Source organism: Apteryx mantelli, chromosome 5 (assembly GCF_036417845.1).
Source record: "Apteryx mantelli isolate bAptMan1 chromosome 5, bAptMan1.hap1, whole genome shotgun sequence".
In the NCBI taxonomy this organism is placed as follows: domain Eukaryota; kingdom Metazoa; phylum Chordata; class Aves; order Apterygiformes; family Apterygidae; genus Apteryx; species Apteryx mantelli.
Window position 1 is genome coordinate 10,330,899 of NC_089982.1, and position 445,297 is coordinate 10,776,195.

Genomic DNA, 445,297 nt, shown 5'->3' on the forward strand with positions numbered 1-445,297 from the left:
GCCAGAATTACTACGACTCTGCTGTTTTAAAGTTAACTATCTATACATAAGACCAAAAAAGCTCAGTTTTTAAACACTGAAATCCTACATCATTTGTTTCACTTCATTGAACATGCTGTCTCTAAGCAAGTAGTTGATATTGGGGAACTCTGTTTTTTCTTACTCCCCCCCCCTTTTTTTTTTTACTTTCAGTAAGAATCTCCTTTGGTTAATATTTCTTTTCCTTGAAAACTACACCCTCTTAAACTAGACAAAACTGTACTTCATAGCCCTGTAGAATGAAACTCACAGATGATTTGGTATAGCCACCAGTTCAGTGAAGGCCAAATCCCTGGTGTTGCTGAACCTGTGCAGGTGTTTCCCACTGACCAAGGTAAGGCTGGAGTTTGCACAGGATATTGCTCTAAATGACTCTGCAGTCAAAACGCAGTGTAAAATTTTGCTATAAAATGCCAGAGTTTACTAGTGTTGTGACAGGCTGTTGAGTCCAGCATTTTTCTTTCACAAGCTGACAATCTGTGCATGGATAGAAGTGAGAATAGAAAAAGCAAGAGTAAAACTACGAATACCCTGACCTTGGAGACACTTAAAGGCCAATAGCATTTCGATGCAGCTTTGGCTTGTTTGCAGAGATGTCTCTGTTTTCTTTACTGATGCCGTTTGTTGGGTGAACTGTAATGCAGATATTGTAATGAATTACCACAGGCACAATACAGTGAGATTAATTTACGAACATATAGAACAGGACAAAAATCAGACTCTCTTTCAGTGGAAAAAAGAAGTTTTTTCTTTTTTGATTCTTTTTGGCTGAACATTTGTTTAATTTGCACTGACGGGAAGTCACTCAAAACTATTCTAAAATAAGCTTGCACAGATAGGTATGGTGTGTAATTCATCTCCAAGGAGATGCATCCATCCATAGACACAAGAGAAGCTTGTTCTACTAATCTTTCCACATCCTGTCTCTTGGGCAGACCAGTCAGCATGGGGCAGTTCTGGGCAATCCTTTTCTACTGCTTTCAGGACTGTTCCTCCGCAAAGCCCAAATGTTGCCCTTGGCTCTCTTACAGAGCAGAACACTATCCTGAGGAACCCTGGATCAATATGCTCATTTGAAATGTGTGACACATAACAGTTTGACTGGTTGTTAGGTTTTAATTACAGGCATATATGAGGTAAGCCTTGCTTCTGCCTTTTCCAAAGATCAGCTAACTCTACTCCATCTATATTCCTAGCCTTTCATTACTCAAATGGCTTTCAGAGAAAGAGCACTGAAGATCACACATGCATTGATGTTTATACTAGAGGGAATACATGGAACGCTCTTTGAAAATCTGAGAAAATATGACCTTTGGTGGAATAGTTCCAGTTGCTAGATAATCCTGACAGATACCTGTGTAGAATCTTGTTAATTATCATCTTCACCCACTTAGCCTGGGGATCTAAACAGATCTGCTGGCTGTTCTTCAGTGTTGCTCTGCAACGGAATGAACATTTCACTTTAATTAACATTGGTACCTGAGGAGATCAGAGGAGAATGCAGACAGGCAAAGGGTTTTATGCTCAAGGGCTGTCAACTTTTCAGCATTCATAAGACACACCTTCTATTGCCTGCTGCCTTTACTTACATGATTTCCACTGTGTGGCAGTGTGGGCCTTTAGGAATGATTTCTACATTGGCCAGGTGCTTTGGCGACATTAATCCTTTGGCAGTCTGGATGCAGTGACACCGCAGCTCTGCTGCCAGCATCATCTCTGTGAGGAAAGGAGAGGGAAGCTCATCACGTCTGGAACTCAACCAAACTAATGGTAAAAAAATTGAGTAAAGCATGCAGAAGGGATAAAAAGTTGATGCTTCAATGTGTAAGTCAATTGCTAACTATTTATAGGTTTGAGGTAGTACCTTCACTGAGGGAGAACAGTGTATCTGAGATCTGCAGATTTTGTGCACTTAACAGTTTTAGGCTACACTTACAATCACAATTATCGCAGCATCCCACAACATCCAGTGCAATGAAAGAGTACCAGAATTATCAGAGGTGTGGGAGACCTATCTTATGAGAGGAAGAAAAAGCCAGCTGAAGAGCCAGACAACTACTCTCCATGAATACAGCCCGGAGGTGAAATCTGTTTTGGCTAGAAGTCAACACTGGTACTTGGTGTAAAAGAGCCATGAATATATTCAGCTTAGGAGCTTGATCAAGATGCTAGAAAAAGGTGTGGGGGCCTTTGAAGAAGCCACTCTGTGTAAGTACAAGGAGCAAGAAACCTAACAAGCTTTGGGATGCAGTTTGATCAGGTTATACCACATATTGTACAACATGCAAGACCAAGGACTGGATTTGCTGTTGCCTCACAGCCCTTCCAGACCCACATTTCCCTAGCGAAGCAAAAAAGTTTTATCCCAGTTTTAGAGACTGAGCAGAGAGGTGAAGTAAGTTATCTAAGATTACAAACCATGAAGTCCAGGGCTTTGCCAGCTCCACCCACTACAGACACTGGAATCTTTCTGGTTTCAAGTCAGTATATCACACATTAAAATGTACAATCACAACATTTCTCTGTTGTTCCTACAAAGACAACCTGCATCTTCAGCTTGAAATTCCTGATATTTAAACGATGGAATATATTTGAAAGGGGACATTCACTACTGTTTAAGGCAGCAGCATCAAGCAGCAAAGATAAGGTCCAGATAACTGGATGCAGGAGACACAGAGGTTATTATTAAAATGAGTAAAGCCCCAGGAGCTGAAATCCCAGGCTGTTCATCAGTCCTCTCTTACTGTGGATAGTCTTTACATCCCTTAATACCAAACTGCAACTGCACAGCCCAGGACTCTGGGCCATGTCCAACATTTACTCCCTTTAGATGACAGGCTTTGGAGAAGTGGAATATGGATCAAACAAGTAAAGCAAACCCTTTTTCCTCACCCTGTGCTAGTTTTTATATCTCGATGTGATCGTCCACCCATTTCCCCTCTTTATTCATTTTCTGTCCAGCTAAAACTGCTGATGGTTCTTTTGGCTGAGCAACACCTCCCTCCCTACTTGACAGAAAGCAGAAAGGAATGCACCTGAAAGTCAAGCACTGGGAAGCACAGAGTGTCACAGAATAGCAGCATCGCCCTATCTAAACTTTAGAATATCCCTTCTGCAGACTCTACAGAGGAAAATAAGATTCCCAAAGGATGTGCCAGCCTTTCACTGCAGGGGAGTATGAAACAGTGTCCTGTTCTCCAGTTCTCTGTTTTTGAGATTGGCCATAGCATATCCCAGCTCTGTTCTGTCCCAGGAGAGACTGCACGTGTGTGTCATCCCAACATGAAGCTAGGATGCAGCTGGAGCATACATCCACATGGTGCAGAAGCTTGGAAGCATTATGGACTCCTAAACTTGGCATACTTTCTGCCCACAAGATATTTCTGGGACTTTCCCAGCAGACTTTGGTTTTGTTTACCCTGATGCTTCTCAGGAAAGAGCTCTAACAGATTAACTCAAAACTGAGCTAAATATTCCAAGCTCCCATCTGCAGGGGCTGTTATCACAAAAGCACCCTGAAAAGTGATAGCGATGCAACATGCCACAGTTATTGCGGGCTATCCCATTTCAGGCCCTGCTTCTAATCTCATTTTGATCAGAGTTATGTAAGGGACAAGTTCACCAATGTCAGTGAATCTCCACTAGCAGAAGATCAATAGGAGACAAGAAATAGGCCCACTCCTACAGTCCGTGGATATGTTTTCCTTAACGTGCTATCTCAAAGATAGTGTGAGTATGGAAGTCCTACACACCTTGAAAACCTTCTGTTCAGTTTGACGATGATTGCATACAAATTGAAATATGAAGGAGAATAAATCAAATTTTCTTACCAGGAAAGAAGCCCATAAAAGTGAGAATCAGGAGAGAGATTACAATCTTGCTATCCATGACTGCTCTCCGTGCCTTCTTACAGTGAACTGAAAACAAACTCGGCTGTGTCTCCAGACCCACATGGGACTGCTGACACTGTTGTACTCTGAGATTTGCTTCTCAAGCACGTGCACATGCAGATAGAATTACTTCTCGCTCCTGCCTTTTTGCACAATCAAAAAAAATAGTGGGAAAATCTGAGATGAAAGAGACTCTGCTAACACACCTATAACCTGGCAGTATGTTAGAGCCACTGTGCTCGATGTGACTTTTTCTTAATTCCAAGAAAACAGTGAGACACTAAGAGAGAATGAGCGTTTTGCTCAGCTGTTTTGTTTATAGAGTTGAGCATCATGTGCCCTGTCCTCTTTTACTCACCCTTCAGCGGTGTAATTCAGAAGTGAGCGCAGGGAAATCAGTGGAATTACGCTCAGGCAAAGCTGGTGTGAGAAGAGATTCAGACTCCCTGGCTGAGGTGGGACAGATGAATTGGAAGAGGATAACAAAGAAGCACCTAGATGCTTAAGTACCTAAAATTCAAGCTTTTCAAACATGTTAGAGCAGGAGTTAAAGCAGTGAGAGAGATGTTAAGCTTTGCTTCTTGTCATAATTTCTAGCTCACTACTTGCTTTGTTGTCTCTGAGTGCTGAAATACAAAGCAGAATCAACCTACTAGTAGACAGTTAGTGGAAATCTAATTAATTAAATTGCAATTATTTGAAAATAAAAAGCATTAATTGGATAGGATGAGGAAGTAAGAGGATTATCACATTAGGATCATGATATTCAGTAATGTCTTGCTTATAGTTAAGTCTGTGTTAGGAGTTCAGTCCTGTGGGTCTTCTGTCAGTGCGGCTAGGTAAGCCTTCACGTGATCAGGGGAGTATTCAGAGGTCAGGAGCCCCTTGCAGTTAGATGCTGATCCAACACAGAATGAACCGTTTCTGTCTGGAAAACTTGGAACCATATGTAAGGCAAGAGAAAATAGGGTTCTGTTTACATTAATAGACTAAATAAGGCTTAAATATGGACCTGAGCAACATCAAGAGATCATCCGGACTGTTCAATTATTAGCATGCTCTCTGGCACAGTTCTGGCCCATGCCAAGTACCACTGTCCCATATAGTGCCCAGCACATTCGGGGGGCAGCATGGGTCACAGACTCTTCCAAATAGGCAGTGTGGATGCGGACACACTGTTGTGTGGAAAAAACGAGTTTAGCTCTATGGCCATGAGCCATGCCATGCCACGCCACGTGCTCTGAGGTCCAGAGAACAGTTCTTGACTTCTTGCATTTACTCATATTGTATAAGAAAAGCAATAATAAAAATGATGATTTTAAGAAGGTGTGGGTTTTCAACACCTCTGAATATGAGGCACCGTTAGAAAACACTTCTACCTACGCTTAACTTTATCATTTCAGGCAGTAAGGAAATCAGCTCCCATTCATTTCAATGAGAGCTAATAATGCTTGGATCAGGATTTGGCTGAATGAGGATCTGAGTTGCTTGTGCAATCACACACACACACACAGAAGCTGTGGAAATGCTGGGAACAGCCACCATCTTCCCACAAACCATTCTATGCCCTTAGCCCTCCTTGGTGTTGCTGTGTTCTTCTTAGTCAAGGATGATTTAATTCCCTCCTGCAAGTCCCTTTGGATTTCTGGTCAAAGTGGTTATTTAAAAGATTGCTTGTGCTTATGTCAAGTGGAATTCAGTGCAAAGAGACTGTCTCTTATTATGCTTTTGCATTTAACCCTTTTGAACACATCTCTTTTTTCAGATCTCTTCTTCCCAATGCTTTCTTGATGTCTCTCCGGAGAGGAAAAGCATGCATTTGCCACATGACTGGGTACTGTCTCCTGGTATATGACCAGGCACGTTTACTGCATGCTGTTTTCAATCCCAGTCCAGTCCTGCTTTCTGTTATAAAGAATTGCTGGTGATTTTGATATGCCTCAAATATTGTATTCAGAAAGGATTCCTGAAATTGAGGCACTCAGTTCTATCATCTCGTCAATATGGAAACATTTTGCATCATTATGCAAGAGAATGATAGCTCACGAACAGATGTGTGTGGTTTTGTGTGTATGTGTATATTGGCATAGTGTGGAATTGGTAGTTTCATGAAATGACTGAAATGGCAATTTTAGAAAATGACTGAAAACAATAGTTTAAAATGTTATAAAGTACCTAATTACCAGTATTTTGAACTATTAAGTCAAAATTATGAGTAAAAACATTTTTCAACAATATGTATTTAGAAGTTCATTTGTTTTCAAAACCATACAGTAATGCATGTCAATCTATAGATCTAGGCTTATTTTCACACCTAAGGCTATTTCTTGGAACAGTGGAAAATTTTAGGGTTTTTGCAAAGTGAATAGTCGCAGAGCTTCAGTATCCAGAAGTGTTGCAGATGCCTGGGACTGAAGATGACCTCCTTGAGTTCTTGAAGGGGTACCTCTGACTGAGGTGCCAAGTGGCACAGGGACCTAAATGCATAGCAAATAGGACTCCCACGGAGAGGAAGAAGAGCAACATTTCTCTTTTGTTCTCTAACAAAAATGGAAAAATAGTCTAAGAAAAAAAAGAGAAAAAAGGAAAAAAGGAAAAAAGGAAATGGTCTATTAGGATAAATTTTGAGTTGGAAAATGTTCTTGAGGAAGACAGCAAATAACAACTCCAACCTTGGCTATCTGAGAGGAACTGAGCACTGACTGGGGAAACTCTCTGAATATTTTTGTCTGCCAAATAGTATCATGGTCATTTGGAAGCTACTTATTTTCCTTACAGCCAGGATTCACCATAGGATTGTGCCAGTAACACTAGTCATTTCATGAAAAGCCTTCAACTTCTAGGTAATTCACGTTATGACCAAATGGAACAGCCAGTTGTGTAGTAGAATGTCTATAATTCCAGTCATTTTGTGGTTTCATAATATGTAGTTTATCTAGGTAGATATATGTGTGCGTATATACATATGTGTGTATAAGTATATATAGCTGTTGTATTGTAAAATTCACACTTTGAAATTTTATTCATTTCTTTATATACATATATGTGAGTTCCCCACCCCGATTCTCTGTTGATTTGTTTTTGACATGTATCTTTGTCCAGCTTACCTTCTCCCCTATCTTCCTATCTCTTTAATTCTTGCAAATATGAATGAATTGGATTCAGTATTCTTCTCAGATGCAGAACATCTTTTTAGCTCTGTCGCACTCTAACTGCACTCATCTGATGGATAAGTCAGGCAAAATAAATTCTTATCTCTGGGACAGGTTTTAAATGTAGGAAGACTTCTTCCCGTCAAGACCAATAGTAGGAATATGCTATCCTTAAAAAGAGAAAGGATTTTTCCTTTTCTGAGTGATGTAACACTTTCTCCTAACTATAACAGCCTAACTATTGGACTTTAAAATTGTGGCATTGCAGAGGGAAAAGCTATTTTATACCACCTCAAGAAGTTTTCAAAATTGATAATTTTCTCTGTGTCCACACCTGGAAAATGCCACATCAAGTGCCACAAGATAATCTGACTTTCCAGGTAAAGAGGAAGAAATAAGGAACAAGGACAATACTTTTTCACAAGAATTTGCTTTTCTGTGAATTCTCTCAAACAAAACCTAGACTGTATTAAGAAGATGTGTAGTTCTAGATGAGCCATCTTTCTTTAGTTGTCATAGAAGAACACTATATGACTCCTGTTGTCAGCGAGGACAGGATAGGCTTATATCTTCATATAATGTCCTGTTGAAATTCCATGAGTGAACAGCAATTGAGTTTTCTATCACTAAATGAGTATGATGTACCTATTGGTTGAGCTAAAATTGTTTGTATAAAAAACCTGCAACAACACTTGAAAAATAACAGGAACAGAGAATCTGTGCTTTAAACAGTGTCTGGATTCCTTGTTACAGCTGGAACCGGAACAAGTTTTTTGTGGAAACAAATTTACAGTTTTCACTTGGAAACTGTCATGGTTCCCTACTGCAGCAGAGACTCTTGTTCCTTCCCACTCAGCAAAACGTATTTGTCTTTAAGCACAGCCCCAATTAAAGTTAAACCAGAATACAAGTTCCTGCAATTTCTGAGGGTTTACTTTGATTCAGTACATCTATCTTATGGTAGTATCTCTTCACAAAGGCAACTGCAAATGAAGGACTTAAATAATGGACCTCTGCATCTAAAAGCATGTTTGTTCAGAACGAAGTGTCCCAACACTTCACAGAAAACTGGACTACAGCTGTGCCTGAAAATCCCTGCGCATACACATAGGTTACTGCTTCCCTGCCTCTTGGACAGCCAACCTTACACAGGCACACCTGCCCATTATAACATGAAATTTACTGAAAAACCAAGTATATTTTTCAACAAGTAAATATTTTTATTGCATTGGATTTCATTACATTATCATTATATAAATCCACCTTTTAAAATAAATATATTTAAAGCAGAATAAGGAGAATGACTTATTCTTCATGAATTATGACAGTATGTCATACAGGTAAGACATAAAATGTCTAAGCCTCTTCAGAACATTACTGCTCTTTTACATCTCATGTATAAATACCAAATAATGAATAACACATTTAACTAAAAAAAATCTTGTTAGGAACAAAAAAATCTAAGCATACTAACCAGCCATGCAACCCCACAATTTCATGGAAATTCCTAAACTGGTAAATAGAGAATAGACTGAGACTTCGGGAGCAAGCTGTCTGTGATTTCATTGTACAGTATCATGTGCAACAAGATCCTAAATAAAAGACTTAGCAAAGCATTCTGAGCCCAAGGCTCATTTATGCACCTGAGGCAATGGATTTAGCATGATAGCACAGAACTATGCTTGCTTTAATCAGTTGTTATTTTGGTGTAATCTTGAATGTGCACTAAAATGCAAAGTGCCAAACAGCACTCAGAATAACAACACTCCCCATTCAAACCTCTATATATCAGACTATCTGAACAGAGGTGTTGTTTACACAGTGGTCCTCACAATGGAACCGTCTTCTTTTTTATATTAATGCTATTTATAAGAACTTGTTTGCAAAAAATATTTGGAGGGAAAGAGCTTGCACGAAGGTGGGATGACTTCTCAAATAGTGAGAACTGCACCAAAATTCCTGAGAGGTGCCTAGCAAAGCATATGCTTTCTTATCGAATGGGTTCAGTCACTTTAGCTGAGTCAATAAATACATACATAAAAATAGGCAGTAATAAATAAAAGAGGAGTGGAGAGATTCAAAGGGACTGAACATAGAACAGCTGTCTACAAGCTCATCAAAAGTAGAGACTTTGCCTATTATCTCCTTCCAGTATCCTTCCATTTCCCAGTATCTTCTTGCAAATACAGGTAGCTTCATTTACAGTTGTTTCTTCTTCCCTCAGAGCTTCTTAGGTGGACTGCAACAGACAGAATTCACATCACATTTAAAGCAAATTAGAAAGCCTTTCCCTAAGGCTTTTTACATGCCCCAGATACCTGAAGACCTTTTGCAAGCCCCATAGGAGATGCATCTTCTGCAAAAGATGATGGTGATGGTAAAATTACGGCATCAGCTTTGTGTGCTAGGCAGAGGCTGCGCTGGCCCTTATGATGGCAGGTGAACTCACATTTGATCAGGCGTATGATGTGGATACTCTACCTGACCTTCTAGGATTTCTCTTTCCAAACAAAGCAGCCAGTTCTTGAGCCAGTTTGTGGCATAAGTGAACAGAATTCCCCATAGGAGTCAATGGCAGAATGCGGCTTGTTATTCCGGCAGCACTGATTCTGGTTTCAAATCCAGCCTATAGCTAAGCTTAGCCTTCCAGAGTACTTGTGTTAGAGCTGGCTGCTGCATGGCCTGAGTCCCCATCCCAGAGAGCAGTCGCTGCCCCGGCCCGCGGCAGGTACCTGTTGAGGATCTTGGTGACGATGAGCCGGACCCAAGGTGCGGAGGGGTTCAGGCAGACCATCTGTCCCTGCTTCGTCGTGGCTCTGGGGGCGAGCGCAGGGAGGGAGGGAGGGAGTGAGCGAGGGGGCCGCAGCGAGGCAGGGGCGGGGGCGGGAGGGGGTCGGGGGCGCTTACATGACTTCTGGCACGGCGCAGTGCGGCCCCTCGGGGACGAGCTCCACGCGGGCCAGGCGCCGCGGCGGGATCACCTCGGTCACGGTGCGCACGCAGCGGCAGCGCAGCTCCCCGGCCGGCGGCGCACCTGGGGGAGGCAGGGCCTGAGCGCCGGCTCCGGGCCCCGCGGCCCCGACGGCGGCCCCGCACTGCCCCGCTCCCGCTCCCGCTCCCGCTGCCCCCCGGGCCCGGGCCCGGCCCCGGCCCTCGGCGTCCCCCGCCGCAGCGGCTGGGGGCGCCGCCACCCCGCGCCCCTTGCCGGCACCGGCCCCAGACGGCTCGGGTCGGGTCGGCTCGGGTCGTGCCCCCCCCCCCCCCCTTCTTACCGCGGCAGAGCGCAGCGCAGGCGGCCAGGAGGAGGAGGAGGAGGAGGGAGAGGTGCGGGCTCATGGCTAGCGCTGGCGGTGGAGGCGCTGCGGGAGCTGTGTGTGCAGCCTCGCTGTCCGCCGGGGCTTTTATTCCCCCGGCAGGGAGCTGTCGGGCAGGAGAAACGTGATTCACACGTGTCACGCATCTTTCACTCCTCCCTGCACATCCTCGGGCGGCCACTGCTTGCCCTCTCTCCTTCCTGTGCCCTGCCAGGTCGGCACGACGCGGCACGGCACCTGGCAGCCTGCAGTGTTGATGACACAGAGCCCACCTACCGGTCCCTTGCGGCAGACAAACTCACTCCCAGGGCAGCAACAGGATAAATGCCCTCCCGAAGCGTTGAGTGGGGGTGTACGTGGGCACAGACATGTGGGGCGAGGCAGCGAGAACAGGCTGTGGGGTCAGTTTCTGTTCCCCAGCCACTGTCCCCACTCCAGTGCCTCTGGATGGAGGTGTCTGGACATCCTGTTCCAGTTACCAGGGAGCCCATCAGTGTCAGTGACCCAGAGATAGGAACTCATCCAGGAATGAACTGGTTTTTAGACACCAGATTTTGGTGATTGAATTCATCCCAGTCCAGGTTCTCTTGAAGTTCTTAAGCTTGCAAGATGCTAGTGGAGACTGAGGCATAAAGTCACTGGACTTGTGCATCTGAGGATATGTTTGCATTTAATTTTTGTGTATGGGGTTCTCTGCCAAATGCACAATAATTTAATTATTGATTTAGTTCTTAGCTGAAAAGTGAAGAGCTCTGAATACTATGCAAAGGGGCAGACGGTGGCAGGCGCTCCCAGTCATGCTCAAAGGAAAGATGTCAAGGCTCAAATTCTGCTGGAGGTTCCTGGGGCGAGTATGAGGAGCAGGTGCAGTCCAAAGGTGACACAGCATTCGCACCCCCTCTTCCTAGCCTTTGGAGTCTGTATGTTCCTTCATTTCAGTCCTCTAGCTCTTCCCTGAATTGCTGTTGTCCTTTCTCATGCTGTGTAGAGTGATTAACAATTTTCCTCTAAAATGTTTTTCGCAGATTTAGTACTTTAACATTTTTCTTTAATCTGTGCAGCAATAGACACCTTATTTCTTTTAACTGGGGTGGGAGGAGATGACTCCACAGACTGTTATATTACTGGAGTGTCTGCAAACTCACAGACCAATTCTCTAATTGCAAAATGTTCCCAGGAAGAGGGAAGATGAGAACAGAGAACATTTTAACTTTATACTTACGATTAGGCTGCCAGGTATTTCCCTGCATGCTGACCAGTTTGACTGCCTTGCAGTTAGTGAGCTGACTTTTTCCTCTTGGAGCTGGGTGTGAACTCACTGTTCTCCTGTGCCCAGCTTCACATTCCCCTTGGGGCAGAGCTGAACATCTAGGGTATTGCAAATGACCAGATTCAAGTACTATGAGGATGCAGTTTTTCAGCTCAGCCTTCTGGTACAGCTCCTTTCCTTGGTTATGTGCATTACAGCCTGGCAATCTCAGTGCCTCTGGGTCCATCAGATATGTGAACCTCGGGACACTTGAATATTTCTTGCTTTGGCCACGCTATAAGAAGTTACAGAAGTGCTTAACTAACCATGACATGCAGATCTTAGAACTGTGGGGTTTTGCATTCCTCGTCAAAGTGCCTGCCTCTCGTTGTGTTTGGTCCGCAGAAGAGTAGGGAGCAAACTGGTAATTTCTGCTAGTCTGCAGTTCCTTCAGACTTGCTCAGGAGCTCTCTGAAAGGACTGTGGGATCTAGCCCAATTGATAAGCACCAACTATTAAACACGAGCCTGAATGGTAGTCCTTGCTCCAGGACACTAAAACTCAGCTACAACCATGCCTGTTATTGTGGGACTGCCTTACAAGATAACCTCTACCCGCGAAACAATGACAGTTTCATGCTGAAAGTCCTGTTTCTCCAATAACAGTATTAAGAATAGAAACTGAAGTGATATGCCAGGTGTTCCAGATGCAAAGAGATAATAAAGACACAGACTAGCTTTAAAATGTAAGAAGCATAGTTTCTGTGTGAATTGTTTTCTGACATGCTTTTTTTCTTCCTGCATTTCAGGTATTTGGCAGGAAAAAAAATTAAACCAACATTTCCTGTCTTGTGACTGTTTATAGAATATGGCATTACGTACTGGCTTTTGTTTATTTGGGGAAATCTTTCCTATGGTATCAATTTGTTTTTCTTTTTCAGCAATGTTCCGTGCAAACAGGCTTTCTGGTTTGGAAAGCGCCAGCTCAATAGCAGCCTGGTTCTGAACGCAGTCCTTCTTCCGCTGAGATTTAAGGCAAAGCCCTCTTGGACTTCAGTGGCAATAAGCCTGTTGTGTGAAGTCCTCATCACATTGACGTCAATGGCAAGACTTCCAATGACTTAGATCAAGCCAGCTTTACGTCACCGACTTTGGATGCCATTTTAAATAGACAAGAGATGTAAGAACAATAGGGGCTGACCTGCTTTTTACCCCCTTTTTGGGTGATTCATAGTGGGCAGCTGCAGCAGAGCTGCTAAGAAATCACTGCAGATGATAGTAGAGTAAGGGCCCATTTTTCCGTTAGAGAGTGGTCAATGCCTTGTGTCACATAGAAATCTGCATGGACAGGGCATATTTCATTAGGATAACTACTTCAATCTTAAGCAAATCTTTCAATGGGAATTTATATCCTGGAATAGGCTGAGCAAAGTGAAATATATTGCAATATCAATTATTAGATTAGTTTGGCCCCTAAACATGCAAATTGTAAAAGAGCAGTGACAAGCTCCCTATCTCCTCCCGATCTCCTCCCGATCTCCTCAATGTGCCTTCTGTCCTCTTGGTTTCAGAATGTCAACTCCAGCAGTGTGTTCTTAAATAACATTACTTTCTTTTGCCTTCTCAAACATCTGGAAAGCTAGTTCCTAGTCTTTCTTGTCTCCAGTGGGAGATTTCATTAAAAAAAACTAAGAGGGCCTTAAAAAAATCGAACTATCTTCAAGGAAAGCTACACTTGTTGTGAACTGGGAAACTTTGCATGTTTTTAATGAAATAACCATGTTCAAATTCTGGAGGACAGCTGTTCGTTAGTGGGAGGTGGTTCTTAATCTGTTCAGGTCTCACAGAATTGAATAGACAATGTGCCCATGTTCTCCTGGGCCTGGTACCACCTCTCTGTGCCAGTACAGGTTTTCAAAGCAATTTATTTTATTATTCTTGAACTAGGAAAAGTTTAATTCACATACATTCATTTGTCCCTGACTTTTCTTGGTGTGAATTACAATGTGATTCAGTATGAATTCAGCGATAAGCTGTTAAGGTACACTGTTTTTTAAGGGACATCTGAGCGTTGAGCAGCTTGTAACAATGAAATAATTTCAGTGATGTGTTGGGGAAGCAGCAACTCACTGCAGAAAGAAGTTCTGGGATTGCTTCACCATGCCAAAAAGGAAATGTTCTTCAGTGACCAAATGTGGCTTGTTGACAAATGTGTAACATCTGCAGTACTTACGAGGCTGAAGAAGCCTATTTGCTCAGTCATTTTCCTGTGGTGTAATTAACTATTTCATTTGACGTTCACTAGAACATTTGTGATGGCCTAGAATGTCTTAATCCTCTGACATATCAAAGTCCTCAAGAGCTGGTCTGAACTTTAGTCCAGCTTTGGGAAAGTCTTGTGCAAATTGCTGCCATACGAACTGAATGAGAAGAAATGTGAGATGTATTAAGACTTGAAAAAATGGCTCATCTGCCCAGGAATATTGCTCAGGTACTTCTCTTTAAGCTGTATTAGGCCAACCCTCCATGTCTGGCCCCACCAGGATATACTCAAAGCAATATTACCAGTAACATGTTTTAGAAAAAAGGAGATGATGAAAAATCATTAGATGAGCATCATTCACTCTGTCTTAGTCCCTGTGAAACAAAAACACATTGTGCTGTTTGCAGTGGTGCTCAGAAAATTATGAAACCGTTCCTTTTTACTGGAACTAATAAAACAGCCTTTAAAATAATCTTTCATGAAGGCTGTGGCTAGGAGGCAGCTGAAATTATTAATACGTAATCCACACTGTTGCTCTTACATAGACACTCTCAAAAAAGTTAAGAGGAAAATAAATACATAATTCGGGATCATCCTGAAGGAATGTAGTCTTCGAAGGATTATGCCTGCGTCACTCTGGGCAATTAGCTGAATTTTTCAACTGGGATTAGCCCTACCTCCTGGCCAGACTTTTCCGGATATGAGGAGATCCCACTCCCTTTTCTGATTGACACAACCAGTTGGTAACACTTGGTCATCAGTTGCTGGTGAGAGATGACAGGAGAGGCTGACTGGTCCATTGCTTGTTAGCATGATGAAAGGTGTAGGTATGTTCCTCTCTTGCACTGGTGGCTCCTGGAAGTAGGGAAAAGAAAGGGAAGCAGATCAGATACTTTACTCATGCCAGTGAGTATGAATCAAGGAAGCCCAAGGAGAAGGAGTAACTTTAAAAGCATTTATCTGTGATGAGGTTAGTGTGTCAAGAGTTCTATCTGATGACACAAAGAGAATAAAAATGCGTGTTGTGACATAAAGAAAATGTGCAATCAGCACAGCTCATCCTGTCGCTCTGCACGGATGATAGGAAAGTTTTCCTTTTAGGATATTGAAAGAAGGCCCAGTAATGCTAAGCTCTTCCTAGACATTGGGGAATTGTAGACCCTACCCTGCTCCCACTGCGTGAATATTATTGCAACAGACAATTAAGATGCTTTGAGCAAACAAGTACAAGAACTAATGAAACCTCATTTTCTGTGGACTTATGGTTTGTGATTGGATTCTCTGATGTCTCATTAGGTACATATGCCAGCCAAAGAATGTGTTGGAAATTCATGCAGTTAAAGCATCCGTAACTTCTCTCTCTCCGTCCTATACGTTCTCTAGCATGTTATGAGAGTTCAGTTTATGCTGCAGTCTTTTCTGTAATGTGAGCACAATGTGAATCTCTACTGCTACCCATAGACTTTAAGAAAACTTCCAGAAAATTAATATCTTTGATCCTAATACCTTGAAGATGGTCAACATGTTCAAAAGTTGTCAGGGGAACAGAGGAATGCAGAACCATCCAGGCAGCTTCATCACATAATAAGCCTTATTTTCTAAGAAAACCAGGCTGGAGGCTGCCAAACAGATGTGGAACTGGATTTCAGTAATGTTCCACTCCCAGGCAGTCATCCAAATATATTAGTCAGATTTGCAAAATAGATGTGCAGGCAAAAAATCTCCCTGTTGTCCACGGCAACTACAGACCTGTAGCAAGGGTGGTGTGAAAAGGACATCTAGCCATTGAGGGGCTATTTATATATACGTATACTGGAGAGATGGGGGGTGGGGTGGAATAAGATTGTCAAATGAGGACAAAAATGCCAAAATCCTGCTGCTGACACCCCCAAAGTGAGCTTCTCTCTTATGAGCTTTCAGATGTCCAGCCTTTCTTGACCCCCATAATTATGAAGAAAGGAGGAGTGTGCCCTCCTTTCCTACTGCAGCACAAGAATTTGCTTGGCACGATGGCCTTGCAGCCAGATTTGTGTTAAGGCAGTGCCTGGGTGTCCTGAACAGGGACAGGAGCCTCTGTCCTAAGCACTGTGCAGACATAGGCCAAAGGGATCATTCTTGTCCAAAAAAGGTTTGCATAGCAGAGTCGCATCAAGCAGCTACACACAGTGCAGCGTTGGTGTGAACTGGGAAAGGCAATGTCAGGTGTTGCCCACAACGGGTACTGTAATACATACACACAGGTCAGACTGCACGTCTGCAGGGGAGATTTGTTACTGGAACAATTAGACCACGTGCAAAACATGTCCCGTAAGCGCTTTAAATTCCATGCTCCAACAGTTTCACTTTCGTTAATGACAACTTCCAGCCCTGGTCACAGTTGTCATAGAGGCTGGGGATTTACTTTATGAAACAATCAATCACAAACGTTGGCATGACCAGTATCTATTTAGGAGAGAGTCTGACTATAAAACAAATTTGCGGCAGGCTAATCAGAGCTGAAATAGTATCTCCTCTGCTTTACCCTCAGCCAACCACCTCTTGCCTCTTGCTACATCTTCATGGAAGATGTGTTAAAAATATGGTGAAAATAGCATGTTGCTCGTCTGCAGTAGGCAAAATACAGGAGTGTGTTGGTAGACAGAAAGAAGAGCCTCTTGGGCTGGAGACGTCTGAGACAGACACACAGCTTCATGCTTAAACAAGTCTAAATCCATTATCAGTGATGAAGCTATGTTACCTGACCTGCGTGCAATCCAGACTACAGTGTTCTGGCTTTGTTCGTTCCAAAACATCTCACGGATGCTCTCCTTGGCCTTAGCCTACAAGCAGTCTGCAAAGAGACTTTGTAGGGGGGCTACGAAGCTAGTGCTGCCTCTCCAAGTGGCAGCACTAGCTCACTTTAAGTACAGCAAGGGGTTGTCAGGTTAAAATGTTTCCTAGTAGCCTTGCCAAAGAAAAAGTTTAAGCTCTTTTGCCTTACGAAATCCTGCTTTTTCCTCATTCCAAAAGGACGCAGAAATTGGCACAAAAATTTAAGCTGGTGTGCAGGATTGTTCCATTGCTCCAAACAGTAGGGTCTCAAACCGTATTTTCCACTTCGAGATCACTAAGAGAGGAAAACGGAGCCCTGGTGCTTTTCACATCAGCTTCTCAAATGATTTCACTTCACTGCGAACAGGACCAAACAAAACAGGTTCAGTCCTACCGTTTGAATCCAGAACTCCCATTAAGGCGAAAAAATAATCAGGCTTGCAATTTTGGAGTGGTGAAAGTATATTGATGGGCACAGTTTATGCAAGCCATCAACTAAGTTGACAAGATTTGATGTTGCAAGCTGTGTTAGTAAATGAAAACAGACACTAGGCATATTTTACTGAATATTTATTTAAAAAAAAAAACCAAACCACATATAAGTAACACAAAAGGAAACTCCCTTAATTATAATATATATGGTAATAAACCATTACAGAAATCTTCCATTTAATTTATTTACTTGCTTTAGTTATTCTGAATTTTGAATGTTACAGTAATATATCTAATATATAATTATACATATTGTATAACTAAGAGGGTTTCTTTGACATCTTGGAAAGATTACTGTGAGAAGTTTAATAAAAATTACATGGTCTAACCATGATGACATTTAATTACCAGCACTTAAAGTGGTTTAGATTTCCCCTTCTTTTTAAATTTCTGCTGGACAGAAATATGAAGAGTGGGGGAAGTTGCATGTATTCAATTCCAACAACGAATATGGACTATTATAAATGAACATTCATCAGCATAACAGCATTTTCACTTACATATAAATTATGACATTATGCCATACAAAAAAAGGACATAAGATGTCTAAGGCTTCAAGGAGCAAAAAACACCATCTCCCTCAAAATTCAAAACCTAGAGGCAACCAGTGTTGCGTATACCAGGACATCTGGCAGGAGCAGGGAATTTGATGTTGATGGCAAACTTGCACTGCTGGGTTAAACTTTGGCTTTGGCACAGCACAGTGACTGCACAGCTTTCCCTTGGTGGCTGGGAAAGGTTTTTCCAGTTACATGGCTGTAAGATGTGCAGAACAAAACTAAGACATGTTTTGAGAGGCAGCAGTTTCCTTCTCTGCTCATAGCTGCTATGTAAAATAAATGGTTACATGTGAATCACTCAACTCCCTACGTAAGGGGGTAGCATGGAAATGTATTTCCCTGCTGATGTTGAAGCCCCATCAGTGATTCACTGATGCTGAAGCCCAGGCAAAGATGTTCTACTCGGAGAATTCAGAATAAATCCAGTATCTTCCCTCCTGCACTTCTCTGCAAAAGCAAGTTAAAACTTGCTAAGTTAATACATGTTAAATTGTGCTTTTGAGACAATCTCCAAACTAAAGATAGAGCTTACATTGTACTTACAATATTTAAATAAATACAGTTGAATATTATTACATTAAATTGAACTGCTCAATAAATAGGGTGAGCTCAAATGCGGTGTATTCTGAGAAGAAATTCTGTTGTCCCTTAAGTTGCAGGGTCGGAGAGTCGTTTTCCTTCCAGCAAGTTTCTTTTCCCCATCATTTGTCCCGTGTTCAGCTGAAAGCAAAAATCCAAGAGTACAGATATCACCATTTCCTACCCCCAGCTGCAGGCCTTCGACGTGCTTTTAAGCGGAGGAGAAGGGGCGTTGGAGCAGCCTCCGCCGCCTCTGCCGAGCGCTGCTGCCGTGCGCGGGCTCCAGTGGGGGCTGCAGCGCGGACCGGGGCCGGGGCCGCCCCGCTCCCTCCCGGCGCGTCCCCCAGGGCAGCGCCCGCAGCGCAGCGCGGCCCCGGCCCCGGCCCCGGCCCGCGGCAGGTACCTGTTGAGGATCTTGGTGACGATGAGCCGGACCCAAGGTGCGGAGGGGTTCAGGCAGACCATCTGTCCCTGCTTCGTCGTGGCTCTGGGGGCGAGCGCAGGGAGGGAGGGAGGGAGTGAGCGAGGGGGCCGCAGCGAGGCAGGGGCGGGGGCGGGAGGGGGTCGGGGGCGCTTACATGACTTCTGGCACGGCGCAGTGCGGCCCCTCGGGGACGAGCTCCACGCGGGCCAGGCGCCGCGGCGGGATCACCTCGGTCACGGTGCGCACGCAGCGGCAGCGCAGCTCCCCGGCCGGCGGCGCACCTGGGGGAGGCAGGGCCTGAGCGCCGGCTCCGGGCCCCGCGGCCCCGACGGCGGCCCCGCACTGCCCCGCTCCCGCTCCCGCTCCCGCTGCCCCCCGGGCCCGGGCCCGGCCCCGGCCCTCGGCGTCCCCCGCCGCAGCGGCTGGGGGCGCCGCCACCCCGCGCCCCTTGCCGGCACCGGCCCCAGACGGCTCGGGTCGGGTCGGCTCGGGTCGTGCCCCCCCCCCCCCCTTCTTACCGCGGCAGAGCGCAGCGCAGGCGGCCAGGAGGAGGAGGAGGAGGAGGGAGAGGTGCGGGCTCATGGCTAGCGCTGGCGGTGGAGGCGCTGCGGGAGCTGTGTGTGCAGCCTCGCTGTCCGCCGGGGCTTTTATTCCCCCGGCAGGGAGCTGTCGGGGAATTTCCCGTTTGTGGAATGGGACAAGGCGGGCGCAGTGGGGGGCCTGGCCGGGCGCCCCCCTTTGAGTGCTGTCGGGCCAGGTGCGGCTCTTCCCATCTCTTGCGACTCTGCTCTTTACAAGCGGGGTAGGGAGCAGCTCCCTTTCCCTCTCCTCGCCACCTTGAGAGGCTCCCGGAAAAGCTGCCCTTTCTGGTGCAAGGGAGGGCAGCAGGGCGCTGCACAGCCCCGAGGGTCCTCGGGGTCGGCATAGGACTTTGGGGATACTCGCCCCATCTTCTGGAAGGGGATGAGCCTGGATCTCTTTTGTAGCTGTGTTCACAGGGGTCTCTGTTTAGTTTGGTTTCAGTTAGTCCCCCGTGCAGGGAGCTAAGCTGAAGGAGGATTTGGGCTTTGGGGCCTGCCTTGCTGGCTAACCCCATGCAACTGCTCGCTCTCACCCGGGGGGGGTGGTTTCCCTGAGCATCCCTTTCTGCATCTGTCTTTTGAAAGGTAAAAGTATGTTTGACCTGCAACTCAGAGTCCCGCAAATTTCCTTACCTAAACTCCACTCTTACAGGCCACACTGCACAGATAGGTCACACTGTTTTCATGACAGTCAAACCATTTTGCTAATTAACCTTTGCCAAAAAACACCCAAAAAGCAGTTTTCTAGGAGCTTTTCAATATAATTAGATAGAAAATTTCAGAGAGACTTATTTACTGTTAGGTTTAATTCAGATAAGGTCAAAACATTTTGTTCTGTTTAGTTTTGGTATGAAATACAATTTTGTAATTCTTTTTTTTCCAGCCAATCCTTTCTCTCTTCCCCAGGTACCTGTTAAAATGAATGGAGTTCACCAAAGCAAATTGTTCCTGGGTCAGACTGCTGTGGTCTTTGTCCAAGTAGCTTGCACACTTTGTATATCCCTAGAGCTTCTGAGTCAGTACTTTGGTCCCAAGCGTCACTTTGATTTGTGAAATATTGGTGGCTCTTCAGGAATTTAAGATTTGCAAGTGCCTTTCTAGATTACCCCCCTCCCCAACTTTCTCACCTTTGTTTACTTAATAAATATTTCTTTGATGTGGAATACATATCTCAAACTGTAAAAGCTAACGCAAAATCAGATAAAAACAGGTTTCAGTGAAGCTTTTATGGTTTGTGAAAAAGAGATGAGTTCATGAATTAAAATGACTTCAGCCCAAGCCTGCTACAGTCACTATTTTAAACTGGCTTGACTTGATCTTCAGGGGAAAATGGATATAGTTTCCTTACAAGAAGACTGTTGACACAGAGGTAGCTTCTTATAACTAAAGTATGTAGGTTATGCATACTTTTTTAAGAGAAAAGCCAAGTAATCATTGTATTACAAGGACAGTCACAGGGCAGAACAAGAATTAACTGTAGGTAAAACTATTGGCAGGGATGCCAACATGAAAAACAAAATAAGGTGATTTCTAAAATTACAGAGGATCACAGTACAAAAATCCCATAAGAAGATTTACTGTCTGAAAACAAAACCAAGCTCAGGACTCAAAACAGGTAAGATGTAGCAGATGAATCAGTTCGGGTGAGAGCTTAATTAGGTAACAACCTAATGGTACACAGAGGGTCTCGTCCCTGAGCTTTATCCTCTTTGCAGATCATTTAGTTCATATGGCTTCTGGCCCAGGCAGTTCCTCAGGAGATTATCAGTGCAGGAAAATTATATGTCATAAGCAAATGGTGATTGCTCCATGCAATCAGGAAATAATGAATGACTAACTTGCACCCCTTTCCAATTGCAGTTTGCTAGTGTCATCCTTTCAAGCTGTTGGTGTTTAGCTGGGTTTTAAAAGGAAATTACACGATCAAACTGTCTTTCTGCCTGCTCTGTTATCCCCCCACCCCCAGTTCCCCTCCTCCAGTACAGTTTGTATCATTTGGCCATCTTCAGAAAGATTTGACAAAGGGCTGTGGGTCTGAAGGATATGAAGTTCCCACAAGTTTGTGGAGAGTCAGTGGTGGACAGAGGGAGAGAGAACGAAACCAGCATTGCCACCAAGGGAAAGCCTGCAGCACAAGCTGTGTTTTCTGTCTGCCTTGCCAGCTACCAATCCATACGTTCCTGCCTGACAGCCACTGCATAGCTTGGAGCTGGCCACCTCCTGTGCTGCCTCTTGTCCAGCTTATGATTCGAACATGAAAGAAATTGGGAAAATGTGGTGTGGCTTATATGACCATTGAGAGAAATGGAAATGTTACAAGAGCAGAAGTTGTCAACATAAAGAAGACCTGTAGGTCTCTTGGAGGACGTGAAGGTTTTGTGGGGGTTCAGAGGGTATTACAGTGGGGATATTAGGGGAAGCATTTATTTTTAAATCAGGGTGATTTCATGCCAGTTTACTTCTTGTGAGTCATATAATGCTGTCTGTATTTTTTGTTTGTTTGTTAAAAATGAATTAATTAGTTTAATTAAACTAGTAATTTAGTTAATTTTAATTAAAATGAATACTCCACTGATGTATATATGAAAGTGTGCATAAAGTAGATGCATCATGTAACTGGCTTCAGGCTTCAAGATAAAGCCTTGTAGTAGAGGTGCTCTTTCCGATTCTATTTTTGCAGCCTGAGTGACCCTTCTAAGTAGTAATATGAGTAGAAGACCCCAGGAGGTAGAGTTGTACATGTTTTTTGAAACCAGTAGAGTGGCATCGGAAGAGGTTGGAGCCAGGGAGAGGCAGGTGGCATGGTCTCCTTGAAAACTAGAGAGATTGCTAAAGAAAACGATAGGAAACACAGCCATTAAGAGCAGGCAATAGCCTACAGGTGCTCAGTTGTGACCACTGAGCAGAAAAGTTAGGAATCTTTCTTGGAATACCTGGAGACCATAGGGATGGAGCTGCCATTCCCTTCAGGCTCTAATACCACAAATGTGGCACTGTGCGCTCCCAGTGTGGCTGTCCTGAGGAAGTGCCGTATTTTCTGCAGGAGAACACTAATGAACACAGATTTTAGTTGCTTATGTGCATTGTTATGTTGATAGACACACGCAGACTTAACCTATGGGAATCAAGTGCCGTAGTCCACCCTCATATACCTCTGTGTGCCCATAACTAGTTTTCTCCTAAATATAGCTCTTGCAAGCTCAACAGCAAAAGTGAGGTTTAGGCTGTAGTACTACCAGGAAGAAGGATCTGCCCAGGTGTAGCAAACTGAGGCAATAGACAGTTAGGATGGTGCACAGAGAAGCCAGTGCAGGTCATTGAAGATAACATCAGAAGATTACAGCTCTGAATAAATACAGAGAGCAGATCTGTTGATTAACCAACTGTCATTTGTACACAGTCATATTACATATTGTTCTTGGACAGTACCCATGAGTAAGGACAGTTTATGTGATGGTGCTTGGTTTTATGCTCAGATTGTTGAGACTCTTTCCTGCCTGGGGCCTTTGGTAACAAGATGACTGTTCACAATGCCTGAACTGGCAGAGTAACTCCATAGGTGGTTACTGCCGGGGAAATTCCAGAAGTGCGGAATTTCAGAATTTCAGAATTTCAGAATTTTTCAGAATTCTGAAGTGTGAGGCTGGTTTGGACACAGAACAGCAATGTGTGAAACTCGGCAGTCGGCTATGCTGTAGAGGCTTGTGCTGAAATTAGCAATAGTCAGAGAGGTCACAAACATGCTGAGATGCAGTAGGCAGTACAGAGCTTGATTCTGTGAGTCAGTACTCATGCAAGCGGGCCTGGCATGCATGAAATGGAGACCTCTGGGACTATCTCAGAAGCCAAGACCATCTGAATGAGCAAGGCTTTGTAACTGTAGACTTCCAGATCACCCCTGGCTACCTTTCATGAGAATGTGAGTGGGCACTCTTCAATCCAAATTGACTGCAACAAGCATGCTGAGCTTTAGATGAGCTCTCTTTGATTCTCTTTTTTCCTCCTCCCCTCACCATCTTTGACAGTTTTCCTTTTGAAAGAAAGGAGAAGACAGGGAGAGACAGAATTGTGTCAGTCAGAATTCAGAAGGCTGAATTCTTCCCTGTCTGTTGCCATATCTCTTTCATTAGGGATATGTCTGTAATGCGTTGGCTGCAGGTGGCGTAGATGTGCTTGAGTTAAGTTTAAATTGGCTATCTTTAGTGCTGTTTGTAACATAGCTATGACAGAGCTCACCAAACTGTGTATATTTATATATGCCTAGTGTTAGGGAGAGACGAGCTGGTTTTGCTACCTAGGTTGTATAGCTGCAGCTGTGGTCCTACCACTCAAGTTACTGACCTTAGCTCAGGTATTTTGGTAGGAGCTGCTGTCTGAAGATACTCTGAAATCCCTCAGCGTCCTTAGCATGGGCCTAAGGGTTACTGGAACATGGAAAGCTTTCCCAACTTACACAGGCCCTAAGGAAATGCATACAGAGAATTACTAGCCACATGACTTAATTGTCTTCCAGTTATCCAGTTGTTAATTCTTTAAACACAGGAAGGGATTCCATTGCTTTGTTGCACGCATGGGCTGGTCGCCTTTCCACAGCAAGTATTTGGTTTGGCATCTATAGTGAAAGCGTGTGTTCGCTGGCAGCAGGCCCAGAAAAGTTAAAAGACAATTAAACAAGACACAATGCCTCTTTCATTTCAACAAGTGAGGCCTTTTCCTGATTTGCACAAAGAAGAGTTTGGGGGATATGTCACGGATGCATATCTTAGGTCAGCTTTTTAACATCACCTAGAAACCCCTTGACATGGACAATCTCAGAAGAAGCAGGGATGTCTCCTAGCAAGTCAGACGTTGCCTCCTCTACTTTGAGATATGAGTGGACATTGCCTGTTCTAATTTTTGAGAGGATAATAAAAATGTCAAACCACTACTGCCTACAAATCTCTACAGTCAGAGGGCATATGCTGATGATTTCACTTATCATCGTTATTGAATTATGGTTATTTTCTGTACTAGTACTATGATGATATCCCCTATGAATCTGCCTGTGGATCAGGCTCTGTGATGAGGTACAAACACATAATAATCTTTGCTCCCAGAGAGACAATACTGTGGCTTTTCAGTCTTTTGGGGAGATTTGCTGGAGTTTGTAACCCAACTTCAACATCATCCTACAATTTTGTGAAAATTATATTTTATATATATTTTGAATTTGTCAGATGTTTTATTTCTTTGAATTTGCTAGTTTGAACTGTTCCCAGCTCATATTCCTTTGTAAATAATACCAGAATATGTAAGAAATACAAATGTCCCATCGTTCAACTTATGTAACAAAGGATCTTACCTTTTGACAACTGCATTGTGACACAACTGTTGTGTGCTCATGTTTCTATAATGCCTTCTGAGATATTAATGTTTGCATTCAAAAAGGATGAGCTATAGCAAACAATGGTCAGCTTTTTCTTACCTGTCTTTCTGGATCTTCATTTATTTTCAAAAATCTGAAGTCCTTAGTTCTTTTCTTCTCAACAGGGTTTGAGATTTTCCTTTACCTGTGCTCAGTGGTGGAAATGAGAACATGAACAAACACACTGTTAATAGCTGCAAAGTAATGTATTTGCATTACTCAGGCATTAACTTAACAAATATAAAGGGCTGGCTTTGACATCAATTCCTCTGGTAATCATTACTCCATGTATTTCAGTTTCTAGGGCCAATGTTACTTTTTTAAGGTAGCTAATGTGATTTCAGTTACTGCCACACCCTAACCTTACTTTGGGTGACTTAGACATCTCAAAAGGTGTTTAAACTGAAAGGCAGGTGTTGGGCTGACTGATTCTGTGAATTTATATCTAATGTATAAGGGCAAGAGGGGCATCATTCTGAGGTTGGGAGTGGTTTGTTCAAGGGAACACTTGTCCTACGCCCCACTGAGGTGGGAAGAACACCCAGACTTTTTGGTGGTAGACTTGATCCTGGATAAAGGTTAGAATTCGATGACTGCACATCGCTGTTCAACTGATAAGCCCCTGAGGTCATCACAACTCCTGAAAGGTGTTGAGAGCTCCTGTTGACTTTACCAGGAACTGAAAGTGCTCTGCATCTTCTGAACTTGCATACTGCCCTGCAGGTTTTTGCCTTTGGATCTGTAAAAACATCAGGAATAACTCTTCACAAGAAAGGTGGTGAGGATCTCTTGCTATGGGCTGTTAGGTCGTGGCTGTCTGTCAAAAGCAAGGAGTTTTGTGATTGCTTGGAAAGATCTTGGTTCAATGGTTTACAATTCAGTTCCAATTCCAGTGAATGTGCACCTGGTTGCTGTTGCTCACGTAAAGCTTGACCTTGGTGCACAACCCTGTAGATCTGGTTCTAACATCTAACAGCAGGACTTGTTCTTTGCCAGTGGCCTGTAGAGGCATGATGCAGCATATCCTGTAAAAGCTGAAATTTGCTCCAGTGGTGATACCTAAGCATGGGAGAAAGGATGCAAAGCCAGCGGTAGCAACTGAGGCCCCTGCGCTGCTGTTGCGCTGATCCTTGCTATGTAGGAATGTTTTGCAATAGTGGATATGAACATGGGAGGGTCCGCAGGGAGCACAATCAAAGGATTGATGAAAAATTTGGTTTTTTTTTCAGTTTGTTGAAAATTTAAAACAACATTTTCAGTTCAAGCTGAGCAACTCATGCATTGTGAAATGCCTGTTTCATTTCAGGTTACTGTTGCCTAAGATAAAGTTTTGCTTCCCAAGGGGACCCCCCCCCCAAAGAAGCTGTAAAAACAAAGGTCTCCTCCTACCCTTATACCTTAAGCCAGATAGCAAAGATTTCCCCAGAATGGGAAAAGAACTCTTTAAAAAAAAAAATCCTTGTTACATATTTACTTCCAAATCTGCAAATAGTTTAAAGTAAAGCAAACATGAGTCTTCTAGCAAATGAAATACTTGCCCAAATGAAACACAAAACCACAAACCTGGGTTAAACCAGTTTCAATCCAACGAAGTTTTCAGGTTCAGTGGAGCTGAGCAATGTTTGAGGATTGCTTTGGATAGCTGTGGTCTTTTGGTTAAAGTGATGACATCAGTTGAGAAAGCAGTGACACGAGACATGTGAGCATGTGAAAATGGCAACACTCATTGGAATCCTCATGTAAACTTTGAAGTCTTCTCTTAGGAGACACACACCCTCCGTGCTACTTTCATTGCTTGTGTTGCAATGAAGGGAAAATCAAGAAGCCGTGCTTGACTCTTATACACTGTAAGCTAATGAAGTGGCCATCTCAGGCAATAGTTTCTTAAAATAATTTGAGTGTTGCATGCAGGTTTGTTCTTTGGTATATTTGGAGTCTATTGCAAAATCATTCGCATTGTTCCTGGCAACGAATAATGCCAGCTACTTAGTTCACAGGAAGGAAGAAGTGATGTTGATAAGTTTGCATAATTCGCAATAAATTATGTAAAATAGCTTACAAAACAGCAAGAAGGAAGAGAATTCCTTTAGGATGGTTAAGGGAAGGAGTTTAAAGAAGAAGTTGTTGGAGGAGAAACACTGATAGCATTTTTGATGAAAACGATCATCACTGAGGTTACTGTGAATGGTTATCGTCCCCATTACAATACTATCTTGTATTTCATTATTGTTTTCAGATTCAAAAGTAAAATTACCTAACATTTGCTTGACTTCAAATATCTCCAAAACAAAAGAAGGTACAGGAATACTGAATACTAAAAATTATGCTAACAACTGTGAGCACACCATTTTCTCTCTCTTAAACAAAAGAGCTAGTGAGTACCAGTATCAGGAGTACACAGTGCAGGCAGAAATAAGCTGCATGGGGTCTTTAGAAAACAGGCTACTCAAAAAAGTAACTTCTGCTTTGCTTGAAATTCAGTGGTTTTACCTTGGTTTTATTCTAAATAGTAAAAATTCCCAGAAAATTAAACTGATCAAGGCATTGAATGAAAAGAATCATTTCACTTTTCTCAAAATGCTGTGTTGCTGTAAAATCAGAGTAGTTTAATTTAGATAAGCAGTTTACCACTGGCATTTGAATATATGTTTGAATTTGACAAAATCAGTGCATTCTCGTGACATTTTCCAGTTCGTTTTCCAGTGAACCACTGTTCCCTCAACACACTTTCCATCTAGAAGGCTGTATTCATGCTACACATCCTTTGAAACAGACTGTATCTCCATGCTTCTTGCTGAAAGCTCACTCTCAGAGACCTTATTGATCCAGCATTACCCAACTGCTAACTTATTTTAATTCTTTTATTAGCTACTTGCTACTTGCTACTTGCGGTGCATCCCTATGAGTAGGAAGTCAAGCAAAGGAGGCAGGAGACCCGCATGGATGAGCAAGGAGCTCCTGGCAAAACTCAACCAGAAGAAGGAAGTATACAGAAAGTGGAAAGGGGGACAGGCCACTTGGGAGGAATATAGGAACGTTGTCAGAGTATGCAGGGATGTGACGAGGAAGGCTAAGGCCTGTTTGGAATTAAATCTGGCTAGAGATGTCAAGGACAGCAAGAAGGGCTTCTTCAAATACATCAGCAGCAAGAGGAAGACTAGGGAAAATGTGGGCCCTTTGCTGAATGGGGTGGGTGCCCTGGTGATGAAGGATACAGAGAAGGCAGAGTTACTGAATGCCTTCTTTGCTTCAGTCTTTACTGCTCAGGCCAGCCCTCAGGAACCCCAGTTCCTGGAGGCAAGAGAGAAAGTCTGGAGAGAGGAAGACTTTCCCTTGGTGGAGGAGGAGTGGGTTAGAGATCATTTAAGCAAACTTGACACCCACAAATCCATGGGCCTTGATGGGATGCACCCACGAGTGCTGAGGGAGCTGGCGGACATTATTGCTAAGCCACTCTCCATCATCTTTGAAAGGTCATGGAGGACAGGAGAGGTGCCTGAGGACTGGAAGAAAGCCAATGTCACCCCAGTCTTCAAAAAGGGCAAGAAGGAGGACCCAGGGAACTACAGGCCAGTCAGCCTCGCCTGCATCCCTGGAAAGGTGATGGAGCAGCTCATCCTGGAAGCCATCTCCAAGCATGTGGAGGAAAAGAAGGTGATCAGGAGTAGTCAGCATGGCTTCACCAAGGGGAAATCATGCCTAACCAATCTGATAGCCTTCTCTGATGGAATGACTGGCTGGGTAGATGAGGGGAGAGCAGTGGATGTTGTCTACCTAGACTTCAACAAGGCTTTTGACACTGTCTCCCATAGCATCCTCATAGACAAGCTCAGGAAGTGTGGGTTAGATGAGTGGACAGTGAGGTGGATTGAGAACTGGCTGAATGGCAGAGCTCAGAGAGTTGTGATCAGTGGCACAGAGTCTAGTTGGAGGCCTGTAGCTAGCGGTGTCCCCCAGGGGTCAGTACTGGGTCCAGTCTTGTTCAACTTCTTCATCAATGACCTGGATGAAGGGACAGAGTGCACCCTCAGCAAGTTTGCTGACGATACCAAACTGGGAGGAGTGGCTGATACACCAGAGGGCTGTGCTGCCATTCAGAGAGACTTGGACAGGCTGGAGAGGTGGGCAGAGAGGAACCTCCTGAAGTTCAACAAAGGCAAGTGCAGGGTCCTGCACCTGGGGAGGAATAACCCCGTGCACCAGTACAGGTTGGGGGTTGACCTGCTGGAAAGCAGCTCTGCTGAGAAGGACCTGGGAGTGCTGGTGGACACCAAGTTAAGCATGAGGCAGCAATGTGCCCTTGTGGCCAAGAAGGCCAATGGTATCCTGGGGTGCATCAGAAAGAGTGTTGCCAGCAGGTCGAGGGAGGTGATTCTCCCCCTCTCCTCAGCCCTGGTGAGGCCACATCTGGAGTACTGCGTCCAGTTCTGGGCTCCCCAGTACAAGAGGGATGTGGCACTACTGGAGCAAGTCCAGCGAAGGGCCACAAAGATGATTAGGGGACTGGAGCATCTCTCTTATGAGGAAAGGCTGAGAGAGCTTGGCCTGTTTAGCTTGGAGAAGAGAAGGCTGAGAGGGGATCTTATCAACGTGTACAAGTATCTGAAGGGAGGGTGTCGAGAGGATGGGACCAGACTCTTTTCAGTGGTGCCGAGCAACAGGACGCGAGGCAATGGGCACAAACTGAAACACAGACACTTCCATCTGAACATGAGGAAAAACCTTTTCACTGTGAGGGTGACAGAGCACTGGAACAGGCTGCCCAGAGAGGTTGTGGAGTCTCCTTCTCTGGAGATATTCAAAACGCGCCTGGATGCAATCCTGTGCAATATGCTCTAGGTGACCCTGCTTGAGCAGGGGGGTTGGACTAGATGATCTCCAGAGGTCCCTTCCAACCTCAGCGATTCTGTGATTCTGTGATTCTGTGATACTTTAGTATTAGAAGACATTTACACTTCTTCACACCCTGACCTCCAAGTAGGAATAGCATTATAAGAATTTTTCAACGAGGACATTTTTCTGTAGGATTTGGCTTGCCAACAGATACAAACACATTTTTAGCTCCTTCCTACATTTCTTACTCAATGTAGTCCCACGCTAGCTTCAGTGGAAGATTTGGGTATGCACAAAGCATTGATTTTTTGTGGTATTAGTCCTCACCAGGAGTGGGTGAAGCTAGAGTGTTCATTATGAACCACCTGCAATGTCTGTTTTCTTGGGCCCTGTTTTTGTAAAGACTGTGTTCAAGGCAAGCAGTACTCCTGTAAATCACCACTTATTGCTCGTACATTCAAAGTCCTTGCTGCCAGAGTTGAAGTACCACACAGAGAAGGCCCAGAGGGGAAGAAGAGAGAAGCAGGAGACTTGGGAACTATACTGCAAGCCCTAACTAAAGGAAGTTAGTGCACTGTTGCGCACTATACCTCTCACAAGAGGAGCCTAAGGAGACTGGGACTGCACCTGTCGTAACTCTCTGGAAGAGGAGTTATCAGAAAGAGAGGAGTTCATATTTTGACAATAGAAATTCAGTGAGTCAGGCAGTGTGCTTTTATTGGCATGATTACTGCTCTGCTTCTGGCAGTGTCTGGGTTAGTCACCCATGAACCAGCCCAGATTACTTCGTGTTTGTTTATCAGTTATTGATAATTAAACATGAAGCTTTCAGAGTGTCAGAATTCTTGACAAGTTGCTCACTGTTTGTTATTTATGTTGGGAGACTAAGTGCCTTTTAGATGAAGCTCCGACACCTGCATGGATAACTGTCATTTTTGAATAAGAGCAGCTGGGCTCCTTTAAATAAGAGCTCGTACTTAACGAAAGACTAAGTAGGTTGATGGTCCAGAAGGTCTGTAGGAAGTAAAGTTCAAATTCCATTCAGATCCTTGTGGAGAAGATGCAATATAAGGTCCTCTTAATGAAAGAGAATAGAGCCTGTGTGGATTGTGCTTGCTTTTAAGCATGTCCTTTCATTTCCAGTACAGCATGCTATCTACAGACTTCTCCCAGATCCCATGTGGCACTGTGAAGTGGAAATGAGGGTTTCACTCTGGTGTTCTGCTTGCAAATATATTGAAATTTTTTTCTGATTTGGAAGGAAGAAAGTGAAAGTGTATAAGCTGTATTCAGATTTCATTTGCACCCATTTTATGCTGATATCATAGTCATATGGTGGTAGGCAAAGTCCAAACACAAGCTGTCCTGATGCATGGATTATATTCTTACTGACTGATGTTCACCAAGATCTTAAAAGCAATGGCGTATGCTGGCCCCTGCTCCTGTGTTTCCATTCTGCAAAGGCAGCTGGTTCAGTCTCCCCAGTGTGTATTGAGCTGTTCCGTTGGCTGATCAAAGTGTAGGTGCGCTGACAAGAGATGTGTTTTATGAACTTTCCAGAATCCATGAACTTGCTGAAATACCCTTGACACTTGTTTAGGCACCTAGGTCTCGAGATGTGATGAAGATCATCTGCTACTGTCACAGCAACATGACTTTTTGGAGGGTCAGTGCCAAAACATTTTGTGAAGCCGTTAGCATAGCATTGCATTTGGGCAAGATACCAGTACTATCGTGCTTGTGCTTGGGTTCACGGCATTGCAGTTTGTAACTTCTAGGGAGGTTGTCTTTCAGGATTTTGATGCAATGAAGCATGATTTATCCTGACCTCATAAGTTTTTTTTTAATATACAAATAGTAGTGAACTTGACACTTCTGTTGGGTGCAATTATTCTGTGGAGGAAAACTTAGACTTGGGATTTATGTTGTACTATCAATACTGTCCCTAACCATAGGCATTCACATCTACATTTGATGTGAAAGAACTTTGGAAACATGGGCAAGTCAAGGCAGGAGCAGTCACAGGCTCTTTTAGTCTGTAAAAATGCTGAGTAAACACACTGTTGACCATTGAAGTACTTCCCTTTTTCAACCAGCCAGTGTAGTAGTTTTGCAATAAAAGCAAGCCTAAAATAAATCTCGTGTAACAGGATGAGAAAGCTACCGAGCTGCATCTCATATATGGAGACTTGGCCAATCCTTTATAGCTTCAATTTTTCTTCTGGTAGTGGAAATCCCCTTCTCATTGATTGTTCTTTGGAGGTAAATTACCTTTCTTTGGAATGGCTTATGTTTCTTTGGGTTCAGTTTCAAGCTAGGAGCTGCAAGTTTCTCCCCGACTGTTTGCCTGTGCATCAGTTCAAGTTCAAAAGCATCAGCATGCACTAGAGCATTAGTGGGATCTAAGAAAACAGCACGTAAAAGTATTCTACTTTCTTCTTTTCCGGTGAGCTTCTCAAATGTAGCAGATACCTTGCACAATCCAGAAGCCCTCATGAATTGCCACCAGCCTTGTTCTGTTGTGAAAACACTTTTTCTCTTAACCTTAGACCCATTTCTGTTTGTCACTATCTACAGTTAGAGCATGGTGGGAAGCCAGACTGAAACTGTCGCAACATCTCTCACCTGAGGTGGTGGATAAGAATCAGATTATTAGGCTAGGGTGTCCCATTATAACATTTGTATTGTATAATGTATTGTAACATTGTAACATTTGTCCCATTTAACATTTGTAGCATACCTGGTCTAGTCGCTCATGGCCTTGTACTGGTGGTTGGATAACTCTGCAAATTTCAGACTTTAGTCCACAATCATTAACCAAATTCCTGTAGTTCCTGTTTAGCTGCTGAGATCTAAACTAGACTGTGGGAATGATCTTCAAGCCTTGCCACTTTGTCCATTCATTTTCAGATCTCCATGTTTCCTGAGATGGGAGAAGATTTTTTTCTTTTTTCCTTCTTGGCTGCTTCTTGCCATCTTTTTACCTTCTTTTCCACTTTTGGTATTGGCTTGTGCTGCTCAGCCTCACATGTTGTAACATTTTCTGATGGCCATTTTTTTCATAATGCCAGCCTTAGCACAGTCAACTGTTGCATTATTGGGAACTTCCCTTATTTTTCCAGAGCTAATGCATCAACATTTCTAATCACTCAGTGATCTTCTGACCCTGATTAGGATTCCCTTTTTCATCAAATATCTCATATGGAACTGTACTTACAAAGCATAGCAGTCAGCTTTTTTTTCCCTCCAGTGATGACTGTGGCGTCTTGCAGTGCAAAGATTGAAGACTCTACTTCTGTAGCAGATTTCATAATTTTTGGAGCATCATTGCCTTCTTTCACTGACTTCATTTTTCCCTATCAGAGTCCAGTATAGTATCCGCAAATTTGTCCATTAATGGGGACATTCCTGAGGGAATCCGATACTGTATGTACCAGAGTGTGCTCAGCACTGGTTTTCAGCTTCAGATGCTTCTTTGTGCCCTGCTAGCTTTGGCATTGCTTTGGGCTGCTCAGACTGGCTTTGTGACAGCTCTGAATGACATGATATCTTTTCTGGGAGCAAAATCTGCTGCCATACCCCAACAAAGCTGCTTAGCTTTACTTGTAGAAGCTCTCTCTGCAGTACATCTTCTCAATCATTCATGTAGACTGACTATATGTTTGCTATACCAAAAAAACAACAAAAAAAATTCACTTCTGACCACAGATATTTTTCAGTTTTGTTTGGAAAGCATCCAGCCTCTGTTTGAGAACATCATAGCTTATTTTGAACCTTTTCCATCTCATAGATTTCATGAAGTCCCACTTTCTCCTGATTTTGTTTTAATTCCTTCTTTCCATTTACTCCCCCCATCCGTTTGCAACCAATTCCTTTACATATTTCATCTTACTCCCCAGGAATACTAGCTGACTGTGCATCTCTCTGAAAACTGGATCCTACTTCTGATACCACTGTCATCTTTTCTTGTTATTGGTGATTAGTCAAAATTTGGGGGTTCAAAGTGCTTTTTCAGTCAGAAGAAAAGATCTGGTGATGGAATTAGGTATTTTTCATATAACCCCATGTATTTTTTATAAAACATTCCTTTCGTGAGGAACTAAGCAGCCAGAGATAGTTTCCCAGCTTTAAATTCCTTTTGTCTAGCCGCTGCCAAAAGCTCTCTCTTGGAGTTTATTTCTACTCTACTACTTCCATTTGTGCTGGGCTCTTGTGTTTGCCGGATTATCATGTGCTTGCCTGGCTGCCTGTGTGCTTTACCCACTCCTGTTTTGTACATGCACTCCCTTTCCCCCACTAACGTCCAGCCAGCCAGAAAGTCTTGACACAAACGAATTTCGAACTGGTTCTCATGGCTATTGTCCATGAAGCCAGGCGAATTATGGCAGGTTGTCCTGACTACGGCACGGTGGAGGGGCCTGTGTAGTCCCATTGTGCAACTCAAAATAGTGCCAAGTCTCTCACTGAGTCACAAGAGTATCATACTGGCCTAAAGCAACTGCTTTTTGCAGTTTTAATGCTGGATCTTTTTCTAAACCGCAAAATAGTTCTTTGAGGCCTGTCTTCTAGCTTTTCTTTCTGAAGATACTTTTTCACCATTTATATATTCTCATGTCCTGTGTTTGGATTACATAAACATTATGAGATTGTAATTATCCTATTACCTATATAATTACACCTCCAGTGCTCTATAATCTGGAGGTATTAGCATTTCTCACACTGAACCTGGGGATGGGACCGTTGAACTCCAGTTGCCTCTGAGGCAAGACCAAATAGTCTGCTTCCCTGCTGACTGTGTTCTAGTTGGAGGAAAGGCCCAGAAACTTTAGCTTCTAAGACAGAGCATCTTCACAATTTCTCTTACTGCATACGGGGTAGATCCCGAGGCACCTGTCTAGCTTGCAGGAAGCAGATGTGTTTCCCAGAATCTAAATCTCTGAGATACTGTCAGCTTCCAGTGAACTCTGGCTTGCTAGGAAAAGTTCAGCTATACTGTTGTTTATGACCAGCTGAGATTTGGAAAACTGTGAGTGCTACTTAAACAAATTATGAATAGATACAAACAAACATATCTGCCAATCCCTCATTAAAATGAATCCTAAGTGGCTTATAACATTTCAGAACAAGACCTATACCTGCAGCTAATGCCGTTTTCTACCTAACTCAGTGAACACGTTTTAGATGTTCCTATCTCAGTAGATACAAATTAGGTGCAGATGATATTTGACAGGGGCTAGAAGTTTACTACTGTGTTGTAGAATACTAAAAAAAAGGCTTTGGCTCATCTTTTCTCCTCTGGATACAAAACATGGGTCAGTGCACTTGTGAGGTCTTTAATGACCTCAAATATTCCACTTATGTATAAGTATACAGAATGTTTCCTTTGATCTTTTTTGATTTTTAGCAACCCCTGAGAGAGCCATCATATGCTGAAAGGTATATGTAACTTATATAATTCTTTCACCCCGTGTGACCTTGGAAGAACAAAACAACATTACATTTTTCTGTCATTTAAAATACCTTCCTTCTGAAATTCTAAATTTACGTGGCTACTTATAAAACTGTTTTCAGGTTTCTGTATTAAGTAGATGGGCCAAATCTGAGGGATTTCTAAGGGTCAGACCTAAAAGCAGGATTTTCACAATGTGCCAGTGTTTAGGTGCCCAGTTGTCCTCATTCACTGACACTGAGCCCATGTGTTCATGATTCTGGTTTCCTGGGCCAAATGAGCAAGTTCTTATTTGTACGTCCACCAAAAAAAAAACAGTCTCCCTTCTTAGTTCACAGCAGAACCTGACCTGAAAATAGTATTGCCTGTTTTTGAGCCAAGTGACAGGCCTAATTCAGGGTTCAGATAAATTCAGGAAACAGGAGAAAGTCATGAGGAAGTCAAGTATTGCTTTGATGAAATTGATGTTGCTTACAAAGATCCCATGGAGTTATTTTCACCTGGATGCAAGTAGCAAAAAATTTGTTTATGCTCTTCTTTCCAGACAGCAATTAGCCCAGTGTGTCCTTAGTGTTTTCTGAGGACCATACTGCCCATGCTTCTCTTGGCTGAATATCCCTATTTATCTATGTCCTGCTTCATTGGCATCTCCAACAGTTTTTCTCTAGCATATGGGGGAGAGATATTTTTGTCATGCTGTCTGATCCTGTTCCCTGTGTTTCCAGGTTTCTTTCCCATGGAGACCAGGATGGTGGGGGAGGGGGGGGCACAGGAAAACAGGGATGATGAAAATCTGTGTCTTTTCCTGACAGAGTCAGGTGCAGCCAGGTCATTTGCACAGCTCCAAGATTTGGGAAGTGTTCACAGACCTGGCAGTTTAGATGGAGCTGCTGGGAATGGATATTACTCAGTCTGGCTTATACGCATCAGTGACATCCCTTTGCTCACATATGTTTTCCATATGCCTTTGTTTTGAGTGGTGAAATGTGCTTCTCTTTTGTTGCTTTTTTTTTTTCTAGAAAGGATTTTACTTGATCATAAAATCATTACTAATGTAGGATAGCCATTATATCCATCAGTTGCAGTATGATTTAACCTTAACCTGTGACACATATGTATTCATGTCTGTACAGATCCATTAAAGACTTTTAAATGGATTAAAAATAAATCATTAGAGATGATTCCTTATAGTTAGGCAAACTCTTTGGTAGATAATATGACATGTTTTCATCAGACTTCGTGGAGAAAAAATAATTTCTGACCACCTTCCTGAGTAAGGAGAGGAATGAACCTTTCTGAATGGAATAGTTCTTGAAAGTCTGAAAGCACTGAACAGTGAAGAGAGCAGACAGGTGTAGAGGAATTTAAAACTGCGAAATGTAAGAGGAAGTGATGCTTTCTAAAGAATTTCTTAAAACAGCCAGTAGAATTTTACCCCAGGGATCTCTTTTATTGTATTGCACAATATCTTATATTAAACCAGTTATTTTCTATTATGTTATTCTATTAAATTGCACATAAAAACCCTAGAAAGGCTGAAGTTTATAAAATATGACTTTTAAGTATATGCTTTTTATAAAACTTCTTCCATAGGGAAAGTTTATACCAAATAGCTGCAGCGAATTGAGCTCACCCTTGGAGAGCACTGGTGAGAGGCCTCAATTGACCATGGTGCCACTTCTCTGGCTGAGGAGTGCCAGATGATCACTCACTGTTTTTTTCCTCCAGTATTTTCCTTACTGTGGAGTTACAGTGAAGTATCACAACATTATGCAGCAAAGTAGGAAAGTTCAGCGCAAGATCTTACAGGAGGGGAAGGTGATTTTATTTTAAAACCAACCGATTTCACTCATTCACACTCTCACCCACGCACTCACAAACACTAAGGTGCATATGTCCTAGAGGTCTGTCCATCATTCAGGCACTACAGTGTGTCTAGGTGGTCTGTTCAGGATTTGTTTCAATGACATGGACGACTGGGGGCACTGGCTATCAGGTCTTTGTCATGTTTCTGTCTTCTTAGTTTGGCAATCACAAGCTGATTTTGAATGTGCCTTTTTGTACCCTTTAGGGGCAGGCAGTGATTAGTCCCCCCATCCTGTCCCACCTTTGTGAGTCATTGGGATTTACTCACTGCCTTTTGTCTCCTGATCTGGGTGTCTGAGAAACAATGTGAAGGTGTGCTGGGATCTTGATGTCATCAATATATGCTATTCTTACAGTTCTTCTGCCATTCCTCCTGGTGCTTCCACACGTATGTTCCTCTTCATTCTCCATTCATACCAATTTCGATGTTGGTTTTGCAAGTCCCTACAGCATGAGGCAGCTGGTGCTGTAAAAAGATGCATGTGTTGAGGAAATCCTCATGCTCATCTAGAGCTCTTTGTAGATTATGTAAATTTTTTTTTGAGAGCCAGAGTTCTCATGTACTGTTTCTGTAGTATTTGCAAGCAGTTACTAGTAAAGTGCATGGTAAAAGTAGTGCATGCAGAGGTAATGCAGTAGATTGGAGAGGAAAAAAAAAGCTTAGCTTTTTATCTCTTATCCATAGCAGAAGATAAAAAAATCAATACTAATATAAAAGACCTTGCTGCCTACTCAGTGACCTCTGTCAAATGGATTCAGTAATCTTAGTCCAATCTGCAGTGGACTGATATCTGTTATAAAAGCCATTGGCACAGGAGGTATGAACAGGAATCCGGTTCCAGTCTTAGGAAGTGTTAAGGATGGAACAGTCCCAGAACATGCTCGTTGCAAGAAGGGAAGTACATATTTGGACGCTTGTTCTGTATGGAAGCAAGATGTCTGTGGATTAAACAAATCAAGCAAGCCTTGCTCATAAAGCAAGATTCATTGCTTTAAAATAAATGTTCCAGAGGCAGAGATCATCCAGGATACATAAGTGTCTGCTTCCTATCTGCTTAAGGGGACCAGATGTCTTGACAGACTTTGCGTAGTCGATCAAAACTGGGCAGCTGGGCTTGTTCAGCCATCTATCCTATCACTGTGACAGACGTTCCCATCCTCAAAGTAGGGACATCCGATCCACTTGTCAGGCTACTTCTGAGGTTTGCAGTTTTCAGCCTGACATGTTACTGTGAGATGCTTTACTTTGGGTTTGTGTTAATATGATGGCCTGTCAGTGATTCCTAATGCAGAAGGAACAAATCCTGTTTGTACAGTTGTGTGGATGGCTGCAGATGGTAGGAGCCTCAAGTAGGAGAAGCACATTTATCTGCTTGTACAAAAGAGGAATGTATGGCTATTACCAAGACTGTATCTCATGGTACTTTTGCTCAACAAGATCCTCGAGCTGCCTTATTTCCTCTGAGAGTGTAGGGCACAACACAAGATAGCTCAGAAGAAGCAGAGCTGATCATGTGCAGGGTTCAGGTTAAAGGATGCTGCTGCTTCTATTCTGGTGAGTATTTAAAGCTGGCAAATAATCCTTCTTTCAAAAATTCAGGTGGAGAAGAGTCCATGTCATCCCTTATATCTCTTTAGCAGTTTTTTCCATTATGTAGGTTATCAATAAAGTACATAAGTAATGGCATCAATGAAAGGCAGATGAACTTCTCTGCCTGTTTTCAAAAACTGTTCTTCTAAAGAATGAAATAAATTTTGTGTACCTAAGATGTTATTAGGAGACTGCTCACTCCAAACATTTATATATTGAATATTTTGTGTAATGCTGGGGGATATGCCTTGATATCTGCCCTCAACAAGTTACTGTGGAAAAAGTGTGAAAGTGAAGACATGAAGGGGAAACTGCCACATTGTAAACAGGCTGCTGATTATCAGGCTGGTCAGTGGGAAATGTGAAACTGCTGGGATGTCAGTCGGAAAAGATTTTGCCATGGAAAAAGACAGTTCTTGCTGCAGTGAAAGGGACTTTAAAAACATCCATAGATGTTTGGATTAGTAGATGAACTCCTCAGGTAGTGAATCACTTAATTAGAATATTATCTGGTATATCTTTCCTCAATAGACCTTGGTAGATGTGTCAGGTTGCATCATTCCTTTGCTGAGGTTATCTTTGCTGCAGAACAAGTAATTGATTTCCTTTTTTTCCATGAATCTTTGATCATATGAGCACTACAGGAATCTACTTACTTTCTCTTGCAAACTACCACAGTTGTTTGTACCACAGTTGCAGGGCTAACTGCATATCTGACTGCTCTTAGTGTTCTTGAGAATCCTCTATTTCAAGACTAACAACCTGGACCATAAACTTTCTTGGGGTGGAACACACAATTTCTCTTGGAGTGCTGACTTGTATATGTACATCAGCCCCACAGGCCAAGCAATCAGGAACTGACCATATGGGAAACTCTGGCCTGCACCATGTCCTCCACGTATCCAGTATGATAATTTGAGCAATCTAAATGAGTTTCAAAAATCGCACTTCTCTCTCTTCCAATGGTCATGACTAATCATTACGCAAATGATAAGAGAGCATTTTTAAATAAACTGTTTGAAAATGAGGAAGAGAGAAAGGAAGTGGCATGCTTTCCAACAATCCTTCTCCTGCCAGGGAATCACTGGAAGTGGGGTGTTCAGTGAAGCTCTGTTTTGCCCTCCTAAAACATGAGCTTCAGTGATTCCTCTGCAGTGACAGATGGGATTCTGAGAGTGGTCCCTTAGTCTCCTCCTTCAGTTCACTTCAGGTGAAACTATTTCATGAGCAGCTATGTTGCAGAGGAAATATATTTGGATGTAAGCCTATATTTCTAATATTTTTAACTGAGATGAAAATATAATGAAAAAAAGAATGAATAAGAAGATAAGGCAGACAGAAGAAAAAAAGTTCAATAAAAATATGCAATCATTTAATTTCAACACTAATGGTAGGATTGAAAAATAGCAGAGGATCTAAAAATAGCAGGTGTCCTTCAGTCTAAGCAGCTGTCCTTGATGTAAGAATAGCTGTTGCCTGCACCTGAATGGGGAACAGTGCTGAAGGGGCCTCCAAGACCACTCTTGCTCATGGGATGCAGAACCCATGTCCACCTTGGGCTGGTTAGTGGGGGACTCTAGGTCTTTGATGTCTCCACTGAGAGTTTCCTGCTGGTGAGAAATCATGCAAGTGGATAGATTTGAAATTAAAAAGTGAAATTCTGGCAAGAAGTTTGGAATTCTGAGGTGATAATCTTCCATTATAGAAAGAAAATTTCAAAAATGGATGATTGGAAATTTGAAGAATGTGGTGATTTTGACAGATAAGCTTTGTATTTTAATAAAGAGAGGAACTGCAGGTTTTCTATAGCTTCACTGAAACAGTAATTTCTTTACATATCAGCCATTGTTTCTGAGGAGGAAAATAAAACACTTAAAGCATCTGGGAAATAACTTCTGCATGAGAAGTCCTTTTGTTAACTTTAAATTGCTTTAATCTCATCAATCTCTTAGGAGGAAATCACATTTACTCTTTGAATTAACATTTAAATTTGTGATTATAATGGCATGTATTTCCAGTTTAAACTTTTTCAGAAAGCAAACATGCTATTACTCACTTCTGTATGTAGATAATGAAAAATTGACTAATATAGATTTTAGGGAAACACACAGGTGACATGCAAAACCACACAAAACATATTCTCCCCCTGAAATACCTGTAACCTGTTGGGATAGGTATATACCGGGGAAATGCTCAGGTAGGTATTTTCATCGTGCTTTGAGGTGGAAGAGTCTCTGGACAGATGAATTGCAAATCAGCAGTACTTTGCTGTCTCAGTTTCTCAGCTTATTCAGTTACATCTTGGCTTAAAAGATAAGAAAGCAAAAAGTTATTAGTTGTAACACACATATTGTGCAAACATCTCTGGGTATCTCGGGATGCAACCTTTTGACTGTAGACTACCAACGGGTAATGGCATAGACACACTGAGGTCGTAGTTGACACAGCTTCTCTGCTGTGAATGCAGCAGCGATGTTGAGCAGGATGCAGAGAGAGTCAAAAGTAAGAACTGCGAGGAAGTGACAGTGCTGAGATGGCCACACATTCTGCTTTTGGATTTGTTGCAATAACTCAGCATTTCTCAGAAAAAGGGAAGTGCCTGTAAGGAATAAGAGAATGACGCAGATGCCCCAGTGTCTCATGACCGTCTAGGAGCCACTCATTATTCTATAAGGTTTGTGAACTCAGAGAAAAGCTTGGAAAAAAGCTTGAACTTTAAGCACTGAAATATAAAGAAGGGACAGAAAAGAAAGAAAACGTGACTGATAATGAAGGCCAGATCTCCCAGGATGTTTTACTCTCTTCTTCTGAAGCATAATGTCACAAGGTTGGCAATTGTTAACTCCTCTGTCTGTCCGGTTTATAGATAGATTTGCCTGAATGCTACTGTGATTATGCCATGTTCTCCTGTGCTCCTCTTGTGGTGTTATGCCTTTCCTTCTCATTGGAGAACATATGCTGGGAAGAAGAAAAAGACTGAGCTAAGATCAGCTGCATCTTACTTTTGTGCCAGCCTTGAAAGAAAAAAACAGACAGTTGTGTTGATCTTCTTCAGCACTGTGAAGCTGTGAACCTCTGAGGACCTAACCAACCCCTGACAGTGTCCTTGGGCAGTACACATGGCACATGGATTGAAAAGGACTTTCACACTGTCTCCAAAATGTTTTAAGCATTCAAAACAGGAAGGAGGGAGGGAGAGTGCTTTTAGAAACCAAAACTACCACACTTACCATGAAAGTTTCTGAAAATGCCAGCCATAAGTGTACAAGCAAAGTACCAAATGGACAATAGCACAGACAAGCAGTGAGTGAAACAGTGCAGTTTACTGAGTAAATGAGTATATATGCTCTGCTAATTATGATTAGGTTGCTTTCTGAAATAATGTCTCAGTTTCCTTGAGCAAATAAAAGCCTGAACTTCTTTGGTTTCACCTGAATAGGGTGGGGTTCAAATACCAAATGATTCTATATGCTTTATTTTATTTGCTGTTCCACAGGGAACAAATTTGCATTGCAATACAATTTCTGTTTCTTCCAAAGCCAGTTATTATTGTCTTGCATGGGGGTGAAGGTCTTGGCTCTCACATGAAGCACTTCAGACCTTGGTTCCTGTTGATGATAAACAGGGCACACCCCGTCTTCCATTTCTTGCTTTGTGACTGCTTTAAAATTTTGGAAAATATAAACCAGATTCTTTATGATTATTATTTTTACTTAGAAATACCTAGCTTGGAGTATTGAATGATAATCTCCTTTGTTATTTTACAATATTAACCAGTTATTTGAAGTGCCAGGGTGAATAGCTCTATTATTTTAATACTGGAATTCCCTCACTGGGTATCTGGGTGCGTCTATGGATTTTCCCCAAGTTTTGAATGTCCTTGCTATTTCCTTTATGTGAGTTGAAGCACTTTGTTTCAGAGATACAATATGAAAGTTCAAGAGATTTAAAACTTCAGACCTGATGTAGAGAAGAAACTATTCTTATTTCTAAAAGACATGTCAGATAGAATCCATAGCAAAAAGAGCAGTGGAAACGGTAAAACTGCCTGTCGCTCAACTTTACATGGCCCATATGGACTCCCTTTGTGAGGTGTAGCTTGCTCCTGTCTCTTCTCATGCCAGTTCTGAGGGCTGTTGAATAGTGAGAGGGATGAAATAGAGCTTTCTGCTGCCTCTTTTTACCTTTTTTTGAGTGTCATCCCCAAAGAAGTGGGGAATAAATTGCCATATGTGAACTGCTTTTTAGCCTGCGGAAAACCCAGGTGGGATTTGTTCAGGGGAGTGCTACCAACTTGGAACTCACTCAAGGTGTTAAAAAGCCTTTATTTGGATGTCATCTGTTTTTCAGTGTTCACAGTGCCTCTGTGATGCTTCCATGCACACTCTGTTTTTAAAGTGTTCAGTTTGATCAGAGAAGAAATCAGAAGATCCCGTTTTGTTTTGTTTTGTGTTGTGTTGGTTTTTAATGGCTAAAAATAACTTCCACTATTAGTCAGATCAGTTACCTGATAGACTTGGGATCTAATTTTGAAAAGTACTGCAATATGGAGAATGGAACCAGGCAAGCGGAAAGGCCTTGCGTTATTTCACCCGTAGGCAAGCTTATATAAGCTACTCATTTAACTGCAAATCAGGATCAAGGAAAATAATTGAAATAATCACATCCTTAGATGTCTTACAGTGACCTCAACCTCTAGGCCCTAACTTCTCCCCATTTTCAGAACATCTGTATGCCAGTAAATGTTTCTAGTGTAGAGCTGATATGAGTCTGCATGTGTCTTATATATTTTATGATATTTTTGAGAATATGCCACATAAAACATTTGTTACATGGCACTAACATACATAATCACCAACACTCCTCTACATAGGTATAATCAAGTACTTTTAAAGTGTGTTGTGTCACTGAGGACATACCATTTCAGATTCTGACAGTGTCTGTAAGTTTTAAGTTGGCAAATTCAGATTGCCATGTACACCACCTTAATATTGTCTTTATTATTATCTCTTCTAAGACATTATTTTAACCTGATTTCCTGAGGGAATATACCTTTTGCATTCACCATTTGTCTCCCCAACCCCTTGTAGTTACTTTTGACCTACGTCATTTAATTAGACAGAAAAGAAGGAACCTGTAAAAGATACAGCTTGTAAGAAGTTCTTGGAAATAGGCAGCCAGATGTAAACAATACTCTCAGTAACGGGAAAACTGCAACACAAGCTCAGTTCAAATTGGGCACACTAAAATCCAGAAGTGAGAGACCCTGTGCCCTGATTACAGGAAAAATGCTGTTAGAGCTCAAGGCTTAATGCAACTCCAAAGGAGATGAGGCTTCATTAATTGTATGGCAGACTGAGGAACTTACTTGTGAATATTTATTTGAGGCGTTTCCATAGTTGCTGAGATGTTCCTTATGTGTACTGCCAATGAGCAGTAAGGAACCACAGCAAACAGTTTCCTGGAACTCATTTAGAGGAAAATGTTAAGTGAGTTTTTATTTTACCTGCAGTGGATTTTTCATTTCTATCAACCCCCCCACCCATATCTTTGTGTGTAATGTGCTGAAAATGTGCAAAGCAGCATCTGGAAAGCCTTTTTTTTCTTTTTTTTTCCCCCCATAGAAAGCCAGAAATGCAGCATGCTGACTGACCTGATAGGACAGCCTAGTCCATCTCTGCTTGAAGATTTTGGTCTCCCCAGTCTTTCCCTGGTATGTGTTTAGGAATGATAAGGATTCAACAACCTTCCTGGATAACTTGTTCCAGTGTCTAAACTTCCCCTAATTTCCTTGCAGCAAGTTCTTAATGTCTGAGGAATACCTCCTTCGCGGAAAAGTAAGCTGTTTTTTCACTCTACTCTTGCAGTGGGCAACCAAACAACCGACCTTTGTCTTCTTTCTGCAAACTTCCTACATATAAGGATATATATCAGTGTTTCCTCTCCAGCTTCTCCTTTCTAAACCAGATTAAAAGCTTTCAGTCTCTGATTATTTCCTCATAGGTCATACTTCCTTAAAATTGTATCATTCATGTTGTCTTCTGAGCCTCCTCTGCTATTTTAGTGCCCAGAATTAAAACCATGTTCCAGTGGATGCCTCATCAGCGCAAGAAGAGTGAAGTATTTTCCACTGTATGTGAACTATTCTGCCTGTCATTTGCCAGTTAGCATCACCTTGTGGGTCACAGCTGAAACTTTCATGTCCTTTTCCACAGACTGCTGCTCATCTCTTATGTCGAAGAGCGTTAGGTGCCTGTCGCGAAAGGAGTGATGCGCTTCAGTCGTAAGAGGGAAGCAGCAGTATGTTTATTGCAGTAAGATAGCGACTTAACAAAGTCCAATCGTAAGTAAGAACGATTTAATGAGGTTCGATTGGCAAGGTTCACTCAGTTATTTACTGCACGAAGGACAGGGTCAGATGCGTGCACAACGGAGACCCTCCCGTTGAGTCACGAGGTTCAGAAAGGACCCCCTTGCTTTCTGAACTCCTTCAGAGAGGAGCCTAGGTGCAGCTGGATCCAGTCTTAGTCCCAGACTTGGTCAACAGTTTATGTCTAAGGGATTATGTGCACAAGTAATCAGAGATATAACTCAGCAAAGTTTTGCGAAGTTCGCAAAAGTTCAGCATGCTATTAATCACTTACCAAGGATCTGTCACGGGTAAGGAATCTCTCAACCTCGAGCAGTAACCTTGAGAGGCGTCCCTGCTCGGGAGGAGGTTCTGCAGTGCAGCCCGCTGCCGTGCAGGAGAGCTCAATGGACTCTGGGCTGCCCCCTATTTATGGGGGGGGGAGATGATTGACTCATAGTCATATTTGCATGCTAGATGGGTCTTAGTTGGCACATGCTCAATTAGCTCCTGCATACCTGCTGTTTGCAGGGAGGTCAGGTTGAGGAGGAGAGAGCACATTGGAGGGGGAAGGAGCACACCGTCACACTGCCTAACATGGATCTGTCCTTGTAAAAACCCTACTAGATTTGCCACTATGCATTACGCATTGTGCTTCCAAGACCGTTCTGCCTGCTATTACCATTTGCCAGTACAGAAGCCAAAGTGTATCCTCTTTACGCCTTTCCCCTTGTACCCCTCAAGAGCCTTTTTTTCCTGGAGTTTCCTCTGGAAACCCAACATACTTAACTGTCATTGAAATCAATTGGAACTAAGCATGTCCCTTGATTAAGCACCATTGCCCTATAAGTGTTGTGAAAAAAGTTCCCCTAAATATGTATGTAAATTTTTAATATCAGGGCCCAAGTGTATTGGAATTCAATGGAATTTCAGTCATTTCTGATTCAAACTGATATAATTGAATTGGAAAATTCTTAAGCTGTCAGAGATCTTAAAAATTAGTGTAAAATGGAAGAGAATTAATATATGAAAACAGTTGTTTTCTGACTCAGACCACATGCCTGGTGTTCAGAAATATTCAGAATATGGTCACTTAATTTACAGCCTTTCTTAAACTTAGAAAATGCAGGATTTCCAACATTGCAACTTAGAGCACTTCTTTGACTGCAGGGTCACAGAGTGCAGTTTATATCAGTCATATCTGCTTGTTGATGCTGTAAAAGGAAACAATCTATGTAGTGAGTCACTGTTTTAGAGACTAAGCCTGTGTGCTTAAAAACAATGACTACATTTCCACAGAAAAACACTGTCTTCAGATTCCTGTCAGTGAGGCAGACATGATACAAAATTGCTTCAGGTTCTTGCATTTCTGTATAGGTGGAGACTGTTCTTTATCAGCAACTGATAGTGTTCACAGCTCTTAAGAGCTAGAATAACAGTTTGCTAGGAACAGGACAGTAAGGGTATTTTGTTGTTGTTTGGCCCCCTATAGATATCGGAGCAGTCAGTAAAGGCCTGAGCTGAGGTCAATGGTGGAGTCAGTGGCCCTGTTACACAGAGCCCATAATGCTTAGTGGGAAACTGGGTTAATATCACAGAAGCTTGTTATTTTGCTAAATTTATTTTTGAGCATGTTGTGGAATTATGAGCAAACAATACTGCATGTATCATGCTTCATATCTGTTTTCTTGACACTTAATAATAGTTGCAAGGGAAAGAGAAGAATGACTGGAAAATAACCTTTTAGTATTGTGTTCTCTGAGAAAACATTTTTAAATAGTTACTCAGACACAATCTATACAAATCTGACTCAGGCAAGTAACCTAGTGCTTACATCTCTGCATCACTTTTAAGTTTCTTTTATAAATTCAGTGGATCCTGATGTACGCCCAAAAAACTTAAGAATGGCCCTGCTGGATCAGAGCAAAGATACATCCAACCTAATAATTTATCCCTGACCTGGACCAGTAGCAGATGCCTAGGAAAAAATGGAAAGAATAGGACAAGCATTTAGTGCTACTTGTCCAGAATACTCACACACTCTTTCAGAATAGGGATTCAAATCAGAGTATTTTCTAGTATTTCCAGAGTATTCAGAATATTCAGATATTTTCAGAGCAGGGATTTACTGCTCAGGATGACGTTTTGGAGCACCTAGGTGTCTTCACTGGATTTGCTTCTATGTTCTTGTTGAATTTCACCTTCAGCCCCTGTACATTTTTGAAATCCACTAAATATTTAAGGAAGGAGTTCCCCGGGTCAACTATTTGGTGCATGAAGAAACACCTCCTATTGTTTATCTGAACTCTGCTTCTACTAGCTCCATGTGGTGACCCTAGTTCTTGGATTAGAAGAGAGAGTGAATAACTGATTCATTTTCTCTGTGCCTCAGCTTAATCACATGTTGTCTGAAGAACCAAACCACTTCCTTTTCTTCATTTTCGATTGCCATCTACGAGGTTCATGTGATGCCTTCTGGTCAATACATGCAGTCTGTAGTTTCATTCATAACTTCATTGCTGTGGCTCCCTCACTCCTAAAGATAATGGGCCACTCAAGGTCATTTGTGCTTTTCAGCTATACCCCTGGACCTGAATAGAAATGTAATGTGCCATCCCATGCTCCAGCAGCAACTCACTTCTGTTGCACCTCAGAGTCCAATCCCAAGTGAATATTCACCTAAGGAAACAAAGGGCTAGGGACAAACTATGGAAACAACATTTTTTCCTCCAGAATCCTGTGTCTAATCCTCCTCATGAAGTTCTGATCTGATAAAATTTTGTGAACCAAAGATAAGCATTACTAATTTGCAGTTATTAATGCAAACTGCTGTAAATGCACAGCTTAGCTCTTATTTCCAGAAAAGTTCAAGTGAAAAAAAAGACCAATTAAAAAAGTAAGCATGTCCATATTTACTGTGTGTGTCATTTGGTTGTAGGAAAATCTAATGAGTTGTTGCAAGCAATTGAACTGGAACAAACACTTCCTAGGCCCATTATCTCCAATACATTATAATGGCTGAACAAAATAAGTATACACATAAATAGATTGACCTGCCAGCCAAATTCTCATACAAAGAGAAATAACTTTGAATGCTTACAGAAATGAGACAACAAAAATCAAAATTAAAGCAGGAGGGGAAAAAATAGCATTCCAGTTAGATTATGAGCTTTTAAATATATAAAAAACATTATTCTAGAACACAGCAAATAGTGCTCCCAAATGACAGCATCAAAACTGCTGTTTCATGAATTTGGCTGATTTTTTTTCCATAGTCAGCATTGTGCAGCCTGGCCTCAGGGTAACTGACACTCAGGATATTTTTGGTTCAACATACCTGGGCTGCTTGAGAGAGGGAAATCTTTCCCAGTTTGCTGATTTAAGAACAACAGGACAAAGTTTAATATAAATACGTCTGCCCTGCAAGTGCATGTCACTGATAAACTTGTTAAATGATTTCCTGTTGTCATCTGGCTTAGCAGCACCCTTCTTCTAGTCTAATCCTTCCAGTTACACTGAATGGCATATATTAAAGCCACCAAAACTTTTAAAGATGTTGTTGAAAGGATGCTTTAGAAGTAGGAAGTTAACACAGTTTACATGGTCACAGAATGTTTCCTTCTGAATGAAATTAGATTTTCCTCTCTTGTCCTCAAGTAGTGTCTGAACATTTCTTTGAACCTGGTAAAGAAAGGTAGGAAGGAGAAGAGGCTGAAGAAGCTAATTCAAAAATCACGCTTTCCTAACTATCCTGTACTTAAGCATAATTCTACAATTACCTGCTGAATTAGGAGAACCATGGGAGCAGGATCCTTCCCTTATCGGAGATGCGTATGAGCAAGAGGAGGGATCAGTCTTTGAGAAGTTCATCTTAAGAACTGTCAGTTATTTGACTATAGGTTTTGACTTGATGGTATTGTTTTCTCCTTTTTTCTAGCCTGGACTAGACAAACAAATTTGAGAAAGATTCATGTTGCTTGAAAGAATGAGATGTATATGGAAATTGTGCTGTTGGGCTCTTTAATAGGAATTTTAATAGAAAATGGATGACTCACTTTGCCAAATGTGTTTTTCTGATGCACTGCACCCATGGTACAGTGGCGTTTATACACTTTTCCCTGCCCTTCTTCAGAGCAGCGCTGCAAAGAAGAGGAAATACGAAAGGCCAAATATCTATCTGGTGATTGTTTTTAGGCTGTCATTATAAGCCTGCCTAAACTGGTACTGCTGCCAGAAGATCAGCTCCCGTTCTCTTCTTTCCCCTAGCCATACAGCCATACTTCCATGTCGCCTGCTTTTTTTTGTAGCTGTGGCACAGAATCTGAGTGGGAAACTGATCCACCTAAAAACTAAGTCATGAGAAATTTTTACAAGGCCAGTCAGGAACTCATCAATATATTATCCGTATCCACCAAGAAGTGAAATGAAAACAAACTTGTATGCTCTCCCCCTTCCTGCTTCTTTGTGTATATTGGCTGTTTCATGACTTTATAAGTATAATTGCTTTTGTTTTCCTTTGTTTTATTCTCATTGATCTGTAAGCAAAGGAATGCATTCTTCACTCCCACTCAGGAAAACCCTGTACCTGCTTGACAGAGTTTGTGAGAGCAAGGGTGACAGTATCTGGTGTTTGATCTTGTATGCTCAAGCTTCGAGGAGGTTCTCGTCAGACTGAGGAGAATTTTAGTACTAAGACAAGTCAGTATTTCATCAGTGCTTGCCCGTTCTTATTACGGGAAACTAATACTTCTCTCCTAAATCAGTATAAATTAGGAAAATTTGAGGAAGATTTGCCTATATAATGGCTCTAGATTGTTTTGTTGAATGTTTAAAAAGCTCACCAGTATATCTAATGAGGATTATAAAATTTTATAGTGGTCATCCCTGAGGATATGTAATCCCTATTACAGGAAAATAGCAAGAGTTGATGACTATGAAAATCTAGGTTGGTATTGAAATATAATATTTTATTTAAAATGATCATTATCATTCCTCTTAGTGAAGTCTCCCTGTGGCTCTGAGAAGTTCCTTCACCAATGCAGCCCAAAGCTGTTTCCTGCTAAATTAAGAGGGAAAAAAATTTTGCAAAGGCACTTACATGACTTTATCACTTGGCAGTGAGTTCTGCTGTGGATCCATCCCACCACCTGAATGGTCCTGCGAGGGATGACCTTGGAAATGCTGATGCAGTGGCACCAGAGCTCACAGCCCACCCTTGCCAGGGCCCGACATGTGAAAGAGAAATGGAATTGTGTCTGTTAAGCAGAGTATTTCATCAGCTGGACCTGGTAAGGCATGTAGTTGTTATAATTATTCTCATATTCACAAAACTTAACCAAACGATTGCCTCTGTTCCTTGTTCTAAACTGCCTAAACATTTAAAAAATCCGAAGGTTTATTTTCAAGCACCTAGAACTAAAAGCAAAACGTTAAGTAATTCTTCTACATTATATATCTGTTTTTAAATCCATCCTCCACACTCTATGGTTCATTATGTCGCATTAAATCTAGATTTATGCCTTTGCAAATACTTATTTTTTACTGCTTTGAGGCATGTGTATGGGTGCTTCTTCCATTTGTACAATCCTGTTTCACGTAGAAGAATTGTTGCAATGGGTAAGAAATATGATGAAATAAACTGTGGTTCTGTTATCCAAAGTCAAAAGAAGAAGAACAGATACAAACTAAATACAGAAAGATCTTACTGAAGTTAAAGAGAATGAGGACAGACAACTAGAAAATAGGGCACAGAAATCATTTTCTAACATGAATGAACTGTTTCTTTAAATGTATACCAGGTGTTTGTTCAAAGTACGGAGTTTCTGGATGAGTGTAACCTGGTGAAACTGAAGATCGTTTTTCAGTGTTTTTGTCACTGCCTATGCATATAAACATACTTTCCTTTGGAAAGCTACTCTGATTATAGTCTTAAGGGTTTGAAAAATTTGCTGACCTTCAGACAGCTGCAGAGATCAGAAGAGCAGCAGCAATGCCATTCATGATTAGATAAAAAATTTTAATCTATGGAGCTATCTGTTGTTCTAGAGGATTACAGATATCTGAGAAGTGTAATTTGTCTGCTTATATACTGCGTTCTTCAAATTCTGTGGTTAGTTATATAAGATAAAATTCCTAATGTTGCAAAAGATAAAATTTTCATGTGAGTGATATCTCATCCTGGATTGCAGTGAATTTACTGTTCACGTTAGAAACCTTGCCAATGAAAGAACTGTAAGCAAAAATGAGATACACACAATTTACAGAAAAAAAAAGATTCAAAATTTATCAGCAGTATAGTTTTACTTAGTGATTGCTGTAACTTATTTTCTTGGGCAACATATTTCCATATTCATATCAACTTACCATTTTGTATTTTTAGTGTGATAACAGTTGATAAGTTGATATGTGGTTTTAGGAAGAATGCTAGAATTATGTTTCAAACCCAGTGTTGTAGATTTGAACGTAAAGCTAATTTCTGGGGGGTTTTTTGCCTATGTGAAAAAAGCAGCTACAATGACCCACTCTGTTTGATTTAAGCACATTGTAAGGAAAGAGGGGCCCACCTAAACAAATCAAGAAATTAGTGCTCTCTTTTGTTATGGCTGCTTCCCCTCCTGCGGTCATTTCTTGCCAGCCCAGGAGATGTGCATAAATACAAGCATCTTGACTGTCTCTGTTTGCAAATGGATTTTGGCTATTCTTTTCAAAGCTTCCTAAGGATTTAGATACATACTCCCAGGTTCTCCCAAAGAACCCTCGTTAGTTTTAATTCACATAAATTTAGGGTAGTTTCAGTTAATGGAAAAACCCAAGCCGAACATCAGTGGAGCTTAGAATCTTAAGTATCTTAGACACCCTGGAAAATTTCAGTTTGGATGTCTATAGGGGAAGGGATGCAACACAGTTCTGTCATCAACCAGGTTGAGATCATGGCAGATGATGTTTCACCTTATGCTCTTTGATCCTTTTTTGTGCTTGGAAGATATCACTTCTCTTTTACCTGTATGAAAGTCTGTCAGAAGGGAGAACAGAGATGATAGTCTAGAGGACAGGCAAATGTGTGCCCCATATGAAGTGTCATACGATTCATCAAACAGTAGAGAAGAAAAGAACACACTGCAAAGAGTTGAAAAAAATCCTCATCTCAGAATTAAGGCTTGCTTTCTTATCATCTGTCTACATTTATCTTTCTCTTAAGTCTTTCAGTATTTCCTGGAGGGAAATTCTCCCTGGCACCACCCAATTACTGTAATTTATCTTGTGATAACAAGACTATTGAAGAGACATGCAATAAAAGAGAGTAGCTTAAGGGGCAGAGGCTTGAGCAGGAGCTCAAAGGCCACACACCACTCAGCTGTATTGCTGGGAGCATCCTCAAATCAATCACACTTCTAGCATCCAAATACCTGTGCTTTTCCCAGTATATAATCCTAGCCCCTGCCAAGCAGTACCTGCTTTCTTCTCCACCCAAAAGGCTTAATGGCACAAATGGATTCCCTGCTGCTTTGAAATACAATACGAATGCTCAGATATATGTTACTACTGGGAGGAACTTTGGACTGCCATTGCCTGTGAGGCCAGTGCAGTCTTCTAGTCTGCTTAGTGCCATCGAGGCTGTGTGAATGGTCCGTAACAGACCAAGGGATAGTTCAAAGGGCAGAGGCGGGAGGCCCAGCCCGCAGGCCTGGCCTTCTTGTTTCTTAGTCCTGGAAGCACAGGTCATTCATTCCAATTCCTCTCAGCATTTTCACAGCTCTGTCTCGATCCCAATTTCATAGCAAAACAAAGCTTTGAAGAAAGGATAGATATGAAACCAAGAACCATAAATATTCTTATTTCCCTGACTTTGTCTAAACTGTGGGTGGAGAGAAGGATGAAGTCCATGCCCCTACATATGGGAGAAGGCTACATTCTCAGTGATATCCTTATGTAATAAAAAGAAAAAAAAAGGCAATATGAACATTTCCAGAGTAGCTTTCTCAAGGTAAACAGAAGTGTTGAGTGTTTCAAGCTTTTACAATTTTATTGCCAGTTTATTTTTTATCAGGGCTATCTGAAGGCATAATGAGGATAAGAATCTTTCTTGATATCTTTCTGATTCTCTTGTCTACTTTCAGTCTTGAAAATGTGACCTCAACAACTAAAATACAGGAGGAAAAAGAGAACTGTCCTCCTGGTCAATCTGTCTAAAGTCTCACGATTGAGACTTGGAAGTGTGCAATATTTATTTTTTAATAAAGGCAAGCTTAGACAGTAAACTTACTCGTTTGATCCTCTTATGAGCCATGGAGCTCATCTTTATTGCAGCAAATGGTTGCAAGGAAAAAGTCAGAAGAGATCAACCTCAGAAGCAGTAGTTTTCACTCAGTATGAGTGTTGCTTCAATATTTAAAAATTGGTTTTGAAATTCTGGCATATTGTGTTAGCTGAGTCAGAAAAGCTGCTTAACTCTCCTCATTCCACTGCCTTCTCTGGAAACTGAAGGCTCAGTGGAGGAAAGGTGATTAACTCAGTCCAGATATGCTCTCAGAACAAGCTACTTGTCTAATAAGCTTTTATTTCCACAATTTTTTAGGATGTATATCTATGAAAAATAGTGATCTGTGAAGGGAGAACATAATAGATTTTTCCCAGTTTCCTTGCCTTCTAATAGAGAATAGGAGAAACTGATAGACTGGTACTAGAGAAGCCAATGTGCCCTTTGAAGGGGAGGTCTTACTTCCCATATCCAGTAGAGGTGGAGATACAGACAAGTGGGATCTGGTCCATGTGGTATGCCTGTTTTTCCAAAAATGTGAAATGTTTCTCGTGAGTTTTAGCTCTTAATGGAATAAGATAGTTGGACCTGTCATAGCTTGATAATAAGTTCAAACAGAGGGAAATAACAGTACGAATAGATGGTAATTTTTGATGAAGATTGCCAACAAGGGGGTCTTCTCCTGGTCAACACATTCATAAACTATTTAGAAAATATGGTGCTTGTGAGATGACAACATTTGTTGAAGATACAAAATTATTCAGCATAGGTATATCAATGTCTGCCTGCAACGAGTGATAGAAAGATGTCACCATACTGCCTGTTTCATGAAAGGACAGGTGTAACCCAGTATCAGTAAGCCTAATTGTACCTGTAACCTGACTGTATACGCATAGGAGGATTTGTAAATTAGCCATTGCCACTGAAGGAGTAGGTCTCGGTGTCATTGGTTTGCTGTTTTTGGAGAACTGTGTACAATGGCAGTCAGAAAGGCCAGTAGTGTTTTAGGAATCTCAGAAAAAGAGAGAAAATATGATTATGCTAAACTTGCATCCGCTTCTTGGGAGTTGCCCACATATCCCATTTTTAAAGGCATATAGTAAGTAGAACTAGAAAGCATACAGGGCACAGTGACAAGCATGCTCAGAGGTTTGCAACACAGTTTTGCCATGAGTAATTAAACAGACAAAGATTCATCATAGGAAAGGTGTGACTGAAAGAAAATACAATGAGATTTATAAAATCATGAATGTTATGTGAAATAAGAACAGAGAATGATTTTTCATAAGTCCTCGTACTCAGTGGGAGGTGGGTAACAAAAAATCCTGCATGTCATGCTCAAAGCAATTAATTGGGTGTACTTTTCCAACGAAGCGTGATTGAACTGTGGAATTCATTGTCACAAGATGCTGAGCAGGCCAAAAGTGTGGTGGGTTTGCAAAAGAAACATGGGTACAGTAGTGCATAAAAAGTACTGTAGGCATGTGGCTGTAATAGTACAGGCTTTCAACGTTTTTGTGGTAATCTTTAGATCAGACTAAAGAAAAGCAGCTTGTTCCTTTTGTTTAATTACACTTACATTCTAAGATTCTTCCACTCATAGTACCTTCCTCTCCAGAAATTCATAGAAATCTGTATGCTGGCTTTCTAGTTAATATTAAAAATAAGTGCTCACAATGATTTTCAATAATAAACATGACAGGCTTACTGTGGCAAAAATCTTATTTTTTTCACTTTTGCACACTAAGCCAAAATGCTGATTTGCTGACTCAGAAATGTCCGTGGAATTTTTAGAGTCTCTATGATTTCAAAAGGATCCATTTCCTGTGAATCAGTCTTAATACGCTATTATAAGCAAGAATAAATACAAAGCTTGGAACAAGTCTGCAATATCAAGCCAGCACTATATGTCATTTTCCCGGGGTTTTCCCATGTTGTGTGATAACATAAGAAAAGCAATCATTTCCAAAATGGGAAATAATGTGTAAAAAAAAAAAAGAAAGTAAAACAAGGATAAAGCATCGGTCACCTGATACATAGCCAGGATGTTTGTATTAGTTGACATTCACCACAAAAAGAAAAATGGGGGCCAGCAAACCACTGTTTGTATTCTCTGTGTTCTTTTAAGGAAGAGTTAAAAATATTTTCTAGGGACTTTCCAGTATTTCTTTCAATGTCTTCCTATATTTTTTCAGCATTTGCACATTAGAGAGCAATGTACTCTTGTTATTTTAAGAACAATGTAATTGAAACTCAGTGGAACAAATTACAGTTCACGGCTCGAAGAGCTCACAGTACAAGCACAGAACTGCAACTAGCAGCCCGAGGAGGGGGAGTTCGCAGATAAGGGAAATGACACGAAGTTACTGTTTTGCTGCTCTTTCGTTGTTGTTGCTGTCCTGTTGCCCCCAAACTGAACCTGTTGGCGAAAGAAGGAAGTGAGAGTGGTTTGAAAGGCAGATGAAATGAGGGACCAGGACAACAGCTGAGGACAGGAGGGCAATGCAGACCCCTGCGTTACATTTAATTACCAGGGCGGCAGTAGAGACCTGAATGGGGGGTGAATACAGGCAGCTGCTGTACCATGCAATGGCCTTCTGACAGGGTTGCAGTAGTACAATTTAGATGCAGAATGGGGGGCCAAGGGGAGAAGCAGCTTATATGCAACCAGGAAAATGAGAAGATGAACAAGAACATATAGGTATCTGTGGTGAAATCTGAGGGGTCTTTCTTTATGGTGCAAATGTCCTGACCGTTCCTCAGCTTCTGGTCGGTTTTCCGATATATTTTACACACACGTGCACATATAAACACTTACTTAAATTGTCTACATGTTCTCAGAGGGAGCAGGTTTTTTCATATGGCTTCTGCATGACCTGGTATTTGGATGCTTGTGTGGCATACTGTACAGTTCAAGAGCTTAAGCGGCCAAACACCTCAAACTGAGGCAAAACTAATGTGGGTTGGGGACAGGGCTGAAATCAGTCTTACTGGATAGCGACTTTGGGAAGAAGCAAGCTGAAGACAGCTCTCGTGTTTTATGATCATGGAGTTACCTAGAAAAGATTGTTTTGCTGTTTTAAAAATATCTAGATCATAGGTAAGGTGACATAAAAGTGTGCATGTGTCAGATAAACAGGTAACGACTACTTTAAAACTGCTGGGACAGTGATGCAGCAGGCTTCCCCCCATATCTCCTGAGCCTTTGCCTTCTGCTCCACAAACAGTTTGGTCCTGCTAAGATATGCTGCTGTTTTGTCAAGCAGCTACTTATTTGTTAAGATGCCTTCAGCCAAACAGGCTGTACCATCTGATGAAATAAAATGATTTCTAACGGCTTCAGAAAGAGAGCATGTACATTGTCTGATTGGTAGGGATTCACCTCGGTTTTAACTGCTTTTATGCCTGGTACAGAGCAGGGACCTGACCTGCTTTTTCTGTATCATGTGTAAATACTTCATACTCGGGCCTATAGCATAGGCACTCTCTGCATATTCTGTTTTGCCATATGAATGTTTCATTTTTCATGAAAATGTTGATATTCGCAACAGGAGGAAGTACATGCAGAATAGCCTACTGGATCTCCCTCACATACAGATTTGAGTCCCTGTTCCAAATCAAACAGGGCAAGGCCCTGAACGGATACCTTTTAGATTTCAAGTTTCCTAAACATTCAGTAATTCTCTTGCATTCCTCTTTCCTCCTAACCAGGAGGAAATCCCCCCAAATCTGAGGCCCTTTCCTCTCCCAAGAGAAGTAGTAGGTCTGTTGCTGTTATGGCATTCTGCCCTTGATTATGAAATGGGCAAACAGAGGTGGGCAGTGGCTCAGAAAAGAAGAGCATTTGCCCTGCACAGATGTTAACTCTGATGCCAACCCAACTGTGCTGCAGTGACATGAGGAGGGCTGTTTCTTCCGTAAGTTTCTGCTTCCTGCCTTTCACTCCAGCAAGTGACAATGAAGAAGAGAGAAAAACATGAACAATTTGTTTTCAAATCAACTAAACCTGATCTAATCCAAGTGCTGGATTTGCTAGAACACAGAACATACAAAATGCCCTATGGGCCGCTGCCACGGTCCGTCTGACCCGCCAATCTGTGGCCAGCAGGGCCAGTAGTCAACCACGCAACCCTGGCCTTTGTACTCCCTTATACCTACAGTACCACGGTGTGGCAGGTACTGGGGATGAGACAAGTACATCACTGGATATTCCTTTGAGTAACTGATCCTATCTACCTCCTGCCAGCTGGTCACTGTGTACTGTGTAAAGAAGTACTTTCTCTTATCTGTTTTACACTGACCTGCATGTTTCATCAAGTGCCTCGTAGCTTTCATACCGTGAATTGATGAATCGCAGTTCTGTGTTCACTTTATCCATTGCCTTCTTGATTTTGTAAATCTTGCTCAGATTCCCTGCAGCCTTCTCCTCTGAAAAGGAGAAGGATCTTTCTCCTTCTCTCCTGTCCTTCTCCAAACTGAAATTCCTTTATAGTCTCTCCTTTAAGGCATTTGCTCCATCCCTTTCATCATTACCATTGCCCTCTCCTGTAACTTTTCTAACTCAGCTACCTGCTTCTTGAGATACAGACAGCAGGGCTGCACAGATCGCTCAAGATATGGGCACACTAAAGTTTTCTATACAGCAGCAAACCAATACCCTCTCTCTCTTATTTTCAGTTCCCTTCCTGATGCTGCTGAACGTTTTGTTGGCTTTTGTTTGGCTGTCGCTACACTTTGAGCTGACAATTTCAGAGAATTGTTAAGGATGGCTGGTTTGCGCTAGTGTCTCATGAACTGCACTAGGACTCTTTATGGGAAGGTACATTACGCCCATGGGGGCTGTAATCCCAACAGCCCCAGTGGGACAGAAGACGGGGGTGAGAACAGTTTGAAGCATCAGCAGTTTATCTGCCAGAATCCTTCCTCGGTATTGCTGTGCGAGATGAGTGCTTCTCTTCCAAAGGGGCTGAGCATCAGCCACTGTGTGCAAGAGGGAGGAATACCCTGGCCTTTTAAAAAAGGAAGCCGTACTGTACTCAGCACTCTCCATGTCAGGAAGCAGAATAGGAAGCAGTTGTTATGCAAGGGTACGTGCTTGATATTTGGGTACAGGCCACAAATTCCCATCTTGGCAGTCAGATAGTGGTCTTTTGATATAGCAAAGACTTAGAACTCTGGGGCTGGTCTGGAAACTTGCAGTGTTTAGGCATCTGAGGGTAAAACCCTCTTCTATTTAGGAAACTTAAATAAGCAGCCTTGCATGACAGCCCAACAGAGAGAAAGGCTGAGGACTGGGAATAGCCTGGAGATACGAGAGTGAGCATTTTACCCTATGCTCTGCCCAGAACTCAGAGTTCACAATTGCATTTGGTAATGTCAGGTTACCATAACAGGGTGAGTTATTAACTCCATGTACTACAAATCAGCATTTCAGCTGCAGAAATTGGGCTTAGATTGCAAAAACGAAGCAAACTGTCCCCAAATAAAGCAAATAATAAAACATAAAATAGCAACCAGATAACAGAGATTTTATGTAGAAAAGTTTATTAGTATATTAGTAGGAATAACAACATTTTCACAAGCAAATTCTGGGTGGGTACATAAGCCTCAATTTTTTCCATTAGCTGAATAACTAACTAGACATACAACTAACTCCTTATACAGAGCAATCAGACTGTGAAATATTATACATTCTTAAGAAATTAATGTTAGGAATGGAAAAAAATCCAGTAGAAATGAAATAAATTATCAGCTTTTTTCTTTCTTGTATAGAAATTATTAAATAAATGTCATGGTAGATCACAATAAATAAATACCAAAAGCACTGTCTTACAGATTCTGTAGGCTATATTTCTGAAATCATAAAGTCACAGTTAACAGCCTAACCACAGGCTGGCTGTGACTGAGGAAACTGTTGTTGACACAACATACGAGTGCACTCCGGGGAGCAGGAGGAATTTTCATTTCGCTAATGTAGTAGCAAAGTAGTTTTAGGCTTAGCATAAATAAGCTGTCCTGCAAGTGCATTGCACTTAACCAGCTGTGTTTGGCTGAAGTGGCTTCCAAAGGATCTTCATTTCCTTTAGCAAACCACTTTTCTTATCCAGTGTCTTCACTTTCAGGGAACAGCGTGTCCCACAGACAACTTTGAACGTTCTGAGAGACTTCCTTAAATAGAGGCAGTTAAATAAATAAATAAATAAATAAGTGGATCTAGTGATCTACAGTTCGCTTAGTAACAGCGAGGCAGGAGGTGGTAGGTGGTACACTGCCTGAGAGTTGATTGACGCTTTCCCCAAGATGTTTCTCTCTGCGGAGGACTGGGAGCAGTTCTGAGATTCTTCTTCTCTTAGAGTGGTGTATCAGTATTGGACTTAGCCCTGTTAAGAGTTGAGGGAAGAAGATAATTTAGAAGGTTCACAGAACAATTGTCATTGCTTAGCATTACAGGAGCAGTTAAGGACGGGTGGTCTGTTTCCAACTCTATTCGCTATTTTGAGGCATAGAGAAAATAAAGACAATGCTTCAGAAGTAATTCCTGAAATCCCAGGGTTTGTATATCTGGGTGCTGAGCTAGGAAACTTCTGTGGCCCGAGTTTCTCCATTTATTCACATCAAGAACTTCATTAACTTGGAAATATGAATTATTAACACACGGTACTGCAAGCAAGAGGAAGGTGAATTTTTTTAAAGCCTCATTTTTCGATTGGAGCCAAACGCTTCTGTGTGCCTTTGCCTCCAGATGGAGGTAGCTGGTACTCAGATCTTTACAAGTGACATATCAGCTGCAGGAACAGCTCTAGAACAAGGACTCCGCAGCAGAGGCAGAAAGGGAGCCTAGTCCTATAATTAAACAACAAGTCTCCCTGTTCTTTAAATCTGAGTAAGAGAAAATGGAAACTATGGCTAAGAAATCCTACAATTTGGCTTTCTGGGGGAGGTTTACAACTCAGCTGCCCTAACTGGGAGTGAATGGGACTTACTTGGCCAAAATTGACTTTATGATCAGCTGAACCCAGGGAGCGGTGGGCTCCAAACACACTTCTCTGCCGTCCTTCAGAGTAGCTCTGCAAAATAAAGAAAAAAGAAAAGTCAAGCACCTACTATGCAGATTTGTTTTATCCTCATAATGTAATGCTGCATTTTTAGATGTACTGACTTAGCATAAATTCACCTCACCCAGCTCTAGATTAGAACCTGGCCTAACATTTTGTTGTATGTGTTCCATAGCTGAGAAAGTAAAATTATACAGAAGTTTTGTGAGTCTGTGTGCCTGCACTTGAATCACTGACACATTCCCAAAAATGTTTCTCCACATATATAGATACAATATCTTTTTTCTTTTGTTTTGTTTACATTTGTAAAGATCTTTTAAAGAAAGGTTGAAACCTCTGGTATAAAAAGGAGTTTTGATACCATAAATATTTTAGTCTCTATTCCATGCGCTTCAAGACCAGATTGGGCTCAGCATTTCTCTCAATCCACTCCTGAAGCATAAAAGTCCCTGCAGCAGCACAGCACAGAGTATAGTTATCTTGCAGGGATGCTTACATGACTTCCACGTTCTTGCAGTGAGGTCCGCTTTGCGTCAGCTTTACATCTTGAATGGATCTAGGGTTGATGAACTTCGAATGAGTGGCTATGCACTGGCACCGGAGCTCATTTCCCATCCTTGCCAGGGCCATACCTGTGAGCAGAAAAGGAGAATTGTAGTTTGAGAGGCATTCTTATCAGCAGTATATCTGACATAAAGCATGACTGCTCTGTTTTAACATTGTTCTAGATTAAAACATTGCTGCCTAAATTCTCACAGTATTAAAATCAGTTGCTTATTTTTTAAGGGAAGCCAATGTACATTTAAAAATAAATTCACATGTCTTTAAAATGAAACCGTATATTCTATGGTTACTTCTGCTGATCACACTGTACAGTTAGTTGCATCATTCAATATCTGGATTGACAGACTGGCAACTCTAAAGAAGATCGAGTCCTTTATTGTTTTATTAATTTGAGGTGTGTCTATGCTTCTATGTTCACATTGTTTGCTCTCCCTTCCCAGCTGTATATTACTAGCTTGAGGCAATATAATCATGAATTAACAAATGTGAGATCATAAACTAGAAAATACCATCCATTGTGTAGGAAGGTGAAGAAATATTCAAACACTTTTAAGAAGCAGACGCTGCCTTTAGCCAAACATGCATAAAGTGAAATACAGTAACAATGCAGATTTGAAGTAGCATCCTTAAATTTTTTTCCACAAGATGTCAATAACTCTGCAGTACAAGTGCTACATGGTAAAGTTCTGACTAAAGAGAATTTGCTGAAAATATTTCAAAATAAAGTAACTTGCTGAAACAAGTATAAAAGTATCTCTCTGCAAGGATAAGCATCGCGGTAGATGCCTAGACAATACTACAGTCATGTGGGTCTGGGGAAGGATTTACTTACCATGAGACACAGCTGCTGAGATCAGGACAAGAGCCAGGACAGCCACAAGTCTGCCGTTCATGATTAGAAGAGAGTTTTCTCCTTGATTATTTAGCTTTGATTCTTTGGAGCAGTGAGCTCTCTTGTCTCAGAGGATTGCTGATGTCTGAACTGGGTAATCCATCTTGCTTATATACTGTTTTCAGCTTGAGACGTGTGCACTGTTAGCACTTAGATTGCGTTAGAGGAATTTCCCGCATGCAATAAAAATGAGTCACATGACTGTTGTGAAACACTTTCCTAGATGCCCAAGGAATTATGTATCCTGCAAATGAACTAATTCATTATTTTATTAAAGTATGCCACTAATATCTGTGCAGCTGAGTTTCTTTTGTAAACTTTTGTAAGTTTTGTGGGGTTTATAATGCATACTCTTATTTGGTAATAAAACTTTATGATGGTTTTGGTGACATTTATCTTATAACTTTTTGGTTTTTCTTTTCAGGGTAATACCTGGTTTTCATAGGGGTGCCAGATCTATGTTTGAGATATTTGATTTCGTTTCTCTGTATATGGTGATTGCTTCTACGTATAAGATTTTAAGCATTTAGAGTGAAAATCAGGCAGTGCTGAAGTCAGCAAAAACTTTGGCTTTTTCTTTGGGGTCAGGATTTTACCTCAGCATTATTTTGATGATACTGATTTTAATTTTTTGTTCTTTTCTTTTTTTCTGTTGAAGTAGCATCTTATGAAGTAAATTAATCTCTAAGGCGTTCTGTTCAGCAAAGAAATTGAGACTGCAGTATTCAAAGCTTCCTGGGGGATATAGATACTTAATTAAAAGCAGCTTTGGAAATTATTTCTGCATTTTTCATGTCACACGTTTTGAGGAATGAAAAATAGAAGAAGCTTTGTATGCAAGCAAAATGCTATGACCTACTCAAAGCAGCTGCTTTTGTTTGCTTTATATATGTTAAATAATGTTTTTCTGTAATCTTTTTCAGTTACAATAATCCTAGGTTTTAACAAAGGGAGATAGTATTAAATGTGGTATTTTCTGTTAAGGAGCCTGTTGCACGAATGCTGAGTGTTTATCTGCTAGTAGAAATACTATCTTTCAAGGGAAAAAATTTCAAGGGAAATCCTGGGATCAAATGCTGATCTGTTGCTTAAACAAAGATTTGTTTTGTAACCCATCTGTAGCGCATGGGATTAAGAGAAGCCATTCGGTTTCAGCGCTGTTAAATGTCTGTCCTTTTGACCATGATGACCTTTGCCGCTTGTCATCTCCAGCTTCAAAGCTTAATGTTTCTATGATCTGTGGGTTTATAGAGGTACTTCTCCCAAACTCTGAGGAGGTCGCAAAGGTGCACTCAAACCCAACTTATCTTTAGCTTGTAAAGTATGATAATGTACTCTGCACCATTTGTCATGAGTTTACCTGATAAAAGGGACTTTGTGGTGAAAATTCATGTCTCCCAGCACTGTATCAGCTGGTCCAAGAAAAGATATTATCAAGTTTGTTTCTTCTACCACTTACTCAGTGTCAAGAGTCAACAAAAGATACCAATTCTTACTCAAAATGGTGCTTCTCCTTAGGTCTATGTTATATAGAACATTACTGAAAAATACCTTTAATTCTTTGAAGGCATGAGAAAGGAGAGGATTTTACCAGATATTGAAGGTTATGATTTATTGTTTACAATTTTCTTTAAATTAACAGTGTGATTTCACTGGTGTCAAATTGTAGGTGTTGAACTTCTAATCAGCTTACTTTGAATGTGTTTGCTGGTTCTTTTATTTTAGGATCGCTCTCTCTCTCTGTGTCTATATACAGGTCTGCACACACACAGATATAGTAATTAAAATTTGATTAGAGATCCCACTTTTCTTTGCTATTATTTGCAGCTTTATTTTCTAATTTTGCTATGTGCTGAAATGTCATTAATGTCCGAAGCAAAAAAAGAAAAATCCCCCTCAAATCCCCGAGTAAAACCAATGACTCCTTAGTCTCCTTACCACTAGACTAAGCTACTTCCTGATTGTGGCAGTAACAGAAAGGCAGAAATCCCCAGGGTCAAAAGTGAAGCCAAGAGCCTGCTCCACCTACATGATTAACCCTGCCCTTGAGCTAAGAGTAAGTATCACTTTAAGAGAGCTGTGTATTTGTAATGAAATAAAAATCCAGTATGTCTTCTGAGAGCTAGAGTTTCTCCTTTATCTGCACTTTTTGTCCAATATGACACAGTTTCATTGGGACAATGTGAATGAGATATAATAGAAATGGTAGTAGCATAAAAAGGTTGAGACGTGAGCCCAAGCCCAAAGGCCAGGCACTCCGAAACTCTGTTCCGGGGAGTGAACAAGCTTCGCCCAAGTTCTCCCTGAATCCCTTCAACACGTACGCTTTGCCCAATATCTCATCCCAGCCCCTGCCTGTGGGAACTGCAAATCCATTATCTGATTTTGGCAACATGTGTTTTCCCGTTAGCCATGAAAGATGATTTATGCAGGCGGAATTGCTGCTCCTTCTGTAGGATAACGTCAGTGACTGAGCTGCTATTGTCATTAGCAGAGACCTTCCATGCTTACCCCTGTTAAAAGCATTCCTGTGTAATCAGCAAAACAAAAGTTATGCAATAACTGAAAGACTGCTGAAAAAAGGGAAGTAAATACCTCCCTTGCCTGGGTTTTGCTCTTAAGGTGTGGGATAGGATGTGTTCTCCGTGCTGCACGATGGAAGTTTTTCTTCCTTTTCATGACTCATTGCCTTGTCTAATTAGCACAAAGTCAAAGGGAATCATTTGTGATCTTGGCTGTGATCATTTAGAGTATTTTCAGGTATCAGGGACGACCAAAAACAAGTGACACAGTGAGGAGGGTCATGTGTTCTCTGGTGACCAGGACCACCGTGAGGGATGTGGGAGAGCTGGGGTCCAGTCTTTTCCTGGTTTAGGTTGCCCCTCTGCCAGATGAATGCTCTAACAACTGGGCTTATAAGGTCAGTCTATGTAATAAAACTAAGAATCCCTTTTTTTCTGACAAATTTGAACCTCTCAAATGAAAAGTTGTGCACAGAAGACCGTAAAGACCCAGGAGCCAAAGCTTTCACTGGAACATGAGTTCAGCCTACACAAGGTGAACTCTATCAATATCTCTTCTGTGCCCTTTCTACCAATTAATCATTTTTTTTCCCCCAGGGAAAAAATCCCACTCTGTCTTCTGAAGTCACTTCCTCTTCCCTGCAAAATGCTTGGCATTCTCCAGTGACTTCGCGTGACCCGCGGAGTGTGGAAGGGGCAAATACTGGCGGGTTGGGAAAGAATCTCTGCTTCTGGTCAAAAACGGGGCCTGTTGTTATGCAGGCTTTTGTGGAAGTTTCTGATGAGGCAATAGGTAGAGAGCAGAATGTCTCCTAAACGTCCGTCTTTTGACTTACTGTGTGAGGAAGTGGTAAAAAAGAAAGAACAAGCACTCAAGCCAGTCTGGTTTTTTTTTCAAACATAAGTGCCTAAATATAGATGCTTATGTACCCTTAGTCTGATTACTGCAAGTGCTGGACTTCCTAAATCCCTCTGGAATCACAGAATAGAGCTGCTTCTTAATTTATTTGCCTTTTAATTTATATATTTATAAATACAGTATCACAAGTGTATATTCATATGACTGACTATATATTTTTCTGTGATAATTATTTCAGCTCTGCCTGAAAGCAGTCATTCTTTGTTGTGGTTTTCAGTTAAACAAAAAATTATTGTGAGCTAAATTAAATGTTTCATTTGATCTAATTTGATATGAACAGTCACTTACAATATTATTATTAAATATCTCTCAGTATTAGTAAATAATATGCTAATATTAATAGACAATACTAGCAAATATTAACAGATGTTGATTTTAACAAATATGTTTGATATACCTGATATTTACAGACATTCTGAGTCCCACTAGAGATTTTGTAGGGACCAGCAAATACAGTTTTAACTGCTATATGAAAGCTGCATTCATTCCTTTAGTTGCATTTCCTCTTCTTGCATTTGGCAGGAAGCATTTTCTTCCCACCCAACAGACAGTGGGAATAACATAACGGAAATGATGGGAGGAAACACATGATAAATTTTAAGAAGTTTGGCTTGGGAGCTTCTGTTTAAATTAGAAGAACGTGGTTGTAGACCAAATATATGTCGTATATTTATCTCTGGCTCTTAAAATATCACTGACTGTTACCTTACTGTTTGCTTAAACTACAACCGATGTAGCTTTGTAGAAGTTAGCCTGAATACTTCCCAGCAGTGGATGCATGGCAGGTCCCTTCAGGCTGAACCCCCCCACAAGAAACTGCCGAGGGCTGGGTGTGCTGGGCTTTGTAATGTTCTAGCTGCACTGCCCTCAGTTCTTCAGCTAGCCGTGTCTGAGAGCTGCCATCACAGCAGCAATGGTAATGTAAGGATAGCCTGAACCAGGCAGTACTCACTAGGAATTGTCTGTGGAAACACTGTCCATATTTTCATGGATATAATCTGCACACTGAAGTGACCCATGTTAAATATGTGGCAGAGACCAGAGAGTAACAGGAGCAGATGGCTTCTTTGTGCAAACAGCTCTATATATCAGGTCTGTTTTTTAAACAGGGTGTGCACAGAGATGGAGAGTTGCTCCGTAGCACTCAATAGAAAGTAGTTAGATTGCCTGCCTGGGAAAGAAATGCAAAAATGTCCTGGATAAAAATATAGAGTAGTATTATAAATGAGATCTGGTTTGCATAGAAGCTGTTATATACAAATTTACTAATGCATTGAAACTCAAGCACCTGGATGGATGAAATCTTACTGTTCAGCAAAACTTGCAGTGTGAGAGTCAGGAATAAGGAGCAACCAATGTGTCTGCATGCAAATTCAGATCTGAATCCAGATTTACTTTGGTTGGGGGTTCCAGTGGGGATCAGTCCCTACTAAAAAACAAGACAGTCGTGAGAGTTTCTTACATGTCTTTTTGCAGTCTAATGTTCTGTCTAGCCTATAGCTATCCCCCAAACCTCAAACCCAACTCTCCCATCCTGGACCTGAGAAGATCGAACTCCGCAAGGAAGTCATGATATTTTTGCCTATGGTCCTCCATTGCTCTAATCACACAGCTCAGGTCTGGTGATTGCAGGTAAAATCTTCACTTTCTGTTATCAGAAACTAGACTTAAATTGCAAGGGATAAACTAGGTGTAGCAAATAGGTAAGAGAAAACATCTTTAACACCATTTTTAATTTAGAAAAAATTTAACAGTAAGTTCTATGGAAATTAAAACATTAAACCAATGTTTAGTCTCCTAAACAGTCTCCTGGCCATATGAGCATTAGTAATGATGCATAAGTAAGCTGCCAAGCTAGCTAAATCATTTTGCAAAACTGTAAAAACTTGATCTATTATAGCATCAGGTAGAACTAACATGAAAACATTGTGTCTTCCTATCTATATATAGAAACTACAGCACAATAGGTATCACTTCAAAAATAACACATGTAATTGAGTATCACTAATTTTAGCAGCTTATTTCTGGAAGCCATTATTTTACAGTCATTCACCTGCCTGAGGCCACCAATGACTTAGGAACTGCTGATGAGACATAACAAAGCACCTCATGGGAGGCAGGTTAGTTGCCAGTTTTCTGACAGTAGTAAAGAGTCAATGCTTATTTGCTTGCAGCTGTACTGCAAGTGCATCACACTCAAATGCTGTTTAGCTGAAGTCACTTCCAAACGCTCTTCATTTCCTTCAGTCAATCACATTTTACGTAGTATTTTCCATGTCAGTGAATGGCATGTCTCATAGACATTTAAATCTCCTCTTAATAGATTGTTTTAAAGATACGCTGTCAATAATATATTTTCTTTGTGCATACAAAAAATAGATAAAGCCAACTTTGGTCTTTGTAGAATACATTACTACATCTGTCAGCAGTGGCTGTTGAAGGATCACTGCCATTTTCTGAAACATGGTTCTTTCATGGAGAAATGGGTGTGAATTCACTCTGTCATGCCCACCCACTTCCCGGCATCCCACTTCCAAACGGAAGAGTTCTGGGTGTGCCTAGCTACTTCTTGTATGGAGCCGCTCCATGCGTTGATACATCCTTGTTGCCCTTCTCTAAAACTTTCGCAACTCTACTCTGTCTTCTGCAAGATGGGAGAGCAGAGCTGCACACAGTGTTCCTAATGTGGGTGAATCACACAGGTATACTGTGACGTAATGAGGTTCTGTGGTTTGTTCTTTATTCATGTCCTAGTAACTCTTACCATTCTAGGCTTTTTTGTTTTGGTTTTGAGCTCTGAGGGTTTTTGGACTGCTGAGTCCTGACTTGAAATTCCTACGGTGCTACCTACCTTAATCCCGAGATCTCTCTTCTGTGTGCTAATAGTCAGCCTAGAATGCCTCATTTTTATACGAATCTAGGAGTATTTTTCCCTATGTGAATCCCTTCTGCAGTAAATTTCATCTGTTCTTTTACTACCCACTCTGTGAGTCTCATAAAGCCCTTCTGCAGTTTTTCATAGCTGACCCTAATCTTTACTACCCTTCGTTTAGTATCATCAGATTGCAGTTAATGTAGAACTCCATGGTTTCCCTTTACCATGAAAAATGACCTTTATTTTTCCTGCCCTCTATTTCTTATGTGTTAATCTGTTACTTATCCATTCCAAGACTTTCTTCTTAGTCCTGCTGTGTAGTTATCTCAGAAGTGTTTGGTGAGGGTTGTGAAAGGATTTCAGGAAGCCAATTCAACTATACCCATCGGATCTTCCACATCCACAAGCTTGTTGTCGCCTTCAAAGAAGTGTAACAAGTGCATGAAAGAAGACTTCCCTTTAATAAAGCTACATAGACGCTTCCTCAGTATATATTTATTTATGTTGATTGATTTTATTCTTTATATTCCTACTTTAAGTATGGCCATTTAAGTATAACTTAATTTCTTCTAATTGATTATGATCCTCATAGCTCTAATTAATACATCAGTTACATTTGAACTGCTTGATCTCTCTTGGATATGGTTTTGGAAACAGAGACAGCAAAGGAAATAGATAGAATTAGCAACAGTCTCAGAAAAAAAGCAAAGGTAGTAAAGTAGCAGGAGGGGATCTGTTGCCTGGCATTTTCCTCAGGAAGTTTTTCTTTCTTTTGATCCATGAAAAACTCCAAGGCATATTTTTCCTTGACCTTTGTTAGATTGGTGACTCAATATTGTCGCTGGCCCTGTACAGGGGGCAAGTACAAAGTGAATGGTTAAGAAACTTACTGATGGAACCATGACCATTAGCAGGAACTACAAGGAGATCAACAGTTAGAAATTTGTGCTCACTTGTGCAAGTCTGTTAATGACCTATTTTTACTGTATCATCCAACTGACATATGTAAAAAGCCAAAAAAATCCTGTGTTTACAGCTTTGCTCCAACAGAATGGACGTATGTGTATGTCCAACTTCAGGACAGTTGAGGTCTGACTTTCCCCATTTACACCAGTGAAAAATAATTAATTTAGAAATGCCAGCTGTAGCTCTAAATTATATGTGGAAAGAGAAAATGAGTCTTTGAGAGCTTGATTTTTAGAAGTGTCAAACACTTACAGATTCTGCTGTCTTCTTAACAGATGTGCTTGCGCATGGTACATATGGCCTTTCGGGTGGCTTAACTCACAGGGACTGTATTAGAGCCAGGAAATGATTTTAATCCCATGATTGATCCTCAGTCATTTAGCAATATTGATTAAGAGAGAGCTGTTGGAAAGAATTATGAATGCCTGCAGAGGGAGAGCATTTTTCATGTCAAGATGTTACACAGCTGGCCTTTTTAAATAGCTTTGCCTGAAGCTGGCCTAATAAAGAATACACAACTTACTTGGCCAAAATAGCCTTTACGGTCAGCCAGACCCACGAAGAGTGGGTTCCAGGCACACTTGTCTGCCATCTTTCAGAGTAGATCTGCAAAGAAAGAAACAAAAAAGGTCAAGGTAAATGGATCCCTCCCACTCTCCTAACATTTTTTATGTATCTTAGATATTTGGCAATAAAATAAATGAAGGAGCTGGTCCAAACTTTTGTTTATTTAAGATGCTTTATATTTTCTAATTAGTAGTTCTGTGAGTACTGGGGGAAAAATGGTTTCATGTGAGTCTGTCCTATAGTTTGATTATGAACGACAAACGGATTTTTTTCTGAACTTGGGCATTTATAATTTTTTTCTTCAATGTAAACTATGTAAAATAATGGAAGAGCTTATGATGCAACTTCTTCTGATGAATCTAGTGGAATTTTTATACAGTCCTCTTCTCTATCTGGCCATAGTTTAGCAAATCTTTTAGGAACTTTATTATCTTGGAGACATCTTTATTTTATCAAACCTGGCTGAAATTACTGATTACTGGTGAGATAGAAGTGGACAACATGCACGATTCTGCACGGAGGGTTTGATCCCACAAGTATTGTTTGCTTATGAAACCATAGTGAAAACAAAAAAAACCGTGAAAGCCCCCTTCCTCCATTTCTGTATGTGCATTCACTCAAGCAATTTGAATATTTCCTGCTATGATTTTATATGTATGCAAACTTACTTTGTACCCACATGGATTTTACAGTTTCAGTTTAAGTCCCACACCAACACATTTTCTCTCAAGAAAATGCTCAGTATGGAATTCTGTCATAAGGAATAACTTTCAGCATTTCAAAACTTCGTCACTTGTAGGTCAAGTTAATGGAAATTATTTGAATTCATATTAATGGGGTCAGCATTACATCTTTGATTGTTTATTGTACAGATTACTAATTATTCCCCTGATGTGTGTAGGGGGAGCTAATTCTGTCCTCTGACATTGGTCATAATTAAGATATTAGCATAGAGAGACTTTTAAAATTGCATCTGGAGGCGGCTTGTAACATTGTCAGGAAACTAGCTAGTTCCTTCAGATAAAAGGCTAATCTTATATTTAGCATGTATTGAGGCGTCACAGGGAATATGTAATTCCATCCAAACTACATAAGTGACAAAGGTATGAAATGCAAAGTCATTTTCTTCCAGTGAAAGAAAAGTGGTATTTTGCAAAAGTACTCACATGGTTTCCACCTTTTTGCAGTGAGGTCCACTTCGATTTAGTTTAGCATTCTGAATGGCCTTGGGAGGGATGAACTTGGAATGAGTGTTTATGCACAGGCATTGGAAGTCATTTTTCCCTGTCTTTGCCAAGGCCTTAGCTGTGAAAGAAAAATGCAATTATGGCTGGTTAAATGGATCAAATCAATTTTTTGAACCTATGACGCAAAGAACATTACTTTCTGTCAATCCTGTTTTTATTAATCATAGACAATATGATTTTCTTAAGACTTTTAGATTAAAAAAATTACCTGAATCTGCACAGCAACAAAAGTTTAATTTTCAGAGCTGCTGGTATGTAGATGCATTTAAAATTAAATTTACATCTCTTCTTTAAGTGAAAATGCGTACATGTTTTCATAGTGCACTTGTGCCTGGCCAGATTCTGTACCTAAATAAAATCACTTTAAAATCTAGATCATCAGCTGTGTCCACATATTCTTTACTAGTTTCTGCCATGATCATCTGTTATATTGTTTATTCTCTCCTCCAAACTGCCTAGTTCTTGCTTTTAGGATGCACGGTCCTTGGCCTGCCTACCAAGAATAAAAGCACAAATAGGAAAAAGTTGTCATTCAGAAAGGAAGAGATACATGGACACATTTAGAAAAAGGGTCCTGTCCTTGGCCAAACATTTCTTCTTAGGTCTAGGCATACATTAAATATCACTTTCCTGACAGAAGTGGATTTTCCCCCCAGAAATTGCCACGGCGTCCCAACACATGCTAATACAAACACTGCTTTTTACTTACGAATGACAAAGCTTATTGAAAATTCAGATCACTTGCAAAAAATAATAATGATCAGCCAGAGAAAAGTATTCTTGATGGAACCATTCTCCAAAACTCTAAGAGTTAATTAAGCACAGTTATACTCAGAGCTGTCCAGGATGTAATCATGTCAAAGCTAGTTTGTACCATTTGCCCAGAGCTTTGAGCAATAAGTGTTGCAGAGTTGCTGAGACAGGAAGAGAGAGAATGTCTTTGCTGCTGGAAGAGAATTTTTCATACAGTTATGGAGCAAACCTTCAGAGTTCACTGCCCTTCAGATCTCTTTCTTTAGCCCTTTCATCTGATTTCCCATGACATTTTCTTTCACAACTCTCTATCTTTGTGATAACATGACTTCATAAATTGATTCTCCAGATTTTTGCTATATATGTTCGGTGCTATGGTTTCTTTGCAATACAGGAATTTATGCTAGAATAGGCTATCAGTAGTCTTATTACACAGACTTCTTTTGGGATGAAGGTAAAAGTTTTCTGTTTAACAAACAAGTTGCTATTTCCAAGGGATGTGAGGGAAGGATATACGAACTACACACTTATGTGTGTAAATATCCCTTCTAAGACCTAAGTTCTCACAGAGGTGATGCCACTGATCTGCCATTCCCAGAAATCTGCAAAAGCCGGAGGAGGGAAATATTTTGCATGGTGAGTTACAGCTCAAAAATATCTCACCTGATATAATGGCAGGTGATTTCAAACACTGAGATGCTACTGGTCTGTAAAATCGTCTTAATGCACAGTCATTTTTACCCTGATAATGCAGTGACAAGACAGCTATATACCATCTGTACCTTTTGAAGACCTAAACATTTAGATGCTTAGCAGAAGCCCAGCATAGGATTTGGATGGACACAAGCTGTAGCAATAAGCAGAGGAAAAAACTGAGCTGCATTTAGTGAGAAGGAAGGTGGCTGGACAGAAATACTGTGCATGCACTAGATTTTGTCGTCTAGTACAGATACAGTTCTATTTCCCTTCACCACATACTGGCTTGAATTTGGCTGCACATGTTTCATGTTATCTCTTTTATATTGCTTAGAGGAAGGAGGTAGTTAAAGCCAACTGGTTGACTTCTAAGTGTCTCAACTTAAAAATATTTTGCCCAGAGAGTTACTCATTTCATAGATTTCAAGTTCAACTTTGAAGAGAAAGAAGTGGCAAAAGAAGAGGCAACACAGAAGTTCATCCCACATTTGACAAAGGTATTCATCAAGTCAGAAAAGGTGCAGTGCTTCTCTTAGTTTGTGCTGGGTGTCTGAGAGCACTGAAACGTGTTTTTGGAAGCGTGAGGATTGTTAGTTTTTTCCTAAGAAAAGCATCCTGTGAGTGCATGTAGAATAGAAATACAGTATTTAATTATTTCTAGCCAACCTCTGAATCATTTCACTCTGGTGAGTGAAAACCTGTGGAGAAAAGAAGAGACATGATTCAGCTGCTGCGCAGGCAGATGTCCTGGCTGGGGTCCTGGGAGCACAGCCATTACAGACATTTTGGACAGAAGCATTTGTGACAAGAGCCCTTGACCCTGATTCAGCTCCCAGTAACATGACTGGGATACTACTGGTGAAAAAGGTTATGCACTTAATGTATACATCCATATAGCACTGATATTGGTGCCAATCCTGTAAGATGATACACACATGCTCTTATGGGTGTGTGTGTAAAGTGGGTCTGTCTGTGGTTCTTTCCCACCTCTCCCCGTTCTTGACTGGTATTTCTGACATGCTTGCCTCTGAATTAGATTTCTGAATGAAGCCAGCTTGTAAAAATCAGTCAGAAACTGGCAAGTCCTCCTATTTTAAGACAAGTCCAAACAACACATGGCCTCTCGAGATATTTTGCCCTCTACATTCTGAGGATGAGATCTAGCAGTCTGCCTAATGCAATGCTATGGGACAGGGGCAGAGGTGGGGCTGAGGGGCAAAGTGTGGTTGGCATAGTTATCATATTGCACAAAAGATTGCTCAAGCAATAGCAGAAACTCCCTCTTTATCTTCTTGCACCATGAGTAAACATACCTGCTTGTGCAGAATACGGAGTAGCTCCTTACTGGAAGAAAAACAAGTATCAGAAGATTTGCTCAACTTTCTCATTTTCTCTGGCGTTTGCTGCTTGCATTTCAACTATTTCTTTGCATCACTGTGTCACAGACACATGGCTGTACAATCTGAACCCTATTTCTTAGGATTTCCTCCTGATGTAGTCCTCCCTCCCCTCTGGAATTAGGGAGGATGGTTAATGACTTCCTTAATGTCTGTCAGGTATCCCTGAATACTTGATGTTAATAAAAAGGCTTGTTTAGTGCCAAATTCTCAGGTAATGTTCTGTCTGAGCCCCACCACTGCTATAGCCTGGGAATTTCTGTGACTAACCGTTATTTATTCATTACTTTGTGAATTTTATTGGCACTCAAGATTATTACCTGTGACAGTTCAAGAACAATCACCCAGACCACTGAAAACACTGAATCTGGCAGAAAAAGAGGAAGCAAGTCAATCACTTTCCTTTACATTACTTCCTATTGAAAATCATCTGTATTCTCTGGAGGCAAGCAGTTGCTGTGATAATGAGCTGTCCCCTCAGCTCAGCTGCCACTTGTCCTTGTAAGACCCATTCAAGAGATACAAAATGAGAAAAAATTCATCCTCTTTTTAATTCTTTATTTAAATAAGAAAATTAATAACATACAATATGGAAATAAAAACATTGCAACAAGCATTTCTTAGGCACATGAACATCAATGTTTTCCAAAAATAAATAAATAAATAAATAAATAAATAAATCCAACTACATTCTTATGCAAAAGTATAAATTAAGTAATTAATATCAGAGAAACAATATTAAACATCTAATAGAATCCAAATAAATAAATAAAGTTGTGCTTTTTTAAAGCAAAGTATGGCATTAAAATATGTATTCAAACCTTCCCAACACTAGTTCATAATATCTTGAAAATGATGACACAAAAACTAATGCCTCATGAATTTTGGCCTTCTATTTCTGAGAACCGCTATCTTCTGGTCAGTAGCCCACCCTCCGAATGATGGTGACCTAGGCACAGTTGATGCTGCCTAGCTGTGCATACTAGGAGAGAAGTCATTCTCTCTCACCAAGTCACTGCTCTGTTGCTAATCTATTAGCAAAAAAAGGAGGGTGTCATTTAGCAAAAGCTGTGCTGAGAGTGCACTGCACTAATACAGCTATGTTTAGCAGAAATAACTTCAAAATCATCTCTCTCTCCTTTAATAAGTCATTTTTCTGTCTGTGTTTTCAAGTTTAAGTGGTTTCTCTCTCACACAATGAGAGCTCTTAAAAAAACTTGAAGTACTGCTTTCAAATAAGGATGCAAACAGGGAATGCATACTATCCAGATGCTGTTAAAAGTGTGAATGCAGGAGGTAGGAGGAGGTCAGTTGCCTGAAGCTTGATTGATATGTCTCCCATTTTGCCTTCATGGAGGAGTTAGGGCATTTTTCTTCTTTGCCTTAGGACACTGTCTCAGTGTTGCCATTTGCCCTGCAAAGAAAGAGACAGTTAAAACTTGCCGATGAAGCTGCTATCACTCACTGGAATCAGGTGAAATCAGCAGCTAAGGGTTTGTGATTCTGTGTCCAAGCCCCTTAAAAGCTTTTACTGAACCTGAGGGAAGCTGATACATACTCATCTTTCCACAAGTATTCAGTAACTCGGTGGGCTTCTGTGGTTTGATGCCTCACTTAATTACTGTTGGGCCTGATTTCTCCCTCACTCATCTAAGTGCTATTAATTTAGACTTATTCTTGTTTTAAACCACTGCAAGCAAGAGTAAAGCCAGTCAGTTAATGCCTGAATTTCCAAAGAGCTGAGCACCTGAGCTGTAGGTTTTCAATATGTTTCTGCCTTACCAGACCTGTAGCTAACATTTACAGGGAGTGTGTGGCCCAGTAAGGGATTGAACCTAATGCTATAATTAAAGCTCAAAACAATCACTATATGTGTCCCAGTTAAGAGATACAGTGAACAGAAAGGATAGCAACTGCCCTGAGGAGACATAATTTTTGAACAGTTTATGCTGTGCGTGTTTGCTACCTCTTTTATAGTATTATTTTTTTTTAGTAAGCAGTTCTCATTGAGAACAAAAGACTCACTTGTCCAGAATTGCCTTGATGATCAGCTTCACCCATGGAGCAGTGGGTTCCAGACACACTTCTCTGCCATCTTTCAGAGTAGCTCTGCACCAGAGAGAAGAAAGGAAGGCAAAAGATCAACTTGGTGAATTCCAAGGCAATTCTCCCTTTCTCTTAACGTCATCGCAGTTTTCTTAGTTTATGCCAGGATAGCAGGTGTGCCCTGACATGTTCTATTTTACTTTAAGCTGTGTCAACTGAAGCTGTAGCCTAATACGTAGTTTCTTAAATTATTTCATATCTTCTTGTGTCTGTTTGAATGTATTCAATCACTTGTAGGATTCTATATGGTTTCAAAATTGCTCGAATCTTCACATAGTTTTGTTTGTATTCATAATGGATTTTAACTGAGGGGTAAATTTTTCCGTTTTCACTCAGAAACCGTACTGGCTCTTCCATAGGAATTTTGTCACAGTAAGGCTTCAGGAATTGTGACTGGATTTTATGATTTGCAGGCTAGTGGAATTTTCTTCATTGACTTGGGTAAAAGTGTGTTCATTTTTTGGCCTAGTTCATTAAAATACATGTTTTATTCACTTCATCAGCACAGCTCAGTGTGTTTAATTCTCCTCTCTTATGCTGGTGGAATTCAGAATTTTGGAAAATTTAAGGTTTAAGTTGACATATTGCACTGAGTATTGAAAATGTAAACATGGAGATTGGCAAAAATGTCCTATAACAGGTAAAGAAACATTTGTAGGAGCAATGACTGTTACAGCTCTGGATTCTGAGTAGCCGGGCCTACTAGCTTGTAACACCTTTCAGAGAACAACCTCATCATCACTCATGTGAAAGCTGTTTCCTTCTTGTTAAGAAACAGAATGACTACCGCAGAAGTACTTACATGACTTCAACGTTCTGGCAGTGTGGTCCGCTTGGGATGAGGTTCACATTCTGAATGAACTTGGGATGGATGAATTTGGAATGGGTGCTTATGCACTGGCATCGAAGTTCAATCCCTGAACGTGCCAGGGCCTTACCTGTAAAACAGGAATAGGAAATAACAAAAAAACATGGTAGATATGTAGGCTGTCTCACTATTGGCACAGGAAACACAGCATGTTCTTTTTCTTACAGTATTAGTAGTCATAATTCTCTTTCTTAGGAGTTGGAGGACTTGAAAAAATTGCCTTCACTCATTCTTTTAGGCTACCTAATAACAGTACCTATCCAAAAAATGACTGTTACAGCAGCTAGTGGTTTAGAGAAATGCAAAAACATAGCTACTGAATGCCAGCAATTGTAGAACTATGTTTTTATATGGCCAATCTCTGCTGCATCAGATTATATGTGGACTTACATCCTTTCACCTGAAAATAAGATCTGACCTCCAATTCTTTTAATATTTGAGGCACAAAATTATTTGCTGCACTTTTAAGAAAGCACAATATCTCTCCCTGTCAGCATTCACACTAGCAATTAGTCATGAAAGTTTTAGGAAGGACTTCTTTACCTTTTGTTCCAACCACGGAGATTAGGAGAAGAGTCAGAACAGCGGCAACAACCTTGCCCTTCATGATGGTGCAAGAATATTTCTCCCTTGCGTCTCCTGACTCTGGTTGTATGGAGAGGTGAGCTCCTATAGCCCAGAGGGTGGCTTATGGCTGTGCTCTGGGACCTACCTTGTTTATATACCGGCTTGGCCTCCTGCCTGTACTCCAGCATTGCATGTGGGTAGTACCAGTGGAAACTCCTGAACGTGTAAGATGCTATCATAAAATGAGTCACACTCAAGTGGGTAAACCCCTCTCCCTCAATGACCATGATGACCATGCTTTTCATTAACAGAGAACTCATTATTAATTAAAGAAATATAAAAATGTAAAATACGTCTAATAGTGCCCTGCGGTTAGCTTCATGGAATGTATAGATTTTTGTAATACTCATTTTCTTGAGTATTGTGACTATTGTGATTATTTTCTTCTGTACCTTCATACTTGTTTCTATTATTATTATGTTATGTTGTATGACTTTCCAGTTCTGGTGGAAGGCATATGATCTGTGACATTCCATCTGTGTTTCGTTGTGTTTTTTTTTCTCTTTTATTTTTTAAGAACTGGTAGAACTATGAACTAATATCATTTCTAGAACTGCTAGATGTCTAGGAATGTGTAAGAAAAGGTCAAGTGTATATGATACTTATCTCTAGTATTCTCCCACTCTGAGCCTAGTTTCATTTGATACCCCCTAGTTCTTTTATGGGGAAAGAGCGAGCAATCAGTCATTATCCCTCATCTCCATCCCCTCCATAATTTTATAGACCTCTATCACATCTTCTCCGGATTACCTGTTTTTACAAAATGTTGTCCTGTTGCCTGGTAGGAGCATGGTTTGATTGTTCATTCTTATCTCTGGATTTGTTTTTCCTGCAAACTATTACCGTGAACAGCAAACATTTTACAGAAATGTAAATGAGTGTATCAATGGAAATGCATACATACAGAAAGAAAGTGGAAGTGTGAATTCCCATTGCCCCTGGAGTGTAGAACTCTCTTTTCCAAATAAACAAAAGAAACTATTCTTTCCTGTTAATTTCAGCGGTATAATGATTGCTTCTGTACTATACGTGCAATGAAGGTGATACGGTGTTCTTTGTGTAAAACTTGCTGCCTGTTGTGTTTTAAGGAAACATTATTTCTGCCTTCTTGATCCAGACAGATAAGTTTGTGGCTATTGTACCTTGTTACTACTCAAATACAAAAGAGAGGGCTTATATATCTTACTTCTGTCATGTATGATATAATGATTACGGTATAACAAATGTTGATACAGTAATATATGGAGCATATATGGAGCATATATGGAGTAGTATATGGAGTATATGGAACAACTGAGGAGAGAGAGTGCTGGAGCTGGTGTTGGAACAATCAGCTTTCAGAAAACCCACATCAGGAAATGCAAAGTTCCTTTCATGGTTACAGAGAGAAGTCAGAAAAGACGAACCATAAATGAAAAGAGCATATGTATTGTTGTTAAACTCTCGTAATTTGGGGGAAAGAAAGGAATTGTTTGGATTCATTTACAAGGACCCAGTTTTGGAAAAGTGAGGCAGATAATACCAAGAATTAAAAGCTGCTGAATTTTTAATACATACAGTCTCTTACTGAAAGGAACAATTCATAAGCCTTAAATGTGAGTATCATAAACTGTATCTGGCAGCCTCCAGTTGAATAAGCATTTTCTTTGTCCTAAGTGTCATAAATATGGCTTTTGAAAAGCTTGAACTCTCTTGTCATAAGAGCGCGTAACCTGGAGCTTTACATGTCTGTATACTCCTGGGGCTGCTGGGGTATTTCTTTCCCCTGGAGACCCCTTTCACTGCTTTGTCCTCATCTCCCTCAGTGATTGCTCACTGATGTCTGTAGAAATTCCGCCTCTCTGCCTAAGATTTTAGATCCAAACATTTAAATATCATTTAGAAATAGCTGAATAGCTGAGTCAGTGAAAATGACAAATTTTTTTTTTTTAACATGAGGCTCAGCAAGAAAGGGTAGTCCAGCTTGAGCTTTAGGTTTTCTTCTGACAAACTCCTGCTCTTATTTTCTTACCCTTCTGTGACCCTGTATGCAAAATCTGTGCGTACTTGTGACCTGCAAAGGGGAAAATGTTTCAGATTCTTTGCTTCCTTGCCTGGCAGCCTGGATCTTTAGTTTCATCTGTATTTTCTCTTGGCTGTGAGACAGCCTCTACTGTGAACCATACCTAAGACAACTTGACTGACTTGAGATGGCCAAATAGAGCATTCATCTGACAGTTACAAATACAAAAAGATACCCTTAATTATTTCTTAATCTAAAAGCAACAGAAAAGTCAAGATTTTAAGTTTGCAAGCTGTGACATTGAAAGATTTTTGTATGAAAGATATGGAATAAACTTCTGTAAATTAATATGCTAGATATGTGTTTGACATGTTAGATATATGTTTAGTACCTGATCTTCCTGATGTGCTTCAGTAGTGTTTGGATCGGCCCTCTACATGTGTGCCCAACTAATTTGTTTTCTTTTGTTAGCTGTTTAATTAATATGCGATTCTGAAAGCCTAACTCATTCTGATGAGCCCTTTCCAGGAAGAGCTCACTGAAATTCTTGTAGTTTCCTGTGCCCCTCTTCCTGAAGCTGTTTATGCTTGACATTCAAAACCATTAACAGGAGTGGAAATTGCATTCATTTGTCTCTAAAAATGCTGGAAATAGAATGTAGTGTATTTCCTAGAGCCGTCTTCTATTTGGGCAGGTGTTACAAAGGTCAGTGTGGAAGTGACTTAACAAGTTGGTCATGAAGTTGCACAAAGTGTTCTGAGAACAAGGAACAGAGGCAGAACTGTGCTGTCCCACAGCAATACTTCCGCACACTGCAGGAGGTAATGTTCCCTACTCCTGTATTTTCTGTGTGGCCCCGTGATTCTTGCTGCAGAGAAATAGACTTTCAACACCTAGGCTGGTGAGTAGTTTTTTCCACTTACACTGATGTTGAAATCTCTGCTTTGAAGGCAGGAAAAGTGCCTCTCAGTTCTCTCAAGAGAGGATGTGGAATGTGGATCTTCCCCCTGCACAAGCAAATGTTCCCGCAATAGACAATTATATAATACCTCTGAAACCAACACTATCACTTCTTGCTGTGCGCTTTTTGTTAGTCAGCTGAAGTTCCCCTTGTTCATGTTGCTGGTTGTTCTGGATCTCAGTCTAATGCATTTAATACTCCCCATTCCCTGTATAGGAATTTTTTTCCACCCTTTTAGCTGGGCACCTAAAATTTATTGATGATGAGGTTGAGCATTGCTTCAGCAGTCCCTGAGCCTCAGTCGGAAGATTTATTGCTGACTCAGAACTTTATTTGCAGTTTTCAGCAGTCGAAAGGAGTCCAAAATTACACTCCTTATTGTGCCCTATGACCTATTCACAATACAATCAAATCTCATTTACAGATCAGTTTTGATGGAAAATATCTGTCTTTGTATATTCCTGGGATTTCCCTGTGTATGTAGTTACTGTGTAGGAAATGAGGTCATCTCCATAAAGGGAAGTAGTATTAAGAAAAAAACGTGGACAGGATGCTGCCTGAAGTGTGATCAAGATATTCATGCTGATCAACATGCAGCTACTTCTTCAGAGAAAAAGTGCCCACTGTGGTTTAATTGCATTAGTTGCATTATTAAGAGAAAAATTTACAGTAAGATTACTCAGGGACTTTCCAGTGTTTCAGGCAGTGTCATCATACGTTGTCTTGCAAGTTGTTTGTATTAAATAATGCTTTTTATTAATCATCTTAAGTAACAGAAAACCAATTACAATATATGGACCAAAGAGCTTCTCAAACAAATATTTTATTTAGCTTGACAAAGCAAAGACTTCCAGTAATCACAGAATCACAGAATGGCTGAGGTTGGAAGGAACCTTGAGATCATCTACTCCAAAGCCCAACTCAAGCAGGGTCAGCTAGAGCAGGTTGCCCAGGCCCAGGTCCAGACGGCTTTTGAATATATCCAAGGATGGAGACTCCACAACCTCTCTGGGCATCCAGTGCTTAGTCACCCTCACAGTAAAAAAGGTTTTCCTTAGATTCAGACAGAACTTTCTGTGTTTCAGTTTGTGCCCATTGCCTATCATCCTGTCACTGGACACCACTGACAAGAGTCTGGATCTGTCTTCTTTACACCCTCCCTTCAGATATTTATACACGCTGATCAGCTCCCGGCTGAACATTCTCTTCTCCAGGCTGAACAATCCCAGCTCTCTCAGCCTTTCCTCGTAAGTCAGACGCTTCTTTCCCTTAATCATCTTAGTAGCCCTGCACTGGGCTTGCTCCAGAAGGTTCATATCTATCTTGTACTGTGAACTCAGGACTGAGCAGAAACAGTCGTTGAGTCTAAGTAAAAAGACCAGAGAACATTTAGGAGCAGACCTTGCTCCTGTCCTCACACTCAGTCACTTATTTCCTCTCCTCTCCTTTGAAAGTTTATGCCCCCTTAGTTGTGCCCAAACCAGAAATCTGTTTTCTTGGTATCCCTCATCTACTTGAGAGAGGAGGCTGAAATAATGATAGTTTTTCTCAAGCTACTGTATTTTCAAATCTACTGCTAGTGATGCTTGCAAAGCAAAGCAGAATTAACAACTCTGTGATACATGGTTATTGCAGTTCTAGTCGTCTGCCTACTGGTATAGAAGGGAATGAATTAAAATCAATGGAGTCATACTTCTACACTGGACCTAATTATGAACAAAAAGAGGTCCTAAACTTGGATGTAGTAAGAAGATACAAGGCATAAGAGCTAGTCGGAGACAGAAGAGGGTGTGTTGACCTCAAATTGCTGTGGGTGAATCATCAAGGCATTTTTTGTTTCCAAAGTTTCAGTTGTATGGAGGAAAATCAGTTTGAACAGGAAGTAGAGGGCTTATGTATATCCTTCTTGTCTGCACCTAAGGGAACAAAGGGTGAAGACAGAAACTTGGAGAGGAAGGGAATGGTAGTCTTCACTGCATTTCATCCATGAGGGCCCTCTCTTTGCAACGTGTTGGATTCTGGCTCCTCGTGAAACTGATCTGCATTAAGCAGACTGTTTGTATGTATGTTTACATCATATGAACCCAAGACAGAGTTTTTAGCTCCTTAAACAAAGACCTCTGACCTTGGAGCTGAAGGAAAACACTCCTGTGTTCCAAGTAAGTACCAAACAAATGCTGACCAAGCATAGAAGCTTTCTGTCTTATCAAAATGCCTTCTAGGAACGAAAGTAAGAGGTGGAGAAGGCAGAGATTCCCATTCATCTCTGTTAGCATCATAGCTGCTTTCAAAACCACAATTCAGCACATGCAAAGCACAAAATGCACCTAAATCTTGTAGGCAGGTTTGGGAACGTGTGAGTACTAATATACGGGAAGTGCTTGGAGCTTTAGACCTGACCACAGAAACGTCTCTGGCAGGTGGGGCACAGGCTTTGTGTTTGCTCAGAGCACGCTGACAATGTTACTTGTGTGAGCCTGTATCCGGAGAGATTGCTACAGACCACTGGTCTGTAAACACAGAATGAAAACACAGTATAAAAGCATCAGAGAGTGTGTATGGAGTCACATGCTATTCAAGAGGACTTTCCCAAGTTATGTAGGGGACTTGGGCATTAAATCCCTGCTTTGCCAGATATGGAGGAGCAATGTGAATCAAGGTGTCCTGTAAGACTGACCATGCAGCTACTCAGCTACAGAGCCAATCTCCATCGCACGTTACCCCTGGCTAAGTCATGATTTAAATTTCACCTGGAATGTTCAAAGTGGAACGTCTCCAGCAGGAGGGAAGTGCTTGCCAGAAGAGCCCGTTCGTCAGAGCTCACACTCACCTGATAGCAAATGTTTCTGCCCCAATTTGGAGCTTCACGGTTTAGATGTTAGGTTTTATAATCACTAAGCTTATCTTTCATTTTTTCCTCCCTTTTTCCCGGAACCCGCCTAGCTGATCTCTGAAACCTCTTGCTTTCTCATGACAGGTGTTAAGCACACTGCAAACACTCCGTCTCCTCTGAGATTATGAAAGAGCAAACACTGGGAGGTAAGAAGTTGAGAAGTATAGAACTGACTTCACTCAAATACACAAAAGTGTATTTAGAAGTTTTGAAAAGATGGCACTTTAAGGAAGGAATGTTTCTTCCTCAAGTCCCTACTTCCTCCCTTTGTGTTAGGGAGAACTGGAATAGGAAAAAGGAATGAAGCCAATATTTTGAAATCTGAGAATAGAACAGCTTGAAAATTCACCTACCCCTGATTTCTCATTTGCTGAACTCTGCAGAATCCAGTGAGAACAGCATATGTGTGACACCAAGGCCATGTGAATAACTCTGTTTGTATTTGTGCCAAAGTGGAACAAACATATCATAAGGAGTCTGCTCCTGTTGGAGTCCTCTTGGTAGGACGCTGCAGAAACATTGTTATTGTTATGGACACTAGACGGAAGTCAGGAAAGTCAGCTGAGATGGGAACAGAACCTAGGTCCTGTCTATTCCCACCCAGTCCCACTTGTTAAGAAGAGCAATGACAGCACCTCCAGCATATGCCTTTTCTGATTACTAACACTGTGCTAGGAAGTCACTTTTTCAGGGGAACCAAACTCATCTTTCTTGCCACTGGTTTCCCCTCTTCTTTCCTTCACTTAATGCTGTAATTTTATTCCTATAGGAAATTGAAAACCCCAGGGAATAATTCACATTTTTCTGACTTCTTGGCAGCTTCTGCTATAGAGAACTTCCTTTAACTCCAATAGATTTTGTAACACTGATAATTCAACACTGCCTTTACTGCCTATTACTTCAAAATTTATAAAGGATGAGTAACAGGTCAGTAATCTTAATGGCAGACCAAATCACAGAATCACAGAATCACTGAGGTTGGAAGGGACCTCTGGAGATCATCTAGTCCAACCCCCCTGCTCAAAGATGTGAAACAAGATAGAAACAATATGTTTCAGCAGTAGGTGAAACACAAATACTTTACGTATGACCTGTTTTGCCTTCTCCCACTCCTCATAGGTGTATAATAGCAAATCAGAACACTTGTGTGATGGGAGAATTTGTGAATTTGTATCTTGTTTTTTTCAGGCGTTCGCAAGTAGCTCTCTAGTTTTTTAAAGGCCCAGTGATATAAAGACAGAATTCACATTTTAAGCCTCTGTGGGCTACCTGCAGTATTCTAACATTTTTGTGCTATAAATACCATTTGTGTGCACAGTTTCTCAGATTTTGTGAGCTTGAAATTAAGAAGACTATTGTTTAACAGTGTAAATACATATCTAACCATCCTGGCTTAATAGTCCTCTGAATCATATCTTCTCGCATCCTGTGTTTCTAACGCATTTGCAATTCACAATGGTGCTTTGGGGGAAGTGATGAAGCTATTCCTTAATTCTTGAAAAGAAAGTGACTTGACAATTGAAAGTAGTTATTTCACAATCTGATCTAAACACTGAGGTAGATCTTACTTCTGCATGACTGATTTGCGTGCAGTATGACTGTGGGTCTGATGTTTTATCAAACCATCATCAACCAAGATCTGACCTAGCATAAACTGTCATGATTAGGACTGCAGATGGCTTTATGCTTTTGTCAGTTGCTAAGGTGTTTCTTGAAGTTCTGAAAGCCCTAATCTCCCTCCACCATTCCCACACTACCCTCTCTTCAGTATTATCCTTCAGCATTTGCCCTTTCCAGGCTTGGATTCTCATGTGCTCTAAGGTGCAACAGACCTGCTCTTAGAAACTGCCCACAGGACCAGAGCAATAGTTCTTCATCACTGAAATTTCAAGAACTCCCTTGAATTATGTAGTAATGCCTTTCCTTCACTAACTGTAGCAAAGCAGTCTGGCATCAATATGAGAAAACAGCCCTTTGCAAAAGATAGTGATAGCTGCTCTTGTCATCAGGATCCAGCTTCTAACCATGGCTGTTATTGAAAAAGATCTTTGAACAAAAGACATCTTCACCCATTTATTGTAGGAAAAATATTTATCATTGGGATTCAATGTAAGATATGAAAATTACTGTTTTATAGCACTCTTTCTTTTACTTCTATCTCAGAGCTAATTTACTCTCATATAAAGTAATGCGATCAGAATACAGGAATCTACTCACTTCTAATTTAGTATAAACAACTGTGTTGCCAGTAGTGGTCTGTGCCAAACCCAAACCAGGAAAAAAAAAGTGAACCTTAAATGTAAATCAAGGATATAATCTTACACTCAGGAATTAGATTTTGGCTAGCACTTTTTTCCTGAAGGTCTTCCAATACCTGTTTGTTAAGTCCAACTTGTTGAGATATCTGATCCTAATACAGTTAACCAGGAAATCATCCATTATGGGCATAAGGTATGCACTTGGGATAGTCACTGAGCTGAATGTTTTACCACCTACACAAAACCATATCCCTCCCCATTCTTCTTGAAGTATAGTAACCGCTGGGAACTGTTAGAGTCTTTATGAGCTTTGATCCCAGCATGTCTTTTATCACTTCATTTGTAAAGTGGTGTGCTTCACTGCACACTGCCTGACAGTCTTTTGTAAGGTTCATCCTGTCAATCACACAGTTTTTCAGAAAACATTTTCCATTGCTTCTGCAAAATCTCCATGAATGCTGCAGTTTTGGAGGATAGTGACTCCTTGGGTAGAATGATGTCTTCCAGGAGAGTTTCTCGTTGATTGTCAGAGAGTAAATGAGAAAAGCAAGAGACCTAGGACCTCTTTTTCCTGGTTAGACATTATGTTTACATCTACTTTTTGGCTTTGGTGAGGTTTTAAAGGTGAGGAATTAAGTTTTTCTCCTGCAAAGATTACTCTCATGTATTCCAATTATTCCACTCTAGTTGAGGCATTTGGCCAAGTTCTGTTACACCAAATCCAATACAAATTTGCCAGTCTTATAGGACTTCAGGTACATTGAGATGTTCTGTGTTTCTCCTCTGTGTTCAGTGTCTCCTTCCTAGGAATCCTTGAGATGATCTAAAAGTACTCTGACTTTCCCACCACTCAGGAAGTCTGACGGAACAAATCTTGTAGATGGGGGATCCCTCACAATTGGTAAAAAATAAAATGCAGCAACATTATATGCTCACCACTCACCGCCTCATTTGTAACATAGCCCTGAAAGACAGAACTTCCCCGCTTCACCATTTCCTGATGCCAGTACTAAATCTATCACCACAGCTAAAAATGTTTTCCCTTTCTCTGAAGCTGACATGGGAACAAAAACATGTTACTTTGATGTTCGCTGTCATCTGTCTCAAAATCTAGCTCTTAAATGCTTCATTTTATTTTGGAGAAAGATCCCTACTTTCCTTTATCCTCCAAATCCATCTTTCAGGATTATTCAGATTCAAGTATCCTGTGCCTGACTTTAGAGATTTCTCCTTAATTCAGACAGCCTCCTCAACAAATTGTCACATGCACTCTCTGGGTTGGAAATACTGCTGTCCAATGTCATGACAATTATCATCTAACCAGACATCTTCCAGAGCCAGAATACTTCTGCCTACCAGTCTGAGCATTGTTCAAATCCCAGAGTGAAGTTTTTTCACATTACAAATCCTATATATATTTATATTTATATGTTTATTTGTAATATCTTCATGTATTTATATGTATATATGAATATATACATGTAAATATGTATATAAAGATATGATTTGTTAATTGTTCCTTGCCTAATCATCTCATTGGGATTAAATATACAGTATATTTGGTCCCATTTCAGACCAGATATAGAATCACGGGATCACAGAATAGCTGGGGTTGGAAGGTACCTCTGGAAATCATTTAGCTCAACCACCCCTGCTCAAAGCAGGATCAACTAGAGCAGGTTGTTCAGGACCTTGTCCAGTTGAGTTTTTAATATCTGCAAGGACAGAGACTTCATAACCTCTCCGGGCATCTTATTCCAGTGTCCGATTACTCTTATAGTAAAATAGCCTTTTCTTATGTTTCAATGGAATTTCTGTGTTTCAATTTGTGCCCATTGTCTCTTTTCCTTTCACAGGATACCACAGAGCCTGGCTCTGTCTTCTTTACTCTCCCCATCAGGTACTTATACACACTGATAAGCTCCCTCCTGAGCCTTCTCTTCTCCAGGCTAAATAATCCCAGCTCTCTCAGCCTTTTCTCATGTGGCAGACAATCCAACCCTTTCATCATCTTCACGGCCCTTTGCTGGACTCACTCCAATAGGTTCATGTCTCTCTTGCACTGTGGAGCCCAGAACTGGACACAGCACTCCAGGTGTGGCCTCACCAGGGCTGAGTAGAAGGGAAGGATCAGTTCCCTTGACCTGTGGTGATGATCTTCCTAACACAGCCCAGGATACCCTTGGCCTCGTTTGCCACAAGGGCACATTGCTGGCTCATGGTCAGCTTGTTCATCAGCGCCCCTGGGTTCTTCTCCGCAGAGCTGCTTTCCGACAGGTCAGCCCCCAGCCTGTACTGGTGCATGAGGTTATTCCTTCCCAGGTGCAGGACTTCACACTTCCTTTTCTTGAACTTCATGAGATTCCCATGGGCCCATGTCTCCAGCCTGTCAAGGTCTCTCTGAATGACAGCACAACCATCTGGTGTATCAGCTACTGCTCCCAGTTTTGTGTCATTGTAAACTTGCTGAGGGTGCTTTCTGTCCCATCATCTGGGTCATTAATGAAGACACTAAAAGTTAATTGGTCCCAATATTGACCCCTGGAGTGCACCACTAGTGACTGGTATCCAGCTCGACATAATGTTGCTGATCACAACCTGTTGAACCCGGCAAATCAGCCAGCTTTCAGTCCACCTCACCATCTACTTATCTAGCCTTACTTCATTAGTTTGTCTGTGAGGATGTTACGGAGACATTGCAGAAAGCCTTACTAAAGGCTAAAGGCTCAAGATAAACAACATATACTGCTCTCCCCTAATCCACCAAGGCAGTCTTCGCATCATAGAAGGCTATCGATTGGTTAAGCATGATTTTCCTGTCATAAATCCATGCTGACTGCTCCCAGTCACTTTCTTGTCTTTAACATGTCTGGAAGTTGTTTCCAGGATTATTTTCTTCATCAGCTTCCCAGGGATTGAGGTGAGGCTGACCAGCCTTCTGTTCCCTAGATCCTCCTTCTGGCCCTTCTTGAAGATAGGAGTGACCTTTGCTTTCTTCCAGTTCTCAGTAACCTCTCCCGATCACCATGACCTTTCAAAAATAATCAAGAGTGGCCTCGCAATGACATCAGCTAGCTCCTCCAGCACTTGTGGGTGCCTCCCATGAGGTTAGATGGAGTTGCATATGTCCAATTTATTTAAATGTTCCCTGACCCGATCCTGTTCCACCACAGCTGTCTTCTTTGCTCCAGTCTTTCCCACTGGTCTAAGGCGAAAGGGATTCCTGAAGGCCAGTCTTACCAGTAAAGACTGAGGTGAAGAAGGCCTTGAGTACCTCTGCCCTTTCTGTGTTCTCTGCCACAATTCTTCTCCATTTAGCAGCAGGCCTGCATTTTCCTTAGTCTTCCTTTTACTGCTGATATACCTGTTTGAAGCCTTTCTTGTTGCCTTTCATGTCCCTTGCCAGATTGAACTCCAGGTGTGTTTTGCCCTTCCTAACCTATCCCTGCATGCTGCATGCTCAGCCAGTGTCTCTATAGTCCTTCCAGGTCACCTGACCCTGGTGACCCCTCTTCTCTCCAGAATGATCTCCCATGAGATTCTTCCAAGCAGGAAGATTCCCATGGGATTCTGAAGATGAAGCTCACCTGAAGTCCAGGGCTGTGATCCTGCTTTTTGCCATGCTCCCTGCTCTCATGATCCTGAACTCCACCATCTCATGATTGCTGCAGTCAAGGTTGCCCCAGTATGATATATGATGATAGCATAATCTTTCTGGTGTGATAACAGGATCACCTCAGAATGACATCACCCAGGCCAGCAAGGAGCACCATTGTAAATATTCTATTCAAGTTTTTGCCAAAACCTGGCTCCGTGACTCAGTTTCACCTGTAACAACTGGTGCTTCATTAAAGCTGGCAAAGCAATAAGTGATGACGGTTACTTCAGCAATTCACGACATTCAGAGCTTGAACCTGCTAGTATGTTATAAGATCAGGATCTTATAGCACACTTAACATGGCTGCTCTAACACTCCTCCTGTTGCACACAAGCTCTATTGTTGCTTTTATATTCAACGCAAATTCGGTATTGATCAGAGGTGGACCACGGTGAGTGTTTCAAGAGTGACATCCTTCATGAGCATTGAGCTAATATAGTTAGGACATAAACATTTGTCAAGTAACTTCATCTAAAGAGTAAGTGCCTAGTGTTATATTCAAATCCCTTTGACTGTGCAGCCTAAATAAGCAGGTACTTATTTATAATTGTGTTAACTTGGAGCAGCCTTTGGTGAAAGCCTCAGCTTACACTTCTGGACCTGTAAAGGTACAGCAACCACACTGCATCTCTCAGAATTTTAAAATACAGGTTTTCTCTGTGAAATGAAGGTCACTTTGGAAAGTACTGTAGATAATAAAATTATCCAGTTCTGTGTACTAGGAGCAGTGACAGTAGTTCAAGTGCTTTATCTCATTCCATACAGCTACTGGATACTACTAAACCCTATGCAATTATTGGTTCAATATTAAGCATTTGTTTGCTCTTTAGTGAGGGAGATGTAATAATTTAGTTGTATTTTTGATCAGTGAATTGTTACTAAACCTGAATTTGAAAACAATTTCCTTCCAGCTAATATTGCAAAATGAGCAGGATGTGTATCTGCTGACTTGCATGTCACTCTTCACCTTTCACATCAGTTTTTGAAATACTCTGTAAAAGTGTGAGAAAGGGGGATAGCTACAGATTACACTTGGACTCATAGTCTTTGTTATTACAGTCAATAAGTAATAGGTCTTGAACTTCAAGGTATGGAATTGGACAGGAAGGGGAAAAAACTGAGTTGTAGAGTGCACTAGTGAAGCCTCATTGCAATCTTTAGTGTTTTATGCCTAGTTTCAAGATGGAGCTCAATTTATCCTTGAGCTTTGAAGCACTATTTACTGAAATATATATTCAAAATGAAAAAGCTGATGTGTTCTGTGCTCCTTTGGCATTAACACTTCTCCCATGAGAGACAGTAGTTCTTATCCCAGTAGTTCTTATTTTTTCGTGAGTTCTGTGAAACTTGTGTAAGAATTTACTAATTAACAATTGTGTGTCATGCTTAAGCTCACACAGTATGTTCTAAAAGGAATGCATGTAATGCCATATAAGCCAGTGCATGTCCTACTCTTTTCGCAGCCCAGGCTTAAAGGAAATGCCAAAGACTTTGGTAATCATTCACAAGAAGAAATTCCAGATGAAAAACATGTCTGTTGCAAAGCAAATCAAAGCACCTAAGTTTGTCTTTCATACTGATTTTTAAAGTACTCATGTGATTTGTCAACAGCGGAGATGTGAACCAGATGGCCTTCCCTTCTGAAGACAGTAAAAACTACATTTCGGTGTTTAGGCTGAACATTAAGGCAAGTAGTCCTGTACCATGGTGAGTTCCTCTGAGTTCTCCTTTATTGGACTCTCCTTACTCATTCTTAGAATCAAAGATATTCCCCAATAATCAACAGTTACTATGCTATTGTACTACATTTTGGACAGATTAATCCAGAAAGGAATACTGTTTTTAAGTAACGTGCAGTCAAATCAGAGTTTCCGTGAAGGGATTTGAGGACTTATTTTGAGATCTGGGAATAGGAATGGGCTGAAATTTCTGAGGTGCTCATTATTACAGACAGGTTTTTTTCCAGTGCAGTGTTTGTCATTTTATTTTTAGGGTAATCCTTTTCTATTTTTTGAAGGGGGTCCGTTTTATACTGTGGTTGCATGATAGTGGTAGTGAAATAACTGAGGAGATGGTGGAAAAACTGCAGTGTAGGGGTGGGAAAAAGTGGCCAGGGCTGAGGAAGGTGTAGGAACTTTTTAAGCTGACTTCCTCAAAGCTGTATTCCTCAAGCAACATCCTTACTTAGCCTAGAAAATTACATACTGGAATGCACTGTTTGAAGCATCAGACATGTTTTATTAGCTGATAGGTAATAGCTGATGGATTAGCCATGATTGTTCTAAGGCAGTAAAGACCTGAGGCACCATCAAATAAATTATAAGGCTTTGCTTAAAAAGATAAGCCTTAATGACATTTTTATAACAGAAGGAAAGCTGTATTGCTGAAGCTTTACTAGTACATAGGTCACTTCATTTCTTGGCAAGTTCAGTCACGTTGACTCTTCCCGCTAGCAGGAAAGGGTGTGAATTAAGGAAGCATTGGACATCTCTGACAATATGCTGAATCCCTTAACCTCAACAGAAACCAGTGAGCCTATCAGGTACTCAGTACTGCTTAGGAAGCAGTCAGAGCAATCTGTTGTTATAACGAGTTTACATCCACTATCAACTATATTTTACAACTAGAGCTTTATGTTGCATGCAGCTGCTCTAATATAAAGAGAAAACAAGCAGGTTGGAGGCAGAAGAGCAGTTGTTGCCTGAGCTGAGCAACAGCTGCTGACAGACATGCCTGTTTCTTTTGGACTCTGAATATTTTTCCTGGTGATGCATATCTGCAAAAGGCAGAACAGTGACATTGCTTCTTTGCTGCTTTTTGGGGCCCCATTCTCAAACAGATGTGCCAACCATCACTCATTTCAAAGTGAATCATTCATTGTGGGGACATGCAAAGGCCATTTTCATGTCACCCTTTTTTTTTCAAGGCCGGAATTTTGTAATGGGTTCCAGCAAGACAATAAAATCATACTCCCATCATGTTGCAATTTCATTTTGTTACACAGGGTCAGCCTGAGAGTTTTGTGTAAGAAGTTACTCCTGCACTGATGGCACGCAAGCAAGGACACTGTCATTTTGAAACAGAGAGTGGCAGTGGTCCTTCTTTAAGGACAGTAGAGCAGCTTCCTGCCTAGAAGCCACAATCAGCACTGTAACGTTTCCAGTGTGGGAGTGCTTCTGCTTTGAGCAGACAGCATTTCACCACCTTTCAGCTTAAGGTCCTACTGTAGCCCTACTGAGTTCAGAATAATCGTCTGTCCCTATAAGAGGATCAGTAAGTGGATGTATTAGATCCTCTCTTCCAGCATAAAGTCAGCAAGTAGAAAGCACTGTAAAAGTCAGGAGTAATGGGGAGTGCATATGTACAGGGTTAGAAACCTAGCACTTGCTGGCTTACCTGACCACGTCTTAGAGCATTTGATGTGTGGCTTAGCATGGCTTGTAAGACTCTGGCACATGATAGCAAGAATCTTGTTTTCCTGAACAGTGTCTGGAATAATGGGGTACTCATCTGAAGCAGAGCTTTTGCACACTGCCACAGCAAAAATGAATAACACTAGCAGTGACTCAGCCCAAAGGTGCTCTGCACACTGCACACTGCTGAGCCACAGCTCTTCGAAGTCAGATGTAGCCTTTCCACACCCTTCAGCGTTCTTGCACAACCAGCAACTACTTGCTGTTGTTCCAAGTAATAGAAAGCAGGCCTGAATCACAAAGCTGAGATCAGAGTCTCCTATTTCTGTGTGAGTATTTGAATACAGAAATTTTGCCTAAGGCTCTCTCCAAAGGCGTATAATGGCTTTACCAAAAGAATATATAGGCAAGTATATTTTCTACATAGTGTGTATCTGGTATGGGATGTAATCTCAAACACACCCTTTGGTATTTGAAGCTGTACACCTGAATCCATATGTGGATCCTTAAATGGCCTAATTTTCGGATCTGCTGTGTATTCATAACTCCTGTTGAAATTGTTGGATATTTGTGTGAGCGATAACCACGACAGTTTATTTAGGTATCTTACTTTAGAAGTGCCCACATGAAAACATGTCCCTATTAGCAATTTTCAACTTAAAGTGAGTCCCTTGTGAAGGAAAAATAACAGAATAATCCAGGACAAAGCCAGAAAGTAAATTAGATTTATTGCATGTACAGAAAGTTGAAGATTGATGAACTCAAAGAAAAGATGATCATGCCTAAAGCATTAACCTAGAATTCAGGAGACCTCAGTCCAGTTCTTTGCTTTGCTGCAGACTTTTGTGACTCTGGGATAGTCACGCCAGGATCTGCAGAGATGATTGTCATCCTTAAAGGTGATTCCAGAGCAAATTAGGTACCTTTGAGGATTTAGGCTTTAACTCCTTTGTGTCCAACTTCTGTATTGTAAAATGGTGTAGCTGCCCAGATAGAAGCTGCCTGTCTCCTAGGAGATATATTTGAGTTACCATGCCAATAAGGAGTATCTTAGATAGATGAACCTCTTTTCTGGAGTTTTAGAAAAAGAAACACTCTGAAGTATATAGCATGGGGGAAAGTTAGGTTACAAAGCCATGAGAAATAGGCAATTAGTTGTTGGGGTTTTTTTAATGTATATGTGGTTTCTTAGAATAAAACAGGAGTAAAGGATTGCCATAGGCTATGTGATTAAATCAAGTATTGGCACAGCTTTTAGATGCAACAGGTACAGACCTCAGCCAATGTAAATGAAACTGGATTTTCTTTTTTGCAGAACTAGGATATGTGAGCTGGCAAGTAAACTTTAAAACTGTGATCCAGAACACCTCTGAAAGAAACATCACCTTCATTCTGCCTGTTCTGCTTGAAAATATGCAACTTACGGCTATGGGCTTATTATCTGCACATTTTAACATCTTAAAATGGAAAAAAAAATCTATAATATGGAAGTACACTGACTAAATGGAAACAAAATCTATAATATAGAAATGCAAAAGCTTGCTTTCTTTGTGAAATAAATCTTCCCTATAGCCCTCTTAGAAGGAATCAAGCAATGTCTTTCACCCTCATTGCTTGTTGCAAACAATGAAACTAACACAGAAAACAATATTTATGTTAGATTATGGTTTTGCTCCATACCCTCGAGCCAGGAATTTCCACTACAGCAGTTTTTCATTTCCACCTATTTTGTTTTTACAGTAATGCTAGTTGTAGCATAGCTGAAAGCTGAATTTCCTGCCAGAAGCTGATGGAAGTCACATTTCTGATCTAGGACTTGAAGGACTTCTCTTTTGCATTACTTGATCTAATACACTGTTGGGGATTACAAGGGTCTTATTCATCCCACTGAAGTCATCGGGTGGTTTCCCTATCATACCTCTCTCTTGTGAAATCTAAGATTTTTTTCCTTGTCTCACGTGCCTTAACAAGAACTCTTAAGTTAACACTACCAGGATTTTTTATGCCATGTAACACAGTGGAAATTTCAGACACCTAAGTGCCAAAGAATTATATGACTAGATTGTAGTTATGCCTAAAGTCTCACCGCTAGTGCCATTCCTACAACATCAAATTCCTTTTACATACATATGGTTCACCACTATTCCTGAGTTCAGAAGTTTAATTATCCTGTTTCAGAAGATGCAAGTCTGGTGAACTCATCTGATCCAGAAAACGTTAAAGTTCATTGGAGTCTTTTACTTCAAATGGCCTGAGATCAAGCATTATCTGAGTAGAAACTGGTAAGAAAGGGATGTTTTAGGAGGATACCAACTGAGAATTTTCTTCTGTACACTAGAAATAAATATACAGAATCAAAAATGAGTGATTCTCTAGCAGACTGCAAAGCGAAAAGACCTCCCCATTATTAGCGGAATCCCAACATTTAAACATTTTTATGTTATTTCCAATTAATATCAGCTTGATTTATTATATCTAGTGAGTTAACAGTGAAAAGGAGCTGTTAGGAATCAAAACTCGTATACATAGGAAGTGTGCAAATTAATAGCACATGGGTGTCAGGGCACGGCAAGGGCAAGCTGCTCCCTAAGGGACACAGGACCAAACACGGTAACACAGCCAGCGGGGCAGGGGCCTCTCCAGCTGGGGCCCGGTCCCACAGTACTCCAGTAAGGGAGCAGGGCAGACCCTGGCATCATGAGCCAAGAGTCCTGATCATCAGGCAAGATCGTGGTGGTGCAAGGTCAGGCAAGGAAATTAGTTTGGGGGTCTGGGTCAATAGAATCCAATGGCCAGGCATGGCTGTTGTAGAGCTGGAAATCAGCACATCTCTAGCATAGCCCAGAAAAAGGCTGAAGACCCAGGGCTGATCTTAAATGGGTTCCTGTGCCCACAGGCAAGGTGGTGTGGGTGGAGGCCCCAGCTGAAGCTGTCAGGGGCATTAAGGCCCATTAGTGCACTCCGGGCCCTGACAATGGGTAATCTCTGTTGCAGTGAGATCGCTATTTAATGTGGGAAATAACTGTGTTTTGGCCTGTTTGTTCTTCCTAGAGGAGTTTGACATGGTCATTAAAGAATTCAGCTGGAAATACTAAAGGAGGAAAACTTTGTAAGACTCAACAGCCTTTCTTCCTTCACTGTCAGCTTCATGAGACTGTCTCAAAGGTCTGCCTTCTTACCCAATATTACAAAAATCCTCTGCATAGAAATAAAATTGAATCTAAATCATTTCTAAACAGCAAAGGAAAAATACAGAAACTTTCTTCCAAATTCTGGCGCAGCAATAAAGAACAGCAATGCAGACCTTTCTGAATTTCTTGGCTTCCATCTTCAAATGGCAACCAGGCCGTAGAGAAGTACTGTTGTATTTGACCTGTATCCAATACATACCTCTCAATGTAAACAGTCCTTTACTACTATGCTATGTGAAGTTATCTGTTCAGTGCCAGACACTGAAGGGATTTAAAGTCACATATGCTTGCCCTGGGCTTGATCCTGTGTCTCATCACCAGTGGCGAAATTTCCTAGTGACTTGAGTGATTTAGGATCAAGGTTTGTCCATTTTCTCATCTTCATTTATATGAGTAGAAATGAATCCTCTAAACGCTAGCATGAGTAATTGTTCACAGTCTTGACTGAAAAACTATGCTATTTTACTGCACCCATGTTAACTAGCATCCCCAGAGATGCCACTGAGCTCCTTTGAGTCAGGTATAGGTGTGGGCAATGAACAGTCTGCGTCACTTCAGGCAAGGCACAGAGGCCAGAGTTTTTCTTACCAGTTGCTGATTGTGAATGCCTTTGGTTTTGCTAAAAGCTTGAGAATGTTGTGATTTTCAGAGTGCAGTTTCCAATTCTTTCTCTAAGCCGGTATATTTAAATCTCAAAGCGTGTACCCTTATCCATTAATTGCACCATTCCTTGGGTTTTTAATGATAATACTTTTGTCACCAGTGCTGAGTTTTTAGAATATTTGTTCACATTCCCAAAAGAAAGGTGCTACATAGAGGTAGCTTGTTACCATTAACAACCATTGCTCACTTTTCTGAATTGCCTTTACTGTTTTAGCAGAAAAAAAGAAAGAATGAAGAGATATGCCCCCCAGACATCATGCACAATAAATTTAAGAAGTGTTTCCTGCCCTCCCATTTTGATTTGGTACCTATTTTTGAAGAAGATACAATAACACATTAGCAAGGCACTTTGGTAGTGTCAGAAGTGTTGCCAATGATGTGCATGTGAGAAATGTAGAATATGACCGAGAATAAAAGGCTGGTTTCTCTGGCAGATTTTGAACTGCATGTTTAAAAGTTTTCCAATCTATTTTAAGGTCCTGCCCAAATACAATGTCCAAACATGAACATAAATTGTGTTCTTAAGTATTGCCTTGTTCAGTAAGTATTTTACTCAGTGAGTAAAATAATCATGTGATTATGTGATTTTCAGAACTGGTGACTTAGCACTGCTCATATTTTGTTTAATGAGAAGTAGCATCATTTATGATATTACATTAAAAGTAACATGTAGGAACAAGTTACTGCACACATAGACAAATCACCCAGGAAATAGCAAGTTATTTACTTGCTATTTGACCATTCTCTTTTCAATACATGTAAAGTCTGTTTTGGAATTTGTGCATGTAGTGTTTTACTGTAGCTGTTTGGGGTGCTTTTATCTGGTCTTGGATGTTATCAGATTATCCATATGGATAATGAGTGATAAGCAGCATGTATTTACTAATGAAGTGTCATGCAGCAGCAGCAGCAGTAACACTGGTGCATGATAGATAGTGGGGGTCTCAACCCAGTAAAAGTCCTCTCAATAGAATCCTTTTCTAGCACTTGTCCTAGCATCATTCCCTTATCTGTCACATAATGATTTTATTTGCTGTCCATTTGTTAATTTACTGAAGACAATGGCCAGGAGGAAGAATAAAATCTATACCTCATGCTCGTAGATGCAGGTGATCCAGTGCTGACATGCCTCCTAGGAACTGCAGTGCGCCATCATCCCAATCATTTTAGGTGCTGTTAGATCCAGCAGGTAAGAGCTCAGCCCTATATGTGTCATTATAGTGTTTGAGGGCAAGAGAGTATTTTATCTCCTCACAGTCCAGGAACTCATTCATTACAAAGTTAAAAAAGGGTATTTTTCCTATCTGCAACCATGGCAGAAGGAGCCTTTTGTGTCTATGAAAGTATGGGCTAGAATGGACATACCCATGTCTTGTTTCGTCCAGGAATCAGCATTTTGGGTCCAGGTTTAGGATTTTTTTTTTTTTTCTTCAATGTTTGGCTTTGCTAGGAGTTTTGGCATTTCTCTTTGTGAGTGCTTCACCAACAACTTCCAGCAAGCAGCAGACTGGTATCATTTCAGCATTAGTTACCTCCTCTGTCATTGAACCAAACTTTATGACTCAAACTGGACATCTTGTGCTCTTTCTTTGCTCTTATTATTTCCTGCCCAGGAAGATCTTCTTATATCCCTGAGGATGGCCTTATTTTCTATTTCACAGCTACTCTCCCAGCCGCTAATTTAGAGCAGGCGCCCCTTAGTTAGGGTAATGCTAAATATGGTTCTTCAGGTGCGGCCAGCTGTCTACCAATTTACTTTGGAGAATGTATCAAAGACATGCATCTAAGACCATCCCCACCCTCCCTACATTTTTCTTCTTCTTCCCTCCCTCTTTTTTGCCCCAGGATGCCAGAGTAAAATGCAGCATAATAGAATATAATTATAGTGCTTCATAAAATAGTCTAATTATGAAGTCAAGTTTTTTCCTCATGTGTCTTTTTTGGCCAGGAAGTATGTGGAAGACCAGTAACACAACAGTACCTATACATGAAACATCCTGCACGCAGGAGCCCACTCTCTGAACTTTGTCCCCCTTCAGTTTTCTGTGAAAAATTAAAACAAGGTAAGAAATGCTCAGACCCGGTGTTAGTATATACTGATTGCAAGTATTTATAGAGGGAAAACAATGTCGGTAGCTCTCTGATTAATCCTTTTCCTTCTCTGTGGGCCCACGCAGGTCCACAGTTCCACCTTGAGGTGGATTCTGGCATAGCACCCTTTGGTCACTACAGAGTTCACATCTTGCTCTTCTCAAGGGTAAGATATAGTTCAAAACCAAGTCCAAAATCTGTTTGTCTAACTCTGAACTTTTCACTAGTTTGGAGTTCATTTCACCTAGACCATTATTTATTTGTAAGAATACTTCTCCTCTTACACTGGAACCTGCAGTTGTCCCATGACTGAAGTTTTCCCCAACACTTTCCTCCAGCTGTGATCACATATGAGTGCCCGTATCCTCAAGAGGTCACTGATGGGAGATTTGTTTGATATGTGTCGTACAGTACTTGTGTGGTATTTGCTGAGTTTTAGAGAACAAGACTTTTGCCTTTTAATATAACTCAGATTGTGGAGAGCAAAGTTTTCACCTTCCAATTGGCTACGTATCAAATAGCATAGGCCCCGATACATGTCTCTGGGGGATTTGGATCGACTCTCTCCAATATGACAAGTGACCATTTATTCCTACCTTCTGTTTTCAACCTTTTAATTATTATTCTTCTACATGAGAATCTTCTCTCCTCCCCCAGGTTTCTTGAACAGTCTTCAGTGATGGATGTTGCTCATTTCCTTCAGGGAACCCGAGTGCCTGTTCCGCCTGGGTCACCAAGGTCTTCACATTCACTGTTTCCTGCGGGGAATCAGTTGTCCTAGCTGCTATATTCCAGCCTGGTACCAAGACAAGTTTAAAAGAGATGTTTGGTGTCTGCCATGTTGTGCCTTTACATTTAGTATGTCAGAGTTTGTATTCTTTTCTTCATTTCACCATTTGACCATTCCCTGAACCTATAAAGATACATTTTAAAATTCTAAGAGCCTCCTTTACACTGTTGTTGAATTATGTGGGCTTCTAAAACACCTCTCCAACATAAGTTTTAACATAGTTGTGATTGCCTCTGGACTCCTGAGAGTCAGAGGACATTCTCATCAGTGCCTTGGTAACTGGTGCAAGGAGAAGCAGGCAGCTCTGTACTCACTGTCAGTGGGAATTTTATTCCAGCTTCGCAGAGTTACACGTAGCTTTGAGAAGATGAATTGTATCAGCCAAATAGCAGCATCCTTGAGGTTGCACCATCTTGTGGTAGTTGCACTTGACTGCATCTGTATTATTCTAGATCTACAGGGCAGGCACTCCTCACAGCAGAATTTGTAGGTTTTGTCCATTGTACTACTGTTGACTTAAATTAAACATTTATTAGTATTAGTGTTTATTTGTATTGCAATGGACACATTTTTCAGTTCTTTACAGACCATGTCAAAGGCTGACGAGTAGTCAAAGCTGTTTATAATCTAAAGAGTCAAGAAAAGGTAAAGTAGTGGGAAGGAGCCCAGTGTAAGAGAACTGGTTAGCAGATCAAGTTATTCTCATTAGTGTATGATCTTTGCATAGACCATTTATAATGCAACATCATTTTCTGTAAGTTATTTAATGTACCAGGGAAGGTTGAAGCAGGATGTTTTTCTGAAAAGGGCCCTAGTGGAGAAAAGAATCAAAGAAAATCAGATGAGATCAGTATGGACAGCCTAAGTAAGAGCTGGCAGAAATTTTTTGTTTTTACATTCTCAAGGATTTTGGCAAAATCCAACAGCTGTTTTCTTCTTGTTTTGGCTGTTGAATTAAAAATAAATGTATGTATTTTTGCAAGATGAATAGCAAATTTTCAGTTTGGAAAATTTCAGTTAGAAATAAATGTTTGCACAGATATTTCATTCCATCAAAAGTCATTTCCCACCTGAAAAGACTTCCACAGCAAATGATTCAAATGATTTTACATAGAAGTGCAGAGGGTTCTAGTAGCTTGCAGAAATTAAGAATGTTGCAAAATGACATGTATAATTTGGTAGATTAGACCACATTTAAATACCTGGATACAGAAGACCTGAGGCACCTGCATTTGAACATCTTAGCTCAATACTCTTTTAATTACCTTCTCTGTTGTGTGTTTTTATTTTCTAGTGCAAAAGAAAAGCAAAAACCCACTATTAAAAATGAAGCCCTTTGAATAAACTCATCTTAGATGCAGGATGTTTGGCATTGCAGCCAGTCACTCTGGAAAAGGAAGCCAAGGGAGAGCAGCAGTCTCAAATACATCTCTGATGTGCGTTTTGCTGCAGAAGCCACGAGGGGCCACTGCAGCTCAGTGTGCCTGCCACCGAAGCCCCACTGGCTCTGGAGAACAACCTGGCCCACTGCTTCTGGCAACAGCTCAGCACACAGCTTGGTCAGGTCACCTGCAAAAACCTCGTCTGGTTTAAAAGAAGAAAAGTGAGGGGTTTTAAGTAGGGTTAGCATGCTGCACTGAAGGCTCAAAAGCTGCCAGTACAGGCACATGTGGGTTGCAGGGAGAGGCCTGCAGCAGCCAGCAGTTTGATCAGCTTAGGCTGCCATCAGACTGCAGTGCAAAAGGGCTACTGCTCATTTGCTGTGTGGTTCAAAAGCCCTGCCTCTTTCATTGTATATATTGTCTTGTTCCCACTTACCACTATTGCTTTTGTGTGAGCTGATCCTAATCAATGAATAGTGGTAGATAGGATTTCTTTGTTAGCTTTTTAAGGATGAAGTGTAATTATTGATCCCCCAAATACCCAAAAGGAAAAGAGACTTTCCTAAGAATGAAACACCCACCCGCTCTGTCACACCACCCAGTTTTGCAGTATGCTGAATGTCCAGGCAAAACAATGACTAGCTGCTCCCTAAGGGACAGGAAACCAGAAATCAAGGGCCATACCGTGGCCAGCAAGGCAGGGGCCTCACCAGGCAGGGACCATCCTACAGTAGCTGGGCAAGGGAACAGGGCACACCCAGGGATTATGGCCAGTTTCAATCAGAGTCCAGATCATCAGGTAAGTTCATGACAATGAAGCCAATCCAAGATCAAGCCAAGGAGCCAGTCTACAGGTCAGAGACTAGACCAGTAAGGTCCAGAACCAGGCACAGGGCTATCACTCCTGCAGTATAGCTCAGACAGAGACTTAATGCCCAAGGCTGAGCTTAAATGGGTTCCCGGGCCTATGGGCAGAGGGTGTGTGTGGAGGTCCCAGGTGAGGCTGGTCAGGGCCAAGACCAATGGGTGAACTCAAGCAGATGACACTGAAAGAGATCTTGCTCTTCATTTTGCAGCATGCAGTTATGCATATGTTGTAACCATGTGAAGTCTGTTGTGCTGGGAGGAAGCATACCCTGGACTCAGCAGGACCTTGCCCACTGCTGTGGGGTGGAGGAAGCAGAAGGATCCAGCCCCAGAAGAATGTCACCTTTGCTGAAATTTCAGGTAACAAAGGCAGCTGACCATGAAAAGTAGAGACAAAAGGACTGTTAGTCTTTGAAAACATTGTTATTTAAGTGCAAATCCAAGACATGGGTGGCAAAACTCAAACTGAAGAAGGAAGTGTACAGAAGGTGGAAGCAGGGACAGACCACTTGGGAGGAATATAGGGACACTGTCTGAGTATGCAGGGGTGGGACTAGGAAAGTCAAGGCCCATTTGGAGTTTAATCTGGCAGGGGATGTCAAGGACAGCAAGAAGGGCTTCTTCAAATACATCAGTGGCAAAAGAAAGACTAGGGAAAATGTGGGCCCACTACTGAGTGGGGCAGAGGCCCTGGCGACAAAGGATACAGAGAAGGGAGAGATACTGAATGCCTTCTTTGCTTAGTCTTTACTGCTAAGACCAGCCCTCAGGAATCCCAGATCCTGGAGACTAGGGAGAAAGTCTGGAGAAAGGAAAACTTTCCCTTGGTCAAGGAGAATCAGGTTAGAAATCATTTAAGAAAACTTGATATCCACAAGTCCATGGGCCCCAATGGGATGCACCCATGAGTGCTGAGGGAGCTGGTGGACATCATTGCTAGGCCACTCTCAATCATCTTTGAAAGGACATGGGGAACAGGAGAGGTGCCTGAGGACTGGAAGAAAGCCAATGTCACTCCAGTCTTCAAACAGGGCAAGAAGGAGGACCCAGGGAACTACAGGCCAGTCAGCCTTACCTCCATTCCTGGAAAGGTGGTGGAATGGCTCATCCTGGATGCCATCTCTAAGCATGTGAAGGATAAGAAGGTGATCAGGAGTGGTCAGCATGGATTCACCAAGGGAAAATCATGCTTAACCAATCTGATAGCCTTCTCTGATGGAATGACTGGCTGAGTAGGTGAGGGGAGAGCAGTGGATGTTGTCTACCTTGACTCCAGTAAGGCCTTTGACACTGTCTCCCATAACGTCCTTGTAGGCAGGCTGATGAATTATGGGCTAGATGAGCAGACAGTGAGGTGCATTGAAAACTGACTGTATAGCAGAGCTCAGAGGGTTGTGCTCAGTGGCGCAAAGTCTAGTTGGAGGCCTGTACTAGTGGTGCTCCCCAGAGGTCAGTACTGGGTCCAGTCTTGTTCAACTTATTCGTCAATGACCTGGATGAAGGGACAGAGTGCACCCTCAGCAAGTTTCCTGATGATACAAAACTGGGAGGAGTGGCTGAGACACCAGAGGGCTGTGCTGCCATTCGGACTGACCTCCACAGGCTGGAGAGGTGGGCAGAAAGGAACCTCATGAAGTTCAACAAAGGGAAGTGAAGGGTCCTTCACCTAGGGAGGAATAACTGTATGCATCAATATAGGCTTGGGGGTTGACCTGCTGGAAAGCAGCTCTGCAGAGAAGGATATGGGAGTCCTGGTGGACAAGCTGACCATGAGCCAGCACTGTGCCCTTGTGGCCAAGAAGGTCGATGGTATCCTGGGCTGCATTAGGAAGAGTGTTGCCGGAAGGTCAAGGGAGGTGATTCTCCCCCCTACTCAGCCCTGGTGAAGTGAGGCCGCATCTGGAGGACCGTGTCCACTTCTGGGCTCCCCAAAACAAGAGAGACATGGAGCTACCGGAGTGAGTCCAGCGGAGGGCTACTAAGATGATGAAGGGACTGGAGCATCTCTCTTATGAGGAAAGGCTGAGAGAGCTGGGCCTGTTCAGCCTGGAGAAGAGAGGCCTGAGGGGGATCTTCTCAATGTGTGTAAGTATCTGAAGGGAGGGTGTCAAGAGGATGGGGCCAGACTCTTGTCAGTGGTGCCCAGGGACGGGATGAGAGGTGACAGGCACCAACTGAAACACAGGAAGGTCCATCTGAGCATGGGGAAAAACTTCTTTACTGAGAGGGTGACTGAGCACTGGAACAGGTTGTCCAGAGAAGTTGTGGAGTCTCCTTCCTTGGAGATATTCAAAAGCCATCTGGACACAGTGCTGGGCAATGTGCTGTAGGTGATCGTGCTTGAGCAGAGGGGTTGGACTAGATGATCTCCAGAGGTCCCTTCCAACCTCAGTCATTCTGCGATTCTGTGTGACATCATATGTCAAGAGAGTGGTACCAGGATGATCATTCAGATCCATCTTGTAAAAATGATCTGTGAGACTTCAGTTTAAAGGTATTTCAGTAGATATTTCTTAGTTTTTACAAAGGTTTCTTTTCTGAAATTTAGTGTCAGAAATGAAAGCATATAAATTCAGTGGCAACTCTGGCAGCGCTACTTAAGTGACTGTTATGGAAGTGTGCAGGGGCCGGTGAGGAACTGTGCAGCTATTAGGTGCTCTGGAAGAGGGCCATTTGGCTCCCCATTCACATGCCTCCAGTAACAGCAGGCCATTTATTGCTCAGATGCTGTTCCCCTTTCTGCAATATCTTTTGCACAAAATTTCAAGCCTGAAATTGCTTCCATTCCTGCACCTGTTAGAACCTGTGCTTTCCGCACAGACCTGGAGGAGCATACCATGCAACTGACGGGCCTAAAGACACTCCTGTTTCTCTACAGCTTCTCAGCTGATTGAATTTCCTCTTCCTTGAACACTGCTTTTGGTGTACAGCAGCCCACAGTTTCCCAAGGTGAGGGTTGCCTTCTGTGAGTGTGGTGGTACCTCTCCCTGCTGCCAAATGCTCTGTAGAAGCTGGGACAACACTGTCCCAGAGGCTGAATTCTCATTTCCAGTGGGCAGCTTGTTCAGATTCTTCACTTGTAGAGACATGCATGTTGGCTAGAAACAAGGTATCACCTGCAGGGCTGAGAATGACAGTTTCAGATGGATCAAATTCCAAACTTGCAGACACACCCTCTGAACAACTGTGCAGGGAAGAATCTTCCCAGAAATTCAGCATCTTCTAAACAGCTATTGGCTTGTTTATGTTGCTTTACACAGGAGCATTCTGAGTTCATAGTCTAAATCAGATAGTGATTTTATATACAACTGTGTTCCAGGTGCCTCCGTTCTTATCTGGATTTGTTTTTCCAAAGCACTTTTAGACCAGAAAGCTGTTCAGATATGTGCAATGATGAGATCAAATTTTATCCTCATTAATTCCCATGAAACCTAGCAGAAGTTGTGCATGTGTGACCAAGCACTGAGAGAGAATTTAGCCCTTCAGAGGTTAGAGAGATCATCGTTTCATCCAATGCCATTGAAATGACACCGCCTCTGCCGTGAAGCTGACATATAACTGCCATCCACAGTACACAGCACTCATTGTGCTCTAGGACTTCTGCTCGGAAGGGTTAGGGATTTGTTTGTCTGAATGAGAAGAAAAACAGTAGAATATGATCAGAAATGTGATCTATGAGAGCAAACACTCAGGATGAGAATGCTGTGAAACAGTGAGTATATAAATGTATTTACTCTTTGTAGAGGATGCTAGAGAGCTGAACTCCTCCCAAAGGGGTCGTTCAGTAGCTGAATATAAAAACAGCATTATGGAAGGACAGGAGGGATTCAGAACAAGCAGTTGCAGCGTCTGTGGGGTGAGCTTTAGCAAGAAGAGTCATTAGACCTGAGGAATGTCTGTGTCATATACATGATAGAGGCTGGACATTCACAGGGAGAACTGAGGAGTCAAGAAGCTCTTCAAACAGCCAGACACAAGGTAGAACCTCACTGAGTCAGCCCAATCGGTTTTGCTTTGCACTGTCCCCTTTGCACTGCCCTCTGTGCAATTTTCAAGAGCAGCTAAATAAATAAAAGCCACAGACACTTAAAGATCAGCTCTTTTGATGTCTGTTGAGGTATTTTATGCAGTATGAAAAGTAAAAAGTCAGTTCCCTATCTGGACAAGTTTTACAGTGTACTGCAGGGGTGGTACTTGCTTAAGCAGTCAATATTCATTATGGAAGTGTTTTCAAGTCTCCGGTTTTCTTCTTTTTATGCTAGCTTCAGGGCAGTTTGATGTACCACTCAAGTTACTTGTACAAAGCAGCACACAATGAAGAACTGTACACTGTACAGAGCTACTAGGAGACAATCTGAAGAATGTCTGCGCTGCACAGCAACTGTGGGCTAAGAAGTGTGGGCTAGTCAGACACAGAGGCAGGCTGCAATTGCCGTGCATTCCCTCCATTCCTACCAGCCTCTGATTCCTCACTTCATAATTACATAGCAAGAACTATAGAGTACTGTTTCTCATGCTATTCCTTTTCAACCTGAAAACTTGTATTCAACAGAGTGTTATATATCTAAGGCTGTCTGAAAATCATTTCAGTGTGCTTTGCTGCCATGCCAGAATTATGGCCTTATCTGTATAGGAGACGCTCTGGTGTGTGACAGCTCTTTAACAAAGTCTGAAATTGGGTGCTTGAATAAATGAGGTGGAATAAGTGCCTTTATGCTCTTCATATTGTTTATCTGGGCACCAGATATGAGAAGACAGTACAGTAGCCGAGCTCTTTGCAGGCATGCGTAGACTTTATCTTTTCAGAAACTCCTGTGAAGGTCAGAAATGTTATTTCCATTCCACAAGTGAGGAACGAATACATGAGATAAGTTAACTGACTCGCCTAGTACTATCTGGTGACTTGTGATGGAATCTCTTAGGTCCCCTAGGTCCCCTAGTGATGTTTTGTTAACTAAAGATTTTTTTTCCCCCAGTGTTGGCCAAATTTCATCATTTTATACCATCAGGAAACTTGGCCCAAAAAATTACAGTCATGTAAAATATGGAAAAGAAGGTACCAAGTTTTGTGCCACACACTCTTCTTATTTATTAAAATGGTATTATAATCTCAATCTCAGTGTAACGTCTGCTAAACCCAGTTTCCCCATCCTCCCTCATCCTTACAGTTTTCTTGAAGTTTTTAAATTCTAGTAATGCCTGAGAGCATAGGCTCTCCTTCTGTTAGTCACATCCATTGGGTGCCCAAAAGCAGAGTATTGTGTGAAGAATTATGCTTGCCATTGGCAAGTATGAACAAAGTGATGTATAGAAATCTAGACTACTTTTTATTAACCACTCAAGTGTTTAAATAGATGATGACAAAGGATATTTTCATAAATGCTCTTTAAATCATGTCCAACCTAGGACTGAACGAATTAAACATTAGGAGGTGTTTGCTTTATAATTATGACTCAGCATCAGTGGCTATGAAGCAGGAATATTTATCTGAGCATTTACATTTTAGTTGTATGCTATGTAATAGTGACAATCGTGAAGTGCGATTATTAAAAAAACCTTTTTTTTCCAGATATGCCTTGCAGTTTATTTACAAGAAATGGGCTGCTGAGCTCTACTCTGAGATTTGCCAGAGACTTGTATGTGCTGAGAGTATCTCAGGATCTGGAACTGTGTGAATTTTCAGATGAAATTCTGCAGAAAAAGAGAGAATGTCTTTTAAGATCTGGCCAGTAGGGTAGTGAACACTGACAGCGTGTTGGTAAACAGCCTTTCCCAGATCTCCTTGAGTTCAGTAATAAGCAGTCATGTTCAACAAGGCTCAGGACAGTGCTGCAGACCATATATTAGAGATATTTTGTCTTTTATTAGACAGTGCTATGTACTGCAGAACAGTACTTGTCTCCTTCCTAAGTCATGAAAAAAATGTCTCATTTGCATTGTGTTCTTTATAAATTTAAATAGTACTAATTATTGATAAACATTTTTGTTAAGGTTTGTGTATTTATAATATGACTCTTGGACTGATTTTGAGCACAGCTGAGACAGTTGCGTTTCTTCACAGAGTACATGGAAAATAGATACCTATATGTGTATGTTGGTGATTCAAAATATGTTGAAATTATGGTTATTGCTGAAGTTTGCTTTATGATTTGGGATATCTTAGGATGAAGAGAACAAGGAAAACTTGAACACAATAATAGCCTTCTGTCGAATGCTCACACAAAACTTTGCAATGCAAATCCTACAATTTTTACTCAAGCCTAAAGGCAAGTGTAGAAGTAACAAAATGAATAACTAGTTATTTTGAAATGACAGTTCCAGCTGCAGCGAGGTAGATGCACCTTCACAGGAATGATAGGGATAGTTTCAAGTGGAAATTCAGATCTGAACCTGAAGCTTCCTCAAAGTTTCAGAGAGTATAGATCTAGTATGACCACTTGATTACAGAGGAGACTAGACAGGCATTTTTAAAGGGAGTAGAAAATAGCAGACAGCCCACCTTGTAATAAGACATAACTCCCTTAAGAAAGAAGTGATTAAAGAAAAGCTCCCTAGAATATTGGAAATGGGAATCAGGTGCCACAGTCATGCGACCCTCAAGTGAGCATTACAGAGGAGTGACCACGTGCATAAGAGGATCCTAAAGCAAGGGTGGGGGGAAGAATTGTTGCTGTGCTATTTAGTGGGAAACCTGCTGGCTCTCAAGCTAAGATCCAAGAAGGAAGATGGTCTAGAAGATTCCTGTCTTGAAGGCAGAAAGTGTGTAAATGTACAAGGACACACTACCAACAGATTTGAGGAAAGATGTGGATAGAGTTGGTATGGGAGAAACATGTTTTGCACAGAATGTGGCAGCTGAGGGAGGTCTGGATTTGAAGATCTTTTGAGAGTAATTGCAGACTAGAATTGCTCTGTACATTAGCTGAGTGTGGTGAGGCTTTGACCCAGCTCCTTGTTGGGCGCTCCTGGTTAGAACTAGAAGCTGCATGACTATAGTTTTCTACGGGCCAGTGCTCTCTGGTTCTGCCCTTTGTTTCTTAGCTCCAGGCCATGAAAATACTTATATAGCTTTATAAATCTCTGTAATTCTGTATGGATGACTTCATGAGACATGATCAGTGCAAAATCATAATGCCTGACTAATAGAGGTTCAGTCTGTTAGGTAGTGTTTGCCCTTCCAATGATGACTCACAAGGGCAGGGCACGGATACTTACAAAGGGCTTTCTACCCAGGAAAAAGTCTGTGTCTGGGAAGTGCCATCTCCATAAAAAGTGTGGAAAACATAGCCCTCAGCACATGAATTGCCACAGACTTCAAGTCTGCTCATTTTCCACTTGTTCTGTGAATTCTGGGGGTCACAAGTTCCTAATGAGATGTGGGAGGGATAATTGTATAGCCTGCCAAAGAGAGGAAAGAGTTAGAGTGGATGAACGTGCTTTGCATATTTACTGATTCAAGCTAATGAGCTGTTTCCTTGTTTTTTTTCTGGGCCAGGCTTCTCGGCTGTGCCTACAAAAACCTATCCCTGAACACAGGTGTTTATGTTGGCACTTCAGTGGGATAACAGAAAATCATCTTGCTAAAGAATAGTAGATCCTTTGCAAGGTAAACCCAGTTGTTCTGAATCCATTACTTTGTTGCTATTATCAAAATGAACTTCCCAGTCGTTGTTGTAGTACAAAGGAAAGAACCGGTGAAATGATCACTTGGTGTTTTACGTAAACTTCAGATCTTGTCAGTTGAGGATCTGGGTTGATCTTTGCCTTGTATCGGTCTCAGAAGGTCCAAGAAGAATTTTCTGTGTTTAGAGTCGATGGTGGTGAGGAATTGGCCAGACACAGGTGTTTGCACCCTATGCTCAGAATTTTCATTCTCATTATAAAACAGAGAAATCTGCTGTGAGCTTGTGTATACAAGGTGGTGCTTCTAAAAAATCAGTTCTACCAAGCCCAGCATGCCTGTATGATCTTTCCATGGCCAGCCTGTTTATTCTGATTGTGTACTATAAAAATAGAAGAAGAATCTCTGAGGGTTTTTTCTAATTTTTAATAGTTCTTATGGTTTTAGCGATATGTTTGCTAATGACTTGAGGCCAGATTGTGAAACAGCTGGACTCCAACTGCCAATTATTTATTAACTTGAAGTTATTTGAATATTAATCTTGCAAGGAGCCCAAAATGTAGCTTAGTCTTTAAAGACTCGGGGATTGCCATGTTCCCTGCCTGTTCTACAGAAATCATCACTGACCTTTCTTTTAAGGGCGGAAATAATATGATCAAGATGTGACTTTGTTAGATTTCTAGGGCATATAAACTATGTTTATTATGAAAGACAAGAAATGATGCTTTCTCTGCACATGATGGTTTCTCTCCATATGAAAGGAAGAAGAGTGTTCTCCCATTCTTTTAATTCACAATAGACTAGCATTTCTCTGCTTTGTGGTCCTAAAGACATCTTTTCCTTATGTGCTATGTATTCCTGCTCTGCACTGAGTAATCTCCACAAAGTAACATAAGTTAATTGTGTTTGACTTTAACTCAAATGAAATCAGAACTAGACCATAGGTAGAAGTAGCTCAAGCGTGGAAATGAAAACTGGAAACAAACTCAAGCCACATTCACCAAGCCAATATAAAAATCAATCCATTTGGTTTAATTGGAAATGAGAACTATATCCTTTTATTACCTTAATTTTTTTTACTGCTTTATTAAATTAATTTCTTAGTGGGAAATTGTTGCATGAATCCAAGTTAAGTAATTGAAGCATAAGGATTTCAAACCTCTTTTGTAGACTTAGTTATCCCCAAAAACTTAAATGAGCTACTACAGTGTTGGGAATCGGGACTAAACTTACCTAAGAGTAAACCTGGTGTGAACTAGTCCTAGTATGAGGTAATGACCTGGCCTTCAGTTGGAAAACTATTCAAATATCTCCTAGTGCTTAATGTAAATATCTGCCAGAGGAGCATACTTGTCAGAAACAGATGGATTCAACTTTACCTTGGTTTACAGGTGTAAAGGTAAATGCTCAAGTGTCTGAAGTTGTGATAGTAATGACCAAACCTCTGGATTTAAACATCTCTGAAAGTTATATGGATTTGTGTTATCTGTACAGGAGAGGTGGAGCTTGGTGAGAAGCTCCAAGCTTACAAGAACATGAAGCTTCTGTGCTGTTGTGAATTGAGCCACAAACTCCTTTACTAGTTACTGTGTCTTGAAAGTTTTCTCCATGTTAAACATGCTAATGCAATCTGCTGTTAAATATTCTTCTGGTGCAGAGCTAGAAACTGCAGCATAAACTGCAATTCCAGATATGAAGTATATTGCATTGTATGTACGGCTGTGAGTCTAGCGTTTGAGAGGAATATATCAGCGGGTAATGGTGTGAGCTGGAATCAAATAGGAATGGATCTGACCTGACTCTCATTCGTGTAAACTGATAGAAAGCAGAAGTAACTTGATATCAAGCCCGGTGCAGTGGGACTGGTATGAAGGCAAACTCCGGCTCAGTATTTTTCATGCTCTTCTCTCTGTGGCTCAATAACATTCTGTTTCAGGCTTGATCCTGTGGATAAATTGCTTGGTAAAAATGACCTAGCAATCAATAAGGTGTGTGGTTCCTGCCGCCCCCCCCCCCATCCCCCAGCTTAAATATCTGCTTATACAATTAGCTGCTGAGAGTTTAACCTGGCAGTGATGCAGTCTATCTTCCAGACACAACTCTTGCCTAATGAATAATATGCATGAGGCTATTATGCAGTTAAGCAGCAAATTGAGTAATATAGCTGTATGTGATTAGGTGCTCAAGCTATGTTGTCATGAATATTGCCACAATGTTACGATTTCATAAGAGTCGTACTGCAGCCTCAACTGATTGTATATATTAGTTATCAGATTAAACACTGAAGTTATAAGTCCATTTGGAGAAGGAGAAAACACTTTATCCTATAGATTAGAAAACCAATATGAAAAGAGTTCAAAGTATAACAGTGCTTTCAGCACGACAGGTTTTAGGGTGCACCCTGTCAGCAAATAATTACTAAGAGTGAGCAAGCTGTCTCTCATTATAAAGTTAGTGATTAAAGTGTTAACTGGAGCCTCCCTGTAGGTGTAACTGTGACTAAGAGAGTGCTCCTGTCAGCTGCTTGGAGGAAGGAAAGTGGGTAGGTCAATATTCCCGACATGCACTGAGGTGTGGGGAGTGGCCTGGGTTTCCAGCACTCCCAGTTTGTTGAGCAAAGTAGTAATTAACAGCTCTGTGGGTTTTGTAAAGTAGCAAGGGTAGCTGTCAGCTAGTGCAATGCTGCCATGCCTCTGCCAGGGCTCAGTGAAAGGTGTGTGAAACGCCTCCTCTGCTTCTCCTTTTTTTGATCCCGTGTACAGGTAAGTGAAACGTAAAGCTGGAGCTGTTCTTCTGCTTTCGCTGTAACCTGCAGTCTCAGTAGAAAGCAAGGTACTTTGCAGTCATCCAGAACTTGAGTCAAATTCCTTTCAGGTAATTGGTGTGCCAGAGGGAAGGAGAAATGTTCAGTCAGTCAGAAATCATCCTAAAAGAAGTCCCTAATTCTCAAGGTGGCTTGCGTGAGTCAGGGTTTTGATAAAATAGGTAGATAACAAGCAGTGCTGCTGCTCCGTGTAAACATGGGTATAAGCCTTTGCTGCCCTTCATTCAGTTGCCAGTGTGACCGTAAAGGTTACGTCGGTGACCTTGTCTGTTCTTGTTAGCCGGTAAAGGCTATCTTTCCTCAGCTACCTGAAATGGAAAGTTATTTCTCTTCATAGTAATGCTTTGCATACAGTGTTTGAAATATACTTGGTAGAGTAAGGCTGGAATCAAACCCTGCTCTGTATTTCTAGTTTATGCAAGGAGAACAACCATTGAGATCTCTTCCTTCACGCCCCTGAAAGCTAAGGGGCCATATTCACTGACAGATACCAACTTCCTTCTGGTTTCAGTAAGCAAACCCTGTTCCGAACCTGCCTGAGCTGAAGAGTTGTGTTGTGCTTGTTGTATTCAAGTAGAGCTGCTACTGCTCTGTACAGCCATGAAATACGAAGGATTATTCAAAATTACAATATGTATATATTTTCAGTTGGAAAACACTCAAGTGTTGGGAATAAGTAATTTCCTTTTGAATGTGATCTTTGCTTTGGTGGTGAGGATACCTAATTTCAAATAGATAAATAAATAATAAAGCCTTATAGAAATATAGCATGTGACTAGTTAAACACCTGATTTGGCTGAAATTGAATTTTTTATGCAGTATATACGAATTTAATCCTAAACTCATTTTTATAGAAATATGTAATGGACTAACAAATCACAAAATAACAGATCCTTGTGAGTCTTAGGAAGTGACTTGCATACTTATGTGCTGTGGTGGCTACAGTGCAGAGCTCTTTGTGCCATACAAACTGTTAGATATCTATTTTGTTGATTGCTAAGCTAATAGGCAATTGAGCTGTGTGGTTTATACATGGTAAACTGAGAACACTTGCACAGTCCTAACTTCTTGTATTTCTGGAACAGCTTCTAAAAGCACTGAGTAACAATACACAGAGATCAGTGGGGCTTTACAGGGTTTTAGTTTTTCTTAGCGCTGGTAGGAGCTCTGCAGCGCTTCGCTCACTCTGCAGTCCCAGCCTTAAAATATGGACTTGCCAAAAAGCAGTCTGGCTACTACATATAAATTAAAACGCTACCTTGCTGCTCCTGCTTGGCTTACCTTTGGCATTTCAGCAGTCCTTCTCCTACCAGCCTCCTTCTACAGTCACCTCCTTTTATTGTTCTGTAAAATCTGCCTGGCTGTTTGCTCTTATGCTTGCTTTTGTCGTTCCTCCGCAGTTCTGTCCCTGTGCTGTCCCTTAAGCAAGTATCAGTGTATTTAGTAAAATTAAAGAAGTCTTCTCATCTCCCTATCCTCTAACATTTTGAGGGTTTTTTGGAAATAAGGATTTCAGGTAAGATGTAGGTCTTATATAGATGGAAAATTCCATACCTTTGGTAGTTTTCTGTCTTGTACCCTGATGTGGCTGTTGATCTCTCAGCTTTATGTGGGTAGATGGTCTCCTCCCTTGCCCCCAAGCCTCCTTCATTTTCCTAGACTCTTCCTGCTGTTCCTGTCTTCATCTGGAGTTTTCTCGTTTTGCATCTGCCCTGCTCCTTGTCTATTCCTGTCTTTTGCTTCTGCTGCTCTTCTTGCCTTCCAGATGTATCTCAGGCTGCAGTCAGCCTCCCTCCAAGCCTTAAGTTTATTCAGAGTTAATTCTCAGGCCGTGAGGTTAGCCTAACCAAGGTGCCACTTCTAAGTCAGCTAAGTGTAAAGATCACTTCTCTCAATCTGTGTAGATCAGCTTTCTCTTTCATATGAACCATGTTAAGGTCAAATTATGTCTAAAAATATGCAGCTATGAGCAGTGAAGCATTTACAGGGTTTCTGAGAGTAGCTGTTCTAGGTTTAATAATGGCCACCTGGCTATCTGCTTTTATAAAACAAGCTGTTTCCTGACGGAAGGGATGAGCTTAAGTCTAGATCCAGCTATTCTGATGCCAATGTACATAGGCTTCTCTGAATCTTTCAAAACTGTTCTGAAAATAGATTGGCATAGGCAGTTTATTCAGTTAAAGATGTTAGTAAATGACATAAAAGCAGACTTTAGAGTATGGCCAATGGTTGTTGAACTAATGTGAGATGCAAAGAAACATTACTGTATTGGAGTGCAGCCATCTTTTCCTTATATACAAGCTTCTGTACAGAAGTCACGGGCCATATTTAATTTTCAGGGATATTTCCCCTCCTTCTGGGTGTCGCACAAAGCACAGTGATTGGATGGGATTGTTCCCACTCTTGATCACGCATTGGTAGAAACTGCTGCTTCTCACCCCAGTCTCATTTAAGTAATGAACTTCGGTTTTAGAGGTTGTAAGGTAACTTATCACAACTGTCTCCTATATTTTTCATAGGTTTAATATAATTTATTTGAATGCACAACTTCTCATTTGCCTACATGTATTTTTTAAAAATCATACATCTGTGACTATAGAAAGTTTGTGTAACTGCTCCTAAAAAGGAGGCTCAGTGAAGTAGGATAACTTCTGCAGAGGTTAGGCAGTCATTCTTTGTCTAACCGTGATCTTTCCAAGCTTTAATTTCCTTTCCTTTCTAGATTGATTTTTCTAGATTGATTTTTCTGAACACTTCTTGTTATTAGTACTGTAGGCAATAAACTAATTTTCAGACTTCTCTTTGACTAGGCTCTGTCCCATGCAATCTGAAATCAAGACTCAAGTCAGGAGAGCTACAGCTTGGCTTTCATATAGTTTTGTTCCCCCCCCCCCCCCCCGAATGATTCTGTGGACTTCAATGAAATTGTTTCAGTTTTATCCCAGCATAAGTGAAAATGGGCATCAAGTTCTGCATTAGGGAAATTTGTCTGTCATAGAGCCTGAGTAAGAGATGAATAAAGTGGAGTAATCAACTTAGAATGCAATACTTGGAGATTTTACTGCTTTCCATGTGATAACTTTTTTCCTATCTGTGTGATGCCATTTCTTGAGTGGAGATTAAGTTTTGGCAGTGAAGTACTATTTGTCAATCTTGATTCTGTTCGGTTACTTTCATCAGTCTGCCTTTTCTTCTAACACCTTAGGGTGAATGAAAGCAGCCATGACTCCGTAATTAAGCTTATTGGAGAATGCATTGTTGGAGTCTCATTGGTCTGGCTTGTTGCCTGCACAATTTTGCTGAAATCACGAGACAGAAATCTGTAAATTATATTGCTACATCATTTTAATTATAGCCTTGTTCTCTCTTTAATATCTCTGTTTCTTTCTCTGTGTGCTGCGGGACTTTGCCAGCTATCAACATTCTCCTGGTGTAGTCTTACAAATCTGGTTAAGCGTGGTTTGCTGAGTCACTTTTTTTTTTTGGTGACCCTGGGCAACTCTTTGTCTATAGTTAACAAGTGAATCTTCACCAGTAAATGGGTTGCAGTCTCAGTCTACTGAGAGGAGTGAAGTATAATCATAACGTTTTAGAGTAATCCCAAAACTCTTGGGAAAAGTTGTGTTGTTTGAAACTGAAGTACTTGGGATTTAAGGTACTGTGATATGCTTGGTGGGAATGGATTATGTTTTTTGTAGTAGGAGTGAGAAAGATTTGGTTATTAAGAAGGCTAAATACAATAGCCCAAAAATGGTGTAGCTGGAAGTGCTTAGCTTGCGACATGGAGCCTGCTTCACTTGGAAACTAAGATTTCGTTGTTGAGTTTACTGTTTAGTCTTTTTTAGTGGCTTGAATGAATGTAATTTTATTTTGTTTGGTTTAGTTTCATCTCTTCTGAATAAATGAAGAAAGTGACTATGAAAGCACAGCATCTACCTTCTGTTTCCATCAATGAGGAGAAGTCTATAACCAGGTAAATGATTACATAGAGATGCTTAATTACTTTGCCCAATTCCTGTTACCTCATACTTACTCATTAGATTAGCAGTGGATCCTACAGTGAGCTGAGCCTGTGGCAGCAGCAGCAACTACAGTTCACTTTCTGTAAGGTGTCTGCAAAACAAAGTGGCCCTTCATATGGTTCTCAAACAACTGAGCCTAAACCTTTTGAACAGCAGGTTTTGTTCATTAGGTAAAACAGTGCTTTCAGAGGATACTGAAATTAAACTTCAAATTAAGGAAGAAGACCTTCCTGTCCTCAAAATCTATTGTGTTTGAGCATGAATTCCAAAGTTTAACTTCAGCTGTACCTGTCTGACCTCTGGGGTCCAGTATCTAGCCCCAGGTGGCAATGTTTCTCTGCAGAAAGACCTATCAGATTGCCAGTTCCATTCTGTGGTCAATGAAAGTCATTCTTTAACCTATTTATAGCAGCTTTGGAATTGCACTTGAACTGTATTTCATGGGATGCTTTTCAACAGGGAAGTCCTGCTGTTAGGATTTGCGTAGCATTAGGAAAAATTCCTCAGCCTCCTGGTGCATAGTTCCATCACCTTTTTACAGCCCAGCTTTTTCCCTGCGTTGATCACAGCACGGGAGCTGGAAGAGAGGGCTGTTATCTCACCTTATTTCCCTCCCTCCCACTTGTCCTGGGGGAATGCAGAAGAAGCCAAATGTAAATGCACCCAAGGATGGGGCCTGTGATAGGTTTTTCCTCATACTGCCATAGGTACTTACATTTGAATCCTGATACCCTTATATGTTGTATGAGCAGTGCCATTGATTTCTCCCTTTTTAAAGGATGACATCAGAGCTTTGCCCAGAGCATGCAGGTAAGCAATAAATGCATCCCTCCCCTCCTGCTAAATAGTCATTCCCTTTAGGTTGATTTTACTTTGGGATATAGGGCTTTTGTGTCAGAGGTAACCAGTGTAAGCTTTCATATACTTAGTATACAAAAGCACTTGTCAATGCACCAGATAAACCTCTTGAGGGTTTTGTCCCTGTATTTTTGCAAGTGCAACTGCATGAAATCTGTAGCAGGGTAGAGATGCTTTTGTTTTACGTTCATGTTTCTAAGTGCTGTTCAAGTTTTCTTGCCCTGAGAAAAAGCAGGTAAGCATTTCAGTATTTGCTAACATACTGAATGTGTGCTCAAACTTGCTTCTGATGCTATTTTCGGACTATCTTACCACTTCTATAACTCAAACCTGCTCTTATTATGTAATTCCTCTTTCAGTAGTATTATGCAAATCATGCTGATGTGGCAAGCCTGCTGTTTGGGAATTGCGCAATGGCTGGATCAAAAAGGAGAACAAAGCATGTACAATTATCCAGCTGGCCTAAATATTGTGTCTTTAAGCATAACTGATGACAATATCCATGGATAAATGCATAGTGCTCAGCTGAGAGAAACACAGGTAGATTCCCCTGGATTAGAGCTTCTGGTGAATGTATTCAGGCTTGGTTGTGTTTATCGCCAGGGTGCTTGACCTTACCGCTCTCTTGTATCCTGCCTTCATTGCTGAAGAAACTGGTGGAGTTGCAGTAAATGTTGACTTTTTCAGGTTTGTCACCAACTAGTTCTTTGAGTTATTTAGCCTTGGCTTTCTGTAATGCCTGCATTTGGCTATTGTCCCAGAGGCATGTGATGAGGAACAGTATCACAATGCAACTGGGATGCTGATTTCCTGACAGTGCAACTCTGAGGAGGTGAACGTGTGCCTCTTTGTTAGGGCAATCTATAGGCCTTTTGAGTGTGAAGATGTGTTGCAGTAAGACTCATTCTGGAACTAGTAAGCTGGTGCATGCATTACTCCTTCCTGGGGCAAAAAAAGTTAAGAAAATTATTTACTTTTCTAAGGTCTCTCTACTGCACAAGGACAAACAAGTCAGTGAGTGGCTGTTAGACTTCTCCCTCAGGGCTTTTCTAATGGCTTGCATGACTTGTCACTGTCCATTGCACTAAAGCAAGATTGAAATCTGAAGGATTTGTTCATGCAAACTTCAGTGGAAGTTAATGGAAAGTTTTTCTGGGCAAGGAAAAAAAAAAATATTCAGGGCTTGCCCTGTTGAAAGAAGGTTAAATGGCATCTGTCTCGGAGATAACCTTTGCCGTGTCACTTAGTGCTTTTAGCCTGTGTGTGGTTTTTTTTATTTTAATTGGTCTTGCAGCCAAAATGGGTGAAGAGTAATAGACGGGCCTTACTTCCTAATATGTCTTCAAGCAACTGACCCTCTAACTTCCCACCTGGAAAATGCTTGCAAAATAACAGCTTTCAGTGACATGATTGCCTAAGATACTAGGTTGCCAAGTATAAGAAGACTTACGTTTTATGCATCTCACATGCTGGGGCAGAAAGTCTGTCACTACATATGTCCAACAAGAATATGGATCTCATACTTGCACATAAATCTGCAGTTTTATCTGGATTGTGCGTGTGTGTGAGGCTCAGACATGCTTAATTTGTCTCACCTGTAGCCAGTGTGATGAAAATTTTGCTTGTACCTGATTCACACCTAATCCCATGATAACTTTGCCTTTTGGTAGGATAACCTAAACACAGTCCCTTGTAGCTTCATCGCTCACTAAACATGAAGGACCAATAACAAGCCATTCCAGCACAGTGGAAACGAAGGCTTTCACCAGCCGTAGTAATAAGACTTTAAAATGCAAGTGGCTTGAAGTAAAAGTTGAAAATGCTGCTTTGGAGCCCAACTCTGTTGATAAAGCCACTTGAAAATACATTTCAGGAGGTATAATAGGTTGTTAAAGTCAATAGTTTAAATCCAGAGTGCTTTGAAGGGAATGCAGTTAATTTTATGGAGTTCAGTGGGTAAAAGATCTTATCCTAATCCTACCAGCTGCATAAAAGCCATTGCTCTCTTCTCCCCTCTCCTTCCTTGTCACAGAGGGGTGGAAAAGAAGCACTGAGCAACATGGCACTGCTAAATTCAATCTATTAAGTGGAATAAATGAGGGATACGCTGTGCCAGGGAAAGCCTTTCATCACATTCAGCCCCCTGTTTACTGAGCCTCCTCGCTCCACCGTTTCCCAGTCCAGTTCATTGACGCGGTCGAGCCTGGAAGAAGGTGAAGTTCTTGCTGACCAGTTGAAGTGTTGGGTTCTCGGGCAGCAGCTCAGCTCCAGGGTGCATCCGTTCCGCTGCCGGTGCTCTGCCTCTACGTGGTGTCAGATATCTGTGTAAGCCTCCTGTTTCCCTCCCTCCACCCCAAAAAAGGAGCAGGTACTTCAGGGCTGTATCCCATGTAGAAAAACGTACCATGATGTAGTTCTGCTTAGTGTTATCCAGAGACATTCTGTTGTCCAGATGCTTTGGGTATGTGGAAATGGATAAGAGGTGAATGAGAAACATGACAGAGTGGAAGGCACCTGCTTTGAAATGAGAGCTCAAAGAGTGTAGACAGAAGAGGCTGAAGGTGGAAGGTGACTGCATGTGTCTTAAGTCACAGAAGAGGGCGTATGCAGTAGTAGTAAGATGGTATGATGGAGTCAGGAGAGAAGATGCTTTTGTTGTCAGATTGATACGCTTAAAATCATACGTAGCAACCAATCAATTCAAGTGTTTCCATCTCCACTATCTGTGTTTTTTTTTTACCTAACCCATCCCTTTCCTCTTTTCTTGCATCAATTTCATGGAATTTGTCTTAAGTGAGATCTTCTGAACATCTCTCCCTTTTTTTTTTCTTTTCTTTTTTACTTTGTACAGTTAACAGTCAACAGTGTAATTGTTTAAACAGTCAGGTTAGGTCAACTGAGTCACAGTCTGATCAGGGATACGATTTAATCATATTAATTTCATGCATGAAAATATCCTTCCTGACTGGTGTGCAATGCCTGACATGTTGACCCTGGTCCTAGGGGAGAGATGTCTGTTGGATTTGCCATCTCTGACTGTAGCTGCTGATACTGTCTTCATGTGCATTTTGGGACTTTGGTGTGTTTTGACTGTTAGAAGGAAACAACTGTTAAAGATTCTGCTGAAAGCATTCATGGCAATGTTTACTAATGACTAAGATCATTGTTATAATGACTAAGTCCCTCTCTGTGTTTCTCACAGGAGCATGTGTGTGATACTTTGCCTATTACCTTTGCCAGTATATTCCTGTATATGGAATGTTATTTTCTTTGAGGTTCTTAGTGAATTCTGTGATTGTAGCAATATTTAAAATGTACCTTCTATGGTGCATCATTCCAACATATGATTTGTCTTTTACTGACACTTCTATAAGTCTATTGTGTGTTTTTTCCATTTTAATTCAAAACTGGTGTAGGAGTTGTAACATCACCTCTGATAGTAGGCACATATTGAATAATTTCAGTAAGTTTCTATGGAACTTACTACTAGATGAATATGCAGATGCTGTTTGTTTTGCCTACAGTTAGCCTGCTGTAATATATCACACTAGACAAAAATATGGAATTAATAGACAGTATTTGGAAACAAACTTGTCATATTCTTTGCCCTTCACTGCAAGAATAGTACATCAAACCTTGCGAGCCTGAGTTGTCTCATCTAATTGCTAAAAATTTTGAGGAAAAAATCCTTACCTCTCCAGGCAGCCTTTTCCCAAGCTTTATTACCCCTGCTGTTGAAAATAGCCTTTCTGAATTGTAGTCTAGATTTTCCTTGCTATATAATTGGTGTGAGGTAGAGCATTTCCTTCTTGATGGTCCTGAAACACACACTGCTTACAATTCTTTGTTCAGTCCTCTCTAGAACAAACTGCAACTTGTTTCTTGTTTCTTTGTAGTTCACGCCACTTGACTTTTCCCTTGCTCTCCTTTGGACTAGGTTGAATTGGTGTGTAGCATTCTTGAACAGTAGCACTCAAAAGCAGAGTCCTTGCACCAAACCGCCCTTGAGGGATAATTCAAATAGACGTACTCTGAAGACTCTGTTCCTGTATATACATCTTTGTGTGGTGGTTACTTTTTAATGCAGCAGCATGGCACTGCTGATTTGTGGCCAGCTGGTGCTTAACAGTAACCAGAAGGTGCTCTTCTGCACTGCTGCTGCCTAAGCAATAGTTCCCTGTCCTGTGTTTGTGCAATTGATTATCCCATGTGTCATTTATTGCCCATATGGATCTTGTAATTGAGGAAAAAGCAATGTCAGTGGTGTGGGCTGGTTGCTGCACCAAAGCTATCCTAATGGCCCACAGGTGCCAAGTGAGTGCAGATGGGAGCAGGGTTGCACAGGCCATTGGTATAGGACTGGGGTTGCCCATGCACTGTGGCTTTAACCCACCTGGAATGTCATGGGTGTGCAGTGTGTGCCCGCTGACTGCTTGCAGTCTCTGGATATTAAGTAGTGCAGTCACAGCCATCGGTCTGAGTTGACTGCTGAAGTTTTCCAAGAGGTCCAGAAAGCCTATGCTTAAAATCAAGTAGCCAAAGTGCTTTTTTCCAGACAAAATTGCCAAAGGGCAGAGGAGGCTGTGACCCGGAAACTTGGACATACAATAGCTCTAACTTGGTTGTTTTGAAAAGTCATAAAGTTTGAAAAGTTTTCCAAAACCACCTTCTCCTTTTCTCAGACTGGTCTGCAGTGTTGTGAATGTATCATGCAAGGATAGAGATGGATGTGGTTGTCTCTGAAGTTTGTTCTCAAATATCAAACTTCATCGGGACCCGTAGCCCTCAAATTGCCTTCCTGTCTCTATGCAGTGTTTTCACAGCAGAATGTTGTGGTCTTTTTTTATTTCATTTTATTGCAGAGTGGCTTTCTGTTTGAAATCTGAGATGATGGGCAGGTTTATAACCCTTGCTAAAAGTCTCTTGACAGGTGTTCTCTTCACCTCCATCCCTTCTTCTCTGAGCAAAGACCAAATGCAAAGCTGTTAGGTTGCAAGCAGAAGGCAACTAAAATATTTTGCCTAGGCATAACGTAGATATTGTAGTAAAAAGAATACTTAGCCAGAAAAATGCAATGAAAACAATCAGGGTGGGGGGGAGGGGGAAGGTGGATTTTGTAACCTAACAGAAGTCATTTACAACATTTGTGTATGGGAATGTTTCTCCTGTTTGTTTCTTCACTCATGACTGTTACAGAAGTCCAAAGTACAAGTTATTCTATGGCAGTGTTATTAACATCATGTTAGAATGTGACTAACTCATTTCCTCTCTTTATTAAGTCCTTAAAGAAGCAACTAATAAGCACCCCAGTATTCCAGACAAAACTTTACTCCTGGAGGATATTGTATTAATCACTAACAAACCCATATAAAGTTCCAGTGTGCATAACAAACAGATACCAGGTGTTCCTCTGCCTCTTCGCACCTGGATTTCACAGTGATAGAGATGGATAAAAATGATTCTTTCATTGTGATCTTTTCTTTCAGAGAGCAGCTCAGTTCTCTGCTGAAGACGTATAACTCTTATTATTCTGATCAAGAAAACCTGCAGCTGTCATATAATCAGGTAAGGAATCCATGCAAGAACAATGTGTCATACAAAAATCATAATGTTATTGTAGGAAAAGCTCTAATGGGTGCTGATGTTGAATGCAACTGGACTACAGACAGTCTAAAATACATTTGTTGCACATCAGTGTATTAGATGTCATTTTAATCAAAACATAGACCTGACAATACACCAAAGCATGTGCTAAAGCCAAGTTTCCTGACGAGAGGAGAGCGGAAACAGGTATGCTTAGACTAGCAAGGGTGTCCAATGTGTAACATGGTGATCTCCTGCCATCCTGCTCTTTACTGTATCACAGAAAATCATTCTTTGGGTCTACCTCTTGAACTTTACGTCCTGAGTTCGGAAGGAGTATAACTGCATGTCTTCCTGCAGCATGCAACTCCCCCCCTGCCCCCTCAGCTTGAACCAACAGAGTGTAATGGTAGGACCACTGCCAGTTTGTAGACTACCAGTCTCTCCTCAGATGTGGACCTCCAATAGAGTGAAAATGCTTATTACAATAGCCTCAGGTATCTCCCCTCGGCAGAGGCCAGGAGGGCCTGTGTTGTACTGTGAAGCTGAAGGACTGACAAATGCATGTATCTTGTCCCTAATATCACAGGGTCCTTGGTTTCAAGGTCCAGACTCTTTCACAGGTTAAGTTTCTGTTCTTCAGCTGTTATCAGGAACCAAAGGAGCACTCACAGCAATCCTGGAGAAAAACAGTATGAAAATGGGAAGTCCTCAGTACTCTGTCCTGACTTGTTCTGCAGTGACAGAGAGTTGTATCGCAGCAAGAATGGGTACTGATAAGGTCTTTTGGGGTGATGCAGTGCCCCGTGTAAGCAAGGACAATTTCATTAACTTCATACTCCTCTTTAACTTCTTTTTCCCCCTTTACCATTTTCGTAGTGCCCTAATTTTATAGTTCTAGCCAGTGACAATAGTTGTAGCCAAAAGGGGTATAGCTACAGATTGCACTTGAACTCATAGCCTTTGTTATTAAAGTCATTAAGTACTAATCATTCCTCACTTTTCTTTGCCTTTTTTTTTTCCAGCCAGAAGGCAGCAAACCATTTATTGAAGGAATCTTGTCAATATTTTGGGGAGTCCGACATCCTATCCAATTAAAAATTCAGGATGAGAAACAGATACCTTCTTTTGTTACCCTGAAATCAACAGAGACTGTTGGTTTGTTCACCAGTAAAAGGTAATGTTTTCACTTCTGTAAGGAGCAGGCAGGCTGATATTTCAAGACAGCTCACTTGAGTGGCTGCACTGGGTATGGTGCTTGCATCCCAGATTTTCCAAAGGCTGTGGCGGGCACTTGCACAGTAGGACTTGGTGCCAAGTGTAACAGGGGTGGCTCTGGCCTTCAATGGCTTCCGCTGTGCGGAAAGGATACATCTTTGTAATAGTCTACCTTTTAGCTTAAAAACAGTTAAGAAGGTGGAGGAGGAGCCACCTCTTTTCTATATTGGCTGTTTCCATGCAAGTACTGGGAAATTCAGAAGGATCCATCTTGCTGTGCTTCAAGAATGGCACTTTTGCCTCTCCCACTCCAAGAGCAGCAAATTTTTAGCCCTTCCCTCAGGAAGTCCTAGGAGAAGCGAAGCTCCCACATCTGCATCTTTCCCCAGGCTCACATGCGCTCAGCAAGCAACCTGCCACATTTTGACCTACCTGTACTAGCCCTGAGAGACCTGTGTTGGTAGGCATTGTCCAGCATAAAGCAAAAAGCTGGTGATGTAGTGCTAAGTGATTCCCTATCCCAGCTTACTTTCTCAGATATTCAAAGTGTAACACCATTGCTTTGCAGGGCAAAGTTTTAAATGGGGAATGAATCCTAGCTTTGTCCACACTAAATCAGATGATAAAAAGCATTATAAATGCACACAGATCAGCTGCTCCTTCAGGCTATTGCCTGTGAGACTGTATATCTAAGTGCATTGCACTGATCTGGATCCTGCTAGATTTCCAGCTATTTGAAAGTTTGTTTAGGTGCTTAGAATATTTCCTTTTCTAATGTTATTTTTCAGGCCTTGGTTGGTGAATTTTGGATTATATCCGACAAGGTGAAGCAGAGTAGTCTGTAATATGGAAACTGAGCCAATGTTTACCCTGAATGATTTCCTGATAAATAAATTACATATTTAAGAGCTCTTTATCTTCATTATCCATTGTCTTGGATTGCATGTGGTATATGAGTGAATTATGGATTAAATTCTATGCTTGTTGCAGCTGTGCAGCTCCAGCAATGTTAGGGACAATCTTCCTATCTCTTGCTATTGAAATTAATGGGTAACCTAACAGGAGTAACCAGCAAAGAACTTGAGTCTGAGGCAAATCTTGTTCACTTTGTTTACCCTGAATAGGCCTGCTGATACTGTGTGCATGTGGCCTGTAGGGTATGGTCCATTCTGGCAGTTAGTGTTTTACTCTGCCTTTCATTTCTTGAAAAATATACTACTGGCAACAGATCTGAATCTTTAAGTAAATATTAATTCATGATCACAGAAGTGTGAAACTGCCTGGACATGCTTTAAGGTATGCAGAACAGCTTGACTGTTTGATCTTAAATAAATGTTTTAAATGCATGGAGAAAACTGACATAGTCATTTGGCATTTTCACTGGAGTTGTTTGAGTGTTGTTTTAAATAAACACAGAATTTAAAAAGAATATTTTTCCATAAGTTGGTTTATCTACTGCTCTTGGTCCAAACATGGCCAGAGAATTTTTGCTAGAGAACTTATTCAATGAATTGTGGAAATAATGGGATAAAGTTGGATTTTAAATCCAAGGCATTTATCTCAGACCTGAGAGAGCTGGATTGAATTCCTGTTCTCCTACAGAATTGGTTTGGATAGGACTAGGGGCTAGTACAGTAATTTAATATTTCATGTATAACAGAGATGTCTCATGTGAATATTTAGACCACAAAGTTTTGGGTTTTCCTGTCTGTCTTTATGGTATCTTACCTGTGATCATTCTAGGACATGGCTATAGAACAGATAAAGAATTGCTGCAAATAATTTAAGAGGCATCTTGCTTCAACACTCAACAGGCTCTGAATAGGATTGTGTGCTGCCTTTGGGATCTCTAGTCATATCACATTTTACTTGCTGTAGTTTTATTATGACATGAACTAGAATTACTGGCTTCATATCCTGCATAGAATGACAGAATCACAGAGTGGTTGAGATTGAAAAGGAGCTCTGGAGATCATCTAGTCCAACCCTCCTGCTCAAGCAGGGTCACCTAGAGCACATTGCACAGGATTGCGTCAAGAAGTCTGTAATCAAGTTCTATAAAGTTTTGAACAGGGATAGGAATGTATTATATGAAGCCTGTCTACAGAATAAATTGAATTCACTGAGCTACTGAAGAAGAATCAACTATATGTTTGCTGTTTCAGGGGAATGACACGCTGGGGAGAATTTGATAATCTACATCATATTAGTGGGGAGACATTGAAATCCGCAGAAGAGAAGTCAAACCTGGAGAAAAGTTAGTATTGGTGCTGCTCTTACATTCACTGGAAAGCTCTTTGATCTGTGACTGTGCAAAAATCATTTGATGTAGTAAGTCTTCCCCGTAGGTAAAGGGATATCTTTCTTCTCTTGTGTTTAACATCTATTACGTGCCAGTGAAATACTGAAACAGAAATACTGACATATAACTGGTTAGTGAAAACAGTACTGTACAGGTAATTTTCCAAATGGCCCATACTAATGGGTTGTTTTAACTGAAGAAGTTATTCCCACAGTGTACAAAATAGTGAACTGTTACCTGTGGCTGCTGCAGCTCTTTGACTCTGATATGCATGTCCTTCTCCTTCCCCTTCTCTTCCCCCCCTCCCCCCCCAAAAAAAAAGAAAGCCGTTGACTGAGAACCTTCATTCTGTGGTAGTATTGGCAAGGAGGGTAGAGCAGCTGTACAATCTGCTGATGCAGTTTCATTTTTGTCCAGGTTATTCATGCTATGAAAGCAGCACTCTGAAATCCAAGAGCAAGCAGGAACATGACTCTGCTACCCTGCCCAGAGCCCTAAGCAATGCTGCAGTGGTGAGGAAGAGGACCAAGTTCCCCATGATAGCAAGAACAGAAGTGGAAACTCATAGGTTTTCTATTAATGGCCATTTCTACAACTACGAGGTGTGAAAACTTGCCTGTTTATGCTTGTGTTTCTTCACCTGAAGTTGGGTACTGGGGCAGATGGAAATCTCCAGAGAGCTTTTGGATCTCTCCTGGAGCCCTTGTAGCCAGAGAGGAGCCGTCCCTTCTGCCTGGCCTGGCCTGCCCTGTGTCACTGAGCCTGGGGCTCTGCCTCCAGGGTCTGGCTTGCAGCTGCTTTGGGTCCATTCAGGAAGCAGGTTGCAGGTGTGCATGGCTGCTGTGTGGTGGTGGTGTCTATGGTGGTCCTGCATCCCGCGGGAGGAGTCCATTCCCTTCTCCTGAGCACACCACTTACTCTACCCTTTATGGCAGCAGCTTACCTGACCTCTTTCTTTATCCCAGAGCTTTGCCATGTTTTAGATCCTTCGGGTTGCCGCCATTGAGTACAGGAGTTTTCATATTCATGCCATTTTGCTACTGGTCTTGTTTTCTAGACATCTGTTTTCACTCCAGCTTTTGGATCAGAAACCAAAATAAGAATAAACAGCCGTATGAGAACAAGAGAAGTAATAGAGCAATTGCTTCAAAAGTTTAAGGTAAGTTTCTGTGTTTGCAGAGGTGAGAGCAGCTGCATTCTAGAAAAATTAACTCTAGAGTGCAACACCAGTGCTGTCTGCTGCGAGAAAGGGTGGAAATAACTGGAAGGATAGTGCACAGAACACATCGTAGGAAGAAAAAAGACACCTGGGCCATTTCTAAGGAGGAGAATAGGTTTTATTTTACAAATGGTTCAAAGCTATTTGACTCTAGAGAGCATGTATGAAGTATATAGTTTTCAGAGAATGGATCCTCTATAATCTAATTTGCAGGAGGGGAAAACACTGCTGCGTATTTAGCCTTTCTCAGCACAGAGGATGTTTGTTTAATGCCGTGCTTCCCTCTAGTGACAGGCGCTGGTAATAGTGTTTTGCTAAAAACAAAAGGAATTCTAACTTACTGTAGTCCAAGTAGCTAGGCTAAATAAATTAGACTAGATCCGGGCACATAAGAAGCTCCAGAAAGTTAAAGTTAAAAATAATATTCAAGATCAATGTCATAATGTCTGGAATTCCTTTTCTTCTGGAGTTTATTTGATACTGTCTTCTGTTAACATAGTTATATTTGGTCAGAAATATATTTACTCTGGTGCTTTGTTAATTTCAGATGATTTATTCTACTTAAGCTGCATAGAGAATTAGCAAAAATAATAGTAAAATAATAAGCTATTTAGAGATGTTGCTATTGCGTAATGACCTTATACAGACAATAAGAGTCTAAGGTGAAATAGTAAAAGGAGAACTTAACTTTTATGAACAGTAACAGAAGGAATGGTATTATTGAGAATGTTGTAAAGTTGTAGAGAGTAAGTCAAAAACTAAGTATGTTCAAAATGACTGCTGTTTTCCAAACATGGTCTTGCAGGCTAGTGGATGGGAAGAGAGCCCAAGTTTTTGTCTTAATGCCAATACTCTTGGTAAATCTGATTGTCACCTAAGAGAGTTGTATGAACTTATTATGGACTTTTCAGGGAAACAAGACTGCAAGGATCTGGTGTTTTCTAAGATGATCTATTGCTGTTCTGGGAAATAAAATGGTAGCTTTTGTAATCATGACATTGTTGAGCACAGGGACAATGAAAATGGCAGTATAGTTTGATACCTTATTTAAATCTAGATTGTTAACTCTTTTGTAGAGGAAGTTCCAGTCTCAGACTTTGATTTGAACTTCTGAGTTGAGAAGCGTGTTGAGTTTTTGCTGACAATGAAATGCTGGAGAAGCATATCCATCGGTCTGAATTGACTTTGTTTTTTGCGTTTAACAGATAGAGAACAGTCCACATGAATTTGCACTTTATATTATCCATGCATCAGGAGGTAAGCCAGACATTGCTGTATCATTGCTTCCCCTTTAATTGTTCTCTGTGCATGTGTGGGGACTGCTCACCTAGGAGTGACAGGATCAGTTACTAGCATGTGGCCTTGCCCTGATGTCCTGGGTGCAGGGTGGGATTTCTGCCTTTGTGGAGACATTTAGAGATGTGTGCTGCTCTGATGGAGGAGAAAACTAGAATAATCCTTTCCTGGGTGCTTTGTCCTACAGAGTCCTGCAAGTATGGTTGGCTCAGCCAAATAGGCCTTAGTTTTTCCTGTAATTAAAGACTTTGAGATGCTGTTTAGCCTTAACTTTTGTTCTGTACAGCCACATGATATCTAGTGATGGCAGGCACCAAGTGGTGTTTTTATACCATGTTTTATTTAGAACAGTGGTATTAGCTTCTTAGTGCTAGGAGATACCTAGAATGGCTTTGAAATGCTAGCTTGATAAAGGGATTTCCTAAACATATTTCACTTGGACTTCTGGATTTTGGATTGTAGTCCTGGATCCCAGATGTCTAGTCAGACGTATTCAAACTTTATGGGAAAAGGTATACTTCTGCAACCTAGTCTACTCTTTATTTCATCAGGAAAAAAGAAATTTTATCTTTCTTAAAAATAACTGAAAGAATGAGAGAGAAGACTGAGGAGAAGGTACGATAAATGTCAAAATGTGAAGTTGAAAGGATACTTCTGAAAACTATGTTGTAGATTTTGTTTTAGCAAGTTATGGTCAGGCTAACTGGCCTGGAATCAGTCTCTTAAATGCATATGTGGTCACCTGAATTGTAGCTCCTGTCTGTTGTTGTGTATACCAGTTTCTTTCAAAATGTGTGGTATGCATTTAGGTGCCACATCCTCCTGCAAATATGTGTTTAAGACTTGTTATCTCTCTAATCATTGTATATTAGTCAAAGATAGGATCTTTGCCAAGAAAAAAAAAGACTACTGATTGCATGAGGTATTTGGAAGCATGGTTTTATCTCCTGTGCAACATCTCATTTGTTTTGCATCCCAGAAAAGAAACAACTGAAGAGTGGAGACATTCCCTTACTGCACAGACTCTTACAGGGGCCTTCAGAGAAGATTGCCCAATTTTTTCTCATGGACAGGGATGCAGAGGAGGTCAGCAGTGATGTACGTATATCATCATTCTAATCGTTCTCAGTATTTTGCCCAATTAGCCTATTCACTGATGTGCATTTCTTGTCTTCATGACAGGTTGCTCAATATATTCAGTTTCATCTTCCCTTTTTGGAATCAATTCTGCGTAGACTGAATGAAGAAGAAGAACAGGAGATTCAACAGACAATTGCAAAGTAAATAAGGGTAAAATTAGTGGGGTCACTGTCAGTCCAAGAGAATTACAGTTATGGGTTAGCTCAAGAGGTGAAAGCATTTATGTAGTAGGGGGCAGTTTGTGCTGTATTGTGACTAGTTACGCTAAACTTTGTGGATTTATAATCCTTTTTATATCCTGCATCCCCAGATCAGCTGTTCTTCCTAAAGATTTCTGAATAAATGCTAGACTATATCTATGACACTTGATAAAGGCTTGGCAGAAACAATCCAGTGATGAGGGAGCTTGAGGGTCAATTCTGTTTTACTTCATTTGTTTTCTGAGCTTTAGACTAATTTCTGAGCTTCTGTTTGCTGTGATCTATTTCCCTGGAGGGTATAAATGCACTAAATATTGTGGTGATATTTAGGTAGCATAGCATTTCATCTAGACAGGTACAAAATCCTTAGTGCCCCTTCAAAGCTTCCATTCTAATTAATGGCTTGGGTTCTTCTGATAGTAGCTGGAAATACACAACAGGTATGAGGGCTTCTTAGAAACACACCAGTAGTTCTAAACATATAGGACACCTGAGGTCACAAGCAGTGCCAGTCTACACCAGCTGAGGATCTGTTATCAAACAACCGTCTGATAATCATTTCAAATAGAAATGGCCAGGGAATGTCAAGAGAAAAATAATAGTTGCCATTCTCTGTCAGAAAAGCTTTCATTAAAGTATTTTTCACCCATTTAACTAGCATGTTAAAATCTGGGTAGAATTTTGGCAGGATTCTGTGTTAATAAATGCATCCCCTCTCTCTCTCTTTGTCTCAGATACCTTAAAGAGAAGAGCATGATATGCCAGCACCTTCATAGTCGAACTGCCAAAAAAACAGAGACTGCTGTTTGATATGAATGGCCTATTGTGAATACGACCCATGACCTGTGCCAAAAAACAGTCAGTATATTGTCTTGATCTTGGAAATATTATGAACGTGCCGTAACTGAAGAACACTTAAAGCACAAGAGTGTTTAAATTCCTAAAGTTTCTTTTGATTACACAACTAAGACTGAACCTACTTCATTACAGCTCTGGAATACAAGTTTGGAACCACCTTAGAAGACTCATGAAACCCTCCAAATGACAAATGCTGAGTCCAGCTCAAAACTCAGAAGGGTAAAAATCCTGTGAAAAGCACAACGCTTTGAAACCTGCTTATTTCTAAGCCATTATCAGAAGTGTTGCATGAAAGAAAAATGTTCGAATAACCAGTGTGTTAAACACACCAACAAAAAGTAAAGAAAGTACACAGCTTTTCTTCTATTAGAGTAATGCTGAATTTAATTAGAAGGAAGCTTTTTAGTAGATTTAAGTGACAAAGCATATTTATGTACCTAAGATTGCAGCTGGGCTTTTCAGTTAGCATGAAAAACACCTACACAAGCAAGGTGCCTAAAATCCCACTGCTTTCAGACTGGTTGTTACCTAACTCACTTAAGCTTTGAGCTACCCCTTGAATAATAGAAATGGAAAAATTTCCACTTTATAGCTACTCAGCTCTTCAACGTAACAGTGACTTTCTCTCTCAAATGCCTCTTGAACTGCAAAGTAGCAGCTCTCATGGAATATTGTTGGATCTGCTTGATCCATTTCTGGATGACACCTCAGCAATTTTTCTTGTTGAAATGTAAGTGATTACTTGCTCCTCTGTGTATGTTATATTTGAAGATTGAAGTGAAAAGCGTTCAGTAAGAAAGGTTAAAGGATTGTAGTCTTAGTCATAGCCATGATGGGGCACGTAGGGTTGGGCTGGCATCCTTCCCCTGTGTACCTGGAGATGCAGTTTTTGGACAGTCTATGGCCCCAGCACAGTGCACAGTAGTCAATTTTTGGTCCTGTCTGGTCAAGTCATGCCAAGTAGAAAAGCTCAGGTTGCAGAGATGTAAATAAAATTTAAGTCATGCACAAACTGCCCTCCTGTACTGGTTTTGTTTTGTTATATGATACCTGTGTTCCTCCTCAGCTGTCACTTCCTTATGCAGAAGACCCAGGATAAATGCTGCGTGAAGGAGGGAATCACAGTGTGCAGAAAGTCTTGCTTAGAAATAATGTGGAATAAATGAGATAAGGGTTTTTTGTTTTTTTTCCCCCCTTATCTCCCTTTGAGATGGTGTTACTTGGATGGTAAGTCAAAAATGAAAAGCAAATATTCTATTTAAAATTATTGTGCTCAGGGCAACTGGTTTATTTTAATGTACTGTCTATTATAATCCTATCCATGAAGATGATTTATGGCAGGGAAGAACAGAGGGGAGAATTTAAAGTAATTCAGCAGTCAGGATACATGGTATTAAGTAACAGTTGCCTGAGAGGTGCAAATGTCAATTCCTTAAAAATACAAAAGCATGCATGCAAGTGTCACTGAAATTTCCCAAGGGAACTACTCAAATATTTATTTGCCAAGTTTCAGGAGATATGAAGCTCTACTTGAAACATCAGACGTTATGTTTGCAAGGTATGGTCAAATTTTAAGGAAGTCTGAAGTAGCCTGCAGTTCAGTTATTGCTCTCACCAAAACCAGGCACAAGACTGCTAAAACCGCAAATGTGTTGAGCTTTTGGTTCATCTGAAGCCAGATATGTCTTAGGCACTAGCAGGCTCTTCTCAGGCACTATGTAAGTGTGCTCAAGTCAGTATAAGAACAGGTCCCTTTACTTGGATTTCTGTCTTGAGTCTGTCTAAATCGCTATACAGAACAAATCACAGCTCAGCTGGAAAGCAATATGTGGATACCTCAAGTTCATGATCAGGGAAGAAAGGTATTCTGCACTCCTTAGAGACCTCTAGCTGCTCCTGAGCTCTGTGCCTGCGCTCATTGTTTGAACCAGAGCAAAACTGCTCTTTTCCTTCAGTGGGAGCATGTGGAGAGGCAGAATTTCACCACAAGTATATGAAGCAGTTTATGATCCCATCAAGCTAGTGAAGGACAGACAAAATATATAAAATATATAAATAAAAAATGTGAATGAGTTTTTATTCTTACTTCCTCAATAACTTTTTTCAAATGTTTTTTGAAGTATTCTTTTTTCCCATATATAATCTGTATGAAAGTATTTCAAGTCACTTATGCAGACTAGCCTGTTTCTCTGTTAATGGGTTCCACTTAGTAAATACTTAAATAGCTGTATGAAGGTATACTATGAAAATGTTGGAGTAAGAAACTTTTATAATTCAGGCCAATGAATTATGAGCGTTCAATGCGCAGAGCATGTGAAAAAGAGGGGAAAATGTTTTCAACTGAGTTCTCCAGTTCTTTATATATGTACACAGTTTCTAAACTGAGCTATTTTTGCAATCATCTGGCTTTGAATACTTGAATCCCATTAAGTTCGTTTGTCTGGCTGAATTGGGACCAAGTCCAAGATACTGGGAGAAGAACTGTGGAATCAAGCACAGATTATCTATAGGGTGTGCTGGGTTTTAAGCGCTAGTGAAATAAAGCTGCCGTATTGCTGTGGTGATAGTTTTTCATGGATATCACAATCATTTAAATGAATTATGTGATGAGTATAGACAAGGACAAGGGAAGAATTTATTCCAAGGCATTATTGGATATGGAAAGTAATACAGTAATGAAAAATGAAAGTGAATAAAAAATGGGGGTTTCTTTTGAATCCAGGGCCTAGGACCTTAACACTTTAAGGAAAGAAAACAAACACAGTACAGGATTTATCTTAATTTTCTACTATCAAGCTACACAGTGAGAAAAATCCGAAGTCATCACTGGAATTCAAAAAAAGGAAAAACTGAAACCACCTCCACAAATTCCCGAGGACTGATTTTCATCAGAACATAAAATCTTAAGAAAATGCTGTGCTAAAAGAAACCTCAGATGGTCTTTAGTCATTTTCTGTATTCAGAACGTCACTGATATTTAGGTAATGCCTGTCCAATATATATATGTGTGTCTTTCAGAGCTCCCCGGTGATGGAGGCTCCTTGCTTTTCCCAGACTGCTCATCCTTGTGCTTTGTTCCCCTGACTGTGCCCAGCGTTAGGCCCTTCTTCATCCTGGGATTGGCCTTTTGTGTATATGAAGATTTGCGTGTTCATGCAGCAACTCTTCCTTAAGCTAAATACCTCTAATCTATTCTATCTTTCCTTTTTTTTGTTTATTCGTTTTCTGAATCCTTGACTGTTACCCCTTACTCTCGTTTCAGATGAAATTTTTTCTAGAAGTGAGGTACCCAAGATTTGTCTTAATACTCCAGCAAAGTCCTTACCAGTTGTGGGGAAAATGGAGTAATGATGCTGTGTGTGCTACAGGCCATGCTCCAGCTGAGACCCCAGTATGCAAGCAAGATGTCAGTCTTTCATCACCAGCAAAACGCTGGTGACTTGGCCAACTTGTGATTTGTTGCAACTGCGTTGTTATCCACGCAAGTCCCTAATAAGTAGTTCTCCTGTACTAAAATTCTGCAGCTGCATAATCATACCAACGTTGGAAGTTAAGTTTGTCTTAATATAATGTACGTAGGTTTTTCTAGCCTATTCCTGTAATTCACCAAGATCGTTTTGACATAAAAAATGCTGCAAGTAGTACATTTGCAACAGTCTCTCTCCAGCTTGCTGGCAGCAGCAAATTTAACGAATGTGTTTTCATTTTGTTACTTCTGTAGCTAATGAAAATACTGCCTAGCAGTAGATACAGGATAGAGTCCAGTGGGACTCCATTTGGTCGACCTCTTCAGTTTGAGTCTAAACGCTTCTCTCTGGTAGTAATACTTTGACCAGGTTTGTATCCTACAGGAGATTTGTGCAGTTTTTCCTTATCCTATGTATATTTTCAAATGGGCAGACTCCAAATAAAGGATAACTACGTCTAGGTACAGTTACTTACAGCATCTGATACTTAGGTATCTATCTATTCCTCTGGAAACTTTTGGCTTGAAGGTATATTTCTTTTAAATATCAATTTTTGACATTTGATTTTTAACATATGCCTTCTAGTTTCTTTTAATATAAACAGAAGTAAAATTGAAATGCTGTTTGCATGTCAAATCATCTCTAGTGTAAATTTGGCAACTTTCCAGTGCTTTCTCTAAACATTTGTCAGGCGTTTGAGTGTTTCATATTCCGTCCTTCCCATGACATTTGCCTAATCTGTCGTCTTCATCATCCTGTTCAGGGTTCCCAAGATATTTTTTTATGTGCTTGAAGGCACCTTTATAATCGCCCTTATGCTGCTACAGCAGCCCATGTTAATGAATGAATGTGCTGTATTTCAAAGACACTGCTATAAAAATGCAAAAATAATCACTTGGTAATTCAAAAACAGTTTGGAAATGGTCAAAGGCAGATTTTCTTAGTGGCATTTGTATTTATGCTTGATAAGTTTAAGAATGAAACACTTTTTTTTTTTTTTCCAATCTCTGACTCTGTTTGGTACAAGAAGAATAATAATCCATCTCATAGGCTGATGACTGTATCTAAACCCTGAATTTCCATTTATTTAATTTATTTTTTCAGTGAATTTACTTAAAATGGTACAAAATCTGCCTGGACACACTATATTGGGTTTAAGTTCCTTGTTTTGGTTTAATTTTAAGTTTCCTTGATTATTTTGAATCAAATTGATATGAGCCAGATATGAAGTTTGCACACAAGTTTCTCCCCCATCTGAATTAAATTGAGGCACACATCTTATTTTCAGTTAAGCTGAGCTTTGTAGGCAGACCAGTTTTACAGCTCCACAGCTTAGGAGTGTCTTTGTGAGAATTTGATGTTTTTTTCCTGAGGCACCTCCTTTACCTTGGTCATAGTAGAAGATCAGTGACAGATAGCTGGTGTAAATTGTCATGACTTCATTAGATTTGTGTTTACACCAAGCAAAGAGCAAAAACATAGTATTCTCCACTATGGCAATTCATAGGTTTCTATTTATACTTGATGAATATTCAGAAAAGGTATTCTCACTGTTAAAATTGTGACTTTGTATCATTCAGCAAATACCTTCCAGTATGTTACACAAGTGTTTCATGCTGACAACATTTTTTCACTTCTTTTTATAAGTTCTGGACCCTGAAAAAAAGCAAAACATTTGTGAGCAATAGATTCGGGATGGTAAGGTACATGTGAACAAGTTACATGAGTATGGCAGCAGTAAGTCAATTGCTTAATATTTTAGATCCTTTGCAAGTTGTGTACAAACACTGCATATGCAGAGTGCATTTACATATGTCACTATGTTTAATATACTTCTTGTTTTTACTGTTCAGTTCAGAATGTCTTAGAAGATTTGGTAATTGTTAAGAAAAGACTGAAATCAAGTTCTATTATGAAGAGTTATTAAGATGGTTCTTTGCAGCTATGCTCTTTGGGTTGATTCAGAGGCAGAAACTTATTGGCAAAAGTGAGTATTTCTCTGTATTTTATCATTTAAAGGAAAGCGCGGTAGATATTTAGGAAAAGAGGGAGCAAGACTTTTTGGAGTCAAGAGTCAGAGATAGTTAAACTTCAGTTAAGGAATATATCAAAGTTGAGAAGTAGGAAGAAGCAGATTTACTGGAGAGTAGAGAAATCAAAGTGACTCTGCAATATTAAGTTAAATGAGCTAAAATAATATAATAAAGAATAGAGGAAAAAAATGGGGCGGGGGGGAAGGGAAGAAATAGAGGAACTGCTTTGACCTAGGATTTGGGAAATCCTTTCCACCCCTATCACAGAGCAACTTTTGAAGAGAGAAATTTGGTAAAGTACTGTTAGTCAGGGAAAGAATTTAGCCTGCATCTTTCAACAGTGCAAATCCCAGTGATTCTCCAGAAGCTGTAGATGTAGCTAAGCTCTATATGTATAAATTGCTGCATATAAGCATGAGGTTCATTAGGTATGTTCTCTAGTGATCATTCCTGAGTGAACTGGAACATATATCTACCTATAGAGGCAATGAGGTTTGTCTTTGGAAACCTAACTGAAGGAACACCAGTTAGCCACACTTTGCTATTGTTTACTAATGGAGAAATCTATGTTCTTGTGTTCATTGCATTTTTCCATCTTGACTCAGAATATTTAGGTGCAAACAGAAATGAGATACCTCTCTCACAAAACACGCCTCGCGGTTTTCTTCTTGGCAGCATTGCTCTCTCATGGCAGTGAAAGCTGCAGTGACGGAGGTCAGCTGCTCGGGCGTGATGTACGGCTTGTATTTGATGAGGTTGATGAGCATTCTGCAAGAAAAGCACAGCAAGCCCGGTGAAGCAGGGAGGTAAGCATGCGACGCACAGAAGCACTTCTCGAACACCAGTCCTGAAAAATCAGTCTTTTGTTACTTCCTTTCTATGGTCTTATCTTTCTTAAACACCACCCAGAGACAAGTTGACAGCAGGAAGCTAATATGCTCACCAGTGAATTAAAAAAACAAAATTCATTTTTGAAATTGCTCCACTGTGAATGGATATACAATTGGTTTAGGTGTGCCCCTCCACAGGGTTCACGGCTGTATGGCTTCGCCATAGCCCAAGTTAATAGCCAAGGAGCCTGTTTCTTGCCATGGAGGAGGAGGGAGGGTGGGTTTCCAGTGAGAAAGTTTTCTCTGACAAAGGCCTGCCAAGCACCCAGAGCTTCTCAGGGACTGAAGGAGTCACTGGGATGAGAGAAATACGTGGGCTGTCCTATTCTGGCAAACCAGCATTATTCAAGCCATAAAGGTAATGCAGTACTGGACGTAGTAGCTTCCTTGTTTTTCTAGAATCTGTTTTATGATGTCTTGTGCAGTTTCGGTAAGGCGTGGGGTGGGGGATGAGGATGTTTCTGATCTCCATATTTTAAGCTCTGTTGTAATAGCATTGCCCCAGCCTCCCACAGGTGGCTTGACATGAAGTCTTCAGAAAAGGTTAAAATACCACAAATCAGAGGCATCATGCAAATATCAGAGGCCCAGTTCTGCTGTTTGCTACTGTAATGTTCATATCTGAACGTGAACTCAGTTGCCCTTCTACAAATGTAAGGAATGTGTCCACGTAGGCCTCGAAAACTTCAAAATCATATACTTGCTTGATAATTGTGAAGCAGGGCTAAAGCTGAGAAAACACTGTCTTTATTCTGTGAAAAGTAAATTTCTTAATGGCCTGTTGACTCAGGCACCCAAACGTGTAGGGATCAAGTTTGAAATTTTTGACTTGATGTCAGTAGGGCGATGTATCCCACTGTTTACATTCTGGTGGTCTATGTACCTGTACAGCTGCTCTGAAAATGACTTTCTTCTAATCAAAAGCAAGTAAGTATAGGTTGAACCAGTTAGCCAAGAAACATGGTGTGAGAGAGAAGAAAGCAGCAGCTTGGAGGTGGAGGGGGGGATGGCTGTATTCACAAGGAGTGTAATAGAAGAAGGGAAAGATGAGCATCACCAGGAGGAGAATACTAAACATACGGATAACAGAATAAACAGGCATATCTTACTCCTGCTTCTTGTGCTGTAACTTTTCCTCTTCAGTTGTACACAAGTCTTCGTGGAAAGTGAACAGACCAGGAGTCAATGGTAAGGGCACATAATTCTCATCCATTTCTAGTTTCCCCATGCATGGCCGCCTAAGAGCGTAGGAGCTACTACAGCAGTGGCAAACGCTTGGGTTTATAGGATTGGCCAGGTGTCTTCTACATATTTCTCCAAGCACAAGATCCAGCTTTACCGCAAGGGGGAAGAAAAAAGCAATTTCACAATACTGTTTCATTTTTTAAAAATCCCTGAAATGCTACTTTTACCAAAGTTATAAATAATAACTGAGAATTTAAATTATATTTTGTAATAGAAATAACAGTTTATTTCTCTACTGAATGATGACTTCCATCATTGCAAAAATGGTCCCGATTTTTCAAAATGAATATGTATATGCAATTTTAGTCACTGTCCTTTGTGCACACAAATTATGCAATTTCCTCATGAAACCTGACTTGCATTTGGTTTGTTTTCATCAGCAGGGTTTCTGTGGATATGTTCTACTATTCATGTAAAGGTGATGCTGTACAAATGCATGCCTGGGGGGTGGGCTGGTACTTTTCAAGTACTTTGGCTTGTGGGCCTGAAGAACTCTTATGAGAGTGCCATACAGAATTGATCCTTTTTATAGGGCAGTATGGCTTCAGGCAACTAGAAAGGATTAATTTCTCAGACAAGAGATCATTAACTTCAAAGGGAGCAGGGCCAGATCCCCAGCCCTGTGTCAGTGTTAACTGCCTAGTGCTAGCCTGAGAATTTCCTGATCCTCAGATAGAGCAATTCAAACTTTAACTTCAGTGAAGTTGAGTTATACTCACTTCAGCCATGTACGTGGAAGGATATCTTCCAGCCAACTCAATCGCTAAGTGAACATTTTGCTCATTTACCAGTATTCGGGGTTGCTGGAGCCTGATGGCAGCAGGAATAGTGCCAGAGCTTCAGGAAAAAAGTAGGACCAATCTGAGAAGAAAAAATACTCACATTTTCCTCAGCACAAGGCAAGAGCTTGTCTTGGCTTAACTGGCAGCATTTGGCGCCGATTGTAGTCATTTGCTTGGTGAATTTTATCAGCTCTGCAGACGTTAGCTGAGGCATCTTCTTGGTGAAGCTCATGAGAAGCCTGAAATGATAATTTCTTTTATAGTCGTGTTTTATTTCCATCAGGCAGTAGTGAGCAAGCCACTGCCTTCACATATGTAAAGCTTCAGCCAAACCCCAAAGAACACCATTCATTTGTGCAAGGGCAGGACTAAGCCTGGTGTTTATAAACATATATAGGCAAATACAGCATGTTCTGTTTGTTTGAGAGCTCTCCTTTCTCTCCTGAGTCTCTTACCAGGTTAAACAAATAAAATTAATGATAACATTGCCAATTATATGTTGCTGGGCCCTATTACGAAGTGGTACATATGTTTTCCCTGTGTTACTGATTTCTGTGGGAGTGTAGGGAGCTTGCCTAGGACCAAAATTTAATTGAAGTGACTTCTTGACAGACTGGATAAGGGCGGAAGATAAACTGAAACAAGTTCACTTTTTTTCTTTTAGAAAAATTAGGCTTATTAGCAAACATGGCCAGGAAAACTGTAACAATTGATACAATAGGCAGAAGAAGCATGCCTGCCTGTTGGAAACCTCCAGGTCCAAAGGTCTTTTAAAAACAAATGTGCTAGGAAGTGCAAAAAGCCCTATATATCTCCCAAGAGGAGAGCAGAAGCCTTACTTTGAGTATGCAAGCAATGTACTGGTTTCACTGAGATTACTTACGTACTTCATGTTAGGTATGTGCTCATTAACATTGCTAATCGGGGCCAAAGTTCCTCCACAGGGCTCGTGCCTGCATGTTGTTGTGGAGGAGCTACCACTCAAGCATAGAATATAGCTCCTCTAGTCAGGCTTTGCTTTGTCCACAGGAGTTAGATTTTTTGCTACAGCTGTTGATATTTACATTTGCTGCAGGAAGTAGACAGAGATAAGCCTTTTGCAAACCGCACAGCAACTGCCTTTTGGCCACTTTTACAGCTTTTAAGTAACAGCTTACAACTCAAAACGCAGTTATAAAGTAAGAAAATCTTAGAAAACTTGGTATTTTAGGCAGGAGATTAAACAAGTTGTCATTGCATTGCTTCCTGAGTGGGGATAAGAACAGAACTCATGAGAGGACATGACATTGTATTGGAAAAGGAAAAAAAAATCCTAAAATCTATTAATATTTTGGACTGAACATTCAGATGATATCAGTAAGCCTAGCTTTTTTGACATCCATGGTTTTACTCCAGCCACAGTTGTGCCCAGCTGGTACAGGAATAATGTAAACGTGAAAAAGTAATACTCGTTTTGGAAATAGTAATCTCCTTTCTCCTTGTAGATGTCACAACTTGTCTTCATCACACTTTCAGTTTCATGAATGTGTTTCTTCAGTTCTTCTTCCTGAGGAAAAGAGATTAATTTGAGGAATCATTGTATCAGGAGGAATGCAGAATGCCCTTACTGCCTTATTGCCTGTCCCCCTCATATCTTACCTGACAGATACCACTCCCTTTGCATTTCCATTAGAAAGTCTTCACCTGTCTGAAACTGCTAAACTGCCTGAATGTGATTAATGTCCTTCAATTACCTTGAAATACTTCATTTCATATAACTGATGGAAAATTAGGTCTGAGACACAGGGTGCGTCACCGTAGTGCCAGGAACAGCCTCTTACAACACCTTTGCAGGGAGAGAGGGTCGGAGGCCTGAAGCCGCACGTTTGCACAAGGAGAGGGTTTTGCTCCTGTCCCATCCCCAGAGAGAAGGTCCCTTTTACCCTGGTGGCCTGGAGTCTTTCCCACCTACCAGCTCTCTTTCGATTTACCAACCTCCTCCTGGGAGAAAGGTAATGCCAGGGGAGGAAAGCAGAGGGCTGCCAGGGGCTGCTGCAGGGGCGTATCCTGCCCCCGCTCTCTGCAAAGCCACGTTCATTTCCCCAGCAATCCCAGATTCATTCAAGTAATTGAAGACTGTAAGGGCTCTGATTGCTTTTCCATGCAGGAATCAGTCATGCCTTTTAATATTTGTCAGTTTTGCTACAAGGAGCTGTGGGTTCCAGCTCTAGATCTGGAGTATGGAAATTCACTAATTAGCCAGAATCAGTCCTGTGGTAATATGCTTGAAACCATCAGCGCATTGTATAAAGCATGATAGCACCCACCCCTCTCCTGCAGCAGTCGTCTGGAGAACTGGTTTTGCAGCACTTTTCCAGTAAGTCCTCATATCCTTTACCAATTCTTAAAAGCATTTGAGCAGAAAACTCAGGGTGTCTTCTGGAATATTCATAGAGAAACCTGTAATATGTGGAATATGTCAGTGTTAGGAATTAGAAACAAGCCAAAATAAGTGCCCTCAAGAGATCGGGGGTGATAAAGTCAGTAGAGGTGCTTTCAGGATGGCTTTTTCTGACCTCCTGTAGAAGTGGGCAGTTCACAGAAACCCAGCCCAGGAGTCAAACTGAGCACAGCACTGCCAGAGCAAGTCCTGGCCCTGTGACTGTCCCAGTTTAGGGTTAGCTTGGATCAAGCATAGCTTGCAGCTATGAGTATTTTCTTTTTTTTTTAATCCTAGCTAAATGCTGATGAAATACTGTCCAATAACAGACCAATTTCTCAACAGATACAGCACAATTAGCTCTTCTGAAGCGATCACTCTACATCGCTGCAATTTGCCCAGTCTTTTAGATGCCCCTTTCATAAATGGAAATGATATATTTTGTTTCAAGTAAGTCTGTGGGACTTTTTCTGTTGCAGCCTGTGGAATCTTTGCCCTGGAGGGTAGGTAAAGGTAGGATCGAGCTTCACAGCACTAAGGAACTTGGCTAAAAAAGAAATGGGCCAAACCCATTTGAATAAAGACATGAGTCTGGCTTAGACAAGTGGTTTTGAGTTCCCACTTCAAACTGAATCAAAGCTACATTTTGAGTCTGAGATCAGAATCGATAGTACCTAAATTTCACATCCTTCTCGTCAGTTTTGTCCCTAAAATGAGTCATGCCCTGTTCTGTGTTTGTTCTCATTCCTTACCCTCCAAGGTTGAGAGGTCTTTCCTAAGATAAACTTCCATGGTATCACGTGCCTATGTGCTCACAGAGCAGGCAAGTCTGAGGCTGATGAGCCAAGCTTTAACTTCCAAACTGGAGTCTTTTGACCCAAGTCATGAAACAGCAGAATTGGAGAAGAGTAGAGGAAAACCTGTGTTACCTGGCTAAGTGGGTATCTTTTTCCTGAGCAAAGCGTTCACATACTCCTTTGTCTTCTATAAACTCTCTGATGTGGGGGGACAACTCTGCAGGTTTGTCATCATTTTCTGCATTAATTATACATTCACTTCTTTCTAACAGCGGCTTTTCACAGCAGTTTTTAATTTTGCTTGATATGCGGTCTTGGTTGGTGCAGATGTAGGTTAGAATCTCTTCCTGTAAAGTAAAGAAATGAAGAAAGGAAGTTGCGTCTGATTTTGGTTTCTTTTTCCCCCAAGTAGGAAGGTCAGTCAGTTGAAGCCTTGGCTAGACCAGTCCATCCCATTATTATAATATTTAATGTAGTGGAAGCTGGGAACACACAACTAAGTTCAGGTCTCAGTTAATACTTAGAAACCTACTAAATAACAGTTAGCAGTTAGGTTAATCTTGTACCACTTGTGCTTCTTTTTTAAAAGGGTCGTTATTGTTATCTCCATTTTACAGACAGAGGAGGGGACACCCAGAGAGAAGAGATGGTTTGCTCAAAGCAGTGCAGTAGGTGTTTGTCAGAGGAAGGAAAGAGAGCGCAGTCTTATTGCTCTGTTTGCTGCAGCCCTTTACCTGCCATTTGGTAGGTGCTAGGTACCCACCCAAATGAAGAAGTTAACTGATCAGATAGACAACACAGACAAAAAGTGAGATACATGGATTTGATATGTGAGAAGAAGCTAGACAACAACAGGACAGACAGATGCTATGTTTTGTTGAAAGTTATGCAGGAAAAATGTGGCACAACTAGTGGCTGCAACCACTGAGGCGGTGTTAGGTTATTTTAGTCACAAGGCGATCCTTCTGCCCTTTCTGATCTTATCATGACAGAAAGAGTCAAATGGGACAATCAATCAGATTTTTAGACTGAAGGATTAAGCTCCCATTTTGAAGAGCAGTTGATACAGAACAAAAGGAAAAAAAAATGCAAGAAAACATAAATGCATTTAATTTCTGCAAATGTATAGACATTAAATGAGTTTTACCTTATCGTGCATACAATCCAGCATGTCTCCACGACAGCAGTCCTTGTGTATGTTAACAATATCCACTACAAGCTTGCTAATGGTAACAAAATCAGCCTTAGGGAATTTTTGGCTTATCTGAGCAAGTTTCCTGGAAAGAATAAAGATAGGTATTTTTTATATTCACAATGTGAGACTGCGATAGCTACCATTTTGCTATGGAGGGTAGTATCCAAACCACTTAGGAATGGTTCCCTCCCTGCTTTCCCTGAAGTTAATAAATAAATCTCTTGAAATCAAGAGTTGATGTTTGCAGACTTATCTAAGGAACCTAGCTGAAATTCATCTACCACATTTCCTTCTTCCATCTCATGCTGAACACAAAATTACAGGACCACCCTTGTGTCAAAATTGGATAAGAGATCTGGGCTGTATTCTGCTCCAAGTCCCTTAACTTTCATCACAGAGAACTGGGTTCGGTTCAAACTTGCTTTTAAATTTTTGAAAGCTAAGGGCAGTTTTTAAGGAAATGGTGACTATAGTCATGCATATGTTTCCATTCCTAATCTGCATTCCTTGTTGGCTAATGCTATTGGTGATCTGCGTGCAAAACTGACATGAACAGTGTTCACAGCCATTGTACCATGGGCAGATGTGGACCTACTCTCAGCTGAAACGTGACACCCACACTTTATTTCACAACGCACATGCCAAAGAGTCTGCTGCAGCAGCGCGGGCGGTGTTCAAAGGAGCAACCCTAACAAGGCTTTACATCCTGGCAGTCAGTGAGGCTGTTCTGCAGCCAAAGCAAACAAAATGAAGCCTCTTCTGATAAAAAAGGGGGAAGACTCACAGAGCCTTTACAGTCCTTTCTCCAAATTTCTTTAAGATTCCACACGTGTGTTCCTGCTTCAGGCCATCTTCTTTGATTGGCTTCATCACCTTTGGTGCCTGGTATAAAGAAGATGCAAAGCATTAAAATGAAAGAAAAGAGAAAACAATGCTTCATGGTAAAATTGCTATGTTGATTTTTTAATAGAGATTTTTAGTAGTGAAAGAAAATTGCTGTTCACTGTCCAGTAAAGCAGAAGAAATAACTGTTGTCCTTGCTATTCAGTCACCAGCATTTATTAAACAAGAGTTATGTGAAAAGAAACCAGCACCCTTTTGGAACAATAGTTTGCTGGTTGTAGTGTAGGGGGAGAAACCTTCACCTGGGAGCCACAAGACTGTCTTTGCATTGCTATCTGATAAGATGAAACTATATTAGTATTTTAATATATTGCAGCCTGGCCAAACCATATAAAAGGCATATTTAGCCATTCAGCAAGGAAAGGTTCCCCATGCCTGTTTTCCCCTGTTACAGGTAGGTTTCTCCAACTGTCTGGCACTGGCTACGTGTGGGGCACATCTCTGCAGTGCGGTTACTTGGCCAGGGAGGAGCTGTGTCATGGGGCTATAAAGAGGAAAAACATCCGACTTCTGCAGTCTGCACAGTACCGCTTCCTCTCTTGGCGAGTTTACAACAAACCCAGGGCAGGTAGCAAAGCCGGGTTGGGAAACGATACCCTAGCAGAAGTGTGGGCACTGTGGTTCTCAGTAAAGCTATACTTGCCCAACATCCCCAAGTAAGGCATTTTCTGTCAAGAATTTGAGCTATAATTCAAGAGAGCCTTTAGGTCTCGTTTCTGCCTGTCCTTAACAAGGTGAATTTTAGTATTAGCTTCAGATGGCTGAAAGAGAAACAGCTGCCGGTAGCTGTGCTTCTGCATTTGTTTAGCTGTACAAAAGTCACTGGTTGCACATTAGTAAACGATACACCTGCAATATATAATACCTGTCTCCGAAAGCATTCGTCCAGGTTATGAGTGGGGTTGTCGGCACTTCTGCAGCAGTTTCTCATCATCTCATCATAATGGATAGCCCCAGAAAGGATCGTTGGGGCGTAGAGGAAAGGATGCCTTCGGGAAACCTCATAGATAAAACTAAAACACGAAGAGAAACGTCTTTGCTTTCAGAGTGAGCCCCTACATGCAGAGGACAGCACGGCTATTGTAACATCTGCCAGTATGTTTAAAATTATAGCTACTAAAAGTGACTATTTTCCTGCCATAACAACAGCCTGTATAGTGCAGTGATTATTTCAGAAAATTTCTGTTGGGGCTGATGTTTTCATGCAAATTAAAGGCTTATATCCTGCCAGCTTTGGCCTAGAGACAGCAAAACATCTGCTTGGCTTGTAGGACCTGAAGGGAGATACTTGATTGTTTCAGGTGAGGCCTTCATGTAAATTATATTGAAATCGGCCAGAATGTTTATCATTTGGAGCTATATCCAATGCAGCGGTGACAGAAAAGGATTCATGTAATGACAATTACAGCTAAATAAATTATGCTAATATCCTCATATTGGGAAGAAAAGTGAGGATGAGTTTACAGAGAAATTAATAATGACTTTTTGGATTTTTCTTGCATTTGCTCTCTCTAGGTTGCTAAGCATCATATCTGAACAACAGATCTATGATTTATTTACTTACTATCCTGTTAATGAATGTTGATGCTGTGAATAATTTTTGCAGGCGACTTCAGCATTTGGCCTTTCAAAAGGAGAAATGAATCCTCTCGTTGAGTTTTTATGGGAGAGGAAGCAGTCGTTTCTTTCAGAGCCTTTTTTAGCACAGCAGTCAGTAAACCTGGGACGATTTTCCTCCTGACATATCGTATCAAGGAAAATCCTGTCCTGTGAAAAATTAAAAAAAAAATCCTTGTGAGGATTCCACTTTACTCTTGCAAGCTCTCTGTGGAAAGTACTTTAACACAACAAGCCCTTATTTGCATAAACTGATAGGTTCTCTCTTTGTATTACCTTTTGCTCTTATTGCAGTGAATATCAAACTGACCTCTAAAACGTGTAGATGATGATTTCTCAAACTCGAATGCCTTTTTATGCCAAGCTAGGCTTCGAAGTGGACTGACTGTCAAACACACTGTGTGCCTCCCGTTGCACTTACAACAATATTCAGACCCTTGATAACAATTAAGATGATTGTTGGATTTGTATACCACAGTTTCCAGGATAGCAGGATCTGTGCTTTTTCATTTAGAGTGAGGTTTGTATGGTGCAAAGTGTCTCATTTGTTGTTCAAGGAGCAATACTCAGATTCAGCTCTCAGTCATGCCTCTGCTGGGAACTGTTTTAATCCAGGGTTTGGTTCAGCATGTTTAATAAATCAGAAGTGTGTCATAATGCAGACTGACATTCATGTTTGAGTATTCAATCTCCTAGCTCCAAAAGTTTAAGGATACTAGCATGTGCTATATTAGTGCAGACACCACCAAAAAACATGTGAGCTAATGGGTAGAGAAATCACCTACAAGCATCGTCTTTGCTAGAAATATCTGGTTTGGCTTCTACTGAATCTTGTTATGCCATCCATAAATGCACAACTTTCTGAACATCTTTTTGAAAGATCCAGGTGAAGAATTTCAAAAGTTACTGTAATTTCTTGGGGGCACCTTTGCTTTCTTGCACTTATTTGGAGATGCCTTATACAGGGGAGCCTCGAGAAGGAAAGAGCTGGTAAGACCAAACATGCATACCCAAGAAAGTCACATCTCTTAGTAACATATTCCTCTTTGGAAAAACACATATCAGGGCTCTGAAATTACAAGTCACTTCTGGAAATCTTTGCCTCATTAGAAGTACAAAGGTGCTTACCAAGGGCTTCAGGCAATCCTGGTTGTCTTTGCCTGCAGCAGCACACCTTTTGGCAAGGTCTGTGACATCTTCAGCCATTTTAACTGCTTTGCCAAAAGTGCCTTCTTGCACGTACTGAGCAAACATGATCATGGCACTACAACGAGAACACATACCATTAAATATGTTGCTGATTACCTAAAAACAAATCAAGTAACTTTTGCGTGCGAGTGGTCAGCCTGATTCAGACAGTAAGAGCATCGATATCACCACTGGTGGAGCTGGTGTGGGCTGGGGGGACAGGTGAGTGTGTGACTCACGGTACATGCTCATCTCTGAACGAGGCAAAACGCCACAGGAACATGCATTAGCAGCAAATTTGCAAGTAGAATCTTTATCTGGACAACTTACATGGCTTTAAAATTATTCTCCTGCAGCTGAGAAAAGCGTTGCCCAATGGTGGGGTTTGCCTCTGAAAAAAAGATAATTGGTTTTTGAATAAAAAAGTCTTTATTAAAAAAGCTTCTTTTTGGGTGCTGGAGTCTCAGAGAAGGATAGTTTAGTGCCTGAGGTACTAGCATTGCGGGTTGGGAGACATGGGATCAAACTTCCTATTTGACCTACGCACAGGCAGAATGCATCATTTCTCTGTCTACCTGAAGCATGGTGGGGAGGAATACACTAAAACTTAGAAGGTGTTCAGCTACTTTGATGTTGCAAGGCACAATCATTGTATGAGCAGCTCAGATAATACCTTTTAACCTTGCCTTAGCTATTTAAAGGTTGCTTGATCACTGATTGAGTACAGATTAGGAATTCTGTTTTTGGAAAACATGGGCTAAATTCAGGACTACACTGGTAGGCAAAGCACCAGAAAATTAATGGAAATACATCCTTCTGCACATGCTGTGAATTGGCCCAGAGGAAAACAAAAGGGTCTAATGTATCTGAATATCACATGCAAACAATTTTCCTTTGCCAACAGGCTTTTTCTAGTGGCTGAACTTACTCCCAAGAATTTTTTAAGTTCCTCATTTGTCAGAGAATCTTCCCAATGATGGATTTTAATGTAAGGGGCCTGCTTCCAAAACAGACTGGTATCCTGTCACACCCCCATGGGTAGGATTGAGATCACTATAAAAGGGCCAAAAAAAGAAGAAATAAACCAGCTTCTCACTATGAGTAATGTGGAGGTGTAAAATGAGACCATGCCAAGAGATAAATAACATCAACATCTGCTGTGTTTTACACTGCTGGGCCATTTAATGCATTTGGAAGTCCTAAAGATGAAAAAAAATGGCTGACTTCTTTGACAAAAACACATAACATAAAAGAAGTATCTTAACCCTGCACTATGGGAGGTTTTTGACTGTTTCATTTTTGGCATTTAGCTCTGGTACCTTAGTGAGAAGTGTGGTCATCCTAGGCTTCTTCAGCAATTGGTGAAGAGAGAGTAAGACTCCTCCAAAGGATGATATGCAATAGCAAAACTTAGCTACTCTGATTAATCATCTGGATGTACCATCCCCCTCTTGCTGTTTCTTGCTTTCTGTTTCCCCCACAAACTATGGAGGGAGCCTAGAAAAACTGCAATCAATTAATTTCAGTAGCTTTTGGAGTACCTGAAACTAAGTGGCATAACTACATCCCTGTGGATGAAAATGCCCTTCAATACTTTTATCCTTTCAGTAAGCACTGACTGCAAGACTGACTGCTGGATTCTCAAAACATTAAAAAGCAACACACCTAAGGTTGATCACATAAAAAATTAATACAGGTATAATTTTGTTGTTTACCTTCAACTCATAAGAAAATACGAGCGTACAACTGGCAGTGTTAAAATGAGATCCCAAATAACCATGTGCAACAAGTTGCAGTCATCAGTATTACATGAAAGAATAGAGTAAAATATGAGATATATTCTTACCTACATCCCGATAACTTCTGGGCAGGGCTTTAGCTACAATAAAGCTTACTAACAAAATAAAATAAATGATTGTTTTCCAATTCATAATGTCAAATTTTGGCAGGGGCCTGAGCTGGGCTTGGTTTATCTGTGAAAGGCAGAAAGACTTAAGAGGAAAGAGTTTCTTTTATACCCTCCCAAGCAGTTTTTGGTTAATCAAAACCCTTTTGCTGTCATATATAAGATCAGACCTTTTAGAATATTCCCACAATCGTTAAACATGCCATTATTTGCTCGGGATGATGGACTGACCAGCTTGTTGCAAAAAAGGACCTTGTAGATTCCTTTTTTCACAAAATCTGGACAAATAGACATTTTCAACTTATCATACTTCAAACAAGAAGTTAAACATTCAGTGTGCTCTTTATCATGCATATAGATCTCTTTTACTTACAAATTTGTTCAAAGGTGAATGCTGTATAGGAAGAGCCTTGGCAACACACTGTTGACTGAAGGATCCCAGGTTCAGATGCTAACCCGAGATTTTTGCATCCCTCCTTGCTGAACAAGCTATCTCTTGATCCTAGCTGCAGAGATGTCCTAGTAGAAAAGCTGCCTAAGTATCCTATTTGCATCATTAACAGCATCAAAATGTTTCTGCAGTTTGGAAAGAAAATAAACTCAAAAACAGTAGAACGAAGAAAAAAATCAAGTTAATATTCAAGTTAATAATGCAAGTCATTTTTGTGACTTTCAAGGAAGTTTGTTATGGTCAACAGCATTATAGAAATGCCAAGTTTTAGACAATAGAGTGGCTTCAAAGAGCCACTGATCTTTGTAGCAAAGAGGTAGATAGGCAAGGATATGTATTTTAAATCTGATGGAAAGGACAAAGACAGAGTTTTTTGTTCCTTTAACCTGGAAGTATTCCTTGTTCCATGCTGAAGGAAAATGTTGAAGGTCATTCATTATCACATGAGATGGTATCAAAAGGAGAAAAGATTCTGAATGAAGACGAGAGAATATTTCTTAGAGCAGAGGACCTGAAATCTAAGGTGAAATCACATCTGTCTAGGAAGACACTAACAAGCTCTGTTACACTATAGGAAATAGATTTATCTGAGTGAAGGAAAGATGTCTCTGGTCTGGAGGTTATTGACCATATTTCTAAATATGTCCTCCTCATTAAGCCCACAGGAGCAGATCACACAAAACTTTTCTCATCTGGCAGATAGAGTTACCAAGAAATGGACTATCCCACGCGCTAGGGATTTTGTGCTATTTCATTTTTGCTAGCTGCAGATCCCTCCCTCCAGACACTCAGATTTGGCCGCAGAATGTGTGCAGCTAGCCGAGGGCCAGCAGGAATTGAGGTGGCTGTGAGCGGCCGGACCAGAGCCCCCGCAGGGGCATTAAGCAACCTGGGGGGCTCTTTGGGGCAGTGCTGTCTGTCTAGGGAGTTCCTGCATCAGTTTCCCCACGTGTAGTAAGGAAAGGTTAAGGCAGATCCTCTCATTTTCAGACCCTAACACAGTGTTGTTACTGTAAGCTACAAGAAAAAAGTGGGATCATTTATTTGAGGAAGAATTGCAGAAACAACTGAGATACTGAGGCCAGAGACTTTTTATAACAGGTTCTCCTTTGACCCAGAAAAGTGTTTTTCAGACATTATGTATGTATAATATGTTGTCCTAAATATTTCAGAAAGCTCTATTTGGCTGTTGTGTGTAAAATCTGTAAATTTAATTCCTCCACTCTCCTTTTCCATGCTCAACAGGATGGCTAAATCCTTTCTAGCTCATCTTCAAAATACTTGCTGCTGCTAGGATGGCAAGCTGCCTATTTGCGATGAATACTGTCGTTTGCAGGAGGGAAATGCAAGTATAGTATTTATCTGGAATGAGACTGTGACAAGCACTAGAAACGAGCTCCAACAAAAAACATAGTTCTGCATTAAGAGTTTCCGTTGTTCTTCTAAGCACAGAAACTGTACTGACCTCTTGAATTTTACACCTATTGAGGACACAGCTGTTTCCAGCTGTTTCCATCTTAGAAACTGTCTTGCAAGCTTAAAGCAGCTGATTGCGCTCAGGGTGTGGTGGATTGCTGTGAATCTCTGTCAGCTGGGGGTTGTTGTTGGGGATGTTCTGTAGGTCCGTGGGGGCAGTTCCTGCATGGGCAGCTTTTGCTCCATGTGCCATCACAGCAGAAGAGGTGGGTTAAACAGATTTTTTTGGCAATTTTTCATTCACAGTGCTCTTCGCCCTTACTGAGAGGTCCCTGTGTCTTAAACTGGATCTTGGTTATGACACACACCAGACAGTGACTGTAGTTCCCAAAGTGCAACCAGGTCTGCCCAAAGCTAAGAAAATGTTTTTGTTTTTGCTGGTGAGAAGAGTTGTTGAGCCTATTTTTGTTGTGCAGCTATTTTTCGCATGGGCTGGCTTCTTTGTGCTTGTAGCTGTGCTTCTGTTCTTTATTCTTGCAAGTCAAAAATGGTGTCTTCTGGTAACTTTATTGCACTGTGAGTTTCATTCCTATTAGATCATGAACATTCACTCTGAACTTAATAATGTTCATAAGAGGTTCATACACCTGGAAGAATTCAGGTTCTCCCCAGGTAGTGACAGGGTCTCAGTTTCTCTTTACAAAATTCTGAGTGTCATTGATAGTATTTACGGAGTTCTTTTCCCTGTAAATAGTTTTAATTACTGTTAGGGATGTGCTGTGTAGGATGCATATTGCAGCTCTCTAAACTATCTTGGAAAAAAAAAAACAAGAACCAAACAAAGAAAACCTCCGTTCACACTTGTGTTCATATTTTCAGAAGAAATATTATAAAAGGAAGCGGTCTAGGCTTTATCTGAGCATATATTTTTGAATATGTCTCATTTGGCTACTAGGGTCTTCTGCCTGTGGAAGATACAATCCGGTAACATTACAAAATATGAATTGGTGATTCCCCCCCCCCCCCATCTCCCTTCTGGTGCCTGTCTCTATTACAGACCCAAATGGCCATATGCCTTATGAATTTTCTAAGGCAATAGAACTACTTTCTCGTTTCGGGGAGCCTTTTGCAGGCATCAGGACGCCTTGGGGCGGGACTGGCACTGGGTGAACCAAGCGAATAGGGCAGCATCGGTCCTCCAGCACCCATCTCTGTCATTCAATGTCCGGAGCTGTTTGCTGATGACAAGGTCAAGTCCCTGGGGCCCCCCACCGTGCCTGGAGTAGGGAGGCGTTTCTGTGGGTTGCAGCGACATCTCTTTCGATCTGTTAGGTTGTCTTCATTTATGACCCTTGAAAACACACAGCCCTGGTTGAGGGGTTGGTTTCAATTTAGAAATGCGATCAGAATATATTCTGAAAAAATTTTATACTAATTGCAAGAAGAGTGACACTTTCAGGCTGTGTAAATTATTTCTGTGGAAGGTAATACAGCTATTGCAATTTACGTTAGTGGAGAATCTAGGCCAGATTTTTCCACTCTGCAACTATTTTGGCTGGTCAGCTGAGGAGACAGCCAGAGGAGAACTTGAAATAGCAATGTGAGACAGCATTCTCCTAATGTTTGCAAATATGTCAGCATGTAAAAGAAAAAACATGTTTTTCTTGGTAAATTAACATGGCAATTTTGGTGAATTACCACGTTTCTGGCAAAGCAGTCCTTGGAGGTAACTGAGACATCCTTTGTAGTATTGTAAATATCTGAAGATGGAGACCTAGGATGTTTTTTGGCTAAAGAGACGAGAAATCTGGAAAAGATGTCATTAATGAAGAAAGAAGTCATTAATGTTTTTGGAACATCGGTGGATGTATTTCCCTAGGTAGCTGCACAGTTATCAAACCCTCATCATTCAGACCATTAATCTGCACAGCCAAGAAAGACAAGGCTTAGATCATGGCCTGGACAGAGGAGTCTGTTGTAACCAAGCCATTTAATAGTCTCAGTCTATGTTTCACTCATGAACGCGCCTTATTCAGACTTACTGCTCCGTTTAGTAGGAGTACAATTTTGCTGCTCATGAAAGCTGTATCCATCTTTAATTTTGTTTTTATTTGGCTTTCTTTTATAAGACGAAACTTACCACTTCCTGTGTTCAATAAAGCCTCATATCTCCTTTCTTATCCAAAATACCTATTTTGACTTTTATTTAGAAATAAAGGAAGAAAATGTAAAGGATGATCAGTAGAGAGTAGAAGCTGAGTGTTCTCTGATGCCGTTCTTTGTTCCTTCCCATAAATCATTGCCTCAAAAGACGATCTCTCTCTCTTGCATTCCAGGAAACTAAGAGACTGTCCAGCAGGTCACTTCTGGGTTTTTCTTGTAGCTCTTCCTGCTTTACTGTGGATTGAATCTGGGACTTCACAGTGGACTTAAACTTCCCGCCCCTGCCCCCCCTGCCCAATTTTTTATCTCTTTATTCAGCAAGAGGCTAAAGCTAAGCTGAAGTGATCACAGAATGGCCTTAGAAACCCTGATTCATAGGGGTTTAATTTTGTAGTTTTAAAAATAAAGAATCCAGCTGGTGTGGAGTCCTGTTGATGTGTATGGAAACAGTCTGTTTCATCTGTAAAGCATCTGGCCCTGGCTGTAAATATTTTGTTTGTCCTATCTGTAATGACTTGAGCTTATATATCCACGTTGATCCAGAAATACCCCTGATATGTAAGATGAAGCATGAGCTTGTTGATCCACTGAATATGTTCGCCATAGTGGCAGCACAGTCACTGTTAGGCTGGTAGTGTGGTAGCTGCTCTGCTGTAGCAGGAAACCTTAATAATTTTTTGGAAATTAAGATTAACTCCCTCAACTGAGGAGCAAGTACTTGTAATGGCTGGATTAAAATAAAGAAAAGAAGTAAGTTTTGTTTTTTATGCTAAAAATGGCAACAAAGGAAATACAAAACTCTAACTCCTCTTTCTCCCCCTCCTCCAGTACCTGATTTGTAGAATTTTCAATTGAGAGGTAAAACAGTTTTGGCTTTTAATCCACGTTAGTGAATTGCAGATTCCCTCAGAAACCTGAAATACATTCTAGGAAAAGAACCTTTTCTTTGAGGTTAAAAATCAATTTTAAAAAACCCTAAACCCCTCCGCAAGATTTAGCCATTTGCAGGGCAGTCTGTAACCTGTCTCTGTGAAAACTGAGAGATCTTTAGTCCAAACAGGTTTCCAAGAACTCCATCTTAAGCTTTCAGAAAGCAAAACAGGGCACCTCTGTCCTCTCGCTGGGGTGATGTACCTGTGTTCAGATGGCATTCAAATAAAGTGCTTTGGACTGGGACTATGCTCAGCTCTTCTTGCTGCAACACACTGATTTTACTGTGCATACCATGGCCAGATCCAGCCTAATTCGCATGAGAAAGTCTGTGGCTGGGAGTGTTACAGCCCGAGGCTTGCCAAAGCAGATCAGCATTTTGCACTTGGTTTTTAGGGTCTACTTCAAAGCTTATTGAAGAGAGCAGAAGGTTTTCTGTTAACACTAATAGATTAAGATAAATTACAACAGTATGACGATTAACACTGATGATTAACATTGAAACCATACTTCAAAACTTGAGGCATGTTACAGGACATACTATATAAAACTTCCTTACCTGTTTCTTCAACAAGTCTTTTCTGGTGGATGTAGCAAACCTGAAAAGGAAAAAAGGGAGGAAACTGAAGTTGCTTACTTCATAGCTGCAGATTATTTAACAGAGAAATTACTTGGCAACACTGCAAAATGTGATGGTAAAGAACTGCTCTTTTCAATCCATGGAAATGACTAACTATATCAAAATCATTTGTGAACTTCTGTTTGACCTGGAGATGATTTCCAGACTGGGAATATTTTGCCAAAAGTGCATGTCTTAACCTGTTTTCTTACTACATTTGTAATCCAGACCTCCTTATTTTTAAAAAGCTTTCTAAATTAATGGTTCATCCAGTATGTGGAGAAGTATAACTTGTCTCATGAGAAATAGGGAATTTTTGACATGGCATTAAAATATTGTCTCACTCCCTAGCCTTGACTCTTCTTTGCCAATATTTATTGAACAGATAGCCACGCTGGTGTCATGTAGACAAAAATGTATTTAGCTAAGAGGAGTCTGTTCAGATTCTTTTATCTTTAGGGAATGAAAAGATTTACGTATAATATCTGGTTTCTCCTCTCTTTTTAGTCACTCTGTAGGTGCCTTGCATGGCCTCTGTGTTTGGGATGAATTGATGCTTTTCCCTTGAGTACTTGTTTCTGTGTTATGCTGTGGGTATATAAGTATGTCAGCACAGGAAACAGGATAACCTCTTGCAGTACAGGTGGGAGCATGCCCAGGCCACGCATGCCTACATGCTGCTATAAATTGGCATTGAATGCCTCTGTCCTTCAGCTCCTCTGATTTACTTGGCTGGGAGTGAAAAAACTTGGTTCACCACTTTTCTGGCAGTGCTTTTCTCTTTGCCCTTTGTCTTTGGGCTTGTAAGGACACATTTGCTGTTTGTATTGTGTCAGAGAGTGACATACCACTGGAAAGTGCACTATGTGCTTTGCATGGCCCCAGTGTTTGAAATAAATTGACAGATTTCCCAGGAGCACTTGTGTCTGTGAGTGTTCGTACTGTGGGTCTATCAGCATGTCAACACAGGAGAAAGGATAACTTCTCGTTACAGTCCTGGTCTGTTTAAAAAGCTTTCCCTTTGTGAGAGGCAGCAATCGGCACTCAGAGTGACTCCAGGGAAGACTAGTGTTAGCAAACTCCTCTCTCTTTTTCTCATTTTGTAGCGTAGCAGCTAAGACCTTCTGGCCCATTAAAGTGACTGGTGAAGCTCATCAGAACAGTGGGCTGCCAGAAGTGCTATGGTTCACTCAGTGCTATTGCACTTAAGGTCAAGCGCTAGAAATCTCACCTTGTCTTCAGTTTCTTCCATTCTGGTAAATTATCTAGAGTACTACAAAGAGAAGCAAGAAGGAACAAGGTCTTCTAAGCAGCAGACAGATTAGTACCTTCAAGAACAGGGTATTAATTTGCCTCAGACTCTATAGCCCTCTTTGCCAGATATAGCTACATAACAGCTTACAACCTTTCTTCCTTCATGACTTCTCTTTCCCTTCATCCCTTGGATTTTTGCCGTGATGCTGACATGATGCTGACGGAGGGCTGGCTGTCATCCAGGATAACTCTGCAGGCCATGTAAGATGTGGCTTACAACGTGGCTACTGTGGTGATACTGCCATCTGGTTTTCCCAAAGAGATGCAGCCAGTAATCATGTACTATGTCACCATATTGCCCAAACAGATATGATGTTATTTAGACATGGCCAAGGATTCTGAGGGACCTTCTGTTCTTGAAGAAATTACTCTTTAGCTTCTACAAAAACAGGGTTTCATCCATATTCAGGCTTATCCTACCAGCTTCAGCTGTGTGAAGCTGTACCTTTTTCCCAGGTGTGGCAGAAGCACCAAGAGCGCAAAAGGAAAAAGCAGCCAACCATCCCACCACTGATGCCTGCTCAGCTTGCGCTCCTTGACACTCTTCCCACAGCATGGTCAGGCTTTCATTGAAGGGATCAGAGTCAACCTTTCACTTTAGACTTTCCAGATACAGGACATCAAGCTTTCATCTGAAATGGTATGTTGTCACTTCCATGACATGAGAACTGAATTGTATCCTGAGACTTTACTACTCAAGTTTCCTTTACTACTCAAGTTTCCACCTACCATACTCCTCCTCACCTGTTCCATTCCAGGACCATGTTAACAGCAAAATACTCTTTTTCTATAGAGCAGAAAAGGAGTACTCTAGTAACTCTGGAAGCTATGGCTCACCTCAGAGGAACCCTCTTTTATAGCCATCATTTTTGGTAGATAATAGAAAATAAATAACTATCTTGGAAGTGGAGGACTGACACCTCTAGTCAGGGGTTCAAATCCCAGCCTAGTTCAAGTGGTGGTGTTGGTGCTTGTAAGGTTTTATCAAGAAAACTGATCCTCTGCTTTTGCTCTACAGGACATGTTCTTTCACACCATAATGACATAATCTCATTGGAAGTAACCTTATTTTGCCTTAGGTGAGGATCATTTCCAGGAACGGTTCTTCTATTTTCCCTCTTTGTTGCACTGAATAACTTTTTTGAGGCTCTGGGCTTGATTAGTCATCACCCCTCAAGGAAGAAAGAAGCAACCATTGATCCTGGGTGGATTGTGGGTGTCAGGAGGGATCTGTCACTCAGTATTTAGTGTGAAAGCTTTAAGGAAATGCTGTTTCTGTAGAGACTGTTGCACACCTGTTTGTTATTAAAACAAAACACTTTTTATGGGGAAGCGAAGTATATATGTTAGCTAAGTGTGAGAACAGAAGACGAACCTACAACACCTGGAGGGGAGGAAGAAAGCAAATCTTCAAGTTAACATCTTTTTCTTTTTCCTTCTCTCCCTAACTTCCTAAGCAAAACACTGCTGCTTTTATCTCTGTTCCAAATCCTGAAGGGGGTGGTTGCATCTGAACTGGACCCAACAAAGTACAAAGGGTGAAATTTACAACTTGTCCTTGTCTTTATCTGGCACCTGGAGGCGTGATGGTCTGGCCAGGTGAAACACCATTGCTGTGTGTCAAAACAAGTTATCTTAATACAACACGGTCACAGTTATCTTAGTACAACACAAACTTTGGTTGCAGTGACCTGCTTACGCAGCACTTTTGGGTGAAGCGAGGAACTTACTATAGCTGCCCTCGGGTCACAAAACAAAATGCATGCGCTTTCCGGGTGGCCCCAATTAGTTCCTTTAGCTGATTGGTAAAAGACACTTCTCTGTAGACATTGAGCATTGCACAGGTCACTCTGGACCTACTGGAGTCGTAGGTTTCAGTGTGCAAATTCCCCTTTGACTCCTACTCAGTGTCTGGAGTGGGTTTTTCTGAGGTTTTCTTTCTGGCAGAGTCATTCTGCCCTCAGATTATTTTTTAATACTGGTGGGTCTCCTGAGACAACTCCCTTTGCAGCCTACTCCTCAGGTCAAAACTGGCCCGACTCTTCTAGTGGCCACACAGAGCAGAAAGTGCTGTCAAGTCCATGTCTCCTTTGGAAGCCATGCTGTCAGCTATTGCAGCTTGCCTCCTGAAAGGAATGGGAATTTGCCTTGATTGAAGCACACATAGCAGCTATTTTGCACCTGCAAATGGAAGATTTCTTTGTCTTCTTCCACTCCACCAGATTTCAGTAAGAGACTTTGTGAGACGCTTTTTCCAGCCAAGGACCCTGTCCCTCAGTGGAATTTTACCCTGTGCTCTTTTTTCAACAGGCCAACACTGTAATGAGCCAGCATCTCCTATCACTTCATCTTTTCCTTACAGCTATAAGAATATGGTTGAATAAATAGTTTTGAAGAACAGACTTGAAGCCCTGATAAATAGAGATCTTGGATTTAAAGCTTGTCCTTGACAAAACATTTGTGAGCCTACTTTTCAGTTTTCGTGTACATCTTCTTGTTTTCTGCAAGCTAACACCCCTGTGCATGCTTCTTGGGTTTATGATGGTAGAGTACATTAAAATTGTTCCCCATATTCACAGGGGTGTACAAGTACATCCACCCAGCAGAAATACATGCTAGAAAAGATAGTGGTAGGAGTCTAAAATGGCCTACTGCCTAAACATGAGTCAGTGGAACTAGTCTCCATCACTGCAATTCATTATCAAACTCCACAGATATTCTACAAGGAAGGGAAATCAAAGAATAAGGAGGCAATGGCTTTTCTACCATGTCTGACCGTATATCGAGCAGATGTTTCCAGCATTTCTTTCTACTATCAAAATGTTCATATTTCTATATAGACTTATTCCCAGTTCTCAGAAAGACAGAATATACAATTTTAGAGAGACTAATTTCCAAAATTGATTAGAGAAAAGTGTTTCCTCTGGAGCTGTCTAATGAGTTTACCACTGAAGGATGAAGTTAATAATGAAAACAGAATGTTCCCAAAATGTTTGGGAAGTCTGAAATACTGTGAAGTTCATAATTTCTCTTCAGAGAAAAATTTAGGTTTGGAAACTGATACTAACACTCTTCAGAACTGTGGTTTGAGACTTCTCAGCCATGTTTACTGTACATAGTTTGTTTTCATGTTGATGTCTCCTACTGAATTGTTTTGGCATAGCATGCAGAGAGAGTAAGAAAATATGAATGAATGCTGTCAAAACCAAATGACTGAAAAAGTAGATTGTGCGTCCTCACGTACTCAGCTTGGCTCTCCCTCTGTTTTCATTGTTCCTTGGATCCCCCCTTCTACACACACCATCTTTTCTTGCAATTGTTAACATTCTTGTGCTACAAACCTGAAGAGGATCGGTCCCATTGAAAGTATCGTATACGTGTTGTGGGTGGCAAATATATACCTTGCAGTTTAACGTAGAGATGAAATAATCCATGTATACATAATGGTGGTTTTTATTATCCATGGGCAAATGTATTACAAAACCATCTGCACAAACAGCCACTCTAACTGGCTGAATTACTTGATTTAAAAGTGTTCACTGACATTTGCTATGTAAGCTTTTGTAGTCATGAGTGTGTGTGTGTACAGTATGTCCAGAAGGGCACACACTGTGACTGTCACCTGTGGCTCTGTTTCCATTACACTTCTACTTCTCCCACCATCATCTTCTGCCTTTCTCTTCCTTCACTGTGTAAGGAGTGGTGGAACGCTATTCTTGAGTATACTTATATATCCACAACGGTATTTTCAGTTAAGGCCTTCAATAAGATCCACTTCTGCTAGGATACAAACTGCAGTGTAGCCAGCTGAGATACTAACATTGTAAGAAGCTGTGCCCTCCCTGCATTTCTGTATTCTATGTTATGAACTGGCTTGTGCTAATAATTGTATCTTTCAACTGAGAATAGCACTGCAATAATGTCTTTATTAGCCTATGGAAGCTTTAAAGAAGTGGATGTTCCAGCTCATCCTCAAAAAGAAAAAAAACAAGCAGAACTTCATGCATCAACTGTAAAGTGAAAAAATTGTACTCATAAACTCCCTATTTTGAGTGAATTGGACCCACTGAGGATTTGTTTCAATAACCATCTGCAGAATTGCTGAAATTGGGTTGGAAGGCTTGGCTTTGCTCAGAATAATTGTAGTTAGTAAATTAGGTTGAAGACTTGGTTCTAGCACAGTTCCAGCAGGTGATCCTGAGTTTAACAAACTGCATGTTCTCTCTGCCATAATCTAAGGTGATATCTACTGAACTAACAGGCATCTTGCATCTGTTGGCCTGCATACTGTGTTTCTGCTGGAGCAGTAAACAATTTTTTGTCTGATAAATATGTTGGGTCAAAGGGTAACGGCACAAAGCTTTCTTCCACTCATCCAAGGTGGAAAAACATGGTCTCCTGTGAGCACAGGAGTCTCTGCAGCAGTGAGCGACTCCATCACTTACAGGTACAGCCTCATGATTCTTGCGTATTTCATTAAGCTCTACGTCCAGCTGAACAAGAAGAGAGAAAACACCACAGCAATAGTTTTTTTGATGTTAAAAGGAAGCCAAAAAAAGCTTTTCATATCTCAATAATATAGTGAATACTACTTGGAATTGTTAGACTTTGGTAAACAGAGCTCCATTACAAGCAGAGAATGACAGATGCTGTAAATGGTCATTTTGGATTTCTCATCATCACAGACAAGAGCGTATTTCCCAAGGAGCATTCATGTATTTGGTTCAGCCCTTCAAAGTTTCTTCCTCTGATTAACTATAAAAACTTAAAGCATAATGGAAAACTTGAAAAATTATCTCCAAGCTGGCAGTGGGCATGCTGCCAAACCTAGACGCTTTGATAACCTGCTGGCTACTGTTAGCAGTGCTACTTTTAGTTAGGCAATTGTGCTGGGATCAATCAGAAGATCTAACCAAGTGCTGAAGCTAAATTAATTTTCCATTGTTTAAGGAAAACTAAAGAAAGATCCAAAATCCAAACTAAGATGTTCAGGAATGAATGTGAGATCTGCTTGGCTGTGCAACTGCACTGGAAAAGATGGAAGGCCCTCAATTCGGTTGAAGCTCCCACTGTTGAAAAGTATCTCTGATAAAGTGCATAGGATAGAAAGGCTGAGGACAAAATGGCCATTCTGTCTGTACATTCAGGAGACTGCATCATGGTGAAGGGCCTGTTCAGTGCATGGAAAATTCACTAAAAAGGCAGCAAAGAATACAAGAAGAAAAGGACTCACCTGTGCCTAAGAATAAGGTATGTGTCCCTCCTCAGGTACCTGACAGCACTTAACACTGACAGCTGTCACTTTCTTTGCAATATCAAGCAATGCATCAGTTGTTGCCTGAGACATTTTCTTGGTGAAGTGGATCAGAATTCCGAAAAATCACAATACTGAAATGACGGTTCACATTTGAAGAATGGTTTTTCAGTGAATCACTGAGCCAGACCAGGCAGTACAGTGCAAGAAGATCTGCCCAAAGCCCAGCCAACAACTGCATCTTCTTGATAGTAAGAGTAGCAGCCAGAGATCTACAGCTTAGAGTGGGATGCTTTTTCCATTCAAGCTGCTAAAATCTTATACCATGTACCGGGAAACAGATGTCTCCTGGAAACTGCTGAACATCATACTAGGCTATGCACTCAACCAACCTGTTTGCCAGGACAGTTGCACTCTTATGAACACATAGATATTCACTGTTTTATGCTTGAGGATGCTCGTCAGGAAATGCTTACACTTTGAGCAATTCAGCTTCTCCCTGCACAGCTAAGAGTTCACAGCTGATCATTAGAAGTTCTTGTATCTCTTGAATGGGATTTTGCAACTTGTTTTTCTGAAAGAAAATAAAATATCGGTTAGCAATATGTTCAGCAGAACTTTTTCTGAGGAAAAGCTGTTCACAACGAAATACTCACCCATTAAGTAGCCTCTTCCCAATCTTATTAAGGTTCAGAACATCTATGACCCCCTCATTATTACAGCTGAGAGTCCTACAAAATTTCATGTTTTTCATGATCTTGCAGGGCAGACAAGTATTATTGGTGCACTGGGTGGGGAATGGATGTGCAGAGAGGGATGCCTTCTTTCACAAATAGTCGGGATTAAACTCACCCTCGAACTCAGCCTTCTTGACTGTTTACAATAAGCAGCTTGGTTCTGCTTCTAGCAATCACTCAGCCTGAGCTTTGAAGCTGTCTTGGAGCTCAGGATCTGAGCTGGAAATTGAATCCTACACTTGTCAGCAGCATCTCTGAGCAAAGGAACTCAGTCCCAAGGAGATGAAATCAGACTGCTTGGCAGAGTTATAGCATGATTTAAAAGTATCTCCAGTCTTGGTTTACAGGCTTTGAGTCTTGAGACATGCACAGCTCCCAATAGTTCTATTCTTAACCCTTCTGCTCCTCCTGTTTTGTGCTAAGAGCGTCACCGCAGCATTTCTGTAACACTCAGCAGGGCTGTCAGTTTTCCAGGAGTGCTTTAGAGCCCTTTGCAACGCTCACAATCAGCTGAAAAGGAGATGGTCTTGCAACCTCTTGCATGTAATGCAAATGAAAAGAAAATTTGAAAACCATTATCAAGCTCTACAAAGTTTCTAATAAGCAGTGTTTTACTAGGAAAATAAACCAGGTCTATTTTTGGATCTGCTAATGGCCCAAATCTATTACGGAAATCATTGTGTGACTCCTTTTATTTTCACCCCAAATGGTTATCAATATTCCATGTTAAAAAATACAAAATGAAAATTTCCAAACATTTCAAGAGTTTTTTAACGGAGAAATCCTCTCAGATGTATTTACCACTTTTCCTCCTCTTTTTGCTTTCTTAAATTCAAGGATTCTTGAGAGTTCTTACATTCATTAGAAAAAGAAAAAAAATGTAGAGAAAACAAGAACTGAGACAAGGACAATACAGGCATTTTTATTAGAATATTGAAATTTAAAAATACAGAAGATGTTTCTGAAAATTTTTTTCTTTTAAATCTTTTTGAATTAAAAATTTTAATTTTTTTGAATGAAAAAAGATTGATGTCATTTGACAGAAGTGGGTAAAAGAATCAAAGGTTTGAAATGTGTGTGCAACTTTTTCTAAGCACACACTAGTTTTTCTTCAAGCTGTCCTATTCTGCCTAACTAACAGTATTTATCCAATAAAAAATCATCAATTTGCTTACTGTTCCAGCAATGACACTCTGTTATCCTGGTATTGCTTGCACAGCATGCGGGGATCTAGGCTCTGGTACGGCAGAATGAAATCTTCATTGAGAGCTTTGAATGTTAGGAAGTACCGATTCGTTCTGGGGTCGGCTTTACCACAGCAGTCAGCCATAGCACCATGCGCTTCATGAAGTTTTTCCGTCTGACAGATTCTATCCGAGAAACAGTGAGCTGTCAGAAAAAGTATCAGCAGGGAAGAGCGTCACAATTATGGGACTGTACAGAAAGTCTAATGTACAATTGTATCAATGTAGATTTTTGGTTTTATATATATATATTTATATAAACAAATAAAGAAAAAGTGCTAGTTGGTTTGTTTTGTTTTGTTTTGTTTTTTTAACTTTGGGGACAGATTCTCAGTGCCTGTTAGTCAGTCTGGACTGGCTAGAAATGGAGCTATAATCCATGTTAGTTTCCTACCAGTGGTTTCAAACACTCTGCTGTCTCCACGCTGTCAAGCGCACAAGTATGCGAGATCATCGATGCTTTTCATCTGTTGAGCTACGCTTTTGTTAACGCGCTTCTGGAGATACTGAGAAAAGCGCGATCAGGGCCCTGAAACAGGACGTACATTGTTAAACAGAGGCACGTTTCTCCCTTTCGGGGACTCTGACTTCTGGTTTCTGGCAACTCTCTGCAGGGACTGAGCTGAGAGACAACGGTTAAATACAAGGTGCTTAGCAAAGCCATTGGGACTAAAATTTCCAAGGGACTTTGATGCTGTTACACACAATTTCATGAGGAAACTTCTAGCAGCATGAATTATTCATTCAAATGATACAACATGGTGCCATAAATTTGTGTCCTTTCTAGTGCATTTCTCTTTCTAGCGAGTTATCTCAGTCTTTGTTTTCCTATCCAAAACTGTGTGTTGACTATAAATACTTCAGATGAGGACTCCTTCCTGCGTGCTCCCCCCTGCTTGAATCTGAGAGGCTCCTAGGTACTTTACACTTATTTTCATTGTTAATAATAACCAGAAATAATGGTCATGTGATGTATTTTTCTGGAATCTCTATGCATTCCCTTCATTCCTCAAATCTGTCAGTTAGGATTAACAATCTCAGAAGAGACAACATGTCCTGTCCCCGGTTGTTCTCCCCATCACAGAGGGGCTATCTGTTGCTCAGGTACCCAAGGTCCTATCATACATGCCGTAGAGGGCTGTGTTGCTGGAAGTTTAGCCAGTAATTTTGTGGATGTATAAGGTGGCAACCACTTCTGGATGCAAGCGAGCTTTAGGTATTTCTTTCTGAGTTTGATATTTGCTAAAGCACAAGCATCTATCAAAGGAAAAAATATAAATGAAATAAGAAACATTAAACTGATGATTCACTTACACTGCTTTAAAACTCTCTTCCTGTAAATTTTTGAACTGATGGACAAGCTCACTTCTGTACTCTAGGGAACAAAGTAAGGAGCAATGGGGCTTAGCTCTGCAGTTGCTGTGGAGAGATGTTGTGTGCATGTGATGCTTCTTTTCGGCATGTACTACAGGACCTGGGTTGCAATTTTCAAAAATGTCAGTGTTTTGTCAGCTCTTGAAGGAAGTGTCACCTTTGCCTTCAGCTGGAAGAGTCCAAGCCCATTTAAAGTATTTCATAATATGTCATCCTTTGACTGCCTAGTTCCAGGGTATTTGTGTTTGATAACTCCGTGTCCTTAAGGCTTCTTCAGGTCCCTTGAGCTCTGTGGTGTCTCAACGTGTGCACATTTGTCTGGAAAAGCTCAATCCCACCCTTACAATGTTTCTAATTCAGGTTTAGGAAGTAAATTGTCTAAGTCAGGACATACTACCTACAAGTACTGATTTTCACTGTTTTAGCCAACAGTGTAAAATAAATTAATATAGCCACTGTTTGTTTGGAAAACATTTTTCATTTTGCAGGACCTGAAAATAGAGAACAGCTGGTGGGATTCTGGTTACATTTGAGGCAAGTCACCAGTGTCAAACCTCTGTAAGACACGGGATCAGCTGGAAGCTTTTGATTTGTCCCACATACAGTGAATGAGAGTTTCAAGAAGATATTTCTTTGCGGACAGCAATGTGCATCAATATGTAAATTATAACTCATTTACCTACCATTCATGAAAAATTTTTCAGTACCTAGACTGTAGCTGTTAGAACTTGTCAGATAATGAGGAGTCCCACAAACTGAATAATGACACTTAAAATGACTGTATTCTGGGATTTTGTTGATTTCCACAGACAGTTAATTTTTTTTTACTTAAAAGGGTATTTTGTGTATAAGCAGTGAATGTTCAATTGAAAATGAAAAGATTTTAAATTTTCACTCAGAAAGATTTGTTTCGTGGTTTTTGTTTTGTTTGTAAAGAGAATCTTTAAAGAAGTGCAGCTTTTTCCCGTAAAGAAAATACTAAAATGAATAAATAAAAACTCAACGTTTAATTCAAAGCTTGTCATAGACAGGATTTTGCACATACTTCAGTGGGCTGCAAATTAGGGCATTTTGCTTCATGCCCATTACAAAATTATGTGAAACAAACTCCAACAAGTCATTGACACAGCTGCAAAGCTTGTAAGGACATAACATGAAGGAAAACAATTCAGCTAGAATGTTCTTACCAGCATCTTTAGCAAATCTTCTCTGATTTCTGCATGTAGCAAAAGCTAAAAAAAAAAAAAAAAAAAAAAAAAAAAAGGAGAGAGAGAGAGAGAGAGAAAGAGAGGAAATTAAGCCATCCATTTCATAACTGTGTATTACTTACAGGTGTAGATTATGCAAGGGAGCTAGGAAACAAAGAAGACAGAAGGCAATGAAATTATTTATATTCTATTCCCAAGCAGTTTCTGTAAATGATTAACCATACAGATGTAAATTGCCTTAAATTTCTATCAGAATCGGGGAAGGCTCCCAAACTGGACCGACCCTTGCCAAAATGAAATGTGACAAAATTCTTTATTAGGTTTTGGATTTTGACCTGACAGTTATGAAAAGACCTTATGCATTTACATTTATGCTTTGCCCAGATAGATAAGACATTTTCTAAATTCAAATTAGGCTACAAGATCTTCCAGTAAAATGAAATTTGGTTTAATCCTCTAACTGTGCTGTCCTTTTTATTTTTTTTGGAGACAATTTGTTGAAAGTGATCTGGTTTGGTATTGGCAAGTGATGGCTCAGGCAGAGCTGAAAATGATGTTCATAATTCATTTAGGATTGTAAATCACTTCCAAAGAAAGAAATAAGAGAGTTTCATTTTTGTTCGTGAAGCAGCCCAAAACAGACAGAATGCACTTGTGAATAGGGTTCAATAGTTGCATACTGTTAGATTTGGCAGATTTAAAGGATCCACTGCTGAAGCCAAAGGAAAATTCAGGGCACTTTAATCCCAGTACCACTGACATGTAATAGCTTTACGCTAGTTAAAATGCAATTTAGTAGTGCTGATTTGCAGAAAAGTCACTCTTGGATCTTTAGGCAAAAATAATAATAAACCAAGGATCAGAAACCATCAGAAAAAAGTGCAGTCATTCGGACAGCATTGATGACTAAACTGTACCGTGCTCGTAATTAATACAAAAAGCACAATAACTTCTGGGCAGCAAGTCCAATGATACCCTTAGTAGGGGGTAAGAGAGAACAGCCTCTGGGCAGTCTAATAGCTTACAAAGATTTAGGTTAAGAAAACATACGCTCTCGGGTGGGGTGGATGGACCCTTTTGTACAGCTTATAAGGCCCCCCACACCACATGTGCCTTTGATTTGATGCAGTCGTAGCACAACAAAGGCTTCGTAGCATGGATCTGAGAGCAGAAAGGGGCTAAACAGCTGGGTAACCAAGAGGAATCTTTCAGGAACCCACGAACCCACCCAAATCCACTGTCTGTTACCAAGTGCCCAGAGACACTCCACTGTATTTCTGGTAGTGCTGAGCACTGTGAGGTCTACATCATAAGGTAGTGTGGAGGACTGGAAGAACTTTATAGTTACCTGATAATTTATCTATCTATCTATCTGCTTCATCACAAACTGGATATAAATGTTTCCAAAGATCAGAATGTTCTCAGATTTTCCCATGAAAGCTGAAGGCTTGAAGGAATCCCTGTACATTAAGATTGTAGCTAGTGGTTTTCTTATAAGAGACACTCCAGAGCCATAATATGAACCCCCAGCTCCCGAATACCAAGACAGAGTAACTTGGGTCAAGAAGTCAAGATGTTCCATTAACCTTAGAGAAACCATAAGAAATTAGAAGTAACATGGAAAAGCTATGACCAAGAGGTGACCACACTTTCTAGGGATGCCCTTAAAAAGACTGCTACCAATACTCCCCGTTTTAAAAGATTTAATAACCACTGTTTTAAAAGAGATTGGAAACCATGCTTATAGATAACTGTCACGTTATGATTCAGGATACAGGTAGGGAGAGGAGGAGGTGGAAAAAAAAGAATTAGGTCTGAACATAATAAGCAGTTTTGGGCAGGTGAGAGGGGGAGCTGATGGGTGTAGATGATGGGTGTCAGGTGAAGGAATTAAAGACTGAGGCAGAAAGCAGAAGGAAATGGATGTAGCTCATTACCCTTTCACACAAGGAGCAGGAAAAGCTTTGTTTTCTAACCGGCTAAAAGAAAAGTAGAATTTCTAACTTCTGGATTTGGCTGTTATTCTGAAAACTTTGGTATCTGCAGGAAGAGCTTCTTTGACCAGCAATGGTAGGTTTTCCATGTGTTATGAATTAGTGATTTGTGTTTGTTTGAGATTTTTTTCTGTCATAGGGTGGGATATCTAAATATAGTAAATGGATTAATTTAGAGGAGTTAGGCCTGAAGAGGTGTGTGTTAATTAGTGGAAGTGGCTGGTGCTGTCAGTACTGTCTTTCATATAAAGGATGGGTGTGAGCTCCTATCAGGATTTTTCTAAAAATTGGACAACTCAATTCACAGGCATATGTTTTGTGATAACTGGAAGTTCACTGTTCACTGCTTTGCTAGACTTCATAGCAAGTCTATAGAAAGGAGAGATGTGTTGTATAAAAAAAGTGAAAATGGAGAAAGCAAAAATTAGTCTGCACGTGACTGCAGGGTTACAGTAGATCACGAAAAACTGTTACAAAGTATGAGTTGATGATGCTGTGCCGTAACGAGAAAGCCTCAAATGGGGCTTACAAACCGCACCAGATTGCAAAGCATGTAATCCTCTGTATTACTCAGCACGACTAAAGCTTCATTGTTTCAGGTTGTTATTTATTACCAGTTACTTTTACTTAACTGGGACTCTTCGGTTTCTTCAGGGCACATCATGTACCAGCAAAACTGCTAAGTGAATTGTCACAGTAAAACAGCACAGGAAATGCATTGTACAACACTGCTCTGGCTGGTTGAACAGGCTGTAGCAAACTCCGTTGTTTATAAGCAAGGAGCCAGGTCTTCAAAAAAACATGCCATTGACTTTAAATCGGTGTACTGTTCCTCCCTTGAAAATTCAGGAATATTTCTGTAGTCTTCTGTGAGTTTTGGGGGCTGGTATCTTTGATAGAAAGGACAAGAAAACTAAAAATCTCATGAAAACATCTGTCTACAGAAGCCGTTGCATGAAAACAAATTGCAGGTGTCATACCAAGATTTAGCATAACAGTTGGCCTTTCTGAAATTTGGAGTAATCATTCAGGTTTGATAGCAGAAATTTAAATATGTTCCAGAAAATAGCTGAAGGATTCCCTACCTCTTTAGGGGACACTTACGTGGTTAAAGAATACTTTTGTACCAGTGTGGTCTTAGCCAGAGCTGCAGGTGTGCTTACTTCTCTGCCTTCTGAACTCAGACTCTACAAGGGAAAGAGGGAAGTCATCTCATTACAAAAAAAAACTGAACCAAGCAAACAAAAACATGTCAGCTGAGGAAACCCACAGCCCAAAGGGAGCCCAGGAAGACTTTTCATCACGGGAGCAAAAGTTGTTAAGGAAGCTCCCTTCAAAGCCACATCGCCACTGGGGCTTGAGATACTACTATAAATGCTGTAGCTCAGCTGCAAGGATCTGTCATTCTGTAAACTGAAAGGCACTGTCACGTGCAAGAGTGCAATACATGGATTCCTGTGACTGGTAGAAATGGCTTCTTTTTTTTCCCTTCCATTCTGTTCTGATATTTTGGTAGGTTGATATTTCACTCTACTCTGCTCCTTGACTCATTACTCTTTTCAGCATTGAAAGATACAGCCTGGAAATCATCTGTATATGAATTCTTTATCTCTTTGGAGCCAGCAAATTACAAAAGTGTTAATTATAAACACATTTTTGGTCTCTGCATCTTAACTGAATCCTTAATTTAAGGTGCTTTGTATGTGGAATTATTCAATCTGTAGTCTGAGAAAGAGCAATTGAAGAGGCATACTAGAGTTGACAGCAATCAAACTAGCACATGTAAGAATTGTAATGTGAGATGGCCTGGGTTTCAGCAAAGATTGGAAAACCAAGGAGAAACCCACACAGACATATATGCAGGTAGCATATACATCACAGATGCAGCTAGCAGCGACTTCAATGCTTCAGAACTTTTTCCCAGAGCAAGCTTGACTTGTTCTAATTAAATGCAAAGGCACTGTCCTAGAGCAGGCTAGTCTTAGCTGTAGTGAACAACTACCAGCTTTTTGGATGGTGAATTACATAATGTGAATGGCCTTTCTGATGGCTGTTTGTACTTCCATAAATTAGGGAAAAGCAACAAATATTGAGCAATAAAAGAAAAATGTGCCTGTGACCGATTAACGATTCTTGCTCAAGTTGGCAAAACATTAAATCTTTAGCAAGATGTTTGTTACTTCCTTGAAGTCATATAAATTCTTCTGCAATAATGCATAACTGTGACTTAGAGTGATCAGAAGATCAAAATTTTCAACCGTATTAAGATTCGTGATTCTTTCTTTTAAATTTTCAACCCCATTGGCCCATGTCTCTGAATGTTTCATTCTGAGCATATTTCTACAGTTTTGCAGAAGATTGATCATTTATGAACTGCAGAACTCATGAAGAGTTTCAAGGCCAAGAAAAGTACCCATATGAAATGTCTTAGTACAGAAAGGCTCTGAATAAAAATATCAGCCCTCATTCTGGTGTAGTAGACCTGTTTTTCTGTGTTCATGGACTGAAACTAAGTATGTACTAGGAAATTACAGTGCTTTAGTGGCATGGAACCCAAAAATTTCTCTGTTAGGAAGTTCCTGCAATGAAGGGCATGATTTAGACTGTAGGCTTCTCAAGAGGCTTTCTATAAAATCAAAAGCTCTTTAAAAAGAACTGAAGACATAAACAGAAGTGGCTAAAACCAGATCTGTTTGCAACTCTTCACAAGATAAGAGATACTTGAGTCTTGGCTGATGTAAAAGATCCTTTTTTTCTTTTTAAGGGCAAGTTGCTTGTCACTTTATTCAGATGGAACAGTTCCTTTGAACATTCTTTTACTATATAAATAAAATTGTTGAAGTAAAAGAGCAAAATGTTCCTGTAATTGAGTCAGTGTATTAAAATCAGATTAAATCATTATGTTGTCCATAAATACACTGCTATAGCAGCACCATAGGGAATACTGCAGATTTTTGCCTTATGATAGTCATCAGCAGACGAGGACAGATGCAGATTTATTAAGCTTTTATTTATTATTCATTTTTTCAAAGTAATAGAATTGAAAAGTTTCTGGAAAAGCATGTGGTTTGACAAAACACTGAAGATTTATGAAACAGTCATTCAATACCAAGGAAAAAAGGTCATGGGCAGGAGAAGTTGCACAGAAACATTTTATCTTCTTATTTTCCCCACTGGCAACCTAGAAGGGAGAAATTAAAAGGATTATTTTGCAGAACATTAGCATGCCGCTACAAGTGCAGCTTTCTGTATGCTATATCATTATATGCAGATGGTAAACCGTACAAAAGAAAAAGCAAACATCTAGTGGTTAAAGGGAAGGTAGATGATTATTTGCTCTGAAACAACTAAATATGTGGGAAGGTGAGCAGGGAGGGATAGATAAATGTCCCAATATATACATATTTTTGCTGTTACCTACCGAGTATTAAGCTCCAATTCCTAATGTGGCTCTGCTCTGGACTATTAGGTTTGCACCCTAGAAAAAGGAATACAAGCATTTGTGAGAGAGAGAGAAAGAGAATCAAAGAGAGTAAAGTACATAGTGCTTGAGCATGGACCTTTCATAAATCTTAAATCTTGTGTCCGTGTTACAGATCAAATGATAGTTGTAACTACTTTCTAAATTTAAAAGCTGTGCACTCCTGTATGTTGGATATTCTTCAATCTTGCAAAGGTAGAAAATAAGTTTTTTAGAGTGAGTTCTAAGTAATTTGTTCCAATGTCTTCCTAATATACTTACCTATGTAATAGTTGGGTTATAAATGAAAAAGGAGTCAATGGATAAGCAGTTTACGATATCGCTAATACAGAATCTTCAATATTTCAAATGATAATGATTTGCTCTTTGGAAACTGACACTTACACTTCCTGCAAATGCTTGGAGCCTGCTCAGCAATATGGCTACAGATGAGCTGTTCCTGTGATTACTTTAGGAAACAGCAAATGTCAAATGAATGAACATGTTTGTAGTTAACTGGTTTGAAAAAAATGGAATGACTGTTCATAGGACATAATCAGCTAGACTTGCCCTGCCAATGTATCTATATTTGCTAGAACTCTGTGATAATTCACCCAGATGCACTCTTCACTGGTAATCCTTAGTGCCCTAGAAGAATCTGTAGCCCAAAAGGAAGTTTATGTGTGTTAGAGATTTAGTTTCAGTTCTACACATATATTTTTCAACTACAGTTTGTAGAATCTCCATCCTCGGAGATGCTCAGAACCCTACTGGACAAGGCCCTGAGCAACATCCTCTAACCTAGAACTAAGTCCTACTTTGAGCAGAGGATGGGACTAGAAGATCTCCAACATCACTTCCAAATGAAATTATTCTATGACTACAATCTGAGTGTAAATCAAGATATATGTCATGTTCTATAGGCAAATTTATTGCAAGGGCACATGGACAAGCAGCCATTGTGGTTTGCAGAACCACTTAATGCATGGTTTCCTATTGATTGTCCTGCGCATATATATATATATTTTTTTTTAATAAGGGAGATAAGAAATACCTCTTCCCCAAAGCATGTCTCAATGTCTGATTGCTTGCAGCACTTGTCTACCATGGCAATGAAACCATCAGCAATTGTCTTTATTTGTTCTTCTGTCATCTGGGGCTTGCGTTTGATGAGGTTAACAAGCAATCTGTAAAGAAAGCCACAATATGCAATTAATGCTACCTGCTGTTGTTTGATTTCCCAATTTGTAATATCCCATTCTATGCAGAAATGGATCATTTCTGAGGCTTTCTGTCATGCCTAGAGGAGCCTATGTCTGTCTGTGACTCCAAACTCCCTGTTTTCCAGAATCACCTTTTCCTTTTATTTATTTATTTATGTATTTATTTATTTATTTATTGCTGCAGTTACAGGTGGGAAAGCCTTACCAAAATGATCTGTATGATGTCTCAATTAAGTACACCCTACGGCTTAAACTGGCAGTGGACCTACATAAACCTGATCAGCTGGGACATGGATTTCACTGGAAGAAAATGCCTTATTTTGTCTCTCCAACTATATGATGTTATGCACTGGCAAGCTCAGTACAAACATATAATTCCATCCAGTATTCTCTCTTTCCACTGAAGTCCCTGTCACACAGCAAAACAGAGTTCTGGTAGCTTACTTCCTGTTCCCCAAAGAAGTGTTAAACTGCAGGAATTCTTCTACACAAATTTTTTTGTTTGTTTTTTAGCTTACTTCATGTGGTTGTCTTCCTGTTCAGCAGGAGAAGCAGTGCACAATTTTTCATCAAAGCTGAACATGTCGGGGTTAAATGCTGGAGGCACATATTTGTCATCTGTTCCCAGGGCAGTGAAACATGGCCTCCTGTAAGCATAGGAGTCACTGCAGCAGTGCGAAACGTTGTCGTTTATAGGCGTGGTCTCCTGTCTCCTGCACATATCCTGAATCACAATGCTCAGCTGAGAAAACAAAGGAAGAAGGACAAACACTAGTTACACCTTCTACAGTAATAGGAATATGTAATGCTTGTGTCACAATAGAGTAATTGGAAGTGGGAGCTCTCAGATCTAAACGTGGTCTTACAGTGATTTACTTGATATGTATTCCTGGAGTTGGGCATTTATCCTGCAAACAATTTGACCATTAAGCTAAATTAAGTAAGTACAGTTTTCTTTTAAGAGACTGTTTAGCTTTCCCAAACGCAAGTTGCCATTGATCTAATCAAACCGACTTTTGCTTTCTGGGGGAGAACAAAGTTTAGCTAAAGTTTTCACAAGCTACAGTCAGAGAGAACTACTTGGGTTCTCATGTCCATTAAAAATGATCAGGATTCAAATTATATTACGCAGACACTTAGTTTGTGGTTCATGAAAAAAATCAGTGCATCTTTACCATTGTATCAGAATTCAACATTTTTCAGAACAGAAGAAAGGTAAAAGAGGAGTAGGGAGAATTAGTGAATACACTCACATAACCCTCAGAACAAGGTAGGCGTCTGTCTTCAGGAAGCTGGCAGCACTTAGTACCAACAGATACCATTTTCTTTCCAATTTCAAGCAAGGTATCAGTTGATACCTGAGGCATTTTCTTAGTGTAGCGGATCAGAATTCTGAAAAAACATATCAAAAAGATTGTTCACATTTAAAGAATGTTTCCTACATTGAATCACTGAGCTAGAGCAGTGAAGTGAAAATAGAAGCAAAGTCCAAATAGATCTGCCCAAAGCAGGTCAGGATCATTGCTTACACTTGAAAATGCTTATTGGAAAGTACTTACGCTTTGAGGAAGTCCGGCTCACCATGGGCAGCAAGAAGATCGCAGTTTATCTTTATAACATCCTGAGTTTCTTTAATATGTTTTTTCAATTCCTCTTCCTGCAAATGAGTATCAAATTTATTACTGACATCACAGCAGGACATCCTGGTCACAATCATAGAAATATACCTTTTGGTCTCTTCTAGGTCTCATTAGCTGTTAGATAACCATTTTACAAGTCGAATCATTCTTTTAACTGAGAATCTTAAAATGTTTTGATATACAAATCCTCCCCACATCCTGTAAATTGAGCAAGTCCTTCCAGTGTGCAGTTGAAAAGTAAGGGGGGAGGTTTGTACTGCTGATATTTAGATGAGTTAGGTGTGTAGCCTAAGATTGCTGTCTGGACTTTCTCTGTAATGAATAAAGAGATTCAGCAGCTCCATGAAGGCAATCCACTGACTCCTTAGACTGATAGTTGAGATAGTGGAAATGCATCACCTTCTTGGCATGCCATGCTCAGTCACTCTCTTCACTGACTATTTGGGGAACATTGACAGTTAACTCGGGCTGCAAATCACGTTTTTAGATGACTTCGGGTTGGTGGCTCTCTGGAGCCACAGCTGCACAAGAGTGAAACTTAATGCCTGTTCTCTTGCTTCACAGCCCTAATAACTACACAATCCTTTGATCTGTCGAAAGTTGCTCGCTATTTAGAATTACTTCATGGGAGCAGTTTCCTCAAACTATGAGGAAAAACTATGGGCTAAAGCCAGCACACCGTTGTAGTCTGATCATGCCTTGCCTCCTTGGCAAACATCTCGGACCCAGAATTCTCTGGACTGCCTAAGCTCAGCAGCTGTGCTGGAGTGCATCTGCAGCTATGAACACACACACGCGCGCGCGCATCTAGCCCTCCATGCATAAGGATAAAGAAACTCCCTCCTGAGCCAGAACAGCTGCCTGCTATTCCTTTCTTTTGCATGATCTAAGTGTGTTTTCAACATATTCTATCTTAGGTTGATAGCTTCAGAGGCGAGTTAAAAGATGCATATTCTTTTACTCTTTCTAGCATCAGTGACCTTCTAATCGCTTGACATTTTCTTTATGTGCAACTTGTAAGTGTCTTTTTTTTAACCTCTAATAGTGTTTGTTTGATTTGTCTCTATTTAGTTTGTGTTGTGCTCTGTTTAAATAATGTCATCTCTGTGGCTGTCATAACAGACTGACCATTTCTGTCTGACTTGGCTGGAGCGGGGAGCACTTGATTCTCACATGAGTCTTAAGTTCTAACATAAATTCAATAAAAAAGGCAGCAACATTTTAAAATTTAGTTTAAATTAATTATCTATTGGACTTACAGCCTAGAGCATGTTTGTCTGATTCCTGTTCAGGATTTGTTTTCCCCTTTTCTAATCAGGCGAATATTTTTTTAATATAGGATTAACAACCATGAGGGCATGGTTGAGAGCATCTTCTTTCTATCTCTAGGCCAAAGCTGTCAGTAGATCAACTTCTGTTGTCATTTGGTGTGTGATTCAGTTCAAGGTAAGGACATCTAAATTTAGGAGTGTCCATGTGAGCTGGCCACGCAGGCTCCCATCATAATCAGTTAACAGCTATTCAGTATATGCAGTGGAGCCCACAGAATGATTCAGCTAACCAGCTATTAGTCTTCTCATTTAGAACAAGCTAAATCACTTCGGACAAACAGAGGCATCAGTCAGTTGAGTTGGACTAGTTTGAGATTTCATAAGGTGACCAATGACATTAATCCATGCTCTGAGAAGACTCTATATCCCTATCGTGGCCTCTGGATTGTTTCATCTCCCTTCAGAATCCCAGCTTCCCCTGAGATTAGTCTCTTGAAATGCTGCCTGTCTGCTCTTCCATTGGAGCTCCTCAATCCAACTGTTTCTTAATGGGTACCAACCAAGCACTCTAGTTACGTGCAAACAAAGCATTACACTTACAGCACTTCCATAACACTCAGCAGGATTGTCAGTTTTGCAGCACTTTTCCAGGAGCGCTTCATAGCCCTTAGCAACTCTCAGAAGCAGCTGAGTGGAGAACTCAGGGTGTCGTCTTGAGTATTCATAAACAAACCTGAAAGACAAAATCTGACAGCATTAGAGCTACCGAATAACATGCTATGTTCTTCATGCACAGAACAATAACTGATGATGACAGTTACTCGGATGGGATCAAGCAAGGTAGAAAATGAATCTTGAATGTTCATTTTGGTAGTATGCTTTGGTCATTCTATTGTCTGCCAACAGAGTGAAGGCAAGAGGAACAAAACACTTTTCCAGAATAGAATACTACTTAAGGGTGTGTTGCACACAGACATGCACAAAGCCCCTGAATAAAAGAAAGGCAGTGATAAACGCAGGTTCCATAGGTAGGACAGTGTTGAACAGGAACAGTCACAAAGCATGAATGAAAAACTAGAGCTGAATTTAGAACATTAGTCACACTGGACTTCCATTTGGTCGTCTCTTTTCTCCAAGTGCAATCGAAACACCCAAGAGGACAGTTTTCCTGTTGTAAAATGCCATAGTACAGAAAAGAGAGCAGATAATTTAAAAGAGCAGAAGGCCTGGACCTTATATTTTAACCATGGAAGATGAATTTATGCAGTGCTCATCACTTCTCTGTGTTTAAACCCAAGTGCACACGTTGTTGGCATTACTTACTCTGCCATGAATAAGGAGTGGTCAGCCTCAAAGTGTTTACACACTTCCTTGTCCTGTATGTATCTTTCAACTAGTGAAGGGAGATCTTCAGGTTTGTCATCAAAATCTGCTTCCTTAATACACTGGCCTCGTTCCATAATTGGTTTCTCACAGCAGTGTTTGATTTTACTTGAGAAAACGTCATGTTTAGAGCACATATAGTTTAAAAGCTCTGCCTGTAGAATTAAAACATTATTAGAGAAGTTATGAAATAAGAACTCAAAGTTAGATTAATTCAGCTCCACTCTCTTTCCCAGACTCTCCCCTTCTTGTTCAGGTCACCAATCTACTTATATTTCCTGAAGAAATGGTGTCTCCATAGAAAAAAGAAGTATGGGAGAGACTGACATTTCCCGTGCTTGCTGAGAACGATGTTTGCTGGTAGGAGTCTGAGAATGAGGCTCCCTCCCTGATCTTAGAAACAATGAGAAGACAAGTAGTCTGGAAAGGCAGTGAAAGTCATCGAGTGGTCTGTCACAAAGGACTCGATTCATCCTTTTAGTCCCATCATACGCCCCCTCTGATAAAGGATGCAACATTTAAAAAACCCAAAGTGTCATAAAGCCATCCCAGGACACCAACTGTTTACAGGTTTGAGAACTATGTTTAGGTCCCAGGGAGCCAGATGATATTTAAATGAAGTTACTGTTGCAGTTTGCAAGTCTTCCCATGTGAGCTGCCCTCTAGATTTCACTGGCACTACATGAAAGCTGGAATAATAGTAGTACACATAGCAGGACTGGAAAAAAATTCTGGCCTTTTTGCCTCCGCTTCTTTTTGCTTTGTGTTCTTGGTTGTGGACTTGAAGTGAACAAATACCATCAAACAACCTCCCTGATGAATGTTTTTATTTCAAGCAAAGAAACATACTATAGTGTAAGTAATAATTCATTGTCATCATTATGATAAAGGGCTCGATCAGAACTGGTCAAAAAAACAAACTTCAGTAACAGTCAGTTAAGCTGGCTGTGGTTTTCTAGTGGCTGAGGAACTAGCCAGCAGTATTGAATACAATCGCCCTGGACTGTGAATGAACAGCTTGTAGGAATTATTGTCTTCCTAACATTTTTCAAATATGTAAATATTTTTGAAAAACAGTTAGCTTACCTTGTCATCCATGCACTCCACCATGTCCCCATCACAGCACTCTTTGTGAATATCCTTAATCTCAGCTGTAACTTTACGAAGTTCAGAGAATGGAGCCCTGGGATATTTTTGGCTAAGAAGAGCAAGTTTACTAGAAAGAAAAAGAAAAGAAAAATACATTTGATTTAAAGCTCAATATTGAACAGAAAACTTGCAAGTCATTAACGCTTACAATACTCTAAATTAGCAATGTTTGAAGGAAATATTCATCCATTCTTCTCAACTAACTTGAGCTGGCTAGAAAGAAGATACCTACCCTTGCTCTGTCACCCAATGCTCCTTTAAAGTAGACAGAAAGAGACAAGTTTGTGACTGTGTATCTGAGATGTCTACTTTAGGGGATTCTAGGGAGTGATTCATCTCCTTCTATCTGTGAAGAATCTCTAGATTACCTAGCACAGACACCCATAGTCTGAATTAAATCTTTATGTCGAAGCTAACTATATCTCATAAGGTGATCCTAGTCAATCTCAGCATATTAGACAAACCACAGAATGAAAGCAGTTCTCTGTGTTTAGGCAGGTGATCCATTAATCATTGCAACAAGTCCTTCTTAATCTTAAAAAATCTGCCTTTTGCAAGAACTGTGATTCTGCCAAGTTTGACTTTTTTACTGCTTTCAGGTTCAAACTGGCATTTTACTTTGCTGTTTACTAATATGCCTGTCACAAAAAGCTACAGGCATGGCACGGGGCACAACTTTGGCAAAAACGTAGATTAAACACACTGGAATGTCTCATTCTGAGTGACACCCTTTCAAATATCCCATACCTTCCAAAACTATCTAGAGCTAGCCATGGGAGTTAAAAGAAATGAAACTCTTTTTTTTACTAGTATTCACTATCAACTAAGAATAGACAGGTTTTCCTTTGCTTACTGTCTTTATATAGAAACATGGTCAGAACTGAATTCTATATTTAAATAAAAAGAGCTAGGCAGAGAAACCACTACAGGCACACCCTAGGTTGAAAGGTTTACCCACTAATTTCCATTTTTTTGGAGAATGGCCCTCAGGCAAAAGTACACTAGGAAGTATCTTGAGTACAGTTTTCGAGCTCTGCAGATGGAGTTGAATTATATATATGCTGATATTTTTCTCTTGAGTAGTTTCTGGTTTAGGATAATCAGCCTACTTTTTATAAAACAGTGAGTGGAACTTACTCTGCTTGGAAAACTCTCTCTCCAAACTTCTTGAGGATTCCACAAGCATATTGGTGCTTCACGCTTATTTTCTTGACTTTTTCTTTTATGACAGCTGCCTATGGTAATAGGATGCACATTGTCACATTAAATTGATTACATTTAATGGGCCAAGAAAAAAAATAATAACTGAAAATCCCACTTCATAAACACAACAGATTCTTGTCTGGTTAACTGTGAAAAGCTAAGCAGAGAATTTCTTAGTTAGCCCTAACCAGTTCACGGTCCAGCATCTAGCTTCTAGTCTACACACTTGATGGCATGGTACAGTTCTTCCACCCATCCTCCATTGCTCACCAAATATTAATTTAATTGAAACTCTGTGGCCTCAAAGGAGCGCAAGCCGTCTTTCAAAGCATCACAGTGACCACGTGGAAGTCACTGGGACTGAGTATGAGACAAAGTAAAAATTTGGCTCCTGCCATCTTGAAGTTTAATAAGAAATCTTGGCTACAGTTCCCTGAAAAGCAAAGGTGTGTGGAAGTTACCTGATACTGAGCCATATGGCTAACACATGATTAATCCTGACCCTTCTATGCAAGTTCTTAATGCAAAGATTTGCCTGAAGAGGCAGATTTTACCCATTTCTCACTTTTTCTTCTCCATTTGCTTGGGCAAGGAATAGGGGAAGAATAGGAGGGAACTCTGGAGATTGGCATACCAGGCTGCAAAGTGAGATCTCACTACAGTCCTAGCCCCAGATGAAAAACCCTGAGTGCTACATGTTATTTGGATTCAGCACGTGTGCACAATACTCATAACTGCCTGATACTGTATTAGCAAAGGGACAAAAAGGTAAGCTTCATTACACTTTGGCTTTGATACTTTCCTTTTTCACTTAAAAAAAAAAAAATCAAAATGTGAATTTTTTGACCGTCTTAGTTGCTGCAAAGCCATAGACAAATGGTTACTGAAAACCACCATGGGAAAGAAAGCACAATTTGTTTTGGAACTATAAACCATGATTTGACATTGGCCTTTTAAAATCACTTTTAAACTTAAACAGAATTGCTGCCAAGATCAAAAGAGATCTTTATGTAGCAGACCAGAATGCTATGTTTTTACCCAAAGTGAAAAATCTGATCTACCTTTTCGTCCAAGCAAGTACCGACATCACTCTCTTTGCAACAGCTTTGAAGTGCATGTTCATAATCAGCAGCCAGACCAAGGATTGCAGGGGCATACAGGAAAGGGTTTCTTCTTGCAACAGAATAGACGAAACTGTAAGAAAAAGGAAGACATAAGTAGCGTATTCCAACAACAATAAATGGCATCAAATCTCTGTATGGTTTCTCCAACTTTTATTTCTAGTTTAGAAATTTAACCTAGTTTTCCAACATACTGCCTACTAATGGTAAATGCTGTGCTAAATCTTAGTGTTTTCAAAGCAGAACTTAGTAACAGTGACAGAAGGATGAACTCCCTATATCTTCAACCACTTAGTTTGATTTTATATATGTTTTTTTAAAAGCATTGTCAAATATTTGCAAATTTTGATTTTGAGAGTGAAAAATTCATCAAAGTCCATTTTCTCAATATTTTATTGCCAAATTATATTCTCTTTATTGTCATCTTTTTTCACATCCTTTCCAATTACAATGGGGAAGGGGAGGCAGAAGCTGGAGCAAGTAAATTATTAAATCAATAGTGGAAACGCTGTGGTTTTCCAGGGGTGTTTTTGGAAAAAAAAATCCCATAGTTCCAGGGAGTTTTTTTAGCAAAAAAACAACAACAGCAAAAACAAAAATAAAGATTTACCTATAAAAAATGTGATTTTTTTTTAAACTGAGCTTTGAGTGGAGAAAACTATTCTAGCACGGAATGAAAATATATGATGAGAGTTTTGGATATTTAATGATTGACTAGCTGTTTTATCCATGCAGATAAGAGATTGCATGTTTTTTCAAATGTTCTGTATGTCTGCACACTCTGTATACCTTGGGAATATTCCTCTTTTGCATAACTAAACATTTAACCAATACGACATCAGTGGTTTTCTTACTGTCCCAGAAGTGACACTCTATCGTCCTGGTATTCCTTGCATATCACATCAGAAGCTGGTCTTTGGTACGGCTGAACGAAATCTGGGTGGTGTACTTTAAACGACAAGAAACACTCGTTTCTTTCAGGATCAGCTTTGCCACAGCAGTCAGCCATTGCACCATATGAGTCACGGAGTTTTTCTACCTGGCAGATTTCATCCAGGAAAATTGTGGGCTAAAAGGGAGAAATTGATGAGGGTCAGAACTATGATTGTTTATGAAGAGTGTAATGTACATTCTCTTTATTTGTAAAAGAAAATCCAAATTAAAAAAGTAAATTTTTACTAGATAGGATTTAGACCATAAATCAGAATAATCCATTGTTTTCAAAGCAATTTCATAAAGTTTTACTTTATGTGATCCAATAACAACAGTGTTACAATGCTTTATCAAGAAAAAAAAGTTCTAATTTTTAATTATAATTTAAAAATACTCTGTACCATACAGTGGTCTCCTTTCACTTATATTCTCACTAAAGTGAATTTTCAGGTGAATTATGGAAGCAGGATTTGATATTCTAGTTGACAAACAGTTTGGGAAACCTTTATGGAGAATGACTGTAATCACGTCATTTGGCTTGAATGTTAGAGCTGGCAAGAACACAGTCACCTAACTTCCTTAGAGGCCTGGTTGAACATGCTAGACATCCAGGGATTTGGGGTACCTGTAGACATTTTTTGATACCTGATCTTAGGAGTTATCATCTAGAATGAGACCTGTATTTTGCAACTGGGGTATTCGTACTAAAAGATAACATCTACTTTTAGGCAACGCTAAACTTAATGTGCCAAAGTGTGGTTTCTAGGCTCTGCTACATGGCTCCACAGGTCATTTAGGCACTTTAGAAAGGCACAATTTCAGAACCTGACACAAAAAAGCTCTTTGTTTCAGCACTAAAATTTGGGTATCGGCAGCTGACTATCAAAACCTCCGAATCTGAAAGTATCGGTATAAATCCTCGACAGGATGACTTTGGTAGCTGCATAAAAAGAGGAGAAACACAATACCAAAGGATTCACTGCATACCAGTGACTTTGTGCACTCAGGATCATCCTCATGGGCCACACACTTCTGCGCCAGGTCAACAACATCCTTCACCAGCTTAGACAGCCCCTCGTAAGAGCATCTCTGGAGATACTGGGCAAATGTGATCATGGTGCTGAAACACAAAGCATATTTCGGAATGTGTAGGTAAGAAAAACAACAGTCATCATTTCCAAAGATGCTTCCGAATTCAGAATTGTTTGTTCAAACGATATGCACAAATGCTTAAAAAGAGTAGCATGAAGATCATAGTACTGGGTTCTGTTTCCTTCATGTTCTCAACTCCTTTCTGAAGGATGTTTTTAACCTTTACTTCCCAAGAACGAAAGTCATAACACACTAGAAGCAACACAGAAAAGACTGTGCTTTGAGTTTTATATCCCTTCTACCTAGTTCATTCAAAAATGCCACAAACTAAGATGTTTTAGCCATTGTTACATAAAACATCAGGCTTTCTTCTTTCAGAAGTAGTTATGTTCCTGTCAGGGCCCTCTGCTATTCCCCAAACCATTTTCAAAAGCAAATAATTGAATTCTTTCAGAAAGCCTGTCATAGATTTTGTTTGGTGGTCGTTCAGTTTTTTGGGTAATGCCTCAATCCTGAATAACTTCTCTTCATCCAGAGATTATCAAAACTGCATTACTCATGCCTGTTTTATTTTCACATAAGGAACACAGGTTTTCTCATAAACTTTGCAGAGGGTTGTGTTTCCAGGGACCAAGAAGGTCATCATGACTTCTGCAGGTCTTAAAGTATCTCGAGGCTTACAAAATGTACACTAATAGTAAGAAGGCTAACTTTATGCTGTGGTTCAGTGAGGCACATATTTTCCTTGCTAGCTCATATAGGGTTTTTTAGTTTTCCTTTTTTGTCCAATATCAGAAAGATGAAAAACAAGCAGAAAATACAAGTTGAGCATTCACTTACACTGCTTTAAATGTCTCTTCTTTCAAATCATTGTACCGGTGGGCAATCTCACTCTTGTGTTCTAGGAAAAAAGGAAAGAATAATGATGCTCATTGTCACATTTGCTTGCTAGATCCCTCAAAGAATACATTCCGGGCACCTCGGGCCAGATTTTCAAAAGTGTTCAGCATTTACCCAGCTCCTGAGCTTAAGGGAGCAATAACATTATTTTGGAACAGACCGAGCTAATGCTCAGCACTTGTAAAATTCCCACCTTTGCTTGGTATATCATCCTGGAAACTGTATTGCTTTTCAGAGAACTTTAATCTAAAGCTTTCTTCAGGCCACCTTGAAATCTCTGCTGTCTCAGCTTTTCCATGTGTCTGCAGAAACCTAACTCTTGCACATGCTCATCGTTCTGAGGGAACCCAAGTGTGCAATTGGTATGATTCTAATATAGTATTTAACTCTGTAAGCATATTCATAGTTCAAATATTCAAAATGACTGCTGCAGGTTATTGTTAAGGGTTAGCAAACGTACTTTTCATAACCATCAATATGATAATGTCTACATTATAAATAAAACAACGCAGCTGCAGTTTGACTGCATATGCATTAGTAGAGTTATCATTTTTCAAACATAAAATTATTAACTTGTCAAATTCATATTCTTTCTTCACTGAATGCGTATCATATGTGTTATTCACGAGCAAGAAAGCAGAAAAAGACCCTTCACTTGGACTTGATGGTAATAAAACAGGTTGTAGTTATACCACGCTCTTGGTCAGAAGGCTCCCCCAAAGCTTTCCAAGCAGATACTGAGGCAGGTGGCCACAGTCCGGACTGAACCAGATGGGGTCACTTTGTTCTAGAAGTACCATTCAACAGCTTTTAGAAAATGTGGAGAATAATTCCTCTACCTGAACTGAGGTCAATAGACCTGCTTTGATAATAACGGATATAGTGCTGAAAATTGCAATTCAAATCTTTATTGCTGTTGTTCACTGATACTTCCAGACCAGCTCCTGAAAATTCAGTTTTGTTTAATTTGGGCATTTTCATATTTAAACAAAAATCAAAAATTTCAATGAGAAAAATTCTAGGACTTGCTGCAGAAATATTTGTTTGACTAAGATCTCAAGTTTCATAACACATGGAAAAATGACTCAATGGGAAGTTTTTGGCTAGCCATTGTTACAGCCCAGACTGGTATAGATTTTTGCATTTTTGACCTAGCTGTGACCTAGTGATGCCTTTAATTGGCAAGGAACTTACTTTTGAAATATCATTCAAAAGAGAGCACATCCAGAAGCACAGTGCATCCACTGGCTCCAAGCTGAAAGTAACAGATTCTGAATGATCAGCACCTCTTCATGCAATACTCCAGTGTTGCAAAAGGACATGTTACCAAACTTACTTGCCTAGTTAAGTAATTGTCTGGAGTGGTCTACCCATCCCTTCAAGACTTCTTTGTTCAGTTTCTTTTCCAGTCAATCAAATTTTTCTATTCTCTTTAGTTGACTTTGGATCAAGCTCTCAAAAATTGTTCATGAAATTGCATTGAAGCCATCAAATTAATATAACAAAGACTGCAAAGGCAATTAATTAGTCCTTTCTTACCTGATTCTCGAGCAACTCTTTTCAGATTCCTGGATGCAGCAAAACTAAAGAGAAAAATAAACGAAATTAATGTTACCCACTTCATGGCTGCAGATTATGTGGGCTGAATTACTGAGAAAATGCTAGGAAGATTGAAGGGAAAGCATTTGTTTATATACTCTTTACAGACACTGTCTGTAAATTATTAACCTTACAGTTGGCATTTGTAGATTTCCATTTGGTCCGAAGGAGATTACAAAACTTAGAATGTCCTTGCCAAAAATGAATTTGATATTATTTGTTTATTATGTTTTACTGTGGACCTTTTTGTCCTGAAGAGGTTGAACCTTCCAGCACCCAAACAGATAAAGTTTTGCGTAAATTTCCTTATCAAATTACAAACAAGGGGTTCAAGGCATCAGACAAAAATGTCATCAAGTCTAATCCTATAGCCATGCTTCTTTTCTGCTAGTATTTGTTCAAAAGCACAGCAGGTTGGTATGGTACAGTAACTGTTCACCCAGGTAGGACTCAGTCCACATATTCACTTCTTATTAGAGAATTTTAATTTTAAATCAAATTACAAAATATGAGATTGCAAATTTCTTAGAATATTCTAGATGCTTTAAAGTCCTCCAGTGACAGAAATAACTGAATATTTAAGAAGCTGCTTTTCATTTTGGAATGGCACAAGTGCACAATTGAATCTAGTCCTTTATTCGGTATAAAAATAAGTACATATTGGTAAAATACTGGGATGAGCACAAAGATACAGGTAAATGGCTTCTCAAATTTCAGTTGGCTTCTGAATTCATAAAGAAACAAAAGTTACAAGTGTGGAACAGGTACCAAAGAATCTGAATCTCACAATATATTCAACTCCAGAGTGGAACAATTTAATTCAGACACTGAATCTGTGTCAGTAATTTGGAATTGACACTCTTAAACTGCGTAAGACTGCACCTCACCCCATATTTCCAGCCATACGCTTAGGGTAACATCCAAGAAGAAGGCTGGCCAGACAGCAGAAGGGCTGCTTTGAGCATCTGATTTGCAAGGCCAGGTTCTGTTTTTCTGTGGGTGCTGCTATTCATCATGATCCAGCTAACTGCCAAATATATGCGTAAACATTTGCAAGACCTGTAATTTCATAATTTTTGCAATGAATTCTCATTTGTATTAACATCCTTCTAAGAGTAATCTCTTCATTATGCACTGCTCTCCTCTTTGAAAGGTTTCTATTGATTAGTCAGTAATTTAGGAGATCATACACAGGAAGAATTGAGAAAAGTTTACACACAGCCCCAGGACATGGAATAAAATTGAAATTGTTTTTCCAGAATATTTAGTTAGAGTTTTCAAAAAAGAAGAAGAAGAAAAAAAAAGTAGTAGTACTTGATATAAGAATAATTACATATTGGTAAAACACAGTGAGGAACACAAAGATACAGGTAAATGGCTTCTCAAATTTCAACTGGCTTCTGAATTCTCGGACTCTTACTGAGCGTGAAGTGATGTAGTTTCACAACGGGAAATACTATGATTTACACCAGCTGATTTCACCATGTTTTAATAGGGAACTGATGGAGAATATGCAAGAGAGCTGAACTCCTGTGCATTGTTCACACTGTTGTTCGAGCGGCCAGAAGCACACGTTTACACAGCTGACGTCAGTCAGTCCTTCGGCCTCTTTCACAGAGAATGTAGAGAAGTACTCTTACCTATTGCAGTCAATTACTTAAGTTTTAGTTTGCAAGAACTGCAGAAATCTCTGGAGGAAATAGTCACCAGCCTGACAGAAGCTGTTAAAACCACTGTAATGGTATAGACAGCTTGAATGCTCTCTACCACTCCTTGGTGTATGACAAGCTGATAAGGATATCTGAGGGAGGGGGATGGACTGAATAACATCTTTAACTCCCCTTAAAGTCCTTTTCCATAACTTTCAATCCTGCTTTCACCTGCCTGGGATACTTTCCTCATCCCTCCTGATCTCCAGTTTTCACTACGTAATGTCCATCAAAATTAAAACTTTATTAGAACATCAGAATGACCTCAGTGCTATTAATGTTAGTTCAGTAAAACCCATTTCTACTGCAACTATAGAATATACATGAATATGAATATAGACAAATATCTACATCTAATGCCAATAACGTGGTCAGGTGGAGTTAAGATGGAGACTAGTCAATGAAGTCTAGAATCTTATTACTGAAAGAGTATTACAAAAGGAATAAGGACATGTTCTGGTAATTTTAAAGTTTAATCTTTAAGGTTCTCTAAAAAGGAAGGATTACTGGAGAAAAAAAAAAAGGAAAAAATTGCAGAACCGGAGTGGCTAACATTTTCTCTCCAAGAGACTGCAAAGCAGATGGATTTCCAGATCGCCTGTAATGGACAACGCTCCTGCTCCTGCCCTCTGCTCTAGCTGAAAACCTGCAGCAAAAGCTCCTTCTGACAGGAGGCTGCTGCTTTTGCTTAGTTCCTCCCTCTGGTGGCTGGATTTCAATCCACACACCGATTCTCAGTGCATTGCTAGATGTCGTGCTCTTCCCTTGGCACCTCATTGCCGGTGGTAGCAACTGTCTCAGTATAATTAAGAGATATTTTCTAATACTTCCTTAGTCTTAATGTAGCCTATTAACTTCACTCTTCTATTCCTCTAATTTTTATGAAGGGAGCAGTTTTACCGCTATTTTAAATTATTCTTACTGGGAACTGTGTGACTAACTCAATTTTCAGTCTGCTGGGAAAAAAATTATTTCACTTTGTTTCTGAACTTGAGTTTTTAAAAAATGTCTTAAATCAAAAGAAATGTCTAAGCCTAAAATATCTTCAAACAATTTTCATTTAGAAAAATACCAAAACTATGCATCTTGTCTTTCAGAAAGACCATTCTGTTCTTTATGAATAATTGTATAAAACTAAAATTAATTTAAAGAACATTTAGATACAATGAAATCTGTACTAGCTGTTGCTTTTGCAAAGAAGTTTTGCATTTTCCTAAGATTACTCCTGATATCTGGCAGGTAAAAATTAGTTTTCTTGTTAGTGATTTAGAGGAACAAGGCTTTATTTTAGGAATTAAAACTGATCTGGATAACTCTAATATAAAGAATAGTGGGCAAAAAGCAATTTTCAAGAAAAGCATCCTGTTTTTTTCATGATAGAAATAGGGATTATTTTCAGGCAGCTGTAGCAAAATTCCAGCCATCTGGGGAATAATGGGAATTTTGATAAATAATCTGGACCTCTCAGATCCGTGCTGCTTTACCCTAACAGGACCCCAGGGAAGAGCTGTTTAAACCCTTGAGCCTGTTATCAATTCTACCGACAACATCCCTTTCTCAAAGAACAAGCAATGGCTAAAACATCAGCCTTCTTTATTAACCTGTTGCCTTCAGACTGCCTGAAATTTACCGTGCATTTTTTGCATTGTCCCTTAAATCACTGACATTTGGATATACTAGTATTCTGAGTTTGGAGACTTATACACACATTTTGCATTGATACGTATGATTATTGATATAAATGGTGAGAGGCTGAATGATGGATAAGTAAACCATGCTTTTTCCAAGGTCTCAAATAAAAGTGATGGAAGGAGCTGACTCAGTGATCCAGTGGGTACCTTCCAATCCAATGAAAGCCACTGTAAAAATGGAAAATATTACTATCCTACAAACATAAGCCTGATTTTCCTGTATCTTGTACCTGTCTCCTTTCAAATCCTAGTAGAGCATTCAGTGAGACATAAACGTGTGTTTAGGTGTATTGTTGATAACAGTAAACTGACTATAAAATGCAACCAGACTGTAACATTGCTCAAGTCAAAGTGGTGAAAAATGTGGTAGTGACAAATCATGCCTTAAAACAGCTCTTGAAATGTGTATCTGGCTCTCTTCACAAAGCATTCTTCTGAAAATGGCACCTAAATATCAGGAGATTCAAATCTTTTTTGCTCTCTTGAAATTTAGCACAAGAAAATGAGTCAATATTTAGTGTTGCATCTTGAAAGCTATCTGGAATTTTCCCCTGCAGCATTGTGCAGTGTTAGCAAGAATACCACTGGTCCCCTAGAGTTAATATGTAAGTTTGTAATACAGGGTCCATGTTTATTTCTAGATATCGTCTGTTGTCTGTCCTGCACTTCATGCCAACATCTCATATCACTGCTGAAAGAGAGATCTGAACTCCAGCATTGATGTTTGTTTAAGAATATTAAATATTATACCGAGCTTCCTGTTACTCAATGCTTTCATGCTTTGAGTAAGCCTCCAGCAAAGTTGTCCTGGTATTACAGAAAGGAACATGCCCATTGCATTTTAAGTTGAATGCATCCATACACACCATTATGTGCAAAGTTGCAGATAGAAAATAGTATGTTTTCAGATTTGGGAGATCAAAGGAAAGTAATTCCAAGTCTAATTGACTTGGGGAAAAAGTATGCATCATTTTGAAACATTTTCATCATGCCACGCTGTGCAAAGTGGAAGAGCAGATACAAAGTGGAGAACTTCCTTCTCAAACTCCTAGTGGAGAAACACGTTCAGAGATACCCATTTAACAAACTTCTGTCCTGCATATGGCCGGTCTGCAGTTTGTGCTGTGAGCTATCTTATGTAGGATACTATATAATCAGTAGGAACGAAGAGATGCCATGGTAGAACAATTGCTCTTATAGAGTTTCTGAACCATAAATTTTACAACAATACCTCCTTTATCAGAAAGAAGCACCCATTCACATCTATGTCCAGGTGATTGCACTTGAAAGAGACTGGAGGTGAGTGGAAAGAATTTAGTAGTTGAAGGGAAAGCTGTTCATATTCCAGTGGGATTAATATTCCTGCTAAAAAAAAATAAAATACATAGATTAAGAAGTACTAAAAATTATATCAGCCTTTGGAGTAACAAATTTGATCAATCATAAGGAGAACAACTGTCAGAGCATTTTTGAAAAGTTAGTCCTTTTCAAAGCGACCTCTCAGAAAATAAAGGCTATTAGTAACCTGCTAATTCTGTGGCCCTCAACTTTAATTACTGCTGTTTCTTCTTTGTGTTAAAGGCCAACAGTTTTGCTTGTGTGAATCAATAAAAATAGTAATCTCAAAAATGAAGGCAGGACAGTTTACCAAACCTTGAGATATGCCTGTGCCAGGATCACATCTACTGCAAGTAATTGCAGTTCTGTTTTGGAGGTGATTTTGATTTTTTGTTTTGCCTTTTTTTTTTTTTTTTAACCTATCTCATGATCACATGAAGGAAGACAGCCAAACAGCAATGTTCTTCTTCATCAGAATGGTGGCCATAGCCTATTCTGCTGAAGTGGATGAATCCAGCAAAAAGAAAGCAATTTCCCTTTTAATCTACCTGTGGGTGGAAGTGAGATCACCCTGAAATAGGTGTTGCCATCTCCTATTTTCAGTGCTGTGCTTACGTTACATGTCTGTAAGAGCCAGTATTTTTTTCCATTAGACTGTAACTCATTTTTTAATAACTTTAATTATCAGTACCTTTCTAAATAAGTGTCTGGGGTTTTGGAAACACGGTCAGCTACCGGTCTTTTTTTGCTCTGGTGGATTATGTTTGCTATTCTTATCACCAATGCTTGGCTCACGTGTAAAACAAGTCAAACAACTGAAACAGATATATGTCTTTTATTTGAATAGAGATGGACTCTCAGATATAAAATGAGCAAGAATAAGCAAAATATGCTCATCTGATATGCATATATAGACACTGAAAGGATCTGATTACTGTAGCAGAATAGGCAGAGAGATGGTAACATATATTAAACTGTATACCCAGAACAGGGTGTATCTTTTGGCACATCCTCAGAACTGTTTTTAGGGCATTCATTTTGGTGATCAGCCATTCATGTTCAGTTTTGCAGAGTGTTTTCTCTCATCCCAATATGCATTTTCATATCAAATAGAATGACTATTCACAGTCTCACAAGATATTCAAATGCACCTTAATAAGTCAACAACCTAACTCTAATAAGCTCGATTTGCGGTTTAGTGACTAGCTCTTGTAGTTTTCTTTTGGAGCAGATTCAAGAGTCCAAATCTGCATCCTCAACACCTAAATAATCTTGCAAAGCTGAACTTCAGGCCAAAGTCCAGAACACAGACCAGAGTGGCACATACGTGTAAAAGAAGTGTATGTGTAAAAGACGTGATGATTTGGACAAAATCTTTTGGATTCCACTGGAAAGAAGTCAAGCAGAACTCTGTATCCTCTGCCTCTACCCCCACACAAAACCAGAAAGGATGCAAAGACCTTGCCCCAGCTCCTTCACTCATTTTTGCTGTTCCTTTTAACACAGTTACCACTTCAAAACCAAGCAGTTCAGTGCTTATATCAAAGTGAGGGAAAAGACCTCATCCTTCCCCACACTCTCTCATTAAGCCCATCTGCAAAGCAGAGCTTTCTTAATTATGCTCGAAAGCATACAAAAAAAGGAAGGTTTCATATGTGTTCATATGAAAATAAGTTTTGTATATGTATGGGCATGCATGGTGGATGTCTGTTTTTCAGGTAGCAAAGTTAAGCTTGAATTTGATGACCTGATTACATAATTTGGCATAATACCCTCCAAAGTCCACCTGACGACACAGACAGACAGACAGACAGACAGACATTTAATGCTTCTGCTTTTTTAAGTTATTCCTTTCTTTTTGTTTAAGTAGCCCCTAAATTGCTTGTTAAAACAGCATTTACTCTGGCAGGAGTTGGGAAAAGGTTCTATCCCACCATACTAGCCTTAAAGGCCTTGGGTAGGCTTCACAAGCAGTTTGGTGGAGGACCCAGCACAAGTCTGTCTTGTTTCTATGTCCTGTTGATCAGGTCTCAGTAGGCTGCCTATTTCACTATACTACATATAGTCAATGTTACTTTTTTGCATTTGCAGGACTGTATGGATTTATAGCTTCACTAAAGTGAATTCACTGCTGCCTTCCCTGAACAAGGAGGTATCGGTTCATCAGATACTTACTTTCAAGTACACAATCTGACAATGATTCAGACATAGTCTTTGGCTTAAATTTTTCTGCTAAGCCATTAGTCTCTAGGTTATATTAGGTTTCAGATATTGTACATTTTCCCCTTTCTCTCCTATCTTGCCCTTTACTTCACTGGCAATTGTAGACAATTAGGACTGTCAGCATAAGGCTTCTGTGGGAGTTTTTTCCTATTCTCTGTTGTATTTGCATGTATTTCTTTTCTTTTTGCTGTGCTCTTTAAGACAGCATTGGGAAGATTATCCACTAGTTCATTTTTACTATTTGACTGGCTATAATATAATGAAGATAATGAAGCTGAACTGCACTGACTTGCTCCAAAACAATTATTGTAGTTTAGTACCCATTGAAATGTTATGTTGCTTTGCTTACACTAATCACTGCAGCAGTATCTGACAGTTTATCTCACTCCCAAAAATCTGAGTAATGGTCTACAGTAATGAGATAATTTATGTGCATTCCTTATTTACCTTGTGCTCTATCAGAAATGTTGTGCATTTTCATTGTCTTGCCCCTATATTTTCTACATATGACATAGCTACTCACCAGGTCTTTATCTGTATATAAGAAGCTGAAGTGGCTCTAATGTATATTTTAGAGAATATCTTTTCCCATGAATATGTGTTTAATGGTATATTGCTTTTATATACGATGCCTTTTTTTCATATGCAGATCTTCTAAGTATCCATAGGATGCTAGTGTTAATCATGACCCCATGATCACAGTGACTTGTGGATATTTTTGCTCTGTATAGCTTATTCTTGTTCTTTCAAGTCCCCGCCTTCAACCTGGTATATAGTTGCTTTAAATGACACTTTTCCTTAGAAGGAAAAATGCATTTTCCATAGCTTTCTCTTCATGATCTAGGACTGTTGGTTGAGAAATCATCTATGTGCATCTCACAGTATCTCAGTTATAGTACTGCTGTTTCAAGAACATCACTTGACAGTGTTTTGGGGGTGTATGGGGCGCTTCTTAAAAATGATCTCTGACCATTTATAGTAGTTTCTAAAGACTTTCCATCCCAGCCAGACTGATGGAAGTTATTACACACAAATGTGATTGCAAGACACTTCAGTTCTATGTATAATATTATATGGGTGTTCAGAAAATTAATGCGAAAGCTCCTGGTTGTCCTATTTCTATAAACAATGTCCCTCTCCCCATCTTTGTGGCAATGTGCTTGGTGACTGCTTATTCATTCACACTGCAAAATTTCACTGAAATTTCAGAATAGGGAAGTTAGTCCCCACTCCTTGCTTCATCTTGTAGATAAACCGTGTCTCTTTTTCATTTCCATCCTCTAGTCATCCTGAAGGTTTATATACATTAGGCTGACATGGAAGAAACTATGTTAAATAGTTTTTTCATGAAAGCTTTGATATGATTTAATCATAGTATTTAGGTGTGATATCTTTAGTATTTGTTTTACCTATTGGGGGAAAGCTGTGGTAAGTTAGCAAACATATCATGCACGGTGCAGCAATCAGCCACAGAGCAGTTACCTTTTTTCTCCATCTCCCGTACGTCCATTGATCAGACAGAACAGCTTGAGTTCATATGTTGCTATAGTTCTTGTTATGCTGACTTTACATCCAAAATACTCTGTTTTGACATTAATTAAGTCTAAACTAAGTCCTGTTAGTAAGTCTTATGGCCATTTCTGCTTTTCATCCACTATAGGTCTGATTCCTAGGGCATTCATAAATAATCCCTACCCATTTGTTTCATGAAATCCAAAATGTGGTGATGCAGCTGCTTTCCTTATCAAGTAACAGTTGCCAATATCAGCCTTTGGCATCGAGTACAAAAATGGTTTTGTTTTGCCAAGTGAGGTAATAAATTATTGATTGTAGGCATTTCATATTGACTCCTTTTTAATGCATTAAGTTGCTTGGCTCTATCCAAAGGTGCAGTCTTCAGTGTTTTGTAAGGGCTATCAACCAGCCAGTTCTGTGGCTTTAGCAATTATGTCTCTTTCTCCCATGTCCTTGTGACTTTTTTTGTCTCACTATAGTAGGTAATCTGCGAAGTAGAGGTACTGGCTTGATCATTTTATCCATTTCTACTTAGAAGGTCCCTCAAAAACATCACAGCAATGTTTTGGTATGAGTAAAAGTGCACATCGATTTTCAGAATAGATGTAAAAAAGATTTATACTAAGTGTAGTGTTTATTCAGTTCATAAATTCACTCCCTTTACTTGAAAAAACTTTTTGCTTCAGTATTGTTTTTATATATTTGACACATTACTTGTCATTTAATTTTTTGCGGTGGTATGATGTTTGTGCCATGATACAACTGTTGGTGGCAATCTTTCTTCTTCCTCTTACATAATTCTCTGGAGGCCGCTGGAATCCAGCACATTCGCTTATGCCCTAGAACCTATTTGGCACTCGTTTTCTAGTTTCCATGCCGCTATCTGAGCTTTGCAGCCTGTGTCATTTTGAGTTTCATGATCCACCCATTTTTGCTCTTTTGTACCCTGCTGATGTCATATATGCACAGAATCTCATCTTCTGAATGACTGCTTGCATTCTTAAGATGTCATTTAAAAAAAATGGGCAGTTGATGTATATGGCACCTTATAAATTTCATTAGTGTGTTTTTCAATAGTACACAAAGCATTTATTTTATTTTCTACTTTTTTTTTCCTGTGCTTCACTTCCCACCAATTTTGACAAATTTTTCACGTGTTTTCATGCTTGACAAACTGTTGTTGAATCTATTCTACTCATGCTTGTGTTCAGCTGTGAGCCTCTTCACTACTTCACACATTTCTAAAGCTCTTAACAGAGCTGCTGTAAGTTCTCTGAAAATTCTCAGTCAAGAGACTGTGCCTGGAAGAGCGCAACTGCAGTCAACTGTAGCTAAATGGTCTTTGGCATTATAGAAGAACCATTCAGTGAACGCAGTTCACTCAAGAGCCAAACCTGAAAGCTTTCATTTGGCAAGAGATTGTTAATATTTCTTTTCTAGGTTTGATGTACTTCAGCTTAAGCAGTGAAATGGATAATGAAAACTTCTGAGGAACTGCAGGGAATGTGTTAAGTTGTTTTGGTTTGAATTCTTTTAATGCGTTTATCTGTGACCTCCCATTTATAAATAACACTGCTAGAAACTTTTTTGTAAGTTTAAGTACATCTATTTGCTAAAAATCAGAAGGGAAGTATTTTAAAAATGAACTAATGATTCTGGGAGCCACTGCTTTTGGTCCCAACTTGAAATTCTTTAACAGTTGAAAAAAAAATTGTTGTCTAGTGGGATAAAAGGATCTTTGCAGAATTTCTGAGATTCTACATGGACCCTCCAAGCCTGCAACTGAACACTCGAACGTTACTGGACTACTCACAGCCTTTGCTCCTCAGTAATGTAAGACACTCCTAGTTTGTCCTCTTTTTCATTTAACTTCATTGTAAAGCTAGTTTTCCCATGCTGGTCTAAAAACTGTAAGTCTAATTAACATTGCCCCTTTCAAGTCCATCTGCATAGAAACAGATTCTGTTTTACTGTTCTCTGAGTTTGTGGGGTTTTTTTCTGTTAGGGCTCTGGGTTCTTTTCTACTTGTTTGTTTTTTTTTCAGGAAATTACTAGTTTATCTATTTGAGACAACTTGTAAATGTTCAAGCATTAAGGAGAAAGAGAGTGATTCTCTTCTCATTCTTTTCTCCATGTCTCAGTAAGCGATTCCTGAACATAAAGCTCTGTAAAGCTCTGGCAACCTTGAAAACTGGAAAGATGTTTATTTTAAAAGAAACCCTGGACCAGGAGTGGCATTTTCCTTCTCAGATATTCCCTACTGCCTTAGGAATTTCTATAGCTAAGAGTCGGGGCCTGAACTGGCACCTTCACAGGACAATAGAAGTTTATAGAGCCATTCGCAGGTCCTCTGTGCTGGAGGAATGTTGTGCTGCTTATAGCCCAGGAGAGACAGATTCATGGGGGGGGAGATTGGTTTCAGTTCAGCATGTACTGAACAAAGTTCTATCACAGTTGTAGTCAAAGACATTGTACCTTGCAGGCACACCTATAGAAACAAGAATTTTCAGTTTCCTTATAGCCAGCATCTGGACAGAGGTAGGACTCAGCTCCTGGCATCGTTGCAGGGAACTTGGAAGCTCTGAGAGCAGAGGGGTAAGGATGGACCAGAAGAAACTGGGTCCAGAGCTCTGCAGCCTGCAAAGCAGGCCTGCTACAGTTAGGACAGGCTCTGCTCCATTCTTTTGAAAGGCAGGTTAAGAGGGCACTGATTCTGAAAGCTGGCATTAGCATTTACTCACTGACATTAAAAAAAAAAAAAAAAAAAACCACTCCTGCATGTTATTCTGTTATAATGATCCCTGAGGCTCCATTGTCTTGAACCCAACATGAAGCCTTCTGTCCCTGCAGGTTAGTCTAAAAACATAGTGAAACATTTCAACAGTTTTGCCTTAGCCTCAGAAGCAAAGTTCAATTAGTTAAAACCTAAGGCTGTGTACTTTTCTGTCTCAAAAATCAATTGTTTTTAACAGCTAAAAGCCTTTCAAGCAACATTCAAACAGATGACATTTATGAAGTGATCTTTGGTTTGTAGTTTCCAGGTCAGTACTCGCTCAAACATGAATCAAACTCCCACAGGTATTACCAAAACATAATGATCTCTTACAAGAGAACTTGATTTGCAGCACCAACAAAAAGTTATCTTTCTGCTGGTTGCCATTTCCTTCATCTGTTTTCCTTTACCTCTATTTGTTATAATATAAAATGTAATATTGGAAAACTGGGATTCCTGTTGCCAAAGAAGCCAAGAAGTGACTCAAAAATAGTATGAAACCAAGGAAATGTTTTTTGGGTTTATTTTTTAGAGTGGTGCTTGCAAACTGGCTAAGATTTTCAAAAGTGACAAGTGATTTTGGATGCCTAATTTGATTGCCTTCAGGAAGGCCTGATTTTAAATGAGAGGTTCCTCAGTACATTCCAAGAATCAGAAAAATTTCATCAGGGACCAAAAAATGTGATTAAGCCTACCAAAAATATGTATGGTTCATGTAGCTCTCTTACATAAGTAATAAAAGGATTAGTTCAGATATTTGCACTGGAGAAATTAAGAAGTCTAAACAAAACAAAACCCAACCCAGTTACAAAGAGGCGCTGGATATATTTGTTGCTTTGCAAAGTCTGAATAGCTAGTTTTTAAAAATTTAAATGCTAACATAAGAATTCTTCTCAAGTCATGAAAAGAAATATTAATGAACTCTTTGCACAGGAAGATTTTAGTGTTGTCTTTTGGATCAATTAGCCAGTGGGTATACTCGCTAGGCCATTCATCTACACTGCCCTCCAACCGCATGCTGAGAGTCCTTGACATTTGCTTTCAGTTCAAATGGCTTCTATTCTATCCCAAGAGTGGTTCAGTATTGCCAATCGAAAGTATTCATAATCTACAGATCTCAAAAATAATTCATGGAATTAAATTATAAAAATTATTTTAGAATTAGCCTTATCCAGCTTCTGGGTTTTTAAGGGCACTTGGGTTTCTGACTTTTCTCCATGACTACGAGGATTGGAAATATGAAGTGGAAACATAGATTCCTCTTACCTAGCTTCAGGTGCCTACAGTAGAGGCACCTGAGCTACTCTGACTGCAAGGAGATCTGAAGCTGCCTTTCAAGTCAGTGTAGGTCTGGTCAATGTAGCCATGGAGTTAGGAACACAGGTCTTCTAACCAAAAGTTGGTGCTTGATTTAGGAGATGAACCCTGCCTAAGAACTCACTACTATACTACCTCAATCCGACCTGTGATGTTGAAAAATTACTATTTGAAACACTAGTTTAACCATGTGATTCTAGAAACTCAGGCTTTAAGAAATGTATGAAAAACATCAAGGCTTGAGATAAAATCTTAAAGGCTGGTAACGCTTGCAGCTTTCTGCCTCTCTTTGCAAAATGGCTGTGCGCCTTGCAGGAGTAGGGTGAACCCCTGTTGCTGTGCATACGTAACTAGTCAGACTGCCTGATGTGTATATTATATCTGCCTTCTGTCTCTTAATGAGTATTTTCCATGTCAGGGTTGCCCAAGACTACCAGACTCCTGGTTCCCTGGGAAGGGAAGCTAAAAGCTCTGCATACTCTGTGCTGAACCATATTTTTCAGAGTCCCTACTTGCAGAGTGGAGAGCCTAGTCCTAAGCCAAGACCAAGGACTCAGCTCCTCGTATAAGAACAGGGAGCCTGGAAACATGGAGAACCTGACACTAACAGGAGTCCAACGGCCTCCAGTATCCTGCTGCAGTCAGGTACTGTAGTCTCATTGGTCTCCGGACAGTCAAGAGTTTTGAGATTCCCAGCTTCATCTCAGGGAGCTGGATGCTTTGTCATGGCCATTCATCCCAGAACACTGATGTTTGACTGGTTGCCCAAAAGCTAGAAATCGTACAAGCACTGGGCTGGTTTCCCTGCAGGCTGTTAATCCCAGGTTCTATAGGAAACCTAAATGCTGATGTGCCAAAAGTTTATTGGAACTGTGATGTTTCAGGTGAAACATTTTGGATTCAACTGATTGACATTTTATGTGAAAACTGTGCCATAAATTATTCTGATCAGGTCTACTTTATGTGATAGTTGTTGCTTGACCAGGAATGTCACCCACCTATTTGTGCTCCTACTGAAGTCAACAGTAAAACTCGTAACAGGAGGCTGAGTTAGGCCAGCACCAAATCCTTGGGAAATTACGCTTCCAAATGAATTCGTTGTCCCTGGGAAAAATGTTCTGTGTTCTGAAACCAAAGCTGTTCAAAAAAGAGCGAACATTTAAAATGTTCAAACCTTTCAAATGACAAATATCTTTTAATCTGCTAACCCTGACCTATGTCCAATAAAAATTCAAAACAAATTAACAACACTCACATCCTAGAACTAGTACTCAACTATGACCTACACAGACAAATGCCCATTTCTCAGGCTAGGAATGACAGAGTCCAGCTACTATATCTGACCTGTGACATCCTCTCAGATACCAAGACTGACTGTTTTTTAAAGACTTAGCCTCTTACAAAGGTTATTATTTTAATCTTCAGACTTTTAAGAATGTGCTGATTAGATTGTACTAGTCATGGGAAACTCTCAGACATACAAGTGCACACCCACCTTTTGTCTAACTTCGAAGCTGTAAATGCATATCCGAGTGTAGAATTGATCCTGTTAGCTATAACAATCTTAAATCTAAAATCCTGAAAGGACTGAAATAGTCACCCAAAAGTGACTAACATAAAGCCTGGAGACCTCATACTGGAAAATGTACAAAGTTCTTCAATATGTCTTAAAAAGACTATGCCTCATGTTCTTTGTGTACTTTCTTTCTGCCAGAAAATCCGTATAAAAAGGAATAGAGTATGGCCAAAAAGCAGATGTGCACAAAGAAATGTGGTTTCAGTTAAAATTCTGCATATAGAAAGTGCAGAATATTTCATAATGGACAGTGCTTTTGCTTCTAGACAGTGTAAGTTCAGAATGCTCAGTATTATTCCCATTAACACAAAATTAAGTAAAATTTCTGATCCTGCAGGCCCTCTTTTGTCTTACACTGACAATTCAACAAAATGGAGTGAATCTCAACTAATGCAGCATAAATCACACCTGCAAAATTCAACTATTTTGGTAGGCAAGTGATTTCTCGCAATAGCTAGCTGTGAATTAGAAGATATCCTGCAAACAGAGCTTCCATGAAAAAATGTGCCTATGTGAACCCAGTATAAAATCAAGGGAACAAAAAGATACCAACCTGTGACCAAGTCTGTCTCTAAAATTCATATACTACCTCTATGGAAACTCAAGAACGACCTTTCCTTCTTCAGGACCTACAAACCCAGACACCCTCATGAAAGATTTGTAGTTGCCATAGTCTTAGAATGACAAATGGAGAAGCCCCAGGCTAGTAACCTTTGCTGTTTTACTGATAAGTTGTATTTTTATCAGTTTTCATGGCATTTATTCACGGAACTTTGAACTGAATTTTCTGTTGTTGTCAAAAAACCCATGCAGTTATGGTAACTGTGTGGTAACAAACAAAACTCCATAGACATGGACTTAGGTCATTTTATCTTGCTGCCCACGAAAAGAAAACTTTATGATCAAGTTCATCATTAAATTCAACACAGAACAATGTAATATTTGAACCTAAAAATTCTTGTGTGGAGAAGTTGAAATTTAAAGTACAATGACTAGGTTTCTCAAGTAATTTCTATGCAGTTATTTTTATGGTTTTCTTCCAAAGAAAAATAAGCTTATTTTATTTGATTCCTGCTTTCCATGAAAGGTATTATCAGTAGGCAATCTATCCACTTCTGCTTCTGGAAGGAAGAGCAAGTACTCACTCCCTCCATTTAGGATATAACTACACCATAAGCTGTGGAGCACAAGGGTAGATTTAAATGAGAGTCAGAGGCTCCTGTCTGTTGGGCACTGATATCGTCTAAGTAGCCATTTGAGAACTCAGTAAGGTTCTCAGGACCTCAGTATAGTATTTTGAAATATATTCAGTGCTGGCCTAATTCTGGTTGTGCTGAAACCAGTGCTAAAACTCTTCTGACTTCACTGGAAACAAAGTTAGATAAAACTGTGTGCTTTTGAAAAGTATACCTCCTATTTACCCCAGTTGCAGGCAGAGAACTGGTTAGCTCAGAAAGGAAGATGAGAATACTGCTGAGATAGCAATAATCAAGCTTTTTAGGAGTAAATTGACAGCTAAAATCAGAGGTTTATTCATGTCAGGTCAAAATTAAAATCTTTATCCTGCCTTGAGGTCTGTGCAGGCAAGCCTTTATACCAGTGAAACTTCAAAGACAGGAATTACAAATGTGCTTAATTGTGTGCCAAAGCATAGCCCCTTTGAAATCAACAATATATCAAGGTGAAGCCCCAGTAGAGATGCTGGTTAGCACAGGTGTCTCAGAAACAGTTTATTTTACACAAGTGATTACAGTTACAAATGGGACACTATTCTTCATGCAGAAGACTTGTTATTTGGCCTTGGTTTTGGAAGTTAAGGGTTTAATTTACAAAAGGGCCATGAATTTACAAAAGGGCCTTGATTTTCTGTAAGGATTTTAGACACTCTCTACAATATTTAAATAAGTCAGTCCACACCAGAATACACAAATATTTTTAATCCGATTAGCAGAAGAGTAGGATATGTCCAAGTCACACAGCAAAGAAGTATATATGGGTTTAATTACCTCCTGCATGTGAAGCCAAGCAGCCCATTAGAAACTGCAGCTCAAGAGCAGCCCAGATGGAACGGGGGTAATAGATGAAGAGGCTGTTGGCAAGAGTTGTGGGAAAAGTATAGCCTGGGAGAAGCTCTGATAAAAATGCACAAAAAAGGCACAACCAAGGACAATAAAAAGCAGGTTTGTCTCAGGTTATATTGAGATTATTCTAAAACTGATTGTCAAACCCACTCTTTTCACAAAGGAGAGCTCTTGCAGCTACCATGTTTCCCGAAGTAAACAGGTACAAGCATTTGGTTAGAGCTAGTTTTGACTAATGTGCAGGCAGGAAGACGTTTCAAATTGGTCAGTCAGGAGAAGGATGCCACCTACTGTTAACAAAACTCTTTTGCACTACAGAATCCGTGCACTTTTGCGTTGAGAAAAATGTAATGCTCCTGTGGGCAAAGGACTACTCTTTCAGGTCCCTAGAGATAGCATTGCTACAGACTGTCCCCATTTAGTGGCTAACTCTTCTGGGATGAACAGCTTGTGAGGTCTTTCTGCATACTTTTTTTGCATTGGTGCAAGATGCTAAAACATCGAATGCCTCAGCAACATTTTAAAACGTCAGGGTATCAATTGTTTGTGCTATAAGATTCAGTGATTCAGAGCAGCCAGGCCATACTATTAAATCAGGACGGGAGTTTGCCTCTTAATTCTACCTCTCTCCCCTGTTTTATTCAGGCTGCTGAAGGTAAAGATCACTAAAACTGTAATTGCACATTATAGGTGGTTAGAGATTAGACTGATACTGCCAAAATAATCCTGCAAACTGCCTATTACAGCAAATGGTGAAAGGAATAAGCATAGGAACACAACTAGAAAGAACATTCTCAACAGACAGGTCACAGAGCTAGCAGCTGGGTCCTATCTCTGGCTTTGTGACTAACCTGCGCAACTATTTCTACTTCACTAGATTTTGCTGCATCTGCTTCCTCTCTTAGCTTTCATAAGCTTTATCTGCTTATAGTGCAAATATTTGCAGTCAGAACTACCTAAAGTATCTGCACAGCAGCAGTAGAGAAAGCAGTTCCTAATGCACCTGAGAATGACAACATTATTCTTAAGAAGCAGAGCCTTTTTATCTTTTCTTCCTTTAAGAACTTTGCAGAAATGTTTACTATTTTAAGCAGTACTATTCAGCAAGCATCAGAAGATGATATTAGGGGCCTGACATGTCAGTGAAATATATAAAGATGGTGTTTTCCTGCAATTTTCCTTTTCTTATTGGGCTGGCAGGGCCTTCAGCATTCTGCTCTTTGGCCATGCATGGAGCACTAGCAATATAGCAATAGCCTGATTGAACAGGGCTGCTTGAAGAAATGTTGCCCAAGCTTTAGTATAAAAAAACACTTCAAGATGGCATGATTGCAGGCATTTTTCTTATTGAAAAGATTTAAGTAAATGTAAATATTGCTACTCTGTCTCGGCAACACTGTAGCTATAAAGCACTGATTTTTCATATATTGTTAAATATAGGTCTGCAGACCCAATGATTCATAAAACTTATGGCTCTTGCCTCTGCATTTCTGTGAATATGCACATCACACACGCAGCACACATAAATATACAGCTAGTTAATGTTCCTGTCATCACAGTATCTGTTAAAAATATGGCCACTGATAGGCAAGAAAAAACAAATGGATATTTTAAATGAGAGAAGCAGAATGATATGTAGTGAAATTATTATTCAAATCTATTAATCTCCTCCACTCATTCGTGAAGCAAAAACATTTAACTTCCTCCTGTTTGGAACTGGCATAGGGGAATATACACAATACAAAATATTTGTCCAACAATGAGCAGAAAAGTTTAGGGAAGAACAGTTTAGGGAAGCGTCTGATTTTTTTCTTAAATACAAATAGTAGCAGTTTCTTTTACAGCTAAGCTACCTGAAATTGAACCTTACTAAAACACTGCAGAGAGTGACAGTGTGTTGGTTAGAGAAGGAAGAATGGATTCAATATGGACTGCTAAGCTAGTTTATACAGTTATGGAGGTCTCCTAGGAAAGTTTACGGAGATCCACTCACCCAGAAATAGCACGCATCCCCCAGCCAGAGGATGCCACTGGCGCACATATGGGCACTGTAAGAAGTGCAGTGTTTCCCCAAAGAACAAAGGACCCACTGCATATTTTGAATATCAAGCAAGGTCCAGGCAAATTATACTTCTGGTCCTGATCCAGATTAGAATTTGACACTTAGTTCAAACTTAGGCTAAAGCTTAAGAGAAAGCTACATTTACTAAATCTTGTAATTACTATTCACTCATGTACAGTTCAGATATGCATGCATCCACATTTATATTTAGAAAAAATCTTATCTGTCCATGTAGAGATCTGATGAGACAGTCAAATAAGCTGTAAGTACATGCATCATTTCAAAAATGACTTTTGGAAAGTTAGGTTTCTAGGTTGTTTCCAATTTTATTTTACGATATGTTATTGTAATTGTACTGAGAAAACCTCACAATCATGAAGAACACTCTCTTTTGTTTACTACCAAAGAAAGAAAACACCTATTTTCCTAAGGCCTACTGCTGGCCTTTAAATATATATACAGCATTAAAAAAATGCAACACTATGACAAGATCAGGTCAGAAGTGTTTTACATTAGGTAATCAAAATGAGTGGAAAATTTCATCTGAATCCTGACATGTCTTGGAATTTCATGTGTAAAACAGAGATAGAATCATCCCTTTACCTACCTAAGCTTCTGTGCAGATTACTTTGTGAAACATTAGATACTGCCGATAAGGTTAAATTAAAAAAAAAATGGAATGAAATGAATAACATGCAGTTAATAGCAATGCAGTAAGGCCAAGAACACTATACTGAAGATCTAGGAAAAACAAATACTGAATAGATATTTGTTGGGAAAGCACAGACTGTTCTTTACATTGTGTGAAGCAGCATTTTCCAGAAAGCAAGAGACCACGATTAAGATGACAGGGGCAATTTATTTTAGCATTTTCAGACTAGTGACTGCAAACTTCATCTTTATGTAATTCAGTACGCCTCTTTTTAATTTATATCTGAAGCATCTGTATGTTTAAAATACTTTACAGAGATGTTTAGCATTCCACAGTTTTCCTGTATAAAAACAAATTGTTAATTTAGCGATCTAATTTTAGGTATGAGGTTGTTTAAAGAAAGGTTTTTCTTTTCAAAAACTAATGAATTAAAATAACTGAATAGATAAAATGGCTTCAGGCTTGTCGGACTTAATCATTTTAAATTCTGCATGTGATTACTTAAATAGTTGCATCTAAATCTGAGGTCAGATTCTTACTTTTTTCATTAACAGTGACGAAAGTGAGTGCTTTCTGCTCCTTATTCTTCATATTACTGAAACTTGAACAAGGATACAGATGAGTGAGCTGTATTCTGTTGTAGCTCACATACTGTCAACCAAGTGCTTCTTCGACTGTGTTGCAAAGACCTTTATTACTCTTACTCTCACTCAGTCAGAGTGAAGTTTAAAAGAACACAGCCGGACTTCCTGATTTTAGGTTGAACGTGCAAGTCTAGCAACTAAAGAAAACTTTATTTTGAACACTGAGATGTAATACAAAAAACAGCTAGAAATCTTAAGTACGAGGCCCTGTGATTTCATTTATCCCCACACTGTACAACCACCTTTCAGACACCTGGAATTTAATTCTACCAGTAGAAGATACAACATCCTTCTTGCTGATCATGTCATAGTCTCATAGTCTACTGCTAATCAGTAAAGTCCCTGAATGCCTGGGGATCATAAAATAGTATGAGTAAATAACACCAGTGTTCACAAATATGTGACCACACTTAATTTCTCAGTCGTACTGCCTGTTGGGAAAATAAATCTCCCTTCAGTTTTATTCAAAATCTCTGCTTAGTTACCTCTCTGTTGGCACCTGGTGTCTCCTAAACTGTCTTATTCCATGCTTTCTCATGCAGCACAGTTTTTGGTTCATAGAGACTTTGATTCATTTGGTAAGGTAGGTCTAAGCTGTATATCCTTCCTCACATTAAAGAGCATCCTACTCAACAAAGTTGACATCAGTGAGATGACATGTAGAATAGGATATTATTAAGTGTAGGTTTGGGTACCAGTAATATGTCATAATTACACATTAGGAAAACAATAGTTTCATCAGGGAACATATTTCAAGACATTTCCTTGCAATGGGATTTCAACAGTGCACGGTAAGGAGGGATCCATCTTTAATTCCTGTGGCCAAGAGGAGTTACAGATCTTAATACAAAGAGAAGTTTCCACTGATTCTCCTGTGAATTGTCATAGCTGATCAAAGTCTTTCTACTTCTTATTTACTATCCCCCTCTTTGGAGATTGCTATTTTCATATATTTACGTTCAGTGTATATAAAGTACTCATGCAGAATGTCTTGCTTCTTCTCACATTTGTAAAAGTAAAACTTTGTTTAATTTTATTAACAGCCTAAAACCTTTTATTTTCCCTGACAATACCTTCAGATCAAGCTTTTAAAAACTTCAGTTGCTTAACCACCTTCTGATGTGCAGCCCCAAGAAGGATCCTTCTCAAGGCGTAGCAGGCAAATAAGAGGTATCTCTCTCAGGTATCTCAGGGAAATAAGAGATTTCAACTCTGCACTGTACTGGTATGGCTAGTTTGCTAAAGAAACCAGAAGTCTTTACTTTAGGAGGATTTCTCTGTATGCTGATTAGTATGCTTATGGCTTCAAGCACAGACATGCCCTTCTTAGGCAAATTACAGACAATCCCTTCTGCACTAAAGCAGTAAGGTTCACACTTGAGAAGAGTAAACCATTACATTCTTAGGTTCGGATTCTAATTTGGGTACTAGGTCTGCAGTGTAAGTTTCTGTCACAGGAGAGAGAAAAAGTCAAGGACTCAGCTATGAAATTGCTGTCTAAATCTAAATTTGATTTCTTAAAGTGTCTTTCTTCCAGCCAAAATGTGAGATTTTTTCTAGAGCTGCAGTTTTGACTCAGGCTGCTTCCTTATGCTTGGAGTTCTCAGAATGCATGGATGTTACAACAATTTCACTGGCAAAGTTGTCATCTAGTGATTACAATTATTAGTAGTTAAGTATCGTATTGATAGTTTCTGAAGTCAAGCGCTTTATGTGAGATATCATATAACACAGTTACCACTACCACACTAACCAATTATTCAATAACATACTAGTTCAGAATTTCAGCTTTCTAACATCATGACTGAGAAGGGTATCACCATGTAGCTTTTTTACCTTATGGATAAAAGCTGTGTCTTAAAAAGACACATTTCCCCAAATCAGCTCCTTGTGAGGCTCTGAGGCATGGCACTCCAAACTATTCTGGGCCAACTAAGCACCGGCTGTGAGCTACCAAAAGCACTTTGACAGTATTCTTACTGAATGCAATTGAGGAATGATGAGGCCAAAGTGGACTTACGTCTCTGTCATTGCTGGAGGCGGAATGGCAGCACACGCAGTTTTAAGAACCATCATCCCTAGCTAGTCAACAGATGAGTCAAACAGCAAGGCACATAATGTAAAACCACTGCACTGATTAGTACGAGTATAGTTATCATATCGTATATTGATGGTTGTGATAACTGTGTGCTAAAAGTGAATGCATTTTTATTGGAATCCAACAATATAAAACAAAAGCCAAAAGCTAGCCATACACAGGTATGTCCATAATGCATTGAAGCTCCCCAGTCTCTGACCAACACATACAGATGCTGATGAGAAAGAGCAGAACATCAGAAGTAACTCCATGACAGTTTAAAATCCAGAGTAGAATAGCCATTAAGTAAGCAAATTCTTTTAAGTGGTCTCTAATAATCTGTTTGACTGAACTCATATCTATTTGCTCTGGGAATGACAGCGCACATGGGTTGGTAAATAATGTATCATAGCTAGAATATTCTAGCAAACAACACAAAAATACATATTTAATATCTGAGTGACAATTTCAAAAAATTATCATAATTAAGTGAATAAAAGAGATTGGCTCTCACTGGAGCTTACACTAATAACAGAAAACTTTACTTGTTGATTAGTTAGTTTAATTAGTGATTAATTTGGTACTCTTATTGCCAAATATTTGTGTAATACTTTAGGAAATACTTTTGTTTGGGAAATGTTTTCATTGTTCTGACACAATTCTTTTTTTAATTATGGAATGATATTTAGAATAAGGAATGTGAAAAGTGCTTTAAGATATTAGGTAACACTGATAAAGCACAGCATTCCAAAAATCATGAATAGTTTTTTCTGGCTAGTAATAGTCACTAGTTAACAAAACAGTATGCAAGCTTTGCAATTAGGATACACAAAACTTATATGTAAGTGCTTTGCTGAATGCAAATAGGCTGAAGCAGATGTTTAAATCTCACTTCAGTGGAATTTAAGGGCTTTGCTGAACATGGAGAGACTAGTGATGCTTGAAGGTATGCATGTGAATTTATGTTCAAACTGACTTCTGGAACAGAATGTTAAGTATTAAAAAGTAGTGTCTTGTGTATAATCGAAAACCACTCACTTGAGAAATCAAATGTTTTAGGCTGAGCCTGGATATCTAAGTTCATGAATGAAAATAAATAATCCAGATTTACCTTTCAATACAGTCATAAGCTGCCCCATCAGAGCTCCGTAAGTAAATGTGTATTTTGACTTACTGCATTTCTCTTTTCAAATGGCTACTTCCTAAAGGTACTTCCTCATTTAGAATTATAATTGAATCCATGTACATAAATGAGAAAATAAGAGAATGATGGGCGACAAAATGAAAATTCCCCTCACCGGTATTTTTCCTCCCATGTACATGAAATGTTCAATGAAATGGACAGTAATTCAGAAACATAAAATTATTCAAGGCAGCACCTAACCTTGTAATTTGCTTGCATTAAAGTCAATGGCAATGTTAGTGCACTTCATACACACAAGAAAAAAATCCCCGTTCAATCTACTAGAAGTAAATGGAAAAAAACACTACATTTCCTGTCAAATGGAAACAAATGTAAAGAAATAACAAGGAACTATAAAAAATCATTTTATAAGATATCTATGTTTAAGAATCAAATGCTTTACTAAATTTTCCTTTCCAAAATTTTGGGAAGAGTAAGAATTTGTCCTTAAGGGCCCTCAATTCTAGTTTTAGCTAAAGATCGATTGCCAGTTTGTAGCTCCATCTGCTGTGCCAAACTGAAATAACAAGAAGTTCAGTCTTTTCTTTCCATGTTTTTAAAAACCGTATCTCAACCTCCACCTAAAACAGAAGATCAGGAATCAGCAATAAATATAGTTGTTGAAAGCAAACGACGTGAAGACAAAAGGGTAGAAAATGTGAGCCAATAGGTAAGATAGTACACAATAAGCAAAACGGGTTCTGTTTTGAGAAAGGGAGCCTCCACAGACGTTGGGGGGTTTGGCCAACTTTTATTTTTCAATTTGTCATTAGATCTCTGAGAAAATGTTTACCTTCCATTTTACATACCTTTTTGCGATATCAAAATCTCTTACACTGCCTTCATTTAAACCAAAATCACTACATTTTACACGGAAAGAAGGAGATTCTCACTCCTTGTCATGTCCAGAAATAAGCCAGTCCTGTAGGACAAATATTTTCTAGGGACCCTTTATGTGAAGATAGAAGAGTAACAGCTTGAACCTTGTTTTTCTGCCTCCCAGCAGAAGGCTGTTTGCATTATAATCTCCTGAGTTGCATGAAAAGAAGCAATTTCAAGGACTAATTTCAGAACTAATCAATTGTTTACTTCAAAAGTGGTTACTACAGAAATTATCAAGGAATAGCAAGGCTCAAAGCAAAACATAAAATGTAAGAAATTTTTAACCTCCTAGCTGATTCTTGTGTAGTCTACTTTGAAGCTACCTTACATGTTGCTAACAAAAAAAGAAGATCCATTAATTTGGCAAGTAAACTTTCACACTGAAACACAAGTGGTTTTGGCTTGAGGGCTCTTATTCACAGCCTGGGACCACAGGTCCATAAAACAAAACTTGAGAGTACACAGGTTGAACCTAGCTGGTAAAAGAAGTGGTAGCAGTCTTCTGCTGCCACAGGTAGCACCTCTGGATGGCAAAGCTCCGTTCTAACCACTAATAAGTATTCTGTCTGTTCCATTCTTTCCTTCTGTGTTAATGACTACCTGGTACAATTTGGCAGTTTGGTGACCCTGTACGAATTAATTTTAAATCCGTTTGGACGTGTATCTATATACACCTCTCTCTCTCACCCCAGCAACTAAACCATACACTAAGCACAAGTCCTAGCTCAGTTATACCAACTAAGGTGTTCTGGTTAACAAAGACTATTCTGGGCAGTAGTGTTGTATCTGCCCTGTAGGTAGATCTTATTTTCTATAGCTATCAGTCCAGAATCTTCCACAAAGTCAATATAAATTTCACAAATATTTGGTGTTTTTTCCCTACTTTATTTCATGCATGTAATTCAGTTGGGCAGATTAGACAGAGGTTACTTTTCCTAAACACTCCCCCTAAAAAAGCCTGTTTTTCTTTCCACCAACTACACAAAGAGACCAGGCTTCGAGGTTACGTGTTCAAGCCCTCTCTTTTATCTTAAGATCTCTCTTCTATTTTGATTTTATTTTGATCATCTATAGACCTTGAGCAGAATCAGAAAGAGATCCAGAAGCCAACCCAAATGCTTCTTCCTTCTATTTGAAGGAGTATTTTTCCATTTTACATTCACAAAGTGTAAAAATTTTGAATACATGTGAAAGCAAGTTAGGAACCTGAAACCTATTTTCAAAAGTCATTTAGCCATGTAAAAATTTAATTCTTACAGAGTATTCATAAATTTTAGGGTCCCAAGTTCTTAAACCATTTCTCAAATATAGTGTAGGCTCCCAATTAGTTCACTGCTTCTGAAAACTTTTATTCAAACATGTCTTTGCTGGCTGTTTTAGTTATAATAATACAATATAAACTAAAAGGGAAGAACATTGAAGAACAAATTATAAATGGATGGGTAACACCTAATCATCTATTTGCAATGACTAAAAATTATATTGGTTTTAAAAACTAAATCACTCTCCTACAAAACACTAAACATATCACAGAACAAACAAGTCTTTCCAGCATAACGCTTTAGGCAAATTCTTAACTAATCATCCCTTTAGAATTTCAAGTTTAGAAAACTGTTACATGCCAGGTGGACCTGGGACTATAAAGAAGGGTATGAAATAGTGACGAGTGCATGCAGCTCGGTGTAAAAACCTAGCAATTTCAAACATTACATTAAAAAGTCATTTAAATACGAATCATACTACTTCTCTTTGCATTGTCAGGCTTAGAATGTCTGCCTAATGACTGTCAGGGGCCGTCAGTGTCACAGTCCAGTGTTCTGTCAAAGGCAACCATCTTATATCATCCATCCTGAATATATATTTCTATTTATTCTTGTGCCATTATTGTCTTTTTAATGCTTCCCAGATTTTTCGAAAAAAAAAAAAAAGGTCAGCTTGGCCACAATTAGCTGGCTCGCTACTGTTAACACGCATGCCTCCGGCCAAACACTCAAGTTCAGACAACGAGATATAAAAAAATGCACCCCAGCTTGGGAGTGCTTTCCCTCAAAAACACACCAGAAGCTACGGTAAGGAAGTCCCATTAAACTATCTGAATTCACTGCAAATATATTGGTATACATCATCGTATTTATACCCAAACCACAACTATTCCGTGCCATTAAAATTTTCCAGCACTCCTAACAAATGCCCTCATATCAGACATCACTCTGGATTCAGATGTGTTGTGGGTGGATGAATGTGACCAGCAACATCCCCTGAGATCTGGCTGATCACTTCTACTGATGACAATTATGACATGAAGGAACACAGAGAAAGTTAGTCTTTGTTACCAAAGCGTGAAGTGGATGGAGTATCATTGTTTCATGTAGAAAAAACAAGGCTCTTTTAACAGAGCACTTATGTATTTCTCCAGTGAATCAATCTGAAAATGGTTTTGCTTTCTGGACTTGATTTTACTTTCTCAGTCTTCCCCAGGTGGGGTTGTAAATCAGTGGTCAAATCTGGCACGCTGTTATATTAAGTCCTAGGGGCAGTTCCCAGAACATCTAATATCAGTATCTGAGATGGAAGATAAACAGGTTTCAAAACACTTGATCACTGGCCCAAGCAGGATACATATGTATTTCAAACTGACACTAACGTGGATAAGCGTAACGAATGGCAAAATCACCTGGTTTACCATGCCAAATGTGGGCAGAAGAAGGTACTCTTGAATGTGCTTTCAGATGGAGTGTATTTGAGTCTTAGTGTTAATGTAAATGCTTTACCTTCTGCCTATATAGCTGTGCTGTCCCTTGGTGGATAGGGCTCCTGCAATTCTAAGCAGTTCTTCCAGGCTAACGCTGCTCTTGTTAAATTCTGAATATGTCTCGATTTTCTTTACTTTCTTTACTCACAAGACCACACTGATAGAGGTGTTCACGCGAAATTTGCTGTAATGGAGAAATACAGACATTGAAATACTGTAAATAAAAGTAATTGCTATGGCTGCATAAAAACAATTTTAAAATCATTTTTTGCCATGAGTAATTTATGGTTATTAAAACTGACTGTTTTAGACAATCTTAAAACATACATAAGAGAAAACAGTACGCCTCTGGAGGTAAGGCATTTGTGTTCTTTTCCTTCTGTCTTTCTCCCCTGGAACTGATCTCAGCACTAATTGCATAATTGCTAAACAACCTCAACTTTATTACTTCTCTTTAAAATAAGTAACGATGGGTCAATTTTAGTTAATCTTGTCTCCCATTTAAGATCTTCCTTTTTCTTTGACACAACACTATGCATCAAGGAGGTACAGTGAGCCAGTCCTTTTGATACATGTGCTGAAGGAATGCGACAGTTTGGGGTTCACGGCTCCCAGAATGACGTGAATAAAAACACTGCAGCACATATACAAGCTGTAATAACTGTATCCTCTCAAAAGCAATACATCAAAGATACCCAGTGAATTCACTCATTCTATAACCAGTGAAAATGGCATGACTTGGTTTTTCTTTTAGTTTCATAGCTCATTTGGATATCATCTGGAGGTGTATAAACTCTATGTTCCTCTCACGTTTCTCTGACTGACAAATATTGAAACCAGATGTATTCAGAGTTGAGATGAAGAGAGAAAAATGTGAGGAGTGTGGTTTTAGGTTAAGAGCATTCAGGTTTTTTAAGAGGCACTAGCTCTTTAGCACTTACAGGTATTCAGAAGAAGCAGTTGCATTCACAGGAGGATATAAACTGCTACTGAACTGGCTAAAAGGAGACAATAGGAAAAGGTAACTTTGTGGCGTGTGGAATATTCCTCAGTTCAGGTCAAAATTTCAAAAAGTTTTCACAAAAACAAAGAGAAAAAATAAATCACCCTCTACCACCCACCCCTCAAAAAAAGTATTTCAACATTCAGAAGTATCATTTAAGCGCACTTACAATAAAAGTTATGGAAGTTACAGGTTAAATTCATTATTTAATCTTTGTACATCAAGAATGAGATATTTGCTTGTACCCCTCTATCTCCCCACAGCCCTCACTGATAATTTCAGAGGTTCTGATTGCTGTGCAGGAGCTTCTGGGGTGAAAAAATACCCAAGAAATAAGACTTGAGTGGGGACAGAGCATGTTTAGGACAGCTGGAGGGGATGGCATAGAGCACAGGTGTGCTGAATTAGCTGGAACATCTACAAACTGGAAGGGAAAGAGTGTGTACGTACAACCAGGGCAGAAGGGTTGGGGGCGGCAAGTCAGAGAGTTAAGGGGTGTGAAAATTTGAATGGTGTGTGTGTGTGGGGGGGTTATTAAAGCTCAAACCAATAATATTTGTTCAGTTCCAATAACAGTTGTAGTTACAAACCAAAATCAATATCCTTGCTTCCTAATTTTAATCATGATACTGCTTCCACTAATAAATGAAACTGAGAGCATATCCATGCAGAAGCTTATACCATAGGATAGGTTTAAACATGTGAGTTATCTCACTGAATTTTTTAAAGAATCTGGCACACACAGGACAGTTCGTAAAAGTATTAACTGAATGTAAACCTCAGGTCTCCCTGCTGTTCATATTTAGTGTTCGGTGAAGTGACCAATAACTGGAATGGAATTGCACAAATACTGAAGTCACAGATGAAAGGGATAACAAAGGATTATTATTTGTCTAAAGATTTACTGCAGCTTTACAGTACCAACAGAAACAAATGTCTAAAGTTAATCAACTTTATAGTCTCACAAAAGGAAACGTATTTGTTAGGTATTAGTTTCCTGATTAGATCTTATTACTAACTTTCCATTGTTATAGCATCCATTACCAAAAAGCCCTACAAACAGGAAACATGGCTTAGGTAATACAACCGTATGGGAATTGAAATACCAAAAAAAAATCTTAATCATTTACTCTTTCGTTATAAACATCTGTCTTGAAGATTATCATGGTATCTATAAGAATGTTTTACTCTGGGTTTCTAAAATGTAAAGTGCATATAATGCTTTCTGAGGAGGTTTCATACTTCCCCAAAATGTTCTCTTCTTTAAACCATTACGAGATTCATACCTGCCTCTCCCTAAGCAGCTTTTGCCCATGACAGAAATAAAGCTTATGAGCATGACAAATCTAACACTAAGCTTCTCTAAGACTGCAAGTGCTTTTATTGCTGTTGCACTCACAAAAGGCTCAAATTAGTGAGGGTGGTAGGGAGATTGAGATTAAGTATATAGTGTATGTAATAAAAATGGGGGGAAAATATTTGTTCTGCGCTGCAAGACTAGAAGGAACAATTCTTTGATCAGAACAGAGGTCGCTATCATTAAAGAAGCTGAACAAATAGCCCCAGACAGGCGACGCTGCTTGTGCCAGGAAGAGTAGTGTTTTGTAACGATTAAACCTGATTTGGAGATTGATAATATAACACAGGGTGATAAAACAATATGGTTGCTTACTAGCAAGAAACTGGACCGGATGGCTCAAAAGACTCTTTCCAAGCCTACCAACTGAACTGGATACTTGAAGCAGTATGTAAACCTTCAAGCCTGGTATTATAACGTAGATGTGTACACAACTGAATGGAGCATTAGTTCCCCCATGCTTGGCCTAGATCAGCTCAGTGCCCTTCCCTGTCACGTCCCTGTGCCACGCTGCGCTGCACCACGCTGCGCCGGCGAGGGTCAGAGAGGGCAACTCCTTGATAACAGCTCAAAGGGTAAAACCCAGTCCTGCAACCGTCCTTCCTGAATCCAAGCTGCAGAATTTGATGTAGTTGGACAATCTGCCCCTTTGCCTGGCCAAACAAATTTAATGCACAATTTGGTTCAAGGAGTCAGTCACCTCTGGGATGAAAATTGTAACGAATAGGTCACTTTTCCAGTCACTCAAAAAAAAAAAAGACATCTTTTTCACATGCACGTATCTATATTCACTTACAATTCATATTTTCTGCTTGTTGTGATTACAACAAATAACAAATGCTTGATTTGTGTACACATCTCACTGTAAATCAGTAAATACCAGTGCGTTTGACATAAAAGAACAAAATCATTATCCTCACAGATCCATCTTCGTGTATCTTGCACTGTTTTGTTTTTGTGATTTTAATGCAGTCCTACCAGGAAGTAGTAGTTAGGCGGCCAGAACATTCAATTTATTCCTCTTGGATCACGTCAAACTGTCATCTACAGAGGTATTTATAAATTTATTGTTCAGTTTAGACCTCATATCTGAAGATTAGAGGTTAAGAACTACAGTTAAAGAGCTGGGTGTCTTACAAATAATGCTGTAACTTAATAGCGGTGCTGTTACCACTAATGCAGTACTTTTATTAAGGACATATTGAGGCATACGAAAGAGGTAGAATTTGGTGGGATGTGAGGAACACGAAGATTTGAGGAGGGAAACTCTGCAGACTTAGATTCGTGATAACTATCCTTTTGAAAAGTTTTTTTTTTAAAGCAGCTTTTCATTTCAGAGGTGCTGCAAGCACAGGTGGTGCTTTCTGACATTATCCAAATAAGAGAAAGACAACAATTAAGATTAAAGAAATGAAGTAGGACAAGCTCTTTGCACTCATGTAAAATGTAAGTGAAATAGAAAGACACTACTGGCTTGAAAAGACTTAATTTCAAAGCATCAGTAGCATGCCAGTGCATTATCACCACAACCTTTACAATCATGCGTTTCTGTGATTAAAACTATTTGTGTTGACTTCCATCACATCCAAATGAACAAAAAGCCCATTCCTTTAATGACAATGTATGAACTGCCGGTATCTGTCAAAAGCTTTATGTTAATGCACGAGTCGCCCTGCATCGTTCTCAGTAAAGGTTAGTGTTTTTCCAGAGAAAAAAACAGTTAAGTACAAACGTCCTAAATACATGCTAGGGATGAAAGTCCGGGACCGGGGGGGGGGGGCGGGGGCTGAGGGAGGAAACAGGATACGGTGACACAGCTAAAGGACGTAATTAGTGTATCGTTGAAATAGCACAGGCAACTTGGTGTTTCCTTTTTTTTTTTTGAAATTCTATCAACTTTCTTTTAAAACCAGGCTGGGGAGTCCGCCTTGGAATAAAAAATATCCACTTAGTGTGGAATGCAGTAAAGGGCGTTTACTCGTCATTTTAAGCACGCACATGTTATTTCACGGAGGGGTCAAGCTGAGGCTTGAGCTGTCACGTTCGCCACCTCCGGACGCGCAGAAGCCAAGCCGCGCCACAGAAGAAGGTGGTGCTTTTCGCGGCGAAGCCTTACCGCTCTCCTGCCACTTAGTTTGTCGAGTTTATTCGAGGCAAAAACGACGGGAGCATGACCCGGCCTTCCCGCCCCGGGGTCACACCGCCGCCTCACATCTCGCCATCCGCCGCGGCGCCGCGCGGACGGGAGGCCCTAACGGCCGCCGCGCGTGACCGTTAGAGCCTCCCGTGCGCGCGGCGCGGCGCAAAGGGGTGGGGGGAGGGGGCGGCGCGGCGCGAGCGCGGCCGCGCAGGGGCGGGGCAACGACTGGAGGCGGCGAAGGGAAGAGCGAGAGGAAAAAGAGCCGCCCGGCGCCGCTGCGGCGGCTGATGACGTCGGCGGCGCTTCCGGCGCCGGGGCGGTGACCGAGGCACGCACGGAAGGGGGTCGCCGCCGGGAGGGGGCCGCGGCGGAGCGGGCGGGCGCGCGCGGGGGGGGGGCGGGGGAGCGCGGGGCCGGACCCGCTCGAGCCGGGCGGTTGCGGCGGGGGCGCGCGCGGGGCGGCGGCGCGAGCGGCCCCGGCCGTTGGTGACGGCGGCGGCAAGTATCGCGAGAGGTGGCGCGGCGCCGGCGCTAGAGGTGACCGAGACAGCGGCGGCGGCCCCGGTTGCCTCCTCCTCCTTCCTCCGCGGGGGCCGGCGCGCGGCGGCCATGGAGAAGGCGCCCAGCGCGGCGGCGGCGGCGGAGGGAGGCGACGGCGGCGAGGCCGGGAGCGCCACGGCGGGGCCCGGGCCGCCGGAGGGGCTGAGCGGCGGCGGCGGCGCCGGTTCGCCCCCCCCGCCGCCGTGCCCGGCCGGGGCGGCGGCGGCGGCGGCGGCGGCAGCGGCGGCGCCGCGGGGGCTGGTGCGGGTGTGCGACCTGCTGCTGAAGAAGAAGCCGCCGCCGGGCAAGGCGAAGCGGAGCGGGCGGGCGGGCCGGCCGGCCAGCAGCAGCGAGAGCGGCGGCGGCGGCAGCGAGAGCAGCAACGGCGGCAGCGAGGAGGAGGAAGAGGAGGAGGAGGAGGAAGACGAGGAGGAAGAGGAGGAGGAGGAGGTCTCCGAGGTACCGGCGGGGCGGGGGGCTGGGGGAAGGCCCCGGGGGTTGCCCTCCTGATCCGGTTTCATAATTCCCCCCCGCTCCCGCCTCCTCCGCTCGCCGGGCCCTGCCGCAGAGGCAGGAAGGGGGCAGCACCGCGCCGCCCCCCGGCGGCCTCGTGGCGGGGCGGGACCGGAGCCGGGAGCCGGGCACGGCGGGAGCCCGCGGGCCGGGAGCGGGGGGGTGGTGGTGGTGGTGGTGGGGAGGTATGTGCCGGCCAAACCGGCGGGGGAGGCCGCCGGTGGGAACTGCCCCCCTTCTCCCCTCTCCAAAACGGGTTTCGTCCGGGGCGGGGGGGGGGAGTTTCTGCAACCGGCCTTGGTCTCTGCTTTGGGGTTTCCCTTGTGGGTTATTTGATTGGTGGGTTTTTCCCCCCCTTCCCCCCCCTTTTCTCTCCCCCCCCCCTTTTTTTTTGGTAGGCTGCTGCTGTGGGGGAAGGCCCAGGACTTGTTCTGTGTTTTATGTCCCCCTCTCCTATGATCTACTCTTTCAGATTAGAGCCATAACCCTAGGATTTAACCTTGCAAATGCACCTGGTACCCCCAAATACCTGGGTTTAGCCTTGGGGGACAGGCCTGCACTAGGTAGGGTGTGTTGCTTGGAACCCCTTTGCACTATCAATAGCAGGAATAGATTCATCATGAGTAAAAGCAGGTGATTTTTCCCAACTAAAGCCATGGAGTCCTGGTCATTTTGCTCCTGTCCCAAGTGCTCCCGAAGCCTGATGGCAGCTGCCGTTTAAACGTCATACTGAAACAAGTACAGGGAAGCATTTTCAACTTGCTCTCATTTAATATTAGGTTTTTCAGGTAGGTATCACTGGAAAGGGCAAATAAAGACCAAAGCCCCTTTCTTATTTGCATAATAGTCACACACAGTTGCTTTGATGACTAGTTTTGTATTTGTAACCTATTAAGCTGGATGTTCACTTCTGCTTTTTTTGAACGGCATCCTCGAAATAGTCCACTGTAAATCTGTAAGCTTTTCTTTGAGCTTTATTTATAAGCAGTTTGGGTTTCAAGTGACATATCCTACTTTTGTGTTAGATATTAAAATGGGGAGGAAGAAAGGAAAGGAAGAGTCCAATATGGTTAAGAGCTAACCTGTTATAGTTTTTCCATGGTAAAGTACTACTCTGCTTTTTATGTCTGCAGAAGTTCATATTAGAAGCATTTTATCAAATCGTTGTAAAAGAAACTATACACGGTGAGCGTGTGTCTCGACTAACAAGCAATTACGTCTGATATTTTGTTTTTGTAGTACCTGTTTTAGGAAAGTGAATATCATCATGTGGGTAAAAGTTCTCAAAGGGTGAAGTTAGGCAGCTGTGCTCAGGTGTTAAACTGTGACATCTAGCAGTCCTACAGGTGCTTGAATAGCTCCAAGTTGGTTACTTGCTTGAGAAGAGGTTGCTGAGTTTAACAATGGTGGTGCAAGGCAAGGGAGGATGAAAGCAGTCTAGAGACGTACAGGTGTTTCAGTTGAGAGTTAAGCATCTGGATTAGGTGTATGTGAAAGCAACCTTCAACAGAATTTATGTAAAATAAGACTTAATGGCAAAATCATAGGCAAATTTATTCTGTGGTCCTTATCTGTTAGTGGTCCTCTCTTCAAAATGGTTCCTTATACAAGTTGCAATGGATGCTGTACCTGGCACGGTAAGAAATGCAAAGAGAAGGGAGGAATGCGTGCAAGTCTCAGCTGACGTGAGCCTTCACCCTACATAGCCAGATACCTATTTAATATGCTTTCAGACGTGCAGAGAGATGGAAAAGCAAATGGTCATTAAAATATCATGAGGCAGCAGAAGAGCACTTGCCTTTTTTGACAGAACCGTTTGTATTGTTGATATCAATAGCTGGGAAGGCAATTCTGGCATCTAGAAGCTTCCTTGACTTTTTCATCTTAGTCACAGTCAGTGAAGGCTTCCCAGGCTGGGTGTTCTGAGTTTAAATATTGAGTGGGTAAGTACACTATAAAGAAGTTAACATCATGGAGTTTTTCAGGTTCAGGACACAACAGGAAATGCATATTTTTTGCTTCATTTATAATAATTCATCTTCTTGGTCATTCAGGTTGCTTACAAAAAACCTGTTTTGGTCTTTCTCTCACTGACTTCATGATCAAATGATGCAGCTTGGTAGAATGCGCGCGCCTGAAATCACTGTTTTTAGGAATGTGAATGTGAGGATGGCCTGAATAATGTAGTGGAGGATCTAACTTCAAAGTAGTTTCCAGTAACTCCTGGGGAGGAAATGTTTCAAGTGTTCTTGATGAAAGGGATTTTTCTTTGTCTTGAAAGCAACCTGATAGTTTCGGCTTTTAAAAGCTGTGTTTAAAAAATTGTTTGAGCTTCTGCTGTGTTTTTTTTTTTGCTTGTTTTCTGTTTTGTTTTTAATTCAGACTTACTTGAGATGTGTGTAGCTTGTGTAGCTTTCAGCAGTTCGCTTGTGGTCTTCTGACCACTGGCCATCTGGAAGACACATAAAGTAGAAAAATGAAGTTTAAGGTTTTGCTGTAAATGGAAAATATTGTGGAAACACTGTATAAGTGCAGTGGGTGATGCGGCAATTGGTGCTCCCTCCCAATCTTTCAGTTATTAGCTCTGTGAACTTAGGACAGTTTGGCTAGTTTTTGCTCTTCCCATGCTTAATACTTTGAGTCTTCTCTAATCTCGGAAGTGAGCAACTTGACATTTGACTATGAGTGCGACAGCTTCTAAAGATCAGGAGTACAGCAGGAACAAGTCAAGGAAGCATAATTGGAAACATGGCAGATAGTGAATCGCAAAAACCCCATGAGTGGAAAGACATTGTTTGGCTTGGTCATTGCTGCGCTGATGGAATGGAATGAAAAGTAGTAATCAGATGTTTTCATCTCAGTCTATTTCTGAATGCTGTTACATCTCAATGTGGAAGCATAGGCACTGGATAGAGCTCTGGAAGAAGTTAAAATGGTGTTTCATCGCAACAGCTTATTGAGCTCCGACCACAAAGTTCAGGGTAACCTCCAAGGTTACTTTGTGAAATTGCAGCAAGCTACTGTTAGCCAAAAAAAGCCCACAATGTTCTTGGTAGCGCAGTCCAGTATGGTCTGTAAATGGCAAAAGGTCTTTTCTCTAACCACCAGTTAATAAAAGACAATGTGGGAACTCTTTTCAGTATGCAGGAGGAGGAATCTTAAGGTGAGAGAAAAATGACAGAAGTCAAGCATCAGAAAAACTTTGTCCGTTACTGTGGCAGGTTTCTGTTTTTCAGATGTACGTGCATACCATCCCTTTTACTGAGCAGGAGGTCAACTCGCATGCGTTCTAGCAGAATTCTGGTCTTAGTTTATGAATCATCATGTTATATATAACAAACCAAACTGTTCAGTTTTTGAAAAAGTAGTCTCATAAGCTGTTTTAAGGAGCTGTATCTACCATTGTCAAATGGGACTGCAGTGACAGTTTGATCAGGTGACAGCTCACAGAGTCTGTGCATTCAGGCAAAAACTGCGTAGGTACAGGGCCATGTATGAAAACTTAGTTGACTGACATGTTAAATGTTTATGGCTGAGATATTTTTGGATGAAACATGTCAATATTTTTATAGACCTTATGTAGTTTTCCAGCTATTATGAAGCTTGAGGTACAAATTATTCATCTGTAGAAACAGAGTTGCGTCCATAGAGTGGTATTCATTCCTTGGATCTTCTGTTGGTTAATGGGTCTCTGTTCTGCGTCAGAATTTTGTGAAAAGTGTAACTGAAAAAGACTGTGCTCTTGGGCCAGTCTATTCAATGGATCCTTAATGGAGAGATGCTTCTACTGGGATTCTGTACAGTGTTCCTTCCACCTCCAATTAAATGTGACTTATTCTTGAGACGTAAATCTGTAATACCTGAAGATGAAGAAAATTGCCTATGAAATTTCACGTGCTAGGGGACAGGTCAAAGGCCTGTTTGCCAAGCTCCTTAAAGTATGCAAATTAGGTGAAAGTTGACATATAATATGAAACTACTAGTAATATTGTTTGAGAACACTTATTTATTTGTGTTTTTATTTATTATTCAGTTTTTTTTGGGGGGGAGGTTCTTTTTTTGTCTGTGTTTGAAAACATGGCTTAGCAGTTCCTCTGAATAGGTTCTGGAAGAATACGTAGATCTGCAGGCTTCTTGCAAGTTTTCTCATATGTGCTGATTCTGTTAAACACTTGCTGTGAATCAACTATGGAATGGTAAGGTGAAACCAAAAAATGATCAAGTCCTCATCTGTGCAGGAGCTGATATCTAAAAGTCTGATGTCCGGAATGCATTAGAACTTCCCTTATGAAACACAGAAAGGTTTAATTGTTTAATCTAAAATCTGTTTACAAGCTGATTTTAAGTCTTTGAACTTCCAGAATGTCTGCTTCTGGCAGTGAACTGGCAAAAATATTATGTAGTTTATAACTGTTTTTTCTTCATGTCACATCCATTTTATGAATGTGTAAGTTTATTTTTTCTTGACTGAACAGTCTCATGATGAGTAGATGTAGATCAGTCTTGGAGGAGTTGTTGTTGTTATTCTGGCCAGTTTGCTTTGTCACTGGTTCTCGGATGATTTCTGCAGATAGAGGACTGTGCCTAGGAATGCTAATAGTAGATATACCTGAAAGCACTTCCTGATGAAAAGGATATATTAAAGACTTCTTAACTGTTTCTTAGGTATTCTTGTTTTTATTTTGCCCTCATTGCTTCTATAAAGAAGATACTTTGGGGTGTGTGTGGTTCCCTCCCGCCCAGTTGTAGATGAATTAGTAATTGAGCTGAATTAGTAAGACTAAGTAGAGGATTGGGGTTTTTTGTTGTTTTAAAATCACATCATGCAGAAGAAGCTACTCCTAACAGCTCATTTGATCTTTGGATATAAGGTGTTAATCTGAAAAATTGGGCTTCCTGGTGTCACTTTGAGTGTCACAAACACACAGCTGCAATACTTAAATTGTAAAAGGTCGTAACAGATTAGAAGTTAATGTAAGATGTTGATTTCAAGCATGAATTTTATTTTCTAAACCTCTGCCAACTTTATGCCAACTCTCTTAATTAGACTCCTGAGAGTACAGAAGTGTGAATGAGAGGGCCCTTGGCTTCTGCAAGGCCACTGAACACCCAGCATGCCTCAGTTAACCACTGTATGATATGTTTTCTGTACTGCCATTACTTCCATCTCTTTGTCCCTTCAACTAAATGGCTGAAAATGCAGCTAATTGGGATCTGTCCTTGTTAGTGTACAAAATCCTGATATACAGTTTGAAGTCTCATATTTTGCATCTTTGTGCTATAATCCTTCCCACCCCCACCCCCTTCAGCATTTCTTCCCTAAACTGTCTCGTTTTCTCCCTTCAGAAGAAGAAACGATAGTGAAAGCCCTCAGAAAAAACTTGTTGCGTAAGAGCTAAGGTGACTTTGGCTTTTTCCCTACTGGTACAGTTACTGCAGTGTGTCACATGGTATAATAATGCTTATCCTGCACCAGTTCAACTGACCTGACTGAGAAACCAGGTGAGCCACAGCAGAGTTCATGGCAGACATATTTTCTATCTCCAGAAATAATCTTATAAAGACAACTTGGAAACACTCATGCTGACCTGTATGGTACAAACTCCTGATACAAAACCCTGTCTTACAGAAAATATTTTGACATTTGTTTGATGTTAGAGGTGAGATTTATGTTTTATTTTGAGTGAGGAATATGGTAAGTATGATCGAATATAACTGTCAAGAGTTGGCATCCTTTAACTTTCTGCTGATCTTCAGAGGCAATTCAGGTTTGCCTGAAAGTATGTAAAGGATAGCTATCAAAAACCCCTGAAATGTCAGGGCTCACAGGGCAAGTTGAATTCTGCAGTGAAGTTCCACAACAGTAAAATTTTAACTGACCACTGGAAGTGTTAGCCAAAAATGTTTATGTCCCTTGGATATTTTTCACTGGAACAGGTTCCAATAAAATCAGTTTGGAAAAGTGGAATAATGATTTGGCTGGCTTGAGTCATTCCCTGCCTCATCATTACTGGCAGATATGTTGCCTCTTTGTTTTCTTGCTATCATCTGTAGATCATGTCTGGCATATGCCCCCTTTTCTGAAGCAATACAGGTTACTCAAATTCGTGTGCTGGTTAGGAGAATACGTGTACTATTACTGTCTGAGCTGGTAAGCAAGTTCGAGTGGTGCCTATTTGTTCATGGAAAAGACTTTAGGTAGTTGAGCTAATAAACAATGTCTTGTTAGACCCAGTGTGTATTTTATCATCTTCAAGATGTTTGTTTACTTAATTGAAGTTATTAGTGAATATTTAGGTCTAAAAAAGAAGCACCTAGCATAAAATGATCACTGCGTGATGTGGTGTTATCTGTCAGTGGTGCCATGTGATTTGCTTATTTCCCTGCATGTAAGGGTATATTTCTCCAGGAGAGCTACTTAACTCTTCCTTTATATGCAATCTGGAGCTAAAAGCCTCTTGTTTTAAGTTAGTAATTTAGTTTTCTTCCACAGAAAGCACTCTCTTTAAAGATTTAGCTGAGATGTGAGCAAATTTCCTCATTTGTCAACTTCAAAGACAAATGGGATTATATATGTTTTTCTATTCTCCGTGTTTTGAAAAACAGGACTATTCTTGTGTGCTTAGGATATGATTGATTTGGGAGTTCTGAATAGGAATTGAAAATCACTGCTGTGGATCCCAGAGAGATAAGGAGGGTTTGCTTGCAAGGTTGAAGAAACAAACCCTTTTAACTTTGGGTTAAATAAAATATGACACATTTTTAATGTTAGTCTTTAGGCCATTTGAGGCGGGATCTGTGGCTACCTTGCTAGGCAGTAGGCTTTCTTCTGAGTGGGTAACGTGCTTCTGATAGCTTTGTGCGATGGCATTCTAGGTGGCTGACTTGAAATAGCATCTTGAGAAGGTATGCTGTATCTGTATAGCTCCTGCAGCTGTGTGTTTTTTTCTGAATCCTGTCGCTCTTAAAATAACTTGTGATGCCTCAAAGAAGAATACCAAGTGTGTGGATGGGTAAAGACTTAATGTTAGCAAATAGTTTGGATAAGGGCGTTTAACTAACAGATATACTCGGAGAAAAGTGTCTTCTGTAACACATCAACAGCTTTATCAGTGAATGTAAGTATGTCTTGGTGTTAGTGTGTGAATTCTGGCTATCTCTGTGCAGTCATTGTGCAAGGACAACAGGAATATTTTAAAAGAACATAAACTTGACCAATAAAGGGCAGCATTTCCTTTGTTTTCACTAAGCAGTCAGTGCTTTGTGCTATTCAGTACCTAGAGGTTATCTCAGGATTCCAGATGTTTTTCAGACACTGCTTTCCCTACCTTTATACAGTCTTAAATGCACAGTTGTCTGAAGAATTAAGCCACATGTAGGTATTCCTTAACTGTTCTTTCACCTTACGTTGCTATTAGGTAATGGTTGTAGACCAGGATAAAAATCAGACTTGAGACCGAGCATTTATTTAAGATAGCTTCATTTGTGCTTCCAACTTTTTCTTTTTGGTTGAATGTTGTAAGTGTGGTCTGCTTGCATTATCCAAAGCCATTTCTGACAGTTAGAAATTATTGGCGTCTGATGCACAAGTATTTTTTCTCTACTGTAGTTTACCTGGGTGCTCACATCTTACAAATGCAGTGGTATATTCTAGGAAATGCAAGAAGCTGAAATCAACCTTTTCTTTTCTTTCTTTTTTTTTTTTAGCTTTACAGTGTCTTAGCTTGAATTAGGACTTTGTGGCGTTAGCCGTCAAGAATGGACAGCTTTGTGCATGTACAGCTACACATCTGAGCAGCGGCTGTTCAGGTGCTAGATAGTAGAGCTGGGAAAGTGGAGGGCTATTAAGTATGATGAAATATTGCAAACGGTTTGTTTTGGTGTCCCTTCTCCTCAAGTTCATGCTGATACAGTTAAAAAGTGAAGTACATGTATGTTCATTTAATGTCTTGATTCATCTTTTTTTTATTTCCTCCCCTCCAGCCCGGGTTAAAATTAGAGGCATCTTCCATGCTACATGACTTGATCTTTCTTTTGCCAAGGAAGCTACCTTGTGTTTGGGTTCAGGTTCATTTCTCCCTGCCCAAGTAAAACAGAAATGCTAGCTTCTAAGCCAGTACATCTGTCCCTCTTTGCAAAAACTGTTTTGTGGACTAGAGCAGAAGGGGAACATGTGAAACCTCTCTCTAAGGCAGGGAGTCATACAGAGATAAAAGAAAGAAGGTCATTTTTAACCTCCCAGTTTTTCCCACTCTCTTAAGGAGAGGACTGGAACATGTTTGTCTATGAAAGTTGGAAGTTGCAAGTAAATCTCTGTATGCAAGATATTTGGTGACTCAAATGTTTTCCTGTGCCTTAACTTTACAGCTTCAAGTTTTTCTTTCCTTTTGTTCAGCCTTGTCCTGAAGTGTTTTACCAGCAGAGTTTTCCTTTTTATGCCCTTCTACAAGTAAGAATTGGTTTTCATCCACAGAATGGTGAACAGTGCTTCAGTGAAGTTGAAAATTCAAACTTGTGGTGCTACTTTGGTTTTCCTGAAGTGCTCAGTGCTGTTCAGAGTCTTTATCAGTGGGGATACTAATCCCCCTGAAGTCAGAGAAATTGGGTTTCTGTGAAGATCGCAGTGAGCACATTTAAACAAGTGCTGCTGCTCAAAAAAAAGGGGGGGGGTGAGGCAACCTCCCCTTCCCCCCTCCCCCCCCTCAAAAAAACCCCCTCAGCAACAGAAAAAGCATGTTTATAGCTGATCAGTTCCTTGATCCAGTTTGTCAAGCAGTCACACAAGAGCTTCTGCTGACAGAGCAAAGGGCCAGGAACTTGGATAGGGAGAAGGGATGAGGACCGCCCTTTTTGGTGGGACTATTCATTTAAATGCCTGTCAAAAAAAACATTTATGTCCTCTTTGAGGACTTGAATTGTTGACAATGCTACGGATCTGTGAAAACTCTCATACCAAAGGGCAAAGTAATTCTCTTAAGTTACTCTACAGCTTCTTTGGATGTTGTATTTGAAAGTGTCTGGCACAGTCCTGGGAAGATATATCATGTAGTGTTCCCCCCCCCCCAGCTTTAAAGCTTTGATGCTTTTTCAGACAAAATGTATCTGTTGAGTTTTGTAAAGCAGCATTTTGGGATGGGAAGAGAGAGGGAGGATGGAAGCAGTGTCTTGTTCAAGAGTCTGCACTTTTCGTTATCACCATTACCACCTCTGCATTATTCAGTGAAAGGCAGCGAAGGGATTAGTCTGTGTGCTGGCTAGCATCAAATAGTCGCAAAGCATGATTGTGGTCAATATGGTAATCATAATACAAATAACCAAGCTATCTTGAAGAATAAGAGCACTTACTTTAACTTAACAGTCTGCTAGATAGATGAACATATGCCTTCTGTCCATCTCAGTCACTAACAGAAGTGAAAGCTGGCATAACAGCATGCTGGTATTTTTGGGAAGCATCGGCTTGATAAAGGATCTCCTCAGTGATAATTATAGTGGCAAACTCCATGTGCTAAACTTTCCAAAGGGCTTCTCAAGCCTGCGTGTGTGGGAAATGTTTATGCATCTATGGAACTCCTGTGTAAAATCAAGCTCCATGTACTTGGATCTTTGAGGGAGTTTTTCGAAATGTTCTGGTATGTGCACCGGAGTTGTGTCCTGCAGAAATCTTTAGGGTATGGCACAGTATGATGCAATGAGTTGATCTAATATCTAACCTCTGCCAAGAGAGGGATATCTCTTCCTCCTTCACTTACTCCCAGCTGTGCATTTACAGTGCTTAGGTTTTGCCAGCTCTCATTGTCCTAAATCACTGGTCTGTGATGGGGCCAAAAGGTACTAAAGCTGGTGTGATGAGGAAAGGGGTGCCGAGGGCTTTCTTTTTTGAGCTGTTACATCAGCTCTGGATATATCTTGTTCATGTATGTGGGACTGGATATATTGTTTTTAGCTGAGCGCTGAGGAACAAACAGCTCTGCCAAGTGCAGTGTTTGTTATGAAAGTTACTGCAGGTGCTAATTCCTCCTGTGTTTTGGGACTGTTGGACTGTTCTGACCCAGCATTGCTTTGCTATGTTGGTGTATGATCAAAACCTATTAGTCAGCAGATCTCTGCCTTCAGTAATGTTATCAATGTTAGCAGTTTTGAAGAAGTGTATGAAGTAGTGTCACTTAAGAAATTGAGTGAGTTCGAGTTGAAATACGAGTAGGAATATAATTCTCAATGCGTTATATTAAAAACCTATCTTTTTACATTTAAAAAGAAACAAGGTTTCAAGGATGATATTCATCTTTAGTGGTGGTTTTCACTGTAATCCAGAGATAGGTATTGAAGAGTATGCAGCTTTTTCCAACTGTTGGAGTATTTATTAATAGAAATAACTTGAGCCCTATATGTTGTAACAAGTATTGTGCCCAGTCTGGGCCATATTTAAATCCTCTGAAAACTTTCTGTGATAACAGAAAGTGGCTGTTTGGTTTAGACTTTAAGTAACTTCTAGCACATATATTAGATTTTGTCACAATGAAACAATTCCATTAGGCTCTGTGTGATTGATTTAATTTGAATTAAAATGGGAGAAATTATCCCTCTATGTCTGTTGGTTTGGAAGAGCCTTTGATGTCAAGGCAGTGAGTGTTGCCTAGCTATACTGTTTCAGACCAAAAGTGTTTTGTTTTTGTTTTTTTTGGTTTGGTTTTCTGGGCTCTTGAAGACCTTCAGAGTTTGTCTTCAGGTAAAATGAGGCTCATATTGTGAGTGCATCTTGGACTGAGGATGGCAGATGTCCTTAACTTGTTTAGAGGCTATACAGATGCCATTTAAACTGCACATAGTTGTCCTACCACAAATATTTCATGAGTGGAAGGAGAATGGCATACATACTAATTAGTTTTAAGAAGGATGCCCCCCCACCCTACCCTTCCTGTCTCCAGTTGGTGTTCTCTGTGCATGTGTTCCCCATCTTACTTCTGTTTAAGGCTAAAAGCCAATTTCCTTACTGAGTTTAAGGTTCTCAGAATAAAGGTTTAGAACAGTCTTAAAATATCACCCAATGAAAGCATCAAGTACTTCAAGGGGAGAACTTTAAAGGAAGGTCTCCTACTGAAAGTTCCACTTGGACTAAAATTGGGGGCAGCAATGTTATGCTTTTGATGGAGAAAATGACCAAGCTTTTTAATTGCTTTTAAAAATATGTGGTTTTCCCATTATTGTAGCTTCGTGACAATTTTATTTGGGCATTTCCTCCATAGCAAAATCATAGGGACTCTTCTAGTAAGATAGAAAATACCTTCTAATCTGTCTAGTGTATAAATCTGCAGGAATGTAGCTTGGCAGAATGGCTTTTAATGAGGTTCTGGTTTTGTTGCATCGTTGGGGCAGTATTATGTATAAATGATCTGCTTTTCCTTTCTCCTTTTTACATGCTTTACAGAATTGAAATTCCAAAATGAGCATAGGCCTTACATAAACACTTATTGGAGAAGAAGGTTCTCTGCTGTTTAGAAGAGTTTGTATCATTCTGTGCCAGGATACTACTTATTTACCACATGATGAAACTTGTTTAGATGTCAATTTTATTTAGTCATAAGCAAACACTTATTTCAGAAATATTTTTATATTGCGAAACTACCTTCTGTTTGTGGATTTCAGGTGTAAGAATAAGAGACTGCTAACAGAGTTTAAAAGCATTAGCTCATGTGTCTTGGGCTGAATGTTGGCATCTTGCTTGAGACAAGAGCTAGCTGTTGAAGTCTCCTGCCTTGGAGTTCCTGGAGAAAGTACTATAAGCTGAATGCCTTTGCTTTGAGCTTGTGTGTGCTGTCAGTGAATCCTTAGAGGTTTTCCTTGCATTCTTGGCATCGTTTTGCTAACTTGTTCCAGTTGTGAGAGTGATTGCCTTCTTACTGACCCTTGAATGATAGATCTTCTAGGAAACTGTATCGCAGGGTGAATGCTGAAATCTCCTGATTATTACTGGGAGGAGATAATACTTATTTGAAATTCTCTGAATATGGAGTCATCATCTTGTCTGATATTACCCGATCCTGATAGGTTGCGCAAGCTGACAAGTGTATTTGACAGCAGTGTGCTTTTATTATGAGAGAACAGGTCTGAGGAGGGGTGTATGATGGACATCAAGCAGCTTTATTCCATCAGACAGTAAACATGTCTCATGAACGTCTATCCAAGTCTGTTGTAAACAGTCTTTAAACCTTTTGGGGTTTTATGCAGTCTTTTAAATTGACGTAAAAAGCGTGGGATGTGTTTATCTCTGCACTTTCGAAGGTAGTTTAGTATGGACACCTGTCAAAGATACTAGTCTCTTCAGAGCTGTGGAAAACTTAGGTTTCAAGAATACCACATTAAGGCCCTTGTAAGGATTAGGATTTCATCACTTCAAGCTTAGTATGCTTACCTAGATAAGTAAATCTAAACGAACAGAAAATCCTAGGTGTGGCAGAGGGGTCTTGAATGCTTTGCCACCCTAGGCTAACTAAAGAATAGGTTGGATGGAAATGAAAGATCTGTCTAGGGAGAAAGCTTAGTTTTTTCAGTGGGAAAGAACCTTGGATGTTCAGCAAAGCTGTTATATAGTTCTTCCAGGAGAAAAATATGTGGATTCCTTACTGAGAAGTTCCATTATCTCTTTGAGGTAACAGAGCTGCAACAGGGGATTGCACTTGAGCAAGGATGGGGCAAGGAGAATAATCTTGTGATTCTAAAATGAAATGAAAACTTTGCCACAGTTTTTAGCAGAAGCACTATCGAAAGGCTGAGTGTCCAGAAACGTGTAAAGGTAAGGGAATAAATAGAAATCTGAATAAAAAGCAGCATGTGTTAACAAATGTAGGTAATATCAGGTTAAACTGCCTCTGCCTTCAGCCCCAGTAACAAAACTTAAAAGAGAGAAGTAGTTCTGATGTAATAGAAATTCGCTAAAGCACCTGAAGGAGGTTGGAAATCTAGTCTGGCTGACAACTAGTGATGTTAGTGCCAAAATAGGCGAGGTAAAGAAGGAGGGAACTATATGGCACAGGAAGAGAGTAAAAGCAGATGAGTTTTCTTAAGGTTTAGTTTTGGACTGATTTTGTTTATATAAACATTAACCATTGAGAATCAAGAGATTTGAAGCTTGACTCTAGCTGGAGAGAAAAACTTGAAGCAGTTGGTTAAAATCTTTTTTTTTTGTTTTGTTTTGTTTTCACAAAGAACTGAATGACCTTAAAAATGCACCAGGAGATGTATGATGCAATCTATTGTCAAGTGAAGGTCATGCTTTTGTGGTATAAAAGGACTTACTTGTGTGGGTTTTTTTTTGTTTGTTTTTTGTTTTAAAGAGAGAGAGAGATTGTATCAGAAGTAACAGGATAAAGAGGATTGTCAGTGTCTTAGTGGTTGTCTGAACTAGTTAATGATATCAAGGAGTGATGAAAGGTGTATGCATAGCTGGGGAAGTAACTCCTAATGAGGGTAGATAAATTCTAGTGCAATTTTACAAGGAAGTTAGCTTATTTGGACTAGTGTGTACCCTTGTGGATGCATGTTCAAGAAAAAATAAATCCAACTTGGTTGTGGAGGGTTTTGAAGAAGCTCTATTTTAACTTTGAGAGGAGATTGGAAGAACTTGGCTCAGTTCAGCAAAGTGAAGGTGGGTAGGAGTATTATTACCCTTAAAAAGGAAAAAATGGATCAAACACAAAGCTGAGAGCTAGTATTAGTACAAGGAGAAGCAAATGTAGGTCAGATGGTGGATAATTTCAATGTGTCATTTAGAGTTGTTTACTCATTAGTGGGTCTCCCAATGTAGTTAAGCTTTTCTTATTTTTTAACTTCTTTCCTGTGCTATCTTCAAGATAATTTTGGTGACCATAGAATATTTGGTAATACAGAAGAGCTTCAACAGCTGCATCTGTGCTAAGTGTTCAGGGGATGCTCACTTCCTACATTTTTGACTAGGTTCCTAAATTTAAAGTGCCATTCTGTTGAACCATTTTTGCTGCCTCTAAGACAGTGGAGTAAAGGAAGTCCAGACTAGACAAATTCATCCCTTCTGTCTGTGATGACTTGTGAAGCTATTTAATTTGTTTTCTTCATTATTCTGAAGCTGGTTTCATCTGTCTTATGTTATTTTGTTCTCCCATTTAATAGTGATGGGAATGCTCTCCCAGTACCAGCGATGAAGCTTAGGTCAGAATCTCTGAGGGACTGAACTCCTAGGGACTGTACTACTGTTTTTGCTTCTTTCCCCTGTGAAGTTGGATATGTTTCTTGCCCAGGTAGTTCTCCAAATGCAGAAGGTTGGAAGCAGCTGTTGAAAAAGCTGTGCAACGTTTCTTGCATCATCAAATGTTTCTCTACCATATACACTGAACTGCTCATGTATCTTATCCTGGACCACTGGTTTTATTTCCAGTGTTAGAAGAGGGCCCTTGTTGCTGTGAAAACTTTCAATCCCTTTGTGGACTTCTTCTGTTTTCTGCTCTCATGTGGATTAGAAATGCCAGTCTTTTTTGTATCATGTCATATTCAAAATGTTCAAATATGATGTTTGTGATTGACTGCCTCGGTTTTCAAGGCATTTCATGTGACAATGATAGGATCTTTGTCATTTAGTGCTCTGAACTAAGTTAAAAAGCTGGATGTTGCGAAACTTCAGCTGGGGACCCACCCCACTTTTCTTTTAAGAACTTCAGGTTCTGTCATCTTCAGGACAGTCTGCCTACTACTGAAGAGAAATGCTTAGGAAAACTCCACTGAAGGAGATAATTGAATGATATTTTATGTTTCTAATGAGGACTACTTCTAGATTTTTTTCCAGTCTCAATTTTGTGGGGTTTTAGTAATGAATGTACCTCATCTGTTTTGTTGAATAAGGTGTTAGTATCTGAGTGGGACGCCGTTTAAAAAGGCCAACCTTGACACTGTGCCCTGTTACTCTGAAAACACAGAAAATGTGTGTTTATATGCTTTGGTACAGTTGGTGACCAGTACTGCTTGATCAGCTGTAAATAGATAACAATGTGCTTTTGTGATATAAGAGTGGGAATTGTCTGATCAATTGTTCAAATGCTTGCGTTTCAGGGTGCCAGAGGGGCTGTCTGATCAATTGTAAAAACGCTTATGTTTCAGGGTGACAGAATCTGCGTGACGCCAATTCGGAGTTAGTGGTGGTGTATGTGATACTGGAATATTGAAATATGTATTTTGAAAAAAAAAAAAAATTATTACTAGCTGTTTAGTGTTCGTAGCCCCACCATCTACTTCATCCTGGAGGAACAACTGTGTTCTTTCAGATGTTTTTATTCTCCCTCCTGTCAAGTCATTTCCTTTTCACTTGGACAGCTTTAGGTACTACTGCTGTTTGAACATACCATAGAGTAAACCAACCTTGATTTGCACGTCTCTGGCTTTATTTTTTGGTGTTGAATCCTATCTCAAGATGCTCTTGGGTCTAATATAATTTAGTGCAGCTTGAAATATGAGTCTTGTGTTTTTAAGCAATGCTGTTAAAAGTTTGTCTCCCCAAGCTGCTCTTCTGAGTGCTAAATCTTTCAACTTCTGCATAGGGAACTTAAAGGCTTCTCTCTGTTTTAGGGTTATAAAATGTAAGAGACCATAATGAGAAAACATGATTGATGTGTATGGCTTGTACAGCTGCTTTCTTTAGGGTACCACTTGTTTGGAAGGAAAGGCTGTTTTTGTGTTATGTGGGTTTTTTTGTTGTTGTTGTTTCCTAATTCTTAATGGGTAGTAATAGATGAGGAGACTGACTAAATTGTGCTCTTCCTAGTAAGAGAAAATAAAGGTAGGTATCTTTGAAATAAAAGCAATCTGGATGTCTTAAGGATAGCAAATGTTTTCTTCTAAAAGCAGCTAATTCAAATAATTGATAGGGCTGTACGTGGAAGCTAAGAATAAATGGACCTGTGTTCACCATTGCAAAACTTCGTTGTACTGAAGATCTCAGGGCAGGGAGAAGTTGGAATTGTTGGGAATGGGCTTTCTGGAAGTTGATATTCCATACTACACATGAGTTTAAATTGCTAAATTAAGTAATTAATGTCATTTGAAAAAGTATGCCTCCTGTGAAGCCTGAGAAAAGGTCTCAGATGATGGGTAATGTGCTGCTTGAGGGGAGGATGTGGATGAACAGGAGCAGAAAAGGGATTGGAGAGTCAGGATGTTGAGTGAGGAAGCAAACCAATGCTGGATGTGACCTGATTTCAGTAGCGTGGTTAGCTTGTTTTCCACCTTTCTCATCACCCATGCACGGAGAACCATGCTCCTGCTAGCATTTTGGATGCTGTAGCATAGCTTGAGAAGCTCTGGGATGTCATTTAGTTATGTTCTTGTAAGTGAAGTTAAGTTGTTGCACAGTATGCTTGTTTGATATAATCCCTAAATGTTCAGAATTGGCCAAGCGGTTGGATGTGGTGCCTTTTACAACATGCAGTGTAAAAATGATGTAAGAAGCAGAGTAATTTTTAATGGATATATTTAGTTTGTTGAGTATGTGTTATAAAGTGCTTAGGGTACACGTCTTTCGTCAAGTGGCAAGGGACTTGAGTAACTTTGCAAAGTCATGTTCTCCTTCTTTGGTCAGAGAACTGTGTCATCCTCCAGAGGGGGCTGGAAAAATTTGAGCTCTTGAGATGAGCTTGTTTCTCCCTTTCCTGGGAACCTTGCACCTGTTTCATAAAAATGAAGAAGGTGGTGCTATTCAATTTCCTTTTGTGCAGAACAGACAACTTCTTCTTTTGTTGCTCTGTTATGTTCTATTTCCATTTGAAAATGTGCTCAGTGTTGTCATTTTTTCTTAAAAAAAAAAAAAAAAAATTCTTAGCACTGAGTTATGCGTATTTTCTTAATGGTATGCGAAGGTATCTGTTCATTCTTTTTGATGCTTGGAAGATTGAATAATTATTCTATTGAGATATAGCCATTGTCATGTGGGAGGGTTTTTAAAGGAATCCTTCAGGTTGGTAGGGCTAGCTTTGTACTTGGGTTAACATTTGCATGCAGTTCCCGGGATGCATATATACAGGAGCATCAGAAACCCTGACCTAGGAGCACTGTTTCGATGTAATCATGGGATTTGTCCTGTGATTCCTTGCACAGACAGCAGCTTCTTACAGAAAGTAGTCTGAGATATGTAGATGTTGGTATGATGCATTTTCCTCAAGGCAGCAAAGATTTCCCTGAGTTTTTTTGATTACCTAACTGGTATAGATTGTTGTGCTTCCTCTGTCATAGGGCGTGCATGCCCTTTATGGTTTGGCCTGTTTAATAGGATGCCAAATGCCCTCCTAGAAGGAATTCTGCAGAAAGTACAATTTTTAGGAAAACTTCAGTGGATTGAAGTCTACAGAAAATGTTGGTAAATGATCTATCCTTTCAGTTATCCTCCTGTAAGGATTAGTCATTAGATTTTAACATACATATATTGTAAAGAGCTTTTTTTAAAAAAAGACTAGCTGAATAGCAGACAAAATATTAATGGAGTGGATTTGCCAGTTAATTTTGCTAGTAAAGTACTTCTGAAAGAAAACTTGGCCAGTACAACAGGCAAAATGTAAGCACGAGTTCAGTAAGGTATTTGTTGAATAGTGGAAAAATTCTTCTGCCTTGAGTGATGTGAATTAGGTAAGACGTATTAAATTCAAGAAACAGGCTCAAGGCGTAAGTTCTACAGTGTCAAAGATGAACAGACCTTAGAGGTACTTTGTGAATCAATTCCAGACAAAACTGTAAAATCTGACTGGTCCATTATGTAAGAAAATAGTGCGGAGTGCATCAGCAAGTATGGGGCTCATGTAAAATGAGGGATTTTCTGATATTTGAGTAGGGTATGTTTCCCATTTCTTCACACACAGAAGTACAGACTTTGTAGCGGGAGAGCATAGCTGTGCTCCAACTTAGTGATCAGCTAGAAGAGTCTCTTCTTGGAGACTTTAGTAGTAGACGTGATGGGTCTGGTCAGCTGGCTGAAGCTTGATGAGAAGCTTGTTGCTGTTGAGAGAGTATTTGTTAAAACTAGAGCATGTTTTGAAAAAGACAATTGCCTTTTTGATTTAAAAACAGAAAATGTTGTTTCTACTACTGTATTCTTCAAGGCAAAATATGAACTTTTTTTTGCCATTAGGCCCTTGTGCACTGGGAGTACAAGAGGGGAGGTTTTTCTGGGACTGACAGTATTTATCATGCTGTATTTGTTTAAACTAGAGAATTAAGACTTGCAGATATGATTGAGCTCTAACAATTTCCTACATGGATTTTGATGGTGCTTTTAGAACAGCCATTGCAGAATAGATATTGGTGACTTTGGCCTGCTATATGCAGAATGGATACCACCATTGCTCAGAGTTTTAAGGCTGTGATACTTGTATTTCATTTGTGGAAATTGTCATCTTATGTTTTGGGTGAAGCAAGGGAGAAGTGAGGGGAGGAAGGGGTCAGTCTTACCTGTCTGCTGCTTCCCCATCATGTTCTTAATGCTGTGGATCACACACGTCTCTGCTGCTGTTTGGGCTCTGCAGTGAGCTAAAGCTTGGTGCTGTTATTTGCAGTGGCATGTGGGAAACCTTGCTTAGGTGGCTGGTGGTTGGCTCAGGTGGAGCTGGCATATGAGAGACTAGTTGTGCCCCTTGTGCCCCATGATGAAATACCTTGTTTTTGAAAGCTGTTCAGTTTTCCTCTTTATGGTTATTCCAGCTTTATTATTCAAGCTGTTTCTAGAGTACCTCGCACCCTGTGTTGCCTTCAAGCAAAGGAAGAAAAGGATTGTGTGGATGGATATGTGGTAGTTGGTACTTCAGCAGTTAGGACAGGTTAGTCGGATTTAGGAGGGTTTGCCGTAATGGGTAACGGACTTGCAGAACAGAAGAGGACAGGGACTATGCCATGGACCACCTTAGTGCAAGTTTTTTTTTTTTCTTTCTCCCCTTAAGGTTATGAAGGGTGTCATTAGCTACTTGGAGTGGATAGGACAGCATGGTAATGAATAAACTAAAGGAAAGCCACTTGAAGTGCATTTGTGAGCTTTGGGGGGTTGGAAACAAGATGATAGAGCTTAAAGCAGCCCCAGCTTTACTGACATGCACTTGAAGGGCTTGTCAAAGCCCCTTGGTGTAGGGAAACCTGCAAGGCCTAGGAGCCAGGGGGAGGAGGGGAGCCCCGGCTGGGAGGGGAGCTTGGGGAGCTCCTGTGCCGGCAGAGCTGCTGCTCTCCGTTTGTTTCTCGGCTGGAGTGAAATTGTGGAGACCTTAAACCCTTTGAAGTTCCAGGAGAAAAAGGGGGGGGGGGAGTGTGGGTGTGAGGTGTGTGGGTTTTTTTTTTTTTCCTTTTCAAGTTAGGGATGATCGCAGGTAGGCCTGTCGTGTTTCGTCTGGGGGGTGCAGATGCCGTGGGTTGCCAAGGCAGTTGTGTGTGTGGGAAGGCAGCAAGGGTAATTGCTGAACTGATGGTTGGGAGAAGGAATTTATTTAAAAAAGAGGGTAAAAAAGGAAAAAGGGGGGGGGAGGAAAAAAAAGACGGGGGGGAAAATATTTAAGTGTGATTTTTTCCCCCCCCCCCCCTCCCCGCCCGCTTAGGGTGTGTGCGGGGGTCCGATTTTGGTCTTACCTATCTATCCATTTTTTCCCCCAGCAGCGAGCTGGTCGGTGCGAGAGCGGGGAGCTGCCGGCGGGGCGCCCCCTCCCCTCCCCCGCTGCCTTCCCCTTCTCTCCCCCCTCCCCCCCCCCCCCCGCGCGGTGGTAGGCGCCGGGCGCGCGCGGGGTGGAACCGTCCATTTCCTGTTCCCGTGCGGGCGGCGGGGGGGAGCGAGGCGGCGAGCGGAGCGCAGCGTGCCGGCCGCCGGCCGCCGCGGCGCGGGTGGGAGGGGGGGGGATGGCGACGGCGGCGCGGTGAGGCGCGGAGCCGGCGGCCGCCGCCATGGACGCCTACGTCCTGGAGGACATCCTGGAGGTAGGGGCCGGGCGGGCGGGCGGGTGGCGGCCGCCGAACAAAGCGGGGCGGCGGGCCGGGCCCCGGGGGCAGCCGGCGCGGCCCCCGGCACCTCGCCCCCGGGGGGGGCGGGCGGAAAACACCTCGATTTCCACCCCCCCCCCCCCAAAAAAAAACAAAACCAACAAAACCACAACCAACTTGGGGGGCGGGGGTGTAAGTGCAAGACGGCTGCAGCGGTAGCGGCACGGATTCCCAGCAGGTCTCCTCCTCCGGGCACGCTGTGTGAACGAGGGGGAAACGCAGCTGCTGGGAGCTGGCGTTGCGGGGAGGCGGCGGCTCTACCTTCCAGCTCGGCTGCAGGGGGACTGGCTGTCCTAACTCTCGTTTTTTGACAGGGTTATTCCTGCTACTCGATCCCAGTTTGTTAGGCCTATCTGATTCCTACTCCTTAGTTCTCAGCCTCCTTCAGTATTTATTTCTCTGCCTTTGCTCCTCTCGCAGAAATCATCCTGCTTCACAAAATAACTGATGTCTTGCCTTCTGGGGGGTGAAAGTTGAAAATGCTGTTTCAGCCGACTTATGCAGGCACCACTTAGAAATCTTAAAGCGACACTCATGCTAAGTGACATGGATCTCTAAGGAAGCAGCTATAATAGTTCAAGCTTTTTTTTTTTTTTTGGTGCTGTTTCTGGGTTTCCAAAATGTTATTTCATTGCCAGGTAACTTTTCAAAATATTTGCATATAATTTTCATTGCAACAATAAGCTGTTACTGTATTAGCTGCTGTCAAAATTTAAAATAGAGTGCTTTCAATGATGCTTGGCATTTAGTTTTTTTTTTTTTTTTTTTTGAACAGCTCTGCTCTTGTTTTTCTTTAGCATAAAATCTTGTAAAATCTTGTTCATTACATCAGTAAAAACTTTGTTAGTGTTAACCTCATCGCAAACCCCGGAACTGTTTAACACAATTACAGCCAGAGTGTTAACATGATGGCTCAGTTACCTCTTAAGGAATCGGTGCAGGTGTCTGGACAAGACATTGCTGCCAGTACCTGCCCATGTGGAAGGTTTCTGTGGTGAGTAGGAGTGCCAGTGAACTGGGCTTTCTGCCATCAGACAAACATTTTGGTATTTCACTTGTCCTACAGAATTCTGGAAGCTGTATGTGTGTTTTGGATTTTCCTTTCTGTCTATAATTGTTGTGGCCACCTCTAGTATGTCAGCTAAATAAAATACTTGGTATTTCTTCACTTTAATGTTTGGGGAGGCAATTAGCAAATGAACTGTCTATACAGCATTATTTTGGGGTTGCCAGTATGAAATAAGCAGTTACATCTTGCTTCTCAGGTTAGGATGCAGTGACTTTTCCTTTAACTTCATCACACGTTCTTTTCCTGATCATGAGACCAATCGTATGCAGGTAAAACATTACTTAAAGCAACTTACTGTATAGCTGGTCTATCTTCAGTTGAGTGTAAACTATAATTGAACTGGCTGTTAATGAATCTCTAAAATACGGTGGTAGCAGCAGAAGTTGTTCACGATGCATTAGAGAGGTATATAGCTGTCTAGAGTTCGTTAAGGATCCAGAAGTCATACTTAGTTCTCCTGAAACTTGTTTTTACTGAAGATTTTCTTATTTAAAGTGTATTGATTGCGTGTGGGTTTTTTCTTTTTTAGGGCTTTTCTTTCTCTGTGGGACAGTTTCTGATGTTTCTTAAAAGACGGCAATATGAAGATTGAAAGCATCGCTTTTGCTTAGGCAGCAGTATCCAAGTCTGGCCTCTACCTCATTGGACAGAGTTTGTACTATTTAGTGGTTGGTTAAATTTCAAAGGATCAGTCCATACCTCTTTCAAAAACCTTCACATGAATTTTTTTTTACTTGTTTCTTATAGTTTAAAACAGGGGAAAAAAGGTCTTTCTGTAGCTTACTAATTTTGTTGATGAGTTCGCATTGAGACAAAGGTTCTAATGGTGTTAGAGGTCCTTGTTGCAAGGAGTGAATATGCGATTGTGGGGCAAAAATGACTTTTGAGTTAAAATGGTAGATGGTAATGAAATAATTCTTAGTTCAAATGTTCAAGCTTCTCCTAGTGTGAAGGTGACCTCTGTGGGGAAGAGGGTTGGGTGAAAGGACATTGTTCATTTGCTTATTTCACTACTGAAGTTGCAGGACTGTTAGAAACAATCTTCCCTGAGAGGACTTCTTTCCCATCTGAGCATGAAACTGAAATAACTGGCTGGTGAGTTAAATGCAGCTCCAGGCCTGCAGCATTTCATTCAGGGTCTTGGCTGCAGAGCACTTAAGTCCACTTTCTTTGAAGATGGTGTGTGTGCAGAACTTCAGCTGGCTTTGCTTCTATCTAGAGGCTGAAGATAGTGTCCCAGCTCTGTTACTTTTTTCTGGTATTGAAAACTCTGTGCAGCAATACATCTGAATAAAATAGAAATACGATGGGGCTAATCTGCAGTTAGCTTTTGTTCATTTAGTTCTTCTGGTATATGTACCTTGGCAATACCTCTTTGCTGACATGCGGCTTAAGTGACGAGGGCTTTTTTCAGTTTTCAGCTGACATTATATAGTGGAGGAACACTTAAGCTATGGGAGACCTAAATGTGACCTTCAAATAGAGGCATAAACCTGGAGTTGTTCTGCTGCCAGTTGTATTTATCAACAGAAATATTTTGCTGGTTGGCAAAAGTGGAGGTATATTCTGTCCTGACAGATGAGAATATGGTCTGTATTGTAGTATGCTGAACTCAGACTGCCAGTGCAGAATACAATTAGGAAGCTTATTACAATAAATGGGTAAATTTATATTCCATGTGTCAATTTGAGACTATTCAAGAGAAGAACCCAGGTTTTCTAGCATTCGGGTTCTTTGGAAGTTTGTCTATGCTTGACTTAAGACAGACTGACTGGAATATACTGCAAGTCGGATTGTGATAGCTTGTTTTTTAATGAAGTGAGTTTCAGAAAATTCCCTTAACATTACCTACCTTAAGCTAAAAAGTTAACCTTCCTTTCAGTCTTCTGGCTGAAACCTGAAGTAATCTGAACAAACTGTACAGCTTACTTTATAGTATTGGGAATACTTCCTAACTTCAGAGAATTGTTGAATTTTATAGTAGTGTCAGGAAGAGATTTTTAGAACCCCTAGGATCCTACCTTGGTTGCTTTGTAACTGTTGCTGCTGTCGATAATAGGCAAGGTGATATAACAGGGTTATCTGTTGTATATTGGATGGTAAAGCCCCACTGTGGATAGTGGAGCATAGCTTTCATGGTGACCTAAAGCTTTATGTAGAGTGGAAAGTGGAATCCTGCCTGAGTGCATCAGTGCTCAGTGAAATAATAAAGGGAAACCAAGGGAATCATTTAATGTTAAATAGGAAGGTAATGCATATACTGCACATTTGGTGACCAAGGAGTTCTCTGCAGTGCAAGCGTGTGTGTGTGTGTTTTAAACTGGCCAAGGCTTTTAATATTTATAAACCTTGCAGTCTTTTGGTCTGAAGATTAAAATCACAGTTTTACTGCAGTATTTTTGTTTTGAGCAGTAGTTAGTATTTTTCCCACTGTCCAGCTCTCAGACAGGTTGATCCTTTCCCTGCTTTTTCCCCCCCCCTTCTAATTTGTTTCTCATCTTCTCTATTTACCTGCTTCTCCTCTTTGTAAAATGTTTTCCTCTATGAAGTCACCAGTGGCTACTAATGTGCTCCAGCATTTGCTAGTGATTCAGCATTTGCTAGTGATTCTTTACATAGTTTATTCTATATATTTTCTACCAGAAGAACTACTACTTACGTTCTTTTCAGATAATTTGGAGCACTGCTGTAATAGTGCTGTGATAGAAAGGGAATTCATTTTGGAAGCTTATGTTCCTCTCTGGCTCCAAGGTAGTAGAATTTTTATAGCTGAATTTTTAGAAAACTTCATTTTATACAAATGAGAGGACTCCCCCCCACACACACTTAAAGACTACGGTGTGTCCCCTTGACCCCCATGTTTAAAAGGCTTTGAATACTCTGGCAAGGCTGGAAGAATGTAATGCGGAACACTTAAAATATGTCAAGACTTGGACTCTTGCCTGCCATAATATTGTTAAGTCATACAGTTGTTTGATACTCTGAAGTAGAATTGAACTTCTTACTGGGATGCATGTTGAGCGTGTTCAGCTAGGTAGGACCGTATGTTTTATTAGTCATTTGCATCAAGTCAGTGTTCATACAGTTGTATCAGTCAATAGCTAGCTGTGGTTTGTCCAAAGTTTAAGAAAGAAAGCAGATGGTTTCTGTTGCCATTTCTGGGTAGACGAATGACTTGTTCTGAGATGAACTCTTTTCCAGGAGCTCTTCGGGTGAATGGAAGTGGAATGTATTTGAACATGGCTCATCTAAGATTTTGTTCAGGGAGGAAGAACAGCCTGAGGAAAAGCTATGGCATGGTAACAGAAGGGGTTGAAATTCATCTGCCACCTGCTAATCAGGAGGTGGCTTAATCTCCTAGTCATCTGTAGTAAGGATGAGTAGTGGTCTTAGTGAGGTTAAGCCAACAAGGAAGACCAGGATGCTAGAACTTGTGCCATATCCTTGTTTGGCTAGTAGGCAATGTTAAAAAGAAAACGTTTTTTTTTTCCCCCCCTCTCCCCCCACCCAGTCTCTAATCAGCTGGAGAAGAAAGGTCTGTTTCTGAAGTCTTCCTGAGCCTGCTGGCAGAGTTACTTTTTTGCGGCTTACTAATCTACTATGCAGCTAGTTGACATATTTGAAAATTCTTGTGCTGCCACCTTGTTTTTGTGGCTGCATGGAACTGACAGAATTGTGTCAGTTTGACTGAGTAGTAGTGATGGCAGTCACTACTGCTAACCCTGCTTCTGTTAGCCCTACTAACTTGGGTGCTCTTGGAGCTTTCATGAAGGGCAATGGAAACTAGAGTGAAGCTCCCTGGCTAATTTTCAAGGGCTCTTTTTGTCTAGTGCTTTCAAACAAAACATAGGAATCTGATTTCCCTCCCGTTCAAACTACCTTTCCCCCTAATGCTGCTTCCTCTGCCCATTTGCTTATTGTTTGAGACCAAAAGCTTGTAATGAGCTTGTAGTCTGTGTCTTCTAGAAAAGCAGACCCTAAATTTGATTTCTGTTACTTTGTCCCTTCCAATTAACTTGGTAAGTGTGTTTTTGCAGGGCAAGGCGTTAATTTTTCAGCTACCAGAGCTGGGTTCACTTTCCTGACAAGGAAGAAGTAAAAGCTGATGGGTTTATTGTTTACTTTGAGTCTTCAGCTGCTCCTGCTTGACTTGCAGGAAGAGATAATAGGCTTGATGATACAATTGAAAACCTTTCTTGTTATTAATGTTTTCTTGCTTTATCTTTTTCAGTAACAGTTTGTTCTTTCATTGTACAGTAATCAGAAAATACAGTTGTTTTGTGGGAAACTTTAAGGCAGTAATAACTTTTGTACTTGGGTAGCTGCTGTTGAAAAGGTCAGCATTATTAAGGAGCTGTGTCTGCCAGCAAATGAGCTGTTAATTGGGATAACTTAGGATCTTGCCCTCATCAACAGGTAGGACCAGATGATCTTCAGAGTTCTTTCAACCCAGACTTTTTTATGATTTCTTTGTATGCAGTTAGTTCAAACCTGACAGTATCTTTTCTTTCTACTTATAAAAAAGGAAAGAGAATCAAGATAGACTTATTAAACAGGTGAACTTATTAGAAACTTATTTCCCCATATGTGCTGTCTTAAAAATTCTGTGGAAATGTATAAGAAGGTTCTTCTCCTGGCTGAGGTACTTGTCCATGTTGTCCTGTGTGTGCATATGATCTCTTCAGGTCTTTGCCTTGCTGGAATTTGCTTGCTCTGTCTGCTGATAGGAAGTCACATGCTGTAGACTTGTAACCCACAGTCAAAACAACCTGTTACATTGCCTAAGCATCAAAACTGTGGGAGAAGGTGGTGTGGGTAACTGGCTAGTACAAATACTCATTTTTTGCCATGTTATGGTCATTATGGTTATGGAATCAGCCATTCTGTACAGTTCTTGCACAATTTCTTCAGTTTGATTGCACTTGAAGCAGCAGTATTCCTGTTAAGAGGTGGCAGACATGGTCATCTTGTAAATCTGTTATAAGAAGGAAATGTTTTGTTCCTGTTCCTCATTGTGGACAAGTTCATAATCTGAAAATGGGCTTTGTACTAGCAGCCTTATCTGTGATCTGAATATAGCTGAAGGTGGTGTGTGTTCAGGAGGAGGGCAGGAGGAACGGAGAAGGGACTTGATGGATGATGCAGATTGGCATACCGAGAAGCTGATATTGGGTTTATGCTCATATAAACATCGAAAAAATATGCTGATGTATCTTTATGGAACAGATATGATCAGAAACATTAAGGGGAGGGTAGAAATGGAATTTGAGACAGTGATTTGTAGAAACTTGGCACATGATTTTTAAAACTAGAATGCTGTATTAAACACTGACAAGAGAGGACTCCATTTAAAATTGCTGTCCTCCCTCTCCCCCTAAAACTTGATTTAAGACTTGTTTTTGATATGAAGATGACGTGTGTATTTGGATTTAGTCAAATACTTATACATTTCTTGTGCTACTTTCATAAGTCTGTTAATTTACCAGCTATGAAAACCCATGTTTGCTCAACGTGGAGAAGCTTTGAGCTGGGTATGTTAAATACAGCAAAACAAATAGTAATTCATTGATTATAGGTGTGCTTAACAGTACTTCGTATTGAAAGAAGAACTAAGTGAGTACTGAGCCTGTCAGAATTTTGACCAAATAAGTCAGAAGTATTAGGAATAATTTCATTTGCTCAATTCCCCAGGCAGTAACATTGCAGATTCTTATCAGATACTGAACTCCGCTGTTTCCTGTTGTAACTTTATCCCCTCACTTTGCATCAGGACAGAAGGTTGGCAAACCGGGCCATACCAGTCCTTTTATTGCAAAAGGACTTGTATCTTTAATTGTAAATGCTAAAAAAGGAGAGGAAAGAAGCATTATGTTTCAGTAGTCAGATTGCGCTTTTCTGTTTGTGCTCAGCTTCTATGTTTGTAAGTTTGGGCAGTTGTTTGGGGACAGTTCTGTAGCTATTGCTCCATTTTACTTTGTAAGGCAAGAATGAATATTGATTTACGATAACTAGAATGATGTTAAGCAGTTTCAAAGCTCTTGACCTGACTAATCATATTCTTTCCAGACTATTTTTTTAACTTCATTAATATCTCTACATAATATTTTGAATTGTTCATACTTCATGATCAGATATTGACTGGAGACTTAAGCAGGCTAATTACATATAAAAAAAAGTAGACATCTTGTAGTGGGTTCTAGTTTTTAGTTTCTCCTACCTGATCTGGAGAGGTTTAGATAGGATGCTCAGCACAGATGGTTTAGAGGCAATGCAGCAGCCAATTCTTAATTGTTGTCTGCCCAGAAGAAAATTGGATTTGTACAGAGTGCTGTATAACTGAATGGTATGTAGGATTGAACTCGCTCGAGATAAACACTTTTCCTTGATCTTTCTTTAAACAAAGCAGTGTTCTTAAGGAGCCATTCTTCAGTGTCTCTTCTAGCACTGTTGTGCTAGTGAATTTCAAGAAATAGTAGCATGGCTGATTTCTTTGCTGTTTAGTAACTTGGAAGTTAGGGTAGGAGGGAATGGTAATGGAACCTGCAGGTACTAAACAGTGCCAGTTATACTGAAAGATTTGGGTGGTTGGAACAAAATGCAGCTGACTCAGTTTTTCCTCTCTGGCATGTCTCAACTGCTTATGTTAGTAAAGAAATAGGTTTGAAAAACGTGTCCTTCTGCTAATAACTATCTCTTTCCCTGTCTTGCATCCTTTTTTTTATTTCTAGTGTGCATTGGCATCCTTGTTTTTTTTCTGTTGGTTGCTTAGTGTGATGTGACTTGGCTTAAGGAGTAGCCATCTAGCATCAAGAAACATGGGTTTTAGGCATGCGTTTGGTTTCTTCTTTCTTTTAGTCCCCATAATAGCATATTGCTTTAAAATCATGAAGTCTGGGGCAGAATCTGCTGATTTTGCTACCATGCCATGTATGGTAGATAGGTGCTCTGATAACTTTGGTAATGTGTAGCTTAGCTTAGTCATGGCTTTTCCTTCACAATTTCATTACTTGAAGGAAACTGTTCTAGTGTTCCTGAATTTTGTTTTAAATCCCAGCACCCAAGTTGATATTGCATTGATATGCGCACACACACACGCACACAGCGTTTCATTCATGCCAAAGGGAATTCTGAGTTGGGCTGAAACAGAATAGCTGTTTGTGCATTTGTCCTCTCCCTCCTCCTCATGTCCTCATTCCCTTCTGCTGCTTCATCTTTCATTGCTGAGAACTTGCATGCTATATTGTGAAGAACAGCTGATGAAAACTACTTACAGAAGAGAATGATTCCCTGCCAAATTTGTGTAAGAAAACATGTGGGCAGCCTAAAACTATTTCTGTTTCAAAAACTAGTGTTGCGCAGTACGGTTCAGGTCACTTTCTATGTTTTTGCCTAGTAGCCAAGGTAGACTAAGTTTGCATTTACTGCTAGTGATTGTGGGTCTGATATCTGAAATCCAGGTGTCAATATCTTGTGCAAGAGTGATCTGAACTGATCATCTAAGGGTTTTTTGTTAAACAAGGACAAGGAGGAAGAAATATGCAGCTTAAGTGAACAGGAGAGCTAGTGCTGCTTAGCATCGTTCATTCATTGAGAGCACTGAAAATACTGTTTACCTAAAATTTGTTGTTGACTTGGAGTTTTCTCACAGCTTTTATTCCCTGGTAATGTCTTAAAGGAGGAAACGGTTCTGGAGGGAGTATAGGTTGTGTGTAATGGGCAAAACAGGCAGACTGCAGTGGGCGGCAGACAGCTTCGCTTTCTTGCTGTGCTAGAGGAGATGGATTTCTGCCCTTGATGTGTCTGTTGCTCTGAAGTAGATCTTCATTTTTCTTAGCACAAGCAAAGAGACAGCCTTCTGCCATAGATAGGGACGGATTAGGGGGGAGAGGGGTTGTGCACCAACTTTTCCTGTGGCACTCAACTGGGTTCCTTCCTTAGCCCTGACTATCTTTTGGGCTATCAAGTTTGATTTGTGAGCTTGTGGGTCTTGGACAGTGGGATGCATCCCTCTCCTGAGGTAGAGAAGACCTCCAGCACACTTGGTTTCCTATGCTGTCTTCAGCCTGCTGTGCTACTACCACAAAACTGAATTTTGCTGCCCCAAGGTTGGTGTATCATCCTTTAAATAGAAAATTTCAACTTGGCTGATGTTACTGAAGCTTCATGCCAACTTTCACATATGCTCCTATTAAAAAGAGAAAGTGGGATGCTTTTGGGGAAAACTTAACGCTTTCCTCTTCCACTGCTCAATAGGTACAGCTCAGAAGTGTAGTTTTCTATATGCACCTTCATTAGTGGAAGTGCTTTGGTAAAGAAAATCTCTAATGATTAGGTATATACTCTCAGGCCAATATATTTGACACAGGTTTCTATTATGCTTTTTAACAGCTGGTGTAATCTAATTGTGTAGTGCAAATTCTGTGTTCAGATAAGCCCAAAGCACTTTAACCGTGGTGCTCAAGCAAATATTTTGGGGTTTCTGCAACATGGTAACAGTAGTGCAGCTTTGTGAAAAGTCAGGAAAAAGCAACTGCACCCTCAAGCCCCAAATGCTTGGAGCTGGTTTGAGCCCTTCTTGCCCAGGCAATCTTACTGTACTACTTCACCTTACTTCCCCCCCGCCTCCCCTGCTGGTCTTGTTGAGGAAGATTCTTTTCCCAGGCTGGTAGTTCTGGGACATGAAGGACTTCAGGGTGCCATTACAGAAGTAAAACTGGAGTTGTTCATGCAGCAGGGAAAATCAGTTTTCCTTAATTTTGCTGATAATAACCGAAAAACTTTGTGATGGGGAAGGGAAAGTCTCTTACACATTGTATGTGTGTGCGCCCCTGCCTCTCTTCCCCTCTCCCCCCCAAATTCAGTAATACAGTTTAAGTAAATCAGGATGGCACATGGAGCCTTTTAAGTATCTGCTAGATTCACAAAGGTTGATTGATCCATGCTTTCATGAACCCATAGCGTTTTGTGTTCCTTTTCCCATGAAAAGAATGCGTGGTATTCATCATTGCTGTGGTGTCGAACAGCTGGTCTTGCGGGATGTGTGGTGACTGGGGCGGGGATTGCCAGAAACACTGTCAGGAGAGCCTCGTGCTAAAGAAATGCAGCTATTGCTTCTGATCTCGGGAAGGCATGGTTTATAGAGACGGGAGGCATGATATTTCAGTTAGTAAAGCGGTGCGTTAGGAATCGGGAGATCTGAGGTTTAATGCTGATGGTAACAGTAACTTGTTGTGACATAATACAAACTATTTAATCCTCCTATTTCTGCTCCTGTTATCTCTCTTGTTCTGTGACCTGACCACTCTATATGTCTCAGTGTCTGTGTTTGGGGATGAAAATATGTGGACAGGCATGGGTCGCTTGCCTTCTGATGTTGTTAAAGCACAGTGCTCTTAATGCCTTGCCTGCACTTCAGAAGTTTCTGGGTGTGGAGGTCTTGTGCTGTGTGTATTATAATATGCACAGTAGAGTTGGCTTTTCTCTGTTTGGATATTTTGTGGTATAAATGAGTATGTGAGTGTATAGCTGCCCTCTGTTGGTTTGGCGTTAAGTTGGATTTTAATATCAGAGTTAGGAAATGTGCGGATAAAACTTCATCATATGACTGCAGGTAGTGGACAGGAGGGGTAAACTGAAGGAAATTGTAGCTGCTTTACCATGACTGTAGTCAGTTGGAGATACAGGGAGGAATGAAGCCAAGCTAACTAGGCTAAGTTGCTCAAAGTCCTGCTGGCTGAGAAATATTTGTTGGCAGACTTAGCATAGCAAATATGAAGCATCTCTTCACCGAGGCTGACAAAGTCTGGTGTTTTCCTCTTGTTCTTGTAAATGCAGTATATTTTGTGCAGGTGGAGGTGCTCATGGAGATTTTCTTTTTTGGAAATATATTTTGAATATTAGTGTGTGCTGTGTTTTACATCTCATCTGTTGAGAGATGAAAGAGTGGTGTTGCCTATGACTGACATGAAGAGCTATAAATGCTTGTCCTCTTTCTCCTCTGAATCTGCATAATTTGCAAAGTTCAGCAGCTTCCTTGGCATAGACTACACTGAAGCTGGTTTGGGTCATCTGAGGCCTGTCCTCATTGCAAGAAATAAGCATGTTTTCAAATCGGAGAGAACTACTGTTGTGTTGATGGACTTAACTATGCTGTTACAAAATCTGGGTGAAGACAAGACACTACAGAATTGTTTCTGTATATAGGTTCATTTCTGCTATTTTCATCCATATAAAAGCTTTAGTGTCTTCTTTCTGTTCTTCAGCTGTGCTGATATAAAATACTTAGAACAACAAGTTAACTTCTTCAGTTGGAACTGGGTGAGTGTATGCAGTTCTGAACTTAAACTACAACAAATAGCATCTGGCTGGTGAAATGGAAGGAGTAGTTGCGGAAACCATACTCCAGAAAGAAGGTGGCCAACTTCTCACAAACACTTTAGTTGTGCTAAGCTACTCTAAGCTCCCTTCTCAATGGATTAGTTAAGGGTCTTGATCTGTTGCAACAAAGCCTGAGTGTGACAGAGAAATGGCTGCTTATTGAGCTGTGAAAAGAAAGCCCAAGATGCTTCCCCTTTAAAGGCTCTGCAGGAGGCAAACATGCAGACAAGCCCCCTAAAGTTAACTGGTGGAAATGATAATAAATTAAGGTTGGGATTTCAAGCTAGGCTTGCAGGCTTCTGCAGAGATAACACAACTGAAACAATGCTTTGGGGCTTTTCGTAGCTCTGGGTATTTTTTTTTTTCTCCTCGTTTTCACCTTTTCCTTAGGTGTCATTTCGGAGGAGGATGCTTCAAGGTGATAAATCAGCTGGTGTGTGATCTCTCTGTGTAGCAGTGTGCTTTGTTCTGGGCTTGCAAATGCTCTTATTGAGATTGCATCCGCTAGACTTATCCTTGGAGTATATCGTCAAGGCAAAAGGCAAGTCCAGTGGGAAAGAAACATGACTAACTGTTAGAGCAGGATTTTCTTTTTCTTCTGAGCTCGCCTGCCTTAAACAAGACTTATGAGAATAATTGGTCCCTTGAAAGTAGGGCGGTGAGGAGTAGGGCATAACAGTGCACAGCAGCAGTGCTTAGTCCTTTTTCAGTAACATGCATGTTGTTCGGAGGTGTTAGTGTGAACTGAAGTGCTCTTTGGGTAGACTACCAAACTCTCCTCTGTTAAAGTTGTACTTGATATGCTTCCCAATTTTTATATAGTTGAATGGCAAAACTGAAAGGACTTTATTCCACTAAGTTGTTCTCTAAGGAACCACTTGTTTTTTCAGATAGGGCAGTCTTACAGGTGTCAGTGTCCTGCAGCTTTTCCCTGCTTTGCTGTGTTCTACCAAATCCATCAGAACTGGCTGTGCTGGACGCCTGGATTGTGGGTCAGTCTGAGTAGTGTGAGGGGGAAATACCCCAGGGAGTCTGCAGTGGTGCTGGTGAGGACGTGCCTGAAATGCAGGCCTATCCAGAGAGACTGAGTCCTTGAGCTCTCCTTCAATAGGAGAAGAAATAGGAAAACTCTAAAAGGCCGTTTATGTAACTTGGAAGGCTTGTTGTAAGGAGCCTGTGGTACGGCCTGGGTGGAGAAACAGCTGCCAGTCAGAGGCAGCATAAGCCCTCTGAGCATTTTACAGCTCTAATGAGTAGGCTCTGGTCTGTGTGGCCCTCTAAGTAGCTTGTTGAGTAGCTTAAGTGATGCTTACCTTGGAGAGAGTCTTAGGGGGGTGCAGTTTTTGTTTAAGTGTGATGTTGGAAGATTTGAGTGTTGAGGGGAGAAAACATTTCTGGGAAGCTCACAGTTGCTTTATCTTTTCTATTCATCGTTATCACGTGCCCTTTTTTGTGTGTTTCTGATAGATTTTTGTTGTTTGAGAATATTTGACAGATTACTGAGTCAAGGGTAGCAAAAATTGCCTGGATAGGGTCAAACAATCTGTTTAATATTCCTCAGCTGTCAGAGTGCTCTTGCAGGAAGTGGTTTCTGTTTTTGTTTCCCAGCAATATGGGAACAAACTCTGTTACAGATGTAATGTGTAATTTACTGTTTGGTGTAGTGAGTCCTCGAGTTGGCAGCAGACTAGAACCAAGCACCTGTTTTGTTACAGCCAAAAGGGGAGGGCTTATGGCTGTGACCCCATCCTAAGGCTCATAAGGAAAAAGTGGTGTTAAGGTTTGCTCACAAGTGTGACCTGGGTAGGTTGTCTTAGCTAGCTAGTTATAAGCAGAAGAAATATGTTAGTTGGTCAACTTAGTCTTTCAAGCTGAAAGTTACATTGCTGGTGGGGAAGGGGTAGAAAATCTTGATACAGTTCAGTGTACCTGGTGATCATTTCTCCTTCTTTGTTGGAGCTGAGAGCCCTGCAGGAGAATCAGAAGAAATGATGTATTTGTACCTCAGTTGCTTTGATGCAAACTACCGCATCTCAGGGTCATTCCACAGCCAGCAGCAGTCTATTAAGTGAGTTATTCATACAATGTCAAGAAAGGTGTGTGTGGTGGGTTTTTTTTTTGTTTTAACATTTGATAGAAACTGTCCAATTTTGTCTGGGCTTGAAAAGAACTGAACATTGCAGCAAACAAAGAAGTGGTACACCTATGTCCAGGTGGCTGGAGTTAGTACTCCAATCTTTCCAGCCCAATCTTTTATTGTGAACAGGGAAGTATTGACTCAAGTTGGGCTTTGAGAATCATGACGGCAGGAAGTTTCAGAGAAAAGGTTGCACTGAGGTTTTTTCGTGATCTTTATACCCTGTTACTGATATTGGAGACCTAAGTTGTGTTTTTTTCCCCCGTTAATATGAAACTGGGGCAGGGAACTTAAGATGATGAGTTGAGGTGTTGTTATTTTTACACTGCGATTGAATTTGTCTATCATGAACAATTGTAGCTAAGTACTAGTTAACACATAAATTAGCTTAATAGGGAGGTGTGCCATGTGTTTGGAATGAAGATTTGAAATGGGGGGAAAAAAAGATTAAACTAAAGCTCTTATAGGTTCTCAGAAACAACTGTCTTGTAGCTATAGATAGCGCTGTTTTTCTTTTTGCTTGTTTTGTTCCGTGTTACTGGTGATGTGGACTAGGGAGGAGGGGAGGGAGTTCGTGTGTGAATGCATCAGCACCTGTCTCGTCATCAGAAACACACTGCAGTAATAATGCAGGTGTCCCTGCTGCAGAAAGTCTGTTGGTGCCAGTCGTGAGGGCAGTGTTATGCCTTTTCAGCAGGACGGACACTTACTCTTCTCATCCCTCCCCCTTTCTTTAGCAAGCAGCAAGAGAAATGGAGTGTCTAGTTGGCAGAATAAAAGGAAAGAAGACGCTGTCGAGACATTTCAGATGCTGGACTCCAGATTTCTGCTGAGCAAAGCAGTTCAGTTTGTGGAGGGTGGTCATATGATAGAAAAACAACAGCTCTAGAATTGTACCCCAGGTGACTGGGAGCAGTCCTACCTCACCATACAGGAAAGGAGTAGTGCTGTCCGGCTTCATCTCCGAGGTGATGATGCTGCCGTAGTGGTGGGGTAGGCTATGGAAGGATCACACGACTTGTTCGTAGCTCGAAGTAGTTTTGATGAAAAATAGAAAAACTGCAAGGCTGAAATTGAGTAGATGAAATTGTGTGCTTCACTGAGCCTTAGTGTTTGCAGTGCCCTTCAATAACAAGGGATCTAAGGAAGGGTATCTGGTGTAGAAGTCCAGTAACTCATCACTTCCACTTCAGAGCTATGTCATATAAATTAGATGGTGATGTTTTGTTCCAACCGAAACTATGAATGTTTTTTGTCAGATGCTTGTTTTCAGAAATGTTTTCAATGGAATTCTTAATATAATACAATGTTCGTGGTGCGAAGGTCTACATCTTCAAAAGCATTGTTTCCTGTGTTAACTAAATGATAAGTTCACCTAAAAACATTTACCTTTAGGTGAAAAGGCAGAACCATACACCTCTTCTTGCCTTAATATTTCATATGATCAAGTCAGCTGCTTTGAAAATATTCCCACTATTTTATTTCAAGACATCTATAAGTTTAGTGCTTTGTCTTGATGTTTCAGGTCAGAGTTTGTTCTTTCAGAAGGCTGTCAACTATGATGAGTTAATGTATGTTGAAAGTGCTTGGGAGATACTATATTCAGACTGGTAAAAGGTTGCAGGATAAGGGAAACCAGGCAATTCTTATTTTGATATGGGGCATAAGAGACTGAAAAAGAATTTCTTACCCTTTCACCCAGCTTGACTTGTGGCTAAGATATGCAAAAAATGCAGGGCATGTACCGTGAAAAGGAAATATGAAGTACACGTGGAATAAACAGTGTTGTCTGTATATGACTCCAAATTATTTCTTCACAGTTGCAATTAAAAGCTGTATATTAAGACTTTGGTAGTCCGTTTAAGTTAATATATGGTGGAATTATGCACTGTAATTGGTTTAATTTTGGGTTGCACATTTGTATGTTAAGTTTCGAATGCCTAAGTGAAAAGTGAGTGCTTGAAATTCCTGGCCAGGTTTCTCAGATTCTAACTACATATCATTGCTTTGCTTTGATTCCCTCTTTCCCCATGAATGTCTTGATGCCCATAGTATGTTTAGATATAAAACGTTTCAAAAAACACCTAGCAGTTTTGTGAAAAGAAAACTTAACTAGTTATTACTGAGTTTGACTTTTTTCTTGCACTTAAACTGTTCCCCTATTTCCTGTTGTGTTTTTTGTTGATGGGTAGTAGTAAAAAAGCTGGTGTTTTGTGGAAAACAGACATGTAAAGTAAATTCACGAAGTGAATAGTGGAAAAAAAATTTCAAGAAATACTTATGGATGTTATTTTTTGTGCGGTATCTTCTTGGCCGTTACCACAGAATCCTTCCAAACTGTTGCAAGTGCTCCCCCCATGCCCAACTATATTGCTCAACAGGCGAAAATGCCTAGAAGCTATTTTTGATGAAAGCACAGACACAAACTCCTGACGGAGGTCCTGATCCCAGACTTCTGGGGAAGGTCATAGGTGCTCTGGCTTGTGAAGACTTGTCAGTGATCCTTAGGAAAAAGTTTGTCTGTGTGCTAGCCCTGTGGCTCATTGCTGCTTGTCCAGTCAAGCATATTGAGGTTGTGACCTTGAAGTGCCATAGCTTCAGCTCTGAACAAGTAAATGGTGTCGACTGTAAACAATCTCTCATTTTAGCAAGCTAAAGGATGGTGATAGAAGTAATGAGCTCTCCACCACTGCAGATTTAAGCTAAAAACTTTCGGTAGCAAAAGCCAAGGTTATCTTGGATGTGAGTTGCTAGAACCCAAGGGGAAGGTAGTATAGCTGTGAGGCAGGCTTTGCTGGGTGTTCTTTATGTGAACCAAGATTCAAACTTTTCATTGAGTGAGAATCATTTTAGTTGAGAAAATAAAGCATCTAAAGCCTCCTTACACTCCTAGCTAGTGACTTGTCGAAGTACTAGGACTAAAGTCTATTGACTGTTATCTTAGTGATTTCAGTTTCAGTCTGAAGGCAGCTTTGCAGTATCTGATGGACATGAAAATCTGTATAAAATTGCAGGTTGTCTTTAAAAACCTCAGAGTACTCTATAATAACTTTATAGCTAGGAAAAATCAGTTATTTCAGCTCCTGGAAATTGGCAATAGACCCTTTTGTACCAAAATAAAAAATAATAAAAATGGACTCTCAGTTACTAAGTCTAAGTGGTTAAGTTTGCCATGTGACAGTAGCAAGTAGTTGTTCCTTGTGTGCCGGGTTCTTCTGAAATGCTTTATACTGAGTTTGTGTTCTCATAGGATCCATTCTGGCAATCTTTGGAGAGCCAATACCAAAGGCCCGAATGCCTAGGCAAAAACTTAGCAAATAATATAGTGCAAAAATAATGGGAATTATCTGTCAAAATTTGAGAAACAAATTTGCAGCTGATTTTAAGCCTAGAAGACAGTTGCTGCCCCCCCCCCCCAAATCTGCACAGGAAAAACAAAAAACCCAAGTATTTGTCCTTAAAGGTGTTTTGAGGCCTTTTGAAACACTAGGCTGGGCTAGTTTGCTTCATCCAAATCTGGTTTTGGACTAATGATGTCTTCTGATTCACTGAATCTAAAAATCATGTTGGTCCTGTTATGTTAATGACTACCACTTGCTATTTCACAGCCTTTGAAGTGTGTTGTCTGCAGCTTGACTGCTAGACATTTAAACTGTTCTACCTGATACTTTCAAGGAGTTTTTACTTCATGTTAGGCTTCAGGGGAGGGAAACTGATTGTCTGTGCTCATTATAAGCCCTGTCTAAAACCCAGCTAGGAACTCGTGCTGATTTCAGGAAGTGTTGATGGATGTCTGGCGGAGGATACTAGTCAAGTCCTTTCTCAAAAGTGGGTTGGCTGGTTAATGACACTGTATGCCTAAATGTACCATAGAATTAAGCAACTGCATACTGCCCTCCATTTCTGTGCCTTCAGCTTTCTGGTGGCACCGGAAAACACTGCAGTAATATGATGTTAATTTTTACAATGTATATGGAGCGTAGGGTCTTGCATGTGTTAAGTTCTGGCTAAATGCTAATAAGTAGAAGGGAGTAGATACAGTGTACTTGCAGGATGCTTTTAAAGAAAAGGGCTGGGGAGCAGAATCTGCCAAATCCACTTGTCAGGCTCTTCAAATCTTAGAGTTGGGGACCCTGATAGAAGAGTGAGAAAATGACTTGTTATTGCCTTTTTTAATGCTTGTGGATTGTCTTTACAGCACAGCTATGACTGAGGAAAAACCATAAAACAATGCTTAAGAAATGCCAGAGATGCTCTGTAAATTAATGACCAGAGCTATTCCTGGGAGCTATGTACTGATTAGATGGATAAATAACAGGCTTTTGTTACTCCACTGTAAGGACTTTAGGTGGTGCGTATTGGAGAACTAATGGTTTTCTGCTGTTGTTTATAAAGGAAACTTGAAGTAGTAGCTGTTATCGAGCTCTACTATTCATAAAGTGTAACTCATCCTAGAGTTCTGTGACAGTGCTGTGTGGGTGACTATATTGAGACAAACGGTAAATATTACAGAAAAGCTAGACATGCCTGAAAAGATGGAATTCAGACACTAAACTAGGTGACACTTTAAAGGTACCAAAGTCACTAGTATAAGGCAGCGGCTTAGCTCTGCTCCTGTGTTCTTTAATCGCACCACATCAAAAAAGATGACAAGTTCTTAACGGTGACGTTGTCCGGTATCGTCAGGCTTGAATCATGCTGTGGTTAGATGCATAGCAATGCGTACAAGCTTATATCTATCAATCTATATCATGTGGCAAGTATTTTTGCTGAAAGTAATATTAAGACAGCCATCACTTCAAGCTTGGAATGATTAGTCTGGGTGTTAAATAGCAGTTTTGGTATTAGAACTACTTTTACTAGCTTGATACTATAGTCGATGTTGTACTTGAGTTCTTGTTTTGGTGTTCAGTATTTGATTTTTCTTGTGAGTGCAGCAGATGTATGAAAAATACTGTTGTTTGTAGCTGGAATATATATTCTGTCCTCCCCCCGGCTTGACATAAAATTAGAAACATGCTAATTGGTGTTTAGCCTAAATAAGTAATACTCTTGAAGTCAATATGTGATTGACTCCTTCTCTTCCTCTCCTTGCTTTTTGTGAGGGGAAAATATGGGAGGATGTTTATTGTTTGACCTTTATTACTTCTGCATGAGAGCATGTGGAAGCATACGTATGGCCCTGGTGTCTTGTGTAGGAGGTGGTAAAAGTAGGAAATGGTGAAAATTACACTTAGTCTACTATTTCAGTGCGTGGAATATTGAGGCAAAAATGAATCATTGTAGAAAAGTAACATGTGGAACTTGTGCAAGGATGCTCATGGCATGAAGCTTCCTTGGGGTGTAGATTTATGTGCCTATTAACAAGGGTTTAGAGAAGAACAGTTTTTTAACTTCTCTTCACAGTTGTATTAATGCATCAAAGCTGTAGGCCACCTTGCTTGACAGCAGGTAAAATGTACTTGGTCGCTTTTTCCCCTCGCACCTTTTTCAATTCATAAAAGTATCAGCTTTATTAGAGAGGATTACAGGTGAAGTCAGCTTAGGCAAGTGCAGAACATGAGAAAAGCAGGACAAATGTCGGATCATGTCAGAGCATTGTGTGGCTCAAGAAATAATGACTGAAAGCCAGGACTGATTATTCTGATCTGTAAATATGTGTAATATTCTACACCTTTTTTTAGTTAAGGGAAATAAAGTACATCTGAAGATGTTGAAAGAAAATGTCCATTTACTTAGCCTGGTTAATGGAAATGCTGTCTTCAATTTGTAACTTCTGTGGGGAAGGCAAAACTTTCTGAGAAATCAAAAGGGAATTTTCACTTGTACAAAAATACAGTTGAGTTGACCGCAGTTGGAAAGCATCTTTTAGCAGTGTTATCCTGCATGGTGCTTGGTTTCGTGTTGCACAGGCTGAACAACAGCACTCTTGACCTAATGAAACTCTTAAGACTAGACACTTGCAGAAGTACAGAGTGGTGTAACCGCAGGCTTTAGGAAAATTTATCTTCAATCCTTGTGACTTGAAGAAATCTTTTCTGTCTTTGAAAAGGAAAATAGCTACCCTTATGTGTATTAAGTATTTTAATTTCATTTTTTAACAAGTTAATTTCTTCAGATGTTGCTCTGAAATTGTGTTTAAATGACAGCACATAATATGAATTATTTTTCCACAATTGGTCTTTGGGAAAGCTTTCTCCTGATGACTTGTATTTGTGTTGGTGCTGTATTGCTTGTAGGCTGATTGCTTTTTTTCTTGTGTTACAGGATTTTGTTTTTCCCCACTGTGCTCATTGGGGTAGTTGGAAGGAAAATCAGAAGATGTTTCATTTGAAACATAAACTGCATAAGAGACCTAATTGGGAGAGGGGGGGAGGGATTGGTGAGTGGGAGAGAAGTTTCTGTGGTTGTGTGGGTTTTTTTGTTTTTGTTTTTTTTCCCCCATGGCGAATATATCATAATGTTAAGAAGAAGAGCGACCGGCTGTTAAGTATCTTACCCGGGTGAGATTTTTGAGTTATTCTAAGGAGGAAAAAAAAAAAGCAAAACAAAACGTGTGTGTGTGTATATATATATATATATTTTTTTTCTCTCCCTGAATTGGGTGAGCCAAGAACCCTTCCAGCTGCTCAGGAGTTAGCGTTTCCAGTGGTGAAATCTGTCTCTTGGCTCATGAGAAGTTGAGCAGTTCCTTTCTCTTGCTGCCTGCTGCCTTGCTTGTCCCTTTGCAAGAAGGCAACTGGTGAGTCCTCAGTCCCACTGCAACCAGCCTTGAGGAGGGGGCAGCAGGTGTGTGGAACCGTGCTGGTGTAGACAAACAGGGGGGACCTTGGCAAGGCAGGAGTCAACCCTCCCTTAGGGCTGGGGAGGAGCCTGGGAGCTCCCCAAGCTGGAAACCCAGGGCCCGCGTGAGTGGATAGAGAGCTTAGAAAAACTAGTACTGAGAAGCAACAGCTGACACCGCAGGACTGTCCCGAGTCTGTAATTGTTGCCATCGGAATCACTGTGATCAGAAGTTGGAAGTCATCCTCTACTGCTTAACTTTCGGGGTTTGAAGAGGAGGGGAAAGAGGGGTTTCAGATATCCTCTGGGGTATAAAAGCAAACCACTTGTATATGGCCAAAGGATAGGATCTTTTGGATGATAGATCCAAATCATTTTGAAGGTAGTTCTCAGCGTAGCTGCCTAAACGAGCAATGCGTGTAGGTTCAGTCCATGGACTAGTACCATATCGTAGTAGCTTCTGCATTCAGTAGATCACCTCTGTCAAGTTTGGCTATAGGTGGTTACATTCTACTACTGTTTGTGGGGGGGGAAAAACAAACAAAAAAAAAAAGCAAAAATCAGGGTGTTGGAGACAGACTGCAGAAGGCAGACTTGCTGTGAGCTCTGAAGGTTTTACACAATAGTATGAGAGGAAGGAGAGAGGTTTTACTGGAGTTCTGTGATAAAATCACTTTTCTGGTGGTTTTGCCCTCTTGAGAATCTTGGGGCATCTACAGAAATCTGAATTTGCGATGCTCATGAGACTGCTTCTAAACTTTCAAGATCAACTGAAATCTTACCTTAAAATGTATGTATTATCATCTTGATAAACTATATCCCATGTGGAAATATACTACTGCTATATTGGAGACAGTAGCTGCTTTTTTGTTAAGATGCTTGAAGATCTCAATGATGCTGTATGGGTGGGTGATGTGTGTATAGTTTGTTTGTTTGGCAGACTTGCATCTATAATTCTTTGACTTGGGAAGATGTTAGGTTTGTAGGAGTAAGGAGGCTGTTGAGCTCTGTGGCGGGGGGTGGTGTTTAAACTTGGTCTTGATAGTCTAATAAAAGCTGTGGTTCATAGACTTGAGGGAGTGTTTATGGAACTTGAAACTGCTTGACCCTGTCCTTTTTTTAATAGGCCGTAAAGCGCAAATGGATACTAGAGGCTTTTCTCTCTGTTATGTTGCACTCCTGTTTAATTTCAGTGTGTTTTACAACCAAAACAAATGGAAAGTGCAAGGAAATAGGATGTCTAGAAGAACTGAGATCATTTGGTGTCTGTTCTCTGGACAATGCAAATATAACAGGTTGTCTAGTCCCTAGATAATTTTTTAAGTAAACATTTTCTTGAGAAAACTTCCGCAAAACCGTTGTGTATGTTTCTTTTAAGTGGATTATGTCTGGAACGTTGCTGGTCCTTTCCTTTTTTTAGTGTTTAATTACCAGACATCATGTTTGAAAGAAGCGAGATAGCTAAGGATTCTTCTGCAAGTCAGAAAAATACAGTCCACAGTAAAGTAGTGAAAATAGTTAATTTGTTTTCTTATTGTGGATTTTACTAGTATAGCTTAATGGGTGTCATTTAAGGGTAGGCGGCTACTTTGAAAGATGACTGTTTTGTGTGGAATGCTTTTGTCTCCTTGGATGTTCATCATAGATGCTTTGGAGAAAGCAACATACAGTGTGTATAGAAACTTGCAGCAGCTGCTAACCGTAGGCCTTCTAGAGTAATATCTGTTTCTTGACATTTCCATCCTTGTCTAAAATTGCACATCACATCACACTGCACTCAACAGTTTTGAAGGGCATGTTAAAATATTTCAAGCATATTCTGTGGCTTTTGGCTGGAGAGCAAATCGACAAGGGAAAAAACGGTGGTTCTGTGTACCTGATTTGGGAAAACCTTGTTGCTTCCACTGGGCAGGGAGGAAATCCTTTCGAGTCAACTGAGGGTAGTTAGGCTGACAAAGTACTTGAAAAGAAAACCCTTAACAGATAATTGCAGCTTTGTTTTCTAATGCATTAATTAGATTCCAATCAATTGTTATATTTCTAAATTGGATCTTGGTTTTTTTCCACCCTCCAGGTGGAATCGTTCATCTTGGATCAGGATGATCTTGAAAACCCTATGTTGGAAACAGCTTCCAAATTGCTTTTGTCAAGTACTGCTGATGGTGCTGACTTGAGAACAGTAGATCCAGAAACCCAGGCTAGATTAGAAGCTTTACTTGAAGCTGCAGGTACGTATTCCTGTCCCTTACAGGTTTAATCCTGAAGCCCAGACTTGAGACCATAGTAGAACTGCTTGCATGAGTCTAATCCATGTGAGCATGCTACAAATGTGGAATGTAATGCAGTGTGAACCTGGCAATGTTGTGCAAGTTACTGAAGAGGAAGGAATTGATTAAGACTTCCTTAATTTTGGAAAATTGGAGTTTCGTGTAAAGGCCATGCTTCTACTTGGTTTCCTCCAATTTGGGATTTTTAAAAACCTGAGTAGAAGTTAACACCCAGCCTTGGCTTGCAACATTGGATCCAAAATTAGGTTATTCAACGAGGCTTTGTTTTGTAGTAATTAGTGTAGCAAAAGCAATACTGGTTGCCTATGCTAAGTGGTTGTCAATAGTTGGGAAATAATGCGTTCTGTGTGTTGGAGGCTTTCATTCCTGTGCGACACATCTGGCAGCTTTTAAATTAACAATATTGAACAGCTAATCCCATAATTTTTGAAGCCATAGTTGATTATATTTGGAATGTTTCTGTTAGCAGAACTCAAACTCAATTTCAACTTCTCTTTTTTTCCTTCTCTGGCATGCCAACTTGTGATAACTTGGAATGAAAGGAATAGGTAAACTGTCTACTGCTGATGGTAAAGCGTTCGCAGATCCTGAGGTGCTTCGCAGACTGACTTCTTCAGTCAGTTGCGCGTTGGATGAAGCTGCTGCTGCACTTACCCGGATGAGAGCAGAAAGCACAGCAAATGCAGGGCAGACGGACAAGTAAGGCTACATTTTCTCTTACTGGATGTTTTTAGTAGTGTGCTACTGTGACTTCTGGATGCAGTTTTTGTTGTTCTGTTTTTTTTCTGGCTACAATATGGTGAAGTTGTTACTCAAGTGGAACTAGCAGCAGGTTGTCACCCCTGATTCTCCTGTTAAATATTCCTGGACTGTTAATTCTTGCAGTGGGAAGTGAAGTGAGTAGCTTTGCTCAAGATCCAGAAATCATTCACCAAGTAACTTCTTTTTAATTTGACAAACTCAAGAAACGAAATCCCTGAGCTTTTAAGTAGCCTGGGCCTTTGAACTTTACCCCAAAATATCCTGGAATGGGTAGAAGTGTTGCAGGTTTTTTCTCTTGTTCTTAATTACCGCAGAAGCCTGGAAGTCTTTCAGTGATATCAGTAAACTAGCTTTGAGACAGAACGTGTTCTTGTGGAGAACTTCTGAGCTCCTTTTCCACTGAGGAAGGCACATGGTCAGGAGGGCCTGGAGCCTTCATGATGGTTACTGGCTTTCCTGCAATTTGTAGGACCTTGGACAGAGCCGAGGCCTGAAAGTCTCTACTTTTTTAAACAGACTTTCTGGCTTAATTTGTTTGGCTTTTCTCCTCTTGGGATGTTTTCAGAGGGAAATAAAAAATCCGCTCCCTTCTAGACTATCACTAAGCTTACGTACAGTGGAAACAGTGTTAGTGCGAGCTTCCAAGTGCTGCTGCGCTAGATGGTGGTTTAATCCCTGTATACTGAGTAACTCAAAGATTTCAGAGTGCGCTGAGAGTGCATTTAAAGAGTATAGAAGTGTTTGGAGTTATGTCTGCTCCTATGCTGCGTGCACCTCTGCCCCAGCTACCTTTTTTTGCTGCTAACAGCAGACATTGCCAAAGTTGTTACCGGGACTAAGGTTATGGAAAATGAAAATAAATGTGAGCAATACTGTCAACAATACATGCTTCAGAAATATTTCTGTTTGCATTAAGATTTGGCCTAGTGACACAAATAAGACCATAGTCACGGATGCTGTATACACGTATCACTTAGCCTGTGGTTCAAGAAATCATATTTTTACATTTTGTGCTTTTTAAATTTGTTCCTGATCACCTTGAGTAATATGGCTTGCAGATATCTTATGTCCAACTACCTTATTTTTCCTTTCCCTTTGGAGTTAGTTCTGTGTTAATGGCTTTTCCTAAATGGAGAAGAGGTGAAAGGAGGGTGGATGGGATGAGGCCAGTAGTCTTGGATTTATTGTTTATCATCCAAATATTTGGAGCTGAATAGACAAAATGTGCACTCTTGTGTCAGCCCAAAATATGCTTTCAGGAGACTTTTTTTTTTGACTGGAATACGGAGTTAGAATGATAAAGAATAAAAATTCATAATGTGATGTGAGGACCAAAAATTCCCTTCTGTGACCAAGGACTATCACAACCAGGAGAATATTTTTCTTTACTGTTCATTTGAGTTATGCCCGCGACTGGAAGGTTGGATTTCATTACAAAAATCCACAATTTATTTCCAGCACAGGACAGAGGCTGCTTGGGGGGTGGTGATACAGTGTTATAGGTTGAGAGTGATGCCGAGTGATCTAGTCTCATTGACAGCGTTGAACAAAAGCGTGTCTTGACAGGAGATCATCCTGTCCTTGGCCTCCTTGGACAAAGAAAAATGGGAATGTAACTCTGGTTAGTGGTTGCCCCTTTGGAATGAAATATTTATAAAGTAATGTCCAGGTAAACAGGGTGTTTTACTTATCTGTTATATCATCATGTCTCCTCTTCCTTGACTCTTACTTTAGAAAATGAGTAGCACAAAACCTGTGTTTCCAAACTGGAGCTACAAAACAGGAGCAGATTGAGAGGATACATTGTGGAGCAAATAGTAAAAAACCAACAGTTTTCTTGTTTGCAGAACTAAATTATTATGCTTTCAAAATGAAGAGTTATTACTTAGTTCTCAAATGCTTTAATAATTACGAAGAAGTAATGCATGCATAATGCTGGTGCAGAAAACCAGACCCATAACAGTGTCATCTCTCAGCACTTTCTCTACTGCTTTTATGTGCGGCAAAATTTGGTAAACCGGAAGGTGGTCCTGCACGTGTTTCAGTTGGCATCTTACTGTGCTAAAAATGAGTAGCAGGAGTGGCTGAATACTCACATCAGTTATTTTTCAAAGAAATTGCGTAGAAAACCTGAAGTGTAAAAACAGCAGCTCTTTAATTAGCAGCTGGCGTTGTTTAGGTTGCGCTTTCTTTTGTTAGTCAGCTGCATCCCTGTGGCATGTTGGATTTTTTTTTTACTCTGCGTGCAGAGTAAGAATTTCAAAGGTAGTCCATTTTCGCTTGTAAATGGTTTCTGTCTTACCAGCCGCAGCTTGGCAGAGGCTTGCTCAGAAGGAGATGTAAACGCTGTGCGGAAGCTGCTAATTGAAGGCCGGAGTGTGAACGAGCACACAGAAGAAGGCGAAAGCCTCCTTTGTTTAGCCTGCTCAGCAGGATATTATGAGCTTGCACAGGTTGGTTTCCAAACTGTTTTTAGTGTGTATGTGTGTGTGCATTATGTAAAAATAAGGGTTGAATGAATGTGATCCTGTCTTGCTCACCTGGAAGGTGGTGGTAAGGTCATGGAAAGAGTCAGTTAATTGACAGATGAAAATTTGTACATAAACTGTATGCTGCTAATGCATTCTTTGTGCTTACTTTCTTAAAGTGTTCTTAACACAAAACCATGTGCTCCTGAAAGTAGAGGCTGTGCGTAGACTTCTAACCATCTCGACATGCTGGTTTATCACTTCTGAATGTTGTTGATCAACCCTTCTGTTTGCAGGTTCTTCTGGCAATGCATGCTAATGTGGAGGACCGGGGTATTAAAGGAGACATAACACCTTTAATGGCCGCTGCTAATGGCGGACATGTCAAAATTGTGAAGTTGCTGCTAGCTCATGGTGCTGATGTGAACGCGCAGTCATCAACAGGTAAATAAGTGTGGTAGAAAAAGCTTGCTGAAACACTGAAAACCTGGTATTTGCAGTGTACAGGAAACTCTATGTGGTAACTTGGGAGGAGTGGCTGTCTGCTGAAGTGAAGCTCTTCAAAGCAGATTACTTCTTGATTTACAACTTCGCCTCTATTTTTATGAGGCTGTAAAATATTAGGTGGTTGCAGACAAATGCAAGTGGATAAGGTCAATTAGTAACTGAAAGATGCTAGTATATGTAATACTTGGTGTCACATAGTATTTTGAGGACAGTTTGAGTAGTACTGTGTACTTCAAAAATTACTTGGTATCTGGTCTAGGTAAGCTAGGGGAAAGTAATGATCATGAGAAGGTTGGGGTTTGTGTGTGTGTTCCCCCCCCTCCCCCATCTCTTGCCCTTTCCAGTTTTGTAGAAGTTTGTGTTGAAGTAACCCAGCTGCTTTAGCAACTTTATATGGAAGCTCTCCACTAGAAGTATGAATGAAATAGTCAACCATGGTTAACAAACTGAGTACAGAGACGAAATTATGAGGAAAGTTAAGATACCATAAAATACTTTCCCTCCCCCCCCCCCACCCTGTGAATTAGTTCTGAGTTGTTATCCTGCTCTGAGGTTCTTCTTTTTCTCTCTGCCTCTGCCCCCCAAAAGATGGCATGCTTAAAGGCACATTCTTTGATTGTTTTCTTCAGATTCATGTTTCTGCAGCTTTTCCCATTGAGACTTCTTAATCTCCTTGAAAATGCTGTGACTATTCTGAACTAGCACTTCAGAGGTGTTGAAGACTTGATTTAGAAAAGTAACTGATTCTGCTCCTTGTTTGGGGCTTTTCCTTTATCGGCATGGTATGTCCCTGCTGATTAACAGGAAAGGTGGGAAGCTGCACGATGGGTTTTTGTGATGCAAGTTGGGATTAATTGGGAGAGAAGTTGGAAGAGAATTGAATTGACTGCAGTTGATTAGATCTTCAGTTTGTCAGCACTGAGTTAATTTGTACAGTTCCTTGCTCTTTACCGTGTTTTTTGGGCTGTAGGCTGAAAAGCCTCTTTCATATGATAGCCCTGTAAAAGGACTGGAATGGAGCCTAAGTTAAAGTTGCAGTGGAGAAATTTGAGTTTTCAAAACTTGTTGTCTTCTGGTTCTAGGCAATACAGCCCTTACATATGCCTGTGCTGGAGGCTATGTAGATGTTGTGAAAGTGCTGCTGGAATCGGGCGCTAGTATTGAGGACCATAATGAAAACGGTCACACTCCTCTGATGGAAGCAGGAAGTGCCGGCCATGTGGAAGTGGCCAGAGTGCTGCTGGAAAACGGAGCAGGCATCAATACGCATTCCAATGAATTTAAGGAGAGCGCGCTTACATTGGCTTGTTATAAAGGTATGGTACCAAGGCCTTCACTTGGGTGTGGGAAGTCTTTTAGAAAATGTATTTATTCAAAATCATTTTTAGGTACAAAATGAATTTGAAGGCTGTGGATAGACACATACTCTATGCTTTTTATCCCGGCTCTGATAGTGCTTAGAGCATGTGCAGCCCCTGTAAGATGAAGGATCCGTGTGGAGAATGTTAGTATCAAAACGTAAAACTTAGATCTGAGTCTGCATAGCTAGTATTTTCTGTTCTGTCTTAAATGAGTTGCAAGGCAAGGAAATAATTGACTTGATATCAGAGTAAATGAGATAATCTTTCTATAATACAGTGATATTTTACAGGGCGTTTCTGCACAGGTACAGAAATGACTTGTTTTGAAATGACGTAGCACTCAGAAAACGTGCAAAATCCGGGGCCTTGTCTTTTAGGTGTAGTGTTTCAGCAGGCCTTTTATACCTCCTTGGAGGCAGCTATCTTGCATCACTCAAGATGTGAAAAGTTATTTATTGAAAGGCCAAATCTGTACAAACACCTGAGCTGTTGCTTTGATAGTCACCTAAGACATGTTTTATTAGAGCTCTTAGAATGGCTCTTGGTGTGTTTATGGAAGAGGTGTTTGCTGTGGCATCTCAGTAGAAGATGGTCTTCATTTTTCATTTATGTTTAGTTTTTCTTCCTTGAATAATTCTTGGTGTACAGATGTTAAATGTCTTATTAAGCAATGGTAGGGTTTTTTATGGTGGTAATAACAGCAAAGGCATTTTTGGAGGGGGGGAAGGGGGGGGACAAACCCTCCTCCTCCCTGAAAAAGTATGCTTTGATTCCTACAGTGAGGTTGGAACGCAGAGATGAGAAATTAATGTCTGTGCTTAATCAATTGTTTGCTATGATGAAAAAAAAAACCATTAAGGTTATTGTTGTTCTGTTATCTATATTTTTTGCATCTGGCTTTTTCTTGAGTTTGTGTTGCTCCAGATTGTGTGTTCAAGGCATAAAAATCTGTTCCTAAATTTCTCGTATGGCTCAGTTTTATAATGAAATGATGTGTGATATTTGGGACCAACTATATCATTAACCTTTTCTTCCTCTCTACCTGCCCCTCCCATAAAGGGGAAGAGTGAAAAGGCAATGTATCCTCATATTGGGCTGTACCTGTTGTCTTCATCTTGCTGATAAGCGTATTCTAGTGTTTTAGCCTGTTTTCTCTTGAGTTACAAAACAGCATTTTTTTTTATTTGACTTAGTTTTACATGCTTGTATGTTGTCACTCATAACTGTGTAACAGAGGTAACTGGGCTTGGCACACCTACAGGACCTGGAGAATTACGGTCATGAAATTAGCAGAGTGGTTGAGACGGTTGAGACAAAAGGGTGTGTACTTGGAAAAAGCTGTTACATTTCCTTGTATTTGCTGGGTTCCTGTAGATTGTTGAATTGTAAGAATAACTTTGAAAGTGTGAAGGTCCATCCACTTCACAACTTTAGTGGTCTAAGGGTTGATGCGTGCTCAAGGACTGGTTACAACACCATTCATGAATACAGTGACCCTAAATCCTTAAAACTGAGCGAGTTGAGGGGGGAAAAAAAAGCCATGTTCTGTAGATGAAAATGTTTCTCTGTCTTTAGAGAATAATATATCACCCTGGTAACCTTCTGGAGTTTGTGCTACTCTGTTTTAATCTTGTCTCAAGGAATGCACATCATGCAGAAATAGTTCTAATAACCAGATGATTTGAATTCTTACAGTGAATGTGCTGTTGAGCTGCTGTTCGCATTGTATGTACAGATGCAGACATGCCTTCCAAGAGTGTTTCACTGTTTGTTTTATGTAGTACCATAATGTTTTGTTACCTTACCTATGTATGATAGACCTGTTCTGTGACTGCCTTGAAATAGACTTTTGCTGAAAATTATTTTCATCTGTTAATTCCCCCCCCCCCAAATACAGGCCATCTGGAAATGGTGAGATTTCTACTGGAGGCTGGTGCAGACCAGGAACACAAGACAGATGAAATGCACACTGCTCTTATGGAGGCTTGCATGGTAAGAAATGCATGGTTTTAGCAGTGAGGTGCTCTTAGTGTCTCTTTACTTTCTGAAGATGAATGAAGTCCTTGCTTTTGGTCTCTTTTTGGTGCAAAACCTGACCTGGTGATGTTTTGGTTCTCCCCAACACTTGATGACCCTCTCACAGAGGAATGGAGGAAAATACGCACTTGAGAAACTGTACTTTCTAAAATGGCAAAATTCAGCCCTTTGCTCTCATGGCTGAAAGAGCAGTTACATTCTTGAGAGACATCAGCTAAAACTTGCATCACTTGAGCATTAGCACAGAGACCTCTGTTAACCCGTACTTGGAAACAAAGTGCATGTATGTCCAATTGCACTTGATTTTTTTTCTGCAACAGCAGGAGTCATGAAATAAGGTTGTGCTCATTGTCCAAAAGCTGCTTCTATGGCCCATGTCTTTTTGTGTCCTGTTGCATGTCATTTGCTCTTTGCTTTTTGCCCTTCTGATAGTCATGGTAGCCTGGTTTGCCTACAGAGATACCTTCGTGACCTCAGTTCTGAGAAATTCATTACTTCAGTGAGAGCTAAAAGTAAATTATACTCATTTGCTTGAACAATCTTGTTTTTTACTTTGTGTAGTTCCACTCACTTCTGGGTTAGCAACTTTGAACTGAAGTTTTGGAAAATCCTTTCTATAGGAATCTCCAAATTACATTGCTTAAAACAGAAGATTCTCATTGGCTGATGAAATGCTTTCAACAGTTTTAAGATGTGCTAAATTTACGCAGCAAATACCGTCTTAACATAGTTATCAGAGACATTTGACATACCTATCATGTTTAAGGAGTTCGTAAGCCTAGTTACCCTGTTGCGCTTATGTTGGAAGTGGTTATGTTTCAGTGTGCATGTGCAGCTTTTTTCCCCACATGGTTCGCCTAGTCAATTAGCCACTATTTGGGAAGCGACTAGGAAATTAAAGGGAATATTGTTGGGATGCTGTCAACCAGTTATTAATTTAAGCGTACCTGCGTGTTGCTGATCTGTCAGTCTGAGGCAGTTGTAAAATGACAATATAAAATGGATTGCCGTTTTACAAAGCTTAGTAAGATTCAGAGAAGAACTCTGATTTTGGATAATACTTTCCTGTCATACAATGCAAATCTTGTGAAGCTTTCATTTCAGAAGTTCATATTTGGGTCATTTTAATTCCAAAATGGTATAATGTCTAACTGAAGATGATTCCAGAATTGGTGAAGAAAACCTGCCAAATCAGTATCTTCAGGTAGTGTTTCCATTCAAGGTACTGTCAGGCTTAAACAGCTGTGCAACTCTGGTTTATCTGCATCATCTTTAAAGCAAATATCCTATTTGAAATCTACTTCATAGAAATAACCTGAGGTAAAAGGTTTTTATTGTTTTGAGCTTTTACAGTTTCTTTTGACTGAGTAAATGTGGTCATGTATCCCCCTCATTCCTCCTCCAGAGATGGTTTAGAAAGTAGTATTTGTGTTGGTTTCCCCTCCCAGAGAAGTGGGTATGCTAGCATGGAGTTGGCTAGCCCTGTACCATACCAACAGCTGGCAGGCAGAAGCTAGAAGGATGAGAAGCCCAAGCAGATGTCAGTTTCTGTTTCTAGAAAGGAGCTTATTCTGAAACTCTTTTTACTGGAGAGGAGAAAAGGAAACACAACCAAGCAGATTTAGGCTTTTTTCCTAGTCATCTTTGTGACCCTGAATTGAAATGGGCTGTTGCGTGCAGCCTCGAGGCTGTGAAAAGCTCGTTGCAGAGGTTTCCTCTAGTTGCAGCATGCTTAGGCAAGTGTAATATTCATGTCTGTGCCCATGTTCTTCTAATCCTTCACCTGTATGTGAAACTCCAACCTAAAACTGAAAACTTGTCTTGTATTATATTTTCTTGTTATTCTCTCCTCTAACTAGATTTCACATGGGTTGGGTTTTTCCCTGTTGTAAGCCTGCGCAGTGTCTTGTGGATCTAGGGCAACAGTGAAGTGCCATATGTTCTCATTAGAGACTTAATGTAGTCTTCCCTTGTCTGAATTAACTAAGGGTTCTAAATTCAGTCATAGTTTTGTATGTTCAAGCAAGTTAATGGCTTCAGATGGAGGAATCCTTCGCAGAAGCAATTATATTTGTCAAGAAGCCTTTAGAAAGAAAGGCATGTAGATAAACAGGACGTATGCTATTTTTTATCTTACTCTGGTGAAGTATTAGTAGGTTAGTCATATGGATATCAGGGCTGCTGTCCTTGCAGGGAGCTTCATGGAAGGTGACTATAAAATGATGTTGTTTTGTTGCCAGTAGCCTTCTTGTCATGACAGCTTGATAAATCAGGAGTTTGCAGAGAGCACTGCTACTTCAGGGAACCACAGAGCGAGCTGCCTTTGCCTTTCCACCCCGCCTTGCTTTTTATGTCCCCACCAGACTAACAGAAGTTCATCGAACTGGGAGAAATGTCTAGACCATTTCTTATTAAGACTTGCTGAGCAATGGGGAAAACATCCTGGTTTCCTTTACTTGCACAAGAAGCAGTTCATAAGTCAGCATCTCCACACTTGCTCACAGGACCGAGAGACAGGTGTAGTTCGGAGTATTGGTACCTTCCTTCTGCTTGTGAAGAGGAGCGACTTTCTGTAGCAGTACGTAAAGGTTTGAAATGTAGCAAGGTAGAGGCTTCTCATCTCTGCACGCTTTTTCTGCAGAACTAATTGCCATTTTCTGGTAACTCGATAAGGCTACATTCTCTAGGATAGCATTGAACTTGAATGTATGTTACTGAAGTGTGTGCCTATACTACAGTGCTTAAATACAAGCCTGTGGAACTGCTTAAACCTTGTCCTACAAGGCGTGCAAAGGACTTCTGTCCAAGAGCTTTTTTTATATACAGCAGTAGCTTTGCTTTAGTCCAGATCAGTTCTTCAGTAATGTGATTTGTCTTATGGGAGCTAAAAGCTGTTTTGTCTAGTTTGCACCTGCTCTTACTGAAGTAACCTGGCCTGCAGTGAGGGCTGAGTATTGATTGCCCCCACTGGTTGGCCTTAAAACTCTACTTGGTGTGCTGGTGCAGGTTGGGCAGGCTACCTTTTCTGATCAAACAGTAGCTCTGAAGGGCTTTTGAGATGTTGTAAATGAGCTGAACAGCACCATCCCATTGCAAGGCATATTACAACATGGACAAAATTGCCTTGTGTGGGTAGCACCAATAGTTGTTTTCAAGACTTTTTGACCTATATATGAAACTTAGAAGCATACCTTTTTCTGCTGTTTGCAACACCGTTTTCATGATGAATCAGTTTGGGATGATAAGTGGTCTGTCATGCCAGAGCCTGATGGTTGAAGAACCATCTCTGCGTTTCCCTGAGGAAGGATGCTTTATACAGCCCTAGAGTCTTTCCCTAAAATAGTGTTGTCATTTCATATAAAAGGTGAATATGTCCTAGATAATATGTCCTAGATCTCTTTACTTAGAGCAAATCCTGTTAGGCTCCCTGGATATGACAAAAAGGTATAAAACACTTCAGAAAATGAAGTCTTTAACAATGTCAGATGCAGTTTTGTGTTTCCTTGGGAAAGGAGCTGTGGCTGTGGTTCCTAGATTGGTGAGGATGGCAATGGCTTCAATTTGTTCTCTCTTATTGATCTGAGATCATGGTGTATTTATCTTGTTCAGTGACAGCCTCAAGGTAGCCTCGTGTTCCTGGTAAGCTGCTGCTATTCCTGTGCAACCCTCCCGCATGTCTTAAATCTTTTCCACTATGGTTACTCCAGGTTTGAATGAAAGATGGCCACTTCCTCATGGAGAAAATCTGTTCTGAGGGATTGTGCCTACTGTCGGTCTGCAGTGACCAAGCTAGTCACTCTCTCTTCTTTTCTATTTAAAAGCTGAATTGAATGGTTGGTTGATATGTCACTGTCAGGACTCTAGTGTAAACATATAGCTTTAAAGCCATTCGAGCAGGTTCCTGAATCCATGTTGTACTAAGAATATGACAAAGATACTCCACTCTGATGTTTTTGTTCTTAAAGGAAGAAAGCAAATTTAGGAGCAGACCATTTGGACAGGAAGATAACACCTGAAAAAGCCTACCAAGGGAAGGCTCTAGTTCAGGTGGTTCTTGTGACGTATGCGGGACCTCTGACAAGTGGTCTTGTTTCGTTTTTTCTCTTGGAGAAAAATGTCCTGACTGCTGTAAAATTGAGCAGCAAGTGAAATAGTATTGCAGGAGCCAACAGGCAAGCAGCGTAATTATACACCACTTGGAAGGAAGCAAGCAAAATTCTTATACTTGAAGCTCATCCTCTCTTTTATCTCCCTCCCCAAAAGTTGTGAATATGTAACCTAAATAATCTGAAAGACTAACAGTCTTCATGGAAGTGAGGATGAGCTGTGTTCCTGACACTTTGTAAGTATGTTTTATGTAACAAATAATGCAACTGCATGTTGAATTTAGAACAAAAATGCCTCTTTTTGAGCAAATGGGGAGCTCTGGCATTGAGTGACCTGTTTGCGATGTAAAGATTTTGTAGTCTTTAGGAAAAAAACCCAAATGTATTCTTAGATCCAAGAGAAAATACTTTTGAGTGAAATTCTTTTAATACTCCTTTATTTAATACAGTGTCTTGTTAATAATAGGAAAACTTTTGATAGTAGATTGAAAGAAATACATGGTATTTGAGTGGTAACTTATTTCTTAGAATTTGTTCCTTACATAATTTGGTCACTCTTCAGTTCTGTGAACAAAGAACAGTACAAGATGTCATAGCATTTTGGTATTGTTCGAAGCAAGTTTCTAAAATAGTGTGAAGTTCCCTTTCAACTGTTTTTTCTGAACTAAATTGATACCAAGCTATAACATATGAACTTGTGAATCTGCTATGAAGTTGACCACCTTGTTATAGTATGCACACCAAAGTTGAGTATGTGGCTCACATTATTTTAGTTTTGAATTGAGCATATTTAATAAAAGATTTCTTGAGGTTTCTTCCCATGCTTATATCATAGTGGATTTTTAGCATTAATCAAAATACTTAAGAAAACTGCTTTAATGGTTTCCTTAAATATTTGTATTTCCTAATTTGCTTGTTCCTGTTCTGTGACTTCTAATGGTATTTGAGTTTCTGAATTCCTTAAGCTTTGGAAAATAACAATTATCTGACTATACATCTGTTGTGACCTGGATCAATGAGGCAATTCAGCTGCTAGGTGAGAGACTGCCTGTGTCAGGCAAAAATACCTTTTTTGGGGGACTTTCTTCATCTAGTGTTCTTCTTTGGTGTTTTTTGAATTCCTAGGATGGCCATGTGGAAGTGGCAAGGTTACTTCTGGACAGCGGAGCTCAGGTGAACATGCCTGCAGACTCTTTTGAGTCTCCATTAACTTTGGCAGCCTGCGGTGGGCACGTTGAACTGGCAGCTTTGTTAATTGAACGTGGAGCTAACTTGGAAGAGGTAAATGATGAAGGATACACGCCACTAATGGAAGCAGCTAGAGAAGGACACGAAGAGATGGTGGCACTGTTACTTGGCCAAGGTAACTATTATGGTGCATTCAATGGACTAGAATTCCATAGGCATCTGATATTGTGTGTTGGTGTTTTTTTGTTTTTTTGTTTCTTTCTTTAAAGAGGGTACTGTTATGTTGCTTCTTGCAATTTTGTTTCCTTCTTGAGCAACTTTGAGTATTGGATAGTTAATTTTAGCAAAATATTCTTTGCTATACTTGAACCCTAATTGCTAACTGGCCATTCAGAACAGCTTTGTGTTTTTGAGATAGGCATTAAATATTGAACAACTGATGTGGGTAACCTAGATTCTGCATAGGGGCTTTAGCATGTCTTGATAGTACAGTATTGCTGCAGAGTTACAGGGAAGTGCTTTGTGAGACTCTTGGAGGAGTTTCCAAAGCAGCGAAAGGAAGTTGAGATGTTTCAGTTAGGCATAGCACAATTTTAGGGGGAATACTTATGCAGCCGTAGAGATGAGGTATGCAATAAGCAGAAGCTTTGTGCCTGAAGAGACTTAGTCTGCTGATACTGGTTTTAATAACTATTGTTTTCTGATATGCCTGTAGTTATGGTATGTGTCTTCATTTATATTTTGAAGGAGCGAACATCAATGCCCAAACAGAGGAGACGCAAGAAACTGCTCTAACTCTGGCTTGCTGTGGAGGTTTTTTGGAGGTTGCCGATTTTCTTATTAAAGCAGGAGCTGACATAGAACTTGGTTGTTCAACCCCTTTAATGGAGGCTGCTCAAGAGGGTCATTTGGAGCTGGTTAAATATTTATTAGCTGCAGGTATGGACTAATGGTGTTACTAGTTCTGTAGAGTGCCATAATGTTAAGAAAAGGTTCCTGTTTCTGTATTCATTATGCTTTCATTAGCAGCTTTTTGAATTTGACTGCAAAGGTTTGTGTAATCTTTTGAAGTAATTTACTACTTGGACCCTAATTTAGCTTTTGTAGAATGAGTTGACACTAACTCTTGGAACTGAAGTTCTAGTTGGTGGTGATTTTTCACCCCTACCCCCCAAATGCAGTTGATATGATGTTATTTAATTTCATGGGTGTTTTATTAAAAAGGGGGAAATAAATGTTTGTAATCTGATCTGGTAAAGAGTATGAAGAGACTTGTGCATTTTCTGTAGTGAACTCCGTGAAGCTTACATACTCATTAATACTGCTTCAGGGGCTAATGTGCATGCAACAACAGCAACAGGTGATACAGCACTGACATATGCGTGTGAAAATGGCCATACTGATGTAGCAGATGTCTTACTTCAGGCAGGTGCAGATTTGGTAAGTAATTACCATCTTAAAAATTACAATTAGAAATTAAATTGACAAGTGTCTTTTTTTTGTTTTTTTGTCTCATGTTTACTGCTGAAAACTCGTTATCAAGTTGACTGTTAATTGTTTCAGTTGTATATGAATTACCTTTTAGCCTTTTTCTTTTGACCACATAAGAAGTGGTGATGCTAAATAGAATTGTTGAGCTGGTTATGGGTTAATATTTTTATTTGCATATTTTTTCTGTTTCTTAAGCAGCAAACAGTTGACAGTTCTGTTCTTATGTGATCTATTTGGTGTACTGTGATGGAATTAAGATGATGAAAGTAAACTGTTTTTGGCATTTCAGTAGACTTGTAGACCAGTACATGAACAAAACATGAAGTTAAGCATGACAGAATATATTTTGTTAAATTAATCCCCATTATTTGTTTGAATGCTTCTTACCCAATAATCTCAGATCTGTACAAAGGTAGGTGAGAGTATCATGGGTCTTGAAGGTATACTCGGTTGAAATCTTGTTTAAGTTTTGATATCTGAAGAAAGTCAAATGCCCCAAAGGCATCTTCATGTCTGTTGCTTCCAGTTCAAAAAGAACAGGGAACCGGCTGAATTACTCCTTTCACACGTGTTATTTCTTGAATCTTTAATTTTAAGCCTCTCTGTCTGCTCTAGGAGCATGAATCTGAAGGTGGAAGAACTCCCCTCATGAAAGCTGCAAGGGCAGGTCATGTTTGCACTGTTCAGTTCTTGATTAGCAAAGGTAAGCTTGTGAGAAGGCTTAGTTACTCTTTTGCTTTCCTGGTTTTAGAAGAGCTCTAGATTAGGAAGGTTGTGAAATACTTGTTTAGACACATGCTGCTGCTAGTGTAAGTTGTTTGAATTTGGTTCAAATACTTTAATTAAAGTCAGTAATTCTTAAACTAGGCACATAATGATCACCTTTAATTCCTGATGAGATTAGTGGGAATTGCAACAACTTGAAAAATATATTCCAGTCTTCTGTTGTAGTTAATGCTGCAACAGCAGTAGTGGTTACTGGGTGTCTAAGTGCTCCTGATTCAGCTTTTAGGCACTCTCTTTTTAGAAGTTTAACTTCATGTGCCTGTTTTTTTTCACAGTTTGATTATAACTTGCTTTACCTAACTACCAATTCCAGCCTTACATACAGTTGATACAGAGCTCAGTATTGCTATTTTCTATTTCTTGAACTGATACTGAAGGTTTTTTTATTATTTCTCATACCTATCTTGTATGGAACAGGACTGGCCTAAAATTTCTAGTATGACTTAATTTTTCCTGTATGGATTGTAAAGGAAAGAAGCAGAGTTGCAATGAGTCATCTGCTTGCTGGTGACCAGCTAAGATCTGTGCATTGACTCATTCATAAAAATAGGCATTATACTGGCAAAATTTCTGGGAAAATTAAAAGCTTATAGGAACACCTACTACATGAAGTTTCATACATACAAATATAGACATTTTAAAAATGAGTTTGGAGTGCTAATCCGGTAGTGCCAACTCTTTTCTGGGTGCATGTATGCTAAGAGTTAAATTCCTTACAGCTGTTAGCCAGCTGACAAGACAGACCTTTGGTTCAGTGATTGTCACAGGTTAAACAGAAGCTTCTGATGATAGTAATGCTTGACTGTTCAATTTTAGATGTCTCTCACAAGACTGCAGCCATGGAGAGCTATATTTTCATGTTGAAGAAAAAGCTTATCTTCCTGTGAGTTTTGGCAGAGTTTTAAGTCTCTTCCACAATCTTTCTCTGTTTTTGAAGGAGCAAATGTGAATAGGACCACAGCTAACAACGATCATACAGTATTGTCACTGGCCTGTGCTGGAGGTCATCTGGCAGTTGTGGAGTTACTGCTAGCTCATGGTGCTGATCCTACGCACAGATTGAAGGTTTGTCACTTAACTAACTTATTTTCCTCTGAAGCAAGTCCTTCATTAATCTTATAACTAAACATACACAAGAGTATTTGGTCCTTCTGTTGTCTCTGCAACTGACCTGACCCAACATATCATGATATAATTAGGAGTAAGATGCAAGAGCTAGTTTGTCAGTTAAAACCGTGAGCATGCATTAGGTTCATGAACATATCTGTTGAAGCAGGTGTTAGAAGGAGTCAGTATTCATTGATTACTGTGAATCCAAATGTTTGACTGAGGTAGTGAAGTCAACTGAGGAAGAGGAAGGAAAATAACACAATTACTTTTTTTTAAGTTTTTTAGTTTTTAAAGAATTCTTAAACTTAGTTGCGGACTAACTGCTGATTGAATAGTTATTAAAACTATCTTAAGACATGCCTTGTATTATGTTTCCCAAAACGCTTCAGTGTTGTCATGTTTCGAATATGTTGGTTTCTAATACTGTGATCTTTACCTCTTTAGGATGGATCAACGATGCTAATAGAGGCAGCAAAAGGGGGTCATACCAGTGTGGTGTGTTACCTTCTAGATTACCCAAACAACTTGCTTTCTGCTCCTCCACCTGATGCTACTCAGCTGACCCCACCATCCCATGATTTAAATAGGGTAAGATTTAAGTGTTGATGGTCTGTGGGGGTTTGTGGGGCTTTTTTGCTTTTCTTCTTGCAGCTTATTGAAGTTTGAAGATGAGAAGAGCCGGTGATATCTTTTTGCGTACTACAAAACTGTAAGTAAAGACACAATGTAAATAACTTGGAGCTGTTGTGAAAAAGGATGAGACTCTTTAGTGAGCATCACTGCATAGTTCTTCAATTTTTTTTTCCTGTTGCTTTATCAAGATTACTGACAGGAAAAAAATACCAGCAACTGAAAAGGAATCTGCTTCAGTGAGGTGCTTCATCAGTTATCTTTGTAGCCCATTGTGGCTGGTATTTGCTTAACCAGACTGTAGCACTGTGCCTGTCAAGATGAGTATTGTTCGGTGTGTAATTGTTTAGGTTAATGTGAAGTGTATACAAATCAGATGATCTCAAGCTGTTAACTGTTGAACTCGGTATATTTAAAAGGTGTTAAGTTTTATTAGTTACCATGAATCTATCTGCTTTTGTAATGGGTTTTGTTTACCTTCTATTGACTTATAACTAGATTAGAGTATGAGAAAAGTAATCTATTAGTATCCGACATTTTAGGCTCCTCGTGTACCAGTGCAGGCGCTGCCCATGGTCGTCCCACCCCAGGAGCCTGACAAACCCCCTGCTAATGTCGCCACAACCCTTCCCATCAGAAATAAAGGTCAGTCTTAGTTCTGGAGCTTATTTTCTAAATATCCTTTCTAGGTAGAAGATTTAGGGTTGCACTTCTAGCAGAGTAGTTCCTATGAAGAGTTCTTCTGCATTCAGTCAAGGAAACTGTAATTTTTTTAAGGATTGTTTATCCACCAAATATGAAGTAATCTAACCCTATAATCACAAAGCATCAAGAATTCTGCCTTAGTAAATATATTGAAGTATGTATTAGTCTGGCATACTGGACTAATGCAGAATGTCACCCAGCAGCCTTTATAAAATTTTTACAACTTGCGCTATTCGTTTTAACTGCCATATAGTAAATTTGGGGTCTTTTGTTTACTTAGCTTAGTAGTCTTGGAGTGGGTTTGACTAATTGAAGGTGGAATTTCTTGTGCTGTAAAAGACTTAATCTGATGTGGCTCAGGTCCTTCTAGGACTAAATTTGCATTTATTTTGATATCGCCATTTGACACTTAGGCTTTCTGTACTTTAGAAGTCTTTCCAAAACATTTTTTTATCAAGTATCAGCAATAGCGCAGATACATGCGTGCATGTAATAAACGTAATACTATGTGTACACTTGCATTGTACTGGAAATACAGCAAATATTACCGGAAGAAACTGGGCACCTCCACTTGATGCAAATACTGGGTTTTGATTTCCTGTTCACCCTTCAAAATTAACAGATTGTTCTTTCTCCAAATGGTATGGCAGACCATGTCAGCTGTATTGCTGTGGACTTCTTCATAAAACATGTATTGGATTAGTCCATCACTCGTTCTTACAGGAAGGCTGAATTATTTGCCTTGCCTAGGCAGAGAGCTGAGTTCTGACACATGCCAAATCTTGTCTTCTGTGGATAAAATATAATGGCTAAACATACCCTGTTAGATCATATTAAGACATTAAATATAAATGCATATCTTGGGTTCTAGCACCGGTTGTCAGCTGAGTAAAGCTGGATACCTGTAGTGAAAGGATTCAGTATTTCTAGAAAGATTAGTGCTTCCTAAAATGTACCAAAACTGATTGCCTAGGGGAAAAAAAAACCCTGTCCCTTGAAATATTGTTGCATCGCTTGTGCTGTGTTTCAGGGTTGTAACCATACATTTATGTCTTAACACAATATCCAGACACAAAACATGAAGTTAAGAGGCAGTGTATCCTTCCCTTTTGTTTTCATTGACCTTGTTGCACTACTTGATAACAACGACTCTTGAGACAATCGCTGCATTTGGCAAAACTAAAACAATTGTCGGAGTAAATATCTCAACGTAGCACAGGGATAATTTGTAATTTATATGCAGTAATCTGTACTGTTAATTTGCAATCTGACTGCTGTATTAAAATGGGTAGTGAAAGATACGGTTTTCTATGAGGGCCTTACAGTACACTTTTACCTTCTATGGGTGCTGTGTCTTGGTGCATAACTGGCCATTTAGCATCCCAACAGTAGCTCTATAATGAGGATGCCATTCATATGCACTTCCATTGGTTCTGAGGGGGTTTCTTTTTCACACAGCTGCTTCTAAACAAAAGTCCAGCAGTCATTTGCCAGCAAACAACCAGGATGTACAGGGTTACATCACCAATCAGTCTCCAGAGAGCATTGTAGAAGAGGCTCAGGGCAAGTTGACAGAGCTGGAGCAGAGGATAAAAGAAGCCATAGAGAAGAATGCTCAGCTGCAGTCCTTGGAATTGGCACATGCTGACCAGCTCACCAAAGAGAAGATTGAGGAGCTGAACAAAACGAGAGAGGAACAAATTCAGAAGAAACAAAAGATTTTGGAGGAACTGCAGAAAGTGGAGCGAGAGCTACAGCTGAAAACTCAGCAGCAGCTAAAAAAGCAATATCTAGAGGTAAAGGCGCAAAGAATTCAGCTCCAGCAGCAGCAGCAGCAACAGTCTTGCCAGCATCTGGGACTACTGACTCCTGTTGGGGTAGGAGAACAACTCTCGGAGGGAGACTATGCACAATTACAGCAAGTGGACCCCATCTTGCTTAAAGATGATCCTCAGCAAGCTGCTGCTCAGACGGGTTTTGCACCAATTCAGCCTCTGGCGATGCCACAAGCTTTGCCTCTGGCAGCAGGTTCCTTACCTCCAGGGTCCATCGCAAACCTTACAGAACTGCAAGGTGTTATAGTTGGACAGCCAGTATTGGGCCAAGCACAACTAGCAGGGCTGGGGCAAGGAATACTGACAGAAACACAGCAAGGGTTAATGGTAGCCAGCCCCGCTCAGACCCTCAATGACACGCTGGATGACATCATGGCAGGTGGGTTTATATTGTTGTGAGCAGGTATAATATTTGCTTAACCAGTTGAGGGTATGTCAACTTCTTTGTGTATGTGCGTTTGTGTGTGTGTGTATTCCTGCTAGCTCTGCAGTGAGTACTGCCAGTCTACTGATCCCTGTCTTTAGGATTTCAGAGAAGTAGCCTTAACTTTTTGATTTCCAGGGTTGACTTCCCTTTTGTTGTGCTAACTGGTACCTGTTTGTCAGGTTGGTATATCAGAAGTGGCATTTTTCTCTTTTCGTAGTTTGGGGGGATGTGCCTAAAGTTTAACAGTTGCTTTTCAGCCTGTTTGTAGCTTTGGAGCAACACCCTGACAATACTGTTTGTCAGTACTTTGGACTAGTTACCTGAGTACTGAATTGGACAACTCAAGAGTAGGCTTTGAGCAACTCTAGCCCCACACCAAGTCTATATTTTGGAATGAATCTGTAGGCTTGTCATTTATGAGAGGTGCTGTAGTTGACCTCGTATAGTCTTCCTGTTGGAAATTTTTCACTTGTCTTTATGAGGAAGGGGAAAAAAGAAAAAGCTATACCCATTAAAATAGCTTCTTTGCCAATTACAAGAAACAAATTTAGCCTTATGACAGTTCTTGCCATTCACTGCGGAGAGATTTTAGCCATGCTGGGTAGGTGCTTTAGGGCCTTTCTAAGTAGTAAGATAAGAGAATGAAAGGAGGTTTCGAATACCCTAGGACATGTGAGCTGGAAGTGGTGTTTTCCTTTATGCATGCTTTAGTTGCGTTTTATCCACTGGTCTTCATGTTAATTGAAGTAGTCATTGAAATATTCATTGTGAGTACTTAGCTGAATACAGATGTATTGTTAAAAAATATTTAAAAATGATGTCGTTCAGTCAAAGTAAAATTTGATGAGGTGGTCTTTATTAAGCTGATGAACTTAAATTTTTGGAAGTGCTGACCATCTTGAGGTGTCCCGCTTATAAAGCATATTAGAATGTGAGGGACATGCTGGAGGAAAGACAGGTCTTGAAGAACATTTTAGTCTAGAGGTGCCTAGTTGTGAAGCTTGCCGTGCATGTACTACAGGAGTTAGAGCAGTATGCTACCAGTGCAGAGTGAATAGTGGACTTGGTATTGTTTAAAGTACTGGGTGGTGATGGTTTAAAACACTGGGAAGAACATTTTTAAAACTGCCTAATATCAGGCTCCTCCTAAGTAGTGTCATCTTCAGGCCTGGCCTCCTTTAAAGATTACTCAAACTTAGGGGAGTTTCAGAGATTTTCTTCTGAAAAATCAATCTGATGTTAGAGAGTTGAAGCCTAGGCAAACAGATTGAAAGCTGTCAGTGGATAAAAACCAAACTTGATGCATGAGAAAGTAGATAAAGTTAATTCCGTCGTAATTGTGTGCTTTGGTGGTGAAGATTGCTCTGGTGGATCTGCTGGGATGCATATCTATTGGCTACTGGATACAACAGCTGGAATGAATATGATTACTGATTGGTTATGTGTGCACAATGTGCTTAAACTGTGTTTAAAAAGAATTTACAGTTTTAATAAAAACATTTTTATGCTTTTAACTGCATTTAACATCGTGAATGTCTATGATTTTAGGTCAGATGGCACATACCCTAATCTTTGTCCGTGCTTCTTGGAAAGGTCAGATATTATTTACAGTGTATGTTTGAGTGACTGTTTTTGTACTTCTCAGTCCCAGTTCTTAGTGATGATGTGCATGCACACATGCTATTTGGAAGAAAGTTTATATTACGCATATGGAAGGCGTTTGTGATAAGTCAGTTAAAAGCTGTACAGGTGCAGTTCCATCTCAGCTACTATTCTGTTAAGTGGCTAACTTTAATCTGTTGAAGTGAGATCAGAGACAGACACTACTGTACAACCTAGGTGCAAGCTTGAATCTCCGCTTTGAAACTTAATGTGGAGGTGAAATTGGCTCAATGTAGCACAGAATATTTTGGCGGAAGCTAAATATTTTGGCAGTAGCTTCATGCACTGCTTAGCTGGGAACCCCATAGTGTATCCCCATTGACTTAATTCTCAGTTCCTGAGCTGACTTGAGTTCAGGTCCATCACACATCTGTGGCTTGCAGCATTGAGTGAATTCACACTACTTTCAAGACCAGAGCTGTGCCTTGACTGTGCAAATGTTAGATAATGTTTATATCTGTATTTAGTTAATTACAAATGATTAGTTTAATTCTCCCATTTTAAGTATTTAAAACAAGCCAACCATGCAATGGTTGATATTTGGTCAAAGATCCTATGCTGGTGTAATATGCCAGCATTGCTGTAGTAAGTGTGCCCTGTTCCTAAATAAACTCAGAGTGAGAGTCCCTGTTACTAGTGATGTTAACAGATGTTCAGTGCTTTGCAGAATTTCCCTGAAAACACAAGGACAGAATGTACAGAGTTGAAGTTTTTATTTTGTGTGTGTGTGTGTTTTTTTGGGGAAAGAAATAGGACAAGTTATAAAAGAAGTAAATAACCTTTTAGTTACAACATATGGTTCCTTTTCGATTCCTTTTGGGAATTGATGACAAGCATAGGGTTCTCTCTTTCGCTTCAGATGCTCGCCAAATGCTTGGCTTGCTGTGAAGCTGGTCAATAGAAGTCTTTCTCTGACCATGGAAAAGAGTTGGTTATGTAACTCTTGATTGGAAATACTGTATATGTTACGTGACAGGTTAAAGATGAAAAAAAAAATGCTTTTTTTAGTAGTAAAATTCTGTCAAAGTAATTACTTTTGAAGTGAAAACATCCGGTAACAGAGCCTCATAAATAATTTGAAGAATCTTCAAGTACCTGATTAAGTTCAATTCCTGGAAGTTACCTTGTGAGATGAGTTGGTTTTAGTAACTGTCTAAATTGATACATGAGAGAGGATAGGACTTGACTGTAAGTGCTTCTCAGGAACTCTCTGCTGAAAAATAGCAACAGAGAGCTGGCATCACAGTCACAAATCGTGAGGTTTTGTCCCGTTTATAACTTATGCAGACATCCCAGAGAGTTGCAATTCTTGGCAATGGTTATGCTTCTCTTGCAAATTGGTGGTAAAAGCATTTGGACTCTTCCTTGGATTATTAAGAGACTCCTGTCTCGGTTGGTAAATGGGCAGCCCATTTGAACCCAACCTGAAGGGGTGATAGCCCACCCTTCAGAGTGAAACTTTACACGAGGGAATATCTGGAAAGAGCTAAACTAGAACTAATGATCATTTAACGAAAGGACACGGATGTGGTGGTGTTTGCAGGCTTCATCAGTGGAGCTGTTAGTATGTAGAAGTGATACTGTGCATGTATTTGAATACAAAACATCACTTTTAAATTTCTAATTCAAGGCATGCTGTGCGTCTGTATTGATTTGTAAGTACATGTGGCAGGAACATAGCTTTTAATAACTTGAGATAGTGCAAAGACGCTGTGGTAGAAGATGTTGGGACAGAGAGGAAGAAGTGGATGTGCAAAACTGGAAGCCTTTTGAGTTGTGTTAAAACACCTTGGGAAAAGCTGAGGAATCTGATAAGCTTCTTCAAACATATTCTTTCCGTTCCTTATCTTGGCTTATTGTAATGTAGTGTGAAACTGTCTTTAAATGTCTCCTGTTGTTGCTAAAGGGGATATGGAGTAAATATGTAAGAGCAATGCTGTGCGTGCAACTGGACAGCGCCAGTGAGAAACTTAGCAATGGTCAATATACAGAATGAAAAGGATTATGAAGGGATTTGGTTTCTATAACATGTTGCACTTGTTGAAAATACTATTTAAGGAAGCAGCCAACTTAAACATCCTGGGCCACTCCACATTCCTTTTCAAAATGTCAGTCTTTTTTCCATATAAGCTCTTTGATTTAGGACTTAGAGCATGGGAAGGGGGGGGAAAAAAACACAACCCTGTTTGGTCAACTGTTGTATGTATGTTGTGTTAGTGTGCAGGTTTCAAATCTGTCAACTTGCCTGCTTTTTTTCTTCTGCAATGTGAGAGATGCATTTGTAAACTAGGTGCTTATTTCTGAGCGGTGGGGCTGCTGGACTCTTGGGAGAAGGCAACAGGTGTGACCTGTCCTTTTTTTTCCGGAGACTAAGCTAAAGGATAGTTGAGGTCTCCAGGAAGAATCCAATATAAACAACAAGTTGTGGTCCTAATGATAGTAAACAGAAAACCGAATGCATTATATCCAAACAAATGCAAAAGACTTAAACTACAGTATTCAGGTGGTGCTTAGATGTAATGTGTTGCAACAAATGAGCTTTTGGGGGCTTTACTTTACATCTTAGCATTATCTAGACTTGTAGCTGGCCTCATAACCCGGGTCAAATATACTAAAATATCCTAATGTGTAATGCAGTTTGGAAGAGTGCTGTATCCCAGACTTCCAATAGCAATTACTTAATATTGAAATACAGCCTTCTATTTGGGTTTTGCAGCTGGCCTGTTGGAGCAGGTAGTGGGGGAGAGAAGATAAAACTTTGACTGTCAGTGCATTTCAGTGTGTTAACTGATGATTAACTTGATTACTCTTCTTACTGCTTGAGAATGCTGTGAAGACCTTCTGGCTTGCTGAAAACTTTTAATACTGGTCTTTGGGCACCTAAAAGATTTTGTTTACTGCCCATTTATTTGTTAAAAACTTGAACTGTGCTCAGGTGGTGATATTTAAAGAAATATAATGGAAGAGGTTAGACATGAATGCTGTTTTATTTTTTGAGTTTCTCAGTGAAATGTACTGTAATGATATGAACTCTCTATTTGCCCATAAATTATTTTCGAAGAACACTTGATATAGATTTAATGTGAGAGTTGTAAGTCAAGATGTGTGTTTGTGGTCTCCTCGGTTAGCATGCGTAAAGCCATTCATACATGGGTTGTAAAATGAAGGTTGTTTTCTTGTGGGAAGAGGGGTGTTTGCTTTAAAACACAACTTATTTCCTTGTTGCAATGCCAATATTTTAGAAAATAAGTTAAGCTGAATTGAGACCTAAAAGCCTTCTCAAATAGCTTGATTTCCACCTCCCCACCCCCACCAGTAGCAGTGCCTCCTGTAACATCCTCTGTTCTCCTTAGCCCTGTATTGAACCCTCAGCAACTGTTGAAAACCCATGTGCTATGTGTGGCCTAGGTAGCTTTTGTGAATGCATTATTTGGTGATCATGCTTTTACAGCATGGAGTTCAGACTCACAAGGTTAGTTTCTAGTCAGTTGTACTATCATTGTCTAGTTCCTTTGGACCAGATAAAACAGTCAAGAAAAACTATCCTTTATAGTTTCATTATTCTTTTAAGCTGCTTAAACTTTCCTTGAACTTCTAGGAAAAGAATCAGTTCAAGTATTTGCTTTGCTCGTCTTCACGAACTGCTTGTTATGGCAATATGGGTCAAGAGGGGAGCAAGAGTTGAAAGTGAAAATTTCCTTTTGTCCTGTATGAAACCAATTTCAATGTTGTTTTTTTGGTTTTATTTCTTTACAATAAGAATAAGGAGCCAGACCAATTAGAATTAGATGCCCCTCTGAACGTATTTTGGTTATAATCTTTGCTTAGTTCTCTTCTATACATAACTCCCTTAAACCGTAGTTTTTGTTGACCTGATGTCAGGCTACCTTGGTTCAGCTTCTCTATATTTCTTTTAGTTCATACCTAGGATGATTATCTTGTAAGATGAGAGTGGCCCTTAAAGCAAACTTTGCTATAAATGACAGAGAAAGGATGGATCTGGTATTGGCAGAAATCTCTTGATTTTTAGGTGTAAGGTTAGGCATAGTCAGTTGGCACTTACTAGTTTCCTTGATGGGATTTGTCATAGGAAGTCCAGAAATGAAATTAGTAACAGAATAAAAATATAGCTGCTTTGTTGAGGGAGGGACTGTATGGGTTGGTGGTGTGTTACAATGAAAGTTTTGTGGCATCTGGTGAGAAAGTTACCACTTCTAACTAAATATAGGTGTTAAATATCCGGGGCTGGTAGTTTGGGACATGGCTGAGTATTAAACCCATTTGAAAAATAAACAGACTTCAAAAGTTGGGGAGAGAGGGGCATTATTTTGATGTTCCATAGAGTTACTCTGTCGTGTACTGGATGAACACTGACAGTGTGGAAACTTTTTTTTTTTTTGTAACTAAATGTGCTTTTGTGAATTTAACAGGAGAAATGTACAGTACTTCACTCTTTCCTCTGCTGATCACACCTGATAAATATCTGCATAAATATTGGAGAAAAAGCAGGAAGAACATCATGAAATTCCTTGGCGGGAGAAGGGGTGGGAGGAAAAAACTGTGGAATTTATTTTTCCAAATCTGTGTTAGTATCAAATTTGCTTTGTACTTGTAGACATTCTGCGTATCAAATGTGTTTCAGGCAAGTGCTGCAGTCAGGGTGCTAACCTGTGTCATGTTGAGACGTTGTCACCACCTGTACAATGGTATTACCTTTTGGCTTATCCTAACATCCTTCACCAAAGTCTCTGCAAAATGGCTGATGCGAAGCTTCTACTTCTCTGGTTTTAACAAATCGTGCTGTGATCATCCTGACCCCCATCACTGCTGCTTTTGGTGTCATGTTTTAGAGGGGGAGGTTGGACAGGCTCTGATATGAGACTCTTGAAGCTGTTTATTAAAAAAGGGCATAGATATCCATTGATTCTACTTGTGCTGCGGTCCTGCTTCGAAAAGTATTGAACCTTGAGTCCAAATAATGACTGATGTCTTGTAGGAAAGATTTTGTTTAAAAATAAAAAATTTTTTTGTGGTGGCTTTTTAGAAAATTAGCCAGTTTAATACTTATGTATTTCTTTGACCTAATGATATTTAACTGCTCACAGTTGTTAAGCTCAAAGAGTTAAAGGTTCAAAAAATAGGGTTAAGCGTGTGAAAATACGTATTTGTGTAAAATGACATATTTAGGGAGTTCTGTCACTCTCAGTTGCCATTTACTGTAATGTTAAAAATTGGAAGTAAAAATTGTGCTTTTACTAAGTGTAGCTATTCTGTTCAACAGCAGTGAGTGGAAGAGCATCTGCAATGTCAAACACTCCTACCCACAGCATTGCAACTTCTGTCTCCCAACCTCAGACGCCAGCTCCAAGTCCTATCATTTCTCCTTCAGCCATGCTACCAATCTACCCTGCTATAGATATTGATGCACAGGTAAGCCTGAAATCATCACCACAGCACAGATGAGTGAAGGTATTTTGCTTCTGCATCATGAATAACTGATTGATAATAAACAGTTCTGTTTCCAATGTGTTTGGTTCTAGAGACTTATTTGGTGACTTTAGAAAGCCTGTGCAACTCCCCATAGAGTTGCAGCCCACCTTCCTCTGTGCTGTAGCTAAACAAAAGAGAAGAAGGTCTTTGAATGACTGAACACTTTAGTTTTTAATTTTTCTGTCTGTGTGATTACAGGAAACAGCTAAGTTGTTTACTGACACAACTTAAATATTTCTGGGCCTGGTTTCCTAAGACAGTAATGAGGTTGAAGAGATTGCCTGTTCAACTTGTTGGCTAATGACAACCAAGCATGACAAAAATATGGAAGTATCGAAACTAATCATTTATACAAGTTTCTTAACAAGAGGAAATAATGCAAGCTCTCCTCTCCACTAAGGGAAAAGCATATCTCTATTGAAAGTAATTTTTAAAAATGGCTAGGTAATGTTGATCTGTAGCTAGCTGGCCATTGAAAAATGCATGCATACACTAATGTATGCACATGTTTAGTTCTAGACTATACATAATACACCTGTTTTTGTCTGGCTGAGATATTGCAGGCAGGATGGAGAAGAGGGAAGAACTGTTGCAGAGAAAGGGAGAGAAATCTCTGGGAAACCAGCCTTGGTTAGTTCTGCTGCTCTTGGCATTTGCTTGGTTTCTGCTGTAACCGTGTACAGGAACTCCTTCCATAGCCTAATGGGTTTGGTTGTGAGCTGGTAGACACCAATGTAGATCAGCTGCCCTGGGTCATAATAAAGTAAAGCAATATGAAAACTTACTTCTCTCTGATACTTCTAAGTTTTTTCTACATTGGTCAAGAAATTTTTGTTTTGTTTTTTTGTTTGTTTTTTCTTTTTTGTCCTGAGAGGGACCAGTTATCAGAAACCAGTGTGTTGGATATCTTGGGGTTTTTTTGTTTTTTTGTTTTTTTCAAGGAAGTTGTTGTTTTATTCAGTCACTATGCTATAACTAATCATGACAGTAGTCCTCCCAAATCTTTCAGATAAGCTGGTGGTCATTTAACTGGGCCCTGGCAGGAATAAAGTGTTTGTTGCTTCTTAAGTCTCTATCAAACTCACTAGAGAAGTAGAATCCTGTTTTGTGTTCAAGTTCATAAGAAGACTCTGTGGTGATCAGTAGACATGTCCTAAGCTTATGGAAGCTTTTTTGGTCACAGATGCAGTTGTATGTAGGCTGTTGCACAATATGAGCAGGGACTGTATGTTATGAAGGAAATAATTCTCTTGTTTTGTATGTGGTATCTGTTTCTTTCAGACTGAGAGTAATCATGACACAGCATTGACACTTGCTTGTGCTGGTGGCCACGAAGAACTAGTACAAACACTGCTGGAGAGAGGAGCTAATATTGAACACAGGGACAAGAAAGGTAGGTCACCCAGTATGCTGACATAGACCCACTCTGGACTTTGAGTGTAGCTCAATGAATAAAATCGTTAGGTCAGATTTTTAGATATCTTTTTGGTGGTTTAATTTTTATCACTTAAACTGAAGTTGCAAATGTAGACTATTCAAACATCCTTTCTCATTCCAGGATTTACTCCACTTATTTTGGCTGCTACAGCAGGCCATGTGGGCGTTGTTGAAATCTTATTGGACAATGGAGCTGATATTGAAGCCCAGTCGGAGAGAACCAAGGACACTCCTTTGTCTTTGGCTTGTTCAGGAGGGAGGCAAGAGGTGAAGTAGAACTTAACTCTTTAGAACAGATTGTAGATTATATATTGTGTCAGTATACCAAAACAGTCTTGCAGGAAAAATTAGACTAATATTAACCATGCTCTCTCAAGATGGTGGTTTTTAAAAAGAATGCAGAGGTATAACTTAGAAAAACATTTTCGAAGTTGTATATTGCAGAATGCCTAATATAAATCATTTTTTTTCCGGTTTCCGTAAGCTGGGCCAAAGCTGCACAACAGACCTCATGACTGTAATCATTAGTGGCCAGTTTTGGGATGTTTTACCAGCTTAGTTTGATACAAATCTGAAAGTGAATGCAATGACCGTTCTTGTTGCAGTGTCATTTCATTAAAAGAAGGTTACATTCAAACTCTGAACATTAGGGACAAAATAGCAATCACAGCAATGTACAAATGTATCTGGATGTTCTTTGAAATGCAAGAAATTTGGACTGTTGTCTAGTTAGGGGTTTGGGGAGGGAAGGCAGGGCACATCTGGGAGGTAAGTGAGGCTTTTGGTATCTAGGATCGCTTGTACTCTATTCTGCTGAACGGGAGAAGAGGGACTTGAAACAAGTACTGACGTGTTACTGTGGTTGTCTTGTTCCTGCTTCGATGTTACGTGAAGCGATGTTGGACTGGATGTTACAGCTTTAGAAATAAATTACTCTGTATGAAGCAGTGGTGTGAGACACTTCATGGCTAGGCCACTGCTTTATACAGACATCCTGTGTTTCTCCACTATAAAATTTTCAGCTAACCCCAAATTTATTTTATGCTTACAACAAACTCTCTTGAAGTGTCTGTGAAACTGTAGACATAAGAATATGGTAGCATGGTGTTCATACTCAGGGCAAGCTGGAGTTGAGACATGGATCAGCTCCTTAGTGGAGCCAAGAGGGTTTTCTCGTTTATTGTGTGTAGGCCAAAGGGTATCCAAGTATTGTAAATCACTCCAGTGTCCCTGACTTAAAACACAAAGGGTTTTTTTGAGTGATTGACCAGAAGTAACTGTAAGGGATGTCTTTGAGTGTTACGTGAAATATTGTTTTCTGTGACCTGATTACAGAATCCATGTTTTTTTCTAATGGTTCATACAAATCTAACCATATATTTCTGCTAATGCTTTTATGAATCAGGTTGCAAAGGCCACACTTGGAGCATAAGCTATGAAATCAGGTGTAGGACTGTCTTCCTCTGTCCATGGCCAGCTAGAAATAAATGAAGGGAGACAGCTCTCCCACTTGTGCAGGTTGTCTTAAGTGAGACTGGCTTTCAAAAGATGACAGATGATTTCACTGGACAAAATTTTCCTAAGAACTTGTAGCTCTCTTGGCCTGTTTCTTAGTGCCATTCAGAGGGCACCAGATATCAGTTTTAGTTGCAAATGACAATGATAAGCTTTCGTGTGAAAGGAGAAGACCTGCTTTTCAGTGAGTCTGTCATAGCAGCTCCTACTTCCGTGGCTCGCAACCTCATACAGTAAAGGTGAAGCTATGCTCATTCTTTCAGAGTTGATTGATCTGCACATCTCAAACAGTGTTTCTTTGCGCAATCTAGCAGCTGTGTCATAGTGGGCTTTGGGGCAGCCAGGAGAATTTCTTTTTCCAAATAGTATGTGATGCAGGTGTGGAGAACATGGGGCAATGTCTGTCCTGTGATCTCAAGGCAAAATATTCTAACTGAAAAGCCCTTGGCTTCAGCTGTCTGCGGCCACTCTAGACATGCCTTAAACTTCAAAATGTGAATGAGGCAAATGAAATATTATTGCATCAGGGATGACACTGTTGGATTTTTGCCTTAGAGTTCATTTTGGATTTTGTGCCCAGAAAGTTTAGTTTCCTATCAAGTGTTCTGCCAAACTTCAGAATGTGAACTTCATGTAGAATATGGGAAGCTGTGAAATATTTGGGTTGTGAATTAATTGGTAAGGAAGGCTTACTCAAAGAAACACTAGGTATTTTGTTTTGTTTTCTTACTGTACAAATAAAACCACCAGTGGTGCAAATATGAAATTCTCTGCTGGCTTGTGTGTTTGGCGTAGAGGCAACAGGGGCATGTATCACTTCTATGTGCGGTCTGATCCAATGGTATAAATAGCAAACATAACATAAAAGCATGCAGCTGTGTCCTTGGTTTGCTCCAACACCTTGGTTTGAAGATGAGTTTTTAACTTGATAAAGAATTGAGCACCAAAATGGGAGAGGACAAAAAACAAGAGTACTTTTTATACTGAATTCAAACTGAGTCTGTATTTTTGGCAGTCTTAATGGCTGAAATAATCATAAATTCTTCTCAGTTTGCTGGCTATCGTGTATAATTTGATATGAACCGTATAAGTATGCTAATGAATAGTCATGACTTACATGAAAGCTAGTGTCATCAGTTTTGGGAACGTAGTTGCAACCTTGTGGATTTGTGGAAGTGTGAGAGTATGGTGAAGCAACCAAGTAAAATGGCTCTGTTTCTGTTGGAAGATGTCAAGGGTATATTTAGACTTCACAAATGTTTACTCTGGACAGATCTGCAAGTTTGGAAGGAAAGCAAATGTTATTTTTTTAAAACACTGCAGGTGGTGGAGTTGCTGCTAGCTCGAGGGGCAAACAAAGAGCACAGGAACGTTTCTGATTACACACCTTTAAGTCTTGCTGCTTCTGGTGGATATGTGAACATTATCAAGATTCTGCTAAATGCTGGAGCAGAAATCAATTCCAGGCAAGTTCCCTTTTCACCCCTTCTCTCATGTTTTCGTAGTCTTCTGGGTTTTGACCCTTTTTAAAAGGCTTCCTTGGTGACTAAGTGGAACAAAAGCTTGCTGTTGTTACAGGATCACAAGCGATGTGTGGTCTTACTTCTAGGAGGTTTTTTCCCTCCGGGTGGAAATGAACAGCAGCACTAACTTCCATCTCCCTCAGTGTATTTCTGTAACTTCCCTAACTTTTTTCCTTCGTCCTACTGTCTGTCGCCTTTGGTCAAAGATGGAAATCCTTTGTCTTGCCCTGGTTGGCCTGGTAGTTGAAATCAGTTCTGGGTTAGAGGAAGAAAGTGTTAGTTTTGTGCCCCCTCTGTTTTTTCCCTGTATAGCTTAATGAAAGCTTTTTCAAAGAGTGTGCGTTTGTGTTGGGGTGGTTGTAATACCTTACCCATCTATTGGGAGGGGAGAACAAGCTAATGTACACACAGCACAAGTGAAAAAGTCTAAGCAGAAATTATCTCCTTGTAAGGGATGCCTTCAAATCTACCACAATTAAAAGGAAGCATGTGTAATAACTGTAAGCAGAATTATTTGTCTTAGGTAACGTACTGTTTGACGTTTCAGTAATAATTTGTTGAACTGCTTTTGTGTTTTGGATACTCTGCCTTTACAAGTGTTGTTTAATTAACTTTATAAATATGATTATGATTAAACAATTTTTTTCTTTTCCAGAACTGGTAGCAAATTGGGCATTTCTCCCTTAATGCTGGCAGCCATGAATGGGCACACTGCTGCTGTCAAGCTATTATTGGACATGGGCTCTGATATAAATGCCCAGATAGAGACCAATAGGAATACAGCACTGACTCTAGCTTGTTTCCAAGGGAGAACTGAAGTGGTTAGCTTGCTCCTTGACAGGAAAGCTAATGTGGAGCATAGAGCTAAGGTAAGGAGTAAAGAGTTGAAAAAGGCACCTAAAAGAGATGCTTGTAAGGCATGACTTGTGTGGTCAGCTTAAAACTTTCTTCTGTTCTATGCGTTTCCTTTGGAAGTTAAATGAACAAGTGAAGTTGAAGTCTGTTGTGGATCAAAGGCATATTTCTGAAGCCATCTAGAGAAAGACTGTATATTTTAAAGAAAAACTGTGGCTGTATTTGAAGGCTGGTATATTCATGTGGTTATACAGTTCTTCAGACCAGATGTTTTTGTTTCTGAAGCCTTATTTAATCTTCAGATGGTTATGAGCATAACAGCATTGATCTGTTAACTTAATAAAAATACAAGGCTTTCATGTATTCAGAAAGTAGAGTCTGAATTTCAGCCAAGCCTGTGCCCTTGGACTCATCTCTTCAGTCTGCCTGGCTGCTACAGCCACAGAGGTAATATGGAATTGCAATAGGATGTGTGTTCCAGGGGCTTTGTATCAGCTGACCCCAGCTCTTAAAATCGGAGGAAAGGCTGTTCTCTTAAAGCTGGCCAGAATACCAAAGAAGTGAAGTGACCTGCGACAGAGGTGGTTGTCTTTATCCTTTTCCACCATTTTTAGTTTCTGACAGCGGGTGAACTCCAAAGGATCTTAAAAGTGCTGATAGCTGGTAGGTCTCTTCCTTGCTGAAGTCTTGTGTCCCCTTGACCTACCAGGTGCTTTCTGGGCATCGTTATGCAGCATCTCTCAATGAGAAACTGTGACAGCAAAGGGCTTTGATTCACCCTTAGCACTGCACAACAGCAGAGGACTGGGGCTTTCCCCTAACAGTATGTTCTACCTCCAAAGTGCAGCTCAGTGAAGGCTCTTTTCTAGGCAGCTGAAGTTGATATTCTCTTTCAAAATGTTGTTTAAGCTATTAGGAAACTGGCCAGGTAACAATTGGAGGGCATAAGCCAGAACTTGAAATTTGCTCCTGGAAGTAGAAATTAGTTCTGGCTTTTTAGGTAATAAAATGCTAATTGTTTATTTTTCCCGCTTGCTTGTCTTAGACTGGCCTCACACCATTAATGGAAGCAGCTTCTGGTGGATATGCAGAAGTGGGCAGAGTTCTGCTGGACAAAGGTGCAGATGTAAATGCTCCTCCAGTACCTTCCTCAAGAGATACAGCTTTAACCATTGCAGCAGACAAAGGGCACTACAAATTCTGTGAGCTTCTTATTAGCAGGTACATATCTGAAGCAATGCTGCTTGAAGACAAAGATCTTGAATATAGAGTTCTTTTCACAAATCTGTATTTCCCAATATGCACTTGGGTGAGAGGGGTATTGTTTTTATCCCATACTAGGATTGGCTAAAATGAACTCAGGTCTTCTGGATTTGTTAACCTTGCTAATTATATATTTTTATTCATTGAGAGTGATCAAACAAAATTGTTTGGTGTTTAAGTGCTTCCTTTTGCCCAGGTTTGGCTAATTGAGGTTTTCCGAGCTCACTGAATTGTGTGTGTTGGAAATGAGCAATTTCTTATTAAGTTCACATTTATGGTAAATGGACATGTCAGTATATGTTAGAGGGAAGTGTCAAGTCCTTAAACAGGCTAACAGAAGATGTGCTTAAAACTTACACCCTCATGATGTCATTTTTTAAAAACTTGATCACAATCTACATTCCGTGCAGAAAAGCTTCCTAAGCAGCTTTTGGGTATGCAGTCTGATGACAAGTAACAGCACTGGCTGTTGGCTTGCACTCAAAGCTTCACAAATTGTTGCAAGTAACTTGCTGAGGATACAGTGTACTGATGGACAGGAATTAATGAAGTAATTACTGAAGCTTCAGAGCTAGCTGACGCTGTGATTTAAATCTGAATGATCATAGGCTGAGCATAGGCTCTTGACAGATCAGAAAAAGCCCAAAAATGCTGTTTCAGAAACTGAAGTGCTCTATGCATGTGTTTCACGTAAAATGAATATTGAATAAGCCAATTTTTCTTAGGTATTGGATGGACTTTTGCCAGTCCACTTGACACCTGTTACTAAAACATGGTCCAGAGTTTTGATCAAATATGTTTGTTTTTGTAGAGGAGCTCACATTGATGTGCGTAACAAGAAGGGGAATACTCCACTGTGGCTTGCAGCAAATGGAGGACATTTAGATGTTGTCCAGCTACTAGTTCAAGCTGGAGCAGATGTGGATGCTGCTGATAACAGGAAGATAACTCCTCTTATGGCAGCCTTTCGAAAGGTACAATGTCAGCTTCAGCTTTGGTCTTAATATTGTCTTGATCATAACTGCACGGTTATAATAAATAGAACATAGTTGAGAGAAACTAAATCTTTCAAAATCTGCAAATTAATTTTAATACTGGGCATGGAATCTTCAAAAATAGGTATGTGTGTCGCCTGTGTAATTACTGTGTTAAATTCTGGGAGAAGCTTGCTTTATAGGTGTTCTTAGAGTCTGCTTCTCATGGGCCTGTTGCGCTGTGAGGAGAGAACTGTGGTGTGTGTGGGGAGGGGGAATTGGCGACAGAACTGGAAATGTGTTGGATTGGAGTCTTGTGCAAGAGGGGATGAGCACTTCTGCTGCCCCCCCCCCCCCCCCCAAATTTTTTAGGCAGGTTTGACTCTTGACATATTGTTCTTTTAAAGTGCTACTGTACCTAAAAATTTGAAATGACTGTAGGAACTTACAGCTCGAAGTTGCCAGAGCCTGGCATTTGAAAACCAACAAAAAGGACAAGTAAGGAAGAAGTACATAAAAGTGTGACTGGAACAAGGGCTGCTTGAATTGTAATTATCATGGGAAGTTTCATTTCCTTAATCTGTCATGGAAACTTTTTAGGAAGTCAGTACTGCAGTTCTCACTGTTGATCCTATGAAATGAAATCTAAACCAGTTTCATTTTGCCATAAACTGAAGTTAGACTAAGAGACACAGGTAGAAGAAAAACATGAGCTGAGTGGAAGATATGTTTCCTAGTTAGACCACGTAACTGAGAAGTAGAATTCTGATTTCTCTCACTGTCAGTGTGCAGTCTTGACAATAGTAACTAGAATTGCTTGTGTTTTCTTACTTCATAAAAGCAAGAAAACATGCCACTGCTTAAGAGGTGTTAAAGATGGTTTAAAAAAATGTTTTAAGTGTTGAAAGCATTATGTGAAGGAGCTGAAATATTACGCAAGGAGTGCTTGAACTGAAGAGTTGCTTAGAAAGCAGAGGCAATTAGCCTGATATGAAATGACCTCTGTGACATTTCATTTTCAGGGTCATGTAAAAGTGGTGCGCTACCTAGTGAAAGAAGTAAACCAGTTTCCATCAGACTCGGAATGTATGAGATACATAGCAACAATTACTGATAAGGTAAGTGAGATGATAAGTAAGATAACATTTCTGAAGGGATGATACTGTGACTCGGCTGCAGCACAGAGGCGGTCTTTTGCTTGCTGGCACCCTGGGCCTCAGGCAAGTGATGGTCGCCTTGGGAGTTACCAGAAAAAAGGCAGAAAACAGGAGAATGTGACCACTGTAGCTCTGTAGACCTTAGTTCTGTGAAAACGGTAGTCAGGTAGTGCTGTCCATTACATGTGCTTATTTTGAAGTGGTCTCCTAGTTACTTTTCTGGAGTAGGCTACATCGCTTCCTACTGAGCATGTTTGTACTGAATTTATGACCACTTTTGCAGCAGGGCAGGGGTAACTGAATGATCTTCTGCCAAGAGTGTGTGTGAGTTCATGTATGAAGATTCAGAATCTTCTATGAAACTTTGTACAAGTAAGATTTAAGAAAATACCTAACAGTAAAGTAATTAGTTACAGGATATTAGATAAACTGCTGTTCTTCTCTGTGAGAGTTTGGTTGTGTACAGTTCATTTTGGTCAAGATGAACAGGGGCAAAATCTATTGAGCAGTAAAAGGAAGTGGTAAGAGCAATGAGTGGAGAAATGTGGTCTTAGTGATTCTGTCTTTTTGCTGATCTTCTGCGCTGCAGAAGATGGAGTTGTCTTTTTTTCTGGGGTTTGGGTTGTGATGTGCCTTTTGAGGCTGAAGTAACCCCCATGTTTAGCACAGTATGTCTTCTGTTGCCCATTGCAATGACTGCTGTCTGATTGCATGATGCAGGGCATGCTATATGTTTAAATGTATTTACTGCCATGCAGTCACAGATTCATTCTTGATTAGTCTTTATTACCTATGACTGTGGAATATCAGTTTGTAAGGTTGGGCATGAAGAGGAGCTTACTGGAAGGAAGTTGAAGTTACAGAGAATGGTTGTGCAAATAGCATGGTAGTTGTGTTTAAGATATTAATGCCTTACTCAAGAATCGACGGAGAACTTATTCCTTCTCCTGATGGCACCATATTACTACAAAATTGTCATTTCATAAGATTAAAATACTTGTTTTGTGGTAACCTTACTGCTTAGGATTTAAAAACCAGTAAATGCTGTTTTCATAGCTTATCGACTATGGGACTAAGTTAGTATTAACGTGAATGCTAGTACTATTTGAATATGAACATGTTCATTTTTCTCCCTTAAAACCTTCTGTACAAGCTGTTGAGCAGTCTGTAAATTGCAGGTATAAGCTTGAGTGTGTACATTTGAACACGCATAATGTGAATCCTCGGTCTAAAAAAGTCAAATCTCACGTACCTTATCATTTTAGGAGATGCTGAAGAAGTGCCACCTATGTATGGAATCAATTGTTCAAGCCAAAGATAGACAGGCTGCTGAAGCAAACAAAAACGCAAGCATTCTTTTAGAGGAACTGGACTTGGAGAAGGCAAGTTGAAAGAGTTTGGAATTATGATTTTTTTTTTGTAAAGTTGTAATTTTACATTCCTTCAAGATCATAAGATCTGTGAAAGTACGTAAGAATACATACATAATTGTAATTTGCGTGTAAAAACTTAATGTCTAGCTGCCCAAGTAATTTTTGTTATTTACTTCCTGAGCAATTGGATCAAGCAACTTCTATATAATGAAATGCTTTCTCTGTGTAATATTGTACCTGAAAAAGGATTTTTAGCAGAATTTTTTGCCAAGTAAATCATACATGGGGATTTTTCCAATCACATTGGTATGGATTTTGGATCTAAAACCTGCGTTTTGTAGGTCTTAAATATGAAAATGTGTGCCAGTAATGTTACTAGAAACCATAGGAATGTATTAGAAATCTAATAGAAAAATCCAAGTAAAATGTAGTGTCAGATGACACATTTTGTATCCAAATTAGCTGGAGAGTTTTGTGTTCCGTTCTTGGAAAGGGAGGTGAGTGTTGTGTGGACAGTACTGCTGCATACATGGTTACTTGAGGAATCCTGAAAAAACATGTAGGAAAACTCTCTGGCTTCTTTTGTCTGGTGGCTTTTGTTTTTACACTAATGTCTTGTTAATGTCAGCATTTGGAAGAGTAACTACCTAAAAACCAAGTACAGGAGAGAATATTTCCCTTCTGTTTTGCTTTTTAAAAAAAAAAAAAAAGTCAAAATTCAAGTTCAGCTTCCTAGGAAATGGGCAAGGATGCTGTGATGAAGCATTCATGTTTTTGAAACGTATGATACATCATCGAATACTGTTCAATGTGCTTGACTTGTAGCTAAGGGAAGAAAGCAGAAGATTGGCTTTGGCTGCCAAAAGAGAAAAAAGAAAGGAGAAGAGGAGGAAGAAAAAAGAAGAACAAAGACGAAAACTAGAAGAAATTGAAGCAAAAAATAAAGAGAATTTTGAACTCCAAGCTGCTCAGGAGAAGGAGAAGCTAAAACCTGAAGGTGATTTTACAGTTCTGTGTTACTTGTAAGACAGTATTAGTATTTACTCCCAGTATTAGAAATGACTCTTCTTGTCAAAATTAAACAGCCTTTCATATGACCCACTGAGTTTTCCTTTTGTCTACCTTTTCTATTAAATCCCTAGATCAGCATGATGGTTTATCTGTGGCATCCTGCTGTGGTGAGGCGCTGTTACCAGCGGCTTGGCAGTGGCAATTACAGATTAACTAATCGCAGGGAGGGTTTTGGCATGTTCTTTCTCTTCAAGGTCCCAATACTTAAACCTTAGGCAATTAATTTTTTGCCTGATATCAAAATTATAGTAATGACCTGTTGAAAAAATTGCAACATTGGATTCCAAATAAATATCCATCTCTTCTTGCTCAAAGAGCTGAAACCTGGCTCATTTAGGGTAGTGAGTTTCATCTCATGTGGTGTATGGAGAAATGGGTTTTCATGGAGTGTTCCCTCATTCTCATATGCTAAAAGAAAGGGAACACATGTGGTAAAGCATTTTGATCTGTTGTTTCATATACTTGTTTATGTCCCCTAAATACTTGGGTCTGCCTTTCCATGCCTTTGTTAAAATCCTGCTGTGTTTGTTGCAAGATAAGAATGAACTTTTAGATAACTATTATCATAAGCAAGGGAAGAGAGACTACATGGTACCACGCATAATAGTTTTACAAAAGTCCGTGTGGTTAGTGGTTCTGTTTGTTTCTTCGGGTCTTTTGAGACTCAGCATTTTTTGAAGTTAATAATGAATTCTTCAGTATGACAGAGATGTCACTTGGAAAACAAAACCACACAGACTTTCTTAAGCCAGATAAATTAATGCTGATTTTTTAACTCTTCCATCAGATGATCCAGAGGTCCCAATGGAGCCTCCTAGTGCTACCACTACAACTACCATAGGTATATCCGCAACTTGGACAACTTTAGCAGGTTCCCATGGAAAAAGGAATAATACCATCACCACAACAAGCTCCAAAAGAAAAAACAGGAAAAACAAAGTCGCCCCTGATAATGTTCAAATTATATTTGATGATCAACTCCCCATTTCCTATGGCCAGCCAGAAAAAGTGAATGGTGAATCTAAGAGCAGCAGTACTAGTGAAAGTGGTGACAGTGATAATATGAGGATTTCCAGCTGTAGCGATGAAAGCAGCAATAGCAACAGCAGCCACAAAAGTGACAATCATTCTTCCACAGCCGTTACTAACACACAAAGCAACAAAAAACAACCGTCAGTTCTTGTCACTTGTCCGAAGGATGAGAGGAAAGCAGTTACTGCCAAATCATCCATAAAGTAAGTTTCTTTGACTGTGTATGCCTATTCAAGGTGTTTGCCCTACATTTGAAGGCTGCACCCCTGTCTCCATGGACATACATGATTAAATCAGTTGTTAGGAATGGACGAAACCCTGCGTGCTTGCTGCTGTTTGTTGTGTGAGGAGCATGAACGTTGTTGCAGTATGAACTTGAACTCAATAGACTCAGAAGCAGGAGTCAGATAGATGAAATTAGGGGGTCGTGGCATATTTTGAGGTGTAAACATCTTAATTCAAGCAGCCTCTTAATATAATGCATTCCTGCTTTTCAAGTCAGCTATACTGTGGTTACTTTGGCTTTTTATTTCTTCCCTTTTGTTGGTCTTGCCTAAGACTACTCACTGTTTCAATTTAAAAGGTTTAACCTGGAGGCAGTCTATAAGTACTCCCTTCCCTTTGGAAGAGTTAGGATTGTACTAATGTAGGTAATGGAGCTGTTCGGTCTCTGTGCTGTGTCTAGAACCCAAACCAGTTTGGAGGTACAACTTAGATGCAGTCAACCTTCTTAACTGTTGGTGGGCAGCACTTATTCTGGGACATGACGTACTGTTTCCCTCCCTGTATGGGTACTGTAAGGACACAACATCTAACACTGAGCTAACTCCACGTTCCCTGTGCGGTATTGTTGTGATGACAGCTGTGTTGAGCAGGAGCAATTTTTCCTTTGGCAATGCCAGCTCCTCAAATGCCAGTATCATTCAAGCCTTCATGAACAATGTTGCTCTTCTGTACTGGGTGGTGTGCTGATACCATATTCAGGCTTTGCAAACATCAGGTGAGCCTTTTGGATATTTCTAGGTGGGATGATGCTTACCTTCTTTCACTGAATGTTATTGTTAACGTGGCTTGTCAGTTCTCATTTTGGAGTGTTCATTGCACTGAAAGAGAAAACAGAGTTGGGAGGGGGAAAGAACAGGCCAAGTGCAAATCTTCCTTTTGTTTATTTTCATGACTGTGTATTGACAGCATTTAATTTCTTCTAAAGGTTGTCTGAAGTTATCAGTGAAGTGACAAGTAATTCCTTGTCTACCTGCACAAAACCTGGTCCTTCTCCCCTTTCTTCTCCAAACGGAAAGCTGACCATTGCTAGCCCTAAACGTGGTCAGAAAAGGGAAGAAGGATGGAAGGAGGTTGTAAGAAGGTAAGAAGAATATTCTCCCAATTCCCCCCTCTCTATGTATCGTGTCTCAGACTGTTGTAACTTGAGTGTAGTTGTTCTTGCAGTTAGCGAATGTACTTCTTCCCTAGTGGATGTGATGAATTTCACAAACTTGCTATTGTGTAGGTTGTCTTTAAAATTTTCTTTTGCCTAATCTGCCCATTGCTTAATGTTATTTAAGTGTTTCCTAGTTAATTTTTTTTTCTATTGTGCTTAGGTCCAAGAAGGTTTCTGTTCCATCAACTGTCATTTCCAGAGTCATTGGCAGAGGAGGCTGTAACATCAATGCTATACGTGAGTGCACAGGAGCGCACATAGATATCGACAAACAGAAGGACAAAACTGGAGATCGAATAATAACAATAAGGTAAGCAGGCTGCTGCTTGATGTGCTTGCTCTTGTGAGTGTGGGATGGGTGTGTGTGATGGGGTGGTTTTTTTTGCTTTTATTTAGAATTAATTCTAGAACATGGTTCTGTGCAGAGAAATGTATAGGCTTGTGGTTGACCCTTAAGAATAAACAGCCACTTTAGGGCAGGGGGGCAAAGGGGGTGGGGATGCTGAGAAGAACTGCTGCTTTGTACCATCATATTATACAAAAGGAGACTTCTAAGACAAGATGGGGAAACTTTTTCTACTGAAGACGTAAATGCAGTCATCTATATGCTTAGACTTATTTAGACATATCTAAATACCTAAACATGCAGACATTTAGGGAACTAAATTTTTTTTAGACTAGGCAGCTTTTTTTCTGGGTTAGAATACTCATCTTCAGCTTCTTAAGCAGCGGTTGTCATCAAGGAAATGCCAAGCTCAGCCTTCTGATAGGAGGTCATTTTTGTGTCGGTGTTAGCATGACAGAAGACAGGCTCAACGATGTGGTTGAAGTACTTCTCTATAACCTGATGAGTAAACACTTTGTACTTTTGCCTTTTCACATCCTTTTATTCTATAGGGGTGGCACTGAATCAACAAGACAGGCCACACAGTTGATCAATGCGCTGATTAAAGATCCAGATAAGGAAATTGATGAACTTATTCCAAAGAACCGCTTGAAAAGTTCTGCTGCAAACTCCAAAATAGGGTCGTCAACACCTGCCACGACTACAGCTGCTAACAGTTCTCTCATGGGAATCAAAGTGACCACTGTAGCTGCTTCGTCAACATCTCAAACTGCCTCCGCACTCACTGTGCCTGCAATTTCTTCAGCATCCACTCACAAAACCATTAAGAATCCAGTGAATAATGTGCGGCCTGGCTTCCAAGTTTCTCTTCCATTAGCATATCCTCCTCCACAGTTTGCACATGCTTTACTCGCTGCTCAGACTTTCCAGCAAATCCGTCCGCCTCGGTTGCCCATGACCCACTTTGGAGGTACTTTCCCACCAGCTCAGTCCACATGGGGTCCATTTCCTGTTAGGCCTTTGAGCCCTGCAAGAGCTACTAACTCACCTAAACCTCACATGGTGCCTCGCCATAACAGTCAGAACAGCAGCGGTTCTCAGGTGAATTCAGCAAGTTCTTTGACAACTAGTCCAACAGCTACAACAAGTTCAGTGGCTTCTACTGTGCCTGGTTCTGCTACAAATGGCAGCCCAAGTTCACCTTCAGTCAGAAGGCAGCTTTTTGTCACAGTTGTGAAGACATCAAATGCCACAACAACCACGGTGACGACCACAGCGAGTAACACCAGCACAGCACCTACGAATGCCACGTATCCAATTCCTACTGCCAAAGAACACTACCCTGCATCTTCCCCATCATCTCCTTCTCCTCCTGCACAGCCAGTAGGCGCTTCTAGAAACAGTCCTTCAGACTGTGCAGCAACCTCTCCGAATAAAGGTGCACCTTCGTCTGATCAGGAAGTGGGTAGTCCGCCAGTAGTGGAAACGAGCAGCTCGGCCAGCAGTAGGCAGCCCAGTGCTGGTTCTGGGAGCTCCTCCGTGCACCCTGCTCATCAGCAGTCTCCAGGAGCTCCTCTGCAAGAGGCAAGACCTCCTCTTCAGCAACCTCAGGTTCCTGCACCAGATCCTCGAATGGTCGTGCCTCCAAATTTAGCAGCAACGAGCTCATCTGCCCCTGTGGCAGGTCCAGCAAATGCCCCGATGACCTATCCCATGTCTCAGACATCAGTGGGGTCTTCTCAGCCTGCGGCTAAGATGGAAACCCCTGCCATCAGACCGCCTGTCCATGGAACTGGTAGCGTTCATAAGAATCCAGCTCCTGTGCAAAATTCTTCTGTTGCAGTCCTCAATGTTAATCACATCAAAAGGCCCCACAGTGTTCCTTCTTCAGTGCAGCTTCCTTCTACCTTAAGTACACAAAGTGCTTCTCAAAATTCAGCCCATCCAGCAAACAAGTCTATGGGTACCAATTTCAGTGCTACTTTACCATTTGGGCCCTTTAGTACGTTGTTTGAAAACAGTCCTACGTCTGCTCATGCCTTCTGGGGTGGTTCTGTTGTTTCACCTCAGACGACACCAGAATCTATTCTATCAGGAAAGTCTTCATTTTTGCCAAACTCAGATCCTTTACATCAGTCTGATACTTCCAAAGCCCCAGGTTTTAGGCCGCCATTACAGAGGCCAGCTCCAAGTCCCTCAGGTAAGTGTATGTTTTGTGTTCGTATCTTAATAATGTTTTTAACTAATGACTGCTGCATCTTTGCATTTTGAACTTTCAGTACTTTCTGCCTCTGCTTTTGTAGTTGCTAATAGTAAATCCACTTCTGCTCTGCAGTGAAATGGGGCTCTAATAAATTTAATCATTGTTCTTGCATCTGTAAGCATAGTTCAGTTCTCCTCTCTTCAAGGGTCATCTGTAAAAACTAATAACTATTTGGCAGCTGATGTACTTGACAGTCCACCAGAGGCTTTTTTTGACATCTCACTCTACTCTTCCGTGATAGCTCAGACAGTAAAACACTTTACTGTTGTTTCTTCCTGCTTTCCCTACTACCATCTCTAAGCATTTCACTTTGTGATAACTTGCTGCTTGTGCTTAGACTACAGAAAAATTTGCAGCTTCTTCAAAGTGTTAGGATGTTGCAAAAATCCAGATTTTAACATGGCCTTAAAGAAAGAGCTGCATGTTCTCTTTAGTATTCAGTTTGATCAAAAAGTCCAATTTCACTGACGTGCTGAATTTTGCAGCACGATTTTTAGAAGCTCGCAGAAAGTACAGTTCCGACAATCTAGACCCTTTTAATAAGAACCATGAGTTGTTCGTCTAGCTTTGTGTATGAATCAAGACAAATATAACAGCTATTTTTTTCATATTTTGTGAATATCACGTGTTGAGTAGCTCTTGAGGAGCCATCTGTGAAATTTGTCTAATTGACTGTGCTTCCTATGCATTTGTAGTTTTTGCGCACCCATACACCGTATCATTTGAATAAATTGAGCAGTTTATGAATAACAGTAGCACTCTAACCAGAGTCATGTTGTTAGCTCAATTCTTTCTGAAGGCTACAGATATGAATAGATCAAGTTGGAGCTGTCTGTAGAGTCAGTAACTATTATGTTAGTTCGTAGGAAAGTAGCTCCCTAGACCCTGAAGAACTTGAGAAAAAAGACCTTGCATCTTCATAAAGGATGATACAGTGAAGGCAGATGCTCTGCTTTTTCTACTCTTCTGCCTGTCGCTGGTGTACAGATTTTTTCTGACTGCACCTACTAATTTTAGTTTTCTGTCATTAGCTGTATGAATTCGAGGAAGATGCAAGTGCAAAAGCCACAGTATTTGAATGGTAACAGGCTTCCTTAATTTCTTCTGTATCTTAAAATCTTAGATGTCATTTTTCCTTTTCTTCATTGAGGATGTGAGGGGAGATGCAATTTTTGTATTTGGGTATCTCTGCTAAGATGAATTGCTCTTCTAGAATTGGTGGCACTTAATCTTAATTAGATACCATTTTCTTAAACAATTGAAAATGCATCCCTGAGTTGGAAGAAAATGCCTCAAGATGGATCTTGGTGCTTATATGCATATTATTTTTTTTGAAATGAATTAAAACTTGAATGGCGAAAGTACAAAAACTTGAGTATTGTCTGCGCTATTCTTAGTATGAAATTATGCTTTACAAACATACAAAGCTTAAGTTACAGGTTAATAAAATGCTGTTATCATGCTGACATGCAGTTATATCAGAACATGGATTCTGTTCCTTCAATTCTTTGTCATTCAAGATATCTGCATGGTAACATATGAATTGTTCTTGATTTATCTGCAAGTCTTGACAGTATGTGGCAGCTGTGCTGAGTAAGAAGCTTAAGACTCCCAATTCTCTTCATGAAATTAAAAAAAAAAATAAATCGCCAGTTGGTTGGATACAGATATTCTTCCTTTCCTCATTATTTTCCCTTATAATGGAGACTTCTTTACAGAGATGTCTTTACAGAGTTTTTTTTCAGTAGTGGGAGTCACTTGTGCCAATTTCTCCTGTAGGTATTGTCAGTATGGATTCACCCTATGCTTCTGTAACACCTTCTTCTACACACCTGGGTAATTTTGCCTCAAACCTTTCGGGAGGTCAGATATATGCACCTGGGACACCTCTGGGAGGACCACCTGCAGCTGCTAATTTTAACAGACAGCATTTTTCCCCACTTAGTTTATTGCCTCCATGTTCATCAGCATCAAATGGTGAGTTCTAGTCAGTGGGAAACTAGTTGAGAAGCTATTGTGTAAATGAAATGGCCTTGCATGCTGCTTATTTGAAGTAGCTTGCTGCTTTTCCTTTTTTTGGCTGTTTTTAACTTGGGTGGGGTGGGGGAGGGATATATTTTAGAACTAGGCATCGAGAGGCTTTAAGAAAAATTTTCCAGTGGAAGTTTTGATCTCCAGTGCTTGCTTTTTTAAAATTTTTTTATTAATTTTTTTAATAGCTGAGTATGGTTGTGCTGTTGGAGTTCTCTATCTCATAATTAACATTGGACTGTTTGCTAAGTCTCTGACAGGTTTTTTAAATTTTTCTTTTGTCATTCTACAAAGAATGGTCTGGGGTTTTTTTTGGTTTTGTGAAGGTAATACTCCAAGTGCGAGTTGTGTGAAGTATGTAATGATGCTTTACTAAAGCTAGTTATACAGTGATGGTTGGTTAGGCTTTTTGATGCTCTTGAAACTGAGCTGTGTAATGTATTCCAGGAGGAAATGCTAAATGCAGATTCTGGTACCTTCCTTCACTATTGTTGACCTCTACAGTGTTGGTTTTGCTGAGTTGTTTTGTGGACAGAAAATTTTTTTGAATACTGAGTTATTTAGGGAACAAATTCATCTAGTTGTTTTATTTTGCTGGCGATAATAATAAAAAAACATACCGAGGATTTAAACCAACAAAAGCAAACATGGGTCTACGTGAGCTATGCTTTTGGATATAATCTTGAAATCCTGTATCGCTGATGGACAGTAATGCTGGGTTACAATTTTCAGCTGTCTATTTGGATCAGTTGCACTGCATGTTCAGTAGCTGATGGTGTACAATAATCACTTTATGTAAGAAATTAAATAGATGAATGTCTGATCTGAAAGTAAAACTGTTCAAATTATGCTAAAGTGTCTGCCGTTCAAATGTGGCACTAACAGACTACTCATTTTCACTTGTTTGGTGTATGGTTTGACGTAAAAGAATAGGTTCACGGTGACTTGAGAGGGTATCGTTGACATTACTGAATTCTCTTGTTTTCTTGTAGAATCTCCTGCTCAGTCAGTGTCTTCTGGAGTAAGAGCACCGTCTCCCGCCCCTTCAGCAGTGTCCTTGGGATCAGAAAAACCCAATAATGTTTCTCAGGACAGAAAAGTTCCTGTTCCAATTGGGACTGAACGGTCTGCACGTATTAGACAAACTGGAACTTCTACACCATCTGTTATTGGGAGCAACTTAGCTGCTCCAGTGGGACATAGTGGTATCTGGTCCTTTGAAGGTATAGGTGCAAATCAAGGTGCGTAGTGTTTAATAGACATTCTTGTGCTTGTAGTTCCCTGTAATATGTTTTCCTAACTTTGCTTTGGAGCTGAAAGATAATGCAGAAAAGGGTGTCTCTGCTGTGAAGGTTTCTTCTAACTTGAAGTAATAAATAACAAGGAAAGTAATACTATCCTGTACAGGCATGAACTGATTGAGGATCGATACATTTAAGAGGAGGGGAAATGAAGGCTTTCAAAGATAATTGGATATATTTTTGTTCATGAACACATCACCTTGTACAGTAAAGATTAATATTTAATTCATAGCTAAAACTTTTTTCTTATGAGAACCATAAAATTTATATAGCATCAACTTTGACATTGTTCCTTTTTTTCTTAATAGATTATATTCTGCATTTGGTTTTCCACTGTTCTGTGCAATCACCCTATTTGTCTTTCGCTCACACAAGGATCTTAGCTTTTCTGCAGTCTTTTGGAATTCAGTATTTAAGAATTCCTTAAAAATGCTTGTTATCAATGGGATGTTAGGACTCTAGGATGCAATTTATTTTGGACTGATTATTTAAAAGTTGACTTTTTAGGATGGTGGGATAATTGAGGTTGGCAGGGACCTGTGGAGGGTCATCTCAACCTCCTGTGTAAAACTGAGTCAGGTTGCTCAGGGCTTTATCCAATCTGATGTTGAAAATGGCCAAGGATGGAAACTGCTCAAGCTCTCCTGACAACCTGTTGCACTGCTTGACTGAACAGACAAAACATGTTTAGGTTTTAATAGACAAACAGTGCATGTTCTTCTCATGTGATGAGCACACTGTCCTGTTCCCTCCCCCGCCCCCATCTCCCAAATGCAAAATAGCTAGGATGGATCCGAAGCTTTTGCCTTTTTCATTTCACTAATGTTGTTTTCCTGGTCTCTTTGTTGTCATAGGCTATTCATCTGTAGGGCTTTAGAAATTGAATATTTTGAACCAAGCTGTCTAGACATAAAATTTTCCCTTGATGTCTGTCTTGGTTTGTTTTGGTAATGTTGCTTTATTTCTAATTTGTGCAGTTACTCTAGCATTTAGATTTTTCAGCTTATAATGGAATCGACTCTAACTGATAAACTCTTGTTGAGAATTAGGATGGATTCAGAAATGTTGATGTATTTCTCTCCGCAGCGTGCCTGCAAACCCTCCCCCCCCCCCATTAAATTTACCTTATTTTATTTGGAAAATTGGCTCACTGAATGTTTTAGATGTTAATCATAATAACTCTACAGCAGTTGCCTCTAGTAAATTAATATAATTAGAATATAAGCACACATCTCTGGCTGGTCATTTCCTGGTTTTGTGTGTAAAAAGTACTTTCTGTGTCTGTGTGTTTATGAAATAGCTCAAGAGAATGGAAGTGGAGCAAATTACCTTCATAGCATACATACCCCTTTGCAGCACCACACATGCCAAGAATTTAGGGTTTTCGGAGGAGGGAGAGTTACTGCAAACGGCAGTTTTATGTTTCAGTTGAAGAAAAATTGCGGGGGCTACACCTTAGTTGCATGTTACGTTTCAACCCTCTTTGCCGCTGCATGAGGTTCTTGCCTTGGAGTGTCTCTCCACACAGGTGCTGTTTCTGATGTGCTCCATCCCACATGCACAAAGATATTAATCCAGAGAGGTATGGGAATCATAAACTGAGCCATTGTCTTCATAAATGTTCTAGTGCACAAATGTTTAGGTTGGGAAAATGGATGATTAGTGTGTGTTATGTGTAATAACATAAAATAACATGTTGGTCTCTCCATTAGATAAAGTGGACTGGTGTCACAGTGGAATGGGAAGCCACATGATCCACAGGCCCATGTCGGACCCAGGAGTGTTTTCGCACCAAGCGATGGAGCGCGACAGTACGGGAATCGTGACGCCTTCCGGTACATTCCATCAGCCTGTTCCTGCAGGATACATGGACTTCCCAAAAGTCGGGGTAATGATCCTGTCGTTGCTGATATGCACTGTGCTACTCAATTTCCATGTTTGTGTGTGAGGCAGATAAAAAACTTGAGGTATCGTGCACCTGCACTGTTGAGCGTGTGTGAGGTAAAATACTTACCAGCCTTTACAATGTTGCAGGAAACCTAGATTTAATAAAAAATGGTCTAATGCTTTCTGAGCTAAGAAAAAAATAAATGCATAGAAAGGAGTTGTTAGGCTTAAGTTTTCTAATACTGCTTTAAGATGGAGAATTTCTGTAACATGCATTCCTTTCTGTCATTCTGTATGTGTAGTATTACTAGCATTTATGAATACATACTGATTCTTTGTTTTTTCCCCTCCTTAAGGGTATGCCTTTCTCTGTGTATGGGAATGCAATGATTCCTCCAGTAGCCCCCATCACAGATGGTACTGGAGGTCCTATATTTAATGGGCCTCATGCTGCTGACCCATCTTGGAACTCGCTGATAAAGATGGTTTCAAATTCCACAGAAAATAACGGGCCTCAGACGGTAATATTTCGATCTTTTTATCCATGGTTTTGCTTTAACCTAAAAAATAATGTGGTCAAGACAAACATTCTAGCTGTGAGGAGGTATGAGAGATGCTTTATACAGTGCTGCCTGGTTTTGTTCGTTTCTCTAATGAGCTGATACACCCCCTACTCATTACAGCACCGAGTGCTGTGTATGCATACTGTGACAACTTATAAACATTAGTCATCTCTCCAGAAATAAGCACAGGTTTTCCTGAGAGAAAATCTGCATCAAGCTAATACAGTTTAACAGAGAGTGCTTATAGTTACTTCTGTGAACATAATCGTGCTTGAGAATTGGGAAGCTGCCTTCCAGTTGAGTTTAGGAAAGCGGCTTATTCTGTAACTAGAGTAGACCTGTGGTCAATTACTACAGATGAGCTTTTTTGATTATGTGCTGCAGACAAGTCCCTACAGAAAAGATCATTAGTTTTACACTATATATATTTTCTTAAAATTGCTATGATTGACATGAGGGCAGATCCACATTTGGGATAAACCAATGGGTTTGCCTTTGTGAGAGATGATGTTTATTATTTGCTGTTATGTAAGCCTTCCTTTCTGAAGAAGGGGGTACAGCATGACTCTAAAGGACTATTATTAGGCTCTAAAAGGTATAATGTCTTCACTGTGTTGGGAGTTCACATGAAAAGGGAGAAAGTAGCTCTTCCTTAATGTTTTTAGCAATTGCTCTGATCTTTCCTGGGTTATAGGTCTTCCCATTAAATAGAACTTATGTACAGGGATTACATTCCCCTAAACCTTTTGGCTCTGCTTGGACAGCCACTAAAATAATAACGGATCATCAGTAGTTCTTGTGATGTTAAATCCTGTGTTTATATTTCATTATACACTGAGCTCTGTGATACTGTTGCTAAATAAAGATATTTCTGGACTTGAATTTGCTTGGGAACATCCAAGGAGCAGGCAGCAGCCCTGCCAGACAGTAGGGATGCAGCAGAGTAAGTGGTTTGTTGTTAGGCACAATTCATGTATTGCTCTGAAGTGGCTCTTTACCACAATTTGCCAACTTCTGGCTTAATGAAAAAACACAGTCCCACAAAGGTTTTACTTCTGTTGCACTTGGGTTTTCCTAGAGCTGAGGGTGGTGGTGTGAGTTGGTAAAAACAATTCAGGGTGTCAGAAACCAAGTTCTTAATTCTCTGAACTGAAATCTCTTCAACTGAAGAGGAACAATAGCCTATTGTTCTGAAAACTGGAGGTCTTCAGGTGTTGCCCTTGCAAAGTCCTGTTATTTTTCCTGGACAGTGGACCTGGATGCTTTGAGGTCATACTTATTTTCCTTGGTCTTAAGGGATACATTTTTCCTGTAGAAAGCTAAAATATATATTATATCAGTGTTGCTGTGCTGGAGGAATTGGTGGCCTAATAGTGTTGATTTCTCTTTGGATGAGCTGTTAAGGAAAGCAGTTGGGCTGGGAGAAGGGATTTTTTGCACTATATGGAAAGGAAGATGTAGATGGAACATGTGGCCAAAGTGGAAAAGCTACAGGCAGAAAAGTGAAAAATCCTGTTTCCTCTTCAAAAGCCCTCTTCTCTCCTGAATTACAGGAGGGAAAAACAAGTCATGAAATGAACTCAGTGTGGTTTATTGATGATTGATAGTTGCACTGGCTGGCGTTGGAATTGATTTCAATGCAGTGGGAGCTGTAAGCATTTTGGTGTAATTGGCATTTCTGAAATATTTTGAGCAGCCCACAAGTATGGTGTTAAATCAAGTTCTCTCTTTCAGGTGTGGACTGGAACTTGGACACCTCACATGAACAGTGTGCATATGAACCAACTTGGCTGAGTGGGATCAACTTGCTAGCCTTGAGATTCCTTTTTTTGCAAAGGAAAACACAAATGGCAGAAACAGTTTATGTGCTCCCAGATCATTCTACTGATGTGCTTGACTGAAGTGTGTAGGCTTTTTGCAGAAGAACTTACTAACTGACCTTTTTCTGTGAACATTGTGACCACCCATTCCCCACCATCATACGTTTCAACTTAGTTAGCCTTTATTCTTTCCCTTTTTTTCTTTTCTTTTTTTTTTTTTTTTTTGACATAACTTTCTGTTGAAGCTGTTCTTTGGCTGGTTGGTTTTAGTACTGTAAACTGCTTCTGAGCAAACACAGAAATTTAGCAAAATTATGTAAACTTGATCCTGAAGTTTTAGAATGGCAAATAAATGTACAATTGTTTACATAACAAATGGCTAAGCAGAAAGTAAATTTCAATATGTCAGTATAGAGGCTCTACTTTATGTAGACTTAAATTAATGTGAGATATGTACCTTCATATTCAGAAATCTGGATGTTTCCTTCATACATTAAACTATTAATAAGCATCACTTTTCTACTTGTGTAATTTAAGTACAGTATAAAACAGGCATTATCAGACTTTTTTTCCAGATGTGTTGGATTTTTTTGAGAAGGCATACATCAGTTGTAACAAGATACTAAGAGTTTCCATTTTTCTTCTTTGAAAGGCTTTTCAGCAAAAAATGCCTGAGGAAGCCTTTTGGCATCTTCAGAGTTGTCTCCACATGAACTCCTGTACTTGCCCAATAAATGTGGTAAATGTATCATGCTGCAGCATTTATTAAGAATAATTCTTAAAATTGGGTTGATGCAGCAAGGTTTGTTCTGTTCCACGAGTGTTCCCAGAGCTTCTGTTCCTCTGGTTCCTTCCTTTGCCTACAAAAGGTGGTTCAAAATATACATACTTTCTGTGTGTTATTTCAAGAGGAAAGCATTCACTCGCAGTTTTAGTAGAGCTTCACTGATAAAAACTGGCTGCAGATGAAGGCTTATTTCAGAATAAGTGGCTTTGTTTTAGCAGGTGGTATGGTGGTCTGAACTGGGTCACTGTCTCATGCAGGTTTATCTTCAGAAATCCAAATTAAAATTTCCTTATGGTCATCCTCAGTAGCTGTTGCCTTCTTCACTTGAAGTTGCTTGGACTGCACACCCCTTCTGTAAAGCAAATTGCTGCATCCTCTGAGGCAAACCTCAGTCAGCCCTGACACGGAGCCTGAGTCAAGATAGCAGTACAGTGTGTGTATGTATGGTTTAAAGTACATCTACAAGTCAAATGTGGTTTTCTTGCACAGGACACATGGTTTGTTACTGGTTATTCTGCATGGAGGAAGGCTAAAAGAAAGCTTGCTTCTTTCCTATGCTGTCACTCAGATTTTAACCCTTCGGTCCCTTCTGTTGAAAGTTACTATTGTGAGACATCTTTGGAATCATTTCAGCTGAAGAAACATCCCAGATTAGTTAGATGGTCTGACTTAGAGGCTGGAATTTTAGAAACACTATTTTGTAATACATTATGATACTCCTTAAAAGGCCAGAAGAAAAAAAATGATTTTTCAAAGAAGCATCATTTTTGTGCACATCAGTGACCCTACACATGCCCTTTGAAAATGCTCTAAATATAAGTAAACTCACTTTACCAGCTATTTGATGAACTAAACTATACTGTGTAACAAATTAGTTGGCTCAAAATGCATACCAAACTGAAAAACAGGTTAATGATTTAAATCCCATTTCAGCACTTTACTGAGAGTGGGGAACAGTGCTGTTCAAGCCTTCCCTATAACCTTACCCTTTCCTAGAATTTTGTGCTTAATGCTTAAGTGCTAATTAGGATTATTTGCATTCTTACTCTGAAATAATCCTTCTAAGAAATACTGCTCACTATTTATTACAACAGTGTATTCCATGGGTCAAAAAAACAGGTTTTCTTAGGATGTGGTTTCTTACCTGTGTTTTGTTGACTTGAAAATGAAACCTGTGGACAGGGGTGCATAGCCTTGGTGCTACATTTGTGGCATCCAGCTTGTTAAATAAAATCCTGGGGTGTTTAGAAGTCTGTACTAGGAACATTTTTTTTTTTAAGATGCATCTTTTATATTTCAAATGTAATGCGTTTTATTTGAACAATAAAAAAAGGAACATACTCTTTTGAGACCTGGCAGGTCTTCTTTATTAAGGGGAAAAAAAAGAATTATCTCTAGGTATTTCACCACATATGCCATTCCCTCTTTCATGGAAAAGCATAACATAAGTGGAGTGAGCCATAAGTGAGATTATTCTTTAAAACCAGAGACTAATGTGGTGTAATACATTGTCCTTGTGTGATCACAACACTGCTTCGTTCCTGTTTTTTCCTTCCATGTAAGGGAAATTAATCCCCTCGCATTCTGAGATGTATAACCGCCCTTTCTCTGGGGGATCCAGCAGCACTGGACACTTGGTAGCAAAGGGCAGTTAATAAATCGCCCTTCGCCCTACCCTCGCTCATCATGGCCTCCCCGGTGCCTGCAGCGCGCCTTCCGCCTTGGCCGTTGGCGCATGCGCGGGGCACACCGTCACGCGCCCTCCCCTTCCTCTCGGAGGAGGCGCGCGCGGAGCGGCCGTTGGGGGATGTGGGGGCTCGCGCGCCCGCTGTGCCGAGGGCCCGGCGCGGCCGCTGCGCGCGCGCCGAGCCGGCGCTTAAGGGGCGCGGCCGTTGCGCGCGCGCCGAGCTGGCCGTTAGCGGTCGCGGCGGCGGCGCCGAGCGGGAGCCCCGGTGGGTGGTATGAGTGGCTGGCGCAGTCGGCGCCTGTGCATTGGGCGGAAGGGGGGCTGTTGGCGTTGCAGGCCGCCGCCGGGCTGCCTTGGTGGGCCACCATCGTGTGCGGCGGCGCTGTGCTCCGCACCGCCGTCACCCTGCCGCTCGCCGCGCACCAGAGCTGCCTGTTGGCCAAGGTGGGTCCGGGCCGCTGACTCTCCGCCCCGAGGACAGCTTGTGGCTGCCCTGCCCTGACCCGCGCCCCTCGCACGCCTTTCCCCTCGCTGTCCCGTGTCCTGCTGCATGAGGGACCGTGCGGGCACGGCTAGCGCATCTCGGGGAGCTTGGGGTGAGGGGACGTGACCTCCGGGTCGGGCGTTGCTGCGGGCGCCTTTCCACAAAACTGCAGCAGGTTGGGCATGGCCCTAGTTCCTCCTTTCCCCTGGGGTCTGCTTCTGCTGCATGGGGTCATGTGGCCCCGGCACCACTTTTTTTCTGCGCTTTTCTGTGCTTAAAAATGCACAGTCGAAATAAAAAAGAAAGATAGGAAGGTATTTCATCTTGGTAGCAGTATAGGAATTTAGTTGCTTTGCCTGAGACTCAGCACATGCTAGGTGCTCTCTGTGGCCAGCCACGTTAAATTAAACAAAAATCTGGGTAAAACTGCTCTAGTAAAATCTTTTAAATACTTTGCTTTCTCTCACAGGTAAAGGTGGAGTTATTAAAGAGATCATATGTTGCGCCCACAGTGGTAGAGGAGCCTTTCTGGTTCTGTGGTATCGAGAAGGGTGTTTCTTGGATGCATCCTTTGAAGAACATCTCTTTTTGCATGCCGTGCTATTTCTTTTCCAAGTCATGAACTTTTTAGGGTGGTGCATCCCAGCTGTCAGAGCTCAGTCTGATTTGGAATCAGTTAGAGCTTTGTTCTTTACTGCAATGTATGCTACCTGTGGGGGAATTGTGGGAAAGGACAGATGGGTAAAGAGAGGTGTATTAGACGTGGTTCCTCAGTGACTGTCAGAAAGCATTACTGCAGAAGACGTAATTTAAATTTTAAGTTAAAGCATATTTGTTTCTTTACCAGTATTTCTCTCTTTTTCCTTTTCTTTTGGTTGCAGAAGTGAAAATCCTGTTGTACTGTTGTATAATGGAGTCTGTGCTTGTTCCTTAGGACAGTGATTTCACTGACTGTAGAGTCATGTCGTGCTGGGGTTTAATTCTGTTTGAGGTTGTATTAAAGGTTTTTTGTTATGGGAAGTAGTTGGTTGCAATCGCTGTATGAGAGCGTAAACATGCTTATTAATAACAAAATACAAAAACAAATTCTGGCTGTATCTCATTTAGTAAGCTACTAGTTGTTTGATTCTTATTGGAAATATTTTTAATTAGCTTTGTTATGCATTCATTTTATTTACAGATTAAAGGTGCTTATATATTTGTGCCCTGTATTTTACAGTAATTTTTAGTATATGTGCAGTACCGCGTGGGGAGAGGAACGGCTTGTTATGAGTACCTCTTTTAGTCTGTTGCATAAACGTGTTTCCTTTTCTTTAGCTAGTTGGAAAATTTGCAGCCTGAAATTAAGAAACTAGCTGAGCGTCTTCGTTACGAAGTTTCTGTTTGTGGAAAGCAACTGGGTTGGTCTGAAAAGGTTGCCAGGTAAGATGATGATTGTATATACTTCACAAATCTGTTCCGGACTGGGGGGGGGGGAGGAAAAGGCCCTACAAACAGCAGCCCTACAAAATGATTCTGCTGTTGTGCAAAGCTTAGATTTTTTTTACTGCTTTTGTAACTTGTGTTGGTTATATTGCTTTTCAGAAAATATCCATTTTTTTGAAGCCCTGAACTTGTTACAGATTTAAGATTATAGAGTCAAGTCTAGGAGTGACTAAAATTTCCATGGTTCTAAGTATCGTTAGGAGAATTGTAAACTATTTATGAAATGGTTGAGGTCCAGTTCATTGTCGTAGCATAATTCTGCTCCCTGTGCAGCAGCAGTGTATCTAAGTTTGGACACTGAAGCTGCTTGAAGGAAAGGGGCTAAAAGATGAGAGGGAAGGGGAGTGGCAGAGGAGAGAGATATGTTTCAAGAGAAAATATCTTCAAATTTTCCAGAGTTGTACCTAAATAAGCCAATCTAATGTGCACAATCTGTAGAACTGTTATTTCAGAAGTTTATAACAAATTTTGTAAGAGGATTTAATTTGCTTTTTTCTTATAAGGTTCCATTTTAAGAAGAATCTACGGAGGATTATTACAGAACTGTACGTTCGAGACAACTGCCACCCCTTCAAAGCCACTTTATTGATGTGGGTGCAGATTCCCATGTGGGTCTGTGTGTCCCTTGCTTTGCGCAACTGCAGTGTTGGTGTCACGGACTCAGAAGGTGATCGCTCTGAACAGATGCACAAAACAGTCATTTTCATACCTTGTTCGTTAAAGAACATGATCTCCTGAGTTTGATATCTTAGTTGATCTAAAAACCCCTCTTAAATTTTTAAACTCTGTATAGTTCAAGCATAGTTAAATACCTAATAAAAATAACAAGCGATTTCCAAGGTTTTGGATTAGTTATGTTGTACCTGCAGTGCTGTAGTAAACAGTACTGGTCTGAACTTTTGCAGTAGCTGCTGGTGGGTTCCAGAACTGTTAAAAAAGTATCACTGATCTCAGCTTACATGCTCTCCTCCTTTGTAATAGGGTTGTGAGCTTTGTAGGATGCCTCTTCAAAAGCAGTAGTGGAATCTGAACTCTGGGAACAACATGGCCTATATTGTTAGGCTATATTGTGTATTGTTACATATATATACACTGTACAGTATATTGTTACATGGGTATTTAATTATTTTGTGCTCTCCTGAAGGCAGAGTTACTGGAAAAATTTCTGTCTTTGGATCTTTTTGTTCAGAACATGCTTAGAAAGCAGTGCAACCCATGCAACAGTATGTTTGCTATTAATCTAAAGCTTTTTCTTCCATGTGAAGTTTCATGTGAGGTAATATATTTATGTGGAAAGTTTGGGGTTTTTTTAAGTAAGCATGTTGTTATTTTGACTTTGTAGAAAAGAGCTTATTTGTACTTCTAAAAACAAAAATGTGGCAAGTTGTACTTTTATTAAGAAAATATACTTCAACAGCACAAAATATTTAGTCACTGTAGGTTCCTGCACTGCATGTACTCCTTGTTGCCTTGTGAAAAGCTGGTCCACGTCAAGCTAATCTTCATCACTGGTTTACCTGAGTTAGAGGATTATCATGAGATAACCTGGAACTCAGCCTGTATCTCCCACCATCTCTTCCTTGTCGTAATAGCAGACTGCCTTGACATGTAGTCTTTTACACCAAAAATTTCATACTCTCTGTTTAAATAGATTTTATATTGATTATGTAAACAGTGAATCTAGTAACTTGGGTGATTTAAATGGAATATTCAGCAGTTCTGAGTAACTTGAGATAGAAAATTGTGTTTAATTACAAATGCTCTTTAAACTTTTCTTGTAGTTCAAGAACAGTTTTCAACAGGTGGAACATTGTGGTTTACAGACCTCACAGCACCAGATTCTACGTGGATTTTGCCCGTTTCACTTGGGCTTATGAATTTGCTGATAGTGGAGGTATGTTGGTGAAGCAAATGGTATGATTCCAAAAGGATAGTTCTTTTTCTAGAATTGTAAGATCATACTTACCCAGTTCTAAACACAGTAATGCCATGGTAACTCAGATTATGACTGCTTCAACACATTGGACAGAACTGAAAAACTGCATAATTGTTCTATGAGTTTGTGCGCTTGTCTTGTTTAGAGATGATAAATTCTAATGTGACTTCACAGAGCTATTTCATTTACTTTACTTTAGCCTCAATAAAAGTTGGTCTTGACTGAAGTTTCTCTTACAAGAATACCGTAATGAGCTTACTGGGTTTTAAGCATCCAAAACGCATGTTTTTTGTTTTGTTTTGTTTTTCAGTAATAGCAATGTTACTGCTTTTGCATTTAGTAGTAGCTTAGCTTTCTGTGGTGAAATGGTATAGATAACTGCTAAGGTGTGTATGTAAATGATGCTGATGTGAGTGCTAGGTGATGTCCTAAAGAAACAGAGGCCATTTAATAAGAAGAAACAAAATAAGATTTAAAGAAAATGTTAGGCAGAGAGTGACTTTCTGATGATGTTATGAAAGCCAAGGTATTAAAGGACAAGGACGTCAAGATTATGAGTTTTTTTTCCTTCAGTCAGTGCATCTTGTCCTTACCTCTGAACGTGTTTTTCGAACAAGCAAGTATCATGTTTTTGCCTTTCTGCAGATAGAGTTCTGGTTCTGCTTCGATAAATGCCTGAAAAAAATCTTCTTTCTAGTAAGAGAATCAGTTTGCTTTCATTCCTCAGAAGTAGGCAGCCCCATTTTTACTAAGCGCTCACAGAGTATTGTAATATGTACACCTGGCACTCTAAAAATAGAAAGTAAACATAACATTTTGGGCAGAGTGATATGTCTTCATTTCACAAAGTAACTTCCTTTTTAATACACTTTATACATGCTGCAGAGACATCAGGCAAGTCCGTTTGTATAAAATTTCTTCAGAACTGACTTTTGCAATACATTTGTTATATTGTAAACAGGACTATATTCTTCGTGAACACAGTATTTTCAGCTGTAATATTACTGAACAGTCTAGAGAATCCTTGCTCTCCTTTTGTACATTCTTTCTGTGTTGTCAGGCTGAATCCTGGTATAGAGGATGCTGGATCGAAACAAGTATTTCATTGTATTTCTAGGAAGGAAAATTGGCTTATGGTTGAAATGAGCAATATTAGAAATTCTTTTTGATACATTGAGAAATCCTCAACCTTGGAGCAGTATCAGGGAGATAAGTCATCAGAAACAAAAAAATACAGTCTTCCCATATTTTTGGATAACTTCATGGAAATGTTTTTCTTACTCCTAAATGTTTCTGTTAGTTGTCCTCATTGAACTCTAGCCATCTGGATTTCCTTCTTACTCAGCTTCATTTTTTTTTTCTAAGTTTTGTGGGCTAACACTATTTTAGGAGAATAAAAGTCAGTGTGTGACTGTAGATATTATTCTTCTACTTTCAGTTACCAGCCGAACATTTTTGGTCTGTTTCCTCTCAGCAGCCTTTCCTCAGAGGATGTGCTCAAGGAAATTTTTCATGTGCAAAAGCTACTATGTAAAATGATGTTTTCTTCAGATGATTTAGATGGGTAGTCTGTTAGGTTGGTACATTTTCTGTGAGGGATTGAGCATTTAAGGCATCAAGTGAGTTAAACTGAAGAATGTACCAGTACTTTAGTTGAAATGGATATTTAGAAAATGAAAACAATAGGTGAGCAAGAATACTGGGTTATGGGAAACCCCGTTGTAACCTTTTCTTTGATTTTAGTTGTTCAAAAAAGAACTATCTTCATATCTTTGGATTTTTTTCCCCCTCTTTCCTTCAGGTCTTTGCTTTACAAAAACTGAAAGCTACCAAGTTCCAGAAATTAGCTACAAATTTCATTCGAGTGGTGTCAGTAGTTATGATCCCTGTCGCTGCAACTGTCCCCTCGGTAAGTCCAAAATCTTAATGATGTGTCCACGGGTGACACGGAGTCACACACGGGTGACTCTTTTGGCCCTAATTCATATATTTGCAGTGCTCAAAGGATGGTCCAAATGCCTGATCTATTTAGAAGACCATAGTCTCTGTTATATTGTGCCCTAAAAAAACCAACGTTTTGTCTAAGTGTGCATTTAAATTCTTAATACGTTTGGAATATTTTGGTCTAATACTGAGAGGGAAGAATCTACAAACTTACTGTTACTAAACGTCATTTTCACAAGATAGAGATCAGAAAAAATTCAAAGTGAGTTAGCATCTTTTCTGTAATTTTAAAAAGTAGAGGGAAAGTTTGTATAAGGAGTTATAGATGAAACTGTGCTGAGTATTAGCTTACCGTAAGAGGAGAACAACTTAGACTTTAGATTTGCAAATTTTCTGTGAGCTTCTTAAAGCACTTGTTTCTCTTTTTCTAACCTAGTGTTTTACTTGTTTGAATGTATATTTTCACAGTGATTAAGAAATCAGTCTATCTAGTTGTTTGATTCATCAAGTTTATTTAACTGAAGCATAGATGTTAAAGCAAGATATGATTTAATTTGTGAGCTGTTGTCAAACTTCAGTGTAGATGACATTTTTTTCCCAGAAGAGTTGAGAAAGACTGAAAAATACATTTGAAATGGAAGCCATTATTGTTATTGAGAGGAGTGTATTTAGGTGAGTTATTTTTCTTAATAATTAGGATTTACCAGTGGCTGTGGTTTGTGAAGAGCTGCCTAAAATGGTAGTGTTTTCATTGCATCTAGGGTGGCTGAACTCGGTATTTGTCTTGTTGCAGTCCATGGCGTTGTACTGGTTGTCGTCAAGTTTCATGGGACTCTCACATAACCTGTTGCTCCGTTCTCCGACCTTTCGTCGACTGTGCTGCATACCAAGGACCAAATCTGACTCGGACACTCCTTACAGGGATATTGTCTCTGCCCTCGCTACCAAATACCGTTTTAAGAAATGATGTGTTTTGAACTATTGGAAGAACTATGCCACAGAGATAGCATGGGTAATTAAGAAGTGCTGTTTTATTGAAATGTACTTATTTACTGTAAAATGCTGTGGCTGCAATTATATTTATTTTCTGAATAAAGCATTGGCCGTCTGTTTGGCCATTAATAAGTTTATTGGCTGATCTAGATGATTGTTTGGCACATATGTATGATGGTTGGGAAGTTTTGTTTCAGGGATGCTGGTTTTTTGAAGTAGAACGTTCCAGGAATAGAAGTTTGTCTCCTGAAATGTGGTAAAATACTGGGAAGATGAATACTGAGTGAAACCATGGCTTAACTAGGCTCCCTTTTTGTAGTGAAGCTGATCTGACCTATGGACTAGTGAAGAATAAGTTTGCAGGGGAGGGAGGATTAATCGGACTGACACAGTGATGTATAGTCTTTGCTAATAAAGACACTGGTGCAGATTCATTGAGTGGTTCATCTGGTGGTCTGCGTAACAGTTCTGATAGATGCTTTCCTGAAACTGCGAAGAAAACTAAGTGTTTGCTGGTGGGTAATGCCAGAAAGTGAATGAGACTGGAATGCGAGAATTACTACAGAAAAAAGAATCATTTCCTTTCAGGTCTTCTGTGTATTAGATATGGAGTTAGGAGGACAGGTTTTTGGTATGTTCTCTGGTGATCAATTGTTGAGTGATGGCATGATGCCACTTCCTGTCTCTTCTGGATGAATAAAATAGCATAGCAGGTGCTGATTATGTACGTTAAAATGATATAAGTAGCACCTTGAAAAAGAATGAGTAATGATAAGAACCAAAGTATTTTATGCAACTGTATATCAAATCTCTTATCCTAATGTAAGTCTTAAATGTGAACTGCAAATATGTTATGCCTCAAGACCTGTGTTTGAGTTATTTTCATACAAACATCAATGTAATTATAGGTATGCACTTCCTTTAGCAGTATTCAGATTTACGTCTCACCTTGCTTCACGTATGTTCTAAGTTGTCAGACATGTACCTCGTGATGAAACTTCTGTGCACTAATCTCCTTTTTCACAGAAGTCCGTGCAAGTACATGGTCTACTAAAAATGTCTTTTCTTCCTCCTTGTAGAAGCAGACGCAGAAGTCAGGATAGAGAGCAAAGCATTGTTTATATTCTTAGCTTTCAAATGGTTCTCATATCACAGAGACAGGATGATTCATGCTGTACCTGATAAAGTCAGTGCTCGTTAGTCTTTGATAAGATGAACTGATTTTAAAAATAGTTTCTGGCATTCGACAGAAGCGGTTAGCATTGGGAAAGAGAGGAACAGATGGAATGCCAGGCAGACATAGACAACAGAAACAAATCAACAGTCACCTGCCTTTGTCTTGGCAGAAAGCAACTAGAATCTTTGGGTTTATTTCTTTTGGTAGTTTGTTCCCTGTTGCCCCTCCCTTCCCCCCCCCCCCCCCCCACTCTCAAGCAAAAGATGGGACTCTGAGATGGCAATTGTGAGACTTGCCCTCAGTAACATGCTGTAACGGGCCCTACTCTGAGCACGGGTTGGACTAGGGACTTCCAGTGATCCCTTCCCACCTACATGACTCTGTGGTTCTACTTGTGTCTTGTCTGTAGAAGAATGACAAATTCTTTAAAACCCCTTTTTTAAGTATAAAACTCAGAGCACATTCTGTATTACAGGTGATGCATTGCCAGTTATGTAGCTCAAGAAGAGAATGCAATTTTCTGTTTCTATACGGGTAGTACTGAATTTTCAGCAGCATCCTATTTAGCATCCTAAGAAAGAACAGACTCACTGTAGCCTCAGGTCAAATCTTTGGCTCAGTGAGCCTCTTACCTATCTGTTTCTTCCTATAAAGCACTGATTTGCACAATTTCTACTACTTGTATGTATGGTTTATTTAATAATACACTGCATTCACATTTCTTAATTTTTAGAGAGGAGCAATTAAAATTGTAAGTTAGCTGTTCTGAAATGTGTAGGCCTGAATTCTAAATGCTGATCAATGGTGGTTGTTGTTTCTTCACTAATGGTGAGCGTAGCACTGTGTAATGAGCTCTCTCTCCAAAAAAGGTACATTGTTCCCTTTTGACATTTCAGTCTAAGATTGTAGTCTCATTTGCAAACATTTGTGCGCTTCTGTGAGTACAGGAAAATAGGTATGGTCTTAAAATAAGGAGATACATTTGCGAGATTATGAGTGTTGGTATATGAACTGAATGGTTCTTGTCAATTTAAATGCTGTAGAATGACTCGCTTTACAATGTTGATAGTAGGTCTTGTTGGATGGAAAAACAAGGCAATGCAAGTCAGTGAAATAGTGCTCTTGATTTTGATGAGAGAATTATAGAAAGAATGACTTTCTGTTTTTTCTCCTCAGAAAGTGCAGCAGGACTCTACTGGGTTTATTAATCCTTTTATTAAAGCCAAAGGCAAGTTTTTCTTCGACTAAAATGGCACCAGGGTTAAGACCTCAAAGGCACGGGTGAAACTAACTTTCACGTGCCTATTGTCATTGATCTCATGTAACTAACTATCATGAGCAGACCCCTCTTATTTCAGGACGGATTTATAATTGTTTTATAAGACATCTTTACTAGGGTGGTGTAAACTGTGTGATTTTTCTGAGCGACAGGTCAGGTAGTAAGTTTATTTGTTGACAAGTACACAAAATAATTAAAGTAAGTAAAGACTTGAAAGAGTACACTGAGGGACTAATGACTCTAAGGTGTCAGATTAAGTGGGAACTGGACTAGATGAGTCTATTTAGAGTTAACATAAGGATAAGAAGGGTCCGAAGTTTTTTCAAATCTCGCATGACAGAACTAAACCTGATCTCAAACTATCATGGCTAGTGGGAGAGTCCTTAGAGGTGAATTATTCCACATTTGCCTCTCACATGTTTCCTGCACTTTCCTCTGAAGTACCTGTTTCTGGGGACTGCTAGAGGTGCAGTGGAGAACCACAGATAGGATTTGGGGTAGAGCGGGAGCTATGCATGACGTTTTCTGCATGGAAGCCCAGTAACTCATGATGTGCTTGCAACTTTGCTAGTTTGAACTCTGCAGGCTGATTCTGACCAACTCCTGTGCCCTGTTTGACTGGCAAGTCGCTTGTGTCTTATTTACTCCATCATTACATTGCCAAGAACACTTACCCAAATTTATAAAATATTTGCAGTTTCGGGCTGAAGTTTTAAGTTTGGAGAATACCAATGGAATGTTTTTGTCCTTGCTCCTTACCTTTAATAAGTAGACAGAGCTTGCAGAGATGAAGCTTCCATGAAAGTTTTTCTGTTTGTCTCATGTTTTACTTCTTAATGTGTGCATAATTGATTCCATATCTACAGGGTAGAAGTCCCAGAAGGCCAAAACTATTTTGTGGTTGTAACATTGTTATTCTTCTCTGGAAAGAAGTTCAAACTTTTCTCTGGTGTCTACTGATTTTTTTTGTTGAAAAAGAAGTGTACATGGAACTAAGGATATGAGGTAAACAAAATGCATATTCATACCAAAAGTGGGGAAAAAAACTCATCAATTTTACCAATTGTTGAAAAAGAAGGATATGAGACCCAAATTATTTAACCATCTGACGCCTTGCTTCTGGAAGGAGAGCATTCTGGGCTTGTCTGGCCAAAGAGTTTTAAATCAGCTAAGATCTGGTGAACAGTAATGCAACACATAAAACATTTGATTATCCTTTTTGTGGATAGACATTATGACAGTTGGAACTGCTATTCCTCAGAAACACAGAATGTAGTAAAAGACTTAGGATCTGTCATGGTGGAGAGCACAGCACAACCCATGCTTCACACAGCTGACTTGACCCGAAGAATTTTATAAAGAGGATTATGTTCATTTTCAAGGTCAGGTAGGATTGCTTTATATTAACATATCTGTTATGAACGTAACAGTTTGGGTTTCCTGGACATTTTGGAAGAGTATTGTACCCTTAATTAAAAAGAGATACTCGGAGAGAAGTGTTCTTTTATTTCTTTTGAGATACATCTCAGAGGAGATGATTTAACTGAAGTGGATCAGAGAGATAAATTTCGTAGTGCACTCAGTTACAATTATCTGCAGGTCCATAATTTTCCCATGATGAAATGAACTGTATTGTGTACCTTGTTTCAGCTGTTCCAGAACTTGAGGTGACAAAATTTTGTTCCTCAGCTGTTCTCAGAGTAATGTATCTAGCTTTTACTGCAGTTTAATGTTCTGCTTTGTCTTTGTCAGAAACATTGACAATTTTGCCTAAGATGTATTTTGTAGATGTCACTCAAACAAGGGAAGAACAAAACGGAGGAAAGGAATAATTTTCCTTTTTTTCCTCCCCTCAACTCCCTAATGTGTAAATGCATATGGAATTTGTCACTAAGGGGAACCACTGAGAAAAAGAACTGCTTAAGGATGTCCTGCATAGCAGTCGTCCTTTCACTGCCTGGCACAAGTCTGCTCTGCTGCCTGGAGAAATGGAGGATGTTTTTGTTTGTGGAACAGGCTGAAGCAGACATAATTATAGACTGAAAATTGTATCTCTCCCAGTAAAGCACTGATAGCTTGTACTGATATTTTTATTTCTGAATTATGTCAGAGTAGGCCAGGCATAATGTAGGTTGGCATGGTGTTGTAGCCCTAAATACAGACTATAGTTTCTCGTGTCTGCAGCCACACCCTTGCATTACAGTAGCTGCTGAGCTACCTCATTTTGTTTCCTGCTGGCTGAAGAAGTGTCTTAACTTTCCAGTTTATCGCTGGAGTAGACAGTGACTCAGATCTCTCCATTTTCTACATATGAACAAGTTAATAGTATCTGTCAAAATCCTCCCTAACCATAAGTTATCTGTAAAACAAAAACACATTTCTAATTTATGTATGTTTAATTTCTGAATTTCTGACAGATACTGCCGCAAAAGTTCTTCAAATACTTGCCAAAATCAAAAGCACTGGAATTTCTAAATTGTTTTTCCTAGCATTGCAGAAAAGCCCCAGAAAGTAGAAGTCAGCTCCACAAACCCCAGGGATCACTTAACAACTTTATGTTGACCTTTAAACAGTAGCAGAAATAAGTACGATTCAGTAACTGTTTCTACTCCAACATAGTGAGTGAAAAAACTGGAAGAAAGGATTGTTAAATAACATCCCAGGCATGACAGACAATTCATGAAGTTCAGCCACAAAACTGTCTGAAAGCTGTTGAAGAAAAAAGACAGGACAAATAGTAAAATAAACTGTAAGACAGGAAGTAAACGTTCCACCCTAGGTTGAAGAAATCCACATGCCTCAGGCATATTTCAGTCTTGTCTGAGAGCTGATACCACAAGCCCTTAGCAAGCAAGGGATGAGGCTGGAAAGGGGGAAAAAGCTTCTATTTTTTGGTTGAGAAACAATATATATACCTTCATAGATACATACATGCATATATACACACACAAACCCTTCATATCTTCAAGCCTCTGTCCCACAATTCCATGATTTAAAATAAAAAAAAAAATACATGTTTGCTGAGAATTTTAAGGTCAAGACCAGCAGCAGTTTTGCAACTTGAACTTTAGTAAGAAAGTCAGCTGTCAGAGTGCACAACAAGTATATCATGGCTTTTTTCAGATTCTTTTTATTTGCCTTAATGCTAAGTGCTGAATAATCCTGCTTAGGTCCTTAAGGAAAGCCATGATGTTTGTTTCGGTATCAGGAGGCTCTGAAAAAAAATAATGTTGTGGTTGCCATCTGTCTATTTGGGTTTTAGTTCTGTATTAACTTGTACTTTAATGCTTCTCTGGAGCTGTAAGGGCTGAGACCACTGAGTGGTTTAAAACAAAAATGGAGGTTCTTGTGTAGATTAATAAATCAGAAGTAGCCAGCCGTGCCTTACAGGCACCAGACCATTTGTTTACAAGGATAGCATAAGTGAGCTCGCTATACTGGTTGCTTAACATCAAGGCATGATGTATTCAGTGCAAAGGATATCCATGTGGCACTCCATGACTGAACCTAAAGCAGTTTTGTTATCTTATGGTTTGTGTACTTGCCCCCTGCTTTCTCTCCGTTTTTCTCAGAACCCTATTAACTATGCTTCCTAAAAGTATTTTAAAGCATGTCTAAAAGCAGTGCTAAGCTGTGCTGTATACCTGTCAGTATATTATTAATCTTTGAACTGGTAAGAGAAAAGAAATCCCAAAACAGCAACCACATTTTATGTACATTACCTAGGCTTTATCTCTGTTTAGGGAGAAGGAACAGGAGAGGGCTCCATTTTGTAAGAACATTTTTTCCCTCTTGATTTTCTGGGACTTTAAATTGACATGAGGGAATTGTAGATTATCTGACACCTTTGATCCCTCTTTTCCCCCTCTAATTTGTTAAGTGCCAATTTATCCTTTTTCTTAAATAGAAGACTTGGGTCTAATATTTGTTACTCGTGTAGATTAGTGGAGAGATGTGTATGTGGTGGGGTTTTGTTTTTTTTTTTTTAAGTCTTGGAGCAAGAAGTATAAAATTATGTATTATATATGTTGGCAATGTTGACAACCTCTCTTAAAAAGAAATCTTGACCTCAAAACCCCCTGAAAACTCCAATCTTACTGAATTTAAAGCCCTTTAATTTTAAAATAATTACAAACTTATGTGCTTTGCCTAATTTTGCCTTAATTTAGGTCTAGTGAAACTCGAGGAAAACTATTTGTACAGTATGCTTACAAACCTTGTTACCTGCATATGTTAATCTTACCACTGTTTTCCTGGGTCCGCCACTTAACCATTTGTTGCTTGATGAAATTGTAGAATCCTGTTTCTCCCACAGTGGCATTTTGGCACCTTGGCAAAGGCCTTTAAGCTTTGGAAAGGATATCAAAAATTAACTTTCCATACAAGGACATTAATCATTATAATTTGTACCAGTAAAAGTATGCTGCAACATTTTGTCTACCATATGATGCGAATACAACTGTACCTTTACAGGTATGAAGAGATATGGTTTCTGACTGACGCAGCAATTCGGAGAAAGAGACCATGCAGATACACTCATACTAATGGTGCTGTGCTTGGACAGATTTGGCTGGTTTTCCCATAGATTTTTTTTGTATAGTTATGAATCATACAATATTAGTAGTATAGCTACATCCATATGTTGCCAGGATATTTTTATGCCAAAAAGCCATTGTGTGTGTGAAACTGCACATTAAACAACGCCACAAAAAACAACGTATCTAAGCAGAAAATAACTTAAATGCAACTATAGTGCAAGCATTTTTCAGAGTCTTGAAACTGCATTGGAGACGTGACAAGGTCCGTGCATATTTCCACTCTTTGCACCTTTAGCCAAAAGCAGCTCAGTGCTGCCCTTGCACATCGTTTCTTGTATAGAAGGCACAAGAATAAAGGAAGGAAAGGAGTGGAATGACTCACAAATACAGGAGAAGGACAGTTTTTTCAGTGTAGCAGGAGAACAGTTTGTTTACAAGTTTGAGAAAGTGGCAAGAAAACTCAAAACCCTGGGTGAGGAGGCTCATGGCTTGGGCTCAGAACTGCTATAATCAAGCCCTTTCTAGAGTTGCAACAGATGTAGAAAAGTGTCTCTAGATTTTTGGAGGGTGTTACAGATCTTCCCAAGTCTCAGGTTGTCATGTGTCTGCTGAAGGAGTCAGAAAAAGAGTATTTCCAGAGGTAGAGTGAGTTTTAGACTGGTAAGTAGACAGTAGGGGGAGCTGGTACTCCACGCAGCTCAGGAAGAAAAAGCATTTTTTTCAGCTTTCTAGCATGGTTAATCTGAAATTTGTTCATGTTTCCAGCTCGGGAACAAAGCGTGCTGAAACTTCTGGGCAGGCACTTAAACCATATGTATCTTTTTCACAGTAAAATATAAAATGGAATCTCTTGGGAAGCAGAAAACAGGCCTTGAAACTGTTTGCTGAAAAGTATCTCACGCAGATTAGCTACTTTGTCGGGACCCCCGAGGTTTGGTGCATAAAATGGGCTGTGTTAAATTTGCCTTTCATTTAGATGTATTTGTGAGTCTGCTGCTTTCTAAGATTCAGGTCACACTAGGGTTTAGAGGAAGAAGCATCTTTGTTTCCTTCTGGATAATGTCTGTGCTGGAGAAAGCAATATATGGCGTATATAGAGAGAAAGAGAATGTATTTTATATAGTTACAGATATACAGATATATGCACATATATGTACACCATACATGTTCATATATATATATTCGTTTGTGCATATAATCATGCATGTACTGAAGAGCCAGCAGGTCCTTGTTACTGTTTTTGGTCATGGAAAAGGCACGGATAATTTGTAGCGCAGCGAGTACATCTTTGTCAGGCACTGACTTAAATATAGGGCTCTGTTGTTCAGCAGTGGTAGGCAATTATATTAAATGCCTTCAAACAACTAATTTGATATATCAGCTGCCATTTGATTGTTACTTGCTTATTTCTGAAATCCCTCAGAATCGGTTTGCAGCAAAAAGGTTGCTGAATTCAAATAAAGTTTTTCCTAGCCTTTGTTGTGGTTTATCTGGGGTTTTGTGAACTGATTTTCTGTATTACAAGTTGTCAGTTTCAGGTCTGAGCAGGTCCTGCACCAAAGATAAATGTGAGAGTTTGTGTACAGATGGAAATTTTCACTTGCATAAAACTTTAGCGTGAACTTTGCTAAGTCAGCTGTAACAACTGGATTGCTTCTACCATATGAGCAAATTTTTGGTGCTGTTTTAGCAATATGTGGTTACAGTAGTCTACTAATCCAGATGCTCATTTCGCCATTTATTCATGTTTGTTTTACACTGGTCTTACTCTCATCATCTCATAGAATCACACCTGAGGTCCAGCAATGCAAGTTAGAAGAAAATTAGGTTCCTCTGATGAATGTATTTGGGGATGGACTTCTTATAGCATTGTTGTAGATGAAACTCAAGTCTAGAATAGGGTGGTTTAAGTAATGCAGCTACATGGGGGAAGGCTAGACTAATGCAGCTGACATCAGTCTAGTCATATTCAACTATGTACAACTTCAGTGAATGCATTCTGTACTGACAGAGCTTAAAATTGCTGAAATATCCGGCCACAGAATGCACGTCCTGTATGGAGAGTGTAAGTTGGTGCCTTCACTGTCCGTACTGCTTTACTATTCTAAAGCCATAATCCAGAGCATGCTTGGAAACCTGCCAAGCTGTTGGAAGGTATTCATTGATACTAATGCAACACAGAAGGTACTTCTACAAAGACAAGCTGAGAGGACATAATATTGACAAAAAACAACATAGGCTATAATTTTTTTTTTTTGCTTTTACTTGGGATGCCTAGGCTGTGCTACTATAATGGAGCCGGAGAGATCTGTGCCCGAGCAACCCTTGGGTATTTTGTGCCAATATTGGACAGATGTATTTCATGGGGTTTTTCAACTAGTTCATGTTGTGGTGGGTCAGATGGTTAAGCGTTCTAGCACAGTGCGTGTGCAAGTTTCGTGTAGCAGTAAGATAGAGCTGAGTGAAAATGACTTAGGCAAGTGAATTTTCAAGCCAAGGATAACTTGTTTTATCTAGATGTTCAGCTTCCTGTATACATCTTAGCTGACCAGAATGTTTTTGTTCTCCCATGGGAAATAAATTATGTATTGTAGTGAAATGTGGTAAGCTTCCTGTAACTCTTCTTTAAAATGCACCTTTGAATAAAATAGGAAAATAGAAAGAAGATGATTCCTCAAACCTTTTTGGTCTTGAATTTCTAGAAAGTGACTTAGGATTAGTTCTTTTTGAATAATATGGGTGTCATTTCAGGAAATTTTCATGGTGTAACTACTCCTGTAGTTAAAACTTCAGTTCTTTCAATTCTAGGGGGTTCAATGAGTTCATCTAATTAACATTGAACATTCATGTAGCAATCGAATGCCAGACCCAAAAAGTTAACAGTTTTCACATAGGAAGTGAGTGGGAAAGGAACTTTGTTAAGTTGGTTTTCCCGAGATCACCTGTCAAAGTAAGGGTGCCACCAGGGTTAGAACTGCAGTAGTGAACAACTATATTGGCTGTGTAAATATCCAGTCTAATCTTATCTGTCGTGTTGTGGTACTGGGAGAAAGATGATTTCTTAGGCATGCAGGACCTGATGCATCAGAAGCCTACAAGCAATCTAGACTTGAAGTTCTTCCCCAGTGAGCAGACTGGGACTTACCTGAGGCTGGCTATTATTAAGGATTTTCCTTTTCTGGAGAAGTGAGAGGCATCTGATGGAAAAATGATGTGCATATATATGTATACAAAAACCTGCACACACTCACACTTCCATACATATATAATTTCTCCCCTGCTAATAAGTTAAACCAAAACCTGGGAAGACATTTGCATTCACTTGGAAATGTCAATGGAAACATTTTTTGCCATGGTCTTATCTTCCTTTCCCCCATTTTTTTTCCATTTTCTCGTAATGGAAAGAATAGAAGGGATAACATGAGGTGAGACTACACTTCGGCTTCATGTTAAAATTGTTTTACGTGTTTAAATTTTCATGTTAATGTTTCAAGTCATTTGAAAGGACACTTTTCACACCAAAAAAGCGTATCCAATAGAAAATCTGTGGAACCCTTCCAGGAATTCCATTGCTCAGTTTCACTTTGCTTGGAAAACATGCAAGGATCAGCCTTACAACACGTTTAGTATTATTATTTTCATTATATATACATTTTAATATCATGTGACTGAGCCATCCAGCTTTGCACAGTATTTTAATTATGTAGTTTGATCCTAATTACTGATGCAGAACTTCAGAAGCTTGGTGTTCACTTTGAATGATTTCACTGGAGATTGTAGAGCTTTCACCTTCTAAAACTGACCTGCCCTTAATGATGGTAGTGAAAGAAGAAATTCTGTGATACAAGGGTGATTCACTGCATGCTGGTAGAAACTGAAGTCTGTTTATTGATACAGAGGGTACTGTATGGCTTTGTGGAGAGAATAAAAGAAACTTTTTGATGGTTTGTAAAGGTAGCTGGTAATTGATAAATATTGGAAGATGCTACATTTTGGCAGATGGGGACAATTCTTTTGCACTGATTAGTGACCTTATCAGCCAACTGCTGAGGTGCCATTTATATGCAATGTTGCTTGTTTCTCGATGCTGATGCTTCTGTTACTAGAAGCTGCCAAAAACTTGATCTGGACTATCTCCAGCACTGGTGGTCCTGACTGAGAAAGCTGCAGTGACTTAACAAGCTGAAATTGCAGCTGCACCAGCCACTGCCCGTTGTCTCCTCTTCAGGTTTGCGTAACTTCATCTGAGTTTGGAATGGCTGAGACGCCTTGGCAGTGTAGACTGAACAGAAACGGATGGGAAACAGGAGGACCGTCTGGATCCTGCGTAGTGTTTCAGCACGAAGGTAGGAATTTAAAACTACAGTCACAAAACCCAGTCTGATTTATTTTCAGTATACCTAAGGTACCTGTCAGGAGAGCAACTGTGATGGAGATTTTTAACAGAGCTTAGTATCCCTTTAAGGATCCACAAAGTGGTCAGGTTTTCAAAAGAACAGAGTTGACAGCAAACTGAGATCTTCTGAAACCTGCTTATAATTCACAGCTGGGAGCTGCTGAATATGCAGCCCTTGAGACTCTAGCACAGTGCACGCTGAAGATCTCTGCAGGCTATTGTCACTGCTGCTTGTTAGTGACCGGATGTATATTTTCATATCCTTCCGTAGGCAAAAAGGATTCTTGTGAACCACAGAGTTAGATTTGAAAGGTCGTGAATATGAGAGAGAGGAAATAGAAAGTCTTGTTGTGTTGGTAATATTTCCTATGTACAATGAAAAAAAAATGCCCCCTGAAATGCACGATGACTTTGACCCTTGCCTAGCCAGTTGACGTAGGGTTTCCTTTATAGGCATTTAACTAGCAGAGCCTACTCATGCACACAGTGCATACTCACCTTCCTAGCGTAGGACTAAGGGTGCTTAACAGCGTAAGCTTTTACACATCATATATTTTCATTCTCTGTCCTGAAAACAGCTTAAGTTCTGAAAATGGGGCTGGGTCACTTGTTGGCTTTACTATTTTTGACCTGAAAAAAAGGCTGTGCATGTGAAAACTTACCTTGTTTTTCAGCTGTGGTAGTTACTCTATTAGAATATTTTATTTTTAACTAAAATTCTTGTCTTGATGTTTGATGCTTTTCTAATGAAGAGGATCAGAGCTTTATAGTTTTCCTTCCTATGATGCATACTCGTGATAAAGTAATTCTTTTGTTTTCAATCTACATTGATGAGACAAAGGTTGGAAGGGGAAATGGGAACAGAGAGAGTAAAACGATCTGAGGCCAGAAGAGCTTGTTAGCTGTGGAAAGGATGTAGTCCCACTAAGACACGTGCTTTATGCTACCTTACGAGTGGGTGGCCTTGCAAGTGGACATGTAATGTTAGAGGGCATGCTTTCTGCGAATAAGCAAGCAGAACTCAATTTCTGGAGAAGAAATCAGACAGACCATTGCTGTGTTTTGTGAGAAGCAAAATTTAACTGGCTTGAAGAAGGCTGCATGGAATTCTATCCGGGTGATACCAGATTATTTTAGTAATGTGATATAAAGCTATGCTTGACTTCACTGTTTCTTCACCTGTTCTGCTTGCTTCCCATCCTGGTTTTACTAAAAACAGTGATGTGTAAATTAACAAAAAAGTAGAACTTTTAATAGAGAATGCAGTTTTAGGTTTCTATTAATAAAACAAAAGATCTGATATTTGGGCAAGGAAGAGGGCTTTTCATGCTTAACTTTCCTCTGCTTATTAGCTTGAAAAACTGCAGGGAAAATGAGGTTGTCAGTGTCACATTCAAGATGCAAATGTCAGTATAATATAACACCATTTACAAGGCACTGGAGGGGAGTGCTAGTGGCTGCCAGAGAATTTTAGACTGTTTGCCAATCCACCTGGTTGTTTTTTGCAGTTGTTTTAGAGGGGAATCCAAATTCATAATTCAAAACTGAGTTACTAGGGCGGATTCCTTGAAGCGCACAGTACTTTTTCAAAGGCAAACTGTCGTTTTTGGCATTTTGCATCCGTCGTTTCAGGAAAAAAAGTGCCTAAGCATTTTTTGAATACGCTGTTGTACACATGGGGGTGCTCAAGCTATAGTTACATGTTAGGTGTTGGACTGTAAGGGCTCTAAAATCTGAGGCAAGCAGATTTCAGATCAAAATATTTCTCTTCTGTCTTTCATCTTGATGCTGTTTAAGAACTTAATCAGCCTGTTCCTTTGCAGTGTATACTGCTTTTCCACCTCGTTGCTGTGTCGCTTTGAAGTAACCCGGGATTTCACACTTCTGATCTTTACAATAATGAAAGAACTCACTAGCTGATCTCTCTTTCTGGGCTGAAGATGCCAAATGGAAATTGTCAGGTGTCAGGACAAATCCCTCTTATTGACTAGTTGTCTTTGCAAAACCATTTGTGTTTGCAGCAGTGTGGCTGGCTGGGAGGAGAACTTCTGTATTTTTTGTCCCCGATATTGTTGGGCTAACTGTATTTAATTGATCTGACTTATTTCTAATGATAAATAAAAATACTACGTGTTCCTTCAAGGCTTAGCACAGCATGAAGAACAGCAGCAGCTTCTGTTCTCATACGTGAGGTTTGTTCTATTTTTCAAGTGTGACAGATAGTAAGTGTGTATTCTCTTAAAAAAGAAAGAGAGGGGAACAAGCTAATGGAGGATTTGTACCACATAAAAGGTGGCTGAGAGAATGTTCTTAATCCCTTTTATCATTTTTTTACCTCGTTTTGTAGATTTAGGAGACAGTTTAGGCCATGGTTTCATAGTATTAGATCTAGCCATTGCTGGGTCCCTCAGCAGTGCAAGTTTGGTCTAGATTAGGCTGGACCATGGAATTACATTTGTGTCAAATTAGAGGATGCAAATACAGAGTTTATGCTGACTTCAGGGTTCTTTTTTTGCCAGTGTCATGCCAGCTGTGGGAGGACAAATAATACTAGATCGAGCAAAAAGACACAGAAGGATGATGTATGCTGCAAGCCTGAAGCTAGATAATTAACCAGTCAAAAATTTTTGAACACATTTAAATCAGCAAAATGAATTTATAAGGGATTGGTGCTTTTTATCAATGTGGCCATGAAATTTTTGATGAATTATTAAGAGCCCTAAAGCTTGATAGATACACTGTTCTATAAAACTGTGGTTTCTTGGTTTCTTTGTCCAGGTTTTCTGAAGGAAAACAATCTTGCTATATTGGGTTTTTATTCCCCCCCCCCCCCCCCCCCCAGCAGACAGTCTGCTAGTGCTTGATTTATAAGGATTGAGCTTCTGGGTCAGGGTGATGGCTAGCCATGAGGCACAGACAACTTTTTTCCCCGTTGCTTCCCTTGCTTAAGAAAATGAGGGTTCCAGTGGAAGAAGAGCGGAGTCTCCTTGGGCAGTGGGGAGGGTGCGTATCTGGGTCTGCTTGCAAGATGACCAATGAGGAGATGCTGCCCTGTATAGGTCTGATATTTAAACTGGGTAAGCCTGCTCTCTCTAGCTTTTCCTCCCAGCTAGAGTTATTTTGGCAAATTTTCGTTGATCAACTTCTTTAGTGTTTCATGATTTTGACCAGGAATAGACAGAATGATCATAAAAATGATGTCTCTCTTTTCACTCAGTTCCATGTAGAAAATAGCAAAAAATTCAGGGCTATTATCAACTGCAGTGAATGAGAAATGGAGTTTAAGGCAGTGATTCTCAACTAGTTTCATATTTTACAGTAGTGAATTAAGACCATCACCATTTCTTTGAAGTAGTTCAATTCTCTTCTATGTAGTACTGAGAGGGAGAGGCTGAGGAACACCTAGACTGATTTGAATATTCCCCTTGGTGTAAATCTAGAGAAACTGCTAGAAGTCACCAAACCCTTTCCTCTGAATAAAAAGCATTGTGGTTTGAGCTGTTTTGTTTCATTTGTTTTTTTCCTGAAATGAATCCCCAATACTTTTTATCTGATTGTAATTTTTTCCTGAGTAGCGTGTTAAAATAAACACTAGTACATTACTATGTTGTTTATTCATACACATTTTACCTTGTTCACAGCTGTGTAATGAATCACCTAGACAAGAAATAGCTTAAGTCCTGGATTAATTAAATAAATGTAATTTGAAGTCCCTGGAAGATGGGAGACAAGCAATATTCATTTCCAAGTTTTCAGATGGACAGTAAACCTGTTTACCAAACCCCAAGATGCTTCTTGGGATTGGCAAATATCTTCCCAAAGCAAGTAGCAAGCCTAACTCTATACTCCCAGAGCAAATGAATATGCAAGCGATTGAAGATTAAATGCTTGGGAACTAGTTTCAGTTAAACAGCATATTCAGAGGTTATGCAAGTTGTTTGTTCTGGAAATACTGCAAAAAGGGGCCCTCTGCACTTTAATTGTGTGCCACATATTTGCAGAAGAATAGAGATTTTTCTTTTTAAAGGATCATAATTCTCCTTAAATGTTAGATAATCTTTCCTGCACTGAAATCTCTCCTGTCGTTACAGTTCTCAGATGTTATAATGGTTAGAGTGTAAAGACGCAATAGCAGATTTAACAGTGTGGAATTCTGTCATTTCATGCAGCTGCCTGCAGGGAAAACTTAACATTTAACAAATGGTCCTGACTTTCTGATAAAGGAAACCAACCTTTGTCAACATTGCTAAAAACTAAGTGTCTGAGTGATACTGCAAGGCTTCCTGGGGTGACTGAGGATGAGTTATCCTGAGTGCTGACAGTCTTTGTGCCATCATTCTTCAGAACGCAAGAATCTGTGTGGGAACCATCGTGCTTCATTTTGCCTGGAAGCCTCTCCCCTCTGTTCACCCACCCACACCCTTCTATTCCCCAGACTGGGGCAGTCAGCTGTTTCCAGTTTAGCATTCTGCAGCTGATGCCTCAAAGGCATTTAAATTTTGGAAACAGCTTTTTATATGGTGTTGCCTTTATTATGTTGTCCAGAACAGTCCTGCTGTCATTTTTTCTTTCTCAGTGAATTTTAATGTTGATGGAGTTTGCTGAACAGGCATCACTTGGAATCTCCTGTTCTTACTTCATAGAACAAATATGGTACAAGCAATCTTTTGCTTAGATCTCCAAAATATAAGAAAGGTTTCTGTCCAGTGCTTAGCGTTCCTCAGGCTCTGAGTGTTCATCTCATACCAACAGCAAATATTCAAATATACGTACATCCCTGCAGACATGATCATAACAAAATCTTCTCCACAGCAGGCTTAACAACAATGAAATCTTTTCAGCTCCTCAGCCCACTGCTACCGAAATCCCTCATGAAAAAAAATGAGAAATCTTAAGACATGCTCTGAAGTTTAATAACACCAGGCCTTTTTAGGCCTAGCAAGGTAAAAACGTTTAACACTGTGAAGTACCCTGCCTGGGCCCTCTTCTGCTCTTCACAACTGTTTCATTCTTGTGGCGGGGGTGTGTGTGGAATTTCCATGTAGATCTGTCCCAGATCACTTAGAGCTGTATGTAACAACTTGACCTAGCGACTGACTGGCAGTGAATACAGACCCTGAAGTAGAGGTTTGGGGGCCTGTTTTCTCACGCTGCTCTGTAGGTATTGGCAATGTGTGTTACTGGGAGAGTGCAGCCTGAACTGCAAAGGATGAGCATATCCTGGTTTCTGTGCTAATGTGGTCACCAAGACTCCAGTTACAGTGGGAGATCTTATGGTGTAGATATTTTGCCCACAAACAATGGGATAAAGACCACAAATTATCAACAAAGGGACAGTGTTTGATTTTGGCAATGAATTGGAATTGATTTGGGGCTACTAGTTAGTTTATCTTTTTCTTGGGCCAACATGGGAAAAAATTGCTGGTAGAGATACAGGTGTCACTGGGTGGCATCTGTGATCTGCTTCAGCAGGGTATCTGAAAACATCCAAAGTGGCATGAAAAGAAAAGGAGGATGCAAGGTTTCTTGCAAAACTGTTGCAAAATTGAACTTGGAACACTCTTGGATTGAACACACTCTTGGAATAGAGTGTGTGTGCATGTGTGAGAGAGTGAATGAAAAGGGCAAGCAAACTCGTATTTCAAAGAGATCCTTTTTCTACCATTTCAGGTAAATCTGTTCCTACAGCATTAAGGAAATTTCTTCACCTCCTCACTAAATATTTTCCATTGCTATTTTTGCAGGTCCTCTTTTGTTCCAAGGAATTTCAGCAGCAAGAAACATAGGCCTCTCCTTGGAAAGTGGAACTGCTGAAAATAGCTCTGCTTTATAACAAAGTAGAACCTCTGATCTGATGTTTTCCGTACACGGCGATTGTAATCATACTTGGGATAAGCCACTGCATAGGCCTTATTTAGACTGAAACCCCAATCTTTATGTAATTTGAATTCAGTGTAAATATTTCTTTCATTTGGGTTTCATTCTAGACTTATCTTGCCTGGAAAAAAATGCTTATATCTAGTAAAGTGGTTGGCGGGGAGCCCTTACAGTTGTGTTAGTAAAAGTTTGTTATGTGCTTGGAGTGCAGGAAAAACTGCCATTTTGCTGTTTTACTGAACATGCACACAGCTTTTGTATCAGAGTAAATATTGCTGGTTAGGAACTAATTAGTTTTTTCCCACTGAAATAACTGTGTTACTACCGCTCATGTGGATGCAGTTATGAGTGTAAAAATGCACATATATCAAGAGAGTTAATTTCATTTTATTTGGGTCTGAACACTCTGATTCGACTAAACAGAATTCACATGCAAAGGTAGTGAGGGTGAACGTGCAACATTTGTCTTCCACTGAGATCGTGTGATCAGTATGTTTGTGACAAAGCAGTCAAGTGCGGTATGGAAGTGTTTTCCCAAGGGGAGCATGTAATCTACTGGTAGACCCTTTTTTTTTTTTTCCTCTTTTTTGCCCAACTTGGATGTTAGGGTAGAGTTCTCACTGGCATCCTTTTGTGCTGTTGCCTGTATCTCTGCTGCTTAGATCTTCTGTAGCCATAAGTCTCTATTTCACCACGTAGAATAGCACATTCTTGTGGCAGTGTTTCTGGAAATGCGTCACATGTAAGGTGTTCTTTTCACACTGACTTCCAGGAGAAGCAACAAGAGAATGTCTCAGACGGTGCTGTATTTCAGCTGGAATGAGAGATGCAACCTCTGCATCCCTCTGCTCAGAAAATAAGGACCTCAAGCAAGAATGCACATCAGCTTACTTGTGCATTGCCACTGTCTTGATGAACAGTAGGAGAAACAGGATTGCTACTCATCTGCCACCAGTCAGCTCCACATCTTCTCACCCTTCTCACTGGGTGGCTGACCAGGCCTATTGCAGCTGCTTCCTTAGGGTCTGGCAAGCTCCACCCAGAGACTTAGCAGAGAAGAATTTCTGGCAGCCCGAAAATTGATCTTTAATAGAAAGAGCCATTACCGTTGCTAATTTGTGTGAAGTTTTCCGTCCGCAGACGCAAGGCAGGTGTAGGAAAAAATTAATATCCCCAGCAAGGACTGAACTGTCTCACCTTGCTGGTGAATGAATGTAGTTGGTTTCAAGGAAATTACATGTTTGCATCCACGTGTGAACAGGAAAAATATGGTTTGGTACCTGTTGCTAGAGTACATCTGAGAACTTGTGATAGAATCATATGCTTGATTTTGGTTTTATGAGACCAAAGCTCAAATCCATTAAATGGAGGGGCCAGAAAGATTGAAAAGCCATTTGGAATGTTGCTGGGTACCACACTTGTCCTGACAGGAAAAATGTTGTTAATGTTGTTAATTAGAAACAAATGCCAGCCTTCAGCATCAGCAAACTTTGAGGAAAAGGGCCTATGAAATCCAGGATTTTGGGCTTTATTATGTTTATTTTGAATTTGCCTGGGGACTGTTGTGCAGTTGTTTCAGGGTGGATAGAAGGCAAAACTCAGGTAAGTGAGGCTTAGAAGTGTGAAGAGGATGCAAAGAGATCTTTGGATCATAGTCAAAATGTGCTCTTGCGGCCAAGTTAGAACAAGCCAAGAAGTTGCTCTCCACTCTGATATTTTAAGGTGACCTATTTTACTTTGCACCGAGATGGGCTAGAAATGCTCAAGCAGAGACATGTTTAATTCTAAACCACTTGAACTTGAGTATCTGATTGGCTGTGGTCTTCATGCCCATTTGGATGCTAGGATGGATGACCATTTTAATTGTGTGGCTTTTTGCTTTGGGAACATGTGTTTCAGAAAATGGCAAAACGTGACCTTTTCCTGATAGGACAACATTTTAAATATGAATTTAGTTTGAAGTTTTTGAAAGACCAAACTGAGTCTGAGAGGTCTAACTGAGGTACCAGAGTGCCTGGGTCCAATGATTTTCTTTCAGCAACTGAGTCTTAATAGACAACTGGCTACTGTACTGGTGGGTCCTGCTGATGGAAGTTTTTCAAACATGTTGAGTAGCATGCGTAAAGACAAGGGGTCCTTTAACAATCTGAAACACTATTGTTCAAAGCAGCCGTTGCTGGATAGGTTCAGTTTGAGTAGCGTGTTAGAGGGATACAGAGATCCCTTTCCCTCCACGCAAATTCCTTGCCCAATTTTAGTTTGCTTTTAGTTATAAGAAAAGTTAATCTTCTTTATAAGTGCCCAAGTCAGAGTTCCTCACTGTTGATGAGAAGTATTACTGTGAATAGGGATTTATCTAAAATTCTTGGTTAATATAGCTGCCAGAGCAGAAAGAAGAAAAGAGCCGTAAAGGTATTTTTTGTGATGAGGGCGATGAATTAGAAAGTTATTGTTTGCCGGTTTAAATAATAGTGTGCATTGTTACTGGCAGCAAAACAATTTTCTCTTTAGTTCTCAAACTGAGAAAGGAGTGGTCCATGAAATGTGTTGGAGAGCATCCCCACCTTTCCCTCATGCTTCGTGTCACTGATAGGCATGATCCAGGTAAGCAATGTCAGCTAGTACTCCTCTCCGAATTAGCAGGACAGTTGGGTCAGGAGCACAGGGTGCAAAGAGTCCCTCCGAAAGGATCCTGCCTTTTCTAAAGCTGTAGTGAACTGACAACAATTTTAAGAAGAAAAAAAAAAAAAAAGATTGCCAAAGCCATAGAGGGCCAAAGCTCTGGGTAGGGTACAGGGCTAAGACTGGTGCTCTGTTCTGGGCTCTGCCACTGATATGTTTCATTCCCTTAGGCTGGTTACATCATTTCCATGTTTCTGGTTTTCTTCTTGCCGTTTGTGCTGTGCTGCACCTTTTGTGTAGCATCTAACTTTGTAGATTCTTGCAGGTTACTGAGTTGGAAGTCGGTAGGGTGCCAGACACAGTGAGGTTTTGTTTCTGGTTGGAATATGCGGCTACCTTTCTAATTACAAACAGTAAGAACTAGTACTACTTTTCAATTCTTGGGAGAGATGGAGGGCAACGAAGCATGATCTCACACTAGGCGCTTAAGAACATGATTTGTTAAACTAAGACGATTCTGCCAGAACTCTAATCCTAATTATATTCATCCAAGACTTTATGTAGTCACTTGGAAGGGAGAGGAGTTTTACCCAGAAGTGGGTGTCTGTTTACGGCAGTGGTAATCTGGACATCTGGAGTTAAAACTTAAAGACCTATTAGTCATTTATTTAAAGATGTTTTCTGACATTTTCAGCATATGATGTAACATCATCATTACATTATAGTTTATTGAGCACTTAGGACAGTTTTTGTTAGTTACCATTATCATACTAGGGAAGGAAGTGATTCAAAATTCAGTGACAACCACTGTCTTGCCCTCAGCAGCAGGGAAATTTAGCTCCAGATCCGAAGGAGGTGTGTGCTGCCATTTTGCAGGATATCTTGTTGTTGGGTTATATCACAGTGACTTGCTTTGGTTGGCTGGGTTTCTTAAATGTGCCTCTGGGAATAGAATCCCTAGAGGAGTCAGTTAATGGGGAGATTTTTGCTTCTCACCCTAATGATTAATATCACTCTCTTTTGGAAAAAGGGAAGTGTTCCTCATAGAATGGTGGGTTATGAACTGTGGTCAGGGGTGCGCCTGTCTAAAGAAGTCTGGTTTACAACCAACACACCTGTGCTTCTGTGTTAATAGCTTTTCATTTTGTTCAGTATTTCTGAAGCTGGCCAGCTACCACCTCCTGCACTGTGTCTTGCCGGTGTTCTTGCTCAGGGAACTTGCTTTCTTTTCCAGAATTGAAAAAATTAGGTAGGGAAAGGGAAGAGTATTTTACACTTCCCAGCATGAGTGTGAATTTGAAGATACTGCCTGGGTGCAGAAGTCTTGCTTGTTTGGAAGGGAAAGATGCCACCAAAAGCAGCTGGTTGATAAAATGTGTCAGACAGAAGATTCATACCTCTAGGGCCTCAGCTTCTCCAATTGCCTAGGAACTTTTCCTGTGGCTAAAGCATTACATTGGGAAAGGATAGGTGTAGGGCAGGAAAAGTGAAAGTGGGGGAGAATGTGTGCTGTCAGTCTGGAAGAAGTGACCTAGTTTCCCAAATCTGAAAAGAGCTCCTATGTATTTCTTATGCTTGTAAATGTTGTTCATCATGTGTTTCTTGCTTACTGTGTGTCCGCTTAATAAAATGACTTCAGGGTTCGTTAGAAAAAAACTAGCTGTCTCTAAGCATAGGCAAATTAAGCAGCTTCCTGGGGCAGCAGCCTGCCAGAGGCAGCTAAGTGGTATCAGAGTAAGTGGCCACGTTCCCTGATATTTACTCTGCCATAAGTTTTTCCTTAGGGGAGAAATATTGTTTGAGTAGCAGGCATTACCACAACAGCCGGTCCTGGTTTTCGTATCACAGTAATAACAATTACCAATCAGTTCTCTCCGGCAGAAGTCTGATGACCAGCTCTAGCGCTCCAAGCCTTCTATTATACTGCTGTTTGGAAAGGAGTCCTACGAAGAGATCAGTCTGAAAGGGAGAGAAGAAATAAGTGAGGGGGAAAAAGAGCGATGCAAACACATGCACACCATCCTTCACTGGTAAATTCAAACTGTCTCCCCTAGCCCCATCCCAGGCAGATATTTCATACATAGCCCCTTGGCTGATCTACCAGTCTCGTCTCCTGCAGAATCTTAAACAATGTCACCAGTGCAGAGCTAAATTTTGTTTACACCGTTGAGAAACTGTAGATCAACTCTGCAGAAGATGGTTATTTTCTGAAATCTCCCACCTGGAAAGGCATACTTTTGTCTAATTATATCTTGGGTAGAGATACAGTCTCAAATAGCTTGATGGTCATATGTATGCATCAGGATACTGTAGCCTTTTTCCTTTTGTTAAAGGTGCATGAAGCAGAAGTTGGTGAATCCCAAAGAAGCTAAAATACATTCCATATCGGTGCAGCGTTTGGTTGAAGTTTACTGCTTTTCCAATTGTAGAGTGAAAATCTGATACTGTTCTTTTTCTCCTTGTCCCCAGTTCACGCATTTTTATTAACAGCTTCCTTCCAAAGTCATTTTTCATCAACACTGTGCAGTACTATTTCCATGAGCGCATGAGACAAATGCAAATTCAGAACCATATCTTCCACAGGTGCAACATCACTGTGTATGACAATATCCTTTTCAGTAGTTAGGTTCCAGTAGTTCTTACTGTAATTTATAACCCTGAAGCTGCCAGAACTCGGTCACTGGGACGGTTTACGTGTAGTTACACTAGTTTTTGTATGTATTGTGTATATTCAGTGAACAGAGCTCAGTGTGACCCAGTTTTACCCGTCTGGGTTTTTTTTGCGTTTGTTGTCTCTACACTAAAAGAACTTAAATTTTGGGAATTTAACTTGGAATACTCAGAGGACAGATCTGAAGAAACACCAAAAAGCAGAAGTGCTCACTTCCTAAAGGGTCATTAGTTGGACATCCAAAAATGAGAGTATGCACACTGCTTATAAATGCTCAGAGGGGTTCAAAACAAGTCTGCGGCAGAGCCAGGAGTGGAAATGAGGTCTTCTACACCTGGATCTTAACAAAATTCACAGAACGCTTTGTACATGAGGCACATTCAGGTCTTGCATCCTGCCTTGTATTTCCCCTTTTCCATTCTGAAGTAGCCATGTAGTAGAATGATACCCCAGAAAGCACAAATAGATAAGTCATTGTGCTTTGACTCTGCATAAACTGATCAAAGAAGGAGTTTTGCACATAAAATTAGGATTTACAGATGGGCAGATTTGTACTTTGATAAACACAGATAGAGCTGAAATGTTGATATTCAAGTTAATTATTTGTAAAGTCTCTTTACAAAGATAGTTTGCTGTGTCACAAATATACTCTTAAAATGGGGGCGGGGCGAGCAGCAGGAACAGTGTTGCTTTAGTTTGGTATGTAATTTGGACTTCTTTGAGCACTTTATAAAGTTGCTTTCATGACACCCTCTGGAAGAGGAATGGTGTGTTTAGGAAATACACAGTTCAGTATGGCATAAAATGTTGCTCCTTGAGAAAGTGAGAGTGCCTCTCCAAATCCTTGTGGAGCTGCTGCCTAGCCAATGGCTGTAGTAGTTTCTTTTCTACCTTGCTCCACAGTTAGTGCTTCAAGCAAAGTGCAGTTACCTGCCCTAGATCATTTATCATCAGAAGCTGTGAACTGTTTACGTAGTAGAGCAGGATAAAGCAGTTACCTTGGTGGTGACTGTGGCAGGGAGGCTAACACTTTGCATAGCTAGATATGCTGGAACAAGACAGCACAAGAAGTGGGTTGTGAATGGGTTATATACAAGTAATGTACCTGTATACAGTATGCATTATGGGCCTTGGTTAAGACAAAAATTGTCATTTTCTAGCAGGAACAAGAATAAGTTCATTAGTTCAAAGGCTGAGAAGGTGTTGCAGACTGCAAATGGCACCCATCTCTATTTAAGGTGAGTGGCCAGCAAACATTTGCAGGTAGTGCAACCTATTACACTGCGTAATACTACCCACAGAGAGTATTCTCTGTGTTTAAATGCAATTGTGTATTAGAGGAGAGTTAGTTGTCATACTGTTCATGATGTTTAAGACTCAAGTATATTGAATAGAGCAAACATAGCAGTAATGCAACAAATGATCTAAGATGATAGTTTCTGTCTAAGCTATTTATGTGCTTGAAAACATGTGGACGTGACTATGCTGAGTTCTGTAATATTTCTAGCAGTAAAGTTCATGGTAGAGCTGGCAGCTATGAGTCTGTGACAGCAGGATCGATTCGTAGGTACTTGACAGAACATCTTACTATGGGGTGCTCATATGTGTGGTTTTGTTTTTGTTTTTTTTTTTTTTACCAGGAGCAATTTGTTAATTAGAGTCTTGCATTTTGTGGCTCTGAGCATCCATATTCTAAACAGGTTCTGGGTCTATAGGGTGGGATTGAGTAGCTTCAGGCACTGTTTGAAATTTGTGTGCTTGCCATGGGCAAAGTGATGCTAAGGTATGATTTCCAGCCTGTTGTTTAGGAGAAAGGAAAGGACCGCTTGCCAACTCATGGGTCCCCTTATGCTCAACACCTGTGGAAAATTCAAATGACCAAAACAAGAACAGCTGTATTCAAGTGTGATCCCAGTTGGAAGAAAGCTGAGATGCAGGAATTCAGTTTTGAATAATAGACGTAATTGCCCTTTGGAGTCCAAATTAAAACTGAGGCCCTTTTGGGTTTACATACTTGTCATAAGCAGATGGAAATCATATTGAGCATAACTACAGATTTATGTAAGTCAGGAAACTTAAATTCTTAAGGAAGGAGAGTTAGAGGAGCTACATTGTAAAAATGCAGTGTGGTCTAACCTTGGTCAGCTAATAATGTATTTAAATAGGAACTGCTGTGAATAGATAAAATTCTCTTCTGTATGACTATCTGAACTGCTAAGCTAGGAAGGGGAAAAAAAGAGAAATGTGGAATGTGAACTGTATTTATGGCTTAAAACTGGAGCCCTCTTTGTCTAGAAGATGGTTAAAGGACAAAATCTTATACTAGGGAAAGCCAGTTTCTTAGAGATATATTTAATAAAATACAGATAGCGGCAGTAATTTGAACCTACTGTATTTCTACTTTGAGGAAGTGCTTGAAATTGAAAATTGGCAAAGAACTTTTTAGAGGCTTCTTATCCATGTAGCTTAAGCCTTGTCTCTTATCTTGTGGGCACAACCTAAAGGTAATTACCTTTTCTGAGCGCTCACAAGTCCTTGTATGTGCATTTTGTGCAAATTGAAGATCAAAGTGTAGCTGACCAGTCTATATAATGAATCAAGATTTTTAAGGTTCTGTAAAGGTCCTTATCAACTTTTGGAAATGTGGAGAAGATTTAGCTTTGACAGAAGGAAAATAGCGAGTGACCAGAATCAGGTACAAAATACTGTACTACGATTAGGTTGTCTCGCTGCTTTAATTCCAAAGTGGTGCCATCTGCAAAGAAGCATTGCTTTTCTTTGGTAATCTCTGTGCTGTTCATGTTTTTTATTTAGTTACTGCCTGTATAAGTGCTTGCTCCAGAGAGTGCAACTAAATAATTCCCTTTTATTTTAGAAAATAAACAACCTCATATTAATTGGTTAATAAAAGCTTTGCTATGCTGGCATTTTTCCACTTTATATGCTGTTACTGGAAGGCTGTGAGATAGGCTTTATTTGTTTGGAGATATCTCGAATAATGATTCAACAGTAAGTCCCAAAAGACTTACTATGCACATGACTGTAATGTCTTTTTTTTTTTTTTAATATGGTGACCTTTCCCCCTTCAGATCCAGATTATCTAGAATGAAATAATTGTAGAAATGAGAGAAAATAGGAGCAATGATGTTTTAAAATGCTGTAATGCAGCACACCTGCTTATTAGTAGTCCTTAGTAGGTAGTCCTGCAGGTAGTTCTGCTTCTCTTTGCTAAAATGTGGTGATGATGGCATGGAAATGTCAAAATGGAGGAGAATAAAGTGAGCAGACTGAGAGAGCTCGGACCTTTGGCATATTTATTTTCCAGTGCAATCAATCCCCTTATGGAATGGAATTGAAAAAGAACAGTCTGGCTCAGAAGTATGTGTATATCATATGGTGTTGTTGCTGTCAAAGCTCTTCACTCTTGTGACCATTCAAAGTTTGGATCAAAGACCTCTGTGGAAAATCAGGCTTATGTCAGGGGGTGCTGACATGCAAAAGTAAGGACTGGACCATGTTACAGTCTTTAAAAAAAAAAAAAAAAAAAGGCCAAATTCAAATTTGTGGTGGTGCTTTGGGCTTTTGTTATATTTCTCCTGCAAATTCCATGAGATTAGATGTTATTCTTACAGTGTTAAATAATGCAAAACACAGATCTGTGGTGCAGTCCTGAGCAAAGGAATCGTTGCGTTACTGTATGGTCGTTGTAATGGCTGTTGGCATTTCTCTGGATTTGTAATGGTTTCTGAGTTTCTTCACTGCCGTTTGGATGACCGTTACTATGGCACATGTTATAGGGTCATAGATAGGCAAACAGGATTTCTAGTCTTTATTGTAAAACTTTTCTGGTCCCCTCCCAACAAATTACTTGTTTCTACTTTTTTCTTACTGTTCACTTATTTTCAGAACTGGAAAATGGAGGCAGATTTCCCAAATGAGCATGCAGTCTCACCATCAGTTCCTGCATGCCCATTAAGGTATAACTCTTGGCCTGTGGAAGATGCAACACAGTCCAACTCGGTTTCACTCCCAATGAAAGGGGACTCAGTGAAGGTGCATTAACGTATATTTTTTCCCCATGTATGAATGTGATTTCCTAAGCTAAACTGATACATGGTAATTGAGTCTTGAGCCAATTCAAAGTTGGTCCAAAAGGATCTTGGCAAAATAGGTTGTTTTTTGTGCTTCGCTTGACTGAATTCATCCTTCCAAAGACTTTATCTGAAATCTCAGTCCTGCTGAAGCCAGCAGGAGTTTTGTGACTAGACCTCAGTGGGATCAGGATTTCATGCTGCATTCTTTTTTCTTTCTAACAAGGTAGGTGGGAGTCAGATCAGTTGCAGCTCCCTTGGTCGTAGTCCTCTGAGAGACGCGTGAGGCTTTTCAGTGGTAGCACTGGAGTGGCCATGTTGAGTTGGGCACTGATTTGTCAGGGCATGTCTGCAGACTTGGACAGTGGTGACATGCTGAGAATCACAGCTAACATATGAATTTTTCTGTCCATTACACAATAGTGTATGTGATAATTCAGCTAGAAGAGAGAATTTAATTAAGAAGATAGAATTTAATTAAGTGTGTGTAGTTATACATGTTAGTATGAGAAGTTTTGCGCAAATTAGGCTGTTAGCCATGTGTTGTTTTAAAGTCATTTGCAACAAAGTAGAGACAAATCATCAGACAGTAATATTTGAATTTTCAGAAGAGAGGAGTTTACAAGTGATTCAGGGGCTCCAACAATGTGCTGAATGTTCACTGCAAGTTTTATTTTCCAGTGAAAATGTATACTTTCAAACATACACAATTAAAACCCTGGGAAGAGAGGTTTCTTCCTAAAGGATAAGAGCTTCCCCAATGTATTAGCTGCTGTAAATTAAGTAGAGTTTGGAGCAAGCTATAATTTAGGAGCTGAAATACAGAGTTAGCTTACAAAGTTAAAACTTCACTTCTAAAGTTATTCTATTTGCCACACAGTAAACAGTGAATATATCAGTTATGAATACCTGGGGGGAAAAAGCATTCTTCTCCATCTAAAGTTTAGTAACTTCAACAGGCAGCCCTCTTATTTCAGTTCTGAAAATAATCAGCTCTCCTTCTGAGGATGTCAGGTAATTCAAGCAGGGCCAGCGATGAGTGCCGGAGTTCCTGGGTTGATACTCAATATTTCCTGTTCCCATTTCTTTTCTTTTGACAGGCATGTTCTCTCAAGCCCTGGCAGAGACTGCATCTGTGATTATCAAAAAAGAGGTACGCTGGCGCTTGCTCAGGGCTGGCATCCTATCCAGCAAACTTAACAAAGCTGGTTTGGATTTTCAGTCATTTGGAAATCGATCCTTTGCGATGCTGAATGATGTGAATTTGCATAATCTGTCTGGGGCTTGAACGTTCATGCATGGATTGGAGTGCACAGATGCAAAGCAGGAAGGCCCAAGTGAGTGAGTAAATGAATTCTGTCTTCCCCAGCATAGAGCCACATGTATTTCTCTCACAGAGGGCTTCTGAATATCTTATTTTAACAAGTTGCTTGCGGTAGCTATGTATACCTTACTGAAATGTGATGCTGCCTTAGGACCCTGTGGACTCCTGTCGTGATAGGATCAGAACTGAAAAAAGAAGTTGGAAAGGAACACAGTTGCCTTTCATAAGCCATAGCACTTGCTGGCCGTCATAATGTGGAAGGAGTTCAGAGTAGTCAAGGTTCTGGATTCACTTTTGCGAAGTCAATGTGTAACTTTTTAAATATGGAACTCAGTCATTGTAAAATTTAATTGTTCATGTTAATTATTACTTTTGTGCTATTGGTGATATTAGCATTATTTATCTGTTATTTTTAAGAGCGGGGCCTCTGAGACATTTCAAAGCTATCCTCATTTTGTGACCTTATTCCATTTTTTTTTCCACAAGCTCATTCACAAGCCGATTAAAAAAAAAAAAAAAAAAAAAGTAAGACAAACTTTTAGGTTATCATTTACCGTGGTAGAATGAGATGGTCGTATTCTTACGGCATAGATTATTAATTCAGTCAGGAAAAAATGAAAGATATATTAGTCCTTATACCAAACCCTACTCTCCCCAACAGTCTGGGTAATATTCTGCCCTTCATTTTCTCCTTCTCACCATTTGTCTGATATTTTTATAGAAGACTGAGGTGCACCTGGCAAAAAAAATTATGTTCTTGTACTTTAATCACTGTGAGGCTTCCCTTACAAAGTAAAGCTGCAGTTTATTGTTTTTTGTACTATTTACTTTCTTGTGTTTTCTGAAAATGGCTCATATATGCCCTTACTAATGCAGTTCTTATGAGAAAGAGAAGCTTAGGTAATAGTCTGTACGTCATTGCAATGCCACTTTTCAGGATCTAAAAGACTATTTAGGTAAGGAGAAGATGCAGATTACTCTAAAATAGCACAAAACAATGTCAGAAGGTTTGGAAGTGCAAAAGTATGCCAAGACCACCTAGGAACTCGTATTTTGAGTGATCAATTTGTGATTTTGACCTTGAATTTCAGTATGCCTTGTAACTCATCTCCCCTTACCCCTTCCAAAAAATCAGGCCTCTTTAAACTGTATCAAATGAAGGGTCCAAAAGGACTTGCTTTTCAAACACTTGGCTAGGTGAAGGGTTGAGTGAACAGAAGACAGTTCTTCAGCAAGAGCAGCTGCTGGATGGACCCAAGCCCAGGTAGTCAGTACAACTGTTAACTTGGAGAACCTGCCAAGTAGCTCTTATGTAAAAGTATGAGACTTCTGAAGGAGAATCAGTAATTAGGGAATCCATATTCTGCAGTGCACAATCCTATGAATAGTCCCATCGTATTTAATGGGACTACTGAAGAGATATGTTAGCATAACAGATCTGTTATGCTAACAGATGTTAGCATATGTTAGAAAACCAGAGCCTCATCTTGTAATTGGCTCAATTGTTTAATCAAGGAAACTTAAAACAGGCCCCTTTCCCCCTTTCCCCCTTTCCCCCTTTCCCCCTTTCCCCCTTTCCCCCTTTCCCCCTTTCCCCCTTTCCCCCTTTCCCCCTTTCCCCCTTTCCTTTTGTCACTCTGTTTCCATTGTAAGCTTTGGATCTCTACAAGTGATGATAATAACATGGGTAAGAGTAATATCCCAACCACTGGACAGTGTATCACAGTTAAGTGTAAAAGGAAGGGAGTATTATCTGGAGAGCAGTGTCTATGGTTAAAGCTTGATGTTTGGAATGCTAATAGAGTTGAGGAGCCAGCATACAGCTAATGGTTAAGATGCATTCATTAAAAAGCACATGACCTGTTTTCTTTGGAGGTGAGTATTGCTCTTGTATTAATACCGCTTCATTTTTTAATAACTTTGTTGACGGTAAACTCATGTGTTCAACCACGCTTAGTGGTACTAGAAAGCCCTCCATGCAGAAACTGAACGAATGTTTAGCAAGCAGGATGGATGTAGCATTTTACGTTCTTGAAAGATACAAAGATTGTTTCTTTTTTTCATGCTTTTGATTATGCTGTGATTTGGAAGCATGCATGGAAAAGAAACATATCTCATATTGTATCTGTATAATGACTGCCAAAAATATTGCAGTGATTTAAAAACAAACACTTATTTTTCTCCTTAACATAACATTTATGCTTAAGCATTCCAGCATTCTTGTTACAATCCTTTCTTACTGTTTCTGTCCAAATATTTTTATGAAAGGAAGTTGAGCAAATAAACTACCTATCATCATAGCACTCTGTTGAAGTTTAAGATATTCTTCATGTTGCAAAAGAAATGCTCTGAGAGGTCAAATACATCACCTTCTTCTGAAGCTGATCACAGGTCCAAAACCCATAGCTTATTTTAGGAAGACTTTTTGCTTCATTTGGGGAATCTCTATTCTTGAGATATTCTCTGTAAAATTTAGATTGCAGGGGATATTCATGTCAGGGTCAAATGGACATTCTGTTCTGATGCCTGTCCCAAATCTGTCTGGAGTTGCTGTCATGTCAGACACAGAAGATGCTGATCTGCCACAGTTGTTGTACTTAACCTTAATTCATATTCCAAACTTAAAAACTTGTGTTCTCTTTTATTGGTGAAATTTGATGTTGAGATTCTAGAAAACTTCATAACCCATAGGATAAACTAACCTATAAAGCATTAAAAGCAGGAAAGTATCCTGCTTTCACAAAAGACTATTTCCTAATGTGGAACTACATATGCGTTAGTATTTCTATTGCATATGTGTCTATATACATGCAAACACCTTATATTTATGCCATCGTAACAGGAGGGACACTGCCAAGCTCAAATGCAAATATCAAAAGAAATTCCTAAATGTGATAAAATGTCTTGAATAATAAAAATATATATTCTTTTTTTTACATCTGTTTGGAAAGTAGCGGTAAGTTTGGTTTTTTTGATATAGACATCTTCAGGCTCTTTTCTGGTGCACTGGTATTTGCATGCTAGCAAAGAAAGAGCATATCTCAACTTCTCAAATCAAAAAAAGCATTTTTTCTTATCATTTTAAATGTATGGATAATGTGTATTATTGAGTTGGGGTCTTGTCTTTTCAGTATGATCAAGTGTTAACCCTCAGTATCATTTCTTTTTAATATTCAGAGCATATGCTTACTCCCTTTAAACTCTATGGCAGAACTTTCTCTAACAGCAGTGCAGCCAAGAGCAAGTGTCCAATTTGGTAGAGGAAATACAGTAAAGCTCACAGGGATCTGTAGTAGTTTAAGACGAGGATGTTAAGATATGTTAAGGAAAGTTGTGGTCCTGAAAAAGGCTGACCATCACTAAATTCAGTAGGTGACTTGCAGAGAAGGTGGGCTTTTGACTTTGACACTGGCTGGCAGTAATGTGGTATTAGTAACCATCAGGCAGACATTGCATTGCTACCTCTAGTCATTTGTATGTAGCTGTCCTGTTTGTTGGGTGTATGAGTTCCTTTTTTCAAGTCAGTGTGAAAGCAGAGATGCATTTCTGGTTAGTTCAAAACCGTAACAAGAGATTGTTAATTAACAGATTTTAATTAAAGAAACCCCACTGTTAATTAAGTAAAAAGACCTCATTTACCACAGTAGACAGGTAGCTTGTGTAAGGCTCTGAGTACTCTCTATCAATTTCTCTCAGAAAATGACGAAAGTCTTGCAAGGTTGGATCCTGTATTTTTATGAAGAGTTGAAGTTCTGAATTGAAAGAAGCCAGTCCAAAATGAGCAACTCTGTTCTGTACACATGGCTTCAGTCCCTACAGCTTTGATATGTTTTTCATGCTTTAGTGTTGTAATATATTCTTGCAAAGTGATTGAGAGCTTCCTTTATTCCTCTAAGTAGTCTGTCAGTAAGCAAATTCCCAACTGCTTCTTCACGGAAATTCAGATAGGAGCTCTATTTTCCTCCTGCCTGTATAGCAGCAAAAGTTCTTAGAGGCACTTGCAGAGGTATGATAAGCTATGGACAACGTGGGTAAGAAGGGTAAGAGCCTGCCCAAGACTTAGACCCTCTGAAAAACTGGAGAGTTCAGCTCACGTTCTTCAGCCTTATGTAAGGCAGGAGACCTGGTCTCCTCTTGTTCAAGAAATGGCCAAAGCCCTAACAACACCCAGATGACTGCAGAGACTGCCAAAACAATATTTTGATAGTCCTCAGAATGTGTCCACATCAGCATTTTATTTGGAACAGCAGTGTGTTTTTGAAGTGAGTCCCTCTCTCGTCCCCACTATGGTGCTGTGATTCAGATCACAGACTGGTTTTGGTTTGTGCAGACTATTCTTCTGAGGAAACTAAACAATACATTTCAGGTGCGCACCAAATGCACTCACCCTTGTGGGAACATAAGGGTTTGAGCCAATGAGTGGGACAAACCACCATGAATGAAGTTCTCCAGCAGCTATTGAGCAGGCATGCACCAACAGAAGGGTCTCAGACTCTTGAGAGACAACACCACACCACAAAGTGCTTTTTATGATATGAAAAGGACCAAATGGTGTATGTACCTACCCATTGCTGCCTACCACCATCCCTCAGGTCTTTGCAATTGGCTCCTTCTTTTTCAAGTGAGACCTCTTCTGCCTCTTTATCTTTTCTCTTCTTTACATGTCCTACCTTCTGTCACAGTCACCCTGGCTGTATCCTTGTCTCTTCACTCTTCCATAGCCTTTTTTTTTCTCCTTTAATATCCTCTCTTTTCTACTGCTGCCCACACTGATGATGATATCAAACCTTTCAGGCACCCAGAAGATTTGAGTGTGGCACTACCTGGGACCCTAAGAAGACAACCATGTCTGCTGTCTGTAAAAGCTGTAAGAAAGCAGCAGGAAAGTGTTGCATAAAGTTCAGGAAGATGGAGGACATCTTTTCAAAGATCAAAGACAGCAACTATATTTCGGAAGCTGCACAGCTGACTCACCAGATCTACAGATGCAACATACTGCCAAAAGAGTCTCCCATTTCGACATCCATTTCCTGTGCTCCAGCATTGTGAGAGAGTCTTGGCAAGAGAGAGGCCTCTGCCACGAATCGGGTTTCCCATCTCTGAATGCTACACGAGACCTCTGGGAGGAAATATCTACATCCCGGGGCAACTTTTCTGCCTGCTTGCCACCATGGCCAGTATCAACATCCCCTTGTGCTGGTGCTTGTGAGTCCAGCCCAGGTAAACATTGCTTTTCTATGCATTTTCTTGGGGTGAGGGGTTTGTGTGCATGAGGCTTCTGGTGAAACTAAGGCATTGGACTTGGGTCTGCAGAAAGGCTGTCTGCCTGCAAGAGCTGTACCCCTTTAAAAGCAGTTCCCTGGGGCTGTGGGAGAAAGTTTCATATAGCAGCTAGTCGCCTTAGAAACCATCTGCTCACTGCCTGCCTCGTGGAAGTGCTTAGCTCTATCCCTGCGACAGGCAAGCTGCACGGCAGTATGCTGTGCTAATACACACCTCCTAGGCTTCTGTGCAAAAAAAAAGACTGCTTTGCAGCCCTTTTCCTCACCGAAAGCAGCAGAGGGGGACTAGGAGACTGTAATGGCACTGGGTAGAGCATGGCTTGAATCCTGCCCTGCAGACAACATCATCAAGTACAAGTTGGTGTGGTTTCTAGTATTTTGAGTGTAAGGCCATGACTCAGGTAGCGGTTGGCTGAGGTAACTGTGCCCCTAGCTCCTCCAGTTTGGGCAAGCATGAGAAATCACACAGCTGCTGGCCCTCCATCAAGCACTGAGGGAGAGAGTAGACTTGCAGTTGAGAAAGCAAAGGTTACTTCTGTGCCTTTTCCCCATTTCTTTTCTTATTGATTATTTTAACTTGCAGCTTGCATTTTACATCAAATTGTAAGGTGTTCCTGTAAGACATGGTCTTGTAGAGTGTGTATATGCTTCACCTACTGCAAAGTGACTTCGACCTCTGCTAGGCTTCTTAGGCAGATACTGTATGCATGTATGTAACTAAAATTATTATTTTGTGCAGATATGAAATTTTGAATTTGCACTAGATATGGCATGCATGGACCTGTTGTGCACTGCATTTCAGTTCAGATATTGAGTGGAATTGAGTCATATAAAAGTACATGAAATAAGTATGTTATCTCTGGGTTAAAAAAAAGTCCTCTCTCAACAATTATCTCTACATTTCCAAATAATATGTTCTGAACGTGATGACTATGCTTCATGGACCACATGCATACTTTGTTTGCATGAGGGTGATTCTAGATCTTATTATTTACAGATTGTTGTAAAATGAGAATGTTTATCACATTTAGAAATTATCGTCAGAATTATTTAATGTCTCTTTTCTTATTCTTGATATAATGAGAGGTACACAGATATTTCTAGATTTATACAGTGTGACAGTTGTTGGACTTCTACAGAATCCAAGTAAGAAGAGCCTAGTCATGCTTTGATGTGTTCATGAGAAAAATAAAAATAACCACATCAGAATAAAGTTTTCCACTAGCCCTGTTTACATTAGCCAAGACAAAATTAGGCAAACTCTTGGGCAAGTCTTTGGCCATAAAGCCAAATCCTTTAATAAAGTATGGTGCCTGTTTGAGAGGACTGGAATCCTTGGAGATATTTTGGTTTAGAAGAAAAGAGAAATGTGTTTGGATTTAATTTGGAGAACAGTTAAGTCATTTAATATAGAAGGTAGAGATTGCAGGTTAGTTTGTCTGGAAAACCATAGTAGAAGGAGTGAGTGACATGACATTATTACTATTAGCCCTTTGGCGCAGGTGGAAAGTGTTATTGTATACTGAAGAATGTAATTCCTCTCTGTGTAATTGTAGTCTAGCTCTCTCTTTGCTAGGGATTAATTTGAAAAAAACTGCTGAATTCTACATTCAAATAAGATCGTGCTGTGGACTTACGTAACAATCTTCTTGCGATATATACGTGAAAACAAAGCTGTGTTGTCTCCCAGGCAGACCTTGCTAGGATCCTTTTTCTAATGCTTTTTTAACATATCTGCTCACAGTAGGCTGTAAAAAAATGAAAAATCCTGGTTACCAAAATAAACATGAAGGGTGAAGTGGCTGCAGCTGGCACCTCTCTTTGTTTCAGAGTCTATAAATATTACACACATGACTGTGGAATCAGACATACCCTTATCTTTAGAAGAAAAGGTATTAGATTTCATTGACTGATGGTGAAATAGTGTGGATTTCCTCCCCCCGCTCCCTCCGTCAGCCTGAACCAAGTTTTCTTACTGGGTGTAGAGATCTCTTTGCTAGCACATCCCACATTAGAGAACGTATGCAGGCTATGAAGTGATGCTACTGAAATGTTAGTTTTTTGGGGGTTTCATGTCTGGATGAACTGTAGTTTCGTTAGGAGGAAATGTGTGGCTGAAAGAATGGCAAAATTTCATATTTATATTGGGCGCGTGGTATTTTTAAAAGCAGTTATCAAGCAAGGATCCGTACCATTCCCTAAAGTGACGGGAAAGAAATGTGGGGAATTTTCAGCATGCAAAATTGACTGAGTTAATAATGTGTGATTAAATATGAAGTTGTGCGTGCGCTGTAATGGCTGTACTGAACAATAAATAACCAAAAGGGGAGGCGGATAGGAGCTGTATTGCTGCGCAGACTTAGAGTTGGGAAACATTCACTGTATTTCTAGCCTTCTGCTGGGTGACTTTCAGCAGTCACTTCAATTTTTTGAGTTCCTGCTCTCCTTTTTGCCCTTTCTCTGGCCTGCTCTGGTTGTAAACTTCCCCCAGTGTGGACTCTCTCTACCTATATTTTGCTAACCCAGCTAAACCATGTTAAAATTACAACTCAGTTGTTCACAGTGGAATTTTAATACAGCTTGGTTAATAGCTTAAAATACTCTATTTTCCCTGTGTAAACAGTTCTAGTGTATAGCTCTAACACTGTTTGTATAAAGCCCCACTGTAAATAGAACTGTGTTTGTTTGATATGAGCTAGCAAGTTAGGAGTTTTGCTCTCCTCCTATGCTACTTTGCTCTACTCTTAGGTACAGTTCTAAGAAATAAAGGCAGTTAAAGATTCCTAACTTCCAAGGAACAGTGCAATATGATATGTTGAGCTGGGAGAAGAGACATACACGCCATGACACAGTAGTTGTGTATGTATAGTCAGCACTCCTTTGGAATATTTCTTGAGTAATATTTGACATGGAGTTCATATTTCTGCACACAGACGGAGCAAATATGCTAATGACTTCCAAGTGGGAACTGCACGCTCCAGTTCTCATGAGCCGCGAGTATAATTTTTCCCTGTTATTGTTTTCTAATATAAGTCTTCAAATTGGCTGCACATGTTCAGTCATTTCAACTTTCCAGCTATTTGACTCCATGTAACATCAGTGTTTAACGCTTTCTAGCACCATTCTGGTATACTGCTCTCACCATTGAGGTGACTGTTCAAAGGAATGAAAAAAATTGGTCAATTAATTGGCTTTTGTAATTTCCTATTAAAAAGGCTTTGACAAAGGCCTGATTCTGATGCCATACAAGTTTTACATAGGGGATGTACCCCAAATCACTTAAGGAATTTAGCAGTGCAAGTGTCATCTACAGTCTCTGTGTCTGGTTCACATCATGTGGACATCCATAAGGCAGTTTTTTCTGTTTCATGACACAGAAGCCCACTGAACCCTGAAAACAGCACCTGACTCAAAAGTACTCTCAAGTACAAAAGACTGTTTTGTCTCTAGGGAGTTTAGTCTAGGAATCAATTAATGTTATATATGACATGAATTTACCTCCTGAGACATATAACTATCATCCCAGATTGGTGCATCGGTATGGTTGCAAAAATAATTTTAGAACTTACTGATGCACCTGCCTCAGTCTTGAAACAAAGTGTAACAAAAGCACCAAAGGCACGCGGCATGGACTTGATCCCACGCTGCCTACCACAATGCAAGTTCACCAGGAGCACTAGGTAGATGTGCTTGTTGCTAGTGCGGGCTAAAGCTGTTGCGGTGTTCATTGATATTCCTACCCATGCGAGCCGAAAAAAGCTAGGCACAAGGTGGAGTGTCAGCCAAAGCAAGGTCATGCACTGGCAACTGCCAGGCGGGCATCTTTTTATACGCAGGTAAATAATCATTCTCAATGAATAAAACTTGCAGTACTTTGCAAGCTTGCAAGCTATAATTGATTAAAAAATGAGGACTCTTGCTACTCATTTGAAGTGCGCCTCTGTAGAAATGTCGCGTCTGTAAAATTCAGGCCTTTGTAGAATTATCCAGATTGTAGTTGTGCCTACACTTTTCTGGCTTGTGCTTAGTTTTATGCTGCTGAATGAGCATTTGATAGGCCATCTTTCTGTACCGTTGAAGCACAGGGGTCACAGCAATAGCAACGCTGAGTAGATACACTTTGCTATCTAAAAATGTAGTGAGCTACTCAGTGCTAATAGCAGGAGGCACCAACAACTTAATCAGGGTCTGAATGTGAGGCTATGTTTGTACATCCAATTTTTTGACCTGATTAGCTCTCCTCAGTAATTTTTTTTATGCCGTCTATTGCATGAGCCCAGCTCAGTCAGCTTTGGAATGTTTTTTTTCTGTGAGGATCAGCCAGTGACTGCCAGTTTAGTGGAGTCTGGTACTGCTAATTGCTACCAGCATTGGTCATAGGACTCTTTCCCCATCTCATCTCTTTGCCAGCGTTACTTTGTCATCCAAGCTTTGCTGTGGGACTGCTATTGCAATGACTTTCGTAGGAACGTTCCCCAAATTTTGCATTCCTTTGGAACAACATGGTGTGATTCAGGCCTTTCATGAATAAAGTCACCAAGCGTGGCAAGGGGGAGACCATTTCTCCACACCTGCTTATGGCGGGGTGAAGAGAATTCTTGAATCAATAGCAATGAGTACCAAACTTGGAAACAGTGCTTTTTAGCACAGATACCAAGAGCTTTTCTGTGGAAAAGAGTGTTTGCTCTCTAGGTCTTCCAGCAGAGAAGTGATGTTAGCCAACCTACCGACAGAAGAGAAGCCCAGTATTTGGGAATCCCTCTTTGCTCTTCTTCCCTCCTTAGGCTTGCACCTTTATGCCATGACTGTAAGAAAAAAAATGTATAGGCATCAAATGCATAGGTAGAATCCCACTTTAGTCTTCCATTGGCCTGAAACAGAGCGCTCCCACCATGCCATTGAAAGTCTTAAAGCTATTGTAGAATTTGAGTTTTTAAATGTAAAATAAAATTAAACCCCAGCCCTCTTTTCTCTGCCTTAGAGAAAATTCTAGAAACATGCCAGTGAGATTTGTTCACTGGACCAAAGCTAACATTTGAACTTGATTCATTCAAATCGCTGTTGACATTGTGCTTCCCTTTTCTATCACATCTCACTTAAATATAGTCTGTTTAGCTATACTCAATTTAACCCCAGGTTTAAATTGAGTTCTGGGACTTTGTGTACCAAAGACTTGAACATTTGAACTGAAAGAAAGTATACATGGTAATCAGATAGCATTTATAATTAATTCTAGGGCTCTTCCCGTTCATACTTGTGTGACGTATTTGTGTGGAAACAGAAAGAATCCAAACAGAAAAGTGCCTCTTTTTCATGGCTGAAGGTTAAACTTCTTCCATAAATTTTAATTAAAAAGTGATTTATATTCGAGTAAGAGATCCCATATTAGGAATGAAAGAATAGTAATGGTGTAATAATATCAACTTAAGCTGTATTAGTAAAAACATATATGCACAAATGAGACACGTCCAAAGTAAAGCACCTCTCACCCACACCCATAAATTATTTCTCTGGCCTATGAAATCTGCTCATATAGAAAGTACCAAGTGAAGAGTCAGTGAGACCACATATATGTGCAAGCATGATGTGCCTTTATTTAATTATTTTCAGACTGTGGTGCGAACAGAACGATGAGTTTAGGAATGCAGGCCCATAAATTACATTGTTGTGAAAGCTGGAGGAGCAGGCAGTAGAACATGCTGTCTCTTCTTCATCGCATATTTACTACCTACCTCTCTTTCTTCAGAGAGAACGTCTGAAGCAGTATAAATGTGATTTGGCCTATTAAATTTGACGTGTATGCTGTTCCGTTCCTCAGTCAAAGGAAGATGTTGAAAGGAACAGGGATTTCATTTAAGTGATTTAAGGATAATTACAAGAGAATTCCTGTGGCTCGTGTCCATATTGATGATAGTGGATCAACTCATAGTGTTCCCCCAGAGCTTGCAGAGGCATAGAGAAGGGTCTTAAATTCATCTTTAAACTTCCCCAGGTCCACAAGACAATACCTCTGACCGTAATATCCCCCAACCAGAAATGGTCAGAGGCTACAAGCAAAACTCCTTGAAGACTAGTGTTGAACAGCTGGTTGGCAAGCAACCCCTTTTCTGTCAGTGAAGTATCCATGAGCAGGCTTCCATGTTCAGTAGTGATGATGGCTTCATGGCTCATTTAAGCGTTTTAGGCTATGGAGAGATGTGCACTCTTACACAGCTCCCGTTGCTTGCTGTAGTCACTGTCTACCTTGCTAACCTTGGGACACCATTGCTGTTTCTCTAATGGGCTACCTACGCGCTTTACGGTTTTTCTCCTTTCTTCAAATACTGTGGTGAATGAAATGTGTTTTTATACAACTATTCACAAAAAAACAAGTAAGAGGGAGTTGCTAATAGTAATAAATGATCTGGCATTATTTTTCACTGTAGTGGCTAGGATCTGTTTCTGTCCTGAAAATGCATGTGGATTTCACCCGGAAGCTTGGCCTTCATTCAGTTTTTGTATCTTTATGACTGATCCAGGTAGAGACTTTTTTTTAACAGGAGTATAGTATTCACTGCAGACAAAATTAAACTGGTATATAGCTTCTGTAGGTTCATATAGTTTTTCCCATTCCCAGACTCCTTCAAGGTATTTTGGCATAAAGTCAGTATTATATCATTGCAACTCTATCCCTGTTCTGGCTGACTGGGGATTTTGCTGATACAATTGTAGTGTGGGAGTTAAATGGTGAAACCGCTGTGTCTGAGCAAGGACTGAGGCTGTCGCTCTGGCATGTCATAAAAGAAATCTAGGCGATTCTGTTTACAGATAAAAATCTGCTTCTCAGCATAACTTATGCTAGTTTTACTGCCACTGTGCTATTTAAAGAAAAGGAAGAAGTGATCTTCAAATCACAACGTATACCTACAAATATTTTGATTTTTTTTTTTTTAATTTAATAGACCTTATGGTGCCTGTTCCTTATTTAAGACCTGAAGAGGCAATGTGACCTAAGGATATACATATTTGCCAAAAACTGTTAAAAGACTTCTGGATTTGCAGACCTGAGTATTTAAATGACAAAATTAAAGTTGTCCTTGCAGTTTTGTTTATCTCAGTGTGTGTATACATTATGATGCAGTGTTAAATGACCACGGACTGTTTTATTTTGAGCACTTCTGCCTCAGTGCACAGGAGGAGTAATGCTTAGGGGGTTATGTACTGACTGAGGCGCTTAGAGACTCATTCCTCCCATGCTGTAGAAGTTGAAGTGGAACCCGTGGTGAAGTGGGTCGAGAAGTTCCAGATCAGAAAGGGTGGGTTTGTGCTGAAGGAAGCTGAATATTGCCCTGGCTTTGGTATTGTTTCTGTGGGCCATTCAGAAGGTACTTGGTAAAGGAATCTCTCTGGGAAGGTTCGACATATCTGTGCAGTGCACTAATGACACGTTATAGGACTTTGTGTACGGGGAGAGGTGTGACACTTGCTCATGTTCAGAAGGATATCTGAATAGATACAGTGAGCTCTGTTACGTGGATTAGTATAATATTTGTTCTTTTTACTGTTCCTGAGCTGTTTGTGTATCTATTTATGTCACCTCTAGTAGTACATACCAATAGGAATATTGTTTTGCATGAATAGAAGAGAACCGATAGTAGGCAAGCCTTGCAGACATGGAACGTGGCAGCAGCATCTGCATGTGCTCATGTCAAGGCTGGTGGTGCAGGATGTCTTGTCTTATGCTCTCTGACTTGCTTGAGGAGCTATAGGTTATTTATTAGTAATTCGAGCTGCATTCCATACTTGTGTCACACTGCCCCTACAGATGAAATCAGCTTTAGCTATGTCTCTACTACGAATAGGACTTATCTTTCAAATTTTGACTCTGACTTGTGAAGTTTTTAGCACTTAAATCTAGGGTTGTAAGAATGATAAATGAATTTCAGTATTTAGACAAACATAGTGCTTCCTTATCTGGAACATCTGTCTTCAGTGATACCTGCTGTTGCTGCCTTACGTTGCATATGTGAGGCCTGGTTGAACACAGTGCTGCCTGCTTTTGTTTTGGCCAAATTCTGGAGCTTCTTTTTCTTGTCTTGTCTTTTCAAACTCTATTCAGAATCCATTAGGCTACAACATAGACAGAGATCTTCGTGAAGAGCAAAAACTTAATGATTTGCATTGCTAGACAAAACAGTAGCCCATTTTGTTGGCCAGTTGTTAGAGACCTCAGGCCTCAGCATGGTGTATCCTAATTCCAACACCTGACTACTGGTGGCTGCTCATCACAAGCTTACTGGACTCAATTAGACACAAATAGGACATGCTCACTTTCTATTCTTGATCTTGGAGTTTTCTTTGTGCTGCTGAGAAAAAAATTCTGATGTATTCAGCTAAATGTTTTATTTGCTACGGGAATTTGCTTTGGCTAATGCAGTTTTTAAGACCTGTTGGTTCATTCAAAGGTCAAGGAACATTTATGTAAGAGAGTCTTCAATAACATTCCTTTAACTTGGCAGGTTGAAAAAGCCCAGTGCCAATTTTTCTCTTCTTTTGAGTATTAAATTTTTGTATGGATCCTTTTGACTTCCAACCAAACAGTGAAATTGTTTTCACAATCTGAAGGTGGCATCATGTAAAGGCAGAGGGACATGCATTATGACTTTGTTTCTGCTGATTTCCCCCCGCCTCCCTGTTAGTGAAGGCTAACCCATAACCCAGCACACTGATAGTTTTCAAATGAAATGGTATACAAAGATAAGATTTTCTAAGATTGCTCAAGTCCAGCTATCAGCTGTTATGATTTTTCACACATCCGAGCATTCTGGAGATGCCAGATGTGAGAAAAGGTGTTTTATTGTATGTACGTAGCTGCTTCTCTTGAGTGAAGAATCCTTAGAATTTTGGTGTTTTCTGTATTTGTCTGCACAAATGCTCAAACGATTTGCCTCCTTTCAAGTCCACAGAAAAACAAACAAACAAACAAAAAAAACAACCACGCTTGGGTGAATTCCAGATTAAAGGCATCAAGTTAGGAAACATTTGAACTAATTTCTTTCCCTAGAAAGAAACACTGTTCTGCCACATGCAGCAAGGCGATTTGAATGGTGATTTACCTGAGTTGCCTCACATGACTTCAAGAAATAGAAAAAGCAGATGTCTCTTCAGAGAGCCTTTTTAAATATTAAATGCTCTTCCTCACACTTCTGTGTGCAATTATTCTTATTCTCACTGAGTTAATGTTTGTTTTTGCCAAGCTGGGGAAACAGGAAAATGGAGGACATGTTGCTGAGAAGCAGGATGAGATCCCCGTTTGCTATTAGGTACCAAAAGGATTTCAGATACTGCAGAAGCACATGATATAGATTGACTCCTAATTCCCTTTTTCTCTTTTTGTCCTTTCCTTCGGGACAGAATTATATTGGTGCTTTTATGATCCCATTGCCTGGACAGATCCTGGGCTATCCAAATGTGAACTGTGGCTTATAAAAACAAGAGTGTTTCATTATGGCCTGACGTACCCTTGCTGCTGCTGATGCTACAGTGCAGAGCTCCCAGCAGGAACAGCAGTATCTTCCCTTCTTGTTCTTGTTTTTTTGTTGTTGTTTTTTTTTTCTTCCCAGGAGCATAAAAGTAATAGAAACCTTGTTTTCTTCCCAGTCCAAAAAATATGCATATTGGTGATAGGCCTAGTATGACGCAGCCAGAATTTACCCCATGTTACCCACACTGGGACTCCAACAGCCATATTTAACACCAACTTGGATTTCAGCTGGGAAGGTAACGCCCTTTGGCTGAGTCTATGCTGTCAAATAAAATGAGCCAGGTAGCGTTCCCTGGCTCAGAGGCTATGTGTCACAGCTCAGCTTGCATCCTTTTAGCGTGTAGCTAAACCCTTTTTTTCCCCAAAGGAGGATAGTTGCATCAAAACTGTCCATTACGAAAGGTTTCCTGAATCATGGTGGGACATTATTCAGGAGAGTGGTAGTTGACGTGGGCCAAAATTATGCCAGGCAGTGAGAAGAACGGTATGAATGATCGTGTGCCAGTATTTGAGCCAGTGCCTTGTCCCTGTAGTATTTATAAGTATAGACAGAACCTCTAATTTCTGTGGAAGCAATACAGAGCTAAGTCTCCTCTGTCTGCTTATACTAGCTGACGCTGTCTCCTTCCTCAAATGGCAGCACTTAACAGAGAGCTCTCAAGCGTGAGAGCCGAGCCTGTGGTACCTTACTGCAGAAAGTGATATGGTATAAACGGTCCACCAGCAACCTTTGGGGCCACTCAAAGAAGCCTGGAAGCATACAAGTGCACTCTTATATTCTTGCCAAGGTTCGCAAACACATTGGCACCAGTATGTGACTAATACTCTCAAAGAGATCGCTTAGGCAGGCAGTACGTTCCGTCACATTCATGAGTCTGAAAGCCAGAATGATGGGAAGAGTGGGGAATCTGATAAAAACATTTGAGATGCCCAGATTTAGGAGATGAGTTCTTGAAAAATAGTTATAAATGAGTATTTGTTTGGTTCTGTGATTTTCCTGCATCTTTGTCTTCAGGAGAGGTTGCTTTTACCCATTCAAGATTTTTCTGATCGAGAGTAGCGAGAATCCATTTCCCAGGTACCTCAGGAGTGTTAGAAGCTTAGTCAGTACCACTGTTCAAAATTCAGCCAGCAGTGATGAATATTCAATGTTACTGCTACCCAGAAAGCAGCCAGCTCCATCCTTTACCACAACAGAATTAACTGCTGAAACTGAGAAAAGTTCAACTCTATATTTGAAGATGATGTTCGGGACGCAACCGATGACATGGAACAGTTATACTGATCAGAGAGGCATAGGCAACCTAGGAAATAAAAAAGCGTCCCTTCCTTTCTTAGGGCAGCAGCAGAGGATTTCAGTGTTGCTTTGTGCCGTGACTGGTCAACATCAGGTCAGGAATTTCCATCATCAGTCAGTGCTTTAGCTGGTTTTTCATTTCCCTTGCTGCTGGCTTTCTAAACCAGTGATGGTGTTTGCAAGTGACAAAAACAGAGGAAGAGTTCAAGAGCAGTGACTCTTCATTCATACCTGAGGCAGAAGATGCTTCTAAGGAAAAACTTACAAAATGAGACTTGAGCAGCCACAGCCATCTGTGCTTGGGAGCACAAAGTTTCAGAGACAGTATTGCCCGAGACCTCTGACATCCAATTCTCATCAAGTTCGTGTTAGGATTTCACTCCTCTGGGTCACCACTAGCAATTCACAAGCTTTCAATGATTCTTAAGAAGAATCTCTTCTGACAAGCTTGCTAGGACTCCTTACTTTCCTTGTCCCCAGGGGGTTAGTGAGTAGGTGTTTTGCAGTGTTGGTCCTTCTGTATCTTAGCTGTGTTCCCTCTTTTTACTTGCTTGTCTGTCATTTTCCTACTCATGTTGTACCTTTTACCTGCAAGAGCTTTAACCCCTGTATTTTGGAGCTGTCTATTTTCAGAAATGGGGAGGGAAAAAAAAGGGAAAAGAACTGTAACTGTATTTTTTTGTGTGATAAGCCCTGGAAGGATAGAAAAAGGGGTTTGCAAAGCATTGAAAAAAAAATCAGTGTTGACCTTGAAACATTTTTGGCCATTTTGATCTTATTGCAGTTCTTGCAGTTATACCTGGGGTGAATTAATCTCATCATTAGCTACGTTTGATTGCTCAGGCAAATGTATCATTCAGTTGGTTGAACATTCTGACACTCTTCTGTGCAAAGACACGTCATCCTTTCTAATAGTATGTCCCAGGGGATGGCTAAATTTTTCACTGCCGAGAAGGACGTGTTCTGGCTTTAAATGAAAAATTTAAGAAATACAAGTATACTAAGTATATACTAATGCATATATACATATATACACACACCTATATTTAAGGTTTCCGCTGCTCTGTATCTCCTTTTGGAATTATGAAGACTGTTCATGCATAGTTTATGGATTTCCAGACCACTTGATGGCTACTTGTGGTTCTTGTTAATGTACCTTACACATATAAAAATGGCAGTGAATCTTCTTCCAGTGTGTTCTTTCAAAGCCTGAGCAGTTCTGTTTTGAAGAAAGGTACTGTCTTGTGCTGCAGTTGCGCATTACCATAGGAATGAGCAAACTTTACAGAAATTGATGTTTTGTAAATATGTCAAACTGCTTTGCAGTTTCACATACATAATTAGAATAAGCGAATGTGTCTGTCATAATCCAGACCTGCAGGCATGGGCCCTGAGCTGCTGTGACCTGGGAGAGGTGTCTTAAATCTGTGTATGCTCCCTGCCCCTTCCCCCCGTGCAGCGCATACGGGTCAGATGGGCGTAGAGGTGCTGTAGGAAGTGCTGTGCAGAAGTAACTGGTGCGAGAGCAGTGAGTGCATTTGTTATGCAGCTCCTCTTACGTCTCAATTGCTCAATTGACGTGGGCCAAAATTATGCCAGGCAGATGTCTCTTGCCTGCTCTCTGCTTCCTGTTCCATCCTACTTTTTCATTGGTCTCTATGCTTCAAAAAGGGAACTTGGCCGACGAACTGGAGTATCTCAAGCAAACACCATGTGAAAATGAGTTTGTCTACTGTGAGACTTTGATGCAAATCAGGAAAGCTTTCATAGGGACCTACAACAGGTAGGGGTACGTGTGTTTTCTAAGGCTTCCATTACGGTCCTCTGTATCTAGGATTAAAATCCTATTCTATCCTACGGAACGCTACCTTAAGGCAAGGTTAGTGTTTGCCCTTACCACTCCCACTGGGACCCGAGAGCCTCAGTTCTCTTAGAGACAGAGCCGTTTTTCAGTATGAATTTTTCTTGCCTGGTTTATACCCCTTTATTCCTATGTCATCATCATCCTGTGGATAAAATAGTTTTTCTCCCTCCTTTGGCATTCCCTTTATGGTATCTTTCAAGAAGAAAAGTATCCTTTTGGCTACTCCAAAAGGATATTTCTATCCATATATGGATTATGTGGATGGCATCTCAGTCATCTGTTAAAATGACTCTTCTAATCCATCCCGTTGTTGCTTTTGTTTGTATCAGTGATACTATCACCAAAAGGAAATGCTGTTAGAAGTAATTGGAAATATTATTAGTGTATTAAGCGCATGTGGCAAGGGAGGAGAGAAGAGAGAATAAAAGGCATTTAGCTATGAAGAAAGAGAACATAAAGGAATATTTTATGCACAGGATGTGCAGAAAGCAGTAAACTGCTGGGCTTTTTCCCCCCTCTGTCATGTGAAGGAAAGTCATGAAATGTGTTAGTCATTATGAAGAAAGACCCTGGCTCGTGTTGGTTGCCCTATATATGCGCTATCTTTAAGAAAATCTGTGGTTGTGCTGCTGATCTGGTAGTGATTTCCTGTCTGCAAAAGGAAAAATTATAATTTTTAATTGTGCTGTAGTAGAAACCCCTGTTGGTATCACATATTGCGTTTGTTTGCCAATTTAGCTTTATTCTGTAGAAGTTGAACAGTAAACTTTGAGTGCGGAAGTACCTGCCAACTGTCTCTCCCAGCAAATCTTTCTGCGGTTTAGCTATGAGACTTTCAGTGCATCTTTCCTTACTGAGTTCACTTTTCAGCTAAGCCAGATTTTTACCTCGTTAGTGACTGGCGCTTCTATGTAATAGAAACACCCTGGGATAGCAGAAATTTATGATAAATCACCTTTCAGTAATTCCACATCATTTTGTTGGACGTTGTAGATAGCAGTTAATTAGCTTATATAATGTACTTCAAGTAAAATGGGCAGATGACTTCTGTCATTTATACCAACATAAATCTGGGACCAGTTAAATAAAATTACTGTGCTGCTCCATTGAGTTTGTCTGCAGTGGACTTTCCCTAGATCTAGACCAGTGAAATGATTAGCAGAGTTTGGTACGTTGCTGTTGTTCACCTGAACTTTCCTGTTCTGCAGAGAGGATGATGGCTATCCAGAATCTCAAGGTAAAAATTCCATTGTAACTAGAAGTGTTGGGGGGTTTTTTTACTTAACTTTTTCAGAAAAAAATACAGAAATTGCAACTTGAAAATATTTCATAAATTTATGGGGTTTTTTCATTCTAAAAAGCAATTTTTGGTAATTGTTTTCAACCTTTTTGTTAGTCGGTGCTGTTTTAATGACTTTGACATGCCTTCTCTCATTTATTTTCAAGACGCTTACCTTGGGAGCAAAACATGTCATTTCTAATTGAACCAAGTATATCATTGTCTAGGGCAAATAAATGTAGGTTTTCAATATTCAAAAAAAGTTACTTGGATTGTTTCATATTTTCCATACTGCCAGTGAACCGGAAAATTTAGTTTTCATATTAATTTAATCTTAAGCCCAAATACAGTGCTCTGATAAAATCCTTAAGCTTTGTTTCTAGATAAAACTTTGTGTGCTTGAACTATACATTTCAGCAGTTGTCTCCTGAAATTGAAACCAACCTGGGAAGAGTATTTCAGTAAGAGGTAGGACAGGAGATGATGGGAGGGAATAAGATGGTACTTCTCCTTGAAGATCCTTCCAGGATGGTGATGAGTTGACCTCCTAAGATTTTTACTGAGGTGGGGAAAATATTTCTGAAGGAATCACAGTGGATTATATGGTCCAGTGGGTTCAAAAGGAGTTTAAAGAAGTTCTATGTGAAAAGTATTTCTCTCTAAAATGACTATCTTGCACCCTTTTCCTTCAGCCTTTTAAATGAAAACTAAATACCAACTAGGAAAGTTTTCAGCTTAAATTTAAAAAGGAGAGAAAATCATACCCCGACCTATGCCCTCACTGGACCTCTTTGTGGTTTGGATTGGGTTTAATATTTGTAACCAGTTCCCAAAACAGATTTGCTCTCAGTTCATTCCAGCAGCTTGTACAACTCTCCCTGCAAATTTTAGAAAAGAAACCATGAGAGGCAAGGAGGCCTTTCCTACGAGAGTTTGCTGAGGACAAAATCCATTTCTGTGTATTTCCATAACTCCTTACTGAAAGGGATAACTCCATTTTTTGAGTGGGTCAATTCAGGTTTCCTTGTAGGAATGGTGGGGGAATTTTAGTCACTGCAGGAAAAAAAAGTGGGTTTTTTTGTTTTTTTTCTTTGTTTGTTTGTTTGTTTAGACTAAATAAAGAATGTAAACTTTCTAGTGATCGTGGCTATATCCCCTGGCTGTCTGAGCATGTTCAAATTGCCACTGTTCTGTTTTAGCTGCTGTTTTTACCCATTCTAGCTGGCCTAAGCCAGCACAGGCATGTTAGCAGATCCATAGCTGCACACTACTTCTGCCGTGTAGAGCCATCTGTAGATTTCTGTCAAGGTTCCAGTATTTTCCAAGCTCAAACAGGCAGCTTGCCAAGTGTTTTGTGGGACCCCAGTGGACCTTTTCTCAAAAACACTAATAGAGTGAAATGAATTTTATTGTGTAGTATGCTCTTATGAGCCAGCTGCAAGCTGCTTGCCATGCTTCCTGGAGCACAGTTTGGGGAGCTTCTGCAAGAGACCAGACCTTCAGCTTGAAGTCCAGAGTCAGCGCCCAGAAGAGGGCACCGCTGCCCAAAGGAGCGGAAAGGTAGGCATGCCAAGCCATGAAATCAGAAGGATGTTTCTTTTGCTGTGCCACAGCTGAGACAGGAGTGATGTACCTGATAACACTAGAGTGGGATAAAAAGGAATTATTTTACTGAAAAGGTGTTTAAAAAGAGATGTCTTACTTTTCAATTAAATATGCTTTTGAAGTTTCTTTTAAATAAATGCCTTTAGAATTAAAGATAAAATTGACACCCTCCGTGAAGGCCTTACCTACCTGTGGTATATTCAAACAGTTGGAAATGAACAGAAATAATATTTGAGCAGTACATCTTTGCTGCCAAGTTTTCAAGAAAGTCAAACTGCTGAATTGATGCAAGTCTCTGGCTAAGCACCTAAAACCAACGTTTGCTAAAGCGATATACTAGTTTTAGATGGTATTAGTCTCTTCTGCAGAAGCACAGAGAATATTTCCTTCATTTCATTTATTCTCTTTATTTGGTTTAGTCCAATAACTGGTTCATTCACAACTGAGAAAATCAAGTGGAGGAGAGGGAGCTTGCAAAGCAGGGAAGCTTGTTTTACTCTTCTGCTCTAGGAATAAAAACAATCTGTGATGTACCAATTCTAAAACTTTGAAAAATGTCACAATAAAATTGTTTAATTCACTGACTACAGAAAACGCTTGCTTTGTTTAATAAATCAGTTGTTTTCCATTACAAAATATAAGAAAGAGGTCTTTTTCTTATGCATTCAGCTTTTTTTTTTAACTACCATTTTTAACTGAAGCTGGCCTTCCATATTTTAATTTTCATTCCAGTTTTTGCTCAGGAGCAGATTGGATTGGCAGTTGTAAGTGGGGAAAAAAAAACATTATTAACAAGTAACCCATCACTTTTAATTGAAAATTTATTTAGAACTATGTTGATTATGTGATACTAAAGTGGGTGTTTAGTACATTCTGTTCATCACAGTGTTGAGCTCAGAGGTTTATTTTCATGTCTTAATGGTTACTAATGAGTGACTGAATCTTTCTTTAGGATAATAACTAAAATTTGCAAATAGAAAACCAGATTTCAATCCTCGCTCTAAATAAAGGTTCCTTTTTTCTGAATGAAATTAATATTAGAATCTGACGGTCTTCCCTAGATGATGTATCCTCTTGTAAAACACTGGGTACTGATCATGGGATAGAGATTAAATTCTCAAGAAAGGGACAGCTATAACTCAGCAGGCATTTTCAGTTGCTAGCAATACTATATCCTAAAGGAACAGAAATTCCAGCATCAGAGCTGATTCTATACTACCTTTGTATCACCTCCTTTCACTCTTAGGTGCCCTACTTTGTATTGCAGAAACTCCTTGTGCAATCAAAGCATAATTACTTACTGTGATTATAAATGATATATGTTCTAACTCTTTTTAAATTACTTCTTCATTTCTGCAAATATCACCAACAGGGGTGATACCAATTATCGTTATTATGAATTATGAAGTAAGAAACTGAGCTGAAATATTCAAATTATACATTTCAGGCTTAGACCTGTGATTCTTGGCCACTGTCAAGCTAAATTAGATTTGATCTGTTGCTTTACTGATTATTCACCTTTCAATGTTTAGTGCTCTCAAAAAATATTGGTATATACATGTATGTAAGAAAAAAATCCACATGAAATTAATGGTACACTAAATGGAATGAACGACTGGCCGTTTTGATGTTTTAAAAGAGATTAGAAGAAATGTCTTCTGATTTTCCTAAAGGAATTATGAATGTAAGAGTTTGCTTCTAGCCTGGAATAATTTTTTTCTGGTTCTTTCTGAACATACTATACTAGGACTTCTCATGGAAAAGTTTATGTGAATGCTGCTATTGTAATGGTTATATAGAGTATACAGAGCAGTAATACATACCGGCAATATTGGTGCCATTAATAACATCATGCTCTTGACACATGCAGCACCAAGCAAGCCTGACTGCAACCGATGCTTCCAGTGGGAAGCACTGTTGTAACTCACTTTCTCCAAGGCCTTTCAATGGTGCTGTGTTGAAATGGGGTCTCCATTATGTGTGTGTGGGAATAAATGTTCTCTCATCTGGAAGAGTCTGTGAAAAATTACCCTTACATTTTTTTCAGATGAATGCTGAAAGATTTTTCTTGGAGGGGAAGGCTCAGCTTTTTAATAATAATATTCTAGTGTGTCCTAAATATGTTAAGTGCTAACTCATGAACAAGTTCTGATTTAAAAATTCCTATGGTTCTTCTAGGGATGCTCTCTGCTGTATTTTTCATCAGAAGAATAAAGTAAGTGGGTAAAACTTTGTTAAAAATCTGTATCTATTCAAGTAGAAGACAGACATCACCTGTGCACAAGTGTTGGGCAAATCTCAGAAGATTTTAGCTGTCACCACTTCAATAAGAAGTGCGATTTTCAGGCACTTAACCATTTATCTAAATTATAAACGAGATCTCTTAATCCTTCATGCTCAGGTGAGAACTGTGAGAGGAATCTCACTCCAGAAAGTTTCAGTAGTTTCTGCTTTTTAGTTGTGAAAGAAGTGCTGTGATTTATAGCCTTTTTTTTGGAGATATTTTTGGTGTTTCCAAGATCCACTTCCTGTCTGAGCTAGAGACTTGAAGGTCAGGAGTTGCCGAAAGGGAAACAGTGAAGACAAAATACACCAAGAGTATTTTGGAACTTTTTCATAAAAGTATTTTTCATTAAAGATATTTTTGTAGAGAGTTTGCTGTGCAGAAAGGTCAAAATTTTTATTTTATACAATAATTCTATAAAACACATCCATGTCCAGGAGCAAATATCATGATTTACCTCCAATTCAAGCCTATTGTAAAGCACAGTACCACTCTTTGTATATTTAAGATAAAAAAGAAATTTTTGTTACAAAAGTAATTTTAATTTTGCATGCGTATCTGGAAATTTTCATATGCCTCATAAAATGACGAGGGGGGATCTAAATATCAGGTCAGTGGCACAAGGGCAACCTTCTGTGTAAAGCAGAAGGACAAATTCTAGAAGCTTTTTTGGCTCACACACAGAGGGTTCAGAAAATGGCAGTGACGATACACCGATCTGCCTTTCACCTTTTGTCCTAGATGCATAGAGCATCCACAACCTTTCAGAAAGGGTTTGCTTCTCTGGAAAGGCAGGTAGCACATATGATAAAAGCTTAGTCAGAAGGTTTCTCATTCAGCCAGTTTTGCTGTGACCACCATAGATCCAAGGTAAAAGCATTAGTTATTGAAGATGTGTTCCAAACACCAATGACAGTTTGAAATATATGCTTTTTTTTTTTTGCTTTTTTTTTGAAAAGAGCTGTGGGGAGGCATGCTAATTCAGTGAAACTGTCATTTCAGAAAAGGAGATAATTCAGTAGATATTCTGACTGTTTCCAAGAGGAAAATAAATTACGCAGGCAGTTGTGTGTTTAGATGCGAATAGTGATAGAGACTAGAAGATGTAGCAGAAGGTAGAGAAGGCCACAGAGGGACTGATTGTCTCAGGTAGGAGGGAGATACAAGATGGGCAGGTAGCCAGAGAATAAACGAGTGAAGTGAGAAAAAACATTTGGAGGAGGAGGGCTTGCAACCACATGTTCTTTCCTTGTGTGTCATCAGCGATGGTGTAGGGAACTCATAGGGGGAAGGAGAGTTTAATTCATTTGTTTCATAGAACTTGCTTGGTCTAAATAGTATCTTGGCTGGTATTTTGACTAGCAGAAAAACTGGGAGTCACTGTTAATGGAAATAGTGATTTTGCTTCCATATGATAGTTACGTGACTGTGATAAGAGAGAGATTTATCAGAGCTTACTTAGGTCTGAAGAAGGGAAGATATTTGTGTAAATCCTAATGGATCTGTAGACTTAATTCTGTGCTGAGTTTACTGAGTTGAGTACATCGTTCATTGGTGTATGGGAGAGCCACTGCAAAGCTGATTTTTAGCAGCGAGGTGGATCTGGAGGAGTGCTTGTTGGGTTCACCATTGGCATCAGGAGAGTGGAGTTGAGGTGGCAGCCTACACTAGAGCTGAGTGGAGATTATGCTTTTGGAGAGATTAAATTCCTTCCAGGGTGAAAGATTTGTCTTTGACTATAAAGCTAGTGCAAGTAGATACTATTTGATGCAGCTCATCTAAATGCAAGATTTGCCAACATAAGGAAGAATTAGCTTCTGTTCTGTAGCTGTTGTGGTCTCTGTATCTTGTTTGAGCACTGACTGCAAAGGCAGAGAACAGGATAATACACTACCAGACATAATGGGTGATGGGTTTCAATAAAGCCAGAATAAAATTATGCTGGCGCTTACCCTAATTCCTCCTTATTACCTAGCTTTTCAGATGTTTCAGGATCCATGTACTCCATTTTCTGAAGTACAGCAATATCTCAGTGTGACTTAAATGTTGATTTAATGATTTCTTTTCTGCCTATCTCAGTGTGACTTAAATGTTGATTTAATGATTTCTTTTCTGCCAGTGAATTTAATTCACTGCTTGATAAGGCATATCTGGATATTAACGGCACCATAAAAATATGCTGCCGCTTACCATCTTGTGAGTAAGTATCAGTCAATTTTAAATTGAAGTTTTTATTCCTCAACAAGCAATGTTTCATGTTCAGGGATGTAAACATTTTCCAGATTATCTTGAAGCAATTTGCCTTTACCTAGTGTCTGTAACTTAGAGCAAAGCTTCCAAGCTATTCCAACCAATTTTCTAACCTCTGCTAGAACATTTAGCAAACGTAGTCTGCATGGGCAGTTAGCTCAGCCAAAAAAAGATACTTTCATCCCTCCACAGCACAGTGTTTTTACCACTCTCCAGAAGGAGCACACCAACTAAATTTTGTTGCAAGGAAGCAAAACTATTCTGGGCTAACAGACGCTATAGTTTTACCTCTATGTCTAGCTGATGGTTCTTCAGTAATAATTATTTACAACACTCATTTTACTGTGAAGGGGATTCTTGAACGTGCTGCAATTCACAGGTCTTAGTAAAACAAAATAGTATCTTTTGAAAAAATGTATGGCAGCTAATACGGAAACAGAAACTTGGAAACTGATACTAATCAGTGTATTTCTTTGACTTCAGTTCAGCAGGGCAGGGAAGGAGTAGGCCTGTATGTTGCACTAGAAAATCTGTGGCCTGAGTAGGAAAAGGAAGGAGGGATGATGAGAAGTTTAAAATGAAGAAAAGCATAAAGTATGTTCTTTATATACTGAAAAGGGGGAGGGGAGTAGATTGTGAGTAAATAGAAGGTGCTTTGTGTCTTCCTCTTACGTATGATGATGTCAAGCTTAACACACTATCTGCATGTCTCAAAATGATGTAGAATACAGTTCTAGACTTAAAATTATCACCAAAAAATCCAGTAATTAGGACAGTCTTTTATTAAGCTTCATTGAGAATTAGCAAAGTTTTGTCTGGTATGCCAATATCTCACCCTTATGCAAGTGAAGATTTTATAGAGAGATTTTGTTTATTCTTTTTAATAGCAGTAATCTTCTGTAGTATTCAGGCATCTCACTTTTAAGGCCTACCATTATGTGAGCCTGTAGATTACAAGTGAATGCCAGGTGTCAATGAGAAGTCAAGAATTTCCCCTTGCTGCAGAATGAGCGATATGATATTGCAAAGAAAGAAGATTTGGTTTCAAAAATGCAGATGTCATCAAGTGTGGCTACATACAAGTTCTGCCTGTGTTTAATCTGAGCGTCAAGGCTTTCTCATGAGGAAACAGCCACTGATTTCCAGACTGGAACTGAAGCTGGCTTAAGCCCTGTGAGCTTGGAAGTAGATGCACATTTTCTATGTCTGTTTGTGTTTACAATTATAATTTTATCTGTAGTAGAGCTTCCAGGGGTCAGAACACTGAATATGGCTTATTGTCAGCCTTGAGCTGGTATACATTTGAGGGGAACTTTGGGATCTTACTCAGCATTTGTTTGGAAGGGTTTTTTTTATGTTTTTTTTTGTTTTTTTTTTTTTTTTGAAGGTGAGGGCAGTGAGGAGGTAATTCTGCCTTAAGTGCATCAGAGAGATATTTGTCACATGGATTTTCCTCCTATCTATACTATATGGCTGTTTGTCTGGGACTTTTCCCTTTGAAAAGATACACAAAGCATGACTCTCTTCTGTTATACCAATTAGCTACCTGGTCCTAGGTTAAGGTTTTTGTTCCAGGACTACTTTTTTCTTGGCTTGAGTTTTTCTTTAGTAAAGCTTGCAGGGTCTTCAGGAGGAGTTTTGCTTCTGAAGGCTTTGGCCATCTGTGTGCTTGCATTCACAAACGCACCCTTGTTCATGAGGCCACGCTTCAGAACAGAACTTTGACTGCAGCTTGAGGAAGCAAATTGCAAAGCCTAATGCAGTTAAGCACCCCCTGAATTTCAAAAAGGTTTGAGAACTTTGTTTCCCAAGTTTCCTTTCAAAAATCCAGCTTAAACCTTTAAATTGGGTTTTGTAGCCCTCAAAAAAAAAAGTATTACAGTTATAACCCTTTGTATTAAAAATGTCTGAAACTGTTTACATCACTTTAATAACTGGGCTTGGAGTTAACAAGGGATTTAAAGGTGAGGACCCAAGCAGAGTAAACTTGAGTGAAGTTCACAATGACAGTTGTGTAAAATAAAGAGTCTACACAAGTTAACTTGCTGAATATAAAATGACCAGCATGGCATGTTCCTGCCAGCCATAGCGATTGTACTGTCCTTAATCAAAATGACTGAAATGAATTGTCTCTCTGAGATTGAGTTGATGAAGTTAGAAGATGTATATAAAAGTGCTTGTGCAAGAGTCTGAATGGGCATTATAATTAAAAGAACTTACTCTTTCCATGGAGTAACACAACATCTTGTGTTTTGGCATATCAGGGAAAGAATGTGTGGAGAATGGCATTTATTAATCTCAAAGCAGCCGTGAAGCAGGATGAAACAAGAGATGAGACGTGGAGTTTCAAGTTTTATCTCTGTTCCTGCTTGTAAAACAGCAGTGTTGAATAGTGAGTACTTCGTACTGAAACTTTGGAAGCTGTTCAGCTCGAACCGTAGTTAGAGATGGGGCAAGGAGGGGAGACAGTGAGCAATCCCATTTAATGAGTGTCACAAGACTGGATTCAAAGGAGATCCAACAACAAGGACAGTTCCCCACAGTGCTGTCTGGTTTCCAGGTTTTTCTCATTGCCTGCTGAAATGTGCTTATGTAGTGACAACTGTGTTCACCTGCATGAATCTGTGTGGTTATGCATGATGAGATAGCCGATGGTGAACAGAGGTTCTTTCTCTCCCCTGCTCCCAGCAGTCTTTGCCCAGAGGTGGACCTTGAGCATAGCTCTCCTCGCTTTGTCTCCTGCTCATGGAGTTAACTCTCTTCAGGAGCTCTGCATGGAAATGACAACACAGCAGTGACTGCAGGTCACAGTAACCTTCTCTAAGGTTACCACAGGCTTTCCTGAAGGGCAATGGCTTCTGGGCTTGTTAGAGTTACTAGATTCAGCTACATGGTACTCTTTGGACTGGAATCTGGATCTCCCTGTGTGCCACATCTGCATCTGCGAAACCAGTATGACAGTATCAGTGCTGATATGCAAGTAATTCAGTGGTCTATTTGTATAGCTAGCTGCATGTGGGGTCTTTTTCTGTAGCCAAAATGAGGGGGAATTTTGTATTTGCTATTGTAAAACAAGTAGCTCAGAGTTGGGACGTTACAGTACTTCAAACAAAGCAAGACAATACGAAAGGACAGATTCATATATCCTGGCCTTAAAAGGCAAAAAGAACAAGAAATGCAGCTGGCAGTCACCATGTCTATTTGGTATTCAAACTGCCTATAAAACCCACTCTTGATTTCCTTCAAAGTGTGGACAGTCATAATCTGAGGTTTAATTTCTTGATGATCCTTCCAAGGTACTGCCATCATCTTTGATAGGTAACACCAGAATCCTTGCACTTACGAAGGTTCAACTCGTTTGTGTCAGAAGTTGCTGAGCAGATCTGTCTGGAAAGGCAGCACAGAGTAGCATTCTGAAATAATTCCTCAAGCAGTACAGCCAGGCAGGGAAGGTGTTGTTTGAGAGAGAACCAGAGATGACCTACGTCATTGTGACTGTATTATGAATGGAATGATACAAGTTAACATCAGCCCAAGACTTAATATCTGTAAAAACCTGGGAAGTGGATGAGAGAGAAAATTCTTCTTTCCACACTGGGGGCCTGGCTTGATTGCTGGAGCCGGCACTCCATGCTCTTGCCAAAGACAGCAGATGACTTCCAATGGCCACACCTATTTAGGATTGTTATTTTATGTCTCATCTAAAAATGGATAGAATAAATGTTGTTCTGTGTCAGAAAAATACAACAGGCATTGTAAATGCTTCCAAAACTAACAAGTCTTTAGAAAAATAACCCTGTTCTGGAGAGTAGCAGCCACAAGCTCTTTATTGGTCTAATGCTTTGATAATGTGACTGCTGTTAATTTCGTTGGTATTTATAGTACTGGCTCTAGCTATAATAATTATAACATGCACACCGTCTTCTTATTCTTTCAGGGTAGCATGCAGTTCCAGGTTAAACTATTTTTTTGAGTGTGGCCTTATATTCCATAAAAAAATCATATACTACTTCTTTAAGGTACTGTGTCTTGTGAGTGGTCCTGGTTAGTGCTCACTGCTGAGAACAGAATGTGCACCGGCCTTAGTGCACAGAAGTGTGCTCCCTTCCCATGTACTCTAGGGCAACGTGGTTATTTTGTCCATCGTGGTTGTACGTTACTACGCTCAGCAGTGCCATGCTGGTTCCTGTTTGTGTCTTGCACTTTGTGCTGCCTCTCTGCTAACTCCATCCGCCTTTGCAGATTGTACATGTGTGTAGGCCCAGCTTAGGCAAAGGCTGCCCCATTCCTATCATAGGACTTGACTGAAGATCTTACTGAAGGTCATTACCTTCAGGGGATGTCAGTACTTTTCCATCATTCCAATAGTAGGTTCAGAGCCAGTGGACTTGATCTTATTAGGTATTATTTTTTTATTCTTTTATTCGTTCATGATCCATGCACTGAAAGTAACAATGTATAGGGCTGTTCAAATAATAGAATTTAAGCAGTTGTTTGGCTTCACCCAAACTAGAAGGTTTCACTTTTGGACAACTGTAATCAAAGCCAAAGAAGCAAAGAAAATGATTCCTGAAAAAGGTGGTGCTTGTGCTACTCCCACTTTACATCCAAGTAGATCATAGCTAGACTGTCATTCCGGAGGAGGGACAGTGAATGTCAAATCTTTTCTCTGCTTCTTATATCTACTGGCCTTTGCTGTATTTTCCAAACCGTGGAGAAGTAGCAAGTTTTTGATATGGACTGTATGTATAGCTTAAACCCAAACCTATACAAAGAGCATTTGTTTGGTTAGTGACTTGCATTGTTTTGCCTGGAGAACCCCTGTTAATTGATATAATTATCACATGTAAACAGCAAGTTTTATGCAGTGTGTTCCTGCAGTTTACATTATTGCCTAATTAAAAGTTTGATTTATTGAATTTATGTAATTATTGTATGGACTTGCCACAATGAGGCATTTTCTAGAGTGGTTTCCAGCATTTGTTACATAATTAGCATTCCTAGTGCTAGGTGGAGCCTGAATTCAGGCTGGCACACATGGTGTTAACAAAAACAGTCTAGATTTTTGAGATATATTGTGAAATAGTTTCTACTTTGCAATAGCGATCTTTATTTTTTAGGCATCTGTGGTTAGAGGTTTCTTAGTGCACTCACAAGAACAGCCTCTAAATAGGCCAACTTACTGATTTAGATCCTAAAATATTATTACAGTCCCCAAACTCCAACCAGCATCATGAAACCACAAGATTCAAATGAACAATAGGATTTGTTTGGCAAAAAGATCTGTTCCTAACCCTGAAGGATGTCATTTGTTGTTCTTCAGAGATTAATGGGGAGGAGAATTCCATTGCTTTGAGTCCAGTCTCAAGGGAAAGCTTGTCTTTCATCCTGTGAAGCAGGATGGCTGTTTCAACCAAAGCAAACTCAGTTGTTAGAGCAGAACGTGGGACAGCTTTGCAGACTGATAAATACAAATCCCAAAAGTAGTTTGCACAAGAGTTTGGCTCAGAGTTGTTTGCCAGAACATCCCTAACTACCTGGAAAAGCTTCCTCCTTACAGACTGTAAAATGGGCAGCAAGATTACCAGGGAACCTCCATCTAAAAGGTGGATCGTATGAATAAAGCCTTCAGCTAAAAGCTAGTGGCGCTAATTTGCATTGTTGTAGGTAAGTACAAGTCTGGTGTTCTGACTCTGTTTGCCAATGTGAATTTTCATTTGTCCTGTGCTTGTCTAACACTTGGGATAAAAGTTAACTCATTGCCTTTCCCGCTATTGTACACATCTCATAGTCTAACATAGACTATACAGAACCTAGACCTCTTTGGGGGTTTCCAAAATTTCTAGGACATCCTGGTAAAGTTTTGAGTTACATGACATTCTTTCAATATTTCCAAAGCATTTTTCTGAAAACATTTTATTCAAATAAAATAGAAGTAAGCAGATACTTTTTCTGCGTTAGGAAGTCTTCACAGAAGCAAATGCAATTTGAAGCCTCCTGTCCTATTTTATATGAAATTCAAGGCAAAACATTGTTAGTGCAAAATCAACCCAGACTTTTAATAAACCTTAATTTTAGTAAAGTCCGAAAAATCCACTGTAGGTAATTCTCATTGAAATTGAGCATCCCAGAATAATTGAAGCAGCTAAAAACATGAACATGAAATTTCAGTGTTTGGCTTTGGTTTTATCTTTTTAAATCTCTTTTTAATTGCTCTGTTCAGTTGTCTAAAATTCATGGAACATGGTGGAGGTAGGTGACAATTAGCAATAACTTCAACAATATATTTTTATAGTGAGATGATGCTTGAAAGAATCGACCTTACCAAAACTTCCATGCTCTTAAAAATGTGGAATTGAAAATTTTTTAATATTTCTGTCCTGTATTTGGATACCATGACTGCAGTTAATTTCCTTATGATCCAGTGCAGATAAGCTATCATGAGACTGTTACCTAGGTGCTTTTCTTTTCTACTGGGGTAACTTCTGCCTGTGTTCTCTTACAGTCTCTGTGTAGACAATTAAACCGTTAACAGTTTCATAGCCATAGCAGATGTTTGGTAGTGTCTTGCAACTGTTAAATCACACAAACTTTGAAAATCTTACAACCTAAAAATGTTAAAAAATAATATGAAAAAACAATACAGCAATAAAACAATAAAAACAAACCTTTCAAAGCTGTAGATGAGAAGTCATTGGCAAGAGATGCTCTCTATCTTACAAAAAGTTTTAACTATAAAGGTTCCAATAAAATCTTTAGAAAATAAAAAGGAAAGAAAAAGATTGGTGTAGGGGTCTGGTACGGAGCCAGCATTTCTTGGCTGTGTACAAATTCTTTCAAAGAAACATTTGGAAAGGTTTTTTGCAGCATTTTTATTGTGTTTTTCCTCATCAGTTTCATTGCCAAAATAATTTAATGTGGGTTCAGTAGTTGCTCTCTCGTTCTCTTTAAGTTCTTTGACGTATCTCATCTCAAAAAATGCAACTTTTATCTGTTATGCAATTCAGACTCTTTGTTTGGAGAACAATGGCTGCAACTTTATTGTACTCTAATCCAGACAGATTTTTAAAGGTTATACATCCTATTGCTCAGGAATCTTTTTACTACTTTGCTGCAGTAAACAGCGACAGCTATTCCCTAGTTAAGCAGTGGTGATTAGTGAGGGTGACAGAAGAAATCCTAACTTTGAGATAAGTCACGAGCTACAGAATATAACAAATCCACTTAAATATCAGTGGCTAAAGCTTTGGTAATTATTCCTATGGCACCAAACCCAGTAATAATACAGAATCTTTATGGAACAATGCTGTATTTTAAAGAATGGAAGAGTTGCCTTACTAGAACAGATAATTGTCCATCTGGCCTAATATGCCACTTGTGATGGAAGCCATCGCTGGATGCTTTAGGGCAGGAAGGTGTTAATCCTCCTCCCCTCAATGTACTTAATTAGGTAATACTATATGCATGGCGGGGTTGAAGCAGAAGGGATTTCTTTCTGATCCCAGCTGGTGATCAGCTTATGCCTTGATGATAAGGATTGATAACCCTAATAATTTTTCTATTAGCTAAAAGCAGTTGCTATTTATTCTTTTTCGTAATGGAATTTATGTTTTGCAGACGTCAAACAGATGAGGTGGCATCTTATAAATATTCTAACAGCTTTTTGAAATTTGCTAACTAGTTTGTCTCAGTAGTCTAATTCACTCTTCCACGAGTCTTATAAATTTGCCTAAATCACAGCTGAACTGATCCTCTCACATAGCAGTAAGATCTGAGTCTTTTCATCCATAATGAATAAAGTCCTATTACATCTAATAAGATTGACCCCAGTCCTCCTACACATGACACACAACACTCCATCTGTACAAATTTGGGTAAGTAATATTCTCCTTCGCTCTCAAAAGTCTCTGATGTGGGGAGACATGGAATTTTCTGATTGCACCCAGCTCTGAAGTTTTTATGGTTAATGTGACTAGCCACCATGAACACAAGCGCTTCTTTATTTGCTGGCTCAAGTCCAGACAGACACAGAAAATTTGTGATAGCCCTTTGCTGGTCTGCCAAGACTCTCTCCAAGATTTTTGTTTGACAGATGTGTTCTGCAGGGCTAGAAGAATCATTGGTAGTTGGGATTGATTATCTTGGGTTTCAATGCTGGGATTTCTTTGCAGAAGCAAGTTCTTGATCTCCCCTTCTAATTTTATTGTTCTCTCACTTCTTCCTATTTATTTGGATTCCTTCCAGTCTAGTCTGAGCAACAGCTGTGACCATTTGCATTTCCTCATTAAGCACATTTTGTAAAGCATTTGTGCTGTATCCAGTTTTGAATATTTAAATGGTATTCTGATCACAATCGTCTGTTCCGGATTAATAACCAGTATTTCTGGATGCAGAATATACTTGCACTAGGTTGTGAATGAGCAGACAGAATTAGTTATGTCTCATTTGTGCTTTCTTCCTCACAGTGCCTTTGGCTGAAGTATCTGGGCAGCTCCATCTGAAAGCCAAAGTCGATGCTTTCTCGATCTCCAAGGCAGTGTAGGGTTGGACAAAGCTGAACGTCTCTGGACTTTAGGATTGGCCAGGAGAAAAACAAGATCAAAATGTTTTCTAGCACTGACAGCACCCACTTCAATCTTGCCTTAGGTCTTCAAGATCAAAAGAAAGATTTGTCATTGACAACTATATCTTAAGTGTTGTTATGCTTCACAGGCAGGCTTCCAGCTGTCTAAAGGAGATCAAAGAAGCAAGAGAGAAGTCTGGCTGTCTACATCCTGGAAGCTCAAAACAACTGAGACAATGCGGCTACGACGTCTGTGAGCCAGCCATATGGCACTCCTTTGTCACAGGGCTGAAGAGTAAGTATTCAGTTCAGTGGTGGTAGCAATGCTACCTAGCATACCTAGAAAGGTACCTACCTTCTAGCATACCTAAAAAGGAACTTTCATTGTATGACATATTTTACCTGGACGTTTATTTCCAAAGCAAGGTGGTTGGCTGGGGGAAGTTTGTGGGGAATGTTCACATTAAAACAGAGATGGGGCTGGTTTCTTGAGAAGAGAGAAATGCCAGAACTCACTGCATGCACCTTCCTAGCTCATCATAAGTGCTAAGTAAAATGGGGCCTGGTATTTTTTGTACATAGTTTTTTCAGTCCTTTACCTTCCTTTCTATCCTGTCAAGTAAGAAGAGCATGGGAAACTCTTCATTTTGTGTGTCAGAACTGAAGATGAGGTAGAACGTAAACTTGTTTGCCTTTTTCCAGCACGTGTTGCATTCACAGACCATGAAGAAGCTTTGTGTTCTACCAGAGCTGCAAAGCCATTGCCAGGTTTTAACTTGATGGACTAATTCTCGTTTTCAGTGTGATACTATTATCAGACTGAAAAACAATCCTTTCATATGCCAAATCTGGCCCTCAACTCTCACTGCTACTAGGATTGGCAAACATTGCAGGAATCTCATGTTCCATCTTAATTCCAGTATTCCCCAGTGATTCAGTTATTTCTTAGAAAAATATGTTCCATTTGAAATTAAACACTGGTCATGGCAGTGCACATTTATCTAACAACTTTCACCTTGAAAGATCCCAACTTAGGTTACCAACAATATATACTGGATCACATCCTCACTGACCCCGCTATTTAGATCTGTCTGTGGTATTTACATGTGTGCTGCCCATTGACAGCAAGCACTTCAGTGCAATCGTCAGGGCTGGAACCCAGCAGGAAAGCGAGACTATGGAGCACTTCAGGGCAGGAAGTAGAAATCTTCTGAAAGCAAACACAGAGTTTTGGGGGAGTCAGAGGACAAACTCCCCATCCCCTCTCTGTTTGATAAATGCAATATATTCTTCAGTGATTAAATCTGGTGAAAACTGCTGTTTTATCTCTCATCCAAAGTCAGCAATTTTCCACTCACTTTAATAAGATGTATGGCTATTTTAAGTACTTTTTTTTAAATAAAAGCCTAAACTTCCTGAACTTAGTATTGTCTGAAAAGTGGACTCAACCAGAATTCAAGGCTTCTTTGAAATGTAACCTTTAGAGAGTAGGATCAGCTGAAAAGAAGTAAGGCAGCTGTCTTCCACAGTAAGTGGGGCCATGCTCTTCAGTGTGCTTTCTTCACTCATTATCCCACCTAATACTCTGGTGTTTCTGTTCACCATCTTAAGAATTTTTAGGGAAGGTTTCCTGTGTTTACACAACCATGTTATGCTGCCTATCAGCATGCAGTAATGCAGGTCACTGCAGAGTCAGTATCGGAGCTTCCTAGATCAAGTGAGTCTGGGGTTGTAATTTATTTTGTTTTAATTTTTTCTGTGCATTATTTGCATGATTGGAAATTTGCCTTCGTGAAAACTCTGGGCAACCTTTTCAGATTATCTAGTTCCTTGTGAAGCTTTGACAGATACTGCTAGGATAGGAGATGAGGAAAGTGTTAAGAAAAGGAAAAAAAGAATTTTCTTATGTGGGTCTGATAGGAATGTTTGTTCTCTTATTTCTCTGCAGCCACAAAAAGTTTCCATGTTGTTTATTGGTGTTTCTCAATATACTCATTTGATCTGGGTGTATGGAAAAAGCTTTGAAAGGCAGCTGAAGATGCAAACTGATAAAATGATATAAATATATACATAATATGCTTATGTTTTGGCCTGTACTCATATAGAACTAGAATGAATTATGGGATTGGTTTTATTTCCTTGTATTGATTCTTCTCAAGTATATAAGAAAAATGCTTTTTGTTATTTTATAAATAGTAATTTCCTTGTCAGCTTTCAGATACAAAAATGCAAGCTTCTTTCATGCAAGCCACTTGTATATTTAGGCACATTTATACATTTATTTATCCTGAGACTATGTGACACCAACGTGAGGCACAACATTTAAAGTTTTACAGCAAATTATGCCTTTCTCCTTCTAAGATTCAGATGAGTGATTCTCTATCAGTAAAGCACTTATGCTCTCAATTGTGTGATTTGCAAGGACTGGCAATATGCAAAGAAAAAGTACCATTTGTTTTATGTGGAAACTTAGCTGCTCTAAGAATCAGCTACAGCAAAGCTGGAAAATATGATAATGATATTTTCGTAACACAGCTAAAACAGGGCCAGCCCAGGTGGCACCATGCTTCATGCAGAGTGTCCAGAAGCACAGATTGCCAAATTGTACAGGGCCTGATCTTGCTGCTAGAAATTGGAGGAAGATGAGGGCAGACCTAATTCCAGTTCTGTTGGTATGTCTATATCCTATCCACGTTCACTGGCTCTGAGTCAGAGTGGCTTCTGTGATAAGTGATGGAGCTAGAACAGAGCTGTGAATTGGTGAGGATCTTCAAAAATGTTTTAAGTCCTAAGGGATATGATACGGGTCGTTTCTTACCTGTCACTCTCATGTTGTATCCTTAAGTGGGTAATGACATTTATTTACAAGTTAATGCAAATAGCTTGCTTCTCTGCTACTTAAAAATTCAGAATGGTTATTCTCAGGCAGTCACAAAGTGAATAAAGAATTTTCCATACAGCTATACAGTGACACTTGGAGACTTTACATGTTCCTTATACAAATAAAAGTCCCGGCAAAGTTGGCGGAAGTTGTGTTGTAGGACTACAGAATCAAGTCTTTGTGCACCCAAGTCCAAAGCAGCCTATAGACTAATGCTAGCAAACAAAGTTTTATAAAGTGTAGTAGACTCTACACCAGCAGGAAGCCTGACCCCTAATGATGTTATTAACTGTCTTTGCTGGAGTATGAGGCATATGCATAGTATAGTCTCCATCTCCACTGCCTATAACCAAAACCTTTGGGGTTTCTTGCTACACTTGGGAGAGATTTCTACACAGCAGTCTCTTTATTTGTATTTTATTTGGACTGGGTAACCGGAAGGAGGCTTGCCTCTGACTACGGAGAACCATGTAACAGGGAGACATGTTAGCTTCCAGCATCTACAAATATCCTGCTTGTCCTTGCTAAAACCACATCCCCAGCTACTCACTAAAAGGCCCTTTTTATCAAAAGTATTGCAAACATGTGAGTTGTCAGCAGTCATGCTTTTCTCTGACATTCTTTCTATTAGTCCAGGAGAACCAGGAGCTTGACTGGCTGATCAAATATGGACTGTGGCATTTTGAAGTGTTGTCTATCCCTGTCTTGTATGTGCTGCTATTGTTCTCAGACCCCTTACCTCCTCGTAGTCTTGGAACATATTACGGAGTTGATCTCTGAAACATAGCCGTCACGTGTCCTGCGTGGTGAATGATGTGGTGTTGTATAAACATAGGCATGGCCAAAAGATGGGTGAGATTCTATAGGGCTGGAGACTTGGATATTATTTTCTGGTTTGTTGTTGTGATTGCCATTTTAGGTGAGCTATGAAGCAGATACAATCTTGAAAGCTTTCTTACATGGAATGTTATAGTTATGGCTTTTGGTCTTTTTCTGTTTGTCTTTTGTGTGATGTTGAAAAGCATTTTCTGATGCTTGTGGTAGACTAGATGTCATTTGAACTGTGATTTTTAAAGTTCTTCCTTCTCTCCATGTTGTACAAGCTTAAAAGGGATAATCAAATTTGACATTACTGGTTTGTAGGAGATAGTGATGAAGAAAGAATCCTGAAGATGCCAGAGGCCATTGGTAGGTGATGTAGTTGTAAATTAGTGTTTGGGCAACTGGGCTGGGAAGAAGGGGGAGGATAGGGAGGCTAACCTTGTTAATTTTTTGTGCATCACCAAAACTGTTGTGTTTTAATCACGCCAGCATTTTGGAATAGTTAAATTGACCAGAGCTCTCCTGTGAAGAGCAGAGTGCTCGGGGGAAAAAAGAAGCACCTTTTAGTGGGATGTTCAAAGTACAGTGTTCAAGCAGGATGGAAACTGCGAACTTCTTGCCTCCTCTCCTTTGAAGGCAGCATTTAGGTAATCCTCAGCTACCACTGTCTCATGGACTGTTGGGACTAAGTTAAAGGATCTGAATGGGCATGGGACTGGTTGTCATAGCTGCTGTAGTGGGGCACAGCAGCTCTGCTGTGTGCCAGGCTTGGCACATGAGAAAATGACCTCATTTATTACAGCAAAATCATTGCAGCTTCTACCATCTGTAGTACAGGTTATTGGGAATGTCTCTCATAAGACGAAGATTTCTAAAAGTAATTATTGATACTAGAGCTGAAAGGAAAATAGTGGTGATAATGGATGGGAAATAAGGTTCCCAGGAGCACTTCCTCCCATGTGCAATGGTAACTATTACTGGATTTCACATGTATGCTGTTGCTCCAGTAACTCTGCCTATAGAGCGGGCTCGAGAGGTGTTCCATTTTCTGTGGTCCTCAGTAAAGGAGTTTATGAAGCAAGTTTACAATATCATCCTCCCTATAAAATGGCATTACCTCAGCTTATAACACGTTTCCCTATGGATCTAATTTGAGAGGTCTTTTAACATCCAGGGAAATTGATAACCTTCTCTGCAACTGTTCACCACTGGAGCAAATTGAAAAGGAAGGTGGTCCTTAAGATAATGTTCTGCAGAAAGGTGTTAAAACTTGGCAGAATCTCATTTGTTGTTAGCTTTGTCAAGGTTTTGTGATTTCTACAGAGCTTTATTAAATCCCATTAGTATCTTGCTTCATCCCTCTTAGACTACACAGGTCTATGTAAAAGGACTCTGATCCAAATGTGCATTTCTAATAATGATAAAATCAGTTGATCTGTTAGAACTGCTGTACTTAACAGAAACCTTATATTGGTGTTGGTATTTAAAGACAAGACAGAACATGACCATAAAATCTGATTTTTTTGCATGTTTTTATTCAAACCATCTACATTTTACTATTAATGAGAAACATGTTTCAGCAAAAAGTTTTTTTTTAATGATTATTTCAAACATATTATTTGACGTAAGCAATTTTGATTAACCAGTCATTAGCATATTTCCAAAAAACTATGAAAAACAGAAAGCATTTTCTTCAGTATTTTTGAAATGTTTTGTCCTTGAAAACTGAGATTCTCTCATGCTTCCTTACCAAAAAAAGAAAAATCTGTTCTAATGATTCTCTAAGCAATGATGAACTATAAGTCAACAGGTATCTCTCTACTTGATGAGCTTCCCAATTGCAGCTGCCTCTGAGATGGGTCCTATCGAGCATTGTGCAACAGGGATTTGTGCAGATGGAGTTGACTGAATATAGCCATAATACTACAGTGTGAGAACAGGCTTTCACTTCGTGAGTCGTGGGCAATGTGCTACCTGTGAAATTTTTGCTACTACAGAAAATTAAAAAGTTTCAAAGTGAGCCAGGCAGGGCAAGCAAGCAAGGTGTCTCATCGATCAATTTTAGACTTCTGAAAACGGATAGGGCACTTTTAATAACTTCCACTAGTCTTTGTTGTGTCCTCCATGAAAAGGTATAGCAGCTCCAGCAGCGGTGGGCACGCTTAGTCATTGATTCAGTTCCACTTGGAGGAAAAAGCTATTTCTTCCATTTCCAGCACCATTTGCACGTGTATTATCTTAGTTTTCACTCATCAGCTGTGCTAGATAAACAGAAGTATCTAGCATCAGATGACTGAGAGGGTAGTGTCTCCATCCCAGTGCATTTGTGTATTTTGGGGATGGGCAAACCTGAAAACATGCGGGCTGAGTCTGGTTTTGGACTCAGTTCCCTGCAGTTTGGCTGCCTGGGCTGCGTGAGCTGAATGGAAATACCTAAGAATCTGCCTTCAGTGCATTTGTGGCAAATTACTGGACGCTATACTGAGTTGTTTATGCAGCGCTGTGAATCTCAGTCGTATTCAGGAAGTGCTTTTAACCTGCTGTTCCCTCTTGCTGGCCGTGGAAAGGTTCAGGGAAACAGGTAGTTGAGTTTTTAGCAAGAAGAGTTTTAACAAGTTTCTAATGGATCATGGTAATCTGTCCAATATTTGGTCTCTTTTGCTGCTAGGGAGTTTTTGCTTTAAGTAGCTTAAGTAGAACTGTATTGCCTGGAGATTAAAACATACCCAGAAGAAATAAGTTCTTTAAGTGACTTCATCAAAAAACATTCAGAGTCGAGCTGTTTTAGTTGTTTTTTTAAATGTCTTAGAGCTATTTGCATCCTCCCCCCGCAATGACAGTGGAACATTCCTGTAGCTCTTACACGAGGCAGACTCTCTTTTCAGAAGTGTTAGAATGTGCAGCCAGTCCAGACATCTCAACTGCTGGAAAAAAGCAGAGGCAGCCTGTAATTTTTTCTAATCAAAATGCTCTCAGCTTGTGAGGACATAAGCATTTGAACTCACTGCAACGAGCAGATAATTTGTAACTATTGAAAAATATTAATGCAGATACCAACAGAATGAAAACGCGGACGCAGAAATACTTTGACATAGATGGCAAGAACACTTTACAGCCCGTACAAAATTCTTCTAAGTATTGCAGTAAAAATCCTTTCTGTTGTGCTCGTGGAGTGTGTCAGCAATCAATGCATTGATACAGTAGAATATGTTAACGCAGTGAATAAAATGGGATTAGAGGATATTGTGGCTAGAAGACTGAAGCATTCCACTTTGTTTTTTGATAATCATACAGTTCTAGGATTTCAGGGTGAATTTTAAGTGCCGTATTTCACTGCTATTCACTAACAATTGCAAATAGTTACCTTAAAAAAAAAAAAAAAGAAAAGAACAAAAGAGGTTTCAGATGTCACAGTCTGTATTTCAGGAAAACCTGCCAAGTCTCCAGAAAATTGAACTTAGCAACCAAAACTATTAAAATCATAAGCTTTTATAGAATTTTCATTTTATTATGCTTTCATCCTAAGGTATTTAATAGAATGCATGTTACATATAGCACATCATACACTTTTCAGGCTTTATGTGCTTGGTCACTGTTTGTATACCCAATAGCAATTTTTGCAGCAGACCCCACTATGAAGGTATGGTGGTGTGGCCCTCTGAAATGTACCTTGGGGAACTTGGGAATCCGTGATATGCGCTCGGTCTATGCTGCGGTGTGTTTTCTCCCCCCTAAATCAGGAAAATACTGTGCTATCTTAGTGATGTTCTTCATTGCAGCAGAGGTGGGGGAGGATAGCAGATAAATACACTAGCTCCTTGTGAGACTGCAGATGGAGTGTGCCCCATTTTTTTTTTTAACAGTAGTTAAACAAAAGGAATGAAATAGCTTTCCAAAACATTACTTTTGATCTGACTGCTAGGACTTGAATTAATACTTTCCTTTTGTGGAAGAAAACTGTGGGACAAGAAAGGAAAAGAGTCTCCTGGAATGAAGTCAATTTTACCCATTAGCAGTTATATTTGAAAGCTAAAGGTAAAGGAACCACATTCTTCCATATAAATCCAAAAGCAGTAGTGTAATAAAAAGTGGGACAATAAAATCATACCAACAGGGAGAGTCTGAGTGACTAGAGACCTGGACTGAGACTCCAAATTCTTGAGTTCTGTCTCTGAATCATTTTATGGCATTGGTAAGTCAATTAGGCCATAACCTTTCCCCAGTGTGTAGCCCACATAGAAAGAGCTGGGAGGGTACCAAGCTGTATTGAAGCACAAGCACTCCGCAGTCTTCGTTTCATTGACGCACCTTTCTATCCTACATGACAGGCTGTGAGGATTGTATCACTTTCCCTTCCAGTGCAGTGCCAGGTGTTTCTATCACAAACCGTGTAATAAAAGTAGAAAGGAGAGAAACTGGTGGTGAACATAGAGTTCCCTGCAGCACCAGGCTAACACAGCTATATGCTTTCAGAGACAAATACTGCACTGGACAGTTTATTTTGAGCTAGCCTTGCTGTCGCTAAGACAGTGTAAATATTTGGGAGCACTGCTAGGTAAGTAGGTGTTGGTGTCACTGTCTCTACTTGCTTCTGGCCCTGCAGTCTCCTCATATCTTTCATGCAACTGTCTGAGATTAAGGAACTGATCTGGCTCTCAAAGAACCCTTTCTGGAAAATATTTCAGCCAGATCGGCTCCTTGATCAGGTTTAAATTGTGGTTGCCCAGTAGGTGGCTTGACGCTGTGGAGAGACTGCATACAAGGGGATCTCAGCAACTGTAATGGGCTTGCTTAAGCTGGTGCTCCTGGAAAACTGAAAGCAAAGCCACACATTATGCCATGCTCTTCAATACTGGATGCAACTTCTGCACAAGTGGTTTTGAAGAGATGCTTTTCATTAGGCCTGTCTTTGCGGCATAGTAAATTGTTTTCCTTTTGCCCAAGTGCCACTGTCTAAACAGTCTGGTAGACTCTGCAGCTGTGGCACATTGCAGCTTTTCCTTGCAGTGACGAGTGCCTGGAGTGAGAGTGACTTGCCTACTCTGGGCAATCCTGAAAATGTGGAACTTGTTCCCCCCGGAGTTATGAAATGTGGACGGATTCCTCTTTTTTACGGTGGAAAAGCATGAAATCATAGCCACATTGGCTAGAGTTATTATTCATTTAACAGTTAAACTTCCATTATGTTTTACGGTTTGCTATGTGCCATTTTTATGGGCTTCGGTTTTATGTATTTTGCAGTTAACTGTTTGAAAGGAGAGAGAAGTGGTTTACCAGGACTGTGCCTTTCTCCCTACTAGTTCTGTGCTTTTCTTGTTGCTAGGATGGTGTTTGTTTCACATTGCATGTGAGCGTATTGTAAAATGTAGTTGTATAAGGTTTTACTGTCTCATTGTTTGTAAGACACCCCTGGAAAAAAAATGACTGTTCATAGGTTGTGCTAAATCATCCCTATATGTGGGTACAAACATGGCTGTAAGTACTGTTACTTGTCGGTTTGGAACAGAAATTACGGAGAGCCTTATAGTGTCTCACCGTTTCTGTTCAAAAATGCTCAAGACATGGTGTTTGCTTTTCAAATTACGGTTTTTTATGTGTTAATTTGAAAAGCTAAAAAGAATTGCTGATACTTATCATTCTTTGAAAAAAATAGCAGCCTTTCTCTTACCTTAATTAGCCTATGCCCATTATCTTTCACTTATGTTCCTCAGAGAAGTTATCCTTAATCATGTTTGTTTTGGCTTTAATTGGAAAATGTGTTCCTTTTTGCAGTGTTGTGGTGCTCTGCAAAATTCTCTAGACAAGCCCTCTTCTGAAAGAAGCTCCATGAGAGCAGATGTGTATGACACCATTGCTTTGAATATTAGCCTGAGTCTGCCATTTGGTGCTGACCCATCTGGTGTGCATCCTCATTCAAAATTCATAACAGAAGCCATGGTAGCAGTAGTTTTGGTTAGGTGAATTAAGACTGCCTGAGGGACAGCGCTAAGTAGGAAAAAAGGCATGGGGTACTTCTTCCTCAGCCCACCCATGCAGGTGGCAAATGTGGTGTAGATGGCTTTGTTCCCAGATCCCCCAGAACACCTGGAAGGGGGGACTGGTTAATGCGGATGGCTACTCTCCAAGTGACGGTGGCGATGTGTCTGGGTGATGAGTGGTCAAGGCTATGGACTCATTCCTCCTTCCCTTCTCAGGCACAAAGGTGAAGCCGCAATCAGAAGGCAGAGCAGGCTCTACCTAAGGTGTGGGTGAAGTAACTACTGCAGTATACTTCCACAGGGAATGGATCTGGTTATTAGCGTTATTTGAGACTGAGTTTTCAGTGGAATAACAGAATTGTAGCAAGTCAAAAATCATGCATACATGCACACTACCGTAATGCATTCACAACTGATAGAGGCCAGTGTATTGATCTATTTTTTCTGTAGTTATGGCATTTCAATAGGATGCTTGCTTGCAACATGCACCTAAAGCCATAAGCTGTAGAGGTGAACAATGCAGTTAATTCCAGAGTACTAGAATTAACACTTATGTTGAACCTGTGCAATTTTTATCAGGTGAAAACATCCAGATTGACTTCTTATTTTATTATTTTATATAATGAAAGTGATTTTGAAAAAGGGGGTGGAAAACTCTTCTTGGCTTGCTTTCCTGCTTACTCTCTGCGAAACTTGTCTTGCTCTTGTGATGAGTCTGCCTGTTAGACTATCATGATGAAATCATACAGTAATTGTACAATAATCATGCAGTTTTTTAAAAGGAGCCACTTATTTTTGGATTTCAGGTTTTGGGACTCCAGGTGGGAGTTATGCTGAAGGCTTCAGGCTGTCATTGGTGTTTCCCAGGTTGAAATAGAGACCTGAAGCCCCTAAAAATTGGACCAGTTCAAAATCATAGTGATAAATTACATGAGAAAATAAGCAGAAGGCATTTTGTTAGAGACTGCCCCATAACTTCCATTGATATCCATGGAAATTTGTAATGTGGAGATCCTGGTGGACAGCAAGCTGAACATGAGCCAGCCATGCACCCTTGTAGCAAAGAAGGCCAACAGCATCCTGGGCTGCACTAGGAAGAGCAACACCAGCAGATGGAGGGAGGCCATCCTTCCCCTCTACTCAGCACTGGTGAGGCCACATGTGGCTCAATAGCTTTTGGGTGCATAGAGTATGGAAGATATGGCTAAAAGGGAGAAAGAGCCGTGATAACAAAATATGCACCTGGGCTTAAACTTTCCAGATACATAAGCGTTCCAGTTTATGGCCATCTTTGCTGCAAAGGAATATTTCAAGAATGTAGGGTTTTATCAGAGTTTCCTTCCTTGCTGATGTGTGCCGAGCTCGAATTTCAGCTCGGGGTTGGCAGTACCTCATCCTGAGCCCTGTCAGGTCTTAGATATTTTCATCCGCTAGAGTGACTTAACCACTATAGTAATGGTGCCGAAGTAGAAATGCAAGATACATATCTGAAGCTGAGCGGGTCTGCAGAACCCTCTCACTTGGTGCTTCTGCAGAAGGACTAGGACCAAGCCTATTAGAGGAAATGAGCAATGCGGGCAGCGTGAACTTTCCCCAAAGCAGTGCCATGCGGTCTGGGGCAGCGGTAGTAGTAGTGTCTCCTCGAAGGAGCTGACATGCTGATTGGAAATGGGGTGCTTCACTGAAAGGTTTAGGTGATGAGGGAGCAGTATAGCTCATCACACATTGCTGACTTGGGATGTGACCCAAAGAGTGGCTCAGCATTCCTGTTGTATAGCAGCCGTAACACCCTCCAGAGATCGGGAATTCTCCAAAGTAGCGGAGGTGGTTTGTAGGTGTCCGACTCTCAGTGGTGCTCTCTGGGGTTCGTTTGCCTCATTTCCCTTAAAGCTGTTTGGAAAATTACAGTCTGAGAAGTCTGGCTCAGAATTGCAAAATGACAGTACATACTCTAATTGCATTATTTTAAAATATTCCTGTCAAGAAAAAAAAAAAACTTTTCCCCAACACCACCTTCCTTATACACTTTTGGATACAGTTCTTGTGTGTCTAAAGCTTCATGCTGGATAGCTGCAGTTTCCTGTTTAGGACAATCTTAAATTGTGGTACAAAAAAAACAGAAGAAAGTGCGAGTGTCCTGAAGCAATGCTAGGTAACACTATTCTAAGGGCAACCGGTCAATCAGTCGTTCATGCATTGGGAATGGAGGGAGGGAGCGGGAAGTTGGGCAGTTTTGATTTAAATGTCAGATTGTTTTGAAACATAGTCCGTACAGTATGTAGGTCACTGCTAAAGGGATAGACTGTATCTGCAAAGGTGCTGAGAATGATTAATTTCCCTGGACAGAATTCTAGATTTTTTTTTTCTATCTGCGTTCAAGTAAAGCTGCACATTCTCATTCATGATGGGCTCAGATTTCAGACAGTCTGCCCAAAGGGGAAATTTATCCTGGCAACTGCTGAAAGGGGAACTCTTGTGGATTGGCACCAGTTTGTGCATAAAAAAAATTAATTTTTTTTGCTGCATTTAGGGTAGCTTTTCAAGGATGGTTTATTTACATTTCCTTCTGTGTTCTCTAACCATTTGCATCAGCAAGAGCTGATATTTGTGCACTTTTTAGCAGCTGCCAGGCACCACATAAGATGTGTATTAGCCTCATTTCACTGGCATGAGCAAACAATACCTGTATTTCTGCGGAAAATTGTGTCTATAGTGCTGAGTGCTTACTTCTGTGTGGGTAGACCAACTAACCAGTTTGTCTAAGGGACCCTTTTGCTTAACAAGTGATTTTTCACTAGTCAGTCAAATTTATGCTGGTGATTTTTTTACTTTATAGCTGCAAAATCATATGAAACTGAAGGCCTGCTTTCAGAGTGGATGTGAGTTGAGAACCTTGAGTAAGATCTTCTCTAAAGCGCAAGGGATGAATTATGTAAAATTTCTGTAGCAGGCCTGACTAGAGGAAAGCAGTATAGCTGTATCATGCCGTTGGGCAAGCTTTTCTCAAGAGGTTATAAAGGGCAGCTCTGCTCTGGAATGAGTTGTTCCCCATGAGTTCCCTCCTTCCCTCCGAGCTCTCACAGGGTAAGTGGCACTGTAAAGCCCTGCATCTTATTCTGCTGGCTTCCCTCTCCCTGGGGAAGGCTGGGGTAAAATGACCCACATGCTCAGCGAATACCAAGACAGCTTTTCAAGGAGAGCTGTGCACGTAACTGTGCAAGGACAAGGCCAGTTTCTTGGCTGATGTCTATGCAGATGTACCAGTTTGTGAGGGACAGCCAACTTGGGCTTTAGGTTGAGTTCCCTTCTTGTGTTACAGCAGAGTTTTATGTGGAGCAGGGATCGGGATGGCACCAAATTTCACAGTATGATGAGCCAGGCACGCATATTGGTCCTCTCTAGTTAACAAACTTTCATCGCTTGGTTATTACTAGGCTTGGTCTCTTCCACCAACAAATTGGTCAAATTTCCTTGACTAAGATCTCCAAGATGTTTATATTAAAAAGTGTTTGGGCCATTAACTGTTTATATGATGCCCAGTTACACTTCATACTGCCAAACAATAAATGCTAATGGTACAGTTAGACTTTTGACGTAATAAAATCCAGCCTAATGGAATATTTAGGGGAGTCTTAACAAAATCTCATTAACAGTAGTTTACATGAGCATGAACCTTATTTCCCTTCTTCCCCTTGATCCCAAGCAGTCTGGACTTTATTCCAGGCCTTGCAGTCTTATAAGCCAACATATTTAAAACTTGGCTGGTATGAAGTTTAAATGACTAGAACAAAGTCTGGTAAAATTATTTGACGGTCTAAAATAGTGACTTTAAATGCTAATTTATTTCTTATTTTTCCCTACTTAGTTTGATGCTTTTATGTACAGGAATAGCTTTTTAGAACAGGTTCCGTGATAATTATGCAGTCCATCTTCTCATACTTGCCAGATTAATAGTGGTCCTCAGATTGTAATCAAAGGAACATTTCTTGAGGGCCTAGGTTTTTATTGTGATTGCCAAGATGGCTGAAAACAAAGCCTGAATTAGCTCCTATTCATTCTTTCCTATGCTGTCAAATATGCAAAGAGCTTCTGATAGATGAGAAGCAGGTGGAGAGGCTAAGCACAGAAAAGACACTGGATGTATTCTATACAGTATGCTGCTAAGAATGATTAAAGATGACTTTGGTCAGTAATTATGTGTCAGCCATATTTTCTAGTGCAATTTGGCAAGTTCCTCTGAGCGCTTCTCATGGAACACGCGCACATAACTTTTATGTGCTATGTATCTTCAGAAAATATAACTTCATAATTTCAGAGGAGCCTTGCAAAAGGTGCCTTTTACTGAATAAAATGTGTTTTTCTGGAATCCTGATGGATTGATTTATTACTTCTGCATTTTTTTCTGGAAGCTGCCACATCATGGAATTGTGCCTTCTGGGTCAGAGATGAAAGAAGCTGGCCAGGAATTCTGTGGAACTGAAACAATTTTTTCCGAAGGTACAGTATGATTTTAGCTGTTGTGTTGAAATGCCCTGTTTTGCCTGGTCAGTAAAGACTATTAATTCATATTTCTGCAGTAAAGAGAATATTTGGATTCTAAGTTGCAGGACACCTTTGGTTGCTGCTGGGTTTTTGAGGAGTCTGAGTCAAGAAGTATTCTATTTTTACTTTGACCTCTTTTTCATGAATCATGAAAAAAAACATGGTCTGGGATTCTGTTCATCTCTAAGTGTGCACTAAAGAGCGTGGGTGAATATGTTTGTCCAAAATTTGTTCATAGGTTAGTCACCACTGGCAAATTATCATGAGACTGGCCATGTGCTTGCTTCTGGATGGTTAAAATTATAAAAGAAAAATAATGCAGATGTCTGAACAGTATGTGACCTCTGAAGTTTGTGAACCTAATTAGAAATCCTTTTGGTAAGCTAAGTGGAGTATTCTGCAGAGGAGCAAGCATTACCACATCAAACCTGGGGTTCTCCTACTAAAGTATGACAATTTCATTATTATAGTGCTCAGTGTCGAAATCATTCTCAAAGCTTACAGTTTTGTATAGATAAGAGAAATAGGGAAGGGAGCGCACTGAAAGTAACTTCTCTATAGTATCAGTTCAGGAGATGATCTAGTTTCACACTCCTATCCAGTACAGTGTTACTTCTGCTGATTTTTTTGTCTTGTCTCAGCGGTGGCAGGCACTGCACTGGGGAGGAGAAAATGCTGTAGAAGACTTCACTTGAATTTAAATGATTTATTCAAAATACAGTCTGCTAGATTTTGCTTATGCAAAAAACTGTAAGAGCATAGGCAGGGAGGGAAGAAAATTTGCCAAGTAAGAAAGGAAAGCAGTACATGGCCAGAGAAGAACAAGAGAAGACATGTGGTTCAAGGGAAGAGGTGTGTTCAAAATACCATAAACAATGAAAATGAAGCAAAGCTATGAAGAAGGTGGCTGTCTCTTGAATCAGGGTCCGTTGTGATAGGTAAGAGCAGAAAATCTTCTGTTCAGGGATTCTGTTACTCCTTGCGTGAGAGATACCAAGATTCTGAGGAAAACCTCTGATCCATATTCTGGACTGCCACCAAGTTAAAAAATGGTGTCCTCCACACATGAGGTTTTTGCTGGACATAAAGATCTGAAGCTGAAGGACTGCTGGAAAGAGTGTTCAGAAATGTGCAAGAGTTTAAAATCCCCTCCATGCATTTTATATACAAAGAGATGTATGTTTTTTTTTAAATCTCCCACCTTCCCCTGGATGTTTCAATGTTTTCAATTCTAGTTAGTCAAATATCCTTTTTACAGGGGAAGAATACAAATAAAGTTGCTCAGATAGTAACAACGTCTGTCATTCTTTGATGGTACTTACGTTGTATGTTGAGAAGGCAGAGTTAGGAGGGGTTAAAATTGGATGGCCCATACAGATCTTACAGAGGACAAAACACAGGATTCCTGTGGGATAGCTATCAGGCTTTGAAATACAATGCTGGAGGCCAGGAAATTCTGAGTCCTAATCCTACAGATGACCTGGAATTCAATTGTGGTTGTGAATAGACTGCTAAGGCCTTAGTTTTCCACCAACTAGGGCTGCACATCTGCAGCATCAAACGCTTTGGGCTTGATAGGAATTTGGCATCTATAGCCTCAGCTGAATCCTCATTCTCTTTCGTTTTCTGCTTCTACATCATTTTCTAGGCACTCTTCCCATACACGATGAATGAGGAGAGGACATAGACCAGAATATGTATTTCAGAATTCACCCGGAATTTATGTTCACCTGTCTAAAACAGCCTTTCCTCTGTAATTCAGTAGCTGTAGATAGATAATAGAAGGGGAAAACTGCTGCGGCAAGATCCCTTGCCTCTGAATTCCCATTGCTGCCTTCATCTCCACTGCTGCAACCTCTGTCCCCTCTGATGACCCAGAGTCTGTTGAATCTTTCCCCTCTCGGTAGGTCCTCCCTGTCTTGTTCAGGAAAGAGCAATGAAAGCTTCGTATTGTCTGTCTGATGAGATATTTTATGTCTTCCATTAGTCTAAAGATACTGTCTATGTGCCGCATAATGCTCCTCTATCATAAGCAGAATTCCTCTTGATCATGCAGATGATTTTTTTTTGTTTCTTTTAAAGACTGATGTAATGTTTATAAAAAGCATTCATACACATTATCTGAAAATTCAGGTGGGTCTGTCACTTGTTCAAAAATGGTCAGCAAGCCAGAAGTGATGCAGAGTTTTCACTAGATGAACGATGGTTAGCTCCCCTCAGACCTGCTCACATGATAACCCCTTCTACCTTAACTGGCTCTGAGTGGAGCCCTTGCTTGTAGTGGCACTCAACGGACATAAAATATGGGCAAAAATGCCTGTTTGTGTTGCAGGTGAGTAGTTCAGTTTTGCTGCTAACAGTGCTCTAAGCATTTGACCATTAAAAAAACCCCTTTTTTGTCTCTTGGTTTGTCCGCTAAATTAATTTTGTAATTCTAGAAGTGTTGCCAGTTTTTCTGAGTTTCTCTTTTCTTTTTACAGCTTCTTTGTGTATGTCTTTTTCACTGGTACAGTTTTGCTGAAGCAAAAGCTCTTATTTTTAATAGGTGTCTTCAGCTAATTGTGCATATAGGGAGTGTATAATGATGAGTAATAGTCCCTTACCATCTTTCCTGTAGAATTTAGCTAGTTAAAAATAATTCTTGAGTAAATATCCTAATATTTCTTTTTCCTTGCAGCCTTAAAATATTAAGAATTAAGTAAAAACAAAATTAACTTCATTTAAATTATTTAGTTTTCTTCAGCTGCAGATAAAAATCCTAGGGGTCTGCCCATGTGGCCTGTACTACTGAACTAGATCTTCATTTTCACAGATCTGGAGCTGTGATACTGAGGCAGTGATCTCCTCTGGAAGCCAGCGCTTTATCTTTGAGAAATACTGAGGCTTAACTCTGGATATGCTGTGGTAAGTCCTGTTCAATGCCTGGCACCCCCTGGCAGCTCAACAGGGAGAGAGAGGAAGGGAAGAAGTCTGTAGTGCCGAGGGAGGAGTGCACATCTCTGAAGCTTGAAGACTCCTCACCACTTGTCAAACATGGTTTAAAGAGTGGTAAAGAGAAAGTATAAGGACAGAACAGTGTCAGGAAGTATATTCTTCTTCCTTTCTTATGATTTGCACATTTCCAGTGTTTTGGTTTGTAAGCTAATGAATAAAGTTGCTAAATACTAGCAAGTGAAGCAATCAAATGCAGTATGTGATCTAAGTCCTCCTGGCTTAGCAGTGAGTAGGAAATTTTTATTTCCTGAGGAGATCATTTCTATGTCCACTGAAATTGAGGTTTTAATGGGTACAACTCCAGAAATGCAACACTGGATTTTGAGAACTTAAAAAACATTGCAGTTCTGACAACCAACTGAAATATTACAGATGTTAGTTTTAATAAAATCTGAATAATCTTAAAATTGTAACAAAATCAAGTTGAGATACTAATTCCATTGCTTAAATGACAGCATTTGTAAGAATCAAATGGAAGGAAGAGAAAAATGCATTATTTCTCCTCTCTCCCCTCCCTATACTAGTTCTTGTGCATCTTGCTAAGTGTCATTTGGCTAAAGAGTCAAGCTAAGCCCTTCAGGTGGTTTGTGACAGCAGAAAATGGTGTCAACTTCCAGAGAAATTTTGTGTATGTTCTGCAAGGTCACTAGTCCTGGGCTACATCTGCAACGCGAGCAAAAGTGTGATTCAAGTGCTGGAGGCACCACAGGGAAATCCGCGCTGCTGTGTCGTCACTGCTACTATTGTTTGTAGCAGCTACAAACATACGAGCGAGCGGTGGCGTTTGCTCTCCGTTCGGCAGTCGTATCTTCAGGTGCACGGTCAGAGCTCTAGAGGACAGCAGAAAAGAAAGAACCCCGTGTTCCAGGGTCCCTTCTTTCTTGTGCAGCTTGGGGAAAAACTTGAATTCAGGTCATTTATCTGGAGTTTTGCCAAACCAGCTTTATGGGGTGGCACTTTCAAGAGCTTCAACACCCACAGTTAGTTCCAGGATTTTCAAATGAGCTTATGTAGGACAGCTAAATAAGATTCAGGTTTTAGAAAATGGGTTGTAGCTGTTAGCTTCCAGTGCAGTGCTCATTGCCAGGATTTTAAACCAAAGCTCTTGAAAACTTTTACCTTTCCTGAATAAGTAGTGGCCAGCATTTTGGGGGCAATTGAAGGTACCAAACTCAAAATTCAGGACAGTCTGTCTCAAAAAGAAAGCAACAGTAAAGTCTTTCAAGCAGGACATTTCAAATACAGTGGTAATGTCTAGTTTTCCCAGTTGCATGTCCTAACAGTTAAATTCTGATCCCTGGGGTGGTGCATTGCTATATTCTGCCAAGCATTCATTGTTACTAAAGAACCTCTTCTGGCCGAGACAATGACATTTTTCTGCTCTATGAATATTTCTACTTTCGTAACAAGGGCAACACCCCTTTAAACTCAGCTTCAAGTCAATAGCTGTTTGAAAATACTAATTCTTCTTTCTAAGGTCATTAGTTTCTTTAATAATTAGTTTTTGGTCTGGGCGATATATTCAGTGATATAAGCAGTCTTTGCCATGAAGATTTTGTAATTTAAGCACACTGTAAAATGCTTTTGTATCATGATTGCTTTTGTATACTGAAGCCTATGTTGTCTTAATTTCCCTCTCGTGCCTTTCCATACCTGCTAGACTTAATCAGATAAGCTTGACTATATCTCAGTTGCACTTTCATTTTTTAAAGCAGACTTACCCATCCTTTTCCCTAGATACTTTAATTCTGCTTTTTTGCCTCAAATGCCTTTTTATCTCCTACTCCTCTCTGGCTGGTGAGAGAAAATCTTCCTTTTTACTTGACTGCCATCTACTTAGGTTTCAAATTTGAAAAAAATGGTTAGTAGCCATATCCTTATTTATTTAAATAGGTGGCTATCAAAATTCAGAAATTCTTAACGTTATGCCTACACCAAAGGCAAGAAAGCATCCAAGCTTCTGTTTCACAGTGGACTTTGCTTTTGTAAAGAAAGAAAAAAACCCATACAAAAAAAGAGCTTACAAGTTGTATGTAAACAGATTTCTTGGTTCATCACATTTCTTGTGTCAATTTATATACAATACTTTTTGTGTTGACTAGTGATAGCTTCACAGAAACCTCTGCATCCAAGCAGAAATTAAACAAGTGAAGGCTTTTGGTGTCACCACTCTAATCTACAGAGGATGTACAGTGTATTATTTGAATTAAAAATTTTAATATGATAGCATATCATTTGCAGCTCATTTCTTCTGACCCAGTAGAGTAACCTATTTTGCAGAAAAGTATTTCAACTTTAAGTATACTTAAATATGTCTGGCATTGAGTACGCCGTCAATTTACATCAGTCCTGCCTTCAAAGGACTGTCATTCTGCTGACAGGTTTTGGGGTCTGATATATTTTCAGCTCATTCAAAGTATTTATGGTGAGAAATGGCACTAGAGTGTTAAGATAAAGAAATTGTTCAGTCCTGGATCATAGCCTGGAAGGAAGGTGGCACTGACAGGAAAACTACTGGTAAATAGTTGGGTTTTGTATGTTTCTTGTCACTGCTGAAATCACACCCAAATCCCAGTGCTTTGTGATTTTAAAGCAGAATTTAAAAAAGTCTGCATATGCTTTTAAAATTCCAGATTTCAGCTGAAACTCGGCTAATAAGACAGTATAAAAGAATCTGTGCTGGAGAGATTTCCAGCCAGGCTGAACACAACCAGTACTGGAAATTTCACTTGAAAATCTGATTTTGCAGAACTGCTTTGTGTATTTCCAGGCCGCTGAAGTCTGGACAACTAAACTCCAGCTGTTTATTGCAACTAAATCTGATTTGCAAAGACTCAGTCACACCACAAACAAATCTTCCTTGTTAAGAGGCGTGCGTCTGAGAGGTACAAACTTGGGTTTTGCAGTGTTTAGTCACGATTTCCATGTTAGGTAACTCAGAAGATGCTCTCCCGCAATCCTAACTGACCCAAAGATACTTTTAAGTGATAATTTGTAGTTTCATGGAGCAGTTCCTGACTCATGCACAGGATGATGACTTGAACTAAGTGGATCATCCATATGTATAAATTTCTAAATATACACAAATGTTTGCAAGACTAGAGGAAAAAATCAGGAGTCTGTATATCCTGCATCTTGATTAAAATGACATTTTTAATCTCTGTGACACATTACTGATTTAGCATAAACTGCTAGAACTTTAAATTGGTTCACACTGAAAAGGTTATTATTTTTGGTTTGTTCGTAATATATGTACATTCTCAGTTGTTGATCTCCCACAAAAAAAGATCTCCAAGGTTGTTTAAAAGACAATTTTCCTAAATTCAGTTGTTTGGATGGAAGAGCTATCTTCTTTTTCTTAACTCTATCTATACATTAATTTACTGGCAATAAATAAAGCTAGAAATATAGAACTGGTTCATTTTTCCTGAATTTGAATATCCTACCAAGATGTCCGGGAGAGAATTCTGCCAGAAGGAGCAGATAGGTTTGTGTTTGGAGGGCAAAAGGGAACTGCAGACCTATAATCACACTGGGGTTTGAATGTAGGATATCAATGAGAAAATGGCCATTCTTTCCTTCTCATCACTGCCTAACATTCCCAAGAAACATCCTGGGTTTCTCTTTTCCGTTTTTAATAACTGAGGCTGGAAGGCAACTTTGTGATAATCTTTTCTGATCTGCTGTTTCATTAAAGGAAAGAAAAGTGCTCTGCTGCACAGTCGCCACAGATTTTGTCTTTTGAAAGACAGCAGCTCTTTCAGGATAGGATACAATGTGATGCGCTGGCTGCTGTCTTACGGAATTGTCAGGAGAGGCAGGAGGAGCACTGCTTTTTTTCCATGCTAGCATGAAAAGTTTAGTAAGCCTAGAAACCCTCAACAAAACAGTACAGCAACAGTCTAATAAGGCAGATGAGTATGTGGGCAGGTTGTGCTCTTTGGATTATTTGAACAGCAGAAATATTTCAGTGCAGACTTAATGTACAGAGTGGGAAAAGGATGTAGTTATCCCTTCTCTTTTTTCTTGCTGTGTCTTTTATGTCTTTCTTTTTTCTTTCCGTTCTCATGTCTGTTTACACCTGATTCTGTATTTGTTACATTAAGCAGATTCATAGACGTGACATTGCAAAGGAGTTCTTAAAAAGGATAAAATACTCTTTCATTTGTACCACAGAGAGAAGACTCAAAGCTGACTAAATCTCTACAGTCCAGTAGCACATGCACTGGTTGAGATGTGCTGCCATGCCAATTTTGTGATGTTTTCACTCTAGGAAACTGTGCCACATGGAAAAAAGAACTTACTGGATTAGGACCTTGGTCAAATGCAAGTTCTTACTTGTAACAGGAGTTACTGGGAGAATAACTTTTGAAGACTTTCTTCCTGAATGAACGTAGATCTTGGGATTCCAGTCTCCCTTTCCTTCTCTTTTTCAAGGGAAACAAATTCAAGGCATTTGTTGTCTTGAAAGTTGGGGGGTTGTGAGTATTTCTGGTAAAGGCTGTGGTTAAAACATTAGTGTTTGAGGACGTTTTGTGTGATTGGAGCTCTAGATCTTTTTGTAAATTATAGGGTGTGAAACTCAGCTGTACGTTATCAGCTGGAATCAATACACTGAAGACACTCAAGCCACAGCAGCCAGGATGATTTCCAAGTTGTTGAATTAGTGTGTAAAAACTAAACTTCTGCAGATTTTTCTGCCTTTTGGCAATTAATGCCTGATTCTAAGGAATGTTGAACACCCAGAACAGCCACAGATATAAAGAAGACTGGTGAGTCCTTAGCCCATTGGTATCAGTTTTTACCATCACAATTATCTTCTCATAGGAAAACTCAAAAATGAAACAGTCTACATCTGATAAAGCAGGGCATCTATACTGGTTCTTCAAAGAGAAATATTAGTTAAGCTTTGGAAATTATGGAAGTTTGGGGTTTGTTTGTTTTTGACATGTGGTAAGCACCACAGAATTCTCCTATTGCAGCTTATTTCATTGCTTTTTGAAAGGGATCAAGGGTTTTCCTTCCTCTCCTTCCATTCAAAGATGTTCAGGTTTCTCAGGAGAGGTAGCAGTGTGGGTACATGGCCAGCAAACTTCAGCAGAATCGATTTCATTTGTTCACTTTTCCAGTCTCCCTTAATGTCTCAGTACTGAAGACTCAGCATTTTGCAATTATGGAACAGCTATCTTTTGAATGAACACAATGGCTTGGAAATGTCCCAGTTTTAGGGAGATGAGTGCTTCTGCAGGTACGTGACTATTTTTGTCTGCCAGCATTTTTTTATTACAGCAAATCAAACGGATTTGAACCTGATTCTTTTCTTTCTTTACATCAGAAGGCGCTGCCCTGGAACGAATGGACCTGCATAAACACAGAACAGATTGTTTCAGAGCTGATGCTTTAGTTGATGGTGCTTCCTATAGAACTCCTGCAGAACCTAACCCAGTGGCGCAGGGTCCCGTGCTGAGCAGCTTTTTGTTGTTTGCTCTAATCTTTCTCAAGTTCAGAGTCGTAGGGACAAGGAAGAATTGCTGCTCTCTTATACCAGCATAAATCAAGTATAGCGCTTATGGGATAATGCTAGTGTAAACACAGAGTGAAGCAGGAGAGATCAGAATGCAGTGTTTGTCTCATATCAGTACTCTGCAGGATAGCAATATTCAGGTTTATTTGGGGGCTACATTTGTATTTGGCTGGCAACTGCAGTGGAGTACAAATGAATCCTCTCCCATTCCTACTGTTTAGCTACTCGTTGCACAATTGTAATGAGGCTTTTTTCAGTAGTTCAGATTGATACACTAAAGAAACTATTTGGAAAAATTATCTAGCCTGCCTATTTTACATTGAGAAACACCATAGTGATTTTGGTTTGTTGCATAATCTATTTTGAAAAATATCAAGACAGCAAAGAAGGAGATGAAAGACAGTCAAGTTCCTATGATATAGGCAGGAGTCTGCTTTTGAAGGAAACCAGGCAGAAGACCCTGAAGTGTTGTGAAGTAGTGATTTCTTTCTAGAACCCACTTCAGGATCAGCTCTAGCATTTGGGGTGTTAAGCGTGACAGCACGTATCTGAGACTTCAAGGTATCTAGGGTTCTGATAAAAATATTGCTTTTATTCACATCATTTATGTAGGGGAAAATATGGCCTGGTGTGTAGGTTCTTTCTTACGCATTAGCCTCTGAATTGTTAGAAAGTTGCAGACAGAGACACCAGTCCAGATCCACCACAGTACTGCAATTGCATAGCAGTCACTGTGGGTTATTGTGAAAATAATGGCATAGCAGAGTTACTCGCTACCTGAAGGCTTGACTGCTCGTTTCCTTCTTTTTACAACCAAGAATCCAGCATGACAGTTGAAGCCCATGGTTTGAGGAGCTGGAAGCAGGACACAGAAATTTCTTTTTTATGTCATGTGACATATCTGACCTGCAACAGACGCAATGAACAGCAAACCACCAGATGCCCTTATTTTTAAGTGTCTGTTTCAGTGGCAGAATTGCACTTCTAAGAGCTCAGTGCTAGTGTGATACGCTTGCTTAACTCTTTTGGCTGTCTTACTGATCAAGAGACTAGATGGGCAGTCTTGTTTACAAAATATTTGGCAAAGGATAACTAAGGAATTTTATTGTGAAACTGTCTGTGTTCGGCTGCACTACAAAGCAAGCTGTTCATGAGCAGCAAAGCTAGTGAAGCCTGGTTTCCTACAGGTTTGTCTGTACACATGGCTGTGCTTAACTAGGCTCCCTCCTAGCTCCATACTACCACAGTACTTTTTGCATCTCTTTCAAGTCGCTAGTATTGGTCCAATACTGCAAAACCCTCAACTCGTTCTCAAATTCTGTATGATCATTCTGCCCTTTCACTTCTCTTTTCTCATATTCACCAACATCCTACCACTTTCCTACACACATTTTTTCCTTACTCTCCTGTCCTACAACTCCTGCCTAATTTTTTTGTCCTACCATCTAAGTGAGAGATTGCATATGCTATGGCTTGTCTGGAGACTATCACATGCTGACTGGCCTATCAGTTGCTGTCACACAGAATAAAAAAGGCCTGACTTTGTCTTTCTGGGAGAATTAATAGGGTTTCTGCTGTAGTCAGCTGCTAATTTTTACAAAATATGTTCAAACTTTGAGACTTCTCTTCCACATCTAAATTTGATTAAAATTATCTGGTGGGTTCAAAAGGAGAGTGGGAATAGGAGTATGGACAGTCATGCAGCATGATCTACAAGCCTCATTTCTTCTGGAAACGAGGCTAAAAAAAAGCATGTGGTTGGGAGTTTCCTGTTTAGGAAAAAAAAAAAAAAAAGTACTGGAAGTTGAACATGTGCTTGAACTCTTTTAGGAATAGGGAAGAACTGATGTTGAAAGAGCAGAGGCCCTCTGTAAGCACTGTCAGAGAGTCTGGGGCCCTTCATAGGAACAAAGGACAATTTAGGGATTCATCGTTGCAAGAGACAGTGGTGCTACAGGCACCAGTATCTTTTGAATACTGTCAAGAGGGACTTGCCTGTGGAGATTATTCCTGAGCCATGGGGGCATCCTCCATGGATGCCTTTCTCTCGTTTTTTACAACAAAGGAATATAGAGAATCCAGATGTCATTTCCACTGGATCCTTGTCAATTAAATTCTTCTTTTCCAGGGAATCTATATTGTAAGCTCACTTGTGTGAAATAAACGTGAGCTCTTGATTTTAAGAGCTTGGGAAATAAAGCGTGATAGTTAGTTCTTGCTCCCTAACTCAGTAATCAGATGAGCCCTTCAGGGCTGAAACGAAGGCAAGTGAGCAAACTGGGTTCCCTCTTGGCCAGCACATGGTAATTTTGCAAGGGTTAGCATTAAGTGATAGGCAGGGCTAAAGAAGTGTGCTGGTGAACATGGGAAAGCTTGCAAACAGTGAAGTTACTTAGTCCAATAGAAACTAAGTATTTAATAAGCATTCTTTACTTTAGAAGAAGCCAAAACAGCATGAAAAAATCTTGTTTTGAATGATGGCTGTTATAGTCCTCATAAGAATAATCACTTAAGTTCAGCCAGAATTTTTTTTTTCCCTCTTAAAGCATTAGATCCTTGAGATACTTATCAATGAGAGCAAGAGTATTACATCGTGGTCCTTCGTGAATAACTATTTCAGTCTTTTTCTGCCCCAGTCTGTAAAATGCTCTCGAGAATGAACCGTTTTCCTGAATGAAGTATCTTTTCTCTGGTCTTTTCCTTGCTGAAGAGCCCTATAAACACAAAGATGGAAGAAATGTAATAATGGAAATGAAAAGCTATACTTTTATATTTATTAAAAAAATCCATGACATGCTGTTTATATGGCACTCAGTCAGAAATCCCATTTATAATTATCAGCCCATTTATAACATGTTAAACTGACATTTATAATTTTGTAGTGCAAATAACATAAAAAATGCTGTCAGGATTTGCCCCTGACGCCTGGGAGATGAACAGTTAGCCGTGTGTTGACAAAGATCCAGTATGCACCACTGCAAAGCTGTTTTTTAACTGCATCAGTACACTAGTCTGTATTACTTTAAGGCTTTTTCATATGTGTTGCTTCACTGGCTTTGTTTATGAGGATGCATCAGTAGGCTTCATCATTTGTTTGCTTCACAATTCTCATACTATCATCTGAGGCTTCTGCATCTGGGAATGTTTATTACATGGAATTTGGATAGTGGCGTTAATTTTTAGAGGCACCATATGTCAAGTTTCCATATGCATGGCAGATGGCTCTCAGACAGGAGAGAGCTTTGTATTTCAATACATCAAATAGGATGGTTGGTGATAGGCTGTCTAGTAGTTCGTGGCATTTCTACAGCATTAAAAGGAAACAAAAAACCCTGCTAACATTAAACATAGATTACATGCCATTTTTTGTTGGGTTTATGTATATAATAATGAAATAGTCTATTACAGGAAGAAGTGAATGAGACTTCAGTCTTGCAAGTTCTTATGGGGAGATAGATGACTGTGCTTGCCTATCTGTCTTGATAACTCTTGGAACAGTTTATCAAAAGAGGATGAGGTTTTTCCTCCAGAGAGGTTTGCTGAGTGAGATTCTGTGGGCTCCTGTTACGGAAGTGACCAGACAACTCAGACTAGTTCTTTCCAGCTTTAAACCCTTTAAATTTCAAGATCAAGATATGGTTCTTTAGAAAAGCAACCATTGTATATTACAGTGAATAGTCATTTCGATCAGTCATGACTAGTCGTTGCATGGAAATGCAGATGTATTTTGCAAAATGCAAAACTGTATATATATTTGGTGTAATGATTTAAATGTGCAGATGTTCTGTTTTGCATTTACACATATGCACCACCTTGTTCTGCACCTCAAGAGTCATCAGTAGTCTGCAGCCTGCTTTGAATTATCCATAAACTTCAGCCCCCATAAATGTTTTAAATGTATTAACAAAGTTAATGGCTATGGTGTGGTATGTGAGCCTACCATTGTTGGAATGAAACCTGGGAATATTATTCAATGGTCACTGAAGTCAGTGGGGGAAGCTGAAGGCCTTGATTAGCAGTGACTGATTGTTGTTGTTCCACCTGCAACAATAGCTAGTGATACATATTTTGTGGTCTTGCGAAATTTGTTTGAAGCCCTGAACAGTTTTTCTGGTAACTGAGCATCCACACCATAGAAATAACACATCCTGTTTGGCAGTTGGAAGAGAGAAACCAGACAAAAATTACTGGGCTTGTAATGCTAGTTATCCTCTCCCCCATATCTTTCGCTGAGTGTGGGGTAGGATGTAGCAGCAGCAAGGGTGAAGTTCGTGCTGTCACATTGGAAGGTGTCAGGTTTCAGAGGTGTAAATCTGCCAAGTTTCATAAGCGCTAGCTTGAATTTTGGAGTGCCTTCAGGCATGAGAGACTAATGCTAGGTCTTAAAAATGCAAATGAAGAACTGCATGTTCTTTTGGAGTTGGTGAGCATCTCCAGATACAATTTTGCGTAGGGTGTACATAGGGAATTGGTCTCCCTGTTGATAGCAAGGATGTGAGTGATGCCAAGGTTGTTGTCTCTAGAGACATCTGCATCAAGGTTTTTTTAGTGAGTGTAACTGTAAACTCTGTGTAGAATGTGTAGAAGTGTTATACTGTAAAAAGGAGGTTGGTTTATTTAAGTAACCTCTTGTTAGTGTGTCCTTGTGAATTAATAAGATCTAGCAGAGACACAAAAGATGTTGTCTCTTCCTCTATAGTATCTTCACAGGCTCATGCTATCAATAGAGTTTACAGTAATACCATGGGAAATCTATCTTAGAAATGAAACTTTCAACCCGTTATCCAAAGCAGAGTCAAGTTTGATCACTGACATTTTCAGGACATCCAAATATTTATGTAATGTGTTGATTAAATGAGTTGGTTGGAGTCTTCTTTTTAGAAAGAGAAGGTATCCAAAACATATTGAAAGGAAAAGTGATGTGGTCCAGAATAGTAGTTCCTTCATACATCTATCCATTGGGTGTCACTCTTCCGTCTATAGGATTTATACCCTGTAGAGGACGTCATTAGAAAAGTTGTCAGATTTCACAGCCTTTAGCCGGTAAGAAGAAAATTACATTGTTTTTTCTTGGGTGCATGCTGTTAAGTAATAGTAGTTTGAGTTGCCAGTACTGAGAATAGTAAAAGTAGAAGAAATCAGCTATCCTGACCAGCTGTTGCTTTCTACTAGTCAGTCCCATTAACTTGTCCCTGGACAGAACCCTCAGGAAGGTTGTTAATGAATGTTGCTGGCATCAGAAAATAAGACTGGATGTGATCTTTTGGGGAGCAGAAGTTATTTGTCATAGATGTGCAGTTCAATCTGAATATTCAGACAAGATCCTTCAGTGGCTCATTTGATTCCCAGATTATAAAAATCAGGATCCTTTAATGTATGTATCTGAAAGTCGTAACTGTTTATGTTTGAAAGCCAGGCTGCTTGAAGTTGAAAATAAAGAGTCCAAAGCATTAGTTTTAGCCGAGAATTTGGGACTTAATGAGGTTGTCCGTAATAAGCCTTTAACTGGTGGCAAGTTGACTCTTTGGTTTTCTTTTATTTAAGGAAATAAAATTTGTTAAAAAGGTATCAAGAGGCGACTCATTTTTTAACGAAACAAAAGCTTATGTAAGGCTTGGAGAAAAAACATATCACCTTGAGATCCGCAGCGAAAAAAAATAAAGCTAGAGTATAGGCCCCATTTTCTGCATTGTTGGCACAAAAACATCACTTATAGATATCACTGTAAAGAGCAGATACTATTGCTATTAAAAAAGATGCACATTTTCAAATTGCTTAGCATTCAGTAGGTTCATGTGTTTGTGGTCAGATAACAGGGTTTTTTTTTCCTCTTCTTTCTCAAAAAGAGCTGGCATTTAACCAAACCTCGCAGCAAGAATGGTTTTGTGCCTGAGGAAGAGAGAAGTCAGGCACTTTATCTACTCTTTTCTGTAATCTTTGGATGTATTACTGGAATATGATAATCAGTTGTGAATGCTGACATCTGAATGTAGGTGGATTGTGGATTTGGTAGCTCTGTTCCTACTTCTGAGCAGTATCATTTGGACTCAAAGGCTGTGCCAGGACTGTGGAGAAAACCCATGCTTTCTTCTTTTCCATTTGTCAAACTCCATGACAAGCATAAAAAGATATACATATTCAAAAACATGGAAATAATAGTTATTTTAATGAAAGAATTCTTGCATGACTTTTCCCTGTAGAAAGAAAAAAAGAGGTGAGGAAAAAACAGATACTAGTTAATATGCTATGCTGCTCATCTCGCTCTACCTTCCCGGCAGTCTTGCCCTTCTGTTAAGGAACCAGTAATGGAAATGGTATAGCAAGCTCGTTACTAGAGTGTACTCTTGACCTAGATTATACTGAATATTATTAAGGAAAATATGTAAAGTTGCAGCCCTGGAAGATATGAAAGTTAACCTCATGCATGTCTTAAGTTCAAATAGAAGCTAACAAGGCTTTTCCCAGTCGGAGCATGACCTTCTGGCAGAGCGATCAGGCCTCTGTAAATGACATAGACACTGTCGTAGGAACAGCTGAAGAGAAAGGAGGATGATTATCCTCATTAGGCCAGAAATGTAAAAGACAAAAATTATCTAATCGTCATCTCTTCACTGACAAACCCCAGTCAAATTCTTCATGTGTATGTCTGTGTGTATATGTGTATATGTATATATGTAAAAATAGAAAACTCTGATGGAATACTCTGCTGTTTGAGAGCGTGACTCTCTTGTCATTCCTGATACCAGTGCAAAGATGCAGCAAATCAGAAAACCTGACTACATAATATGGGGCCAGTCTTAGCAAATCCTATATAAATTTTACACATGCTCTACAAAAAAGTGCATTCAAACTTCCCTGGGCACTCAGAGTGTTGTGTGGAAATTTTAATTCTGAAGCTTATGGCAGATATTAAGCAATTTTTATTTTTGCTATATTTTATAAAGCTGTAATTCAGGAATTCACTATGGATTAAATTTATGTACCTCTAGTCAATGAGAAAGCACGCTAGAAATTTCTGGTGAACAGGATTTCTAGTAACTCCTGGTTTGGGCTGCCTTGGAAGCAGAACAGGATTAGCCTTTCTCATTTCCTAAATTCCTTCAGCCTTCAAAAGAGCTTCTTGTTATTTTGATTTGGCTTTTCAGGCTAACATGAACTCCAGTCCTTAATTTATTTGAGTTCTGTGCACATCCTTAGAATATAGAGAGCTTGGAAGTTTTATATTCAAATCAGCTCACTTTTATCCTTTCAGTTTATACAGCAGTAATATTAAACTTAGTGTTTAGGTAGCAGTCTCACAAAGCTCCCTTTGAGCTTGATGGTAGTCTCACTATTTATAGGTAGGTAAGTGAGGTCTACAGATTTAATGACCTGTCCAAGGTCACCTAGCTAGCCATTAGTGAAGACAGTCTTTCCTGACACCCTGCCCCCTTTGCAGCAGCCAAAAGACTAAGCATGTTGTTGAATGGAGCCTTTATATATAGATCATCTGAAACTTGCATCATTTCTAGAACTATGATGTACAAGATACTCCCTGAAGGAATACATGATTATTTTGAGACAGAGCTACGTTGTCACTGTAGTGACAGCTATTGAACGTTGTTGCACAGGTGGAACACTTCTGCATGAGGACAAAAAACACATTTAGAAATGTTTAGATACCGTGGATGTCAACATAATTTTTAACATACACGCTAATTTGCACACTAATTTTAAGAGTGTCTAAACATTTCTTTCTAAAACAGCAAAGGAGGGAAGAACAGGGGCAGACTCCCCAGCCAGGGAGCGAAGGCTGCAGGGGAGGCTGAGGAGCGCCTGGGAAATGCCAGCGGGCCCCATCCTCCCCCTTCCTCTTTTCTGCCTCCCTCTTCAAAGTTCTCGCTTCTCAGGCAGCCGTGCAAAGTGTAACAGTTTCTTCGCAGTACCGGGGATGGGACATCAAGTAAGGCTGGTTTGAATAGAAAGTGGTGTAGGAAGTCTTTGCTGGTTTGTTTGTTTTTGTTTTTGTTTTTTGTTTTCTTTTGTTGGGGTTGGGCAGCATACGTTGTTATTTGTTGATAACTGATGTTTTAGAGACTTAGGGCCGGCCATATGTATGTGGGGGTAGGTGTGAGCGGAGGCCAGGGAACAGTACAAGCACAAAAAAGAAAGGATAGTCTATCCTAAAAAATGTGAGAACAGCTGGTCTATACAAGCTGTCTGTTCTGGCCTGGGGCGAGTGGATAAGTGTATAAGACTAAGAAAACTAAGTATTGTTTCCTTAGCAAAGTTTGTTTAACTAATATACTTAATTTGCCAATCGTTATCTTTAAATCAGAGTTACAGTCCTTTGCCTGATTGCTTCAAGATGTATTTTGTTCCTGCAAGGATTCTTAAATCCCAGGAGAATTCCTCTAAACATCTGTTCTGGCTTCCCTAGAGATAGTTAGGAGTGACTGCTGTGATGCCGTAATTAGAGATGGCTGTTTGGTTAACCATGATTCCTCTGTGTCCACCTGGTACCATCTTTTTTCATGTGAGTAGTTAAATGCATCCTGTAAGCTAAATAAATGCATCCATCTGACATTCTGAAATTGTATTCAGGGCTTGTTTTTCCAGCAATTTCTATAATTCATGGAAGTCTCAATTTGAAAAGCTTAGAATATATGTATGTGTATTGAACCTTTCAAAGTGGTTGCACTCAGGGTGCAAACATCTACTTTAATACAAACCATATGAAATGTATACTTTTTATGTTAATTACCCCAGTATGTTAAGAAAGTAAAAATGTAAGCAAAGTGTACAGTGCCAAGGTTTAGCGTAGTTTACAATAGTAAATCCAAAGTGCTCCTTGAAATTATTACTGCTGGTTTATATGGCTGTAACTCAGAATGGGAATTTGGTAAGCATTTTCACAGTTCACCTCTTGGAATTTCCCAGAGAAATGTATGTTTCGAACAATGAGTATACTAACCAGAAGATTTCACCAATTCTTTGTGCTTTCCAAACTCGGCAGCTAAAAGTTGCAAGTAGTATTGTCATTTGTGTAAACATAGTGGTGTGTTTTATTATAATACTGTGCTTATTGTTTTTCAGGACTTCCAATCAAAGCTTGTCTAGCTTGCAAATTAACTATTTCTATAAAAAATGGAAAGAAATAGAAATAAAAAAGCTACTCTCACAAGTGTGTCATAGAATGTTTAAGTCAAGCCATGTTATTTTTGGCAAATACATCATTATTGCTAATAAAGATTCTGCAGTTGGAACTCTGTTAACCATTCTGTTAATGATCCATCATGAACTGGGATAAGCCAACTCATTACTGATGGCTATAGTATCTCTGTGTTTTGCTAGCTGTACTGAAGATATCTTAAAATAACAATATTAGAAACATAGTTCTTTCAGAAAATTAAGTTGATTTGGTTTGAAAGAAAAATTCTTAAACTAGAAGCTATCATTAGTTGTACCTTGGGCCACTGCAAAGTTTTTAAAGAACAAATTCCATCAACAAATTCTACATCATCTTACCCCAAAATTCTGGACCTATAAATAGATCTCACATGTATGTAAATGGAGATAACTTCTAGCCAGTATAATTCAATCCGCAGTGCTTCAGCAGAATGATATTAGCCTAAGGAAATCAGGTCAAGAATGACATGCAGCAATATGCTACCATCACCACAATTGGTTCTTTTTTTTTTTAAAGGCAGTGTCACCTGTTCAGTAACTAAGGCTTTCTTGATGGAGCACTGCAAAAAACATAATCCATTCACCCCATCTTTGCTTAGCTTCTCATCTGTCATAAGACTGCCTGTAATGCTGCTTTTGTGTGATGCTCTTCATGCTTCGTGTAGCTTTAAAAGTCTATCAGCTTAAAACCATATTATTTCCATTGGCGGCTTTGCTGTGGACATAGATACAGTGGTATAGCAGTGCTTAGAACAGTGTATTTCTGAAAATGTAAAACTCAACTGCCAATTTTTGTACTCCTTTAAATATGCAGACTATTAAGGGCCTATTGTAACCTTAGTTTGTGCTGTAACATGTAATTTCTTTCACATAAAATCTTGGAAATTCATCATGGATGACGTTCAGATTTGGTGTAAGAGCAATGAGTCACAAGAATTGAATGAAGATGATTTTAACTGCCTCATCAAGGATGAAATTTCAAAATATTCAGTACTAATACTACTCCCATTAAAACCACCAGACTTTACCAGGTATTTGAGTGATATTTCTTGTTATAAGATTGAGTAGTCTTGTCCATCACTTCTTCCTTTTGTCTTTTAAAAGTAGGTTCTGACCACTGCATTTTGTGAGGGGCATGATCCTGCTGATGTGTAAAGCACCAATCTGGGAATATTTAGTAGCTTGAGCTCTTCTTGGAACTTAGAGGAAAATTCATTTCCTGAGTAAGTATAGATGTGAGTTTGATAGCAGCTCATCTCTGGGTATTTTGGTTGGCAGTTTTGGGACTCAGGCCCCTCAGTTCTGCTGAAGTCCTTTATTTGGAGCTAATCCTATGTATTAATCTCTAGCCTGATCTAAATTTCTGTTCTATCTTGCCGACCTTGGTCTCAGTAGAAAAAGAAAAAAGAGCTCTTGTTCCCACTGTTTTATTAGGTTTGTTGGCAAAGGACTTGTTAGCGATCTCCTTGCTCCATATCTCCCCCTGGGTGTCATTCCAGCTTTTACATGGGACTGAGCACTCTTGACTATCTGGCTGAAAAGTATTTTCTCTATAGTGGGGGAGAGCAAAACAGTGAAATATTCTTTCTTCCTTTGCCTTTTGGATATGTTTTGAATACAAGCTTTACCAAAAGCTGCATTTTGAAGCTACTCTTCTTTTCTGCCTTCCAGATGTCCTTCTCTGCCCTCTCCTCTTTTTCAGGTTATTTTGAATGCTTTTGAAGAATCAGCCAGGATGATCCTTTGTAATATAAATGCAGGGAATGGACAAGATGATCTAATTCTTTATATCTCTGTTTCTTTCATTCCTTAAATTTATTTAATGTGCCTGTAGGGACAAGAATTAAGTAAGAGGAATAAGTAAGCATACATGTTTCTTTTATGAAAACTTGTTAGTGCTAGGCTTGTGCCATGGCTTTTAGGCCTGGATTTGAATCAAATTCTGAACTTCTCCAAAGTTTGATGGTGATTAAATTGCACTTGCGGTCATGGGAGAATGTGTTGGAAAACTTGGACCTGTGACCCAGTTTTCCCAAAGAAGAGGTGTGGCTCAAGCCATGGTTGTAAATTAAGATTACTGCCTACACAAATTTGATTGTCACTATTTTGCCTTGCTGGAGGAATGGGCACAGCTCCCTGACTTAAATGGAAGTACACTGTTTATGCCAGTTCATCTCTACTACTGGCAGTGGCCAATTTCACATATAAAGAGAGAGAAATAGTACTCTAGCATTATCTCGTTGTTGCTGTGGGTAAATATCAGATTAAGTGGCAAAATCTTTCACTGAGATACCAAGTAAGGTAAAGGAGGGATAACAGATTGTATTGCTGTGCTCTGAGATTAGGAGTATGAAAGACTAACTTGTCTTCTAGTCCAGCTGTTCTAAACTGGGAATGAAAAGGAGCCTGCCTGGTTTCACAAAGCTGAAGGTAAGAGTTCCCTGTGGATTCTGCAGAGCCACGATGGTGTCCTTGAAAAGAGCGTCACTGCTAGGGTGACAACGAAGGAGTTCTTCAGTTAGGGAGGATCTTTTCTGTCGTATCTTCTCAATAAGACATTAAATACACAAGAAGAGCTGTGACATATGGGCCATGTTCCACATTTTCAGAGCATATTTCAGAATTAGTTGTGCTGACAACATTTTATAAAGAGCAGCACCAGACTCCTTTCTTTTTGGCAACAGTGGGTTCTGACTGCTGTCTAGCAGATGAACATGTTTTTCTGGTTTTGTTATTTTGGGTTTGGCTCACATGCTTACTGTACAGATGATTAGGGGAGAGAGTTACCTACACACTTATTAACAAGGCTTAAAATACTTGCAACAGTCAACAGCTTTTTAGCCTGTAGCCCTGAGAGCCTGGGGGGTCAGGAGGTAGAGTAGCAATGGGACTAGTTAGGAAGGCAGGGTGAAGCTTGGAATAAGGTTTAGGCTGTGTTGTTGTTTGGAGCCAGTGTGGATGGCTGTTCAGGATCCAGAGGGCTGAGGTCTAGCCTGTGGAGAATTCCAGCGTGGTTTAGTCTAGACTAAACATTTTTGGAAGCATCAAGTCTATCACTCTTGCTCAGACCCCTCTGCCAGGGACTAATTGGAGTTGATGATCACCTACCCATGAGAATTGTGAATTTCAGTTGGAAGATGCTTGCTTTTTTTTTTTCTTTTTTTTTTTTCAGCGTTTTACAGGTTTCGGCAGTAGGATATTTTTGGCTCTAAAATTACAAAAATACTTTTAGCATAGATTCAGGTAAAGTTTTAATATTCTACAGATTCCTTCATTTAAAAATGATGCCAGTTACAAACAAAAATCTGCCCATCCTCCCAATTTGGTTAACCAAATTCACTTTATATTCATTTAATTTCTTTTCAGATTTATAAAGCTGCTCTTTCCTCAAGTCTTGTCATATGGAATGCATTCTTTCATTCTTGTTTTGATAGACATTATATGGTCCTCCCACAAAATTTGCACGTCATGGTAGAATGATATAGGTGGGATTTCCAAAGCCAATGATTTCCCCGTTTAAGTTGATGGGATCAGTGTTAGGCTGACACTAGGTGCTTTTGAAATCTAATCCTTTCTCAGTTAGTTTGTATTTGTTCATTCACTTCTTATAATATGCTTTGCTTGGATTGACCTTGAATGACTCTGTTTCACATAGCTTGTATGACTTGACAATGTTAGCATAAGGAAGGTGTTATGTAATTAATTTTAGAAATTATTGCAGATTTGCTTTCAAATTTTGCAGCGAGATCTGAAGCATCTTCTTCTCTTTTCACCCCATCTTCACCCTTATTAGGAAAGACATAGGGAGAAATTGTATGGACAGATATTTTAATAGTTGCCAAACAAGCAAAGTTCTTCTGGACAAGAGAAATCATCAATTATCAAAAGGTCATCGTTTTGAAAATTAAGTGGTTTTAATCAGTTCTTTTGTGTATGATTACATAATGCTAATTGAGGGAAAAAATTTTTTGTAAAAGTCACAAAATGTTTAATAATGCCATTTTAATCAATGTTAATTTCCCTACTTTTTAAAAATCAAAACAGATCTATAAGTGGTGTTGAGGGATCTGCAGAACTTGTTAAAGTAGAAAAAACAGAAAGCCTGCAAACAAAGTCTACTTATCCCATAAAGGTCTTCAGGCTGCTGCCTCAAGGGATGGTATTTAGAAGCATAAGCCAGCCTTCCACTGATTGCAGTGAGAAGGAAATTTGCCATATGATCAGATGCTTGTATAACAGTAGTAGTAAAGGCAGCATAAAATCACTTGCTCTTACTAAAAGAGCTGGTGTGGATAAAAGTGACATGGTATTTAGCACTTTGATGGCCCTTTCATCTGATGAAGTCTGATTTTCTTTGAGGTGATTGATCAGACTTGTCAATATATGGATCCCTCTGGCTGAAAAATTCCTCTTGAAGTTGGTAAAAGTTTAAGTGCTCAGAGTTTAAGGATATAGTAATTGCTATTGCATATGTTACCATAAGAATCAGAAAGTCTTTCATCGTCTTCTCTTTGTATTGTGAAATTCAGTTCTGTGCTACTTCCAAAAGAAATGTCTGGCTGAATAGGAAAATTCTAATCTCTTACTCATGGTCTCATATTTTCTCTGATAAAATCTATTTTATCATTAATCAGTTAGTGCTGGATCCCATTTTGTTAATCGATTTAAGACAGCTTTAAGCTTTACTCATCTATCCTTCTGACAGGAGTACCTGCTCCCTGAGGGACACTACAGCGAGTCTCCTTTTCACAGGCCTAGGCAGTCTCTCTCAGAACACTACAACTTAGCAAGGGTAACATGAAGTCAGCAATTGGGGTAGCACTGACACAAGTTTTGCAGTCAATCTAATCAGCTTTGCTAGCAGGAACTCTTTTTTTTTTTTTTGTTCGCATTCCTATTCCTCTGACATATAGACCAATCGTCTAATACATCCAATCAGTTTTAGAGAAGGAGGCTTATTGCTTTTGAGGAAATTTCAATATGCTTTCTATTAATTCTGAACAATCTTTTAGGAGCGATTCTAGCAAGACTTAAAATTGCAAGCAGGTAAAACTCCCAACATTGTGGATATTACCTGTTAGCACAGTTGGAACCTCTAAAAATCTTGACATCTCGTGTGCTCATTTCAGATCTCTTGTGCACTAAGAATAAGCAGGAAGCCATGATCAGTTTAGTTGCTGCAGTCATTCCTGTAGGAGGCTTTGGAATGGTCTGGTTCTTGCACAGAAATCTTCTCCGAGCGGTAATATTCCTGCTAACTCTTGCCTCATCTTGGAAGGACCCCTGAGAAAATGGCAGCTGACCAACTCTAACTGGGTCAGTCATCCTCCAGTTCTGTGACCATCAGCTAGTTGGGTTTTTTGGAAATGATTTGAGGACAGTTGGCAGTTGACTTATGAGCAGTGCAGAGTTCTTCATTCGGACTACTAGATCTTTGTGTCGTCTTCAGCAGTGTGACCACAGGATGCTGTTGAAAAGGCTGTGGCATCTGGCAGACATGAAAGAAATCTTTCTGAAGTGGCTGAGGTACCTGCTTTGAGTGAATCCCTGGACCATTGTGATGGTTGGTTGTTCTTTCTTTTGCAAGGCCTTTTAGATGTGTAGTTTCATGAAACTTAGACTTGTCACCCTGTTTGTTCAGTATCTTTGCTAAGCCACCAGCAGTGAACTTGAAATTATAATCCCAATTGTATTTATGATGCTTAGCGATTGGTTGTCTTTGCCCTGGATCTTCACCTAGTAATTTGACTCCCTGATGTCTCTGCTATACGCAAGTGGAATTCTTGCATGCAAGTATACCCAAATAAGAAGATAAGATGTAATGATTAGTAAGGGGATCTTTTAAAAACAAGTGGTCGTTACTGTTCCTAGGCTCTCATCTGTCAGTCTAGACAGCAATTCTGCTTACGTAAATATGTGTCCCAGTCATGTGGTCTTTTAACTCTCCATCTGTGGCTAGATTTCAAATACCTGCATTGAACATAAAAGTCCTAGTAAACAGTTGAATTTTCCCTGCAAGACTGCCTCAGTCATTATATCTTCCTCTGCCTCTAGAAAATTCTCTTGTTCTTTCTGTCAGGCACATGTCTTCTCTATAAGTCAGCAGGTCAGTAGATAAAAGAATGGCTTGTTGAATGGAGGCCTTCAGTCCTGTGCAAGGCTATGGAAAGTGCCATTATGTTTTCAGGCTTTCACTGATGTTTAGGAAAAAGAGTACATTGTGGCCCCACAGAATATTGCAACTCTTTTTCTGGGCTTAGGGTAACACAGAAATTTTCTGTAGCGTAAATTTTGGCCATTTACTTTTGAGAAGGAGAGCACCTGGCTTTTCATGGGATGCAAGATGAAATTCAGGGTAGAAGACTACTGACTGTGTTGTCAGTGAACTTAAGGGTTTTTTGAAGTGTCCCAGGTTGCCCTTTACAGCATATGCATTCACTTCTAAGAGATTTGTGCCAGTTGTGTGCCCACTAATTACATTAGTCCCGAAACTGAGGTGTTAGGAACAGCAGCAAATATTACAAGAGCTGGTAGGATTGACTTCTTGCAAGCATTGCTGAATAACCTCAGCCTGCGCTGAAATCAAGATGTATTTTAGCAAAAATTCTTTCACTCTTTGCTGTGGTGTCAGTTCAGTCACGTCTTTCTAACAGGCTAAGTGGAAAATGCTGGAAAAATGCCACGTTAAAATATGTAATGCTAGGATGAAAAATACTGGGTTCTTAAATTTTTGTAAAAATTAGGATATAAAAGACCTAAAGCAATAACCCAGCAATAATATCTTCCCAAATCGTAGCAACGATGACCCAAATAATCAGCTAATATATACTAGCATCACTCCATTAAATTCAATGAGTTTGTATTGATTTAGACCAGCCGAGTGTTTTAACAGATGTCCAATTACTACTGCATTTACTGTTGCAGTATCCTTTATGGAGAGAAGTCTGTGAAAAATGCAGTAATGTTGAACTTTACACATTTTAGTACATATGCATAATTCCAGTTAGCATTAATCCTAGTTCCTCAGATTAAGTGCATGACATTAGATTATTTTAAAGAAGATCTTTTCTTTTCTTTTCTTTTCTTTTGTAAACTGTGTTGGTGGCAAAACACATTTTTTCTGCTAAGGCAAACTGTACTTGGGAGATATGCAAGTATGTTTTCTTAAATAAACCTGAGGTAAGAAAGATGCAATAAAATGTAGAAAAGGGCTTGTCACATGGTTTGAATTTACCTGGCCCATAGCCAGCAACCATGGATTTGATGGGTATAGCAGCAGGTCACTGGAGACCATAGTATTTGTATTAAAATGCACTTACCTTTTTTAAAAGGCAGCATATACGTGTAGCGTGCCAGCAATTATCAGTTCTAATAGAATTAACCTACAAAATTTGGCAAGAAAACTACTGCATGCATTAATGTATGCTGTTTTGCTGTTTCTCCTTGCTTTTTTGTAATTTTTTCTGTACTTAAACACATTGCCAATTCTTAATTCTTCCAAAATGCAAAAAAAAAAGACATTTTATATCATCGTATTGAATACTGAAATACATGGCGACAAAATTAGTCTGCTTATTAAAAAAAGGTTTTAAGGAATCAATAAATATAATTAATTAAACTAATTCCATAAAGTAAAAAGACCAGCATGCTGGAGACAATACATAGGCTCATACTTTTGACTTACTTCATTACATTTTGCATTGGAGGAATATACAATTAATTTTAATGGAAAACACACAGGTAGATATTTTTGTCGGAGAGAATTTTGTAATTGGTTACAACAGACAAAACAGATTTCCCAAACCAACATTAAATTCAATACATTTTCCTTGCTTATAATAGACAGACGTTTTAAACTTGTAGCAGACAGTTTATGAGCAATACTCGTGCTGTGAAGTGGCAGGGGAGGGAGTAGGAGGACAGAAGGAATGAAGTAGAAGGGCGAATTGGCAGGTGTAGGAACGAGATGGCGGAACTGTAAAGGAGGTTTTTTTCCTCCTACAAAAGAACTGCCAAGTAGTTTCTTGAATTAAACAAGTATTCCAAAAGGCCAGAGTGGGACATTTTAGGTATATCCTCACCTTTGTCCAGGCACTGGGATTTAAGTACATAGCTGTGCTCAGCAAACTGAAAATATACTGCTATACTTCTCAGACACGGTTAAAATTGTGTGAGTTTTAATATATGGACCAGATTTTTCTTCATTGCAGGAAAAAATATAAGGAATGGAACTAGAAAGAATCAGACAGCACAAAATCTCCCATGTTGGGTTTTCAGGACATGATTCTCACTGGTGGGATGGGAAGAGTGTGTGGAGAGAGAAGAGTATAGTCCTTTGCAGCCTGCAAGCTCACAGTGCCTGGACTAGTAGGTGTGTTCAGGAACCGGGGCGAGAGAGCAGTCAGTCATGAGTACGCCGTTTCCCCAGCTCTGCCCCTCAGGCCCGGGTTCAAGCAGGAGCCCTGGTGCTGCTGGCTGAGCCTCTTGGGACTCTGATCTTGTTCGACTCTGCAGCGTGCGCTTGCTGCCTTGGGTCAAAACTAGCTTGGCATTTTCTGCATGCAGCCTTCATTAATATTGCTGCCTTGGATTTTCTTTATTTTCTCTATGACGGCATTGTTGCATGTTATAGTAGTCTAATTTGCACACACGTTGAATTATTCTTTTTTTTACTTAGTTGATTTTCCCTCTTACCCGTGCTCCCTTCTCCCTTGCTATCGCAGGACTTGATTGCTCTCCTCGAAGCAGCGGTGTGAGAATGTCAGCCATTGTCCCTCTAAAGTCAAAGGCTTTATGTATCCAGAAGCCAGCATTCCCTTCTTTTCTTTTTTGTAATCTCCTTTAAAATATTCATGCACATCATTTCCATCTGCTGACACTTCCCTGCTGCATGGTTTGATTTAGATAATGTGAAGGAAAACAAAGCATGTAGGCACCACTGAAAGCACTGTTATCTGTACAAAATGATCGTGCTCACTCTGAGCTGTCTAAATGTGAAGGTGTTTCTGCCTGACTTCAAAGCCACCCAAATACCATGTGTTTGGAAGTTTGATGTCCAGTTCAGATAGGGTATTACGTTTCACTTAAGAGAACGACTGGAGGCATAGAAATTGGGTGGGGAATAATCTAAAGAGAGATGGCAGCAAAAGAGGGTAGAAGAAATGGAGTAGAGGGGAAAATCAAGCTTAGGAAAGAAATGGATGGAATGCAAAGGGGAGCGTGTAGGAGCTGACAGAGTAGGCACGTGAGAGTCAGACTGCAAGAGAGGAATGGGGAGAGAGAAGCCCAAATGAATGGGGAAAAAGAAATGCAGTGATAAAAATTCTAGCAATGGTCTTTACATATGATCCCTTGTATTATGACACTTATCTTTTTCTTAATGTCACTGCCTTCTCCTGAGTAAAAACCTTCCTCTTTTCTGTGCTTTTTTTTTCCTTTTGAGAAAGGTGCTATGATGAGGAATCTTTCAAACCTAACAAGTTTGATCTTTTGCCTCATAGTAAGTTGGAGAGTAATCTCTTTAAAATGTACTTAACACAACGGTTATTTAGAGGTGTTGCTTGTAAAAACCCCTTTGGACTTTTGCCCTGGCTTTCGGTAGGAGCAGGATTAGATCTGATAAAAGAAAGGAGCAGTGTAAATAAGGCTAACAGGCTGAAATTAGCCTCTCGGGAGAAGGCATTTCAGTTAGGAGTGCTAAATTCCAAAATACGGTGAAGCCTTCCTTTAAATTGAGAAGTCCTAATTTTAAACTGCTGAAACTAATGAAGATCTTTGCTCTGTCTCAAAACAATGAGATCAGCTCCCCAACGGCTTTTTTCCATCCTTCCTGTCTGTGACTTTGTGCAGCTGCTTGATTCCAAAGGGAAACCTTTGAAAACCACCTCTTAGCTGTATTTATAGTTGGACAGCATAATATATTTCCAGAGACTGGTCGATGATAATTAACAAATAAACAGCAGCAGGAACATGCTTCATTTTTGCAGAGCAAGAACTCTTTTCAGGACCAGACAAAATTTAAGACTGATGACTGGATTATTATGGTGGGAAAATGGTGGTGTCACTTCTGCTATGCCTATCTGACTAAGAGTGAAATACTTTGGTACTAATGGCAATCTTGAGAAAGTCATTAATGTATTAATAGAGAAATAATATTTTCCTGTCTCCTCACCCAGCTCTGTCCTCTAGCTGTGGTTTGATGCTCAGACCACCCAAGGTCTGTGAGATGATTACTGCAGCTGAAGTCTAAATTCAGTTCCAGACTGAGGCCAAAAGAACTAAGAGTGATGGAATACATTATGAAAAGAAAAAAGCAATAAAACTTGAAGAGGATACTACTGTTTTGTATTCCTGGCATGCATCCAGGAGGACAGGATTCAGAAATACTGGGGGAGAGGAGCTGAAGGAGAATGTAAAGCTATAGTTACCTACTCTGGAAATGATAAATATTAGATGGGATGTGAGTATGCGTGTAAAGTGATCAATCCTTACTTTTTTTTTTCTTTTATCCTTTCCTAGGTGAAGAGAACAAAGAGTTACCTGATATAATAAAAGGACAATGGACTTTGGACAGATGCTGACTAAACTTCTGTGGGAGGTGATTAAAGCATGATATAACACAAAGAAATGGTGAGGTTAGATTTTCTAATGGGCTACATATTTTGATGACTACTAACAATGTCTGTAATGCTATGATGTTGAGAACAGTTAAATCTCAGGCTTTAGGGAATAGCTAAGTGACTTCTGAGGTATGTGGGCTGAGGGGTGGTTGCCTTTTTCGTCTGGAACATGTAGCACTCAATTTTACCAGCAGTCAACATCAACAAAGGACTTGGAAAATTAGTTATCTGATTCAGCTTGGCAAATTCTGTGCTCATTAATCAAGGACTGGTAGTGACAAATTGCTCAATATAGGTGATTTTCTGTTATTAGTGGGATGGGAATTATGGGTGGGATAAATGAAGGTTGCATACAGCCTCTGTAGAGGAGGCATGGCGATGTGTTATCGTGGTGGGGAAAAAGCCCTTTGCATGTTTTGTTGCAGTATCTGTGTGATATGTGTGAGATGACTGTGGCAGGCTGATTTTTATCCCTTTAGCATCCTCAGGCTTCAACCAGCTCCTTCAAAGGGCAACTGCTGTTGGCATCGTCTTGGGCTCTGTGCAGAAGAAATCTTCTTGTGTCCTTCAACAGGAAATAACCAGTTTCCTGGTCTGGGCCTTTCTTGTGGGAAGAACAAATTCTGCTGTGCTATCATTGCTTCCTTTTTGCCTGAATTGATGGAGGAATTGCAACTTTTCTTTTAAATGATTAATCTAAGAGAAGAAATGGTTGCTGGCCACAGAAATGAGAGAAAATTCATGACTGTCTTGTATAAAAGGAAAAAGGCATGAGCAGCAAAGCTGCCTCAGCGGCGCTGCACAGTCTTAGTCTATAGTGCAGTAGTGTATTGATTTTGCTGTCTTTGTATTCTCAGAGGCTGGGGCTGTCTTCCTTTGGTTTGTAGAAATGTAAATCCTGTTTTACCAAAGCACTAGAGCATGTGTAGTAATATTGACTTCAGTGAGGGTGAGGGAGGTCAGTTAATTAATAAAAAGGGGGGGGGGGCATAAGTTTACTAGATTGAGGCCATCTGATTCAACTATTAGAGTGTGTCAGAAAACAGGAAGGCCATTGTGGGGAAAAAAATGGGGGGGAATTGCTCAAAATGTTGTTTCTCTGAATTTTCATCAGCTGTATCAGATCTAGTTTTGCAGAGCTAACACAAGGATTTCTGAAGTTACCAACCCAAGAGGAGAAAACAAACAAGACATAATATACCGTAGGAGCAGCCTGGAAATCCATTCATTGACTATATAAAACCAAAATTGAAAGAAGTGTCTGTCTCTTATCTGCGTTCTCTGGTGCGTTAGCATATAGTTTTGACTGTATATATGCGATTGCAGGTAAACCTCTAGAAAAGTTCTTTCTGTTGGTTAGGAAAGTGAAGCATCAAAAATGTGAATGCTAAAATCCTTTACAGAAACAGCAACACTGATGCCAACCTCCTTTTGCTGATGTATCAGAGCCTCAGCCTTGGACTGTGATTTAAGACAATCTTGCATATACCACCCTTTTATCCCTAAATGGTGCAAGTCTGCTTATTTAATGGAAATTGTGACAGTATTGTGATTTTTTTTTTTTTTTTTTGAGTGATGTCCAATTTGAGTGATGTGAAGTTTTCATTAAACATTCTGTCTGCTCTGGATAAAGTGGCAGTTAAACACAACAAAACACACTGGTATATGCCTAAAAGCTAGTGAGCCCCTTCCAGTCTAATGAGAGCAAAGGAAGTCCACTATTACCATTACTTCTCAACAAAACAGAGTCCAGGAAAGGTATCCCATATTGCAGAGTCTTGCACAAGAGAGTCTGAGTTCATTCTGCTTTCTCTTGTTTCTCTTGTTTTGGAGTTGCAGAGAGAATGTTGTGCATTATGGGAATCTGAATGAAGTCAAACATTGAAGACTTCTGAAAATCCTACTCACAGATTATAGATTTGTGCAGTAGTGGCAGTTCAGAAAATTCTAATATATTCATTTTTAAAATTTACCATAGGAGTAGTTTTGAAAATCCTAGGAAATATTACTTGTCTCTTCCTTTCTTAATTTTTGTATTTTTTGTACCATTTCCCTTCATCTTCTCATTTTAGTTCTTCTTTTCTTACTAAGTATCTGTGTCTTTTCATATTTTACTCCCTGTTTTGATATTTCTGTTCCGCTTGGTATTCTCTGTTCTTACTCTCCCTTGCTGGGGAAGTATGACGATTCATGTGTTCATACTAGAATGACTTTTAGTACTATTGCTTCAGCTTTTTAACTTGCAGCTTTCCCTGGCCTTCCTTGTGTTGATGAATACTTTCTTTTTAGAACAGTTGCATTGATTTTCTGAGATGATCACAGGGTAAACAATTATTTAATGTAAAAATAGAGAAACTAAATTTATTCACTAATCTAGTCATAGCTGAACCTGACTGGACAAGGCCCTGAGTAACTTGCTCTAGTTGACCCTTCTCTGAGCAGGGAGTTGGACTAGAGATCTCCAGAGGTTCCTTCCAACCTCAACTGTACTATAATTTTGTGGTGATCTGCTTTTCCACCCAGATGTCTCAAAGAAGTTTGGAATAAGTGAAACTTTGTAACTTACTAAGATAATTCCCCCTTCTGAAAATTCATATTAAAAACTGACTTCTCTGCCATGGACCTCCCCGACAGTCAGCATCTGATGCAAGCTTTTTCTGCCAAATACACCCCTTTGCCAAGCCAAGCCTTTGAAGATTTATTGTCAAGCAAACATTTGGTCAAATTCTTTCTTGAAGGCTTTTGGTCAACATACATTCTGAATATATCCAGAGTAGAATCCACAATTGTACCACTTCAGCACACCTCCCCATCATTCTAGTAGAAACATTCAGGTGAAACAGATGACACTTTGACAGGATGTTAAAGAAATCTTCGTTAGGATAATACTTGCCCTTCTTTATTTGCAGTTGTTCCCTTTTTCATTATATTATTATAGCTTTTTCAGCATGTTGTTTTAACAAATATGTGATTTTTCTGAAGATTAATAAGACTTCAGTATGAAGTGTTTATTTAAAATATTTTAAGATGTGAGACATATACAGATCCAACTTGAGCCTCATTAAAGGAACTTACTTAGCCAAAAATGGAAAGTCTTCAGAGGCCTCTTACGGTGCATTATAGAAACTAGAAGCGTGAATACTGTCTAACAGCACAAACTGCTTCAGTTCATCTGGATGTTTTCCCAAAACCTGCAGAAATTTAATGGCTTATTTCTGTCCAAATAAAACACACTGTCTTGGCTAATCAATTAACATTGTTAATAAGTACTTTGGTTTCAGGTTCTTTAGACTGCACAGCATGTCTGTCAACAGCACAAGCTATCATGGTCCAACACTACTAAGGCTTCTGCAGATAAAGTGATCATGAGCAGAGACTTGAATTATTTCTGAATATTGCAGTCTCTTTCAATATTACAATTTCTATTACAGAAGCATCTTGAGGAGTGAGCTGAGATGGACACCCCACTGTCATTGATGCTGTATGCACACAGGACATGAATTCACAGAATCACAGAACAGTTGAGGTTGGAAGAGAACTTTTGCAGATCATCTAGTCCAGCCCCCCTGCTCATGCTTCTAATTCCCTGCCTGGCTTCTAAGTGCAAAGGTAAGCAGGTATATTGAAGGGAAATGATGTAACTGCGCTTATGCAGTGAAAAAAAATACATCTTCCTTCCTTCCTTGCAGTGCAGTGCACTTTTTACTAACCATACTGTCTCCGCTAGCTGTATATTCAGAGTAATGTTTAAAACAAAACGCTTACACTGTAAGAGGATTTATTCTGGCTTTGCTAAGCATATATATGATGACTTCATTCTGTAGAACTGAAGTGGTGACTTGAATTGTCATTATCGTTATTTTCAAAAAAGACCTGCTTAGCCTTCCAAGACCAAAACAGAATTCACAGGGTCCCTTTCTTTGAAGACCCCTTTTGTGTGATCTGTCCTTTCAGGTGACTCCTTTTTAGGGACAGACAGCCTGGGGAATTCTCCAGGAGAGTTTGGCATTGTCTTTAGAAACAAATTATTTAAATGTTCAAAGGCATAAAGAAAATCTGAATTAAACAAACTTAAAGGTGTATCTTGTCATGATTAAGCTTTCCTCTTCACAGTAAACTAAACAAGATAAAGAAGTTTTGTTTGAAGGTACAGAGAATTGAATGTAAACAGGTGAAGATTTTACATTCTTGATGAACAAATATTTGTCTCTTCTGCCTGCTGATCAGGCAGTAAGCATTCTGGTTCCTTGCTCTCTGCCTCTCTGAGAGCGCCTCCTTCAGGAACCCACCTTCCCCATTTAGGTGTTTTGTGATTCATTTATGTATTTAGGGAATCAACTAGCCCAGTCTGATCTAGTTCAGATAGTTTTTACGCTTTTATATCAACAAGATAAATGTATTTGGAATTGTGTTATGACAGTTCCTGTCTTTAGCATGATAGATCTTTTTCTCCAGATAAGTCCTCCTTCTGCTGTTAGTAGGAGGGTTTTTTCACGGTTCCAGGCTCTTCTAACTTGTGTAAACAGAAATTATATTTCACATTACACATCCAAACAATAAAGGATAGCTCTGTTGAGACTCTCCTTCTAGATCTTCAATAGATAAATCAAAGAGTACCAAAAATTTGCCTTGTTGTTATTTTCTGACCACTTAAGAAATGTACTATCCATTCCCCTTACTTGCTTCCAGTCTTTTCTAGCTTCTACCAAGGTCTAAACCTTTTGCTGAGCTGATTGGTTCCTTTCGTATTGCTTAAGAAGGACTTTGGCAAACAGCGCCTGAAAATTGAAATAAAACTCTGCCGTTATCTGTTCTTCCTCAAACAAAGAATCTTAGTAAAATGGAGTCTCATGATACTTTTCACTCTCATGCAGTTTAATAGTCTATTGGATCTTGGGTTAACACATCTAGTTGTTTACATTCATCAAGGCTATTGCCCTGTTTCTCAGTCTATTTGTCTGCAGCGGGACCAAGCTGCATTTGGCTCTAATAGTAAGCATAGCTCAGGAGGAACTGTTGTGTGAGAATAAGGCAAATGGTTTGTATACCTAAAAACCTGTGGCTAGTTAGTTTAGTCATGATCAGAGAATGTTTCTGTTGTTTAATCTGGCTCAGTAAAGAGGACAGAGGAAAGAGAAGAATTTCATTTTTGTGCTTGGATGCTAGGAAACTCAACTTTGTGTCACCAGCCGAAGTACATGGTTCTTCTGGCACGTGAAGTTGGATTCTCCACAGATCTTTTGGCCACATTTTTGGGGACTCGGCAACTACAGTTGGGGCCAGAGTTTTGAAAGCACTGTGCACAGAGTAGCTTCCACTGTAACACCTCAGCTTGGACTTTCTGACTTACCCTGGAGGTATGACCCTTGTTGTGTTGCTCATTTCTTCTGAAACTCCAGCTGTAAGATACAATTACCAAATACACGGAACATTTCAGCTTCCTTCAGTAAGTCAACCTCTGTGGACACATATTTCCAGAAACCTTTGGTCTCGTTACTCTTTCTGAAAAAGAGCTTTTCTTCCTCTCATAATTTCATACAGGTGAGCAGTGGGAATTTAAAATCATACCTTGATCTCTGCCACAAACCATTCAGGATGATGAAAAGCATAGAAATGAAGATCCAAAGCAATCTGGATTTTAGTTATGAATGTAGTCTCCCCAGTGTTCCTGGCACAAGGTTTTAGGTAAATGTTCGCAAAGAAAATAGTCGCATTGTGTAAACTATCTCTATATTGTCTGCTTTAATTATAAAAGCATCAAGCGGCATTTCCTTCCTCATAAAACTCCCTAGCCTTATATTACCAGATGTGGCAATAAATCATGTAGCTATAAATCAAACCAGACCCTTTCTTCATAAAACTAAAAAACCATGATTCTCAAATGTTCTTTGCCATTGCTTCCCCCTCAAAATTAGAAAGTATACTTAGGAGATGATATGTAAACTTAGTCTCCAGTTCTTTTCCAATTTTTCAGGCAGTGATAGGTATTTTGAAACTGTGATGTATTACTGGTTTTGCACAGGGCTAATTTGGAGTTTGAACAGTCTGGAATGGTGCCCTGGAACTGATTTCTGATGTACCGGAACCATGTCCTTGGCCATATGTATTAGTGTTCTGGCACCTTCTTCCTTGCAAAATTAGCCGGAGTTTTGCATCTCTGTTTTATGATGTTTTACGTACTGCGTACGATGATGACATCCATCTGTTGATTTTCTGTGATTCCTGGACCATTAAAGAGCTGAATATAAAAGCTGGAAAGGTAACTAATTCTTTCAAAACCAGGCACCCACTTGCAAATTCAAGTGACTTTCCATGTAGGATTGAATAAAGCAAATTTTCATTCAAAATTTAACATGGAAGTTGTATTTCTTATATTTTTAAATAAGGAAGTTATCTTTTACTACTTCATAAGGCTGATTTGGTGGTTCTGTGTGGAATATGATTGTTTCTTGTCTCCTTGAGTTTTCTCCTGGGTAGCACTTAGCAAACTCCTCATCTTAGAACTCAACTCGTTTTTGCTTCTGGAGTTGCTGGAATCTTCAGATGACATCCAGTTGCTCATAATGTATAAATCAATGCAGTTTTCTTCTTGAATTCCACACATTCACATCTGTTTATACCAGCTGAGGATATTTGGCTTCTCTGTCCTTGATAAAGAAAACTTCTGCCTGAAAGAGCGGTCGAGTTGAAAGTATTAAATTCAGAATACCTCACAGTTTGTTTACTAGAAAGAGTTGATATTTAAAAGACATAGAGGTGGGACTGAAAGATTTAGCTTGCACTCTGTTAGCAGAGAAGCATGCAGTAAACAGAGATTTGCTCTATTCGTTGTGTGCTTCAGGCTAAGATGTTGTCTTTTGACCAACAGGAAAACAAAAAAAGGCTTTCTTAATAGCCACATAGTTAGTTTCTTGCAATGGGAAGCTATAGCAAGTATTAGGCCCTTGCCAGCCTGTTCTCTTTTGTCAAAGCTGATTGCAGGATGCTAGCTAATTAGAAAGTGGTATTTAATTGTTTCCATCTCTACCATCCGATCCATTGGTGTCTACAGGCGATCAGGGATGGAAAAGGGAAAACTGTTGGTACAAAGTACCAGTACAAAATACCTCAGAGAGGTATTTTGAGTATTAGCTTGAAGTCAAGTGTCTCCTGAGTTAGAACGAAGTCTGTGTTTAGTATCGATAGATATTTATAGGCATAATTTCGAACTATGGAGTGCTTAAATCCAGTGTAAAGTGATAAACTCAGCCAATCAGTCAAGGAAGTTGGAGCACTGAAGTATACATTATTTGATGGAACTAGAAGAGTTCTTTGTTTTCATATGGCCTGATGAATTCCTTTTACTCTGGAAGATTTGATCTGTACCGTAGCGTCCCTTTATGGTTTATTTCTTTGTGACATTCTGCATGTTTTATTGTTGTATTCTGAAAATATGACTACTAAAGGGTTCACTGACTTCATGTGGTTACAGAAAATGGTAATGATATATAGCTTTTCGCATATTAGCAAGGCGTTATTTTATCTGAATTTAAAATCAGGTAGAAGCTCCCTTTGTAGCATACTCCATTAGTTACATTTCTTTAGTTACATAATTTTTACTATTTAATAGTATTATTTCTGTACAATAGCTATGTTATAGGAAATACTGTTTTCATCCCTGTGAGACTAACATTGCCATAAAGTCATCTGAGTATATCTCATCACATAGGGACAGACTTTAACAGATTTTTAAATACTTGGGTGTACTATTTTTATAGGGTATATCTATTGTGACTGAAAGAGCACATTATGGACCTGTGAAATAGCTGTTACAGCTTATCTGCATGAGCACATACCTGGTTTCAGTGTAGAACTGTTTGGCTGTAAAATTGATAGTAAAGCAGGGAACAGAAGACTTTAAGAGAATGGAATCACTGGAGATTTTAAGAACAGTCAGTCAGATACATGTCAAGAATGCTTTAGATACATATCCTGTAGAAGGTCCAGATGCTGCCTTGGGGAAAGGGATGGATTAGATGACCTCTGCAGCTTTTTCCAACCCAATCTCCTATTTGTTCTAGGACAACTGAGAGAGTTTCATGCGTGTTTTTGTGAACTGCACACCCAACTTTTTCATTGTCTTTTGTTCATACTGGCTTCCACCTCTTTCTAAGACTACTTTGTCAGAGCCTGGAACTTGAAACTCAAACTGAAAAAAGGTGAGTGCCATCTCTTCCTGACAGTGGAACAACTACCCTGAATTTAAGGGGGTTAAAGTAGTGTAAAATTGTTAAGGAGATCAGGATACAGTTCTAAACATTTCAAGTTGTTTGTATTTTATGTGGTTGCGTTAAAATGTTTAAGCAAATACCTTTTTACTGTGTGGTTATGTGACACAATTTCAACACATAAAGACTAACTAGAAAAATGTGTTGCATTTTCTATAAATAACATTTTACACATAACCTACACTTTTGTTAAACCATAACCAGTTAATGGATGGATTTCTTTGATTATATTTTATACTAGAAATGTTGTTCTGAAAATTCTCTCTCTTAAAAGAATTGAATAAAGTGGTGTACAGAAATATGGGAAGGAACAAATACGCAATTAAACATGGTAAGATCTTCAGATTACTATCCGTGAATGTAGCATGCTGCAAAGTAGGTTAAGTAGCATAATTTTTCAATGAAAAAGCTGCTAAGCTGCTTGTAGCTGATAATTACAGTGCCTTTGAGAAAGCAACATCCATCCATTATAAATACTTTATGAACTACGGATCTCTTTATCTCATGCAAAACTATTTTAGATTTGGTCTCTTTCCAATTTGTATTGTTCAAATAATTATGTTTAACTGGGGTCAGAATTTGGATGATGCATTCCCAGCCCTTAGGTTTATTAACTGGCTCCAGGATCAGACCACAATGTCAAACAGCCCAAAGAGGTTTCCTATTTACTCTGTATTTTGGCTATTTTCAGCTATGCAGCTCATTCCTGCTGCAGTCTAATCAATGTAGCCATTTGGTAAGTGCTTCTCCATTATGTAACTTGCCTCATTTGCTGTAGCTTTACTTTCCAAACAGAAACAACCACTTAAAATGCGGAGTCTCCATTTAAGAATGCATTCTTCAAAATGAAACACTTCCCAGTTTCAAGTGATAAACCACAGTTAAAACACTAACAGAAAGATGGTGTACTCAGTGAGGAACAAATCTGAGAATAACATCTGGTTTTGTTAGTATGAGCAGTCAAAATATGTTGAAGTGTTACATTTAGAGCAGAATTCTCTTTGGATTTGATATTTTGGTCACCCTGTGTACATGCTTCATCCATTAACTTTAATGGGAGATCTGTGCAGAGCAGGATAGCAAAAATAACAGAGCTGAAATCTGTTGTGGGATTGGAAAGAATCCTTGCAAATGCAGCTATCTTCATATTATAACCAACATCCTGATGAAGCCCAATGCATATGCCTTATGGTTAAGTCAGGCATGCTGCATGAAATGCCAGATACATTTCTAATTTCATCTAGGCGAATCCATGTTTTTCTCTGAAGACCACTTGCTCAAAAAAAATTTTTCCTATGTCCTCTGAAAAATGTGGTAGTTTTAACAGAATTTCCTCAAGTCATTTCAGTCTGGAAGACAGGCTCTTTTTCTCTCTGAAGTTTTACAGTGATGGGGACCTACACCACTGTTTCTCTTGTCATTCCTGGCCGTTTGGAGTTATACCTTCAGAAGCAATCAGAATGTGTCAGTGGCTCCTTGCCATTAGTTTCCATGGGCATTAAATCACTTATGCAATTAGTGTGACCTCACTTTCCTTTAGATGGTGTGATACAACACAAATTTGAAATGTCAGCCAGTGCTTCAGTTGCACTGTTAACTGTTTTACTGTTGATACCTTCAAGTTCTTCCTGGTACGTGCATTGTCAGTCTATTGTCGATAGTCACAGAATGAGCTGTTTGCACCTCTCTGGACATGTAACTTGAACTGAATGTAGTTTGCCTACATTCATGAGCCTGTGTACATGAATATCCAGTAGCTGTTCTCTTCTGAAAAAATAAAATTTAAAAAAATCAAGTACGCAGTTTCTTTACTGCAGAGACAACATACTGGATGAACTGCAATTGGAAAACTAGGTGGACATGGAGTCAGAAGATCTGGGTTCATATGCCCATTACCTGGCACAGGATAGTTACTCAAACGCTGTGCACCTCTAATCTTTTCTTTTGTCTGTTCTACCTGTAAGTTCTTTAAGTCCAGGATTGACTCTTGTCATGTGTACATAGATATCTCTCACAATAGAACCCCAGTCTTGGCTAGAACCTGTAGCCACAGTACCAATGCAGATGAATAATCTTGTATTACTCTCCTCAGATGTGGTTGAATCTCTATTAATACATCTTTGAGATGTTAAAATAGATTTCTGATGAACACAAGTTAATTTACTATCAGAACTGGAAGCTACCTTACCAGTTGTTCAGAACATCTGTATTATCCTGAGACTAAGCTTTGCATTTTGCATGTACTTATAGCATATTGAAAGAATCATGAAGATCATCTCTAAGTTTTATTCTGTTTAAGTGCTTCTCATCTCTGTTGGCCTTCTGGTGTATGTAGTTCACAGGCCAGGAGGTCAGCAACTAACATGGAGCTATCATTTGTTCTAAAATCAAGGGACTCAATTATTTGATATGCAGCAATACATACCTTACTAATTATAGCAGTACTCCTAAACTACATAGAGGAGAGGCTACCACATGCATCAACACAGGTATCGGCAAAAAAAAATTGTCCATTGATTTAACTCTTTGATTTTTCTCCAGAAGAGTATTGCATATCAAACTCATCTGCACCTTCTGCATAGTATATAGAGTCTTTCCTACACCATTGCTTTCAAGTAAACTGCAATAGGGACTATGTGGTAGCCAATATTAGCCCATGAAATCTAGTGCTTTCCAGCCTGGAAGCCACTGTGGAAGTAGATGCAGTTGCAACGATAATGTTGTTATACTGTGTAAGGTTGAGGCCACAAGTAATTTGTGACTCTGCCTTTAAAAAGTAAAAGAGGAAAAGTGCAGTGTCTCTGATCTATACTGAGTCTTTTGTCCAGAAGAAGTAGCTGACTTGGCTCTCTGTGAATCAGCCACAGCATGTGCTGGTCCCCAGCGTTGACTTCTTTGGGCCTGGAGGCAAGGCATCATGACTGAAATTTTCAGGTGTAAGTGCTGAAAATATTTTCTTTTAATTTTAAGTGTTCTCACTTTTGTGGTCCTATGAAGGGCAACTGTTCTGCTTTATAACCTTTAAAAACTCTGTTTCACTGGCAATTTTTGCATTGAGCTGAAATCTGAAGCTTCTTACTGAGACATAGGGCAGTTTGGTTGAGCTGCAGATTCTGTTACCCATATAACATTACTGAATGCTTTTTCTTCACCCTGCCCAGAACTTAGACATGGAGAGGGAAGTGATCTATGGCACATAGTCTGGAGGAGGTGATTACTTCAAGTTAGCAGCAATGTGTTTAAACTGGACCTAAACTGGCCTTTTAGGTTGCACAACTCTGCTCTACCTCTCATGTGGCATGTGTGGCAAAGCTACAATTTACCCAATATGTTTAGAGATATTATCCCTTATTTCTTTTACTTAGGCTGCTTTTTAATTATATTTGGATTGAATATCAAATTTTGAAATGGGTCTACTGGTGCTTTGCATGATTACAGTACGGATGAATTAGATCCACAGTTGTTACATTTTCAAACCTGCGTTTTCAAAATGCTTCTCCCTCTACCTAGGGCAGAGACACAAGCAATTAATCCATTCCTTTTCAGTCACTGATTTCCCTTTAGAGACTATCAACAAATTAGTTCAAATTATGGTAACAGTTTTCCTGATATAAACACAGGTCTGCTGGGAACTGAACTGAAACCACCAAACGTCTGTTTGGTGTTTAATGTCTGTGTAAGGGTAGTTTTTTCCCCTCTGATGACTGCTTTTAATTCTCTGCTGAACCACTTCAAGTCCTGGTTCTGAGATGAGGTTAGCATTTACACTGATTTGGCAAAAGTAACCCTTAAGGGTCTTCTCAAAAGTTGCGGATTGGCATTGCTCAATTACACCAGCTCAAGGACTAGTGCAAATCTGGCATGTAGAGTTAAATCATTGACTGTGTTCTTTTGATACAATTTGATTTTGAATCTTCTAGTTAGAAAAACATTCAATGCTTATTTCCAAGTTAATGAGTTTTGTAGGCCTTTTACGCTCCACAGTTGAGAAAAGAAAACTTTTTTTAATAAATTTACTTAATGGCTCTTTTGAAGACACATCCTATAGTGATGGAGGTTTCAGCCACCAAAGCTGACAAAGTTAGAAGCTGGTGATAATACTGCATCTCTGACACCTCTGTGGCTTCCCTTTTACTTGCATAGGTGGTGTGATTCTCTGTGGTTAAAAGGGAGTTATTGATACCAGCGTTAAATGTAAGTTATAATTAGCTATAAAAATAAAAATAGCTTTCCGATGTCTCTGACATAACTCTCTCAGACCCTGTCTGGGCATTACGTTCGGTCAGAAGGATGTTCTGGCAGGGGGTTATGTCAGGTGGTGTAATGCTACCATACATACAATGCTTCAGCCAGCAGCCAGTGTGCGTCGTGCTCTGTAGACAGCAATGGAGGTTGAGTCAGACTTTGTTCAATCATGAAAGGGAATGAACATGGATGACTCAAGTATAATAGAACGGTGTATCTGTTGTGTACTTTCTTTGATCACTGAGCTGTGTTCATAAAGGGCTTGCAACTCAGAGACAACCTTCTGTGAAAGAGTTGTTACTTGTGTAGACAGGTCAGAGAATAATTATTTTGAAATTATAAGTCTCTTCTGTTGGAGTGTGTCCAATAGGGGATTAAGCTTTGCAAGTCCCAAGAGCTCTTTAGGAGGCACAAAGTACATTGTATAGAAAAACGATGCACCAGGCCACAGTTTACTCGTGTTCCACTTCTGTGCTTAAACATGAATGAAAGCATGACCTGCAGCAATGTCCATTCTTGGTACCCTAATGCAGTGTTAACAGCACATAGGATCAGTGCTTCCCCAAATGTGGAATATTATGAGTTAAAAACAGAAAGAAATGAAGGCATATATACCTCCATGCTGATAATGAGAGCATGAATACAGCCTGGTTTCTGAAGGAAGGCTACAAGTAAGGAGGATGCCTGTATATTTCAGATCAGAGGGGGAATGCTCTTGTCATTAAGGAACCCCAACACTGGCTATCTCAGTTGATTTGAAAGCCTTGACATGGACCTTCTTTATGACATGGGGCAATTCCTCCCTTTCTCTATCTTCTTTTTCTTTATGCTAGTGAATTAAGGGTAATGTCTTCTCTATCCTCCATCATCTGTATGTGTTAAATTATTTGTCTGTGATGCACAGTTTCTGTTACAATCAGGCCCTGCTTTCTGCTGAAGCCATTTGATAGTTCAGTCATACCAGAAAAATTGGGATGGGTCCTGACCCAGAACATTTAAGGTAGAACTTGGTTACTTGGTTAACTCTTCTTCTGCTGTATGCTCGGGAGCTTGATGTGTTTGGGAGCCATATAGAAAATCTTACTCCTTTACCAAAAGATGTTGAAAGATGGAAATTGAGAACTTTTGTTTAGATCTGGTCTTCATAGTATTCCCCAGCCCCCATGGAGATGATACCCTCAATTTCAGCAGTGTCATAGCAGTCATATCAGCACTGAATACAGCCCCTGTATCTGAAAGCATGCATGTGTCCTCTTCCTAGAAAACAGAATTCACAGCTTACGTTTCTTAGTGACATTTTCTACAGATGTTTTCACTGTTAATTTGTTTCCTTTCTCTGTAGTTTGAGGAAAGGACATAAAATTCGTCAAAATTGTTGTATACGTCAAGACATGCAGAAATGCTGCCAAGCAGTGTCTCTCAGTGGCAGAAATGGGTTCTCTTGTGGTGAATTGCAAAGAAATGACTCTTCATGTGGAACGCTGGAATGACTTGTAACACTAAGGTCACATAGAGAGAGCAGTAAGTCCAGAGATAAACCTGTCAATGTTTCATTAATTAATCCAGACACTTTGTGCTTTTTCAGTCCAAAATGAAGAATCTGCACACAGTAGCACTTTAGCAGGTTATACTTTGGTACACTTTGGCTCGTGAACATAGTGGGGAAGAAGGGGAGGAGGGAGAACAGACAGAGAAAGGGCATTATTGATTTGGGACTGGAGCACTAAAAAAGGAGCCTGGTATTTGACTTCCAGTTTCTTGCTTTGTTCACAGAGTAAGTAACCCCAGGTACAAGGTTTTTCACACATGGGGCAATTTTATGTGCAGGATTGTAAGGAGACATACCTTTGTCCTCTCTTGGCTTTTTGCAATTTTAAAAAACCATACCCAACTTGACCAGGTTAATTCCAGCCGCTGCTGCTGCTATATTTAGCATGGCCCTCACAGAAAAGTATGAGGCAGATACCTTTCTTGTTACAGCCTTCCTATAGCTGTGTATGTCTTGACAATTGAGTGTCCTTATGGCTTTGATTTGCAGATGAAGCTGTATCACCCCACCATTTGAAATTAGATACTTTAAATATCTTTATTTTGGTGCCAGAAACCAAAGCACCTGGAATTCTTAGCTTTGGAAAATAAAATTAGGCTCTGTTAAAAAAAAAAAGCAAGTATTGCCCCCATATCTTTCAATATTAGCTTCAGTGGGAAATTGTGAGGTACTTAGTACTAGCAAACCAAACTGGTTACTTACCCCTGGTCTGTGCATGGACATTTGGTTGACAGAGGTCAACGGTTGTCCCCATAAGTTTGTATGCATCCTTTCATAAGCTGATATAAGCCAGAAAACCCTAGTTTTGTGTTAAATCTCCCTGAAGGATGCATGCCTTGAGTCAACATAAAGGTCTTGCTGCGATAGCAATGTAAACCAGGAGCATTCATCTTAAGAAAACAGGCCCTAAAAAGATTCCCTCATTCAACTGCCACAATCAGTAGCTGCTTTTCATAAACAATGGTCTCAACTCAAGATTTTCATAAGTCACATTCTTGGCACCAAATGTGTCATGGTAAATTTCATTTCGTAGACTGAACTGCACCCAACGTTGTGATTATAGCTCAAGTATTTGACACATCCTATTATAAAATGCAGAGCATATTGTATTACATATATGTAGAGAACAACAGGCTATTATTGCTCTCAAGTTATGAAAACTAATTTCCTGGAAAGGTGGCTATACGTTTTCTCAGAACTTTCAGCATTAGATGATTAAAATGTATTCCTTTTGGACATGCAGGCTTGTATTTGCATTTTTGTTTTAACTCCTTCTCACTAGGTTGTAACCCTAAATTAGAGTTTAATTCCAAGAAAGAGTTCTAATCAAAACTGAAACTGAAAAAATATCCAACTCCTTTTTAAAAATGAGCTGATCAATTTGGAAGTCCAGTTTAATTAGGAAGTCACTAGGATTAAGAGTTTAAAATCAGTAAGACTTATTTAGGTATTTTGTTTTCTGTAATATTACTCCCTAGGTCAAATGCAAACTCAGTTGTTAATACTACTCATCCTGACTTCATTCGTCTAGAAAGCTGAAGGAGACTGCCTTTTTCCTCTCAGTACAGAAACACCTACACAAGAGCATAGCAAAGCCTTCAGCATTTCTTTGGATCTAATCCCTTCTTGCTTTCTTCCTACTGCATCTTTCCTAAACTCACCTCAGGGAATTCAAGGCAGTTGAAAATTTTGCCTTCTTCTCTCTGCTCATGCACTTAATAACAGAGCTGTTCCCTGCTGGATCTCAACCCAGCCATAGGTGAGGTTTTTTTCTGAGGCCTTAGTAGGAAATTCCTGAGTATGTTGCTGGGGGAACACTGTCTACTACATTCAAAAATGGGAAGCAAAAGCCTACCAAGAAGCTAATCTGTCCTACAACAACATATCATTGTCTATCCAAGAAGGGCCACTTTGATTTGAGACACGTCAGGTATGTTTGGTTGATAGCAATGAGAAAAGCAGAGGTTATGACTGCCAATAATTAAATAAATAATGTCAAAGAGGAATATTCAATATCCTGATGCAAAATATTAAGCATTTCTCCTGAGATCATCAGGAGTGACTTCTGATTTTAAATGCCTGTTCTGAAATACTGCCTGTGGTAAAGAGCCTGCTTTTAAGCTTTCTTTCTAGAGTAGTTATGAATATTCATTTTTCCTAATTACTTCAGAAAGAAGGTCTGCCTTCTTGAGCTGCTGTATGTATCCCATTAGTGAACACGTTAATCATGTCATTGTTTGAACCTTAGATTAAGATTTTCAAGCCAGTGTACAGGAGAGTGGAGTTTAGTTCCTGTTATCATGTAAGGCTCCAAAAAACGCCAGCTATGCACTTCAGTCCTATGCTGTTGCAATGTGAATTCCAGCAAAGTCCAAAAAATATGCTGATATTTGTCCTCTGTGGACTCTTTCTATCCTTATGGCTTCCCCCAAAAAATCTCAGGCTCTGCACCTGCACATTCAGCAAGTTTTGAATTATCCATCAGAAATGATAATTTACAAAAGTCAAAATCTATTTGGAAAGACCATCTCCTAATAAGGAGCGCGGAAAAATGCTGCATTCCGACTGCCGGCATTTCAGGTTTTGAGCTCAGCCCTTTTTACAAAGCTAACCTTCACTGCCGTCTAATAAAATGAAATAAGAGTGAAAAGTTCAAATATTAGACTTTCCTGTGGAGCTGGTTTCATGGTAGCCTGACAGCCAACATCAACAGTATGATAGTAGGGAGTTCATGTTTCTGTCTAGTCTGTGGTGGCCTGCTGAGATGGCATATGCCTGGGAGTGAATAAAACCCTAATGGGAAAACCGAACTTGTACCTCATTTAGAGCACTAGGTTCAATGACTGAAGGTGATTTTTCTTTTCAGTATCTCAAAGTAGGTATCATTTATATATATATGTATGTGTGGGAAGCACATCATGGCTCGAAAAAAGCGTGTTTCGATTTGTTTAAATGGCTAAAGAAACCTCAATCTTGGATCCTAAGTTCTGTTCTCTGTCAAATTCAGGCTGTTGCCCTGAAATCCATAGAGCTGGTTAGAAGAACTGAGAATAGATGTTCACCCAGACCATGTATGGGAGGGAGAATCCTTGTTGTTGTGGTGGTAGTTGTTTGGTTGTGTGTGTGTTGAGGTGATAAAAAATCAAATTATTTTATCTTTTACAACACAGAATTCTCCCTTGGAGAAGCAAGCGCATTAGCACTGACAAAACGAAAAGTGGTTTGGCTTTACTATCTGAAGGAGAAGCAACTCAAATCAAGACTCCAAAATAGAGTGAATAGATAAAAATCTTGGCAGTAGCATTCAATCAGAAAGTCTCCACAAGGCTTTTTTTTAATTATTATTTTTAAGAGGATTTGACTACACTTTCAGTATGGCTGCTACTAGGATAGTAATAGCCTTCTTTCAGGAAGAAGGTATAGGGAATGAACATAGGGGCTTAAGATCAGTGATAAAGTGCAAGTTTATCAACTTCCTTGAGCGTTTGACTCCAGCTTTTGAATTATTTATTGCTGTTGTCCTTTTCATAAACAAGACTTAGCCCCATTGCATATGCTGTGGAAATACAAAAAGACCCCCAAAACATGTACATAGAGCAAGGAAATGATTGTGCCTGTCTTTTACCAACAGAATCTAACACGCAGATTTTGTTAAGAAGACAGTAGAGGGGAAACCCATGTCCTTTCTTTTTGTTAGGTGGTGAATGCAGAAGAAATGCTAAGGAATGCACGCGGATTGGCAATGTTCTGTGGAGTCACTTGTGGAATATGAGAGGCAGATTTGTAGAGCTGTTTCTATTCATCACCCTTCTTTCTTAGCAGTGATGAGCTAAACGAAGTGGACAGTGACTTCTGTTATCTATTATTCGGCTACATAGACGAAACACAGCTGTTCAGCAGAAAAGTAGACAGATACCTCATGAGGCAGCAGACACTCCTCTTTTTCAGCTCATTCCTGAGCTTTTCAAATCTGACTGTGGGTGATGGTTCCAGCTTTACGCTGGATTTAGTCTGGAACTTAATACTTTTGCCACATGTACTAGCTACATAGTAGGGAAGAGTCAGATGCTCTTCTTAACAGCACCTGAGGACTATGATTATTGAAAGCACTGAAATCCTATTCTTCAGTCATTATGATCAGGCAAGCCCTGAATAATCTAATAAATGCTGAGTATTATTTGTGCATTCCATTGTCTTAATGCAATCTGCTGTATCTTCATTTTATAAATATTACAGACATTCAGTGCAATTCAGTCCTTCCCCAAAGCAACTAAAAGCAAAAATCCAAGTGTTAGATTTTTTAGGACAATCAGTAACTCAGCTATTTTCTTCATAATATTGAAGAAAGAGCAGATTGCTGATTTGTTCTAATTCTTGCAAAGAAGATTAATCAGTTTGATTAAAAAATCCAAGATCATAGTTTTCTTAACTCCTATTGTAAAATACACTGAGCAAGCAAGGTATATGGTGAATGGGGAATGTAATCAGTAAATACTAATTTATGTTTAAATTTAGCAGTGTACTTAAACCAGAATGCAAAATTTCTTGTGTTCCTGAACCCAGTTAGAGGGCTTCTAAAATCTGCATTTGGCTCTACATTAATCAACCAGGCTATGTTTAGTTCAGAGATTTGTTTTCCTGAAAGTAGGTTATTTCATTGCTCAGAGAAGAGGTTATAACTATATTTGTAAGTATGAATGAAAAAGGAAGATTTATGCGTAGGTAAGAAGCAAGGGTACAGTAAGATTTCAGCACAGCATTTACCTTGAGCCATACTCCAGGTCGGTGAGATTTAGCCATATGCTTGGGGATAAGGACATGAATGACATGAATCACAGGAAAGTTAGGCTCACCAGTTGTGCAGTCTGTGAATTTATAATTGGATGAGTAGTTCTGCAGGCACTGCCAGCCCAATTTCCTAACAGATTTGTTTCTCACTGGTGACTGATTTTGGTGGCTAAGATGATGTGAGTTTGGACTGAAGCTTTTTCTGTGTATGTGGCATTTTTAGAGCTCCCTTCTATGTCAGGCTCATGTTGCAGCTTTTATTTTAGGACTCTTGAACAGTCTTTCTCCTTTACCTTACTGCCTATGTTACAAAAATTGCAGGAACCCAGTTATTTTGGAGAGCTTTACCCATTTGTCAAATTTTATTGAAACTGGACAGCAAGATCAAAACTTATTAAGGAACCACATATGTGTACCATGTCATTATAGAAGACTTCTTTCTGTAGTAAGCTATCAAAAAAAAGTAAAAATATTTGGAGTTTTCATTCTTTTAGCTTCCATGTAGTCTATTTTTCAGGAGGTCTCAGTAGCCAATATGTTGATTTCTCCATGTAACTATTTGCGTTGTGAGGATGGAGAACTTTGAAAGGTAGCCTGTAGTGAGAGATCTTAAAATAATGTAATGGGAGAACAGATGATGTATCTGCCTGACACTTCACTAGCTTATTCTTAGACAAAAAAGTATGCTGTCAAAGCCTTTGACTGAGAGCAAGATTGAAGGGCATTTTCCACCAACTTTAGGCAAAAGGAAACAAATTGCTCGTCTCACTGGTGAGTTCTTAAAACAGAGTAACCTTGGGCCTACTCTTGTTAAACACTTGGCTCTTTTGGAGGATTAGAGACCTAGAAACAAAGCCTGAACCCTCTGAGTTTTAGCTTAATAGAGCCATCCGGGTTCCAATGGGAAGTACAGAGGGGAGATGTGTTAAAGAAGCACCAGTGCTTCCTGCACTAGCCCAGCACCGCAGGGCCTGTCCACCTCCTGAAGAAGAGCTGTGCTAAGACTCCCTGCCTCACTCCAAGCCCCCCCAGAAAGGACTCCCGCTTCCACTCCCTCTTACCATAAACACCCCGATTGTATCCCCACGTTGTTCTTCTCCTTCTCTCCCCATTCGTCCCTCTATTGCCTTAAAATTTGAGTAGCCTTGCTTCCTTTTCGAAGGCAGGGACACCAGATGGCATTTCCTCCTTGCGATTCAGGGTCTCCTGGTTTTTTCAGTGGAGCACTGAAGCTGCTACCTGCTGCAGTGCTATATTTGCACAGGAGTTACGTAGGAGTTTGAGGAGTCTGACTGACCTCTGCTAGCTGGCTTGAAGCTTCTTGTGAGTGATGTGAATCTGCCCTAATAGCTCAGATAAAAAAATCTAGAAAACCATTTTCTATGTCTCTGTTTTGTCCAAGTTTAATGCCCATACAAGAGCCCACGTGAATGTTAAGTAGAGTGGAAAAGAGGGCTAAGAAAGGGAACGAAGAATCAATATTGGCGATAGCATATGGAACGAGATTAATAGGAATGCAGTAACAGCCACCCTTAATTTGAGACAGAGACCTCTCTGATTCAAAGTAATGAACAGAAGTAGGCTTCCCCCTTACAAGATGTTGAAGGCAAAAACCATTAACTTGGACAAATGCTGAAGCTCTGGGATTTTCATACATATGTTTTGATGTTTTCCAGTCACTAGGAGATAATGGAAAAATATTTTCCTAGATATTAATATTGCACTTGTTGTAAAATATATTCCTAGACCAAGTATTCATTTTAGAGGACTATAGCAAGTCTCTATTTTTATTAAAAAGCCAAACAAACAAAAACCTTTTTTCTATTAAGGGCAGATGCTAGGCAAAATGTGAATCTGCAAGAATAGCAGAGGCCGAGGCTCTGCTGTAATAGTTTGAAAAAAATACACCTTGGATTGTATTCTAACTGGCAGGAAAGCTACTTACTTTGAAACAGATACTTTTAAATAAGAGGTGAAATGGTTACTCATCTTATCAGCAAGACAAGAAGGTCAAGCCTTCTTTATAAGGAGTTGCACCGATCAGTAGAAAGTTGTCCAGACATGTTAGCTTGGGCTCTGTTTTTTTAAAGGTCTGAGGAAAAGTGCTCTTTCCTACCCTACCTCTTTCCACTCTGTCCCTCTTCTACTTTTCCTTTTGTTTTCTTTAGCTGCAATGACATCCCTTAGTAAACTTTTTTCTGTGATGATGAAGGTCTATTATCCATTACCATGCAATTATCCCTCGATGAGGTCAGATGCTCTCCTGGTACAAATCCATTGTTTTCTAAGGAGCTACATCCATTTATATAACTGAGGATCTGTCCTTCTTGTATTTCTTTGTATTAAAAATTGGAATGCTTTGGTATATGTATAGTGGAATTAATCTAAATAACTACACTGATCTTTGGAAAAGTAATCTGGAAAAGAGCAGTATGGCAGCAACAAATTGCTGACGCATCTGGGGTGGTCAGTTACGGCTATCGTGGGCCAGCTGGATGCAAACAAAAGCGCACATGGATAACATCAGTGAAAGCCTATATGCAAAAATGAGAGGATGCTGGGTTGGGACAAGAGAAGGACTGTGAATGATATTATAGCATAAATAAAAATGAGAATAAAACATCACTGCACTGTCAGCACTTAAAAGCAATCAAGAGAGGAAGTCAAAGTCCAGGGAAGTTAGCAGCCTCCTATTGCCTGCTATGGTCTTTGGACTGGACCCACCAAGTGGACTCGACTTAGTTTCCAAAGACTAGGTATAAAGGCAGCTCTTATTCTTCAGCTATTTTAGAGGCTATTTTGGGCAAAAAGACAAATATTGTATTAGACAAATGTAATTGTCAGTCCAGAATATTTCAGGATATTTTCAATGCTGCTTTCTTTTTTACTGTAGCTGGTTGAAAGGATAGTGTTTCTGCACACTGTCACAGTTTTTTTATGTTCACCACTTTTCTTGATGCCAAGCCATAACTTCATTT

General features: G+C 40.0%; 7 protein-coding genes and 3 long non-coding RNA genes across 19 annotated transcripts; 5 read left to right on the forward strand and 5 right to left on the reverse strand.

Moving 5' to 3' along the window:
• Window positions 1-58,629: 58,629 nt before the first annotated feature.
• On the reverse strand, window positions 58,630-61,680 carry LOC106491895 (interleukin-8-like). The gene is made up of 4 exons (XM_013951588.2): window positions 61,554-61,680; window positions 60,654-60,789; window positions 60,086-60,169; window positions 58,630-59,482 (listed from the first exon to the last, which is right to left on the reverse strand). The coding sequence occupies exons 1-4, from the start codon at window positions 61,612-61,614 to the stop codon at window positions 59,452-59,454; spliced, it is 312 nt and encodes a 103-aa protein (XP_013807042.2). The 5' UTR covers window positions 61,615-61,680; the 3' UTR covers window positions 58,630-59,451.
• A 13,896-nt stretch (window positions 61,681-75,576) lies between these two features.
• LOC106491802 (interleukin-8-like) lies at window positions 75,577-77,136 on the reverse strand. The gene is made up of 3 exons (XM_013951493.2): window positions 77,073-77,136; window positions 76,464-76,599; window positions 75,577-75,664 (listed from the first exon to the last, which is right to left on the reverse strand). The coding sequence occupies exons 1-3, from the start codon at window positions 77,134-77,136 to the stop codon at window positions 75,577-75,579; spliced, it is 288 nt and encodes a 95-aa protein (XP_013806947.2).
• A 20,136-nt stretch (window positions 77,137-97,272) lies between these two features.
• LOC106491971 (uncharacterized) lies at window positions 97,273-99,005 on the forward strand. The gene is made up of 3 exons (XR_001293869.2): window positions 97,273-97,384; window positions 98,144-98,258; window positions 98,944-99,005. It is a non-coding gene; the product is annotated as an uncharacterized lncRNA (long non-coding RNA).
• A 1,369-nt stretch (window positions 99,006-100,374) lies between these two features.
• On the forward strand, window positions 100,375-131,469 carry RASSF6 (Ras association domain family member 6). 2 transcript variants are annotated; one of them, XM_067297064.1, is made up of 12 exons: window positions 100,375-100,635; window positions 101,535-101,685; window positions 115,654-115,743; window positions 122,137-122,215; window positions 123,259-123,410; window positions 125,617-125,708; window positions 126,171-126,355; window positions 126,811-126,912; window positions 128,178-128,229; window positions 129,248-129,366; window positions 129,451-129,548; window positions 130,343-131,469. In XM_067297064.1, the coding sequence occupies exons 3-12, from the start codon at window positions 115,673-115,675 to the stop codon at window positions 130,416-130,418; spliced, it is 1,026 nt and encodes a 341-aa protein (XP_067153165.1). In that variant the 5' UTR covers window positions 100,375-100,635; window positions 101,535-101,685; window positions 115,654-115,672; the 3' UTR covers window positions 130,419-131,469. The 2 variants fall into 2 exon arrangements, with proteins under 2 accessions (XP_067153165.1, XP_067153166.1); XM_067297065.1 differs by lacking the exons at window positions 100,375-100,635; window positions 101,535-101,685 and adding an exon at window positions 111,649-111,708.
• A 3,628-nt stretch (window positions 131,470-135,097) lies between these two features.
• On the reverse strand, window positions 135,098-148,951 carry AFP (alpha fetoprotein). The gene is made up of 14 exons (XM_067297067.1): window positions 148,849-148,951; window positions 147,333-147,393; window positions 146,943-147,078; window positions 145,762-145,964; window positions 145,063-145,210; window positions 144,079-144,176; window positions 143,247-143,376; window positions 142,232-142,446; window positions 141,190-141,322; window positions 140,332-140,429; window positions 138,984-139,122; window positions 137,966-138,189; window positions 136,602-136,734; window positions 135,098-135,589 (listed from the first exon to the last, which is right to left on the reverse strand). The coding sequence occupies exons 1-14, from the start codon at window positions 148,931-148,933 to the stop codon at window positions 135,545-135,547; spliced, it is 1,848 nt and encodes a 615-aa protein (XP_067153168.1). The 5' UTR covers window positions 148,934-148,951; the 3' UTR covers window positions 135,098-135,544.
• LOC106491899 (uncharacterized) lies at window positions 135,865-165,056 on the forward strand. Of its 2 annotated transcripts, none has more exons than XR_010884240.1 (3): window positions 135,865-135,920; window positions 136,642-136,772; window positions 164,899-165,056. It is a non-coding gene; the product is annotated as an uncharacterized lncRNA (long non-coding RNA). The 2 variants fall into 2 exon arrangements; XR_001293824.2 differs by lacking the exon at window positions 164,899-165,056 and adding an exon at window positions 153,112-153,174.
• Window positions 162,850-168,775, reverse strand: LOC106491898 (uncharacterized). The gene is made up of 3 exons (XR_001293823.1): window positions 168,717-168,775; window positions 165,598-165,642; window positions 162,850-163,181 (listed from the first exon to the last, which is right to left on the reverse strand). It is a non-coding gene; the product is annotated as an uncharacterized lncRNA (long non-coding RNA).
• A 1,828-nt stretch (window positions 168,776-170,603) lies between these two features.
• On the reverse strand, window positions 170,604-215,701 carry ALB (albumin). 8 transcript variants are annotated; one of them, XM_067297487.1, is made up of 20 exons: window positions 215,538-215,701; window positions 212,003-212,059; window positions 211,081-211,245; window positions 198,151-198,289; window positions 189,218-189,348; window positions 184,527-184,570; window positions 182,928-182,988; window positions 181,983-182,115; window positions 180,917-181,131; window positions 180,003-180,135; window positions 178,876-178,973; window positions 177,676-177,805; window positions 176,530-176,744; window positions 175,807-175,939; window positions 173,855-173,952; window positions 173,549-173,687; window positions 172,814-173,037; window positions 172,127-172,259; window positions 171,034-171,090; window positions 170,604-170,793 (listed from the first exon to the last, which is right to left on the reverse strand). In XM_067297487.1, the coding sequence occupies exons 8-19, from the start codon at window positions 182,109-182,111 to the stop codon at window positions 171,040-171,042; spliced, it is 1,698 nt and encodes a 565-aa protein (XP_067153588.1). In that variant the 5' UTR covers window positions 182,112-182,115; window positions 182,928-182,988; window positions 184,527-184,570; window positions 189,218-189,348; window positions 198,151-198,289; window positions 211,081-211,245; window positions 212,003-212,059; window positions 215,538-215,701; the 3' UTR covers window positions 170,604-170,793; window positions 171,034-171,039. The 8 variants fall into 8 exon arrangements, with proteins under 8 accessions (XP_067153588.1, XP_067153586.1, XP_067153589.1 ...); XM_067297485.1 differs by having other exon boundaries at window positions 215,420-215,701; XM_067297488.1 differs by having other exon boundaries at window positions 189,218-189,351; window positions 215,420-215,701.
• A 361-nt stretch (window positions 215,702-216,062) lies between these two features.
• Window positions 216,063-311,840, forward strand: ANKRD17 (ankyrin repeat domain 17). The gene is made up of 34 exons (XM_067297493.1): window positions 216,063-216,560; window positions 259,074-259,227; window positions 259,830-259,986; window positions 262,355-262,502; window positions 262,814-262,961; window positions 264,107-264,340; window positions 266,283-266,377; window positions 271,654-271,891; window positions 272,464-272,655; window positions 273,047-273,156; window positions 273,823-273,910; window positions 274,931-275,058; window positions 275,548-275,691; window positions 276,276-276,378; window positions 277,897-278,652; window positions 285,644-285,792; window positions 287,134-287,245; window positions 287,411-287,556; window positions 290,128-290,270; window positions 290,983-291,196; window positions 292,228-292,403; window positions 293,257-293,419; window positions 294,442-294,537; window positions 295,842-295,958; window positions 296,775-296,946; window positions 297,808-298,255; window positions 299,263-299,418; window positions 299,654-299,803; window positions 300,391-302,039; window positions 303,882-304,079; window positions 305,126-305,374; window positions 307,147-307,322; window positions 307,678-307,842; window positions 309,619-311,840. The coding sequence occupies exons 1-34, from the start codon at window positions 216,171-216,173 to the stop codon at window positions 309,676-309,678; spliced, it is 7,824 nt and encodes a 2,607-aa protein (XP_067153594.1). The 5' UTR covers window positions 216,063-216,170; the 3' UTR covers window positions 309,679-311,840.
• A 458-nt stretch (window positions 311,841-312,298) lies between these two features.
• Window positions 312,299-319,157, forward strand: COX18 (cytochrome c oxidase assembly factor COX18). Its single transcript, XM_013951495.2, has 6 exons — window positions 312,299-312,622; window positions 313,984-314,084; window positions 314,651-314,814; window positions 315,929-316,041; window positions 317,885-317,992; window positions 318,821-319,157. Exons 1-6 carry the CDS (start codon window positions 312,299-312,301, stop codon window positions 318,992-318,994), a joined length of 984 nt encoding a protein of 327 aa, XP_013806949.2. The 3' UTR covers window positions 318,995-319,157.
• The last annotated feature ends 126,140 nt before the right edge of the window (window positions 319,158-445,297 follow it).

Excerpts from the sequence above, each read along its gene's own strand:
- COX18 (XM_013951495.2), top strand. The coding sequence starts at position 312,299 with ATGTGGGGGCTCGCGCGCCCGCTGTGCCGAGGGCCCGGCGCGGCCGCT. Across the intron at positions 314,085-314,650 it reads TGGTCTGAAAAGGTTGCCAG|GTTCCATTTTAAGAAGAATC; the intron begins GTAAGATGATGA and ends TTTTCTTATAAG. Across the intron at positions 316,042-317,884 it reads TGAATTTGCTGATAGTGGAG|GTCTTTGCTTTACAAAAACT; the intron begins GTATGTTGGTGA and ends TCTTTCCTTCAG.
- RASSF6 (XM_067297064.1), top strand. The coding sequence starts at position 115,673 with ATGAAGAAAGTGACTATGAAAGCACAGCATCTACCTTCTGTTTCCATC. Across the intron at positions 122,216-123,258 it reads TGCAGCTGTCATATAATCAG|CCAGAAGGCAGCAAACCATT; the intron begins GTAAGGAATCCA and ends TTTTTTTTCCAG. Across the intron at positions 126,913-128,177 it reads AATTGCTTCAAAAGTTTAAG|ATAGAGAACAGTCCACATGA; the intron begins GTAAGTTTCTGT and ends TGCGTTTAACAG.
- AFP (XM_067297067.1), bottom strand. The coding sequence starts at position 148,933 with ATGAATTGGAAAACAATCATTTATTTTATTTTGTTAGTAAGCTTTATT. Across the intron at positions 141,323-142,231 it reads AAAGATACCCACTTAGCCAG|GTTTCTCTATGAATATTCCA; the intron begins GTAACACAGGTT and ends CACATATTACAG. Across the intron at positions 138,190-138,983 it reads TGCCTTGTGCTGAGGAAAAT|CTGGATCTTGTGCTTGGAGA; the intron begins GTGAGTATTTTT and ends CTTGCGGTAAAG.
- ANKRD17 (XM_067297493.1), top strand. The coding sequence starts at position 216,171 with ATGGAGAAGGCGCCCAGCGCGGCGGCGGCGGCGGAGGGAGGCGACGGC. Across the intron at positions 291,197-292,227 it reads ATGTGGAGCATAGAGCTAAG|ACTGGCCTCACACCATTAAT; the intron begins GTAAGGAGTAAA and ends TGCTTGTCTTAG. Across the intron at positions 307,843-309,618 it reads AAAATAACGGGCCTCAGACG|GTGTGGACTGGAACTTGGAC; the intron begins GTAATATTTCGA and ends TCTCTCTTTCAG.
- LOC106491895 (XM_013951588.2), bottom strand. The coding sequence starts at position 61,614 with ATGAACGGCAGACTTGTGGCTGTCCTGGCTCTTGTCCTGATCTCAGCA. Across the intron at positions 60,790-61,553 it reads CTCAGCAGCTGTGTCTCATG|GTATGGCCCTGGCAAGGATG; the intron begins GTAAGTAAATCC and ends TTCTGCTCACAG. Across the intron at positions 60,170-60,653 it reads TGCAAGAACGTGGAAGTCAT|AGCTACTCTGAAGGACGGCA; the intron begins GTAAGCATCCCT and ends TTTATTTTGCAG.
- LOC106491802 (XM_013951493.2), bottom strand. The coding sequence starts at position 77,136 with ATGAAGGGCAAGGTTGTTGCCGCTGTTCTGACTCTTCTCCTAATCTCC. Across the intron at positions 76,600-77,072 it reads CTCCGTGGTTGGAACAAAAG|GTAAGGCCCTGGCACGTTCA; the intron begins GTAAAGAAGTCC and ends CCTGTTTTACAG. Across the intron at positions 75,665-76,463 it reads TGCCAGAACGTTGAAGTCAT|AGCTACTCTGAAAGATGGCA; the intron begins GTAAGTACTTCT and ends TCTCTGGTGCAG.
- ALB (XM_013951636.2), bottom strand. The coding sequence starts at position 184,611 with ATGAAGTGGGTAACATTAATTTCGTTTATTTTTCTCTTTAGTTTTGCT. Across the intron at positions 178,974-180,002 it reads GTACTTGCTTGGACGAAAAG|GCAGCTGTCATAAAAGAAAA; the intron begins GTAGATCAGATT and ends CTATTACCATAG. Across the intron at positions 171,091-172,126 it reads AGACATGCTTTGGGGAAGAG|GGTGCAAACCTAATAGTCCA; the intron begins GTATTTCTTATC and ends TCCTTTTTCTAG.